The sequence below is a fragment of the Ambystoma mexicanum genome, chromosome 7q, assembly GCF_040938575.1.
Source record: "Ambystoma mexicanum isolate Mex_15411 chromosome 7q, UKY_AmexF1_1, whole genome shotgun sequence".
Classification (NCBI taxonomy): domain Eukaryota; kingdom Metazoa; phylum Chordata; class Amphibia; order Caudata; family Ambystomatidae; genus Ambystoma; species Ambystoma mexicanum.
The window spans coordinates 1,028,676,741-1,029,106,750 of record NC_090941.1 but is presented as its reverse complement, the minus strand read 5'-3'; the positions used below and the strand labels follow the sequence as shown (position 1 = coordinate 1,029,106,750).

At 46.5% G+C, this 430,010-nt stretch overlaps 1 protein-coding gene and 1 pseudogene across 1 annotated transcript; one reads left to right on the top strand and one right to left on the bottom strand.

The window, feature by feature from the left end:
• Positions 1-52,283: 52,283 nt before the first annotated feature.
• On the top strand, positions 52,284-52,828 carry LOC138527924 (transmembrane protein 50B pseudogene; annotated as a pseudogene).
• A 132,054-nt stretch (positions 52,829-184,882) lies between these two features.
• LOC138528107 (short transient receptor potential channel 2-like) lies at positions 184,883-421,056 on the bottom strand. The gene is made up of 13 exons (XM_069639559.1): positions 420,988-421,056; positions 409,869-410,561; positions 335,392-335,595; positions 299,956-300,120; positions 273,390-273,564; positions 254,485-254,685; positions 238,359-238,521; positions 220,294-220,386; positions 217,695-217,887; positions 214,070-214,197; positions 212,871-212,940; positions 196,242-196,368; positions 184,883-187,908 (listed from the first exon to the last, which is right to left on the bottom strand). The coding sequence occupies exons 1-13, from the start codon at positions 421,054-421,056 to the stop codon at positions 187,544-187,546; spliced, it is 2,646 nt and encodes an 881-aa protein (XP_069495660.1). The 3' UTR covers positions 184,883-187,543.
• Positions 421,057-430,010: the final 8,954 nt, after the last annotated feature.

Genomic DNA, 430,010 nt, shown 5'->3' with positions numbered 1-430,010 from the left:
TGACCTTGACAGGCCGGGACCACGTAAGAAACGATAATGAATATAATTTCAGAAACGAAAGCCATTTCATGTTCGTTCATTAGAAGAAATAACGGCATAGAAGGAGTGGTATTTCGGGGCTGCCCTACGCACAGACGCAATGGAAAATGCAAATATAATGTAAGTAACTCTTTAGATGAGTTTATACCGCAATTTAATTACTATACAGTAGCTTTAAAGACGGGTTAAGTTGTACTTGTTCGTTCTATGTGGCATGTTGTTTTGTACCGCGCACTATCTTGGGGAGAACCGTCTACTTTTACGGAAGCACCTCAAAACCTTTGCTTCTGCTTTCTCTCTCCCTCTCCCCTGCAACAACTGGTCCACTGTCTGCGATCTCGGTCCTGGGCCCTTCCACTCTCCACCTGCACTCCCTGTCAACCCCTGCACTGAGGGACTGTCTCAGTATCCTACAGCCCCCCTTGACGTTTAAAATCCAGTTGCACTGTCCTAGCTATGAAATAATTTCCCGACCGAATATATAAAATGAATAATTTTAATAAAGATCTGATGGTGAGACTAATTTCATTGTTTATGTTTTTCAAACAGGTACATCATGCATTACTGCATGTGTCACGAGTACCAGACACCGGCGGACGGCTTCTTTAACCGCCAGTTGCTTCTCCGCGTGAACAACGTTACCACCCTGACCATTTTATGGGACGATCGCCAAGTACAAGTATGCCCTTACGCGGTACTAACGGCTAGATGCAACATACAGACCGTTGTGGTGGCCTAGTGCCTCGTTGTTGGAACAGCCATGCGATTATCAGTGCGACCGAAGAGCTTATTTTATCGTAAACCAACACCCTGTGTACTGCACACGAACATCGCTTGCCTCAAGACGAACTATTTTGGATCGAGAGCAAATAAAAATGAAAATCGCTGAATATTCTATAAACATTTGATGTCCAATAAATGTACTTTGCCAAATGTACAATCTTGCAGTTTGCTTTTAAACCACAGTTTGATATTCCGAATTGTGGCGCTGTATTGTGAGATGATCTAAGACCCTGTGTACAGCAAAGGAACATTGCGTGCCTCAAAACGAACTATTTTGGATCGAGAGCAAATAAAAAAGAAAATCGCTGAATATTCTCTAAACATTTGATGTCAAATAAATGTACTTTACCAAATTTACAATCTTGCGGTTTGATTTAAAAGTACAGTTTCATATTGCGAATTGTGGCGCGCTCTGTTGTGTGAGCTGATCTGTGTTGATTTCCGGGTTCTGTGTGGAGTCGCGTAGAAGACGCCTGGGCGCGTTTGCCTACGCAGCACAGTCACGTCACGGATAGAGGCGGGGAATATGAATGTTTTGATAAAGTCTGTTTCAGGGGCGGGGGATTTGATTTAGTGCCGCAAAAGCAGGTGAGCCAGGGCGATGCGGCAAGTGATAGGATTATCAGAAAATGGCGGCTGATTTCGAGTGCGTTAATGGACGAAAAGTCGGGTAAGGTCCATAGGAAAGTTTTCTACGATCTACCGAGTTATGCTTAAAAACACATGGCCGAACCGTAGGGACAATAAAAAAAAAAGTCCCGGAACTCTCCTTTAAGGCCTGGTGTTGACAGAATAAAGCACCAAAAAGACCTTGCCACTTCTGTTTTAACTATTTATAAGGTACAACAGTTACTTGGGGCCGTGCAGGACTTAACTGATGAAGTGCAGGCGCTGCATCAGGAGAACGCTGCAATGCGCCTGATTGTTATGGATAGAGAGGCTATTCCTATGGATCTCCCTTGGGGGGGTTTGGGGGGGGGCCTTGCCTGTGGAAAATATGACAGCGATCCAAAACAGTTGCAAGAGTTCCTGAACACTTGTCGGATTCAGTTCACCTTCAAGCCGCTTCAATTCTCTACTGATTGATTAAAGGTTTGGTACATCTTGTTGCATTTAACAGAATGTGCCTTAAGCTGGACCACCCCTTTTGTGACAACCGCAAGTCAATTACTGGACCAGTTGGATGCCTTTATTACTGAATTTCAACACATGTTTGGACGTTCGGAACTCGCTTATACTGCTCAGGAGAAGTTATTGGACTGCCGACAAGGATCTGCTTCCCTTCTCAGTTCTGTGATGAAGATCAAACAGCTTGCTGATGAAACCAGATAACCCGAGGAGGCCAAGTTCACTTTATTCAGATGAGGACTGAATGGTGAGTTAGCCTGGGTTCCATGCCCTGCTACCTTTCAGGATCTACTTACAATGGTTCTGCAGTTAGAGTATAGATTACAGGAGAGAAAGACAAAAAAGAGACATTTGAGGTCTGTTCCCCTAACTCAAATCCCACACATGACTGGTAGAGCAGACGCTGAACGGACGTTCCTGAACCTATGCAGTTGAGTACGGCCCAAGGGCCTCTTTCCATGGAGGAAAGAGCACGTCTCAGAGAACAAGGCCTTTACATATACTGTGGTTCAGCTGGTCACATAGTTCTAGCGTGTCCATTAGCCCCTTGGTGGAAGCAGGGAAACTCCACCTCCCAACCACAGAGGGAACTGTGGTTCGGGAAAAGGCAGTCTGTTCCTATAAAATATGCTACAGTCAACAGATGATGTGTCCCAGGTTTCGTCCTCCAATTTACTTGTGTTCAGCCTGACTTTGGAGTGGGAGGATGGTATTCTTCCAGCGTTAATTGACTCCGGAGCAGCAGCCGTTTTCATGGATGATGTTTGGGCTCATCGATATTGTTTACCCAGTGGCAGTTGAAGGTGATGACGGAGAGCCCCTAGTTAAGGGAATAGTAGTGTAATATTCAATTCCTTTGCATATGACAATTGCCAATCATGTGGAATCCCTATAATTTCATCTGATAAAAACTGCCCATTTTCCAGTGATACTCGTAATTCCCTGACTGCGCCTCCACAACCCTTACATAAACTGGACCTCTGAGGCGTTTTTTAGGTTATAAATATTGTATGCAACAATGCATTGATAAGAAGAACCAAGTGGAACATCTCTCTTCTCAAGTCTCGCAGCAAGGTTCTTCTATGTTGTCTTTTATACGTACCATTCCTCCACAGTATTCCTGTTTTCAAGACTTATTGAGTGATCAACGGGAGAAGTCTCTTCCGCCCCATTGCCCATTTGATTGTGCGATCGAACCCGTCCTGGGTCCCAGATTCCCTTCAGTCATTTGTAATACCGTGGAAACTGTTCCTCAAACAAGAAATGAGGATGATACTTACCTGTATTTCCACTGAAAAAGAAATGTCTGTCCTAAAAACTTTCGTGCTTAGCGAAAAGTCTTGTAAATGTTTAAATATATTCATCTGTGCAAAATCGTTTTGAAGGCAAAATAAAATAGCTTCAAAACTTGATAGTTTGTCTGAGGATCTCTCACCCTGATTGAAAGTTGTTTACACACTCCTAAACAATTTGGACCTTTTGTGGTTTTGGAACAGGTCAATCCAGTTGCCTTTAGTTTGCAAATTCCTGACCACTGGCGCAGGATACATCCTGTTTTTTTTCATTCATCTTTACTTAAACCTTTTTTGGCTCGCTCTGTTGGCAGTTCCCCTCATCGTTTTCAGCTGAATTTTAGGTGGCTGGCATTTGGGATTCTAGATTTTGTCAGGGTTGTATGCGGTACCTGATAGATTGGAAGGGGTTTCATCCTTGTGCCCGTACTTGGGAACCGACCCCTCATGTTCATGCTCCCCGTCTGTTTGACAGATTTCATTGCTTGCACCCATGGCAACCAGATCCCTCCGGGTTTGCATGGGGGTATACTGTCATGCCTTACTTGTTACAGCGCTGCAGCAGTTGGCGGGTCAGGCCTTTCTGGGGTCTGCATTCACTCTTTTGCCACAGCTTCCTGTCTGCTGGATTTTTCCCACTTCAAAATGGTGACCGGCATGGTCGCAAGTACCTTCCAGCATAGCAGTATTTCTGCTTCCGGAAATCCGTTACTTCAGGCGATGGCCGCCCCGGTAACCTGCGCTTTATTGCGTTAGTGTTCCTTGGTAATATTCTTGCATAGCTGCACTTTTCTTGCCTTGTTCTTCTCCCCTTTACTCGCTTCTAGTTCCCTTCCTACTCCTTGTGCTCTGCTGCATTTCTGATTGCCATCTGAGTCCTGTTGAGTCTCCTCCTGGAGTCCAGTCTAGTATTCAGTTTTGCCAGTCAAGTTGGCGATATTGCATCTCTCTTGGAAATCCATACTACACAGAGGTTTTTTTCCCTTCAGTGTTTTTCCCCTCAATTGGTTATTGTCCCTGAGACCACCAACCCGGTCAGGTTTCCGCAGGAAGGTGGCTTCTGCAGACGACTTACTGTTTTTCCCCAAAAAGAAAACCAAATCCAAGTCTGCGAAGGTAAAGCCTGGCGTTGACAGTTATAAAAATACATATTTATTTATGGCCATATAAAACTATAAAAAAATGACTACCAGCATGTAATATTATCACACCATACTAAATAAACAATACATATGTACAGTCACTGGAGTAGTGCAAAATAACAACCCTCTGCAAATGAAGGTAAGTATTAGTATGCAGCACTACAGGTCCACAGATATACAACACTAACTTTAAAAGTCCATCCCTAAGATGTATGAGGCCTTGTGCCCAAAAGTTCACCAAAGTTCCACACAGTTTTGTGAGACAAGAAAACGTTAATGGAGGGCTTCTGGGGTCCAATGAAGAGTTCCAAGTGGCAGAGAATAAGTTGTTCTAGCTAACAAGTGTCCCCCACTTTTGGAATGCTTGCGCGAGCAAGCAATGGCAAAGCCCAAACTATTATAAAAACTTTTCAAAAGTTACGAAAGGGAGATAAGGGGCTTCAGGTAAGTACTGTTACAAAGCACTCCCCATACTACGATTCTTAGGACTTGGCAGCTCTTTAGAAGAGGGTCCAAGGTCGCTTTTCCCACCGTCAGCTACGGTCCTTGATGCCCAGAGGTTGCAGGTTCGATCACTTTTCCGGTCTGTGACAATTACTGGTGCAAATGCTTCAGGATGGAGAATGTACAAGAACTAGATGCAGGACCTCCCCTCAGTACAGGACTGGATGCAGGAAAGCTTAATTTGAAGACGGCCACTGATGCACAGCGACGCAGAGGGACACACTTGTCGCAGTCAAACTTCACCTCGTATCTCAGGTCCCCTCAATGCTGAAACCACAAAATTGGCAGAGATGAGTCCTGTAGCACAAGCTGATGATCCCCAAAGGTCTGGGTTTTAACGCAGAATGGCGACATCTGCAGCACGGTAGCCCAAACTCTGAGCTGGGCAGCCACTGGGTGATCCAGGGGCACTTATGGAGGGCTCTTCTTCGCAGGACTCCGAGCTGATGTCGAGAATGGTGTAACCTCCACTCAAAGGGTTGAAACTCTTTCGCAGGACTGCTGAAGATCACCTACAAGACAGGGCTCTTCCAGGACAGCAGCAGAGGTTGGTCACTAGGAATTCTTCCAAAGGGTCCACGGTCGTCTTACACGTCTTGCAGCTGGAAAGGAGACTTGGCTCCTTTAGGTTTCTTTCAGGATCTCTGTGGAAAAGGTGCAGGGGTCCTCTTCCTATCCAAAAATCCAGGTAAGTGACATAATTTCCCACCAGCCAACCAACGATCTGTCCCACACTAGACAGTCCAAACCCACTTTCTGGCAGACACACGTGGCTCTGCAGTAGCCCACGAAAAGCCTGTTTTCTGGGCACTGGAAGTCCATGTAAGGATTTCCCTGTCCCCTGAGGTCAGGAAGAAGGGTTAGTGGCAAGATGGCCACGGGACAAACAGAAAAACCTAGGGACAAACGGCAAAACCTTGTGGCACAGCCATGTTTGGACATTAGCCACAGTAGGTAGCCAAAGGCTAAATAAAAGCCAAGGCTAAATAAAAATATACTAAACAATAGCACAAAGTAACTGCTGCCACCAGCTTGTCCCTTAGGCACACCTAAAGTAACCAAACATCCTCTCCATGCTAGTCTAGGGCAAAACAAAAAATATGCATTGTACAATGATAAAAAGTTACCAAATGTCGCAACAGCAATATAACATGGCTAACGGAAACAATTATTCCCAGTACTGACAGCCTGAAAGACATGTCAGTTTCCCCATGGCAAATGGGCAAAAGCCAGTGTAGGTAAACTGAAGGCTTCACTGCACTGCAGAAAGTTCAGGTCAGATTAAAAAATGAAAAGCAAAATGTTTGGAGATCTGTAAGAACGGAAGGAAAGGTGCTGTAAAGAGAAATCTTTCCTAACAGCCCGCATACTAGGGACAGGGGGAACTAATCCATCCCTGGATGGGTACTCTGTTCCAGTCAGTTATCCAAGTTGCACAGCCCATCAGCACTGCTAAGTTTAGGATCTGTCCTAGGCCCAATAGTGAAGTCCAAGGCCTGTAGACTCATGGACCACCTGAGCCACTTTGGATTCTCTCTCTTAATATCCACCAACCATTTCAAAGGCTTAGGAGGAACATACACAGTGAAGTGAGCCCCATATAGGTAGACTTCAGCTTCTGAAGGAACCATATAATGGTGAAACATTTCTTCTCCACAATGGGCCACCTGAGGTCTCCACTCCAAAACTGGTTTCTGATTTGACATATAGGTTGTTCCTCACCTTCCTCATTAAGCTTGAATAGTTGACTATGACACTGGGGTAGTAGGACACCTGCCTGCACTATGAAAGGTCTCTGCCAATCGGGTGACCTGAGGTAACGGGCCTCACCTAGGAATGCTTTCAGGCCAATGATGGCCTTCTCGCACTCCAGGGCCCATCAGAACTCTTTGTCTCCTTGAAGTAGTGAGGGCAGTCAGAGGGGCAGCTATAGCTATAGTCTATTTTATTCCGGTGTTTCCCAGTGAACTCAGGAAAGTCCTCACTTGGGTTTTTGTAGTGGGGTTTGCCGAGTTCTGTACATCCTGTACTTCACTGACAAGAGTTTGAATCTTGCCTCCACTTACACCAATCATATGCTCATGGAAGGCCAATGGCTCCTGTTCAATCTGACACTTGGTTGTTTTTCTGAACAAGTTGGCCTGAAAAAGGTCCTGACAACCAGTCTTCTGAGATACTCCAAGTGGGGTCAGAATCTGCCATATCACCCAGATATGTATTGCATAGATCCTCTCTCCCATTCAAAACTGGGTCTAATCTCATTTGATAGGTGGCAGTTGCAGCCACCAATTCAGAAGTCAATGCACTGAAGTATTGGTCTGAAAAGACAGAAACTGCAGTCTCCTTAACATAAACGGCCAGCAATAGGTTGCCATACCCTGCAAAAAGATTAGAAATGCCACTGCACTTTTCAGTACCGAGCTGATCCACGAAGTTGTCACTTATTGGTGGCGAGTGTGCATCTTTCCTGTGGACAGCATGCTGAGCTCTAATACTGCAATTTCCCAGCATTTGGCCCACCATAGGGCAATTGAGGGGCCACTTTTGTCTTTCCATAATCGAGCCATTGCGATCTTCGCGGCTAGCAGTAGATGGTTGCAGAGGTGGGAGATATGGCCTGAGATTGGGAATGCTCTATCGCCGGTTTCACCCAGAAGGACGATGCCTGGGTCCCATGGAATTGAGAGGCCAGTTATTTCCTTAATGTGCTTCAGCACCTCTTTCCAATATATTTCTGCCTTTGGGCATGTCCATACTAAGTGGTAGAGGGAACCGGGGGCTTGGCAGCCTCGCCAGCATGAAGCGGGAAAATCTGGGTTGGCTTTATTGATTTGTGTGGGGGTGATATAGTATCTGAAGCATACCTTATAGCCTCCTTCTTTATTTGTGACGCATTGCGAGCTTTTATGTAGTCTAGTCCAGATTTGCTCCCAGCTTTCTACTGCTATTTCCCGGCCGAAATCCTTTTCCCATTCCGTCATATATCTTTCTTTCTTTGCTGGGTCCGATCTGTTGAGGAGTCGGTATATGCTGGATATTCTACCTTTGTTGGTCGGGGATGTTAGCGTGAGTTCCAGGGCTGTTGACTCTCTCGAGCATTTGTCCCGAGTCCTTCTGTGGGATAACCAATGCCTAATTTGTGAGTATCGGAATCTTTCCCGTTCACCCACTCCGAATTTTGTTTTACACCTCTCGAAGGTGATGGGGGAGCCCTCTTCAATGAAGTCGCTAGTTTTTGCCAGTCCCCCTGCTCTCCATGCGTGGAAGTCTCGAGGCGGGTTGCCAGGGGATAAGTCTGGGTTGTTCCAGATGGGAGACATGGGTCCCAGGTAGCTGCGACGTCCCCACTTCCGCGCTGCGGTTTTCCAGCAATGGGTTGTAGTAGTCGTGGCCGATAGTGGCCCTGAGTTGGGTTGCGGTTTTGGTGTTGGCAGGTGTGGGAGATCTTGTAGTGGGACGGGGCACCAGGATTCTTCGATTTGGCGCCATAAAGGTGGGTCTGCTTCTTGCACCCAGGCGAAAGCATGGGATAGTTGAGCCGCTAGTGAGTATCTGGCCAGGTCAGGGACTCCCATTCCACCTAGGGGTTTGCTTTTCATCATGATTCGTTTATTGATCCTGGGCCTCTTCCCTCCCCAGACAAATTCCATTAATTTCTTCTGTAGTGCTCGTATGGCCAGGGGTGGGATTTGCAGTGGTAGGGACGCGCATTGGTATAACCATCTGGGTATTAGGTTCATTTTCACGGCTGAGATTCGACCGAACCATGAGATTTCTTGTTGTTTCCATCTTTTGAGATCGTTTTGCAGCGCCTTGAGTAGTTGTGGGATGTTTTTTGAGTATAGGCGCGTTGGGTTTCCGGTGATCTGTACTCCGAGGTATTCTATGGCATCTTTGGCCCAGGGAATCGGTGAGAGTGGGGCGAGCGCGCAATAGCAATTTTATACTCGCGGTTTCCCACCTGGATGCCTTTTATGGATTTGCTTCGTCTGATTCTGGCGGCGAAGGGTTCCATGGATAGGGCGAAGACCAGGGGTGAGAGCGGGCAGCCCTGTCTAGTGCCTCTTGTGATACGGATGAGGTCGGATCTTGTGCCATTAACTTGGAGTTGTGTAGTGGGGATTTGATAATTGGCCATGACCCATGCTGTAAAGTTAGGGCCGAAGCCAAAGCATTGGAGGACTTCGTGTATGTATCCCCAGTCCACTTGATCAAAGGCTTTGTGGGCATCTAATGAAATTACAGCCATTTTTGTTTTGGATTTATGAGCTCCTTCAATTAGATTTAGTACTCGCCGTATGTTGTCGTGGGTCCCTCTGCCCGGGATGAATCCTGTTTGGTCACGGTCGATTAGGCTTGGGAGCGTTGGGCCCAGTCTTCTAGCCAGCACTTTGGCAAAGATCTTCCCGTCGTTGTTCAGGAGCGATATGGGCCGATAGGAATCTGGCAGTTCAGGGTCTTTTCCGGGTTTGTGCAGCAGGATCGTGATTGATTCAGCCATGGATTTGGTGACGGTTTTCGTAGATAGGAAGGAATTGAATAGGGTAGTTAGTTGTGGGCCTAGGACTCTGGTGAATCTTTTGTAAAAGGTTGCGATTAGGCCGTCTGGGCCTGGTGCGGAGGGTTTGAGAGTTTTGATGGCTTCGATAATTTCTTCTTTTACGATGGGGGCCTCAAGGTGCTCCAGGTGGTCGGTATTGCGGGGCGGTAGTGTGTTTAGGTATTCTGGTAGGTCTTTTAGATTTAACGGAGAGCTGGACATTATGGAAGTATGGTATCTCAGTAGTTCGCTTATTTTCTCCGATTGGGAGAAGAGCAGTTTTCCATTTCCCCCTCGTAATTTGAGTATGTTGTTTCGACTACGGAGCGCTCTTAGCTTCTGTACTAATATTCTATTTGCTTTGTTTCCTTTGGCGTAGTAAAATTGCTTTGTGTACGCTAGGGATTTGGCTGTTCGGTCGGCGCAGTGCATTTCCAAGGCTATTTTTGCCTTCCTCAGGGCTCGCTCGGTTTTCCTTGAGTATTGCATTTTTAGCTGTGACTCATGGAGGGCTACTTCCTTTTCTAGTTTGGAGGAGGCTATGTTTGATATTCTTCGCTGCTCTGCTCCGGCCCCTAGTAATACGCCCCTAACTACCGCCTTCATTGCGTCCCAGATTATGCTGATGGGAGATGTTTGTGTGGTGTTCTCTTCATTCAAAGTACTTTATCAATGAGTCCTCCACTTCGGCCCTTATACTCATGTCTAGGAGGAGTGAGTCATTCAGTTTCCAGTACCTTTGAGGGGGGTATTTCTGGCCTGAGGTGGCAACATTTACAGATATCGGGGAGTGGTCGGAGATCATGCGTGTGTGGATATCTGTGTTGATGACACAGGGGACGAGGATGCCGGGGATTAAAATTAGGTCAACTCTTGAGTATCCCTTATGAACGTTGGAGAAATGAGTGTAATCTCTTGTGGCGTCGTTTTGTATTCTCCATGCATCTACTGTCTCTGTTTCTCTAAACAGTTTAAGTAAGGCGAGGGCCTGTGTGTAATCATTGTTCGTGGCGGGAAGAGATTTGTCTAGCAATGGGTTGGGGATGGTATTGAAATCTCCGCCGATGAATAGGTGGCCTTCACGGAAGGATAGGATTGTTGGTAAAATGTTGTTTAAGAACTTGCTTTGGGCGGTATTGGGGCTGTAAATTGAGGCTAACGTGATGGGAAGTTCTGCGAAGAAGCCTTTGAGAAGCAGGTAACGGCCTTCAGGGTCTCTTCTTATTGTGATGTTGAGGAGCGGGATTTTGTCGCTGAGCAGGATTGCCACCCCCCTTTTCTTCGAGCCAGAAGTGGCGAAGAAGGACTGTTTGTATCTCTTGAATTTTATGCGGCGCTCATCCTCTGCGAGTAGATGTGTTTCTCGCAGTAGGACAATGTCCCCGGCCAGTTGTCCGAGGCGATGTTCCACCGATCTGCGTTTTCTTGGTGAGTTCATCCCCTGTATATTCCAGGAGAGAAATCTTAACTCGCTTAAATTAGTCATTTCTGGCGGCGTGGCGATGAGGATGCATCGCGAGATTTATCCCTGGGCTGCTCTGTGAGGTTTGGGTAAGGCCTGTTGAGTGGAATGATTTGTGGGCTTGTTTTCGTATGTTGTTGCATGTTGTGTTGCGGAGTCTTTGAATGGTTCTGGGGACGGTGAATAATCGTGCTGCGTGAAGCATTCTTGTAAGTTTCGAACTTTTCTTGGATCTTTTACTTTTTCCCAACGTTGAACTGGTAGATGGAACTTCTACCTACTGCCACTGGGGAACTTGTGGCACCAATGCGCTCATTGTGGCCAACTGGGCCGTCGAGATGAACCGGGTGAAAGCTCGTCAAAAGACATGCCTCTTGTGTGTGAGTGTCTGAGTTGCTTGCGATGATATCAGAGGGGATTCATGCTTCATTTGGTCTTGGGAGACCACTGCTTGAGGAAGCCCTCGTTTCAGGGGCCGGGGAGATGCTGCTGTGTGCTCAGCCCCTGTCGCCGTCTTTTTTCGGGGGGGCCTCTGAGTCTGCGCCGTCTGTTGGATTTGGACCATGACCCTCCTGGGGAATCATCTCGGGGAGGGTGAGCTGGTTCTTCCGGTGCATCGCTGGGGTTGGCCCTGCTTAAGCCCATGAGTTTCTCCGCCTCTCTCAATGACTGTATTTGTCTCTGCGTTCCGTCCCATTTGAATTTCACTGAAGTGGGAAATCCCCAGTGGTATGGGATGTTCTTCTCTTGTAGCCAGGTCTTGATACAGGGTGATCGTAGACCCTCTGAAGGTGATCTGTCTCATTTGCCTTGCTTCTCGCATGATGTCCTCTTTTATCTGAAAGAAGTGTATTCTGGCCAATACATCCGGGGGGAGAGTGGAAGTTTTCCTTGAAGTAGTTCTGTGCACTCGGTCCAATTCTAGGGGGGAAGCGTCTGGGAGGGTGATGATGAAACGAAAAAGATCCGATATGTAAGCTTTCAGGTCTGTTTCCGGAATAGTGGTTGGGACGCCTCAGATTCTGATGTTGTTCCTCCTTGATCGATTTTCAAAATCCTCTTGTTTTGTCTCCAGGATGTTACATCTGGCTTCGAGGGCAGCTATCCGGTCCTTGTTATGTTCATCTTCGAATCTTTGGTCGCAGACTTCGGCTTCGATTTCGGCAGTCCGATGTTCCACTTCCCCCATTCTTTTGTCAAGTGTGTTTATTTTCTTGGTGATTTCCTCAGAACTCTTTTGGATCTCCCTGGTTAGGGCTACCAATAGGTCTTGCAGGTCCGCTTTGGTTACAGCTTGAGGCGAAATGGGATCTGTTTCTGCGGCTGTTGGAGTGCTATTTTTGATAGTATCCTCCGGTGGATCGGCTTTCTTAGCTCTTTCGGTAGCAGCAGACGCCATGAGGGTGATAATGTCAGATTGCTTAGGTGCCTTCCCGCCTCTAGACATTGTCGTGAGGGATTGAGGAGAGTGGTGGTGCCTCAGGGTTAGTGAGGTGCCGAGAGCTCGATGTTGTTCGGGAGATTTTAGGGGGCCGGGTCTCTGAGTCTGAGCCAGTGAGGAGAAGGTTGGGTTCGGAGGGGTTCCGGAGGCGTGAAGGCGCAACCAACGGGATGGGGGCTGCGTTGGAATCCCAGGTGGCTCAGGCCAGTGGGTCCATGGAGCTTCAATCTGCTACCCCCTGGTGCGAGTAGATTGTCCTCCCTCACCCCCCCCCCCCTCGACTCCTCACCTCTGGCTCCGGTGCTGGGGTGCTGTGCAGCTGTCGTGAACACTTGCGGCCAGGAGCAGCCTGCGGAGCTGTTGGGGGGAATCAACCCCAACCGGCCTGTGGAATGATGGTCCAGGAGGGGGGCCCGTTGCTGCGGTGAGTGGGCTCTGGCGGAGGTCCTCGGGGTGGGCGCCGGGCTTGGAAGTGGCGGGGCTGTAGGAGTGGTGGAACGGGTCCTAGGGCCGGTGAGTTAGCCCAAGAAGGTGGCGTTGTGGTGAGCCGGGAGTCCCCCCGGGAGTGCCAACGTTCGTATAGTGCCCCGATGAGGGCGAGGGAGGCCCGGGAGTCGGGGCCTCGGTGGCTCCGATGGAGGGATTGGGAAGTGAACCCCCCTGGCGGGCTTGATAGTCGGGCGAAGTGCGGGCCCTCGAGCTCTGGTGGTGAGGAGGAAAGCTGGTGGCCTCCTGCGCGAGCTGAATGTGTGGAGGCAGGCTGGCCGAGCGGTGAGCGGTGCCGCTTGATTCCGGGCTCTGGAGGGAGGGGGGCTGTCCAGCGGCTGCGTCCCGGCCAACGGGCGAGAAGAAAGGGATACCTGCTTCAGTCGTGTGTGGGGCTCGCTCTCGTCGGGCTCAGAAGCCGTGGATTTGTTGGTGCAGTTAGGAGCTTGTGGTTGTGCGTGTGCAAGTCCTAGGCGCGAAGCAAGGCCGATCCGCTCCACATCAGGGCTCGGACGAGTAGATGGCGTCCCGGCAGGTGAAGGGAGGATCAGGTTTGGCGCCTTCGATTCCTCGGGCGCAGCTCTGCTCCAGGCAGTGCTTTATAGGGAGGCTGAGAGGTGGGTCCAGGGGCAGTGAGACACTATAGCAGGCGACGAGCAAGCGGACACCGGATCATCGCAGATGGGCGCCGGTCGGCAGGGCTTCTGTGTTTGTTCCGCCCCCTCCTGGGTAGGCTCCAGCCCTCACTGTTGCGGCGGCCATTTTACCGCCGAGCGGGCTGCGGGGCCGCCGAAAGGTCTCCCTCGGCCGTTTCGGCGTGAAGCCGGGACCCACTCGGTCGGTGGGCGCTGGGGAGGTTCCCCCACCGGTGGCTTCAATCCTGGGGAAAAACGGAGGCTTGAACCAGCTCTTTTGTGGAAAGGCGCATTGGGCCGGACGGGAGAACTCAGGAAGTCATTCCAGACGAGTCGGCTCCAGGCCACGCCCCCGAAAACACTATTTTTAAAGGTAACACTAATACTCTGCAATTTTATGATGTGCTTTTAATTCACAATAAACGCTCCGAGAACATCTGCCAATTTCCATATTCAACCACATTTTTTATTTCTTTGTTTTCGAACATCAAATCTTTATCGTGAGACACACAGTGTTCTTTTCGGTATAGGAAGCGCATTGGACGCACCATGAATCGCAAGGCTTCGGTATCAGGTTCTTGGTAGACCACCATAAACGATGTCAGGCTGCTCTTGGTCGCTGGTACCGCGAAAGGGCATATTGGTCGGGGGCGATTGTCCCACAACAGTGTAATTGTGAGCCAGCCATTTAGGTGTATCTGCCACTGTCTGCTGAAGAACCCGTCACTGGGTATCTGGAATAGATGACATTCGCAGAATGGCAGGATGTAGCTGTGTAGAAAACATAACAGAAATCTATCTCAATAGCCGTTCTTTATTCTAATTTATCCATTTACCCTTTAATTCTGCACTGGGTGAAACCTAATAATGAACACAAACCAGAAACAATGTAAACACAGAGAAAACATTGGGCAAAGTTGGAGTCTACGATGTGCTTGAGTGGTTGGTGCTGTGGAGTATGTCTAGCTCACAGTGGGATGCGGATACGGAAGGTGACGGAAGAATTTGAACAACACATAGACTGCATTATGATGGAATATTAGCAATGAACTTGGCCTTGGTGGAACATGGGGGAACCCAGACGTGGACTCTGCATTTCGGTGCTGGACTGCCCATGTACCCGGGACAAAGACGAATACATACAGGTTGTGTTTGCCTGTCATCACAATATGCCCCAACCAACAACCCATTGCAATGTAAGCCAGCAATACCGGTCAGAAAATGAAACCTTGACTCGTTCGTCTATTACCTCATCTACAGTAAAACTTACAGTATATTTGGTATTTCCATACTCTTGGCGTAAGGCAGAGTGTCCGCTCAGATTAACGGTTTTCATAAAATGAAATTACATGTTCCTTTGTCCAGTTTTGAAATGGTGAACGTTATCATTTTTGCGGGTATTACAAACCTCCCGTCATTCAATCCATTGAAAATCCTCCCTTTCTTCCAAGGACAAACAACAATCAAACCTTCCAAGCAGCGCGCATGCTAAGTTTCCTTTTGGTGAAGCAAAGCCAAAAATCAAAATCATACTGTAGCGAATGCGTCGGTATGAACAGCCCACAAGCAACATCAAACACAGTGACCTTCACTCCCATTGGGAGCGATTAGCCCGGCTGACTAACGTGGAATTTGAAATATCTTCGAAAAACAAATGAATTGTTTGCTGGCATCCACCAATGCCGCGGCTACCATGAGTACTGTTTTACTCTTCTATATTGATAGTGGTTTAGTTATTTTATGACAACAGTTCCAGTTAGTGTCCTATCCATTGTCACATCTGCGTGCGCACTATTTTTGCAGAGGAATGTGCTCTGCGGATAACATGAGGCACTGACAAGTCATAAATCCAAGTGCCCTTTCAACTCCACTGAACTTCCTGTGCACTAACAAGTGTTTGAGGAGAGGCGGTATATCCCGCCCCCCCACCCCCCTGCACCATTCTCGTACCGGGCAAATGACGTATAAGCTAAGGTGGTAGACCTCTCCACCCCCTCTACCTATTTGCATCACCCATGTTTCATATAAGTGTATTAACGCTGTGCTAATGTGTATACTTTGAACTCCATTTGTGTCCTTCCAAATGCCATCTTTTTCTAGGCCCTCTGGCGAAATGTTCACTCTCCCAGCACCGCTCACAGCCAGCCCCCACCACCTCTTTCCTCTGTCAGCTGAGCGCGTCTCCTGATTTCACGGCAATGCAGCTATTCATTTTATTGAGCCCTGACAAAATGTGCTTATCCGAGAATGTGAGACCAAGGCCTGCTCCAACCCTAGTGACCCATCCATTCTGCTGACCGACTCATGCCATCTCCACCCCTTCCCTGTCAGGCCATGGTCCCCTGAACCCATGACCCCTATTCCCTTTGAACGCATCTGGTCACCAGACCCTACCCCCGCACCACCTCAAATTCACCTACCATATGCATAATCTAGAGTGGTCATATATTTCGGTAACACTAACACCTATCCCCACTTTGTTTAAAATCGTAAGACTCCAAAGGCCGCACATCAAAGATCAGCCCTTCTGATAAGGAACCCGAAAGCAGCGACCCCTAACGTATGCCCCCATTAAAATATAGGTCGGATTGCACCTATTTCACACCAATAGCACCCTTTCATGCAGTGTTTTGATTACAGTCCTTAGTTCTTGCATGCCAAGTTATTTTGCTACTGTCTCATTCCTTAGTGGGACGCATATTTATTCTGGACACATGCATGCTAAGGAAACTGCAGACCCAGCAGTTGCTTTCTTCATGCTGGCTTTCATGCTGATATCCATCTGACCTCCCGTGCCCTGATCAGTGAAGGACCCACCAGAGCTTGTCGGAAGTGGGAAGCGGGAAAACACTGTGCGGCATCCCCCAACAGGCTACTTCTCGCTAAATAAAATTGAGAAAGAGGATACATTTGAAAAGCCAATTTGGACAATTAATACTTCCAAATACTTTTAATATGAAATTCAAGTTAAATATAATTCAAGTGGTCATGTACAATGTACAAACATTGTGGAACATACTCACCGTTGGTAATCATTTAAACCAGGAGGTTAACTGTTCAACGAGGTCCGCTTTTGGTGGACAGGGCACGTTTGCAATGTTTTGTGGCAATGTATGAGTCCTAGGAACTAAATCATGATCTATTCCATGAGTATGCATGTCCAACACAGTCAAAGTGAGATCTTTCACAAAATCGAATTCCATTTCCTGATATATTGGCTTGACCACCCATTGTTTGCTTCTTTTTGCAAAGGCCGTTGTGTAACGAAGCATCCCAAAGTTTCCCGCAGTTCTCTCTTTATGTCCTCGTTTTGCGCTAATACCGCTAGTAATGTTCGATATTGCATACTGTCTGTGCCGAAACACAACCTCTTGGGCGTGTACTTTAAGCACATATTGTGGAACACATCCAAATCTCTGGTGTGACAGAATTCTGTGAGTCCCTTCTTGAGAGTTTTATCAAACACGATCTTCTCAAGAGCTTTGTGTGGAGGTGATGATGGAACCAACCACTTCTTCTTGCGTTCCTTTTCTTCCGATAAAGGTCCATTTGCACATTGGTGAAAATGTAGGTTTTCTGTCCATGAGTGAACGTTGGAACAGTGGTGCATCAATGAGCGCCATTTCTCCAGTAGAATTTCCACAGATCCATCACAAGTTTTGGAGCTCCACCAAAGATGGTTGCTGAAAGACTGGCACCACTGTAAACACATTTCAGAACCCTTTTTTTTTTTAAAAAAAACCTGCAGCTGTGATCTTTTTATTGATTGATTTGGCAACGTGCCATACATCAAATTGATGGTGAATGTTTGGAAGCTGCTCTTGGATGGCCTTGGCTATTGAAACATGTCTGTCAGTGGCTATGAGGTCGTCTATTTCCATTCCCCTCGATTGAAGATGTTCGGATTTTATGAAACAATGTTTTTCCATGGCCACTGAGGATTTACATTCAGACACCTGCATGACCTCCGAACTCACATTTTTTAGTTTCCATGTCCTGAAAGTGGTATGTTCAGTACTTTGCTGAAAATCCAGGGCCGTCACACTGTCCATCGCCAGCTAGCCTGAACCGTTTGCCAGAGAATGTCCTTTCAATTGCCATTTGTTCAATTTTCCAGGCTTGACTAATAGTGGGGAATACAAATTCTCTTTGATATTTGTAGTATTGCATTTTAGCAAGGAACTGAAGTCCCACAAATTGACAGAAACTGGACAACTTACTAAAGGTAGAGCCACTGACTAGTAGAGCTACTGAAAACAGTAGATTTCCAGCTGGCACTTTGCCCAGCATCGGTTGAGTGGACCATGAAAATGTATGATGGAGGTGGGCACAGGTAGCTTGGATTTCAGGTTAGTGCCTTCGAGTCACAATCACCAATGGCTCCCCGCATATTTTCCCCCTCGCTGCATGCACACATTTCAGCATCAGTATAATCTCTACCAGGCAGCTGTTGAATACAATGTATTTATGCTCCTTTATTAGCAAATCGTCCTGCATGATTGTGGATTGTGACTCAACTGTACTGGACATTTCGGCCAAACTAGGCAAACTGTAGTCGAGATCTTTGTCAAGTTCCTAGGTCAATTGCGTTGAAGCTTCAGTCTCTGCTAGTTCAGCTTGTGTTATTTGCACACGAATTGGAGAAACCGTCAACAACAAATGTTTATTGGGTGGACCTTTTTTGCGGGTGTAGATTGTGTCACATGGTCCTCGAGGAATTCCAATGAATCCTCATTATATTCAGTTTCCGCTTCATCTTGTCCAGTTCTCACATTGTAGCAATAGTCCAACAACACTTTGCTGGTCACATTAAATTCATTTTCTGGCCATTGGACATGAGCATCTCGAGTCTGCTTATTGACTGGACCACGCTGCGCCTCAAATAGTAGTTGCTCCATGGTGAAATCTGTTTGGCAAGCAGCATTTTTGGTTTCATTTGTTGTCTGTGTCTTTATACTTCTTTCCCTTCTGGGCTTCTAAAAACATGATCAATGTAAATCACACATACACTAGATGGCTCTTTAAATTAAAAAAAAAAACTTGTTATGAAGAAAACACCAGTCCAAAACACTTTGAGAAAGTGAAATACATTTTTTTATATTTAACTTTGTTTTCCTGTGAAACCGTGGTCTTCTCTGTAACGACCGCACCAGCAAGCTGGTCCACCAACTCTGATTCATGTGCCTCCTCTTCTAATTCCCGACCTTGTATACATTTTTTAAATTAAAATCTTTCATCGCACACATCGCTTACATACATACCTTTGTAAACAGTGTACGTCAATTAGTCAAAATATACATTTCGAATTTCACATGATTGATGGCAAGTGTACTCTATCAGAGATCACTGTGCCAAACATACTGATTGTAATGTTGCCCTCTAACATTTTGGAATGAATTCTGCATTAGGGAGAAATTGTAACATTGGAACTGAAATGATAAAAGTTTGAAAGACTACACGTTTATAAGAATGTCACTGTCCAATAGTATGCTATGTAGAATTTACTTTCATTCAAGTGAACTGTCAGTACGCATACCTCATACCAGCACCAAAGGATGATGTAATTGTAGTCGAACTACCAGCATCCACCTGTAACACAGTACTTGTTTCAGTATGGATGAAAACACAGCTAAATGGAACAGAGACAATGGGATGCAGGCAATGGTACATTTAAAGAGAAACCCTTCAATGACACATAGTGTAAACAACTGACCGGATACATAAACAAATTCATATTATTTGAAATTCCAAGCATATGCAATTTGGTAATTGAAAAATAAAATAAAAATACCTGATAGGTGCTAGAAGTTGTTGTTGACTCAGGAAAAAAAATGGAATCTTGCTCGTTCATTTTCAGTGCATTGTCACAAAGTGGTAAAAGGGAAAATTAGATTTGCATTAGGTATCTGCGAAGATCCAAGTCTTGATAATATGAACTTCTGCAAGTCTTTAGGACTCACCATTGGTATACTGGTCGTGTCGGTGTTGTTGTCACTTGCGAGGGTCTGTGCGCCAGTCAGTGTGCTCTCCTTAAAAAAAGGAGATGTCAAGCGCGCGATTACGAAAAGAGTATGCTTCTTTTGACGGGCACTATGGCATTGTTTTCTATGGTCATAATTACTTTCTATGATGCTCAATAAACCAGGGACAGATGTGTAGTAAAATGTGGTATAGTTAAAAATTAATACATTCTGGTAAATATGCAATTCATCATCCATGACTCACCTGGGGCAGTGTGTGCACAAATAGAGTTGGAATTGCATTTGGAAGCAATTTACGAGACTTTCTGAGTCGATGCTTTTTTTGTGGACTGCGATGGGTCGTACATATCCGGGGTAAAGACCGGGCTGCAGGTGCGGAATTGATTGAGCCTCGAGTCTCCCAAGACATCCACGACTCTACTTTCAAGCTCGTCCACTGGAAATCCACAACGTCACACCCATTCTCTTATTAAGTCGATATTTGTTGGGAATTTATGCATGAAAGTGCCCATACCTTTGACATGGCTCCTAGAACGGCAACCGAAAAAACTTACAAGAAGGCATTCTTGGAAAATCTATATAAAAAAAGTGCACATAATTGCAAAATAATTCTACTGAATGCATGAGATTGGTGGGATTAAATCAAACATTTCTATGCAATGTTTCTTTTGGTCAAAGAAGCAAAACATGTGTAGCGTAGTTGAATAAACACCGGGAGAACTTTCAGGCAGAATTGATGAATGCGCTGTAAATCGCAACGTGTTACTCGTCGGTTGAATGTGCTTTCATGCATCAAAAGGAAACATGCTTATAGACCTGTTCGAGAAAGATGCAATTCCATCACAGTTGACACTGATGAAATTTGCTATATATCGAGATCGGAACATTTTAAAAAGTAGACAGTGGTAAAGTCATTGAGCTGAATGAACATTACACTACTAGGTACATTCGCTCGAAATAGATAGACATTTTGAGACACTAAAGAGATGATTAGGTGACCGGCCCTTACCTTGACTAACAAACAATTGGATTCAGCAAGTATGGTAGTTAGTAGCAGGAGAACAGGCAGCACGATCACGAGTGGTAGCATGATCACAAGTTGACTTCCCGTGCTCACAGATGTTCTCAGGATAACTATCAAGGGGTTTATAAAGAATTAGAAAAGTGGGTGTGTATGTGGTGAAGAAAAGGGCTGGAACACCGCTGAATGGAGACACACTTATGTGTATTGCAGGGGCGCGGCCTGCTTCAGGAGAGCCTGTCTGGAGACACTGGGTCTGGGGAGGCTGTGTGTGCAATGGCCCCTGAGTGGAAGATATTTTGAAATGTACGTGGTGTTTGGCACCTTGGCCGTTCCCACCCTGCCAGCCCCCTTGGGAGGGAACGGCCACAGGTGCAAACTGATACTGGAGTGGGGATGGAGGGGCATGAGGCATGCACAAAAGGGCTGGAACACTGCTGAATGGAGACACACTTATGTGTATTGCAGGGGCATGGCCTGCTTCAGGGGAGCCTGCCTGGAGACCCTGGGTCTGGCGAGGCTGTGTGAGCAATGGCACCTGCGCAGAAGATACCTTTGAAGTGTATGTGGTGTTTGGCACCTTGGCCGTTCCCACCCTGCCAGGACAAGTGAGCGTGTCCTTGATTCAATGAAAAATTGAAACAACTATTCATAAAAGATGATTTTTATTTTGTTGCTGATGTTGATGGCACAAATGTTCTACAAATTGTATACTTCGGGTTGAAGCACAATGTGGGAGAATCCCCTGTACTGACCGCTTTCACTGGGGGGATTTGGCTTGAATGGCACCAACGACACAGGCGGGTATTACTCGTCGACCGTGGTGTCCAAGCCTCCCATGAAGCCACCATGTAAACGCACGATAGGCCACCAGCATGTACCACCTGTGGAAGAGAAACATACAAACTGTATTTAAATGAACATGATAAGTGTACAAACCTTAGTTGAAAATGCAATCTTGTATCATATGGAATTGTTGCCAGTACAAATGTTACTTCATGGCTCATTCAACTTGGGCTTTAAAGTGTAGACACATTACAAAAGTGAACACCCATGCAATCCATAACATTTGGGGGACAGAGAAATATTGTTTCTTGTTTGTAAGTGAAAGACACATAAGATGACCACTATGATTTCGCCAAATTGCGAGAGATGTATTGAATTGCCAGATTACATTCATTTGGCAGTGATAGATAAAAGTTACGACAATATAGGAGACAAACATGAAATCTTATTGGCCTAAGTTACATCACATCTAGAGTACACTTACTTGTATTGCGAGGGTTAACTGTTGCGCAAGGTTCATGCATAAGCACCATCATAATCCTCAACACAGACCTTGTGAGGCAAGCTGCCCTGAAGTCATGCAGCTCGTTAACGCATTGCAGTCGTGTCTCGTCTTCCGATATGTAGGCCAAGCATCAAGAGTTTTCTCTGTAGCAGCAGTTTTCCTCCTTTTGTTGGCATGACCTTGCACCAATTGCAGGTACACCAGGTGGAGATGTCTTCCATGCGACTAGGCTCAGTATTCAGTGATTCTTCCTCACAACTGTCGTCCGATGCCTCATTGTTTCTGCATCTTTCTCTTTCAACTAATTCCGCCTCGGAATACTCTGGCTCGTACTGTTAGGGCTGTATTGGTGCCGTTTTATGACAAAATTAAAATTGATAGTAATGCTAGTACTAGTATCTGTACGCACAGGCTACGAGCAACGAAGATAGCTGAACAGAGCAGAAACGAGTCACAGGATATACAAAAAAAGACAGTGAAACGATTGAAAAAGCAACTCTGATGTTGTCTGATGAGAAACGGTCTGTTTATACTCATTGAGGAAAGAGGCGTCCCACCATTTCCATGGAGACACGTCATTAGCTGGCGCACAGAGAACGTTGACGTGAGATGTGCATTTGCATTGTGAAATGGGCAGTACGCGTCTAGTGATGTCCGCTTCAGGGGCGGGGGATATGATTTGGTGCTGCAGGGGCACTTGAACTTAGGGCAATGGATAAACGGATAAGATTAGCACAAGATGGCTGCGCCCCGCTGCCTGAATTTGCATGTGTAAAAGTGCGGAAAACTATGGTAAGGTGCATAGGAAATGTTTTTACAATTGTTCACAGTTTGCTTAAAAACACATTCCCGAACGCTTGGGACAATAAAATGTTTGAGCGCACTATTCCATTAAGTGACACATGACCGGTCACTGCACCATCCTTCTACTCGGTCTGACAATTACTTAGTGCAACAGACGAGCTACCTCTGGTACTGGCACTCGATAAGGTGTCAATGACTGACTTGGCAGTCATTCTCTGTGGGTTGGCACAAAGAAATATGGCGTTTTGATCCGCAACAACCAATGGTGGCGCATTGCCTGAGGTCTCCAGAGCCAGAGGGCTAACAAAATTAGGCCTTGCCTGTGGTAGAAATGAACTCCTAAAAGGGAATCCTGGAGTAACTGAATATTTGTTTCACTCCTGTCAGCCTGGTGACACAGTGAGAGCCCTACAGTGGTTTTCTCCTGGGCCCCCCCCCCACCTTGTCTAACAAGAATGTATTTTAGACCTGGTGGTATCCTGACATTGGGATGGACCACCAGGGGAATGTCACACACCAGCTGTCAAAGGAAGGGCCACACATTCTGAGTAACCCACCTTCCGGCTTTATCCTTTGGTTCTCTTGAAGGAACCTACCCATGGGAATCAGGCCTTTCTCCTCAGGCCTTTTAAGGATGGTTTCTTTCTTTGTTGGCCCATACGACTCTCTCCCCTAGGGATCTCCTCTACCAGCAAGCTGGAGTCCCAAAGGATCCAAGATTTTCTGGTTGTCCTTCTTCCAAACGTGGACTATAGACACTACCAACTAACTCAACAGAGGTAGGTAGGTGTTACGCTCACCTGGTCTCTGCGGAGGCGTTGGGGCACGGTTGCAGCCCTCCCGGGGGTGAGGTTGCTCTGGTCCGACTTCGCCCTCTCCGCTTACGTGGTGACTGGTGGTAATAGGTGAAGCTGCTCAGGACTTCTCCTGTTGATTAGTCTTGGCAAGCACTCCGTCCTGCTGCTTCTGGCAGGGGCGCTTGTATGATCTGGACCGAGTTCCTTCACTGGTCCCTTGCACCTGGTAGTCCAGTCCTGCTGCGACTAAGCCACTATACTTCAGGTAAGTGTTCCTGTTTGCCTTTGTCTTTCCTCATCTGTTTTTGTTGTATTGTAAAGTTTGATTTCTTGTATTGCTGTCCGTTCCACTTTTGATGTTTGCTCTTTTGCTTTCTTCCCTTGCAGGTGATGTTGCCGGCCCGGCAGAAGCTATGGAGCTCAAGGCGCCAGCCGGAGGGAATGAGGAACGAAGCTGCAGCGGTACAGCAGCTGGTAAGTTGTTAACAAGGGGGCGTTTGGGGTTCAAATGCAGTGCGGCCCTAGGACGGATGTTCTAACCTTGTCTTTCTTCTTCTTCACAGGGTCCGAGTTCGTGGATGCGGCGCGCGGTGCTCTGGCGTCGGGATCAAGATCACTGGATGTCAGGAGATGAGTCTGCAGATGAAGCAATGAAGCACCGGTTTCCTGGAGGTGAGTTGGCAGGAGAATGCCTGGTTTCAAAGGTAAGTAACCTGGTCCAAGTGACGGTGAGCGTCACGTTGCACACAAGTGCATAGTAACGCGAAGCACCGGCCTTAAGGATGGAGCAGTTTATATAGCTGAGCTTCTGAAGCCACGCCCACCAGGATCAGCTTGCCTGCCACACCCGATGAGTCAGCACATGAGGATGTTCTCTGGAATAAAGGCTTTCAGCTCCTGGAAAGTGCTTGTAAAATAAAAGCACTCCTGCACTGAAATAAAGTAAAAGCACTCCTGCACTGAAATAAAGTGTTGCTCACATCTCTATATGAGCCAAAGGCGCCAGGACTGAGTTCAGCCAGGGCCCCTGTGTTTACGGAGCCCAAAGGGACATAAGTGAGTCAAGTGACCCATTGCCCCCATCACTAGATGGTGTGGTTTTTGTGTTCTGGAGCCTGTAATCATGACAGTAGGGCAGAGGAAATATTCTCCTCCCCTCTGCCTCTTCTTCTGACTCCTCTGGCCATGGGTTTCACCTTTGGCCTAGGTTTTCCCTTGGGATTGGCTAAGGCAACTTGATTCTGAGACCTAGTGCTCTTGAGAGTCTGCGGAGCGTCTTTCAGGACCCAAGTCTTGATGACTGATCTCACCCAGAACTCTTCTAGGAACAGTTCTCCTAATATTGACAGATGCCCTGTCAATTTCACTGTTCACAGCGCTCATGACAGATGCTACTGGAACATTAAGAGAGGGCCTACCAGCCAACTGAGTACCCCCTATGGGATCTTTGGCAAGACCCTGTCGGTTTACCACAGAGGAAACTACATCAGTAGAAATGGGCCCAGTGTTCCTAACAGTAGGGGTTTTTACACTTGCTACCTGAACATTATCCTCAGAAGAACCATAACTAAGGGGGCAAGACTGAGATGGGAGTAGATGCTCCAGCACTAATAGGTTCTTTGGACTCTAGACTAGCTTCAGATTCTTCACCTGTGGGGAAGGAATCTAAAGGGAAGGACTCCCCTATAAACTCTTCTTTCTCATCCTGACCTGAGAAAAGGCCAGACTTGCAAAGTGGATCCCTAATGCCTTTCCCTTACATTTAGGGCCCCCTTCCACTGGTCACTGGCTCCACAAGTGAAACAAGCCCCACTGGGTATTGACACATAGAAAGCCTTAGAGAAACCACTCTCATGCCTGGGAGAATTAGTCCCAATACCATCACCTGACTCTTGTGGCTTCCTCTTATTAAGCCTTTTGTGGGCCTTGTGGAATGAAGATGTACCTGTACCCCCACCCATACTAGAAGCAGGATTTTCCTTATGGAGGACACTGTGATACCCATAAGTCAGCAGATACGGGTAACATTGTAGGATTTAACTCCTTAGAGTCAGCCAAATGTTGCTTAAGCTCTGGCGAACAAGAGGCAAAAATGTGCTCACGCATGACCAGTGGATCATGCCCTCAAAGGTGGTTACCTGATAACCCTCCACCCATCCACATAAATCCTTTAAGGAATTTGTAATAAAAGTCTCAAAGGTCATACTTCCTTTTTTTCTGTACTCTCCTCAAGTATTGGGCAGGAGTCTAACCAAGCTTTAAGATGGGGTTGCTTATGTTTTGCAAAATCTTGCCATCCGCTTTTGACATTTCCATAATGACACTAAAGCCAGAATGGGGCTGTCTGCTGAGAAAATGCAGCATCACTCACTCCTTGTACTTCACAAGCCAATCAATTGTCATTCTCCAGCATTGGATCTTTCATGGATTCACAATATTTGAATATTCCGAATCCTTGGTAACCTTAGTATTATATTATATAGTAAAACTTATTAGGGTCAAGTTAGTAGCCCATCACTGCCCTTATCGGTGTATTATGCCCCAGCGAATGGGACGTCAAGTATCTAGCTCCACCCAGGAGTCCATCTTCAGATTCTAACAGCACATCGTGCTGAGGATCCTCTGAGTCATTTCTAATGAGAGAAACTTAATTCTTCAAAAACAACATCTTGGAAAAGGAAAACACTTCAAGAGTCTTCTGCCTTTGTCTTTTCTAACAGATAAGTGTGGTTGCCACATGGATATGGAAGATCAAGCATGGAAAGCCCTATTCAAAGCATGCCAAACATGTGACATTAAGAATGTATATGAAGGGGCTAGAACTATTGAGTGCATATACTGCTTTTACCCAAACCACATACAAGAGGATTGTGAGATGCGTGCTACTTTTAGCACTAAAACTCTCAAAGACAGGAAAAGAAGATTGGTATGTTGGTTGAATGAGGGTAAATACCCCCACTTCTGAGGCTGAGTCCTCTAGAAGTGTTGTGGCTCCCAAGGCTGGCAGACGTCAAACCTCTAAAAGGGCTAGTTCTGAGGAACAAAATGGCACCCGATTCTAAAAAGAAAAAAGGTGAAAAATCCAGTAAGCCCAGAAGTCTGTCGACAAAATCACAGACGATGAAGCCACCGTCAGCGGAAACTAAGGAGGACAGGGAAAAATCCACCATCGTCTGTGGGGGTTGACATTTCTAAACAGTGTATGACAAAAAGTAAATCCTTGTCAATGACCAAATCACCCTTGACCCCCCGTCAACCAAAATAAGTAAACCCTAAGTGATATAATTGACGGCAAAACCAAATACCTTGTCAACGACAACTTCATTGGCGGCGAAAGCCTTGACAGCGACAACTCCATTGACGGACCCCGTTGACAACAAATCCGCCTACAAACACAGTGATAACGGCAACCCCGTCTCCAATGGTACTCGGCATGTGTTAGGCATAAACCTGTGCAGTTCCCTTAGGGACCACTGCAAAAGATTTAGGACTACAGGTGTTTGGCAGTAAACCCAATTGGTAGCAGTCTGCACCACCCAGATTTACCTGGTAGCTGTGGCTGAGCAATCAGACTTCTCTCAAGAGGATTTAGGCAGTATATAGCGTATACACAATAGGTACAGAGACACAGTAGCACAAGCAAACACTGACCAGAGCTTTGGTGTAAAAGTATATAATTATTTATTTAAAGACACACTTGTAAATCACACTAGCACAAAGAGGTAAGTAAATTCAACACACAGTCACTATTTTATGTGTATATATATATATATATATACAACCCTAATTACATATTAGACAAGTCTTAATGAGAAACCCCACTTATTTTCAGGCAGGGGTGAGCGCTTAGCATAAGATGGCATTCTAATACGTTATTAAAAAGGGAGGGAAAGAGGCAGAGTTATGAAGCACACAAATTTCAATACTTTTCAAAGAACCACAGTCAGGCAGGTTAGGCAAAGTCTACTGGAGAGCAAGGAAGTTCAAATACCAGGCCCACTCTTAGAGAGAGCAAGCGAAATGTGTCCAGGATCACACAGTGGGGTTATGCCCAAAGAGTCTTTGTAGAAAGTTCACAAAAGATTGAGATCAAGTCAGGAAAAGTTAGTTAACAGTTCCCAGGCTAACCCAGGTTAGAAAGCCGAGGATTTGCTGTCACCCCGAACGATCTGTCGCAAGGGAAGCCAGGCGGGACACAGTACTTGAAAGTGGGAAGGACGCTCCAGCGGGGGCAGTTGTTCCTGGCACCGGGTGCAAGTCAGTGTTTCATCCAGAGGAAGAGGAGGTCTCGACGTGGAGGAAAGCTGAAGGTCGTTGCACTGCCAGGGAAGAAACCAGCCGCGGAGTTTCCTGGTTACAAGGTACCACCGTTTTCTTCGCGGTAGTGGTAAACCGTGGTATTCCAGTTGCCGGGGTGCTTGGCATGGGCAAGGCGGCCACGAGATGGTCCAGGAAGGTGAAAAGACGGGCAAACTGGTTATCCCCACCAGTCAAAGGAAGAAGACTCTCCGGACTGGAGATTTCCTCTGTCGTCGGGAAAAGTGGTGAGACGGTTCAGCAGGGCTCCACCGGTGGTGTCGTTGTTGCAGGTCGGCTCGGTTTCTCCCTCCTCGGATTCTTTAGGTCCTGTGGCGACTTTTGAAGTTCCAGTCCCCAAAGCCCTGCTTTTATGCAGAAAACCCCCATTCATTCAGCCTAGCTGTCACTCAAACATGCTCACCACTTGGGCCAATCACACAAGAGTGCGACTTGAGTTGCCGAGGCAACTCAGTCCAGGGTGCCTAAACCCCCTCCCACACCCTCTGTGGTACCCAGACAGAGTGGCACCACTTTTGGAAGTGGTAGCCTCGAACAATGGGAAAATCCCATAGGAATATATTCGCGGTCGAATATAAAAAGTAGTATCCACTGCCACCAGCCAAAACTCGGTCGGGGGGGACTGGACAGTGCCCTCTCGAACAACAGACCCCAGGGCAATCGAATTGCCCCGACCAGTACGTCCACAATAGGATAGTTTGTACTGGTTCTGTACACAATTTGAGACTAGTAAAGCCAATGGTGACTTTACATGCCCTGTGAGACAGTAATCAGTCCCAGGGTATGGAGTCTATGTTTGGGGGTCGCTACGACACCCCTGGGTTACGGCACGGGGGGTGCTGTGTAACCCATATACCAAAAACACATGAAGCCCTATGGGGTAAAGGACCCCATACCCCACAAAACACATACAAAGTCAAAGGAACACCTCAAATCATGTCTAAGAGTGGGAGGAAAAGAGTCTCACTCTTAGCAGGAGAAAAACATAAACCCCAAAAATCCAGCAAAGCTGCTGGGGGACTCACTAGGTTTGGGAAATTAGCCTTTACAGAGAATTCTCCCTAACAGCATATCACCTACTACAATACAGTTTCCAATGGGAATTTCCTTGTAGACGACCAAGAAAGACGGGTACTGAAAAAAAAAGCTGCAGTGACGACCTTGTCATGGTGATGATGGAAAAACTCATCATCAACGAGAAAAAGAAAGGCAGGGCCCCATCGACAAAATCATTGACAGAAAACACAACCACATGTAGCAACCGCTAACCACATCTTTATGTGGATAAGCTTCTAGAGAGAAAGTAGAAACCAGGGAGGTTCCGGTGGGGGAGCCAAGACCTGCCGAGGGTGATCCAGAGCGGCCTATAGTAATTATTGCAGCCTTCTATAACGAAGGACGGTCAAGCAGTCCCAACTATAGGTAGAGAACCATCCCTCTCGCCAGTTTCACCCAGTTCTCCAGCATGGGGTCTGGCATGGATTCACATGCTCCTGAATATTCCCCGTAGTCAGGCTGGGATCCTCGGTAAAAGAAAAAACAGTTTCACTAAAACTGTATTTCTCGTCTAAACCAATGACAGTCCTCTTGGTCATACTGCCCCCATCCAATGACAGTCCTCTCCCTTAGCTCCACCCCTGGTGGCCATCTTTAGATTTTTACTGCACGCTTCAGTGTTGGGAGTCCTCAAGTTGCTCTCGGATCTAATTTTGTGTTTTTTCATATTTCTTGTCCAAAATAGTTTTCTGATTTCGCTTGATCATCTTTGACGAAGAACAGAGACCGGCAGCGAGGATCCGTTACCAGCAGATATCTTCATCCACTGTCGAATTGTCATCAAAGTTTCGAGAAGACCCGGCCTTGGAACTATTTTGCACCTTTCAGCCATGACTGAATACAAGATGGAAAGTCGAAGCCTCTTCAAACTCTGCGGGTAGTGAAACATCTTCGTGGAAGATCAGCATCATAAATGCTTATAGTGCATGAATCCGGGCCACGATGAGGATGGATGTGAGGTGTGCTGTGGTTTCTTGAAGAAAACCAAAAAAAGACAGCTACAACAGACTGTCAGAATGGCTCAAGTCGAGCAAGTCCACTAACTCGGCCGTGCGGCAGGGTCAAGCCTCATCTAGGCCCGGCCGGTCTCAGAAGCGAACTCCCTCTGGGAGTAGTTCAAGATCTTATGAGGATTCCCCGCTCACTGGCGTCCAAAAGAAGGCTAAGCTCTGCAACGCTAGCACCGCTGGGTTTGCCGCTAATGTGGGTCCCGAGTCGACAGAAGACGATCACTATCACCGTCGGCCTTCACAGTGAGCCTACTGACGAAGGGGGCCTGTTCAAAGAGAAAGTCCATAACCCTGGACTGCGGCCACTCCGGGGTCAGGGAAAGACGCGGCAGCTGCTCAGACCCAGCAACCTCCTGAGAAGGAGAGAGAGCCGGTCCCCTGAGTGGACCTTCCCCAGTACAAGGACCAGCGGGCTGCTCCAGACAGGCTGGAGCAGATCTACTCGAGTACTGACGAGGACAATGATCTGCAGGACGATGGCTATACAGATTACAAAGGGTTCCCTGCTTGTAAGAGGAGGTGCATCAGCCCAGACCCTACACTGCTGGCTCTGTTTACCCCTAAGCCTAGGGACATGTCGCTGAACATTCTAACGACCCTACACACACTGGTCACTGATACCCAGCAGAGGATGCCTCAGAGACCTACACCTTCACACGACACGCAGGAGCCTCGGAGGCTAAACTTACCCCTGTGAAAGAGAAAAACTAGAGGGGGCGCTGGTCCTCCCCATCACCCGACTCCACCACCACCCCCTCGTCGCGAAAAGACCCCACCCGGAGCCCCAGCCCCGTACACAGGCACAGACACAGCTACCATGGCTATGGGCACCAACAAAGACGTCATCGCTGCTGACGGGGAAACACTGCACGTGACGAGCTCCATAGGGCCTCCCCACCTGATGAAGTTGGATCCTTTCATTCCATCCTATCAAGGGCCTCTGAAGTTGGTCCCCGAGGAGACCAAGAAGGAAGGCTTCATGTAGCTTCATGTACTAACCAGACGGACGACATCCGGGAGGAAAGCCTGGTGCTAATGAGAAACGTGAGTATGGCCTGACCAAGCGGGACAGATTGGGGAAGAAGTACGGGGCTCCATATTCAGCCCCCAAGTGCTTAGGGTCTCAGCCCTCACCCAATTCAGTGGTCTCGGCCGCAGCCAGGGAGCATTTGGCGAACCGGTTATCGGCAGCCATGGTACATCCGGGCCAGGCGGGGAAGAAGTTGGATGCAAACGGCAAGAGGATCATTTATACAGCAGCCTCTACAATCAAGGCAGAAAACGCTGTAGCCATTTTGGCCAGATGTGACCAGGAACTATGGTTCAAGTTGGGTCCTATTCTGGACTTCCTGCCCAAAGAAAAGAAGGTTGAGGCACTAGAACCCTTTCAGGAAGGGGAAGTGGTCTCGGATCACACCATCACGGTGACAGTGGACATCGCGGACACGAGTTTCTGCCAGATGGGGAACGGGGTGTCACTGCGTCATCAAGGTTGGTTGAAGGCAACACACCTCTTTCCAGGCGTTCAGATGAAGGTGTTTGATATGACGTTTGACTGTGAGAACGTCTTCAGAAAGGCAGTCAACGATTCTTTGCAAGCAATAAAGATCAACAAAGAGGCGGCACGCAGCCTGGGAACTTTGCAGCAGCGACTGCTGTCTTTTCACTCTGGAAGAGGCAAACCAGGAAGATCTTCCAAGGACAAGAACAGCACGGACCACAGCTTCTGCAGGAGGTGCGGGCCATGTTACAGAAGGGGTAATAGAACCTGTCCCCCAGTGTCTCCGTGGGCTCTGTAGTATACTCCAGATACTTTCTAGTTTGATAGAAAATGGGGGGTGGAGGCTGATCCTAGATCTTCGTCATCTCAACAAGTACTTGAAGTCCCAAAAGTTCTGGATGATCAAGTTGCAACACGTACTCGGCCAGCTGGAGCAAGGGGATATTCTTATGCCGTTGGATTTGGAAGACAACTACTTCCACATCTCCATTCACAAGAAACACTGCAAGTTCCTACGGTTCGTAGTTCAAGGTCAGAATTACCAGTTCAAGGCTCTGCCTTTTAGCGTGAAATCAGCCCGTGGGTGTTTACGAAGTGCCTGGCCCCGGTGATGTCACACCTGTGTCTACAAGGCATCCACGTATACCCCTACCTGGACGACTGGCTAATGCGTTCCCACACGCTCTGGCAAGCAAACACACATCAAAGATCGTACGTCTACTGACGGAGTTGGGGTTCTCCATACACTATCCAAAGTCTTGCTTGATGCCATGTCAGGACACGCTGTTCTAGGTGCCTGACAGTGGCGTGTTTGGCGTTGCCCTCGGAGGAGATGGTGAGAGCCATACAAGGCAAGGTACAGCGCTTGTCGATGGTGCAGACGGCGATGGTTCGGTTTATCAAGTCTCTGCTTGGAATGATGTCCTCCTGCATCAGCCTTCTTTGCCTGTGCAGACTTCACATGAGATCTCTCCCTGAGTTCCTGTATGTGAGGTGGATGCAGGTGTCGGGGAACTTTGCGGACAAGATCTTGCTCAACAAGGAATTCTGTTGGGCAATTCATTGGTGTGACATACGGCCACATCTCGTCCAGGGATCTCTGTTTCAGGTTGCTCCTTACCAGAAGACGGTCACCACGGACGCCTCTCTAGAGTGATGGGGAGCCCACACCGGATAGTTGCACGTCAGAGGCCTCTGACAACTGGAGGAGAAGGACTTCCACATCAACGTCCTGGAACTTCGGGCCGTATTCTGGGCCCTCCCGTCTTTTCTCCTGCTGTTGAAGGGCAAGGTGGTAAGGATCCTCACAGACAACATCACCACCATGTTCTGCATCCGGAAACAAAATGGGACCCGCTCTCTGGCGCTTTCCAAGGAGGGACAAACTGACACTGAAAGAGGTAGGAGGACGGGGTATTTATACTGCTCCACCAAACAAGCCTCCAAACTAAGGGAAACCCCTAGACGTATTATACAAAAGGTTTGGTGGACAGTGTACTGACCAAGTGGAGCATCTACCTTAAACTGGATCGAGTTTTCCAAACTGGAAAGAAAAAGCATGTAACTCGCCACATTACAGTGAGAAAACAAATGACCAAGTTAGTGCTGCACAGTAAACATTCAGAGCAAAAATGTATCAGAATATATATATTTTATTAAATTAATTAACAATGGTTAAAAAAGATACTTCAAAGAGGCAATTCGTATTCAACAACACAATACAACAGAAATGTGGAAAGTGCACAATACAAACTCAAGAAAATACTAAATGGGAAACAGTGGCAATAAACGGAACCGTAATCAATCAGGTTCCGTAATAAAGATAGAGAAATAAATCAATATTAAAAAAAAAAAAAACACTCCAGGGATCGACTAATTCACCCACAATGTGCTTAGAACTCAAACCAAAATACTCACACTGCATCAAACCCTATCAACCCAACATGTTTCATTCCTCATACAACCACATCACACACAGTAAGGGTAAATTCATCAGGGGCTCGTATTCAAAAAACAAACAATTCACAAAAAACAATTGTTTGTGTAACTTTGAAGGCTAAAAAAACTGGCTCTAGGGCCGTTTAAAAAAAAAAAAAAGACTATGCAGAAACTCCTGGTCACTACCAGAGCTAACCACGAGTATACACTGTCAATGTGATGCCCTGGTTAAACAGTAGATAGAAGTGATAGGTGCAGCCAAATTGCTATCTTCACCATCACCTCGGTCTCTGAGCCTGCCGAAGGAAGATGCTGTCCACCTTCCCGAGGTTAGTCTGATATTATTTGAGCAGCTTCAAGCGTGCATGGGCGGCTTGGCCACTGACAAGTACAAACAGTCCCTCCCGGAATCACAGAAGTACTGTAAAAGTACTCCTCATGCAGCCTGCAAACAATCCAGCCGCGGTTTCAAAAAGGGGCAGAACAATTCAACAGAAAGTCGTCATCAAATGGCGAATACGTCGGGGAGCTGATCAGGATCATATTAGGTCAAAGGAGCCTTGTATGTAGTTGATGAAGTTTCAACGGAGGGTTCACAGTGCCCCCTCTACCTGGTAGTGCTCCGGCAGCGTCAGCACTGGGAACCTGAATCAAGCAGAGAGTCCTCTGTGACACTGGGCCGTTCGTCAAGGCATGTTACTCGTCCCGTTTCACCTAGCGGGAGTCAAGAACACCACCGCAGACTTGCTCAGCAGTGAACTGCGTTCTTTCCACAAGTGGGAACTTAACCAGGACCAAGTAGATTTTCTGTTCAGAAAAATGGGGCCAGCCCCAGATCTATCTCTTTGCGACTGTGGTGAACACCAAGTGCCAATGGTTCCATCAACCCTGGAGCATGGGGGATGCGTTATCGTTCCTGTGGGAAGGACAGTTCCTGTACGCCTTCTCTCAGTTTCTACTCCTCTCACATGTGATGAACACACCCAGACAGTGCCATTGCAGGATAATACTTGTCGCTCTGGTGTCGCCGAGGCAAATCTGTTATCCGAACTTACTACGTCTGTCAGTGATCCCACCCATCTGGCTCCCGCTGTCCCCGGACCTTCTCACCAGATAAGTGGGGGGTGGCGATTCTGCATCACGACCCAGAGTCTCAGAACCTCAGAGCATGGCTCCTGCAGCCCTAGGGTTTGTATGTTAGGCTTTACCCGCGAAATGTAAGGACATCCTGGCCAGGGCCAGAGTCTCGTCAATGTTGAAGTGCTATGGATATGAATGAAAACACTTCTCCGTGTGGTGCCAAGCTCAGAAGATTTCCCCCCTGCGTGTCACGGCTCCACAACCTCTACCTTACTTGCTTTCATTGGCCAAAGTGGGGCTGGCTCACGCCTCCATCAAGGTGCCGTCATATCCAGGTAAACCCCAGGCAGACCTTTTCTCTGGTCTCACAGGCTCATCAAGGAGTTCCTCAAAGGACTCTTCAGGACTTTCCTGCCGGTGAAGGCCCCTGTGCCGGCTTGGGAGCTCAACGTTGTGCTAAGTAAGCTCATGGGATCGCCCTTCGAACGTATGCATCGGGCCACGCTCAAGTTTCTCTCGTGGAAGATGGCTTTCCTTGTGGCTATCACCTCGGCCAGACGGGTTGGGGAGATTCAGGCCCTCTTTTGCAAGCAGCCTTACTTATCTTTCCATGCTTCGAAGGTGGTACTGCATACTCACCCCAACTTTATGCCTAAGGTACCATCGGAATTACACCTCGGGTAACACTGAAGGTTCGCTATCTTTCCGAATCCCGTGTCGCCAGCAGAAAGGGCCTTGCATTCACTGGACGATGCTCGTGCCTTGAAGTTCTACATAGCACGAACAAAGAATTTTCAGAAGACTTGTCAACTTTGGACCTCTAAATCAAGGAAAGGCCTGGTCGAAGGCTTACATCTCCAGGTGGCTCTCCGACTGCATCATGCGACTGGCTAGCAGGCCGCTGCCGGGCCGGCCGAGAGCTCACTCCACCACAGCCATCTCAGCAATGACTGTGTTTCTCTCTGGTGTGCCCCTGCTCGACATCAGCAGGGCTGCTACGTGGAGGTCCATGCATGCCTTCACGAGGTTCTACTCTGTCGACAGGGATTCCAGGGAGGAGTACAGAGTAGGCCAAGGGGTGCTACGCAACTTGTTTGTTTGAAGTGAATCTGTTGCAGAGCTGTTTATTGCTTCTGTTCAGCCTCGCCACCTCCCGTGTTTGTATATATGTACTTCTGTGTAATCGTCATTCATGAGCATGTTAATCCATGACAGACGCCATGCTGGAGAAGGTTTAAGTTACTTACCTGTAACTATTGCTCTCCAGCATGGGTCTGGCATGGATTCACATGTGAACCCTCCCACCTTCCCCTCTGTGGCTCTCCTTGGTTCATACTACCACGTTACGTGGTTCCCAAATCTGAAGATGGCCACCAGCGGTGGAGCTAAGTCAGAGGACCGTCATTGGATGGGGCAGTATGACAGAAACTGTTTTTTCTCTTACCGAGGATTCCCAGCCTGATGACGGGGAATGTTCATGAGCATGTGAATCCATGCCAGACCCATGCTGGAGAACAACAGTTACAGGTAAGTAACTTAAACCTACTGCCCGAACAAATACTAGAACACCATATAGATTTGGAATTTGAGAAGGGTTATCCACCTCAGTTCTCAGAGGATGTGCAGTATTCAGGCCTTGGCTCCGGAGTCTCCACAGAGGAGTCTAATACACTGGCCAGTGTTAAGGCATTCACTGGTAGTCCCGATGCCAAGCTTTCCAACCGGGAATGTTCTGTCCCACCCAATTGCGCTGCCACAGGTACCCACTGATCATACGCTTCCATAGCCGCCAAGCATTACTCTCTCCAAGTACTAGCCTTGCTACAGTCTCTAATGCAACAGCTAGACAAAAGGCTACCAGCAATTCACAGGACAGATTGTACGAAGAGGTCCGGGCCCTTTGGGAATTCCTCCACATCCCAGTAGGGATAGGGGAGAAATGCCATCAAGAGAGCAAAGAGAACATGCAAATGACACACTTTGCAGACAAATTAGGTTGTCTCCAACACGGTTGCCTGTCAGAACGTTAATACCCCTGCACAGGGCTACGTCAAGAAGTCCAGTAAGAACACAAGGTTTGCCTGCACTAAGACTTGCAGACTTCCTGTACCACAAGCAAGAGGAAGGGTAACTGCAGACAGTGGACACAGACTATGACAATTAGGATAAGGACACTACCTCTACCCGCTCACCACACCAGGATGACTGGGGTGAGGGAGATACAGGAATCGACACAGTGCCCAATGAGCCGGCTAAACAGCCTCGACCAGACGAGGTAGGAGCATTTCACACCCTCATGCAGAAGGCATGTCAAGAATGTGGGCTTATTCCATCAGAGCAGAAAAAAAGACATTTTCTTGTTTGATCTAATGCATAAAAGAAGGAAGACAGTGATGCCAACACCTATTTTAGATCATGTATGGGAAGAAGTCTTACTACTCATGAAAAAGCCATTTTCAGAACCGACACTAAAAGGATGACTGGAAAAGAAATTTAAGGCACTGGAAGTGTCATCTAAATGCTTGACATCTCGGCCCACTCCCGAGTCTGTTGTCTCGGTGACAGCAGGGCAAAAGTCAAACACACAAGGATCAAAATGTGCCATCCCACCAGATAATGACAGCAGAAAGAAGGATGCATTTGGGAAGATGATCTTGGCTACAGGAGCCTCTACAATCAAGGCGGCAAATTCCCTGGTGATAATATCCAGATATGACCAGGAAATGTGGAACAAGATGGCGCCACTATTAGAACATCTCCCAGAATATGAACGCAAAGAGGTTATAGACATCCTGCACGAGGGAGAACAGGCATTTAATCATGCCATCAATATTGCTGTTGATCTAGCAGAAACGTGATTTAAACAGATCAACAATGGAGTGGTGTTAAGGCGACAAGCATGATATAAAATGCACCGACTTCAGGCAGGACGTACAAACAAAGGTTTTAGACATGCCCTTTCAGGGCAACTAACTGTTTAGCCCCAAGACAGATAATCCCTTAAAGGTAATAAAAACAGATGCGGACACAGCAAGATCTTAAAATCACTCTTCACGTACGCTGCACTTTTCGTTCCTTCCAGGGAGCCTCAGGACTCTCAACTACTACGGGCAGAGGAAATAGGTCCTACCAAAGAGTATCTTCATACTCAAAGTTACTCCCAAGGATACAGGGAGGCCTATCCGTATAAACAAAAAAGACTACAAGGCGGCACCAAGAAGGTGTCTGGCATCAGCAGCCTCAAGAGACAGGCAACAAAAACAAGCCTGACTTACACTGCTTCCAGGCCCTCGCACAGCAATGCAACAAGCGCAATCTGCCATGATCTATGCCCCGCAATCCCCAATCCTCCTTTGGGCTAAGTAATTCTTTGATATTTAGATGATTTTCATACATATCATCTGCTCGTTTGCTTCGTAATCTGTGGAAAACTAAATTGCATCCATTGAAATCCAGGAGGCAATCTATTTTAAGATGGCCGCTGCACCGAAAGCATCCTGTGCCTGACCCTTTCCATTGAGTGCCTGTCCTCCTTTGGGCCCCAGGAACGAGCGGATTGGCTGCTACCTACTACCTTTAGCCATCCACCAGTCACCGGCAGGCGTGAGCCGGCCCACGAAATAAGGCCCAGGAAAGAAGGCTTCCTGACTGAGCTGACCGAGCGTGCCGCGCTGCGAGCTGCTCCAGGTCCCTAAGCTCCTCATGCTCTGTCATCCACACGTCCTCACTTCTGCAGCCTGCAAGTTCGCCTGCCTACCCGAGCTACGTCTTTCCGAGACACACATGGTGAGACTTTGCCTCTTCCTCTGCATAACATTGTCCATGCATGCCCCACTGCACTGCGATTATCGCACTACTGTGCTCGAACTTCTAAGAGACTATTAGTACAAACTCCATTGTCATGAGACACTGCCTACTCACGGCCACTTCATCCCCAGACGGATCCTGCGTCCCACCTCCCTCACACATATGACATTCATAAAGTTGATACCGCAGTTGACTAAGCACATGGGCCCATATTACCATTACATATATTGCACTATGAAACGCATGTACAATGCTCCACAACTGCAAAAGTAACTGCAATCCACTCTACAAATGTCCTAGTTGTAGAAATGATGCTTCTGCATGTTCTACCCTATGCCTTCCGAAACGGTCTTAGTGCATCTATCGCTCGCCGTAGCTAGTCTACACCTAGATCAACCCTTCTACCGTACAACCACTGCATAAAGCACATGGCCTTTATTTTGCTTACAGACCCAACATGGGTGACCATTGTGCCTTGCACCTAGTCGCATTAGCCCATCCTTCTACTAAACTGTTGTTGTATAGCCTACTCTCCAATTGTGTTAGTACTGGATATTGCCACTAAGCTGTGTCTATCCTCCCACTGTGCTATTACGGAACTTTGCATTGAATACTACGTTAGCTTCCATCTTGGTTTATTCACCAACATCTGTGCACTCTACCCAGCCTGTATTCCTATTGTATACCGTATACCGTATCCAGCTTGCTCATAGCCCGTCCTATTATTGTGTTAGCATTGCATATTGCAACTAGCCTGCATCTATCCTCCCACATGCCATTACTGAACACTGCTTTGAATATCGTATTAGGCCTCCATTTTAGTATTCCCACCAAGCATTGTGTCAATATTGTGTACTGTACCTACCCTGGAACTAGAACCTGTACCTAACAGAGTGCTACGTCCGCACAATGTATCTAGCCTTCTAATCACTAAAATGCAGTTGCTATTAAAAAAACGCATTATGAACACCATACTCTTCACACTCCCACTACTATTTGCTCTCACCAGGATTGGCATCTGGCAGACCTCTGAGCTAGACCCGATTGAGCAACAGTCGTACCCCAACATTATCCCAACTAAAACCACAGCTCCCAGGATCAAAGCCACCCGTTTCTTACCAGCACTGAACATTAACATATTGGATGCCACACTTAGGCCCACCACATTCCTACCCAAATTACACCCCAGACACATTAAGGAATAATAAGATCACAGCACTCAATCCCATTACAAATAATAGCACCATAAGTCTCACTACAGACTTATCGACCACTTGCCCTAGCTCAAACGACAGAAATCTTAGACTACCATTTGCACCTAATAGTTATCATAACAAACCTTGCCTAAAAAATATAAGAAACCACCCTAAGGGACTCCTAGCCACTAAACTAACACAGAACAGCCAAAATGAGAATCGGAAACAACTTAAAGCTAGCAACATCTCACCTAACAATCCTACACAGTCCATCAAAGGAGCCTTAATAAATGCCAGGTCTCTAGTAGATAATGCTACCAACATAGCAGATATCATATTATCAAACAATCTGGATTTCCTAGCAGTAACTGAATCTTGGCTGCATGCTGCAGCGAGCCCCTCACTTCTACTAGCAGTTCCAGATAATTAGTCTATCATTAGAGCGGACAGACCCAACTCCAAAGGAGGAGGTACTGCCATCATCTTCAGAAACATGCTACACATGAGAATAGCTTCCTCATCACCATTTTCCTCATGCAAACTTCTCTCACCTAAACTACAAACGTTAGTACCACAGGCTTGGCCTCGCCTCACCAACTCTGCCGTTCATCGGGGAGGCTCGCTGGCGTCCTTGAAACAATGGCAGTTTTCACTCATGAGATCTGGCCTTCTCCACGTCTCTTTCACAGGCTGTTGGAGGCAGCGGCCTCCAATAGGGAACTCGCAGGATTTTCGATCCACAGCTCTAGTCCCTTGATTTGTCATTCTGCTCCAGCAGGTTTGCCTTTGTCCCAGAAGTTCTGCTCATACTCGTGTTCTGCCTTGCTCAGAGTGTGTCTTTAGGTGTTGCCTTTTATCCGTGTGAGCTAATTGGTATCAGGTGTATGCACTTGAAGTTAAGTGCCTGACTTCGCCTGACCCGATTAATGGGACATGTCCAGTATGATGTATGAGAGTTATTCTTGTTACTCTGTCACCCTCTTCCTCAGCCCAGTGTTTGTTGTTTGTGTAAAAAAAAGTTGGGACTTTGGAGTATCCTAAAGAAAATAGGATGGGGTAGAAGAACAAAAAAAGGGGGGAATACCGCATCTCGCCATCGGCTGCCTCACCCCCACTCCCTGAAGACCCCTCACCCAGGTGATCCTCCTGCACTGGTCCACTCCCAGGGTCTGGGTGCAAAGGTGATGGCTGTGCCCTGGCCACCTGAGAGAGAGATCCCTGGGAACTAGTGGGTGAGACGCCCTCTGTTTCTCACAGTGGCCACTAAGAAGGAGACATAAAACCTATACTGACCGTTGCAGACGTAATCTGAAGAAACGTGAGAGTACTTCCCCTTCCCCCCTACCCACAAAGAAGGTCGACCACTGAGCTCTATCCCATGCACCAGGTATCAACGTACGGGTGTGGCCACTACAGGGCTCGCCAGGCTTGCTCAGGGAAGAGGAATGAGCTGCCCAACAGTTTATGCCTTGGGGAACCAAGATCAGCTACCAAAAAGATGGGGGAATGTCATTCTCAGCCCCCTACTCACTCACCACGATCAGACAGGACAGCATTGTAAATGATCATTGAGTGACACGATATATAGGTGGATCTCCCACACTCCTCATGTCAAAAAGCAGAGGGAAAACAGGACCAGCGGTACAGAAACATCCACATCGACGCCAGGATAATAGCATAAAGAGATGGTGGAGTCCAGACATGCCAATGCAGGCTGACGGAGGACTGAGAACATGGCAATGAACAAATAGGGTTTCCAACTAGGGCCAGTTTATGGTAACGTTCCAAATGCAATTCACCCAAATCAAGGCAGAACTGAAACAGTCATTACAGGAAGTCACAGCTGACGTTGCTAATCTTGAAGAGAGGGTGGACATATCTGAAAGTGCGGTATAGGATTTGGTGGATGATTCCAAAAGAAATGATGAGGTACTGGAACATTTGTCACACCTATCGCACAACTTAGAAATCCAATGCGAAGATTTAGAAAATCGCTCCCCTAGATCTAACACGTATCAAATACCTGGTGGAGTTTGTCAACGATAAATCCCTGAAAGCTACAGTGCAGCAATTGTTTGTGGATCTCATAGGGGGAAATGAAGGCATCCATAGAGTGGGCCCTCAACGAGCTAAATTGGACTCCTGGCCAAGGGACGTGCTTGCCGCAAGTGCTTCTTACGCTTAGAAGGAACAGATATTAAGAGCAGCATGAAACTCGGGCCGATAAATATCAATGTCTCTGAAGTGCAGTTATTTCAAGACTTTGCCCTCCTCTGTTGTAGCGTAGATTGGGCTATGGGCCCAGTCGTACGGTTCCTGGCACAAAAGCAAATCAAATATAAATTGCCATTTCCCTTCGGATTGCTTTTCACGTGGGAGGATCGGCAGTATTGGATCACGACCTGCCACAAGGGACTTCATATCCTACGACTACAGGATGAGGGTGGTGCGAATCAAGACACCCACAGAAGAACCGAAAGACCGGAGAGGAGGGGTATAAAACCATGGCAATGGAAAACTGTGATGAAGAAGGGCAGCAGAAAATGAAAAGGGGGCTGAGAACACAGAATCTTTCTTTCTTGGCTGGCCTGCATTATCGACCCAGGGGGTCTCAACCAGGAGAGTTTAGGGGAGCTTTATCATGCTAAGGACATCACTGGCTAGCGATCAAGGCCTGCATGCGATATGCAGTAAGGCACTGAATCATGGGGACTAGGAGGCAGGGACGGGTCGGTGGGAATCCGTAAGTGGGGCTTAGTACTCCCCACGACACCTCTCTGGGTTTTTTAGGGGGCCAATTCCCCAGGGCACGGCACCCATGCAATCGCAGGAAAGAGGAGGTTTGGAGGAAATGTTGGGGATCAGGGGGAGTTTTGGTTGGTTATGGTTGGTTGTAGAGAAGGGGACGGACAAATCTGCCGAAGGGGGAAAGCTTGAGGCATTACCAAGGGGCTACACTAGGCGCACTATGGCACAGAGTCACTGTGACGTCCATTGAACATTTGACCTATAATGTGAGGGGCATGAACTCCCCGGTCAAGAACAAGAAATTGGAAGCATATTTAAGGGGGGGGGGGAAACAGATATTGTAATGTTCCAAGAAACTCATGTTTGGAAAAGGGAAAATCAGGATGAGGGGTTACTCCCAATTACATCGAGCTAATGCTAAAAAATAAGACATCCGGGGTACTTATGCAATACATGACAGACTGACCGCACAGGTCCTAGAAAGTAAGTTGCATCCAGGAGGGCGTTCACTCTTCCTGAATGTAAAAATAGGGACATGCATGTACACCTTACCGACTATATACGCTCCCAACATAGGACAGGATGGCTTTTTAAGGGGAACATAATTTTGGCAGGAGATTTCAACATGGCTTGGGTCCCCTAAATCAACAGGAGAACAAGATCCGCCCAGCACATAATGGCACCAGACCCTGAAACAAAAACTAACTACTATGGCCCTTCACGATGTATGGTGCACAGCTAGGGGGCAGGCTCAGGGCTATACATATTATTCCCATGTACAGTCTTCCCTGTCAAGGATAGGTTATATTTGGGTCTCCACCTGAATAGTAGGAACGGTAAGAGGGATGAAACTGGCGACCATTTCGCTCTCCGACCACGCCTCCGTCACAATACAGATGGCAATAGGGAATGCATCGGGAAGCTTATGGAAGTGACACCTACGACGTTGTTGCAAGACCTGTTCATAGCAACATCAATTAAAGAAAGGATTGATGCGTACTTCGTACAGAATGAGCCCCCTCATGTCACCCCTGTAACAGTTTGGGACGCCTTTAAGGTGGTACTAAGAGGCCACATAATAGCCTGAAAGCAGATGGGGACAGGCAACGTCGACTGTGGGAGATGGAATTAGAGAGCAAATTAAGGGACATTCAGACAAAGATAGCAAAAGGCCCTACTAGGAAACTGCAAAGAGCAATGAAACACATCCAAGGACAGTTACAAATGATCCACACAAAATGGGCTGAAAAAGCCCTCTTGCTCAATATGCAGACAAGCTTTTGGCCAGGCAATTGAAAGAGAAAATCCTTACCCAGACAATCCTGAAGTAGGCAAATGATATAGGAGAGTATGAGACCACCAATGAGGGGATTATGAGAATATTCCAGGGCTTCTATGCTAAACTGTATGCCTCCGAATATCCGGTTGGGGATGAACAAGAAGCCTATCTAAATAGAACCCCTTTACCAAGCATTACGAAGGAGGAGAGGGATCGGCTGAAGGGGAAAATCCAAGAGGCGGAGGTGCTAAATGTGATTGGATCAATACCCAACAACAAAGCGTTAGGTCCAGATGGCTACATCGCACATTTTTATAAACAATTCCAGTATTCCTTGGCGCCGCGCCTCACTAGGCTATTCAACTCCTTTAGGTCAAAGGGAACAATAACAAATTCAATGAATGAGGCCAAAATAGTAGTCTTTCCCAAAGTGGGTAAAGACCCACAGCTCCCCGGATCATATAGACCTATAGCGCTGATAAATGCAGACGCTAAAATATATACAAACATTTTGGCAAATCTGCTCTGGGAACTCTTAGCGAAACTAATAGGTCCGGATGAATCAGGGTTTATCCCTCAGAGACAGACTCACGATAATGTATGCAGGGTCTGCCACCTATTTGAGAAGACGGCCATAACGCAAACACCAGAGATCCTGGTCTTACTGGACACTGAAAAGGTGTTCGACAGAGTCAAGTGGTCTTTTCCATTTCGGGTGATGGAACTAATGGGGCTGGGAACGGGGTTTCTCTGAATGGTACAGGCCAATTATGCATCTCCCTTGGTCCGACTGGCAATCAAAGGGACACTATCCAGCAGAATATACTTAGCCCAAGGCCACAAACAGGGTTGCCCCCTAACCCCCCTATTGTACGCTATCTATATAGACCCCCTGCTGCGCAGCTTTGGGAATCGGACCATATTAAAGGTAAAGGCATGGCCGGTATTGAACATACAGCTAACAGCTATAGCGTTTGCGGATGATCTGCTGATCGCATTAGCAGACCCCGAAACATTGATGCCAGCACTGATGGCAGAACTAGATGAATCGGTCGACACTGACTCCTTGGAGCGGTTGCAAACCCTTACTCAATTGACAAAGGTGGAGAACAGCATTAAATATCTAGGAGTTGTCATAACAGAGTCCCCAGAACAGCTCTATGGAGCAAATTTCCCTCAATTACTCGCTCAGGTAAATGTACATCTACACAGATGGAATCCCTTAGCGTCTTCCTGGATGGGAAGGCTGACGGTAGTAATCATTTTGATTTTACCCATAATCCTATACTACTTTCAAGCACTTCCAATCCACATACCTAGATCTTTTTTTTTTAGCAACCTGATCAAATTGGTGACAAGGTATATTTGGCCCAACAAACCCTCCAGGATAACAATGACCACCCTGACCTCACCGAAACAACGGGCGAAATGGGCATCCTCCCTTTGACAGATATTGTGAGGCGGCACAACTGCGGGTTATAAAATAATGGTTCACGGGTGAGGGGTATAAGATATGGGTGTGGCAAGATAGAGTGGACACGTGCACACCTCTAACAGGACTCCTATTGTTAAGTGGGAACTACAGGCCCCCCAATGTGAAGGTTAGCAAAATTGTTAGCAAACTGGTTGTGGACATGTGGGATTCAGCAATTTGCTTAGGAACCTTGACCACGTTCCTACCGTTGTTACAGAACCCAGAGTTCCCGCCTGGTATGGAGCCCACAGCTTTTAAAACCTGGACGATAGCGGGATGCCTGAAAATAGGGGATATGTACTAGGGCCAATCTATTAGGACATTTGAAGACTAGACACAACATGGGGTTGGGGGAAGAGGACAGATACCGTTATCCCAAATTAAGGCACTGGTTATACACCTCAATGGCAAAAGCAGTAGCCACACGACAGCTGACGGCCTTTGAGGTGTTCATCACATCCCAAACTGGCTCAAAAAAGCGAATCTTGAATCTGTAAAGACTGTTAACAGATGGCACAACCTTAGCGCAATGGAATTATATTAAAGAATGGGGCACCACACTCGGTAACACAATACCAAAAGAACATTGGGAACACCTTTGGAGATCTATTCCTAAACTCACTTGCTCCTGTGAGGAACTCATGATGACAACAGTAAAGACATAAACAAGTGATCACAGTTCAAGGGTGTTTATTTAAACTGTATGCAGGTTGGAAAAACGGCTAATGTAAACCTAAATCTAAGATGGGAGCAAGCATTGACCATCAAATGTAAAATAAGTCAGTCCTAGTGGCGCTGTGTCAAATAATAAGAGCCTATGCTGAGAAACCTATTGCCAAATCTTACAACTAATACAAAAAGGGTGTGGGATGGTTTTTAAAGAAAAGAAAGAAGTGTTCGCAAATAATATGTCAGGATGCGGTAGCCTGGGACTCCCTTCCCCACGTTTTGTGCACAGGGTAAGATGGGAGCTTGGAGTACAGCACACACTCAAGCTTTCCCAGCACGAGTTAACAGTTCCAATGGCAGCTATCAGGACCGTTGATGGTCAAGTTTCTTTCCTCTTGAAAGTCTCTTGCCTTCGAGGGCCTGATGTATTCACTAACAAAAGAAACACACAAAAGGGTTCTTTTCTGCAGTTCATGTCGGATGATGACTTCACCCCTGGGACCTCCTCTTCCGGGCGCTGACCCCTTCAGAAAACTTTGGGTGATGGTTTCACCCTTGGGTCCCCCTTTTCTGGCCGCTGACCCTTTTCAATCGTATTTCATAAAACTGAATAATAGTTCCTTCTCTTAATGGGTTTTGGGTGATGCTTCACCCCTGGATCTCCCTCGTTCGGGCTCGGACCCGTCTCAACTGCTGCCCTCCTCCCTGCCGGCTTCACTATGGCTTTGCACAAATCTTCTGCTATCGTTTTCATACAAAGGGCCTCATTACAAGGGTGGCGCTCCCGTAATGAAGGGTGCCGGTACGGGACCGGCACCCTTCATTACGGGAGCGCCTATTACGAGGTTCCCTTTGCGGGACCCGGAACAGATGTCTGGTAAAACCAGACGTCCTTTCCGAGTCCCGCGAGGGGAAGAGGGAGCTAATAACGGGCCATTCGTAATGTGCCCGTTATTACCTCCCTCCCCATTCCCATTGAGCCCTACGGGGCCTCAAATGGGGATGGGTTCCTGCAAGGAGGAATTACTGGGTCCTCCAATGTCGGAATGACCCATTAATTCCTCATTGCAGGAACCCGGTATTAGAGCCCGGTATGGAGGCAGCCATGGCGCTAATTGCACCATGGCTGCCTCCATACTCGTAATGAGGCCCAAAGCCTTTTCAAAAGTTTGCAGTGAACCTTCCTTTCTCGGGTTCACATGATCAGGGTGATAATGGCTTCCCCCCAACCCCCTTCTTCAAGGCACAGACCCTTCACTTACCATGTTCAATGTCTTTTTAAACAGTTCCGGTGGACATCCCTTGGCCGGGTTTACCTTTGTCAACACACTTTCTTGGACTTTAGACTTTACCGCCTTCTCGTTAGCAACCCTCTTCTGGGTTTACTCTTGCCAACTTCACATTCGTATTTAATTTACTTTCAATGTTCACGAGATTCACTTCCCTTTTACTTTCACCATGTTTGTAAATCAAAGTATTTCGATTGCACAGGGATGTTGCTAGACCGCCTGTATGACCACTTTGACCTCTTTTAGTGACTCTCCTACAGCCTTCTGGTTTCTGTAGTTTTACTCAAACGGGGATCGACCAGAGTCTCTCGAGTTAACACCTATGTGGTGTCGGTTCCCTCTGTAGCTGGTCTCCCCTTAACACTTTTTACAGTTCTTTGAACTTAGTTCAATTTGCCACTTTGTGGCTTTCGTTCACCATAGCCCGGCTCTTATCGCCTCTCCACTCGATTCACTGACTGTGATGCACTGCTTGGCTTTCTTCGTAACTTTGGTCGAGTCTGGTACCACACAAGCAGGAGTTTCCCTCGCTCCCTCTTATCAGCGTTGACGTGCTCTGTGTACCGTTGCCATCTGCAGACACTGGTGCTATTGTTCACGGTCTTAGGCTCTCTTCCATGAAGGTTCTGCGGTCCTGGGACGAAGGGGGCAAGGTCGCTTCTCTCCTCGCCACCCCTCACTGCCCGCCGTCTTTCTCCTTCTCTTGAACTGCTCTGCCTGGTTGGCCATCTCGTCGTGCTGTCTGCCGTGCTTGTAGTGTGCTCTCTTGCTCCACCTTTGATCCCTCTAGGGAAAGGAAAGTGCTGTCAGGTGTGTACGATTAAGGTCAATTGCCTGACTTTGCCTGACCCTCGTATTGGGACATGTCAGGTGTACAGCTTTAACATTAGTCTGTTTTCTGTCATAATGTAAGGAATTGTTCATGTGAGAGAAGCAGGAATAACTGGGATTTTTATCCTAAAATAAACAAGAGGGTTTGTGGGAATTGTAGTTGGTTATATTTGACTGAGAGTTTGGTAAAGGATAATTAGATGGACGGGATTGGTAGGGATTTTGAAGCAACTGGGGATAATCAGAGTGGTGAACTGAACAAAGGGGATTGTGAGGAACGTAATGTTTTGTCAAGGGAGATTGGGGTACGGAAATTAATTATTAGAGGGACATGGGAATATCTGAGTAGAAGACAGGATAGCAGAGATTCTCGGAGTTGAGGTTTTTAAAGGTTTTACCAGATGTGAATGGGTTGTTGGCTTTCCCTTTGGTTAAGGAAGATTCACTGGGTAAAGGGGATGATTGGGGGTAGCTTATAAAAGCTTCAGGGACTTCGTTCCCATCACTATCCTCCCTGTGATGGTACTGTGTCTCAACTGGGGTATTCCCCCCGAGCATAACACCGGGTTCCCCTACCCAGGTGACCCTCCCACACTAGTCCACCCCCAGGAACTGGAGCCAACAGCGATGGCTGTGTCCTGGCCACCTGAATACGGGATCCACGGGCTCTACTCGGGAGAACACCCTTGGGTTTTTCACACTCCATACATACAAGAGAAATGTGGTATCGAATGATGGTACAGTGGTACTATACTCCAGAGAGGCTTTGCACAATGTATCTGACTCTCTCTCCCCTCCAGCTCTGCTGGAGGATTTGCAAAACTAGCGGGAACTGGAAGCATATCTGGTGGGACTGTCCCGTCGTCAGACCTTTCTGGGATGGGTACCGACACATATGGAAGGGATTTTCCCAGATTTGGGAGCAACAGAGGTGGGGGTATGGTTGTGTAACAAAAAAGAAAATGTATTCCCAAAGGTAGAAACTCAGCTTAATGACCCTCCTTATAGCAGTGTGGTTAGCAGTAGCGCTGCAGTGAAAACAAAAGCAAGTGCCTTCCAACCAGGATTGTCTTCGAAAGGTGTGAAACTTTGTTTTGCTAGAATGGGCAACGCACTTCATTCAGGGTGGCCTAATCTCTTTTAAACGCACCTGGGAGGACGTTCTGGGGTACCACCAAAGCAACTATATGCTACAAAGATGCTCTCACAGAATAAGGATTCAGGACATGATGTGAACGCTGTAGCACTGCTAGCCTCTTTGTTGAAATGGCACATGCTCCTCTGACATTGGGGAGGAGGGGTGGAATCTTGGGATGTTGTAGTTGGTGACATGTTTAATCGAAACAAATAAAAAAACCTTTAAAAAATAAAAAAATTAATTCCTCCATTGTTCGTCAAGTCGCCTTACCTACGCTATGACACAAACAAAAAGGGCATTTCTATATATTAAATCTTCTTTTGAAACTGGGCGCAGTCTCACCCTGGGTCTTCTCTTCTATACTAATTCTTACATGTGGTATTTTTCTTGGCTAAGCCACCAACCCAGAGAGACGCGACCTTAGTAAATTCAAGTGTTTTGAAAATAAATTGAACTCCATAATCAAGTTCGAATTGACATGTCGCCATGTTAGACCGGACCAACAGAGCCGAGATTTGGTGAAACTTTATGACACAAACAAGGTTGTGTTGAAGCTTGTTCTAAGCTTCATTCCTAAGGTGCTCACAGAGTTCCACCTCCAATCAGAAGTATTCTTACCAGTTTTGTTTGCAAAACCTACTGCGCCCGCAGAGCAGGCACTACATTTGCTGCATCTTTGAAGGGTTTTGAAGTTTTATATGGACAGAACTAAGGGTTTTCGACTAACTTCGCAACTGTTCGTAGCCTTTGGTGCCCCCAGCAGGGGACAACCCATTTCCAAGCAAGGCATTGCGCGATGGTCCACCTCAGCGATTACAATGGCACATGCGCAGGCTGACAGGCTACAAGGGCCTATATGAGCGCATTCTACCAGTGCAGTGGGATCATCTGTGGCATTATGAGCAGGAACCCCCCTGCCAGACATCTGCGGTGCAGCTACCTGGGCAGTACCGCACACCTTCATGAAGCATTACTGCATGGAAAGACGAGGGGATGGAGAGGCAAGAGTCAGGAGAGGCGTCTTGCAACGCCTGTTTCAATAAGGTATACCTTTCGTCCCTGCCGCCTCCTGTTCATTGCTGGCAACTGCTGTGTATTCTGTTCAAAGCATGTGAATCCATGAAAGATCCAATGCTGGAGAAGGAGTATGTTGCTTACCTCTAACTCCTGTTCTACAGCATTGGTATCTTTCATGGATTCACATGTGCCTGCCATCTGCCCCGCAGGGAGTAAGACTGCAATACAGTAGCTCTCATCTCTGTGGGGTTAGAATCTGAATTTGGCCTCTTGGTTGGATTTAGATACTTGACATCCCATTGGCTGGTGTGTAATACACCCAAAAGGACAGTGATGGGCTACTAAAGTGAGCCTAAAAAGATTTACTATATATTATAATACTAAGGTTACGGGGGATTCCCAGCCTGTTGCCAGGGAATATTCAAAGCATGTGAATCTATGAAAGATACCAATGCTGGAGGACAGGAGGTGCAGGTAAGCAACATACTCCTTCTCCTCATACACATTAAGCAGATCTTTTGGGAACCTTCGATGTGAAGAGGACCCAGAACCATCTCCAGATCCTCTGGCAGAAGCTTTTTTTCATTTTATATTTTTTAATTCTTGATTTTACAAGAAAAACATCCTTACAACAAAGGAGTTCAGAATAAACAGCGACCCACAGTAATCTTGAGACATAGCTTGGAGGCTTTGTATAAACCAGGAAAGGCAGTAGAGCACAAATTATTCCTCAAGATTAAGCAAATATTGTACATATGGCTCCCATACCTCTGGCAGACGGCCATGCAAATGCATAGTGCGGATGAATGCTGTCTCCATATCGTGACAATATGCCACGTCTTTCAGACAAATGTGCATGCTGGGTGTGGGGCTCTTCCACAGTGACATAGCAACCCTTCTACAAGCCATCACCAAAAAGCCAGTCAGACTGCAGACCGCCTGTGTGGTAGGTGCCTCGTGCATCCCAACAATGTCTCCATAGGACTATGATTGAGCTGTTCAGTGTCAGTAAGTGAAACCATGGACATCACTTCCCCCCAGTATCAGAATATATACAGACAGTCCCAGGCCAAGTGCACAAAATCAGCTGGACTGACGCCACATCTGGTGCACGTGTCCTTCGTGCCCGTGAAGTGTTTATCGAGTCTTAACGGGGTATGGTAAACCTGATGCATAAAAGTAAAATGAATCAACTTAAACTTAGAATTCAGGGAGACCTTTTGAGTTTGACTCCTCACATATTTTGCCAAATCATCCCTTTCCCTACCAAGATCCCTCCCAGTGCTGCATAGACACATTTCTCACCCACAGGATGTCAGACATAAAACTGTGATACAACCTGGAGACTATACAGCCCTCCCCCTGTGACTGTATCAATCCGTGCAGTAACTCACACATAGTGTGCTGCTTTGGGAATGAGGGAAACGCGACTTTAAAAACATTCTGCGCTCGAAAGTACATGAACAGGTCTACTGAAGTGGTCCCACCCCTGTCCTTCGCTTGTTGCAATGATATGAATGCATCCCCCACAAAATAGTCGCTAAAGGTCCGTATACCCACTTTTTCCACCCACCTTAGATAGGCCTTCTCCCCCGTAATCGCCATTCCGGCTACGTGTCTGACGGGAAGCCGTTGAGAGTACGGAGTATCAATGGCCATCTTGCAAGCCACTTTACGCCAGATAGTGCTGGTAACCTTCATGTGTATTGATCCTATCACCGCCCTTGAAGCAACCAGGATCACAGAATGTGAGAGGTTGGGGGCAGCCAGCGCTCTTTCCACCTGGACGTGGGGACGGATGAATTACATGGTATGCCAGAACGCCAGATAATGTGCCTGCGCCGCCCAGTAATACTGTTCCAAGTCTGGCAAGGCCAAGTCCCCCTTTTCATAATGCTGTATCAACGTGGCATAGGATTCCCTGGCTGGTTTTCCAGGGCAGATTGAATCTTAAGTAATCCCTTAAGAGCAGAGAAAGAAGCCAGTAAAAAGGATCAATGGAATGTTAAGAAACAAATAAAGGCATTTAGGCAAAATAATCATTTTCACTATTGAGATGCGGCCCATCCGAGAAAGAGGAAGGGTACGCCACCTCACCACTTGGTCCTGAAGAGAGCCAACGGCTCTCCCATAGTTTTCCCGGAACAGGGTGGACTGGTCCCGTGAGACCGCCACTCCCAGGTACCAAACACTTGCGGACTCCCACGCGAACCCAAAGTCGTCGTCAAACACCAAAGTCCCGCCAGTGAGTGGGAAAACTGCAGATTTGGCTTGGTTAATCTTCAGCCCGGAGAACTCCTCAAACTTCAACACCTGACACATTATCAGTAAGTTATGGGTGGGGTTGCTGAGAAATAAAACCACAGGCTTAGAGTCGAGTCATTGCGCTTGTGTGACCCACTCCAGCATGTTTGCGTCAATGCTCAAGAGGCAGACGTCGCCTGGTCGCGTCGTATAATGAGAACTAGCGTCTGTTCTTCCAGGAGGAAGCCTTGGTATAGACTGGCTGATCCCATTGAGCGCCACGCTTTTCTGAACTGATGAACACTTCATGCCAAGATAAAGGTAACTTCAAGTTGAAAGTGCAATGGCTGGATTCCTAGACAACTTGCGCTGGCCAGAATGTAAATGCATTGACTGGGGTGAGAAGAGAAACACACTTCCTTCTGTGTTAGCAGGTATTTTATTTTTATCAGGTTGGTGGATACCAATAGATGCCGCTGCCATCCACTCCGATCCAAAGGAGCTGAACCATGCCTTCCATACATGGGGTGTATTTTCCATCTTAGCTTTCTTTATTATAAACGCAGTGTCGAATGCACAGGTCAGAGGGGGCAGCTACAGTGATGGTTGTTTAGGACGGTCTAGAGCAGAATTATGGCTCGTTCTTAGCTTCATGATGGTGTTTGGTTCGCTTCTTGCTTCTGTGTGGAAATCCTTTTTGGAGCATATGTCACGCAAGGTGTCCCAGTTTACCCTGGACTTGCGACCTTCTTTCAAAATGCGCTCATATTTATTTTTTAGTACACTCATCTACAAATGTGGACCGACAGAAGAGTTATGGGGCCAAGAAGAACAATGACTAGAAGATTATTCCTCTAAAATGTGCATTGGTATTCTGGAGTAAAATTCTTTCTTGAATTTGGATATTTATTTATTTATTTATTTATTTATTTTTTTTATTTGTATTTAATCAAAATTAGATTTTTACAAAAGAAGAAGAAAAGTCTTTCTTTGTTGTTAACTGAGGAGAAAAAAAAAGGAAGTCTACCGTTTCCTGTGTGCACTGGCTTGCTCATGGTTGATTGAGGGTTTCGATTGCTAAATTTTTTTTTTGCAGGATTTTCTCCAAAGCAATGTCTATTAGCTTAGAAGCCGCTATTAGCCATCTAGTTTTAGCTCCCGTGATCAAACGATTCCACCAGACATTGTAGTCGATGGAATATGAAGATTTTAACATAGGGCCGAGAAAGGCCTCTCTTTCGTGGACAATTGAAGGACAAGTCATCAGAAGATGTTTGATTGTTTCTGTGGATTGGGAATCTACACATAGTCTGCAGGATTTATCTTTCGACGTGGCCCGAATTGCCAGAACCTCTTGCTTTTTGTAATTATTTGTATGACCTGTCAATCAAGATCTCATGAAACAATGCTCGTTTTCCAGAGGATTTTCGTTTGGCATTCTGTATAGTACGTTCCACCAATATGTATTGGAATGGTTTAGTTTATAACCAACGTAGTTAACTAGGTCCATAATGCCTATTAATTGCTATATACCTATCGATACTGTATGCATGAGCATATGAACGTACCATAAATAGTGTTCCAGGAATGTTTTTAGTATGAATTTTCTTTCCTAGTATGCATTTGTATTCGCAAGCACTATGCATATTTAGCCTTAATGTTTCAGCAAGACAACAGTGTAAGGAAAGGTACTGCTGCTCTCTTAATAGGGACACAGTGTAGACGGGGACATTTGTATTGCTGTGTATATTTTTCAACGGTATTTTGAAAGCAGATATTTATGAACGGTGTTAGCGACATTTAAGAAAAAATAAATTTAAAAAACCATGTCATCCGCATATAGAGAGATAATCGGCCTATGTGGACCAAGCAGTAGGCCCGCTGTAAATGCTGTTCCTGCAGGATAACCGCCAGGGGCTGCATTGCAAGAACAAAAAAAAGCTGGGACAATAGACATCCCTGTCTTGTCCTGCGTCCCATCTTTATGGCCTCAGACCGGTGACGCCCCACTACAATCTTCGCCATTGGGGCGGTATAAAAAAGTGATACCAGTGAGATGAAATGCTCGACCCAGACCAAGCTCCGGAGGACTGAAAACAGATGGGGCTATTTGACAGAGTCAAATGCCCTTTTCGGCATCCAACAGTACTGCTATCGCCTGTGTCTCAGGCGCCAACGATGAACGTATCTCAAAAAAGCTGCACGAGTCATATGTCGTGTTCCTGCCTGGTATAAACCCTGACTGATCTGCCAATACCAACCCATCTACTCACATAGATTCTGCCATACTCGGTCGGGCTCTCTAGCGCCACCCCCATCCCCTGGAAGAACCTTGTGAAGCCTGTAACTCGGCAAGCGCCACCTGCTGATCCGTCCTTTTGACTCTCAACTCTCCCAAAGTCCACTTACGCTAGGTTGAACCCAAGCTCTTTTCCCAGGTGCCTGAGCATCTGCTTTTTCAGTTAAAAATGTCTTCACTCTATGAGGTTGTGACAGACAAATGTTCAGAAGAGGCACCCTCCTCATCTCTTTCTACAGTAGCTGCAGTGGCAGCTACTCCATTACTGCTGCTGGGCACAGCCCCAGCATCGCTACAAGTACCATTAGATAGGGGAGGGTACACCATTACTGCTTTCAAAATCCAGAATCTTGACAATTAATTCAGCTTTGGTGCCAAAGATTGTGAGACCTCTGTTACCAAACAACCTTTTTTTAAGTGATCCTCTTTGGAAGAAATAAGTGAAAGTGATGCTTACAATTGTATAGTAGGTATGCAAGTCAATCAAAGATCACAGTGTACTGTGTAAGTATTGTCCAGACACTTCATCAGGGGACAACACAGAGGTACCCAATACCTGATCTTCACTGAACAACCAATTTGTTAAGTGGAGTGGAAACCCCACCGCTGTACAGCAATTTGTTAGGGCTGGATTTCTATACTCTGGCCTGGTGGAGAGATGTATAGGAGGCAAACCTAGTTTGGTGACAGGGACAGCTGGGAGCTGTAGCCTAACCAGTTGAAGGTAGCAAGGGGAGTGGTCAAGTCTAAGTCTCAGGAAGGGTTATCCTGGTAAGGGACCCTTAATGAGTCCACAAAGTGAAAACTCAAGGAATACACTTAGACAAACAGCTTTAAAAATATTTATTTATGGCCATATAACACTATGAAAAATTAGTACTATCATGTAATATCACACAATACCAAATAAATTGTACATGTATACAATCACTGGTGTTGGGAAAAATACATAACAAACCCCTGCAAAAGGAAGGTAAGTATTAGTATGTGGCACAACAGGTCGGCATGGTGCCGAAAAGTTCACCAAAATTCCACAGTTTTGTGAGACCCGAAAAAGTTAGTGGAGGGCTACTGGGCTCCAATGAAGAGTTCCAAATGGTAGAGGAGAAGTTGTTCTAGCTAACAAACTTTTCCCCCACTTTCGGAATGCTTGTGCGAGCAAGCAATGGCAAAGCCAAACTATTATAAAACGTTAAAAACGTTACCAAACGTTTAAAGGGAGATATGGGGTTCAGGTAAGTACTGTTACAATTCACCCCCATACTTTGATTTTTCTTAGGACCTGGCAGGTCTCTAGAAGAGGTGCAAAGGTCGCATTTCCCGCCGTTAGCTACGGTCCTTGATGCCCAGGGGTTGCAGGTTCGAACACTTCTCTGGTCGTCGTCAATTGCTGGTGCAAAGTCTTCAGGATGGAGAATGCAATAGAACTTGATGCAGGACCCCTCTCAACACAGGACTGGATGCAGGAAAGCTGTTTTAGATGACGGCAACCAATGCACTTTGACGCAGGGGGACACACGTGTCACAGTTGGACTTCGCCTCGTATCTCGGGTCCCCTCAATGATGGAACCATAAAATTTGGCAGAGTTCAGTCCTGTAGCACAAACGGTTGATCCCCAAAGGTCAGAGCCTCAACGCGGAACAGCGACGTCTGCGGCACGGTAGCCCGAACTATGAGCTGAGCGGCCACTGGGTGATCCAAGGGCACTTCCGAGGGCTCTTCTTCACGAAGCTCCTTCGCAGGACTTCTGAAGATCACCTACAAGACAGAACTCTTCGAGGACAGCAGCAGAAGTTGGTTCCCAACAGGTCCACAATCTCCTTACATGTCTTGCAGTAGGACAGGAGACTTGGCTCCTTCAGGTTTCTTCCACGATCTCTGTGGAATGGGTGCAGCGGTCCTCTTCTTATCCAAAAGGCAAGCAGGAGCCGAATCTCCCCCTAGAAAATCAAAGATCTGACCCACACACACACACACACCCCAGGAGTAGTCCAATTAGAACCACTGGTGGCACAGCTCATGAATACCATTCAGACACACTGAAGTCAGTTTGTGGATTGCAACCAGAAAGTCCCAACCCACTTCGTTGCAGCAAACGCACATGACCCTGCAGTAGCCCGCTAAAAGCCTCTCCTTTTCTGGGAAGTGGAAGTCCATATAAGGATTTGCCTAACCTCACAGGTCAGGAAGAAGGGTTAGTGACAAGATGGGCAAGGGACTAACGAAAAACCTTGTGGCACGGCCATGTATGGACCCTAGCCACAGTTGGTAGCCAAACGCGGTAAGGCTAATTAAAAATAGCACAAAGTAATGGCTGCCATCGGCTTGTCCCTTAGGCACACATAAAGTAGCCAAATATCCTATGAGTGTTAGTGTAGGGCAAAGCAAAAGGTGTACACCGTTGTACTGCATTGTACAATGATAAAAAGTTACCAAACGTGGCAACAATGTAACAAAGCTAAGGGAATCAATGTTTCCCATTACTGGCAGCCTGAAGGACATGTCAGTTTCCCCGGGACAAATTAGCAAAAAACAGTGTAGGGAAGCTGAAGACTTCACTGCACTGCAGAAAGTTTTGGTCTGATTCAAAAATAAAAGCAAAGGGTTTGGAGGTCCATAAAAATGGAGGGAAAGGTGCTGCAAAGAGAAATCTTTCCTAACAGTTATGTTGCACTATTGCAGTAGTATTGTGATTTGTACCAGTTACCACTGCTTTTTTTATGGTCTCCAGGCGCTCACTTGGATCTGAAATTAAAACTGGGGGGATGAAGCGTTTAGGGAAGTAGAGGGAAAAGACAGCTCTTGCCCTTTGCTGTTATTGCATGCACAACCAGGCGCAACTGACATCTGTGTAGGTGTGTTTTATAGGTGAATAGTGATTTGCACACCAGAGGTTTCCAGACCTACAAATGTCTGGGTAGGATCTAGCTGTTTTGGCCAGTGGACAGGTTTGCACAAGTGTAAAGTTGTGACTGTTCTGGTGTGGGTTGAACATTTGTTTAGCCGTTTGTGTTGGTGAGTTTGGTGAGCTTCTGGTGAGTGAGGGAGGATGAAACGTGAATTTGTTAGTGGGTTATGTCCTTTACGCTTTGTATGCAAGCAAAGTTAGTTTTGTTGTACTTGAATCTTTCTGATTGGCCTTGTGGCACAGCACTTTTTGAAAGAGGGTTTAAGTTGTAACCTTTGTTCCGGTTTACAGTCATGTTTAAAAGAATATTGTTTGATTTGTTTGCCTGTGCTTGAGTATTGAGCACTCCAAATGTGTTTTGTGTATGTTCCATCTGAGTGCTCCTCCAGGTTTGCTCCTGGTTAGTTGGTTCCTTGTGTTCTTCCTGGTGGTTCTTGATGGGTGGGCGTAAGGCTTTCCAGTGGCAGTGATGCTAGATAGATTGTGCATGTTGTCCCAAGATGATTAGATTTTGCATGTTTATTATTTTGTGACAAGCATATTAAGTAGTCGGTTAGGGAAGGATATCTGGGCATCATAGCATCCTTTAAAAACATTTGCATAAAAAAGTGGATTTAGTGTAAAGAGTGGTAGAATAACCGAATGCACCTATGGTGACAATACGCATCTTAGAAGGCCCCCCCCCCCATCAATTAAAAAAAGTAATACTCTCAAAGACTGGCCCGATATGCCATAAGTAATACCGAGTAATAATAATAGGGTGAAGCACTGGCTTGAGGAAGATGCAACATCACCAGGGTGCAGTTAATGATTGTGGTGTGTATGAAAATGTTTATCTGCTAATACACTGGTAATTTATCTGCCTCAGATGAGAGATAGATTTACCACAAGGGAGGACTTGAACTGTGTAGTGTGGAGCAAAGATAGAGTCCCCTTTTGTGATGCAAGTGAACCGCAAAGGTGGATTTCACTGTTGTGACATGTCCATGCAACAAAGATAGTTTCTAGATATGGGCTATAAAATTTAAAGGTGAACAGTACATGTACGAGAAGGCACACAGGTGCAATACATGTGCCATAAAGTACCAAGGTACCCAAAGCATATCATTTATAAGATAAAAAGGTACAGACCTGGTTGTCAGGAATAAAAGGTAGGTGTTCAAATGCACTTGGCTTTCGCAAGACAACCTTTGTGTGGCTTGTATTAAAATGTCAAAATGTAAAAGGAGAATGGGAGCCAGCTGTCAAGAGTATCTGTGGCTGCATGTGATGTCACCCACTGTCTGCCCTGTCTGTGCAGGACAACAAAGGGTGCATCCCGCAGGAGTATTTACACCCAAAAATCTCAGCAGGTCAACTAAGCATAGCACCTGAGCAAGATAGATTGAGGTTTGAGACTGCTCTCAGCCTACCTACTAACCAACATACAAAATAATGTGAAAGGGGTACCTTCTGGTTTTTATATCCCAAGTAGCCCTTCCTCTTCACCCTAAAGTTCTTGTATCTTGTATTCATTGGCTCTTTGCTCATGGTAATGAGTGGAGTCTTAAGACTGCCCCTTTCCCTCCTCTGCCCATTTCCTAATCTTCGTTTCACACAGTATCTATTTGAGACAGACAGGATTTGTTGTTGGCAAAGTGAAACAATTAAATATAGGCCGTATGCGGAGGTCGGTAGTCCTGGTGGGGGTGAGACCAGGTTGTTTTACTTGCTAGGCCTTTTTCATGCCTTGATATTCATGTTATGATATGCTGTGTGGGGGGATGTTGTGAAGAACTGGGCTTTGTTGCCAGGCAGTTCATTTTCAGATCTTCCTCTCCTTTCCTTATGGTTCTACATATTAACACTTCCCAATTTGAGGGCAGATTTTCTCTATGCCCTTGGCATTAGTAACAACAAAGATGGTTTGTACTAATTCTCTCCTTTGCCCAATGTGTCTTTCCCATATTTCAATTAAGTATTTTTAGTTTTTCATAGCTAAAGCATTACTAGATTGACAAGTCAATCATACCATTGTTATCAAATGTAACATTCCATACAGTAGGGTGCCATGCTTGCAACATTCCATACAATTGTGCTTGCCTCTCACATGGAGCCAGCTTGCACTTTACTTAAGCAATAAACCCCGATACGTGGGGGCATTACCGAAGCGAAGCAAGGGCCTTAACGAAGGCTCGGTGCATTACCTGACTCGGTAATGTCCCAGCAGTGAGGGGCTTATTGCTATTAATACCCCGGCCCGCAAGACTGGGGTACTAATAGTATTGTTTTTGTGTTCCGAAATGCTGCTGCGTTTTGGAACAGAAAAAAAAGTCAAAAGAAATGGGGGAGGAACACAATGTGTAGGAGTGCGGATCGTGTCAGTCTATGCACAGAAAGGACCTCTAGGAACATGCAGCAAAGCTTTATACTTACAGCACAATGACAGAAACATATCCCCTACAATTCTCCTGCTTTGGAGCCTTCCTAAAAAGGTCTGCGGTTCCAGAGGTTTGGGATGGAACACTCCTCATGTGGCGAGAAACAACTGGAGAAAACCTGCTCGCATGGAGGTGGAGAAGAAAAATAAGAACCACGAGAGGAGTCTCTCCTCTAGTGAACCTCCAGGGCATCCTTCTCCCACCTTCGCCTCCTCTAGGAAGAGAAGCAGTCACTCCCACTCCTGGGAGGATGAGAATTCTTCTGAGGAATTGCCACCACCTAGGTTGCAATTACCCACTACCTCTTCTAAGCCTGAGCAGTGGGAAGAACTCAGATAACAGATGTCAGCTCCGGCACCAGTGGCAGAGCAGGAGACCACTGTGCTTATTCGAGCCAGCAAAGTAAACTTTTATGACTGCAAGCACATGCTGCATCACTCGGCCACGTATCCAGCCATGGATACTGCTCCCCTACTATGCTGTGTTTTTCAGGCTTCAAGGGGCCGGCTTCATTGGTGCCGGCTGGTGCAACATCCAGGCCTGGATGGCGGCCAATGGTCTATGTCTTAATGGAGACAAGATCCAAATACTACTAATAGGTCCCAAAACAATCCTTGACAAGTTGGATAGTAAATACTCATCATTCAACATTGACAACACTACCATAACCACATCAGCGGCAGACAAAACTCTCGGAGTAAACCTAGACTCCACTCTATCCATGTCACGGCAAGTTAGCGCCATTGCTTCATCAGCCTCACTAACAACAAAGATCATTAACGTTGTCAAACCCTACCTCTCCCCCAAAATCTGCCTGTCCATAGCAAGAGCCATTGTGGGGGCAAGGCTGGACTACTGCAACGTCCTGTTCCTCGGCACATCGTCCAAGAACTGGTAGAAACTCCAAACCACACAGAACAACGCCCTCAGAGCAGTCCTTAACATTCCTAAAAGGGAACACATATCCCAAGCAAGGCAGGACGCCCATTGGCTCCCAGTTAAAGAGCGCATTCTCTAAAACCCTCTCCATCACACACTCCTGCTTATCAAACACAGCACCACCCTTACCACTCGGAAACCATTCACCGCGCCGCGTCTGAAAGACCCAAGCGGGCCCAGCACTGCAACCAACTTGCAGTCCCTACCTTTAAAATATCCATAGCAGGAGGCGCAAGCTTTGCAGTCCTAGCCCCAAAAAACTGCAACACGCTACCACCCGCACTCAGGAAAGAGACCTCCCTCACAATGTTCCGCAAGGCATTGAAAACTCAACTCTTCCAATAGCCACTGTCTCATAGGCGCACGCCTCTCAGTTGTGACAAATGTTTTGCTATTACCAATGCATCTCACCTTGTATGAACTCACTCTGAAACTGTTGTAATCTACATGCAATCTGTTGTTCGCCTAAGCAAGTATCCTGTAACAGCGCCACGATGCCCAAGGGCCGATGTGCGCTTTATAAATACAAATAAATAAATAAAAATAAACCTCTCTCTGGACTTTGTTCTAGCTTCTAGGCCTCCTTTTAGAAAAATGGGTAATATCTCTGATGAAGAGCGCTACCCTATCCCTTACAGTCAGGCGAGGTGGAGGACATCACAATGAGTTCTGTGGGCAGGAGGTTGTAGTGGCTGAACTAGCCTTGGAGTTAAGGGATGCCAGTGGTCTGTGCACATTCACAGAGCTTTATTTGATTCTGTCCTCAGCCTGTGGAACGCCTCATTTGTCCTGCCAGATGACAAATGCCAAAATTGTTAACATTTTCTATGCGCCGTCAAAGCCATGGTCCAACTTGACCTTATGGTCATTCTGGAGCAAACCTCTTCCACAGAGACAATTCTCTTTAAGCGCACTGTTACTGCCTCAGCAATGGCTGCATAGGGTAAGCTGGCCTCTAATCCAGTTTAGCCAGGGACATTGCTCGGAAGAATATACTGTATCAGTCTGATCTGGGCTTCTTGTAAGAGTATGGAGAGTGTGGTGTTGCAAACCTCTACTGCAGGTGTGACGTCAGCTAATTTCCTCTCTTTGTCCCCTTGATGGCAGGTTAAAAAGATGGGTGCCTTTGTGCGCAGGGTATTTTCCTCCGGGAGCTTGGCCTTGCATGCTGTGAATGCTATATAGGCTTTAGCCAAAAACTCTATACGCATTGGAATGTCATCTCTGAAGCCAAGGAAAATCTTTTTCTCCTTCCGGAAATAAAGAAAAGTTTCACCTCTCTGCAAGTTGGAAAGAAGGTGGCACACCAAATACAGCAATGCCCTAACACTGCGGAATGAGCAGTTCACTGTATGGGCATGGGGATCAGTCTCAAGTAGACACTCCTGGATGAGCACCTCTGGATTTGCCTTGATGTCCAGTAGCAACTCCTTGACATGGCATTTTAAGGCAACAACCTGTTTAGGGCTAAGGCGAATGAGTCCTTGGAAAGGTTTAAGGCTTCCCAGCACGCGGCTATTTCATGATTGTAGCTGCTGAACAGCTTGCTGCCTCCGCCTCAAGGCCTGTTCTTTGCGGGTATGCACATTCTTGGCCCACCATGGTGGGGGGTGGGGGAGCCAGACGCCCTCCCACAAACAAATCCTGTGACTTTTCTCCCACAAAAATGAAGTCAGAGGTGCGTGAGAGAGGCGGGTGTACTACTTCTATTATGCCTTCAACAACCCTGGGTTCAAAACATCTTTAATGAGGCCCTTGCCCACTCCATCTTTGTGAGGGAAGTGGGTTGTCCCTGTATGTCGAGCAGTGGCAGCATACCACTTCCGAGGATTAGGCCTTACAGGTCGTTTTGCTGCATTACTGCCTTCATTTCTAACAATGTACTACCTTACTTCCAAACATTACCATTCCACTGACTTCATCCTGCTGGAGAAGATTTGGCAGCTTTTGTGGAGAGCACCATAGATCACCAGATCTACCTTCTGTAGAGAGGGAAGGACTGGTACTCCCTTGGCTTTCTGGTGGGGAAGAGCCAGCAGTAGCGTGGAGAGCGGGAAAATCGCTAGCCTCAGACCAGAAGGCTGACATCCTAATCGGCCAAGGAGGCACGGCCGAGAGAGAGGGTGAAGGAGATGGCAACGGTAAAGTGACCATCTCGCCAGGTGGCAACAGCATGCAAGCCATGGTGGGCCGGGGGCCTGTTAACTGATGCCAAAACCAGTCGCAGCAGAGAGATTCGATCTCCGATCTCCACACAGGAAGTGCATTAGCTGCCAAGCCACAGAAGAGAAGGGAACCCTCAAAGAGGTAACGCCATTGAGAGGGGTGAACAGTGACATTCGAGAATGAAGAAACCACAAGGGTTACAGGAGCCAAGAAAACCCAAAAGCAAGCCCATCAGAGCGCTAGAGGGGTTTAGACAGCCCTAAAAAACCGAGAGACATTAATCTTCAAGGCTGGAGAAGCCACAAGGGTTACGGGAGCCATGAAAACCCAAACAGGCAGACGGTCGACAGTGGTTCTGCTAAAGCAAGCCTATCAGAGAGCTTTGGGGAGCCCTGGAAAACCAAGAGACATTAACATTCGAGGCTGGAGAAGCTGCAAGGGTTACAGAATCCCAGAGAACCCGAACAGGCAGACGCCCCACCAAAGTAAGCCTGTAAGAGGGCCAGAGCTCATTGGGGAGTACTGGAAACATGAAACATAGTGAACATAACTGGGAGGAGAAATAACGTGGGGGGTTCCAGTGTTTAAAAAAACAAGACAAGGGGCCTCATTACGAGGTGGGCGGAATGGGTTTAACAGCGCCGGTAATGGTGCCGGTGCCGGTAAACCCATTCCGCCCTATTACGAGGTTCCCTTGCGGGACCCGCTCTGAATGTCTGGTCAGACCAGACGTCCTTTGCGGGTCCCACAAGGGGACCAGGGAGCTAATAATGGGCCTGTTAATAATGGGCCCGTTATTAGCTCCCTCCCCATTCACATTGAGCCCTATGGGGGCTCAAATGGGAATGGGGATGGGTTTTTTGAATGAGGAATTACCGGGTCCTCCAAGGTTGGAATGACCCGGTAATTCCTCATTCAAGGAACCCGGACCCGAGTTTTGAGGCAGCCATGCCCTTATTAAGGGCATGGCTGCCTGCAAACTCGTAATGAGGCCCAAGGACACTATCAAGCACCAAGTCAGAAATAGTGGAATTGTGCTAAGAAAACCCTTTCTTTCTGGTAAAAGTCAGCCGTATGGAATATATGTAAAGACTTAAAACTTGGCATACAGAGCCTGCTGAGAGAGCGAGGACTGTACTGCAAGCAATTGATGAACTTTGAAAGTCCTGCTGTCTTTGAGATGGGATCAAGTGTTGTGCCAGGCAAAGCCAGGGACAGAGACTATTGCTCTGTCATCCTTTTTTTTTGTTTATTTTTTCCTAAGTGGTCGGGCCAGTTAGCTAATATGATTTGGACTAAGCACCATTTCTTTTGGACTTTGACAAGCACCCTTACTTTTAGTTTTGTTAGGCAGGGAACTTCCCTCATATCGGCTGTGCTAGAAAGGTGTTTTTCTCATTTGAATAAACACCCTTGAACATGTCACTACTTAGTCTGAGTCATTCTTCTGGTTCACCACACTATACGTTAACAGACATCCTAGATAAGTGACTGCAAACAGAAAGGTCATTGCCATTTAATGCAGCTATCTTGAACCCACTTACCACACCTTGGCAAAGGCCATGTTCGACGTCAGTGGTGGATGCAGAAATCACTAACAAATACCAGCCGGCTTGGGGGGGGGCGTTTACCCTTCCTGTCTACCCTTCCTTACATCCCACCCCACGCGAGAAGGCCTAGTGGTGCAAGCCGATACAGTGATCTCTATTCCAGCCACGTCCTTCCCCAATCTCCCTACAGTCAGGGAAACCAAGAAAAATTGATGCGTTGGCCAAAGGATCTTCACCTCAGGAAGCGTGGTTCATCTTGCGCATTCGACAAATATTTTCACGGACTGTGGAGGGTTGTGGAGGAAGCAGCTCTAACTCTAGCAAGATAAATCAATGCGACAGTCTCCTCTACGGCCTACACCTGCAAATTAATAACTGCATGCACACCATTCCTAACCACTACTAATTGCATTTTCATAGCCAGAGCTTTAGTCCTTTCAAAACTTGATTATGGCAATGTGCTTTCTGGGAACTAACCATTGGAACCTAAATAAGAGTCAAGTAATACAAAACAATGCCATTAGATCAACGCTGAACATACAGAGATTGCAACATATTTCCAAATATAGACGCAATTTGAACTGGCTATCTGTCAACCAAAGGATTGCATTCAAAACCCTGTCACTTACACATAAGTGCCTTGCGAATCTTGCGCCTAGATATTTGACCAACAATTTCTCATGTAACATTTCAGATCGCCATACCAGAACTGCACAGGCACACTGGCTAAAGATCCCTAGGTTCCAATTACAGAAGGCTGGAGGTAGCAGTTTCCCTGTTCTAGCAGCTAAAATGTGGAACACTCTTCCTATAACGCTAAGAACTAAACCCACCTACCATATATTCAGGAAAAATGTAAAGATGTGGCTCTTCAAGCAAGAGAATTAGAAGTTTGTCCCCCATCTGTCTATTTGCCTGTACCCCTTTTTGCACTGCCATTGTACTTGTTGTATTCTACTAATCTGTATGTAACTGTGTAAGAAACGCGCCCAGATGCCCCAGGGCTTGGTGTGCTATACAAATAAATAAAATACAAATGCAAGTGAGATACAATATGAGTGCAATTATCCATGACCAGCCGTCTACAGTTCAGCAGTCCGCAACGGGGACCTGTGAAATTATGTTTGCTCCACATGATCTCGTTGGCTCTGTTGAAAATTATGCAGACTGCTCCCACACACCTGGAGGTGTCGTGTAGTGTTGGGATTTAATCTGTTCCAGATGCCGTCCCTGAGATTAATGTAAAGGAGGTGGTGGGGAAGAACTTGAAAGGGCCTGCAGAATTGCCTCTGAAACAAGGAGGCAATAAGATCACAGCATACTTTTCTAGAGCGAGCTCAGTGGGAAATGAGGACTGGCTGCGGTCGGCAAAGGAAGTTACGGATGCAGAGCTATTGCAGGTATTGGGGTGAGTGGCAGAGGGTGAACAACAGGATGTGGAGAGGCTCCCCTTGTCCCGGACCTTACGCTTGCTTCCGCCTACATCGCCCTTGCCTTCCCTAAAATTAGTGCACCAGTCCAGTATACCTGATGTATATTCTGGGCAGGCCTTGGAACGCATATTAACTTTGGATATCGAGCATATTACGCGCATGATAGAGATGGTGGATTGTGTCCAAACAGTTCCAAATGTGCAAGAGTCCTGCCCTGAAAGGTTACATTGGAACCGATCCCAGAGGGTTCAGCAGTCTCCTGGGGTTCTTGAGAGAACCTTGCATCGAGTAGGAGCTTAGTATGGAGACCAGGGAGTGTTGAATCTTGAATATGAGTGCCCCAGAACCCTCTCTAGTTCATTGACCTCATCTACGCCTGACTCTATGACCCCGGGAGTGCAGAGAAAACCAAGAAACCCATCTAAAGGAACAAAGGAAAAATCATGGCACCACCACTACCCACTAGAGCAAAAAAAAAACATAACCCCTGACAACCTCCTACCACTACTACTGCCAACCCTCAATGCTCTCCCCGATAATCTAAAACCAGAACTCCTAGTAGAAAACTATAACAATACCATAAAAAAAGGACTAGACATCATTGCCCCTCTAAAACTGCAAAAAAGCAAACAGCAAGCCCACCTGAACACCTGGTTCACCCCACATCTGAAAGAACTTAGACTGCACAAAAGGAAACTTGAAAGCCAATGGCGCAACTCCCCTACAGAAGAGAACAAATCACAACTCAAACTTTGTGCAAACAATTACAAAAAAGAAATTCTACTCACAAAAAAGAAACTATTCAATGAAAGAATCGAAAAATCGAGCTCCAACACCAGAGAACTATTTGCTATACTAAGGGAATTAGAATCCCCTATACCCCCACCAGACAATATAATTAAGGATAAAGCATGGTGCACCAGCGTCCAAAACGCCCTAACTAATAAAATCAAAAGTCTCCAAACCAAAATCGCTCTGAAAAAAGACTCTCTCACCACCAATGAAGCATCTCCCAGCAACCACGACAAAACAGCCAACCTTCCAGGCCATAATCTCTTCAGATTTACCAAAATATCTATCCCAGAAACAGAAAAAATTATAGCCTCACTTAAACCATCTAACTGCAAAGGCGACAACTGCCCTCCCCAAATAATCAAGGATGCTGCTAGGGATCTAGCCCCCTTCATAACCAAGCTGATCAACGCATCCTTCTCCTCCAACACCATACCAAGCAACCTCAAAGAATCTTGGGTCCTGCCTCTCCTCAAGAAGCAAACCCTAGACCCCGCCATTCCCACCAATTACAGGCCCATCACCACGGTGCCATTCCTGTTAAAGATAATAGATAGAGTAGCATACCTGCAGATTCAGCAATATCTTGAAACTCACAAACTACTAGGCACCCACCAATCAGGCTTCAGACCGAAGCACGGCACCGAGACAGCCTTAATCGATCTTAAAACCCAGATCAATGAGATTAACGACAAAGGGAACACTGCCATGTTACTACTCCTCGATCTGTCGGCAGCATTTGACCTGGTGGATCACGCAGTCCTGTGCGAACACCTGGCCTCAGCAGCCCACTTCTCGAAAGAGGCCATAGCCTGGATCCAATCATTCCTGGACAACCGAACTATGAGGGTCTTCTCCACCCTAGCCTCAGCAGACCCCATTAAAATAACCTGTGGGGTGCCCCAAGGCTCCTGCGTCTCTCCCACCCTCTACAACATCTTTACCAAGCCCCTTTTTGACAAGTTGGACAGACCAGGTGTCTCATATACCAATTATGCAGATGACACCCAGATCCTCATACCCCTCTCAGGCAACTACGCTTCAGATACGGCCTTGGTAAACAAAATATATCTCATCATTCAGGCATGGATGGCCACACACGGTCTATGTCTAAATGATGAGAAAACCGAAATCCTGCTCCTCGGATCCAATACCAATCTCAAAAAACTCAGTTCCAACTATAAGGCCTTCAACATTGATGGCAATACCATCACAGTGGCCAAAACAGTGAAAACACTAGGCTTTCACCTTGATGCAACCATGTCACTAAAAAAACAAGTCAACTCACTAGCATCCTCCACCGCCTACACATGCAAGCTAATTAGGGCAAGTAGAGCCTTCCTCACCCAAGCTAGCTGCATCATCATAGCCAACGCCCTAATACTATCCAGACTGGATTATTGCAACGCCATGTACCTAGGAGCCAACAAATGCATAACCAACAAACTACAGACACTACAAAACAACGCTCTCAGAACAGCCCTCAACCTACCCTCTAAGGAACACATCTCCAACAAAAGAAGAGAACACAAATGGCTTAAAATCCATGACCGCATCTCCCTCAAAACGGCATCACTCACCCACAAATGCTTAAACAACGCAGCCCCCCCTATCTCGCATCCAGAATAAAGAAAAAAACGTCCACCCGCCCCACCAGATCGATCAATTCCTACTGCCTGCAGGTACCCAATTTCAGACAAAAGAAAACCGGCGGCAGCAGCTTCCCTGTCCTGGCAGCCCAACACTGGAACGCCCTCCCACTCCACATTAGGACTGACCAATCCTACTATAGCTTCAGGCGAAACACCCTCACTTGGCTGCGGGCCAATGATCCTCACGACTAACCCTGCCATCTAATCTGATCATGCCAGTGCTATAACCTGACTACCATGCACAGCCTTAAATTTGTAAATATGTAAATGCAACCGAACTGCCCCTACGCACAGTATTAATATGTAAATTTGTAAGCCTTCGCTCAACTATATGTATATATGCACATCCCACACAATGTAACTGTAAATGCAATGCACTTTTTCTCATGCCTATCTTATTCTGTAACCAAGTTTTTAAGTAATCCTATCTTCCTGACCTCTGTTGCGCCCTGTTACCTCTGGGTTTTGCGCGCTATACTAAATAAATAAACAAATAAACAAATAAACAAGTGTGGACCCATTAAGAGCAGAGAATTTTAACATAATGTCAGCACTGACAATTGCTCTGGCTCCCTTTCTTAAACTATATAGAGCCATTAATGATAATGTGAAAGATCTGGCTACATTGCTGGCGATGTTACATTCTAAGATGATCTATACTCTATACAGAAGGTTTCATCACGGCTATGACAATCGGGAATGCTTCAGTGGCTGACCCCCCTTATTACCCTAATGTTAATATATGCCAACAAAGTTCGAATATAATTATAACTGCGAAAGATTGGAATTTGGGATATGAAGGGGTACAGGACATTGAGATTCCATTTCGCCAGCATACCTTGCAAATAGTTGTTAGGCAGAATCATATGAAGTACCCTTTGGGAACACCACACATAATTAAGACTACAAGTGCAAGTACAAATTCACCTTTGGTACAAGTCTGTACTACACAGTTAAAGTGGTAGCGATGGCTCAGAAGCCAGACTAATCTCAAGTAAAGTGAGCAGTATCAGAAGTTATACAAAGGACAGCAATTACTATGGTTCAAACAAACACTGATTCAAGGTTTCTGAGTAAAAGAATATACATTTATTTACACCATCAGTTATAAAACAGTTGACTAATATAAACCAGCAGAAAATCACAATCTTAATACACTACACCACACCCATTCAATTCTGGACAAGTTAAGCTGAAAATGAAGTGTGAGCAAAATGGCATTCCAGCAATTTACAAAGGGAGGGAAAGAACAAGGTTATCAAAAATCAACGACACCAACAAGTGATCGGCAGGGCAATCTATGAAAGGCTTACTACAACTAGGATTCAAATCAATAGGCCTGGGCCAGTGTTAATGATTCAGAGTCTTTGCAGAGGATCACACAGTTCAGAGTAGTTTGCGGTTAAGTCTTTGCCTAGAGTTCAAAACGAAGTTGGTCGGAGGAAAAGTTATTCAAAAGAGTAGAGAAGGACAAGCCTTCGGAGAGGCGAAAGATTTAAAACACTTTCACCGCGGTCAGACGGAACGAACGACCGGATTTGAACAGTTCCTTAGATGAAGAAGAATGCTGTAGCTGAGGCGGTAGTTCCTGGCAGTTCCTGCAGGCTCACGGTTCCTGAAGCGACTGTCGGACTGACAAGTTGGAGGAAGACTGGAGGGTCCTGCGCTGCCCAGGAAAGAAGCCAGCAGCAAAGCAACGCGTCGAAAAAAAAGTGCGCTCCTTAAAAGCACAAATGGACTCTCTCTCACTGGCTATTCAGCTTCCTGTAGCACAGCAAATTCGACCAGGCTGAAGAGGAGGTCCAGGGACATTGTGAGCTGGTTGGTACTGAAAAAGCTCACTCCCCGACTTACACATGCATATCCATAAAATATAATACACCCCAGTGGGGAATGAGACTAGGAGGACAGGTTGCAAGATTTAGATAAGTTAATATAAAGTTGGCATCCAGAGAACTCTGCTGCCTCTAGAGCACTGTGGCAAACAATACAATTACAGAGAATTATAAAGGAAAACAGCGTCATAGATGACGCAGCTAACATAAGGTGCTACAACAATGCGGGATTGGCTGGAAGGCGAAAACACATATATTGATGTAGGCGCTGCTTCTTCTGGATTGTATCCCCAGATGGCGGGAGGGTGAGTGTCACGAGGTCGAGCTGCATGTGTCCGGGAGTGGTGAGGGTTAGGTCATGGCGAGATAGAGTTGACACTAACTAAGCTGGCATGAGAACCTACCATTCAATATATAATAAACAACAATCATTAGTATACCTTTGAATAAATCTAGAAAACCTATACATTGCATGCATGTGATTACACCATCTTTCATTGGGACTTTTATGGGGTACAAGGCGTAGAGGGCTTGTCCTCTGTGATAACCTGGGCGACTGGGTGGTTCTTAGTACATCAAGGCAAGTGGGGAGTTGTAATGACATGTGTTGGCTTTAGGGCACAATATACTGAGGCAGAGGTCTGGGTTTATTGGGGGCACTGTGGGGTGGGCTGCACAGCAGGGTCACACTTCTGGTACATCAAGAGAGTACCTTATCAGGGCACAGAGTTACATTGGCAGTCATTTTCCAACAGCATGGGCAAGGGAGCATGGGCAGGTTTGTGGAGATGGATGTGCTACAAGGCACGGTTCGAGCCGGTTCACACACAGGACAGTGAGCGCAGAGGAAGGGTGATATGATACATTCTGTTATGTGTTTCAATTACCCCCGGCACATCCGTGAGAAAGGGAGTTGTGAAGCTTTCAGACAGGGAGGAAAAGGTGGGGGCCATGAGCGTGCTGTGTGCGGCCCTACAGAGGGGAGAGAAGCCTTTTCATACTATCGGAGTGAGGCCTAGTCCAAAGATGGAATTGAGGGCACACAAAATGGTCGCCAGGTGTATCCCGCAATAGCCCCAGTTATGCTATTGTTAGCATAAGGGCGATGGCGTCCCCCGCTATTGCACAAGCAAGTGGTCCATAACGTGCAGAATGTGCGAGGGGGGCCCAAACGACCCCTCACTCCCACACATTCCTCCCTTTCGTTACATCTAAAGTAACAAACTAATCCTTACGGTTATTTTCATTCCAATAGTACTCTGCTTCTTGCACTGCTTCATCCCATGCAGGTGTCCCTTTAATAGGCATCCAGGCCCTGCAAACACTTTGTAAGCTTTGACCTCGGATGGCGTATTCATCAGGTGTGCAGGTCATATATATTCCCCCATCCAGATCCACCCACACCTCCCTGTACCATTGTATTTCACGTGGCTCTTTGATGGTTGTATGGTATAAGTTATCCACCCTATCCGCATGCTGATAATATACTGCTGTTAGGCGATACTTAGAGGGATTTTACTCCCCTGTTGGTATGTGAGCATCTTTTACAGTCACTGGCCCTCATTACGACCCTGGCGGATTTTTTCCGCCATCGGCGGACTTTTCCGCCATGGCGTAAAGTCCGTTTACGCCATGGCGGATGGCGGACTTACCGCCCCATTCCGAGGTCGGCGGGGCGGTAAGTCCCCATTGACCCATTTACCCTTCCCCATTCCCATTTCGGCCCCATAGGGCTCAATGGGAGTGGGGAAGGCGTTAATTACGCCACCGTACATTACGGTGGCGTAATTAACACCAAGGTCCCATAGCGCCATGGATTTTTACGCCCGCAAAAAGCGGGCGGAAAAGTGACCATGGCGCTATGGGAACTCGTAGTTGGCGGTAAGGGGTCGGCGCAGCTAACGCTGGCGCAAACCCCTTACCGCCAGGGTCATAATGAGGGCCACTGTCATTGTCGGTTTGCCCATTGTTACCATCATCATAGCAGAACTAGGCATTGATTTTGCACAACATCGAAGGCCCATCTGACACACACAGAAAAATAGCAGCACAAAAACGATGAGTGGGACAAAAATGTTTATTATTACACTGAGCCAAGACGGTATTCAATTGAAGATGTCATTGAACCAGTTGCTCAGCTCTTTTCCTCCTTCCTTCTGCATTCTCTCCTCCAAAATATGCACAGCTGAGATGACGTGGGAGAGGGTCACATTGTCTGCGTCTTCAGAAGGTACAAATGTTCAGCAGACACTCCTGATTTTTCAGCAAACACTGCCGTCCATTGCTTTGAGGAGGTCCAGGACATGTCGGTTCTGCATTGTCATTAAGCGCAGGGTGCGAAGTTCCACTTTTATAACGTTGAACCCTTCTTCAGTGTCGTTGGCCAGTTGGATCAGATCCCAGCGCACGATCTGCAGCCATTTGGTGTTTGTCCATGCTTGAAGTCCTGGCTCCAGGAGGGAAGCAAAGAATGTTTCAGCAGAGTTGAAGTGCTTGTATTTATCTGGAATCTTAGCCAGGAGGTCTGATTACTTGCTGGAGATATAGTTGGATGACTGTCGTTTGCGAGACACACTGTCTTGTAGTTTGTTTTCAGACAGAATGTCGTATGTGGAAGGCTCTGTTGTTGCTGGCTGGGGTGCTGCTGATTTGTCAGCCGAATATTTCCCTCTTTTGGATATGGCTTTCTGGAATCACCATTAGCGTTGAATGCAGTGTGGCCAGGGCACAGGTACCCCTCCATGATGGTGGGAGATGCAGGTATGCTTGTTTGCCACATACCAAATACATGTCCAAGGGCCTTATTACAACTCAGGCGTTAAGGGTTAACGCCGTCGTTAACCCTTAACGCCTGATTCCAATTTTAACGGCAGCTTTTAGCAGCCGTTAAAATCCATGGCGCTAAATCGCCTTGGTGCTAATTACGGCACCGTAATTTACGGTGCCGTGATTAGCGCCTTCCCCACTCCCATTATGCCCTATGGGGCAAAAATGGGAATGGGGAAGGGTAAATGGGAAATGGGTATTTACCGCCCCACTCACCTTGGAATGGGGCGGTAAATCTGACATCCACCATGGTGTAAACATAGTTTACACCATGGTGGTAAAGTTGGTGTACTTACCGCCTGGGTCGTAATGACCCCCCATGAGTGCTGCTGTGCCCTTTTTCATGTCTGGACTGATAATTTTTTTGTTGCATTTTCTGTTCGAGCCCATTTGCACCTTTCCAGCGCCATAGAAACAAAGTTCATGTTCACTTCCTTTTTGCTTTTTGATGGTTTTCTCGAGAGCTGTGACCCATGTGAGCTTTGCGATGTGTTGGGACCAGACCGGAGTGCATGTTTCTTTGACCCATTGAAAGTTCTCCTCAGTAAGTCCTCGCAACGTTGCTGCTTTGCACGTGATCGTCTCATCATGCCATTTGTTTTCTGTGAACCGTGTCCCTCTGATAACAAAAAATGGTTCTTTGATGCAGTCCACTCCTTGCGGCTTACTCGTGCAGGTTTTTTTCATTCTGCAGCATTTCTATTCTAACTGTGTGACTGGAAGGTGCTTTGAATCCTACACAATACGAGATGAACTAAACATTGGGCATCCGACAAGGGCAGTAATAGTATTTTAGGTGTGCCTGAGGCATGCGGTATGAGAGAGCATATATAATAGCTTTCATTTGTTGCTTGTTTGGCTGTTGTACTCATGTCTGAGTACCATTTGTTTGATTGATCTGGGTTGAAGGGGTCTTCAATATCATCTAATCCCAGGCCATGGTATGCATCGTAGCTTTTCCCTCCCGCCCCCCTTTTCCGCCTCTTCCTCCCCCCATCACTATTATCTATCATTTCCACTCTCTGGTACTTTATGGGAAAGACATCTGCCCATGTTGCCTCCCTTAGTTCACTAGCAGCTTACCAAGACTGTGGTACTGGAGGGTCTTGGGAAAATTGGAGTATCGCGGTTAAAGTGCATTGCAGTGCCTTGTGAGTAGGTTCTGTGGTTGTATGTGCATTTCTATATGTCAGGTCAGGCTCACTGAACCAGGGATAATCACCATCATACTCATTAATCTCATTATCTTTGTCGAAACCCATAGCAGCAAGTGAAAAAATAGGAGTTTTGACAGTTTGGTTTTTATGCAACGTGGTGAGGTTATCATTTACAGAGCCATTATGTTTCCAAATTATTGTAACTCTAGCCCATATGAGGCTTGAGCCTTCTCGTATTAGGTTTACCCCACTCCACCCCTCTTTCATAATACCAATTATGAAAGTAAATGTCCAGTACAAGCCAGCACAAAATAACATCACAGAAAATACTATTGCTGCAACCGCTAATACACATTCGTAGTTATAGTACTTATTTACTCTATTATCTACTCTATCACTATCTACATTTGAATCGTCGTTAGTGAGGGCCCTCCTTTCTGTCATATTTCCACCTGAAGGGGCGATATGAAAGGGTTAAGTAAATTGCAAATACAAAAACTTTTCATATTTCTAACGACATTTTCTTTTCAAACATTACCACATTGATACCAAATGTTTCTGCTATTCACTTTTTCTACCTCTAATTCTTTAATTTCTATTAAACTTCATAAATGATCTTTGAAAAAGATGATCTTAGTTGGAAAACATGAGAAAGTAGTAAGTGACAGAAGGATGTAGAGAGAGAGAGATAGAGATAGAGAGGTATACTGTAAACTTTTAACGCAATCCTTTGCACGTTTCATTGTCACACAATTTTCTTTGTTTCATATTTCTCAAAATTCTTTACTTATTTTGTTCCACATTATACATCTCTGTTTTAACCACTTGCAACTTCTTGACTCTGTTGTTGCTCACTTTGAGGAGTTGTGCTATCATGTGCTCTTCTCACACCTGAGAGATGCACTCAATATTTCAACCCCTTAACTGTTACTGCAGTGGGTGTGCAGTAAATAACTTCGTAGGGGCCATGGAATCGTGGGGAGTTCCATCTCCGCATGAAACTACGTACATACACGTTTTCTCCTGCCATTAACTGTCCTGTCGGGCTGTCTTGTGCTGGTGTTGTTGTATCTGTTTCATTATTCCGTGTGAATGCAGGTGCTATTTGTCTTGCTATACTTCGTACCGCACGTGTCAGTTGGGTAAGGTATTCCTTAAATTCATCCCCCAGCACTGTGGCAGCTGTGTGAGCGTCTGATGCTCTTCTAACTGGTGATAATGGTGTATGAATGCGTTGTCCCATCACTATTTCGTGCAGGCTCAAATAATGGTCCTTACTTGGTTGCGTTCTGAGTTTGAACAGTGCTAGGGGCAAGCAATATACCTAGTTGTTTTTGAGAGTTACAAAACTTCGACAATTTGCTTTTGAGCAGGCTGTTGATTTGTTCTACCATTCCGTTAGCCTGCGAGTGATAAATCGAACATAATTTGTGCTTTACACCTAACAAGGTGGTCACCTCTTTGAAGAGGTCATTCACAAAATGGGTGCCGTTGTCTGATCTGATCACATCGCATATGCCCCACCTCGAGAAAACTTCTCGTACTCCAAAACTTCACTGCAGACTTTGCATCTGGGTGTGGACATGGCCCTGCTTCCACCCACCATGAGAAGGGGCAAACTATTACAATGAGATATCTTGCCCCATTACACCTTTCTCCCATGTCCGCATAGTCTATGTGGAGCTCTATAAAAGGCCCCACAGGACGTTGGAGTGTTCCTTGTCGTGTTCTGAGAGTCATTCCTGAATTATATGTTTGGCATGTAGTACATTAAATCGTTAATTTAGATAGGTGTTCCTGCAAATTGGGGACAAACTATTCTTCCTGAATCTCTGCTGCAATGTGTTGTTTTGTTACATGCGTTGGGAAGTGGAGCTGTTGAAATGCTATTTATAACAATTCTACTGGCATCACTACCTTCCCTGTCAGTTCTTGCCGCCATATTAAATCTGTTGGTGACTGTTTACATCCTCTTTTTCCTCATAATTCCTGTTCTTCTAATGGTGCACTTTTTTGCAATTCTATAATGTGAAGAATGAGTGTGCCGTTGTATCCTTCCTCCTGTACTTCTGAGCTTGTTATTTTTACAATGCACTCTAACGGTCTCTAACAGTTGGGGAACATTGAAGTATGCTGCTAATTTCGCAGCAGGGTCGCTGCCGCTTTGCCGAGCGAGATCACGTCTGTGTTATTTGTGTGTTCTTTTTTAATTCTCTGTAATTGTATTGTTTGCCAGAGCACTCTCGATGCCAACTTTATATAAACGTATCTAAATCTTGCAACCTGTCCTCCTAGTCTCATTCCCCACTGGGGTGTATTATATTTTATGGATATGCATGTGTAAGTCGGGGAGTGAGCCTTTACATTTGGTGACCCTGACTTGATCGAGACAGGTGCGCCGAGAGATGCCCCCCGTGCCGTACGGCGAGATCCGGGACACCCCCAGCAAAACCATTGCCTCCGCGGTTGACCAGTGTGCACACAAAAAAGAAAGGTTCCAAGGGTGCCCGTCATCTTTGCAAATACCCAACTAACTTCTCGCCGAGGCGGGTCAAGCTTGGTTGTGGTGCACCTCCGATTGTGGATAGACCGTGAATGGAGGCTCTCGGACCACCCTGCTGAACACGTGAGTTCTGGTTGCGAGATTCCCAAGGGAGGGGAAAAAATTGAGAGATAATAGTGTAAACGATAAGGGTAATGGAATAGTGGGAATAAGAAGTTGAGTTTAGGGACTGTGCGAGTGAAACTGACAGGCTTTTCTTATCTATCCTTTATATGGCCATTAGCTTGTTGTGGACAAGGAGATAAAAGGGAATACGGGATCCTAGCTCCGAAGGGGGGTAGAAGGCGGCGCCGCATAGCATTGTCTCGACCAGTGCAGGGAACAAGTGGAGATAAAGAGTCTCATATATTTAGTAGACTCGGAGTAGTTATTTAGAATATTCTGTTTCCGTGTGAGTAGAATTCTTCAAAGGGCAGCCTAAGGGGGCTCAGAGGTGGAGTGGGAATGAAAAGAAATAGCAATAAGAGATAAAAGAGAATAGAGGTAGAATAACAGGGTAATTAATATTAGAATGTAGTACATGTTACATGTTTTATGTTGTTGAAGTCACTTGTTTCTTTGTCTGTTGATAAAATATGTCCATATTATGATATCCATAGAATGAATATTGCTAAGAAATGTGTCATGTGATTGCAGAAAACAAGGTGTAAGTAAATAAGGTTGTTGGTGTTTAACGTGGAGTGAGTTAACAAATACTGATAATAACACTAGAAATGGTTTTCTGACTACATTGTGTGATACCCTAGTATAAGAGCGAGACATAAAAAGAAGTGTGGAAAGACATCATGGGGGGAGACACACTACTAGTGCTAATCTGTCAACACCTCCCCTTGTATAGTGAAAAAATACAAAAATATCACGAGCAATGGCTTACAGAAATAAAAGGAGAGGGTCCATCCCAAATATGGCCAGAAGGAGGGTCGTTTGAGAAAAGAGTGTTAGATCTTGTAGCAACCCATTTGCTAGCAAAGTATCGAGGTAAGCAACTACAAAACAGATGCAAAGTACTAGATTTGTGGAGAATGTTCAAGGAAATAGCCCCAAGCCCTGACACAAATAGGGAAAGGCCCTCAGAAGGGCATGCAGCCCCAACAGAGGGAGAGAGAGTAACGGGAGGAGTGTTCAGTAAAAACAGGAGAAAATGACCTCACTAAACTTTACCCGTTATTGACAATGCCTGCAGTGGGATATAGCGAGCCTAGATATGTGCCGGCACCGAGTACCCCAACAGCCACAGTTGCCACAGCCCCGCCACCGTATGAAACAAGAGGATTGTATGGACCAACAAGTGCCCCTCCAGTGGACCTAGCGCGGCTAACTGGAGATTTAGATAGACACTAGCTCATGCCCATATGGAAATAACACGACTAAGAACCCTGTGCGATAGGGGACAGATGTTGCCCGGGGGAGCAGAAGCGCCACCAAGTGTAGCGAGTGATCTGACACCTCCACTAAGCGTAGCAGGGGGGTCTGCACCATCTCCACCGCCGCAGGGCAAGAGAGGCACAGCTTCACCTCACTGATGAGGTCCAACAAGGCTAAAACACGTGTATGGGGTTGCTGTTGGTACTCTTGTTCAGAGAGTAATTGCCATGGCATTTCGGTGCTGACTGCCCAAGTGGGCGGGTCAAAGACTGATATGCAAATGGATATTTCCCATATGTGAAAGGTACAGTGATCAAAAAGCGTGTGCTGCAAACTCTCATTTCAGAACAGGTTATCATGCCATGTTTTTTCTGGAGAGGAGCGTCTGCTACCTTTTTTGAAATATTTGCAAGGAACTTGGGGTTGGTCACCCTGAGTTACCTGGGGGCAACCAGACGTGGACTCCCTGCTCACTGTGCTCAGAGAGGCACAGCTTCACCTCACTGATGAGGCCCAACAAGGCTGAAACACGTGTATGGGGTTGCTGTTGGTACTCTTGTTCAGAGAGGAAATGCCATAGCATTTCGGTGCTGGACTGCCCATGTGGGCGGGACAAAGACTGATATGCAAATGGATATTTCCCATCTGTGAAAGGTACAGTGAGCAAAAAGCGTGTGCTGCAAACTCTCATCTCAGAAAAGGTTATCATGCCATGTTCTTTCTGGAGAGGAGCGCCTGCTACCTTTTTTGAAATATTTGCAAAGAACTTGTGGTCGGTCACCCTGAGTTACCGGGGGCAACCAGACGTGGACTCCCTGCTCACTGTGCTCAGAGAGGAACAGCTTCACCTGACTGATGAGGCCCAACAAGGCTGAAACACGTGTATGGGGTTGCTTTTGGTACTCTTGTTCAGAGAGGAATTGCCATAGCATTTTGGTGCTGGACTGCCCATGTGGGCGGGACAAAGACTGATATGCAAATGGATATTTCCCATCTGTGAAAGGTACAGTGAGAAAAAAGTGTGTGCTGCAAACTCTCATCTCAGAACAGGTTATCATGCCATGTTCTTTCTGGAGAGAAGCGCCTGCTACCTTTTTTGAAACAATGAGCCAAAGGGTCAGGAAAACGAGTGGCAATCAGGAGAATTTTTCTTCCATTTAAATAACAAACCAATAAAAATAACACAAGCAAAAGCAGCAGACGACCAAGGGGGAGCTCAAGGGGAGAAGACTCCTTGCAGATCTTCACTGTCATCAGAGTTTCAGGCGATTCGGACCTGCAGCAGTGCTTCACCGGGATGTCCAGTAGTTGCAGCAGTCATGTTCCTTCAGCTCCTCGTTGGTTCTCTCGTTCCAGTGGCGACTCTGCTTTCCAGGTCCCTGAGACCTGCTTTTAAGCAGTTTTCCCCCATTCACACAGCCTGGCTGTCAATCACACAGCAGGGTGGCTGTCCTGGCAGGACAGTCACCTAGCCAATCAAACTAGAGTGCGACTTGGGCCTCCAAAGAGACCCTGTGCAGGGGGCCTCAACCCCTCCCTCACATCCTGTCCACCCAGACACTCAGGCGCCTAAGGAGGGCTTCTGTGCAGAAGCCCGCCAAAGGACGGCGAACAAATGAACCAAACCTGGTTTGGCGCGCAGAATAAAACACGAGAAAGACCTTTACAAAAAGAAATGGTGAATAAACCCAACCGGAACCAAATAAAATTAAAAGGGGTCCAGCGGATTAAAGTTTGAGGCTACCACCATAGCCTCTAACAGTACCAAGGCTATTTTCATAGCTTGCGGTAAAATTAAAATGGTAGATACCACTGCCACCAGCCAAATTGTAGAGAAAGGGGAACGAAATAATGTTCCATTTGAAACAGACAAAAAGGGATAGCTATTAACCCTTCCAGTACTCTATGGAAGATAGTTTGTACTGGGTCTGTAAATTTAAAAAGACTAGTAAAGTCAATGGCAACTTTACATGTTCTGGGAGACAGTAGTCAGTCCCAGAAAATGGAGTTTAATAGGGGGAAGTCTAAAAAGACAACCCTGTGTCACTGCACTAAAGGTGCTGTGTGACACACAGTAAAACGATGATGCCTATGGAGTAGGTGAGACTCCATAGTCCATGAGCACAAAATGAACAACACACAGCAAAACACATGTAAGAGTGGGAAAAAAGGCTCACACTCTTACCAGGTGAAAAAATAAATCCTAGAAATCCAGCAAAGCTGCTGAGGGACTCAGTAGGTAAGGGAAATTAGCCATTCTGGAGAATTCTCCCTAACAATAGTAACATAAAATGTTACGGGAAGCGATCTAGAAGTATCAGAGTAGGCTCTACCTCAGAAGGTTTGTGGTGGGCGACCTAGCCTGGTGAAAGATGATCTTCAAGCCTCAGGGGCGAGGGAAGAAGCGGGAGTGGAGATGGTAGGGGACAAGGCCAGGAAGGACGCTGATCTAGAGCAATACCCAAATGATTACTTTATATTCTGGCAAAGAAAAAAGAAGAAACATGGGGAAAATGGCTCAGGCGAAGAAAACAAAAACATGAAACAGTTTCAAAAGCCGAAATCAAATGATTCAGGGAAACGCTTGCAGAATCTGGCTATGTCTTCAAGGCCTTTTGAGCCGGTAGAAATGAGTAAGAGAGCCAGTAAAGGTTTGCAAGCTCAAAATTCAGTGGGGGAGGATGTCTTGATAGGAAGTCAGCAGGATGGATTGTTGTCTTTGCCCAGTCTTATGAATAATATCAAATTGATATTCCTGAAGGCGAAGACCCCATCTATCAATCCTAGAGGATATCTTGACGTTATGTTTACTGTAGATTGTCATGAGAACTTGGTGATCTGTGACAACATGGAACCTTTTCCCACATAGGAACAGATGGTAATGTTAATATGCCCATACTACTGCCAAACTCTCTCTGATTGTGAGTATGTACGCTCGGCTGATGTCACACTTCAACTGGCATAGGACAAAATGCGGCGGATTGATGATGAGTCAGGTTTGTGTTGTGTCAGGATGACACCCAGGCACACATGACTGGCATCCACTGTGAATTCAGGTCCGGATAATAATCTGCCATAGAGGCAGCAGATGAGATACATTCCTTGATGGTACGAAAGCTTCCTCACAGTCTGGAGACCACTGAATCTCATGGGTCATTGTGAGAAGCCTCAACGGTGTGCTGATGGACGTGAAATCCTTGATATAGCCAGTGCAATAGCTGGCCATCCCCAAGAACGTTCGTACTGCATATATATTTGTCGGGATCTGTGTTGAAACAAGAACCTGGACTTTTTCTAGCTCGGTTGAAGTCCTTCACTAGAAAAGAGGTGTCTAAAAAACTTGAGCACTGACTTACTGAATTTACATTTATCAGCGTTTAATTTAAGATGTGCCATGCAGACCCGTTGAAGGGTATCATTGTGAGCTTCTTGGATGGTGCTGAATACGAGCAAGATGTTTCTACTCTGACCCTACCATTAACAAAACATACCCTAAATAAGATGATCAACAGTAGAATGGCTCCCTTCTCCTGGCTCAACTGATTCAGCTTAAGGGCTGTTTTCTGACAATTCCTTGAAAGAGCTTCTGATTCAGCAAAAGGTGAAACCAGGAGAATGACTCCCCTCTACTGGTCAAACTGTATCAGTCTTAAAGGCTGTTTTTTTTTAATAGTCTCTGGTGACAGCTTCAAGAGCCCGTGTAGTTCCTCCCAGGGCCTTTCCTTGGCTTGACCAAATGTCCAACTGTTCTTCCTTTTCAATACAACGTACAGTCCAAGGCTTCCCTGGTCTTCTCCTTCAGATTACTCCCAAAGTATCCCTGGCTTCTTTCTCTATTCTTAACAGAACGATTGTTAAAGATACCCCTCTTGTAACTTCCTTGGCTCTCAGTGTCTCTCTTATGATTATTGTGATGAGGGAGATTCCTCCCGAGGCACTCTTCGCTTTTGCAATCTTCCTTTTGATTATTCTGTTGAGGAAGCTTTCTCTTGACTCCCTCCCTCCTAATTTTGTCACTGGTACTGTGACGAGGGAGATTACTCCCAAGATGTTCTTCAATCTTGATACCTTCTCTGTAATTACTGTGATGAGGGAGATTACTCCTGCTACCTTCTTAACCCTTAATACCTTCTAGGTAATTACTGTGACAAGGGAGATTACTCCCAAAGTACTCTTCAGAATAGCCCACAACCCTACCGGGTTTCCGGTGACTCCTGTTACCTTCTTTATCGTGGAGCTACGTCACCGGCTCTACCCAAGGTGTTGGTCTTGCGTCTTCTTGCTGAGGGCTCTCGGTGTCTCTCTCTCTCTCTCTCCGCTTACTGCTGTACCGCGTTGGCTCCACGGCTTACTAGGCATTTCGGTCTAGGCATAGTTAAAAGACCACAAGGTCCACCTCCCGAGGTCACGCTACCATTAGCCACCATTAGCCACTGAAGAGAGGGTCCCAAAGATGCCCCAAGATTCATGTCAAGACGAAGAGCCAGAAATGATCACAGCCACCCATTCCTATTTTGGATGAGTGTACGAGTGCACCAATGATTGACAAGTACACTGAAAGGTATCCTCTCATACCGACTGAATACAATGCATCAAACAAACTACCTATCGGCAACTCGCAAACATTAAATATCCATCTCCTCTACAGACCTCCAAGCCCTATCAGCTCTTTCAACGAAGATATCACAACTGAGATCTCTGAGAATCTAAAAAACTCCTCACAAACCTTAGTACTAGGAGATTTCAACCTAGGCTACAACGATATCAACGATCACCAGGCCACTGCCGTAGCCAACACCTTAGCAGAACTAGGTTTCACGCAGAAGGTGAATACTCCCACTCATGCTAAAGGGAGGACTCTCGATTGGATCGCCAGTCGCAATTGTAACCCCTCCATAATAGCCATTGTCCCCCAAATATGGACGGACCACCATCTAATCTCTTTCACGATCAACACTAAAAGACCCATAGCTCCAACACTCCCCCCAGCTGTACCCTCTTTAACTAGAAACAAGAAAAATATCACAGCCGATAACATCCTACCCCATATCCTACCTAAACTTTACTCTCTACCAGAGCATACCAATCCTGACCTTCTAGTGGAGGAATTCAATAACACCATAACCATCGCTCTCGATAGCGTTGCCCCGTTTAAACTTAGGAATAGTAAACCAAGAAAGCACCTAAACGCCTGGTTTACTCCCCACCTAAAAAACCTAAGACTACAAAAAAGAAAATGTCAAACTAAATGGAATTTGCATCCTACCGCTGAAAACAAATCCAATCTAACAAACATCTCTAAGCAATATAAAAAGGACATCATCTTGGCCAAACAAGAAACATATAACAACAGAATTACCCAAGCCAATTCCAGCATGAAGGAGCTCTTCTCCATCCTAAAAGAACTGGAAACGCCTATCTCTGTACAGGATGACTCTATCAAAGATAAAACCTGGTGCACAGACATACAGCGGGCTCTCACCACTAAAGTATCCAACCTCCAGACTAAAATTGCCCTAAAGAAAGCATCATTACCAACCAAAACCCTTACCTCTGGGGACAAAATCCCCACACCCAAACCTAATGAACGTACCTAATTCAGCTTCTCTAAGGTCTCAGTAATAGCAGTAGAGAAAACCATTCTGGCTCTCAAACCATCTAATTGCAAAGGAGATCAATGCCCAGCACAATTGATCAAGGACGCTGCTAGAGATTTAGCTCCCTTTATCACAAAACTCATCAATGCATCCTTTACCACAGGCACTATTCCACGTAACCTTAAGGAATCCTGGGTACTCCCCCTATTGAAAAAACAAACACTGGACCCTAACATTCCCAGAAATTACAGGCCCATCACCACGGTGCCCTTCTTACTAAAAATACTAGACAAGGTAGCTTACACCCAAATCCAGAATTTCCTTGAGGTGAACCAGCTCCTTGGCGTCCGCCAATCCGGCTTCCGACCCCTACATGGTACAGAGACTGCCCTCATTGATTTGAAAGCCCAAATAGATTCACTCCGAGACGAGGGTAAAGTAGCTCTCCTCCTCCTTCTAGACCTCTCAGCCGCCTTTGACCTGGTGGACCATAAAGTCCTATGCAACCATCTGTACTCGGCGGCCCACTTCTCAGAGGAGGCCATAGTCTGGATACAATCATTCCTCAGTGATAGGACCATGAGGGTGTTCTCCCCCTCAGCAGCAGCAGACCCGATACCTATCACCTCCGCAGTGCCCCAGGGATCTTGCATCTCGCCAACACTCTACAACATCTTCACCAAGCCACTCTTTGACGATCTTGATAATCTGGGTATCAACTACACTAACTATGCGGATGAGACCCAGATTCTCCTACCACTTACCGGGGATTATGGGGAAGATCTGGCTTTGGTGAACAGAGTCTATAGCATTGTTCAAGCATGGATGGCCAACCACGGCCTCTGCTTGTAACGCTCACCTGATTCTCGCAGAGGCGCCGGTCTTGACTGGGCGACTACCGTATCTTCAAAGGTGATGTGTAGCACCCGGTTGGCTCTTTGGGCTGGACCTCTGTGCACTGTATGCCTGACGTGTAGAGTAAGATGTCTGCAGATAGAAAATATGGGGTTAATGAACTGGGGTTATTGGGGTGTCCCTATCTCTTTCCTCTTCTCCTCTCCGGTAGACCCCCAAAGGTTAACGCTCTCACCTTAGGTAAGTGAATGCCGAGCTCTCCATCTGCCTCGGGGCAGGGTGCTGTAGCCAGTTTCTTCACTGGATAGGTAGCGCAGGCCTCTTGACTTCAGAGGACTGCTGTCCGTCGTTTATTGCACGAACGGTAAGTTTCGAGTCATTCAAATGTCTTTTTAAAGTCTTTAGTAATGATGTCTCTTGTTTTGCAGGGTTCCGGCGATGGCGGATGACGGGCTGAAGTGAGTTGAAGATGGAGCCCGTGTGATGAATAGAAGCGCCTGGAAGCACGTGAGTAAGCGCTTGTTGCCTGCTTCACGATGTGCTCTAACTGTCTTTTTATTTTGCAGGTACGAGTTCGGAGCGGCTGCAGGGTGCCGGAATACCCATTGGATTAGATGCGGAAAGGAGTAATGGCACGTGAGTATTTAAGTTCCCCAATGTCTTTAAACGCACCTTGTTTTGTCTTTCCGATGCGGGATGCAGCGCCGAAGGCCTCCGGAGCGTGCGAAGAGTTGGTAAGCTTTTGTCTTTCAGATGCCGGAATGCAGTATGAAGACCTCCGGAGCGCACGAAGAGTAGGTAAGCCTTTGCCTTTCAGATGCCGGAATGCAGTGTGAAGACCTCCGGAGCGCACGAAGAGTAGGTAAGCCTTTGCCTTTCAGATGCCGGAATGCTAACCTGTTCTTTCTTGTCTTTATAGGTGTTGCTGAAGACTGGATTCAGGATGGTAAGCCTTTTTCCTTAGGCCCAGGACTGGATGCAGAAGACACGATGAGCGTCCTGCTGCAGAGGGTGCAGAATAACGCAAAGCAAGATTCATCCACCGGGTGTGGTTTAAATAGCCTCCTGTAGTGCTTAGGTGTCTCCTTCCACAGCCACGCCTAAGTAAGAAAAGAGTTCCTGGTAAGAAAAGAGTTCCTGCCTTCCAGAAGAGTTCCAGTGTTCTAAATCTAGGGAGTGGCTCCAGCCCCACCCAACAGGAAAAGTAGTTCCAAACAGAAGAGGATCAGAGGCTCAACTGGCAGGCAAGTAAGCAGCATGGTCTGCTGCAGGTAAGTCCACCCAAGCATTATGAGCCCGGCGCTTCCAGCGCTGGGACTGGGCATATTTATGAGCCTGGTGCCACTGGCGCCAGGACTGGGTCCAAAAGGTCCCAATTGGGACTGGTTGGCACTCGGAACCTGGGTTATGGATCTGCTTCCAAGGGAGTTGGGAAAACCCTGTCCTTTTGGAAGCAGGGATCATGACAGTACCCCCCCTCAAGGCCCCTCCCAAACCGGGCTTCTCCGGGGGTTTTGGCTTGTCAGGAAATGTTCGGTGAAATCTTTTGATTAGGCGAGGAGCGTGGACATATTCAGCAGGTTCCCAGGATCTCTCTTGGGGGCCGTAGCCTTTCCAGTCAATTAGGTAGAATAGTTTAGATTTGGAGATCTTGGAGTCCAGAATGCTTTTGACTTCAAACTCGAGTTCTCCATCCACTAGGATAGGTTTTGGAGATTTGGTTAGTCGGGTTTGAGGTTGCACGGGTTTTAATAGAGAGACGTGGAAGACCGGATGTATCTTCATGTGCGGGGGCAAGTCCAACTTGACCGCTACTGGGTTTACTATGGTAGTGATGGAATAGGGACCAAGGTATCTTGGGTTGAATGTGCGTGGCCCTTTTAGAGATAGGTATTTGGTGGATAACCAGACTTGATCCCCTACTTGATAGAGAGGGGCTTCCTTCCGATGTTGATCTGCTCCTTTCTTGTATTGTTCTTTAGCCCTTTGAAGGTGAGAAACAGCTTCCTTAAAGGCTTGGGTGATTGTAGAATGCAGGTAGTCTACTGCTGGTGTCTCAAGATCTTGGAGGGGATCCAACTCCGAGGTTCGAGGGTGACTGCCGTACAAAAGAAAAAACGGGGTTTTCCCAGTTCCCGAATGGACAGAGTTATTGTAGGCATACTCGGCTATCCAAAGGATATCTTTCCAAGTTTTTTCAGTTTGTTGCAGCATGCAGCGTAAATACTGTTCCAGAGTTTGATTGGTCCTCTCGGTTTGTCCGTCGGTCTGAGGGTGGTGACTGGTCGATAGTCTCACATCAATTTGAGCTGACCGACAGCAACTTCGCCAAAAATGAGAAATAAATTGACTACCTCGATCCGAAATTAGAACCGAAGGAAAACCGTGCAGTCGGACGATGTTTTCGAGAAATTCTCGGGCCAGAGTTGCTGCTGTTGGCAAGCCTTTGAGCGGAATGAAATGCGCCATCTTGGAGAATAAGTCCACGATTACTTGAATCGTATTGTATCCGGAGCATGGAGGTAGATCGGTGATGAAGTCCATAGAAAGCGTATGCCAAGGGCGAGGTGGGATGTCAATAGGGCGTAAGAGGCCTGCTGGTCTTTCCTTTTGACTCTTGTTTTGGGCGCATACTCCGCAGGACATTATAAAGTCTCTGATATCTTTTTTCCAAGACGGCCACCAGAAGTAGCGCTTGATCTTTTCTGAGGTCTTGGCTATACCGGGATGACCTTCCATTAAAGAGTCGTGATAACAAGAGATTACTTTTTTCTGTAAATCTGTGCTGGGTAGGTATAATCGTTCTTGGAAATACAATAAGTTGTCTTTTACTGCAAAGTCCTTTCCCTGCAGATGCCAATTCTGTATATCTGCTGGAGTTACAAGTTGCCTGGCTTTATCCTTAACTTCCTCTATGGATTCTGTGGCGATTACACCCAGAATTCTTTGTTCGGGAATGATTGGTACCGGTTTAGGGTTGATCAAGTGTTCTTCCACTCCCATCCGAGAAAGGGCATCGGCTTTACCGTTCTTTGTACCAGGTCGATAGGTAATTATGAAGTCAAACTCGGCAAAGAATAATGCCCAACGGAGTTGTCTAGAGGATTGGGCTTTTGCGGTTTTCAAATATTGCAGGTTTCGGTGATCCGTAATCACAGTAACGGTGTGTCGGGCCCCCAGCAGATAATGCCGCCAAGCCTTAAAGGCAGACTTGATAGCCAGAAGTTCCTTGTCAGTAATCGTGTAATTGACTTCAGGAGGCGAGAATTTGCGGGACCAAAATGCCACGGGATGCAACTGATTGGTTACCGGGTCCTTTTGTGATAGAACTGCCCCCATGGTAAGGCTTGAAGCATCAGTTTCCACGATGTAGGGGAGTTCGGGGCGAGGGTGTTTTATGATTGGTGCAGAGATAAATTTAGTCTTCAAATCCTGGAAAGCTTGTTCCGCCTCGGTAGACCATTCAAAACGTTTGTTTTTCTTTAACAAGGCAGTGATGGGCTGGACTATTCGAGAGAACTCAGGGATAAACCTGCGGTAAAAGTTAGCGAAGCCTAACATGCTTTGCACACCTTTTACGGAGGATGGTGATGGCCATTTGAGAACTGCATCGACCTTCTTTGAATCCATACGCACTCCGCCAGGTGATAATATGAATCCCAAGAATTCAACTTCAGTCACGTTGAAAACACATTTTTCCAACTTAGCGAAAAGTTTGTGTTGACGCAATCTTTCGAGGACCATTTTCACGTGTTTCCGATGTTCAGATTCCGATAAAGAATAAACGAGGATGTCGTCAATGTAAACAACAACACATACATCTATGAGCTCTCTGAGGACATCGTTCATAAAATATTGAAAGGCGGCCGGGGCATTGCAAAGTCCGAAGGGCATGACCTGATATTCAAATAGCCCATACTTGGTGCGGAAGGCCGTCTTCCATTCATCGCCCTCTTTTACTCGTACCAAGTGGTAAGCTCCTCTAAGATCCAGCTTGTATATATGCATGCTTTTCTGACTTGGTCCAGGAGTTCAGGGATCAAAGGTAACGGATATCTATTCTTAACGGTGATCTGGTTCAGGGAGCGATAATCGATACAAGTTCTAAGGTCTCCTTCCTTTTTTGGAACGAAGAACAAAGCTGAAGAAGCAGGGGACTTGGAAGGACGAATAAGCCCATTTGCCAGGTATTGATCCAGGTATTGTCGAAGGTGAAGGTTCTCAGGCTCGGTGAGGGCATAAATTCTACTACAAGGAGGAGTAGATCCAGGTATCAGGTCTATCTGGCAGTCATAAGACCTATGAGGAGGTAGAGAATTAGCCTGATCCTTCCGGAAAACATCTTGGTATTCTAGGTATTCGGGAGGTAACTGGGGAGTCTCTGAAGAAATTGCAGCCAGTGCAACACCAGGTGGAGGGTGACAAGTAGAGACACATTCTGGAAACTGGACCGTTCTTGCTCGCCAATCGATCAGAGGATTGTGTTTCTCTAACCAAGGTATTCCTAGAATAATCTGAAACTGAGGGGCCTTGATCACATCGAACATGATCTTCTCATGGTGTCCATCTTGACTTACTAGCGTCACTTCTTGAGTGGTATGCGTTACTGGCCCGGAGGCTATCTCCGTACCATCCACCGTAGTAATGACGTCCTTTACAGCCTTGGGACAAAGAGTTCGATTCATCCTCAAAACCATTTCATGATCCACATAATTGCCGATGGCACCGCTGTCGACGTAAGCTTCAATTGCATGTAATCGATCCGGATTATCAGGGCTAATGAGGACCATAGGTATCACGAAATGCGAGGTCACGGAACTGGTTTTTACGCTCGGCAAGAGGACCTCTATTCTTGTCGGGCGAGGTTGTTTCCCTGCTCAGAGTTTGTACCTTTGGTAACTGCAGCTCCTACTGCCTTCTTGGCAGGTTTCAACGGACAGTCTCGAAGAAAGTGCCCTGAGTTTCCGCAATATAGGCATAATTGCAACTGTTTCCTCCTTTCCCGCTCCCGTTGTGTTAGAGGACCTTTCAGACCCCCTATTTGCAGGGGTTCCCCGGAGTCTACTCCTTTGGAAGGAGTTGGCGGTTTGGAAAATACTCGAGCATCAAACTTGGAACGATCGGCCTTCCTGTTCTGCAGCCTGTGATCTATTTGAACGACCAAGTCTATGTAATCCGAACAGTCCTGTGGGGGATTCACTACTTGGGCTAAAACGTCTTTGAGCTCTCCACGTAGACCTCTATAAAACAGCGTAATCCTTTTGTCCTCAGGCCATTGAGTTTCCACTATTAGTCTATTGAAAGATGCAATATAAGCCAAAAGGTCTTGATCACCCTGTCGCAACAAAAGAAGCTCATTGTCCAAGGCCTGCCCCTGTGAATGTCTTGCGAACAGTTTTTCCATACTAAGCTGAAAGGCTTGAAAATCATGGAGAACCGGATCATCTTGATGAACTAGAGGGATCGACCAGTCTGCCGCATTGCCACTAAGGTACGAAAGTACAAAAGCTACTTTAGCTTGATCAGTTGGAAAGGCTGCTGGCCGGCATAAGAAGTGCAACCGGCACTGATTGATAAATACTGCAAACCTCTTTGGGTCACCAGAAAATCGCTCGGGTGGAGCCAGAGGTACATTCCCAGGTAGGTTGATCTGCACTGGATTCATAGAGGATGTTGAAGGAAGATTTGCCCCTGATGCGGGTAACGGGGTCTGTCCGGCTTGTGACTGTAGCACTTGTCTAGCAAGATTGTCTGTTCTCTCCTTGGAAATAATTAGTTCCCTTCTTAGAGCTTTCGTTTCCTGACGAGTTGCATGCACTTCTGCCCTTAGTTCCCCAAGTAACCGGGCTAGGGGGTCAGTATCCGAGGTTTCCATAGCGCCTGGGCGAGAGTTTTGCGGTAGGCTTTGCGTTCTGTAACGCTCACCTGATTCTCGCAGAGGCGCCGGTCTTGACTGGGCGACTACCGTATCTTCAAAGGTGATGTGTAGCACCCGGTTGGCTCTTTGGGCTGGACCTCTGTGCACTGTATGCCTGACGTGTAGAGTAAGATGTCTGCAGATAGAAAATATGGGGTTAATGAACTGGGGTTATTGGGGTGTCCCTATCTCTTTCCTCTTCTCCTCTCCGGTAGACCCCCAAAGGTTAACGCTCTCACCTTAGGTAAGTGAATGCCGAGCTCTCCATCTGCCTCGGGGCAGGGTGCTGTAGCCAGTTTCTTCACTGGATAGGTAGCGCAGGCCTCTTGACTTCAGAGGACTGCTGTCCGTCGTTTACTGCACGAACGGTAAGTTTCGAGTCATTCAAATGTCTTTTTAAAGTCTTTAGTAATGATGTCTCTTGTTTTGCAGGGTTCCGGCGATGGCGGATGACGGGCTGAAGTGAGTTGAAGATGGAGCCCGTGTGATGAATAGAAGCGCCTGGAAGCACGTGAGTACGCGCTTGTTGCCTGCTTCACGATGCGCTCTAACTGTCTTTTTATTTTGCAGGTACGAGTTCGGAGCGGCTGCAGGGTGCCGGAATACCCACTGGATTAGATGCGGAAAGGAGTAATGGCACGTGAGTATTTAAGTTCCCCAATGTCTTTAAACGCACCTTGTTTTGTCTTTCCGATGCGGGATGCAGCGCCGAAGGCCTCCGGAGCGTGCGAAGAGTTGGTAAGCTTTTGTCTTTCAGATGCCGGAATGCAGTATGAAGACCTCCGGAGCGCACGAAGAGTAGGTAAGCCTTTGCCTTTCAGATGCCGGAATGCAGTGTGAAGACCTCCGGAGCGCACAAAGAGTAGGTAAGCCTTTGCCTTTCAGATGCCGGAATGCTAACCTGTTCTTTCTTGTCTTTATAGGTGTTGCTGAAGACTGGATTCAGGATGGTAAGCCTTTTTCCTTAGGCCCAGGACTGGATGCAGAAGACACGATGAGCGTCCTGCTGCAGAGGGTGCAGAATAACGCAAAGCAAGATTCATCCACCGGGTGTGGTTTAAATAGCCTCCTGTAGTGCTTAGGTGTCTCCTTCCACAGCCACGCCTAAGTAAGAAAAGAGTTCCTGGTAAGAAAAGAGTTCCTGCCTTCCAGAAGAGTTCCAGTGTTCTAAATCTAGGGAGTGGCTCCAGCCCCACCCAACAGGAAAAGTAGTTCCAAACAGAAGAGGATCAGAGGCTCAACTGGCAGGCAAGTAAGCAGCATGGTCTGCTGCAGGTAAGTCCACCCAAGCATTATGAGCCCGGCGCTTCCAGCGCTGGGACTGGGCATATTTATGAGCCTGGTGCCACTGGCGCCAGGACTGGGTCCAAAAGGTCCCAATTGGGACTGGTTGGCACTCGGAACCTGGGTTATGGATCTGCTTCCAAGGGAGTTGGGAAAACCCTGACCTTTTGGAAGCAGGGATCATGACACTGCTTGAACGATGACAAAACGGAGCTGATCATCCTGGGCACTGCAGCTCGTATCTCCAAACTCACCCGTAACTACTCTGCATTTATCATCGATGGGAACACAATTAAGGTTGCTAAAGAAGTAAAAACTCTAGGTTTTTACCTTGACTCGACTCTCTCCTTCACCAAACAGGTGAATTCACTGGCCTCATCCACGGCCTATACATGCAAACTAATACGAGCCGGTAAACAATTCCTGTCAGACGACAGCTGTCTTATCCTAGCTAGAGCCCTCATCTTATCAAAATTAGACTACTGCAATTCCCTCTTCATAGGGACCTCCAAACAAATAATTAACAGAATACAAGTGCTCCAAAACAATGCACTTAGAGCGGCTCTATGCATCCCGAAAAGAGCACATATTTCTGAAATAAGACGCAAACACAAATGGCTCTCCACCCTAAAACTGCATCCCTCAACCACAAATGCCTAAATAACAAAGCCCCCCTTTACCTCATAGAACGATTTACCAGAAATAACCCGACTAGACTCACTAGAACAGCCAGCCCTAACTCCCTTTTAGTGCCCAGATTTAAACTAACCACTATCGGAGGTTCCAGCTTCCCGGTCAAGGCAGCCCTACTGTGGAAGAACCTACCCCAGGCACTTAGATCTGACCTAACATTCAATAAATTCAGAACAAACACTATAAAATGGCTTACCGAAAACGCCATTTAACTGACACTCTCCCACCTATCACTACATGCATTTCACCTGTTATAGACTGACATTTTACCATGCAAATGTTAACTATAAATTGAATGCGTGGCTGTACATTTTTTCTGCTTATCTGTTTTTCTGTTTCCTGTCATATGCTGTAACCGCAACCTTTTTGCATCCAAGCTGTAAACTTCCTTGTCTTATGCGCCCTGCTACTCGAGGGTCCGGTGCGCACAACAAATAAATAAACAAACATAGTATTTACATGTATAGGAGAAGTACCAGAGATTGTGGACAGAGACGCATATGTTGACAGCCTTGACTAAGCACCAAGAAACCACCTGGTTGTAGGTCGGTTCTCTGCTTCATGACAGGGAGTTCTTCTGAGCCTTCCATAACTTCCTCAGGGCCGGGGAGCAGCTTCTTCAGTTTGCATCGTCGTTCCCAGGTGTAAACCTCCCGGAGTTGACAGGCTTCACACCAGGTTCTCATTTCAGTAACTTCCTGATTGCTTTTTATGGTCTGTAACTGGGTCCTCCCCAGCAAACAGCCAATGTCCCTCGTTTGTGTTGATGAGACATTCTTCATGCTTCCTTGGAGCCACCTCTTCTCTGTACTGAGTAGCTCAGATCACTCCTTCTATCTTCCTCTTCTCAGTACTTTTGAGAGATGACTCATGATCACTTTGTGTGGTCCTCCTTGTGTTCGTATTGTTATGTTTTATATAAGGCAAGGATTGAGTATTACAATAACAGACAGTAGTCTTTTCAGGTTGGTTCTTGGAAAACCTTGAGGATTGTATGTTCTCAAAGGTAAGGGGGTTAGGGAGTTCCATCACAGAACAGGTGTAAGGAAAAGAGGGCTGTGCAGGCTTTAAGCAGCTCAGGAGAGTGTTTCAGTGCAAAAATGAGGAAAAGACTACATTTTCCATGAGCCTTGTTGACAGTTGGGCCGGAGGGGAGCAGGTGTGCCGGCTCAAGTTTAGCTACTTAAGACACTCCCCTACCCGTGCTGTCTGTTGTTGATTGTTGGCGTGGCAGGCACGGGCCGAGGGAGAGCAGGAGTACGGACGTTATGTAAGACTTTGCAGGACCTGGGCCAGGCGGTGAGACGGTGTGTTCCTGAGGCTACGTCCCTCTGGAGGGATTGTGGCAGATTACAGTGGTGTGTCTGTCCAACGCGGGATACTCTCTTTATTATTATTTTAAAATGTATTTATTTGTAACGCACCAGAGCCCACAGGCATCAGGAAGTGGACATAAAGACAGTGGACAAACAAGGAGGACGGGACGGCATATTGAACAGTGGGCTGATCATTTATTTAAACAGGAGTGTTTTCAGTTTCTTCCTGAATGTCAAATAGTTGGATTCCAATCTTCGTGAGCAAGGGAGTTCATTCCACTTTGTTGCTGCTTTTACTGTAAAAGAGCGTCCAAGTCCATTCGCTTCTTTTGCACGTGTGGATTTCACCAGTCCTTGAGCTTCAAATATCAGGGACCGACCTGGTTCATATAGAGTTATTTGCTCTCTCAAATAAAGTGGAGCGAACAGTGGTGTTCGTTTGTTACTGCATTAAAGGTAATACGATCGTCTACGGCTAGCCAGTGGAGAGACTTCCTATCTTCTGTGATGTGTTCACTTCTGGTTTTCGTTCTGATGGTTCTGACTGCATTATTTTGAATGGTCTGACATTGCGCGATACAGCCCTTATTAGCTCCAACCAGTAGGGCGTTGCCATAATCTAGCCTAGAGAGAAGTGTGGCTCTAGCAATGGTGGTACCATTTTTATCACTCAGAACAGGTCTAATGCGTTGGAGTAGTCTCTGGTAGTATTGGCAGTTTTTTTTCTGATAAGCTACGTGAGCATCCGCCCCAATTGAGGACTCCAGGTAAACACCTAAAGTTTTAACCTTATCAGAGACCGGAATGTCTGAGTCCTTGATACTAAAGGAAGCATGGTCAGAGTGAAGTTTGGACCTACCCTGGGGTGAACCAAATATCATGAGCTCCGTCTCGCTTCCATTTAAGCAAAGTCAGTTTGTTTTCATCCAGGCCTCGATTATGTTGTAGATATTTGCAACTTTGGTGTTATCTGAGGAATGGCACCCACCTAGTTCAATGACTATCTGGGTGACGTTGGCGAAGTTGGTGAAAAGCACCCCTAAATTGTTAAGGAGGGTGCAAAGACACCGTAAGTACAAGTTAAACAGAAGGGAGGATACACTTTCCCCCTGGGGTATGCAGCAATTGATCTTACACTTTCCCCCTGGGGTATGCAGCAATTGATCGAACGAGGCATAGAGAACTGGCCTCCCCAATGTATTTTGAAGCTCTGCTCCGCGAGAAAAGAGGACACCCAATCTATAGCATCCTGAGAGCAGCTGCCAGATTTTTCTAAGGCCTCTTGGAGTTTCTGATGGTCCAGCAAATCAAAGGCCGCTGACAGGTCCAAAAGTACTAGCATACCAGCCTTTCCTTTGTCCAAGATGTTGAGCATTCAGGTTTGGAGATCAAGTAAAGCGGTTTCGGTGCTATGTGAGCCTCTAAAACCAGATTGTTGTGTGTGGAGCAAGTTGTTATCATCCACAAACGCTTGGAGCTATTTGGTTGCTGCTTTATCTAAGAACTTCAATAAGAAATTGCAGTTAGTTATCGGGCGAAGGTTAGATGGATCATGTTGATCAAGTCCTGTTTTATTTAGCTAACGAAGTGACAGTGACTACCTTAATTGCTGCTGGGACCTTCTTATCTCTGAACGAAGCATTGACCATTCTGAGAAAAAATGGGGCTAATGTGTTAATATTTTCCAGAATGAGCAAGATGTTCTCTGAGCAGGCTGTTTGTTTAGTGGAGGAGAGAAGCATCTTCATGTCCTCTAAAGAAAGAGGGTTGAACCTAAATGTTTTCTTATTGGATGAAATGGGGTCTAAATTTCCAAGAGAGGATTGAGCTCTCAAAATGTTCTGTTCTTTGTCTAAAACCTATTCTTTCCTAGGCTTGCCCTACTACTACAACACAACAATATAACTTGATCTAAGTAAGTTAACTCCCACTATACTTTGACTTTAGGTGGCTGGTTTCTGACCCCGTCGCATGTGCTTTGGTTCTCTCCTTTTTGTCTCAGGCCGTGGCCTGCTTGTATAGTTCATCAAAAATAAGTCCTTTGAGTCCTTCGCACTCAGAGTCACTCCTGGCCTTGAGGAAAATGTCATTGCATCAAGTTCACAAAGTTTCCAAGGTTCAAAAAGAAAAGGAAGTTCATAAAAGCTTGTAAAGTTACTACAGTTCACGTCCAAGTTCTTTCTGTCAACCCCTCGCTAACTACTCAGCTTCTCAGAACGTTCCTTTCCTTGATTGCTTTCACCACCTCTTGGGTTATTTTCTGAACCAGCCCCTCATGGGCTACGTGGCATCTCTGGCCATAGGTTTCATCGCTTAGATTCACTGTCTTGGGGGGAACTCTCTGTGTCAGCCCCTTATAGGCAACTTAGCTTCTCTGGCTGCATCTCTCGTGGCTTGCGTTTGTATAGGTTGTGCCAACCATTCCCCCCTCAACTGAATATAGATAACATGATAGGCAGATCACTCTCCTATCCATCATTGCAGAAATCAGGATTAGCTTGCCTTTAGTAAAAGTATAAAATGCACATGACACTGCACATATTTGAGTTGGGATGGGCCATGAAATGAAGGGTACTTTTAATGTCACACACACTCCATAAGTGCACAAGGATACTAATTGCGAGATGCTTAATTAAGTGATGAATATAGCTCCCTGAAGAAAGGTACATTGTCAGACAAAAATATATGTCAAAATAGATACTCAAGTGCAAAGTGGTTTCCAGTCCTAAGCCAGGTGTGGAGGACTATGAACCATGCCAAGAGTTTTCAGACAAGCAACAGAGGCTGATGTATTTGGAGACAGTCTTTGGCAGCATCTTGCAGTGAGATAATTAGGTTTGTTAGGTTAAATCTGGAAACTGTCAAAAATCTTAGACAAGATTTTGATAGCGCCAGGCCAGTAATAGAAGCTTAGATATATTTATCTATGTTCTTATGCAAGAGGGTTCAACGTGTGTCATGCAAACTATTCTGAGAGACCATGTCACGACCCGTGACCCAGAACCCCACTGGCATGGTCACATGCCAGGTAGGGTTAGTACTCGGGGTTCATCTGGGGCCCCAAGGGCCTTGCATTGTCACCGGAGACTCTCCTGGAGTCAGTCCTGGCGCCTTTGGCGCCAGGCTCATACTTTGAATGGGACTTGAAGGGACTACTTTTCATATGGAGTCGTGCAGCCAACATGGAGGCACCCACAAAGTCTAGTTCCTAAGAACCAGACTGTGCGGTGCAGTGTTTTAGGGTGTGGTAGCCGGACTACTTTACAGGGTAGGCTATATAAACCACACCCAAGCTAAAGAACATGCTTCGCGTTATTCTGCAGCCAGCAGCGTAACGCTCACCGTGTTCAGAGACCAGCACCCGGCGGTCCTGGAATTGCAGACCTGCAGAGGAGACAAAAGAACATTATTAGCAGTTCCAGCCTACCTGCAGTCTTTGATCCTTCGATCCCAGCTGCTCGCGGTCTTCCATCCCGTTGGCAGCATCTTCAGGACATCGCACTCACACCGGAACGAAGCACCTGGGGAGGAGAGAAAAAGTGACAACGTTAAACAGGTTACTCACGGCAAGCTCAGCAGTAACCAAAATCTCCTCACCTGGCTGGGCATATCTTGGCCGGTTCCGCTCCGGAAAACACTGCACGCCCAGAAAGACCATCGTAACCTGAAAAGGAATAAAGAATACAGGTTAGCCCAAAAAGACATTAGCGCGCCGCACTTCGCGCTGAACCTACCTTTATTCATACGCTCCGCGTCCATAAATCCCGGCAGGAGCCGAACCCAAGCAGCGCACCCAGCGAACCTCTGCATACCTAAGGGGGAAACAATCAGGGAAAGACATTAATAGCCCGCAAGAAAGCAAAGGCCCTCAAAGACTACTATAATCCAACTTACCTCTTTAAAGACACTTGAACGGGTTGGCATCAGTGAAGTTAACTCGGTCGCTTCAACCCGCAGAAACTACACACCCCTGCGTAGAAAGCAGGACGGAGGGCACGCCAGACATCATAACAAGGTGAGGAGGGGGGGCCTTCAGGTCGAGTCCAAGGGGCTGGTGGGAGGAAACGAAATCTGAACCTAAGCCCAATCCTCCTGTGTTTTCAGGCCCACCTGCCATAGAAGACATCATCCCGAATTGAGTACATCTGGGGGAAATCCGGCAACCAGGGAATACAGGCGTCCCCGTGGATTTCAGGTGAGCGTAACAGAACGCAAATTCTCATAACAAAATCCACCTGGGCGCCATGGAGACCTCAGAAATGGACCAACATAGTTATTAGGGCAATTACGCACCGAAGTGCATTCGGCTAGGCAAGAGACTAATGCCCTGCAAAGGGATCTTGTCGCCACCAAGGATCATACTGAAGAACTCAGCAGGCAACTACTGCAATCACAGGCCGGGCAAGCTCCATTACCAGAAACAACTACACCGGCACAGGCAACCACGTCGTCGACCGCTCCAGCAAATAAATTTACCTGGAACAATACCCTTAGCACCGCCAGAAAGGTTTTCAGGAGATCCAAGAAAATATGCAGCTTTCATGAATCAATGTCACCTTCATTTCCTCTGCAGACCGGCTGCATTCCCTAACGATCAAGCACGTGTAGCATTTATTTTATCATATCTAAGTGGTAGTGCAGCAGACTGGTCAGTGCCGCTTGTGAGCTATGATGATCCGTTACTACGTGACTTTGGGGGCTTCCAAAGGGAAATGGAAAAACTCTTTGCCCGACACACCCATGAACAAGCGGTAGACAATGAACTCTTGTCACTCCGGCAGGGGAATCAGGACTTTCTAACATACATAGCATCCTTCAATATGTTGGTGGCCGAAACCAGGTGGCCTGAAGACAAGAAGACCACATTGTTTCACCTAGGCCTTCGAGGGGAATTAAAGGACGTTTTGGCTCAGGTAGTTGATCCACCTAGAGACTGTGGTGAATTCATCAATCTGGTGGTGCAATTAGATCATCGATTATAAGATCGGAAAGCGGATCGGTCCAAATCTGACACACGGGCCGTGTATCTACGAACCAAAGATGCTACTCCGCGCACGTCAGAGAATACCACAGAGCCAATGCAAATTGGAGGCATACGACCACCGATAACAAAAGCCGAAAGAGACAAGAGAGCGCAACAGCAGTTATGTTTGTACTGCGGACAATCGGGGCACTTCTTAAAAGACTGTCAAATAAAACCTCCCAAGTGAATTGTGGGAGCTACAGAAAAGGATGAGAGTAAGGAGTCGGAAACTGCCTAGCTCGACAAAAGTAGAGGTCAGTTTGTCGAGTGAGAAGAATGAGCAACCGACCTCACATTTTGCAATACCAGTAATCCTAATCAATCACCAACAACCTTCAAGGATGCATTCCGTTGAAGCTTACATAGACAGCGGGGCAGTTGGGAATTATATTGATCAAGATCTGGCCGCACGGATGGGGCTTCCCTTAAGTTTTAAGCCAAACACAGAAAAGTTGACCACAGTAGATGGGACTGAAATTGCTTCTGGACCAGTAACCCGATGTACGGCAGGAATAACCCTGCTGTGCCAGGATGGACACCGGGAATCGATTTCCTTCAATCTCATCAAGGCGCCTCAGTTTCAGCTAATTTTAGGGATGCCATGGTTAGTTGCTCATAACCCTCGGATAGATTGGCATGCAAGAAAACTGACTTTTCCTCATGATTGCGCCTCCACCTGCTATCTCCAAGAAAACGAGTCCGGTTTCAAGGTTTCTATGAGTCCAAGAGTCCGTATAGTTACACTTGGCGCAACCAGTACTCTCCCTGAAGAATATCAAGATTTCCAGGATGTGTTCCAGAAGGAACAAGCTAATACGCTACCACCACACAGGTCCTACGACTGTCAGATTGACCTCATACCTGGTGCACAAATTCCTTGCGGTAGAATCTACACGCTCACCAAATCAGAAAACCAGCATCTAAAATCCTATCTGGACCATTACTTGGCAAATGGGTTCATTCGCCCATCCAAATCTCTGGCAGCCAGTCCCCTGTTCTTCGTACCAAAAAAGGAAGGGGACTTAAGAACCTGTATTGACTATCGTGCCCTGAACCAGATCACCGTGACAAACCGTTACCCACTGCCCCTTATTCCCGAGATGCTAGATCAAGTTAGAGATGCCCAGATTTATACGAAGTTAGACCTCAGAGGAGCGTACCACCTGGTCCGAGTTAAAAAGGGAGATGAATGGAAAACAGCCTTTCGTACTAAATATGGGTTGTTTGAGTACCAGGTGATGCCTTTCAGGCTGTGCAATGCCCTGGCGGCGTTCCAATATTTTATGAACAACGTCCTAAGGGAGCTGATCGACATTTGCGCCCTGGTCTACATAGATGACATCCTAGTGTATTCCACCTCAGAAGAAGACCATGTTAAGCATGTCCGTGCTGTTCTTGCTAAACTGCGCCAACATCGACTATACGCAAAACTTGAAAAATGTTCTTTCCATGTAATCGAAGTTGGATTTCTTGGTTTCGTTCTTACTCCGAAGGGCATTCAAATGGATGCACACAAGGTGGATGCCATTCTAAAATGGCCCTCCCCGACCTAAGTAAAAGGGATCCATAGTATGCTGGGTTTTGCAAATTTCTATCGTCGATTGATCCCAGACTTTTCTCAGATTGTGCATCCAATCACGTTACATCTATGAAAAAACAATAAAAAATTCATATGGTCAGAAGATGCTGAAAAGGCCTTCCAAAAAATAAAGGAAAAATTCACCTCAGCCCCGATCCTACGACATCCTCGTCCAGATTTACCTTACATCGTGGAAACAGATGCTTCCACTATGGCGATGGGGGCGGTTCTTTCCCAAAAAGACCCTGGAACTGGCCAATTGCACCCTGTGGCCTTCTGGTCACGAAAATGTACACCTCCTGAACTCAATTATGCCATTACCGATAAGGAACTACTTGCTATAAAATCCGCCTTCAAGCAATGGGGGCATTATCTCTTAGGGGCCAGGCATACGGTCACTGTAATTACAGACCATCGGAACTTACAATATTTAAAAACAGCAAAGGCGCAATCCTCACGCCAATTACGATGGGCCCTTTTCTTCGCCGAATATGACTATATAATCACTTATCGGCCAGGCGTAAGAAATGGGAAAGCTGACGCACTCTCGCATGGGCATCGATGAAAAAGAATATGCAACTCCAGATCCACTGGCCCATATACCTGAGGACAAGCTTTTATGCCTCACCACAGCTTTAACACAAACTGAACTTAGAAATACGATCCAACAGGAAATAACCCCAAGTGAGTTACTGGAATGGCATACCAAAGGAAAACAATAGGTTGTCAAAAATCAACTGCCATATTTTGGCGAACGCCTGTACGTGCCTAAGACCGAGCTGCAACAACAAATCATTTCAGAATATCACGACTCTTTGATGGAAGGTCATCTCGGAATCGCCAAAACCTTAGCCAAAGTAAAATGCAATTATTGGTGGCCCACTTGGCGTCAACACGCTATCCGATACGTTCAGTCATGTGGAGTGTGTGCACAAATTCATTGAAGCAAAGACCAGCTGGCCTCCTGCAACCATTAGAAATACCTCCGGCAGCATGGCACACACTCTCTCTCGATTTCATTACTGATTAACCACCCAGCCAAGGGTTCAATACCATTTTACTTGTAGTGGACCTATTTTCTAAAATGGCACACTTTATCCCTTTCAAAGGCCTTCCAGATGCTTCCTAGCTAGCAAAGGTGTTTTTAGAAAACATTATCAAACTGCATGGATTTCCTTCAGTCCTGGTCTCTGATCGAGGGAGCCAATTTGTATCAAACTTCTGGCAAAAGTGCTGCGCTATAGCTCACATCGACAAACGGCTATCTACCAGCCATCACCCCCAAACGGATGGTCAAACAGAGAGGACCAACCAGACTCTCGAACAATACCTGCGATGCATGCTGCATCAAGTTGAGGGAACCTGGAGAGATCTATCATGGATAGCCGAATATGCTTATAACAATTCTGTACATTCTAGTACTGGGCAAACACCCTTTTTCACGCTCTACGGCAGACACCCACATACTTCCGAACTTGACAGCCCTCCCAGCCTCGAAATGCCGGCTGTAAAGACGCTTCATGCAAACATCACTCAGGCCTTTAAAAGGGCAGCAGAACAATTAATCCAAGCCAAAAGTAAGCAAAAAGTTTGCAGACCAACATAGAAAAAAGGCTCCTGACTATCAGATAGGAGACAAAGTTTGGCTAGCAACAAAGTACATACCACTAAAGGGAACCCGAACTTTTCGTCCTCGCTATTTGGGGGCATATCCTGTTCAAGCCATCATCAACCCGGCAGCAGTTAAACTAACATTGCCAGCTAACATGCAAATTCATCCAGTGTTCCACGTCTCACTCTAAAACCAGTACAACCCGGTACACAAGTTAAACGACCACCTGAACCCATCATGATCGATGGAGAACCCGAATACGAAGTGAAAGAAATCCTAGACTCCAAATATACCAGATCCAAACTAATACGATCTAGATGATTGGAAGGGTTATGGCCCTCAAGACAGATCATGGGAACTTAGTGAGAACATTCATGCAGCGAATCTAATTTGAACGTTTCATCAGAACTTTCCAGACAAGCCTGGACCAGGCAGGAGAATCACCTTAGGAGGGGCCTTGGGGGGGAGTGCTGTCACGACCCGTGACCCAGAACCCCACTGGCATGGTGTTCTGCTCAACTTATGCTTAGTTCAAAATGGTGCGGGAGCACAATGCATTCTGGGAGTGCTCGGAGCCATGGTGGATATTTACTTCACTCCGCAGTGAAAGGCGCACACATTTCGCTGAAGTGTTAGATGCACAGTGCTGAGACAAACATGCTTTTTTCAAACTTGGTATGCAGTCAAGGCCATTTCTGCTGGGAAAAGCTAACGTTGTTATGACTTGCTACTGTTCTCCGTGGAGCATGTTTTTTCTGAGTTTTAGAGCAGGGAGGCCCTGCATTCCTTGGGGGGGGGCTCTCGATTGACCCAGCTGGCAACCGACAGCTGTTCCTCAACTGCGCAGGTGCAATTCCAGAAGGTTTGAGAATTAACTCCTTTTTTTGGAGTGCCTATATAGGCGGAAACCTGGAGGGGTCAGGTGAGACTTCAGCCAGAGAAGGACGCTCCGTCTGGCCTTCCTGTGAGCTGTGGCACTCTCGTCCTGGCTGTCCTCTGGGTCTTCCAGCCGTAAATGGGCGAGATGAAGAATGATAATACGCTTACATTGATGTAGTCTTTCTTTGACTTCTTTACTTTTTCTGTGATCTATGTCCATGTTAGTTTTATGAGTTATTTCTATGTACTTGTAATCTTTGAATAAATAGCCGTAAAGAGCTGATTATCTTCTAAAGCATGCATGGCTGTGAATTATTGTGTCTGTTTTTGGGTTGAAGTATTTGCTCTATAATTGCATTGGTGATTCATGGTAGTTCCATGTACTTTTCAGAGGAGAGCAATACATTATGGCGCTGTGAGCAGGGTTATTTGTGATGAAGTGTTCAAAATGATCTGTTTGAACGCAGACAGGCTTCGGTTATCTTGCAAGCGAGAGTAATTGGGTAATGAGTGTTGAACTGTGTTAAGCTGTTTTTTTTCTCCTTTTCCCTTGCTGTGAAATGACGATTGTGTGAGAGAATGCAGAGCAGGCTGTCGCCTTTCCTTGGTCGTCTCACTGCAGCTCTGAGACAGCCAATAGACAGCACCTTTGTGTCGGCCTGCCGCGGCCGATAGCATGTGTGGTTAAGACTTTCCCCTTCAGTAAATCAGTTGTGCCTGACTTACTGCTTGGAATGAAACCAGGGAGCCGAAAAGCAGTGAGCAAAGCGGAAAAATGGCTATGTTCACAGTGCTCCGATGAATGGTGTAGAAAGATTTATGTTCAATTAGGAAATAATTTTTTCATGCGGTTTCCCTTGACAAAGTTGCAAAGTGAAAGTTCTTGCTCTATTTTGGCATGAGGGCAGAGAAAAGAAAAAAGTTGCAAGTATTTGACAGGCAAATTGTGACTAGTGTTTAAACATTGTGACTCAGCCCCAGTGTGCTAGCGAGTGGGGGCTGTAATATAAGGAGGCGAAGGTGCACCTTTCTTATAATGTATGCTTTTGAAGTGTTCACATTCCTGAAGATAGCGTGGGAATGAGCCGTGTTTAGGAGAAAGAGTAACATCAGTGTTGAAAGCATAAAGGGTTTGTTTTTGGCAACTGTAAATTCTATGTGCTGGTGCTGCATTCTGTTTAAAGGAACACACTAAAATTGCCTGCATTGCATTTTAGCTGTGCCATGTTTGCAAGGGGTGAGAGACTCACTTGATAAAAAAAAAAGTGAGTGAATGGCATTTGAATTTTCGATTTTTGTGTATTGATTTGAAATTGCAGAACCCGTTTGCAATGGTTTGGGGGGAAAAGACAATTTATATTTTCTAAATTACCCCTAAATTGCCCCTAGAGTATTTTGACTGTTCGCACACTATGCCATGGGATTGGTGCCAATGGCAAAAGTACTGTTGTTATTAAGAGATGTATGTTTTATACGAGACAAGGACAAGTTGATTGTGATATATAGTGATATCAATGCAGGTACGATTGAACACCAGTGGCCTACTCTTGTCATCCATAAAAACTGACAGAGGGGACAAGCAAGGCTGTCCACTAGCTCCAGCCCTCTTCCTGTCTTATTTTGGGGACTACAAAGATATTTCAACTAGCACACGAGCATTCCCCCCAGAATTGGGTAAAGAAAAGATCCCGAGACTTTTGTATGCAGACGATCTTATCCAATTGGACCAGACTCCAATTGGCTTACAACGGCAGTTGTCTGCACTGTCTACATACACAGCCGCCAACGACCTAGAGGTAAATAAACTAAAAACGAAGATAATGGTGTTTGGAAAAAACCTAAAAAAGACAAAGAAGAATTTGTGGTACCTGGCCACAAACAAAATCGAACAAGTGACTGAATTTAAATATCTTGGAGTCCTTATTGACTCCACGGCCAAAGATTCAGCGATGCAACACCATCTTTCGGAAAAAATAAAAACTCTCGCCACACAAGCAAAAATATTGGACAACAAATATGGTCGCTTCTCATTGCTGCCCCTAATTAAATTCTATAGGGGCAAAGTTATTCCAACTATTACCTACGGAGCAGAGGCTATGCCGTCTTTACCCGACAGCTTATGGGCTAGATTGGAGAGTCTGTTCTGGCGTTCAGTCTTGAATCTACCATCTTCCACTCCGATCGCCTTGATAAGACGTGAACTTTCCCTCTCTTCTTTAGAGTCAATAGTGAAAATAGCGGCAGTGATGTTATATCGAAAGATAAAAGATCCTTCCTCCTCGGCAATTTTTCTGATGGTACAGGCAGAGATGAACGCAAGTAAATCCATGTTACTATCAAAATGGGAGCTAATGTGCCTACAGCAACTTGAAATCTGCGGAAGTTCCATGGAAGAACTTTTGGGTAACCCGACAAAAACCAAAACACGAATGGAAGAAATGGACTGGATAATTACACTGGATAAGGCATCTGAGTACAAACTAGCTAGACATCTACCTCCAACAATCAGAAAACTGAATGAAATCCAACCTTTCTTGATAAGGCATCCAAACAGGAAAACTCGGAGCACTCTACTACGTGCAAGGCTAAACTTGTTACCCACAAACGAGATTCTGTACACAAGGGCCATTGCAACAACGAATACTTGCCGTTTCTGTAATAACACTGAACAAAGTGAAACCTTACGGCACCTTTTATTACTGTGCTCAGGCACTGAGAAATTTAGATCACCATACATACTTCATCACCTAAAAAATGCCTACCTAAGGGAAGAAGATCTCTGGTGGGAGCGCTTAATAGGAGGCTTGAGAACATCTTGGTCTATCGCAGCGACTAAAATCTTGGACCAGATCTTTGCACATGTACCTACGAGCTAGGGGGACTGGACATAGATAAATAGATAGATGACGGCAGTGGGGAGGGTCTTCTACCTTAATTTCGTGTTGCTGCAGATTTATTCTCGTGTTGGGATAAATACGCTGTGAAACTTTATGTTCATCTTCTTGTAAAAATCACTTCGGTGATTATATACTCGTATAATTAAAAAAAAAATATATATATATAGTGATAATGTTGTTGACAAATTAACAGCCCACAAGCAATACAGAGTGTGGGTTGTTCTTGCAGAAAACGTGCAGGGAGCTGCACTACACATGACATGTTTTGAATGCACTGAAATAAGTGGTTACATTCTGGCAATGGTACAACAGAATGGAAAATCTGTGTGTGATAAGACAGCACAAAGATTCAGTGGGTTGAGGGTTCTTTTTAAAGATCGCACATTGCATTGGAGTGAGTTTGTGAAGCCAAACTACAAAGTCACCAGAAAGAAACATGATTTTACATGGGACATTGATCAGTGGCCTGTTTTTAAACAGGCTAAAAGACGCTTTGCCGAATTACATCACACTGGGCCCCATGATGAAAACTGATACTTTTGAACTGGAAATTGTTATCTACAATGATGTTGCTGTGCAGAGCTTGTGTCTTGAAGATAACTTGCACTGTCTTGGGCGAGGTGCGCGAAAAACAAAAAAACTGTTGGAGGAAAGCAGAATGCCGCGCTCCTGTTCACTAAAATGGTGTTTACAGAAGCTGGCAGATATGGGAGCTTTTTCTGTTTGTATTTTGCCTAGGCAAATAACCAAGAAAGTAGCGTGCCATGATTGGGGGGTAGACGTGTGCAATTGCCGGGTGACACTGATCAGTCAAGCAGACGCATTCTCAGAGAAAGCGGGTCACTGCGAAGTGAAATGTGAACTTCGAACCTGTCCTGTACCGCACTCAATGCTACTAACGTGCGTGAAGCGTGAGGACATTTGTTCTGCAACCTGCGAGAAGTGTCCAACAAAGTAATAACTTCTCCAGAACTGTCACGGTGCGGACTTGGCATATTGTCAAATATTTGATGCTGCACATTCAAATGATTCAGTCAACGGTTGTAATGGCCTTGTTGATATGTTTTGCCTTTCTTGTCTAAAGGACTGTGGACAATGGGTTGTGGACTGTGACATCATGCAAAACAAACAGCTGTGTGAAACAGCACTTGAATGCCAACATTTTGAAACCTGATTCTTAAATGCATTTTGAGATTAATCAGTGAAACAAAAAAAAAAAATGTTTTGCCCTTCCCACTGAATTGCTTTAACCAGGGATGTTCCAGGAAAATGATTTATGAATTGTTGGGGCAGCAGGGTTGGGCAAGCAGGAGCATAATATATTTTGAGATAAAAGGAATGCGCACACCAAAGTTAGCTGTGCGTATGTTAAGGCCTTTGATTTGTAGTAATGCTGCCAAGTGTGTGAGCTCTAATTAGAGATGGTAGCATTTGAAACAGGATGGCTCTTTTCATGTGGTAACGTTACATATACTTATATTCCAGCTAACATTTCTGGAAGTCCATGTGCTTTGACTCGATTAGGATTAATGATGTTTCCTTTACACTCAGTGATAACTTGAGGTAAAAGGTCAACCTTTGAATCTATGGGACTATCTCCTGACTGTGATTCACATGTACATTTGTTATCAGAAGCTGAGGTTTTAGCATTAACCCTTTCATTAGTAGGTGTTTGGGGTTTAGCTGCTGGAGGTTACAAATCTTTGATGAAATTAGCATGTTTAGTAGTTAAGAATCTTAATCATACTTCGCAAGCTTTAGAAGAGTTACTCCTTGATAGTCAAGTTATTAGAAAAGCTACTTTGCAGAACAGAGCTGCTGTTGATTACTTATTGTTGAAACATAATTTAGGGTATAATGCCTTTGAAGGTATGTGCTGGTGGGATTGATTATTTTCATGGATACCTGATATTGGGGGTACGCTACGTTATATTTTTGCTTGCATTTTTATTATATTGACTATTATAATTGCTTGTTGTTGTTGCCTTCAATGTGTTCCAAAGACCAGTTCCAGTGCCACTTGGCTACGGAAGATAAATATCCAAAGGGTGGAGATGTTCTGCTCAACTTATGCTTAGTTCAAAATGGCGCAGGAGCACAATGCATTCTGGGAGTGCTCTGAGCCATGTTGGATATTTACTTCACTCCGCAGTGAAAGGCTGCACACATTTTGCTGTAGTGTTAGATTCACAGTGCTGAGACAAACATGCTTTTTTCAAACTTGGTACGCAGTCAAGGCCATTTCTGCTGGGAAAAGCTAACGTTGTTATGACTTGCTACTATTCCACGTGAAGCATGTTTTTTCTGAGTTTTAGAGCAGGGAGGCCCTGCATTCCTTGGGGGGGGGGCTCTCGATTGACCCAGCTGGCAACCGACGGCTGTTCCTCAACTGCGCAGGTGCAATTCCAGAAGGTTCGAGAATTAACTCCTTTTTTTGGAGTGCCTATATAGGCGGAAACCTGAAGGGGTCAGGTGAGACTTCAGCCAGAGAAGGACGCTCTGTCTGGCCTTCCTGTGAGCTGTGACACTCTCGTCCTGGCTGTCCTCGGGGTCTTCCAGCCGTAAATGGGCGAGATGAAGAATGATAATACGCTCACGGTGATGTATTCTTTCTTTGACTTCTTTACTTTTTCTGTGATCTATGTCCATGTTAGTTTTATGAGTTATTTCTATGTACTTGTAATCTTTGAATAAATAGCCGTAAAGAGCTGATTATCTTCTAAAGCATGCGTGGCTGTGAATTATTGTATCTGCTTTTGGTCTAAATTTGCATTGGTGATTTATGGTAGTTCCATGCACTTTTCAGAGGAGAGCAATACACATGGTCACATGCCAGGTAGGGTTAGGGCTCGGGGTTCATCTGGGGCCCCAAGGGCCTTGCATTGTCACCGGAGACTCTCCTGGAGTCAGTCCTGGCACCTTTGGCGCCAGGCTCATACTTAGAATGGGACTTGATGGGTCTACTTTTCATATGGAGGCCTGCAGCCAACATGGAGGCACCCACACAGTCTAGTCCCTAAGAACCAGACTGTGCGGTGCAGTGTTTTAGGGTGTGGTAGCCCAGACAACTTTACCTGGACTACTTTACAGGGTAGGCCATATAAACCACACCCAAGCTAAAGAACATGCTTCGCGTTATTCTGCAGCCAGCAGCGTAACGCTCACCGTGTTCAGAGACCAGCACCCAGCGTTCCTGGAATCACAGACCTGCAGAGGAGACAAAAGAACATTATTAGCAGTTACAGTTTACCTGCAGTCTTCCACCCTTCGATCCCAGCTGCTCGCGGTCTTCCATCCCGTTGGCAGCATCTTCAGGACATCGCGCTCGCACCGGAGCGAAGCACCTGGGGAGGAGAGAAAAAGGGACAACGTTAAACAGGTTACTCACGGCAAGCTCAGCAGTAACCAAAATCTCCTCACCTGGCTGGGCATATCTTGGCCGGTTCCGCTCCGGAAAACACTGCACGCCCAGAAAGACCATCGTGACCTGAAAAGGAATAAAGAATACAGGTTAGCCCAAAAAGACATTAGCGCGCCGCACTTCGCGCTGAACCTACCTTCCTTCATACGCTCCGCGTCCGTAAATCCCGGCAGGAGCCGAACCCAAGCAGCGCACCCAGCGAACCTCTGCATACCTAAGGGGGAAACAATCAGGGAAAGACATTAATAGCCCGCAAGAAAGCAAAGGCCCTCAAAGACTACTATAATCAAACTTACCTCTTTAAAGACACTTGAATGTGTTGGCATCAGTGAAGTTACCTCGGTCGCTTCAACCCGCAGAAATACGCGTCCCTGTGCAGAAAGCAGGATGGAGAGCATGCCAGACATCATAACAAGGTGATTGGGGGGGCCTTCAGGTCGAGTCCAAGGGGCTGGTTCCGAATTGAGTACATCTGGGGGAAATCCAGCAACCAGGGCATACAGGCGTCCCCGTGGATAGCAGATGAGCGTAACAGACCAGCTGTATTATTTTGGCAACCATAAAATAGAGCATATATATATTTTTCCAACAGTATAAACCACTAACTAACTTGGCAGGACCTCAGCAATCAGATAAGGATTAGATATCAGTGCGTGAAAATGTTCTTGGCAGGAGCTGAGCGCTGTCATAGTTGTGTCCAGCCAAGTCTAAAATAAGCATATCAGTTTCGTGCATCAGAGAAAATTGTGTATGCCAGATACGCTAATGTGGACTTATTGTACACACAAGATAAGTTGTCCAGTGATACTGAAGGAATGTTTTCTCTCTGACCAAATTGATCAAAAGCATACCCTATACACTTTTACCCCCTCATAGGGTATTCTCAGTCCAAGCCCGTTGGGGCTTCTCAGCTTCTCTGGCCGTATCTCTCATTGCTTGTTTTCACCCCATCATTGGGCATTCTCAGTGTCTGTCAATTGTGGGTTCCTCAGTACCTCTCCACCCTCACCCGCATTTATTCGCCGCCCACACACCTTTTCTCCTGTGGCGTAGCTCGTCAAGGAAAGCAGCTTCTCGAGTTGTTGTGGATTTGCGACTCCGAAGTCTTCGCTGTCGGGTAGTGTGTGTCGATTCCTCCTGCCTGCAACCAGCACGATTTTGGCATTAGGACTGTGGGACACTTACAGTGGTGGCTCCCTTTTCACTCAGATCACTGAACCCACGCTTCTCAGGCTTTCCCTCTCTGGACTCAGCAGTGTTCAGCAGGCTCTGTCTTTTGTCCACCCACTACATTTAGGCATGGTTTTGCCCCCAGGCTTCATGGGAAAAGGAGGCGTTCCATGTAATAGCATCATTGGCTGGGGATTCCTTGTCTCCTTGGGGTTTGGGGGGTCACCGTCAGTGAGATCACGCTTGCCCTGTCCTCTAGGGAGCACATTGCATAGCAGGCTCACCTCCCTAGTCTCCCCTTTGGGGATAAGGGACGAAGTCCTGGGATTCGTCACATACCCCTTCCGTTAGGTTGGAGCCCTCCTCTAATTGTAATTGAGTGACGTCTCAGGTAAAGGTCCCCCTTTGCCAAACCTCTGGCAGTTCATTGGCATCCTCTGGGTATTCTTCCCAGGATGTCAGAGGGGAGTATTTCTCTGAAGTGGTTTATTTTGGGGTTTTGCTGAAGGAGGTCTGGAAATGTTGGGAAATCACTCCCTATAATGACTTCCTCTGGTAACTCTGGGAGGACGGCTACCTTCAGGGCCATTGCATCGCCCCTAACCTCTAAGGTGAGTGGGACGTTGGGATATACTTCTGTTTCACTGTGGAAGCAGGTTCTTTGTACTGCCTGGTTCAGATCTACGCTGTTGGGCCAAACAATCGTCTGCCCGAATCAATTAGGACATTAGCCCAGGTGTTATTCACTCTGACCTGTTTGTGAGACTGGAAGGGAGTGCAGTTACCTACAAGTATATCGGCTTCTTCAGTGGTTTCATCCCTGGTATCATCCCAATCTTTCCACTCCTACCCAACCTATTTCCATGGGATCCTCGGGTTGGTTCGTTGGGCACGTACAGGAAAATTGTCTTTGCTCTTAACATGAGAAACAGGTGGAGATTGTGGAGGAATGTGTTTTAGCCTACTGACAACCTCTTTGGCTACTCCACAGGGTTTTGAGGGAGGGGTGGCTACAGGTCTCTTGTTACCTCTTCTTTCTTTTTCAGGACAAAGGAGGATGGAATTTCTTGACCCTTGACCGGTGTAGGTAGAATGTCCCCAACAGAATGTTCCCAACAGGAAGTTTATTTTCTCTTCTGGGATCGAGAGGCTTTCCATGGTGTTGTCTGAAAAACGTGAAAACCTCAGAGATATGAATGGTCGTCTCCAACGAAGGCTGATGTTGTAAGACAGCTCTCTGGAGAGGGGGGCAACACATTCATAAATTGTTCCACAGCCCTGACTTCTAGGACCTCTGGCAATGTTGTTCTTCCCAGCCACTGATTTACTAGATTTTGGATTCGCCCGGCTAACTCCACTGAGCTTTTGTTTGGGAGCAATTGGGTGTTCCGTAGTTTTCTCTGAAAGACTTTATTTCAATAAAAGGGGTAGTCCCACTGGCATTGATTATTTGATATGATAGATGACGGTCACCTTTAATAAAGGCGCCAGGTATCAGTTCTTAAGGGAGTCTTCCCAGTGGAATTGGGACGCCAACCTCTTAAAATTCACAAAGAGGGCACCCATGTCTTCCCTTTTGCTCCGGTATGGCTGTAACACTCCATGAGGGAGGGCCCAGTTAGCTGGACTGCTACTTAGCCCGTCGAGACTCTCCTGGTGATGTTGGTCTGCCCTCGCTAGGTTTTTAAAAAAAAGAGATAGGGTAAATGCCATATTTAATCCTGAAACTTCTGGAGCAATATCCCCAGTATAACTATCTCTAATGACTTTTAAAATCAGGAACTCATTAACAAGACAAGCATTGGCAAAGCCAATCGTTTGGGCTTTTACTGCTGTTCTTTGCATTTTGCATTCATAGGCACCAGAGTAGAAGGAGGAGAGTATGAAGTCTCAAAGGAGGATGCAATTAGGGGTGCAGGTGTGCAAGAGAATGAGAAGGGCAATAGAGCAAGGGAGGAAGCCATTAATAGAAGATGCCAGCGATGATGAGCAATAGGACATATGAGCGAGAAAGGATGAGAGTCAGAGGGTAAGAAATAAAGTGAGAGGAAGGAGGAGAGGGAGTACAGAGAGGTGGTAGGGTGGGCAGGTATGGGAACAGAAGGGTAAAGTGGGTGATGCTAGAGAAACGGGGTAAGGTGGATGGGTGAGGGTAAAGAGAGGGAGGTAGGATTGAGTAGAGAGGGTGGGGTAGAGAGAGTGGGTATGTGGTGGGTGGAGTTAGAGGGGTTGGTGGGGGTAGAGAGAGTGGGGGTGTGGTGCATGAGTGGGGGCATCGAGTGGAGTTTGGTTGTAGGGGTAGACAGTGTGGGGCTAGGGTGGGTGGGAGATGGTAGGAAGGATGGGTATAGAGAGAGTGGGGGTGGGAGAGTGGGGTTAGGGTGTTTGGGTGGGTTCGAATGAAGGGTAGGGTGGGTGTAGAGAGAGTGGGGGCTGGGTGGGTGTGGGTAGAGAGAGTGGGGGTAGAGAGACAGGTGTGGGTGAGTGAGGGTAGAGAGGGGTGGGGGTAGAAAGAGTGATAGTGGGGTTGGGGTAGAGAGAGCAGGGTAAGGAGGTTGGGGTTGGAAAGAGTGGGGGTAGGATGGGTGGCTGGAGGTAAAGAAAGTGGGGGTAGTATTGGCGGGGTAGAGAATGGGGCTAATGTGGGTGTGGTGGGGTAGTGTCCGGGTGGGGGTCAAGAGTGGGAGTAGGGTGCATGGGTGGGTGGATGTAGAGAGAGTAGGGGTGAGTGGGTGGGGGTAGAGAGAGTGGTGGTGCTGGGGTGGGTGGTGTTGGTTGGGGGCAGAAAACATAAAAAAACAAAGCAGCATGTCAAAAGTAGCTCACAGTACCCCAAACAAAACACAACCAGCACATGTAATGGGGTGGGGTCACTGGGGGTGGAGAGAGTGTGAATGGGGTGGGTGGGGTAGAGAGAGTGGGAGTGGACTGGGTGGTGGTAAAGTGAGTGGAGGTAGAAAGAGTGGGCAATGGGGTCAGTAGGTGGGGCTGGAGAGGCAGCCTCGGGAGGACTTAATCTGCTGTTAAAAGTAGCCCACAAATAGCCCATTTGTATGCTATGTAGCCCAATATCGCAACCTTACAAATCACTGCGTGGCTGGGAAATGGAAAGCCTGGCACCCGATTTGCTTCTTACAAAGCTGCTGATTGGAGGAAATATTGTTAGGGAACACCTCACTGGGTAGTACGGCAGAGGAGTTTGGAAAAATAAACTTTAGTGATTTGAGATTTTCATGCCATGGCATTGCCGGTTGGTATGTCAACCACATAGTCTCTGTTTAGAACCCCCCTTTCCCTGTCTCCCTTCTGTAACAATGGTTTTGCCAATTTCGTGGGTCATGCGGCACAGACATTCCCCAAAACAAAAAAGGGAGAGAAAAAAGGGGAAGAGGGATTATTGGTGGCAACCGACACACAATAAATATGGTGGCAGTGGTAAAGCAAGCTATCAGTGTCCAGTGGATTGCATTAGGCCTCTTCCCATTGGTAATTCTCAAAGGTAAGTACTGTGACCAGGAGAGGGATTTGGTAATGGTCGGATTACTTACCAGTGATCTTTATTATTCCTAGTCCTTCTCTTCCTCCTTAGTAGTGACGTCGCCCACAGTCAGGAAGGGTCTCATACTTGGCTGGGAAAGGAAAACTGTGGGATCATGGAAGATGGGGAGGTTTTGTCTCCTGAGGAGGGGCGGCACTGACAGGAGGAAGAGCTTGGAAACGGGGTTCCTGAAGAGAAGCCGGGGCCTTGTAGGTGTAAAGTACCATGACTAGGAAGAGAAGAACTATGAGTAGTGAAGATTACAGGTAAGGAATAAGGCCATTTGTGGATATGTGGCGGCCTGGCGGGGCTTCTTCTGTTGCTATTTCTGTCTTGGTCCCACGTGCTTTCCGGTTGGGGAACAGAATTCTCTGGTGTATTCTTCTGGCTCGCTGTGACCCAAGCGCCGTGTTCCTGTGTTTGCTGATGCGGATCGGTTTGCCAGTGTTGCTCTGTGTTAATTAGGCCCAGGAGTCACTGGCGAAAAACACGGGCCACAAAACAAGTTAGAACCTGCACAAAGTCTCATTTCACTTTGTGTCCTGAGGCAAGCAACAATGTTTACATCACAAGATCCACTGGGGAGAAAACATGACCTTCCGCATCCATGGAACGTAAGGAGCGAGGAGAATAAAGATTGCCCATGCGACTAGCGCAGGAAGTCTTGATTCTATTAAAGACACGGAGGCGAGCATTATGCTTTATCTTCTTTAATTACTGCTAACCACAGCTTTTTAAATCTTTCTTTGTTTTCATATATAACACTTTTTTTTTTTTATAACTCGTATAAACAGAGAAAAGAAAAAATGAAAACATCATCGTCTTAACATGACAAAACTACATTTCCCAGGAGGCTTCTCTGCCTGGTAGTCCCACAGCCTCTCTTTCACTGTCCAATCCGGCAATCCTTCCTGCTATAAGTCCTCGTTTTCCTGGGTCCCTTCCTCTTCTTTTGCAGCACACTGATTAACTGAACAAAGTCTAAAATCCAACTGAATTATCGTAACTCCAAACAGAAATTGTCTTTTCTATCCTCGATAGCTTTGCTGTGCTCTAAATTCGCAGGACTGTTGCCTTCCATACACTAATCTCTGTTACTCTTTTGATCCTCTCCTACGCAAAAAGAGAAAATGCGCATGTTAGGGAAGGGGAATACAGTTCGTCACATATCATAATCAAGTCTTTACGTACACAACTTTGAAACTGTACACATCATAATATAACACCCATCGCTGTATTCCATAGGGTGGGATAATGCTCGCCTCTGTGTCTTTAATAGAATCAAGACTTCCTGCGCTAGTCGCATGGGCAATCTTTATTCTATGACAAGACCGGAGGCAAGCATTATGCTTGTTCAAAGCTTTCTACCACAGCAGCTGCTATGTTGGATACTGGTTTGAAATAAAAAGTCTTAAAGACTGAGTCGCTCGACCAGTCTGCTGCTTTCATGATCTCTTGCAGCGGAACTCCTACTGCAAAAGCCTGTGAAGCCATTGCTCCCCTGGTAGAATGAGCCCCAAATTTAGACGTGTCTATACCTGCCAATTCCATTATTTTCTTCACCCATCTAGCTATAGTAGCTGATGTGACTGCTTTGTATGGTTTTATACGCGCTATAAGCCATTGTTTCACTCCTTGTGGCCTAACCGCTGCTGTCGCTGCTTCATAACACTTTATGCAATTTGCCACACACAATTTTTCATTATTCGGCCAATATGGGTATGAGATCACTTTAGAATTGGTCTTTGTACACTGCGCTATGGTAAAGGCTATCCCTTCTGGGTAATACATCTTTCTGTCTATCTCAAGTGCTTTAACGTCTGAAACTCTTCTACAAGACAGTAGGCAAAGGAGTGTAGCTAATTTGCCTGAAAGTTGCTTTCCTGATAGAGAGTTGTTACTAGGCCATTGCCATTGCTCGAACTGCTGAAGGGAGGCTGGCTAGGAAATTCACTACTTGCACTACAGGTGCTGAAATGGGAGATATACTCCTCCTCCTGCACCATAGGTCCCAGGCTTGCCATGCGGAATTATAGCTCCTGATCATAGAGGGGGCCCATGATAGATTGATAATTCTTGTAGCGTCTTCTGAAAGGCCTGGCAATCGCCATCTATGCCTGAAATTCTGCACGCTATCAGTGACAAGGATTGATTCTCTATCAGAGGATGAGGAACTCCTGCTGGATCGACCAGCAAGTCTGGTCTGTATGCAATCTTCTGTGGAAAATCCGTAGAAAGTTCCATCAGAACTGGAAACCAAGCTTGCGGCTTCCACTCTGGCGTCACTATCACTATTTGCGCCTTGTCTCTGCGCACTTTTGCTAGTACCCTCGCCAGCATTGCAAAGGGGGGAAAAGCGTAGTGCTTCTGCGACCCCCAATGATGCATGAACGCATCGGTGCCTTGGGCTTCCGGGTCTAGCCTCCAGCTGAAGTAGTTCGCCCGATGAGTGTTCAGTCTGGAGGCGAACAGGTCTGTGTGCAGGGGACCCCATTTTGCTTCCAGTCTCTCGAATATGTCCCTGTGTAGTTTCCAGTCGCTGTAATCCACTAGGTGTCGGGAGTTCCAGTCCGCCACTGAATTCAGGGCCCCTGGGAGATACTCTGCCTTCACTGTGATCTGTCTCTGTAGGCAGTCGTGCCAGAAATCTTTCGCTAATTCCACTAACATCTTGGACCTGGTACCTCCCAGTTTGTTGATATATCTTACTGCAGATATATTGTCCATCCTGAGAAGTATGCTGCAGTGTGCTTTGTCCCTGGTAAATGCTTTCACTGCGAAAGATCCCGCTAGTAACTCTAGACAATTGATATGAAGTTCTAATTCTTCTTTTGACCATCTTCCTCCTGTCTCTATCTCGCCACATCGCGCCCCCCAGCCGGTCCTGCTGGCATCTGACTCTATAACCAACTCTGGTACGTCGCCGAAAATGGCGCGGCCGTTCCAGGCTTCCATATTGTGGAGCCACCAGATGAGCTCGGACTTGCTTTCTTCGTCTAAGGGCACTAGTCGATGGTATCTCCAGCCTTTCCTTAGGTATTTGATCTTCAGCCTCTGAAGAGATCCATAATGTAACGGCCCGGGAAATACTGCTTGTATGGATGCTGCCAAAAGCCCTACTATCCTGGCTAGATAACGAAGAGAGATCAGCGGCTTCTTGAGCGCTGTCCTCAGATCTTTCTTGATAGCCTTCATTTTCTGAGTTGGCAACTCCAATGTAGCTTTCTTTGTATCTATGGTGAAGCCTAAGAATTCTAGTCGCCTGGTTGGCGCTAGCTCTAATTTGTCTCTGTTCACCAGGAATCCCAGATTGGAGATCAGCTCTATCGCCCAGTGGACCTGTTTTTGTAAGCGGTCTTTGTCTTCGGCCATGAATAGGATGTCGTCTAAGTAGACGATCATCCGACATCCCTGTTCTCGAAGTGCTGTCGCAACGGGCCTCATGAGCTTAGTGAACGCCCATGGTGCGGATGCTAGACGGAACGGCAGGCATTTGAATTGCCAGAGCTTGCTTCCTCATCTGAATCTTAGGAAGTGTCGGAAAGGCGCTGCTATGGGCACGGTGAGATATGCGTCTTTCAGGTCCAGGCGCGCTAGCCAATCTCCCTTCCTGAGCAAGTCTCCTAGTAGATGGATCCCTTCCATCTTGAAGTTTTTGTACAATAACCAGCTGTTGAGCTCCTTCAGATTGATCACTGGACGAACTTTGTCCTTGCGATGCACTAGGAAAATATTGCTCAGGAAGGAATGGGCGCTCTCTGTCGCCCTCTCTATCGCGTTTTTCTGTGCTAAAGCTTGGATCTCTGCTCCTAATAGCGCTTCTTCTGTTTGCGTCATTTGAATTCTGTGAGGAGGCTGATTCTGCACTGGATGATCTATGAACTCTAGCATAAAGCCTTGTACGGTCTGAAGGACCCACGCATCTGACGATAACTCGCGCCAGTTGTGCAAATAGAGCGTTGTCCTGCCCCCCACAGGAGGATAGGTCGCTGCGCGTTCTCTCACCTGTATTGTTGTTCTGGTGTCGGTAATATCCGCGTCCCCGATGTCCCCGCAAGCCTCGTCCTCTGTTCGAGAAGAAGGCGTCTTGTTGTCGGGTCTCCCAATATTGGGCTCTGGGGCCTTGCGCTCTTCTGTTAGTGAAGCGGCCGGTCGAGCGGCCTCTATATCGACCGGCCCCTGAAAAAACTCTTCCCGGAAACACCTTTCTGATGGAGGCCTGCGCCTTCTCCAGCGCTGTATATGTACCGACGAACCTGTTCATCTCCTTAACGAAGGTATCACCGAACAGGAGACCTTGGGCGCTTTCCCCGGCTTCATAGGACGCTAAGTCCCCAAGTTTGTTATCAATTTTCAATAGGGCCGATCTGCGTCATTCCGAAGATATGGCGCAGTTTGCATTGCCTAGCATGCAGACTGCCCTCTGCGCCCAGCTTGCTAGGATGGATGGGTCGACTGGCTCCCCTGTATCTCTGGCCCTTTCGGCCAGGTCCATTATCTTTGCTATAGGGCCGGCTATGTCTAGCAGCTTGTCTTGGCATGTTTTCCATGCCCTATCCATACCTTTCCTGGTGTCTTTCCCTGCCTTCGTTACAAAGGTTAGCATTTTTACGTCGAGTTCGGGTGTATCTGCAACTTTCCCAGTCAGCTCTGGCCTCGGACACTCAGCTTTGAGTCTGAATCTAATGTCCTTTTCCATAGGCTTCCTCATTTTTTGGGCCATGTAAAGGGCTACTCTTGGAGAAGGCGTCCAGTCTGTCGATCTGGGGTGCCTTATGGTGTCCGGGTCGAACATGTCTGATATGTCCTCTTCATCCAGAAGGGCCTCCACACTGCTGGCTTTAGGATTGCCTGCACTCTTTTGCGAGACCACGCTTACTTTGCCTATGCTTTGAACATCCTCCTCTTGCTGTTCTTGATCTGAGTGCTCCGAGGATGATGAATAGGCATCCCCTATATTTTTCGCCCCTGGGGTAGGGGGTACGAGGTTGGGCAGGGCTGTCTTCGTCAGGAAGGCACTTTTAAGCCTGTTGAATGCATCAGCCACCTCTAGGGATTTATCCTTCCCTGTACTTTCGCCCGGGGGAGTAGAAGAGTGTTTCCTCTTCCGGGCCACTTTCTTCCCCTTCTCACCTTTTTGCAGAAGATTTTGTGTGGAGGTTCCTTCTCCGGGATCATCAAGCGTGCCAGCTTTTCTGCCCAGCATCTCTTCCAGGACTAATAGCCTGTCTTGTAGAGGCTTAACTCCTAGTGCTACGGCTTGAACTAATGAGTCGCCTAGCACTCTCTTGAAGCTTTGGGAGAGGCCTATATCTTCCTCCATGCAGTCTGCTTCCTGGTCCAGTCCTCCTTCACTCCAAGCCTCATTTCCCATGCTGTATGCCATGGTAATTGTATGCGCCTTACAGAGGAAACTAGTGGGTTAAAGACGTAGCTCCTCTACAATGGTCACTGAAATTATTTATTATTATTATCTTTTTTTTTTTCTTCAATCTGGGATACCTCTGCTGTACTAGGGCGAACCGCTAAGAAAATAGCGAAATTCGCGCTCCTAGGAACGAAATAAGGGCGGAGGACTGGCCGTACATTTTCTCCGAGCAAGAAAACGTTCCACTGAGGAGATTGTAAGTCGATGCGCATGCGCGCGCTTCACCTCGTTTCTAAGGTCGGTTGGGCTTACTCCGCGTATTATGCGAGCTCCATCAACGTTAGATGCATTGTCGTGCGGCCGGCTGCCTGAGCCCTAACGCGAGTGTCAGACCACTCGCGGGCTCGCCAGGCGGCCGCTCTGAAATACGCTATGCTACTCGCGAGGTCAGCGCATATAAAGCTTCGCGCGAACGCTTTGCCGCTCGTTAGTTACACGCGCGCACAATTAAGAATAAGTAAAGTCCATTCTTGAAACGTTTCAACAGACAAAGATGGTATAATCAAGACTATCCATAATAAACGTCACTTATCTGTGGCTGCAGCAAAAAAGAAGAGGAAGGGACCCAGGGAAACGGGGACTTATAGCAGGAAGGATTGCCGGATTGGACAATGAAAGAGAGGCTGTGGGACTACAAGGCAGAGAAGCCTCATGGGAAATGTAGTTTTGTCATGTTAAGACGATTATGTTTTCATTTTTTCTTTTCTCTGTTTATACGAGTTATAAAAAATTTTTTTTTAAAAAAGTGTTATATATGAAAACAAAGAAAGATTTAAAAAGCTGTGGTTAGCAGTAATTAAAGAAGATAAAGCATAATGCTCGCCTCCGGTCTTGTCATAGAATCTCTTAGATTGTAGTGCTTCAAATCACAACAGTCATATTTTCTAGATTTTTTTCTTTCGAAATTGCACGATATGTGCCCTTCCCCAAATTACAATCCTGTGACCCTAAAATAAATATAACAAACCTCTGATTGCCCACCCTCTTACAACCTAGCCACATTTGGAAAAACAACCTTTGATGTCTTGACTCCTGCCACCTGGCACCCCATCCCTTTGGATCTAAAAATGACCACGTCCCTTGTTGAGTTAAAAAATAAGCTGAAAGCCATTCTTTTCAGAGCTCCTTAGTTCCAGTTCCTGTTCTGTTTTCTGACTCTGTTTTCTGACTCTGCATTATTGTCTGTGTTTGTGTTTGTTGTTTTGTCTTTTATGCGCCTTTAGGCCCACAGGCGATTTGGCGAGTTACTAAGAATTAAAATAAATAAATACAAATAAATAAACCACAGTCAAACAATCTAAGGCAAATCTCTTTGAAACCAAAAAATAAAGAATGCATTTCAGTTCCAAAAAAGAAAAGCGTAAAAAAACAATGAGGAGCTAATGGGAGGCTTCTGCAATGCAATTTGTGTTCTGCCTCTCCTCTCCACCATACAAATGGATAAAAATGTGGCATGGCGTGAATTAAAGGTGCAAATGCATGACGCAAGGTTTTTACGCCTTTCATTCATGTTATGCCACTGAAGAATAGGAGCTCCTGGGGGTTCAGAGGGTTAGTTATGGAAGGAAGGGTGTAGGAATGAAATACATTCCGTGTGTAATGTGCCCGATTTGTTGCCATTCGTGGTGGTTGGTGCTTCATTCGTCTACGAGTGCCCACTTCGCAGTGGCATGTGGCCAGATGTCTTGCATGAGAAGTGTGTGTGTCTGCATTACCTCCATGTGCCTCTTCCTCCTCCCAGTGTCTTCCCGACAGCCATAATCAAAGCAAGTCATTTTTGCAGTACAAAGTGAACTTTGCACTGAGTTTTCACTGCAAAAATACACTTTGCACAGTTCCATGAATCAGAATTTGTGTCAGAAGGCCAAAGTCACTTTTCAGCAGTGCAAAGTCACTTGAGAACCATGCAAGAAATTCCATGAATCGGGCCCAAAGTGCTTGCCAGTGTTTTTACAAAGCAACCTTCTTAGAGTTAACACAGTACTAGTGTAATAAAAATGTCTTAACATGTTCTGGCTTCCGCCACTTGATTTATAAGCAGGATGGGAAAACGTATTGGCAAAATCAACAGTTTTGGCTTGTGTGTAAGTATTAGGCATTTGCCAGGCACTGCTCGTAAATGCCCAGGCACTTGCACAATTTTGCAGCTGCCACCATCAATGGCCAGTTAATACCACTACGGCAGTGCCTGGCAAGTGCCTTTCCTGTGCCTATGTAAATGTACAAACTGTTGGCATTGCCAATGCTTGTTTTTCTTCTGTCTTTACTTTTTCTGTGATCTATGTCTATGTTAGTTTTATGAGTTATTTCTATGTACTTGTAATCTTTGAATAAATAGCCGTAAAGAGCTGATTATCTTCTAAAGCATGCGTGGCTGTGAATTATTGTGTCTGTTTTTGGGTTGAAGTATTTGGTCTAAAATTGCATTGGTGATTTATGGTAGTTCCGTGCACTTTTCAGAGGAGAGCAATACACATGGTCACATGCCAGGTAGGGTTAGGGCTCGGGGTTCATCTGGGGCCCCAAGGGCCTTGCATTGTCACCGGAGACTCTCCTGGAGTCAGTCCGGGCGCCTTTGGCGCCAGGCTTATACTTGGAATGGGACTTGAAGGGACTATTTTTCATATGGAGGCCTGCAGCCAACATGGAGGCACCCACACAGTCTAGTCCCTAAGAACCAGACTGTGCGGTGCAGTGTTTTAGGGTGTGGTAGCCCAGACAACTTTACCTGGACTACTTTACAGGGTAGGCTATATAAACCACACCCAAGCTAAAGAACGTGCTTCGCGTTATTCTGCAGCCAGCAGCGTAACGCTCACCGTGTTCAGAGACCAGCACCCAGCGTTTCTGGAATCGCAGACCTGCAGAGGAGACAAAAGAACATTATTAGCAGTTACAGCTTACCTGCAGTCTTCCATCCTTCGATCCCAGCTGCTCGCGGTCTTCCATCCCGTTGGCAGCATCTTCAGGACATCGCGCTCGCACCGGAACGAAGCACCTGGGGAGGAGAGAAAAAGGGACAACGTTAAACAGGTTACTCACGGCAAGCTCAGCAGTAACCAAAATCTCCTCACCTGGCTGGGCATATCTTGGCCTGTTCCGCTCCGGAAAACACTGCACGCCCAGAAAGACCATCGTGACCTGAAAAGGAATAAAGAATACAGGTTAGCCCAAAAATACATTAGCGCGCCGCACTTCGCGCTGAACCTACCTTTCTTCATACGCTCCGCATCCATAAATCCCGGCAGGAGCCGAACCCAAGCAGCGCACCCAGCGAACCTCCGCATACCTAAGGGGGAAACAATCAGGGAAAGACATTAATAGCCCGCAAGAAAGCAAAGGCCCTCAAAGACTACTATAATCGAACTTACCTCTTTAAAGACACTTGAAAGGGTTGGCATCAGTGAAGTTAACTCGGTCGCTTCAACCCGCAGAATTACGCCTCCCTGCGCAGAAAGCAGGACGGAACGCTGCCAGACATCATAACAAGGTGAGGATGGGGGGGCCTTCAGGTCGAGTCCAAGGGGCTGGTGGGAGGAAACGAAATCTGAACCTAAGCCCAGTCCGCCTGTGTTTTCAGGCCCACCTGCCATAGAAGACATCATCCTGAATTGAGTACATCTGGGGGAAATCCAGCAACCAGGGCATACAGGCGTCCCCGTGGATAGCAGATGAGCGTAACAGACCAGCTGTATTATTTTGGCAACCATAAAATAGAGCATATATATATTTCTCCAACAGTATAAACCACTAACTAACTTGGCAGGACCTCAGCAATCAGATAAGGATTAGATATCAGTGCGTGAAAATGTTCTTGGCAGGAGCTGAGCGCTGTCATAGTTGTGTCCAGCCAAGTCTAAAATAAGCATATCAGTTTCGTGCATCAGAGAAAATTGTGTATGCCAGATATGCTAATGTGGACTTATTGTACACACAAGATAAGTTGTCCAGTGATACTGAAGGAATGTTTTCTCTCTGACCAAATTGACCTATCAAAAGCATACCCTATACACTTTTACCCCCTCATAGGGTATTCTCAGTGCCAGCCCCTTGGGGCTTCTCAGCTTCTCTGGCCGTATCTCTCATTGCTTGTTTTCACCCCATCATTGGGCATTCTCAGTGTCAGTCAATTGTGGGTTCCTCAGTACCTCTCCACCCTCACCCGCATTTATTCGCCGCCCACACACCTTTTCTCCTGTGGTGTAGCTCGTCGAGGAAAGCAGCTTCTCGAGTCGTTGTGGATTTGCGACTCTGAAGTCTTTGCTGTCGGGTAGTGTGTGTCGATTCCTCCTGCCTGCAACCAGCACGATTTTGGCATTAGGACTGTGGGACACTTACAGTGGTGGCTCCCTTTTCACTCAGATCGCTGAACCCACGCTTCTCAGGCTTTCCCTCTCTGGACTCAGCAGTGTTCAGCAGGCTCTGTCTTTCGTCCACCCACTACATTTAGGAATGCTCTTGCCCCCAGGCTTCATGGGAAAAGGAGGCGTTCCATGTAATAGCATCATTGGCTGGGGATTCCTTGTCTCCTTGGGGTTTGGGGGGTCACCGTCAGTGAGATCACGCCTGCCCTGTCCTCTAGGGAGCACATTGCATAGCAGGCTCACCTCCCTAGTCTCCCCTTTGGGTTTAAGGGACGAAGTCCTGGGATTCGTCACATACCCCTTCCGTTAGGTTGGAGCCCTCCTCTAATTGTAATTGAGTGACGTCTCAGGTAAAGGTCCCCCTTTGCCAAACCCCTGGCAGCTCATTGGCATCCTCTGGGTATTCTTCCCAGGATGTCAGAGGGGAGTATTTCTCTGAAGTGGTTTATTTGGGGTTTTGCTGAAGGAGGTCTGGAAATGTTGGGAAATCACTCCCTATAATGACTTCCTCTGGTAACTCTGGGAGGACGGCTACCTTCAGGGCCATTGCATCGCCCCTAACCTCTAAGGTGAGTGGGACGTTGGGATATACTTCTGTTTCCCTGTGGAAGCAGGTTCTTTGTACTGCCTGGTTCAGATCTACGCTGTTGGGCCAAACAATCGTCTGCCCGAATCAATTAGGACATTAGCCCAGGTGTTATTCACTCTGACCTGTTTGTGAGACTGGAAGGGAGTGCAGTTACCTACAAGTATATCGGCTTCTTCAGTGGTTTCATCCCTGGCATCATCCCAATCTTTCCACTCCTACCCAACCTATTTCCATGGGATCCTCGGGTTGGTTCGTTGGGCACGTACAGGAACATTGTCTTTGCTCTTAACATGAGAAACAGGTGGAGATTGTGGAGGAATGTGTTTTAGCCTACTGACAACCTCTTTGGCTACTACACAGGGTTTTGAGGGAGGGGTGGCTACAGGTCTCTTGTTACCTCTTCTTTCTTTTTCAGAACAAAGGAGGATGGAATTTCTTGACCTTTGACCGGTGTAGGTAGAATGTCCCCAACAGAATGTTCCCAACAGGAAGTTTATTTTCTCTTCTGGGATCGAGAGGTTTTCCAGGGTGTTGTCTGAAAAACGTGAAAACCTCAGAGATATGAATGGTCGTCTCCAACGAAGGCTGATGTTGTAAGACAACTCTCTGGAGAGGGGGGCAACACATTCATAAATTGTTCCACAGCCCTGACTTCTAGGACCTCCTGCAATGTTGTTCTTCCCAGCCACTGATTTACTAGATTTTGGATTTGCCCGGCTAACTCCACTGAGCTTTTGTTTGGGAGCAATTGGGTGTTCCGTAGTTTACTCTGAAAGACTTTATTTAAAAAAAAAAGGGTAGTCCCACTGGCATTGATTATTTGATATGATAGTTGACAGTCACCTTTAATAAAGGCGCCAGGTATCAGGTCTTAAGGGAGTCTTCCCAGTGGAATTGGGTCGCCAAGCTCTTAAAATTCACAAAAGGGCACCCATGTCTTCCCCTTTTGCTCCGGTATGGCTGTAACACTCCATGAGGGAGGGCCCAGTTAGCTGGACTGCTACTTAGCCAGTCGAGACTCTCCTGGTGACGTTGGTCTGCTCTCGCTAGGTTTTTAAAAAAAAGAGATAGGGTAAATGCCATATTTAATCCTGAAACTTCTGGAGCAATATCTCCAGTATAACTATCTCTAATGACTTTTAAAATCAGGAACTCATTAACAAGACAAGCATTGGCAAAGCCAATCGTTTGGGCTTTTACTGCTGTTCTTTGCATTTTGCATTCATAGGCACCAGAGTAGAAGGAGGAGAGTATAAAGTCTCAAAGGAGGATGCAATTAGGGGTGCAGGTGTGCAAGAGAATGAGAAGGGCAATAGAGCAAGGGAGGAAGCCATTCATAGAAGATGCCAGCGATGATGAGCAATAGGACATATGAGCGAGAAAGGGTGAGAGTGAGAGGGTAAGAAATAAAGTGAGAGGAAGGAGGAGAGGGGGTACAGAGAGGTGGTAGGGTGGGCAGGTATGGGAACAGAAGGGTAGAGTGGGTGATGCTAGAGAAACGGGGTAAGGTGGATGGGTGAGGGTAAAGAGAGGGAGGTAGGATTGAGTAGAGAGGGTGGGGTAGAGAGAGTGGGTATGTGGTGGGTGGAGTTAGAGGGGTTGGTGGGGGTAGAGAGAGTGGGGGTGTGGTGCATGAGTGGGAGATGGTAGGAAGGATGGGTATAGAGAGAGTGGGGGTTGGTGAGTGGGGTTAGGGTGTTTGGGTGGGTTCGAATGAAGGGTAGGGTGGGTGTAGAGAGAGTGGGGGCTGGGTGGGTGTGGGTAGAGAGAGTGGGGGTAGAGAGACAGGTGTGGGTGAGTGAGGGTAGAGAGGGGTGGGGGTAGAAAGAGTGTGGTAGTGGGGTTAGGGTAGAGAGAGCAGGGTAAGGAGGTTGTGGTTGGAAAGAGTGGAGGTAGGATGGGTGGCTGGAGTTAGAGAAAGTGGGGGTAGTATTGGCGGGGTAGAGAATGGGGCTAATGTGGGTGTGTGGGGGTAGTGTCGGGGTGGGGGTCAAGAGCGGGAGTAGGGTGCATGGGTGGGTGGATGTAGAGAGAGTGGGGGTGAGTGGGTGGGAGTAGATAGAGTGGTGGTGCTGGGGTGGGGGCAGAAAACATAAAAAACAAAGCAGCATGTCAAAAGTAGCTCACAGTACCCCAAACAAAACACAACCAGCACATGTAATGGGGTGGGGTCACTGGGGGTGGAGAGAGTGTGAATGGGGTGGGTGGGGTAGAGAGAGTGGGAGTGGACTGGGTGGTGGTAAAGTGAGTGGAGGTAGAAAGAGTGGGCAATGGGGTCAGTAGGTGGGGCTGGAGAGGCAGACTCGGGAGGACTTAACCTGCTGTTAAAAGTAGCCCACAAATAGCCCATTTGTATGCTATGTAGCCCAATATCGCAACCTTACAAATCACTGCGTGGCTGGGAAATGGAAAGCCTGGCACCTGACTTGCTTCTTACAAAGCTGCTGATTGGAGGAAATATTGTTAGGGAACACCTCACTGGGTAGTACGGCAGAGGAGTTTGGAAAAATAAACTTTAGTGATTTGAGATTTTCATGCCATGGCATTGCCGGTTGGTATGTCAACCACATAGTCTCTGTTTAGAACCCCCCTTTCCCTGTCTCCCTTCTGTAACAATGGTTTTGCCAATTTCGTGGGTCATGCGGCACAGACATTCCCCAAAACAAAAAAGGGAGAGAAAAAAGGGGAAGAGGGATTATTGGTGGCAACCGACACACAACAAATATGGTGGCAGTGGTAAAGCAAGCTATCAGTGTCCAGTGGATTGCATTAGGCCTCTTCCCATTGGTAATTCTCAAAGGTAAGTACTGTGACCAGGAGAGGGATTTGGTAATGGTCGGATTACTTACCAGTGATCTTTATTATTCCTAGTCCTTCTCTTCCTCGCCCACCGTCAGGAAGGGTCTCATACTTGGCTGGGAAAGGAAAACTGTGGGATCATGGGAGATGGGGAGGTTTTGTCGCCTGAGGAGGGGCGGCACTGACAGGAGGAAGAGCTTGGAAACGGGGTTCCTGAAGAGAAGCCGGGGCCTTCTAGGTGTAAAGTACCACGACTAGGAAGAGACGAACTATGAGTAGTGAAGATTACAGGTAAGGAATAAGGCCATTTGTGGATATGTGGCGGCCTGGCGGGGCTTCTTCTGTTGCTGTTTCTGTCTTGGGCACACGTGCTTTCCGGTTGGGGAACGGATTTCTCTGGTGTATTCTTCTGGCTCGCTGTGGCCCAAGCGCCGTGTTCCTGTGTTTGCTGATGCGGATCGGTTTGCCAGTGTTGCTCTGTGTTAATTAGGCCCAGGAGTCACTGGCGAAAAACACGGGCCACAAAACAAGTTAGAACCTGCACAAAGTCTCATTTCACTTTGTGTCCTGAGGCAAGCAACAATGTTTACATCACAAGATCCACTGTGCTGCGGGGAAAACATGACCTTCCGCATCCATGGAACTTAAGGAGCGAGGAGAATCTCTTAGATTGTAGTGCTTCAAATCACAACAGTCATATTTTCTAGATTTGTTTCTTCCGAAATTACACGATATGCGCCCTTCTATCTAAGGCAAATCTCTTTGAAACCAAAAAATAAAGAATGCATTTCGGTTCCAAAAAAGAAAACGCCTAAAAAAACACCGAGGAGCTAATTTTGCTAAATTATTCTAATTTAGGGGCAATTGCCAACATTTGTACAGCGTAGTGCAAATGTGCAGGGCAAAAGGTGGCAGATATGTGTCTACAACTCCTTTTGCCCTGCACATTTTCACCCTGTCGTGCAAATGAGTAAACACTGCCTACCATGCTCTCATGACAGGCAGCGTTTAATTGTCATTTTAAACGCTGCCTGCCATGTGCACATGGTAGGCAGCGTTTACAATGGATCGCTATAGGATCTGTCTGCTTTATGCTGGCAGATAATGCCGGCGTGGTGGTGGTTGGTGCTTTATTCGTCTACGAGTGCCCACTTCGCAGTGGCATGTGGCCAGATGTCTTGCATGAGAAGTGTGCGTGTCTGCATTACCTCCATGTGCTTCTTCCTCGTCCCAGTGTCTTCCCGACAGCCATAATCAAAGTGCAAAGTCATTTTTGCAGTACAAAGTGAACTTTGCACTGAGTTTTCACTGCAAAAATACACTTTGCACGGTTCCATGAATCAGAATTTGTGTCAGAAGTGCAAAGTCACTTTTCAGCAGTGCAAAGTCACTTGAGAACCATGCAAGAAATTCCATGAATCGGGCCCAAAGTGCTTGCCAGTGTTTTTACAAAGCAACCTTCTTAGAGTTAACACAGTACTGGTGTAATAAAAATGTCTTAACATGTTCTGGCTTCCGCCACTTGATTTATAAGCAGTATGGGAAAACGTATTGGCAAAATCAACAGTTTTGGCTTGTGTGTAAGTATTAGGCATTTGCCAGGCACTGCTCGTAAATGCCCAGGCACTTGCACAATTTTGCAGCTGCTACCATCAATGGCCAGTTAATACCACAACGGCAGTGCCTGGCAAGTGCCTTTCCTGTGCCTATGTAAATGTACAAACTGTTGGCATTGCCAATGCTTGTTTTTCTTCTGTCTCGAACATCTGCAAGGCTGCAAATTGGGCCTCTCCCCTAACATTTCTGAGACATTATCGTCTTCTGTTGCTGGGACTAAGAGATCAGTCACTTGAAAAGTCTGTCCTGAGTGCTGTGTCATGTTCAACTGTTACACAGAATAAAGGGTCTTGAATGTGCGGCAGGTCCTTGGTCTGTGTGGTTCTTTATGTGCCTCAACAAAGAGTAAAGTACTGGAACGAGGAAGAGGGACTTGGAGCTAATGCCTGGATTACTTGCCGGTCATCTTTAAGACTCCTAGTCATACTCTTCCTCACCCCAGTTCTTGGCTCTCAGCCACACTTCCAGTGGGGATTTCAAGCAGATCCTTGGATGCCTGCCTCTTTAAGGGGCGCCTCGAGGTGAGGCGATGGGGCCATACACAAAATTGAATTTGTATTATTTATGGATGTAGGGAAGTCAGGGGTCATAATATAGTAAAATATTGGGACGAGGAAGATAAGGACTTTGAGTAATGAAGATTACTGTTAAGTAATCCAGGCATTGTTGCCTGTGTACACAGCAGGAAGCTGCACATGTTTTGTGAGCATATGTATGTGCAAGTATAGGATGAATGTGCTGTGTTTGCATGGGCTGCTTGCGTTTGGTGGGCTATGAGCGGTTAGTCGACTGGAAGTCTCGCTGGCTTGTCCATCCCCAAGCCACAGAACTTCCTTCAACGCTAAGGCTCTCCCTTTCCCCCACACACAGTAAGTCTCTCTCTACCCACAGGACTTTGCTTGAGTCGGAGACATCTGTTGCTCTCCTCGCCCACTTGACTGCCCACCTTCCAACCATGGGTCCCCATCTGCCAAGATGTCTTTCTCTACGCCCTCAGGCCCTCCCTATTTCCACCTGCAAGCCTTCCATGCCCTTACCAATATATGCCTGCCCCCTGTGTCGCATCCGCTCTGTATCCTCTTATTTCTCATCTCGCCTCTTTATGTTTGTGGGAAAGCAAACTTTTACAAGTCTACTTTGCCTTCAGTTTCGTGGACAGATTTGAAATATAGAAATCAGGAGAACTGTACCTGTCTTTTTTTTACCTAACAATTCGATTCCATATTTTGATATTTGTTGTGCAAGCCAGGTACCTCCACAATTTTAAGCATGGATGTATTTTGGCATTTAAAACCTTGCACATTTGTGTTGTGTAGTCATGTGACAGTGCAGCGGCAACGTTAAGCCATCACACGTCGCTGATGCCAATCATGGCGGGCTTGTCATCAAAACCACACCTGAGAATTGAGCAGTGAATGCTTGCACTACTAGAATATGGGGTACAGTTGGTGTACAGGCCCGGGTCACACAACCCCGCAGACTACCTCTCACGACATCCCAGGGAGAATAGGGACATGGAGAGCGCCAAACAGATTGCGGCGGAAGACCACATCCAGGTGGTGGTTACGGCTGCCAACCCTGTGGCGCTGTCAATCCAGGAGGTGGCGGAAACGTCTAACCGAGATGACCGTTTTGACTGGTGAAGGCTACCATTGCAAATGGCGACTGGAAAACTGTACTGGCAAACCTACACCGGAGCGTGCAAGGGGCCCAGCTTGAATTGGAACAGCTATGGAAGGTACAACATGAACTCTTGTCAGCTGAGGAGGGACTCCTGCTACAAGGAAATAAACTGGTGATTCCGCTGGCACTGGTACCAAGGATAATCAAACTGGCATATAGTGGACATCAAGGGGCAGCAAAAACCAAATCGATGCTATGCCTGCAGGTTTGGTTCCCCAACCTTAAAGGGAGTGTCGATGAGTTCAGCAGGTGCGTGAGGTGCCAGGCTGCAGCACCTGCCAGTAGGCAACCCTGAATCGAATCCACGCCTCGAAGCACCCAGCCATGGGATGTAGTACACATGGACTTCGGCTCCACAGGCCGAGGGTCACATTTTCTAGTAATGATTGACCATTGGTCCAGGTATCCAGAAGTGGAACTGGTGGAATCCACATTATTTCACCAGGTGGCACAAGTGATAGAAAAGATTTTTGCAATGCACGGTTTTCCTAGGATCATCTGCTCAGACAATGGTCCCCCGTTCCAAGGGGAGTGCTTTGCTGAATTCCTAGATAAGTGTGGCATCACACATCGTAAGATAGCACCGGTCTGGCTGCGTGCCAACGGTGAGGCGGAGTGCTTCATGCACACTCTAAATAAAGTATTCCGTATTGCTCAAGGGCAGGGGAACTCTCTCAAAAGGACGCTGTCCCAGTTTCTGCGGGAATACCGATTCACGCCACACAGTGCTACGGCGGTAGCACCAGTTGAAGCCCTGTTTCAAAGATGCCCTCGAGGTCTCATACCCATAGGTGGAAGAATGGGTCCCAGGGACCATCGATGACGAAAGAGTCTTCGAGGACAGGAGAATACACAACAAGAGAGAGAACCTGCAGAGACATCGGTAGGAGACACTGTACTGGTCAAGAACAGACATCATGATGGGAAACTATCCCTCACATATGAACCCTGCTCCCTGGACGATATCCAAGTGAAGGGATCCATGGTCACTGCAGCAGATGCAAGAGGGACAGTGACTTGCAATTCCAGCTTCTTTAGGAGGGTGGGGGAAAATAACAAAATGCTGGAAGAGGTAAAGGAGAGACCACCGGCCAAGAGCCCTGTGGGAGGTGAAGAACTGGGAGACACCCGCGAGTGTGAGAATCCAACCCTGGTTAGTGACCGGGCAATCGAAGAGGACGTAGGAGGCCGGTATACCAGTTGGGAAAACCGAAAGCGCCCGACACAGTTTGAGGACAATGTCTGAGTAGTGTACCTATATCATCCGGACACCCAGCTGGACACTCAGGGTAATGTACTGTTTTAAGTCACGGTTACTGCCACGTTTGAGGCCATGTCATGTTCACTTGTCCACGTTGGGCTCTCTAGCACTGAGTTTATGTTTACAACCATGATATATGTGTTTGAACTGTTTCCTATAAAAACGGAGGAATGTTGTGTAGTCAGCTAAATAATAAAAGGGGCATTCCCGCACATTAAGGCAGTGCGCGCCTGGAGCCCTATGGCGACAGATCTGTGTCTGAGTGGTTCTTTACCAGGGGGGAAAGGCCTACCATCCGGGGCTCCATACGCAGGCGCAATACCCTTAGCAATTTGCATGCCTCCAATTTTGACTTCATCATCCAAAATGTTACCTTTAGCACTGCCTGTATGTATGTTGTGTGTATGTGTATGTGTGTGTGTGTGTGTGTTGTGTGTGTATGTGCAGGCATGTACTATAAAACTGCCATGCCTACTGGCTTTTCCAATAATTGTTTTCACTTGTTAGGCATTGCAGGGCTTACTTTATATTCCCTGTGACCAAGACACTCCCAAGCAGAGTAATGAGCCACAGTCTGCTCTGATCATCTCGCGGTGAGAACCTCTGTACTTTAAAAAGGGGTCAATCGAAAAAATGAACCGCTAGGCGTACCCCCTTTATGATAGATATTGACTGGATTCTTTCACTTCTGGGTCTTCGTCAATTCAAGTGAGAGTTACACATAATCAATTCACCTTCTATTGGCAAAGCGCTGCATGCAGAAAGAACCACCTCAGAGTACTATGTAATAAGAGGTGAGGCTGATGGGGAAGGTGACCATGGTGCAACCACCTGACGAGGGAGGAGGAGTGTAACAGAGGAGATCAAGAATCAAAGGAGAGGGTGTTATGCCCTGTAATGGACTACAGAGTATGGAGATACGTGGAGTACCACTCTGTGAGCCACGTGGGAGGACTTCCCAACCAAGGAGATGGAGCCACTTGAAGGTATAACCTCATTTATTATCCCTAAGTCTACATCTTCCACCCCCGGCTCGTAGCTCCTCCTCCTCCCTCACATCCCGCACCCAGTCCTTTCTTTCCCTCCTTTAAGGTCGTCCTCTATTTAAGGAGGACTGTCCTTAATCTCTATGCAACATAGGGCATCATCCACAGGTCTGACCATGCAGTCACATCCCTGATTCTGTAATGGTGTATGCCCAAAGGGCATGACCTTCAATAGTAGAGACCCTCCATGTTTTTGTTTTGGCTATTAGGTGGTGCTTAAGCAGCACATTTTAGACGTAACAATGAATTGGAGAACAGCAAGGAGGAAAATGACTATCGGGTCCTGAAAGTGGAGGAGAAGGTTTATGAGGGCCCCGGGAGCCACCCGGGAGAGTTCTGAGCCCCAACCTGGATGCACTGCCATGGAACTCAGTGCAGCGGCCCACTTGAGAAGAAAGTCTGTGCCCACCATCTTGGGGCCACCTGTGTCGCATGCAGTGACTGGAGGTTTGCTGGGTCCCCACACGGCAAGAAGTGAAGATGTGCCCCTCGGTCCGTGGGTGCTGGCCTCCCTGCAGCGGTCCCACAGAGATGCTCATAGACCTGAAGCAGCAGCCAGCGGCCGGGAGCCACAGTATGTGGTCCTGCTGTGATGGCGAGAGACCCTAACGCAGGACGCTGACAAAGGGATATCAGAGGCTCCCAGACACGGGGGGAAGAAGAGTGGCAGATGCACTGAGCATGGCAGGGCCCTGACCCAGAGGGGGCTGGAAGTCAAGTGTATTGTGCCCAGTGACTGTGCGAGGTGGGAGGGGCTCAGCCCGTGTGGCATGTGTGCAAGATCTGTATAGCCTACCGCCAGCCCGCTAATAAACAAGGGATACTGGGTGGCCTCTTGGGGCCCACAGACAACATTGACTGTCCTTGAGTTGAGTTCACCAGGCATTTCGTGGAGCAGGGCAGGCAAGGTGCCTTGGACGGTGTGGACCAGCTGGAGTGACCCCAGATGAGCGAGGTGGGTCCCTGGTGCTCTGGCCTGGAAAGGGGCTGAAGGTGATCCCATCAGATAGCCCGAATGCGAGTCACTTGGTCCTTTCTTTGTTGCTGGACCCTAGGGGATACCACCATCGGTTTGGCCAGTGGTCCTGTGCATCAGCAATTTGGGACGTGCGGTATCTGGAAGGTGCCTGGTGCCATCAGGGCCAACTGTGACAGGCCTGAGAGGCCTGACCAAGGACACACATGAATATCACATGCTGGATCCTGCTACCGCAGAGATGCTGCATAGCTTTCGGATGAAGCCTAGGGGCCGTGGAAGCGACAAAGTTGGGCGAGCCTCCACCTAGCCAGGACGCTCATCAAGCAGAGTCCACCAAAGCTAACATCAAAATGCTTCTGAAATGAAGTCCATAAAGTACAAACTCTCTGTGGCCATCATCGAGCTCAAGGGCACTGTAAATAAGGTGGAGGAGAAGATAGAGTCCCTCGAGAACAACTAACTGTCAGGAGACCTGGCCGAAATGAAAATGGATGGGCGGATGCAGGACTTTGAGCAGCGAGTGAGGGACCTCAAGCTTAAGGTCGATGACCTGGAGAATAGAAAGTGGCGCACAAACATTTGCATTATGGGCCTGCAAGAAGTGCAGGGGGAAACCACCCTCTCCTTACAATGCTGAGTGCAGTCACTGGTGAACGGTCACTATGAGGAAGCACTCTACCCAGAGATTACCTTCAGTAAAGTCCATTGAGCGGGATTCCCCCCAGGGGGTCCCAGGTCAATGCTGGCGTTGTGCCATCATTTCAGACACACAGCAGCTATCCTGCAGAAGGCCAGAGAGAAAGACTGGATGATGTTTGAGGACTCCCAGGTGCGGATCTATCAGGATGTGTCAGCGATGACATTGAACAAGCGATGGGAATGCCACCCGCTCTCTTAGTGGCTGCGAGAGAAGAATATACTATACAGGTGGGGCTTTCTGTTTGCCCTTTCCTTTGACTATCGTGCGGAAGAGTACAGGGTCACCTCGCTGGAAGAGGTGGAGGGGGACCTCAACCGAGTGCGATCGGATGACCTTGGCATGGAAGCAAGCAACACTGTTACGACGATGGCTCCACACATAGAGAAACGCCGGCCCATATGAGGAGGGGCAGAGCGGCAGACACAAGGACATTTCAGAGGTTTCATTCCCTGTGACACTGTTCTGTTTTTGGTCACCTCTGCTGGCCGCAGGGTAACTGGGCAACTGTTTTGGGGGCCTCCCTGGTGGGGCCATGGGGGCCCTCTGTGCTCTGTGTTAAGGACTGATTTTTGAGCATCTGGCAATTAAAGTTTAAGGTGGGCAGTTGGGGGGTTTGTTCGTGCTAATGGTCGTGGTGGTCTGGGGCAATGGGTTCCTTGTGGGTTCCTTGTGCTGGTGGCCTTGTCCTTTTTTCTTCTAGGGGTGTCTTTAGGGGTGTCTCCGGAGGGAGAACTCAGGATTTTCTGCCTTCGCAGGCATCGGGATGGGGGCGGGCAAGCCTCAAGGGACACTGGGTGCTAGGTGGGGGCCTTTGAAACGGTACACAAGAGAGGGGGACAGGGAGGAGTTATGGAATGCAGACTTGTGGGATGGTGATATCTGATGATGGGGAAGGGGACTCACTATGGCGAGATCTCACATATGGTGGAAATGACAGCATTGCAGGGAGGTCGGCAGAGGCTTAGGGTGGGCTTGCTAAATGTCAAGGGTTTGAACTTGCTGTAGAAACGCTCCATGTTTGTACGGGAGTTCAAGCAATCTAAAGTGGATGAGCTTTTCTTGCAAGAGACTACGTTTTGGACGGGTAAGAGAACGCATTGAGGGATAAAGGGTTGGGGGCTTCTGGTGGTCATCGGGTCTGGCACAGAGGGAGTGGGTTGGTATCCTGGTGCAGAGCAACCTTGAGTTCGAAGTGTCCCAGGTAAAGAAGGGCACAGAGAGGAGGCTGTTTGTGGTGAATGGGCTACTAGGACAAAGGTGTGTCTCATTGTGCTCGATGTACGCCCCCAATCATATGCCAGGTGGCATTCTGTTTAGAAGCAAAGGATTTGCTGGACTCCTGGGGGACAGGGACGCTGATCTGCACAGGTGATCGGAATCTTATTAGGGACACAGCCTTGGATTGGTCATCGGTGAGACACGGGCCGTGCCTCCCTCACTGCAGGAAGAGGTAGCTTTGTCCACATTATTGCAGGAACATTGTCTTGTGGATACATGGAGAGCAGCACACCCCAGATGGAGGGCAGCCCACCCCCATTTCCCTGGATACACTTTCTACTCGCCTCCCCACAAGACGTCCACTAGAATAGACTATGTGCTGCTACCAGCAGCGCTGGAGTACTGCATGGTTGGGGCGGCAATCCATATAGTTGGATGGTCCGACCCGACATGTGTGGGACAGCACTGTACATGGGACCGGGAGCACCGCTGGATAGACGCTGGGTTTTGTGAAGGGTCAGTAATGTGAGGCTCACGGCTGAGTTTCGTTTTTTAAGGTTTGACATTTTATTTTGAAAAGAAACAATATATAAACCCTAACTAAACCTACTCTACCAATGGATTTCCTACCTATTTTAAGATCTAAGGGGAAACGTCCTAGCATACACAAAACAAACCCTCAGACTAAACAATCAAACAATCATAGTAAAACAACAATGACATAAATAATATGTTACCAAACAATTAAGGTCTTGGTTGACTTCTGTTTGTTCTGGGCAGATTCCACTCCCCCAGAAATGCCCAAAGTCAATTTCTTGTAATGAAAACAAAGTCTCACATAAATTTGTGAAAAGTTCCAAAGAAAATAAAAAGTCACAAACAAAAATGCACAGGTAACAGCTTATTCTTCTCTGGATTGAAAGCTCCTGTTTCAAAGTTCCATAAAGAAAAACAACACCAATGGTAATCCTGGATAACGTTAGAAAACAAAACAAAATTGCCACTTCCACTTTAATAACAACTTTACTTTCTGCAGCATCTTGTATACAACTTGTCAGGATGCTTCTTTTAAGGAAATTGCTCTCCTTGCGACTATTTCCTTTCTCTGTATTGCTGTGAGAGCAGGCTTCTCTGCCTCACAGACTGCTTCTGCTTCAACGTCTTCAACATATGATAGCTCTGACATAATTCTAGACAACCACAGTTCAGATTCTGCTACTACCTCTTGATATTGTGGAAATGTTATCAGGCAACTTAAACAAGACCGTTCGACCTCTACAGGTTGGCAAGGCACTCTTCTTTCCACTTCTACCAGAAAGGGCAGCCTCTTTGCCTTTCCTCCAGGCCTTGTAGCTTCCACAAAATCAGCTTCACCTTCTGACTGCCACTGGGTCAGCTTTACTGATGTGTGATTATTTATTATTACAGGCACCCAGCTCCATTCCCCAGATTCATATGCATCTCTGTGTCTCCAGGGTTTTCCCCCGCCTTCAAAGCCGGTCTGGCGATGGCCTGTGCAGTCGGGCAGGACCTCTTGTAGTCTTCGGTCTCCCATATCAACACAGCCAGCAGAGGCCTGTGCCTGGGAGTCGATATGAGGCGGACAGCGTGGATGCATACCACTAATCTCTCCTCTGATGTGCAGGAGAGGATCCTGGCTCTTCCTTTTGAAGAAAGAAAACCTCTACGCAGACCGATAAGTCCTTGGCTATACTGATTAAACCAGGGCAGAAGTCCTTCCCTCAGAACCAGGGAATGACCAACTTCAAATCCTGTTCCTTCAGAGGCTTCAAGGGGTTGAGGGACAGTGGTGCGTGGCGACCAGGCAGGCCCCCCAGTGACCACAGGAGGAAGCAGCAGAGGACATTTTTTGCTCCTGACGTAACAGTCAGGGAACACAGCTTGCCTGTAGGGGGCTGGCTGGCTCTCTTCACGGACAACTGGAAGCATTGTTTTAAGAAACCTTGGATTATTTTTATACTCTCCACAGGCTTCAGTCTTCCTCTTCCTTTCCTCTACCTTCTTCTCCTCCACTGCTTCAGATAGGGTTCCCAGGGCTTTTACGGGAGATCCTCTCTCTTTTGGACATGCAGGCGGTGGAGCGAGTTCCTCAGTCAGAGAGGTGCTCCGGCTTCTACTCCAGGATTTGTGCGGTACCCAAGAGCAACCACACTGGCCTGAGGGTGGTCCTGGACCTGTCATTCCTCAATCTATCTTTACCACTCGGACGCTTCAAGATGATCACCCCCCCAGCGCCCATAGCCGAGACTCTATGCGCAGGGGACTGGATGTATTCCCTAGAACGCAAGGATGCATACCTTCACGTGCCCATCTACCAACCGCATTGAAAATGTCTGCGGTTCATGATTATGTTGCACCACTTCCAGTACAAGGTGCTGCCATTTGGCCTCAATTCGGCCCCTCGTGTGTTCACAAAGCTGATAACATGACATCACATATACCCCTATCTGGATGACTGGCTGGTGAGGGCCAGTTTGCCCGAGGGGGTAGTGCACTGCTGCCAATGTCTGGCGGATGTTCTTCACCAGCTGGGGTTCTCCCTCAACCGGTGGAAGTCACAGCTGATTCCCACTCAGGACCTGGTGTTCCTTGGAGTGCGCTGGGACACAGCCGTGCAGCAGGTGTTCCCCATATCCAAGAGGCTCCCGTCCCCCTACAAGGTGATAGGGCACTTTCTGGCCAATTCCACCACCTCAGCATGGTGGTTCCAGCATCTTCTGGGCCTGATGGTGTTTTGCATGCTCACAGTTTGGCTTGCCCGCCTCGAGATGAGACATTTCCAGCTCCACCTGGTGGCCAACTGGGACCAGGAAACAGGGTTGCAGTCCGACAGAATTTCCATCCCCTGTCCCTCCTCACTGATCTTTCCTGGTGGCTGTTGGACTGCAATGTTGCAGTGGGAGCCCCCTTCACCCTGCCATAGCCCACTCTGGTGGCGATGACAGATTACTCCCACTCGGGCTGGGCGCTGCTCTGGTGGGCTGCTCGATTCATGGCACATGGTCCAGGACGCAGGCCCTACTGCATTTCAATCTGCTTGAGCTCAGGGTGGTGGGCCTGGCTCTCAGGGCCTTTCTACCGCTCATCAGGGAGAAGGTGGTTCTGGTAAGGACCGACCATTCCATGACAATGTTCTACTTGAACATGCAGGGTGGCACTCGTTTCCCCCTCCTGTGCATGGAGGCAGTGTCAATTTGGGAATGGGCTCTGTCAGAGGGGATATGGATCTCCTTGGTCCATCTCCTGGGGGACAACAATGTGGAAGCAAACCAACACTGCGGCCTGGTGTTCAACACCTATGAATGGGAGTTATACATCAACTGTTGCTGCTGTTCCAGAGATGGGAGTTTCCGGGTCTGGACTTATTTGCACTGCCTCTGAATTCCAAGTGCCCCCGGTTTGCTTCATGGGCAGGACAGGGTAAGGGGTCTGAGGGGGATGCGTTCCAGCTCTGCTGGCCAGCCGCAGGTGCTATGCGTTTCATCCTCCTCCATTGCTCCATTGCTCTGAGGCTCGGTGGGCTGCAGCCGCATCCTGATTGCCCCCTACTGGCTGTTGAGTGCTTGGTTCTCAGATCCGCTGCAGTAGTGCTCCCAGGGACTGGTCCATCTCCCGATCCCCAGAAGGGGCTTCCTGACTCAGCAGGACGGGGCAATGGAGCACTCAGACCCAGCCAGGCTGGCCCTAGTGGCCTGGTTCCTAGCCAGCAGAGACTGCACCACGCCCAGTTCTCGCATGTCAACTGGGACATCATACAAGAGGCCGTCTATGCGATCTCAGAAGAAGAGCAAGTGGACTAGGTTCTGCCAGTGGCCTCACAACAAGGGGCTGGACCCCTTCAACTGCTCCCTAGACAATTTACTGCTCGCTTCTGCACATCAGGCCAGGTGGACAACTGCCGCACCTCTTTGGAGAATTCCCCACAGCATGTTTTTTCAGCGGCCAACCCAGTTGTTAAGGCTCCCCTCAGGGGTTGTCCATGCTCTTTCCTACGGTCCATAGGCCACACCCGGTCTGGGACCTCAATGTGGTTCTTGCGGCCTTGCAGCACAAGTCCTTCCAGACGATGCCCTTGGTGGACATCAGGATAGTGACACTCAAAGCAGTGTTGATGGTGGCGCTCACTTCGGTGCGCAGGGTTAGCGAGCTGCAAGCTCTGTCGTCGTGCAAGCACTTCACCACTTTTCATAACAACAAGGTCATTTTGTGCACTCATCCAAACTTCTTGCCCAAGGTGGTTTCTCCATTCCATTTGAATCAGGAAATGTGCCTTCCGGAGTACTTTCCGAACCCCTAGTCGGAGGCTGAAAGGGCATTGTATTCCTTGGACCTAAAGAGAGTGCTCAAGTTCTAGCTCTCCCAGACGAAACCCTTCAGGAAGTCTTAGGCTGTGTTCATAACCTTTGGGGCTCATCTCCTGGCACCCAGCCATCCAAAGCTTCTATTGCCCATTGGATGGACCAGGCCATTTCAGAGGCCATGGCCATGGGTAAGCCGGTTCCAGTGGGGATCCATGCCCATGCGATCAGAGAGAAGACTACGGCGGTCACCTTTCAAAGACATGCTTCTTGGGAGGTCATCAGCAGGGCGGCTACTTGGGCCACTCTGTCTGCATTCTGTAAGCACTGTTCCCTGGATACCAGCTCCAGGCGGGATGCAGTGTTCGGTCAGGCGGTTTTGAAGAACCTTTTTGCTTCTTCTTAAGTATTAGGCAGGTTGTCACAACTCCACCCAATGGTCTTGTTCGGTGGAATCACCCACAAGGATGGAGGAAATGGGATGGGACGTATGAGTAATTAAAGTGACCCACTTTAGTGACTAGAGTACTCATAGTCCTTAGTCCCCTTTCCTCCATACGTCCCACCCACCTTGCCCCCACGTGGATGCCAGGGGGTTAAAATATTCAGTATAAGCCAGGTATTAAAGCATCCTATGTGTTAAAAGAGGACTGAGGTGAGGCACTGGAGGTGAGGCCCCGGGCGCTGTACTCGATTTAAAGGGGAAGCTCAATTTCTTGCTGCCAAAGGTTCTGGTACCGTCCCCATGTTGGGGGATGCCCACAAGAATGGAGGAAAGGGGACTAAGGACTATGAGTACTCTAGTCCCTATATTGAGTAACCTTAATTACAAAGCTACTTGAGCCCTAAATACCCTTTGTTGCTTGGCAATAGAAAGAAATGAGGTTAATCTGGATTCAGTGAATAGAATGCCCAGATAACCAAGCAAGCAAATGCCACCTAAAGGTTCCATAGGGTCACTGCAGGTTGGACGATGCAGTTGCAAGACTTTTTGGGTACCCCTGTAGCTATTCATTAGTCTCAGTCCATTCTGTTCAATGGATTCCATTCTGGTTTCATAAACTGCCCACATCCTCGGTGCACTCTCTCCAGAAGTTTCATTTCCCTGATTCCTTGCTGTCACCTAACATGCTTCAAGTAAAACATCTGTGGCACATGTGCGGATTCCCTTCAAGAGTAGAAGATTTCTAGCTCTTCTGATGGATCTACATTATCATGGATGCAGACTGCTGTGCATTCATGCCTGTGTTGGAATGCACACGTTCTGGCCATCAGTAGAATGGTCAAACGAGACCGTGCTTTCCCTCCTGGCCATTTCATGTGGAAGTTGCTCTCTGCAGTTGTGATAGCAAATCTTTAGCTTTGCTATATTGTTGCAGTGTTATCCTTTGGGGGCATGGCAGGCAGGCTTGCCCACGCCCATTTAGCCAATGTCTGCAGCTGCCACATTCATTCCTGGGGACTTCATGTGATTGACTTGGAATGAGCTAGTGGTGTACAAATTCTGATCAGAGATGATGCAGTGTGTCAGTTGGGCATGCAGTATGCTAAGTGCATCACTGCAAGGCTATCTAGCCAGCAAGCACTATGTATTTTTGTGGAAAGAGATTATGTTGCATTTAGTGACTTTGAGCCATCAGTATTGTTGCACGTTACCTGAACCATGAGTACTTTGTTGCCTGAGTCACTAGTGTTGTACTCAAGGGATGCGTCTCTGAAACAAAATGACTATCAGCTGACATAACAAGAATCCAAGTGAGCATATTGATACGAGTCTGCCAGTGGTCTTTGCATCAGCATATACCAAACTTACCTGGTTTCCTTTTATCTTTTTTTTACTAAATGGGGATTGTCCCCTTGATCACTTTTTATATTTTTATTTTGACTTTCCTGTATCCTCCATCAATTTGATTGCTTTTGGGCCCTTTCTTTAAACAATCTATAAAAAGAGAATTTCATATCATTGCTAATGCAGAGATATAGAGGGCCTTAGTTTACTTGTAGAGTTCCCACAAAGGAATTTTCAATGTACGCCAATAATCAGATCTGCTTGGTTACGCAACATATCATCGCTACACAGACCTTTCCTAACATTTCTTTTCTTAGGGTTAAGGAAAGTAACTACATATTCACAGATTAATAAATGTACAAACCAATTGCATCCTGCACAGACTGGCAAGGGTAGGCAAAGGGCAGTTGTCTAGGGAGAAGCCTAACTTTGGTTTGCCTACATGAATTATTATTATAAACGTGACTTCTATCTTTCTGTCATTTCGTCTCAATCCTCCCAACCAAGGTGCCTCCAGCAAACTCTCAACTCAATTCTATCATCTCCTAAAACGACATTCAACTCCTCTACGCTTTCTGCAAATGGTAGTGCTCTCTACATTTCTTCTAAAGATTCTACCATTCACAAACCCTCGCTACTTACCTTCTATCTGCTCCTCCTGCTCACTTTTCTGCACCACTCCTACCCTCCTCTCCCACTACTATGTCTACCTTTTCTCCCACTATTATAAAGGTAATCCAGAACCATATATTGTATAACTTCTTCTTTATTCAAAGTGGTAACTAGAATACAGCTGAAGCACATCCACCTTCTTTGACTCCCACTCTCCAACTCTTCCCTCCCTCCCTTCATTTTATTCTCTCTAAACATTCTTGTACTTGAATACTAACAATTCTAAATGAAATAACACAGAGTAGATGCTACATGGTACATTATATACATATATGATATCGAGAGAATGAACTATACAACACATCTCCTTCCCTCTCAAAACATTGTTGATGAATAAGTTACATATTTATTTTATTTGTATTTTTTACATTTATATACCGCCCAGACCTGAAGGTATCACAGAGCTTGTGATAGCAAGAGGTGGCATTACAGAATAAGCATTGTCATCAAGAGTCTTAGTACGCTAACATCGGGAGTCGCATGGATTGTTCTCAATAGTCAGTTAGGCATATTTGTCAAAAAGCCAGATTTTTAAGAGTTTTTTGAATTTACATAGGGAGAGTGTTCCAGAGAGAGGGGGCAATAACACAGAAGCTGCCAACCCCTGTGCATTTGCATTTGAATCTGGGTGTTTAGAGTGATTGGGTGGATGACGATCAGAGGCATCGGGCAGCTGGTTTAGGTATGATGCGGGTGGTGAGATGGAGGGGGCATTTTGGTGGAGATATAGGTGGGCTAGGATAAGAGTTTTGAAGACAATTCTTGCTTTTATAGGAATCAATGAAAGCAGAAACTAAATGATCTATAATAACACAACAGATTTACTTTAACCGCGTTACTCTCTCCTTATTCCATACTTCACCTCCATCCACTCTCACAGCATTCCTATCATTCTTCGCTACACTTTTTCCCTGTGAGTACTTTGATTCACACTTCTTTCCTTTCCTTGGCAGTTTTATTCTGTCTCCCGGAACAAAATATTCTTTTCTACAACCAGATTTCTTATCATACCTCAATTTGGCCACCCCCCCACTTTTGTTGATTTGATCTTTAATTCGATCCACATCTGACTTCACCATTCTGGACAAACATAACCAGCCTGGTGTCAATAACGTATTGGGTTTGCATCCTCTAAACACCTCCAACGGAAACACTCTCGTTGTACCATGAGAAGCAATCCTATATTGATCATCAATGCTTTTGGCAATTTTCATTAACATTCACTGATATTCTTATACCATCCATAACCTTCCTATTAAACCTTTCAACACAACCATTGCACTGAGGCTGATATAATGTGGCCCTCTTATGCCTAATCCCCACTCCATTCAAACAACTCTGAAGCTCTCTTGACATGAACTGAGGCCCATTATTACTTAATATCCTCTCCAGAATAAGCCCTCCAAAAATGTTATTACGCTTGCAGATGTCACATCTCTCAAAAATCCTACCTCCGGCCACTTGGACCACAGATTCATCACCACTATTACATCACTGTCACGTGCACCCGCAAAATTCAAAGGACCTAACAAATCAGGTATCCTTGTATGTAACACTTAATCATTGTCTTTTCACTTACCACATTGCTTAACCCGACGTTCAATGAGCTCATCCATTTCTGGCCACAAAAAATCGGTCCTTATCACAGACTTTGTCCTGAAAATTCCCATATGTCCCTCATGACCTATATCCACCACAACTTCTCTCATTCCATCAAGAACTAACAGTCTTTGTCCCCTAGATACAAATTCTCCTTGTACACTTAGTTCATCCGTCACACTTAGTTCATCCCTCATTCTCTTAAACTTTCTTATGACATAAATCCCTTTGTCTCCTTCCTCACCATTCTCACTGCGTCTTCCCTTGACCTGCCTCTTGACTTCTTGATACGAATTCTCCTCACAGGCCTTACTCAATTTCTCCTCCTTAAGACGACCTTCAACAATAAACATATCTCGAATGTCATCATCTAAAATCATCTCTCCACCATCTCCATCATCCACAACAGGATTCCTAGACAATCCATCCACCACTGCATTTTTTGCCCCCAACACATGCTCAACAACAAAATCCTGACTTTGCAACTTTGTCATCCACTTGAAGATTCTTCTGGAAACACCATCTAAGCCCATCTGTTAAATATTGTAACTAACGGCTCATGATCGGTCCTCAAAACAAATGACCTGCCATAAAGATAAACGCTAAATTTCAAATTTCAAAATTGCCCAAATTACTGCCAATGCTTACTGTTCAATCACGGGGTACCGTGACTCTGCATCCTTAAGCATAATGGATGCAAACGCAATAGTATTCTCCCTTCCACCAACCTCATGCATCAACACCGCACCCAACCCCAAATCATAGGCATCTGTGTAAGCAATGGTCCTCAACTCCTCTTCGAAGCCTCTAAATATGGATGCTTTCATGATATCCTCTTTCACTCCCTTGAAATCATTATCGCACTCCTTTGACCATATACATTTCATTCCTTTTCTAGTCAGTTTCCTCAAATTGTTGGTTTTACTTGAACAACCCTTGACAACCTTGGCATAAACTATATCCTAAATAGTCAACCTCAGACCTGCAAAACTTGCTCTTCTTCAACATAAAAGTGAGTCCGGACTCCCCAAGCTTCTCAATACTTCTCTTAGCCTTAGGTCATGTTCTGCCTCATTGCATCTCTATATTAGTATCTCACTCTGAAAATACATAACACCTTTAATTTTCCTAGGAATACCATACATGACCTTCTGGAACACACTTGCACCTGATATCAAACCAAAAGGCATTCTTACACATTTGGACATCTCTATGTGTGTTATAAAGATTGTCACTTTAGATGATTCAGGGTGCAGTCTGATTTGATGATATGCTGACCTAAAGTCAAGTAGCAAAAACAATTTGACTCCAGACAAATCAGTAACCAGCTCGTCAATCTTTGGAAGTAGATACCTCCCTGCAACAGCATTCTTGTTAACCTCCCTAAGGTCTATACCAATTCTCAAATCCCCATTGGCCTTCCTCACCACAACAATGGGACTGATCCACTCAGAAACATCTGTCTGTTCTATTACTCCTTCCCTCACCATTCTGTTAAGTTCAACCTCCACTTCTTTCCTCAGTGCCAAACCTCACCTTGACTACCACTGGAATTGCTCCTGGCTTTAATTTGATTTTATGAATAAATCCTTTAAGACACCCAACCTTGTCTTCAAACACACCTGGCACACAAGAGTGTATAGTATCCTCCTGCATCCCGTTCTCTGAAGACTTAATTGCCATCTCCAAATTCCTGTGTTCCTCCACTCGCTTTACAGCTGCTATTACTCTTTCACATTCAGTATAGACTTGCCCCTTAGCATTGGGATCTAGCTTCAACCCCAAAGCAGCTTGACATCTCCAAGACAACAGGGTTCCACCAACATTTGTCACAAACATGGTACTCTTACCTTGAAACTCAGACTTGGCATGAAATTCTCCTATTATTTCAATGGGGTTCAATGGGGTTTTCTCCATACGCGTTAGCCTTAACATTAACATTAACTTCCCTAAATACACAATGCCCTACTTTAGATTCCCACATATTTCTCCCAATAAGTGTGTAGTCTGCCCCACTATCAATCATCATCAACATTTCAACTCCATCAACCCAAACCAAGGATCTGGATTTCTTTATCTTAACACCCATGACTGCATTGACCATCTGTATAATTCTCAGACTCTCATGCAAACCAGAAAAGACGTGTTCCTCATTGCAGTTATTTTCATTTACACTTCCACCTCTTAACAAGGTTACTCTGCAACACTTGGCCACATGGCCTCTCTAGACAAACAACCTGCATTCTACATGTAGCGCTGTACATTCTTTTTCATTCCCAAATTGTTGCATGCGCCCACATTTAAAACATCTCTTGGGTTGACGATCAAATTGCTTTTGTCCTTGCCCTCGTTGGTCCCAGCCTTCTCTCTTCACACGAGCACTCTTTGCCTTCACTCTATGCTTAAGTCTCCAATCGCTATCTCTCTTGAACCCTTGATTTGTCATGCCCTTCCCTTTCAGCACAACATTATTTTCTCCTGCAATGTTATCATCCTCTTTGTTGAGTTCCTTAATGCACAATGCAGTGCTTAGCTATTTCTATGGCTCACTCTAAGTTGGGATCTCTCTCCTTCCGCAATTCTTCTCGCACACAATCATTAGCACACTTAATCATGAGCTGGTCCCTAAGATGTTCCCCCTGACAGTGTCCAAATTGACACTAAATTGCTAGACCCTTTAATACAGTTACAAACACCTCAATCGTCCTCCCTTTCTTGTGTTCCCAAGTGGCAAAATGATACCTGGCTAGGATCTTGTTCTCCTTTAAGTGTGTGTCTAGCTTAGCAATACTGATGTCAAAACTGTTCCACACCACCCCATCAGGGGGTTGTATGGGGTAAGGCAATCTAAATATCCTGCCCGGGATGCCCCAAGCAATGATCTAAGAGTGCATCTTTTCTTTCTATAGCATAGTTAGAACCTTAAACAGCAAGAATAAACTTCAAAAATGATCCCTTACAGTCCTTCCACCTCACGCTGGGTTCACCTGCCTGAGGTAAAAACAATGCAGGACCTGCAATGTTCGAAATCGAGATCGAACAAGCTGGTGACTGTATAGAAAAATCTCTTGGCAGCAGGAAAATATATAAATACAAAAGACGTGCAAATACAATAAATAACAATGAGCAATATTATGAAAGAAATTAGGAACACTGCACTGCACTCCTCTCAATACTATTCACACAATATGCTCTTCCTGACCAAAAAAACTCCCAGGACATTTGACCATTAATCAGTATAGTCTTACAGTGCTCTGTACAGAGTGCAACTGCTCTTGGCATAGATCACCATCCACGTGGCAGCATGAATGATGCCGCTCCAGATACTTCTCAAAATGCAACCAGTGCAAACCTGGTAGGATCTCAGCCCCCACAAGCTTTTTCGTGCACTGCCTCGCTTACAAATTGGCAATGCAGCAGCCGTAACCGGCGTTCTCCAGGTACCGGGAAACCACACAAATGAGGCATGTTCTATGCGTCCTGCGTAGCTCTGCAGACCGCCCCTGTTGCCAAGAGACTACTGTTGTGAGTCCTCCACGTCACTCCACAATCGGCACCCAGCCCTTGAATACTAACAAGCCAGGCAGCAGATGACAATTTAACTCTTCTCTGTTTAAAACGCCAGCCCAAGGTCCTAAGGTTTTCACAATATTCAGCCCTGTTCAGTGAGATGATCCTCTCAAGAAATTGATCCAACTGATGACTTGTCAGGAATCATTCGTAGGCATCAAACCATCCACGCTGCACAGCTCCTTTCGGAGGTACAATTGTGCAGGAAAATTCAACAGACAATCCGTCCACCACTCTAGCCACAAATGCCAGGCATGACACAAACTCCCAGAGGGCCTTTCCGAAGGCAAGCATGTGCTGGCAGGCACCTGAAAGGGCTCCAAGTAGCGTTGGATCCACACGCCCACCTCCACTCCACTGCAGCTGTCAAATGAGGCTGGGCCTTCATCGCCAGTATTATAAAGGTAATAAGAACCATATGTTGTATAACTTCTTTTTTCAAAGTAGTAACTAGACTATGGCTACAGCACATCCACCTTCTTTGACTTTTTCTCCATTTCTTCCCATCATTCATTCTATTCTTTCTAAATATTCTTGTACTTGAATACTAACAATTCGAAATGGAATAACCACAGACTAGATTCTACATGGAACACTATATGCACATATGACTTTGAGAGAATGAACTATATAGCACCCACCAACCCTGATGAGATTCTTGACCAACTCCTCAAGGCTAACACTTCCTATGCCCCAATGACCCACTGTCCCCACACATTGTGAAGCACATGGCTCCCAGTGTTGATCTGCATCTTGCTTGGCTCTTCAACTTCTCTCTTGACAATGCCACATTTCCCTCATCCTAGAAGTCAGCTACTGTCATCCCTCTCCTTAAGAAACCTGGTCTAGATCCTAACTGTCATGCAAACTTTTGTTCCATCTCCTACCACACAATTGCAAAATGCTAGAGCGAGTAGTATTCAATCAACTCACTGAGTTCCTTGATACTCACAATCTCTGGGACCCTCTTCAGTCTGGCTTCCGACCTCTGTATTCTACTGAGACAGCTCTACTCAATGTCGGCATCTTCATCTCTTCCGCTCGTCATGCAAACCTTCAATCTATTCTTATTCTTCTCGATATCTCTGCTGCCTTCAATACTGTCACCCTTTCTGGCCTTCTCTTTACATTATCTATCCTTGGCATCAGAGATAAGGCCCTCGCTTGGTTTGGTTCATACCTTGCCCAAAGACACTTTCAGGGGTTCTGGAACAGCCTTAACTCGCCACTCAGCCCCCCCTTACTGTTGGAGTTCCCTAAGGGACTATCTTGGCCAACTTCTCTACACTCTCTATACGTCAGCTCTTAGCACCCTGGTCTCCTCTTACAGCTTCTACTATCAACTCATCACTGATGACACTCAGATCTTCTCCTTTCACTCCTTACCCAACAAGCTGTTGTCAAAAATGTCAAACTGTCTCTCCACCATCAAATGTTGAAATCCCATCTGAATTGCTCATGCTCAACTCTGCTAAGACTGAAGTGCTCTACTTCCCAGTCATACAGGCTATATCTTCCTCTCCCCCGCTTCTCTTCTGTCCTGACTACCTTCCTTACTCTGCATCTGTTCGTAACCTTTGTGTCATCTTTGACCCATCACACAACTTCTCGCTCTTCATCATCAAATCTTCCTCTGCCGGAAGATTCAACTTCCTCAATATCAGAAAAATCTGTCATCTTCTTCCTTTCAATACTGCTAAGCAGCTAATCTTTTCCTTAGCCCTTTCTAGATCTGATTACTGTGTCAGTCTCCTCTATTGCCTTCCCAACTATACTTTTTCACCTCTGGACAAAGTTCTCAACTTCGCCGTCCGCACACTTTCCAACCTTTCTCGCTTTACCGCTACCTCCTGTACCCGTCGCCAGATTGGCTGGTTTTCTATGAACCAAAGGGCTAAGTATAAGCCTCTTCTGGTCATCTTCAAAACTATCCATGACTCGCCCCACCCTACCTATCTGCTCCCTACTCTACTCCTCGCTCATTATGATCATCCTCAGCTCACCTCCTTGCCACCACTGGAGCCCCCTGCACTCCCTCTCGTTCTGCTCACTTGCTCTTCTCGCTGCCCTTCTCTGGAATGCTTTTCGTCTCCCTCTCATACTACTCCAACTCTACCACTATTTAAATCCCACCTCAAACCCCTCCTTCTTTCTGAAGAGCCTGTTTTCTAGCACACTACTGTACTGCATTACCCTGTTTTGCTCTCTCCCTACCCTTCACTGACAACCCTACAGCACTTTTCCGTCACCCCTCCATCCTTAATTTAGCACTTCCGCCACCATCCCGTTCCTATGTCATTCTGTCCCGTGTTTGTCCCTGGATTAAGTTTCCACCTTCCCCTGCAACATCTGGTCTTCTAGTCACATTAATTTGTCCCACTGTAAAGAACCCATGTCCTCCGCTCTGCTTTGTTTGTTTTTGTGCCAAAAATGCATGATATCCCTGTGATTCCTATACATAAATAAATAAATATAATAGTGTCCATTGGGGTGCCTGTAAGAATCCTCAACTTGCCAATTTACCCAAAACACTTGCAACTTTAGTCGTGATTTGTTATGCTTTGAAAAGGTTTTCGTGATTAATGTTTATTAAAAACTGGCGTTAGTTTAATGAATGCCATGTGCCTCCTCCTCATGCTGTCAATAACGAATATATTGATGCACAGTGTAGTGTCACAAATGTAACGGGATCGGGTTTTCCTTTTGCGATTGATTCGTTCTGAGGTTCGGACATTTGGTAATCGATGAACAATTAAAAGCTGTGCTGTGTGTATGGTTAGTAAATACTTTTTAAGGTTAGGCTTTTGGGCAGTAGCTATCATCTTCCCCAAACCTTTAAGTGGAATTGCATAAAGCTGTAAATAAATATACTCCTGTCTCCAAGAATTTGTGACATTATTGAAAAATACAAATTTTGTGGAACTGTTGAACCTAAGAAATTTGAGAAAAATACATTCCTATTGGTAGACCTAGTTAGAGGAAGTGGGACCATTCAAGGTTATACCTGGTGGCTTTTTGTTCATTTGAAAACAACTTCGGTAACCCATTGGAACTGCCACAAACAACAGGGAAAGGGATATATTTCCAGGGTGACATGTGCCCTGCGGCTTTGCCAGACGTCTAGTTAGGCAAAGCCTTGCAGGTAACACTTAGAATATACCCTGTCAAATCTGAATCAGCTATAGCGTCTAGACAGGTCAAATGGGCAGAGAGACGCTCCTCAAATCTGTTTCTTCTGTGTCTCCTTCACCCCAGCAACCTCGAAAGAAATTATGAACTGTCTCACTGCAATGTGACACTGGATGACTTCCCCTGCCTCATGCTGAGCTCTTCAAAAATGTAAGTCATCTTGGGGGAGGCGTGGCCAGAGGTGGCGGATGAAGACTTAACTTCCCGAGACCCCCCAAGCGGGCCAAGTTAATTTATTTATTGTTCATTTCTAACGCGCTTAATACCAGCAAGTGGTTTCTAAGCACGGGATCGGGATTCAAAACCTGTGTTCCGCTTTGTTGTTTTGCTTCCAAGACAAACCCGTTGCCCCTGAAATATCCTTCCTCCCCTACATACATTTATCCTGTCGGCGGATTTCTCTCGTCAGCCCCAAAAATAGCCCCAGCAAGGCTACTGTCTCGGGCATCTGAAATTCGGCTCTACTCACTGTGGGAGTCATCGGTTCCCGCTTAAAGTAGAGACAACCTCGGTCCGGGGGAAACGAGCATGCAATGCCAAGATGGGCAGTCTCTGAGGCTCCCGCATGACGCAGACCGCAGTATGCCGGTGAGCGCCTTACCTGGGAGGCACCAGATCGGAGCTCCAGCACGGTGGCCTGGGGCTCTCAGCAACACACCGGGACATCGGCAAGCTTGTTTAGTGGAAACCTTCAGCGTTGGTGATCGTCCCTAAACCAAGAATCGTTGTCGGAACGTACTCGCGGCAGCGCATACGTGGTGGTAATATCTGGCACATAAGAAGCACGCTGAATAGTAAGGAAACAGGACACCCCCACTCGGAAGAAGCATTGATTTTAATTTTAAAACATTTTTATTGGCATTTGATTAGATACAACCATGCATTTCAGTGTGTCGCTTTCCATTCAAGTCATACATTTATGCCAAAATGTAATAATAACCTTTTAACAATAAACAAATGGTTTCCTACATAGGTTTTATGGTGCGTTGCATAGTTCATCGGGGTAGGCATCCAGGTGTCTGGGATATAGTTCTTACCTCTCCTCTCCTGGTGTCACCAGCGGCCATTGTCAGTTGGATGCGGGTGGGCGGCTATACAGACATGGGGTAGGTGTGTCTCACAGTGCGTAGCTCGCTCAGGGGGGGGTTATCGTCAGACGGGTGGAACATGTCCCACACCAGTGCCTTCCATGCGGTCCATTTGTCGTTGCCATCCGGCTCCAATCTATTGACCCCTTCCATCCACACCTTGGTTTCCGCCTCTGCCCACCTCTCAAATTCCCTGTGCCATTTTTCGTATTGTGGCTCCCCAGCCTTTTTCCAAGACATGGCGATGGTTCTTTTGGCTAAGACGCATGCCAGGTCCATGAATCTAAGCACGTGCTTGTAGTTGCTAACCCTGGGGTAAGCTCTGAGCAGGCATTCCTTTGGCCACCATTCAAACCTTACTATGCCAGCCGCTCTGCAGGCTTGTTCTATACGTGTCCAAAATCCCTGCACGCGCCCACACCCCCAGAACATGTGTATCATGTCGGCTCATTCGCCTCCACACCATGGGCAGCATGAACTAGCACTCTTATTGAATGTGGCTACCCTGTGCGGAGTCATGTAAGTGTGGTATAGCACATTTAGTTGTATCAATTTAAAGAGTTAGTTCCTCAATACTGCTTTGGCGTAACCCAATATCTTCTCCCATTCCTTTTCCGTTATTACTGTGCCCAAATCTGCCTCCCATTGTTCTTTTAATGTTGTGCCCTTGGGGTTGGGTGCGTCTATTAGCATGCTGTACAGCCTTGAAACTAGCCGCCAGCCGTCGCTCAGGTTTTACATCAACGTGAGTATTGGTTCCGCTTGCAGTTCATCCGGCCAGGCCTCCCATCTATCTTTAACAACCTTTTGGACTTGTTAGTACCAGAGGAACTGCCCACTCAGGATCCCTTCTCTTTCTTGTATTGAGTTGAACTCCCTGAAGGCCCCCTCTTTGTATACATCCCCCCATGCATATATCCCTTTCACTTTCCATCTTCTCAACACTGCCATGTCTGTGCTGTCTTGGCATGTGTCTGCTGCTATTGGCACCTCAGGGGAGTAAGGACGTGCGAATTTCAGTAGGGCTTGTGTCCTCCATAATTTCCTCCCTAGCGTTACCACCATTGGGGTGTGTTTTGCGTCCCCGTGTGTTACCAACAGTATTTATTTCAGCTTAATGGGGGCCACCAGGTGTTGTAACAGGCCAGTTTCTGAGGTAGACTCTTCCGCCAGCCATTTGACCACAAGGCTGAGTTGGGCTGCTAGATAATATCTCTCCAGGTTTGGCAGTTTCACGCCCCCCCGTATCGTACGGTAGGTGTAGCGTTGTTAGTGAGAGTCTGTGGTGGGCGGTGCCCCACAGAAACTCCCGGATCAGTGTTTCCAGCATTCGAAAAAAAGACGCTTTGATGTAGTAGTGCACATTGTTAAAGATGGTAGAAATCTCGGTAGGATGATCATTTTGGTGATGGCCACCCTGTCTAGTAGTGACAGTGGTAACTTGGACCAGAACTTCATGGACTTCCCCAAGCCCTGCACCACCTTTGCCGTCTTATGTTCATGCATCTGTTCTGGCGTGTGCTTTATGTTGACCCCTAGGTATTTGAACGAGTCCGCCTCCCAGTTGAGTCCCACTGCTGGTAGTGTGCTGATGTCCCTCCCACTTAGCCCCGCTATTGGGAATATACAGGATTTAGATCTGCTGAAACTGATTCCCGACACCTTGGCATAATTGTCTAGTATGTCTAGGATAACCCGGACGTTTAGATGTGGGTCCCTTATGTATAACAGCAAATCGTCTGCGTAGAGTGACAGTAGGTGCCCCACTCCCCCAACCCAGATGCCGGCATCTAGGTACTGTTTCCTGAGGTATATCGCTATTGGCTCAAGGCCCAAGACGCATAGCATCGGGGATAGTGGGAAGCCTTGTCTGGTCCCCCTCTTTATGTCCCAGATTGCCGACACCAGCCTCCCGGTTTTGACCCTGGCCTTGGGGTTCGTGTATAGGATCCGGACCCAACGAATGAAGATCTCCCCAAATCCAAACTTCCTAAGTGCCACCAGCAGCCACTCACAGTAAATTGAGTCGAATGCTTTTATAGCATCTAGGGAGAGTATAGCATATTCTCTTTGGGATCCCTCTGTCTGCGCCAGGATGTGTTGCAGTCTGCGTAGGTTTAATGCAGTACTGCACCCTGGTATGAAGCCTGTCTGGTCGCTATGTATTAGGCCCCCTGTTATTCTGTTCAGGCGTTTAGCTAGTATTGTGGTGAGGATTTTAACATCATAGTTCAGCATCGCCAGTGGGCGATAAGGTTCACATTCTTCCGTTGGTTTCCCAAGCTTGGGTATCGGGACAATTAGCGGTACTCTCATGGACCCCGGCAGTTCCCCATTGGTGAATTCTCGGTAGAGCTCAAGCAACACCGGCGTGATAACTGTCTTGTGTTTTGTAGAACTCCGGAGGGAGTCCATCACTACCAGGTGTTTTACTGGAGGCAAGGGACCTTATTGCCTCAGCAATGTCATCCCCTGTTATTTCCTCATCTAGGGCTTCACGTTGTGCCGATTCTATTTTGGTGAGACCTATTTCCTCCAATGTGTCCAGTATGTCTGGTTGCGCCACTCGGTGATCATGGCTATACAGACGGGAGTAAAAGTCCCGGAATGTGTCGTTTATTTCCTTTTATGTCTTCTGTACTGTGCCTGTTGCGTCTTTTATCTCTGTGACTTGGTGCCGTGGGTGTTCCCTTCTGCACAGCCACGCCAGTAGCCTGCTCGGTCTATCTCCCTCAGCATGTGCCATGGCAGTTTTCACTGTGTAGTCAAATTTGGAGAGCCTCCCCCATGCTTTCTGGCAATCCCCTCGCAGCTGTGTCAGTTCACTCTCCTCCTCCTGTGTCCCCTGCGGGTTAGCTTCTTTGTGCTTTATCTCATCCTCGATTTTTTCGAGTTCAGCTCTTAGTGCTTTCCTTATACCTCCCACTCCTGTGATGGCCTAGCCTCTCACCACTACTTTCATTGCTTCCCAAACTGTGCCCCTTCGTTCTACACTGCCCACATTCACCTCTATGTACTCCTCCAGTTTATCTCGTAGCCCATCTGCAAAAGCCTGGTAGGTCAAGGCGTCTGATGACATGCGCCATAGCGGTATGGGTGGCCTGGCGCCCCTTGTCTTCCACGTCGCCAGCAGTGGCGAGTGATCCGAGATTGATCTGCCCGAGTACTGTGCTGAGTCTATTTGTGGCTGGTGGTGCTTGGGCACGAATAGGTAGTCAATTCTGGTGTATAGGGTGTGTGGTGAGGAGAAGTATGAGTAGCCTCTGTCCGTTGGGTGGAGTTCACGCCACACGTCGGCCAGGTCTAGGGCTTCCACCAGCGCATTTAACGCCCATGACGCTGCATCGTTTCTGGTTGCTGTCGATTTAGATCTGTCCAGCTCCCAATCCCTGACACAGTTAAGGTCGCCACCCCAGATACAGAAGCTATCTTGATGGTGGGCTACTTTGGCCCCAGGTACATCTAGGTGTTTTGGGATCCTGTAGTTGGGGAAATACGAGTTTATTATGCAGACTTCAACCTCTTCAATCCATCCCCTTACTACCAGGTATCAACCCTCTGGGTCCGCCTCCCAGCTTAGTACTTTGAATGGAACCGCTGGGCCTATCCAGATGAGTACCCCCCGGGCATACTTGTAGGGAGCCCCATAACACTGCCCGTCCTAGTGGTCCATCACCCTTCCCATGGTTTGCTGCGTCAGATGGGTCTCCTGGAGCAGTGCAACGGACACCCTCTTACTATTGAGAAAGGACACTCGGTTCCTGCGCATATATGTCCCCAGGCACGTACTTTCCATGTTCGAATTTTGATTTCGTTAGCCATTCCAGTGTGTAGATCCCCCCGCCCCCAGCCTTTTGACCCCTCGGGTCCCAGACACCGTCCCAGCAACCCCTTTTGTCTCTCGCCCCAGGTAGTCTTTCCCCCCTTCTGGTCGCACACATCAACACACCCACACTTCATGGTGCACACCTCATTTTGTGTAGGAATCAAACCGTTTACAACTCCAGAACTAACCAAAACCAAACAAACTCTTAACCAAACCAAAACTAGGTAACTGCGCTCAGCAGCCACCTTTCGTCCATGGCGCTCAAGCACCCCCGCAAATGCCGGACCGTCCTGGGTCATGGCGTGCAGGCCTCTGGTGCGTCAGCAACTGGCTGACGCCGAAGAGTTCATAGGGCGTGTTCATTCGCTCTGTCAGAGGTCTTTGCCTCGCTCCTGCCTTATGCCAGGATATGTTTCTCTTCCTAATCCTTGTCTCGCACCCGTGGGACATTTGGTTACTGTGTTCTGCCCTCCCCCCTTTCATCCTTTGGGTCCGCTGCCCTTCATGTGACCGCCTCTTTGCCATCGTCTAAGTTGTTGTGCTCCAGCCATATGTTGGCCGCTGCCGGCGTTTCCAGGAAAACGGCCCGTCCTTTGTAGAGTACCTTGAGCCAAGATGGGTACATCAATATGCACTTGAGATTCAGTTTCCTAAGTTTCACCTTGATCGGGACGAAGGAGTTCCGTGCCCGCTGTACCGCGGGGTGTAATCCGGGTATATGGTTATGTTGGTATTGTCTCGTCGGATCACGCCTCCTTCTCTGGAGAATTTCAAGATTATTTCTCTGTCGCGGAAGTTCAGTATTTTTGCTATCATGGGGCGAGGGTGTGAGCCCAGTGGTGGCCTTTTTTGCAGGGATCTGTGGGCCCTTTCCACTGCAAACCCTTGTGATAGTACTCCTGACCCAATTTTCTGCAGTATCCTATTTTCGACAAAATCCGTTGCGTTGGATCCTTGCATCCCTTTCGGGACTCCCAGGACGCGTATGTTGTTGCGCTGGGCGCGTCCTTCCGCGTCCTCCGCTTGGGCTTCCAGCAACGCGCTCATCCTTTCTAGATCTGTCAGCCTTTTCCCCAGATCATTAGAGGTTTCTGTCATCTCCTTTAGCACTGTTCCGGCCATCGTGACTCTCTCCGAGAGGTTTCTCATGTCTTGTCTGATCAGTTGTACATCCGATATGACCTCCTCAATCTTTTATCTATGAATTATCGTAGGGCTGCGATTGGTTCAAGCACCTGGTCCTCTTCAGTGGCAGGGTCCTTTTCAGGCTGCTCGGCTTGTGTTTCTGGGGCGGTTTGTGGTTGCCCCTTTTGTTTAGCAGCGTTGAAGGAGTCCATAATTGTTGAGTCCTTCTTATGTTTCGTGGAGGGCATGCCCCCAGCGATGCCAGATCGTGAGTTGCGTGTATTCTCTTTTCTTTTTTGGTGATGTGCACTTTACTGCTTGTGTGCTACTGTCCTTCCGTGAGGGAATCCCTCAGATTAATTCGGCCGGGCGCCCCTCCCCATCGTAGTTTGCACTCTTTGGTTTACTGCTTTTCGGGTCGCCCGCAGCCTGTGGGGGTTTGGCACTGATTTTTAGTGCCCCAGGGCACCAGGCCCGGGTTGTGTTGTGTTCGCCGCTACGCAGCGAGCCGTGAGTCCCATCATTTTGGCCAGTGCAGTGTTCCAGGTTTGCCCGGCGTTGTTTGTGCGCTGCTATCCCTCCCGTGCAGGGGTCCCTCAGATCAGCCCGGCTGGGTGTCTCTTTGATTCGTGGTTCGTGCTTGTAAGTTTATGATTCCTTGTGCCAACTGCAGCTTGTGGGGGTTTGGCGCTGTTGTGTGATGCACTAGCGCTTCGTTGGCGACGCCCCGGCAACGGGTTTAAATTGTGTTGTGCTCTCTGCATGCGGTGGGCCGTGATTCCCTTTGCTTTGGTCGGTATGGCCTTCTTGTATTGCCCAGCGCTGTTCGTGCACCACTGTCCCTCCCGTGAGGGGGTCCCTCAAATTAGTTCAGCCAGACGCCTCTTTTTGTTGTGGTTTGTGCACTTTGGTTTGTAGTTTCTCAAGCCATTCGCTGCCTGTGGGAGTTTGGCATTGTTGCTTAGTGCCCCAGCGTTTCGTTGAGGGCTCCCCGACACCGGGCCTAGATTGTGTTGTGCTCACTGCATTGCATATCGGACTTGTTACTCTTTAGTTTGGTCAGCGTGATGTTCTTGGATCGCCCTACGCATCTCCCGTGTGTGCAGGGCCCCAGGGGTGGTAACTCGGTTGTAGACAGTGTGCTGTGATGTCCTTCTGCCCTCGCTAGTGCCTGGTCCTGAGCCTTCCTATACTGCCTTCTTGGGGGCCATGACAGGGTTATTTTTCCCTGGTTTTGTGACCCGGTTCCCTTCTCCCAGGCCAACTCGCTGTGGTTTCTCGCTAGTGCCTGGTCCTCAGCCTTCCTATACTGCCTTCTTGGGGGCCATGACAGGGTTATTTTTCCCTGGTTTTGTGACCCGGTTCCCTTCTCCCAGGCCAACTCGCTGTGGTTTCGCCAAAATGCTCCCCATGCCCACAGAGTGTCCCAGCGTACCTCTCTGCCGCTCGCGGGATCCTCTTGGAGCTCCTCTTCGTCGCTCCTGATGTTGCCATGCATGCGCGTGTCCCTTCAGCCTGCGTTGGTCGCACCTCCCCCTGGGTGATTCTCTCCCTCCGTTGTTTGCTGCCTGTGAGGTCGTGTGGCGGTCTCCAGTGTTTTATGCGGACAGCCCGAAACCCGGCCAAGCCGTCTGCCTCTCCCTGCTGTCAGCCTCTTGTTGCGGGTCATTGGCGGCTCAGTGCGTGTTCTCGGGCCGTCCTGCCGCTGCCCTTGCTCCGCCGCCATGGTGCGCCTTGCACCTTCTTCTGATTCCTTCTCCTAGCCTGCTCTAGTGTGTGGGGGTATCGAGCAGCCGCGGCGTCAGGTTTCCTGGCATTCGTCTCAGGCGCCGTTTGTTATGTCAGAGCATGCAGCACCGGCTTGCGCTGTCGTCCGTCTCGGTGCAAGTGCATGCGAAGGGGAAGGAGGAAAAGTGCGGGGGCAGGGGATAGAGGACAGTGCAGTACATGGGATAAGACAATAAATAAACAGTAAGTGAAAATACGGCCAGCTGGTGGAAAGTGAAAGTGTAAGTGCTGATGTCCGGTGTCGAGTGCTGGAGGTGGGACCGTAGGGATACAGAAAACAGTCACCAAGTGCGGGGGTTGCCAGGAAGGCAGTGCAGGAGTGCGACTGGCGGGGAGGGAACATGGGCACGAGATCAGAGGTTGGCCAGGTAACCAGTGCAGTTTCAGTGTCAGCCAGGAAATCAGCAAGGGAGAGGAGGAGAAAAAGCAGATGCAAAGAGAAAGGTTTTGAGGTGCTTCCGGAACCGAAGATGATTCTCCTCAAGTTTCAGGGATGCAGGGAAGCTGTTCCAGAGGGAGGCCCCAGCTGAAGAAAGAGATCTACCACCAACTCATTGCTTGGAGAAGCGACTGACCATGAGGGAATTGGAGGCAGAGGAGCGAAGAGCTCGGGAAGGAAGGTATTTAGGAAGAGAGAGTTGAAGGTATTGAGGCCCCAGGCCCCAGAAGGCCTTGTGGACGATGCAGAGGGTTTTGAACTTAATCCTCACAGCCACTTGGTGCCAGTGCAGAGATTTCAGTCCTGGAGAGATACGATCCCTGGGCTTGAGGCCAAGGACAGGTCTTGCAGTCCTGTTCTGGATAAGTTGCAGAGGGCAGAGAGTAGAAGCAGGCAGATTTAGAAAGAGACTGTTGCAATAGTCCAGCCTGGAGAGAACCAGATCTCTGGAGATAGTGAGCTTCTGGGGGAAGGTGAGGAAAGGAAGAATACCTCTGAGGAGGTGCAGCTGGTAGTGTTACTTCTTAGAGATGTCAGAGATGTGAGGAGAGAAGGAGAGTGTAGAGTCAAAGATGACCCTGAGATTTTTAGCCTTGCAGGTGGGAGCAGGAAGGGGGCCAAGAGAGGCCGGCCAGAGAGCTACAGGAAAGGAGGGAGCGGGTGTGCCGATGAGGAGAATCTCAGTCTTACTGGCATTAAGGCAGAGGTCATTGGTGGCACACCACTCCTGGATAGCAGACAGACAGTCAGAGATGAGGGAAGTAGTGGAGAAGGCCGAGGCTAGCCTGAAGATGAGCTGAGTGTCATCCGCGTAGCACTAAAAGTTGGTGCAGAGAGCAGCTATGCGGTGGGCCAGGAGTGCCAGGTATTGATTGAACAGCCAGTGAGAGAGGTTAGACCCCTGGGGTACACCACAGGTAGAGAAAAAGATAGCAGAGAGGAAGGACCCAAGTTGGACCTGGGAGGGTCGGTTGGAGAGGAAAGAAGTCAGCGACGCCAGAGCCTGACCACTGATACCCAGATTATCACAGAGACGGTTGAGCAGGATGGCATGGTTGACAGTATCAAAGGCAGAAGAGAGATCAAGCAGGATGAGGACGCAAGGGGTGTTAGAGTCAGGGTTGGAGAGCAGGTCTTCACAGATGTTCAGGAGAGCAGTTTCTGTGCCTCTGGCAGCTCTGAAGCCAGATGGATGATCATTTAAACAACCAACAGATTCAGTGTGGAGATTAAGCTGGGAGATGGCCAGTTTCTCCAGGAGCTTGCCCAGGAAGGGAGTGATGGAGATGGAGCGATAGTTAGCCGGGCAGGAGGGGTCTGCAGAGGGTTTCTTAAGAAGAGGGTGCACAAGGGAGTGCTTCAGGGTAGATGGGAAGACTTCAGTGGCGAAGGAGTGATTGCAGAAATCAGCCAGGGCAGGAGCCACGGAGTCAATGTGGTCCTTTATGGTTTTGGAGGAACAGGGGTGAACCTGTTTTGACGGGACTTTCATAGATTGGACTTGTCTAGAAACCTCGTCAGCGGAGAACAGGGGAAAGGCAGAGAAGGAGGGAGGAGAGGATGTTGCTGAAAGGCCAGTGGAAGAGCAGGGAGTGAGGGAGGGAGGGAATAGGAGGGGAGAGAGGATGTCCTGAGTTTTAGAGATGAAGTGAGAAGCCAGTGCCGTACAGAGGGTCTGGGAGGGGACAGGAGAGGTAGAGACTGCGGCAGGATTGGCCAGTTCCTTGCAGATTTTAAAGAGTTCAACCAAGTTGTTAGATGCCGCAGCGATGTGGGCTTGGATATGCGCTCTCTTCTTGGTTAGGACAGAGAGCCGGTATTGCCTTTGTAGCAGGCCAGCTTGTCAGAGGATGTACATGAAGCACCCCATTTTCTCTCGGCCACCCTACACTTGCGTTTAAGGGTGACAAGGTCTGAGTCAAACCAGGAGTTGCACTTGGCTTTGGGCTTCAAGCGGATTCTCATGACAGGGGCAAGGATATCAAGAGTATCAGATATAGCAGAGTGGAGCGTGGAGTGGGCTGTGTCAGGATGAGAGTCAGCCCGAGGAGGACAGGGGGATGAGAAGGTGGCGGCGAAAGCCTCAGCTGACACACGCTTCATGGGTCGGATGACCAAGAAGGTGGGTGGCAGTGATGGAAGCAGCTTGGCCTGAGGGGTAGAGAGGGTGAGGTGGGAGGAGAGGAGAAAGTGATCACTCCAGGAGAGAGGAGTGGTGAGAGGGACAGAGAGGGGAAGGTTTGAAGAGATCAGAACATCCAGTGTGCCCTGCAGAGTGAGTTGGGCCAGAAGGGAGAATGGAGAGTGAGAGAGAGTCGCAGAGGTCACGAAAGAGTCCAGAGGGAGGACAGGAGGCATCCAGGTGAATGTTGAAGTCTCCAAGAAGGAGGAGTTGAGTAGTGGAGGCCAGGAGTGAGGCAGAGAGGTCAGCCCACTCAGAGAGGAAGGATGAAATCTGACCAGGTGGCCGATAGATAGTAGCCACAGTGAGTGAATGGCTAGGGGAGAGAGAGAGCCTGCAGATGAGGCATTAAAAAGAGGAGTAGGCCTGCGTAGGAGTGACAGAGACAGGGATCCACTCGGGGAAGATTAGGGCTACACCCCCACCAGAGCGGTTGGCCCTGGGTGCAGAGAGGATCTTGTAGCCGTCAGGTAGGAGCGTATCAAAGCTTGTGACAGAGCTGGCCGTGAACCATGTCTCGGTGAGAACAAGGACATCAAGGTCAACTTCTTCCAGAAGGCAGCAGATATCAGAGGAGTGTTTGACAGCAGAGCGAGAGTTTAGAGTGGCAATGTGGAGAAGGTTGCCATGCGTGAAGGACTTCCGGGGAGGGGTACCGATCAGAGGTACGCCCTGTGTAGGTGTAGAAGGGGCCCGAGAGGGGGCAGTGAGGGAAGGGGAAGGCAAGATAGCTAAGGAGGAGGCAGGAGGGGGAGGCAAGGTAGTAAACTTAAGGGGAGAGGGGTCAGCAGGAGAAGAAAGGAAGTTGATGAGGCGCGGGAAGTGTCTGTCAAAGAGGTGAAGGTTGGCCTGAGGGCCTTGGACAAGGACAGTCCCATTAGAGTAAACATTAATGATGACCTTAGAGGAATGGAAGGATGTCAGGAGGGCGTCCCACTGGGTGCCACCATGAATGGGAGAATAGGAGAAGGGGGAGAGCACAGCGACCATATGAAGGGTCCATAGATCTGGCGAAGGCACGACAAAGAGGATGTCGGTGAGAGTTTCATTTGAGGATGCACTGGTGTCGGTGTCGGCAATGGGGAGGCCTAGGTTGAAGAATGGGATGTCCTTTTTAAACTTCTTCCTCCCAGATTTAGTGAGGAGAGCAGGATATTAAATAGAGAAGAAGTTTGTAAAGATAGGAGAGACAGAGAGCACCATAGAGTAGGCAGGAGAGGAGGGGGGTGCACGGGAGAGGGGAAGACACTAGAGAAGGTCACTGGAGTAGGCAGACAAGACAGTGCAAGGCAAGCGAGTTGAGCAATAGGACAGACGGCGACACACTGGATAAGAGTTTTCAGAATGCGCCGATTTGGGACAGGTGGGAGTACACACCTAAGTTTGGGAATCCCAAAAAAAGGGAGAAAAGGCCTGATTTTTCACAATGGAATTTATTTTAAAAATACTTATACAGTGCATGTAATACCAACATGGAGGGAAGAAAAAGGCCTAGATTGTTGTAAAGGGGAAGGACTGGAGGCCATGATGTGGGGCAGAGGCAGACAACCAAAGATGGAGAAGTATGCTACTCTGGTGGCATGCACTCAGAGCCTTTCAAGTAAAGATTCCCATTTCATCAATGATGGATGTCCTGGCCAGAATAGAGGGAAAAATAAGTTCTCTTGGCGGTGCAAAGCTCGTGGATGGCCCTGGAGTCAAAGATAGGGCACATCAGCAAGGAGCTAAATCTTATAAGGGTGGACATGAAGAAAATGGCAGAGAGACAGAGGGCAACTGATCTCAGAGGCATGGCCACTGAAGAGGAAATACTTGCACTCAAAAAACAGGTTGCCTCTCTAATCCAGACAACAAAGACTTTAGAGGCACGAGCAGAGAATGTGCAGGGAAGCTTAAGGAGGAATCCACTGCGTATAACAGGTCTTCCTGAAGGTGAGAACGGAAGCTCCATGGAGCTGTTAATGGAAACTTGGCTACAAGACAAATTGGGTTCCAAAGGTCTCTCAAGATGATTTGCGGTGGAACGTGCCCATAGAGTACCCACACAGAGGCTGCCACCAGGAGCCAGACCCAGATCGGTGGTAGCTAGGATCTTTAAACATAGTGATCGAGATGAATTACTTCAGATGGCCCGACCGAATGGCCCCATAAGAGTAGCCAATGTCACGGTTCTGACATTTCCAGACTACACAAAACGGGTGCAACAGCAGTGTCAGAACTTTGATTAAATGAAGCGGGTTCTACGAGATAACGGAATCCGTTAAATACTGTTGTACCCAGACATGTTGAAGATTATTCACAGCAATAAGCAATGGCTGTGCAAATCCATCGTAAACAGCATGGGTGTGGTGGGAAAGTGAGGTGAGCTGGTCCACCATCTCCTCTGCGAGACAACAGGGGAGCAAAGCATTGGATCAATGAGCTCTCAGCGGTCGCTCAGGAGCAGAGAGAGAGAGAGAAAAGGGATGCCCAAGTAGCTGAAAGAATTGCAGTGATGGAAGATGGAATTTTGCATATGTCAGACAGTGAAAGTGGTGGAAGAACCGAATCAGAGGGACCTGAAGGAAGAATGGATAAGGAGGACTGACACTGGCGAGAACCTACATTAGGGCAGCGGACACAGGAACTATAACCCATACAATTGAACAGATAATGGGGATTCTTGCTCTGCACAGGGTAGGATTTGGCGGGAGTGCTCCGAATGCAGCTGACCCTTTACTCGTTTCATATTGGATTGGGTGGGACACTGCAATTGTGGGCAGCTCAAGACGCCAAGCCCCTGATGTGGAAGCAAGTGCCTTCCCCTGGTAAAGGGGGGTGGGGGGTGCAGGCAACTGTTAAGCGTCCAGCTTGTAGGCATTGTCACAAAATACCCTCACGTTGAAGTGTATGCACTGGATTGTTTGTGTTATTGGAAAGTTGGGGGAGAATGGAGGAGGTAAGGATGGTGGGGGGGGTACACAGGATTCAGATCCATCCAGTCCAGACATACCAAGACTTGATATCTATCCTAAATAATGTAAAGGGAAGGATGGGAGGGTTACCTGCGAATGGAATTATGGGGCTTCTCACAATATTAACTTGGAATGTTCGGTGGATGGGACAACCTGCCAAGCGGAGGAAAATCCGCGGGTGTTTGAAGAGGTGGGGGATTTATATAGCGTTCCTCACTGCACTGGAACTGGGGAAGATTTAGTCGAGCTGGGGGGAGAGGTATATGGTACCACCTTTTCTTCTTACTCAAGAGCGATTGCAATATGGTTTAGTAGAGAGGTTCCCCTGCAGATTTCCAAATTTATTCAGGGTGAGGAGGGAAGGACTCTCATCCTGTTAGGGGTGCTGGACGGGTGGGAACTGTGCATAGTCAATTCATATACCCCCCACAGTAGACAATGACAACTACGACAACAGGGAGATAATACAGGCAACATGGGGATAATATGGGAGTAGATTTACATTTTTTACTGCACCCTCATTTGCATAGGTCAAATCCCAAGGTTACATATAAGTCACTTTCCTCCAAAACACTGGTTTAGATCTAGCAGAGCTGTGGTGGGAGCACAAAGGGGAAGAGGGTGGGTACTCCTTTTCTCACCCGCACAACACATGTTCACGTATTGATTACATACTGATGGGCAGGGAGCAATTTCAAAATGTTAAGGGGTTCTAATACTTGGGGAAAATAATCTCAGATCACACCCGCTGAGGGCCACCATGACCTGGTGGAGCAGGAGAGGGAGGGTATCCAGTTGGAGACTGAGGGCAGAGGAACTGAAGGACGAGATTTACAAGAGGGCACCATGCCATAGAAGAGTACTTTGCAAGTAACGAGGACTCGTGGAGGATTACGGGATAGTTTGGGAGGCATTCAAAGTAACAATTAGGAGGAACTGCCTGGCCACCATTTATGGGATTCACTCTACATGTGAAGTGACACTAAAGGGGATAGAGAAGCAGATTCAGGTGTTGGAAGGGGAAATGGTGAAAGGGACCTTGTGCAGGGCAGACTTCCTCCAGGAACAAATTCTCTGACAACAGGCACAAGAACGCTTGGGGAAACATGAAAACTCTGTGTAATCAGCCAAGATTCATGGAGAAGGGGACAAAGCCGGGCGTCTTCTGGCCTGGTTTCTCAGATGGGAGGAATCCTGAGGGACCATCACCCAGATTACATCAGAAGGGGGTGTCCTAGTAAAGGGAGGGTATAAATGGAGTCTTTCATGACTACTATGTCTACCTGTATAAAAGCAGGGGACCAGAGGAAACGGAGGACGTTGCAGAAGTGTTAGAACAGGCTACCCTGCCACAGTTGAGCGGAGTAGCAGTGGGAAACATGGAGGAACCGCTGACATAAGGGGAGATCAAAGCAGCAATAGACTGCCTAGGGACAGGTAAAGCATCGGGAGGTTATGGCCTCTCAGCAGAAAACCTTCTTGGATCTGCTGGCTTAAAAGTTAATACGGCTGTATATCTCCACCTTTCAGAAAGGAGAACTCCCAAACTCAATGAAGGAGGCGATCATTGTTGTAAAGTTGAAACCCAGGAAAGACCCGCGACACTGTGAGTCTTATTGGCAATTTCACTGTTGAACTTAGATATGAAAATACTGGTAAATGTGTTAGCCAATATGTTGCTGAAAGAGACTGCACATCTGGTCCATCAGGATCAATGTGGATTTGTGTGGGGGGAGGAACACAAATATGAACTTGCGGAGACTACAACATATAATATAAAGGGTGCAGGACAGGGAAGAGGAACTAGCAGTGGTCTCTCTGGACGAAGTCAATGTTTTTGACTCAATAGAATGAGAATGGCTTTTCCAGGTCCTCACAAAATATGGGCTGGGGCGACCCATGTTAAAGTGGATCTGATTATTATACAAGGATCCACTGGCAAGGGTAAAGACAGGCAGAGAGGTCTCCCCCGGTTGGTGGTTATAAAATGGCACACAACAGGGCTGCCCCCATTGTCCCATCCTGTTCACCTTAACAATGGAACCCTTGGCAAGCATTTTCATGGACCAATTTAAGGGCCTAAGCATATGGATAAATGACCAAACTCATGTAATGATGCACTTCTCTATGTAGAGAACCCACATCTACACATTCCACACATGCTGGAGGTGCTGGACCATCTAGGGAATCTCTCAGGAATTCGTCTTAACATGGAGAAATCAGTGGCCTTCCCATTGGGATCACTCAAGGGGAAGTTGTACGAGGCCTACCAAGGGATGGGATGCATTGGGAAACTGACTCCTTCAGATATCTAGGCATTCAGGTGCATCACATGGTGGCAGACACGCTCCAAAATAACGTCGGCAGAGCTCTCACTGGCTTAGATGACAGAATTGGGTTCTCAAAGAAGTTGCCCTTCTTCCTAAAGTATGGGATAGCGGTATGCAAGATGATCATATTACCCAGGTTTCTGTACCTGTTCACTAACATTCCATATATGATTAGGCCACCCTTCTTCAAAGTACTTGACAGTAGGATTTCGGAATTCCTATGGACCGGGATGTGGACGTTGTAGGGTAGCACTCAAGACACTTTGCAGGAAATATCCAGACGTGGGGCTAGCCCTTCCTGGCGATGAGAATGGAAACAGAATGGGCTCTGAAATTCCAAATGCCCAAGGGCCAGTTCCTGCATTACGCCAAACTGACTAAGGCCCTGGCGACTAGGTGGGGCTCTATACCACAAGAGCACTCATCCACCCCAAACTTGCAGGCATTGTTAACCATAGGTACTGAATGACATGCAGTATCCAGATTTTATGTAGCATTACAAGAAAGTGACTCCCGCCTCCCTGAAGGTGAAGGAGAAATGGGAAAAAGACATGGAGAAGAAATTTGAAGAGAGAACTTTGTTGAAAATCTGTGCACAGTTTAGTGGGGTGTCTAGGAACTCCTGTTTTAAGCTAATACAATTCAAAATGTTACATTGCGTTGACAAGACCCCACAGAAACTGTATAGGTTAAACCCGAATGGTGCGGAGGAGACTCAGCAGGGTTCTGGCATATGGGATGGCAATGCCCAATAATGTGGAACTTCTACCATGCAGTAGTTTTTAAAGTTAATGGCCTAGTTGAGAGGCAGTTTGAATGCACCCCCAGGATCTGTATGCTGGGGGTCATACCCGGGTGAAAAAGAACTACAAACAGGATTGCCTCCTTTTTGCATTTACTAGCGAGATGTCAGGTAGCTATTTCCTGGAAGTCCCCTAAATGTCCCTTACTGTGCCAATGGATACATGATTCACTGAGGTGGGTGGTGGCAGAAAAAAATAGTAGTGCATGAGCAAAGAAGGGAAGAGGAGGGTGTTAGGGAGAATTCTCTGTAAAGGCTAATTTCCCAAGCCTAGTGAGTCCCCCAGCAGCTTTGCTGGATTTTTGGGGTTTATTTCTTTCTCCTGCTAAGAGTGAGACTCTTTTACTCCCACTCTTAGACATTATTTGAGGTGTTCCTTTGTCTTTCCATGTGTTTTATGGGCTATGGGGTCTTTTACTCCATAGGGTCTCATGTGATTTTGATGTGGGTTACACAGCATCTTCCGTGCCGTTACCCAGGGGTGTCGTAGCGACCACCCAACATAGACTCCATACCCTGGGACTGACTACTGTCTTCCAGGGCATGTAAAGTCACCATTGGCTTTACTAGTCCCAAATTATGAACAGAAACCAGTACAAACCATCATATTGTGGACATACTGGTCGGGGCAATTCGATTGCCCCGGGGTCTGTTGTTCGAGGGGGCACGTCTCCATCCCCCCTGATCGAGTTTTGGCTGGTGGCAGTGGATACTACTTTTTATATTCAACCGCGAATATATCTCTATGGGATTTTCCCATTGTTTGAGGCTACCAACTTTAATTATTTAATTCCTATAGCCTCGAACATACCGCCGGTTTATTTATTTAATATTAATTCACCGGTTGGTATTTTTTGCCAGAACTCGATTCTAAAATGGCGTTTGTGTTCTCTTCTGTGACTCCAACCCAAGTCGAGCCCTTTGTTCCACTTTTTGGCGGGCTTCTCCACAGAAGCCTCCAAAAGTGGTGCCACTCTGTCTGGGTACCACAGGGGGAGTGGGAGGGAGTTTAGGCACCCTGGACTGAGTTGCCTTGGCAACTCAAGTCGCACTCTTGTGTGATTGGCCCAAGTGGTGAGCCGGCCGGCTCACCACTTAGCATGTTTGATTGACAGCTAGGCTGAATGAATGGGGGTTTGCTGCATAAAAGCAGGGCTTTGGGGACTGGAACTTCAGAAGTCGCCACAAGACCTAAGAACCCGAAGAGGGAGAAGCTGAGCCGACCTGCAACGACGACACCACCGGTGGATCCCTGCTGAACCGTCTCACCACTTTTTCCGACGTCAGAGGAGATCTCCAGTCCGGAGAGTCTTCTTCCTTTGACTGGTGGGGATAACCAGTTTTGCCTTCTTTTCACCTTCCTGGAGCATCTCGTGGCCGCCTGCCCGTGCCAAGCACCCCGGCAACCGGAATACCATGGCTTACCACTACCGCGAAGAGAAGGGTAGTACCTTTTAACCGAAGAACTCCGCGGCTGGTTTCTTCCCTGGCAGTGCAACGACCTTCATCTTTCCTCCATGGCGAGACCTCCTCTTTCTCTGGACGAAACACCGACTTGCACCCGCTGCCAGGAACAACTGCCCCCGCTGGAGCTTCCTTCACACTTAAGGTACTGTGTCCCGCCTGGCTTCCCTTGCGACTGATCGTTCGGGGTGTCAGTAAAGCCTCGACTTTCTAACCTGGGCTGGCCTGGGACAACATAAGCTAACTTTTCCTGACTTTAATTTCATTCTTTGTGTGCGAACTATCTACAAGACTCTTTGGGCATAACCCCACTGTGTGAACCTGGACCCCTTCTGCTTGCTCTCTCCAAGTGTGGGCCTTGCAATTGACTTCCTTGCTCTCCAGTAGAACTCTGCCTATCCTGCCTGACTGTGGTTCTTTTAAAAAGTATTGAAATTTGTGTGCTTCCATAACTCTGCCTTTTTCCCTCCCTTTTTAGTAACTTATTAGAGTGCCATCTTATGTTAAGCGCTCTCCTCTTTCTGAAAATAAGTGGTGTTTCTCATTAAGACTTGTCTAATAAGTAATTAGGGTTGTATATATATAATAGTGACTGTGTGCTGAATTTACTTTTCTCTTTGTGCTAGTGTAATTTACAAGTGTGTCCTTAAAATAAATAACTATATACTTTTACACCAACGCTCTGGTCAGTGTTTGCTTGTGCTACTGTATCCCTGTACCTATTGTGTATACTCTATATACTGCCTAACTCTTCTTGAGGTAAGTCTGACTACTCAGCCACAGCTACCAAGTGAATCTGTGTGGTACAGACGGCTACCAAGTGGGTTTACTGCCAAACACCTGTAGTCTTAAGTCTTTTGCAGTGGTCCCTAAGGGAACTGCACAGGTTTCTGCCTAACAGAGGGAAATGACCTAAGAGTTAGATTGGGGCACACTTCTCAATGATCTGCAAACTTCCCCCTATGATCTTCCACCTTGAAGAAGTGAGTGGGGAACGGTCCTAAGAAGAAAACCAAACAACAAGAGGGGGCCCGTAGTGGCCGAGAAGCTTCAGGGCATGAAGAGACTGGGAGATGACCGCACTTAATGGTTGCATACTCGATATGTCTAATGCGTGGGTGTGGTTGGAAGGGGGGGGCATTAGGGACATGGACGTTTGGTTGTTTATTTATGTTCCATGGATTGTCTCTCTGTTGTGAAAAAAGCAATAAATAAACATGGGGGAAAAAGTAACTCATCTTTCTCCTGGCTTCCAGCACCATCCGTCCCCTCTCCTTCTCTTTCACGCTGACCTTCTTGTTTGTTTGTTTGTTTGTTTATTTTATTTGTAGAGCGCACCTGACCGGTAGTTATCTGGGCGCTAGTGGTAAGGAAATTGGTTACAAGTTGCAGATCTTTACAAGCATACATACGTCACATAATACATGTTACAATCATATAGCGTTTATTATTGAACTCATGACTCTGGCGCTCTGTAAGAATTTCTTCACTTTTAATAACCAATTCTACCTGCAAACCAAGGGCACCGCCATTGGCGCAAACTTCGCCCCAAGCATGGCCATCCTACATATGGCAGCCTTTGAGAAAAAACACATTGCGAGTGCAGACAACCCATGGCAAGCACATATAAAATGGTGGCGTTGATTTATCCACGAACTCATCTTCATATGGGAAGGAAGTGAAACAGAACTGAGAACCTTTTTTCTGTGGCTGAACAACTGTGACCCAGATATCCAGTGCACAATGGAACACAACAGGGAAGCTATATACTTTCTGGATTTAAAAATTAGCCACCTGGATGGTAAACTCATGTGTAACTTGTTTAGGAATCCCACAGACCGAAACACACTGTTACACTTCACCAGCGACCACCCCATGCATATGAAAGAAAATTAGCCATATGGGCAATTTCTGCGTTTGCGCAGAAATTGCACTCGACTGGAGGATTTCTACAGCAATGCGGCTGACCTAGGGGAGAGACTCAAAAACAGAGGATACCCAAGAAAACTCATAACGACATCCAAAAAGCGGGTAAGGTTAATGTGTCGTGAGTTGATCTTAGATCCATGGGAGAGCCGAAGAGAAGAACAAGAGAATAGACTAACGTGTGTACTCACACATGGTCCGCATACATTTGCCATCAAAAACATAATTCGGAAGTACTGGCCTCTGGCAAAACTCAACCTCCCGGAGGAGAATGGATCGCGCTTTGCATTCAAGAGATCCCGCAACATTCGCACATTTTTGGTACATTCCACTTTCACCAGGGCAACTCCACGAGGAGGACCGTGGAACCGTGGACCACTAACAGGGCACATCCCATGCGGCTCCTGAGTAGCATGCAAATATACAAAAAAGATGCAAAGCTTTACCTTCGGTAATAAGACCTGGGTACTCCAGCATTTTAGCAATTGCAAGTCCACACAAGTAGTGTACTGTATCGAGTGCCCCTGTGGCCTGCGATATGTAGGGCGGACTAAGCGTAGCGTCAATACCCGCATCTCTGAACACAGATCGAGAATCCGCTGTAAAAATGAAACATCACCTTTGGTCCAACATTACATGCAGATGAGACCCACACCTGATGACCTTCTATGGTGGATACTTGAGAAAGTCAAATCTAGTCCAGGAACACAACAGCATTTATTGAGACTGGAGAGCCACTGGATTCATAGATTGGACAGCATGGACAACGGGCTCAATGAGCAGTACACACCACTCGAGATATAACAAGCATTACTAGTTCTTCGTTTTGAGCCAGCCTTCTTTCAGCTGCGCACCCCAACAGCTGACACAGGAGCACTGGTCTCCCCGAATATACCATCATGAGGCCACTCCCTCTGCTCACACAGAAGACCTGCCATTTAGCTCAGTATGTCAGTCTACTCAAATACACTTGTCCTAGTATCATCTAGGCAACTATGCGGAGCCCCTTTCACTTAGCGCCGACACCCTCAGCGGGGTGGCCCGGCGGCAGCCATTTTGTGCTTAATTGCCCCCCCACCCCCAGTCGCCCATTCAGACTCCCACACTCCTTCATGGCTAACCTCCTCCCACGGAGCCCCCCTCCTTACGTCCCAAATGAGAGGCATGACCAGTTGGATGAGTGGGAGAAAAATTGCCACAGCAAACTTTATTACATTCATAAAGTCAGGAGTTAGCTTACAGGTGTTCCGTTTTAACTCAGGATTCTGCGCTGAGACAATGCAACTTTCCCCCCCCCCGCCCCTTCGGGTCCTTTAAGGACCCGACCCAGGCGCCCAGCCCCTTCCTCATCAGTCCCTCTCTACCCTTTGGCCATTTCACATTACACATTTCACATTTACATTTTTTACTTTTACTTCACTTTCCCCCTCACCATTTACGTGCAATTTTTTCTTCCATGTCTTACATTAATCTTTCTTTTCTTTCCGCTTCGGCTCCTTCTAAAGGATGCGTTCCGGTCTCCTTTCCCCTTTTTCCCTCCCTTACCCCTGGATTCCAAAACCCCTTTCCCCTGGTGGGTTTGTTGATCTTTGTTAAACTTCTCTCCCCCAAAAGGTCTTCCCTTAGCCCGTCCTGCTAGGGAGCCCCCCTCCCCCTTCCGCCAAGACCCTGGGCTGCCCTAGCTCTCCCCGCCTGGATTGTCCCCTCCCCTCCGGCCCCTCTTCCCCATAGCACCCTCCTGTTCACGAGAGCCCCATCCATCCCGCGCTATCAAACCCCCCGAGCTCAACCACCTTCTTATCCCCACCGTCTTTCCCTGCCTTTCGCTAAAGAGGGGTCCTCCCCAACTATCCCCCCTGCTCCTCCTGGCCCCTACCCCCCGCATTCCAAGGCCCCCGCCTCCCAAGTGTTTCTTTTGGCTCAACTGGAGCTGCCACTCACGAGTGCCCCCCATCTCTTGAAACCCCCCCCCCCTTCCCCTCAGTTTCCAAACTACTTGCCGGAGCCCCGTTTACTGTGAATTCTTTCTATTCCCCCCCACCCCCGTTTGCTGACTTCATTGTTGCTCTCCATTTTTTGTTTCCAACGATGCACTTCCCATTCCCCCGCCCACTTTTGGAGTTGGAAGGTCTTCCAAGCCCCCTATCCCTCCCCATTAACATGGGCCTCCCCTGAGTCTAATACTCCTGGGCGCCGTTCATAATAAACTAATGGCTGTGCAGTTCCCCTTGTGGTATCCGCCAGTGCTTTCTAACGGGAACACCAGGTAACATCCGCTGGGCTTGTCTGCAAGAAAAACAACATAATTTATTACATAGTGCAAGGGTGGGCGGGAGGGCAATTTCAGCTGTTGGTAGCCACGGAAGAGGCCCAACTGGGTTCCCCGGGCTTTTTTATAGCGCCCAGGCTGCGGCGCGCGGGCCCGCGCGCTAGAGTGGCATCATTGCCCCGCCCCCCCCCCAAGGTGGGGGATGCTGCCTCCACGGCACCTCCCCCACCCCCTCGACTCCCCTTCCCGCCGGGCCGCCTGAGTGAATCGTCACTAAGGGGGGCCCCCGCCGAGGGGCCCTCCGTTGTAGGGCGCGGGAGCCCGTCGTAGCGCCGACACCCTCAGCGGGGTGGCCCGGCGGCAGCCATCTTGTGCTTAATTGCCCCCCCACCCCCAGTCGCCCATTCAGACTCCCACACTCCTTCATGGCTAACCTCCTCCCACGGAGCCCCCCTCCTTACGTCCCAAATGAGAGGCATGACCAGTTGGATGAGTGGGAGAAAAATTGCCACAGCAAACTTTATTACATTCATAAAGTCAGGAGTTAGCTTACAGGTGTTCCGTTTTAACTCAGGATTCTGCGCTGAGACAATGCAACTTTCCCCCCCCGCCCCTTCGGGTCCTTTAAGGACCCGACCCAGGCGCCCAGCCCCTTCCTCAGCAGTCCCTCTCTACCCTTTGGCCATTTCACATTACACATTTCACATTTACATTTTTTACTTTTACTTCACTTTCCCCCTCACCATTTACGTGCAATTTTTTCTTCCATGTCTTACATTAATCTTTCTTTTCTTTCCGCTTCGGCTCCTTCTAAAGGATGCGTTCCGGTCTCCTTTCCCCTTTTTCCCTCCCTTACCCCTGGATTCCAAAACCCCTTTCCCCTGGTGGGTTTGTTGATCTTTGTTAAACTTCTCTCCCCCAAAAGGTCTTCCCTTAGCCCGTCCTGCTAGGGAGCCCCCCTCCCCCTTCCGCCAAGACCCTGGGCTGCCCTAGCTCTCCCCGCCTGGATTGTCCCCTCCCCTCCGGCCCCTCTTCCCCATAGCACCCTCCTGTTCACGAGAGCCCCATCCATCCCGCGCTATCAAACCCCCCGAGCTCAACCACCTTCTTATCCCCACCGTCTTTCCCTGCCTTTCGCTAAAGAGGGGTCCTCCCCAACTATCCCCCCTGCTCCTCCTGGGCCCTACCCCCCGCATTCCAAGGCCCCCCCCTCCCAAGTGTTTCTTTTGGCTCAACTGGAGCTGCCACTCACGAGTGCCCCCCATCTCTTGAAACCCCCCCCTTTCCCCTCAGTTTCCAAACTACTTGCCGGAGCCCCGTTTACTGTGAATTCTTTCTATTCCCCCCCACCCCCGTTTGCTGACTTCATTGTTGCTCTCCATTTTTTGTTTCCAACGATGCACTTCCCATTCCCCCGCCCACTTTTGGAGTTGGAAGGTCTTCCAAGCCCCCTATCCCTCCCCATTAACATGGGCCTCCCCTGAGTCTAATACTCCTGGGCGCCGTTCATAATAAACTAATGGCTGTGCAGTTCCCCTTGTGGTATCCGCCAGTGCTTTCTAACGGGAACACCAGGTAACATCCGCTGGGCTTGACTGCAAGAGACCTGTCGCTACGACCGGTGTCTCAGCCATGACTCACAGCGGGTCACCGGCCGCAGTGAGTTCCCCCTCATGCACCTGGTCGCCTGTGACACCCCCATTACCCTGCCATAACATTTACTCCCAAACATTCCATTCGTAACAGACAACCTGGCCCTCCGGATTGAACCAGTGGCGTGCTGAATTGTGGCGCAGCCTTCCCTGGCGGCGTGCTTCCGGTTTGCTTGATCTTGTTCCGTACTCCATTGCAGGAGGGCCAACTGACCTGGCAGTGGCGTGCCGAAATGAGGTCTTCCCTTGACCGTTCCGTCCCGCCGTCTTAGCGGAGGCCCCCCCCATTGGGGAGGGGGCGTTTCGGGCCAACTAACGGCCTTTCTTAGTTGGTAGTGCCTAAATAGACACCTTCTCTCCCCCCCCCCTTAGGCCTCTGCCAGTGGTTTATTTGCAACCCAACCCTTCCAAAGCATCCTTCCAGTTAGCCAGCATCACCATCACCCCCACCTCAGATAAGTGCACTTTATCTTCCCCAAAGCAACCCGGAGTTTTCAAACTAATCAAGGCATGTTTGACCCAGCCCAGGCCCCTGCTGATCAGGAATTTTCCCATTTTTGCATTCAGTTTTTTTTTTTTTTTTTTTCTAGATTCCTCGACGCCCCTTTGCGAATGCGCCCCCCTCCAAGCCTGCCTTGGTACTATCTCTGACCATGCCAATTCCGTGCCCCGGAAGCTGTTCCCCATCTGAGTGAGCCCGGCCCTCATTCCCGCCAATAGCCCCCTTCTCCCCCTTGCCACCAGGTCGTTTCCCCCCAAGTGGATCACTATTATGTCAGGGCGGCCATGCTGCCCCCGGCCATCATCCAGCACCCCCCACAACTCGTCCCATCTCATCCCTCCTTTCGCTAACCAACAAATTCGGGTCCGCACAAAACCCATATGTAAATCATTGTACTCCTTCTCCGCGCCCCTTGCTGCCCGGGCCACAAACGAGTGTCCGATGACCCACACCATGTTGCGATCTGTGGAGAAATTAATGTTGTGGGTTGGTGAGTTGTCCCATTCCTTGCACATCCCCTGGCTTCTTTGGCCGCCCTCCCCCGCCCCCTCCCCCCTAAGGCCCTCTGCCCTTATACCCATTCAGGCCTTATGTAGAGTTTGTACTTGTCCGAATCCCACCTCCCAATTCTCTTTATGTTCTCCCCACCCATCCCTTCTTGGAAGGCTGTCGTGGCCGCCCCTATTCGGAACGAGTGGGGCGTGTAGTGCCCATTGATCCCTTTGATGTCGGCTAGGACCGAAGCCATAACCTTCCGGAATTGGAACTGCGTAAGGGGGGAGCCATCCTCATGTATGAACAAGTACCCTGGGCCCCTTTTCCTGGCCTCCAAAAATGCACTCATGGTCATGACAGGGCAATATTCTCCTGTCCCCAGACATCCCAGTACCAGGTTTCTTCCTAAGCCCCTCTGATCCGTCTTAGATCTCCTTATCTTCACCCTCAGAGATCCCTCTGAGATGCTTATGTCTCCCCTTTGCAATGCCTTGCATTCCTGATCGTGCTTGGAGCGGGCGATCAATTCACTAGGGCGCAGGGCCCCGAAGAATGCTAGCGTGAAGCATGCCTTGAACAGGGTGCGCTCATAAGGGGAGTAGCATATTCGGTTGACCCGGGTGAGCATCATTTTCAACAGTTCAAAATGGATAGGTCGCCTGTCGTCCTTGCTGGGGGGCGCCTCCCTGTCCCATCCTCTCAAAGCTGCCCTGACTAGGAAGCCCTTGGTCGGGTCGCTGCGGCCTGCTAACTGGCTGTGGAAAGCGACCGCGCATAAGTGCCCTGCGAGCCATGATTTGGACTTGTTGTTCCCCTTGGCCCATAGTATAAATTGTTGTACCCTGGCTTCACCGTGCTCCTGGTCACTGTCCCCCGTGATTTCCAAAAAGGTCTTGAAACCCCTGCTGTATCTGTCCCTTGACCCCCCCGAAAGTGCCCTGGCTGCCAATGCCCTCATACCCGTCTCCAGGACACTAGGCTCCACCACTCGCTGTTGAACGGTACCATGTCCTTGTTCGCCCCTGGAAGAGCTTTGCGGAATCGACCCATCTGCGAACGAGAAAGTGCATCCGCAGCAGTGTTAGAGACACCCGGGATGTGCCGTGCCCCCATCTCTGTGTTAATGCTCAGGCTTATCCTCACCAGGTGGCGCAGCAGGCTCAGGGTTGCTGGGCAATATGCCACCTGTGTATTTATACCCACCACCACTGCCATATTATCAGACCAAACAGTTAAACGTTTGTTGGCTAGTTCTCTGGGCCAGAGGTGCAATGCCACTATAATGGGAAACAATTCAAGCACGTTGATGTTTCTGCACCATCCCTTTTTGCTCCAGGCGCTAGGCCAGTCTGCCCTGCACCATTGCGCACCCAGAATCACCCCAAACCCGTGCCTGCCACTTGCGTCTGTGAATAGCTGAAGCTCATTAAGCGTAACCCAGGGGGCTCTCCACAAGCGTACCCCATTGAAGTCTGCCAGGAAGCCCTTCCACATGCGCAAGTCGTCCCTTATACCGGCGCCCAAGCGTATCATGTGCCAACCTTTGGAGCCCCGCCCTGCAGCTGCCGTTAACCGCCTTGCAAACACCCGCCCGGCCGGGATGACCCTACCCGCAAAATTCAACCTACCAATCAGTGACTCAATAACTTTCAACGAGGCCCTGTGGCTACTCAACACTCTGTCTATGTGGGCAATGCATTCCGCTACCTTCTCTTGAGGCAGCCTGCATAGACCTTCGGTTGTGTCAATCTCAATGCCCAGGTAGGTTAAGCGGGTGCAGGGGCCCTCCGTCTTCCCTGCTGCCAGCGGTACCCCTAATTCAGTGGCTAAACCGATGAATTTGTTCAGTAATGAGCTGCAAGTGTCCGTGCCCCGTTTCCCAATGAACAAAAAATCGTCCAAATAATGGGTTTTGACCCCCCTGTTCTCCACCTCATGTAATGCCCATTCCAGGAATGTACTGAATGTTTCGAAGTAGGCACACGATATGCTGCAGCCCATCGGCATGCATTTGTCCACATAAATGCCTCCTTCAAACTGAAACCCCAACAGGTGAAAACTTCGCCCCTCCTACCCACGCCCGCCGGAGCACCCCTCTCCTGCCAGCGAGAGAGGGGGATCAGGCTTGCTCACCCTACCTTCGCCATGGTTTGCCCGCGCTCTAGGCCATTGCGCTACTGAAGTGTGGTTGCTGCACCTTCATGAGGTCGTCTACTAAGTGGTACGTGCTAGAACCCAGCAGTTTCTATTAGGGCCCCCGGATTACTCCTGTGTTGCTAGTGTCGTTTTGCTTCCAAAAACCTGGGTGCTCTGTGCTTGGATGCATAGCCGCAGGAACCTAACTGGGCCATTGTACACTTTCCCCAACTTGGGATGACAACTGGCTTGCAAGACATGCCTCACCGCCGCAGGGACCTAAATGGGCCGTTGGACACCTTCCCCAACTAGGGGTGATACTAGATTAAAATTAGCGTATATGAATCGTGCCTCCTGTAGCAGCGAGGGAAGGTAAGGGTGGGAGCCGTTAGGAGGTAGAGCAGGGAATGTTGGGTAATGCACCTTACCAATAGCCGATGGTGGTCCCTCATTTAGCGATTAACAGCGCACCTACTTAAATTACTTTGTGGCAAACTATTGCCTGTGATATGCAGCTGCACTCCGATCACCATTGGTCCCTCAGCTGGGTTCGTTACCCCTAGAGCCGCCAAGTTTCGTTTGCGGTGGCCCCCCACACCTTCTTCTATAACAGTGCATCCATAAATCGTCATTGTAATAAACGTTCCAAACAAAGCATCCTCAATCGATGCAAAATCTTCAGATATGCCTGCAGCTATGTTACGCGCAGACCAGCCGGGATCACACGCGTTGCGTCGCCTCGATTGGTGTGCTGCTTCATATATGCCTCCCCTTGGCGATGGTGGGCTTTGTTACTGTGGACCTAACGGCATTGGTTAATACAGACCCCACAGTGCCTCAGTCAGTCAGCCTGGCCATCCTTCTACACTCAATACATTGCAATCCCCCCTCCCCCTCGGCAAGAACCAATTATCGTTCCACACTGGTGCCCCTTGATCCTCCTGAAGCCCCGTCCGCCCCCCTTCCTTTCTTTGGCCCCTCTGTCGGGATTACCCCGTTTCCCTTCCGAGCCCCCTGCCCTCCCCAACCTGCCTTCCAACGTGACACGGCATGCAGAGCCTGGTATGGCAACCCTTCTTGCCCCCTTTTAAGCATGCCAATACTCGAGTCGCACTGCCCCAAACCTCAACCTCGCCAATGCAGCACACACAACCGCCCACCCCCCGCCAACAAGTTAAGCATGAGAGGATGCATATTACTAGCTCGACACTACCACCGAAGGAAAACGTCCTTAACAGTATTGACATGTGGCGACTCATAACCGCTCGCACCAACGCCGCGTAGCAAAATGAATTAAACGCCACCCAGGACCCTGCGGGAACGCACTTATATCCCATGCTATTCCCCTTTTAGTCTGCAAACTAGCGCGCGGTTTCGCATCGCCCATAGCCAGTATTCGCAGTGCGCCCAGGCGCAATATCCTAACTCTGACCCACCTTCCAACAACGAAAACACCGTCCGCCAAGTTCATACATGTGGCGGCCAAAGCACCGCACGCCCCGTAGCCACTTGTGCTCCAACCCCGTCGGCCATGCCTGGGAAACCAATCCACTAACCCCCAGCGCGATGCTCACAACCCCCACAGCCTTACGTGGACCCCACGTTCCAAACTCCCGCCCCTCCCTCATCCTGCACCACACACCCACATTTGGTGTTTTAATTACATAATAATATTAACAGTGCCCTCCCAGCGCACGGAGCAGTAATGCAATTTCCTCCCTGTAAACATTGAATATGCGAGCGTTAGTTAACCCTGTACTGCAGCCCCTTTGAACCAGCGCGATCCCAACTGTTAGCGCTGGGGGGAAAATATTTCGATTAACTCGGGGACTCGAACCGGAGCTCCGGAGAAGAAAACCGTAAATTAATACCCTACCTGCGCTAGCAGGCTCAGCCTGTAAATGCGAGCGCTCTATTCGCTGTGCCACCAGACCGGCTCGGGTGGAGCCAACCTTTAAAGGCCTAAGCTCTCGGGCCACAACAAACGACACTACCGAAAGATACAGGCCCTACATGGGCGCGAGACGCTTTGGACGAACCTTGCATTTTTTTCCAGAACAAACGCATGGCGCGGCGGCCATTATTACCTCTCCATCGACCAAACGTAACGGAGATCGAGCCCCTGCAAATTTCCGCCCACAATGTATATTTGCTAAACGCCTCGAAATTAAAAAGACATATTTAAGGTCCGGCCGAGACTCGAACCTGCGTTAGCCGTAACTGCAAGCGCTCTACCTGCTGCGCCACATGGCCAGCCTGGACTAGAGCCAAAATTCCCTACGCCTTAGCTCTCGGGCCTCAGCAACCTAACAACCAAACGATGCCCGTAAACGGCTACAAAAGCTTTCCCCCGTGACTGTCTCATAATAACAACAAGCACATGCACGGCGGACATGAATACAAACCACACATATACCCTCATAGTGTTTGCGCTCATGGGAGGCATGGACCGAATAAAGGGGAGGCATATTTCAACATCTGACAAAAACGGGGGGGCAGGCATATTGTGACGTTTGAAATCAATCATTGTCTCCGGTAGCTACCTTGAACCCGCAGGCTCCCATACTGTAGATGGAAGCGCAACCATTACTCCGATGCAATCCCCCTTGACCGTTAAGTATCATACCTGGCCCTCGCGGCGGCCAAAGAGAAACATACAGAAACCAAATATCGGAATAGATGGATTATCCCTTGCACGAGAACCGGTGCATCAACCTTCGCTACTAACGCGCGCGAGCACCGCCTCAGAACCTTGGGCCCCCACATGCTTAGGCCCGACCGTGCGCCCCACCCCCCGCCCCACAATACAAATTCTTGAGTCTCCCTCGGCCCCTACCTACTGTCTCTCCCTTCTGCCGCCGACCGTCCTTCGAACTGGAAATGCCAAACCCCCGACACAGGAACCACCGGACTGGACACCACTGGACTGGACACCGCAATCTTGAACGACGCTGGAAACCTCCTCGCCTCACACCGCAGCAACGCAATTTCAGCTGTTGGTAGCCACGGAAGAGGCCCAACTGGGTTCCCCAGGCTTTTTTATAGCGCCCAGGCTGCGGCGCGCGGGCCCGCGCGCTAGAGTGGCATCATTGCCCCGCCCCCCCCCAAGGTGGGGGATGCTGCCTCCACGCCACCTCCCCCACCCCCTCGACTCCCCTTCCCGCCGGGCCGCCTGAGGGAATCGTCACTAAGGGGGGCCCCCGCCGAGGGGCCCTCCGTTGTAGGGCGCGGGAGCCCGTCGTTGTTAGGGGCGTGTGATCCACTTACGTATTCCCAGGAACAGTGTGTCTTACTATACAGCAAGGGAGGGCCTGTCGAGTCGGGATGCAGCCAAGGGCAACATGTAATTGTTCATAGTCCCTTGAACTCGTTTCTGTACACTTCGAATTGCGAATCCATCAGTGCTCCACCCCCGGTCCTGTAGGAAGGGGGGTCCCAGCTCTGAGACAACTCACACACACCCCCTGTGCGCCGACCAATTGGATGCGCTGGACAGGGCCCGCACCTCTCTGTGGTCACGTGAACCACCTCCTCCCAGCCCACAGGTGCCTAGCAACGAGCACTAGGCGCTGGGTTTCGTTCACGACGCCATACACGCGCATGCAGGTTCGTTCACAGGAGCTGCCGAGGAAAGAGTGACTCGCAGCCCCTGCAGTCAGAGGAACATGCCAGCATACCTCTGTTGGCTGATTTCTTCTAGATTAACCTTTAGGTAAGCCTGCCCCCAGGCCCGGATAGCTTTGGCTCATACCAAAGTGTACCGCTCTCAAGGGAGTTGGTACACTAGTGGGCACACTATACGACACACTATACCTATTTGTGTCTCCCTGCAGGTACGCATCCAAATAGTTGGCAAGTCACAGGCACTCACACCAGCGAATCTAGGAGGTGAGAAGGAGGAACTCGTAAACCCCTAATCTTTAGGGGCAGCACCACAGGAACAGTATCGGGCAGCACCTGGTGGAGTTATCCCAGGTATCCATGGTAGGTTCGATATATTTACCTACACTCCTTGTCTTTTTGGAAAATGCTGGCCAAGGGATCTACTGGCTGTGCATGACAAAAATAGAGGGTACTTAACTAATTAGTATACCCCCTTTACCTCTGTACAGGCATGTAATTTTTGATGCAAGACCCAGCCTCTATATTTGGACGTGTTCTGTTTGTGCGTAGTGTTCGGGCCATTCGTTATTTGGCCGTGGCGGTGCTGCGGGCACTGACATGCAGCCCCAATCTTACGTTTCCATAGATTGGCCAGCCCCTCAAGGTAAGACATTTTTCTGCCTGAGTAGGGGTTTCTTCCTGTCTATATGCAAAACTTACCCAGAATTACAAGCATGCTTGTTCTGAATCATGGTTTCATGCATGCAGTATGGCACTATACTGTGAACAATAACTCAAGCTCTTTTCTCCCCCATAGGGTACTTTGACTCTGCCCTGATGAAGGTGGTAACATAAGTTTGTTCCTAAAACCACCGAAACACGGAATGCAGCAACGGGGGCTCCTCCGGACCCCGGGTTTGGCATACAACCAGCGGTCCACCTGGACTTAATAGAACCCCCAATACCTGGGAGCCTATCCATATATAGTTTGTATTCTACCCCCTGCACGCATAAACAATCATTCATCCAAGACGTCACGACGTATGTGTTGTTTTTTGTCCAAATCACACACTGAATAAGACAACCAGGATTTAATTTAGTCTAGGCCCGAGAAAAGGTACTCCACCTATTGAGCACAATTCTTAGGTTGCTAGTACCGTATTTCCGCAGCGCCCCTTCTTTTGTTGTTCATTAATTCTGGTGCCCAGCTGCCAGTTCTCAAAAGGGCACCCCAACTCCTATTTTTATCAAGACAATCATATAGTAAAACAAAGGTCACTTAATGTAGATCATACAGGGTAATACATAGTGCATAATGTACATAATATACATAGCATTTGATTCCAACCATGAATTGGTGCAAGCAAGAGTACAATGTGAGTGTTCAAGTCATACATGCAGAAATGGGGACAGGTATGGGCAGGCATGGTGCAGGAAGCTCATGTGTAGATAAGGTTAGTTCTTATTAAGTATCGAGGTGATAGCACATCTTCTGAATTTTTCGAATACTTGGATAGTTTTAAGGTCCTGTGGGAGTGTGTTGCATAGTTGGGCGGCTAGGACAGGGCAACTGGAGCCACCAGCTCTTTTGAGGCTGTATCTAAGTACCGAGAGGCAGGAAGAGTTAGAGGATCTCATGGTACGGGTGGAGGATCTCAAGGTGAATTTGTCGGTCAAGTAGGGTGGGGCTCTGTGGTTCAATGCTTTGTGGGTGATGTGTGGTGGTGTGGTTCAATGGTCGTGCTCCTTTTTCCAAGGCTTGTAGCCTCGGGATGCTATATGATAGTGGCCTCTAACTGCAATAGTTCATTACTCCCACGCCCTCCTCGTATTGACCTTCTCAATATTCGAAAAATGTGTCAATTTCTTGCAACCCTATGAAAACTCTAATCTACACCTTGGTGCTCAGCAAACTCGTTTACTGCTTTATGTTGGTCATCCTCTCTACTCATTCCTCTCTCTAGACAAAGTCCTCAACTTTGCTGTCTGCACTCTCTCCAATCTACCCAGTTTCTTCCCCACTTCTACCTACCGAAACCATGCTGGTTGGCTCACCATGCACAACCCCTTTCAAGCTCCTCCTCCTAGTCTACAAGGATATCAATGGTCTTGCTCCTCAGAACCTGGCTGACTGTATCTCTGTCTACTCACCATCTCGTTCCCTCTGCGCCTTCTCTGCACTCAACCTCACTTTCCCATGCCTCCTCTCACTTCCGCTCTTTCTTCCTACTCACCTCACTCCATTGAAACCCACTGCCCATCATAATCATTGCCATTTTGACTGTGGTTCTCTTCAGTGCTTGGCTCAAACTTCACCTATGGGCCAAAGAGAGAGATGCACCCATTCATTCTTCTATCTGACCCTACCGTTCTCGTCAGTGGCATGTAATAGAGTATTTTTGTATATTAGTACTCGTGTTTAGTTTTCAAAACATGCCCCACTAGCTTAATGCTACTTTTGTAAGTCACGTGTTTTTATTGTTTTGTTCCTAGCAGGGTTCGAAATTCAGGTTCGATGAGTAGGAGCTAAAGCCAGCTCTTGAGTGTCAGGTATCCCGCAGTAGGCGGGAGCTACCACTGGGGAACCGCGCACTACAAATCTAACTTCCACATGAGAAGCATGCTTTAACTTTTTGGCTATTATGTATCATCCATGTTTAAATGTGTACTAATTCTTCTTTAGTAACATTCTCAAACACTCAAAGTTAATGTCACAGATGCATGTTTGTACGGCACCAGTTCGACTGGGGAGCCAAACGTAGCTCATGGTAGCTGTTGGTTTCAAGGGCAGAAGCAGGAGCTAAGTATCTCCCAGCAATTTCGAACCCTGCCTAGTCTATTTTCCACTTTGTTCACACCCCTAATAATCATGCACACCCCATGTTCTCATCTTTGCACTAATGTACAAGGACCCTTCAGGGGAATGCTTATGTCATCTATAAAAGTGTTATTTGCAAAGTCATTTATGATCAAATTGACACCACTGTTCTTCAAATGAATACAAATATGAGATAATTCTGCAGAATCATAAGGTTATGGTAATGTAATGTATGAACAGATATCGTGGCCAATGCAGACGTGAAGCAGTTTAGGCTGGTAATGGCTAAGGACAGTAAGGGTTGAACCGATGCTGTCACTTCCTGCAAATGCAAGGTTATTGGGTGGGATATATGTTTTATCATCAGTTCCATCTGTGCACTAATTTGCTGATCAGGTTAAGTTAATGATGGAGAAGAATTTCTATTTGCCAATTATTGATGAGGTACTGGCTAACCTGGGATTGACTAACTCACATGTTTGCTGCTGCACATTTTATCTAGTAGTGAAAATGCTTCTGAAATCTACAGTCTCATTCTAGCACATAACCCCTTGAGGAATGCTATCTATCCAATGAAATACCCGACTCCCAGTTAGGGCTGTGCGATAGCCCAGGCGCCGGAAGAGTTTGTATCCCTAAACTCAAAATGGAATAATAACTTAACAACACCCTCTGCATTCTAATGTAACTACAGCATGCACTAGGAAAAAATGGGAACAACTTTGTAGATGGAGCGTCATGCTACTGTTAACTCTTATACTGCCATAGGAATTCCTGCTGCTGCGTCAGACTAATTTATCAATGAATTCCTTATTGATGTGTATGTAAGATCTTAGCATTTAAAATGTTAAGCAAATAGTGACAGCATTAAACTTGATTGTGAGCCCTCATTATAGGACTGAGGAGGACCTCATACTTGACCACCCTGTGGCATCAAAGACCACACCCATAGTATCAAGTGAGAGATTTCCAAAAAGTAATGTTTCATATTTCAATTATAATAAGCTAGCCAAAGTTATTGGTAAGAATTTTAATTTTCACAAAGAAATGTGCTGTCCAAATAGGTAATCAGTGAACTTGGTAACTTCCAACAAATCATTTTGAGTCCTGATGAAGCAACAGATGTGAAACACATATTAACAGTGGAGTAATTGTGCATATAATTATTTTATAATTAAAACGTTCCATAAGAAAACCTCAGGATATCTTTATAGTTTAAATAAAGTTATTTTTTTGGATATGTCAACCATCACTTTATATATACGGTACACTGTGAAAACTCAAGCTCAAAACAGTAGGTGGTGTTTGTCCACACTCCACAACTTCTAAAATATTCTCTCTTCAACCAGCCTCTTACCAGTCACATGTAATAAACGGCACACACTTTACCTATTCCGACTAAACAATCCATCAAATAATTTTAGGCCAATCATGCTGCCATTCAATTTGACAAATTGGCCCACCTCTCTATGAAGGGCCAACCGAAGGGCCAGAAGGTCCCAGAAGGTCCCATAAAGCCCTTTTATATACCGCAAAATAGTATCTCAGCACTGATCAATTTAAATCATTGCTCCAAATCCTCTAGCCTGCTACAGAAATTCATGCATAAACAGTGTGTCAGTTGTATACAAGGAATAATCATCAAACAGATCCAAAAAATAGAAAATCAAGCATTCCGACCCATGATATGGTTTATAGATGCCATGAATAAAGATACAGTCACCATATGAACTTCCTGAAGCATATTTCAGCCCTTTTATCTGCTGTCGTACCCGTTTACCATGTGAACAGTAACAAGAGAATATTACCCACGGCACTCCTAAAACACATGAAGGGATTCTCAGGACGGACAGAAAAATGTTTTCAGAGTGCATCTGAAACTGAAACTTTAGAGACCATCTACTCTCTGTACAAGACGGCAAACAATCCTTGACTGAGCTGTAGCCACAAAAAATCTCCAACCCAGGCAATGGAAGATTGACACTTTATACTGGTCTCTCTGGTAAAAAACATAGGAGTAAAGATTGCCTCATCTCACTCAGCATGACCCCAGGTTAAGGCGAGATGCAGCTTGGACCATGCTAAGCTTAGGGTGTTGGGAAAAGTCCACCCGTATATCCTGGCAAAATTGTGGAGCCTGGTAGTCTCTGCCTCCATCTCAGGGACTTTCGACTACTGCTAGCTATGTTGCTTGCCCAACCCAAGTTCTTAATACAACTTTTACTGTCAGCTTCCCTAAATTTGCCCACACCTCACCAATACTACAGAACCTTCACTGGCTTCCTGTTGCGGCTAGAATAAAATTCCAAACCCTGTACCTTGTTCACCAGGCCTATTAGGGCCCCAGAGCACTCTGCATTAAAAGCTCACTAAGTATGTTCCTTTGCCGAATCTTCTTACTACGAGCCAGCTACTCCTGTGTGTTCCTTGATTCTCTAGAACTACTATCGGGAGGCAATCATTTTTGGTTGCGGCTCCAGCTTTGTGGAACTCACTCCCCCTAGCCTTACATGCTACTGTTGACCATCTTGCCTTCCGGCAAGCGTTAACAACATATCTTTTTAGCTAAACACTTCTCTTGTTTTTCCTAGTGGTTTCCCTTTAGGCTAAGGACTCTCTAGCGCCAAGATACCCTCGGGTCAAAGCTGCGCTTAAGAAGTTCTGCTAACAACGTATCATAACTGTTAATGGAGCCCTCATGCTTGTCAAATGTGTAGTTTAAGAAAGCTGTCCTTAGAAGGTTACTCAAAATTAACCTTTGAGCCCTTAAATACCGCAGTTGCACTGGTGGTCAGCCCATGAGATCAGATCCCATCTTGAGAAACCTACAACGGCTCCACACAGGAGCCAGATGCGGCTTCAAACTCTTATGTGCTCGAATATGCCAAAAATATTCTCACTTAGAAAGTCAAACTATGACCCCAATTCTGCCCCTCCAACTCATATCTCAATGAATGTTACCCACCCATACGCTATACATTTCCCCCAAAAGGTAACACTTCCATATTTAACTGGTTCCGGTCCAAATTCCTTATCTAGTGTGCACAAGCAAAGTAAACTATATATGTTTCATTAATCACGCCCAGCAATGCGCCTTTCTGAGTTATGTGGACCGTCTGGTTCTGCAAGACGTGTGTACCCAAACCGGCCTAAAACAAAACAATGTAAATTAATATCATTATTATTGCATGGTAGAATGCAGAGAATTAATTAATTTCTACCACGGGCACCTAAATTGGCATGCCCTGTTTACCAGACTATCTGCCAGGGAAAATAAACAAGAGAGGGAACAAGCAAGCTGATGTGCCAACTAACTCTGGCTCCAATGTATATGGCATGACATGCATTTTTTAAGGAGATGTTTTCATTTCGAAGGCAACATCGTATCCTTGCTCACGTTCTAGTCTTCCTAGGGAGGGTTAGTATTAACCCATTGTTGCAAACCAGAGATGAGGTTTTGCAGTGCTTGAATCAACAGAACCCGAAGAAATCTTATAGGATGATTAATGAGTATTTTGAAAAGGCAATACCAAAAGGAAGAGGGCACAGCGGGGGCCCATTCCTTTTTTGCAGTGCTAGACTCCCTTTCTTGTGTACAACATCTGGCTACAGTGCAATTTCGTATTTGCCTAGCGATCCCTTGTTAGAAAAGGAACACTATATACTCAGCAGACCCATACATTTTATACTCATTCTCACTCCTCATTGCCTAGACTCAATTCGCCATTTTCTGTCTTTTCCAGCGGTGGCATCTCATTCTCGTTCTCCGTCACGAAGGATAGTTCATCTGGGTAAGGCGGGCACTCGTCCTCTGGCACGCTGGCCACCTCGCTGTCCTGGTGCACCGTTGCCTCGGCAGAACCTTTGCCAGACCCGAGGGATTCATCGTCATAGTTATGGAAACTGTTCCGGACTTTCATGATATAACGGCTCAGCACGCTCGCCCCGTCTTTGGGGTTCCCTTGCAGGCCGACATCAGAAACAGCGAGCCGCAGTTGCTTGACATCTGATTGCAGGCGAATGACGTTCTTATTGAGCTCTGTGATACGGTTTCCGAGATCTGTTGAGAAAGAACAATTGAAACCCATGAATGGGTAGAGCTGGCATTAGTGCTGAACAGAAACTTGCGCCCAACACCAATCCCTTTATCACTATGCTCTGACATTTTCATCCCCAACATCTGTTCAATTATCTATGCTTTGTTTTTCGCAAAGGTTTATTGAAAGGGGTGGGTTAAGGATCCATTAGCATTCTACTATATTTTGAAAGCATTACACATGTAGAAAAGGTAGTGGGCTGGAAAAATAAGATTGTTAAGTTCTCCATCATAGCCAACCACCCCCACGGGAAGTTTCAGGCAGGAATAGTCGGTGGACGGACAGTTTCGCTTTCATTTACTAATTAATATAATATGCCCCCATTAAGTATCTAGAAAGAGGGGATTCTCTGGACTAAGCAAGAAGGAAATAGCCTTTAGGATTTTATAAAGTGTGTAAGGACCAAACTTCTGTGAACTCTAGTTAGCGTCAATTTGTTATGTAGTTCTTGAAACTTGGGTCTAACTATTTTTAAGGGATGCAAATTCTGGGGCTGATAGGAGCGTTTTCGAATGGCATAAGTGATACGAAGCACAGGGAGATGATATTGTCTGCCCAATGTTTTCACAATTCTGTTGATGTGGTGATGCCAAGATTAGACCTCTGGTCTCCTAGTTCTACAGTGTCGTCTCTGCACAACAGCCTGTACATCAGTCTCCTGTCTAACACCATCCTATATTGTTTTCTAGCAAGGTTTAATGGTGTTCTAGATTTCAGTTGCAACAAGAAAATGAGGTGCAAACTGACAAAATGCAATACATTTGAAAGTGCAGTGTCATTATTTGATGATGCAAGCATGCAGTTTTGTAGACTGAAATCCTGGACAATCACCATTACCCATTACCCATTGCTGATACCTCAATTTTGATTACAAAGCCTAAAAAGAACAGGGGCAATGGTGGTGGGGAAGAGGGACATCATCCCCATTTAGGCATGGATAAATTTTCGGGTGATTCAGAATTTTGGTTAAAGGGGATGGTAGCCAGGTATGTGTTTCCTATGTACTGACCTGTGGAGGAGGGCAGGCAAGCACAGGATACAATGGTGCTGCCCCATGGTGAACGGTCAGGCCTGCAAAGGGCAGTCTGATGTGTTTCTCGTAATATGTAGAGCCCTGTTGTGGACAGCAGATTCCTGCAGGGCAGCTCTGTTCTTTATTAATTATTGTACAAAGAATGCCTGCCCTATGGTATGTTCATAGTAATAGTATATGCACACATCAAACAAATGATAGCATTTACTCTTCAGTATACAGTTTTAAAAAGTAACGATGCATGGCCCTGCTTGATTCAGTTCTCCTGTCGGGGTGGTCAAAGAGGGTCCTTGCATTTATGAGGAATTGATGTTGTGAGCACCATATTGATGACCGGGGGTGCGGCAAACTGAGCGTGGTTTACTTTTTGTTGGACCGATACAATATTAGCTTGCACGCACACAGAAAGATAACGTATCAAATCTACCAAATATAAAAAAATACATGTACCTTTAAACAAATACATGAGAAATGTGTGAATTTCAATATAAATGCCCTTTTTACAATGAATCAGAACATAGTGGTTAGGGCTCTCTTGCAAAATGCCCTATGACTTCTAAACAGAATTCAGACACAAGAGGCAGGTAATCTCAACCTTTGTGATCAGCCTCTGCAGAAATAGCCTTGAGTTTATGGTTGGATAAGTCTTGTAGATAGTAGATATAATCTCCTGATGTTTGAAAGCGTGACCAAAAGAGTTTTGTTGTTTATTCTGGTCAGTAGTAAAACACGGGATAAGCTAAATGCCTAAAGCTATTTAGGAGTTTCAATTGTATGATAAGTGGGAGCCTTGTAGATTGGATATGTTACAAGGGAACACATGTTATCTTGGCTATTTGTTCGGTTAAGTGTTTTTCCAGGTCATCAGAGGTTGTATGTAGCCGCATAACTTAGAAGGTCTTTTAAAGGTGCCAGAAGTCTGTAGAATGGAGATGGCTATCTATAGTTCAAGGGAAATAATGGTTAAGCAGACCTTTCTGTAGTTGTTAAAATAAGTCAGCAAGACCATATGCAATCATACTTAAAGTTAAAGGCTTTAGGCCAGTTATTGCTAGAAATGAAATATCTTTTCAATACTAATTTTTAAACCATGCACCAACGTCAGGACCTACTACAACCAATCCCAAGTAGAGGAGTGCTTTAACATATGACCTGAAGATAATAATGAAGATAAGCCTGACCAATGAAAATGGAAGAATTGAGGAAAGAAGGGATTTATTTGAAGAGGTTTTGTCCAATCATATTTGGTGGGTGGAGAGTAATACGTGTATCTGGGAGTGTTTTAAATGGCTGCAAAACTTATATAAACTTATAAAGATGTTCCTTTTGTATTAAGGAATGGGCCATTGAGTAGAATCACTTTCAAAGTTACTCCAAAACGGCCACCACCACCTCGTGGGGTGAGAACAACTCCCTGTGAGCCTCCTGCTGCCTGCTGATTGGGCAGCCTTGCCTTCATCCAATTGGAGGCACCAGGAGGTGGCAATCCGGCCCACTCCACCAAGGCCCTCCCAGTAAGGCTCCTGTCTGTCCTTCGACTCCAGCATCTAAGGATGGCAAGCGAGAAAAACAAGCTACATTGGGCTGGGAGTTCCCAGCAAGCACCCTAGGAAGCTGCAGGTGCAGCGTTCCACCCCCCCCTTCCCCGGTTAGTCCGGATGGGCTATTGTGAAGCTGCTTTTCCAAAAATGTGTAAAATACCAAAATTGCACGGCGAGCGCTCAGACACTTGCTTCTTTCTGTGCTTAATTCAAGTGCAGCACTGACACCTTATTTCACATAGTTTTTCGGATCCAAATGCAAAGATGTTCCTTTTGCATTAAGGAATGGGCCATTGAGTAGAATTACTTTCAAAGTTAATCAAAAATGGCCGCTGCCACCTCAAGGAGTGAGAACAACTCCCTGTGAGTCTCCTGCTGCCCGCTGATTGGGCAGCCTTGCCTTCATCATCCAGTTGGAGGCATAAGCCAGCCCACTCCACCAAGGCCCTCCCACTAAGGCTCCTGTCTGTGCCTCTCCAGGGCTAGTAGGGCCCCCAACATTACACCCCCTCCACAAACTATGCTGCAGCCTGCTGTGCACATACTGCTCGCCCAAAAACCTAGGCCCCAGCAGCCCTACAAACTGTTGAACCATTAATAAGTGATGCTGAACTATTAATTTGCCTCCTCCGCTAGCACACTGATCAAATCTGTGCCTGTCTCACTCTGCCAATCATCATCACCTACTCTCTCTCTCTCTCTGCTTTCTGTTATTTGAAAATCGATTTTAGCTGTGTGTATTTTACATCCTGCACCCTCATTTCACTGCATTTGTGCCTTTTTCACTGAAAACTGATTTTAGCTGTATTTTACACCCTGCAACCTAATTTCACTGCATTTGTGCTTTTGCTCTGAAAATCGATTTCAGCTGTGAGCATTTTACAATCTGCACCCTAATTCCACTGCATTTGTGCCCTTTCTATTCTGCGCTCAAATTTGCATTGCTTTTTGTTCTCCCCCTGTTACTGCTAGGTCACCTGTGAGATCAAGCAGAACAGTGCAGTGCAGTCTCCCCTCTCCTTTCAACTTCCCTCCACCACCCCAATGGCATACACTATCTCTCCCATTTTCTCTAATTGCCACTCATTCTCCAACCCCCACTCTCTCACTAAGTCTGGAATGAAAAATCACAAAAAAGACATTGGAGGTCATTACAACCCCGGCGTTAAGGGTTAACGACGGCGTTAACCCTTAACGCCGGATTCCCACTTTAACGCCTGCTTTTGGCAGGCGTTAAAGTCCATGGCGCTAACCCGCCATGGTGCTAATTACGCCGCCGTAATTTACGGCGGCGTAATTAGCGCCTTCCCCACTCCCATTATGCCCTATGGGGCAAAAATGGGAATGGGGAAGGGAAAATGGGAAATGGGGATTTACCGCCCCACTCACCTTGGAATGGGGCGGTAAATCCGCCATCATAACATAGTTTACACCATGGTGGTAAAGTTGGTGCACTTAGCACCAAGGTTGTAATGACCTCCATTATGCGTACAAACCCTGGCCTTCCCATCACAGACACCTATGTCAGCGCAACCTCCAGAGAGGTTTCACAGATATCCTTTTCTCTGTCCCCTCTCCAGATCTATGGACTCTTCATCTCTAGTCTCTCCCCTTTCACGTCCTCTCCCATTAACGGTAACACTAATTGGGAAGTCCTCCTGGCTGGCTCCTCATCCTCACGTTGCATCGTTAATGTCTACCACACTGGCACCATCCTGGTTCAGGGTCCTCAACCCAACCTCCTCCTCTTTGACTGGATCCAGCCTTCCCTCATTAACTTCCTTCCTTCTGCTGTCTCTCGCCCACCACTCTCACCATCCCTCCCCCTCTGACCGGAGTACCACAATCCTGTAGAAAATCTTCAAAGGCAGAGACCTCCTCCACCTGGCGACTCTTAATGCCCACTCAGCCAACAAACACTCTGTTGACATCTGCCTCCTTCTTGAAGACACTGACCTCGACATTCTCGCTCTCATCGAGACTTGGTTCAATGACAGCTCAGTCACTGCTTTTGACTCCCTCCTCCTTGATGGCTTCAAGATCATTTCCAAGCCTCGACCTCACTTTTCTGGCAGTGGGGGTTGCCTTAATCTATCCTGAGTGGGTCCCTTCTTCGATCGTACCCACCCAACTCTATTCTTTCTTTGAGAGCCTGGTTTTCAAGTTGGTCATCTCTCTCTCCTCCACTCTGACAATTCCTACCATCCACCAGCCTCCAGGCGCTACCATCCTGTTCCTCTCTGAATGGGCTGATTTCTACTCCTCCTTACTTTCAACCACCTACAACCTCCCCCTCTTGGGTGACTTCAGTATCCAATTGGACACCCCTGCCTCAGCATCCACTCTTTTCATTGACCTCTGCGCCTCTCTTTCCCTCTCAATCCTTCTCTCTGGTCCAACCCACTCAGCTGGACACACCCTGGACGCCATCATCCGTTCACCCCTCTCTCTTGGTCAGGTCATTCTCTCCTCTCCTCCCACCTGGGTCCCTTTGGCCCTCCTACCGCACCCTCAAAAGCCCTACCAACCTCATTCTCAAACATCTGTCTGATGAAACGAGTGTCAGGTGCTGCCTTTGCTTCTTCCTTCAGCTCCCTTACCCCATACCTCAGACTCTATCACTGACTGTGCTCTCAGCCGCCTTCACTCAGCCATCACCAATACTCTTGACATCCTTGCCCCCATCATGAGGATCCGCCTGAAACCCGCCTCTAAGCGTGACACCTGGTATGACTCTGAACTTGCAGCCCTGAAATCAAAGTGCAGAGCAGCGGAACGGAAGTGGCAAATCTCAGGTTCACCCTCTGGCAAACTGGCCTGCCGCCTGCTCCAAAGGCAATACAGACTCTCTATCCGTGCCAAGAAAAGGGCCCACATTCAGGCACGGGTATCTGGTGCATCCAATAACAAGGCTGAACCTTTCAAAATCTGCAGGGAGCTAGCCAACCCTTCTGCAGTCTCCTCTTCGACTCTTCCTTCCCAGGCCCTCTGCAATGCACTAGCCACACACTTTGCCACCAAAACTCAGGACATGCTGAACACCCTTGTTACTCACCTGCCAATCCCATCACACACCCCCCAGCCTCCCTTGGCCACTCACCCTCCTCCTTCCGCCTTCTCCTCCTTCACCCCTGTCAAACCTGAAGAAGTTACCAGAGTTGTCCGCTCTATGAATGCTTCTTCAAAATAGGTTCCCCCTGCTCATTCAGAATCTTCAAAGACAACATTGGATCTCTTGCTGCTGGTTCTTTCCCCTCCTCCCTCAAGCACTCCCTTGTGTGCCCACTCCTGAAAAAACCTTCAGCAGACCGTACCTGTCCATCCAACTACCGTCCTATTTCAATCACCCCGTTCCTGGGGAAACCGCTTGAGAAGCTGGCCTTGCCCCAACTCAACTTGCAAACTGAACTTGTCGGTGGTTCCCCCGATCATCAGTCTGGATTCTGAGCATTCAGAGGCATGAAAACCGCTCTTCTGAACACCCATGAAGAACTGCTTGCATCACTGGACTCCAACTCCCCAGCTGTCCCCATCCTACTTGATCTCTCCTCTGCCTTTGACATTGTCAACCATTCCATCCTCATATAAAGGCTCCGCAATATCCTTGGTATCGCTGAACGGGCACTGGAAGGGCTGACCTCTTTCCTAACTGACCTCTCTTCCCAAGTCATCTTGGGCACCTTCTCCTCTCCTACTTCCTTCTCCACCGGGGACCTATCCTTTCTCCCTGGCTCTTTAACATCTACCTTGCTCAGCTTGCACTCCTCATCTCTCCCTCCCACAACTTTCAGTGTTATGCAGACGGCACTGAACTCTTTTTCAGACTTCCTGCAGACTTACTCGCACCTTCCTTCATCCTTCATCCCTGACTGCCTATCTGCCATCCAGGCCTGGTGCACTTCCAACGATCTCTGCCTGAATGCCAGCAAAACTGAGATCCTTCCGATCGGGACAAATGCTCCCTCCTTCTTCCCTTCTCTCTGGCCTCCCACCTTGGGCTCTCCCCCTGATCCTTCTTCTGTAGCCAGAAACCTTGGAGTCATCTTTGACTCCTCTCTCTCCTTCTTCCCACTTTAAACTCTCTCAAAGGAATTCTCCATTGTCTCACTTTCCCCCAGAAGCTCAATGTTTCCTGAGCCCTGGTTCTCTCTAGGCTTGACTATTGCAACAGCCTCCTCCTCAATCTACCTTTGTCCACTCTGCAACCCCTTCAATCAATCCAGAATAGAGAAGCAAGACTTATCCTTGGCCTTAAGCCCAGGGACCACACCTCCCCTGCCCTACAAAGTCTCCACTGGCTCCCGGTTGCTGCACGGATCAAATTCAAATCCCTCTGCATCATCAGCAAGGCTGTCTGGGGCCAGGGACTACACTATCTGCAACTCTCTCTTACAAAATACTCTCCTTCTAGACCTCTACATTCCTGTGGCACCAACTCCCTGTGTGTAAGGTGTTTCGCTAAACAGAGAGCAGGAGGTTATTCGCTTTCCTCAGCTGGGTCCCTTCTATGGAACAACCACCCCATCCCTCTGTGTCTTGAAAAGGACCTTCTTAAGTTCCGAAAGCACCTCAAGACTTTGCTCTTTTCCTCCTCCTTCCTTTCTTCCCCCTCTGCTAGTCTCACACTTGCTGTGATTGGTGTCTTGGACCCTTATGCATCCTCTGGCTACCTGACCACTCACACCCAATTTCCCCAGCTTCTATCTAACTACAGCACTTGCCTCGGCACACCCTCCACATTCTAGATTTGCACCTTCCCACCCAACACGGCTCCTGGCTGCATAGCACTTACCATACCTTGTACTTGATCTGTGGCTCACCCTCGAGCACGGACATCCCAGCCCCTACCCCTATGCCCTCTTCCTTGCTGCAGTTGCACGTTCTGAATACTCACAAGGCATAGTAGGTTCGGACGTCTGTTCCCCCACTGTATTTTTTGTACATTTAATTGATGTTGTATTGTTAAGATTAGGGTTAGTTTGGCCTTGCAACACCACCTAACTGCTCACCCTGCTTTGTACAATCGACTTGCTTTATGTACAACCGTGTACTCACTTCTTAAGTGGTAGGCCTGGTTTGGGTTAAGGTGATTAAAGGTCCACTACCCTTGTAGGTTTTAAAATGATTGAACCTAGATCCGGATATATGTTTGTTGTACAATTTTTCTGTTCCTTTTGCTGTTATTCCTTTCCTTTTTCTTCTTTTTGGGTTGAAATGATGATGTATATACTTATGAATTTTCTACTGTATAATCTCCTTTTTATTGAGATTGTTTTTCTCTTCTATATATGTGAAAGGTTCCTTGTGAGCTGAACACATTACATAAAATAAAAAAAGAATACATGATTTAACAGAAATGTTGCACTGTCCTTCCTTAGAACATAAAAAGAACTTGGAGACTTGCAAATCCAACTTATGGAATTCGCTATTGACTATGATAAACGCTCTGGAACTCACAGGGAGGCTCACACATATTAGCATTCCACATAACTGTGATTCACCTAAGTCTACTTCTACTGCATCTATTCTGTGCATGCTCGAGTTGGGACTGACAGCCCCAATCGCATTCTTCTCATTTCTTTGGGGAAAAGGTTATGGCTTTTTATGGTGAGACGCTGTCCCACAGCACATTCAGGAAGTGGTGGTTCTGAAATGGTGGAGATGGCACTGCCCCTGGGTTGGTGTTTTGGCAGCTGGTTCACCTCGTGTGGTCTGTTCTTACCTTTCCTCTTGCTCTCCTCAAACTCGCGTCTCGCGGTGTCTATGTATCTCTGCACCAGAGCTTTGATCACCTGCAGCCGATAGGTCGAGCGACTCTCTCCAACACTGTCTCCCATGCCTCCGTTGGACTGAGGGATCAAAACCAACATTGCGTTACCCATTAAATAGACCTCAGAAATGCAATAAAATGCTGCACCAGTAGGCGTGTAACAAAAGGGTCAAGTAAGGAGTAAAGTCTGCACCTAGCATGGGATCTAAATCTCATACACCGGGGTACCCAGATACACAATAGAAAAGAAAAATACCAGGCTACAAAGCTAAAGACTCAAGAAGATCAACGAAATGTGTAGTCCAATAAAGTCAACATGTAAGAACATGGAAGATAAAACAGTGCAGGGAACTGGGAGGGGACAAACAAATACGTATTCTAAAACAAAGAAGTGAGGGAATGAAGAAGTGGAAGTCTGAGCTGAAATAAAGACACCTATTTATCCATCAAAGGAATGTAAATAAGAAGTAGAAGGGCCTTCGAGGGCAGTACACATTTGCAGATTGGAGCAGAGAACCTACAAATTATCTAAAATTTAACAGGCAAAGATACGTATCAAAGGGAGAGATATTGTGGGGTCTGAATGGAAGTCTACATGAAGGAATGACACGACTGTGACAATTACAAAGGTACAAAACAAAATATTGGCACCTTATAATAGCAAAAACAAATGTTTATGCCATGTTATATCTATCAGCTGTAAGGTAGGGGGCACCCCCGAGTTCCTACAAGACAAAATTAACAAATGCTGCCTTTGGTGGTAGCTTAGAGCAGGAACCACTCACCTTCTGATGGCTCCTCAATTAAAGTCAAAGTATGCGCCATCACCTTCTCTCAGACGTATGCAAAACCAATTTGACTTCAGTAGCCTTAAAAACCTGACTCTTCCCCTCCTAACAGAACTATGGTTTAGACAGGGGGCACTCCAAAGTGGGTATCTTCTCTGCATGTGTTCCCTCAGCCTTCCTTTTAATTTGTACCTCTCCTCACCCGGCTTCAAATTCATTACTTCTATTTTCACTGGTAAAGTACGACCCAAGGTTCAAAAAGTGGACCTGCCATATCTTTCATATTGTTTTGAAAAGTCTCTGTGGCAAAATGTGATTTGTACTTGTACCATTTGGACTCCGTTAAAAAGAATACTTTGCTGGAAAATCACCCATGGCTACATTAGAAGTAGTTGCCCCCTCTCTTGCACCGTGGCTCATCTTCTCACTCAGTTCTGTGTATGGCTGTGAAATCTGCAAACCAACATATTCCATTGATAAATGTGTAGAAAAAGACATTTCTAACTAAATATTGGTCATGACACATCATCATGGCCAGAGACGTTCCATTCCATATGGGGCATACAGATAGGTAACGTCTATGGAACTAACTCACACATGTCCCTAAAAATAATTATATTTTCATTATGTATTACTGCATTAAGTGTGTTCAAGGGGGGTGTGGCTTGGAAGCCATGTGAAAAGACGCGTCTGTACGGGGGCTCCCGCAGATCCGTACATTATCCGACTGAAAACCGTGCAAGAACCGAAACGATTCGGCTGAGAAGGTGCTGACTGCATACATGAAGTTCGGCTGCACGTGTGGATACATTTTTATCCGGGTCCGCACTGCGGAAGTGTGATTAGAGGCCGGGTGAAGAATTGGAGGCGAGACCTCGACGGATGAGAAAATGGCCGCCGCCGCTTGACTAGGGGACAAAGGAGTGGGGGATCGGGACCCCAGTGGCGGTTTCCACAACGCACGTGCGCCCTCGGGGCGTTACGAAGGGTGCAGCGCAACCCGGCCCACCTTGGGACAGCGGTGGACAACAACAGTCGCGAAGATGGTCGGGTGAGCCGGAGAACAAAAGATCCCCAAGACGGAATTGGGGTGAGTGGGCACATCGCCTCCCTGCCTTGGACCTGAGCGTGGCCCTTCTGACGGGAGACATGTCGAACAAGCTCCTGAGAGCAAAGAACAAACAGCCCACGCTTGACGAATACGCCAAGACGCCGCCCGGCCCAGACGGAGCCAGGAGCAAGGAGAAGGCTCAGGCCAAGGAGATGGCCATCGGGGGTGCGAACCAAGAGGTCCTTGCTGCGATCGCGGACCTGAAAGCGACGTGGGAGACCAAGCTCCAGCTCGCAGTGGCTGAACTGAAAACCGCGATGGAACTACAGGTTGGGGCGGTGCAGGAGGACGTGAACCTCCTAAGGCACGCTGTGCGAGCCCTGGCAGAGCGCACAGAGACCTTGGAGAAGGAGATGGGCCCTACCGCGGCGGACTGCGCCGCGCACAAGCGTGATCTCCATGCCTTGGTGCAACGTGTGGGTAACTTGGAGAGTAGGGCTGAGGAGGCGGAAGGACGCGCCCGGAGAAACAACGTCCGCATTGTGGCCAAAGTCCCACGGAGTTTATTGAAAACTTGTTGCTGCAGGAGATCACGGGGGGCACCCTGTCGCAGGGGTTTGCGGTGGAGAGAGCGCACAGGGCCTTGACTAGGAGGCCACCGCCGGGAAATCCGCCCAGGCCTGTGATCGCCAAGATCCTCAATTACCGGGACCGGGAAAGGATCCTGGAATACTTTCGCAAGGGGGGCACTATACGACGAGGAGAGGCGACCATAACTGCTTACCCCGATTATACCCTGCAGGTACAGCGCAGTCGCATGAACTTTGGAGCGGTTAAGAGGTGATTGCGGGAGGCTGGGTATAAATACATGTTACTCTACCCGGCCAAACTGAAGGTTCTCTTTAAGGGCAAGATGCTGTTTTTTGTCACTCCGGAGGATGCCATGGAGTGGCTGGATGCGCAAAACTGCCCTCAGGAGCCAGATGTTCGGACGGCTGTTGGAACGGGACGAGATAAGTGACGCTGCGGGCCCGGTTGGGCTATGAACATTGGGACTGGAATATAGTCTGTGACTTTGTGTGAGAACGTGTACGCGTTAGGTGTTGGAAACATGGTCCGCGTGCACGGATACGAATGCGAGGGAGTGGAGCCTCCAGGGGCCGTTCTTTGTACCCCAGTTTGAGTTTAGGTTAGTCACTGCTAGTGGGGTGACACCCCGTCGGGTTCTCTGCTTGGGTTTCCAGAGAGAACCGAACACGGAGATGCCTGAGATCCAGGGATGGAGCTGGGCAGTTGGTTGGGTTAGGGGTGTGGGGTGTGTTAGTTTTTATATGAGCCTGGGGGTGGAACTGGGAATGGGTGTCTGCGAGGTGGGGGGGAGGCGGGAATCCCTGGAAGGGAGGTGGGAGCTACTGATAGACCATGGGGGACCTTAGGATGCTAACGTGGAACGTTAGAGGGCTTAACAGCTACCTAAAGCGAAACAAGGTCATGTTGTACCTGAAGAGGCAAAAGATAGATGTGGCCTTGTTACAGGAGACGCATCTGACACGGGAAAAATTGGAACTAGTGGGAAGGAAGTGGAAGGGGACAGTAGTGGGATCTACATATTCTGCCTATGCTAGAGGTGTGCAGGTTTGGGTGGCACCACATGTCCCATTTAAGCGGCTTGGGGAGGTTGTGGAGTCTGATGGGAGGCTGGTCATGGTAAGGGGGCTTGTGGAGAACAAAGTAGTGTGTATTATAAACACTTATGCTCCCAACCAGGACACGGCGACATACTTTAGGACGCTGTGCACGAGACTTAGCGATGGGATGGGGGGCACAGTGATTTGGGGCGGGGACTTCAATTGTGTTCTGAACCCCAGGGTGGATAGGTCGGACGACAAGATAGCCAAGCCCAGCCCGGCGGCTAGAGTATTGCAGACGTTGCTGGCGGACTTTGGCCTGGTAGATGTTTGGAGAGCGAGTCACCCTGGCGTGAGGCAATACTCGCATTATTCGTCCCCGCATCAACTGCACACGAGGCTGGATTACTTCTTCGTCACTCCGGACGTTGTCGCGGAGTGCGACCAGATAGACTACAGGGCGAGAGTCCTCTCGGACCACTCGCCCCTGGTCTTGCGATGGCAGCTTTACCCCCCACGAGCGCGCATTCCAACATGGTGCCTTAGGGCGGAAGCGCTCAAGGATCCAGTCTTCCGAGAGGATATGAGGGAGGAGATAACTGCTTACTTTGAGGTGAATACAGGGAGTGTTAAGTCGGCTGGTACTTTATGGGAGGCCTTTAAGGTTGTAATGCGGGCGGTCGCCATTGCGAAGTCCAAGGGGTTGATGGGGGGAGTCCTGGCCGATCTGCCTATGGACATACCTTTCTGTCAAGCTGGTTAAGCAAGCCCCAGAGCAACACTGAGGGAGGAAGCTGTATGGCGCAGGAAGGTAGAGACAGTGAAGACCAGAAGGCAGAAGACGCGATAGGGAAGCGGAAGGTGTCTCTGTCAGGTCCTGCCGTGGTGGGCCCAGCTGAAAGCAGGTGGGGCAGCGGCACAACCTCCAGGAGGAGGTGGACCATTCAGTCCATCAACAGTGCCAAGACTGTAGGAGCCAAGATCTTACGAGCCGCCGCAGAGACAGCAAAGAAGCAGAAGGCTGCAGGAAATGGGAACAAGACCAACTCCCGTCCCAGGAGGAGCCAGAGACATACAAGCCAGCCCCAGAAGGTAAGGGTCGGGGACCTAAACAAAGTGAACTGTGCCTTAGGGGAAGACTTTCTCATGGCAGTGACAGTCATAACACCACTGACCCAAAATCAAGTGAAGAGTGCATCAGAGGAGAGTTTTCCATTGCAGTGGCAGTCATAAAACCACTGACCCACAACCAAGTGAAGAGTGCATCAGAGGAGAGTTTCCTCATTCCTCATTGCAGTGGCAGTCATAAGACCACTGACTCAAAACCAAGTAAAGAGTGCATCAGAGGAGAGTTTCCTCATCGCAGTGGCAGCCAGAAGGCCACTAACCATGAACAAGTTGAATATTGCATCCCAAGGGCATTTCCTCATGACAGTGGCAGTCTGAACCAGAAGAGAAAGGACTCTTTCTTGACACCAGGTCAGACTAACTGAACAGTGAATACCTTTGAAGGAACTGTGTCAGGCACTTTGTAGGCTGAAGAATACAGTCAGATTGGACTAGGAGAAGAGAGGTATTTTCTTGGCACGACCTTGAGAAAGAACTGTCAATCAGAGACTAAACCAGGAGAAGGGAGGAATAGGACGGGAAGTATTTCTTGCGTCATCAGGATGACGTTGCTTCTCTTCACCTCACTCTCTCTCTCTAGCACAGGGACGTGGTCTCTGCGTTATTGTTGGACTGTACAGTCCAACGACTCTCAGTAACGACTCTCAGTTACGCCACCACTCAAGGAATAATAGCTTCCTTGGGGTTCCCTTTCCTAGAATCTCCTGCTTCCAGTTTTGCTTGTGTCTCCTTCACATGCTAGCTGTCACCCAGGTTTAAATGTTCTGCGTCTCTCTCTCTCTCTCTCTCTCTCTCTCTCTCTCTCTCTCTCTCGCTCTGTCTCTCAAAGCACAACTGATCTGAAACTCCTGGGCTTTCTCTTCACCTAAGATGACACCTTCTGTTTTTATGGCGTATTGCTGGGACTTCCCCGGCAGAGCCGAACAGTCCTTTCTCTTTGTTGCCTGAGTGGTCTGTATCACTCTGGTATTCTTCTTCCTCTCAGTATTATCAGAGTCTTTATCCTCATAATTGAGCAATGGTTCTACACCACAATAAAACACAGTAGTTTGTTCTTCTTGTCTTCTTCGTGTTATAGTTGTTGCTGGTGGGTTGTGGGTGAGTAACTTAGAGAGTTCCCCTTCGAAAACTGGAGTCCTTGTCCCCAAGGGGGGGAGTCTCTCCTGGTGAGGTCCCACTTGCTTCTACGAACTCACATCCCTAGCCTCACAGGGAAGGGCTAGCCCTGGGGAGAAGTGACTGAATCCTGTGAGCTGTCACAGAAGGCACTCGGAAATAGTGTGAAGAGAGTCAGAGGACTAAGATATAAAGATTTGTGTATCATCAGCGTAGAAGTGAGAGGTAAAACTGAAGGAACGAATTATGGCAGTATGAGGTGTGATAGAGAAAGATGATGGGAGTGGTCCAAGCACAGAGCCCTGGTAAACAAAAAGGCAGAGAGGTAAGTATGGGGAAAAAGCCCATAAAACTCAATAAATGGGACTGGAAAAGACATAACAAGAGAGGTATAGAGTGGCAAAAAGAATAGATTGATCACAGTATTAAAAGTGGGCAACAGATCAAGCAGAATAAGAATGGCAGAATGTTTAGTGTGGTGTGCAGATGGGAGTCAATTAACGACTGATAGAAGAGCTGTCACAGCAGAGTGACAATAGGGACGAAATCCAGATTGGCGAGGAGAAGATTGGAGCAAACGTAAGCAGAGCTGGTTGTAAACAACCCATTGAAGAAGCATTGGTGAGATGCAATTAAATTCAGCAGGGAAATTTAGATCCAAAGAAGGGTTTTCAAAAATGCAAATGATTGTAGCATGTTTGAAAGAGTCTGTGAAAGTACCAGGGGAAGAGACCAGGAAAAAAAGAGACAGAGAAGTTGTGGAATCAGTAGAGGAGGAAAGCAAAGTGGAGAAGGGAAAAGAGGACGAGCGAAGATTATACATTTTAAAGGTGAACAAAATTAGCAAAGTCTTAAACTGAGAAAGAGGTGGAAAAAGTAGAATCAGGAGGTTGAGGGGAAAATAAAGAATTAAGAATGGAGAATACTCAATGAGGTGCACATATTCATTATTGGTCAGGTGTTGAAAGTAAAGATGTTAAGGAAAAATAGATTGTGATCCTAGGAAGAGTGGAGAGAGGAAAAAGTACAGAGATCAGGAGAAAGCTGTCACGACCTGTGACCCAAAACCCCACTGGCATGGTCACATGCCAGGTAAGGTTAAAACTCAGGGTTCATTTAGGGCCCCAAGGGCCTTGCACTATCCTTATGGACTCTCCTAGAGTCAGTCCTGGCGCCTTTGGTGCCAGGCTCATGTTCAGATTGGGCCACAGTCTTGAAGGGACTACTTTTCATTGGAGGCCTGCAGCCCACATGGAGGCACCCACACAGCCTAGTTCCTAGAACCAGACTGTGCGGTGCAGTGTTTTGGGTGTGGTAGCCCGGACTACTTTACCTGGACTACTTTACTAGAGGGCTATATAAACCACACCCAAGTTGCAGAACGTGCTTCGTGTTATTCTGCAGCCAGCAGCGTGACGCTCATCGTGTCCAGAGACCAGAATCCGCTGATCCTTGAACAGCAGACCTGCAGAGGAGACAAAAGAACATCATTAGCAGTCGCTGCTTACCTGCAGCTTCCAATCCGTCGAGTATCCGTCTTCCTGCAGCTCGCAGTCTTTCATCCAGTCGGCAGCATCACCGGGACATCACGCACGCAACAGAACGAAGCACCTGGAGGGAGAGAGAAAGAAGGACAACGTTAAAACAGGTTACTCACGGAATTTACGGCAGTAATCACGAGAGCCTCACCTGGCTGGGCATTTCTTGGCCGGCTCCATTCCGGAAATCTTCACACACCCAGAAAGACCATCGCGACCTGAAAAGGAATAAATAACACAGGTTAGCAAAAGAAGACATTACCACGCCGCACTTCACTCTTAACCTACCATTCATCAATCGCTCCTGCATCCATCATCCGGGTAGGAGCCCGATCCAAGCTGCGCATCCACTGAACCTCCGTGCACCTAAGGGGGAATAAATAAGGAAAAGACATTAATAGCAAGAAAGGAAAGCAAGGACATTTTAAAATTGCTTTAACCAGACTTACCTCCTTAAAGACACTTGAATGGGTTAGCACCAGTGAAGTTAACTCGGTCTCTCAAACCCGCAGAAACCTACGCACCCCTGTACAGAAGGCAGGATGGAGGGCATGCCAGACATCACAACAAGGTGAGGAGTGGGCCATCAGATCGAATCCAGGGAGCGGGGGGAAGAAAAAGAAATCTGTTCCTAAGTCCAGTCCTCCTGTGTTTTCAGGCCCGACCTCCATAGAAGGCACCATCTGGAATCGGGAAGGGTCCAGGGTGAATCCGGCAACCAGGGCATAAGGGCGTCCCCGTGGATACCAGTTGAGCGTAAAAAAAACTTTTTCTTACACATGTGTTTGGATTTACGAAGTAAATTGCGTGCAGATTAAAGTATAGAAGTAAACCAGGCTTAGAAGGATTGAGAGGTATGCATGTTTACTCCGCTGTGGATTTAAAATGCGGCTGTACTGAAACATTCCTGAACTTCATATACCAGAATTAGCGATTGATCATTGATGGTAAGCAAATTAAAAGTCAAAGTAAAATTGATAGTCAGGTGCTGGACTCGTGTGCAGAAAAGTAATCAAAATGAAAGGTTTAGAAATATGAAGGGAGGTAAGCTGTTGCAAAAGGACAAGTAACAGGAAATAGCAAAACATGCACTAAATATATTAGTCTGTGGCCTTCAATTGTTCCCACGTGGCTAGTTACATCCTATACGTCTCCTTCTTAAGAGTGAGACTATCCTGCCCCAGTTAACATTGCCACTCATAGAATTAGGTGTAGGAGGAAGAGAAGCAGGAGAGAACGGGCAAAAACCATCGAATCCATGGATTATCCTGCTGTTGTGCTGTGGCTGCATCTACATTCCCACCATCAGCTTGCCATCAGCTGTTTGCAGTGGGAGGAGAGCGAGGTGCTGCGCATTGCAATTGACATTGACGGAATGAGAAAGGAAAAGAGCGCCGTAGCGCTGAGTTGGCCCCGCCCCCTGTCACGGGCACCGCCTCCAGGAAGTGCTATAAAGAGACTTCCCAAGCACCCTTGCGGCGCTAAGCCCGAGCGCGTAAAGGGCATCGAATCCACGGATTATCCTGCTGTTGTGCTGTGGCTGCATCTACATTCCCATCATCAGCTTGCCATCAGCTGTTTGCAGTGGGAGGAGAGCGAGGTGCTGCGCATTGCAATTGACATTGACGGAGTGAGAAAGGAAAAGAGCGCCGTAGCGCTGCGTTGGCTCGCCCCCTTCCCGCCCCCTGTCACGGGCGCCGCCTCCAGGAAGTGCTATAAAGAGACTTCCCAAGCACCCTTGCGGCGCTAAGCCCGAGCGCGCAAAGGGCATCGAATCCACGGATTATCCTGCTGTTGTGCTGTTTGGCTGCTGGGCTGCTCGCTGTGATAGTAATATTCTGCATAGCCAGCAGCCATGAGAGGCTGAGCTGAGGACTGAGGAAATAAAGCTTGTACTGAGGAGCTGCACTACAGGATGAAACCTGCTGCTGTACATACGGATGCATCAGGAACAGCTGTGCGAACTCGCCTTCAGGTAAGGCAAAGATTTGCATCACTCCCGGAAGTGAATGGAAGTCCGGAGCGTGCACAAACAATGCTGATGCTGAAACAATCTCGCTTACCCTTCTGTACTAAGAAGCGTAAAAGCTTATCTGTGGGGGCCAATGCGACTGATACGGGTAGCGAAAAACCCCAAATGTCGAGTTTGGTTAATGAAGACCCTGTGCGGTTAGCTCCAAAATCACCTGTTCAACCTATGGCCTGTACAGTTTCCACTCTCGAAGAGCCCGTGAGTCAATTCCCTCCACCCCTTGAAACACCAAGCTTGCATGAGGAGGGTACCGATCAGGTCAAGAAGTTAGATCTTATTACTGGTGAAGGAGATTCCAGCCAAACGATCAATACTGCGCCCATAGGAGATAAACAAAAAAGTATAGTCGAACAAAACCAGACAGTAGGGGTGTTATTCGAGAAAGCCCAAGTTCTCCTGGTCAATCTGAGCCTTGAAAAGACGACGGAAATACTAGATCCACCTAGCAACCTTGATGCTGGGAGAGACTCGTGTTGTCCGATCCCATCTTTAATTTCCCCAAGAAGGGGAAATGATTCCGTAAACATGCTGACTAATGACTTAGTCAACTATGGAACTACACCTAGAGCGGACATGTGCAAGGGCATGGTGGGTGAAAATTCTAGTCTGGCTGTGGCATTGAACTCCCCTACCCTGACCTTAAAGGAAACCACAAACAGATCTCTACTGATTGAGACTGTTTGGGAAAAGGAGGACCAGTGGGACACAAATGACTCAGAATTATGGGAGAAAGCCCTGCAGGATCCCAATAAGGAAATAGAAAATAAAAGTCAACATCTAAGAGCCATGGAGAAAACCACAACAACAAGCGATATCTTCCAGCCATACAGGGAAGATTACAGATGTCAGTGGCCCAAGGAAAAGATCCCCCAAAAAAATACCCAGTTGGGGGCTAATGTCCTGCTCTCAAATGACCTAACTGACCGAGAATTTTCTTCTCGGAACGTACACAAGGATCTACTGGCGACGCCCTACCCTAAGGGGACGTTCCCTCCAAAGGCCAGACTAGAAAAGAAAACCCTGTTGGATTTCGGAAGTAAAACTCCATCAAAAACTACAGGCACCGAAGGAAATACAATGTTGCCATCAGCTAACTTGAGTAATTCAAGCTTAGCTAACAAAATTATGCAAGACCTCACTCTCTTGACAGGGAAAATAGAAAGAGAAAAAAGGAGGAGTTTCTCGCTTATAAGCTCCCTGGAGGTTGAGGCTGTGGGGGCCGAGGTCTTTGCAACAAAAACCCAGAGAGATTTCAGGTCAATGAACTTGTCACAAAGATCTCTAATTGAGAGGAGAAATCTATGCCTCGAAGACAGACCGTCAAGTTCAAAACCACTTGGACAATTTGTAGAACCTCAACTGATAACGAAAATGACTCAGACGCCCTTGTCGGATGACCGAAATCAGTGTTCTGAGATCTTTATGAAAGATCAAATTATACATCTAATTAAAGACGCTTACCAAATTGGTAGAGAAAAGGATATGGAACACCTCCAGCAAGTGATCATGACCTCATTAAATATCACACTGGCACCATACCTAAAATTGTATGAGATGATAAATGACTCTGTGAAAGAGATGACTACTACCAATATACAAATAAAAGAGGCAAATATACAAACGGAATTGTCCCTGCGGAATTTGAATGTACGAATGGACAAAGAAGCCGAAAAATCCCATACATGGCAACATCGCCTCACTGATCTGGCAAGAAGAGATGCTAATGATAAGTCCTTATTGATGGAGGCGGTCCTGGAAGATTGCAAGTGGATGCGATATTAATGCAAACAGAAAAAAGATGAGGTACGCCTGGATGAAAATCCGTGTCAAGGGAAAGGCCCCATGAAATTGAGTCAAAATAAACCAACCCAACCCTTGCAAACTGAGTTAATGACTGAAGAGGTTATTTTGATCTCTCCCGGTTGTAAGGGGGTGGGAAATCGTCACTCAAAAATTCAATTCGAAAAATCTAATTTCGCTATCTTTAGTGGTGGGACATCCAAGGACCTGTCCTCAGAAAAGGTAAATGAGCAGAAGAAAAAACCAAATGATAATGGTAAAAAAACAAAAAATGAAGGTTTAAAACGGAAGATAAATGGTTCCTGGGCATTCTTAAGGAATCTAAGAACGCCCCCAAGAAGAGAAATCCTCCAACAGGCAAAGAAGCCGAGGAGAGAACTGGTAATGGAAGACACGAACATTTCGGAGGACGAGAATGCAAAGGACATGGGAGGGGGAAAAAACCCTCCTCCCTTCTTGGAGGATAAAGGGGATGAGTCAGACCAACAAGAAGATCTAAGTGACCTGATTGACATTATGGAGGAAAATAGGGAGGACGAAGAGTGCGAAAGCATCAGCCCATCAGAATGGAAAACTATGGACAACTGGGAGATGGTGGAGAGGAGCCCAAATCCCTCTGATCGCAAGAAACCCCAACGAGATGTCCTGCCTAAGATCACAAAGGAGACAAGGAGCCGGCCTGACTCATCGGAAAGGGACGAGGTCAATGAGGCTGATGACAATCCTGCTAACTTCAAAACCTTAGAACAAAAAAGACAGGAGCTAGCTACCAAAGAAAGGAGGGTACGGTTTCAACTTGAACGTTTTCAACTAAAACAGGATGGCAAAAACAGAATCAAAGAAACAAAGGAGATCAAGAAAGGAAAAAAAGCGCTTGTCCCTCCTTCGAGGAAAGCTCCATCAAAAGGATGCTATTTGAAATTAGAGACGACATCCAATGGACCATGAAGGGCTTTGCTCAATAGGAGCTATGTAGTCTCGCTTTGTAACCAAACGTCAGCCCTACGTATGATATCTACTGAGGATATTAAAGTTGTGGAATTCTCAAGAGAACAGAGAATGGACCAAGTTATATTGCATCTTAATTCAAATGACATCAAGCAGAAATTTCTGGAGGCTACTGACATCCTAAGAAAAAAGGGCTTTCCGTTGACGGAATTAGAGGATGACATCAAGCCAGATAGTACTAAAACATCACCAAAGGATAGAAGACGTGCTAATAATGAGGTCTCATCCTGCATTGAAGAAAAATCTATGGGAAAAAAGAGAGAAAAAAATGGTCAAGAAAAGGATGAAAAGAAGAGGAAGATTCCACAAGAAAACGAAAAAGAAGGAAATAAAACTCCCGAAAACCATTTATACATCAACAAAGAAAATGTTGAAAAACTAAAAACTTTGAGGTTTACGGTGGATAATTCACAAAACCCAAGAAAGGGTAAAACAAATGAAAACAAACCTGAAAACAAAACAAACGATTGGCCTTCTATGGCAAACGGTCACAACTAAAAAAAAAACAATAGAATAAGGAAGTTGGAAATGGATCCGTTCGCTGTGCCTCATGGAATACTAGAGGATTTCATCATCTGTTCTCAAAGGAAAGCTCTTTCTTGGCCAAATATGATCTCATTTGCATCCAAGAATCATGGCTGTGGGAACCTCCAATATGTGAAGGATATGAAGTTTACTTCAATCCGGCAAAAAAGGGACTGAAAGGCCGACCGTTTGCAGGCCTTTTGGTATTAAAAAAAATTGATAGCCACTTGCAAATACTCAAGCATGAAGTTCCAAATCCTTACGTTCAAATATTGAAAATAGCCTCTACAACAGAAAATCAGGAGGAGATGGCCAAATTGCTATTGATTAATACATATTGGAGGGAAAATATGCCAAACCCAGGGTCATATTTAAAACCTATCACGAATGCCATTGACAAGTCCATGACGGAGGAAGAAGATCAGCTAATACTGTTGAATGGTGATTTAAACATCAAGCTCCTAGACAAAGGGGGCCAAATTAAAGAGATTGAAAATCTTTCAGGAAAAGAAAGCCAATGGATGAAGGAAATGGGCATACGGGATATGATGATGTTAAACAGCCAAACAAATGGCGACCTCATGGGGGCCGACACTTGGCATAGTGGAAAATTAAGAGCATGCCTGGACTATTGTTTTGTGGGAAGAGATACGCTTGTCTGGATAAAATCATTTCGAGTCATCAAGCAAGCTAATAGTGACCACTCTCTTTTGGAAACTGAGCTTGCATGGGATTCAAGAGCTTTCTCAAAGGGAGAAAAAGTGATGGAAACAGAGATATCGTGGGGAAGAAACAGGCTGCGACTCAAAGATCAGATTATACCAACACTGGCGCAAGATTTCAAGGAAGCCGTAGAAAAGGGCGAGGAGGTGGTCGACTATAAATGACTGTTTAAAGCTTATGAGATCAAGTACGATTCATCTAAACTGAAGCAGGTCAGAGTGAAACACGCCTTTAATGAACTTGTAGTCGCCAGACGAAAACTATACAGAGCTGACCTCAGGCGTATAAAAAGGACACACAGCCTAGAGAAATGTGAACTGGAAAGAAAATGCCGACAAACCTACAAGAATTGGCTGCGATCAACCAGATACCAAAGAACTCAGGGACGCGGAACAAATGATGGCAGCCTCAGCAACAAATAATACGAAAAGTACCTGGGATCTAATTAACAACAGAGATTCAAATCAATCGGCCATAGGTATCAACCAAGTCTCTGAGAAAAATTGGTTCGACCACTATACTGCCCTGTTCAAAGGGAAGAACGAGGAAAACGTAGTTGAGAAAAGAATAGGAAACGCTGCCTGGGCATTGAACTTCGATAGAGAAGACATTCAAATACTCATCAAAAAATTAAGCTCTTCTAGGGCTGCCGGTCCGGACGGCGTTGCCAACAAGTTGTTGAAAGAAAACGTGGAAGGCTGGTCTGACCTAATATACGCGCTTTTCAAACAAGTAGCGAGAATCAACCAAATTCCAACTACGTGGACGGAGGCCTACATCGTGCCTATTTTTAAAAAAGGTGACTGCGGTAATCCAAGAAATTACAGGCCGATTGCGCTACTAGACTCCATTGGCAAGCTTTTCGCCTCCATGCTCTTAAGGGATTTAAAGAACTGGTCAGCTCAAGCCGGAATTTTGGACGAGAGACAAACTGCTTTTGTGAGTGGAGTGGACACTTGCCTCAACCTGTTCCTGATCAATATATTAAAAGCAAAGGCCCTAAAAGGAAAAACAACGATCTACTTGGCGTTTATAGATCTCGAACAGGCGTGGGCAAAATTGAGGAATTGGGGATGCCCTGTGGACCTATTGGAGGCAATCCAGGCACTGTATACTGATACCTCAATCCAGGTTCAAATTACTGCAAATGGAGGACTATCAAGGCGGATCAAGACAACCCGAGGTATCAAGCATGGATGTGCCCTCCCCCCTTTTCTCTTTATACTCTATATGGCTGACATGAAGTCTTCACAAGATCAGATCCGGGCCTTCCCACCGAAGGTAAATGGCATAGAGATACCATGGATGCTATATGCGGATGACGCGGTGTTTATAGATCAGACGCCGATAGGTCTTCAGCGCAGGATTGAGGCTTTCAATGACTATCTTAAAGCCAATGACATGAAAATAAATGCAAAAAAATCCATGATTTTGACTATGAAATCAACCCGCTGAAAGAAACTAGCAGGGAAAATTCAGACTTGGTCATTGGAAAAAGAAAAACTGGCAGTAGTGGATACCACGATCTACCTCGGGGTAAGAATTAATAGGAACTGCAATGAGCAGGCCCATTATACCCTGATCAGAGAAAAACTAAAAAGTCTGGTTAATCAAGGTCTACTTCTACATCGTAGATATGGAAAATGTTCTCTGTTGCCGATTACAACCTTCTATAAGCAAAAGGTAGTGGCCGTCATTACATATGGAGCCGAGGCCCTTATAGCCCTAAAATGGGAGGTCTGGAACCTATGCGAAGCCTATTTCTGGCAAAAGATCTTGCGCCTTCCAAATTCGCAACCCTTGGAACTTATAAGATCGGAACTAAGACTGCAATCCATCACTTCAATCACGACGTGGAAATCACTATCTCTTTATAGAAAGTGTATTTTGGACAATCCACCTTTGCCATTTAAATCCTAGCAAAGCCAGGGGTTTTCAGTAGTGATACAATTCTCCAAGACTGGAAAATGAGATGTGAAGCTACTTTAAAATACCTGGCGATCTCTGAAGACACCCTGAAAAATAACCCAGAAAAGGCTAAAAGAACAAATCGGGAAAAAGACTAGGAGGAAACACAGGAAAAGAAATTATCACGAGACCTATGTCATAATGTCATCTGGGAACGCAAAGCTCTGAACATGCTACCTCCATATTTGATGTAATTTCCCTCATAGCACTACCGAGATCTGCTTATGCGCTGTAGATTTAACATCTGGCACTCGAGAGAAATAAGGTGGCGAAGAAGACAAATTGACAAATCACTAGCATATTGCAGATTTTGCAGAAAGAAGGACCAACTGGAAACTATAAGGCATGTGATGTTTACTTGTCCGAACCTGGTATTGAAACGCCTGATGTACATGGGACATTATACGAGCCTTTTCTCGGAGGAGAAGGAAGAAGAGTACTGGGAAAGGCTCATCACAGCTGAGAAAGTGGGCCGTACTCTGGACGCATTGAAATTTGTTGAATCCTTAAAACTGGAGCAGGAGGAGGGGGAGCCTGAGGTGGATGTCACCCAAACAACTGGAGATTCTGGCCCAGGGGGGGTCATTTAGTGAATTTGAACTTGAACCTAATTTAGGGGGCTTCCACCTCTTTGAGGAGGGAATGTTAAAGGAATGTTAAAGGTTTAACCTTGTTTAACCAATTAAAAAAAAAAAAAAAAAAACAAGAACGGACAATGAATTGTCTGCATTAGAGATCATACAGGTGGATAGGTGTGCCCTCTTTGGATTCGGGTTGTTACACCCAATTTATTTGCCTGTGGCCAATTTGGCTGAATCTTTTTTTGTTGGTCATTTTGACAGCAAATATATGTGGGGGGAGACCCCCGCAGCCCTCCCCAAAGCCCCTTATATTATTTATTAACCCCAACCCACCGCCCACATAAATTTGCAGTAAAATAAAAACCTTCCTAAATTCGGTCAAATCGACCTTGGGCAAATTATCTGCGGTCAACTTGGGTAATACCCATCCTTTACCCCAAATCCTCCTCGCAAGAGGCATACACGAACATCATCTGTTGTCCCATGCAAGGTTAACCTTGCATCATTAATTTCACCCTCTTCCTGCACATAGTCAGAGACCCGAAGCCCTGTGACGTAGGATCCTGAAACAAAGGTCACCAACATGGTGCTAGCCATGTCAACAAGAGGTCAGGGTGATAAGAATAGCACAATCTCATTGGACTTTGTTTAAGGACGTTGGAGGAAATAGCACAGTTGTGAAAGAGAACACTTACAATGGATGGGATAGGAGGATAATCTTGCTTCTTCTTCGGATTGTAGCAGCAAATGAATCGGAACACGCCTCTGAAAAAGTGAAATCATGCTTATTTTACTACAGTGTTCTGTGTGAATTGAGGTTGGTGGCTTCAGCCTGGTCCCTGGCAGCAGTGAATTCCCATGATCTGTGCTCACTCTGCAATCCTGTGATCCACTTTCAGATCAACAGGAGAATCCCTTGTGAAAAACCCGACACGAAGAAGCATTCGGGCTCTTCACACTGCATTTACCATGTTAATAAAATGACGGTTATGGTCTCTGGTTTCTAAGCAGCTATGCGAACACAAAGAAGTCGGTGGGTCACATAAAACTATTACGATAATTTGCTCCCTGCCTTCTCTCGCTACATGCTATCTAATAGCTGCCAAATTTAACACACAAAAATCACACATTTTGGGAAAATATTTGATCTATTTCAGATTATTGGTGTACAATATATACAGTCTTGCTCTTAAAAGGTACATGCCAGCTATATATAGGAATAGTATGTATAGAGTAAAGGAATATTCTTTTGTAAGCACCAAGGCAATGTTTAATTTGGCATGCCTGTCACTGATTTGTTATACATTTTCATACACACATGCTCGAAATTGTATAGCCCCTTGTTCAGTAGTTACAGAAACAATGTATGAAAAGGAGCAAAACTAGCTTTCAACAAATGAACGAATTACAAATTGCCCTACTCACTAACCATGTAGGAGGGTTAGGTGCAACTATAAAGTAGGAGGGGCGGGAAGTGATTTCCACAATATATGGGGTAAAAGAGACAGAGAAAATCGAAATAAAAGAACAACCCTGCATTGTCAAAGGGCTGGAAAAAACAAGTTTGGTGGTCCCTCATGGAAAATATTTGTAAACCACTAACAATTCGGAGGAATCCGTTAGAAAGCACATTATAAACATTTTATAATATTATGAATAAATTCAGCCAAATATATTTTAGAAATGAATTGATTGTGATGAACTTGGTGTTGCCCTGGAATGTGAACTAATGCTCTTCTGCAGCCTGGCCTGCTCAGGTCTGCAGCCCACTGGCTCACCGATGCAAAGAAGCCCCCACACAGGCATTGAAGGAACACAGTATTGATGAAGCCAAGGCATGTAAAATCAAGCAAAACAATACAACAAAGAGGAAATAATTAAAAGGCAGTCTTACCTGAGCAGGTAGAAGAGTGACTTTGGGGTAGGAATTATGTTGAACGGGACGGGCAGCGTAAGGCCTTCTCGAAAGTAGGATAGGTACAGCTTCGATCGAGCAAATTTCCACTCCACGTCAGCATCATCCTAGAAGGAAGAGCAGAGCAGATCCAGATGCTCCATAAAACCAAACACAGGCTGTTATTGCATGAATAAGTGAAGCCTAGGGTAGAGTCAGGGTGGAAGGCTGACATGCCATGAAGCTTAAGGTGTCGCATGGTAGTGTTGCCATCTGTAACAAATTATCATTTAGACACATGAACTTCGTCTTGGTTTTTGCTCAACTCAAGCATCACTACACGTAAAGGACTGTCACAATGAACAGAAAGAGGAACTGTGGTAAAATCCTGTAGTAACATGAACGATTTCCAAGTAAAATCGTTTCATAAAACAAGTCACAAACTATTCTGCTAGGAACGAGGCTCCAAGCCAGTGCTTAGTATAGAGTCTTAATCAGCCAGTTAATAAAGGTGTCACTGGTTGGGAATCACCAAAGCAATGAGGCAGACGTTGCTGAAAACCTTATCACTGTACTTTTCCAGACATTGATTTACCCTACAGACTTCCCAGATACTAGAAGTGATGCTCTGCCATAAATCTTGCAGGAATATGCTTAGCTTAATTTGATATCAGCTTTCAATGCAAAGGCAAAGCCTGCAGTCCCCATTGTGGCGAATCTGAGGATGTCGTCTCTTGTTCCCTTGGGGGAGACCTTTCCCATGGGACCAGAGCAGTGCATCCACAGTACAATAGTCCCCCTGGGGGTGGTGCACAGAGGGAGGATCACATGGGGAAGGAATCCCCCTATGTGATTGGTGACGATCATCATCAGGGAATGCGGTATCAATCCGCTTTACCTCACCCTAGCTCTCTTCAAAGACTAAATCCTGCTATCCCCTCCCTCGATACAGCTAACATGTATAACTGTTAAGTTAGTACAACTTACCTACATGATAATGTTGAAGACCTAGATCGTATAGAGTATTATGCATATAGCCAAACTGACCTGCATAATTATACTAAACTTGCATATAATCCAGCCCACATGCATAATAACACTGAAAATGCATCTAGCCAAACTAACAGGCATAACACCATTGATAATGTGGTATTATGCACTCGTTCCATGGGCAACACCGTGGCATAATGGCCCGGCGGCCCCAGTTAACGGCCAGAGTGAAGCGAGACCTGTTAACAGGGGCCCGGGGCTTTACCCCCCCGGTGTTGCCTGTGGAACGGGTACATAATGCCATTAGCACCCCGATTACCAAAGCGGTAACCAAGTGTGCTAAAAAAAAAGGATGTTCATTCATTGAACAGGATGCGCGCCCTTCTTCCATTACCATGGAAAAGCGAGAGGCAGTGAAAATGTTGTGGCGGCAGCAGACGCTACAACAAACAGTTAAGAGGGGCAGGGGAGAGGAGTTGGGGAATAGTTACAAAAAAATGAAAGAAAAAACGGGAGGGTGGGGGTTTAAGATGGCGCTGCGAGGCAGGGTAGGCAGCCAGCGGGTTCTGTGAAATGCGTGCTGAGATCAGAGGTTTTAGCGCCCCCCACCCCGGGTGCTAATTGGAAATGTTTCCTTCTGCATTGGTGCCAAAGGACACAATGTATTCCTGCTTGCTGGGGGAAGTTAGTGGTGTAAGTTTATCTCCTTAAACGGGAACTCTCTATTTCTTACACTGAGTGCTTTGGTCTTGCTAGAGAATTGGAACCATTTTCTAAGGGTGGAGTGGGGGGTCAACCTGATGGAAAGTGGTATCCTTAACTCCGCCTTCACTCCCAGTTCACCATGGCTGTCTGTATGGGGTCTATGGATGTAAATGTTTCGGAAACTGCCACCTTAGGAGCGATGAGGTACCGTAGGAGTGAGTGTGTAGGTGCTCCAGTAACTGTCCCATTGGTAGTCATTTGAGTCTGTAAGAGTGGTGGAGGTGTGCGAGTGCTCCTGTAATTGCCCCCCCCCTATTAGTACAGGGGCAGAGTTGGCGTTTTCTGGGGATTCAATGTATACCTCTTCCGGGTCTAGCATCTACTAGCTTGCAGCGGCCCTAGCCCCTTTGACCAAATCCATTCTGGTCCCCTAGTTTAGGTAGGGGTCTTTGTCAAAGGATGCAAAAGTAAAATAATTTGAGGTTAAAAAAACAAATGTTCTGCATGATTTCTTGTCTTTATCACCTTTTCCCTTCTCTCATGGTTTGCCGGACTAAATGCTTGTATTCTTAAGCCCTGTCAGACAGTGGTAGAACAGCAGTTGCAGTGATAATCAATTAGAATCAGAGATGTACATTCTGCAGGATGTCTTTCATACAGGTTTGAGCATTATTGAATGGACTGAGACTCATAACTGTGGTAAATGCATATCCTGCTGCACCATACAAAAACATAACCGATTGAGTAACTGTTCCTCATCAAGACACTGAGCACACAGGTTTATGGATAACCACATACATGGGACAAACTTTTGGGGTGGTCAGGAAGGGTCCCAACGATGAAGAGGGGTTCATTTTGCGCACACCATATTTGTGACTGGGGGGTGCAACAAAATGGGCCCGATGTTACAATGTCATATATATCCAGTATAGTTCAATGTGAATGGGACATGTCACTTTAGTGTTACTTTGTGTTCAGGTTGATGCATATTAGATTTGCATGCGCATAGAAAGACAAATGCCAAAATATGGTGTGCTACGAAGTGGTTCGAAACTTGACGGCGAAGAGTTTTATAACGCACATGTGAGGAAGGGGGCCTGTGAAGAAGAGACAACAGTTATTAAACATGCATACACACTGAGATACGTAGGGAGTTTTTATAAAGCTACATGTAGTGTGCTGAGTATAAATTTATTAAAACTCTTCAGTCAGGAATTTGCAAGGCGAATTTTAAGGGGCTGGGAAAATACAGTACTGGAGGGTTGGGGGCCAGAGGAGGAGTAATGATTAACCGAGTAGATGGGCAGCAAAGAAACTGGCCAGGGGATTATGGCTTGGCAGTATCGCGAAAGCAGATGTAATCTATTTTAAGTGCATGGGAGCTTGCAGAAAACAGATTAAATTTAGGATTAAGAGGTCTCAGACCAGCTGGGACTTGTAATGAATTATGTTTGTATGTAAATGTTTCATTGTGTGATGATGTCATGACCTACCACGAACCAATCCTAAAAAGGAGTGTGCTATGCATATGACCTAAATATGGCAGTTAAGATTATAATGGCCAATGATAATGGGAGAATTGGAGAAAGACTGGATTTCTGTTGTATGAGCCTTGTCCAATCACATGTAGGGGGTGGATTGTAATAAAGTGTTTTAACTGCTGCAAAAATGTATATAATGTGTCAACATATGTGGTTCAGCGAGACTTGGGTTAGTTTGACTCTACAGCATCATCTAGCTCCTCCCTGGACGATTGTACAATAAACTTGCTTTACGTATTAAACGTGCATTCGCGTCTTAGGTGGTGGACAGCTTTGGGTTAAGGTGATTAGTGGCCTACCCCTACAATACCATATGGCAATAGGTGTCAACAGGTACGCTGTCACCACCTACACATATTTCAGTAATATTTGAGTGTACTTTGGCTGACCTCAATCTTCTGGAAGGAGTTGGTGATCATAGCGATCAGCATGTTAAGTAGGACGATGACCATGACAATTGTGAAGAGCCCGTACAGGATCCGGCCAGTAAACTCTGCAACCATGAAGTGGTTCATGTCAACAGTCGTTCGATCCACCATCTGGAACATGGTCCAAAACAGGAACTGGAAAGTCTCATTAAAGCTGTAAAAGATCAATTGGAATTATAAAAAGATAAAATGAGGAATATGAATGTATAACTCCTGTTCACCCTATCTTCCCTAGCCTTCCCTGGAACTACACCCTCTTCTCCTACAGCGAATTTGTCAGTGTACCCACAAACCCTTTAACTAAATTAGCCGATTACTACCTCATCCCAACCCAGCACCAGAAATGTAGCCCAAAGTATATTCCTTTTTAAGACACCGACCCTATTATCATCACAACAAGATGGTTTGACACTGTAAATCTCACTCATCTCACTCAGTGGCTACCATTAATTTCCCCTGTTATCTTTAAAAGGCATGAATCTGGTGCAAGCCAAACCACCAAAATAACCAGCCTACTTGACAAACAAGAAATCGTCTTTGGTGCCCTCAAAAAGACCATATTAAACTGTTGAAGATGTTTCTCTCCCTACAAATGTCCAGACTTCCACCGACAATGGTAGGGCCATTTAAGAGGATTCTCAGGAAAAACTCCCCTTATCTGGACCACTGACCAAACTGGGCTATTCTCCCTCTTAGACACCCCTGTTAAGTTAAGTGAAGTTGCTAGTGCAAACTTAACTTAAGCCACTACTCTTCCAAAAAACAACCGTTAGCATCTCATGTTTGCCACCTGCTTGTTCCTCACCTATTCTTTCCTTCTCTCGCTCCCATACCCAAAACTCTATAATCCAACCGTGATTAAAGCCCTCCTTTAGAATAGTGCAGAAATTAATCAAATGTAGAACATGCCTGTGCTTACTTTTTTACGATTCCCATCCACTACCATGCTGTCAAGAGTATTTCCTGCCCCGAAAACGCACACAAAGTTCCTGTTCAGGGTTCCTGCAGCCATGCATGAGATAATAATGCTGACAGTTGTCATTATTCAGATGCCACAAGAATATGTTGGTTATGATGGAGTGTGACTAGTTTTGCTGTGTCTGCAGAAACCAGTGCAATCTGTTGTAATCAGTAGGGCAATGATGGATGCCATTTTTGAAATGGCGGCCACCTCTCCACCATGCACATGGCAGAGATTGCTAAAAAAATATTCTGCATACGTGAAAGTAAAGCTGTGTTTCCGCACTCTTCCCCGTACATATGTGAATATCAAACTATCCGTCTCGTTCACGTGAAACACATTTCAGAATCCTGTGATAGACCCTGAAAGTGCGGATAGCTTTTTAACTAATATATCAAATGTTTCAATTGTCCAAAGAAATTGTTCCCTATCTTTGTAAAGAAACACAAACGGCTATATGTATTGGTTACAAAACACAATCATATGATAAAAGGGGATGAGTGCAGTTTTAATTCTATGGGCCTCATTACGACCCTGGCGGAGTGGGTTTACGCCAGCGTTATTCGCGGCGGACCCGTCCGCCCTACTACGAGTTTCCGTAGCGCCATGGAGCGTTTTCCGCCTGGTTTTTCCGGGCGGAGAAATCCATGGCGCTACGGGACCTTGTCGTTAATTACGCCACCGTATTTTGAGGTGGCGTAATTAACGCCTTCCCCACTCCCATTATACCCTATGGGGCAAAAATGGGAATGGGGAAGGGTAAAATGGGGGATGGGGATTTACCGCCCCGCCAAGGTCGGAATGGGGCGGAAAATCCGCCGACCCCCATGGCGCTATCGGCAGCTTTCCGCCGTGCTCCATGGTGCATTTTGCACCGCGATTTCCGCCAGGGTCGTAATGAGGGCCAATGTGTGAAATTTTGCAGAAATTCAGGATTCTGCCAACCGCAGATTGTTGAAAAAATTGTGTTTAATTACTGTGGAGGTGGGATTTACTGATGGAAGTGAACTTTGTTGAATAATCCACAAATGTCAAAAACATGTTTTTCTGCTAAATGAAATGGTACGAGAAGTACTGCATATGTTTATTTCACACATTTTATAAGTGACCCTTCAGGTTGCAGTGTATTTACAGCAAAATTGCATTTTGCAGGTTTTTTCCAGCAATTAATTAAAAGTAAATTTTGTCCTTTTCATATAATTGGCAACATTTTTTGGAGAACATATTTTTTAAATATACTAAACAAATCTTTGTTCCACATCTATTGTTTTAAAGATTTGTCATTCAAGGCTTGGTATATGTGCAACAAAAAGCCCTAAATAAATCATCTTTACTTGCCCTCAGTGGTTTTTCTTGCCATCAATGACCTATGCCCTATTTGCATGATATTCTGCCCCTCCCACCAGGATAACTCTGTTCTTGCCACCAGAGGAAGCCACCACATACCTAGAGAATTCCCATTCTAGTCTAAAGACAGCAAGAATGTTACTGTGGTTAAAGCACGTCCTCCCAGGTCTAGCTATCTTCCCATCATTAGAGATGTATGAAAATGAGCATTGATCATACTGTTTAGGCTACACACAGAAAGCTGTTACATACTTTCCCAACTTATCCGAGCCGGTGTAGTTTACATAGATGTTGTTGAGTCCACACAGGAAGGCGGTGAGGATGATCATGAGAATGAACATGAACCTGGATGGAGATGAGAAGATAGGAGATAATCAGTCACCAGATAACAGGGTGTGGGGGCTTAAAACCCTGCTGGATAAGGCTAAGTGAGGCAGTGATCACAGAATACGCTGCCGTAGCAATAGGAAATGTAGAGAAATTCACACATTGTCAGGAACAGTAGGAGAAGAACACACAATCAAAACGAATACAGGATATGGGGATCTACACAACCTATATGACACAATAAAAGTTATGCCTCACAAACATGGTGGCATCTTAAAACCATTTACTAGTCACCCGGTCACTTCAATTTGTAATACATTCACCCTATCGCCAGATGTGGGAAGCCGTTGTGATAGGACGGCTGTGGATTGAGTAAAAGTACCACCTCTGACTTCCCACACAGACCAATTGAAATACCTTGATGCCACATTGCCATATCATGGCCTTTCATTGCAGCATGTACCCTACTTCGATAAGGTGATCTGGCATATGTTGAAGGAGCTTGAATGATGGCACTCCTATAAACCTATATCTAGACACATAATAATCCAGGAAAGGGGTAAATTAGGTTAATGGAGAAGAGGTCATTGTCTGACTGCCGCCCATGTCATTTAAGGGTTGCCTGACCCTAAGTGGTTCATTAATATTCAGAGGCTTGGCCCACAGCACAATACTGTGCAACACTATGTTATTTACTAGGCCGTACAATGTGGACTTTACTGTGTAATTTAACATGTGATCCAAGTGGTGCATCCAATATACCCCACCTTATTTTCACTTCTTATTTGATCTGTATCCCCATTGACACCTGCACCTATTAGGAGAATAGTTTTTTCCCTCCAGCCTTACGGGATGGCACTGCAGATTGTTTAGAAGCTCTCCACTGGAAATATGTAGTAAATGGATTAAATAACAACATATATATATATGTATTTTTTATTTACAAAAGAGTTAAGACTAAAAATAATAAAAATTATATTGTTACCGTAACATAATAAAGTTGATCAATTAATCATTCTGAGTGTGTCTGATGTATATACTCTACATATCTGTATTGTACAGAAGCTGTACATTTATTTTGAGTAAATGTAATGTACATACTCTACAAGTCCATGTACATTGTATGTAGATGTAGAAGCTGTACATTAATTCTGAGCATGTATAAAGAACAGACTCTACATGTTCAATTAATACTTTATTGTAATCAGATTTGTCCATTAATTCTAGTTAGAATTGTGGAGATTAGCATATGTCACATCTAGATATAATTGTGGAGATTAGCATATGTCACATCTAGATATAATTGTGGAGATTAGCATGTGCCACATGTAGGCAGAATTGTGGAGATGAGCATGCGTCACATCTAGATATAAATGTGGAGATTAGCATGCATGACATGTAGGCAGAATTGTGGAGATGAGCATGCGTCACATCTAGATATAAATGTGGAGATTAGCATGTGTCACATCTAGGCAGAATTGTGGAGATTAGCATGCATGACATGTAGGCAGAATTGTGGAGATTAGCATGTGTCACATCTAGATATAAATGTGGAGATTAGCATGTGTCACATCTAGGCAGAATTGTGGAGATTAGCATGCATGACATGTAGGCAGAATTGTGGAGATTAGCATGTGTCACATCTAGATATTATTGTGGAGATTAGCATGTGCCACATGTAGGCAGAATTGTGGAGATGAGCATGCGTCACATCTAGATATAAATGTGGAGATTAGCATGTGTCACATCTAGGCAGAATTGTGGAGATTAGCATGCATGAAATGTAGGCAGAATTGTGGAGATTAGCATGCATGACATGTAGGCAGAATTGTGGAGATTAGCATGCGTCACATCTAGATATTATTGTGGAATATTAGCATGCATCACATCTAGTTAGAATTGTGCAGATTAGCATGTCTGACATCTGGATACAATGTGGAGATTAGCATGCGTCACATCTGGTTAGAATAATGGAGATTAGCATGCGTTACATCTAGATATTATTGTGGAATATTAGCATGCATCACATCTAGTTAGAATTGTGCAGATTAGCATGTCTGACATCTAGATATAATGTGGAGATTAGCATGCGTCACATCTAGATATTATTGTGGAATATTAGCATGCATCACATCTAGTTAGAATTGTGCAGATTAGCATGTCTGACATCTAGATATAATGTGGAGATTAGCATGCGTCACATCTAGATATTATTGTGGAATATTAGCATGCATCACATCTAGTTAGAATTGTGCAGATTAGCATGTCTGACATCTAGATACAATGTGGAGATTAGCATGCGTCACATCTGGTTAGAATAATGGAGATTAGCATGCGTCACATCTAGATATTATTGTGGAATATTAGCATGCATCACATCTAGTTAGAATTGTGCAGATTAGCATGTCTGACATCCAGATATAATGTGGAGATTAGCATGCGTCACATCTAGATATTATTGTGGAATATTAGCATGCATCACATCTAGTTAGAATTGTGCAGATTAGCATGTCTGACATCTAGATACAATGTGGAGATTAGCATGCATCACATCTGGTTAGAATAATGGAGATTAGCATGCGTTACATCTAGATATAATGTGGAGATTAGCATGCATCACATCTAGTTAGAATAATGGAGATTAGCATGCGTCACATCTAGATAGAATTGTAATGGATTAGCAAGCGTCACAACTAGATAGTGAGGCCACTTGCCAACCGTACAAAAAAATTCACCCTTCTGCATACACCTCTCAAACTCTGAACAAAACACAACCATATCTCTACAGCACAACAAACCGCAAGCACTTCACTACACTGCAACAACCACAACAACAAAAACATATGTTGCCTCACAAAACAGCATACGACGGCTACCAACCGAAAATAACACCTTAGCTCAGCGAATGGTGTAAACTGAACTGAAGCTGCCAACCGCACATCACAGCTCTCTTGCTCCTTTCTCCCGCTCAGTCCCACTAACATCCACCCACTCACCATCTTGCTTTACAGATCTGCCAGAGCGCCAGGGGACCACACAGTTGGTGATAGTGCGCTATATAAAAAACCTTTAACATAACATTAACAAATATATAGCAATAAAACAATTCAATAAAACACACAGAGACTACACAATTAGATGAGATGGAAAATAGCTAAAATTCACACTATGCAGACCAATAGCCCGCCTCAAAAGAGCTCTTGTAACAAAATGATATGAGCTGTACAGAAAAACAGTGCCATTGTAATTCATTATTAAAAAAGTGTGCATCTCGATAAAACCTAACATTATCTTTAAAATAATTATTTAAAAAATCCCTACAAATGTCCAAATAATGTGTACAGAGCAATAGAAAATGACCCAGATTTGCCACCATTCCAGTACTGCCATGACAGTTCCTGTCTATCACATTCTTGTCCCACACCTGTCTATCATTCAGGGGCAGCAAATTCAACCTAATCATCAACACTAACCTCCTGCATGCACCAGATTTAATGAGGGATACTTTGCTTCCACAAAACAGGGTGGCACATACACGTGTGTAAAGAGCAAGCGGGGGGAGCGTACTCACTACCCTCATACTCTGTTCCCAGTCTTTCCTTATTGCTTTCTGTGTTACCATGGTCACTAAATGAGGCAGGGACACATGATAGGAGGGATACCTACATGAAATACCCTATGTATCCAAAGGTTTATACCCCTCATTATACCAAACTTATTTGGAGGATGCAAGGGAACCCTCAATTTCCAGACCACCTCCTTCAAATTGGGGTTACTAGAGGCCCATAAGGAAATAGCAGGTGAATCTAATTGTTGCCTGTGTCTTGATGCTGATGATCCCAAGTTCTAACTGCAGCGCAATGTTGGGTGTACGTTGGGGATGTCTGACACATTTTTTCAAGATTCTATTTTGAATCTTCTCTAAGGTTAAACAATTGGAGTAGCCCCAAATCTCACTCCCATACCTGAACAGGGGGGGGGGCATGGCTTTATAAATATTAAGGCATTTGTCCACCATGCTCCCCACATACATATGATAAAATCTATGCAACCCCCTCTCAGCCCCAGCCTAGAAGTAGCCTTTGCGGCAATGGCCATTATATAGCCTGACCAGTTCCTGTACTTTGTAAGAAGTAAACCGAGATAGCAACATGAATTTAACCTCTCAATTTGTTCACTACTGAGTGTCCATGATGATTGATTTCGCCCCTTTTGAAAAATCAAGACTTTAGTCTTTGTCCTGTTCAATTTGAGCCTGTGAGCAGAGAAATATTCCTTGACATAGGAAAGGGTGCACTGCAACCACCCAGGGGTCAATTTCATCTGGGTTGCATCATCAACATACAGAAGAACTCCGGAGGCTGTGCCATGCAAAGAGGGCGTGTGGGGTGAAACTTGGGTCCCAATGCCTCAATGGTAAAACTAGAGAGATATACAATTAATAACAGGGCTAATACGCAGCCCTGCTTCACCCCCTTGTTTGTTTGAAACATGTTTGATATCCTTCCTGAGCACAATGCCTGCGCTGATGTAATCTAGTTTCAAGAGCAGTAGATTTATTGTGAGTTTGTGTAATATACATACTGTACATATATGTGTACCTGTTGTATATAAAAAGTATATTAATTCTGAGCAAGCATGACGTACTAGAGTATGTACATTTTAAATAGAATTTGTACATTCATTCTGAGCGTGCGCAATGTACATACTTTACATGTCTGCATAGTTTACAAGCTGTACATTCATTCTGAGGGTGCGTAATTTACATGTCTGTGTAAACTTTGTATAGATGCTATACATTTATACTGAGTTTGTGTAATGTACATACTTTACATGTCCGTGTACTTTTTGTATAGAAGCAGTTATATTCATTCTGAGCATATGCAATGGACATACTCCCCATGACTGTGTACATTTTGTAAACAAGCTGTACATTCATTCTGAGCATGTGTTATGTACATACTCTACATGTCCATGTACATTTTGTATATAAGCAGTAGATGTATTCTGAGTTTGTTTAATGTACATACTGTACTTGTCTGTGTACTTTTTATATAATCAGTATATTCATTCTGAGCTTGCATAACGTACATTTACTACATGTCTATGTATATTTTAAATAGAATTTGTACATTGATTCTGAGCATGCGTAATTTACATACTCTACATGTCTATGTAGTATGTAAGCTGTACATTAATTCTGAGGGTGCTTAATGTACATACTCTGCATGTCCGTGTACATTTTTAACAGAATTTGTACGTTCATTCTGAGTGTGTGTAATGTACATACTTTACATGTCTGTGTACATGTTTTTTACAAGCAGCAGATTGATTTTGGGTTTGTGCAATGTATATACTGTGCATGTCTGTGTACGTTTGTATAGAAGCAATATATTGATTCTAAGAGTGTGTAAAATACATACTCTACATGTCTGTGTATGCTTTAAATAGAATTTGTAGGTTAATTTTTAGCAAGTGTAATGCACATACTATACATGTCTGTGTAATATACAAGCTGTACATTCATTCTGAACATGTGTAATGTGCATCCTCTACATGTCCATGTATGTTTTGTATACAAGCAGTAAATTACTTTTGAGCATGTGTAATGTATATACTCTACATGTCTGTGTACTTTAAAATAGAATGTGTACATTCCTTCTGAGCATGCATAATGTACATACTCTACATGTCTGTGTACATTTTAAATAGAATTTGTACATTCAGTCTGAGCATGCATAATGTACATACTCGACATGTCTGTGTACATTTTTGATAGAAGTTGGCACTCATTCTGGGTGTGTTTTGTACATACTCTACATGTCCATTAGTATACAAGCATTAAATACATTCTGAGAGTGTGCAATATACATACTCTACATGTCTGTGGAGTATACAAGCTGTACATTCATTCTGAGGGTGCGTAATGTAGATACTATGCATCTCTGTGCACATTTTTGATAGAATTTGACACTCATTCTGAGTGTGCTTTGTACATACTCTACATGTTCATGTCCATTTTGTAGATAAACTGTATATTCATTCTGAGCATGCATACCATACATACTCTACATGTCCGTGTACATTTTAGAACAAATTTGTACATTAATTTGAACTTTGATGTGCTTGTGTCATAAGAGCTGAAGTCATAGGAGCCTGTGTCGTAGGAGTGCCAGTCATAGGAGCACTTGTCTAGCAACGCCTGTTGTAGGAGCATTGATTGTAGGAGCATCGTACAAGTGTGTTGTAGAAGCGTGTGTCCTAGGAGTGTGTGATGTAGGAGCGTGTGTCATAAGACCGCCTTTTGTATGGACAATGTGCCGTAGAAGCGCTTGACGAAGGAGGGTGTCATAGAATCGTGTGTCGTAGGAGCACATGTCATAGGAGGACATGTTGCAGGAGCATGTCCCTTGAGAGTGTGTCATAGGTGCTTGTGTCGTAGGAGCACATGTCGTAGGAATGCCTTTTGTAGGAGCACGTGTCCTATGAGCGCATGTCGTAGCAGTATGTGTCGTGGGAGCACTTGTTGTGGGAGTGTGTATTCTAACAGTGTGTTGTAGGACCATGTGTCGGAGGAGTGCGTGTCATAGAGGTCTGTGGTAAGAGGATGTTGTAGGAGTGTGTGTCGTAGGAGCACATGTCTTAGCATTGTCGTAGGAGCGTTGGTTGTAGGAGCTTGTGTACTAGAGCTTGTCGTACAAGTGTGTTTCATAAGAGTGTGTGTCGTAGGAGCATGTGTCATAGGAGTTTGTAGTAAGAGAGTTTGCTGTAGGGGCACATGTTGTACCAGTGCATTCCGCAGGAGGGCTTGTCATAGGAGCACTTGTAGGAGCGTTTGTTATAGGTGCACATGTCATGCACTTGTCATAGGAGCATGTCTCGCAGGAATGTGTGTCGTAGGAGCATTTCTCATAGGAGCGTGTCTCCTAGGACTGCTTGTTGTAGGACAGTGTGTCGTAGGAGCATGTGTCAAAGGTGGGTGTCATAGGAGGGTGTGTCATAGGAGCACATGTCGTAGGAGCATGTGCCGCAGGATCATGTCTCATGAGAGTGTGTCATAAGAGTGTGTGTCATAGGAGCTTGTCGTAGGAGCACCTGCAATAGGTGCTTGTGTCGTAGGACCACCTATCATAGGAGCGCCTGTCGTAGGAGTGCCTGTCGTAGGAGCGCATGTCGTAGGAGCGCATGTCGTAGGTGCGCATGTTGTCTCAGCATGTCTCGCAACAGAGTGTGTTGTAGGAGCGTGTATCGTAGTCGAGTGTTCCATAGGAGCTTGTGGCGTAGGAGTGAATGTGGTGGGAGCGCATGTCATAGGAGCGTGCCTCGTAAGCGTGTTATTTGTGTGGATATATGAAACGTTTATCTCACACGTGCACAGGCATTTAATATAAAATGTAACTTTATTCTGCTCATGATTTGATATATAATTTTGATGTGCATTTTCAATACGTACAAAAGGTCAGCCCTCACTTTTATGTGACTACTCAGCAGATTACAATTGCAATAATGTAAGAATTGTAAAACTCATATGTCTGTTTGTACAGTTTGTGCACATTAATTACATCTAAACACCAAAATCAAACTCAGCCCTGACTTTCATGGGTTCTCAGAAGATACAATGGCGTAATGTATGAACTGTGAAACTCATACTTTCTTGGCACAGTTTGGGCATACGTGATATATAGGTACTTAAAAATGTTCATAACTCAAAATTAGCCAAGTCGATTTTCTAATTCTTTTTTCAGTGCACCAACCAAAGATGAAATCATGGAATCTAGGTGCATGCAAAAATTGCAAAAATCGAAGCTGCCAATTCTGAGATATTTGGGCCGACATTCTTTTCCTATGGTCAAATACCATGTTAAAAGCTGCTTAAAATGTGATCAAAGTAAAGCATTTCTAAACTAGTAAGCCATTAATGTACAATTCTGAAATGTTTCATGTACAGGCTACTGTTGAATATTTTCAGATGTATTCATGAAAGGGTTTGAAAGTTATTTTTCTGAAACTTCAGAGAAACTTCCTCTTAAACTTAACTATGCCTTGCGCTAGAGCAAAGGCATCATATATTTTATTTTCAGTGTAGCCACTTAATATTTTAAAAGCTCATGTTTACTCCCAATCATTCCATAAGTTGTTTCATATTTCATTTTTTATGCATTCAGTCATTTATTTTCTTAGCTCTTCCATAAAAAAGTAACACAATTCCTATTTAATTTGTGCAAATTGTGTTATATGTGTATACAATCTCGATTTACATGTGCTACCAAATTTGCCATCTCTGTCCTTACATGTGGGTGCAACCAGTGGTATATAGATAGCACAAAACATGAAGTGAAGATCCGAATTTGACAATATATTCGAGACATCAAGAGCAATTATCCTGCATATTGTGGTAGGTCAGAAGAAGGAGGCTAACCAAATGGGGGCATTCTTACATTTCCCTTTTTATTACAATAATAAAAGAAAGGCCTATATGTCCCTATCACAAAGGTTTTCCCTACCTAACACAAACTATCAGCTTTGTCGCCAGTATGGCAGTCCAAAGTAATGATCCCTCCTCCGTTTAAAAGCTATCCTGTTCTAACCCTACCACTACTTAAATATCAAAGGAAAAGAAAGGGGTCCAGGAGAATGACCCCCTTCTCCTGGACAGACTTCTTCCAGCCTTAATAGCTTGTTTCCAAATAGTCCTTAGTGACCATGTGAATCAAATCCTGTCATTCTTCTAGGGGATTTTTCCACCTTTTCTGCTTCCCCTTTAAAGCTTTCAATATAGTTTCTTGGTTTCTCACAATAGGGCTTTTGACCCTTATCCCTGTTGATTTTTGCAGTGTCTATAGGTGGCTTTCTCTCTTTGGATCACACTTCAACCACTCTGTGGAGTTTATAAACAGCCCTTCACCTTCTTTAGGGTATTCACTACCACTGCGAAGAATATGATGAGCCCTTTTGTACTCTTTGCTTTTTTCAAGGTAATCAAAACCACCGGGACCAGTATGATGAGTTCCCTCATATTCTTCACTTTCTTCAATGATTCCCCTTATATTCTTAGCTTTCTTCAAGGTATTTACAACCAGTGGGAAAAGTATGATTATTCCCCTGGGGCTCTCCCTACCGTATTCCTGTCCCGGGTCCCCCACCACTCACATTACCTCTATTCTGATGGATTGGTATCACTGATACTTCCTGTGGGATCCGGCTGCCTCTCGTATCTTGTGCGAATCTAGGGAGTCTTCTCTCGTCCAGCTCCTATGCGTAGCTCTGCAGAGCCTTTCCAGTTGCTATCTCACCACTGTTTAAGGACCAGTCAGACCAGTCGGTCCGCCTCGATTATCTTCCTTGGGCATACACAGTTTGACTCTCTGCCCCCTCCATGCTTCTTCTACCTCGTGGTTGACGGTGTCCTCTCGGCCGAGGACCTCCTTTGGCTCTTTGATCTCTCACCAGCTTTGAAGCTCAGAGGTTCAACAACAGCATACAAACTGCCTGTGCAATTTCTTCTCCTATTTTATTTTGGTATCAGAATATTTACATTGCCCTTATAATCAGGGTCGATGACCCCTGCCATGACATCAAGACCATATTTCCATGCCAAGCCAGATTTAGAGGCAAGTCTGATATAGGTTCCTTTAGGTGGGGATAGCACTAGACCAGTGGGAATGCATTTGTTGTCTCCTAATTCAATGGTAATTTCAGCACTTCTGTGAAGATCAAAGCCAATGGATTCAGCTGTAGACCCAGTAGGTCCAGAGGCTGAGGGAGTCGATTTGCTAAACTTCAGGGTCCCCCAACTTTTATTAGTTGGGCACGATCCCACACCTAACACCATATGTGGTAGGTCAAAAGAAGGAGGTGGACCAAATAGTGGCATTCTTAGAATTCTCTTCTTATTAAAAATAATAAAAAGAGAGGCCTATCAGTCCCTATCACAAAGGTTTACCCTACCTAACACAAACTAACTATGGGCCTTGTCATCAGTATGGCAGTCCAAAGGAATGGAATTTCACTCAATCAGTGCACACCCGTTTGTATTGACAGTGAAGAGGAAGTGCCAAGTACCATCCACACTTCAGCCACTCCCTTCGTAGTACCAGGTACATTCACGCCAAAATATGTGACGTATGAAGAACAGATAAACCAGCAGAGAGCCGCAGTCGGGCTCTACCCAGTGCCTATTGAAGTACTGACACCTAAGAAAACCTGGACAGTAAGGTATCCATTGAGAAAACCATATCTACAGGGAAGACAAAATGACGGTTGTCAAAATGGGATACCCGAAGAAGCCAAGAAGCTAATAAGAAAGACGAATGGTGATGTCATAATAAATCTGACTGACGCACATTTAGAAGATATAATGACCTGAGAATACTGACAAAGAGACGAAATACCATGGATAAGTGACATCATGAGCCTAAGTTGAAGAAATTGATGTCAAGATGCAGAAATGTATGCCATATGCACGATGAAGATATTAAGTTAGTTTAAACATGTACAGATGCAAGAAACTGCAAGAAGCAAAGGAATTGTGAAGCTTGCTTATGCTTAGTAGTAAAATAGATTGCGGAAAGTGCCAACTATACATATATATACCTCAAAAGCACTTTATAGATGAGTGAAAATCCACTACGCACATGAGCAGAATTGAACAAAGGTTACTAGAGGTCTCAAGAGGAGAGTGTTGCAGCAAACAAATCGAAAATTAAGACAGAGAGAAGCCCAGCTGAAGGTAACCATGCCAAGAGGCCATGGTCGTATTGGGCTGGAATAGGCCAACAGTGGATACAATTAAAGAGAAAAAGAACAGTATCCTGTTCAGAAAGGTCAAGATAAGCCACAGATGGTCGAAGACTGGCAGAATTAGATCAAATACATGGAAATGCACGAAGAAGAGGCCGATTTCACAGTGTCTGAATCACGTGACAAGGCAGGCAGGAAGGGATGAGACTTTCACACCTATGCATGGATCCCTGCCATACCCATACTCCTTAACTTTCTCAGACCAAGAAGCAGACTCAAGGCCAAACTACAAAGAGGTAATTGACACAAGACCACTGAAGTGATGAATGTTTGTAACATAATTGGAGGGAAGCTGGGGTGCAGACTAACTCCCTGCACCTGGCTGGTTATTCTGCATGCTGCTAGACGCAAGTGGAAAAGTATGAATGGGGTTGATGCCAACCCATTCATAGCGGACCGTGTAATCTAGGGTCCTATAGTGAGTAGAACCAATGAGACGTCGTACTTTTAGTGACGTTTATAGTGGGCATTTTGAAGGAAGGGCTTAGTTTCCCCACCTGACATTGATTATCCAACTCCATCTCCCCGTTTCCACGTACAGTTATAGTACCTATGTTAAACTTACCTTCCTATAACCAATCACTTTGCATGTTAGGTTTTTAAGATTGCGTGTCAGTGATGATGAGTTTTTGATATAAATACTGTGTTTTTTCTGAAATTAAGTGGCGTTGAAGCGAGAAGGAAGATTGAGCGGTTGCTGATGTTCATTGAACTCCCCGTTTTTTGTACTTGTCATTAAGCTGACTCCCTTTGCCAAACTATCTTGAGGGTGCTGCTGCTCATCTTAAAGGGCTGTTTGGAGACCCCCAGTTTTATGGACCGGCTGGGGTCCATCCAGTTCAACAGATTATCAGAAATGTATACAATGATTCAGGAAATGTTTGGGTGCAGGGGAGGAATACCGACCCTGGCACGGAGCCCTGACACAAAAAGAGAAAAGATAGTGTCCAAACTTTAGACACTCCCGTCCCGTGAACACCACAAATGCTGAAAACCAGCCAAGTACATTTACACATGTACATACAATTTTAATGAAAGTGTGATTCAAATCAATGTGACATGATAACATTTTTGACAATCAATCTTGCAATCTTCTCCCAATATTGTTCTATGTTTTCACAAAAATCCATTCATGCTCTACGCGTTTCGGGGACGTTTGCCCCTTCTTCAGGAGCGGACTTCTGTAAGTACAAAACAAAGCAAAACAAGGACCAATTTCCACATTGCATCACTGTCTACTTGAATAACACTATATTCAACAGTATAATGCCAGTTTTCAGATTAAATATGACCCCCAAGTACATATCTTGTTTAAATATATGCATTAACATCAAGGCTATATCCCTCTTACTATCAATTCATCCGTTGAGTGTGCATTCACCACATCTACTGATGAGATAAGCAGTCCAAAGAAATGATCTGTCCTTCATCAAAATATATCCTGTTCTAACCCTACCACTAGTTAAATATCAAAGGAAAAGAAAGGGGTCCAGGAGAATTACTCCTTTCTCCTTCACAGGCTTATTCCACGCTTAATAGTCTATTTTCAAATAGTCCTTGGTGACCATGTGAATCAAATCCTTTAATTCTTCTAGGCGATTATTCCACCTTTTCTGCCTCCCTGTTAAAGGCTTTCAATATAGTTCCTTGGTTTCTCACAATAGGGGTTTGACCATTATCACTTTCAGATTGTGGCTTTCTCTATGTGGATCACATTTCAACCACTCTGTGGAGTTGATAAACAGTCCTTCTCCTTCTTTGTACACTTCACTTTCTTTAAGGTATTCACAACAACTGGGATGAGTATGATGAGTCCCCTTATATTCTTCACTTTCCTCAAGGTATTTACAACCACTTCGACAAGTATGATAACCACTGGGATGAGTATGATGAGTCCCCGAATATTTTTCACTTTCTTCAAGGTATTTACAACCACTGGGACGAGTATGATGAGTCCCCTTATATTCTGAACCTTGCTCAAGACAACCACTGGCACTGGGATGAGTATGATGAGCCCTCTTATATTCTTCATGTTCTTCAAGGTATTTGCAAACACTGGGATGCGTAGGAGGAGGGCCCTTATATTCTTCACTTTCTTCAAGGTATTTACAATTGATTAGTCCCGAAGGTTCTTCGTACCGTATTCCCTCTCGGGTCTCCTGCCACTCGCGTTACCTCTATTCTGGATTGGCATCACTGGTTCTTCATGTGGAGTCATGTGCCTATCAAATCTTGTGCACATCTAGGGGGTATTCTCTCTTCCAGCTCCAGTGCGCGGCTCTGCAGAGCCTTTCCAGTTGTGGTCTCAGTGCTGTTTGAGGACCAGTCGGTCCACCTCTTCAGGGTGACCCAAACACCTCGATTATCATTCTTGGGCATACACAGTTGGCTCTCTGCCCTCTCTGTGAGTCTTCTGCCTTGTGGTTGAGGACGTCTTCTCGAGCAAGGACCTCCCGTGGCAATCTGGTCTCACGCTCTCTGCAGCTTTGAACCTGCTGAGTTCCACCAACAGCATAATTTGGTCCTTCTTCTGTTTTTTAAGGGGAAGTGGTCCTGCCCCAGCATAGTCCTTTGTCTCTCTCTTATGAGTGCTCTTCCTCACTCACTCAATCTTCTTAGTCCCAGTATGGTTGGCTGCCAACCACAGGGTAATCTTTATTTCTGGTGTTCTCTTCTTCTTTTCAGTATGTTTGTTTGTTTGATGTTGAGTTGGTGTGACATTACAGTAACAAAAATTGGGCCTCATTATAAGTTTGCCGGACCAGGAACTACGGTACCAATAAGCTTGCCGGTACCGTAGTTCCCGGACTGGCAAACTACGAGTTGTGCTCGCGGATGCCTTTCTGCCCGCAGAGCTGCACCCGCTAACACAGCATGTCGGATGCACCAGCACCGTTATATGGGGCCGAATGGGAATAGGGAGCATCTTTTTTCTGGCGCTCGCGAATGGGCAAATACCGGGTCCGGCGGGGCTGAAATGCCCTGGAAATTTTCAGAAGTTTGGCGGCAGCCTGCCGGTTTTACCGGCAAGGCTACCACCAAACTTATAATGAGGCCCATTGACTTGTAGAGGATGTTTCTTCTGAAACCTTGATGGTTTCAAGGTATTTTAAATTGATTAGTCCCGAGGCTCTTCCTACCGTATTCCCCTCCTGGGTCTCCTGCTGCTCTCGTTACCTCTATTCTGATGGATTGGCATCACCGGTTCTTCCTGAGGATTCTGGCTGCCTATCATATCTTGTGCGCATCTAGGGGGTATTCTCTCTTCCAGCTCCAGTGAGCGGCTCTACAGAGCCTTTCCAGTTGTGGTCTCAGTGCTGTTTGAGGACCAGTCGGTCCACCTCTTCAGGGTGACGCCAACATCTCGATTATCATTCTTGGGCATACGCAGTTGGCTCTCTGCCCTCTCTGTGAGTCTTCTGCCTTGTGGTTGAGGGCGTCTTCTCGAGATAGGAAATCCCGTGGCAATCTGGTCTCACGCTCTCTGCAGCTTTGAACCTGCTGGCTTCCACCGACAGCATAAGTTGGTCTTTCTTCTGTTTTTTAAGGGGAAGTGGTCCCGCCCCAGCATAGTCCTTTGTCTCTCTCTTATGAGTGCTCTTCCTCACTCACTCAATCTTCTTAGTCCCAGTATGGTTGGCTGCCAACCACAGGGTACTCTTTATTTCTGGTGTTCTCTTTTTCTTCTCAGTATGTTTGTTTGTTTGATGGTGAGTTGGTGTGACATTACAGTAACAAACATTGGGCCTCATTATAAGTTTGCCGGTCCGGGAACTACGGTACCGATAAGCTTGCCGGTACCGTAGTTCCCGGACTGGAAAACTACGAGTTGTGCTCGCGGATGCCTTTCTGCCCGTTATATGGGGCCGAATGGGAATAGGGAGCATCTTTTTTCAGGCGCTCGCGAATGGGCAAATACCGGGTCCGGTGGGGCTGAAATGCCCTGGAAATTTTCAGAAGTTTGGCGGCAGCCTGCCGGTTTTACCGGCAAGGCTACCGCCAAACTTATAATGAGGCCCCTTGACTTGTAGAGGGTGTTTAATCTGAATCCTTGATGGTTTCAATGGTTCTTCATAGAGGGATTCAGGGAGTTCCTTGATGGAATGTAAGTCCTTGTCCCAAAGAGGGGAGTCCCACTTACCACCACCCCCATGGGAATGTTGCATAGCGGACTCACCTCCCTATCTTCACAGAGAAGGGCTACCCTCAGGGGAGAAGTGACAAGATTCTGTGAATCGTCACAATATCCTCTTGCCGAACACTTGCTTTTTAAAGACACATCATATCTAAAATATTCGGTGATCGATTCTGTGACTTCTAAAATAAGAGGGGGGATAGAAAAGAAATATTGAGACAAGCAGAAGCCAGGTATATTGTGGACTCTGATACCAAAACCCCTAATGGCTATAACAAAGATGAGGAGATGCATGTCTTTATTGGTGAATACCTTAGGTATATATGAAGAGTGGTGGCTGTTGGTTTACTCATGACTCATTTTCGGTTAATAGAAGCAATATTGGAGCCTTGTGACAAAGTAAGGACACAGAACTTTATAGGATTTAATGTGCAACCTTTCGGCAATGACTAATTGGACTAAACGTGAAGCTCTCGTTTAGGCAAATACTTTCACCTTTATTGAGCTTAGACTGATGGTTTATTGCTGCATATTACTGTCTTTCTAGTGTAAGGGTGCAGAAGGAGGAGACTGACACACAGGTGGCATGGTTGTTGGCATAAACCTTTATTAGTAATACAAAATATAGAGAAAACCTAACTTTCCCTAACTCTAAGAGTGGTTTCCCTACCTCAAGTAAAAGTGCTAATGGATTTGTCAACATTTCCGTGTAAATAAATAGTCCACCTTCATGTGTCAAAAACCTACTTTTGTCCCTCACACTTATAACTAAACTAGAGAGATAATGTATCTTTTTGGTCCAGAAGAATGGCTCCCTCCTTCTGCACAGCAGATCACAGTTCCAGTTGTTAGGTGGGATCTTTACCTGAGGTAATGACTCCCTTCCTCAGGTCTCAATCCCTTTTCAAAGGCACAAAACAAAGTTTCAGGTTGTAATGCCAAAGAGCAGTAAAGTTCGCAATTCAAACTCAAAAAGGTAACGTTCCAGTTCAAACCTCAACACTCCTTTTACCTATAGTTGCTTGATATTGGCATCATCCGTATCAAACATTTTAATATGCATACTGAATGGTATTCAGGAATGATGAGGCCCTTATTTACAGAGTGCTAATATGAGATTTGCCCGGATTTGGACCCAAATTGTGCGAGGAGCAGCGGCTTGGTCCCGAAAGCATGCTTTTGCAAATTTGGCCAAAAGTAGGTAAAACAATATTTGTCTGCTGACTCATTTCCTGATCCAGTGTCCGCGGACCCCACTGGACCAATCATAGAGCCGCATAACGTTTGCGGACATCAATCGCGCATGCTGATTAGTCAATAGAAAATAAGAGGTGCATCAAAACCTTTGAAACGGATGTCATGTTGAATTTGCAGTATGCGCCGTAGTCTGCAAACGTCGCTGTAAAAACATATTAGAAAACACAACATTGCACTTGTCAAACTAATTAAACAATCTTTGGGGAGGTGAAGGGTGATGAGGATGGGATGGGATATCGCCATGAAAAGCCAAAAAGCGGTTGCATTTCCTTCTACGAAGTTCATAAACATCTCAGATGTTCAAGGACATTTCTGGGATGTTCGCCAACTTGAAAAAAGTTTTAAGACATCCAGGCATATTTCTGCATTATAGGGTCAGTGAAAAGCTGTTTTTGGATGGCATTCTGCTGGAGGTTTTCCCCCGCCTTACCTCCAAATCCATAGTACGGCAGTGTGTTACCACTGCATAACCACCCTTTTTAGCCAAACTGCTGAACTTGTAATAAGGCCCATTAATGTCTTTCTGAAATTAAAGGAATGCTACATATTGTGTGATCCTAGGGATCACCCTGATATCTAATATTTCTCAACAAAATATATGGGTAAAGCGTTCAGAAGATATTCATTGGCCACTCTAAATACATGCTACCTTTTGTCAGTCCATCCAGTCGTCTAAGCGCTTAACTGGAGCCGTCCAACAGGCTGTCTATCTTCGCATTTATATTTTTATTTTTCTCATTTGTTTTAAGGTATTTTATAGTAGGAGCCAGGCAGCTTGAAAGAGTGAAGAGGCAGAGGTAAACGAATTACAATAGGAAGTGAAGTAGAAAGGAATCATTCCCAGCTAGATGTAGGGTTTCATTCCAAGTCTGGTGGGAATTCCTGAGGAATTACCCCCAAACTTTGACACCCTTAATATAAATCAGTCTGGCAGATTTGTAAATGAGCCTGGAGAATTTACTGTCAGATTACAAGTGGCGTAAAGGTGAAATTAGTCCCCATTTTTAGAGTCCAAAGAACTCCATGGGGATTTTGTAGATTTGCAGCAGGCAGTCACTCAGCTCACAGGAACACCTTCAGTTGTAAGAGGTAAATCAGGGGGGTTACCTCCAGCTATCTGCTAGAGGTATCCCCCTCTGCTTTATTTCTAATCTCCAAATTTGGCAGTGTGTTAAATGTGGAGATACATTTGTTAATATCCAAAAATAATAGGTCTTTCTGAATTTTAGGTTATCTGTATGATCTCTCAACTCCTTTTAGAAGATTGTTTCATACTTTCTGACCCAATGAGGACTGCATGTGCTAACCAATTTCATAATTCTTTTTATACTTTGGGCAGAGCATAGGTTCCAAGCAGGTATGTAGGGTTTGAAAAGATCAAATTGGAAAGGTATTTAGACCCAACTGACTAGAAGGTCCTGTAGATAGTGCATAGTATCGTATAGGACATTCTGTGTTCAATCAGGAATCAGTGCAGTGATTCTAGTGGGTAAAGGTTGGCATGAGTTAAGTGCGTTATGCCCGCAGCTCTCCCCTGATAGCAGTGGGTGGATGCTACTATCTAGTACTGCAATTTCACTTTTTCGCTATGCTTACTCGAATATCCTCATGGTACCATATCCCTTTTACTTTGCTTTGTAGATGATCATAACTGAGGAAGGGAGGTAAACAACTGAGATAGGAAGGGGATATTGTTGTTTTAAAACAGATGTACAATAATATGTGCAATAAAGTGGATGCACCTAAAAAAATGCAATGAGGAATACATGTACATGTGGAAGGAATCATTCTACCACACCTGATCATGTCATCAATCATTTTGCCGATGGATATCTGCAACGTCCCAAGGGTTTCGTGGGCAGGGAGGATGTAGGCCAGTCGGGTAAAGCTCAGCATGCTGGTTACTGCGAAAAGGACCTCAGAGATGAACTGTGGGTCCTCTGTGTTCCAGTCGTACCGCTCTGAAATACCAAAGAGACTGCCCTGGTCACAGTTCACTCTTTCACAGGTGATAAACAGGTAGTACATGAATATGGATGGAATGCTTTAGGGGCCAGGTTGATGCCTATAGGTAGAGCAAAAAAGTCATATTCAGATTTGGGGCTTGCATTTTCATCATTTCTGTTACAAATAATGGTCGTGGTTTTGAGAGCCTTTGGATGAGAGATATGTACAAATTAGGCTATATATATATATATGTTTTTTTTTTAAATTCAATTTAAAGTGCAAATTGATTAATTAAAACATTATACACTATACAACAACATATTTTTCCATATCACACAAACAGTAAACCATCAAATCACATAGTCAATACTTTCCAAGATATAATACAATGCATGGCCTATAAAAGCGAAAAATTCCTTTAAAAAGCCAATTCATTTACAAAAAAATAAAAGAAACATAACACTTTGCATTATATACCACTCTCTATAATTCCAATATGGGTTTTGGTGTCTCTTCTCCATCAATCTGGGTAGCTCTCTTCCAAATATGAAAAGCGGCACCAATATAGATCATGTTTTCTGCCATATATATGGCTGACCAAAATTGATCAGGTTGAATCATATTCAGATTGCATACAAAGTTTCCATAGCCTCTTAAATACCATTCCTGCAATTGTACACATCCTGTGAGTAAGTGTCTGATGGATTCCATCTCCCCTTTACAATGTCTGCACAATCTATCCTCCATACTTAGACCCAGCCATGTTCCAATATACTCCCTACATGGTAAAATATTAAATCTAAGAAGGAGGATAAAGCGAAGCAGGCTTTTATTTCCGGTCTCGAACAGATATTTTCTAGGGTTTTTGGTTTAATTCCTTGAAGTGCAGGTAGAGTAACGCTTCTTACTTGCCAAATGAGATAGATTAGAGCATATGTCCCACTCATAGGCTTTCTTTTTTAAAAGATTAAAGATCACAGTTGTTTCCCCTATCTTTGCGGGTATACTCATATCTATTTCCCTAAGGAAAGAGAGAGCAACTCCTTTTAGAGTTGACATGTATGTATTTAGTTTATCACATGTCCGCATATTTTTACCAATCAAACCCAGCAAACTCTGATCATCCGCCACCGCCAGCATAAGTTTCATATATAAGTTTCATGTATAACTTACAACATCATATTTTCCATAATGTTTTTAAGGAGACCAACCCCAATTCGCTTCGTATGGCTTCCATAGGGGTGGATTTTGAGAGACCCAGTAATGATTTCCATAGTTTACCTTCTAATCTCCGGAGGTTTTCCATTTCCAAAGCTCCAACAACCTCTTGAGCATACAATGCACATGGAGTAATATATCTCTTATAAATGTCCAAAAACCCCTCAATAGAATATCCACCTTTATTTATGATATATTTTTTCATAATATTCCACTTTTTTACAACTTTGGTCTTAACCATCTCAAAGTAGAAGTCCTTTCGAGGGAGATTTATAATAGGGATTTATAGAATCAGGCTATATATCTAGGGTGTGGTAAAACTGAATACCAAACCCTGAGCATGATTGCATTTCTTTTTTAATGCATTTAGGGAGTTCAGACAGTTTTCCACTAACATTCCAAACTCATAACCTGCTCTCCATTACTGCAGTCATTACCCCATCCATGAGAATTTTGTATTCGACAGACTTGCTTTGTTTAAATAATTGGAAGTGTAGCATATCATCCCCTCCATGGCAGCTATCCGCAATAGAAGCCAACCCAAAATGAGAGACAAGAGAAAATGAAAGCAAGAAAATAAATAAATAAGCAAGGAGGTGGAGTGACCATATAGTTCCTACTGAGAACACCAAACAGTACTGAAACGGTAACAGACTTTAGTAGGGTTGTCCAATGAAAGCTGCTGACAATTGCTAGTTGTAGAGAGCAGACGACCACCCTTTGAAATAGAATAATTGCTAAGAACATAAGAACATGTGAATCCCGTCTAGAGAGATTGTTGGAGCCAACCAATCAACCAAGTTATGCGGTGAAACATTGCATTGGATGGTACATGACAATGAAAAGCAAGTAACCATAGTGTGATGAAATGCTATGTAGCTCTTCGCCAAAAATAGTGGAAGAAAATTGTTTCAGGAAACACTTCAAATAAGGACCTCAATATAAAGAGCTCCCTACCCCAGAAAAGGATAATTCAACTCTACCCCCCGCGACACCATTACCACCAGGAAAATGAAGTGCTGCGAGCGAGTGACGGGTTGACACAGAATGAAGAAGTGTAAGAGGTCTGCATGTGTGGATACAGTAGTCTGGAAGCAGACACCTCACGTTCCTTAGCGTGGGTTCAATTGGTGCTGCACTCTCTCCATTGCACCTTCAAGGGAGCGTTTAAGGCAGTGGCACCTGGATAGCTCGTGAGGTAAGCCCTCAGCTCTGTCATGACCTCAGCTCAGCTTGCAGTTCGCATGTTCAAACTCTGGCAGAGATGACACAGCCCTTCATTCTTTCAAGGTTGATAAGTTGAGCGCCATTAACTCTTGAGTGTATTCACTATTTCTGTTAGCTACTTAGCCTTAACATGACAACTGCCCACGATACACTTGATTATGACCAACTGGCAGCAATACCAGTGCCACAAATAACACTTCAAGATTGTTGTAAGAAACCGCCAATGCCAAACAACTGGCCCAATTGTCATATAATTTCCGTCAGGTTCTCATATGATGGTCATGGTTTCATTCATTTTCCAAGGTTCCTTTCTGCCTTCCATGACTCTGTATTGCTGGTGACAAGCTCCCAGCTCCTAGACCTCTACTAGCGGGAAACCATATGCCAGTATCTAGAACATCTACCAGCATAGAAGTATGTTCTTATCTAGGACCCCTACCAGCAGAGAACTGCATACCCTTACCTAATACCTCTACCAGCCGGGAACCATGCATCAATACCTAGGACCTGTACCAGCAGGGAACCATGCATCAATACCTTGGACCTCTACCAGCAGGGAACCATACATCCTTACCTGGGACCTCTACCAGCTGGGCAGCATATGTCAATACCTAGAACCGCTACTGTTTGTAGGCCGCCTAACAAAAATAATGGTTTTCTTTTTCAGCCGATTTTGGGCGGCCTCCAAAAAGCGAACAAATTACTATAAAAAAACTTGATTTATAATACTGCTCCGTGACTGCACGCAGCAGTCTTTCTAAATTGAACTGTCACACACCCCTGCTGCACATGAGTGCGTGCAGGGGCTGACAGCCACGGCCGGACCCGGAAAAGCCGACAAGGGAGACCGGGTAAGTGTGTGTTTGGGTTGGGGAGACTTGGATTGGGATGGAGGTGGGGGAGGAGGGGTGGATGGGGGTTTGGGGTGAAACCCCCCAATTTTGAATTAATCGCACCAGAGAGGGGGTAGCGGTCAGGGTGGTTGGAGTGGGGGGATGGGAGGTGGAGGCGAGGGAATGTCTTTTTTTCGCTTTTTGTAGGCTGCCTAAAATCAGCCGGGGCGGAAAACAGTTTAGAAAGACCGTTCCATCACAGAGCGGTCTTTCGAAAACGTTTTTGTTTATAGTCTTTTTAAAAAAATATCATTTGACCTAATACCCCTTATAGTATCTAGACATCTACCAGCAGGGAACCCAGGACCGGTACCAGGAAATAACTTATCTCCTTATATAGGAACTCCACCAGTAGGGAAATGCATGTCCCTTATCCAGGACCTCTACTAGCAGGGCACCAAATGACCTTACCTATGACGTCTACCAGGAGGCTACTGGGCATCCCTAAACAGGAACTGTACTAGCACTAAGAAGAACTATTTTCATATTTAGGAACTCTACCAGTGGGGATATGTATGTCCCTTATTTAGGACCTCTACCAGCTGGGAACTATACAACCTTACCGAGGACCTCTACCAGCAGGGAACATATTTCTTTATTTTGGAACTCTAGCAGTAGGGAAATGTATGTTCCTTATCTAGGACCTCTACCAGCAGGGAACCAAATGCCCTTACCTATGACCTCTACCAGTAGGCAACTTGGCATCCCGACCCAGAAACTGTACCAGCACCAGGAGGAACGGGTTTCCATATTTAGGAACTCTACCAGTAGGGAAATGTACGTCCTTACCTAGGATGTCTACCAGCAGCAAACGTATGTCACTATTTATGACACCTACCATCTGGGAACTGTACACCGTTATCTTGGAGATGAGGCTAGCACTTAAGGAGCGTTTCATGACCTGCGGTAGTAATGGTATTGGTTTTATGGAGCAAGGTCCTGTTCAGCTTTCCATGACTCCCCCATTGCCCGAGAGGTCAGCATAGTGTGATCATACTCAAACTCATACATGAAATCCCCCAGCATGCTGTGGTTTTAAAATGAAGTGAAGGGCTGTGTTGAAGGAACTCTGTATTATGTAGCTGCTTAGCCTGCTCCTGTAAGGGACTGTAGATGCATATCAGAAATATGCCCTAGAGCAGGAAAGTGCACATTAGTTGTGGGGGAGGCCAGCAGCAAAAGCCCAGTAGCTACCACAATGGCTATGGGCCTTTATATCAGGTGACCAAGGACTAAGGATGTGCACTTGCAAAGCAGACTCGGCAAAGGTTCCATGGGTAGCAGATGTCAAAGAAAAACTAAGAGAATGTGCACAAGAATCCTCGCTGGCCAAATATCACTTTGTAAAAGGGCCACATTAGGATACATATGCTATTGAGACAGAGTGGCAGAGCTCTGAGAACTGCACAGTGAAGATGTAACATTGTGGGATACAGGCGACCCTACTAAGATCCCTCTTTACAAGAGCCAGCCTGACAACGCTCTGACATATGATGCCCAACATGCCAAGTACATTGAACATGCAAGTGTACCCAGAGGCATGGGTATTTAGCAGACAAGAAGGGGAAATCCCATCTTTATATGTATGCATGAAGGGGTGTTTTTCTGGCTAAACCTAATTGTAAAGCAACTTAATGCGGTCCAAGAGAGGGGAGCAGGTATAAATGGAGGGGCTGGGGCTCAGTAGAGCTAAAGTGGAGTGGGGAAGGAGAAGTGATAGAGTGGAGGAAAGTGGTCCTGAATTTTCTTTGATGTGGTATTTGAGGAGCAGAGGTGTATCCCCTTCCTAAAGTGCAGGATGGCTGTTCTGTCTGAGATGTATTGGTCATGTAACCCAGGTGCATAGCAGAAGGCCTACATGCTGTTTTTCTTTCCCGCAGTTTTTCGTTTCCAATGTAGCAGTGTCATATGTTCTTGTTTTGGTTGCCCTCCCTAGATCTTGCGTTTCTATGCACAGGCATGGCAGGATATTTGTCGTCATTGTTTTATAGGTGACATGGACTGCTTTGAAATTGATGCATGCTTTTAGTCATGATTAGTGTAGTTTCCTGAGGATCGCCATGACATGGTTACTTTTCTTCACATAGATAAAGTGGTGCACGCCGAAAACACTTTAAGGGGTGTCAGAGTGGAGGCCAAGATATCTGTGAGAAGGGTGCTGATGCGGTGTAGGTGAGTGAGAATCTCAGCTTGAATGGTCTGTAGTCCCAGTGGTGGGAGGAAAAGCAGAATGATCAGAAAAGTGAGCGCGAATAACATGCTCTATGTTCACTTGTTAGATAACAGAGCATAACATTCCATAGAGTGGGCAACTAGAGAGCGTGAGTTAAGTAAGGCACACTGTAACATGGCCGGGTGCTTAGCTTTCTTGATGGCAGGGGATGTTATGAAACCTAACGGCCATCTAGTGTTGGCTGGAGCATAAGATAGTAACTCACTACGTTGTATCCTACAGGGTGTAAGAGGAGTACCCAAAGGGTGCTGGCCATCCTGCAGGGGAGGCCCAGTTCCAAAGGGAGGCCCCAGCCGAAGACAGATATCTACCCCCAGCTCGTTTCTTTGAAAAACAACTGACCATGAGGGAGTTAGAAGAAGAGGAGAGGAAGGCTCGAGAGGGGAGGTATTTACTGAGGGATAGTTGAAGGTATTTTGGACCCAGGCCCCAATGCAGAGGGTTTTAAATGTAATCCTTGTATCCACTGGGAGCCAATGAAGGGATTTCAGAGCTGGAGAGATAAGATCCCAGGGCTTGAAGCCAAGGAAGAGTCTTGCAGTCCTGTTCTGTATTAGTTGTAAAGGGGTAGATTTAGAAGAGGCTGTTACAGTAGTCCAGCCTGGAGAGAACCAGAGCTTGAGAGACAGAGAGCTTCTGGGGGAAGGAGAGGAAAGGCAGAGTACCTCTAAGGAGATGCAGTAAGAAGTTTGACTTTTTAGAGTGAACCACTCGGAAGTCACCCAGGTAGCAGCATAGGGTTGGTCCCCTTCTGCAATGCCACAGACACGCTAAAACATGATGAAATGCTACTCCCAATGAATTGCCAGTGGTTTATATGTGATGGCCTAAGTATTTCTGTCACTTTTTGGTTTACTTAGCGAGTCTTCCATAGGGAGTGAGGTGTGCCCAGAAGTCGCCCCTGGCTCACTGCCCCAATGGCATCAAACTGCACCCCAATGAGATGCTCAACAAAGCTGGAACATCTATAGTGTTGCTTGTTTTCCATACAGAAAGGATATGTCCTAGCAGTTTGGACTGTCCAGCCCTCTTTGGGTCCGGGTCCAAGACTTATTTGGATATGACTGGTTCTTTTCTGTCATAGCACAAACATGATAAAAGAAGATTGGAATTATGTACAGAATAATTTGAGATGCTTACTCAATTATTTTCATCCGTCATCTTTTGATTTTCTTAAATTTACTGATCAGATTACATATTTTAGAAATGTTACACAGAGTCTCTAAAGGTTTACAAACTATTCTTACATTAAAAGGCAAACTTAGTAAAATTTAAGAGCGTTACTTAAGCTATAAATGTATTAGTAAGCAGATCAAAAATGAGAAATGGAAGACAGCTGCTCTCTGCTGCTGTATTTCATACTACCCAGTGCTGTGGCACTAGCTGCTGAATTCACAAGTCAAAATTGGCCCCACTGTTGACTCATCAATGTGGTTATGTTGATATCAGCAAAATGGAAAAGCAGCCAGTGAACATAGTAATTCATCAAACGAGGCAGGGGGTTGCAGGGTCATCCACAGATAGGCACTTGCACCAGGAAATACAGTACATCGCATATCAGCCGGAGGTCATGCCCGGCTCCAGCAGGGGGGCCATGCCCCTCCAAGGCCACACCCTAGCCCCCCTAGAAAGGAGGCCTTGAATGTGGGACCCAAGGGAGTGGGGAGTTGGGATATGGGGGTGGGGGTCATTGCACTCAAAATGTGCAGCAGAAACCTCTGAGAGATTGGCATTCTGAGAAGCTGCACTGCAGGAGACCCAGCCATGATTGGTTTTCTTGCCCTGGACAATGATCTATGCCCCATAGCCTTGGAAGCACAAACGACCAGGGAGATGAAGGGCCATTCACACCTCTAGGTGAGGTAGCGCTTACTCAAGAAGGCTGAATACAACTATTTTCTCAAGCCTAAAGTCGCAAAGTTGGTTTCTGTAATCTAAAGTATGTTTATTTTTTGTGGGAATATAGCATTTTTTCACATAATGCTTAATAAAATGCTTAACTATATCAAACAATAAATGACACATGATGGTGTTTGCACACAGATTTCTGCAGCAGCTGCATCAATCGACTTACAAACTGCATTGAAAATATATATTCTGCTGCATTAACAACTTGTAAAAGTGAAAACATAAGGTTGGTAGTAACACAAATGTAATTCTGGAGGGGAGAGGACTAAAATGAAAAAGTGATAGATACATGGATTTCAATTAAACATTACCACTATCATTGCTCTGCACACCATTCCATGCCATAATTCTTTAGTATCTCTGTGTCATTACAGAGGGGGACAAGCCATTGGCATATGACTCTTTGTTCTGCCATCACAAGCTGCAGTATAGTTATAATTGCTTGGCCATGTACCATCTGCACAGGAATACAAGCAACCACAGGCATTTTAGGCATTGCGGTCTAGCAGTCTAACAATTTGGGGCGGGCTGCTCACATTAGTAGCAGAGCAAAGGCTGATTTGCAGACAATGGTATGGAAGGCTGACCAGAATAATGCCGGTGGTTATGATTTATTGAGAGACTTACATCCATCCTTTTTTAGTTTTGCCTAATAATTGTAAGCCAGAACTCTTGCAGTGGAACACAGATGGATGGAGACAGGATGCGAGGGGAAACACACATCCTATGGGCGCGTTTGGTCATTTACCCACCCAATGACTAACCATGGCAATGTGAATGCTTATGGCATTACAACCAACTACCTGCCCCTCACTGGCAAAACATACCCTTTGGGAACTCTTTGAGCAAGCTCTATCACAGAGAAACACCAATATTTGTGTTGTACTGACATGGCAGTTTTATATCTAAGCATTCTTTTGATTGTTTAATTACTTAATTGCATCTGTTAATGAGCTCCTGGTGTGATAAAAAAAGTAGATTTTATTAGCAATATCTGTGTCAATGCCTCTGTTCCTTGGACTGGAGTCCTGTCTAAAACAAGCAATCACAAAGCCAGCAATGTTTGCCTGTGTATAGGTATTAGACAGGCTTTTGCCAGGCAATGACATCATATGCCCAGGTACTCAGAGAGTTTCCCAGCTGATACCAGGCCAGGTGGTACCTTTATGGCAGTGCCTGGCAAATAGCTATCCATGCCTAATCGAACGCCAAAGCTGTTGGCTTTGCCAATGCGTGTTGATTTCAGTTTGTCTCCCTAAATGAAAGTGTATATGCCCATATGTGGTTGCCTTGTTTGCTATGCAGAGGGAATAGAGCTACACCTCACCGGTTTGCTCCAATAAGGCCCTACATGAAAATGACAAGTCTAGGATGGCAAGTATAGACTAGTTTTCAGATCTTCTTCTCCTTGGTACTTGCCAGTGGGGTGCGGACCTAAATAGAATGTATCTTTGTGTGAAAGCCTAGTCTACTCTGCCAGAACCTTTCATGATTCAAACTGGTAAGTGCTGAATTGATAACCTCATACTGTTTGAATAACTTAAGAGTTTGCATGTAAACAGAATACATCATGTGTTTTTTTGGTCTTGTTTAGAAAGTATGATGTAATTCCTGGGTGCTGAGTGTTTAGGCAGTACAGTAAATGGAAATTATTTGCTGTGGGATTTCACCAATGATGGGGAGGGCAGTGGGTTGGGAGGATTGTTACCCCCCCTCCACCCACCCCAACACACATTTGCCTCTCAGAAGATTACTCACGAACACCTGGAAAATAACACAAGAGAAGAGCATCTTTAATGTTGTGGGCAAAGTATAAAACGTATACAGCTTTTAAAACTAAAAAACTGTATTTAAATAAGTCCTAAAGAGTGCAATCAGAGGTGGATTTAACATTTGGACAAGGGAAAAATGCCCATGCCCCCGTCCCCCTGCTCTGCCTCTCTCCCCTCAAACACAAACAGCCAGGGATACACAAGCCCTCCCAGCGTGGTGTTATCTTTTTAATGTGTCTCAGAGGCAGATTATTTACAACAGGAAGCGATTAGAGATGCGAAATGGTAACTGACAGTGACCATTGCTGTGGTACTTTGTGTCATAAAATTATATAATGTATGATTGTTGGGTGATTAGAAATTAAGGGCATGCAGAACGAGTTGTGTGAAACAATGACCTTGTCATGCATTTCATTTTACTTTCGCCTTATCAGATTTCTTTTAAATCATCAATAATTTCTATGGTGGAGCTTTTCGGCTTCCATTCAGGATGGGGAAAGTAAAGCTACAATCATAGGGGGTCACATTCCAAATCAAGCAGAGTGGAAAAAGTGGCGCTAAAAGCAATCACCACTGTTTATGCAATGCAGGATTTTAGCTGATGTGGCAGGTGAAGTTGGAGGGCAGATCGGAGTTAACAAGTGTGCCTGCTCTTACAGGATCCCCTGACGAATCCAATTGGTTTTCCAACAGCATGTATTTTTATGTTGGTGCAAAGCCAATGGATTCCTATGGAATCCGTTTGACTTTTACACACTGGTAAAAGCAGGCAGAGTCCAAAAGAAACCATTGTGGATGGCTCCCATAATTGTTAATTGTGGGAGGGATTTACACTTTTCCAGACACATAGTGGAAAAGTGAGGACCAAGGGCAATATTTACCAGTGTTTTTTGCTTTACTTTATCAGTACTTGACTGAAACAATTACAATTGCATGGAGGTCTTTCACAAAAAACTGTGAACAGGAGTGTTGTAATTTAGGATTCAAAACAAAATAACTCCCTTACTCTTTTTCATCAACACGTTTCTACAATGATGACTTTGTCAGGTTGGTTTATCGTGTGACTTTTTAAAGTAATTGTATAAAATGTAGTATTATTTTAGGTATTCAAAACCAAACTTCAACGCATACCAACTTGACCTTGGAGGATGCGTGGTCAAGTATCTAAATTTCAAGCCCATCTCAAATTCCTGCTTTACTGCTTAACCAAAGTGTGCGATCCTGGGCAAATCATTCAGTCACACTGTCCCTTACCTGCCAAAATTAGGTGCCTCTAGAAGTGATTCTGTTCACAGTATAAGCTATTTAAAAAAAAAAGCCTCACTCGTGGTGCAATAGATGGGCAGCGCGTGTGTCAGGATCTGCCAAGAACACACACACCTTTCTTTGAAAATATCAGGCCACATGTATTGAACAAAATTGTGAAATTCAATAGCAAATCAAAGTAAACACATCAAACAAAAAGCTATCATGCACAATTACATATTTTATAACCAGTATGTAAACAGTATGTACCAGACAATGATGTACATGGGGCATGACAGGGGAGCAAGGGCCTCTCCACCCTGCCAAGCCCCACCAGGAGCGATATTAGGAAGCTGGAAATCCCACGACCTGCACTGTCTGCCTCCTGATCCAAATCCCCCTCAACCCTTGCTCACTCTCCTGCATACTAGCACTCCCTTGTGCACTCAACTTAATTAAAGTGTTCTTAAAAAATGCGACAAAAAAATAAAATGCTGTGCTTTGAAATGTAATTTTGTAAGAAACAAGAGGCCCTAGTCCTTGCTTCAGTATTCTGAAGGGGGGGGCTGTCTTTAGAAGAGGCTGTTACAGTAGTCCAGCCTGGAGAGAACCAGAGCTTGAGAGATAGTGAGCTTCTGGGGGAAGGAGAGGAAAGGCAGATTACATATTTTAGAAATGTTACACAGAGTCTCTAAAGGTTTACAAACTATTCTTACATTAAAAGGCAAACTTAGTAAAATTTAAGAGCGTTACTTAAGCTATAAATGTATTAGTAAGCTGATCAAAAATGAGAAATGGAAGACAGCTGCTCTCTGCTGTTGTATTTCATACTACCCAGTGCTGTGGCATTAGCTGCTGAATTCACAAGTCAAAATTGGCCCCACTGTTGACTCATCAATGTGGTTATTTTGATATCAGCAAAATGGAAAAGCAGCCAGTGAACATAGTAATTCATCAAACGAGGCAGGGGGTTGCAGGGTCATCCACAGATAGGCACTTGCACCAGGAAACACAGTACATCGCATATCAGCCGGAGGTCAGGCCCGGCTCCAGCAGGGGGGCCATGCCCCTCCAAGGCCACACCCTAGCCCCCCTAGAAAGGAGGCCTTGAATGTGGGACCCAAGGGAGTGGGGAGTTGGGATATGGCGGGGGAGAGGGGTCATTTCACTCAAAATGTGCAGCAGAAACCTCTGAGAGATTGGCATTCTGAGAAGCTGCACTGCAGGAGACCCAGCCATGATTGGTTTTCTTGCCCTGGACAATGATCTATGCCCCATAGCCTTGGAAGCACAAACGACCAGGGAGATGAAGGGCCATTCACACCTCTAGGTGAGGTAGCGCTTACTCAAGAAGGCTGAATACAACTATTTTCTCAAGCCTAAAGTCGCAAAGTTGGTTTCTGTAATCTAAAGTATGTTTATTTTTTGTGGGAATATAGCGTTTTTTCACATAATGCTTAATAAAATGCTTAACTATATCAAACAATAAATGACACATGATGGTGTTTGCACACAGATTTCTGCAGCAGCTGCATCAATCGACTTACAAATTGCATTGAAAATATATATTCTGCTGCATTAACAACTTGTAAAAGTGAAAACATAAGGTTGGTAGTAACACAAATGTAATTCTGGAGGGGAGAGGACTAAAATGAAAAAGTGATAGATACATGGATTTCAATTAAACATTACCACTATCATTGCTCTGCACACCATTCCATGCCATAATTCTTTAGTATCTCTGTGTCATTACAGAGGGGGACAAGCCATTGGCATATGACTCTTTGTTCTGCCATCACAAGCTGCAGTTTAGTCATAATTGCTTGGCCATGTACCATCTGCACAGGAATACAAGCAACCACAGGCATTTTAGGCATTGTGGTCTAGCAGTCTAACAATTTGGGGCGGGCTGCTCACATTAGTAGCAGAGCAAAGGCTGATTTGCAGACAATGGTATGGAAGGGTGACCAGAGTAATGCCGGTGGTTATGATTTATTGAGAGACTTACATCCATCCTTTTTTAGTTTTGCCTAATAATTGTAAGCCAGAACTCTTGCAGTGGAACACAGATGGATGGAGACAGGATACGAGGGGAAACACACATCCTATGGGCGCGTTTGGTCATTTACCCACCCAATGACTAATCATGGCTATGTAGGCTACAACCAACTACCTGCCCCTCACTGCCAAAACATACCCTTTGGAACTCTTTGAGCAAGCTCTATCACGGAGAAACACCAATATTTGTGTTGTACTGACATGGCAGTTTTATATCTAAGCATTCTTTTGATTGTTTAATTACTTAATTGCATCTGTTAATGAGCTCCTGGTGTGATAAAAAAAAGTTGATTTTATTAGCAATATCTGTGTCAATGCCTCTGTTCCTTGGACTGGAGTCCTGTCTAAAACAAGCAATCACAAAGCCAGCAATGTTTGCCTGTGTATAGGTATTAGACAGACTTTTGCCAGGCAATGACATCATATGCCCAGGTACTCGGAGAGTTTCCCAGCTGATACCAGGCCAGGTGGTACCTTTATGGCAGTGCCTGGCAAATAGCTATCCATGCCTCATCGAACGCCAAAGCTGTTGGCTTTGCCAATGTGTGTTGATTTCAGTTTGTCTCCCTAAATGAAAGTGTATATGCCCATATGTGGTTGCCTTGTTTGCTATGCCTAGGGAATAGAGCTGCACCTGACCGGTTTGCTCCAATAAGGCCCTACATGAAAATGACAAGTCTAGGATGGCAAGTATAGACTAGTTTTCAGATCTTCTTCTCCTTGGTACTTGCCAGTGGGGTGCGGACCTAAATAGAATGTATCTTTGTCTGTGTGAAAGCCTAGTCTACTCTGCCAGAACCTTTCATGATTCAAACGGGTAAGTGCTGAATTGATAACCTCATACTGTTTGAATAACTTAACAGAGTTTGCATGCAAACATAATACATCATGTGTTTTTTGGGTCTTGTTTAGAAAGTATGATGTAAATCCTGGGTGCTGAGTGTTTAGGCAGTACAGTAAATGGAAATTATTTGCTGTGGGATTTCACCAATGATGGGGAGGGCAGTGGGTCCCCCCCCAACAAACATTTGCCTCTCAGAAGATTACTCACGAACACCTGGAAAATAACACAAGAGAAAAGCATCTTTAATGTTGTGGGAAAGTATAAAAGGTATACAGAATTTAAAACTAAAAAACTGTATTTAAATAAGTCCTAAAGAGTGCAATCAGAGGTGGATTTAACATTTGGACAAGGGAAAAATGCCCATGCCCCGCCCCCCTGCTCTGTCTCTTTCCCCTCAAACACTAACATCCAGGGATACACAGGCCCTCCCAGTGAGGTGTTATCTTTTTAATGTGTCTCAGAGGCAGATTATTTACAACAGGAAGCGATTAGAGATGCGAAATGGTAACTGACAGTGACCATTGCTGTGGTACTTTGTTTCATAAAATTATATAATGTATGATTGTTGGGTGATTAGAAATTAAGGGCATGCAGAACGAGTTGTGTGAAACAATGACCTTGTCATGCATTTCATTTTACTTCCGCCTTATCAGATTTCTTTTAAATCATCATTAATTTCTATGTTGGAGCTTTTCGGCTTCCATTCAGGATGGGGAAAGTAAAGCTACAATCATAGGGGGTCATATTCCAAATCAGGCAGAGTGAAACAGTGGCACTAAAAGCAATCACCACTTTTTATGCAATGCAGGATTTTATCTGATGCGGCAGGTGAAGTTGGAGGGCAGATCGGACTTAACAAGTGTGCCTGCTCTTACAGGATCCCCTGATCCAATTGGTTTTCCAACAGCATGTATTTTTATGTTGGTGCAAAGCCAATGGATTCCTATGGAATCCGTTTGACTTTTAGACACTGGTAAAAGCAGGCAGATTCCAAAAGAAACCATTGTGGATGGCTCCCATAATTGTTAATTGTGGGAGGGATTTACACTTTTCCAGACACATAGTGGAAAAGTGAGGACCAAGGGCAATATTTACCAGTGTTTTATGCTTTACTTTATCAGTACTTGACTGAAACAATTACAATTGCATGGAGGTCTTTCACAAAAAACTGTGAACAGGAGTGTTGTAATTTAGGATTCAAAACAAAATGACTCCCTTACTCTTTTTCATCAACACGTTTCTACAATGATGACCTTGTCAGGTTGGTTTATCATGTGACTTTTTAAAGTAATTGTGTAAAATGTAGTATTATTTTAGGTATTCAAAACCAAACTTCAACACATACCAACTTGACCTTGGAGGATGCGTGGTCAAGTATCTAAATTTCAAGCCCATCTCAAATTCTGGCTTTACTGCTTAACCAAAGTGTGCGATCCTGGGCAAATCATTCAGTCACACTGTCCCTTACCTGCCAAAATTAGGTGCCTCTAGAAGTGATTCTGTTCACAGTATAAGCTATTTAAAAAAAAAAGCCTCCCTCATGGTGCAATAGATGGACAGCGCGTGTGTCAGGATCTGCCAAGAACACACACACCTTTCTTTGAAAATATCAGGCCACATGTATTGAACAAAATTGTGAAATTCAATAGCAAATCAAAGTAAACACATCAAACAAAAAGCTATCATGCAAAATTACATATTTTATAACCAGTATGTAAACAGTATGTACCAGACAATGATGTACATGGGGCATGACAGGGGAGCAAGGGCCTCTCCACCCTGCCAAGCCCCACCAGGAGCGATATTAGGAAGCTGGAAACCCCACGACCTGCACTGTCTGCCTCCTGATCCAAATCCCCCTCAACCCTTGCTCACTCTCCTGCATACTAGCACTCCCTTGTGCACTCAACTTAATTAAAGTGTTCTTAAAAAATGCGACAAAAAAATAAAATGCTGTGCTTTGAAATGTAATTTTGTAAGAAACAAGAGGCCCTAGTCCTTGCTTCAGTATTCTGAAGTGGGGGGCTGTCTTTTACAACGAGATGGCGGGATGACAATCACCTCCTTCGGAGCCTGCTGGGAGTAGCCACAGTGTTCAGGGTGGCATTGTTGAGTGCCCACCGTCTGAGGTGAAACGACGACTGGGGGCCTCGCTACTCAGTCCTCGCAGAGGAGGAGGAAGCATTACCCTTGGTTCTCCCCAGCCAGGCCAAGAAAGACATAGTGGGTGTTTTTGGGGAAGGTGTGAGTGGCAGTAAATGGGAAAGGTGGTCAGAGGGAGCTGATGGAAGGTGACTGGGGAGTGAAAGGTGAAGGAGAAGTGAAGAAGTGGATATAATAGAAATGGGAGAGAATATGGCAAGGGAAGGTGGGTAGATTGATGTTGCAACACTATTTTCCTTATTTCTCTTTTGCTATGTACTGATTTTTATAGAGCGCTGCAAATGTATTTTTGTCCTGATCTGGGAAGACATTTCTTTCTGGATCACGACGACTATGCCAGCGAGCACGCTGGATCACGATGATTAATGCCAGCGAGCTGGGCCTGCATTATATAAGGAGTTAAGAGGAGATCCCACCTGTTTTGGTCAGGTAGTAGCACTCGGCAGAGTCTGGAAGATCCAGGCAGATAAGGTACCCCCTTACGGCGACCAGGACTCTGAGCGAGAAGGAAGCCAGGTACATGCTGATGATGACCATGTCTAGGAAGTTCCACCAGTCCAGGAAGTAACTTCGTAAGCCCTCGATCCAGACCTCTTTACACTCAAACCAGAAGAAACCTAAGAGGGCGGAATAGGGAGAGAAACGTGTGAGAAACAGAAATCCCATGGAGGAATCTCCTTTACATTTGCACTTTACTTTGTAATTCATCACATGATAAGGTTAGTAAATGTACTGGTATATGCGCTTTCATTATATTTCAAACACAAATACAATCATTAATACATACACATTTTCCCGTGTTCTGTTCTATTCGGAAGACATTTTATTTAGAAGTGTAATACCCAGATTTGAGTTCAGACCACCCCAGGCACTCCTGCAGCACCCTCTTGTCCGTAGCTGAAAACTGATGTTGACACCTCGAAGAATTTTACCTTCATTCCATCCTGATATGATATCATAGTTTATTTATATAGCGCCTATACACAATGTGTTTCAAAGCACTTCACGACAAGGGAGGGAACAAGGGAAAATACAAAACATTCTTACAGGTCATGAACAACAAGAATGTGAAATTAATTATCGTACTCGGCCTAGTGACATTTCAGATAGTCCAAGTGCTAAGACACAAATAGGAAGGAAATGGGAACAGACAGGCAACTACCGTACTAGGCCTGATGACATTTCTGGTAGAGCTGGAGAATTACACGAGGTGAGGGACAAGGGAGGAGAGAGTAGGGAGAGGAACAAAACAAGCGACTATCGTATTAAGCCTGATGACATTTCAGATAGTGCCGGAGGGGGAGAGGGGAATAACAAGTAAGGGGGGAGGAGACAAATATTTGTCACAGCAAAATTGCCCTGTGATGCCATCTAACACGGAAAACACAAATTCGAGCATCCGCAGAGCAATGACAGCCGGGTCATAACTGTTGTATGCATTCATACACCAGCTCCCTGCTAACATGACTGCCGCCACCTTGCCTGATGATGTCCTACACCCTAACTGCCTGACCCAACCTGGGTACAAGCTAGATGCAGATTGGACGCATCCCGCAATGAATGGCCCAACCCTGGGAAGCCGGCAGGCGATACCGGCCCCCTCCAAAGGCCCCATTGCAAGGCCTTCTTACTTACTTGTCTGGCCCTGTCCGGCCATAGCCTGCTTGTCGCCTGCTCATCCTGACCACAGGCCTGCACCTGTTGGACTCCCTGCTCAGCGTCAACTCATGCCTCTTGATCCAAACAACCGATATCTCACAGTTTGCACTACACTGGGGACCCCTGACTCTGCTAAAGGTAATATGCTTCCCAATCCCACCCATGTAACCACAACCGTCCCCTCCAATGCATCTGACAACATCACCCGCTGCAACCTGCCCCCACTCTCAAGCATACAATCAGTCAGCCTTAAGGCCGCACAGAGACTTCAACCCCATGCTCCTGGCTCCCCCACTTCCTTCAATAAACCTCCCGTAGAGCCCACCCGCTAACTGCGCGCACCTTCTGCATTGCAGATGCTGCACTCAGTGCCTGTTCCACTCCAGCTGCCTACTGCCATGGACCGCAACCCAACTTCCAAACCTGGGTTCACAAAACAACCACAGTCCACCCCTCCAATGGCTCCCAACACCCGTAAATTATTTGTCACTCCTAGCCCAAATATGGCCCAACTTGATCTCAGAGGCCCACATCCACATCCCTGCTCTCCCTCCCGCACTAAAAACCATCAACCACCTCACCGAGCTACTCACCCACTTGAAAGCAGAAGGCAAGATGGTCCTGGTGAACCCCAAACACCCCTCCCTGCGTGTCATACTCCCCCCTGGACACCAAGTCATGGCCCATCCCCACCCTCACTTTTTCTCCCCTCTCCACCGTTTGCTACCTCACATTCTAGTGTCCTGTATGCTCCCACAAAGACTAAAACTTTTCCAAACGTAGACTGCCCTCTCTGCTCACCACACACCATCTCCAAAATATACAAACACCAGTGACACCACCTATCCAGCGTTCCATTGCCTCCCTCCCCTGCACTGGGAAATCAAGACTCCTAAAACAAGCCCTGCGCACTGTTGCACCCTCCGCACCTCTCACCTACCCACCAAGCATCACACATCACCTCTCACACCTTCAAACACGCACCACCTCCCCACACTAAGAGCCAACAGCTCTCCCCTGTCTATTCTTACCTCTGACCTCACCCCCCCTAAACAAGCTCTCTCATGTTCCCTCATCAATGCATGTTCCATCGTCTCTCATGCCACTGATGTTTGTGACCTCATTACCAATAACAACCTTGGCATCCTTGTCATTACTGAAACCTGGGTAAACGCGCCTGCTGGTCCTGCTGTCGCCATTCCCACAGGCTACTCCATCCTCCGCTGCGATTGTCTCCTTCACAAAGGTGGGGGAGTTGCTCTCATCCATAAAGACACCGAATCCATCAACACCCTTCCATCCAGCGCTCCTTCCTCTTGTGACCTACTCAGCATTAGGCTCATTATTTCGCCCACGTCCACCCTAGCCATTCATGTCATCTATCGCCCCCGAGGTCCGCACCCTACCACCTTCACTCATTAGATGCTCCCGTAACCTTACCAAAGAACAACTCCTCCCCATCCTCATGGCCAACCCCACCCTCACCCTAGCCTCTCCACCCTCTGACCCTACCAATTTGGTCAACACCTACAACTCTGCTATCCTTGCAGCGATTGACACCATTGCACCACTTAAAGCCTGCAAGGCCAAACCCATCACACGCATAAACTCCTGGTTCACCTTGGATCTCTAGGTCATAAGAACAACAAAACGCACCCTCAAAAATAGCTGGCATAAATCTCCATCTGCTTCCAATAAAGATAACCTCCTTAGCTTCTCCAAGGTCTATAAAACAAGCCATCCTAACTGCCAAAGCAGCTGCACTTCTAACAGAATCAACAATGCCCAATCCCACTCCTGTGAACTATTCTCCATCCTATGAGAACTTGAAACCCTGTCTGTCCCGACCACTAACTTCTCGAAGGATGACACCTGGTGTCAAAACATCCAAGATGCCCTAACAAACAAAATTGTCTCCCTTCAAGAAAAAATCAAGACCAAACAATCCACCATCCTCACCGGAGCTAGCAAGAGCCGACTTTGCCCCTCCAGTACTCGACTGGATCTCCTCCTTCCTCGCAGAGAGATCTGCCCGCGTCTACGCAGGTAAGGCAGCAACCAACCCAACTCCTGTCCCTTGTGGGGTCAAACAAGGCTCCTGCTTCTCCCCAACCCTATACAACATTTACACTAAATTCCTCTTCGATCACCTTGACTCCCTGGGTATTTCCTTCACAAACTATGCCGATGATACCTAGATCCGTATCCCCCCTCTCAGGGAACCATAGTCAAGATTCCAACAGTATTCATTTCATCTACGATATCATCCAAGCTTGTATGGCGGCCCATCAACTCTGTCTAAATGATAAGACAGAATTCTAGATTGTTGGCCCTCCATCCCATCTAGCCAAACTGGACCCAGCCTGTCACGCCTTCTCCATTGATACCTGCACCATCCCTGTTTCCTCTAACGTCAAAACACTTGGTGCATACCTAGACTCAACCCTGACCATGACCTGACATGTCAATGCCAAAGCGTGATCTGCAGCACACACCACCAAACTCCTTAATGCCACCAAACACCTCCTCTCCGCGCATGACCCCCTAACCATCTCACGAGCCACTATTGGATCCCAACTCGACTACTGCAACTCCCTGTTAGCTGGCACTACGGATAGGAATCTTTGCAAACTTCAGACTATCCAGAACAATGCCATCTGTGCAGCCCTGGACCTCTCTAAACTCGATCACGTCACTGCTTTCAGAAAAGCGGCTCACTGGCTCCCAGTCAAAGAGCACATTGACTTCACAATTCTCTCAATTACTCACTGCTGTCTCTCTAACAAGACTCCTTCCTACCTCTCACAAAGAATTAACAAGTACACCTCTTCTTAACCTACAAGATCTTTCTACAGTCACAAGCTGACCAGACCACGTGTCAAACATACAAGAGCTGGAGGCTCCAGCTGTCCAGTTATCGCTGCCCGCCTCTGGAACAATCCCGCCCCCAATTACGAGCTGAACTGTCTGAGTGGCCCTTCCGCAAACAACTAAAGACCATTCTTTTTCAGTAACCATTTCTTTGTAGATTTAAGTATAATACCTCAGACTACCTACTTTGACAATATCCATGGCTATGTAACGACATTGTGATATGAGATTTACTGCACCTGCATCCCCTCCCTCCCCATGCCCCCCCACTCCCTCTAACCAGCGCCTCAATGCCTGTGGGTTTTTGTGCACTTTACAAATGCAAAAATAAATAAATAAACTTGGATAATCTACTCATAGGATAACATATGGTGGGTGAAAATGAAGTTCAATGTCAAGCTGCGAAGCTGGTATAAGGTTGAACACTGAGATCCCAAAGTACAGAATGAACATTTATAAACTGCCTCTCTCCAAACTAGCCATGCATAATCCCCTAAAGCACCCCTTCACCCATTCACCAATGAGGACCATTCTTCAGTTCATTGTTACGCTCACCTGGTATCCACGGGGACGCCATCCAGCTGTGGGGACTCTGGTATCCTTCTCAGCGGCTCCCAGGTATGATCAGCGGAGAGGTTCTGCCTGGAATACAGGTGGGCAATGTTCAAGACTGGGCAACTGGGGCAAGAGCCTCCCAATACCCCGTATGCCCGCAGCCCCCCCGGACCTTTCCTCACCTTGTTATGGGTTTTGGCGTGCTGTCCGTCCTGCCTTCTTGGCAGGGGCGCGTTGTCCTTCGTGGGCGAGTGCGATCTAGTTACTTCACTGATGCCGGCCCTTTTGAGTCTTTCAGGTAGGTCTTATTATGGTTGTGCTTGTATGCCTTTCTTTGGTTTAAATAATGTCTAAGGGAACCAAGCTATGTGGGTGCCTCCATGTTGGCTGGCACTGGAAACAAAGTAGTCCCAAAACACAAGTCCTCACGAAGTATGAGCCTGGCGCCAAGAGGGCTTCAGCAAAGGATGCCTGAGTTTGTTAGAGACCCGATCCAAGGCCCCCCCTGGCCCATGGGCTGGCCAGGGTTTTTTTTTGATACGGGTCGTGACAGCACTCCCCCACAACGCCCCTCTGAAGGTGTTCCTTTTGTCCGGCCCAGGCTTAGTTGGGAAATTTTGATTAGACGTGGTGCATGAATGTTCCCACAAGGTTCCCAGGACCTATCTTGGGGTCCAAATCCTTTCCAATCAACTAGATAGTAAAGCTTGCCCCTTGAGTACTTGGAATCCAAGATGCTTCTGACTTCGAATTCTGGTTCCCCGTCAATAAGTATGGGTTTTGGTGGTGTTTCAATACGTGTACCAGGCTGCATCGTTTTTAGAAAGGACACGTGGAATACTGAATGGATTTGTAGGTTAGCTGGTAAATCCAGTTTGACGGCCGCCAGATTAATAATTGCTTTGATGGTGTAAGGCGCTAAGTACCTGGGTTGAAAGGTCCGGGTTCCTTTAATGGGTACAAATTTGGCAGCCAGCCAGACCCTGTCTCCTACCTGATAGTCAGGGGCCTTTTTCCGGTGTTGGGCGGCAAATTGCTTTTGTTTTTCTTTGGCATGAGTAAGAGGTTCTTTGGCCCTTTTGAAAGCTTGAGTGATGTTGGTGTGAAGAGTTTTTACTGCTGGCATTTCCAAATTGGTTGGGAGATCCAGTTCTGAGGTGCTTGGATGTCTACCATAAAGGGTATAAAAGGGTGTTTGTCCAGTACTTGAATGCAAGGAATTATTATATGCGTACCCGGCTATCCAAAGTAAATCTTTCCAGTCTCATAGTTCCTGGTGCAACATGCACCGTAGGTATTGTTCGAGGGTCTGGTTGGTCTTCTCGGTTTGACCGTCTGTTTGACGATGAAGGCTAGTTCATAGCCGGATGTCAATTTGCGCCATTGTGCAACACTTTCTCCAGAAGTTGGAGATGAACTGACTACCTCGGTCGGAGATCAGGACTGATGGAAAGCCATGTAGTTTGACAATACCATCCAGGAGCACTTTGGCTAGCGTAGATGCGTCAGGGAGGCCTTTGAGTGGAATAAAATGTGCAATTTTTGAGAATAAGTCCACGACTACGAGGATGGTGTTAAACCCTTGGCTGGGAGGTAGGTCAGTGATGATGTCGAGGGAAAGAGTGTACCATGGAGTGGGAGGAATGTCCAAAGGTTGGAGAAGACCGGATGGTTTTTGTTTTTGCGACTTATTTTGTGCACAGACTCCGCAGGACTGAATATATTGGATGACATCCTTACGCCAGGCAGGCCACCAGAAGTTCTGTTTTACCTTGGCTAGAGTCTTGGTGATTCCATGGTGCCCTTCGATCAGGGAATCGTGATAACCTGAAACGATTTGTTGTTGTAAGTCCTTGGTGGGTATATACACAAGATCCTTAAAAAAGGGTAAGTGATCTTCAATGGAATATTGTTCTCCTTGCGCTTGTCATGCGAGGAAGGCATCTGGGTTCATGGTTCGTTGAATATTATCTCTCAGTTCTACTTGGGTTAAGGCCGTAGTGAGGCCCAAGAGTTTGTCTTCCGGTATAATGGGGACTGAGTCTGGGGTCGTATATACCAAGTCATCAGTGCCTGTACGAGAGAGTGCGTCAGCTTTTCCATTCTTGACCCCTGGTCGAAAAGTGATGACATAGTCGTATTCGGCGAAGAAAAGGGCCGACCGCAATTGACGTGAAGACTGGGCTTTAGCTGTTTTAAGGTATTGCAGGTTTCGGTGGTCCGTGATAACTGTAATGGTGTGTCTGGCCCCCAGAAGGTAGTGCCGCCAGGCCTTAAAGGCGGATTTGATCGCCAAGAGTTCTTTGTCCGTGATGGCATAATTCATCTCCGGAGGAGATCATTTTTTCGACCAAAAGGCCACTGGATGTAGCTGGCCTGTTTCTGGATCTCTTTGTGAGAGGACAGCTCCCATCGCTATTCTTGAAGCGTCTGTTTCCACGATATAAGGAATATCGGGGCAAGGATGTCGCAGGATTGGCGCAGAGGTGAACCTTTTCTTGAGTTCCTGAAAAGCTTTTTCTGCTTCTTCGGTCCAGGCAAATTCTTTGTTATTTTTTTGTAGCAATACAGTGATCGGGTGTACGACTTGTGAGAAGTCTGGTATGAACCGGCGATAGAAGTTTGCAAAGCCCAACATGCTCTGTACCCCTTTTACTGACGTTGGTGATGGTCCTTTCAAAACGGTGTCTACTTTATGCAGGTCCATTCTGATGCCTCCTGGAGTAAGAATAAAACCCAGAAACTCAACTTTGGTGACATGAAAGAAACACTTCTCCAGCTTTGCATATAAACGATGTTCCCGGAGCTTGGAGAGGACTGAACGGACGTGCTTGATATGATCCTGTTTTGAAGTTGAGTACACTAAGATATCATCTATGTAAACTAGGGCGCAGACATCAATTAACTCTCCCAAGACGTTATTCATGAAATACTGAAATGCTGCAGGAGCATTGCATAACCGAAAGGGCATGACTCTATATTCGTACAAACCATATTTGGTGCACAAAGCAGTTTTCCATTCGTCACCGCATTTGACCCACACAAGGTGGTATGCTCCTCAAAGGTCCAGTTTGGTGTAAATTTGGGCAGGTTTGACCTTGTCCAGCATTTCAAGGAAGAGCGGCAAGGGGTAACGGTTCTTCACAGTGATTTGGTTTAATGCGCGGGAGTCAATACAGGTTCTTAAATCCCCTTCTTTTTTCGGTACGAAGAACAAAGGACTAGCTGCAGGGGACTTAGATGGATGGATGAATCCATTTGCGAGGTACTGGTCTAAGTAAGACTTCAGATGAAGGTTCTCGGGTTCCGTGAGAGCATAGATTCTGCCGCAAGGAACTTGAGCACTGGGAACAAGTTCGATCTGGCAGTCATAGGACCTGTGTGGCGGCAGCGTGTTTGCTTGGTCCTTCTGGAATACATCCTGGAAATCGTGGTATTCCTTAGGCAAGGTATTAGTCACTCACAGGGTTGCCACTTCAGGAGTCGTGGAGATACTGAAAGCAGGTTTCTGTTCTTGGTAATAACAGGCTGGGGAGCAGTCGTTGGGGAAGGTTCATTTTCTTGCCCGCCAGTCAATCATAGGGTTGTGAGCGACTAACCATGGCATCCCCAGTATGAGCCGGAATTGAGGTGCCTTGATGAGATCGAATGAAATAAGTTCCCGATGTCTGTCCTGGCACAGCAAGGTTATCTCGGCTGTGCGCTGGGTTACGGGTCCGGAAGCGATTTCTGTCCCATCCACCGTGGTTACCTTGTCTGTAGTCGGCTTGGAACACAGGGGAAGCCCCATCTATGCAGCCAGGTCCTGATCTATATAATTCCCAACTGCTCCGCTGTCGATGTATGCTTCAATGGCATGCATTCTTGACGATCGTTGGTTATTAATTAAGATCACCGGTATTGCAAAGTGTGAGGTCGGTGGCTCTTTTCTCTCACTCGACAAACTGACCTCTACATTTGTCAAGCTGGGTAGTTTCCCGACTGACACTCCTTCTCTTCATCTTTTTCCGTGGCCCCAGCGATCTTCCTCGGAGGTTTCACTGGGCAGTCCTTCAGGAAATGCCCTGACTTTCCGCAATAAAGACATAGTTGTTGTTGTCTCCTTTTATCTCGCTCTTGTTTTGTTAGTGGGGGTCGTACCCCTCCGATTTGCATGGGTTCCACAGTATTTTCTTGCACTCGAGTTACACTGTCTCTAGGTCGAACGTACACTGGCCGAGGGTCCATTTTAGAACAGTCTGCTTTTCGGTCTTGCAACCGGTGGTCCAGTTGCACAACCAAGTCTATGAATTCAGAACAATCTCTAGGAGGATTAACCACGTGAGCTAGAATGTCTTTTGTTTTCAGGCCACCTAGCTTCAGCAACCAATCGGTTGAAAGTAGCGATGTACGTCAACAAATCCTGATTCCCCTGTCAGAGGGAAAGAAGTTCATTGTCCACAGCTTGTTCTCGAGTATGGCGAGCAAAGAGTGTTTCCATTTCCCTCTGAAATCCACCAAAGTCATGTAATAAAGGATCATCATGGGACACCAATGGTACCGGCCAATCTGCGGCGCTGCCACTCAGGTATGATAAAACAAAGGCTACCCGGGCTTGGTCATTTGGGAATGCTCACGGCCTGCAAAGAAAATGAAGGTGACACTGATTCATGAAAGCTGCGTATTTTCGTGGATCACCAGCAAACCCCTGCGGTGGTGCCAAAGGAACTGTACCTGGTAACACAACTTGTACCGGAGTAGAGACAGTGGATGACATGGTAGGATTTTGCATCGGTGGGTTGTTCCCAGGTAGAGGCGTCTGACCCGCTTGTGATTGCAAGACTTGCCTGCTGATATCTTCGGTACGCTCTTCAGTCACCAATAAGTCTCTCCGGAGAGCGTTAGTCTCCTGTCGGGCTGAATGAACCTCGGCACAAAGTTCTCCTAACAATTGGGCCAATTGGTCTCATTCTGATGTTTCCATGGTGCCCAGGTAGGTTAGTTTGTCCGTCTTCGTGTTCTGTTACGCTCACTTGGTATCCACGGGGACGCCACCCAGCTGTGGGGACTCTGGTATCCTTCTCAGTGGCTCCCAGGTATGATCAGCGGAGAAGTTCTGCCTGGAATACAGGTGGGCAATATTCAAGACTGGGCAACTGGGGCAAGAGCCTCCCAACACCCCGTATGCCCGCAGCCCCCCAGACCTTTCCTCACCTTGTTATGGGTTTTGGCATGCTCTCCGTCCTGCCTTCTTGGCAGGGGCGCATTGTCCTTCGTGGGCGAGTGCAATCTAGTTACTTCACTGATGCCGGCCCTTTTGAGTTTTTCAGGTAGGTCTTATTACGGTTGTGCTAGTATGCCTTTCTTTGGTTTAAATAATGTCTTTTCTCTTTCCTTAGGTGTGCAGAAGTTCACTGTGGAACGTTGGCTGAGTTGGGACTCGCCAGTAAATGATGGTGCATCGAGAGCGCCTTGATGCGGTAAGTAGGCGCTATGCGCAGCGCTATGATGCCTTGCCTTTGCTAATCTGTTGCCTTTTTGTTCCCGTAGATTGCAGTGCTCATCCGGAGCAAGAAGTCCCAAGGCGATGCTGGTCGATGGGTGACTTGTGAGGTAAGCTTCCGGCAGAATTGTAAAATGTCTAATGTCCTGTTTCTCCCTTTTTGCAGATTCGACAGTCCGGGAGGCCCGCTGATCCTTGGATGCTGTTTGCAGGAGCTGAGGGCAGCTAGCGATGGAATTACAGGTGAGCTGCTGCTATTAACGATGTCCTTTTGTTTTTCAGATGCTGTCCTTCGGAGGTTCGCAGGTACAGCTGAACACGATGAGCGTCACGTTGCAGGATTGCAAAGTAACGTGAAGCGTGTCATTCAAGTCGGGTGTGGTTTAAATAGCTTCAGAAAAGTAGTCCAGGTAAAGTAGTTCCTAGGCTACCACACCCAAAACACTATACCGCATAGCTTGGTTCCAAGGGAACCAAGCTATGTGGGTGCCTCCATGTTGGCTGGCACTGGAAACAAAGTAGTCCCAAAACACAAGTCCTCACGAAGTATGAGCCTGGCCCCAAGAGGGCTGCAGCAAAGGATGCCTGAGTTTGTTAGAGACCCGATCCAAGGCCCCTCCTGGCCCATGGGCTGGCCAGGGTTTTTTTTTTATACGGGTCGTGACAGCACTCCCCCCCAAGGCCCCTCTGAAGGTGTTCCTTTTGTCCGGCCCAGGCTTAGTTGGGAAATTTTGATTAGACGTGGTGCATGAATGTTCCCACAAGGTTCCCAGGACCTATCTTGGGGTCCAAATCCTTTCCGATCAACTAGATAGTAAAGCTTGCCCCTTGAGTACTTGGAATCCAAGACGCTTCTGACTTCGAATTCTGGTTCCCTGTCAATAAGTATGGGTTTTGGTGGTGTTTCAATCCGTGTACCAGGTTGCATTGTTTTTAGAAGGGACACGTGGAATACTGGATGGATTTGTAGGTTAGCTGGTAAATCCAGTTTGACGGCCGCCAGTTTAATAATTGCTTTGATGGTGTAAGGCCCTAAGTACCTGGGTTGAAAGGTCCGGGTTCCTTTAATGGGTACAAATTTGGCGGCCAGCCAGACCCTGTCTCCTACCTGATAGTCGGGGGCCTTTTTTCTGTTTTTGGAGGGCTTCTAGGCAGGTGGAGACTAGGGCAGAGAGGGAAGAGAATTTGCTATGGGTGAGAGTATCGCAGGGATTGGCAATATCTTATCAGACATTTCCCTCCTTAACTTCCCACACGCCAAATAATTTTTTTTTTCAGGTTTCAGACTCCCCTGTGCACAGAGGAATTCCTTAAGCCATAACATTGGCCACACATTGTTCACTGTTCTACCAAGCCCGGTGCAGATTAAGTGGATCCTCTCTGCTGCTGGGACACACCAAAATAAAATATAACATATAGGGCCATTTAGGCATAAAGCCTTTGTCTAACAACAAACAAATATTGTAAAGACAGAACTCTTATAGATGCATTTTCCTCTGCCATATATTTGCGAATGAAGAACCATGAGTCAGATTAGAACCCCAATAAAACATGCTATTCCAATCAACCACACGTTTCCAAACACAACAACCCCTGCGGCCACCCACTACCACACAAAAACCAGAAGCTATGACCAGGGCTACGGTTACGGATCTAACCTGTCTGGCCCAAAAAACACCATCAAAACAACTACTTCACACTCTAAAGAACTAGAAGTATGATTCATAAATAGCCAATTGGCCATTAGCTTCTTCCAAGAACCTTCAAAATACTCTACAAAAATAGGGGAATAGGGCATAATGACCTCTTACCAGACCACACTTGCTCAAATAGACATCCCAGGGCCAGCACCTTTGGATACCTAGTAGCAAGGTGCGTCCTCAGCGACAAAATGACAAAGCACTGTTTCGCACATCCATGATCTAGCTGTGTTCCAGCAATGTTCCTCAATTTCAGTGCTGCATCATTATCTCTTCCATTATTCCCTAATCATCAGCCTCAAAAATGATGAAGACCTCAGATTTGTTTTGAGGTTGTTTAACTTCCCATACGTGTTCAATTATTCTTATTCAAAGTTTTCTAGTCAAGCTGCCCACATACTACACACCGCAATGACAAATAAACACATTTACAAAACATATTGTACTACAGTTAATGAAGTATCATACTGTGTGTTTAATTCTACTATCTTGACACTGTAACTTTGTTCCGCTCATTTGCACCAATTCCATCTACTGCAGTTGAAGAACATTTTCAGTTTAAGAGGTAACTGATTCGTGTTACGAGTATTCCCCTCCAATAGACCCAATGTCAGTGTGTCTCAAACTGGATAACCTTCTTTAGACAATACAAGGTTTTCTCCAATAACTTGTTTGAGGTCTTCATTGCCCCTCTAACACGTGCCAGCATTTAGTACACACTGAAGTGATTTTGAGGGCTTGATTGAAATATGTTGTAACAAGTCTAATCTGCGTTTGTCTTGCTCCTTATTTTATTCATCTTTTAGCATTGTAGTTTGCAGAATTGTATTGAATTTAACCTGGGAAAATAGCAGGTCATCTTTCAACTCCCCCCTTTGCTTCCCAATAATCCTATGTACATCTTTATCATAATCTTTAACTTTACAACCATTGCACATTGCACTCTGCCCCTAAAGCCCCTCCATGTGGTATGTTGAACATTTAACTATTGGAGACTGAGCTGTTGGATGCTAACACTGAAAATTAATGTACAGTAAATTTTGGTCTCACAATCTAAATATTCTATCTTAGTCTTAGTGCATTTTAGTGTGAATTCTACATTCCGTTTATTATTACATTACATTCTTCTACACATTCTTTCAGCTCTGTCCTCTTATTCGAGTTAGTAGAATGGTCAGGCAACCTTTTGATCTTCTATTATCTAGCTATGACAAATAACTAACATTCGCTTCAGCACTATCATAAGCTGTACTTACAAGATCCAAAAATGACTCACCGAAGGGCGAAATCACTACAGACTGCCTATCCATCTTTTAATGATGGCGACAGCAAGCATCACTGGCTCAGAAAGAAGTCCAAACTCTGGCCTAGTTTGATATGCTTGAGGCACACATATCTTGTGAAATGTTATCTTGTAGCACAGATTTCAGCCCTCGTGATGATGTTCTGTAACTTAGTCGTCATAAAATAGACTATTCTTTGAAAAAAGTGGGTCGCCAATTGAGAAGGTGCAAATTATAAAAAGTCGGGCCAGGGAAAATCCTAATGCATGACTTACTGAAATATAGATTTGTAGGTTGTTAGGTATCAACAAATAGAAATATACCCATGCGTTCTGTAAGGAAGGCATGGTATCAAAGTAAGACAGACACAAGTGACTACAGTTCAAGGGTGTTTATTGAACTTTATCAAGGTTGTTAAAAATGCCTATCTAAACCTAAATCTAAGATGGGAGCAAGTTACGACCATCAAATAATAATAATACAGTCCTAGTGGAGTCTCGTCAAATAAAATGGGCCTATACTAAAAACACCTATTGCCAATCCTTACCGCTAAATTACAAATTGTGTGGGGTAATGTTTACGAAAAAGAAAGTAGTGTTCACAAAATGATAAGCCACATTTTTAGCACAGGACAAGGCGGTTCACTCGAGCATAGCACACTCTTTGGCTTCTTCGGCACGAGGACACAGTTCCTTTTACCAACATCAGGACCTTCTGTGTCCAAGTCTCTTACGTTCAAAGTCTCTTGATTTAGAGGGCCTGATGTACCAAAAACAATAGAAAAAGTTTCTTTCCAAATATTCAAGTCGGACGATTCAATCTTCACCCTGGATCACCACCAGATGGGCTCAGATCCTTTTTTTATACAATTAGCCTCCCTCAGCCGGGCTCAGACCAATTTTAGTTTGTAGGCATCCCTTAGTCAGGTTCACATTTGTCACAGCAATATCCTCTCTGGTGACTCACGGTCCACCCAGATCCCCCTCTTCTGGGCTCAGACCAATTTTAGTTCGTAGGCATCCCTCAGTCGGGTTCACATTTGTCACAGCAATATCCTTTCTGGTGACTCACGGTTCACCCAGATCCCCCTCTTCTGGGATCAGATCCCCGTTTATACAATTAGTCTCCCTCAGCCGGGCTCAGACCAATTTCAGTTCGTAGGCATCCCTCAGTTGGGTTCACGTTTGTGACATCAATATCTTCTCGGGTGGCTCACGGTTCACTCCGGATCCCCCTCTTCTGGGTTCAAATCCTCTTTTATGCAATTAGTTTCCCTCAGCCGGCCTCAGACCAATTTCAGTTCATAGACAATTGAAGGCTTTCGAACGTGCACAGGATTTAGCTTGACCCGCTCCAGGACCACTTCGATTTCACAGTTCAATAATACTCACACACTCAGTTGGATACCAAACAGAGACTTTCGAGTGAGGACCCATGAGGTGCCGGACCACTCTGTATCTGGTATATATTTTGGTTTCATAAAGTTCAATCATATACGACTCATCTTTCTTCAAGCAATGTTGCCGCTTGCAACCTTGAGCGTAGCACAGTCTGGTCTGCTATCAATCTCTCCGACTTACCGGCTATGCTGAATTCACTGCTGTTGCTTTGCTGTCGGTGCCAAGGACAGTACCACAGCAGCAATCGCTCCTCCGAGCCTTGGCTATCAATGCTGGAGGGCCTTGTGTCCCTTCGACACACTCTGCACTGTTCTTCAACTGCAATTCCCAGTCTTATGTTTCTTTTCCTCGAGGCCTCTTGAAAGTCGTGGTTCTTCTCTGAAAAGGTCAAAGGTAGTTCCCTCCTTGCTGCCCTCTCTGGTCTTGCCGCCTTTCTCCTCGGTTTAAACTGCCATCTCGGAATTGCTGCTTCCTCGTGCGTTTTGCCTTGCTCAGAATGTGCTTTCATGCTCTGCCTTTTATCCATGTGGGTAAGTGTGATGGAAGTCAGGTGTGTGTAATTATCAGTAATTGCCTGGCTCTGCCTGACCCTTGTGTTGAGACATGTCTTGTATACGGCTCTCTGGTGTTAGTACGTTGTCGCTTATGATGAACTGTCCATGAGAAAGTGTTCATGTCGGAAAAGGGTGGGGGGGCTGAGCTTTAAGGTATCCTACGTGGTAGGATGGGGAAAAGGAGTTACAGGGAAGTGGATACCATGTCTCCCCTTCAAGGTGGTAAGTTTATTCTGATACCGACTCTCCCCCATGAGTTTATTCTGCTACAGAGTCTCCCCATCAAGTTTGGATAGTTTATTCTGATACAGAGCCCCCCTTCAAGGGAGAGAGGTTATTCTGATAGACTCTCTCACATGAGTGTTTATTCTGCTACATAGTCTCCCCTTCTAGGGGGAGAGTTTATTCTGCTATGTAGTCTCCCCTTCAAGGGGGAGAGTTTATTTTGCTACAGAGTCTCCCCATAAAGGGGAAGAATTTATTTTTCTACAGGGTTAACCTTTCAAGGAGGAGAGTTTATTCTGATACATAGTCTAGCCCTTGAGCCTTGAGAGTTTATTCTGCTAGAGAGTCTCCCCATCAAGTGGGAGAGTTTATTCTGTTACAGAGTCTCCCCTTCAAGGGGAGTGCTCTACAATATTTCAAAACAAAGACTTTCCTTTCCTGACTGGACTTTTCCAACAACCTCCTTGGAAGTGTACAGATTTGGTTTTTAAAAATGACAGATGGTGGAGGAATTTAAATGGGTGGAAATTAATTTCTTGGCATGGGGAGGAGTATTTGACAGGGGGAGATTCCATTTCAGAATAAATTCTTCTCAGGAGACTTTATTTCAGAATAAAGTCTCCCTGTGGAGACTTTGTTACGCGGAGGCTAACCTAAACATCCTCTGGGTGTGTCATATATTCCTATTCTGGATGTTTGTGCACTTATTACGTTATTTTCTGATATGTTAAGTTACATTTGTAAGAAGCAACAGTGACCATTTCCCTATTTTCATGGCGCCTACAGCTGTCACGGTTGTGCGGGATTGTGTCAATCAGGAGGGTAATCCTCGGGAGTGAAGGGAGGGCGGCGAGAGCAACCATGCTACATCCCAGTCACCTTAGAGATTGATGTGAGCTTTTCTTAGGTGTTCTAGTTTTGATGCCTTCCTTGGCAGCAGCATTTCAGTCTGAGTGTGGATGTGTACAAATAATTCACAATGCATGTTGTAATATAAAATCAACGACTTTACCCAGCGCAACCCGAAATATCCTGCAATAAGAGCAGGCTTGTGAATTGAGACTGCCCAATAACTCAATACTAGATAACCAGATAGATGACGAGGTGGCCTCAAATAGTGTCTGGCTGAGGCATCCATATACAAGCTAATAAATATGGTGATAAATATTTTTGTATTTTATTATTAGTTTACGTATTCCTTGCACTGACTCTTTGGCCAAGTGAGTCAATTCACACAACAACCCTGAAAGGACATGTACCTTGGCCCTCTTCCTGCTCTCACTTGTGAGGCTAAAAACCTCGGGGTCATCTTCGACTCAACACTCTCCTTCTCTCCTCACATCTCTGACGTCCCTAAAATGGCACACTACCAGCAGCACCTCCTCAGAGGTATTCTTCCTTTCCTCTCCGTCCCCCAGGAGCTCAGTGTTTGCTGAGCTCTGGTTCTTTCTAGGCTGGACTAATGCAACAGCCTCTTTCTAAATCTGCCTGCTTCTACTCTCCGCCCTCTGCTCATCCAGAACAGGACTGCGAGGCTTGTCCTTGGCCTCAAGCCCAGGGATTGTATCTCTCCAGGACTGAAATCTCTGCACTGTCTCGCAGTGGCAGCGAGGATTAAGATCAAAACCCACTGCATTGTCCACAAGACATTCTGAAGCTTGGGGCCTCAATACCTTCAACTCTCTCTTCCTAAATATCTTCCTTCTCGAGCTCCTCGCTCATCCGCTTCCAACTGCCTCAGGGTCAGTCGCTTCTCCAAGCAACGAGTTGCTGGTAGGTCTCTCTCCCCTGCTGGCACCTCCCTCTGGAAAAGCCTCCCTGCCTCTCTGAAACTTGAGAAGAACCATCTCCAGTTCCGGAAGCACCTCAAGACCTTCCTCTTTGCTTCTGCTTTCATGCCTCTGCTCCCTTGCTGATCTCCTGTTGAAACTGAAACTGCACTGGTTTACCTGGTTACCCTCTGATCTCGGGCCCAGACCCCACCCCCCGCCCACGTCAGTTGCATACCTGCACTGCCCCCTGGAAACCCTGCACTCAGGGACTGGTTCTGTATCCCTACAGCCCCCTGCCAGCACTTGACACCCGATGTCTGCCATTACCCTTGCACTGCCACCATCTGGCAGCACCTGCCACCAGCTGGCCGCACTTTTATTTATTTATTGTCTTATTTATTTTATCTATTTTTTTGCGGGTATCTTGTACACTGCACTGCTCCCTGCCCCATTCCCCACGCACGTCTCCCCTTACCCCATCCCCTGCACTTGCGCGATCTCAATGTCACCTGGCACAATAAGATCGCTGTCTTGTCTTCCCTCTGTTCCCCCCTCCCTTGCCTCGGCGCCTTGAAACACTTGTGTATAGGTGCGTTATAAATGCCATATCATATCACCTGAAACCTCTGCTGGCTCAACCTGCATCATCCTTATGTGCCGAATCCTGGCCACTCATGGTCAATCATAATTCAATCATTCAAAAACAAAAGTTATTTGTAAATTTAGAATTTAGAAACAAAGAAAATGGTCTCTTACAGTTTCAAATTTCATAGATTTAATGCATAATGTACAGGGAAGCAAAATGAAAGTTTAACCTCAACAGAAATAACTCTTCAAGTGATCACCATGCTTGAAGAACACATCACCAAAGACACTGAAGGAACCAGTCCCTATCCTGCATTCAGTGACCCAGCACCTCGAAATGAACCCTCTCGCCATGTCAAGGTAGTTCTATTATATTTCCTGCCTGTTGAGTATCTCTGTGATATGTTTAGGTTGCATTACCGAATTCTGCCAAAGGAAACTGTCGCCCCAAAGAGTGATGGTGAGCAGAGTGAGGAAACAAACTGGGGAGGGGGAGAATGATTGGTGAGTTCCAGCATTTAGAAACCAGAACTGAAAAGGCCTTGCCTCCATCCCGAAGCCTCCCAGGTGATTTCATTGCTGGAAAGGCTCTCAGGGTAAGAATAGGCAGATGTTTGCATTTTGATTCTGGCATTCTAGGCACCTTTACATTTTCAAGGGAGTTCTTTCACCACAGTCCCCTACATTCCTTCTTTCAGAAGTCTGCATGTAGGGGCGCCAAATCAATGGCAGGTGACCTCAAGACCCCATCCTCTCCCCTCAAGTGTTGTGCTGCTTTAGGGCGTAGTTTATAACCCGCCCCACCTTCCTGTTGTTGCCATTCTCACTCCCGTTCCCAGGGATGGCAGTGATTAGAAGCAGAGTTTGGTTTGCACTGCCCGCTCAAACCAAAGATCCAGCGTTTGCTACATTTCCCAATGTTGACTCCAACACTGTCTGCAGTATAAAAAAGAAGCTGCTCTTCCTGTATTCTTTACTTACACAGGCCAAAATAGCAGGCTTCCTTTGTGTGTGTGTCTGATTGCACGGGATTGAATGAAAGTGGCCTGCTGTATTGAATTCAGCCTCAAATGCATGTACACTCTTACACCCAGGTGAAGATGCCCCTGGCCACTGGCTCCCCGCTGGCCTATCAGAAGGGAGGGTAGTGAAGGGAAAGGTAGGAGGAGCTAGGATATGATGGACAGGAAGGTTGGGGTGGCGCGAAACAGACAGATGACCAGCGTGAGACTCACCTGCCACCCAGATCATGTGAAAGGAGTTCTGCCAGATAGTCTGATTCCTGCCAGCGTAGATATCATGCCGGCTCTCCATGACCAGAGACTCGGCCAAAAGGAAGATGAGGAACCAGAGGTAGGAGGCCGAGTGCAGGAGGAACTTCAGCACTGGTATCTTCAGCATCTTACCAGCCTACCACAAGAAAAAAGAAACACAGACATCTGTCACAATCAACCCCTTAATGCTGTCAATTCTCCGCCCACTAATGGATGAATGTATGCATCAATAACATATACCTTGGTTCCTCCCCCCGAATAGACATGCCAGGAATAATTCTGAAATCCAACATTTTACCTTAATTTTACCTTAATAGAGACTTTCAAGTCCTGCAATCAAATGGATGAATACATACATCAATAACGTTGACCTTGGTGCCACCATATGTACATTTGGGAGTAGAATAATTCAAGGAGCTAAAAGCAAAAGGGTCCAACAGATCACCGACCAGAGTAATTGATCAGACTAAACCCTGGAATGCTCTGAGTGATACCTATAGCAAGTGTGTTTTCATTTATTTATGTTTAAAGTCATAATGGCACAAAATTGATCGAGTGCGTAGAATTTGCACATTAGTACACAAAGGGAGTAATACTTTTTTTTTTTTAAATCTATTCCCTTATTCTAAGCATGTATGGTTGTTTTCATTTTCTTATCGAGGGAGGATTTCAGAATACAGCAGCAGGTGGTGTCTCTCATCCAATCCCCTGTTTTCACTGTCAGCCTGCTTCTCTTTGCCTTCCTGCAGCCATATTGACCCCTTTAGGCCAACCGAAAGTGCAGCGGCAGCCCGCTTTGTGGGCAACTTTGAGGAATCCTCACTTCGCCTTTTATGTATCGGTATCGTATGGTCCTGCCTATGGAGAACCTATCAGTGGCATTCGGCATCGTTCTGCAAGGAAATTTATGCAGCTATGACCGCGGGTAATTTTTAGATGGCTGTTGTCTGTACCCTCTGAGAGGGGGGGTCGGAGCTGTTAGATACAGTGGGTGGGATTTCTTGGACAATCAGGAATTCTGGCTTTTGCCCCGATCAGGAGGCAAAAGCCAAAATCCCCTGACAAACAGCAAATGCCGATCAAAGCCAGCGCTTTCATTCCCGTGGAAAAAAAAAACGGTTGACATGCTAAAGCAACGAATACAAACAGTCGAATGCCAAAGCATCGACAACCTATATTTTATATGTAAAAGTGCAATTTCATTGAAACCAGTCCATCGACAATATACATGGGGCCTCATTACGACCCGGGCGGTAAGTGAATAACGATGCTGGTAAAGGATTACCGGCATCGCTTGCCGCTCTGGCCGATTATGACCTGATAAAGCGCTATTAGCGGCACCGTAATTAACGGTGCCACTAAAAGCACCAAGTGCGCGGGCACGCGACCACCCATGCTGCAAATACCAGCATGGCGCAAACAGGGGAACATTACGAGTCACGCGGACATGCAATTAACGCCCTAGTGAAGGCCGTAAAGTACCTTACTGCCATGGTGCAAATATCGGCATCGCGGACCACCCATAAACGGCCATGTGCAGTGTTCCCAACTGCCACAGGTGCACACAATCAGCACAGGTGGAGGCAATACAGACTGGGCCAGCAGAAACGGAGCACACCCCACCCCTTCCCACACCCAGTCACACTCCACAATGATTCCAATACTACTAGCAATGCAGGGGCTGGAGGACTTGATTGCAGTGGAAGTGCTACTACAACAACAACAGGCAGCACAGAGGAGACGCAGGAGGAGAAGGAGGGTGAGGCAGGCCCAGCATGCCCCACCAGTGCAGCCAGTGGCACCACGCAGGCAGCCCCCAATTCCACGCATCAGAGCCAGTCCATTCAACCTAACCCCTGAGCAGATCCACACCCTGCACCGTCTGGACCGGGACACCATCACCACCATTGTGGACATGATGCATGACAGTGTCAGCCTGATTGAAACACGCACCGCCATCCCACCCCTACTGAAGGTAGTGTCTGTGCTCCACTTCCTGGCCACAGGCACCTACCAGCACACAGTGGGGCACATGCATGGCATTTCACAACCATTATTCTCACGTACGCTGAATCAAGTGCTTGATGCCCTCCTCAAGCACACAGATGACCACATCGCCTTACCACGGTCTGCCCAGGAGATCTCAAACACCAAAGTCGGTTTCCATTCACTGGACGGCATCCCTGGTTGCATTGGCGCCATCGACTGCACCCATGTGGAATTGGTGGTCCCACATGCCATGGAGGTAGCGTACCGCAACCGTAAGCTGTACCACTCAATCAACGTGCAAATGGTATGTGACTCAAACAAGATCATCACACATTGTTGTGCCAGATTCCCCAGATCAACCCATGATTCAATGGTCCTGCGGAACTCCACGATACCACGCTACATGGAGCGACATGCAGGGCAGAGATCCTGGCTTCTCGGTGAGTCGCATGTTAGGCCCATGGAAATGTGATGTGGGTAGGTGATTGGGTAGAGATGCATACCTCTCCTAGCTGAGATGGGGGGGTGTAGAGATGCATACCTCACATGGCTGAGATGGGGGGCTAGAGATGCATACCTCACCTGGCTGAGATGTGGGCGGCGGCTGTAGAGATGCATATCTCACCTGGCTGAGTTGGGGGGTAGAGATGCATATCTCACCTGGCTGAGATGGGGGTAGAGATGCATATCTCACCTGGCTGAGATGGGGGGGTAGAGATGCATACCTCACCTGGCTGAGATGAGGGGGTAGAGATGCATACCTCACCTGGCTGAGATGGGGGGGTGTAGAGATGCATACCTCACCTGGCTGAGATGGGGGTAGAGATGCATAACTCACCTGGCTGAGATGGAGGTAGAGATGCATACCTCACCTGGCTGAGATGGGGCGGGGGGGTAGAGATGCATGCCTCACCTGGCGGGCGAGTGCCTGATGGAATGGACCATGTTCATACCCCAAAGCAGCCCGGACCTGACACCTGACCCCATAATGCAAGATGTGAGCAGCACTACCGTGTAAATGATGCAGTGTCACAACCATTCCATAGCCATCTGCATGTGCACTGTATCAAATCAGACCGTATCCCCCTCAACACAATGCAGCTATAAGCAATTACTATGGCCAACACACAGCACCAAATACCATCAACTGAAAGGACAGTCCCCCATTACAACGTACAAAGGAGTCACATGAGGGTGAAATACATCAATACACCACTACACTGACACAGCGGTCCTACTGAATTGCAAGTCACCATTTGTTCTGCATAGACATCAACGGAGCCAGGATGAAAGTACACACATTACAGGACAACAGCCCGATCATAGAAACAACGGCCGTGGACTGACACAGTGCATGAGCACTCACAAGGAACTGGACCCCCCTGCACACACTAGTTGATGGCACGCACACCAGTCCACAAGAGTAATACACACATAGCAGTCACATCGTGTGTCTCCATTCATGCATGTGAATGTGGTTGTAATCAAAAAATAAATGCATGCTAAGGTGTCATTCATTGAGGTCCCATATGATGTGATGACTTACACATACATTGTTGTCCACATGCAGGTGATGCAGGCTATCCCTTGAAGAGGTGGCTCCTTACCCCAGTCCGGAACCCACAGAACAGGCACGAGGAGGACTATAATTGTGCACATACACATACACGTGTGGTGATTGAGCAGACATTTGGCCTCTTGAAGACACGGTTTCGCTGCCTCAGCAGGTCTGGTGGGGCACTCCTTTACCGCCATGAGAAGGTGGCAAAGATCGTCATGGCATGTGTCATGCTACACAATATGTGCATCAGACGGAATGTGCCCCTGCCCCCTGACGCTGAACTGCAACCACCTGACGATGAGGATGAGGAGGGTGGGGATGGGGCAGCACCTCAGGGAGGCAGCGATGCACAGGAGGGACGTGACATGCGTCAGACTCTGATCAACCAATGTTTCTAGCACACATGGACGGGGGTGTTACATGGAGATGGCATTCGGGGCACTGGGTGTGTCAGGGACATGGACACTGTAGACTGTTAATCAATAAAGCACACTTACGCAATAAGCAATGTCCACACATGTGAATTATGAGTAACCAAAATGTGTATTGAAGAAGCATAACAAAGTAAACAAGCCCTCCAACCCACACACCCTCTCCCCATCCCCCCTCGACTCCCCCACACACCCTCGCCCCCTCCCCCTCAACTCCCCCACACACCCTCTCCCCCCTCAACTCCCCCACACACCCTCTCCCCCTCCCTCCTCAACTCCCCCACACATGGTGTGCAGTAGAATGCACCAGTGGTCCACATGGCACCAGTATGCAAGGCTGTGCCTACTGACCTCCCCCTCTTCCAGCATCAGGTGCCCCCCTGTCCGATCGGCGCAGGTTCCTGCAAGACCTGCGTACGGGGCTGGTCCTGGTTGAACTAGCAGCTGAAGATGTACTTGGTTGCTTGGATAACTCTGGTGGACGCATGTCCTGCATTGCTGCCACCATCTCAGAGAGTACGTGCCGCACTGTGGCCAATTCAGCCCATATGTCCTTTGAGGATGTCTCTATAGCTGACTTCAAGGATGCAGCACATTCCCGGATGTCGTCCCTTACACTCCCACATTCAGTTATGTGCTGTGTCAAGAGGCCAGTGAGCTCCTGCTGGCGCCTTTGAATGTCCTGGATCCCCTCTTGGGTGTTTGGGGCTGTGGTGGATCTTTGAGGGGTTCGCAAAATACTATGCTCCTCGGGCACAGTTGGGGTGGGGCTGGGAGTTGTAGGCCATGAGTGATCCGGAGACAGGCCATGCATGCTGGTGTCGGGCAGGCTGCATGGGGATGGGAGTGGGGAATGCAGGGGGCCAGTGGGGGGAGTTGCAACATTCAGCTGATCCCCTTCCTCATCATCTGAGACTGCTGCTGTGGCAGCTGTTTCTCCAACTGTGCTGCTTGCAGCCGATGCAGTCCCTTCTGCCGCTGACACTTGAGTGCTGGTGGCTGTTGTGGGTGCCATAGTGGGGGACGTTGAGCACATTGGTGCTGTGGCCTGTGGTGTGGTCTTGGCCTTCCGATGTCATGCCGGATGGCCTATGCCCCTTGAAGTGGAGGGCCGGTGTTTTCCCTCCTCGGCCCTGGCCTTCTTACGTGGTGTGCCATCTTCCTCCCGGCTGTCCACGTCACCACTGTCTGATTGCGTGCCTGTGGGGGACCAATAGAGGGAGAGCGTTAATGATGGGTCTACAGGCATCGGGCATACATTGGGGTGGCTGCATCCATATGGAATGGCAGATGATTGACATTGGGGGAGTGACATATGGGTTGCTTGGATTTTGGGTGGGTGATGCATAGAGGCATCTGGCCTTACACATATGGGGTGCATTCTGCATGTGGACAAGGTGAAGCTCTCCATTGCCTGTAGGCAGTCTTGTACTCATGTGTCTGGTGGACCCTGATCTACATCATTGCACTGTCAGTTCTGGTGGACATCATCGTGGCGGGATTAATATTGAATCATTTAGGACACCTACCTGCATCGGCCGATGACGGTGCTCCTCGCTCCATGTCCCCGACTCTGTGTATTGACTCTGCCCCTATGGTGGTGGCGCATATCTCCTCCCACGGTTGTAGTTTGATGAGGGACTCCGCTCCTCCACCTGTCGCCATCCCCATGTTGCGATTTGCAGAGAGTATGCTGCGCAATCGTAGACGCAGGTCACCCCAGCGTTTGCGGCATTCTTTTGGTGTGCGGGGTGTGGTGCCAACGGCGATGACTTTCTGGCTGACCTCCGCCCAAATTGCTTTTTCCGCTGCAGTGCTGGACGGGACATCTCATTCGAGAAGACCTCATCTGCATGCTCCTGCAGTGTTTCGGCTAGCATTGTCAGCTCCTCTCTGGAGAAGCGCTCCTTGCGCAGGCGATCTCCCGTTTTCTTCACACATTTTGGCATGGTTAAATGGAAAAAGTAGTGGTGGAGGTGTGTATGAGTTTTGGGGGCCAGATGGCTTCTGGTTGTGGTGGATGGCAATGCATTGTGTTTTTAAACATGGCCGCCGTGCTCTTTCCCGTTCCTGTGCGATGACGCACCTTCCGGTTCCGCTTATTAGCAGTCACCGCTAATAGCGGTGGTCGCTAATGCCGCATTCTTGGATGCCAGAGGTGCTATTTCCACTACTGACGGTGCCGGAAAGGGGGATTTTCAGGGGTTTTGCGGCATGTCGGTGAGGTCTTTACCGGCATGGCGCAAAGCTCGTGCCCGCGTACTCGTAATGGGCCGCTTTTAGCGGTCCATTGCAAGCACGGACACGGTAATTGCGCCATGCCGGTAATGGCTGGTACTTAGCGCACGGGTCGTAATGAGGGCCATGAACTGGTTTCAATGGACATGCACTTTTACATGTAAAAAGTAGCATTTCCATGCATGTTTGTGTAACTTTAAAACGTTACATGGCGCTGTCCAGTGCTGAACTTTGTAACGTTTTAATTTTTTTTATATTGGGGGGCTCGCCCCCAGCCCCCCAAAACCCCATGCCTACCCCCCCAACCCTAACCCAAGCCCCAACCCTAGCCCTGGCCCCAACCCTAACCCTCATGTAACCCTTAAACTAACCCAAGCCCCAACACTAACCCTAATTTAACCCATAAACTAACCCTAGCCCTAACCCCAACCCTAACCCTAGCCCCAACCTAAACCTAATTTAACCCTTAAACTATCCCAAGCCTCAACCCTAACCCTAATTTAACCCTTAAACTAACCCAAGCCCCAACCCTAACCTTAGCCCCAGCCCTAACCCTAATTTAACCCTTAAACTAACCCAAGCCCCAACCCAACGTCTTAAACTAAACCAAGCCCCAACCCAAACCCTAATACTTACCATTACATGTCGCTGGAACCATCGAATTTGTTTCAACGATAATGGCCATTCGATGGAATGGTATTTCAATGAAAAAAATTCGATGGTTTAACATTCGATGGTTTGGGTTTAGATGGAATTACCGGAAACCACTGGGCACAGCACCTGGGCAAGGTATGGTCAGGTCTGAGAAATGTGGGCATGTCTTTTCCCCTACTGAGACAAACCTTTTGTCACTTTCTCTGAAATGAAAATGTCATGTCTCTTGGGGCCCCTTTGCCCTCACTTATGGTAATAAAGGAAGGATGCAGGCAGCCCAGTTTGAGACAAAGGGCCTCATTACACGGAAGGCGGTAATAGTTAACGGTCACCGTTAATGGTAACGGTGACCGTTAACCATTACCGCCTTACTACGAGGTCCGTTAGCAGGTTGGTGCTTTAACGCCTGCTTTTTGCAGGTGTTAAAAACCAACCCGCTAAGGGACCTTGTTGCTAATTACGGCACCGCAAAATTGCGGTGCCATAATTAGCACCTTCCCCATTCCCATTATGCCCTATGGGGCAAAAATGGGAATGGGGAAGGGCAGTGGTGGAAGGGGGAATTACCGCCCCGCCAACCTTGGAATGGGGCGGTAATTCCCCTTTCCACCAAGGCGGTGCCAGTATTTTACCAGCATGGACCAAGGTGCTAATAGCACCTTGGTCCTCTGCCTTCCGTGTAATGAGGCCCGAAAGGATAGCGAAAGAGAGAGAAACTGACTAGCAGAATGGGAAAATGATAGTGGGGCTGTCTGCGTTGTTGAGTGTGAGGTTCAGGCCATGCTGTGTGGTTTTATGCCTTGCAAAATTACACTATTCAATGCTAGGTTATGCCTACCTGTCTCTAAGGGTCCTATTTAATGCCATTTACCACTACACACTAGTGGGCCACATAGATGCAGGCACTCATTGGTAGTGCTCTGTGGCATTGCCTCACCCATATTCAATAATAACTATCAACATATCTTTCAGCCACCCACCCTACCCAACACCACAACACCCCACGTCACCAGAAAACTGAAATGCTGGCTTTGTTTGTGCTCTTGCGCAGAAGAAATGTGACGTGGCAGTTCCCGTTGGACCTGGCCTTTTGGGGTGTCCACGCCTGATGTGCATCTGCTATTTCCCCTTGAAAAATGATGGTCTGAGGGTTTGCACAGAGCAATGCTAGCGGAAATGATTTATTCAATACCTTCCAGCAATTACTGTTCTGTTGCTATCGTGTTGGCAGCAGAGGAAAGTGGTCAAAAGGTTGAATGCAGTGGAGAGATCCAGGGGAATGAAGATGGAGGACATCTTGGAGTGGTCAGCAGAGGACAGAAAGTCAGAGAGTGGATTAGTGCCATTTCAGTGGAGTGATGGCTGGACTTTTAAGAATGGAGAGGGTCACAGCAATTTTGTAATTTTTTTAAAAATGTTTCCAGGTGCCACAAGACAAAAGAGGGGGGTAACATAGGAGAAAAATAACAATAACAGTCCTACTAGGCCTTGTGACGTTCAGATTGTGGAAGTGCAGTATCAAGAAGTGCGGGGGGAGGGGGCAGATCAGGGTATGGATGGGGAGGGAGAGGAGGGAGAAGTGCTGGGGGGATAGGGCACAAGGGGCTGGACATGTGCTAAGGGGTGCCCAGGAGGGCTAGTGCCAGCGGAAGCCAAGGGTAGGGTGATAGTGCGAGGAGGACCAGCTTCGGAAGACTAATCCGGGAAAGGTGCCCGAGGACAAGTAAGTGCTGGTAGGAAGGGAGTATAAGGGGAGACTGGATGAAGGAGGGCCTGGCCCCAGAGACTCATAAGGGACACAGGCATCCAGTCATAGCAGCAATAGGAACTAGCATGGGCGAGAGAGAGGGAAGGATGAGGAAAAAAGGGGGATCTTAAGGAGATCCAACTCAAGTCGGAGAGGGGCAGGGAGGCTCCAGCCAAAGAGAGAGAGATCTAGTTCCAACTATCTGCTTGCAGAAGCGTCTGATCTGCAGATAGTTAGAGCTAGAGGACTGAAGGACTCTAGCAGGAGGTATTTAGGGAGAAAGAGTTGAATGTAGTGAGGTCCCAGGCCCCAGAAGGCCTTGTGGATGATGCAGAGGGTCTTGAATGTGTCCTTGCAACCACCGGGAGCCAGTGAAGAGATTCTAGGGCTGGAGAGATGTGGTCCTTGGGCTTGAGGCCAAGGATACTTCTTGCAGTCCTATTCTGGGTTAATTGAAGAGGGAAGAGTGAGGAGAGAGGCAGATTAAGGAAGATGCTGTTGCAATTATCAGGCCTTGAGAGAACCAGAGCTCTGGAGACATTGAGTTTCTAGGTGAAGGTGAGGAAAGGGAGAATGCCTCTGAGGAGGTGAAGTTGATAGTGGGCCTTCTTGGCAAGGTCAGCGATATGAGGTGAGAAGGAGAGAGAGGAGTCAACGATGATACCCAAAACTTTAGCTTCACACAAGGGTGAAGGGAGGGGGCCCAATGAGAAGGATCCCAGTCTTACTGGCATTAAGGCAGAGATCATTAGCAGCACACCATGCCTGAATAGCAGTCAGACAGTCGGGAATGAGAGAGGAAGAGGAGGGAAGCTTAAAGGAAAGCTGTGTGTCGTCAGCATAACACTGGAAATGAGAAGTGAAGGTGGAGAACAAGTGGGCAAGGGTGCAAGGTATATGTTGAAAAACCACGGCGAGATGATAGAGCACTGAGGAACGTCACAAGTCGAGAGTGAGGAAGAGGAGAGAAAGGGGCCCAGTAGAACTTGAGAGGGCCAATTTGAGAGGAAAGAGGTTAACCAATCCAGTGCCCAGTCCGTGATGGCCAGGGTATCACAGAGCCTATTTTTGAGCATGGAGCAATTGGCTGTGTCAAAGGCAGGGGGCAGATCGAGGAGAATAATGGTGGAAGCAGAGTTAGAATCAACGTTTGAGAGCAGGTCATCACGGGTGTTCAAGAGAGCATTTTCTGTGCCTCTGGATGCTCTGAAGCCAGACTGGTGGTCGTGAAGGCAACCAACAGATTCGGTGTGATGGGTTAGGTGGGAGATGACCAGTTTCTCCATGAGTTTGCCCAAGAAGGGCGTATTGGAGATAGGGCAGTAGTTAGCTGTGCAGGAAGGGTCCGCAGAATTCTTTTTTAGGAGAGGGTGCACAAGGGAGTGCTTGAGAGGTGAAGGAAAGGAGCCAGTGACAAACAATTGGTTACAGATCTCAGCCAAGGATGGAGCGAGAGAAGCAATGTTGTCCTTGATAGTTCTAGAGGGGCAGGGAAGCACCTGTTTAGAGGAGACTTTCATAGAGCCAACTGTCTTGTTGACCTCGTCCGGTGCAAAGAGTGAGAAGGAGGAGAGGAGGGGGAAAGATGAGGGGGGCCTGAATGCAGGTGGGGGAGGGAGGGCCATCGCAGAGAGAGAAGAGTCGGATATCCTGAGTCTTGTGAAGTGGGTAGCCAATGCCATGCAGAGGGCGTGAGAAGGAAGAGGAGAGGTGGAGGCTGCAGTAGGATAGGAAAGTTCCTTGCAGATTTTGAAAAGTTCAGCCATGTTGTTTGTGGCTCCAGAGATGCAGGATTGGATATGGGCCTGTTTTCCTGGAGCAGATAGAGAGTCTGTATTGACTTTGGAACAGGTGACTGGCCAGTTTACCAGATGGTGTGCTAGAAGCCAGCCACTTCCGTTCCAGAACTTCGCACTTGCATTTCAACAAGGCTAAGTCAGAACCATGCCAACTATTGCATTTGGAAGCAGGCTTCATGCGACTCCTCATGGCAGGGGCAAGGGTATGTAGGCTGTTGGAGATGGAGAGGTAAAGGTTAGCAAGAGCTGAGTCGATGTGAGAGTGAATACTAGAAGTGGGGAGGGGGATGGATGTGCGAAAAGCAGCAAATGACCCTGGCTTCATCAGTTGAATGATGGAGAAGGAGACTGGCAGTGCGGGCAGAGGCTTAGACAGGGGGCCAGGAGTTCCAAATGGGAGGAGAGAATGGTCAGACCAGGAGAGACGAGTAGTGAGAGGGTTAGAGAAGGGAATATCAGCTGAGATGAGCGCATCCAAGGTGTACCCGGCTGAGTGGGTTGGGCGAGAGGGAAGGATGATGAGAGAGAAAGAGTCGCAGAGGTTGCAAAAGATTAGAATAGCTGAATTGGGGGAACCAGATGGATATTGAAGTTTCCAAAGAGGAGAAGCTTGGGGGAAGAGCTCAGAAGGGAGGAGGCAAGGTCAGCCCACTCAGAGAGGAAGGGGGAGATCGACCCAGGAGGCCTGTAGATTGTAGTGAGAGTGAGTAAGAGGGTAGGAGAGATGCAGAGATTGCAGACAGGACATTCAAAGGAGGAGCACGATTGAGTGGGTATGATGGAAGGAGGGATACATTCAGGATAGACAAGAGCCACTCCAGCTCCAGACTGGTTAGACCTGGACCTGGAAGGAGAGTGTCAAAAGCAGAGACAGAGCTGGCATTGAACCACGTCTCAGTAAGAGTGAGGACGTCTACGTCAAAGTCTTCAAAGAGATGACAGATATCAGAGGAATGTTCGACAGCAGAACGAGAATCGGCGGTAGCTAGGTGAAGCTGATTGCCAGTAAGTAATCATCAGAAAGCCAGAAAGGTTTTCCGAGGCGGGGTACAGGGGCGTGATACACCCATCGATGGTAGCAATGAGACCAGAGGGGTGGCAGCCAGAGGAATGGCAAGAGAAGGGAGGAAGTTAATGAGGGAAGGAAGATGCCTGTTGAGAATGAGGAGGTTGGCTGAGAGTCCTGGGCCATGATAGTGCCATTCTGAAAGACATTAATGATGCACCTAAATGATAGGAAGTGTGCCAAGAGAGCTTCCCACCTGGTTCCACCATTCATAGGCGAGGAGGAAAAAAGGGAGAGAATAGAGACCATATGGGGAATCCATAGGTCAGGAGTGGGGACAGTAAAGGGGATGTCTGTAATTGTCTGCCTGGAGGAAGCATTGATGTAGGTATCAGTGATAGGCAATCCTGGATTGGAGGCCAGGAGTGCTTTTTTAAATGTTTTATTTCCAGACTTCAAGAGAGGGGTAGGAAAGGAGAGTAGCAATTAGAGTTGATAGGAGAGTTGGAGAGTACCATAATGGCAATGGCGGTGAGGGGTAAGGGGGAGGCAGCAGATGAAGGGACTGCACGATGCACAAGGAACTCACCAGGCAGCCTAGCAGCAAACCAAGTCCCGAAGATTCAAATGCAGCAGAGAAGACTGTAGAAAAAGGGTAAACAGGGATAGGGCCTGATGCAGTGGGAAGCATGAACAATTTGAACGTGGAGGCGCAGCAACCAGAAAGGAATCAGGCTAAAGGTACACGGCATAGCAATTGGCATAGATGAAATTACAGATAACTGTGATTAGAATTTCCCAATTCAGAGAAGACAAGGCAAGCAAATAGCACCGCTTGAGGGCTTATGACAGCAGGATACAGTTTTCCAAAATTACAGATAAAATGCCCACAGTTTTAGTATGATATGATATGATATGATATGGCATTTGTAACGCGCCTATACACAAGTGTTTCAAGGCGCGAGCAGAGCACATTCCAAAATACCCAGATTCAATTCTCAAGATTATAGGAAAAAGCCTATGTGCAGTAGAAGGGATGTGCAAAACAAGATATCGGAGCAAGAAGTTAACAAGTATGCACCACTGAACGCAGTAAGGTAGGAACAGGCACAATAATAGGTTAAAGGCAGGAGTAAGGCTGAAGTGGTAATAGGTGAACGCAAATAGAATTGCAACTAATAAAAAGGTGGGATGAAAATGTTATGCACAGAGTGCTTGGTAGAGGTAGGAGGTAATCCAGTATGGGTCGATGTGAAGCAGCGCAAGGCAGGTGCACCCAGAGGCAAATGGTGGAAAAGGCTCCTCAGCCCGCAATCCATTTAAAACGTTACAGCTGAAAAACAATGCACCCAAAGCAAAAGGTAGGTGGCAAATTAACATGATCGGGCATTAGAAGTTGGATGTACCAAATTCAGGGAGGCCAACATGCTGAAGAACACTGAAGGGGTAATGAAAAATGCAGGCACAGGGTGAACATTGAATGTGAGAGAACGAGGAGGCTCAAGGGCAGGCAGGTAGGACAGGGTGGGGATCCTTTAGCAGGCCAGTGGAGCGGAGTGTAATACGCTCGGCAAGGAGCGCTTAGCTTCAGACAGAAAATGGATGAGCGGCAAACCTCAGGAGGGCTAGCAGAGCATATGGGCGAAGCGCAGTGGCCTGGCGGCCATGGCCGAACAGGAGCCTTAGTCATGGTCCTTTTGCTGGGAGCTGGCTATGCCTGCTGACTCCCTGGATTGGCCCAAGTAGGATGTCACAGACAATCCGGATCGAGATTGGGCGTGGTCAAGGGCAACGGTCGGTGGCACTCCTGTGCCTATAATGGTGGCAGCCATTTGCAAAGAGATTAGAGAATGCTGAAACAAACAGCCTGCATGGGCTTACCTGCATAAAGTGGGTAAATGCTTCCACCAGATTTTCAGCGTGCTCAGGCAGTTGCTGTTATAATCACAAGCACAGTGAAACAGAATGCCTGCATGGGCTTACCTGAAGGAAGTTGGTAAAAGCATCAGCCCATTGCGCAAGGGGATGAAGATGGTGGAGAGAGCCAGAGCCCAGCAGGTAGCGCCCGAAAATATCGTAAATAAAAAAAATGAATGGTTGAAATGTTCAGAGTTCAGCTATACCAAAATTACGTACAGGCAAAAATGACGAACATTTAAACCATTCGGTTTTCATTATCGTAAACAAGGGAAGTGGCGGTTGCGGGTGTGTCCCCCACACCCTTGTTTGCTATAATGGAATCGGGGTGGCAGGGGGGTGCCCCGCAAACAAATGGAAAAAAAGGGCCCTGCAGCACCCACCGGTTCCCATCCACGGAAGTGAAGAGAACTGCTGCTGCAGAGACTCAGCGGTACACAGTGAATTGTGCCGCCAAAAGGTAAGTAAGAGGTTTGGGGGAGCAGGGTATAGAAAGGCCATTTAGCAATGGAGTGCTTATTTCGAATACGAACATTTCGAATTCGACATTTTTATCTTCGAAATGTTCCTTATTCGAAATAATCACGTACATCCAACCCAGCCCGCTCAGTTAGAAACCTTGAAAAGGAAAGCTTGAAGAGGAACAAGATAGAAATAGTTATTTCTTTTTTTTGTTATTGTGCAGTAGTTTACATTTTTCACAAAATTACATATAATATCATCAAATAATATACACTCAATACAACAACAAACATTTAAAATCTGTTACAAATATAAAGTGCCGAAATAGTGTGCAAAATAGTGTATGCAAATATACTGCAAAATGGAGTTTGTTTTCATCCACAAGTACATTCAATGGGATTAAGATAAGTGAAACATACAAACGGTCCCATATCCTGATTATTACATAGTATTTCAAATTAGGACCAGGTATCTGCTACTAGTACGCAATTTTTACCATTCAATTATTTGTATATGTCTTAAAAAACTTAACATCGCGATTGACAAGGAGACAGAATTTCCAGAGAAAAGGAATCTGAGTTCCAACTTGTATACAAACTTTTTTCAAAACATTTGATAAGGGGTTCTAAATGTATGTGGAAAACCAGAAGCAGGTGTCTCAATGTTTCTTTTGCAGTTTCTAGTTTGTAAAACTGGCATGCTGGACTCAGAAAATTAGGATTTTCTCCTAATGTGTAATATTTATCTGGTTAAAATTAGATTCAATCTCAGCCTCATAAAATGCTGCCTTAACGTCATATTCGGGAATTATATGTATTTCTTTTTTAAACTTAAGTTTTTATTTTGCAATTTACACACAGTTTTCAGTTACAGCAAACATATTCCACCTCAAAAGTAGCTCAAAATAGCAACTGAAAGCCCCCACCAAAACTCAGGAGATGCTCGATGCAATACACAGCTTCAGAACATACACTTTTTAAGAAAATAAAACCAAACTACCAACAGTACCAAATTAGCCCGGTGTGACCCATCTCTAATTAGTAAAGCCTGCAACAGTACTTTAAATAGCTTCCTGGTCAACCATTACACCAAGACCGAAACCTTGACCCTCACACCCCTCACTTTTCACGTCCCAACTTGTCTCCCCTCCACCCTTCTCAGCCCAATTCCCATTTGCTTATCAAAGGTCCCCACTCCTCCTGGAACGTTCCCACGTGGCCATTCACAATGGCTGTGAGATTCTCTATCATATAGATGTCCCTTAATTTCTGTTCCCAGACCGCCCTACCCGGGATCCCCAGGGACTTCCACTTTTGCACCAGAGCAATACTACCCACTGTAAACATTGCTTCCCATAATCTAGTGAACCTCCCCTCCTCCAATTCCAATGAAGGGACTCCTAATAAGTTCTGTAGCGGGTCTGGGTCCAGAGAGACCCCCGTAACCTCCTTCATCCAAATCAGGGCCTCTGACCAAAAGGTCTGAATCACTGGACATTCCCACCACATATGCAACCATGTGGCTCTTTGGCCGCAGGCCCGGGGACAGAGCAGGGAAGAGCCCAAAACATTTTCGAGATCCTGACCGGGTCTCTATGCCATCCATGCAGGACCTTAAAATTGTGTTCTATGGTGGATGTAAACAAATTCCCATGAAAGGCGATCTTAAATATCTTGGACCATGTCTCCTCTGGAATTGCCCTCCCAACCCCTCTCTTCCCACTGTTGCTTGAAATTCTGTCTGTTTCCTACCTCCGCTGTGATCATTGCCCTGTATACGCGCAAGAGGATTCCCCTCCGACCCTCCACAGAAATCAATACCCCTTTGAATTGAATCAAGTCCCTAGCCAGTTTGTCCACCAACCTGATGTCATTGAGAGACCCTCTTACCCAGAGATATTCGAAAATAGACATTGCTCCTGGATCACCACATCGGCCAAAGCATTATATCCTATGAAGGTCCCCTCCAAAAACAACTGGCCCACCCTCTCCAACCCTCTATCCAACCAAAGCTGAGAATGCCGGACGCCCCGTTTGGCTAAATCTAGTGGGGGCACGCATACCGACGACAGCAGGGATGGCCAGGAGGACAGGAGAGCATTAGCCTTTGATTCTTTCCATATAGATTAAAGAACCCCCAAAGTAGGATGTGATTGCAACTTCTGAGGGATTGTTCCCGGTGGAGACCACAGATAATCCCTGATCTTCTTGGGGTGTGCTGCAATATCCTCAAGAAAGGTCCAATAGTTGCCTAGGTCATCTCTTAGATGCTCCATCAGCACTCGCAGCTGCGCCGCTTTATGGTATACTTAGAAGTCGGGATAGGCAAATCCCCCCAATCCCTAGCTAAGGTCAGCGTTGAATGTTTAGTTCTAGGAACTTTGTTCTGCCACACAAAACGAGCCAGCAGGGTCTTCAATTCACAGAAGTAGGTCTCTGAGACTACCGTTGGCAAGCTCGAAAACAGATAGAACAATCAGGGGGAGAACGTTCATTTTAACAGAGATCATCCTCCCATACCACGAGAGTACACGCGGGGCCCACCTCTCTAAATCCTTTGTCAGTGTTGCAAGCATTGGAGTGTAGTTGGATGAAAACAATGCAGTGAGATCTCTAAGCAGCTGAATTCCCAGGTATGTAAGCCCAACCTTTTTGACTCTCATCCCCTTACACTGAACCCTGTTCTCTAGAGCCACACCCTCCAGCCAGATTGGCAAAATGCAAGATTTATGCACATTGATCTTAAGGCCTGAAAACTGTCCAAAGCACTAGATCTGGGACATAAGCTCAGGAACTGATGAGTGCAAATCTGCCACATCCACCAAGATATCATCTGCAAATAAGGACAACTAAAAAGACATTTCTCCACACTGATTTTCGAGTTGGCGCGGATCGCATTGCCAACGGCTCCAAGGACATGGCATAATGGAGGGGGGAAATGGGGAACCCTTGCCTCATCCCTCTGGCCAGCAGAAAAGAGGCCGACAAAATCCCGTTAACTAATACTCAGGCAGTCGGAGAACTGGAAGTGCTGAAATCCATTGCTGCATGTTCAGCCCAAGTCCTAACTTCTCCAGGACCTGGAACATATAGAGCCATTCCACACAGACAAATGCCTTTTCCAAGTCCAATGAGATCACTGCTGCGTCAATGCCCTCCCCATGCGCCACATGCATCAGGCCAATGGTCTTCCTAATTTTGTCTGATCGCTGGCATGCCTGAATAAAACCTACCTGGTCCCTGTGGATCAGCGCTGAGAGAGCTCCGTCAAGCCTCGGTCCCAGGAGTTTTGCCAATATCTTCACATCTGTATTAAGAAGCGATATGGGCCTATATGAAGAACACACCCCAGGGTGCCTCTCTGGCTTATGGATAACCACAATGATGGTGCTCAGCATAGATTCCGGAAGTATTTCACCCCCCCCCCCCCACCCGTACTTTGTTGAAAACCTTGGCCAAATGAGGGGCCAGAAGAGACCAATACATCTTGTAGAATTTCACGGAGAAGCCGTCGTCTCCCGGAGTGGTGCCTGATTTCAATCCCTTAATCGTGAGGGCCACCTCCTCTGGGGAGATTGGGCCATCCATACTGTCAGGTACCAAATCAGGTAATCCCAGCATTCAGAGGGAGCTGAGAAATCGGGACATCTGAGTGTGATCCCCAGGGAATTCAGACGAATACAGTGACTCATAGAATTCACGGGACTCCTCCCCTATTGCTCCTGGGTTTAAAAGGTCCCCCCCATCTGGACCATTGATTCTATTGACCAATTTAGATTTCCGCTCCTCTCGTAACCGCCATGCCAGATTTCTATCCGCAATAGCTCCCTTCTCGTGGTACTTCTGCTTCAAGAATTTCAACTTCTTTTTCATATCCTGAACCAGGAAATCCTGCAACCATACTTTTTGAAGATGGAGTTGTGCCACCCGTTGTGCATTTTATCCAGCCGCACTATTACCCACCCCTCCGGGCTCAGCTTCTCTATCTTAACTCGCACGTCCACCTCTTCCCTCTGCCTTTCTCGCTTTTTCTATGTGCCCAGGCCAATTAGCACCCCTCTAATCGTAGCTTTGAACCTTTCCCACGCAAAGTGCGCCCTGGACTCACCCCCATTGTTAAACTTTAAGTATTCCGTAATGTATGTCTGAAGCGTCTGAGCTATCTCCTTGTCCTTCAGCAGCAGGTCATTACACATCCACCTCCCTGGGAGACTGCATGCCCAGCCCCCCCAATACCACCCGATCCATATCATGATCCGACCACGGGACCGGGGGCGCAGTAACTGAGTTGATGAACCCCTTCAGAGCAGTGTCTACCAGAACAATATCAATCCTGGAGTATGAGTCATGGACCCAACAGTAATACCTAAAGGGGGGCTCTTCATCAGCTTCCAACGATATGGCGTCCGTTACCCCCACGTCCGTGGTTATGCTGTGAAACTTCTTGGATTGGGAACACTCTGCTTGGGATACCACCTCCCCTCTTGGTCTTTTCCTCTCTCTTTGTGGGTCCAGGACCACATTGAAGTCACCCCCAATTATCACTTGCTCCTCAATAAACAATTTCAATTCCTTCTTAAGCTTATCCCAGAACTGTATCGGCCCTCATTGGGCCCATACACAGATACAACCATGATTGGACTGCCCCTCAACCGGCCCCTGACAGCAATATACCTCCCCTCCGGGTCCTGCAATGTTTTGTGAACTATCAGCCCGAATGAGGACGCCACAACAATCACCACCCCTCTCTTCTTTACCAGAGCCGAGGACTGATATACCTCCACAATGTATCTGGACTTCAGCCCCAGAGGGGAGCCCCAAGTCCCCAGTTTGGAGTCCACGGTTCTTGAATACGCTCCCAAGCACAGCCCCCTGGGAAGTTAAAGCAGCCAAAAATAAAACATTTAAAAATGTTTTAAAAAGAAACTGGGTGGGGGGTGGTCTGAAGTCCCAATGAAGATGCCCCAGCACCCCGGACGCTGTGGCCCGCACTCCACAGGAGGCCACAGGGCACTGAACCCCTCGTCTTTCGTTGCTGCAGCATTCCGGAGCACCCCCCACTCCGGAGGGTCACTAGGCTTTTTATGGCAGGAAGAATGTGTGAGCCCCCACTCAGGCCAACCCTCCACTACAATCTGGGACAGCACCCTCTCTGTGTAGGATGCTATGGCTTCACAGCAATAGCGCCAGGCTCTGGACCACAGCGACTCATCCCAGCCCCGGAGGCCCTGCTGGCTACAGCTCGTAGTTGGTCCCTCCTGGAAAGCAGAGTGCCAGTGCCGCCTCTCAGTCTATGGACCCCCCGGGACAGTCCACGTTCTCCCAGGCCACCTACTCTTCAATCTAGAGGCAATGCACGGTCACTCACACTCCTGTACTGCTATGTGGGGCCTCTGCTTCTCAGATTCCCACACAGTGAGCCTGCTCCCTCACTCCCAGACCTCACCCGTATAACTTGCCAACGGGCAAGATATCTTCGAACATGCCCCTCAGTGATGCGAGGCTCATTGTACAGCGCCCAGTCACAGCTGCTATGGCCAGCAGGATGGGCCGAACAAAGCAATGGAGCCACGGGATCCACCTCCCTCCCATGGGACTCACACTGGGGGAGGGTGCACCCTGCTCGATCTCAGCATCCAGAGGTGCTCAGGTTACTGGATTTGGCCCACTCAGGCACAAGACCCAGCGCAGACAGAAAGTCTGTAAAAGGCCTCCCAGGGGTGGGGCGGGAGGGTTCAGGAGCGAGGGCTCACACTCTATCTGACCCGGTGGAGATGGAGCTGGCTGTTCAGGCTACCACCATCCACACGCCCTTGGTGGCCTCTGGGAATTTTTTAAGATAAAGTGGTAAACAGCATCCCTTTTTGTGCTCAGTCCCAAGAATGTTAAGGAGCTTACATTTGGGAATGGTTGAACATGTAGTCAGCCAATCATATTCCCAAAGTCCCTGTTGGACCATACAAGGTGTAAGAATAAGTTTATCCCAATTGTAATTTGTGTTCCCCTTAAGAAGTAGGTTATGGGTGCAAACACTTTGATAGTTTGCAAAGCAAAGAGGACCACTGGAGTGCACAAAAGGCTGTCTGTCTAGAGAATGGGAGCCAGTTCAGTAGGTGAGGTGGGGGTAAAAAGAAAGGAAGGCTAGAAGGGGCAGTGAGAGGAAGAAAGGAGAGGAGTTTGTTTTGGTGGTGGGCAAAGTCATTAGCTGAAAAAGAAAAAAATCCTATACAAAGGTCAGGAGCAGCCAATTAGTTTTAGATATCATTTTACATGGGGGTGGGGGGGCTCTCCCTTTTCCAAACAAGAGCCGGGTGCACCTGTGCTATCAGCGACATTACAGCAGGTGCTGCTCTATCGGTATTAGCAAAGTCACACCACATGCAGCACATTGAAGAGAGCTGTGAGTTCCTGGTCACTGAGGTTGTACTACTAGGGAATGGGTTTTCATTGTCCCTTTCAGATGCATGGCTTGAGGTGGGTGCAGCCAGCCCATAGTTTGCTGATTCAGCCCCTGGCTTTATGTACATTTTAGGTTAGATGTTTTCTATGTATCCTGCTTTGCTATTATTTTCCTGTTTTTTTTCTCAGGAATCTGCCCCATTATGAGGGCGCCGGTCCAGGAAAAATGCTGGTAATACCAGATCCAGTATTTTTACCGAACCAGCACACTCCTAGTTTGCCTTTAGGGGAGCGAACTACCAGCAGGCTTGACCTGCCGGGAGTTCAGGACCCTACCAACAAATAATAGCCCCAATCACCAGCATCGGTACTAATGGTGCTGGTGATTCCCATTCCATGGAGTCCATCCGGACTCCATGGAATGGGAACTTAACGCTGTTTCCAGCACCCGCAATATCCCGGTAACACTGTGATATCAGGCGCCGGTAACGGTAAAGCAGGTTTGCCCGGTAACCCGCCAGTAGTACAAGCGGGTTACCAACAAACACGTAATGACTGTGTTTTTGTTTGAAGAGGATATATTTGTAAGCCATTTGTGATTTTATTCCAAGCTTCACATGTTGAAGTGGCTAAACTAAAAATGCTCATGGGTTGGGAACAACCTAGTGTTTGCAATATTTTTGTTTTTTCTGTTTTAGTTTTTAAAAAAACAACAAATCAATACAACCTGAAATCTGGGACATAGAGTGAAATTATGCATTTAAGAATATAAATTTAGAGAACTGTCATGAGTTGCACAAGTCACCCATGTCACTGGCAGATGTTTAGCCAAATGTGGCAGCTTCATCTGAGATCATTCTTGGGCTCTGGCATGAGTCTTCTCATGCCAAGGAGCATGGAGATCTTATCTGAACACCAATGAGATTCCAGAAATGGAACGAAAGGCGGGATTTGAAGCAGGAGCAGGAGAGAGCCAGTGAATGAGGAGTAAATTAGGCAAGGTCTTTGAAACGTCATAGCACGCCAAAAGATACATTGGTCGCCCCTGAATCCAGAAGAGGGATATACAGCCCTACATTGAGTACCGGGTAAGCCAGAGATATCCAAACAGGCTTCTAATGGTGGAACAGAAAAAGAGGTCAAACACACAATGAGAATCAGGACCAGAGGAAAGAGCCTTAGCAGCGGAACGCCAGCTGATTGACACAGAAGACCACACAAAGGAACCCTAAAATGTAAAAGCGACCAATCAATGTGAGAATAAGATGTATGCAAGAGAGGGGAGTGCCCAGGCTTTGGTGGACATGAGTGAAAATGTGCAGATGTGGTATGTTAGGGCTGCTGGAGGGACGAAATATGTTGGAACTGCAGGGCTAAAAACGGTACCATGGTTCCCATGTTCTGGGAGTGCCAACAAGTTCTGGAAGGATGTGGATGAAATGATCAATTTGCTGTTGAGAAACAGCTCTGCTCTTGATGAGAAACAATATTGCTGGACACTTGTGGTTGATAGAAAGCAGGTGCAAATGGGAGGAGTTGTAGCTACTAAGAGTGGTGGCTTGTATGAAGAGGGAAATCTTAAGGAACCAAAACTCTCAACATAGGCCAAGTGAGGGCACAGGGCTAGAAAACATGAATGACCCAGCAGGTCTTAGACACGTCCTCCTTCAGAATGCCTGATTACATATGCTGCTATGCAAGGTTATAGAACACTACGCAGCGGGCAACCCGTGAGTTGCCCCGCCAGCTCCTCCCTATCCTTGTTTCATTGTTTTCACTGAAATGACATACGTGTAAAAGTGACTGTCACAATAGACTCAGTGCTACAGATATGATTTTGAAGTGGGAGGATTTTACTCCCTATTTTTTAAAGATGGGAGTAAAATTATTTTTTCAGAAAATAAAAATGTAAGTCTCGTTCCGAATAAGAGCATTTAATAATTTAATTAAAATGTTTTAACTGGAAAAAACAACATTTTTAAAAATATAAATATGTCTTTGCACCTGGTTTAATAAAGGTTTCCTCAAGTGGCACTGCATGTGCTTCTAGTCCAGACATATCGATGGAGCTGTGCAGATGTAACCAGGGGGTGTGTCATCCTATTATTTGCTGGGAGTATTTGTCAATTCTATTGTTAGGGAGTCAAAGTGGCTGCTATGCCCCTTATTTGAAGGGCTTCTTGGAGGTGCATGTCCCCCATTGTATATGAATCCCACAAGTGAGACTGTAAGGGGCTTGTAACTGGACCGATGACATTAAAAGACTGCCAATAAAACAGTTGAATTCAAACAAAGGAGGCTTGATTGCTTCTCTGCCCTTCACAGCAGCGGAGCATAGTATGTGGGACAGGTTCCAATCCAATTCCACAGTGAATTTAGGTCCTCATTAAGGTTAATATTAAAAGGCCCCAAGCCATCCTGGACACCATTTAAAAATGCTGGCTAGGGAACATTGTCTACAGCATGTGGCTCTTATTATGGGTTTGCAAACTTCAAATATTCTTCAATCACACAAGCCGTACCAGCCATAGACAACGAAAAATAATAATATGAGAAAAATATATATATTTAATGCACCACAAAAGTGGAAAACACATCAGACTACCAAGCAGCATGGAAACAAGACACATTTTTAAAAGTAACATTCAACAAATCTCCCAACTAAAACAGTTCCACTGAATCCTACAAAACACCTGTAACTATAACTGCACTTTCCCCACTATGCACTCTTTCTGCCTCACGCAGCCGCTGATTGACACGCATGTCCCTCTAATAGATCTCTTCAGGAGCACTGGCAGAGAGCTGAACGTCTCTCTAGGCAAATCCAATAAAAGCATGGACAGAGAGGTTCCAATCCAGCTCCCGTGGCTGCCCGCTTTTTCGAGTTGGGTGTTCAAACCGCTACACTACCAATGATGCGCTCATGAAGCACGTACAAGGATAGACAAGGTAAAGCACAGAACATCAAGAGGTGTTGGTAGCAGCTTGGCGATGGCATTGAGTGCCCAACTCGCAGGTCAGTAGATAATGCAATATATCGGGTGTGACTGAAGCAGTGCATGGGTAGTGCAGTTTGCGTCAGACGCCACACTGTGGAGAGAATGGGGCAGTACAGTTAGTTTGCCTTTAGTCCTATTGGAAATGGCAACAAATAAATAATTGCCAGGGATACTCCTCAATGAAACAGTGGGGTATTATATTGAAGAATAAAATGCATTGAATGTCGGTAGACATTCCACATTTCGATGGCGTGTGCTTTATAGATTAACTAATAATTGCGGTGTCTGAAACTGTACATTCCGGCGCAGTGCTTTGGGCGGCAGCCATTTCGGCACAGAGTTTTGGGTGCAGGTCACTTCTAGGTACACCTTGCTGGCCGCGGCCATGATATCGGAGGGACCTGACAATGTATGTTTTGCTTCACTAAATTGTGAACCAAAGCACGGGGAAAATGCTGTGCTTTGGTTGATAGTATATTTAAGCAAACACTAGCTGCTGAGTACAAAGGGATGTAACTGTGACACCGATTATTACAGACTTTATAAGGGGAGAAATTGCTATATGAAAATAGGATATTCTAATGAATGACATACCTTCTGATGTAAGCCAGTCATTAGACCAGAATCTGATCCAGACACTTAATTAGATTTGGAGGTTTAAGGTTCTTAAGCTAGCAGACAGCAGAAAGGAGAAGGGGGTGTTTCTTGAAATACCTGTTAACTTACTCATATACAAGACTCTCCAAGTCTTGTTCATATGGTCTGGGTAACTGGACATCATGTAGATTTTCAACTAGTCTGCTTGAATTCAACTGGTGGGAGTGTTTTTCAACAGCTGGCTGAAAACCCTCCCACGTGAGTTCTGATGTGTGTGCTCTCAGGTGACATTTAACATGCAATAAACGCCTCTTAATCCAAACCCACCTGTGTTATTCGAGTTTTGTGACCCCATTCCTGCCTTCATTGCACATAGAATTGTTTGATCTGATGGCCTCCCTTTTTGTGCAACAATGCATTATTGTAATCTTTCCATATGCGCGATGTTTGATTTTTGTACTGAAAGGTGTTCTCGTTCATTGATCACATGATCACTGTTAATGACTTCCTTCCCTGGTATTAAGTGCACTAAAGAAGTAGTGAAACTGATTTAATTGTATCCCTGATGAAAACATATGTGGCTTTTTGGTGAATCACGGCTCATGCCATGATTTAACTAGATCCCTTGGTCCAGTTGGGTGAACTGCAACTTTAAATATCCTTTTAATGTTTGTATGCACAGTCAGCCTTTTTTGCAGGAGTCAGCTGCCAATATAACCATTGGAGGGCATGCAGAATACTGCTTCGCTAGAATGCCATGGATTGGGAGCCTAGTTATTTTATTATGAAGCCCCATTATAATACAGCTCAAAAGAGGACACACATCAATGCACAACCAGCATGGAAACCAAACATGCTCTTAAAAACATCATTTAACAAACAGCTCTGCAATATAGGCAGATCCACTTGCAGCAGGAAAGTGAACACAAACATCAATGCGCAAGAGGCATGAAAACAAAAAATGCACTAAAAAAAACTTTCCCAATGTAGGCAGTTCCACTCGCTCCTACAAAATGGCTGCTGCTAGAACAGAGCTTTACCCAGAAAGCACTTGTTATGTTATGTGAACTTGGTAAAGCGCACGTACGCCCAGAGGCATCTTGGCGCTAGCTACTGAAGAGGAGTCAAAGAACAGAAAGGTGACAACACCAAACGAGAGAAACACCCTAAAATAGAGTAGTGTTCAGCAGCCGGCGAAAAGTGAGGTGGTCTTCAGTGGCACGGAGGGCAATAGGCAGCTTATTCCAGGCTCTAGCAGCCGCCACCGAAAAGGCACAGCCTCCCATACGAGACAGACGATAGTGGGGGGCAATGAGAAGACACGCAGATTGGGAGCGCAGCAGATGAGCAGGAGTGTAATGAGTAAACTTTGCTTGGAGATACTCAGCACCCAAGCCATAAAAGGCGCGATGCACCAGACATGTTCTGCCTCAAGGTGATCAACGCCAAGGCCCCCATCTACCAATTATCTTCGAAAGCTCTGCAAGCGAGCTAAAGCTCCCTCTACTGGGAACTAATGATGTTTCAAAGGTGGGTTATCGGATTAATTAAATGATATGTGTGGGCAGGATTATCCACAGCAAGCGTGCATGAGTGGACTGTGTGATGAAGGTATGTATGAGGATAATGATTGGGAGGACGGTAATCTGCAAAAGGGTGTGTATTGGTCTGATCATGTCCTTAAATGATGTCTGGGGAGGATAATGGGTACCAAAGATGTGTGCCAAAATAATTGATGAAATGACGCTAGGGGAGCACAAACATAATGGTTGGGAGGAGCACTATATACTGATGTCCATGGAATGCTCACGAGTTACAGTTTTCTATGAGTTACAGCCCTAAACTCACACTTACCTGCTCCGCCGACCTCCAGCTGCCTGCCGTCCTTGGATCTTACTGCTACTGTTACTGCTCGGGGCTTAGCCCCTCGGTAGGACTAGCAATTACATGTGCAGTGGCGGGCTGAATCGTCCAGTTATGGCACCAGTGGTCTGGCGTTAAGGCCCTTTCTTGGCTCAGAACCTGTACTTGGGCTCCAGGCCAGTGCTGGCCAATCCAACCCGCAGCTGTGGGTATTATTGCTTACTTAAAATATGCTTAAAAGACAATCAATTGTCAAACGATGTATTACTCATAATTATATTGTTATTTTTGCATTTTTGAAGCACTCACACAGTCCGCGGGCATCGAGACGCTGTTACAGGAACTGTTTTAGTTTTTTTAGTAGCGTAATTGTTTTTTTTGTCTTAGTTGCGTATTTATAACACGCTTAAATACCCAGACGTTTCTAAGTGCTGGGAATCGAACCTGTTTTAGCACGTTTCCGCTGAGCTATCCTCCCGGGATTGAATGACTCATTAAAATATTCATTCAAATGGCCCCGCGATCACCTAATTAAACAATGGGGCAGAAGAGGTTAGCTTGTGTATAATGGGACATCAGAAAGGTTTGGAATTGGCATTCATCCGGTTACAGTCAATCCCGGTGGATCCATCCTTATCTAAAGCAGACACCTTGTACTGGAACATGAATGGGCCAATAGACTGTAGATGTTACACATATCTAAAGCAACACATAACGTGTCAAAACGTCACAGGGACGCAGACTAAGCTATAGGTGAAGACCACCAATAGGCAAGGTACATGTTTCCTATTTAGGGTGATAGGGATAGGTAAATGTGATGACATCTATTTCACTACTCCCAGTCCTGAGATTGGGAAATGACGTACCCTTGACTTTGGAGCTATCCAGTACACCAAGCAGAGCATGGGCATGGTCAAGAACATGCCGCACGAGATCAAGATCTTCCAGATGGTGTTACTGCCCCGCCAGCCTGTCAGTTTCCCGCTCCAGATGGACGAAAGTACCTGCTGGCAGATTGGATGGGCTACAAACTAGGCATGGGGGAAGAAAGCAAGAAAGGAAAACATGTTAGAGATCATAGCACTACAGGCTAACACATCACATGTACCAATGGATAATGTCAAATCAGCTGTGGCAATCATGGCGTACTGTGCACCCCTCTGTAGTGAGGAACACAAACAACAACTGCTGGATCACAAAACAGAATCAAACAAGTTTCCACTTACAAATTGTAACATTTGCTTCAGGCCTAGGTTTAAAGAAAACAACACACTGGGCCTCATTACATGACGATGAGGGTAGCAACGCACCGGCTCCCTTTCTGGACCTCCATACTACAATGATGCCGGTAGGGGCCACGGATCCCCCGGCAGGCCTCACCTGCTGGAAGTTCTGGGCCGTACTGGTATGGTTGTCACGGAAGCACCAGGACTCCATGGAAATGGGGAGTAAACATTACCGCTGCCACTTATGATATTCTGGTGGCACCGGGATATCAGGCGGTGGTAACAGTGTTATGGGGTTGGCGGAAATCCACCGGTAGCACCAGTGAATTACTGCCAACCTCGTAATGAGGCCCACTGTCAATGAACAATGTACACACCCATCAACCTTTTAAACAGTAGTCTAAACATGTACCACTGGCATTGTTCTTTTGCTTCCTTCTGAGATTGTAGCTAGCTCAGCGAGGCGAGTTGAGCGGCCGCCTCAGGCATGGGCTCAGCCATACAGTTCATCAATTTGAATCCATAATAGGCCAAATCAGCTTTTCATTACCTTGAATAGGGTAACAGAAACGCAAGTTACTACAATTAGAAGTGGGAGGAATCCGACATGAAACACTATATTAAACATGTGATACCACAGTTCAAGGGGTTCTTGCTGTCCTGTTTCCCCCTTTTATTTAATGTATGTATTTAATAGTTTTTTTTATAACATGCCTAATACCATACCTGAGTTTGATTTCTAAGCGCAGATTCGGGATTCAAACCTCTGTTGCTATGCGTGGTCTTGCTTCCAGGACCAGTGCGTTGCCCCTGTGCTATCCTCCATTCCAGTGTTGTGTTTTAAGATTGTGTCATCCCAATTCTGGTCCATTCTATTCTCCTTACTCTTGATGTTGATGTTACTTCATCCCAAGAGTTTACTTTGTTGTATTCCTTCCTTTTAAGATCACATGTTCGCAAGATTTCAACTTCTCCTTTTGCTTTTTATGTGACGACTGTACCCTACCAGGAGTTTATGCTATCATACATTTTCTGCATAAGGTTGAAGCTATGCATTCCCAGAATTTTATGCTGGCCTCTAACTTCCTGTTAAAATTAGCATAACATTTCACCAGGATTAAACTGCCCTATTCCGTCCCCTTGAGATTGACGATGTATGTTTTCCCAAGAGTCAACACTGTCCTATATCTCATTTTTAATTTGCTATCCTATTGCAGGCTCTAGAAATTAAGATTGCGCTTTACTAGAAGCTTATAAGAGTTTGCACGAACATACTCCTTGTTAAGATCTTCACAGGATCTTGATGTGTCCTCAAGATTGAGATGATTACATCCCAGAAGTTTAAACTGTGCTATCTCTTCCTCATCATTTGTTTTTTACAGAAACAGAAGCATGCATGGGATACATTTTGGGCTTTGCATTTACAGAGAATGTGTCTTCGATACACCAATGTTAGTATCCCTGCATGAAGATCCCCCACCCTCCCTTGAAGAAACAAAACAAAACATACATCACAGCAAAATCAAGCCAATGTCTTGGATGGTATGTCATGGGAAGGTTGGGCAGCAAATATCCTGGACTATTACCATCCGACTGTCATATTCTTATCCTAAACCCCTCTCTACCATTTTCCAATTGAAGGTCAAGCACCACCGAACTCATCATCATTTTGAGGGGTTTACTCTTTACTGGCCGTCAAGTAACATTTGCTTGGTGCTAAGGATACGGAGCAGTAGTACTGTTTCTGCTTCTGAATCTGTCACTTGATGTCATCACTGTATGACATGGCAGTCTGATTTGTTGTTTAAGGACCTGGTTTAGAAGCACAGAATAGGGTTGGTATGGGATTAACTTTAAATTAAGGCAGTTTTAGGGGCTAAAAGCTGTGTGATTTTGAATGTGTGCAAGGAGCTGTCCTCATCAGGTGTGGTCCTACATATTTTCATGCATGTCAATTAACCCAAACAGAATTCTGACCAGTTTATGGCAAACAGGTTGATTTATGCCAGCAGCAACATCTCCTGTAATATTCTCTTCATTCCACACTGTGACATTAAGAACAACATCACAACCCTTTAACTACATATGGAAAAAGTGTCTTCCATGAAATCGATTACACAGAGGAGTCTTTCTTCCCAGGCCATAGTCATGTAACATGACCTTTAGGTCCGCGCACTACCAAAGGACAGAGGAACCAATGGAAAGGTTGAGTCCTGATGGAGCTTGAGTGCAGGTTACATGAATGGATGTCAGGCATGGAGCCTGTGACCAGGAGGGAGCAAGAAGAAGAAGAGAATCATACACATCAAGAAGCTAGGGGTATGCCATGGAGAGTGGTTGAGATGCGAAGGATGACCACCAGATGCTATGATCATGCAGAGTGATGTATGACAACTTCAAGGTAAAGGCAAGTGCACATCCTTTATTAAGATACACATGTATGGGCTGCAGCCTCCCTCTTCCTTGAACAGCTTCCAACTGACTCTTATTCTTAACATAACATTCTGTGACCTCATGTGGTTCTTAGGTATCACCAGCTACAGTCGAATTCTATTGGTGGTGGGGGGGATTAGAAACATGATACATGCCCTGCTCAATCAAGGTATAATAGTGCCATCCACATCACTTTGTATCACAGCAATCTACCCTGTGAAAAGTGCATCAGGGGGCAATTGGAGAATGATCCAGGATTTACACCCCCTAAATGATGTGGTAAAAAAGGAGTTTCCCGTGGTCCCTAACCCCGCCACCATTCTATGTACTATCCCCAAGAGGAGGCAACTCACTTTACAGTGATTGATCTAAAAAAATGCCTTCTTTTCAATACCTTTGCACCCCGATTCCCAATATCTGACAGCGTTTACCCATGGCGGAAAGCGATATGAGCACACTCGTTTGCCTCAGGGGTACTGCGAGAGCCCAAGCATTTTCAACAGAATACTGCACACCGACCTATGAAACATTCAAGTTCCCAGTATGATCATCCAGTACTTTGGCAACGTACTTGTCTGTGAGCAACACTGCCTGTTACTAGCCTGGAAGGGGTACAAGGTTGACAAAGCCAAGCTACAGTACTGAAAGCAGGAAGTGCTGTATCTAGGCCAGTTAATATCAGCAGACAGCAAAAGGATAATACCAGACAGAGCAGCGTATGTGCACAATACCCCCCCTCCCTCCCCGACCCATAACAGTGAAAGACATGCAGACATTTTTAGGGCTATGCAACTATTGCAGAGCATGGATTTTAGACTACGCAGCATATAGAGGGCCGCTCCTGCAGGCCATCAAGGAAGCACAAAAAGGCAATCACAAACTCAAATGGAAAGCAGACATGATAACAAATTTCAATGATTTAAAGAAGTGATATCTACAGCCCCAGTGTTCGCCACCCCAGATTATACAAAAGAGTGCTACATATTGTCACATTCTAACAGTCAACACATGACTGCAGTACTGACCCAGAAGAGTACAATGGGCCACAAGCCATTGGTATATTACAGTGGCACACTTGACTCAGTGATGCAAGGGCAATTTGCGTGCGAGCAAGCACATGCTGCAGTTACATTCGCGATCGAAATAAATTCCACAATAGTGACGGGGTGTTGCATCACTTTGTATGTGGAGCATTCAGTGTTCACCATTTTGGAGGGATTGAAATCTACACTGACCAGGCAGAGAGAGTCAGCGTATAAGATTATCCTCTCAAGCCCAAACATCCATATTGTGCGATGCAAAACAGTGAACCCTTCAAACTTTTTGACAGAAATGTGTACAGAAGAGGACTTAGCAACGCATGACTGTGCCACTTATGAAGGGGAGGAAGATGACATCCCCAAAGCAAGGGTCAGCCCACTGAAAGAAGGGGAGGTTCTATTTGTTGACGGTTCAGCAACAATTGACCAGGAGACAGGCCAAAGACGTATGGGCGGCACAGTTGTGCACCTCGAGGGATGTGAACATGAGACACTGATTATAAAAAAAATGCAAATGCATTGCTCGGCTCAAGCAGCCAAGCTCATACTGCTCTTTCAAGCGATGCGGGAGTCGCAGGTGTGCCACGTCACCATCTATTCCGACTCAGCATACGTCACTACAACAGTGCATGCCGATCTGTCATTGTAGAAAAGCAGGGATTTCCGAAGAGCGGACGGTCCCCCAGTTCAACATGCCTTTTTGCTACACATGCTAATCTCCACGTTGTCCCAACCCTCTGTAGTAGCAGTTGTTAAGTGCACCACCCACAACAATAACACAGAATACATTTCACTGGGAAACGCTGCCGCTGCGGCCAAAATGGTAGCCTATCATCTGGTACCCACAACTGCCGAGTACCTGGTGACCACGCCTTCATATAGTCAGCAAAATACCCCGTGCACAGCTTATCTAACTGCAAGGCAAAGCTGCAAATGAGGAGAAAGAACTATAGATGAGGAGGGGATGCAAACAATCCCCGACCAACCTGTTGTGGAGACAGGAGTGCACTGGTAAAGCAGTTATGCCCCCTTGAATGATTAACAATAGCTTTCAACCAACTTCACCACCCATCCCACAGCTCAAAGCAACACATTGCAGCTGACATACAGGAAGATTGGTTTGTGCCCAATCTTCAGGAGCACTTCACGAACATGATCATACACTGCACCACTTGTCAATGTTTCAGCACAGGCATGACGCGTCAAACTTTACAGGGCACTTGGCCCTGCCCCATTGGGCCGTTCCGGAAGCTACACATAGATTACGCAAACATGGGATAAAGATGTAATGGGTCCCAGTACTTGCTTGTTGTGGTCCGGCCCATTTCACAGTGGGTCGAAGCAGGACCTTGTGCACACCCGGATGCCAAATGTGCAGCCAAATTCCTCGTCCGCAAAGTCTTCCCCCAACGGGGTGTGTGCGATGTGTTAAGGTCCGATAATGGCACACATTTTTTCAATGAGCTCTTTAAAGAGATCACAGAACTACTAGGCTTTAAGCACCGGCTGTGTTCAATTTATCACTGCCAAGCCAACGGCGTTGTGGAGAGTATCAATAGCCTTCTCAAGAGCAAACCATCTAAGCTTTGCACGACGTTGAAGAAGAACTGGGTATACTGCTTGCCCTTGGCCCTCTTCAGTTTACGCACACAACCCAGCAAGGACCACCATTTATCACCCCATATAACTGGTTGCCGGACAAACACACCAATATCCCCTGTAAGGAAGGCATCAGATGCCCGTAGGCCAGCAGCGGTCTGACGTGAAGAATTTAAAGAGTATCTGACAACCCTAACACACGCAATTAAATGTAGCTCCCAACAGATTGCACCGCCCGAACAGAGGAAACACTTGGACACTGCAAACAACTGTTACAGGTTCCCTGCCCGCCCCACTGCTGCTCCTTGGAGAACTCATTTACATAAGGCGTTTTGTCCATAAGTGGAACAACCCCAGATTCCATGGTCCCTAAGAAGTGATGTTTTCCACTCCCCTCACTTTTGGATACACTTTTCTGACATCCGCAGGGCACCACCAAACATTGCACAAGCACCTTAAAGATACTGGATATTGATCATTCACCACAGTATTAGGTAGGTGTCCAGATCCCCCAACCAATTTTGGCCCTTGTTTCATTGGTGCACATGCACAGTTACTTAAACATACAAAGGTTATTATATATTTCTTTTCTCTCTCTCTCTCTCTCTCTCTCTCTCTCTGCATTATTTCTTCCTTCCCTTGCAGGTGATAAGATGATTGAACCAGCAACTTCAAATACAGAGGTTTAGGTTCCATTTAGTCATCCAAAAGCTTGTAAGGATCTTGAAAACCAACCTCTATGGGGTTTTCGTGGACCTAACGGCTATGTTCAACAGCGTGCTAAGAGATTCTCGTTGGGCTGTCTTACGGGCCAAAAACATCCCTGAGGAATTGTTACACCCTATCCAACTCTTGTATGGAAACAACACGGCAGCTGTATGATGGGGGCTGGAACTGAAGTCACGGGACAGTTTCAGGTGGCTAGGGGGGTACGCCAGGGATGCATCCTTGCCCCCAATCTATTTTGCCTCTATATTAATTCAATCATAGAGAGGCTCTTGGAGGAAAAGGCAGACCCTCCGAGAATGGGCAGGGAATGCATCCCGGTTCTCTTCTTCGCGGATGACGCAGTCCTGATGTCTACATTCCTGATGGGATTGCGGCGGTCCCTGGCCGCTTTTCAAAATGAATGTGACAAGTTGGGGCTAGAGATCATCGCCATAAAAACTAAGGCAATGGTCCTTTCATCAAAAAAGGCGAGGGTTAACTGCTAAAATGTGCAAATGTATGGCAGCACCCTAGAGCAGGTGGATTGGTACGATTACCTGGGGATCTGGTTCTCAAGTGGGGGGCTTTTGGCGAACCATGTTATCATAGCCAACACAATGCTTCAGAAAACAAGTGGGGCAGTAAAGACCTCCCATGCTAAACAGTGGGGCAGGGGGCTGTAAGACCAGCACTCAACCTTTACCAGGCCCAAGCAAGGGCACCAGCCATGTATGGGGCCAAAATATGGGGTAATGTTGATTCATCATCACTAAGAACATCTTCAAACACATTTTTGAAGTCTATTCTCCTGCTCCCTCAAAGCACCCCAAGTAGTCCAATCCGAATGGAGTGCGACCTTCCACCGACAGATGAGAAAATAGAAATTAGGCGTGTAATGTACTGGGTCAGTGTGTCGGGAAATCATTACTTAGAGAAATACTGTGAGGTCCTGACCCATGTACTATCTTTGGGGGGGCTGACAACAGATTGCATTGCTAGCCCATGTTCAAGGATGGCTAGCCTGGCTAGGTCTACCTATTTACTGGAAAAATCCTTGTCAAATGGATGGTAGTGCAAAAGCTAGGGTGAAAGAACCCTTTCAGAGGTATAGGGTGATGAGGGCTGTGACTGTCACAATGGCCTTCGAGATGGGTCCATCGTATCTGGAACAAAAACAGACCCAGAGTTTTGAAAACGGTCTGGACGTACCTAATCCACCATATGCTTGTGCTCTGTATATGTGATTACGCATTGGTTCTTTACTAGTACGTGACCTCACTCCATGATAAGGGTGTGGAAACAATGGTCCATTTTGGGTTGCTGTGTGAAAATTTGAAAGATCTGAGAGCAACGTATTTGAAACATCTGTTCTGTTCCATTTTGCTTTCGAAGCCAGGGACGCTATGCGGTTGTGTAAGCAGTCCTCGGACTTGAGTGTGGTCTATTCTGTCTGCAAATTTACTCAAAGAGCCTGGTTAAGAAGAGATAAGGCTCTTTTGTCGAATGGCCTAAGATCTTGATCATCACATAAAGTTCATTTAAGATGACATATTGACATGCAGGGGAATTGAGGTAGTTTGAACATTTTAGTGTCCTATCATGAATTGGTACTGACGTATTATGTCATTTTTATAATGGAATTACTTCTTTTAACCTGATTTTAGAATCCAATGTTCAACATCTTGTACTGTGTATTGTGGTTCTATTTATTGAATGTATTTTTTTACTTTGTTTGTAATGAAATGGCCTATGCCGAATAAAGGTTTTACAACAACAACAAATACTTCTGTGATTATTAGAAAAAATGTTAGTTATGAAATGGCCCCTAGATGTTCCTATTCATATTCGTGCGGCATGCATTTTGTTGCAGGACTATTTACCAGTCTAAGGCTCCTGCTGGACATGTATTGGGGAGCATTGTTTTTATTCGGAGCTCATATAAAAGAGGGGGAGGAGGAGGTGCCTACACAAACACCATAAACATTACCACAAGCAGTACTTCAAATATGTGTAATGATAGCAGAAAGAGTAACACCAATGATAACAAATCAACAAATACCCCTGTACGTATGAGTATGACTGTGAGCACAATATTAGAACGTTTTCCCATTTGTTTTAAAAAATATTTTTCATAATATAACAATTTATGATGATATTAGCACTAAAAGTGTTGTGAGTATACCCATTGGGCCACATAGGAGAATGAAATGGCAAGCATGAAGTGCGAAGTATGATGCATGCTATGCGTTAGGCCTTGATGCTATTAAAGTTGTACAACACCTGAGATGACTAACAGTTGGAGCATGGATCTGAGTGCGATAGGGAGACAAACAACAAATTGCAGCTGCTATGTTTGTTCACTTATCCCACACGCGTCAGGGTCATTCAAGGTATTAGTACCACAGGCAGTACCAATCATAGAGGCACAGAGCCTGGTTCATCTTGCGCTATGTGGGATTAAAGGCCCCTTCCAGGCACACAGAGTGCGACTAGAGGTCATCGATCCAGATCCCCTAAATGTAACGATAATCCGAGAGACATTAAATGCCTGCAGCAACCATATTTGGTGATCCAAAGACTTAAAAATATAAACAGTAAATGGCAAAAGACCACATTCAGCTGTTTGGCAGTCAGCCTCCTCGGATATAAAGAGGAACTCCTGTTTCCAGTAGAAGCAACCTGCGCACAAATTTAGACAGAGCACATCACAAAGTTGACATGGATTGGAGCGATGGAAAAAAGAGTGAAAGTGCACTGAGAAGAAACATATGAAGTAAAGGAGCTATTTTTATTGGCTCTAACGACCGATACAACAGGACCCTCCTGAATCCAGACCTGAAGAAGGGCATGGCAGCTGTGGTGGATTACTACTGGGTCTGAGGCCAACAAGCATACTTGCACCTCCCGCCATCATGGAGGGGCTACTGTTCGCTGGCAAAGCTGCACTCAGCACTATTAGTAATCCCAGAAGAACATTTGCAAGGGGGCCAATACCCGATACAGCCCGACCGTTTCTCCAGCATTTGAAGAACAGAATCCGTTGCCACCGCCAGAGTTTAACATCCTACCCAGAAGAGGACAATACAAACATTTGCAGAGGAAGAAGAGATCAAACTATCTATCTAGAGACGCGTCTGTGTTGCTTGCTGAAATCCCTGATGAATATAGACTTTTCAGCTCAGCGGAAACCTTCTTTGCCTCCCTATTGTTACCCGGCGTGCAAGAAACAGGCAATGCAAAGTTGCTGCAAATTGTGTGCTGGGAGCTGGTCAAGTTGGCAAATGACACTGAGCATGGGTTCAACGTCATAAAGGTGGAGCTGCGGGCCAAGAGGCGGATGACAATTCAGAACTGTTATGTACTCGATATGCTGACGGTGATGGAAGGAGGTGTTTGCTGAAACATTGGGGATTCCTGTTGCACATTCGGACCACCCGAAGATGAGGGGAGCGTGTCATTATCCCACATAATTGCAGCCGTACATGGTCTAGGAGATCAGTTGAAGCAAGAAGGAGAAATACAAGGAAATTACTGGTTTGATGTCGCATTCGATTGGCCCCTTCCTGGCTGGGTGTCATCGTAAAGATGATGGTTCCTGTTATAGTGTTCATCTTGGTCATCTTCTTTACCTGTCAAACGGGCCTCCAATCGTGTACCAAAGCAGTGCCTACTTGCGCAGTGATGATGGTATCAATTGGCTTTTCAAAGGTACCTCGCAATAAAAAAGATAGTGAAATATAAACTGACCACGCCATCCCTCACATGATTCCCATCCCCTATGGAGATGAAGTAGACCGCTTATATCACACCACCATTGTCCCATCCCATGGCCCTGAAAACTATGAGGAAGTATGAGTGGTTCTGGCATGCGATGGGGAATGTATTTATATGACATGCCTGCCTGAAAAAAATGCACGATCAGGGGAAAGCTTGCGATCTGATTGCAGGACCTGGATACCACAAAAAGGGACCCCACCATATGAGGAGGCAGTGAACAGGGAGAATGAGCGCATGATGGGGGGAGCTTGTCACTGTAGAAGTAACGAAAGGGGGAAATGCAAGGAGGGGAGTGAACCCATCCCACACCCCTAGGCGGGTTAGGCGAGCCCCATTAGGAGAGCTGTAATATACCAAGGGGGGTTTCCTAAGGGTCTCCACACGATCATAATAGTGTACGCAATTTCGATAGTTAGACATAGTGCGTGTATATAAGCTGACACCATTTCGCAGATATTAAGTAACCAGCAGCATTTAGTGTGTTAGACACAAGCCGTGAACCTGAAGGGGAAATCAGAACAGGCCCAAGCGCTGATAAGAGAGGCCCACGCTGCTAACTTCCACAGAAACTCTTCTTTATTCCAAAGTTGTTGCCAATATGTTTGTTCTAAGAAAGAGTGTGCCCTGCAAGGCCACAAGACAGTGCTGGGCGCTGTGGTGCATGTGTTATCACAAACAGGCCAGAGCAGGCCTCCCACGTCCACCCAAAAAAACATGAGTTATAGCCCCTGCAACTTTCTGGGTCCTAAGGCGCCTGAATTTCGAGATACCAGCTAACCCCAGACCACCGACCATAAACCCATTGGCTTCTACCTCTGGATGTAGTGAGGTATGAGCACTTTGTCTTCAAGTACTATGTAGATAAGCTCTCATGTGCTTTGGGTATATGTTCTGGAATGCAACGATCCAGCCAATGTTTTAAGTTACACAAGGTGAAATGCTCTCGGTGCTGCAACCCATGGCGTGCTAGCTTGCAGTGATATGCTGGCACATCCGGGCAGTTACATGCAGATGTTTTTATTTCTTCTGTTTTGGGGTGGGAGTTGGGGCCTGTTCCTGGGAGGGTAGTACAGTGGCTTCAATTAGATAGGGTATACATCACTGCAGATTGGGGAGGTGCAGTGAGGAAGGTGGGAATAATGTGTTGTTGATGGGTATTTGTTGGGGAAGAGAAAATTAATCACAACACGTCATGCATACAGATGATCGTCCTATGTCCACCACCAGTAACTGGAGGGACAAAACCTGGGACCTCTGGAGAAGGGCACTGATAGGGGAGCCATTACATTACTCAGCTGGAACGTTCAGGTCTTTATAATGTCATCAAAGCTAGAAAAATCCAGGTGTACTTGTACTGCACATGACAGGGAGCAACTATTATGATGTTGCAACAGACACACATTTGAGGAGCATACACCATTTTGATTGCTAACGGGATAGGGTCCCTTCATTTTTACACGTCACTTTCAACCAACTTGAGAGGGGTCATCACCCTGATCCATCGGTCCCTCCCGTTCCAGGTGGCAGCGACAGAGATTGAGGAAAGATGTGTTATTGTTTCGGGGTCACTGGCAAATAGCAATGTCATCCTTGTCAATGTCTATGCTCCCAATACAGATTAACTGCTTTTTTTTCTCCAATATAACAGACAGGTGCCAAAAATATTTGGACTCCCACATTATATGGACGAGGGACTTTTACACTATTTTGGATACACTTTGAGACAGGTCGAGTGGCAGGCCGAGGGGGCCCACAATGGCAGCTCTGTGGATTAAGAGTGCTATGTCCTTCCTGCGTCTGGTCAGTCTCTGACAAATGATTCATGATGACTCTGTGAGCTTATCTTTTTATTCCTCTGTGCAAATGTACTCAAGAATGGACATGATTCGGTGATGGATGGGGCAGGCGCTCGAGAGACGCACTAAAATGGCTGCTCTAATGTGAGCTCCTGAGAAACCAGCCACACCCCTGGATAAAATCCTGCCCAATCGAGGTTGGATCACCCCAAAAATCTACTGGTAACGGGCTGGAGCTGCAGAGAGTAGGTTTCCCAGTTACCGCTGCACCAGACATAGCTGGAGAGGAGTTAACAGCCTGGGGACGAGTTGACTGCGTGGCTCTGGTGGGCCGCTCCAGCGGGAGGCTGAACCCAGCTGGGTTCTGGGGCTTTGTGGGACGAGCCCCCCTGACTGTGGCTGCCCATTAGCGCTCAGCGTGACACCACTCTCAGTGGCACACGGCATCAGGAGTCGGTCACTGAACTGATCAGGCAGTGATCATGCCCAGCAGTGGGGCACTGAGGGAGTGGGGACCAAGGTGGAATCAGTGGAGGGATCCTTCAACTGACAACCAGCATTGACGCAGGCCCATGCGAGGGAAGTGGAGTCTGGCCGGGGCCTGGTGGCTCGCCTTGTGCGGCCTCGGGATATCTGGCCTGTGACAGTGCACTGCATCTGGAGGCGGGTCCTCCTCTCTGTGCATCTAGCTCTGGCCCGGGTCCTGGAACAGCTTCTTGCAGGCTGGTGCAGTGCAGGGAACGGGACATGAGCCTGCATTTGGAGCGATCAGCCGCACAGCTCTAGCTTCTGGACCCGCGGGATGCCCCTACAAGGAGTGCTGAGCCTGCTGAAATTGGCAAACATCCGCAGGCGCCGGTGTGCGCAGAGATCTGTGTCAGCATCAAAGGACTACTGTGGGGGCAGCCCAGCCCGCTGTTGGATACAGAGTGGGAGGCAGCTAGGAGCCAGTACGGTAAGGTGGAGAGAAATAACTGCATGCAAGCTATGGTGCAGTGCGCACAGGACTCAGGCTGGTGCCCGTCTGGCATTATCCGATAGAGGCGGGGTGCGCCACATGCTGCAACACATAGCTCCTGCTGTAACATCAAGGATGGTATTACTCCCAGATTGGGAGGTATATCTGGGATCTCTGCCAAGAAGGACTGAATAGCGTGCCTTGGAGTCAACGTCTCAAGATCACTGGCTATAGATTACCATTGGCTGTGCAGCCAGTAAGTGTACACAGTACTACCAAGACAGAAGGTGTTGGTATTGAGACTGTGGCTGACTGAGCACAGTAGAAACCTCAGGAGTTCCCTTCCCAGTTTTGTCGGTGCTGTGGAGTGGTTGCTGGGTGCAGCTCAGTACTGGCAATCCTGCAAGCGCCTGGGGGTGCGCACTAGTCGGTGCCAAAATGGAAACGCACGAGAAGACCCAATCTAAACTCCTGTATGGCACACCCTTTCAGGCAGAAAATGCAACACGGGGAGCCCAGTAAATTGAGGAGGCAGTGGAACCAAGAATGGAGCCCTTGCCAGACACCTTGAGGGACATAAAGTGCATCCTAATTTAATTGCAGACAGGCATGAGTTCATTGGACAACAAAATGGACACTGTTACCTGTAAGGTCGATCATATGCAAGCCCATTTCAACAGGCATGGCAACAGGTTGGATGAAGCGGAACAGCGCCTCTCTATGGTGGAAGATGAGTCCCCAGCAACGTCAAGGGAAGAAGCCCCGCTGAGGAAGGAGGTCAAGGAGCTACAGGAAAAGCAGGATTATTTGGAGTCCAGGTCCTGCCAAAATAATCTTAGTATAATAAGGGTCCCGGAGGCTCTGGAAAGGCGTCCCATGGAACAGCTGGTGGGGGCACTGCTGCGGGGTCGAAAGGGCTTATTGCATCCCGTCCAGGCCCATCATCTTCAAGCTCCTTAATTACTGTGACAGGGACTATGCTCTGCGACGATCGAGGGAACTGGGCTCCCTCAGCTACTGCAGCAAGCAGATTTGATTCTTCCCAGATTTCTCAAACAAGGTGCAGGCGTCAGGTAAGAACTTTAGAGAGGTAAATAAAAGGTTCAAAGCGAAGGGAATTAAGTATTCCAACACGCCTACGGATTGAGCACAATGGCAACACCCTTTTCTTTCAATCCCCGGAGGAGGCGTGTGATTTCCTGGATGCCAAGGACAACGGTGCTGGGCCAACTAGGAGCAGAAATGGCTGGCGCAGACCCTAGCCCAGAGACCCAGACTGAAGCTTTTTCTCGAGCCAGTGAAGGGTGGCTAACCGTTGAGGTTTTCTATAGTGACTAAGGCGGGCTGGGGGTGGTTAAGCCTCGAGAGGCTCCCATGCTCTAGTTTATGGTTGTTTTATGGGTGGGGGAGGTATGATACTGGCACATTGGGGTTGTTGGTGGGGGTGGGGGTGGGGGGAGTTGGGAAGTTCCAGTTCGTGGTTTGGTTGGAGTTGGTTTAGTTTTGACTTGAAAGGTCCTACTGTACATGCAGAGACACCAGGTAGACATCTCATTTCTGCAAGGGACGCACCTCTTGCCCTCTGGTCAGGCTGCTTTCGCCATATCATGGGGCTGCCACAGGTACTTCGCTTCATACTCCAGATATTCCTGCAGGGCCTGCATAGCCATTAGGGGCACACTGGGATTTCGCTGTATAGAGGTGGCGAGGGATACACAAGGGAGGGCTTTGGATCTCTGAGGACTGATACAGGGGAAGGGATTCACCCTCATGAACTATTACGGCCCCAACACAGATTCTCTTGAGACTCTAGAATTTATTGAAGAGCAATTTAGGAGGCATCCGGAGGGTATAGTATGTTGGGCTGGTGACTTTAATGCGGCCATGAGTAACTCCATGGACAGATCAGGGGGACCAAACAGGGGGACAACAAAGGCCTCCTGCAAACAAAGGCCGCCAGCCCTTCATTGGCTGCAGGTCTGCGCCAATGTAGGGCTAGTGGGTATATGGAGGGATTGTGACAGATCAGATAAGAGGGTACACATTTAGGTCTTCAATGCAATGCTCATCATCTAGGCTGGACTATATTCTTGCATCTGTAAATGTGTCAGGTTGGTTCACTGAATGTGCAATTTTGGCACACACACTCTCTGTATGCTCCTGTGGTTGCAGTCCTCCTTATCCCCAGGAAGTGGCAGGGGGACCGCAGTTGATATTTTACGAATGAGAGTTTGCAAGACACAGTATTCAGGGAGGAAGTACGGGAGGGCGTTCTCGGCTTTTTTCAAGAGAACAGGGGCTCCATGGCATCTTACTCCTCCCCCTGGGAAGCTTTTAAATGTGTGATTAGGGGACTATGCATCGCCAAGAAACCTGGGGTGCTTGGGGTTATAAGAGCAGAGCTGAAGGATTGTGAAACCCAGTTGGGAGATTTGGAGATGGGGGGCAGGATTCTCTACAGATGCTGGAATTCAGGCCACATTCCGAGAGGAGCTGGGGGTATTCAGGGATGCAGCAGAACAGGAGGTTAGGTTCCTTAATAGGAATATGGCAGTGTGACGGTATGGGGAGGTACAAAGGGCAGGGACCCTGCTAGCCCTTCTGATTAGAACTGAAAATGCCAGGTCACACATTGCAGCAATTGAGGCCCCAATGGGAAGGCTTTTGCAGACAAATTACGAGATAATGGGGCACTCGTGGATTATTACAGGCTTTGTATTCCTGTAGAACCACGGTGGGACAGGCTCGGCTTGACGAATACCTGGATCAGGTTGGTCTGTACTGGGAGGAACATGAAGAGAGAGAGTGGTTGGGCAAACTGTTAACAGAACAAGAGATTCATGAGGCTATCAAGGGGCTTCCCGTGGGGAAGGCTGCTGGGCCATACGGCATATGCCAATATCCTTGTCCCTCTTATGCTTTGTATGTATCAGCAGGCACTGCGAGATTGCTCGCTGCCTGTGACAATGCACAAAGCTGTAGTCGCCCAACTGCTAAATCCCTGGAAGAGCATGGAGAAATGCTCGTCTTATCGACCGATCTCCCTGATAAATCTGGACAACAGAATTCTGGCCAGAGCATTGACTAACAGGCTTGCCCCAATAATTCCCAGATGCATACTGGCAGATCAGGCTGGGCTTATTCCTGGGATGTCCACATCATACAGGCTTTGCAGAATATTTGGCCTTCTTTCGGTTTTGGAGAAGCAGTCCCCTGTGGTGGCAGCCCTTGTCGACACAGAGATGGCATTTGATGCAATTAAGTGGCCCTTTCTCTTCTCTGTCCTCAGACATATGGGGATGGGTGAGGATTTTATAAGTATGGTCTCCCTGCTATATGAAGGTCTGGTGGCACGACTTTGGGTGAATGGCAGGCTCTCAGCCCACATTCAGATCAGACGGGGACGTGGCAGAGGTGCCCGCTGTCCCCCTGCTATTCGCGCTTGCCGTGGAACCCCTGGCAGAACTGGTCTGCTGTAGGCACTTGCATAGAGTGCAACTGTTGACGAATGAACTGGTGATTTTGCTTTATGCGGATTACCTGATTCTGTTAATTAAGGACCCCACAACAAACCTAGCACCAGTTATGAGGGACTTCTTGGATTTTGGTTGCTTTTCTGCGCTCAATATTAACCCATCCAAATCAGTGCTGTTCCCTTTGACCGATAGGACCAAGAGATTTCAGGAGTAGTATAACTTCTAGTGGTATTCTGCCCACACGCGATATATCAGTGTGCTGGTAGCTAGAAGTACTTTATCGGGAGAATTATGGGGTGAAGTTAGCACACCAAGGTACTCCTGGGGAGATGGACAAATGTGCCTTTGTGCCTCTATGGCTAGGTTTCATTAATTAAAATGGGAATCTTGACCAAATGTCTATACACGTTTCTTAATGAGCCCATAGCTGTCCCAGCAAAAATGGTTAAATCATTGAAGGCCTTCATAACGTAATTTGTATGGCAAAGAAAACAGACCTGTGTGAGCTGGGGGAAATTGGTAGCTCCTTTAGAGAGAGGAGGCTCTCTGTTCCCGATTTTGGAGCCTATTCGACGTCAGCTGGCGCACTCATATGATCCGGTGCCACACAGGGCGCATGTGCACATCGAAAGGGCAGTGGTCGCTCCATCACTCTTGAGAGCAGTTATTCTCACTTCACCACAACAAATAACCAGGGCATGAAATATGGTCGAGCTTATGTGTAGTGCCTGGGAGTTGATAGAGGACAAAAACACATGTTGAGCTTCTGTACCCCTGCTTCTTCCCATCAAGTATGCGCCAGGGATTCCACTTACAGGAGCAAAGGTTTTGGACAGTTCTTGACTCTGGATGAATTTAAGACTAAGGGGAGGTGTCAGCGCTAGACATTTTGATATATTTCAGACTGCGAGTCGAACTGAGAGAGAGGTTTACAGACTTCCCCCAGTAGCCCCCTGTTGCACCGGTCCTACATTGGGTGATCAGCTCAGGGAGTAAATGATGGGGCCACGAGGTGGGTGGGATTCCCGGGTTAAGTGTGAGGATGCCCTGGGTGCCCCCCTCACGGATGATGTCTGGAGATATTGTTGCATGCAAACACAGAAGGTGGCCATCAATAGCAACTTCAAGCTGATACAGTTCAAATATTTACACCAATTCTATAGGACCCCAGTGGATATACACAGGTTTTTTCCATAAACACCGGGTTCGTGCCGGGGATGCAGTGTTTCCCCAGCTACTTTCTTACACCTGGCTTGGGCCTGCTACCGAATCCATTCGTTTTGGGTGCAAGTGTTTGAGAAATTTGAGGCAATTGTAGGTGGAGGGGTGGCTCTGTCTCCCATTGTAGCCTTGTTGGGATACACGTACGAGCTGCCTAAACGTGTCAGGAAACTCCTGGGTTTGTTACTACTGTTGGCCAAGAGGCAAGTGGCTATGGTGTTGGGGAAGGGCCGCCCTCCAACACATGAACAATGGAGGGCTGACATCCTATATTGCTATGAAATGAAGACGGACGATGGAGCCATTGTAAACCCAGCCTCAAAGCCAAAAGACATTTGGGATCCTTATATCACCTATTCATTGTCAGTCGGCAGTGATGCATCTGAGGGGTCTGATCCTCATTATGCCACATAGGACTGGATATAATTTGTCTCTTTTCTCCTTGGCTGCAGTTATTGTTAAGTGTGCTGAAGGGGCATGGGGCTGGTGTGGCTGTCTGTAGTAACTAAGCATTGATTTGTGTTGTTTATGTTTTTAAAGAAACAGTTTTAAAAAAAAGAATTGACATGATTTTGACATCCCTCCAAATGCTGAAGGCCACATCTACTTGCCAATTACTCTGAGAACTTTTACTGGTCATTCCCTGCTGCTGTGGTTCTTCGTGCTCCAAGACATGCTCTCACATTGGCCTCCTGGAGGTTTAAGTCTGAGGCACTAGTGGATGTACAAAGAACGTGGTCTTACAACACTCCATATGCACCAACTTTGAAAAGCTTAGAGCGGCAGCCGACAGGAAAACAAAGTTTCTGGCTAGGCCTGCTATGGCCCGTAAGTATGGGGAAAGCAAGAGGCCGGTCAGATCATTGGCGTGGCTGTTAAGAGATGAAAGAGGCAGGTTGGATATTGTTGCTGTGAGAAATAATTTGGATGAGTTGGTCACCACACCCGCAGATATCATGGGGGTATTCCACTTATACTATGCAGACTTTTATGGGAATGAAGATGCCTAATCCCTGGAGGAGGTTTCACACTACCTTGGCGGTTTCTGCCGTAAACAAATTGATAAAAAGTCTAACGCGATGTTAAATGCGCCGATATCAACTTAGGAAATGGTAGAGGAAATAAACTCTCTACCCACAGCAAAGATGCCGGGAGAGATGATCTTGCCGCCGAGTTCTACAAGGGATATGCAACAAAGCTGTGTCCGCAGCTATACAGGGTTTGGGAGGAAGCACTGAAACTGGGTCACCTGTACGCAACCATAAACAAGGCGTGTATTAAAATGTATTAAAAACACATATAGACCCTGTGAACTGTACCTCCTATAGACTGAACTCATTCCTCAACGTCAACACAAAGATATTTTCAGCATGGTGCTGGCAGGTTGTATGTTGAATGCAGTGTCACCGGCTATACGTCTGGATGAGTCAGGGTACCCAGGAGATCAACAGCGCATAATTTAGGGTGAACGTTTGCGGTGTTGGCGCAGATAGACACCCAAAGTCTAAACGATTGCAGCATTTTTGGATGCTAAAAAAGCCTTTGACTCTTTATCATAGCAGTATATATTTGCAGTCCTTGGGAAAATGGACATGCAGTGCTACTTTATACATTGTCTTAAACTGTTATATTCAGCACCTGTGTCCAAAATATGTGCTATGGGGATGAGTTCTCCATTCTTTCCATTGCAGTTTGGGACAAGGCAGGGCTGACCTCTGTCGTCTATACTATTTGCAGTAGCAATGCATCTGCTAGCTATCAGACTACAGAGTCTCCATTCAGGGAGGGATCAACTGCGGGGGAAATTTCCCTATATGCTGACAATGTTTTGTTATACCTGAAGAAACCTGGACAGAACCGCAAGAGATACTTATGTTCGGAGCTCACTCTGGGTTGCACAGTAACTGGTCCAAATCCATACTGTTTCCCCTGGATAAAGCCACCACAAAGACAGATGATATAGCGAAATATAGGTGGGAACAAGAGCCGGTAACATATTTGGGTGTAATAATCAGTAGGGACCCATCTCGTCTATTCAGTCAAAATCATAGTCCAATTCTAGAATCACTGGCACTCAGGATTGATAGGTGGAAGGTTCTTCCATTCTCGCTCTATGGCAGAGTATCATTGGCTAAAATGGCAATTGGACTGCAATGTTTGTATTATTTTCAAAATATCCTGATTTGGCTGGGCAGACAGTTTTTAATAAGCTATGCTCATTGATGGTGTCCTTGGCCTGGTCCCCAAAGCTCCTGAGGGTTAAATGGGAGATACTATCTAGACTATATGAGCAAGGTGGGTTTTAGGGGAGTTGTCCTAAAGTCTACTAAAGGTGAAACTTTGTAAAACTATCTCTTGGCATACAAGCTGCAACTCTTAGTATGAGTCTGTACTACCCAAAGGTTTGGTAGAATGGCAGAGCAACACGTCTTATCTTGCGAGGGGGATGTGAGCTGTATGTAAGAAGTACAATTAACTCAGTAAATACATAGACCCAAAGAAACTCTTACACACTTGTAGTTATAATAAAATAGACATTTATTTTATATGCACAAGGCAAAGTTATATTCAGGTACGTAAGTACTATTATAAGTATTCCACATAATAGAAAACATCAGCAATACTTCAGGTGAGTAAACCAATAGTAGGGAATTATACAGATCATGAACACAGTTCAAAAGTGAGTAAGAACACTTGTTATGGCAACTCAGAAAATGTTCCATTGTAGGAATAAGAATGGTTATTCAGGAACTGCAATAGCAGTTCAACACTTTCAAAACCTTGTCATACTTTTCAATGGCCTCGAGGCTTTAGCAGTCCATCCCTAACTAGATATGAGTCCTTCAAAGTCAGTTTGGGGGGAAATTAGGTAAGACACAACAGCAGAAAAGGCAAAGTTGCAGAGGATCCTTCGATTGTAAGTAAGTAGAATGCTTTTGTATGTCAAAGGTTTCAGGGACTTTGGGAAAGGCTCCTTATAGGTGCACAAGCATTAGGCCTGGGCGAACGTTATGGGTGAACACCCAAACACCGGAATCAGCACTCCAGCAACACAGGAGTTCCACAATTGCTTGAGGTAAGTACTACCTTGAGTCCCACAATACCTGAGGAGTGATGAAGAAGATGCAGCTGGATTGTTTCTTGGTGCAATAGCGGTGAACCCAGTCTCCTGTTCCTTGCTCATGGTGAAGTTTACTGCCCGGTCAGTCTGCCTCGATCCTTCGGTCAGCACTCGGGTGTGGGGACTTTGAGGAAGGGAATCTTGCCTCTGGAGGTCCAACTGGAGTTCACCAAAGTTCTGAGAGGATTCTCTCACCAGAAGATGATGCACTGCAATTAGTTTGGAGGTTCCCTAGTATTGGCGGTTTGCAGCCCAGCAAGGTCACAGCATGTTGGGGGATGACTCGTTCTGCAGGTCGTCTTATGGCTAGTTGGTCCTACCTCCCAAATGGAAGGAGTCATCCTCTTCAGAGCTCCTCTGTCGATTTGAAATAGGGTCAGCAGTGGTCTCTTTGCATTTTCTGGAAGGGGCTGCAGGCGTCTCTGGTCGTCTTCTTCTTCAGATCTTCTGTTGCAGTGGTCAACTTGCCTTCTGCCTAAGAAGCCTCACCTTTTAATAGGATTTCACACTCATCCTCTGCAAACTCTCCCTGCAGTTTACAGAAAGGGGGGGCGGGGAGGTGGCTGTCTAATCAGGACAGCCAGCCCACCAATGGGAACTGGTTCCTTTCAGGCACACCAGAAGACAAAGACTAGCAGAGTTTCAGGATCATTCAATGCTTCCTCTCCTCACAGACACTCTGGAGCCTCAGTGGGCTACTCCACATGTTCCCGCTGAAGACAAAAATTAAATCAGGACCTCCGCCTCCCAGAATGGTAGAAGAAGGACCAAGAAAGAACAACCTTACAAGAAATGGCGAAAAAATAAAGAAGACACCATGTTGGAACAAAGGGGACCCCATTGTGCCTAGCCACAGCCGTGAGCAAATATAGCACAAAAGTCAGCAGAACACATCCACTGCCACCAGCCATACTTGTATACTTGTTACTGTAACCAAATTGTTGCAGGAGCAGAGAGAAAGGGGGTACTAAGCAACCCCTCCACACTCCACTTAAGAAGGATACAAATGATCCCTCTTACCTTGAGAACAACAGTTCTTAAGGAAAGTAAAAGAATATAGAAATGACCCCAGCAGCACTGCACATAGGGTGCTGTGGGCTGCAAAAGTGAAACACAGAGGCCTTTAAAAGGTATGGAGGAAAGCATGACTCCATAAAATAAAATAAAAACACAATGAACAGGGTTCCCATGGTGAGTGGAAAAAGAATGAATGAGGGGAAAAGCCTCCCCTTGGGGGTCTGACAAGGAGAGGGGATTTGGCATAAAATAGATACATCTCCCTAACAGTGGGTTGGGCCACACCAGACATGGAATTATGCTGTTTGATCGCACAGGCACACTTTGCATTATTCTGGCTGCCTGACTCGCTAGATTAAAAGAACTTCTGCCCGTTCGCACTCCACTTTTGCACCGCCAGACAGATAAATGCAAATATGATCCGGTTACATGCAAGCTGAATGCGTGGTAGAAGCTTCATAAGAAACTGGGTCTCTCTAGGCCATATAACCCCGGTCTAAGCATGGTGTGAGCTAGGGATATCTGCTTTGGGAGACGTGTTTCCCAATGGGGAGTTTTTCTCCAAGGAGCTTTTCATCCCTAAAATAGGTGGGAACTTGATGTCGCTGTTAGGTTATTTTAGAACGCACAATGCTTTCAGGGTTTGGTGCCCGGATTGTCCATGCAAATTGAAGCAGTCCCCTCTCCTGGAGCTCTTGATAAAGTCGATAGGGTTTAGGCCTCTAGTATCTATGCATATCTAGTATATATATAAAGCAACCCAAGCAAAAAAGGGAGGGGTGAGCCAGGGGGCTCGACTAAAATGGGAGCGAGACACTGGAGAGGCGATTGAGGACAGGGACTGACTGGGGGCAATATGTTCAATTATACAAGTACGATCCCTCTAAATTCGAAACATAAGATAAAACAATTCAAGGTACTGCACCAAGCATCCACATCTCCCAAGGAGCTGTAGACATGTGACTTCTCTAATAAAGGGGACTGCCCCAAGTGTGGTGCATTGCATGCATCCTTATTTGACTTGATGTGGTTTTGTATGGTTGTGCAGAGGATTTGCTCTTCAACACTGTCTACTATCCTGGACATGCAGGTGCCATCAGACCCACTTGTATGTTTATTGGGACTGACGCTGGCCTTGCCCCCTGGTCCTAGAATGCTTTTAGCCCTGTTTTTGTTACTAGCGAAAAGATGTGTCCTAAAAGACTGAATGAGCCCAAGATCGCCCACTGATAATGAGTGCATGAGGGACAGTGTGGTGTTCTGAAGTGCAAACTTCCATATTGGGGCTCACCCCAGCAAGAAGAAGGTCACGCCTCTTTCAGGAGCTACTTGGTGGGCTTTGTACCCTCGGTTGTTCCCTCTTCATGAAAAGGACTGTACATTTTGTGGGTATGAAAATGGAACACTGGGTAGGAAATTACTTTTGACTCTGTATGGTGATCTTGCAATTTGCTATAAATAAAAGTTTAAAATAAAAAATGGAGACCGTCAGGGGGGCGCAGATTTTATGGCAGCTTGAGATGTTGTCTCCCTCATCAAGCAAGGAACAATGGCAGAGTAGTCCGTGAATAGCACGGATCATCACTTACCAAAACCAGGGATCAAAACCTGACCCCTCTTAGTATATAGGGACCGAAGTGGGGGCATAGCAGAGCTCTCATACGACCCAAATGGCGCCCGGACTGTAGCGCAGCCGTAACTACGAAGCTAATACGGCGGACGCTATAAGTGCATAGTGGAAGAGACCCGACTTTCCGGCACCCAGCGGGGGACAAGAAGGCTGGGCTGTGCAGGGGAGGGCCTCTACATTCCACCCAACACGAGTCGAAGGTGGTAAGGAAGGCACGCAATTCGAATGAATATCAGTGCGGCTGACATTGATAATTCGGGTCAGCTCAAGATAGCCCCTCCAACCCCACTGCACAAGCCCAGCAACAGCAGCCCAGGAAACTCCCCCACCAAACGCGCGGCCTAGGGTGGGGGCCCCAGCTGGCAACAAAGTGACAGACTATCAGTCAGAGCAGCAGCCCAGTGCCTCACTCAAGACAATCACGGCAAACAATTCTGTTGAACCGTTGCTCCCAGCTGTTGGATCGCGGTTACATTCAGGTGCAGCAGCACTTTACTAGAGCCATGGTACCCAGAACCTGCCCCTGAATAAGACAATTGTAAGGTTCCCTTACACATTAAAAAGAGCACATCCAAGATTGGGGAGGTAATGGCCATCTTTGTGCAATACAAACAGCCCTCCCATAACTAGCAGAGCAGCCCTGGGACGCGTGGTGCCAAGACATAGTTCTGTAAGAGCAAAGGGATCAAGAGTGCAGAACATAAACTGCATGGTTGACCAGCCTTTCAGTGAGTTGGCTGGGCAGACAGCAAATGGTGCAGACGCAGCACAGACCACCACCCCAGTAAGAGAGAGCAAACACACATGATCATACTAAACCTGGACCCGCGCACAGAGCTCAGGCTGCACAGCTTCCACCGCAAATCAGCAGACATGGAACCAGAGGAGGCGGCGAGCCTGCCAGACATCCCAGGGGCAGACCACGACAGCTCAACTAAGGCTGATATCAGACTCTTGCTAGGAGAAATATGGTCAATCAAATCTAGCCTGACTGAAAAGGATTACCAATCTGCAACTAGAATGGTTAAAGTCGAGGATCGTATAGAGGCTCTTGAGAACAATCAATTATCTGGCGAACTCACAGCAATGAACAATGAAACTCGGTTCCTGGACTTAGAACAAAGGGAAAGAGACTTGGCGCTCAAATTGGACAACATGGAGAACATGGAACGAAGATCAAATATACACATATTGGGCCTCAGTGAGAAGCCGGGAGAAACCCCGTCTACTTTAGAGAATCGTGTGAAGGCCCTGATTGCTTTGCTTTTTGACCCACCAGCAACTTCAGACTTCGAGTTTGATAGAGGTCTGCCCTTGCCAAATGTCACTACTTTAAACAGAAACAAGACATCCTACAGAAGGCGAGAGAGAAAGATCCCATCGAATTTGAAGGATCCAGCATTAGAATATTCCAGGACCTATCAGCGACCACACTCTTTAAGCGAAAAGGCTGCTGCCCACTTACGACCTGGCTGCAGGAGCAGGAGATCCGATACCGGTGGGGGTTCCCCTTTTCACTGAGCTTCGAGTACAACAGAGATGGGTTTCGTGTTACGTCGCAATAAGAGGCTCGACGGGACTTGGAGGGCTTGCAATCAGGTACACAAGGAACAGACAGGGACAAGGCCTGAATTCCCCAGGGTCCAATAGACAAGGGGACGGCCTCCTCGCCACGGAGAGGCTGCGCGCAAGGATCCAGGAAGTACAAGCGCTTCAATACTCCATGGAGATTGAACACTCAGTAAAAGTTTGGGAGACAAAGATATTCCCTTATTCTTTCTATTTCTTCTTCGGTCTCCTTTCTCATTTTTACTGCTTTTTGACAGTCCGATAGGAGAGACAGTCTTAATACCCTACTGAAACACTTGTGTACGAGCGCGATAAAAATAAAATATCAATATCAATACCAATACAGATAGGGTGAAAACTGTTCACTAAATTATGCTTGGTTTGGTTTGTGACATTTGAGATCATGGTTGCGGTATGCTACCACCATTATGTATACAGGAATACTCTAGTTGTACACAGCTCGGTGGGGGGTCCCTGAAGTGTGCCCCTTCTTACTTTAGGGCATCTCATTAAGAAGAGGAATGTCGATGGTGGCACTTTTCACTGGGGAGTGGGGTGCACATCTGGTTGGAAATACTGTTCACACTAACACAGTTAAGATTAAACAGAAACAGTGTAGCACACACACAATCATCAGACACAGTTCACCTCCTTGTAAGATTACTAGGCGAATAGATCGACCAACCAGGGCTAAAAGGAGGCGATGGACATGCCATCATGGTATTAGCTGATGGGATAAGGTTTAGGTCCCTCAGCGTTAAAGGTTTGAATTCACTGTAAAAGCGTTCCATGTTAATGAGAGAATTCAAACTCTCCAAATTAGACGTGCCGTTTGTTCAAGAAACAAAATTAAAAAATAACAAGGAATTCAAAGTTACTGGGAAGGAGCTAGGAGGGGCACTATGGCCGTGAGGCCAGCACAAGGCAGGAGTGGGCATTATATACAAGAAATCCTTGGATCTCCAAATATTGCAGATTCATAGGAATTAGGAGGGGAGGTATATTGCAGTGAAGGGCAAGGTGAGGTCACGCGTTGTCACTCTCTGCTCGACCTATGCGCCCAATCAAAATCTGTTGGCCTTCAGCAGGGACCTTTTTGACTTCCTTGAAGGTTGGAAAGCGGGTCTGTTAATATGTGGAGGAGATTTTAATGTTATATCAGATCCCATGATGGACTGGCATTCCACGAGGCATGGGGTACGCCCCCCATCCTGTCCGGTCAGCAAGGGATTCTGCGACCTTTTGAAGGCTAGCCATTTAAATAACACATGGCAAAAGGTGTACTCGCAGAAGAAAGCGTTTACTTTTTACTCCCCGCCACATTTGACATACTCACGAATAGACTACATTCTCGTTGAAGCCGCATACGAATTTACCATATTAACCGCTGCCATTGAGATTGTAGCATGGCCAGACCATGAAATGTGTTTATTGGAACTAGATTTGGCCTCGCCTCCACGGACAGATCACAGATGGATCTGCAACGACACTCTTTATAAAGACCATTTGTTTAGAGAGACCCGTCTCGAGGAGATAAAAAGTTATTTTAATATTAATCATACAGGGAACCTTACATTAAGTACAGTATGGGAAGCTGCCAAAGCCACAATCCGGGGCATCCTGATAGCAGAGGGGGCATTCAGGAATAGAACCAGATTGCTAAGGGAATCTGCACTGAAAAAGAAATTAAACAGAAGGAATTGTCCCTCCAAACTCAAACCACCGCAGAGAGGAAACCTTGGCGAACATTACAACGTTCCGGAAATAACTGAGTGACATATGGCAGAATAAGGCTTTGACTCAGCTTCAGTATTTAAAACAAACATTTCATGAGAAAGGCGACAAAGCTCAGACTATGTTAGCTACATGCCTGCGAAGACAGAGGGCAGACAGCGCTATTCACAAGGTGAAAGACGAAATCCAGGCGAGAGCAATAAGCGCTTTGCACGATTCTATGCCACACTATACACCGCAGAGGAGGGAGGAACAGAGGAGGACATGGCGCAATATTTATCAACATTTCCTCACGCTCCAATGCCTAACGATAGCCAAGTAATGCTAAATGCCCCAAGAAAGACTGAGGAAATTCTGAATGCCATACCCACAAAAAAAGAATGGTTGAACAAAGCTCACGAGATATACCAGATGGAGAGCATCACGGCTGCATTGTTGGAAACACATTCCCATATAGATATGACCTTGTTCCCCTTCCTGGAATATTACGCTATGCACAGAGACGTGCATATGCAGGCAGCCTAGTGACAGGAGAAAGGTAACCCAACATTATCAGTAAGACGACATTACTCATTTTACCAGAATAGCCTTGGTCATGCAGAAAGGAGTGCCTATGACTTGTTAGCCTGTTCTTATAAGACAGTGGTGTTGTGAAAAGAACATTTAAATTAAAGTTCAATTTTTTCCGAGATGTGTGGGGTGGGCTGTCAGGAGGGGAGTGGGCTAGGGGAGGGGCGGGGAATACTTTTTTTCTTGGTTATCAAAAAGTTATACAACCACTCAGGATTTGTCAGGCAAATGTTTGACTCTTTGGACTGCTTCATTTAAAGAGACATTATTCCTGCCTTGTATAACCATGCAGTGTGTATGATACTTTGCCCGGCTCTATTTATATGACATTTGTTGAGTCAATGCTGGTAACAAAATCAATAAAATTCTATAAATAAAAAGTAAATAAAATGATTTATAAAAATGAATGATAAGGTCATGCTTATATGCCAACCAATCTATATGAGATATAAGTGTGAACAAACATTATAATAATGTATTTCCTGTATAGCGCTACACACCCATAGGTCAGAAATAACAGAAGACGTTATTATCCCACAGACTGGTACTCAATTTATCAACCTCGGGAGGCGGTGCAAAGATATCAGGGGTGAGCGCTTAGCTCACTGTGCTATCTGACCAGTGAGAGAGAGATATATATATATATATATATATATATATATATATAATCTTTCGTTTAGCATTTAATCTAACATTTATTTTTGTAAAGTCATTTTATTACTTTGTCAAGAAAACATATTTCTATCACATAGGTTTGAATAAGGTTGTACAATAAAGCTAACACAACAACAATATCATATTAACATCCTCATCAAGCAATATCTAGAATACCAACACTCTTATCCCTAAATAAATCAAGATACAGGGCCTCATTACGAGTCCGGCGGTAACCGCGGCGGTAAAACCGCCTGGTTACCGCCGGACTCGTCTTACCATTCCGCCTCCGTGATTCCCGGAATTACCGGGGCATTACAACCCCGGTTTTCCGGGAATCACGGAGGCGGAATGGTGTTAATCCCCATTCCCATTGAGTCCTATGGGACTCGATGGGAATGGGGATCATGGAAACACCGGCAGCATCTCGTAATGCTGCCGGTGTTTCCTCGCCCGCCAGGTCAGACCTGGTGGGAACATCACCTCCCGCCTGCAGGAGTCGGGATCAGGCGGTCCGGAAACAACGGTGGCGGTGGGTTTACCGCCACCGTTACTTCCGGACCGCCTGAGTTATAATGAGGCCCACAATCTCCTTATGTAAATAGCAAAAAATAATACTAAATATCTAAAATATACACCAACATACACAAAAGACAACAAAAAAGAGGGAAGGAGACAAAGAATAAAATAAAAAAATAAAAAAATGGGGGGCTCTCTCCCACCTTCCCACCATCACCCTAGTGTCTCATTCATATAAGGCATTGAATGATCCCCATAATGAAAGATATCTCCCTTTTTACCTTTAGCCTTCATCGAGATCTTTTCATACTTTGATAAAATCTGTAACTCCACTCGCCAATCCTCAACAGTAGGTTTCTTCCTTGCCTTCCAGACCATAAGGATCAGCTTAATCGCCACCAACATAGCCTTATCAATCCAAATATTATGCTTCCTAGTGTTTATACATCTTCCCCTATGCTGAAGCAAGATTATATTCACTGCTGATCTTTGCATGACAACACCAAAAACCATATCAACTCTATCAACTATTTATTTCCAAAAATCCTGCACTCTTGAGCAGTTCCAAGGTAAATGTAAAAGGGTACCTCTTTCACTTCCACAACTCCAGCACAATTCATCTGTCCTCAACTTCAATTTGAACATCCTAACTGGTGTCCAATAAACCCTGCTAACTATTTTCTGTCTAACCAAATGCAAATCTAGATCTGTTCCCAAATTCATGCTTACCCTAAGAACATCTTTCCAATCCTCATCCGAAATGACCACATTGACATCAGCCGACCATGCATCCTTTAGTTTGTTCTAAACTACATATAAGTACGCACATTATATTCCTGTCCTATCAACAACTTACAAATATTTGGTTTATTCCCTAGTGAATCACCAGCCATACTCTTCCTTTGATTAATTAGTGAAATCAAATCTATATACTTACTTCATTCTCTACTACCAAGATTGTACTTACTTTGCAATTCTTCAAATTGCAACAGCCGGTTACCGTCTAACATATCGCTCAGATTCAATATACCATTTTTAACACAACTCTGGCAATTCAAGCATCTATTATTGAGTTGTAATGGCTCATTATGCCAAATAGACGCATCCTGGCTGAAACCATATTTCTGTCAATTTTCCTTAAACCACAACCACAAAGCCTTTCTAGTCACCACTATTGGTTGCAATTTTAGCTTCTTATTTGACAGTTTCCCCATAGTATAAAGGCTATCCAAGTGATAGGGAGCACAAATCTCTCTTTCCATGCGTAGCCAAATTGGTCCTTTAAAATTCTCATCTTTAAAATAATACGAACTCTTCTTGAGTTAAAAAGCCCTATAGTACTTCACCAAATCTGGATAGCCAAACCCACCCTCTTCAACTTTTTGCATCAATATATATTTCGGAATACAAGGTCTTTTACCAACTCCCCATAAGAAAGATTGAAAATGCTTATCAATCCTCAGCAGTTGTTTCTTACAGATCAATAAAGGAACTGACTGAATAATATATCATATTTTAGGCAATAGAACCATTTTCATCGCATTCATTTTTGCCTATAAATTTAAGTTTAACCTTTCCCACCTTTTAATGGAGAGCGTGATTTTGTCTATTACTTATCTATATTATGTTGAATGATTTTATTCAAATCACCAATTATATGTATACCCAAATATTTAACACCCCCGGGGGACCATCTACAATTCCATGATTTTGAAATGCTCTTATCGCAAGTCCTAGATAGAGGAAGAATTTCAGTTTTGTCCCCATTCACTTTGGGTCCCGACAGTTTTCCCACTTCCTCAAGCATTCGCTTCAGCACAGTTCCACATACCTCTGGATTCGACAGAAGAACCAGCATATCATCTGCATAAAAACATATTTTAACTTCTGTATTTCCGACACAAAGCCCTTTAATCTCCTCACATTGTCTGATGCATGCTGCCAACGGCTCGAATGCCAAGTTGAACAAAAACAGCTACAAGGGGCATCCTTGCCGTGTGCCTTTAGTCAGGGGAAAGGACCCGGAGATCAATCCATTAACAAACACTTTAGCCTTAACATCATGATGAATACAATCAATCATTCTCATAAACACTGGCCCAAACCCAATTCTCAACAATGTATATTCCAGGAACTTCCAATTAACCCTATCAAAGGCTTTTTCAGCGTCAAAAAAACCTATAACCCCATTTGATTCCCTCCCATAATGTACCCGAATAACATTAAACACAGTCCTTATGTTATCATAACCAAACCTACCTGGAGTAAAACCCACCTGAGATTCATCAATCAGATCCCCCATACAAGTCATAAGTCGATTTGCCCATATTTTGGTAAAGATTTTAAGATCCACAGTCAACAAGGAGATTGGCCTATAGTTCCCACATTTTTTATGATCCTTTATGATCCTTATCTGGCCTTGGAATAACAATGATTAGTGCATCCTTCATCGAGTCACATAGAACTCCCGTCTCTATAAAATCATTGAAGATCACACATAGAAATAGATAACTGAGTTGCAAACCTCTTATAAAACTCTGAGACAATACCATCTGGCCCTGGTGATTTCCCATCCTTCATTTGTAAAATTGCATTATAGACCTCTGCAACATCAATCACAGAGTCAACTGTAGTTCTCTTTTCATTAGCTAACTTTGAAAGATTGATTTTATCAAAACTGTTTCCCAGGTCTACATCACTAGGACAGAGTTCTTCCCTATACAACCGCTTATAAAAATATTCACAGATATCTATGTTTGTGTGTAATGTGTCCCCTTCATCAGTTTGTATAGAAGAAACACACGTATCCGTCATCAACCCTTTAAGCCTATTCACCAACAGTTTACCACGTTTATCCCCGAAATCCCAAAACCTCTGTTTCGTATAGAATAACCCTTTTCCCGCATGTGTTTGCACATGGTTTTTGAACTCCCCTTCCAACCTTTTCAATTTCATCCTATTCGAGTCTGTCTCTACAAGCGCGCACCTTTTTTGTAACTCTTTAACCTCCTCTTCCCATCACCACCTGATTTTTCTTTTTGGCATGCACATTTCTGCATATTAATTCACTACATATAACCGCTTTAAAACAATCCCAAAAAGTTTTTACATCAGCTGAACTTTCATTCTCTGTAAAGTAATCCGTAACAAAATCCTCTAATCTAGTAGTTATCATTGGATCATTAAGCATATTTGCTTGCATCCTCCACCTTCTAGATTTTTTCCCCCATACCTTTTAAATTATGTTGCATGTCAAGTAGTGCATGATCCGAAATACCTCTCTCTTTGACATTCGAGCTCAATACTTGACTAACCAGTTTATCACTAATAAGATAGTAATCAATTCTCGAGCACGAGTTATGGACTGGAGAATAAAATGAATATCCTTTTCCCCATGTTGAAGTTCCCTCCAGACATCAATAAGTCCTTATTTGAATGCAAATGCTCTTAATTCCTCACTAACTTTTTCATTATTATACCTACAATCTGACCTCCGATCTAGTTTGCTACTCATCACCACATTAAAATCACCTCCCAGAATTACTACTTCACCCTCCATTTTATCTAACAGAGTACACAACAGACTGAAAGACTGCACACTCGGAGAGCATGGAGCATATACCGTCCCAACAGTTATTTTCCTACCATCATACAGTACATCAATCAATAGTATACAACCATCCTCAACCTTTATTGTCTTCTCTATTTTTATCGATAACCCTTTCCGGAACATTATACTTACTCCTCTTGATGTAGAGTCATAATAATTCCAAATTACCTGTGAAAATTTAGGACTAGTCAAATAGCATCCAATCTGCTCATTCAAGTGAGTCTCTTGTATGAAGACCACATCCCCTCTACTACTCTAAATCCTTGCCATGACCTTCCGTCTTTTAATAGAACAACCAGCCCCTTTCACATTCCATGAAATAAAAGTTAACGGATCCATACCACAATACTTTGATCTAACTTAATTTAACATTGCTAGAACAAACATACCTTTCTGCCCAGAAATCCACATTTGTCAAACAGGGATTTGATGCAGAATAGAAAGCAAATCCCTGTTTTACAAGTGAATAATTCCAAGAATCAGGGCCTAAGTCTTTTCCGTTCATTACCTAACAGTGCTCACTTCCATAGTTCTCACCTGTGGCATGTTTTCCTTTTGGCATACATAAGCGTGTTTTAGTGAAACGCCTTTCTATACGAGGCGACTTTAGCAGACAGAAGTGGTCATTAGGAAAAAAACAATTATATCCCAACCTTGTGGCAATCGTAGAAGTAGCTGGCTCAACAAGAATCGCAATGTATCTTAAAGTGTTTTCCGCTAACATCCAGATTGTGTCTTTCCAAGCGTGAGAACGCAGCCTCTGTCTGTGACTTGAACAATGAGACTGTGAACGTTCACCTGAAACATAGATGCTTGATGATCTCATGCCATGTCTAAACCTCCCTTTCCATTGAAATGCATGTGTGTTCTCCTGTATAAAGGCTCTCTGCCCAGAGAGAAGGGGGTTTCTGTGCTGAGTCGTTGGGGTGCTGTTGTCCTATGCATGCTGGCTTTGCTGACTACTATTAAAGACGTTCATTAATTCACCTGACGAGTCTGTGGTAGATTTTCCACAAGATCCCCCTTGCTTTCGTGACGGCCCCAAAAAGCTTGATCGAAAGTTGCAATTTTGCTGCAATGCTGGATCCCAACTGATTGAACTGCAGATTCAGTGCTTCCTATATTTTTAAGTGTTTGACACCGATTTCTCCTCAATTGCAGTACAGACTTTCACCAAGAAATATGTTAGTGGATGCATAAGTGGGTGCGGACCTTTTCTTTACCCTATTTTCATCCTATGGGGTACATGCTGCCAACCCCTTGATCAGGACATCTGGGGTAAAAACAGAGTTTACAAATTCAATATCAGATTGCCAAAGCAGAAATATGAACTGTTGTTTAACAGTTATCATATAAGGAGGTCCAATGTTGCAGTAATCATGGTAACCACAACAGAAACAATAACTTGAATTCGAGTCCAGATCAAGAACCAAATTCAGGACTTCAATTATGCAATTTCCAGTGGTCAAGGCTCCATCGCCACAAGTCTCTTTTCTATCCCAAACTGTCATACCTGCCACAACTACCACACCTATACTGTCACATAGCGGGAAGTGGAGAGGAAAGTGGCCCTGCAGTGGACAGGACAATTCATACAGACTCTGAGGATTTTTGTGGTGGCTACAATGGAGGCGTGGCTTCCTTAATCCTGGGGCTGTCAAGGAGGTTTAAAAACCTCATTATACAGCGGAACAAGAAGTGGAGAGGAAAGCGGTTACTGCAGTTGTCCGCGGGAGTCAGTGACACCATGAACATTCTTTATGTTCACACTGGCTTCACCTCCGACATGGAAAAGCTCTGAAGAAAATCCAATGGGCCTCATTATGATTTGGGTGGTATTCCAGTGGTAAATCCGCCAGAATACCGCCCAACTGAATTACCGTTACCACCACTTGGTCCGAAATTACCACCAGATTACAAACCAGGGTGTAAATCCCCATTTGTTATGAGTCCATACGGCTCTATGGGTTTTTTTTGGCAGTAATTCGCAGTAACCTTTATTCTGCCGATTTTGCCGATTTTTCAGCTGAGAGTTGGAGGATTTACCTCCAGCAACATGCTGGAGGTAAATCCTCCACTCCAGGGGCATACTTGTAGTATGGCAGCACAGGAATATTGGCGGTAATTCCGTTACCACCAATTTGTCCCCACTCCGCAATACTTCTAATGAGGCCCATTCAGGACCACATTTGAACAACTAAAGCATTTCGAGAGATCTAAAAGGGTGAGTGAAACCTTGACTGGAGTTGTGATTGGTCTCTGAAATACTAAATTGGCTCGGCGTCTGAGTAACTCTAACTCCATCCCTTTAGCGGCGTCACAAGCGACACCCTCTATCTGCCTAGTAACTCCTATTATAGTTCCTAACGAGCGTTTGAAAATAAAACAAAAAGCAAAAACGACTGCATCAATTTCTACGAAGCACGAAGGGAAGGCAAAGCCGTTGTCTTCACCGCCATACGGCATGCGCAGCAGACCGGGCCATGGGTCAGTGCTACTAAGTAATCGCAACCCAGTGGAACGGAAAGTAACACAAAGGGCCTGATTCATGGAATTGTTTGCACTGCTGAAAAGTGACTTTGCACTGCCGACAAGTCTCTACCAGTAAATGTAAGGCACAACGGGCGACTTATGGCAACTTCCCTCTATATAGCGCGCCCATTTGTAAATCACATTAATTTGCATCTCATAAAAGTCTTATTTAACTCAAAATATTTGTGCGAATCTTTTGTGCAATTTACTACTTGACGCATGCATAACTTATTATAAAATCTTATGTTTATATAGAACTCTGTGCGCGATTCTTCGCTCCACTCTAAGGCCTATAATAATAGGATGTATTAATATGCACAGTACTCCAGATAATGCACAGTACTCCAGATAAGATTTGGAAGTGGGAGTATTTTACTCCCTATTTTTTAAAGTTGGGAGTAAAATGATTTTTGAGGGAGTAAACATGTAATTCCAATTCTCAATGGGAATATTTTATAACTGAGTAAAAATATGTTTTAACTGGAAAATGGAAATGCTTTTGTAATAATTATTTCTTTGCACCTGGGTATTTATGCACATTAAAAGATACATGTTTACTTCTTCCGATCAGGCTGCAATAATATTATTTTCTTCCTGTGTTACTACATGTGCTACAGGTCTAAACATATCCATGGATCTGTGTGGGTGAAAGCAGGGGCACAATGTTCTACGTGTCTTATTCCTATTTTTGTTGGGAGTATTTTTACACCCTATTTTTATTTGGGGGGGGGGGGTACTTGCCTATTTTTAGGGAGTAAAAGTGGCCGATACACCCCTTATCTGTAGGGCTGATTATGCATGTCAACGCTCCTGAAATTATTGACCTCCAAAGAATCAAGTGAGAACTCACCCTTTCCTGGATACAAACACAGATGGCGGTAAGCATTTAGCCCGCTGTGCTAGCTTGCTGGCATATTCTTATATCATGATTTGTATAGGTTGGTCATTTTTTTAAAAACCTTTGTGAATAGGTTCCCATTATATTTCTAAAACAATCTTTTTTGGGTTGCATGTGTTCTTGTCCCTTTATTAATAATTCTTTTCCTAAATAAAATGTTCCTCTATAGAAAAATAAATACACTAACAGTAAAAGTAGGTAGGAAACCCTTTACCCGTTTCTGGTTGTGGTTCACTGCGAGTCGCAGCCTCGCTAGGTTGGGAATGCCTTCTTCGAAAGCCTGGTTGTCCAACTGCTCCTCGTCGCTGTCGTCCCCGCAGTCATTTAGCACAGCAGTGACTTCGCTCTGGTTCCGGCACATGCCCAGCAGCTCCACAGCAAACTCCTGGCACAGGTCCTCCAGGCTCAGGTACTCTGGCTTGAGGAGACAAAGAGAGCTTTCAGAAACACTCATGCATGCAGTTTATGCAGCTTCCTCACCCTGCACCAAGCCTTTTCCCCATAGGACAATGATATGATATATGATATGATATCATGTGGCATTTATAACGCACCTGAGCACAAGTGTTTCTAGGCGCGACAAGACAAGGAGGGGGAAACAAAGAGAGGACACAATAACAAACCTACTAGGCCTTGTGTCATTCGGATCGCGCAAGTGCAAGAAGAGGGGAGAAGTGCCAGGCCAGAGGGAAAAGGGGAAGTTCAGTTAACTAAAAAATGCAGTCAGCGGGTGGCTCACAAGTGCAGTGAGAAGGGACAGGAGGGTTGCAGACACAGACCCTTAAGTGCTGGGGAGCCCTGAGGCAGTGCAAAGGCAATTGCACATGCAGGAGCCTGGGCACGAATTCAGAGTGTGACCAGTGCGCGGAGCAGTCAGGTGTTTTACCAGGGGAGAGGAAGAGAGAAAGCGGAAGCGAAAAGGAAGGTCTTGAGTTGCTTCCGGAACCGGATGTGGTTCTGCTCAAGTTTGAGAGATGCAGGGAGGCTGTTCCAGACGGAAACCCTAGCCGAGGAGATAGATCTGCCCCCAACTCTCTCCTTGGAGAAGCGTCTGACCCTCAGAGAGTTGGGGGTGATTGAGCAGAGAGCTCGAGAAGGAAGATGTTTTGGAGGAGAAAGTGCACAAAAATGCCAAATGGACAGTAAGTCCCAATGGCTATGAACTCTTGCGCACAGAGACGTCTTTATGGTAGGGAAAAAGGGACACTTGACCCGGGCCCTCCCCTTGGAGGGGGGCCCCACAAGGATGCCTAATCTAGATAAATCAGTTCACATTGTTTATCCTACTTAAATAGCATATTTCAGGATATTTAAAGGCTTGCTGCTGAGGCTCCAGTCTTATTGCCTGTCTGTTGCTGGCAAGTAAATTCTGCTCTGATCCATTAATTCATCCTCGTCTACCGATGACATTTGCCCTCCTACTAAAATTAAAGAATCATGTCCTTGTCTGAACCCTTTTATTACACACCTGTCTGTTGCTGGCAAGGACGTCATTTCACCAAAATGCCCAGGGTAGCAGAAGTGACATCATACGACCCTTGACCTCTGATGACCTCACAGGAAGTGATTTCATTTGACCCCAACCCAAAGTGATATCACGGGAAGCGATGGAACATGAGATTTCACCCCTTGACAAAACAGGAAGTGGCACCACAAAGCATTGTTCCTAAGTACACTATGTATAATATGGTTACGATATCACTATAATGTGAAATGCATTTCATACAGAAATGAATCTCCATATGTCTCGTTAAGATCAATGTGTATAGGCCCATATTACCAAATTACTGTGAATGCATGCAGACGTCCATGGCCAAATGATAATGATGTGTAATCATATATCACTTATGCTTAAGCACTTTATATAGAACAAATATACATACAATATCACCCAAACTGTGTTGGTACACTTTTATCGACCTCAGAAGGATGAAAGGCTGAGTTTATGTATTTAAGAACAGACAAAATCAGTGACTCACCTCCTGATATGTACCTGGAATAAACTTTTAATGAGTCTCGCAATTATTGTATAGAATTCCAGAAAGACAAATTATTTGGTATTCCTATTCTTTCTTATTTAGGGTCACTGCTGAAAGTGTTTTTTTAAAGAGGCCTTAACAACAAAGACAGCCACTACAGAAGCAAAGAGCCACATGGTGCTGGTCACAGGTCAGTAACCTGCATTTAAAAAAAAAAAAGAAATAACACTTTTCTTTTTCTTTTTTTTTATGGGTAGCAAGGGAGACCACATGGGTAGCAAAGGAGACCTCAGGGGTCGCAGTTGCGACCCCTAGATTTTGTGTCTGACCTGGTGAACTCATCTTTTGCTACCTCTACCGTTCCCGAATCTCTGACAAAGGTATGGATATCTCCAGTGATCAAAAAGGTCTCCCTCAATCCTTCCTCAGTCACTGATTATTGCCCCATAACCAGTACCACTTTCCTTATGAAGATTCTTGACAGGGTCGCCTACTCTCAAATTCAACAACATATGGAAAGCAATAACCTTCTTGGTCCTCTGCAATCTGGCTTTCGAGCACTCCATGGCACGGAGACTGCTTTGATTGACCAAAAGGCTAACTTATGTCATATTGCGGACTCGGGTCAGCTTGCGCTCCTTATGCTCCTCTACCTCTCAGCAGCATTTGACCTCGTGGATCACTCCTTGCTGCTTGCGAGGCTGAGGAGTATTGCCAACTGCACAAGCAGTGCTCTACAATGGCTGGCCTCTTTCCTGGGCCCTAGATCTGCCCGGGTGGCTTCTGAGGGCATCAAGTTGTCTCCAAAACTCCTTACTTGTGGTGTCCCACAGTAAGCTGTCTTTCGCCTACTCTCTTTAATCTATATATTTGTCTTTTTTCGAAATCCTAGACAGTCTTGGCATGCACCAATTACGCCGATGATACTCGGGTTGTCATCAAACTTTCCGGCAACTATGAGAACGACCTCCTGAGTATCAATCACATCTATCGTTTGATTGAAAACTGGATGATAAACAATGCTTCGGCTCTTTATGGTAACAAAACAGAATGTATGCTCCTTGGCTCTACACAGCGTCTGCTAAAGTTGGACCTGAGATACTCTGCCTTTGTTATTGCAGGATCCTCTATTGAGACTAGCGTCTGGGTTTAGACCCTGGGTGTCCATCTCGACTCTTCACTAAACATGAAGAAACACGCTAGTCAGGTGAAAGCCTCATGTGCCTACACTAGTTGGCTCATTAGGCAGATTAAACCTTTCGTATCTGATGCCAACGCTGCCTCTCTTGCAGTTGCCCTTGTCAACTCTTAACTTGACTATGGGAACTGCCTTATGGCCGGCACCTCTAAATCCAATATGAAAATGCTTCAGGTTGCTCAGAACAATGCGGTGCGTGCTGGTAGCGGCCTATGTAGAAGACAGCATGCGACTGAGGCCTGCATCTCTGGCTTCCTGTTAAACACTGTATAACGTACAAGGTCTTACTCCTCACCCACAAATGACTTCATGAGAAAGCGTCAGCATACCTTAAGAATCGGATTATACATGCTGGTCCTGTTCGGTCTCTCCGGTCCAAATCTACTCTGAAACTGGTCCCACGTAGATTTAAAGTTGAACGCTATCGTGACATTAGTTTTGATTCCATAGCCCCGCGCCTGTGGAATCTCCTCCTTGCTCCTCTCCGCCTTTGTGACAGTTTATCGTCATTTAAAAAATCCCTTAAAACGTTTCTCTTTGACTTTGATGGTTAGCTGTACCTTTGCTCTTGCTTCCTTGGTTTTGACCTTCTCCCTCTTGTTTTCACCTGACTTGCTGCGCACTGAGGCCTTCGGGCAAGTTGCGCCTTACAAAAGGTATATAACAATAATAACAATCATGTAATGCTTTGTGTTCACTGTGATGTTCTGTTGTGATAATATTGATCATGTGCAATAGCCAAAGTTGAAATGCCTATTGATAAATGTGAGCGCTGTGACAGTTCAGAATATAGCTCAGTATGTTGCAGAGTTCTGCATTCATATGCAAGATTACAATACCATAATCCCAAAAAGGCCAACTCAGCATGCCCTATGTCTGAATTTGATAACATCTGTATATATGTAGTTTGTTTTGTAGCACAACATACGCTATTATTAGCAATGTACCTGCACCACATAGTGGTTGCTGTAAAAACAAACAAAGAGTCAATGTGGTGAAGGTCTACAAATTGGTTTGCTCAGATGGGGTTTTGTAAAACCTAGGCAGCCACCCCAAATGATTAACATAAAGTGTTAGTTTGAGAGGTGATAAGCTATCCATATTCAAAACTGTGGAACAGAAATGTGCATGCGTGTATCCTGGCTGTGCCAGTAGATGGGTACAGTGATCCTGGACAAATCATCTTATATCATTGACATTACCGGGCTGTCTTCAGTGAAAAGGATTGCCTTCTCACATGCTGGCGGCATTGTTTAGCCCATTACCTGATCATTCTTTTATGCAGGCCATTGGTGTGGAAGGGGTTCTAGACAGAGGTGAGCGGACCACATATTGCAGGCTCCTGGCAAGCATATGTTAAGGCCTGCTCATTTGACACAAATATGGTTGGCTTTTTTGTACAACTCAAAGGTACATCTGCACATTTAAGAATAACAATTTCACAAGCCTGTATTTTGGGGGAATTTAAAGCTTTAAAATAGAATAGAGAAACCCAGAAAAAGTTTTTTAAGATCCTATCAATTTGTATGTTGGTACTTGCAGAGTAGATGAAAATCCCAGCTTCATATCCTAACCAATGTGTGATCCTGGGCATCCCATTCAATCTTGTATTGCCTAACCTATCAAAACTGGCAGTTTCTAAACATTTCAAAATTGTCGGCCTTTACAGTGATTTCGTTCTCATGCTTTCAGTGGCTATAGTGTTGCTTCCTCTGTACAAATAGTAGGCATTGATATACTGCACACCATAGCCACTTGTTTACTTGCTATATAATGGCAATTCGGCTTGAAAACCATGCTCCTCTTATGATCTCAATCTGTCTGGATAAGGACACCTTCCTGGCAGCTTCTAATCTCCATCCACTATCTATGCTATGGTATGTGTAGCTTTCTCCTTGCTTCCCATTGGGTGCCCGTATCCATGCTTGAGCACTTTTATATTATGTGAGGCAACTAATCTGAGTCCTCTGTCTATTCTGCATGATGTGCACCTTTTTCATAGGATCTGTCCCGCATTTATACTATGGCGGGTCTACCTTCCTCGTGGCAGCTATTGATTAAAAGTGTCCTGTATGTATGCTAGAAAATAAGTACCCTTGTGACAGACTGCTAATGTTGGCTTTGAAACGCTACTTGGTTATCATTCTGAATACAGCAAGCATGAAGAGGGTAAGAGGACTGAAAGGGTACCCTTACCTATGTTGATCGCTGGAAGGCAGCACATCAACTTATGTGGTGTGATTGCGACGAAGAGGGGGGACTAGGTACTTTGGGCCCCTCATTTCTTGGTTTCAGGGAGGGGGACCCCAAAGGTATCCATGCACTGAGCCCCATAACTGCTTATGATGGCCCTGATTGCACGCCATTGACACACCCTCCTCCCAGTATTGTCCCTGGGCTCCACCACCTGCTCCCATCACAGTCGCTGGGCTACCTCATCCCATTCCTAGCCCAGGCCCTGTGCTCTCCCCACCACAGACCCTGGGCTCTCCCCACCCTGCCCCCACCAAAGTCCCTGGGCTCTCCCTACCTGCTTCCGCCATTTTCCCATGACTCCTCCCCATTCTGCTCCAACCACAGTCCTTGTGCTCCCGCCACCTGCTACCACCACTATCCCATGGCTGCCCCATTTTGCTCCCTCATCCCACTCCTAGCTCAGTCCCTGTGCCCTCCCCACCCAAGTCCCTGAGCTCTCCCTACCCTGCTCCCATCACTATCCCATGATTCCCCCATCCTGCTCCCACCACCCTTATCCCACTCATGGCCTAGTCCCTGGGCCTCTCCACCCCACCACAGACCCTTGGCTCTCCCCATCCTGCTCCCAGCACATTCCCATGGCCAGTGGTGGCTAGTGAATTTTTTATGTGAAGGGTCATAAAGATTTCCCCTAGATATGCCATTGTGGCCGAGCGTCACAAGGGAGCCTGAACCAATCAATGGGGATTCACGGGGGATTCCCCCCAGGAATTTCTTTTAAATAATAGGGTCAAATGCTGCATTTTAGAGCACACTTTAAAAAATAATTGGGTAAAAGCCAAACAGTTTGCAAGAGGGTCTTGGGGGGAAGGCATGGCATATTATACTGGGCATCAGTGACAGCTGCTTTATTTCTCTATGATCCATTTATGTTCTAAAAACGGAGAATGCCACTAATACGCAGTATGCTAAGACACAATTCCCACGATTACTAGAACTTAAGGAAGCTGAATGGAATGTTCCAGTCTGTCACAAGTGCTCAGAGTATGATGACCTGTTTACCCAAAGAGAACAGTATTACATATACTTTTTAAACTGCCACAGCTATTTAGTAGTATTTTGAATATCAGGAACCCGATATGGGCTGCTAAATCCAAACACTGCAGTTTGCGTGCATGCTAGCTTTACTACTGCGGGATTCTGTCTGGGTGCCAACAAGCCTGGCTACCATTATAATGACTTACACATTAAGGCACTGATTCATGGAATTATTTGCGTGTACAACATGGATTTGCATGCCGTCGGGTGTACTATGAGCCAACATCAATTATAATTCACATTTCTTGTCATTATTTTGAAATGCTTACAAAGCTATCCTGTTTTACTTGGTCTGAGCAACTATGGGAAGCACTGGGAGTACCTGGGATGTTCGGGTTTATACACACCTGTTGATATTTGTCAGCTGGCTATAAATGGTGCGTTTGCTAAATCGGGTCTTCAGCTATCGTGTGTAAGTGTAATGGTACCATTTACCTGCACACGGCTATCATTACACTAAATGTTAAGCGGTACCACTGCTCCTGGAGGATGTAAGCAAGGGTGATTGATGCCAGTGGGTCTGTAAGGAAGGCATGGTATCACGAGTATGACACTGACACAAAAAGTAACATTTGTAAAAGCTTTATTAAAGTGTCTGGATTTGGAGAAAAAAACTCCTATTCTGCCCTATAACTAGGATGGGAGTAGTCTTGAACATCAAATAATAAATAAAACAGTCCTAGTGAAGTCTGTCAAATCAAAATGGAACTCATGGGGTTTTCAACCCGCTGCTCTCATCCCTTGGTCCGTCACTCTGCTCCAGTAGGTACACATTCACCCCAGAGGTTCTGCTCATACTCGTGTTCCACCTTGCTCAGAGTGTGTCTCTAGGTTCCGCCTGTTCTCCTTGTGAGGAGAGCTAATTGGTTTCAGGTGTATGCACGTAACGTCAAGTGCCTGAGTTTGCCTGACCCGATTAGCGGGACAGGTCCAGTACGATGTATAAGAGGTAGTCTTGTTACTCTCAGTCATCCTTTTCCTTAGCCCAGTGTTGTGTTTGTGTAGAAAGAGGGGGGGGTTGGGACATCGGAGTGTCCTAAAAATAGGATGGGTTGGATGCACAAAAAAGGGGGGAATACTACGTCTCACCATTGGCTGCCTCACCCCCTCTCCCCGAAGACCCTTCACCCAGGTGATCCTCCCCCACTGGTCCACCCCCAGGGTCTGGATCCAAAGGCGATGGCCGTGCCCTGGCCACCTGACAGAGAGATCCCTGGGGACTAGTGGGTGAGACACCCTTTGGTTTCTCACAGTTCCTATTATCAAAACGTGGGATGTTACTATCTTCCCAACACGTACAAGGGGAACTCAACACTCCAGCAGACTTGCTGAGCGGAGATCCCCTACCGGAGGAACACTAATGGCGAATAGACACACATGTCATAGACCGCATCTTCTCAGTGGGGTTACTCCACACCAGACTTGTTCGCTACAAAAGAAAACCAGGAATGCCCAGACTTCGTGTCCAGATTTCCCCAACCAGACTCCAGCGGGAGTGCCCTACGGATGAGCAGAGTTGTGAACAAGATTCAGAGAACAAATGACTCTCATCCTAGTTGCTCCCATGTGGGCAAGACAGCTTGGTACACATCTGCGCAAAATGGCTTGTGTGATCCTGTGCCTGACCAATCTGGTGACCCAACACTGGGAAATAACAGTACACCCTCAACCTCAATCAATTTGGCAGCATGGTGGTGATAGTGCGCGGTACAAATGTCCATTAACATTAACATTAACATAGGCAACACAAGGACGTTTGAGGTAAGAACAATAAAGGAACTTGTGTAGTAACTTGCCTGAAGCGTCACTGAGTATCCTTTATAACAAGAAGCCTGATACAGAGGGAGAATTTCCTGCCCAAATGCACCGGGGAAGAGCGCCAATACCTACCGCATTCCACATAAAGAAACCCCCCCGTCAAGAAGGATCCAATACAGGGCTTACCATGGTTATAATAGTGAGACTGCAGCCCTATCCTGTGATCCAGTGGCAAGACAGAGGTCAAGATAAAGCCAAGGACAAGACAAAGTTTAGGACAAGTATGGCAAAGTCACTGTTAAATAAGTGTGCTGAGACACTTTTAAACCCCGGTGAGTGACTTGCTGAACATTGTCCTTGATGGACGCCTAGGAGCTTGATACCTAGTATAGGGAGTGGACCTGAGCCCGTAGGTCCTGGACAGTAAGCCCTTCCACTGCACGTCCCTCCTGTTTTGCTTAGCTTCTCCTGTGTTTTGAGTTTAATACTCTCCCACAGGCCATGCTCCAACCCAATCCTGTTACATTCCAAAAGAAGAAGTGTTGAAACCTAGCTGTTGTGTGTGCCTTTCTTGTGGTCAACATCCATGGCATCGTGTAGCATAATCTGTGGCCGTGATTTCCATTTCCAGTCTCCGGAGGCTTGCATTGTGTATGCAGCCATTTTCTCTTCTTCTGTAGGCGGTTGCAATGATCACCCATTTCAGCAGCTGGAACAGGCGGGCACAAAGAAGGAACATTGGCTTTCACCATCGCCCTTGCTCAGCTTTTGAAAATAGGCCGAATACTACTGTGTCTCTTGATGATTTAGAATAGTAAAAAAAAAATATACATTTGATAAGTAGAGAAAAAAATGACTACCCAAATAAACTCATTTAAAAAGAAGCCCTTGATAAAGCTAGACATCAAAAATTAAACAATTGGAATCCAAAATAAACTGTAACTTTGTTAAACTGCTATTTAACATTACACACGATATTCATTGCAAGCTGAAGACCAGATTTTTTGAGTCTAGAATCTAGACTCAAAAGAATGATATATATTTTTTTACATTTATTTTTCAGACTGTGGGTGTCCAACTCCCTGGACATAAGGACGTAGCCCCCCAGGGGATTGCGTCCCACAGTTTGAATACCGCTGCCTTAAGGCCTCTACAAACTCTGAAGTAGGGCGATCTGAGTTCCTGGTTGGAAGGGGCGGGGAGGCAGTCACGGTTTTACATGCCATGCCCCCTTTGTCCCAACAAGTTGCTCCTAAATAGTCAATTGTCCCACCTTTTTTAGAAAAGGCTTCAGAAAAAAGCTGCATGCAGGGCAGGTTGTAGTTGCAGAGACCTTACCCCCTCGACCGTCTTCCTCATCACAGCCCTAATCATATGAGACTCTGCCTTGCGGGATGGACCTGCCAAAATACCCTTCCAAATCAAACATGGAAGACCAACCTGTATAGTCCTTTCTCCATGTTTGATAAACATTTCTTTTAAAAGACACCTCCCCTCCCTAATCGGCCTCTAATTTCTGTCTCTGCAAGACAGAGGATGGATGCCCATCTAAGAGATCCCATAAGTATATGATAAAACTGGTGTTTTATGTGTTGACTTTAGCTAAAAGATTTGTGATAACCCAATGCTTATGAAAAAAATAAAATAAAAGCATATGTTTGTTATTTTAAATTGAGTATAGGTGTGTGGCTATTGCTGGGCTCCCCAGGTTTGTTTCCTTGGTTCTCTGTTATCCCTCTGGAAACAGCATTGCGTGGCAGCCCATGACTAGACATATTGGACCTGAGGAGTGTACAATGCATTGTTGCAGGGCAGGGCGCGCTTGTCTACCTCTGCCGCAGCGCTGCTCGGCGGCCTGAATAGGGGTCTTGAGAATTTCCCCAGGCGTTGTAGGGTAAGCATGGAGGTGCAGACAGGGAAATGGGTGCCAAGAGGCGTCCGCTTCCAAATCCATTGGTTGGGGGCATCTTTGGGAAGCTCTCACGAGTGTTGCTGGATACACGGCGTGCATTCGCTATGATGGAGGGTGCTGCCTCACTCCAGGCACCCCAGCTGGGGCCTGAAGAGACCCAGAAGCTCAGTGTGTAAAGCACAGGGCTATTGAAAACAAGGTTGCAGGTTCCAGTTCTCCTTGACTTGAAAGTATTCAAGCTAGTGGTTGCGGGGTTCTACGTGATCTGCTCGAAAATATTTCGTAGATAATTCTTTTTAGTGTTAGATTTTGCCACAAATATATGCCATCGGGAGACCCTCCCTCAGCCACCCCCTCCCCCTTAACCCTCCTACATTAGTTATTAGCCTAAACCCACCCCACATATATTTGGGGCAAAATCTGTAAAAAAAAAACTTCAATGAATTCTACTTCGATTAAATCTCCTGCGGCAAAAACTGCCTATCCCAGTCGAGGTGTCCTTTGGGAGACTATAGTCTCACAGAGAGGACACAGCCCTCAGTCCTCACTATGGAGGGAAGTACCATTCAGAGGCTTAAAGAACAAGAAGACTTGGCACAGGCCTCTGCAGTAGAGGAGGTGCCACTGGCAGCCCCAGAACTGCATCTAAAAAAAGCCAGACATCTCTAGGGCGAGGAGCCGGCAGCAACACTGGCACATATTAGAGAAACTTAGCTTCTTTTAGGCTATTCCCTGGCCTTTTGGGGCGGCAGATTGGGTGTAATCTGACTCCGGCATGGGCAACTTTGAACTGGGCAGGTCCTATGATTGGGAAGTGGGATATAGCTACCCCTGTTTGCTGTGACCTTTCTGGAATAAGGGAATTGCTGGGCAAACCTCATTTTCTCCTGCTCCTTTCGCCCCACAACCTCTCATTGCATGTCAATGGTCCAGGTGGGTTCTAGGTGAAATAAACAAACGCTGAGACATGCCCTGCTGGGCACACCTGTTCTCACGAGCTTCGTATATATCCCTTTTCTACTATGAAAGGGGCAGTGCTGGGGTAGCCCGTGCTCTTGGGCCACTGTGGGGCCATGCTTTGCTTAGAGGCAGGTACCTTTGGGCATCCTGTTCTCTTAACTTCTTAGAGCATATATAAGCAGTTTTTATGTTTCCTAAAATTAGAATATTCCCAGACTTTGGAGAGTCTATCCGGTTTGCAAGTACACCTGGAGCAGACAATTGTCCGAAAAATATAGATACTGGGGATGAAAAGTAGTAAAACCTTCTAGCTGCCTGACTTGCGGGGCGTGTTTCCCTCTGCCCCGCCACCACTCCTAGGTTTGTTGTACCTGAGTGCCTTTACAGCTGGTTCCAGGCAGATCAGGATAACACGAGGGAGCTGGTTATAGGTTCTCTCCAGTGCTTCCTGCATGAGGGATGGAGTTCCTAAGTCTTTGATGTCTATGTGCGCTGGTAAGTCTGCCTGCAATTGTGAATGAACTTGTTCTCTGGTTGCTATGGTAACCTTGCAAATGCACAGTTGAAGGGAATCTGCTATCCGGGCTGTTCCATGCTGCTCTGCAGGTTAGTATAGAATTCACCAATTTCACTCCCGGATTGGAGTGGAAAGATATTTGCGAAGGTCATTCTGTCCCACCTCCAAACGTGGGTTGACGAGAATAATCTAATTAGTGACCTAGAGACAGGCTTTCGGAACCACATCAGCACGGTGGATCAAAGTTTTAGATTGTTTTTATTAATTGAGATGTACACCGTGCTAAAAGATATGAATCTATATGCAATCTTTGTAGACCTGAAGACCGCCTTTGATGCGGTCCCTGGAGAACAACTGTGGTTGGTCATACAAATAAGAAAAGACCCTCCCTATCTGACCGCTCTGATCCAGGAGTTGTACAGCAACAATCGGGCTGTAGTAAGATATGCATGGCTGGCGAGTCACTTCCTGTTTATCGGGGTGTGAGACAGGGCTGCCCCCTCGCACCTCTACTTTTCCCTATGTATATGGAGGAAATTATAGCAGCTTTGTTGGAGGTTCGCATGGACTCCCCCAATATGGGACAGGATAGATTCCCCGCTCTGTTCTATGCAGTTGATGCCGTCCTGTTATCCACGACACCCCAGGGGCTGAAATAACAGCTTGGCAATTTATGGCGTTCAAGCGTAAATTTGCCAAACAATGTAGACTAGAAGTTGAAGTAGAAGGGGGTGTTTTAGGACAAGTCAAATTGTATGATTATTTGGGTACCAGGTTTAATGAAAATGGCCACTGGACCAGCCAGGTAGAGAAGGCACGAATCACACTGGCGAAATACAGTGGAGCAACACTATCATTTTTTAACAGACATGAGATGGGCAGTTCATCCGGCTGTGGAGTTGTATGGAAAGCGGGCCGGTGGCGCTACTCTTTACGGCTCAGAGATATGGGGCAACTCAAACATCCTCAACCTGACAAGGGAGGACAATACGTTTATGAAACATCTGTTATTGCTCCCCTGTTCTACCCCTACTGTTTTTACACACCTGGAACTTGATACATGCCCGATAGGTGACCAGGCCTATCTCGCTCCATTTTTGTATTGGGTAAGGCTCTGGAGTTCTAGGGCGCTTGAGAAGTACCAAGATGCCCTAAAACATCTTTGGGTCTTGAAGGCGGAAAAAAAAGCATTCCTTGGGTGCTCCATGTGAAAAAGATCTTGAGCCTCAATACGAGTCTGGTGGTAGCCGTGCCGGTAAAACCGGCAGGCTGCTGCCGGACTCGTGATGATTTACTGTCACCTGACTACCCGGAGACACCAGGGCATTACAGCCCTGGCAGTCCGTTAAGTCATGCGGCAGTAATTGGTAGTCCCCATTCCCATTTGAGTCCTATAGGACTCAAATGGGAATAGGGACCATGGAAGCACCAGCACCATTAATAACGGTGCCAGTGCTTCCATGAAAGTCTGCGGGCGGGTGCCGTTCCGCCCGCCAGGGCAGACCTGGCGGTCGGAAAGGCAACCCGCCTGCAGACTTGTACTTTGCCGGTGTGGAAACAACGGTGCCGGTAAGCTTACCGGCACGGTTGTTTCCGGATTGGCAAATTTGTAATGAGGCCCCTGGTTTGAATTGAATGAGTCTAGATTATGGGAGAAGCCCTATAACATGGACACGAGGGCCTACAGAAGGATTAAGAAAACAGCAACGATCACCTCAAGGAATAAGTTGATTGTCAATGGGAGAAGATTTTCTAACGGTCTAATGTATCTGCTCCTAAAAACTGAATTTGGCCTAGAATGCCATCTTGATGATCTGTCTCCTCCTTATGCAAGGTCGCTTTTTGTAAAATGACGATTTGGGACTCTACTGGTTGCCACTGTAACCAATCGTTGGGCTGAGGGGGGATCTAAGGTCTGTCCAGTATGTGGTCTGGGAGATGAGAAAGTGGGTCACTTTTTGTTTATATGCACTGTCTCCTAACCCCTAAGAGTAAGATACTTACGCCCTCTACTTAGAGACGCTGGAATGCGCTCCACAGCCAAAGCACTGGTCTTGTGTAAAGGAACTTCAAACCCATATACAGTGACTCGTGTTGCTCAGTCTGTCCATAGAGCTTGGCTCCTAAGCATAAGGACAGCTATGTGACAAAGGGATTCAGATCATATACAGCATTTTCATTAAGAGGCAGAAGGGCTGTGAGTAAAATCTCCCCACGGGACTCTATATTGTGAATTGATTCACTGTATTGCTTTTTACTATGCACTCTGCGATTTATCATATGTATTTTTCTAGTTTTGTAATTAATTATGATTGACTATGTTTTAGTATTGTATCTTTTTGTTCATATTTCTGTGACTTGTATGGCATTTCTGCCAAATAAAGCATTTGATGATCAGATTTCAGATGTAGTGTGGCCACGCCTTCATTTCTCTACCCTCTTACCTTTTCCTTCTTACAGAAATCTGTTTGACCACAAACAAGTTATGTCTGTTTCAAGCTTTGAATGTTTATAATATGAACAATAAAGGTAATGTGATGCATGCATGGTCAACACATGTTTTGTTGTCAGGTAAATCTTGTTTACAGTTTCATTTGAATTGAACAGAATTCTTTATGTAAATCATTAATTGACACCAATTAGTGGAAACCTGTCTAGCACAGGGGTTAGTGCATTGGCCTTTGAACCTTGTGGTTGAGAGTTCAGGACCCCACAGGGGGCTGAAATTGAAATTGCCTTTACTAATCTACTTGGGAAATGGTTACTCAGAGTAAGCTACAGTCTCTATCCTGTACCATTGATGCCTGTACCAGGAATGAAACACATTCCAATTTTCTATTCAGTGAGTTCAGGTTATCATAGAAAATAGGATTGTGTTTCATTCCTGAAATCGAGCCCAATTGTACAGGACAGAGGCTGTAGCTAAGGGACTGCACACTGTTTATTAATTATATATTCATTATGCAGGTTCCATGTTTGAATCCTGACAGTGCTGATTCTGACTTTCAACCTTCCTGAAACATGCTTCTTTTTGTAAAAGTGCAAAAAAGGTAGCAGGCGCCCCTCTCTCGAAAGAACAAGGCATGATAACCTGTTCAGTGGTTATTAACCACATTGAGAGTTCGCAGCCATTGCTTTTTGCTCACTGTACCTTCACAGATGGGAAATATCCATTTGCATATCAGTCTTTGTCCCGCCCACAAGGGCAGTCCATCACCGAAATGCTATGGCAATTCCTCTCTGAACAAGAGTACCATCAGCAACCCCATACACGTGTTTCACCCTTGTTGGGGATCATCAGTGAGGTGAAGCTGATGCCTCTCTAAGCACAGTGAGAGGGAGACCACGTCTGGTTGCTCCCAGGAGACCTAGGGTTACCAATCCCAGGTTCCTTGAAAATTGGTTTGCAAAGGTAGCGGGTGTTGAGGGTGACTGGCGCCCCCCGCGCGCATCGCCGCAAGCCCTGGCACCAAGGACTGAGACACACACGTCCGTCTTGGTTCGGGCTTCCTGGTCGCTCTCAACAGTGGCCGGGAAACGCCCTGTTTATTTGTACTGCACGCGACGGCGTGCAACGTCACGCCGCCGCGTGCGCGCCCGTCATCGGGCCGCGCCACACTCCTCCTTTTTCGGGGAGAACCAACAATCATCATTGAACTATACACTGCAAACCACACAACACTGCAATTGAAACAAGTCATGAAAACAACATGGCACCGAAACCAAATCACAAACCCTTGTGCCGTGAACACCCCTTTGTTGGCATCCACCCGGGTCCCCTTAGCTAGCCTTTCTCACCCTCCGGATCCTCAGCCAATTGTCCCAGCACGTAATCGGTGAGGCGAGCTGGTTTCCCTCGCCCAGCCCTCTGGGGGTACCTCCGGCTCGCCTCCGGCACGGGTGATCTGTCCACCGACGGCCCCCGAGCTGGGGACTCCGGCATGCAGGGTGGGTCTGCCTCGTCCTCCAGGACTCCTCCCAGGTCCGGATCAGGAGGTGGGTCAGTTCTAGGATCTCTGATCTTTTTAAAGAAGCTCACATTACGATTCACTTCCGACCGTCCATCCGACGCAGTCACCATGGAGCCCCGGACCGCCACGACGTCCAGTGGCTCAGGCTCATACGGCAAGGAGAGTTTCCCATGCGGGTCTCGATGGCGAATGAGAACCTCATCGCCCGGCTCCAGCTGTTGAGGGCGAAGCCCCCTCCGCACGTTCTCTTGCTCAATTCTCACTTGCCGGTCCATTTCGACTCGTTGGTCGTCGATCACCGCAGGTTCTCGCTCTCCGACCTCTGGCAAAAGTCCTCGCGGACACCTTCTGAACATCGCCTCCGCCGGGGCCACCCCCATGGACGCATGTGGCGTGGTGCGGTATACCCTCAAGAATTGGTACAGGGCTCTCTGTAGGGATTGCCCCTGTCCTTGGGCAATCCTAAATGTCTTGTTGTGGGTCCTCATCAGGCGTTCTGCCTCCCCATTCGCTCGAGGCCACAGAGGCATGATCTTCCGGTGCACCACCCCGCAGCTCACCATCAGTTCAGCAAACCGTTCACCCTGAAATGGCGCACCATTGTCCGAGCACAGCGTGTGTGGGAACCCGTGAGCCGCGAACAACTTTTACACCGCCACCACCACGTGCTCAAATGCCACGGATTCCACAAACTCCACCTCGGGGTACCTGGAGTACTCGTCCACCAGGACCAGGAAGTGGGTGTCCATGGTGGTGGACCCAAAATCGGCATGAACTACCTCCCACGGATGGGTCCCCCTTGGCATCGCCTTGATGACCGGCTCCCGCTGTAAGGGCGAGGCTGCCTGGCACCAGACACAAGCCGCCACAAATTTGTCCACCTTGCGTTCCAGCTCGGGGAACCACACTTTCATCCGGAGGCGGGCCTTGGTCTTGGCGGCCCCTTGGTGGCCTCGATGTGCCAGTGCGATCACCTCACCCACCTTTGACTGGGGGACTACAATCCGGTCACCCCGAAGTAGCAGGCCCGATGTAGAGAAAGACAGTTCCTCACGAACCTTCCATAGTTGTTCTAGACCAGTCCGGGCCTCCTGAGTGCGTCCCGCCAGGGCCTCGAGCGCTGACTTCCAGGAGCCTTGCTGCATGGACTGCCTCAACACTTTGAAGCACTCATCCTGTGCCGCCGCAGCCTCCAGCTCCTGGAGAGGCATGGCATTCGGTGTGGCTGCTTCTACCACGACTTGGACATGCTCCTCAGCTTCTTGCTCACAGATGTCACGGTCTCCTTCTCCAGGCGCTCCGGGGTGTCTGGATAGGTAGTCAGCTGCGTTGTTTACCCCTGGCCAGTAAACCAGGGTCACCCCATACTCCAAAAGAGCCAGCATCCACCTCTCAATGCGTGCCAGCGGTTTGGATGATGACCCTGCTAGGATGGGCAGCAGTGGTTTATGGTCAGTAACCACCGTCACTGGGCGTCCGAGTACATAGAGCCGGAAGTGGCGGCACCCCCACAGCACTGCCAGCGCCTCGCACTCAATCTGCGAGTAGCGTTGTTCGGCGTCTGACAGCGCCTTGCTGACATATGCGACTGGCCGGACGCTGCCATCTCGGTCAACCTGTGTCAACACAGCACCCAGGCCAAATGGGCTGGCGTCAACGATGATCTCCGATGGTAGTGCAGGATCAAAGAACGACATTGTGTCCTCGGCCGTGAGGGCACCTCTAATGTCATCAAAAGCCGCCTGCTCCAGTGGACCCCAATTCCAGGTGGTGTCCTTTCTCGTCAGGGCCCGGAGGGGCTCAGACCTGGATGCCAGGTTCTTGATGAACCGGCCACAGTACGTGACCATGCCCAAAAAGCTTCGCACCTCTGACACAGATTCTGGTGGTTGTGCCTTCTGTATGTCCAGTACCTTTTTTGGATCAGGAGACACCCCCCCCTCTTTGAACACGAACCCGAAGAACTCCAGGGAGGGGCGCAGAAATTCGCACTTCTCCTTATGTAGTGTGAGCCCCAACGACTGCAGCCTCTCGAATGTTTTCGCCAGACGCCTCAGGTGGTCCACCTCCGTCCTTGCGAACACCAGAATGTCGTCGCTTATGTTTAGGACGCCCTCGAGGTCGGCTAGGGCACCCCGAATGATGTTCTGAAATACTTCCACGGCCGAGGACACCCCAAAGCTCAGCCTCTTGTAGCGATACAGTCCCCGGTTTGTGGTGAAGGTGGTAATGTACCTTGAATCGGGGTGGAGGACGACCTGGTGATAGCCGGCCCGGAGGTCGAGCTTCGAGAAGAAGCGAGCGCCCTGCACTTCCGCAATGATGTCATCCAGCGTCAGTGTGAGGTGCCTCTCCCTCTTGATGGCTTTGTTGGGGATCCTCATGTCCACGCAGATCCGGACTGCGCCCGGTTGTTTGAGTTTCCTGGCCACCACTATGGGGGACACCCAAGGGGTCGGGCCCTCCACCTTCTCTATAATGTCTAGATCGACGAGGCTGTCCAGTTCTTTGTCGACGTGCTCACGGAGGTGGAAAGGTACCCTCCGATGTTTGAGGGCCACCGGCTGTACCGAATCATCAATGTGCAGCCGCACCGGCTCCCCGGCCATCTGCCCAATCCCTTTGAATAGGGCATGATGCTTCTCCAGCAAGTCATTAATGTCTTCCAGGTAGACGGAGTATGCAAAGCTGACGATGCCGAGAGCCTCCGCCGCTGCACAACTCAACAAAGTGTTCTTGTTCACTGGGGTCACGTAGAAACGGGCTGTGATGTGGGAGCCATCGTGTTCTACTTTTGCTATAAAGGCCCCATCCAGAGGGATGGGCTCCACACCCCCGAATGCAAAGATGCGGGCCCTTGGCGTGACCAGCCTGGGCGGCTGATCCATGGCATTGTAATGTTCTCGGGCCATGACGTTCACCGATGCCCCTGTGTCCACGAGGACAGGGACTGGAGACTGGTTCACTTCGACCACGCACCTTGGTTGTCCTCGGCTCCTGCCTCTTAGAAGCTCCACACTTGAGACAAAGAATATGTTCTCTTCGTCTTCTTCTTCAGCTTCTTCCACCTGAGCATCTTCCTCGCCCTGGTCCACCTGAGCGACATTGGACGGCCGACCTTGGCGAGCGGGGAGAGCTCGGCCCTGGCCCCTTGGCACCAGTACGGGCAAGGCCGCCCTACACACCCTTGCGAAGTGGTCTGGCAACCCGCACCGTCCACAGGTCTTTCCAGCTGCAGGGCACTCCGCTGGGTGAGGCAGGTCGTATCCGCATTTTTGACAAATCTCGCCTGCCCTCCCGGCTCTGTCCCGTGTGCCGCCGCCATATCTCCTGGCACCTCTCCCCCCTCGCCACATCGCGCAGATCTCTTCAGTTTTGATAGGGCGCGGTCCGGCCTCCATTCTTGCAGCTCTCGCCTCTGACACCTCGTGGCACCTTCCTATCTCAAGGATGCGCTGGAGCGTTATCCCAGGCTCCCTCAGCACTTGGCGCCTGAGCTTGCCTGACGAGCACGCCTGGATAAGCATAGTCCTGATCATGTCCTCTGCATCGCCCCAGGCACAGGCGAGCGACAGACGCCTCAGGCGGCCATAGAACGTGTCCAAGGTCTCGTCATCTTTTTGTTTGGCAGAGAGCATCACGAATCGCTCATAGTCCGCGTTGGCAAGGGGCAGAAAGTATGCCTGGAGGGCGACCTTTGCATGATCGTAGGTTCCATTCCCTTGTGGCAGAGATTCAAAAGTCTCCTGGACAGAGGGCCCTGCCGAGTACAACATCGTGGCCAGCCTGGTTTCGTCATCGACCACTTGCACAGCCCTGAAATACATGTCCAGGCGGTCCACCCACCTTCTCCATCTGGGCCCCAGGCTGGATGGCGGGCCCGACACATCGAATTCGGGGATGGGCTGCAGGGCAGCATGCGCACGTACCTGTGACATGGCAGGCGCCGCTAGCTGGACACCAGGTGCAGCAGCCGGTTGAACTGGGGGTTGGAGGGCGGGAACCGCTGCCTGACCATCTGCTGGAGCTGCTGGTTGCTGCATTGGAGGTTGTGGACCCTGCGGGGGCACTGGTGCACGAGGATGAAACTGTGCCGCCACACCGTGTGCTCCGTCCTGATCCTCGGTGTCAATCATGAGTTTGAGCGCACAGGCACCCCCATAATGTTGATCAGGGGCCGCAACTCAAACACTCAGCCCAAATAGATCCTCAGCATGGACCACCTCTGGATGCAGTGACTCCTGCCACCTCTGTGATGATGAAGAGGATGAAGATAGGTGGAGTCACCTGGATGATGATGAAGGGGATGAAAAAGGCAGTATGCCTTTGGTTGTTCCAAACATTTGTGGCAAAATATAATTAGATTCAGCAGGCCCAGCCAAGATAGGCCTTCTCCTAGCTTCCACTCGACGTAGAAAACCCAAAATTGAGTTGATGCACTATTTGGGCATAACTCTGTGTAGATGTAGCTTTCAGCTACTAGAATGTCAAAAAATTAGGCCTGGGGTCGTTTCAGGGCCCAAACCGGAGCCCCCTGAAGTCCCACAGCCCGTTGCACAAAATGGCCGCCAGCCGCGTGGGCAACGCACTACCCGCGGCGTGAAACGAAGTCTGTCTTCCGACCTCGTTTCGGTGAAAAATTATTCCGATGATCACCGCCGGGCCCGGCGCCCCTCTCTCGATAGAACAAGATTTGATAACCTGTTCAGTGGTTATTAACCACTTGAGAGTTTGCAGCCACTGCTTTTTCTCACTGAGCCTTTCACAGATGGGAAATATCCATTTGCATATCAGTCTTTGTCCTGCCCAGGGGCAGTCCAGCACCGAAATGCAATGGCAATTCCAACCTGAACGAGAGTACCACCAGCAACCCCATACACGTGTTTCACCCTTGTTGGGGATCATCAGTGAGGTGAAGCTGATGCCTCTCTAAGCACAGTGAGAGGGAGACCATGTCTGGTTGCCCCCAGGAGACCTAGGGTTACCAATCCCAGGTTCCTTGAAAATTGGTTTGCAAAGGTAGCGGGCGCCCCTCTCTCGATAGAACAAGGCTTGATAACCTGTTCAGTGGTTATTAACCACTTGAGAGTTCGCAGCCACTGCTTTTTCTCACTGAGCCTTTCACAGATGGGAAATAGCCATTTGCATATCAGTCTTTGTCCTGCCCAGGGGCAGTCCAGCACCGAAATGTAATGGCAATTCCAACCTGAACGAGAGTACCACCAGCAACCCCATACACGTGTTTCACCCTTGTTGGGGATCATCAGTGAGGTGAAGCTGATGCCTCTCTAAGCACAGTGAGAGGAGGACCACGTCTGGTTGCCCCCAGGAGATCTAGGGTTACCAATCCCAGGTTCCTTGAAAATTGGTTTGCAAAGGTAGAGGGCGCCCCTCTCTCGATAGAACAAGGCTTGATAACCTGTTCAGTGGTTATTAACCACTTGAGAGTTCGCAGCCACTGCTTTTTCTCACTGAGCCTTTCACAGATGGGAAATATCCATTTGCATATCAGTCTTTGTCCTGCCCAGAGGCAGTCCAGCACCGAAATGCAATGGCAATTCCAACCTGAACGAGAGTACCACCAGCAACCCCATACACGTGTTTCACCCTTGTTGGGGATCATCAGTGAGGTGAAGCTGATGCCTCTCTAAGCACAGTGAGAGGGAGACCACGTCTGGTTGCTCCCAGGAGACCTAGGGTTACCAATCCCAGGTTCCTTGAAAATTGGTTTGCAAAGGTAGCGGGCGCCCCTCTCTCGATAGAACAAGGCTTGATAACCTGTTCAGTGGTTATTAACCACTTGAGAGTTCGCAGCCACTGATTTTTCTCACTGAGCCTTTCACAGATGGGAAATATCCATTTGCATATCAGTTTTGTCCTGCCCAGGGGCAGTCCAGCACCGAAATGCAATGGCAATTCCAACCTGAACGAGAGTACCACCAGCAACCCCATACACGTGTTTCACCCTTGTTGGGGATCATCAGTGAGGTGAAGCTGATGCCTCTCTCAGCACAGTGAGAGGGAGACCACGTCTGATTGCCCCCAGGAGACCTAGGGTTACCAATCCCAGGTTCCTTGAAAATTGGTTTGCAAAGGTAGCGGGCGCCCCTCTCTCGATAGAACAAGGCCTGATAACCTGTTCAGTGGTTATTAACCACTTGAGAGTTCGCAGCCACTGCTTTTTCTCACTGAGCCTTTCACAGATGGGAAATATCCATTTGCATATCAGTCTTTGTCCCGCCCACAAGGGCAGTCCAGCCCGCTCACTGTGCTTAGAGAGGCATCAGCTTCACCTCACTGATGATCCCCAACAAAGGTGAAACACGTGTATGGGGTTGCTGGTGGTACTCTCGTTCAGGTTGGAATTGCCATTGCATTTCGGTGCTGGACTGCCCCTGGGCAGGACAAAGACTGATATGCAAATGGGTATTTCCCATCTGTGAAAGGCTCAGTGAGAAAAAGCAGTGGCTGCGAACTCTCAAGTGGTAAATAACCACTGAACAGGTTATCAAGCCTTGTTCTATCGAGAGAGGGGCGCCCGCTACCTTTGCAAACCAATTTTCAAGGAACCTGGGATTGGTAACCCTAGGTCTCCTGGGGGCAACCAGACGTGGTCTCCCTCTCACTGTGCTTAGAGAGGCATCAGCTTCACCTCACTGATGATCCCCAACAAGGGTGAAACACGTGTATGGGGTTGCTGGTGGTACTCTCGTTCAGGATGGAATTGCCATTGCATTTCGGTGCTGGACTGCCCCTGGGCAGGACAAAGACTGATATGCAAATGGATATTTCCCATCTGTGAAAGGCTCAGTGAGAAAAAGCAGTGGCTGCAAACTCTCAAGTGGTTAATGCAAATGGATATTTCCCATCTGTGAAAGGCTCAGTGAGAAAAAACAGTTGCTGCGAACTCTCAAGTGGTTAAAACCACTGAACAGGTTATCAAGCCTTGTTCAATCGAGAGTGGGGCGCCCGCTACTTTTGCAAACCAATTTTTGTAAAAGTGCAATTTCAGATACCAAGCTACTAGAGCTGTGGGTCCCACACAAGTTACACATCCGTGTTGCATGGTGTTAAAGGCTTAACAGTTAAGCAGGTACTGCTTCATACATGTCATAGAGCCTCATTGCGAGTTAGGTGGAAAATCTGAGGTAAATCCTCCAAGAAATAGCCCTGAGTAATTACAGTTACCGCCACTTGGTCAACAGGAATTGCCGCCTGATTACAAGTGGTGGTGGCGGTGTAATTCCCCATTTATTCCCCATTTATTTTGTGTCCATTGGACCCAATGAGGCTTTTTTTGCAGAATTGCAGCGACGGAACACCTTTGCATCAGAATGAATTCACGATAACAGTCGATATGAGGCCTATTCAGCTTCAGTAATACTGTAATGATGACCTCTTTGAGAGTTGTGGTTAATGTCCCTTGAACTAGTGATTCCTCCTACACCTGAAGCAGTCTAGGGGCAAGAATATTCTGGTGTTCCTTATATACCTCAATCCCCAATCCGCCAGACCAGAGGACTTTTCCAAATGTTAGCGACTTTATGGCCGCGGTCACTTCCTCAACTGTTACCGGCTGTTCCAGCACCCAAACGGCCTTCCCCGATAGCATCAGAAGCTCAATACCACTCAAATAGCGCCAGAGCTTTGCATCCGTGTGCTCATCATAGTTAGCATAAAGGTCGCAATAATATGCGTAAAAGATCGCATTTATATCTGTGTCTCCAGTGGAAACTCTGCTGTCTGTCTCAGACTCGCAGTAATGAGCTGTCTCACCGCCTCCGCCCTAGCTATCCTGGCCAACCACCGTCCTGGCTTGTCCCTTTCACCCTATCACATAGCCCTCACTGGCCTGGACACATAGAGCAGTTCGCGATCGGCCAATTCTTTAAACTGTGATATGTTTTCCTCTATATGCACTAGCACAGTCCCACCGCGAGTCTCTGTGTACTCATTTTCTAGCTCCTTAAGGTGCTTGTCAACCTCACTCAAGTCTCTTCTAATACCCTCAAAGAACTCCCGATGCAATAAAGAGGAGCACCCCCTAATCCACACCTTAAACGCCTCCCACACTGTGGAGCACCTATTAACGGCCCCATCATTCCTTTCAAAATATTCTGCAATGTCTCAACCAAAGTAGCATCCCTAAGCATAGCCAGGGACATTCTCCACAAGGGGTGAGGTATAGGGCTGTGTGCAAACACTAGTGTCAGTTCACCAGAGGAATGGTCAGAGAGTGTGCAAGGGTATATAGTACAGGCATGAGGCATCGACATCAAAGCAGAGGATAGGAGCCAGAAGTCTATCCACGACTCAGAATCATGGACTGATGAGTAAAGATATATTCCCTGGTATGTGGGTGCAACCATTGCCACACATCGGTAAGAGGGAAGTGCAGCATCAGCTGATGCAATGTCTGGGCCGCCCTGGTCAGCACCCGAGGAGCACTTGATGTCCTATGCATCCTATTATCAAGAATAGTCCCCTCCCCAGAGTATCAGAGCATCGTCTGCCTGAATCGGTATGTCTGAAATCAGCTGGTAGAACTCAGGGTCATCCACATTAGGGCTGTATGTATTGACCAGTACCACCGGCCTGCCGACCAGCATGCCCCAAACTATGACATAGCGACCCAACGGGTCTGCCCTACTCTGGGTAACCTGAAATCCCACAGAATGATGAACCAGAGTAAGAACAACCTGTGACTGTGATGAGTAATCTGTGTAGTATCGCATGGGCCCCCATCTACAGTCAATGGACTTGTGCACCCCATCCAGAGCATGCATCTCTTTAAGCATAAGGATCTGTAGTCCATGCCTACTGACATATGCAAGGACCTTCCGTGCCTTGACTGGGTTATTTAGCCCCAGTATATTCCATGTGAGCTGTTTAATGGGGAGGCCCCTGACGTTCACCCTGTTACCTGCCATGTATATGCATAGTCACACATGAGTCCAAAAGTGCTGAGATAAATCACCTATGTGACCTACCCCTGAATGTCTGCCATACATTTTAACATTACAACCCCACCCACAACCCCACCAACCCCCACCCTCACCATCATCCGCAACAAGACAGAAACTCTGGGGAGCACACTGTGAACAATAACTTAACACACAGTGTTCTGCACCGTCCAGCATCGCGTCCCCTACAGCATAGCATAACTTTCAGTCCGGAGATGCTTACAAATGCCAGCTACAGTATCCAATTTTCAGACTCCAGAGGATGACTGTGGAGTCGATGATGCTCGGTCTTTCCATCCCGCATCTGGACTACCCACCACAGGCATCGGTATCGCTCTCTCCTTAGGAGACTTGAAAAAATGTGCCCATCCACTATGTTGGATACGCAATTTAGGTGGAAACATCATTGTTGCATGGTGTTAAAGGCTTAACAGTTAAGCAGGCACTGCTTCATACATGTCATAGAGCCTCATTGTGAGTTAGGTGGAAAATCTGAGGTAAATCCTCCAAGAAATAGCCCTGAGTAATTACAGTTACCGCCACTTGGTCAACAGGAATTGCCGCCTGATTACAAGTGGTGGTGGCGGTGTAATTCCTCATTTATTCCCCATTTATTTTGTGTCCATTGGACCCAATGAGGCTTTTTTTGCAGAATTGCCGCGACGGAACACCTTTGCATCAGAATGAATTCACGATAACAGTCGATATGAGGCCTATTCAGCTTCAGTAATACTGTAATGATTACCTCTTTGAGAGTTGTGGTTAATGTCCCTTGAACTAGTGATTCCTCCTACACCTGAAGCAGTCTAGGGGCAAGAATATTCTGGTGTTCCTTATATACCTCAATCCCCAATCCGCCAGACCAGAGGACTTTTCCAAATGTTAGCGACTTTATGGCCGCGGTCACTTCCTCAACTGTTACCGGCTGTTCCAGCACCCAAACGGCCTTCCCCGATAGCATCAGAAGCTCAATACCACTCAAATAGCGCCAGAGCTTTGCATCCGTGTGCTCATCATAGTTAGCATAAAGGTCGCAATAATATGCGTAAAAGATCGCATTTATATCTGTGTCTCCAGTGGAAACTCTGCTGTCTGTCTCAGACTCGCAGTAATGGGCTGTCTCACCGCCTCCGCCCTAGCTATCCTGGCCAACCACCGTCCTGGCTTGTCCCTTTCACCCTATCACATAGCCCTCACTGGCCTGGACACATAGAGCAGTTCGCGATCGGCCAATTCTTTAAACTGTGATATGTTTTCCTCTATATGCACTAGCACAGTCCCACTGTGAGTCTCTGTGTACTCATTTTCTAGCTCCTTAAGGTGCTTGTCAACCTCACTCAAGTCTCTTCTAATACCCCCAAAGAACTCCCGATGCAATAAAGAGGAGCACCCCCTAATCCACACCTTAAACGCCTCCCACACTGTGGAGCACCTATTAACGGACCCATCATTCCTTTCAAAATATTCTGCAATGTCTCAACCAAAGTAGCATCCCTAAGCATAGCCAGGGACATTCTCCACAAGGGGTGAGGTATAGGGCTGTGTGCAAACACTAGTGTCAGTTCACCAGAGGAATGGTCAGAGAGTGTGCAAGGGTATATAGTACAGGCATGAGGCATTGACATCAAAGCAGAGGATAGGAGCCAGAAGTCTATCCACGACTCAGAATCATGGACTGATGAGTAAAGATATATTCCCTGGTATGTGGGTGCAACCATTGCCACACATCGGTAAGAGGGAAGTGCAGCATCAGCTGATGCAATGTCTGGACCGCCCTGGTCAGCACCCGAGGAGCACTTGATGTCCTATGCATCCTATTATCAAGAATAGTCCCCTCCCCAGAGTATCAGAGCATCGTCTGCCTGAATCGGTATGTCTGAAATCAGCTGGTAGAACTCAGGGTCATCCACATTAGGGATGTATGTATTGACCAGTACCACCGGCCTGCCGACCAGCATGCCCCAAACTATGACATAGCGACCCAATGGGTCTGCCCTACTCTGGGTAACCTGAAATCCCACAGAATGATGAACCAGAGTAAGAACAACCTGTGACTGTGATGAGTAATCTGTGTAGTATCGCATGGGCCCCCATCTACAGTCAATGGACTTGTGCACCCCATCCAGAGCATGCATCTCTTTAAGCCTAAGGATCTGTAGTCCATGCCTACTGACATATGCAAGGACCTTCCGTGCCTTGACTGGGTTATTTAGCCCCAGTATATTCCATGTGAGCTGTTTAATGGGGAGGCCCCTGACGTTCACCCTGTTACCTGCCATGTATATGCATAGTCACACATGAGTCCAAAAGTGCTGAGATAAATCACCTATGTGACCTACCCCTGAATGTCTGCCATACATTTTAACATTACAACCCCACCCACAACCCCACCAACCCCCACCCTCACCATCATCCGCAACAAGACAGAAACTCTGGGGAGCACACTGTGAACAATAACTTAACACACAGTGTTCTGCACCGTCCAGCATCGCGTCCCCTACAGCATAGCATAACTTTCAGTCCGGAGATGCTTACAAATGCCAGCTACAGTATCCAATTTTCAGACTCCAGAGGATGACTGTGGAGTCGATGATGCTCGGTCTTTCCATCCCGCATCTGGACTACGCACCACAGGCATCGGTATCGCTCTCTCCTCAGGAGACTTGAAAAAATGTGCCCATCCACTATGTTGGATACGCAATTTAGGTGGAAACATCATTGTGTATTGTACCTGTCTTTCCCGCAGTAGTCGCTTGACTTGATGTTCTTCTAGCAGCTTGGACGCCAGCATAGAAATCAGGGTAGAAATGAGCCCTTCTCTCTTGCCATTTTGGGGCGCAGATCTCGGTTGCAATAGTTCAACAGGCGAGCAATAATAGTGCGTGGCTGTGCCCCAGGTTTCAGGAGTGGAGCCAGTGCCCTGTGTGCCCTCTCGACCCAGAAATGTGTAGAAAATTGTGCATCGCTGAAGATGGATTTCATGACACCTTCCATGTAGTATTGCATGGGCCCATGAACCGCCTGCTCAGGGACCCCCATGATTCAGACATTATTGCGGTGTGAGCAGGATGCCAGATCGTCACATTTTATGCACACTGCAAGCAGCTCCTTTTTAAAATCTTGGAGGTCAGGGTTGTGTGCACCCACTCCAGGTCACTAAGACGTGCTTCCACCCCAGTGATGCGGCTGCTTTCTTTATCGAGCTTGGTGCATAGAGTTGATATTAGCAACAATTTCATCCAGTTTGGAATTGACTGAGGCAAATCCTGATTGCATCATATTCATATATGGGCCCAGGCTAGCATTGCCAGTAAGAGTCCCCTCAGAGGCGCCCACCACTGCATCGGCCCCCAAAGCCTCCCTCAGCTAGTGTATGAATCCATTAGGCCTTTTTTATGCTTTCCAGCCCTCCGTGTCATGACCGCAGTCGCAGAGACAAGTATGGCTGTACAATATATGTAGAAAGCCCACACATGCCTCTGTACACCTATAATCTCATTGCAACACACTTCTAGGAGCTACCAGCATCACTGCCCCCAATATCAGAGCATCCTGCATCTGCGGGGAAGAGTTGTAGTTCACGGAGGAGCCTAGTTAGGTACAACGCTGGGAGCACATCCAATGGACTAACATTAGTTGCCCAACTATCCATCTGCACAGTTTTATCACTAACCTGGCTTTGACAGCTAGAGGCCCAGAGGGGTGGCCCGAGAGGATCATGGAGTGACAGCTGCCCAGCTCCAGAAAGTGAACTCACAGTAGCATCAGCAGTAAACATCCATTCCAGCCCGTAACACAGGATACCACTTTAAACGTCCTTCACAGCAGTTACAGTAGGAACTACCACAATATAAAAGGATCACAGGAAAGCTGCAGCAGGCAGTAGGCGAAGATCACAAGGTGGCTGCAGTCATGAATTCTCGCCTCCGTGCAGCATATACCTTGCAGCCCCCCTCCGGTTCCAACAATCATCCCGTGCATCGTGGGGGTGAAGCAGGCAACGTTGGCGAACCCGAAATCAGGGGGCCGCAATTTCAGGATAGAAATGTTGTAGGAAAGTGGGAATCAGTAGGGAAAGCACGGGCAGCCTCCCATTTGTATATGAAAAAGAAACTTGTTTTATGTTGAAGTTTTTTCTCTTTGCTGCTGTGGTGTCAAGTAGTAAAGATTGTTATGCATAATACTCAACTCCTTGTCTTAAATAGAATCTAAGCTGCCTCTCTCGTTAGTGAGGGGAATTGCTCAATGTAGGGCCTTTGTTAACAGCGAAGCCCACGTACTGTTTAACATCTGTGTCCTGTTTTGTCCAGCCACGGCTCTGTAGGTCAGCTAGGTCGAGTCAGCAGAGCCCAAAAATTCCCTTTTTTCATTGGCTTCTAGTGCAATTATTTTTCTGCATACCTGCAAATATGCCCCACCCTATTTCAGGCAGGAGCTGCTAGTCTACTCCTGGTTTTAACTTTCGCTTCTACGACTTGCAGTTCTGGGTTTATAATGGGGAAATCTGGGACTGCAAGTCCTAAAATGCAAAGTGAACACCAGGACTGGAGTAGCAACTCCCTCATGGAATGGAGCATGTTGGCATGTACTTCTGTTTTAGATATGAAGCTGGGCTCATTTGCATATGGCACTTACCTGCAGGTGAATTTCCAGTGATGGCTACTGGGTGGTGATGTTGCATGTGTGACTTGGCTCAAATGGCTCACTCAACTTTCAGATCTGATGCTATCATGTTTACCAGTGTATTATGTCATAAAGTTAATACAAACCCAGGAAAGCTGGCTGTGGCATTCTACCTCCCTCCCCCTGCCATCCCCATACAGGTGCTGGGGAGCAGCAGTCCACGTGGTTGAGGGAGTGAGGGGATAGGAGGGGGTCTTGTGGGTGTATCCTTCTGTCATAAAAGAAAAGGAAAAGGGAATGACACTGCCACTTCTCTACTGCTGTCCATTCTAAAGCCAGCCTTTTCGCAGGTGTACCCCTTACTGCTTCGGCTTGAATTCAGTCTGTTCTTACCTTGCCATGACCTTGGCATCCCGCTGTCCTCTCCAACCTCTGCTTTATCTTGCCTTGTCCCAGTCCTTGATTTGAAGTTCCACTCCAGATTTCACTTAGAACCCTTTCAACTATTCCCCATCAGCTGTTCCCATGCTCCATGAGACTTGTCAATCTGGCCTCTCCTGAGGCCTACATCTGCTTCAGTGCACTATTCGTCCTTTAGTGATGGAGGCAGCAACATTGAGGGAGTCAGTGAGTCCGAAATAACCGGTGAGTACTTGCTCCATACTGCCTTGCACACTGAGTACCACTCTTCTTTCATCACAAAGATGCTAAGTCACTCAATAAGAACATCCTGTTACAGGATGGTTTGAGAGGTCTACAAGTTGAAGGCTTGATCTCTCTCACACACATACAGCAAGCAAGCCATACTTTTGTCAATAGTGTTTGGTCCTACCCACTTTTCATTAATTGTTTCTTCTTTTATCTTTCCTACTGCCATCTGCCAATGCCCCTAACTCCTGCTATGTATCTTGGCTTTTGTTTATCCTTTCAGCTTGTATCCTACACGTCCATTGGCACTGAATCCTAATAGTATTACTACTCTGTGTGTCTCCACTTCCTGTGCTCCTTCCATTGCAGGTCTCAGAAAGGCTGCAAGTATTCTGGTTCTTATCTCAGATCAGACCACAAGTGTTGTCCTGTCTTATTACACATCTCTTAAGCATTCTCTGAAGTGGTAAGCTGGAGATCAGTTCTGAAATCAAAGGATTGGCACCTCAACTGGCAACAGACTGGGTGTCATGACACTTGCCCCTTGCCCTAACTGGCAAGTCAGCCTTCCAGTTAGGGCCAGGTCAAAGGCCTTAAAACCTCATCCAACACTCTCTTGGAGTCACTCCTGGCACCTTTGGCGCCAGGCTCATAACCATCATGAAGACCAATATTTTACTTGGGGACTATCTAACTTGGGGGGGGTTCAGCCAACATGGAGGCACACACATAGCTCAGTTAGAAGGAACTGAGCTATGCGGTCTAGTCTTTTGGGTGTGGCAGGCCTGGGACTACTTTACCTGGACTACTTTGGGTGTGGCAGAACTGGGACTATTTTACCTGGACTACTTTACCTGAGACTATTTAAACCGCACCCAAACAGCAGAACATGCTTTGCGTTATTATGCTGTGGGCAGCGTTCTTTGATGACAGCTTAACTGAAACCAAGGATCTGCAGAGAGAGAAAGAACACTACGAAACTTACCTGGAACAGTATCCTGTCTTCAATCTATCGCCGACTTCATTTCCACTCACCTGAAGGTATGAACTCCATCATCCGGCACCGCATGCATCCTGGAATACCATAACCTGGAAAAGGAGAAAGAAAGACAGCATTAGTAAGCGTTTACTCACGTTTCCTCCCGAATGAAGAATGCCACACAATTCTTACCTGGGTAGTCATCTCCTGGTCAGTATCATTGCTGGAACATTACGGCGCTCGGCAAGGAACATCGCAACCTGCAAGGAGAGAAAAGACACAGGTGACCAATATAAAAGGCGAAACAGTGACGCGCATCGCACATTACTCACCGGACAGCATCGCGCACACCGCGCTTTCGCCTACCAACCCATGCTCATCTTCAAACTGCATGACAACACCAAAATACTTTTCCATACCTAAAAGAAAAGAAGCAAGACATTATTATTCGAACTAAGAGGAACATAAGAACTGCATGTAAAGACTGTAAAGCAGCAAACCTACGGAGTCGCAGCAGGCCTGCATTCCCACAGGGGGCTTGCACCGGTGAAGTAACTTGGTCGCTGCTCGCCCCCCACATCTACGCGCCCCTGCCACGAGGAGCAGGACGGAGAATCCACCTTTTACAATATTAAGGTGAGGAGAGGGCCCAATGGGGAGGAAGGAGTTGAGGCCAAGGGAGGTGGGAAAACATAAAGACGATCTGGTATTGAATCCAGCTCTCCTATATTGCAGACCCATCTTTAACCAGAGGCCTTACCAAGGAACCGGTAGAGGGTTTGAGAGTGCAAATCATCCAACCAGGGCTGGGTGGTGTTCCCGTGGATACCAGGTGAGTGTAACACTGGGTTGGCTCTGAAAGCTATTGCATCAAAATGGCAGGCATAAGGCCTATGACTGAAGATACTTATATGGATGGGCGTGTGGAAATGGAGAAAATGGTGTATCATAGCAGGCAGATTCCAAGCAAATTAATTCAAATATAGGGCAAGTGAAATGTAGTTCTATGTCAGGGGTCTGCAACTTGTGGCTCTTCAGTTGGCTTGGTCCGTGACTCCCATGACCTCTAACCATTAACAATGCTGACTTGAGCTGATGGGAGTTGAAGTTCAAAACATATGAAGAGCCAAAGGTTGGATACCCACGATATTGCAGACCCATCTTTAACCAGAGGCCTTACCAAGGGACCGGGAGAGGGTTCGAGAGTGCAAATCATCCAACCAGGGCTGGGTGGCGTCCCCGTGGATACCAGATGAGCATAACACTGGGTTGGCTCTGAAAGCTATTGCATCAAAATGGCAGGCATAAGGCCTTTGACTGAAGATACTTATATGGATGGGCGTCTGGTTATGGATGGAATGGTGTATCATAGCAGGGAGATTCCAAGCAAATTCATTCAAATATAGGGCAAGTGAAATGTAGTTCTAGGTCAGGGGTCTGCAACTTGTGGCTCTTCAGTTGGTTTGGTCCATGACTCCCATGACCTCTAACCATTAACAATGCTGACTTGAGCTGATGGGAGTTGAAGTTCAAAACATATGAAGAGCCAAAGGTTGGATACCCACGATATGCAGACCCATCTTTAACCAGAGGCCTTACCAAGGGACCGGGAGAGGGTTCAAGAGTGCAAATCATCCAACCAGGGCTGGGTGGTGTCCCCATGGATACCAGGTGAGCGTAACAGAACGCAAAGCCTCAATAATATTATCCACCTGGGCGTCATGGAGACTTCAGAGACTGACCAGTTAGTTCAGTTGTTGGGACAATTACGCGCTGAAATACTTTCAGCCAGGCAAGAAACCAACGCTCTTAGGAGGGATTTGATTGTTACTAAGGATCGTACTGACGAAATAAGTAGACAATTGCTCCAATCACAGGCAGGACAGACCCCATTGTATGGTAACAATCCGCCAGCACCTGTACCAACTTCTTCCACCAATCCAGTACAAATAGCCCTTCCTGGGAAGTTCCTTTAGCTCCACCTGAACGATTTACAGGGGACCCCAAGAAGGACGCAACGTTCATGAACCAGTGTCGTCTTCATTTCCTTTGCAGACCTGGGGCTTTTCCTAACGACCAAGCGCAGGTTGCTTTTGTCTTTTCATATCTGAGTGGCAGGGCTGCGGATTGGTCAATACCATTGGTAAGTCAGGATAACCCGTTGTTACATGACTTTGGGGGTTTCCAAATCGAAATGGAAAAACTCTTTGCTCCTCATACCCAAGGCCAAACATTAGACAACAAACTTTTGTCACTCTGTCAAGGAAGTCAAGACATGCTTACATATATAGCAACATTTAACAGACTAGTCGCTGAGGCTGGGTGGCCTGAGGAAAAAAGGACCACACTATTTCATCGGGGTCTACGAGGGGAACTAAAGGATGTCCTTGCTCAAGTGGTTAACCCACCTAAAGACTGTGGAGAATTCATCAACCTTGTGGTGAAATTAGATCACAGATTGCAAGACCAAAAAGCAGATCGGATAAGGTTAGACACTCGAGCTGTGTATGTCCGGTCAAAGGATAATGTTCCACGTAGATTGGAAAACACGGTAGAAACCATGCAAATCGGAGGTGTGTGGTCCCCTTTAACTAAAACTGAAAGAGCAATTATGCTTATATTGCAGAAAATCAGGCCACTTCCTCAAAGAATGTCCAGTGAAACCACCAAGGAGAACTGTTGGAGCCACAGAGAAGGAAGATAATAACAAGGAGTCGGAAAACTACCAAGCCCGGCAAGGTCCGCTTGTCGAGCGAGAAGGATGAGCCACAGGCCTCACACTTTGCATTACCAGTAATTTTGATCAATCATCAACAACCATCTCGGATGCATGCTGTCGAAGCATACATAGACAGTGGAGCAGTTGGGAATTATGTAGCCTAAGATCTGGCAACAGAGATGGGGCTTCCCTTATGTTCTAAGTCGACTACTGAAAATGTTACTACAGTTGATGGGAAAGAAATAGCTTCCGGACCAGTAACCCAATGCACAGCAGCACTAACCCTACTGTGCCAGGATGGACACCGAGAATCTATTGCATTCGACCTCATCAAAGCTCCTCAGTTTCGACTAATCTTAGGGATGCCATGGTTGGTAGCTCACAACCCTCTAATAGATTGGCATGCCAAGAAGTTGGCCTTTTCCGATGATTCTGCTCGCACCTGTTATTACCAAGAAAAGGGGAAAACAGACTTATGTACATCTGCTACTCCCAGTACAGCGGCGGTGGTACTAGGTGTGACTAGTACTCTACCAAATGAATACCAAGATTTTCAAGACGTGTTCCAGAAAGAACAAGCCAATACTCTACCACCGCACAGGCCCTACGATTGTCAGATCGACCTCATACCTGGTGCGCAAATTCCTTGTGGTCGAATCTATGCACCATAGATACTGAACCAGAAAACCTCCATTTGAAATCTTATCTTGATCAGTACCTGGCAAATGGATTTATCCGCCCATCTAAATGACTGGCAGCCAGTCCCTTATTCTTCGTACCAAAGAAGGAAGGAGATTTTAGGACTTGCATCGACTATCGCGCATTAAACCAGATCACAGTAAAAAAACATTATCCACTGCCCCTTATTCCTGAATTATTGGATCAAGTCAAAGACGCCCAAATCCATACCAAACTGGACCTTAGGGGGGGGCGTACCATCTTATTTGAGTGAAGAAAGGAGACGAATGGAAAACCGCCTTTCGTACCAAATATGGCTTGTATGAATACCAGGTAATGCCTTTTGGACTTTGCAACGCTCCTGCTGCATTCCATACTTTATGAATGATGTTTTGCGGGAGTTAATCGACGTTTGCGTCATGGTTTACATTGATGACATTTTAGTGTATTCTGCTACAAAAGAAGACCATGCCAGGTATGTCCGCTCCGTCCTTACTAAACTCTGCCAACATAAACTGTATGCTAAACTTGAAAAATGCTCTTTTCATGTCACCGAAGTGGAGTTCCTCGGTTTTATCCTCACACCAAAAGGTATCAGAATGGATAGGCACAAGGTAGATGCCATTCTTAACTGGCCGTCACCAACTTCATTTAAAGGAATCGAGAGTATGTTGGGCGTTGCAAACTTTTACAGCCGATTCATCCCAGATTTTTCCCAAATAGTGCATCCAATTACATCAGTATTGAGAAAAAACAATTAAAAGTTCCATTGGACCGAAGAATCAGAGAAGGACTTTCAAGAACTTAAGAAAAAATGCACTTCTGCTCCAGTTCTACGGCATCCTCGCCCAGACCTCCCTTATATAGTTGAAACAGATGCCTCTAGCATGGCTAGGGGAACTGTTCTCTCACAAATGGACCCAGGAACTGGCCAGTTACACCCTGTGGCCTTCTGGTCATGGAAATTCTCACCTCCCGAACTCAACTATGCTATCACAGACAAAGAACTCTTGGCTATAAAATTAGCTTTCAAGGCATGGCGACACTATCTCCTTGGTGCTAGACATACTGTCACGGTCATAACTGATCATCGAAACCTGCAATACCTAAAAACAGCAAAGGCTCAATCATCCCGTCAACTGTGGTGGGCTCTTTTCTTCACTGAATATGACTATGTGATCACCTACCGGCCAGGAGTCCGAAACGGAAAGGCTGACGCCTTGTCACGCATGGGTGTTGATGAAAAGATATACATAACTCCAGATCCAGAAGCCATCATTCCAGAAGACAAACTCCTGGGTCTTACGACAACATTGACACAGGGTGAACTCCAAAACAAGATCCAACTCTTAATGGATCCCACTTTCTCACAAGAGTGGTGTACTCAAGGAGAACATTACACCATTAAAGACCAGTTACCATATTTTAGGAACGGTCTATACTTGCCAAGTAAAGATTTACAAGAGCAGGTTATTTCGGTTATCACGACTCCCTGATTGAAGGTCATCCTGGAATTGCCAAAACTCTAGCTAAAGTAAAACGAAACTATTGGTGGCCCACATGGCGTAAAGACATCATACAATTTATCCAATCTTGCGATGTGTGTGCACAAAACAAGTCCCAAAAGCAGAAACCAGCTGGTCTTCTCCAATCATTGGAAATTCCTCCTGCACCGTGGCACACACTGTCCCTTGATTTCATTACAGATCTACCTCCCAGTCAAGGATTCAACACCATCTTAGTAGTGGTAGACTTGTTCTCTAAAATGGCACACTTTATTCCTTTTAAGGGTCTTCCAAATCAATCCAATTTAGCAAAAGTATTCCTGGTGGAAATCGTACGGCTACATGGCTTTCCATCGGTCTTGATCTCAGATCGGCGTAGTCTGTTCGTATGCAACTTCTGGAGGAAATGCTGTTCAATGGCCCAAATTGACATTCGACTATCCACAAGTCACCATCCTCAAACAGATGGCCAAACAGAAAGAACAAACCAAACCCTCGAGCAATACTTACGTTGCATGTTACATCAAGTGGAAAGAAATTGGAAGGACTTGTTATGGATAGCTGAATATGCCTATAATAATTCATTACACACCAGCACTGGACCCCTTTCTACACTATATATGGTAGACATCTACGTACTTCAGAATTGGATCTCCCAACCCCTTTGGAAATGCCAGTGGTTAAAACCCTGCATACAACTATTTCCCAGGCCTTCAAAGAAGCAGCAGAACATTTACTCCAAGCCAAGAGCAGACAAAAGAAATTTGCTGACCAACATCGTAGTAAAGCCCCGACTATCAAATTGGAGACAAGGTCTGGTTAGCATCAAAATATGTGCCCATAAAAGGGACTCAGACCTTTCGTCCCCGATATCTGGGACCTTATTCTATTGAATCCATAATAAACCCAGTGGCAGTTAAATTAGCCCTACCAAGGCCACCAGGGGGTGCACAGGTAATGGCTGCCTGAATGCCGTGCTCCCGCCGAAGCCGGGCTGATATAGGGGATTGAGCCCCCCCACACATATTGGAGGTTTTCCTCAGGGTAACGCAAATACAACAGCATATCGTCTGCATACAGGGAGATTAAATGCGGCTCCCCTTTTATGGTATTTCCTATTACATTGTACTGCTGCCTTAGGTATATCGCATGGGGCTCTAGGGCTAGGATATAACGCATGGGGGACCACAGGCATTCCTGCCTAGTACCCCTGCTAAGTTGCCATCTCTCCAATATTATTGCTCCTGTTTTTAGCCCCCACAACAAGGGCCCAAGTGAACGGGAATTTTTCGGAATCATTCCCCCTTTCCCGGGGGACAAGGCAGGGCTGCGCACTCTCCCGCTTGATATACGTCCTTACGATGGAACCCCTAGCCATAGCGGTCAGAGCACATCCCAATATCAGAGGGATTAGAAGAGGTGAGGAAGAATTTAAGCTTTCCCTGTTTGCTGATGACATCCTAGCCTACCTGGTGGAACCCGGTTCCTCGCTCCCCCCTCTCTTGTCCTTGCTGACCACGTTTGGATGCTTCTCGGGGCTGAAAATCAATACAACAAAATCAGTGTTGCTTCCAATGAGAGTTCGGGACCCGAGGCCAGACCCCCTGGATTGGTTCAATGGGATCGCTGTAGGGAAGGACTCTATCCGATACCTGGGTGACCTCCTCACCAGGCACCTGTCGAAACTCGCTCCTACCAATTACGACCCCATAATGGCAGGGATCACATCAGATTTGAGGAGATGGGGCAAGATGATACTGTCCTAGTATGGCCGTATGACGGCGGTAAAGATGAATGTACTGCCACGGCTACTGTACCTCTTTACGGCGCTCCCAACCAGCGACCCCGATCAAATCTTTAGGGATCTACAGAACGCAGTACGAGACTTCATATGGCAAGGGAAAACCCCGAGGACTGGAGGGCCATCCTGTCCCTACCGAGGGAAGAGGGAGGGTTTGGGCTACTGGATTTTCATCTTTATTTCCGTGCCACCCAGCTGCGCGTCCTCTTGGAACACATAAAAGAAGGGATGGGGACCTACTGGTCCTATTTAGAAGACATGGATGCCCACCCCCTAAAAGTGTGTGACCTCCTGTGGGCCCCGCGCAAGACAATCCCGAGAAAACTGAAAACCCACCCGACCTTGGGAGTTCTCTGGGCAAGTTGGAAAGAGGGCCCTCAGACTGCTTACCTTACTTCATGGCCATCCCCGATGACCTCACTCTGGGGCCACCCTCTCAAACTGGGTAGTAGGGAGTTCCGGAACACCCAGGCCTGGTCAGATAAGGGAATGGAATGGGCGGAGCAGATGTTCAGAGAGGGTGAATTTCTAGCATACGAGGAGCTGAGGGACGCTCTCTGTCATGGGTCTCTCTCTTTCCATTTTCGAATACCTCTGCCTGAAGGGCATCCTCTGCGACCAGTCATGGGGTCAAAACTTGAGGAGACAGTTGACCCCCTTTGAGAAACTTCTAGACACGGCGACCTCGAGGAAGGGGGCTGTGTCCATGATGTATAGGAGGAGATTCTGTTCATTCTGGAACGACCTGGCAGGGGAGGATATCGCTGAGGATGCTTGGTCAAGGATATTTAAAATAGCATTCCACAGGAACTTATTCACCTCGGACATGGAGCATGATTTTAAGATCCTGCAGGGGTGGCATAGAGACCCAGTGAAACTATCAAAAATGTTCCCAGGGGTGTCGCCTAGAGGTCCAAGGGGATGCAGCCAGGCGGGCACCAGGGGCCACATTTGGTGGCACTGCCCAAAGGTCCAAGACTACTGGGGGAAGGTGAGGGGCTGGATTGCGGAAAACCTCCGGAGGAAACGGAAATACATAGGTACCCAAGGATGTGGGAAACAATGTTGAGGGCGGGCAGGGTGGCTCTGGCGCAGAAGTGGAAGAGCCTGTAGACCCCCTCCAAGGAAGACTGGTTGAAAAAAGTGAAGAACATGTTTCTGATGGACAAACTGACCACCAGGTGAATAATGATTCTGGTTCATTCCTAGCGAACTGGTATGGGGTCCAGCAGTCCTGGGTATGGGATGTTCACTGACACTAAGGTGAGGCCCCAGTGGAGGTGGGGGGGACGGGGATATGGAAGTGCTGAAAACAATCCGGGTGCCCACGGCCTGAGGGACGGCGGCCTCAACTCAGCCACCAATATGGTCAACAATCACATCAACTCCTAAGCACAGGATACAAAGAGGACATACAGAGTCTCCCGAGGTAAATGTTCCTGTTCGGGCACAGGGTCCGGGGGGAGGGACAAAGATTTGGTGGGGGGATGGGGGTAGGAGGGGTGTGGGTTTAATGGGCCACTTGATTGTATAATCCTCGAATCTGCATTGAACCTGTTTGTAACAATAAGAAAATGCAAATAAAACCAAAGTTAAAAAAAAACAATTAGCCCTACCACCCACTATGCAGATTCATCCTGTGTTTCACGTATCACTCCTGAAACCGGTAGAACCCGCTACTCGGGTTACAACACCACCAAAACCAGTATTAGTTGACGGAGAACCAGAGTTTGAACTGAAGGTTATCCTAGACTCAAAATACAGATCCAAACTATACTACTTAGTTGATTGGAAGGGATACGGCCCTCAAGACAGCTCATGGAAACCTAGTGAATACATCCATGCACCTCGCGTAATTAAAAAGTTCCATCAGAATTACCCAGCCAAACCAGAATCAGGCAGAAGTGCCACCGTCAGCGGGGCCTTGGGGGGAGTGCTGTCATGACCTTTGCCCCTGGCCCTCACTGGCAAGTCAGCCTTCCAGTTAGGGCCAGGTCAAAGGCCTTATAACCTCTTCCAAGACTCTCTTGGAGTCAGTCCTGGCACCTTTGGCGCCAGGCTCATAACCATCATGAAGACCAACATTAGAATGGGACTATTTACTTGGGACTATTTAACTTGGGGGGGTTCTGCCAACATGGAGGCACACACATAGCTCAGTTAGAAGGAACTGAGCTATGCGGTCTAGTCTTTTGGGTGTGGCAGGCCTGGGACTACTTTACCTGGACTACTTTGTGTGTGGCAGGCCTAGGACTATTTTACCTGGACTACTTTACCTGAGACTATTTAAACCGCACCCAAACAGCAGAACATGCTTTGCGTTATTCTGCTGTGGGCAGCGTAACGCTCACCGTGTCCAGTTCTTTGATGCCAGTTTACCTGAAACCAAGGACCTGCAGAGAGAGAAAGAACAATACGAAACTTACCTGGAACAGTAAACTGTCTTCAATCCATTGCTGACTTCATTTCCACTCACCTGAAGTTACAAACTCCATCCTCCGGCACCGCATGCATCCTGGAATACCATAACCTGGAAAGAGGAGAAAGAAGGACAGCATTAGTAAGCGTTTACTCACGTTTCCTCCCGAATGAAGAAAGCCACACAATTTTTACCTGGGTAGTCATCTCCTGGTCAGTATCATTGCTGGAACATTACGGTGCTCGGCGAGGAACATCGCAACCTGCAAGGAGAGAAAAGACACAGGTTAGCAATATAAAAGGCGAAACAGTGCCGCGCATCGTGCATTACTCACTGGACAGCATCGCGCACACCCTGCTTGCGCCTACCGGCCCGTGCTCGTCTTCAAACTGCATGACAACACCAAAATACCGTTCCATACCTAAAAGGAAAGAAGCAAGACATTATTATTCGAAATAAGAGGAACATAAGAACTGCATATAAAGACTCTAAAGCAGCAAACCTACGGAGTCGCAGCAGGCCTGGATTCCCACAGGGGGACTTGCGCAAGTGGAGTAACTTGGTCGCTGCTTGCCCCCCACATCTATGTGCTCCTGCCACGAGGAGCAGGCCGGAGAATCCACCTTTTACAATATTAAGGTGAGGAGAGGCCCCAAGGGGGAGGAAGGAGTTGAGGCCAAGGGAGATTGGAAAACATAAAGACAATCTGGTATTGAATTCAGCTCGCCTATATTGCATACCCATCTTTAAACAGAGGCCTTACCAAGAGACCGGGAGAGGGTTCGAGAGTGCAAATCATCCAACCAGGGCTGGGTGGCGTTCCCGTGGATACCAGGTGAGCGTAACACTGGGTTGGCTTTGAAAGCTATTGCATCAAAATGGCAGGCATAAGGCCTTTGACTGAAGATACTTATATGGATGGGCGTGTGGTTATGGAGAGAATAGGGCATGTGAAATGTAGTTCTAGGTCAGGGGTCTGCAACTTGTGGCTCTTCAGTTGGTTTGGTCCGTGACTCCCATGACCTCTAACCAGTAACAATGCTGACTTGAGCTGATGGGAGTTGAAGTGCAAAACATCTGGAGAGCCAAAGGTTGGATACCCACGATTGAGGAAATTAAAGCATAGCCGGGGGGTGTGTGTGTAATTGTGCAGAGGTGATTCAGGAAAAATGTGGAGACTGCAATCATTGTGGAGCACACTATTGTGTGCACGGACAAGTAAAGTCACTTGTGAAAGACTGTGAAAAGTTTGAAGCTGCCAGGTGTAGACTGGTTGGGGATGTTGGCCATATTGTGTTTGGGCCCTAATGGTTGTGATGTGTTTCCTTCTTTTCCATGAAGTGGTTTACTTACTATACTGGAGCATGATCAATTTGAAATAATATTTCTACTGAGTGGTCATTGACAAAAACAGATTTTAAGATTTCTCAGATGGCTGTCAGAGATCTGAATGCTAATGGGAAGACCATTCCATAAGGTGTTGACCATGGCGGAGAAGAAAAGACCTTAGTCCCAGGCTAACATGAACCGGGCAATAAACAAGAGATGGTTCAAGCATCACAAGACCCAAAGCTGCCTTACAAACAATAATTACAATCGTTACATTATTCTGTTCATTTTTTTTAAAACAATTTTTATTGATTTCAACAAACAACACAAACCAAACTTGCAGTACATATTATAACATTTCGAATTTACATCACTAAAACAATGTATACTGCTTCCCCAATGCTCTCCCACCCACCCGAGCCTACTCTACTACACATTCTATTTCTTCTTCTTGCAGTTGGGGTACTTCTCCCATGTTCTCTGCTGGGTCCCGATCGCTCGACCAGTTTTGCGTGGGCCCAAATAACGTGGCTATTAAATGTTTCCAGGCTGTCAATGTTTCTGCTTCCTCCTCCCCACCAGAGTTACTAGCTTCCTGCCATACTACAGTTTCAGCTTCTGCCTATTTCTGGAGGTCTTTCCACCACACTTCTATTCTCGGACTGTGGCATGCTTTCCACCCCATAACAACTCTGCGCTTCGCGAGTATGTATGCCAGATCTTTCAGTTTGCTAACGTGCTTAAATTTACGTGGTCTGGGAAACCCTCCTATCAAGCATGCCCACGCTGTTTCTACCATTATCTGAACCCCCTTCACCTCCAGCCTATGTACTACTTCTCCCCAAAATCTTTCAATTACTGGACCCGGCCAAAACATGTGCACCATTCCGGCATTCTCTTCGTGACATTTGGGCCATGATTGTCGTCCTGCATTTTTAAATGTAGCTATCCTCTGGGGTGTCATATAAGCTCTATGGGTTACATATAATTGTATTTGCTGCAACCTTGCATTCCTTAACACTTTCTTATGGTACCCTTGGGCTCTCTCCCACATCCCGTCTGTCATAGGGGCACCCACTTCTTCCTCCCAGTCCTGCCTCAGTTGTACTAGTTCTTTCCCCACTTTGGACATCACCATCTCATATATTCTAGATATCTCATGCCCTCCTTCTGCTATGTCATATATTATGTCTAAGGTGGCATCCGGTTGGTCTTCTAGTGTTGTTTCAGACCATGTCTCCTTGATCCGCCACACCACCCCATGGTAAGTGATGTACTGTCCCGTATGTAACCCCGTTTCCTCCACCAGCCTCTCGAATTCTTTTATCTCCCCCTCTTGCCGTATATCTCCCATAGTTGCTATCCCTACTGGTTCCCAATGCTTCCTGATCATCTTCATTTTTTTTTAATTTAAATTTCTTTATTATTTTCCATAACAATACAGTCATACAGACAAGGGCCCTCATTACGACCCTGGCGGAAAGGGGTTTACGCCGGCGTAAAGCATGGCGTACCTTTCCGCCTGACTACGAGTTCCCGTAGCGCCATGGTGATTTTTACGCCTGCTTTTTGCAGGCGGAAAAATCCATGGCGCTACGGGACTTGTTGTTAATTACGCCACCGTAATTTTCGGTGGCGTAATTAACGCCTTCCCCACTCCCATTATACCCTATGGGGCAAAAATGGGAATGGGGAAGGGTAAATGGGGATTGGGGACTTACCGCCCCGCCAAGGTCGGAATGGGGCGGTAAGTCCGCCAACCACCATGGCGGAGTTGGCAGCTTAGCGCCATGGACCATGGTGCAAATTGCACCATGGTCCTCCGCCAGGGTCGTAATGAGGGCCAAGGTATCTTTATCAAGCCAACTGAATATTGGTAATAACTCCCCCCTCCCTCTCTCCCCCCATAGACCAAGTATATAACAGTGTGCTGCAGTCTCTGTTCACCAAAGGTTAGTGTGGGCTGTCCGGGTCACCATCGATTGAGCTGTCTTCCTCTGGGCGGAACAAGTTGGCTTTCTTTTCCCGCCAACGCGACTAGTGGCACTTGCGGGGAACACGGGGATGTGTTCTCTATTACCTGACAGACCCTATGACATATTTCCCATCCCAATATCATCATCTTCGGGCGCTCTTTCATATCTGCTTTGGGCAGCCACATCATTTCTTGTAGAAAGAATGGGGCACATTCCATTTTGAACAGCCTGGATTCCGAGGTTGGATCTTCTGATAGCCATTTTGCCACGTATTGTAGCTGGCATGCTAGATAGTAAATTTCGTAGTTTGGCAATTTTGTCCCCCCTTTATCATGTGGATTTTGTAGCTTCCAAAGGGCTATTCTTTTCCTCGTCCCACACCATAGGAAATTCCTTACATATGCTATGTAGTCGAGCAAAGAATCGCCTCGGTATCAAGTGTGGTATATTGCTAAAATAATGCAGTAGTCTTGGCAGGACCAGCATTTTCAGCATTGCCCCTCTCCCCATCATCGCCAACGGAAGCTTTGCCCAGAACTTCATGTTATTTTCAATGCTCTTGATCGCTTTCTCCGTATTATGCAGGTGCTTTGCCTCGACCCTATGGTAAATATCTTTCCCAAGATACCTAAACGTGTTGACCTCCCATGGTATTTGTAAAACAGGTAATTGTTCTAGCGGGATCCCTCTGTATCTTCCCAGTGGTAATAGACATGATTTTCTGGGATTCACTGCAATGCCGGACAGCAACGCAAATTGCTCCATCACCTCTAGCACATATTGGAGGTTTTCCTCGGGGTAACGCAAATACAACAGCATATCGTCTGCATACAGGGAGATTAAATGCGGCTCCCCTTTTATGGTAATTCCTATTACATTGTACTGCTGCCTTAGGTATATCGCCAGGGGCTCTAGGGCTAGGATATAACGCATGGGGGACCAAGGGCATTCCTGCCTAGTACCCCTGCTAAGTTGCCATCTCTCCGATATTATTGCTCCCGTTTTAACCCTAACTAGCGGTGCGCTATATAATAGTTGAACCCATTTAAGATACCCAGGCCCTATCCCATAATTGGTCAGGGCTGCAATCAGCCAAGGCCATTTGACTGAGTCGAAGGCTTTTATTACATCTAATGATACAATTGCCATTTCACCTGCATCTCCATTTGCATGTTCGATAACTCGGTGGAGTTCGGGACATACCCAGTCTGGTCGGGGTGTATTAATTTAGTAATAACTCTTCTCATCCTGTTTGCTAGAACCGCTGTAAGTATTTTACTATCTTGATTTAGCATTGACAGTGGTCTAAATGATCCACAATCCTTGCCAGGCTTATTGGGTTTCGGAAGCGGTATGATTATCGCCTCTCGTAGGGTCTCTGGCAGCCTTCCCATTTCGTAAGCCTCATTGAACATCGCTAAAAGCGGGGGGAGCACCTCATGTTTGTACATTTTATAAAATTCACACAGGAGTCCATCAGCCCCTGGGGGCTTGCTGGTGGGTAGCTGCACTACTACCTCCTCTAGTTTTTCTAGAGTAATCGGGGCATCTAGCTCCTCCCGCTCCTCTGCGCTAATTTGTGTCAAGCCTATATCCTCCAGTGTTTCATTTATTTTCCTGCAATCACTCCCCTCATTATCTCCGTATAGGATTTGGCAATAGTCTACGAACTCTCAATTAACGCCTTCTTGGGTGTCCACTGTGCAACCGTCGACCTTCGTTATTGTTCTGATTGTAAGTCTGGGGGTCTCGTTTTTATATAACCATGCCAATGTTCTTCCTGGCTTATCACCTCCCGCATGCTGTCTCTCTACATACTTTTTGTAGTTCAGATTACACAATCTCTCCCAACTTCCAACACATTTTTGTTGTAATGTGGGTATCGTTTCATTCTCTTCCTTGGTGGTGCCTCCCCTACCCAGCACTGCTTCTAATTCTTTTTCTGCCTCCTGTAGTTCAATTAATATCCGTCCTTGCAGTCCTTTGGACTTAGCTATAGCTATCCCTCTTACCACCACTTTAAAGGCTTCGCATAGCGTACCTGCTGTCTCCACACTGCCAGTATTAATCTCAAAGTAACTTATTATTTTGTCCCTCAGATCCTACATGAACATTGTGTCTTTCAACGCCTCAGCTCTGAGGCGCCACGTCGGTATCCTTGCTCTTGCGGGTTGGTGTTGCCATCCCAGTACCAGCGGTGAGTGGTCCAATAGGACCCTCGCTTTGTATTCCGTTTGTGCTATCTCCACCATCAGGTCTTGTGTAACAAACATATAATCCAGCCTAGTATGCAAATTTTGTGGGGCCGAGTAATGTGAATATTGTCTCTCCTGCATGTGGCCACCCTCCATGCATCCTCAAACCCAAAGTCTGTCAGTGGTGTCTGCAATGCTCTGGCTGCAGGAGTGGGCCTATCTATTTTGCTGTCTGATCTGTCAATTCTCGAGTTTAGCGCACAGTTGAAGTCTCCTCCCCAGATCACCGCCCCCTCCACGCACCCGCCAATTTTACTGTACAGGGACCTAAAGTATGCTGCTGTGTCTTGGTTCGGGGCATATGTATTAATAATGCTTGTTTCCTTATTTTCTACCAACCGTCTTATCATGACCATCCTCTCATCTGCTTCCCCTATGGATTGTAGGAGCTGGAACTGGACATGCGGTGCAACCCAGGTAATCACACCTCTGGCATAAGCTGAATATGTAGCGCCTAACACAGTCCCCGTTCATTTCTTCCGGATCACCTCTAACCTTTCCTGCGTGAGGCGAGTCTCTTGTATCAGAGCTATTTCTATCTTCTGTCTGCGTAAATACATCATAACCTTATTCCTCTTCAGGTAGCTATTGAGCCCTCTAACATTCCACGTGAAAATTTTAAGGTCCCCCATTATCCAGTAGTATCCCGCTCCCCCTCCTGCAAGCACAGTCTCTGTCCAGAAATGCCACACCCAACTTTCCAAATCTCTCTCCAACTCCCTTCCCACCCCCTCCTTATCCCCCTTCCCAACTTGCCTCAACTGAATATCTACCCCACTACTACTCCCCGCCCCTCCCAACTGTTGCCCAGCTCCATCCCTGGATCTCAGGCACCCCCGCATCTAGCCCATTGCAAGGCAATTGCCCGCACTCTGGGCTCAGCGGGGTGAAAACGCCCTAGTGGCTCCTCTCCTTACTCTATCTACTGGGGGTAGGTCGTATCCTCTCTGTGTCTCCTGCATTAACTATCGCGTTAGATGCACCATTGATAGCTTTTAACTGTGCAGTCTATATTCCAGTCCAATATGTCCAACTTTTGCACAATATGATCTATTAATACAGCCCAGCACAGCACCGGAGGAGAAGGAGCCCCTACTGCAGGAGCAGTGCTTCGTCTTGGAAGGGAAGCCGGAGCTCCCTTTCACTCAGAGGTAGGCCCGTGGGCACTCTCTACCCTGTATGCATTTGTTTGCATCTTATCGACAGCACAATTTTATAGTGCGGACATTGCGCTTCGCTGCCATCTAAATGCGAAATTTGCCCAGATCCCGATTTTTGCCGATTTTGCCGCACAACTCTCTAGTGTACTTGTTCTGAGTACACGTGTGCCAGCAAAAGGAAGTTCGTATTAGCCTTTCCAAGATGGCTGACACTTGGTCATAGATTGCAGCCTTCCTGCAAGGTCCACACCGGCTGCTGCCGCATGTTCATTGGATGCCTGCACCCTTTTACTTGTCCAACCATCAACCGGCAGGCGTAAACCGGCCTACATCACTAAGGCCGACATCAACAAGGCGTCGGCCTGTCCCTGCCTGTCCATTGCCGGTACATTGCCTCTTGCCTGAAGCCCTGCAAGACGGCCCTAAACAAGGTACTGTACACTTGACCCACCGCATTACAACGACTACTCGAACTCCTACCACTTCCGTTGTTAGCGGTAATACCTTTCAAAATTTTGCTCCTCGAGTAACATCCAGGAAAGCTTTGCTATCATTCGATTATCCAACTTTTTGTTTGCTTTACCAACTTGCTTACTTTATGCCTCCGATTCACGTATTTTTGCATGTAGCTTCGTGTGCAGCCTTTTTCTCATTGTGTGATTTTATGCATACTGTGCCGCATTCGACACTACTTGGGCTTTATGCTTCTTGCTTCTTTGCCCACCAATAGCCTGTGAGAGCAGCTACACTGCATGGCTCCCATGCCATTAGTGGCCGCCAGCTTTTGTTTACACCTGCTGTACCATGCGCCTGCTTTCTTAACTGTGTTTATTTGTGCTTCTGTACTTACGATGTCCCCTTTGTGATGCCCTTATCATATGTGGCCCCTTACAATCGGGTACCTTGCCTCCAGTGGAGGGGCACTACCCCAACCAGCGGACTTGGTCTTCTTCAGACTCAGGGCACGTCCCTGCACCCCACTTCCTCACTGTCAACCCCGCGCCCTAGCCATACTCTCCACATCAGGCATTCTTTAATGCGTAGCTTACCCACTCGCATGGCCAATTAAATCGATGCTAGAAGCACCCCATCTTGCTCCTCTTGGGCTTATGCATCCCATACCACCTGCCCGCATGCACACACGTAGCCTACACTAGTTACCTCCTCACCATACTCATCGCCTATAGTCTTAACCTGGCCTATGGTGGCCTTACTCCACCCTCACGCTTTATACAATATGCCTCACACTTCTGGCACCTACCTTCCCCACCCATCCTTGCAGTCCAGTGTACCTAAGCCTGCCCTCCTACCTTCGCTACACCTCGCCACACACCTACTCATTATTGCTCAAGTCCTTAACGTTGCACTGCTCAGCACTAAAAATCTTGCACCTACCCCAATTGAGGAACACAACACCACCTGACCAACTGCTTGCTACTACCATGTCGGACCATAACCCCTACCTTAACTCACCAGCCCTCTGGATACGTCATTTTGCCACCAAACCTACCCCCAATCAACCATGCACTATCCACGTTAGAAATTCGAGGCTTGGCTCTCGCCTACGCCACCCACCTCAGCATATTCCCATTGCAACCATCAACTCAACCACCAACACTAGCCACCACACTACGCGCAACGCTGGTTTACTGAACCCTACCATAAGACCTCTCCCCATGCGGTCACAGGCTCACACTACCACTAATTGCCTCACACACTTTCACCACAATACGCCCTCTGCTGCCATACCCCCTAGCCTACCATGTGCACTATCGTGCAGGAATCGAAGATTAGCCTATAGATCACGCCACTGGTCCTATCACACCAACAGTCATACAACGCAAAAACTCCTCAACGCCAGTATTGACACAACACAGACTCGCTTGACTCCCATAATGGACATCCAGTCACACGACAAGCCCACCGCTTCTAAACTCAAAGGTGCGCTTGTCAACTCACGCTCTGTCACAGCTCATGCCCTTGACATCGCAGATCTCATTGTTTCAGAAAACCTAGATTTCCTTGCAGTCACAGAAACCTGGCTGCATGCGGCCTCCGGTCCTACTTTAACACTAGCTTTCCCTGACAACTATTCCTTAATCAGATTCGACAGGGATACCTACCAAACCAAAAGTGGCGGCCTAGCCGTCATATTCAAGAGCTCGCTTAATATTAGAATTACTAATAGCCTGCAACTCCCCTCAGCGGAATCACTATCTCTCAAACTGCCTTTGTCGCCAAATCACACAGCCACAATCCATCTCATCTATAGGCCTCCTGGCCTTTCCTCTTCATTCGTTGAAGACATTTCATCCACTCTAGCTACCAACTCTAAGCCTAGCTCTCAAATCATCATTCTGGTCGACCTCAACCTGGGCTATCATGACAAGAATTATGTCAAAGCCGCTGACCGTGCTAATGTACTGACGGACTTCGGCCTCACACAACATATCAATGAGCCCACCCATATTAAGGGTCGCACACTTGACTGGGTCTCTGACATGAACTGTGATCTCAGCGATTTCAAGATAACCCCTTGTGCCTGGTCTGACCACCACATAATCTCCTTCTCCATCAACTCTAGCCCACCTGAAGACAAACCTAGCCTCACCCCTCCCACTAACACACGGAACAAAAATGAACTCGGCATCTGAGACCTGTTCTGACCCCACAGCGCTAGTAGATACCTACAACCGCATCATGCTAAAAGCTCTCAACACTATTGCACCAATTAAATTGCGCAAACAAAAACCACAGAATCATCTGAATTCATGGTTCACGCCGCAATTACGCAACCTGCGCAAAGACAAGAGAAAAGCGGATGCTCTTTGGAAAAGCGCGTCTTCCTTAGTAAACAAAAATTACCTTACATCAGCTTCTCTTACCTACAAAGAAGCTATCCTCAAGGCTAAAAAGGAAGTTTACAACAACAGAATCACCCAAGCCCAATCCAACACCAAAGAACTATTTAAGATACTCAAGGAACTTGAGTCTCCTATTGCTCCTCTTGATACGTGCACACCAGACACTGCTTGGTGCGCTAATATTCAAAAAGCCTTGTTGGACAAAATTGCCATGCTCCAAGCCAAAATTAACGCAAAAAAAGTTACCTCTCAGACTCATCCAGAGTCACTCAGATCCATAAAATCCCCATTCCTAAACACAACTTTAAACCATTCTGCTTCTCACCCCTTACTATCAAGGATGTTGAAAGCATCATAACCAAGCTCAAACCCTCCAACTGCCAAGGTGATGCCTGCCCGGCAGCTATCATAAAGGAGGCCGCACCTGAGCTTGCCCCATTCATCATAACGTTCATAAACGCCTCCTTTGAATCGGGCACTGTGCCCGACAATCTCAAGGACGCGTGGGTTATATCTCTAATTAAAAAACCCAATCTTGACCCCAGTAACCCTTCCAACTACAGGCCTATCACTACGGTGCCCTATTTGCTCAAAATCCTTGATCGCGCAGCTTACCTCCAAATACAGGAGTATCTCGAATTCAACAATTTACTTGGGCTCAGACAATCCGGATTCCGACCCAGGCATGGCACTGAGACTGCATTACTAGATCTAAATACCCAAAACGAGGACCTGAAAGACAAGGGCAAACTGGCGCTCCTGCTCCTTCTCGATCTTTCAGCAGCCTTTGGTTGGTCGATCATCAAATCCTGTGTCACCATCTCAAAATTGCTGCCCACTTCTCTGACGCAGCAACATCTTGGATCAGCTCATTCCTCGCCAACAGAACTATGAGGGTCTTCTCTCCTCTAGCGGCTGCCGATCCAGCCCATGTACCCTGTGGAGTCCCTCAAGGATCCTGTGTATCTCCCACTCTTTATAACGTGTTCACGAAACCACTCTTTGATATCCTTGACTATCTGGGTGTCTCCTACACAAATTATGCGGATGACACCCAGATACTCATCCCTATCACTGGTGATTACATAGCCGACTCCAATTCTCTCAACACCATCTACACTGTTATCCAGGCCTGGATGGCTAATCATGGGCTCTGTCTCAACGATGATAAGACCGGGTTAATCATCCTTGGCACGCAAACTAAACTAACTAAACTCGACCCCAACTATACATTCTTCTCCATTGACGGAAATGACATTAAAGTGGCCAATGTAACTAAAACACTAGGTATTTACCTGGATTCCACACTATCCCTCAATCGACAAACTAAAGCAGTTGTATCTGCGTCATCCTACACCTGAAAATTGATTACGGCCTGCCGGCCTTTCCTGGCGACAGACAACTGTCTGACACTCGCCAGAACCCTCATTATGTTGAAAATCGACTATTACAATGCCCTATACTTAGGGACCAGCCAAAGAAACATTGACAAACTCCAGATCACGCAAAACAACGCCATAAGGACAGCACTCAACATACCTAGACGTAGTCACATTTCCAATACCAGACGTAACTTACAGTGGTTACCCATCTCCCACCGTATCTCACTCAAAGCTCTCGTACTTGCTCACAAGGCTCAGTACAATACAGCGCCTGCCTACCTAGTATCTCGCTTCACGCAACATACTGCCTCAAGGCCGCTAAGATTCACCCAGGCACACACGCTGGATATCCCCAGTTTCAAGCTCAGCTCTGTCAGAGGGTCAAGCTTCCCCGTCTTGGCTGCCAAGCTGTGGAACTCCTTGCCTAATGCCCTAAGGAACATTCCACTCTGCCACTCATTTAAAGCCAACACTAAACTTTGGCTACACGAACAGGATGCCTCAGTAGCAACCGTGGCACCTCTCAGCGGCTAGAGACGCGGTGAGATTCCAACCGCTCCCATCTGTCCCTTCACATGTCTATACTTTCTCTCTGATGTGCACTTTCTGCATAGGTGATGCTTCCCATCCTCGTCGAGGTAAATATAGCCTGTGTATGACAGCCCTAGCGCTTTTTGTATATTTTTAACTGTTAACCAGTGATTTTGATGTTTTTATAACCGTAATTGTATACTGTTCTTATTCTCTGCAACTTGTAACTTCTTAAACATGCGCTCGTAAGCCCTTGGGCAAGGTTGCGCAACACAAATAAATAAATACAAATACAAATACAAATACAAATACAAAGCCATGTGTGTCTGCACCCTTTATTTGCACTATCGAGTGTCTCACTCACAATTCTCTAATGCTCGACTACCTGTGGCGTGACTTCGTGTCACTTATCGTGTTCATCTCGTCTCTGTTCTTCTTCGCGCTCCGGGCAGCCCTGGGTGTCCAGCCAGTTTGTCGCGTCTTCCGGGTTGTCAAAAAAATATACTTTGCCTTTATGCAGGATCTTGAACATTGCAGGGTACCAGAGCATGTATTTAACGCTGGCTGTGCGCAGTCTCCTTTTGATCGCTACGTATCCCTAGCATTGTTTCTGCACCTGCATGGTGTAGTTGGGGTAGGCAGTGATGGTCGCCGACGCCCTTGTTATCGTTCCTTTTTTTCTAAAAAACTCCAGGAGCTTCTCCCGATCCCTATAATTCAGGATCTTCGCTATGATCGCTCGGGGTGGGGCCCCGGGCTGCAGCCTTCTCGTTAGGGCTCTATGTGCACGTTCAATCGCAAACCCCTGGGAGAGCTTACCGGCCCCTATTTCCTGGATAATCATGTTCTCCATGTAATCTATTGGATCTTGGCCCTCTTCTCCCTCCGGTAGGCCAACCACACGAATATTATTGCGTCTTGCTCTCCCTTTGGCCTCTTCCGCCCGATTCTCCAGGTTGGACACTTGTTGCTTTAGTATGTGAATCTCCTTAGCGTTGTTGGTGCTGGTGTCCGTATTATTTTTCACAGCACTTTCTAGGCTAGTCGTCCTCTCTGCAAGCGCTCTCATGTCTTGTTGCAATAGGTTGACCTCTATTCCCACTGCGTCTATTTTAGTTTCCAATGCCACTTTCAGGTCCGCCATCACTGATCCCCATGCGGGTTTTAGTTCCGTGATGGCTGCAAGGATTGCATGGTCATCTCTCAGAGGGGCCACGTCTGCAGGCGTGCTCGTCAGGGCGTGCGCTGGGGTGGTCGGGGTTTGCTGTGACTTGGCGAATATGTCCATTGTTGGTTGTTTAGCCTTCGCTTTCCCCCCTCTCGTAGACATTGTTCCCCTCTATTTCTTCTCCAGATTGCACGTTCTTGGCTGTGCTTAGGTTCTGGTTCTACCCACCAGCCTCTTGTGCTTGGCCACTGGCCTTATGGTGCGCTTCCTGTCGAATAAACTCACAATGGCACAGTTCACCCGGTGGGGAATTTCTTTCTGTAAGATTTAATTCTTGTGTACTTTGCCAAGTCCCCCTCAGGGTGTTGGGGCACTTTATGTTAGCTGTCGTGTGGTCTCACTCGCAGCAGCACACCACCTTCAATGTGCCACACCAGCTCTCCTTCTCAGTGCTTGTGGTGATGCCCGTACGTTTCTCATCCCTTAGGCTTTCACCTGCCTTTGGTATCTTCTATTATCCCCCGCTTTCATTGAGCTGTGTTGCGCTCATTTACCCTGGGGTCTGGGTGACAACAGCCTGTGCTCACCACCCGTTGAACATCCTGTGCGGTGGACCACTGTCGTGTGCCCGTGCCGCCTCCACGCTGTCTTTGGACACTCTTGTGTCCCTCCGCTCTGCTGGTTGCACTTGCTTGTAGTGGCACCGAATGGCTTCCCGCTCTCACTGCATGTGTCCCTTAGCCGTGTGCTTGTACACGTCCAGCTGACGTGATCTTTTATGTTGTGCGCAGTGCGTTCTTTACTCCTCAGCTTGCCGAGGCTCTCATCCGCAGATCGTTAGCCGTGCTTCCGTTAGCTGTTCGTCAGACCTTTCGTGTGGTGACCTCTCCTGGATCACCTTTGGGCTCAATGTAGTATTACTTCCGAGTGCCCTCACATCCTGTTGCACTCCCATCTGTTATTGTCCTCCTCTGACAGTGGGGTGATAGGCTGTGCTAGGGGGCACTAAGTTGTGTATGGTCTTTTTTTTAATGTGAGGCCAGAGCCTCCTCTGCCTTATCAGATTCCCCAGCACCAGTCCACAATTGCTGTTCACCTCGTGTTGCTGGAGGTAACACACTGCCTCATCTACAGGACTCTTTTTGTAGAAGTGGCCAACTTTGCTGCCTCTGATTGTCATGAACACTTCCCATAGACTGGGCTGCAGTATGCCCCCTCCTATCACGTTGTTTAGTTGTTCTATTTCTTAACACTTAATGGGTGTTATCACAGGCTGTACACCCAGACTGGGTGTTGTCTCCTCTGCACCAAGTGTATCCGGCGCATTCTCACGTTCGTGGTGCCACTTCCTCCTCTAATGCCGCTTCCTCCTATATGGGCCCCTTATGTCCAGTGCGGGCACCCCTCACCATAAGATGCGAGTCATTGTGTGCCACGCAGTGTGTCAATGTCCCATTCCGTTGCAGCTTGAGGGCAATCACTTTCGGCTGCACACCGGGCCTCTCACTACGTTGCTGCTCTGCCTTAATCAGCTATTCCATGATACAATTTATCACCTTAACTCCCCACTTGCGTTCGATCCTCAGGGCCAGGGCGCTGCACATTAAGCTTGTTCGCTTTATCTTTTGCTGTAACTGTTGCGGCGACTCACTGCCGGGCCCGGCATCATTGATGGATCAGCTGTGCTTTCGGTGCAGTTTATCAGTCAGCGCGCTTTCCTCAGGTCACGCAGGCGAGCCTCTTCACTGGCTGGAGGCGTTCCGTGCCCCGCATCGGGTGCCCATCACCAGTCCTCGCTAGTCACGCACTGGGGCAAAACCGTGCCTCTCCCGCAACACGCTTTCCGACAACGGTGCCCCCGACTTGAAGTATATTGCGGTTCCGATTTATTCGGGCACGCAATCCGCCGGAGTCAGAGTCAGCTGTTACGAATCTGGTCTCTTTGTCTTCAGGCGGCCGCCATTTTCTCCTCGCCACTTTCGTTCCTCCGCTATCTTCTGTAGTATTTCCTGCAATAGCCACGCAGATCGCACAGTGTCACTATGTATCTTCTTGTGCCCTGGGGCTTCACGCACGTATTTCTCCGACACCGGTTGCTGTAGGGTCCATATTCATGCAGGTTTTGTCTAGATTACAGTCGGATCAGCAGGAGCTCCAGCGAGATCATGTCCTTCTACATGGCTTGCAAGCCACACATTATACTGTTCATAACAGGAAGGCAGTTTATACAGCACAATAAAGAAATAATTCAGTCTCCACAGAGAGCCTCTTAAACTGCAGACATTAAATGGGATATTCCCAGAAAGCAGATTACCCTATTCCAGACCTGACGAAATGTTGGCATTATTCTCCTGATTCTCCTCGATCTCTCAGCTTCCTTCAATACCCCCGGCCACCCTGCAGTATTTTACTCCCTAACCTCTCTTGGTTTTTTGTGGCAGCACTCTTCAATGCTTCTGATCTCATCTCTCCTCCCGCACTTACTTGTTATCTTGGGCTGGAAATACCTCTGCCCCCAGTCCTCTCGTGTATGTAGTCCCTCAGGGCACTGTCCTTGGCCCACCACATTTCTCAATCTACACTATCCTCCATACTGCTCAGATTCAGTCCTTCAATCTTTCATGCCACTTCCACATTGACGACTCACACATTGTCTTTCAGCGCCATGTAAAGGAAGAACCGAAACTTGAACTAGAATGGAGGATCAATAAAGATTGCAGAAAGAAACTCAAACTTCCGCAACACACCCGCTCATACAGAAAAGAAATACAAAAAGCGAAAAGGAAATACTACGACAACAGAATCCTCAAAGCACCAAACACCCAAAAAGAACTCTTTAAAATCATAAATGAAATTAAAAACCCACCCGGCTGCAACAATGCTCCAATACAATTGAAGAAACTTTGCAATGTCCTCGCAGACCATTTCAAAAGCAAAATCATGACCATCCAACAGACCATACAAAACAGACCATGCGGCATCAAAATGAAAGACACCCACCTCTACGAACAACGCCGGAACAAACTCCGAAGCTTCCCCCAAATATCAGTGTAGACATTCGTCAAACTGGTAAATCTAAGCAACAAATTGGGTTCCCCCATGGATCCCTGGTCCCCTGACATTTACAAATCAATCCTCTCACAAGGAACACCCATGGAATACTACAGGAACGCCCTCAACCAATCAATCTCAACAGGCAAAGTGCCACACTCCTTCAAATCAGCAAACATCAAGCCGCTCTTCAAGAATACAGCAGAAAACCTAATGGACTTCTCCAATTACAGACCCATCTCCAACATCCCGTACCCAGCTAAACTCCTGGAAACACACATATATAGAACGCCCAACATTTCATAAAAGAACACTAGCTATTAAACCAGGCACAAGTAGGCTTTAGAACGATGAGAGGAACGGAAACAGCACTTCTCTCAATCTGGAATGATCTAAAGGCAAACGCAGACTCAGACAACATTACCGCTTTGATACTTCTAGACCTCTGTGCGGTATTCAACACAGTTAACCACAACATTTGTAAGCACAGACAATGCCTTACTAGGAATGAAATCCTTCCTAACAAACAGAACAGAAACAATGTGGATGAAACCTTTCAAATCCAGCCCAAGAGAGTCATCATGCGGAGTCCCACAAGGATCATCCTTCTCCACATTACTTTCAACATCTACCTGTCTCAACTAATCAAGATCACAAAAAGACAGGGCCTCACATGTTACAACAGTTGTATACTAATTGACCTTTTCACAATTGACCTCGGGAGAATTGACCTCGGGAGAATTGACCTAATTTAGAAGCTCAATTAGGACATATATGCAGGGGGAAATCCCCCGCAACTCCCCCAATCTATCCAAAACCACTTGCAACTCCCCACCCAATCTCCTTATATCATTTATAATCCAAAACCAACCCAATACATATATAAAATAACAAAAATAATATAAAGGTCAATTTTGCAGAAGGTCAATTAGGACCACTATAATTAGGTCAGTTGTGCAAAAGGTCAATTGTAAAAGGTCAATTTGGGTAATACCATTACAACTATGCTCGCAACACACAAATAGTCTATAAAACACAACACTCACAAGAAGAAAACACAACATTAGAGAATTGCCTTTGTGAAATATACAACTAGATGAACTTGAACCACCTCAAATTCAACCCAGGCAAAACAGAAATAATGATCATCACAAAAAAGGAGGAGACAACCACTACGTCCCCAGGCCAACAGAACTTGGTGTTATCCCAACCCCATAGGCAATTGTAAAAAACCTGGGTGTCCTGATAGACGACAAACTCACTCTAGAGCCACAAGTAAACACCCTAATCTAGACATTCTTCTTTGTCCTGCGAGCAGTAAATAGGATCCTACCATTCCTATCGTTCACTGCCAAAACAATTACTGTCATTGCTCTTGTCATGTCCAGAGTAGACTACACCAATAGCTTATATCTAGGCATGCCTGAACAACTTCTAAAAAAACTCCAATGCAAACAAAATGCAGCGGCCAGGTTGCTCCTTAAACTTCCTCGAAGAGAACACATCACACTGGTGCTGAAAATGCTGCACTGGCTACCCCTCAAACACTGAATCAAGTTCAAATCAATGTGCATTATGCACAGAGCAATCCATGACTAAGGCACAGAGTTCCTTAGGAGAAAAATAAACCTACATTGTACAACAAGGCCACTCATATCCAGCAGCGACATCCGTTTGGAACCAAAACCATACAACAAAAGAAAACTCGGAGGATCCTCTTTCTCTCACCTTGTCCCAGAAACCTGGAACGAACTACCCAAGAACATACATAACACAAGAGATCACCTCCAATTCAGAAAACTCCTCAAATCATGGCTTCTCATCCCATAACTAGAATAAATGCCTATAGGGCATACACAGCTGAAACAATGCTGAGAGAGGAAACCGATCCCCATCCTAAGATATCACCCATCAACAGAAGAAAGGGAATATCAATCTACGGCATATCAACCTAGCAAAAGATAGATAATCTAGAATCATACTAAAAGTCGATCGCAGACCTATCAGACACCCTGGCCCATAGGGTAACACAGGCGGCAATGGACCACCAACAGTAAATAGATAGGAAGGACCGGGTGAATGTAAATACAGCACCAATACCTGTGTGGGGATAATGCTTGCCCAACCGAGTGCACTGAGGTCGAAACAACACAGCTGGGAACCAGCCTCGCTGTTGCCCCTAGAAATTAGTCAGACAAGAAGAAAGAGAAAGAATATACCTAGCCCGCATGACAACCGGATAAATAGAACAAGAATTACAAGGATTAAGATAAAGATAAGCCACTAACCCAAAGCTCAAACTTCTGCATACTTAACTCACAAGAACCCCTCACAACCACTTCTCGCACAGCTAACCGCACACACTTCAGCCCACCTTAACAACAAACAACCAACACATACTCGCACCAACAGCACACAAGGACTCGCATCGATCTGATATTAACACCCAAGCTCAGCGCACGGTGAAAACCTAACAACAGGACACCACCTTCTCACTTTCCTATGTCCTCTTCACCTTACTAACCCATCCCCACCTCCTTGCTTGCAGATCCGCCTGAGCGCCTGGGGACCAATTTCATTGGAGATGGTGCGCAGTAGAAATACCTTTAACATTAACATGACTCTATCCATTTAACCTGTCTCTCTACTGTTCAGTCTTGGATGTTCTTACACGCCCTTTACCTTAACCCATTCAAGACAGAACTTATTTTCTTTCCACCATTCTCCCCACCTCCATCCCCCTTCCCTCTGGCCTACTCTTTCCTCCCATGTCTCCCTTTCTCCCCTCATGCTCGTAACATTGGGGTTACTTTTGATATCTCTCTATCTTTCTCACAACATATTTCCACTAGTGCTCGTACCTGTCGCTATCATCACTATAAAATGCATTGTATACGGCCTTACCTCTCTTTTCATATTGCCAAACGTCTTATCTCTACCTCTGTTCTCTCGCGACTCGATTACTGTTCTGCCCTCCTAGTCGGTCTCCACCATTCACACCACGCTCCACTAAGTTGTGTCTTTAATTCCTCTATATGGGTTCGCTTCTTTGTATTCCCCCAAACCTCTATCTCTTCATCACTTCTCTCCAACTCTTACCTTCCTTTCAATTCTTGACTCCTCTTTCATTTTCTTACTATCGTCTATAAATGTTACCATGGCCAACCCCTTCACTATATGTGTTCTCTTATATCACCCAATTCCCCTTCATGTTCTCTTCAATCTTAACACTTGCATTTACGAGGGGGGTGATCGAGAGCCAGAGAAATATGGGTCCAGACTGAAGCCTCTCTGTGGTGAACGGACAGGCCCATTCAAAATATGCCTGCTTGTGAAGATAACCACGGGATGTAAGTTCGGCCTGTGATTCCCTGAATCCCCAGGCATGTATTGTTCTCTCCCCAGCAGATTTGACACGCCTATCATGAGAAATGCCTGTTTGTAACATGTGGCAGTCTGTGATACAGACTGGAAGCCTAAGGTGACCGGGGTGCTGTGCGCCAGATGAGGCGTCTTGGTGCCTTTATGTTAACAGCCTCCGGTGTGCGGCATAAGTGTGGATGTGGTGACAGGGACGATTGGAGAGTGACTTTTTCCTGTGAAGAGCTTGCAGGGCCATGTCCCCGGGGAGATCAACTTGGTGAACCCAACAGCCTGCACAACCGCGCGGCAGCCAACGCAGAGATAAGGTACTGTGGTCAATCTGCACCTGAACCATGCCACCCACAACATGCTGCCCAGGCGGGATAGGCACCACCCGGTGATGCGTCTTCATGTTGCTTGGACCGGCTAGACGGGGACCATACTCAGCCCTCTCATGTGCATGTACTAAGTGCTGTGATTACAGGCCCCCACCCTGTAGCGACGCCAGGAGCCTGACCGGAGGGGCAATGGGTTGCTGCTCAACTGAGAACGGCAGATGTCCTTGAGTCCAGAGACTATGACCGAGGGGAGCACTTACCGTGGTTAGCCACTGTGTACTCTGGAGCCAGCAGCCTGCCAGTTTGCAAATGGGCCTGGGCCACAACTAGTACCTTCAATATAATGATACCCACCCCTTACTGCAGCCTGGAACTCCTGCTGGGCATGATAGACGTCTGTGAGTGCAGCAGCAATAGTGTACAAACTGCAGAAAATATAACCACAGACCCTGTGTATAGTATGCGGCGCCTCCTAAACAGCGCTCCGAAGAGAAGCACATCTACTTCTACCAAGGTCTGTGGGCTATATCCCAGCTCGGCAGTTGACGTTACTGGCATACTCTTAGCTGCCTGTGCAACACCACAGAGATTGCTGAGGCACAAAGACATGATGGATATCCTGACGCAGCTGCAAGGCATTCTGGCTGAAATGAAGAACATTGGCCAGTGCATGCAGGAAACTAATGGTACTGTTCAGGACATTATGAAGGAGCTAAGGGACATTAATAGCCGGCTTGAAGTTCAAGTGGAGCATACCACTGATAATGAGTGCTGCATCAGTGCACTGGATGATAATCACACAACTCTAGAGACGGGCGTGGATGCACTGATCAATGAGTTTCAACATCTGGGGCAAAGGTTGAAGACTAAGAAAATAGATTGTGCTGCAATTAACTTTGCCTTGTTGGTGTTCCCGAAAATACGGAAGGCACAGCCATAGAAAATGTTCTCTGTAGGTTTTTCAAGACATAGAAAATGTTGTCTTTGAGTTGTTATAGAACAATCTCAAGTTTGAGGAGCCCTGAAACTACACTATAGAACAGGGCCCGCTGTACTCCCGTACCGAATGCACAGGCAGGTGAAAGGCCAGAGATCATCACATTGTGCCCACTTAACTTCCAACATAAACTGGTGCTTTTAAAAGCATATCCCTCGGCAGGCAGTATTTAGCTGACCTGGTCCACAGTCCACCTCTTGAAATAGTTCTCTTTAGAGATGTTGAGATGCCAAAAGGGTTCTAACCTGATCTTTGCGACCCTGAAAAGAACAGATCATTGACATTATCTTAGGTTTCCTGAAGTATGGTGCACACAGCGGGCCTGGCAATGGCACTCCTTTGAGGCCCTGGAAGAGGTGTGGTAGTTCCTGAAAAAGCATGACTTGGTTGGTTCTACATTGAAATACCAAATTTTAAACAACAGTTTTTTTGGGCCAAATTTCCAAAATGGCTATGTTTTTACTTTAAAAAAAATGCTAGATGATACCCCCCGCAGGCCCCACCCCCTTTCTCCCTTCCTTACTTTATTCCCTTACCCCACCCCCATATATTTTTTGCTTAAAAAAGTACAAATAATTTGATGAAAAAAACATGCATTTTCGGCCTTTTTATTTTGCAATCTCTTTTTATGGGGGATTACCAATTTAGTCTCCTTGGATGGCCAAGCGGGACCCTGCACCTCACAACAGGTGGAAAAAGAAAGGTCAATTTCCAAATGGGACGGATCAAGCCTGGAAATTGGACGGTGACGGAGGAGATGACCACAAATCAAAAAGTTTTCCATGTAGGGACTTGGAGGTAGGGTGTCCCCAGAACTACCTCAGAACGGGCTGGTTCGCGCAGCTGCCTGTGCTACACGCCTAAGAACTGGACACCTTCCTTGGATCCTTTTAAGTATATATGGTCCATCATGCCATGTTATGCTCTTGTTGTTCTTGGTTTGCAGCTCTGCCCAAATGGCTTTAATTGAAAATTGGAATGACTGGCACCTAAGATCCCTGAATTAATTAGTGCTGAGGTTACTAAGCGGGAGGGAGGATGGCGGGGCACAAGCTGTACGCTTGTTTAAAGCTAGAACATCCTGTGGGACGCTTTGGTATGCTACAGGATAAGACATTGAGCCTCATTACGAGTTTGGAGGTAGCCATGCCATTTTTAGCGGCATGGCTACCCCCAAACTTGGGTCCGGGTCCCGCATAAGGGGATTTACCAGTCCATTCCGGCCTTGGAGAGCCCGGTAATTCCCTTTCGTGGGACCCGGACCCGGTACGTCCCCATTCCCATTTGAGTCCCGATAGGGCTCAAATGGGAATGAGGAGGATGCTAACAATGGGCGCTTTAATGACAGGCCCGTTGTTAAAATCCTGTTCTGCTAGCGGGTCCCGCTCTGCACGTCTGGTCTGGTCTGGTCTGAACTCGGAATGTGGCAGCCCGGTATGAACGGTGCCGGTCCCTTACCGGCACTGTTCATTCCGTGGCCGCCACAGTTGTAATGAGGCCCATTGCCTGCGGCCTGTCTCTCACCTCACCTATTCACACTGTTTTATCACCCTAGTGGAGTGTGAGTTGGTCGTTGTGGGGTCTCCGCACAGGCTTCTAACATAATGTATTCGGGTCATGTTGATAGACCTCAATGTTGCTTTATTGGTTTGGTCTATTTTATTGTTATACTGTGTTGGGGTATGTTACTGTTAATAGTGTTACTGTCACATGTCGACATGCAGATACTGTGCCTCAGACCTTTTCGACAAACCTACACACACGTCTAGCTATCTCTGCTCTGGATCAGTGGGTCTCCTGGCAAGAAAGGGGATGATTCCCTGTCGACATGGGCCCAGTGCAAGTCACCATGATGATACACAGTCTACATCAGGTGGGGTCTCGGTTGAGTATGGCACTGCTGGCTGGTCCTGGTAACAGAGGGCTTACATACCAATAGTGATGGCGTCACTGGCATGTATTACACTTAATAGCCACGGACCGGGCCATTCCATTAAGTGACACAAATTACTTAACGATGTTAGGGATTTGAAAGGTGATATTCTATTTTTACAAGAAATGCACCTAAACACCACTGAATCAGCTACATTGAATCAGCAGCCCCTCCCCCGTTCCATGGAAAACGCAAAGTATCTATCCTTCTTCACAAAAATGTTCCCCGCCAGCAAGTCAGACAAAGAGGGCAGATTTATACTGATACATGGAATTTTATACCAACAACATATCATGATCATCAACATTATTATCCAAAACAGAATGAAAATGGGGATTCCCTGTTCAGTGATAAAACCATCAACCAACCATTTGCAGAGTACTACAGAGGACTATACGCTCTCCCCAGACAGGGACATGGAGCTAATACATGACTTACTGCACCACTCGGCTGTAGGCCCGTCGGATCTAGACACAATGAATACCCCAAACTCGGTCAAAGAAGTACTTCAAGCCATTACGAGACTGGCAGCCGGGAAAGCAGCTGGCCTGGATGGCATACTGATAGATCTATATAAACTAATGAGTGAAACGCTTGCTCCTAGGCTACAGCAGATGGGCAGGCAGGCATCAAAAGCGGGGCATCTCTCACAATCTCTGTTGACTGCTGAATTAGTAGTATTCCATAAGAAAGGGCGTGACCCCACACAATGCAGTTCATACTGCCTGGTATCATTGATCAATTCTGATGCAAAAATACTAGTGAAATGTCTCACCAGGCGTCTAGACGCACTCCTACCAGGCCTCATATACCAGGACCAGACTGGCTTTATTCAATCTGACAACTTACATCGATTACTGCATATCATCAGAGGTTCCTCGGTCTGAGCGGATGTGGTCCTGTCGCTGGATGCCGAAAAAAGGTTTTCTTCAAGGTGCAATGGGACTACATGTTCGCTGTTTTACGCAAGTTTGGTCTCTTTGGTCGATTTTTACATATGATGCAGATGCTCTACGATAAGCTTCATGCTACGGTGGTCACATATTATACATATGTACGAACCATTCCCCCTGCATACTGGCACGTAGCAGGGCTGCACTTGTCACGCTGCTATATGCATTAGCGATCAAACCACTTTTAGTACAACTCTTATTGGATGATAGGTGGTCGGGCACCACGAATAGGGGATCAGAACATAAAGTGTCCCTTTATGCGGATGATGTCTTGTTATAAATCAGCAACTATGCACACTCCCTCCCCAGAATGAATTCAGGCCTTGCTACAAGAATATAGTCCCATAGCTGGCTATAACGTGAACTGGGATAAATCAAAGATTATGCCCCTAATGACAAACATTTCTCGGGATCCCAGCAGAGTAGCTTTTCTGCGCTGGTCAAATTAAACTATCCCCCAGTAATTCACAGGATTAAACTGGATATGGACAAATGGCAGCCGAGCCCACTCTCATTCACTGGCAGGATTAATGCCCTTAAAATGTGGGAAGACAGCACGGCTGAAAAGGTCTATATTGCAGGCCTAGGAGGCCAATGCGGGCCTAGTGCTTCCCTCATGGAAAGCTTACTGTCTCTCAGCACAAGTATGGTACGCTAAGCGGTCCATCAATGTTACAAGCACTCCATCCACTCACGCCGCAGAAAGTATTGGCTATCCCGCCTGCCCTTCTCCCCAAAACTATTAAGAGGCACCCTATCATAGGCCCCACTTCAACACAGATTACGCACCAAGTCAGGTTCCAACGTGCGTAACACACCACCCTGGATTAGTATGAGGGCATTATTGTCTTACAGTATACATGACCGACAAGATCATGGACCTCTGCAACAAATTGAAAGTATTGCCATTCACTGACGTCAGGTGCACACTAGGCCTCACTGATAAAGACTGGATGACATATTTGACCATACAATCCGTTATACTTAGGTTTACAATTACCAAATCCAGAGCTAGTGAGCCATTGCCCTATGAGTTCGAATTTATGTGGGACGTGTTCGTTTTTCCCAAGATCAGAATGTTTTATGATCTCTGTATACCTGATAATGTCAAGAGAAATGCGTCACTAGCCAGTATATGGACTGAGGGCCTAGACATACCACTAAATGTCAAAGATATATATGAGTCCTTTGCTGCGATTAAAGAAGTGTCCTATAACTTGAGACATAACTTGAGACATAGAGAAATGCAATATAAGATTGTTCAGAGAGCATACTGGACTCCGACCAAGCTGTACAATATGCACCTCATCTGATCCTCTGACTGCTGGAGACAATGTGGTGATATTGGCTCACTGGGTCATCTATTTTGGACCTGCCCCTTCATACAGCCATTTTGGGAATATGTCAGAGGGTGGTTAACATGGATTACAGGGTGCAATGTTCCATTATCCCCCATGACAATGCTCCTTGGGCTCAACAGCGAGGAGTGGCACGACGACTCACTGACCCGGAAACGTATACCCATCATTGTGTTTTCAGCGCAGAAGGCCGTTCTCCTGGAGTAGAAATCAGCGACTCCGCCAGACAAGAAGAAATGGCGTGCTTTGTTATCCAAGATCTGCATGGCAGAGTGTGCTGGCGTCAGGCCAATGGTGATTCTCGCACATGCTGAAAAGTTCTGTGAACTTGTAGACCCTTACATTTAATTGCTGTGCCTTGTACCTCGTCCAAAGCATTACTGCAGCATGCAGAACACCCGTAGCATAATGAGTCCTGTTGCTGCAGTACAGGGGGACCAAGGGGAGTAGGTGTGGGAATTCCCTCAGGTTTCTCACATACCCTTCCCCAATGTGGGTTGGACCAATGACACAGCAAGAGGGTCTGACAGCCCAAGCCAGAAGCCCCAGAGGGAAAGGTGAAGCCTGAAGAAAGGTCTAAGAAGCCAGGTACCTGTGAGTGGTCTAACAGATGGCAAGGAAAGCATGGAGTCCAAGCAGACTGTGAGTAACCTGGAAAGAACTTCTTTCTTATTCCATTTGTGTTACAAAACTAGGCATGAACTCTGTAGATTAGGATTTGTAAACATTTTAATAAACCAATAATTGGAACACTTGTGTTTGAGCATAGGGACTGTCTGAAGGTTGAGGAATTGTTAAGTAGAGGTTTTTCGGACTGACGTTGTTTGTCATATTCTTTCAACATTGATTTTTAGATCAGGCAGTCCCTGTTGGGGGAGGAGAGGGCTTGCAAGATTAGGTTTGAACCTAATGATTTTGAACAACACCACTAAAAGTGGTAGACGCCTGAAGAAACACCCACTTTACGTTAGCCTAGTGCTAACACCAGTTCAGTCAATATACCCTTTATTCTTTGTACAGATTCACAGCGTTCCTTTAGGCCTTTAGAGCAACCCCTTGCTGGAAATGCACTGTAATAAAACCACTTGTTTGAACAACCTTTCTACTGTCTCATGTATGTCATTGCTCGACCTGCCTACACCAGTTTAAGGATTTTAGTGTGGCCGAAGTCCAGAGCAGGACTGGAGCGGCAAAGGTTTATAATCAAGGGAATCTGAGTTTCTGATGATGCTGTCTGGAGTTCTGAAAACAAGGTCTGAAGGGCGAAGGTGCAATTCCAATGTTCTCAACCTATTGGGAGGCTAGGATTTTGAGGTGGATTTTATTTCTTCTTTAGGCAAGACCAATAGAGCGGGTTTCGCAAGGAGTGTCCATGGTAGCAATGACAGAGGGAACTGCACTCAGAGAAAACCCATCCTGAATAATAATGAGGACTGCCTGAGTAAGAGTTAAGGGGCTGGTGATCTGAATGTGAAAAGGGGTAGAATTCTAGTTAGAAGAATAAGACTTTTTTAGGCACAAGGGGCGGCGATAAGGTTTGTAACAGCCCATCGTCTTTCCACCTTTTTTCAGTAGGGCTTGACTGCCCTGAAAGAGAACCAGGGAGTACAGCAATACCATCTAGGGTAAAGGTTACCATGAATAAAACTGTGCACATGACAATGAGCACGAGAGTAGTGGGTGATGACTTACTTGCCATTGTAGACTGATGACACCAACATGGAAACACTACTCTACAGAGCTTCTCTTGTTTCGCCCAATGAAGATATGGCAACGTTTTGCTGTATTTCTCCTTTCTGCTGCATGTGGATACCATGAAGTCTGCAACAATACTTTAACTAGGGCCTCATTACAATTAACCATTACCGCCACATTACCACTGCATTACTGCACTGCTATACTACAAGTTTGAGGTAGGAAAGAAGATTTACCGCCAGCAAAAAGAGGTAATTCTTCCTCTCTACCTCCAAAAATCAGTGGATTTAAAGCATGGTAATTCTGCCAGCTGTAAATCCACTTAAAATTCCCAAGGAATCCTATGGACTCACAAAATGGGGGATTACCACCACTTGTAATCCCGCTGTAACTCCATGGAACCAAGTGATGGCAGCAGTAATCGAGTATGGCAGTAATTCGGCTGGTTTATTGCCGAATGACCACCAAAGTCGTAACAAGGCCACATTCTGTAAAGTTTCCTTTAGAGCCAGCTCAGTGGCTTTATTAACTGAACCTCATTTCTTATGCCTTATAAGTGTCATAGGTACTTTGCAACTTTTGCAGTTATTGTTTATCTCTTGGTGGCAATGTAGGCATTGCATTGTCATGTTAGTGACTGTTTTTGGATCTTTGCAGAAAATGCCCACAAAACGATCTGGACACAATCAGTTTAGGGCAGCTTCCCAACAAAAGTATATACTCGAGTGGCGGACACTGCGTGGCGTGTAAAGTGGCCCATCCTATTCTTTCTCTTCCTAGATCTTGATAGGACCTCACTGCTCGTATGTAGACTCTGGGCATGGGAGGAGATTGAGTGTGTTCAGGTAACATATATGAGCCGTAAAGTTGCCTCGCATGCTAATGACATCTATTCTTCATGAAGAACAGTGTGACTACCTTGCCAGCCATTATGCGGAAGCTCAACAATTTCAAGTTGGCGCCATGGTTCTCTTTAAATTATGACAAATGTAGGGGCTTTAATATCTTGTGACCATCATGGACCATATCCTTACCACAGAACACGTACACTGTTGGCTGGAAGACAGATGTTCTAGACTATCCAGGGGTTAAGCTGGTGCAAGCCTCTCTGAGCCTTTTCAAGACAAATATTGCACCCCTTTTTCAAAACATTAACAATCCTTTGGTCAGGTGAGTGAATCACGGTGTGTCCAGGCGGTTGTTTATATTTCAGGCCCTCCCAATGATCGTTCCCAAAGCTTAGTCCAATAGGGGTAAATCCTTCTATTTATTTGTAAAAGCAAGGTTGCCAGATGGGTTCTGATGGGCTCAGAATGGTGAGGTTTTACTGGGCATGCCAGTTGTCTTCAGTGTTGAATTCACATTCAGCAACAACTTGGAAAATATGGGTAGAAAAGGAGCTTTGCAAAAGGCCCCTGGATCACGTGTTTTTTTCTTTCATCCAAAGACAGGGATCATCATGTTCTACTTCTCCACACAATTAAGCAGGGGGGGGGAGTATATTTGGAGTCTTATATACTGGAGAATAAGGCTCTTCACACATCTTGCTCCTCTAACTCCTTTCCTGTGCAACTCCCTGTTGACATTGGGTCTTGTTGGATCCAGATTGGTCATATTGTCTGGGAAGGACAGTTGAACCTTGACTAATAGTTTAAAGAGAGTCCACAGCTGACCATCGATCAGTGCAAGGGCTTTTTCTGCTTGGAGGAGCGTGAATGGTTCCGGTACACCTAACTGAGAAACTGGATTACCATTGGGGAGGTTAGCATGCTGTCTCCACTTGAAAAAACATTTATAGATGGAAGTGAGAAATTGAAGTACATGCTAAACAGGGAGAAGATTCTAGCCAGGAAATAGAGTTGAAACATGGCAAAATATTTTCGAATGGCCTGGCAGGTTACCTTAATGTACCAAGGTCAAGAAGAGCTTGTGTATAATTAAAATCCCTTATAGATGGTATTGCACACCCGCTCTTCCAGCAGCTTAGTACCTATTTTCCCATTGTTTTGCTACAATGTTGGAGGGGCTGCAGTGAGGGTGGGGGCCTCTTCCACATGCTGCAGAGTTGTATTATGGCACAGTGCTCCTGGAAAGAGTTCCTGGTAAGCTCAAGGCTTTTACTGGAATCCCAGGGCTGCTTTGCTCTACTACTATCTTATTGGGCTTTAACAATGAAAATTGTCAATATCATTTAACGGGGAACTAATTTAAGTTATTGAACAATGGAGCAGCGCTCCCCCAAGCACAAATTTCAAAAGCAGAGGAAGGTCGACTGGATGTGGTGGATGAGTTGTGGGACCGAATTGTGAGGGAGCAGATCACCAATAACCAAAGTATGAAGTTTGCTGGGTGCGTGGTGGGGGTGGGGAGATTTCACAGACCAGACCATTAAAAGAAGTTGAAATGTTTTCTATAGCCAATTTATTTAGAAAATAAAATATGATTGTGTTCTAGCCATGAAATAGCTTTTTACAAAATTGGTTTGAATTGAGATTACATACATGTATCAAATGTATATAAAAACATATAAAAGCATGATAATTCTGAATGTGTGTATCATTTCATTATATTCACCAACTCATTAGAAGCGATCACTATTATTGCAATACTTTTGTGTGTGCATTTCTTCATGTTTTCTTCTTTTGTACAATCAAATTTAGCTCCTTTAGAATTTTTACAATCTCCATTGTTAGTCCTGATTCATTGCCCGACACTAATCTTTCCCAAAAGGACGTTATAGATATCCACCAATCTTCATCTACAAATCTTGTACGTATTCTTGCTCTGAGTTTCTCTGTTCCTGCTCACTTTATCAATAGATGTTTTAAAGATTGCACCTGTTTGTCATGACATAAGTCACATTCGTTATTTGGATGGACTTCCTTATATCCTATGTGTAGTATCTCCATTGTTGGTAATAGATGGAAGCGAAACCTCAAGTACTCTGTTTTCCATTGTGAATTGGGGAAGCATCTCAGATACCTAGGGCACCAACTCTGGGTTTATCACATGATGACAATGATTGATATATTCATGATCCCCGCATTTTAGTGATTGTATTGATCCAATCTACCTTCTTTGCGGATTCTTTGACCTTCATGGGATTCTGTGGGAGATTTGTTTCATCCCTCTCACATATCGCAGGATTTCAGATACCTGTGTTTTGATATCGTCTAGATAAGGATCATCATGTTCTCCTAGCATATCTTTTACATCTTCATACAATGAGTTCTTGCGTGAATATATGATCTTTCAATATGCGGAGAGCACCCTCCATTCAATCTGTGACCTTAAGAATTCCAATCCTAACTCGTACCTTAGTGACGTTATCGGTAAAGACTGAGGCAATTGTAAAACATGTTTCCATAGTTTGCCTTCTATCTTGTCCCAGTTGATGCCTTTTGTTGTTGGGTTTATGTCCAGGCCATAGATGAGAGATGGAATTACCTTGCCTGTGTATAATTTTACCAATGGAAGCAGAGAGAACTTGCAATACATGTGCATAATTCTTTTCATTTGTGCACCTAATTGCATTATCTTGCTTTAGCAGACTTATTGTTGGAAGACTCCGTAGACAAAAACCAAGATATATAACCTTGTTCACTACTGATATGGTCTGTTCCCTCATTTTCCAAGCAAATTGTGGTACATACTTTTGCGGCCATCTGAATTTTACAATTTTTTATTTCAATGGATGGATCTTTAAGTCATTCAATTCTGAATATTCTCCCAAGGTTTTCAATAGGCGTTGTAATCCTATCTGAGTATAATCCAAAAGGACAATGTCATCTGCATATGCGATCCATGTAATATTTTGGCTTTCCTAACTTTCAGACCTGGCTACCCAGCATTGTCCAGGCTTTTAGACAAATCTGACAAGTAAATATTGACGAGGCACGAGCCCAAACTGCATCCCTGCTTGACCCTTCATTCAGATGATATTGGGTTGCTCAGATTGCCTGTCCTGTCCAGTCTCATCTGCAATTTTGTGTATCTGTGAAGTTCCACAATAACTGCTAACAGTGGTAGTGGTAGTCCCTATTTTTGCAGCTTTCTCCACAACAGGCTTCTGTTAACAATGTTGAAAGCCTGTGAGAGATCAATCCATGCCACATATAATAGGGGTCCGCTTTTTTCTAAATGATTTACTGGAAATTAGATTTATTATCAGGCCATTAAATGATGTTGATAGTCCTTTTCGGAAGCCAATGTGTTGCTTAGGCAAGATCCCTTTGTTTTCTGCCCATGTTTCCAATTCATTAAAAACTATGCTTGCAAATATTTTGCTGTCTGAATCTAGAAGAGAGATCGTGCGATGGTTTTTGGGATTTTCCAGATCTCCCTTCTTAAAGACAGGTATTATTATTGATCTTTTCCAAGATGTTGGGAATTGTTTGGACCTGATGATCCATTTGAATAGTGCTGTTAGAACCTTTAACCATGTTCTAATGTTTGATTTCAGACTGTGGTTGGTCAACCCATTAGGTCCAGCTGCTAGTGAGAATGAGGCTTTTTAATTGCTTCTTCTACCGTGTCTTCTGTGAAATTCAATTCCGACTGTGGGGCTCCTTCAAATTCCTTGTTGGTTTTGTGTACTATTTACTTAGATATTCTTGCCATGCATCTTCTGTTATTATGTTACTTTGTGCAGCTCTGTGACTTAAGGTTTGAGTTGATGCGAGACCAAACATTTCTCGTATTGGATTGCTCCACTACCTTCAGCAGGACTTCTCCATCTGTTTGAAGGCGTTGTTTGTTTGCCTTGGACCAATTCTTGTATTCATTTCTCAGCTGTTTAATTGTTTGTACTGCTCCCCCATTAAGTGTCTGTTTTTAAGTGCATAGTCTGCTTTTCTTAGCTCTCGGTTTTTTGCCCATGTGTCATCAACAAATGTATCTTTGTGTCGCTTTCATTTTTTTCCCATCTATGTTACATGGCGTAGCTAAGTGCCAAAGTTTGACTGATTACACACTGTTTTCATCCCATTATTGTGCAAATCATCAACACAATCTCTGAGATTTTTGTTTAATGTTATTACTCCTCTGCAGAATAAGGCCAATCTATTTTGTCCATTGTTAATTGTTATTTCTCCATCAGTCTTATATTTATCATTTTGAGTGTTGTTTAGCCAACTTGCAAGCAACATGTTATGGTCAATGCAATTGTTTTCTTTGATGGTAACACTTTGGCATTTTTCAAACAGCGCTTTGGACAAAGACAGGTAGTCTTTTGTCGTGTTCGAATCTCCTCTTTTCCAGATGGCACCTGGAGGAATATCTCCCTTTATATTGCCATTAGACGTGGTTAGATTCCATTGTGTTAGGAAGTCTATCCATCACCTGCCATTTTGAGTTGTTTTCTTTTTTTACTTCCTGTTGAATCTGTTGTTTCCAAGCATTACGAGTTTAGTTCTCCGAACAGTATTACATATGTTAGGCCATATTGTACCTCAATGCTTAACAGCAATTCTGTTACAACCTGTAGAAACTGATCTATATCTGAGTTAGCTGCATGCTAGTACAAATTAATCACTGTTGCCGTTTTAGGTATATCTCCATCCCTTATTTCTATTTGTACTGCCAGAATGCCTTGAGTTTTGTTACTTTGGAGCGCAATGTTCTTGATTTTTAAAATTTTGACAAGCAATTAGGAGACCGCCCGAGGGTCGTCCATCACCCCGACTTGTGGCTAATTGTTCTAATATTGAGGACCCATCTACTTTGAATCTGGATCAAAGCCATGTTTCCTGAAATGTTTTAATGTCGTATTGATTTAAGATTTCCTCTTTATGTATCTTACTTCTGAAAGAACTGGAACTTTGCGTGTTCCAAATGCACAGTTCTGTTGCCTATTCTGCTAGAGTAACTCATTGGGAATTCCTCATTTCTTGAAGATTTGAGTAATTATTTCAAGCAGTAGTGCCCATGCTTTTGAATTGAGGGTTGCCATTCTCATTAATATTTTCATTTATTGGGCTATTGCTAACTACATCTGTCCCCTGCATTGAGTTCATTTTTGGAGGGACTGATGTTAATCAACCCTCTCCATTCTATTAGGCAGTTAGATTGAATCACAGATCGTCCTCTTCTATCTCTGTCTGCTCCACATCTCCAAAACTGCAACATTTCTGTTTGGGGAAAAATTCCATTATGGCCTTTTTCATTTTGGTGGGTGTCAAAGTATATTCTTTGCTCTTCACATATGCTGCTTCAGAGGCTAATTGATTGGGTGTTGATTTTTGTTGTTTTTTTACTCCATGTATTGGACTCTGCACTCAGGGGAAACTGTTCATTTCCAACGGTGTGTTCAGTATTTGAATCCTCTTGTATTGGTCGTCGTGTCGGAGCTTTGAATATACTTCTCAGTTCACTCCTTTCTCGAGTTTCAGCTTGCCCGTTTTCTTCCATTTCGGTTGCTTTTAAGTCGTCCCACAATGGTCCACTTCTTAAATTGTATAGTCGTACCATTTATGTCAATTTTTAGCAACCTGTTATTTCAGATTCCGTGGCACCACTAAATGATTTGCTTACCGACTGTGAAATCACTTATTAGTTACGTGATTCTTCTATTTTCTTGGTGCAAGCAGTTTGTACTGCTCACTATTCACTATTGTCTAATCACCCCAGTCGTTACCAACACTATATTTGCTCACTGTGATACTGACTCTTCTGTTCTTCATCCACCCGCTGCTGACACCGCGTTCACCTCGCCTCACCGCAGTCCCGTTGTTTCACTTCCACCTTGTTCGTTCAAATTGTAAAACAACTCACAGCCTTAGGTGAATGTGGTGGCAGGGCTCATCAAGTTCACCGGATCACTGGAATACTCTTGACATTCTTGACACTCCTCACAGTTTCCACAGGTGAGGTCCGCACATAAATCACACAAAGCACAGCAAACACAGGTAACACACTGCTATGGGCTAGGAGTTTTGAAGGAGTGTCTCAGGATCAATGGAAACGGAAGGCAGACTCTCCAGCTGTCTGCAGCACAGATAACACACTCCACCTCACTCCGCGACACACTCTGCATCGGGCTGCAGGTTTTGAAGGACTGTCTCAATATCAATGGAAACAAAAGGCAGACTCTTCAGCAGTCTTCAGCACAGATAACAAGGTAATGTTCAGATAAAATCAAAAGCACTCAGCTCGGTGCCTTGTATTAAAGGTGAACCCTCCAGCGGAATCACTGGCTGATCCCAGATGTCCTCTGCTCGTAGGTAGCAGGAGTGAAGCATATTGCTGTAAGGGGTTCCGCCTACCATTGGCAGAATAGACAATTAATGTATGTATGTGTTTCTTTGGTTCCGATGTTATGCTTGGCTTGTTTGTACTATGCAACAATGAACTTTAAAATATAAAAAGTGTCAAAGTTGAGTACACATAATTTTCTTAATTTGCAAATCAAAAGGCCAGTGAAGAATGACTCAAGTCAAAAGGGCTATTTCCAAGTGCAATGTTTACATAGACTGCATTGCTAAGGTATTTCACTTCAAGTTACAGAGGCATATGTGCAGACAAGTCTTTGTTTCTTTTCTAATTTGTAAATTGATCTTCAATTGCCCTATTTATTTTGCCAGTGAAGAGGATTCCTCAACTCAGAGACATGAGCTGAGAAGTGTGGCATGCTGAAAGAAGGAGTCAGACAAAGGGGTGGCATGGTATGATAGTAGAGGAAGGAGGCGAGCAGGAGTCTAGAGTAGTGGAGTCAGAAGAGAAGTAACATCAAAGCAAAGGGTGGAGGTGAGAGGAAGAAGGAGTGAACCATCCGAGAGACAGAAGAGTGTTAGGGGCAGAAAGGTGGAAGGAGAGAAAGTAAGAGTAGAAAATAAAAGAGGAAATCGTGGGCGTGAGGGAACAAGCCTGAGCAGGTGTAAGGTGCTTCCCAAATCCCTATAGAACATTAACATCTGGCTAGATTGGGGACCGGTAGGATGGCCCTAAGGGAGCTAAGAGAGCCACAATTTTAGGGACACCATCGATAATCTAAGCCAGGAATTGAATAGTAGGGGTTAGTGGTCCGTATCACTAACCTGCGTAACAGACACCTGGGTTAGGGATCAATTCCATGGGAGACGAGAAACAGAGAGGCAGACCCACGATCCACACAATAAAAATAAAAACCCTTGAACCGACCATGAGACTCAGAGTGTTTTCTGTGCCACTGATGACATGTATGGGCTCTTATCTATGGAGTAATTTGCAATGGACCTCCCACCATCGACACATGGTTAGCACTGTACTCCCTCATCAGTCCTAGGAAGTTCTAAGCCATTTCCCACAAGCTGAGGTTTTGAAGTCATCAATGAACCATTCTTCAAAGTACTTTTTTGCTCTGCTCTGTTAATGATAACTGAACTGGTCTAAACAACTTGTTATTCCCTGTATTTGATATAACGTAAAATGTCACATACCTTAAATTCTGGCTCTCTTTTGGACAAACGTTTCAGCTCCCGGCTTAGCTTGAAGGCTCTTAGCATGGCGTCTTCACTGGCTATTGATAAATATGCCCGGCTGGCAATGCCCTTGTATGTGTTGATACGGGAGAGCGAGAACTTCAGCAAGTCATACTTGCGGCCGTTGCTGCACTCCAGGCAGGAGCAGGAAATCTTATGCGGTGTGGTGATGATGTGACCTTTCTTCATCAGCATTTCAACAATCTCGTAGAGGTCCTTCTCACAAGCCAGAGTAAGGGGGGTCACGCCTGGCGCAAAGCGGGAGTTATCGATGGAGTTGTCAAAGAAGGCCATGGAGAAAGACTTGATGTCCATTTTACTGCCTTTCTCCTGGTCCAGGCGGTCGAGAAGCATCTTAACCACATGGGGCTGATTGGTGTCCACAGCCACCAGGAGGGCCTCGTGGATCTGCCGGAAATCAAACTTGATGCAATGGAGCAACGTCTTCATGATCTCCTCGTTGCCCGTGCGGATGGCCAAGTTGAGGGCCTCTCGCCAGGAGCGGTCCTCGCTGTCGTCCAGCTGCCGCAGGATTCCATCGCTGATCTGGAGCAGCTGCTGCACTTGGGCAAGGTTTCCATCATAGATGGCACTGATCAGGGCAATGGGGAACTTGAGCTTCTTATTGACTATTTCTCGCCAGTTGGCTTGCTGTAATCAGACAAAATACATGAAAAAACGATTAGCATTTTCCAGGTGATTTCGATGAAGCTATCCACTGTGTGGATTCAGATTAAGGGCAAATTCCAGACACTGTTTTTTAAAATTTTAAAATATTGAAAGTACTTACAAACCATGCTTCTGAATCGCTGTCCCTTTCTTTCTTACATTTTCTTTGATGCAATGGTCTCATAGTTAATAAAATACAAATCTTTCTTACAGTATTTCTTTTATTTCTCTGTTATTGTTTTACAAAGCATTGCCTTAGATCTGCAACATCACCAAGGGCATCAGTTTATAATCCTCCTAAATTGCATGGGAGGGGACCATAACTATTTACACTTACGTTCAAAGGGTCCCCTTTCTTCCATACAATTTGGGACATTTCCCAAATGGACGGGAAATGTGAAGAATTAAAAAAAAGATGAAGTCGACTTTCCTCATCACTTTTCCAATAATGCTGCCTGCAAATTAAACTTTGGATGCAGCATTTACAAAGGATTCCTATTGAATCCATCTGCTTTTATCAAGTAGAAAAGTCAGGCGGCTTCCATAGGAATCCTTTGCTTTTCTGCCAGGATGAAAATACATGCTGGTGAAAAAAAAAGGTGCTCATTCAAGTCAGAGTGAGAGACCACGGCGGAAATGTAGATCCCATTTCATGTCCACACTCCACCTTCAAATAAAATGAAAATAGCTTGGATCGTTAAATTACAGCATAAATAGAATTTATTTTAATTTTATTGTTTCATGCGTAGATCTAACTCAAGAGCAGCGCAGTGCTGTACAGGGTGTGGGGTAGCCACCGTTTGAGCTGGTGTCTTTTAACAGTAGTGCAGTTATCCGTGTCAAAGGGGAGTCACCCTTCTAAACTTGAAGCAGGAGGCTCATTCAAACACATTTCAGAACAAACTCTGCCCTAGGTTTTGGAAGTAGGAGTTTGGGATGTCTCCAGTCAAGAAAATGACTCCTGTGCCGAATATGTAAACCTTGATGCCACACATTTTCTCCTAGTACCTCTCAAAGCAATTGCTGGGAACAGTTCTCTTTTTGTTTTTTCAGTACTGCAACTTTCAGAATTCCCTTGAGAGCAGCCTAGAAAACCTGGAGCAGATCCAAATGAGAGCGAAGGAAATAAAATGAGGACTGAGATCAAATTTGAACCGGCACCACAACGCAACAGTAAGCAGCAAGCCAGAGGAGCAGAAAACGTACCTGCAACTCAGAAAATCCAGTCCACAGTTGACTGAGGGACATCACACTTAACACAACCATGCTGGAGGGTTTTTGAATGCCTACCAGCTTGGTAGCCCTCCTCCTGTGGGAAAGGCAGGCACTGATTGGTGCAGGTGATCAGGTGAGAGCTGCAACCAATGTGGAGGTGAGAACGACAGTGCCCTGCATTATGAGAACAGACAGCACCAAACGACCGGGCGGAGTAAGGATGGCGAACATAGTTCTGGAGAGTTGGTGGTGGAGATTTGAAAAGGTAAGGCACTTCGGAGAGAGTTGTATCAGTGGTATGTAGTATAGTATAATGTATCGTAGTGTAGGATTTGGGAAGAGGGCGAAGAGTGTGAGAGAAAGGAAATTGAGCATGTGAGAGATAGTAGCACAGGAGTGTGGTAGTAGTAGTCAATGTGAGGGGGGTGAGTGTTAGGAGATAGTGTGGGGAATGACGTAGAAGTGGGGTGTGAGGAGAAAGGGTGCAGGTTGGGTTGAGACTAGTGAGAGTGGGCGTAGCGAAGGGGTGAGCAGGCACCACCTACCCGCATTTCATAGACAGGATAAAAGCATTGGTATTGGTAGTGTGAAGAGAGGTAGTAGTGGTAAAGAAGTGCTAGTAGGACAGACAGGGTAGTGACATCAAAAGGTGGAGGCGAGGGCTAGTAGTGAGAGTATGAGTTGTGACAGCAGTAATTCTGAAGGCAGTAGTAGAGAGAAGTAATAGAGAGAAAGTAGCATTAGTAGAGAGAGAGAGGTAATAGTGAGAGTGATAGTAGTAGTTGTAGTACAGGAATTAGTTTTAGTAGTGACAGAGCAGGAAGAGTCGCATTACAGTAGAGAAGCTAGAAGAGGAGAGAGTGGTAGGGAGAAAAGGCAGGGACATCATAGAGAGACGTGGGGCGGACAGAAGGTGGGTGGAGTTGGTACGATGGAACAGAGATTTGGGGAAGGAGTAGTCTAGTGGAAAGGTAGGGGGTGATAAGATTAGAAGGCACACATACACCACCCTATAGTACTAACATATAAGATAGTGTAGAGTCAGGTAGGAAGTCCCTGAGGGATAGCTTCCTTCATTACCCCTAAAGTGTTGGGTACACATATTTTCTGGATCACATATGAAGATGACATCATTTTGCTGGACCACACTAGGGTGGGCATACAAAGATTGCTGAACGCTCTTCCTTCATATTGCAAAGAAAAGGAATTGACAATAAACACAAAAAACACAGCTAATAACCCTGACAGTGGGGAAACATATAAAGAAAAAAACAGTTTGGTTAGGGGGGAGCGAGTGGTCGAAGTTGATAACATGAAGTACCTGGGTTTTGACATCTACACCACACCGGGTAAGAAAGCAATGATGGAAGGTTTCTACTTAAAGGTATCTAAAGCAGTGGCACAAATGAGGAATTTTAACTATAATCCCTCTTTTGAAATGTTATAAATCAAAAATTGTTGATCTATGGTGCAGAGATCCATCATAGTCTACTGAAGGGAGACTTTTGTCCTCTAGGGGGCCTAATTATGAAGATAATTTTACTTTGCTACACATTCATCCCTGCCCCAGTAAAGACATTGGGCCTCATTATAAGTATAGCGGTAAGGCAACAACAGCGCCGGTATCGCTACCGGCACCGTTGCTATCGTACCGCCATAATACAAGTTGTGCACGCGGGTCTCGCTCTGCCCGCCAGGTCTGACCTAGCGGGTAGTGCGCCACCTGCAAGCCCAACTCGTGGATGCACCATTCGCGGGTGCCGGTAAAATCACGGGCTCGGCGGAAGCCGTGCCTTTGTTAGAGGCACGGCTACTGCCAAACTCGTAATGAGGCCCACTGTTTGCAGAATTTAAAGAGGGCGAGGGAGGATTAAGAAACAGCCTCATAGAATGGTCTGAACAACGATTGGAAGAATGGGGGCTGGAAGGAACTTTAATAAAACAGCCTCCTGGTATATACAAACAAAGGCTATGGCGAACAGATTGGTGCAGAACCTTTGATTCATTGGGGAAATATAAAAGATACCAGAATTACATTGTAGACCACAAATAATTGTGAATTTGCACACAATACTTATGCAAATACCCCTCCTGGAAAGTGGGCTATATTCTGATGCGATTCAGATTTGATATCCTACCGACCAGGGCAAATTGGGTAAAATGGAAGAAAATAGATGGTCTTGAGGACTGTTGCAGATTTTGTTCTGCCCCTAATGAATCGTTAGACCATTTATTTTTGCAGTGTGAAGCACTAAAAGCATAACGCCTCATACGCTTCAAGAAATATATAGACCGATATGTTAGTAATACCGGACAGGTGCTCTGGAACATGCGCTGGTCCAAGATACCTTAGCATTGGAGTAACTGGGTTGACAGAATAGAAGGAGCTGTTAGATCTGTCCTGCAAGGACATTAATAATTCTTGATAAACTGTTCTAATTGTATTTTGATATTATCCGATAGCACAGCGCGTAGAGCGCTAGCTTTGTCATCGGTGCAGAACCTGCTGACGCAGGTTCGAATCCCGGCAGGGCCAAAACTCTTTCATCCTTCTGAGCACCACACACCGTGGGTAATAATAAGCAGCGCTCAGATGCCTGAGGGTTCGTAGCGCTATATAAATGCTAAATTATTCTTATTATGATTACCTTCTGTTGTTTTAAAAAAAATAATGTTATGTAATTGTGCAATAATTGATGATGATGGTTTTATGTGAGTTCGTTTTAACTGAAATAACAAGTTTGCATTGTCTTTTTCTTTTTTATTTGAGCTGATGGATTTGTGTAAAATTTTAACTGGTTTTAAAGCTGAATGCACAATAATTCAATAAAAAATATATTTTTTTAAAACCACCACATTTTGAGAGTTTTGCAGAATTAGAGAATTATGGGGATGTTTGGAGCTGATACAGTGATCGACTTCCAGAGGAGTGTGTGCCACAAGATATGTGGAGCTTAGCCACCAGTTATGCTGGTGTGCTACTCTTGACTGCTTTGTAAATGATACATGCAGTCTTGAGCTGTGTTCGTGGAGAGGAAACCATTGTAGTTGCATAGGATGAGAACGATGTTGGTACGGGGGGCTGCGGTGTGGTGGACTGCTTTTAGTGGAGCCAGGTGAGCAGCTGGGAGCCCTGTCAGGAGGGTATCTCCTCTATCGATGTGCGAGAACACAACGGCCTGCCTTTACTCTCAGAAGTCCTGCAGTGGGATGAAGGGCTTGATTTTGCAATGGGCGATTTTAAGCTAGGCTGTTTGGGACTTCTTGCGTATGTATTTCTGGAAGGACAGGCTGCTGTCGATGGTGAAGCCTAAGGATTTTGCTGAATCCCAAAGTTGCGGATCAAATTCTTCTAGGCAAATATCATTGAGTCATTGTTGGATGAGTTGTTGTTTAGCAGGGGGCCGATGGTGGATAGTCCACATACAGGACATGATGATGGCTAGGCAACCGTGGAGACAAATGCTGCCCAGTGGGTGTTTTACTCTCATGTATAACTCAGTATCCTCCACGTATTGGTGGATGGCTATAGCAGGATTTTTGAGGGTGTCCAGAGGCTCCATTTAACGGTTAAAGAGGATCAGTGTGAGGATGAAGACGTGGGATACTCCATAGTATTCTGGGAGTTGGTTAGAATGCAACATGTTTGTCTGGATGACCTGTGGGGTCATTACGACCCAGGCGGTAAGTACACCAACTTTACCACCATGGTGTAAACTATGTTTACACCATGGTGGATGGCGGATTTACTGCCCCATTCCAAGGTGAGTGGGGCGGTAAATCCCCATTTCCCATTTACCCTTCCCCATTCCCATTTTTGCCCCATAGGGCATAATGGGAGTGGGGAAGGCGCTAATTACGGCACCGTAAATTACGGTGCCGTAATTAGCACCAAGGCGGTTTAGCGCCATGGATTTTAACGCCTGCTAAAAGCAGCCGTTAAAATTGGAATCAGGCGTTAAGGGTGAACGACGGCGTTAACCCTTAACGCCTGAGTTGTAATGAGGCCCCTGGTGTCTGTCAGAGAGGTAGAAGTTAAACCAGTTCAGGACAATGACAATGAATACCGAATACCATAGTGTCAGTGAGGATTGAGAGGAGGATGCAATGGTCAACAGTGTCAAATGCAGCTGAGATGTCAAGGAGAATGTGGAGGTCCAATTTTGTCATTTTGTTCCTGTGAAAAGGTTATTTATTCTGTCACATTTCTCCTGAGTTTATGGAATCTTGGGGTCAAGTGAGGGCTTGGTACAATGCTTTACTACATTCAAAGAGGGATTTGCTTCTGTTAGAGCCTGATGTCATGATAGTGGAGTCATAAGCAGCTTTATCCTCTTTGAAGGCATCATAAAGTAAGACACAGACAACAGATTCAATTTTCTAAGTAAAAGCTTTATTTTGCTTGAATGTCAGGATGGATTAAGGCCTAATTTATCCTATGCTAAGGTGGGATTTCCCTACCTAGAGAAAACTAAGGATAGTCTGTGTCAGTCAGTTCAAAACAAGAAATATGTCTGTGTCCAAAACCTATACTTGCCCTCACAACTAAATATATACAATGTGTAGAGATATCAGCATCAAAAGAAATAGTGTTCAAACTTAAAGTTCTGAGTGTCTTCCAGCTCTTGGCTTATACTCAGCCTCCCCTTCCCCAAGAACAGAATAGTTATGAAAGACCTTGGGGTTCCTTTTCCCAAGAATTCAACACAGTTCACAACATCTCAAGTTTGTTTTTCTTTCTCTAAATGTTCAACTCAATCCACAAAGTCTTGGGGTTCCCTTCCCCAAGAGGAGATTATACGTGGTTTCCCCATTTTTCAAGTTCAGAACAGTTCCAAATGATCTCAGGTTTCTCTTCTCCAAGAGGACAAATCTTTCAGCTTCCAAACCGAAAATCAGTTCAAACCTTCTATCTTTCAACACAGTGCCAGTTCAAATCCTTGGTCATCCATGCTTTTCAATAATTCACATACACTGTTCTGTTTCTGCATTCACCATTCATTTCAGCAAATGTTGCAACATACAAGCTTCTTTATATTTTCTTTCCTTTGCTTTTTCCACGTATGGGTCACTCGGTGTAGGCATAATTATCGGACCACACGGTCCACCCATTACAGGTCATGCAACCGATAACCCTATGCACTTTGTTATACTTCGGAATTCTTCAGATTCTTGCCAACACAGGTTTTCTCTGTCAGCCTGTAGTTCTCTCAAACTCATATATCTTTGGCCAATGCTTCTTTGGCTTTTCCACAACTTGTGTCTCATACAACTCATTCTGTGATGTTTACCCCTTTGCATCACGTTGCTTTCGCCTCATTCATAAGTGTTCATTATTTCGTATGTTCGTGCTGCATTCAAATATGCTCAGCATATCTTTTAGTCAGTTCAGTTTTCAATAATGCTTGTTGAAAATTTCAACGTTATTCATAATACTTGGCACGTTGTTCAGTATTCAAAAACAAAATTACTTGTAACATATTGCAGCTTGTTCGGTATTCAAAACCACCTGGTTTGGCTTCCTTTAGCACTTGTAATAGTTTTCAGTTCGTTCAGCATTCAGATATGCTTCCAGCCCCGGAGCGCCCCAGTACGAGTGTTCCCTTCTTTGCACTCACTGGTATGCGGCCGCTCATTAAGGTTTCTCATTTCTGTTTCCAATCTTCTCTTCATTCCTCTTTTTCCTCGCTGGAGCTGTAGTGAGCATCACTCGCAGTCCTACATAGTGTGTAGATCTGCACTTGCCCAGCAGGAGCTGATGAGAGCCCCTCTCGCTCTCGAGGAGGCCTGCAGCGTTCGGGCGGCTTTGGTGTCCCACAGCTCCTGCTACCGAGCAGGGAGGGCTGCAGGCTGTTCGCCCCTCCCACACCAGTCTTGGCCCCAGCATCTCCTTCGCACTCCTACTCAGCACAGCTTCCCTCGTGCTGGTTCTTCTTCAGCCCGTTCTGCTTCTCTGAGCCGCGTCCTTCTCTCCAGGCTGTCTCTCTTTGTCTGCTGGGCAGTCACCAGTCTTATACACCTGGGACTCACTTTAACTGCCTGACCATGGTTAAACTTATTAGCTGTCCATGCCTAGCCATTGCAATTGATTTCCTCCAAACCCCTCTTCCTTGTCTCAGTACCAAAGTGGTGTGAATGAATGGAGGTTTGCGTAACTCCCAGTAGTTTCCTCCCTCTTTTGGTACTGGGCTGACATTTATCTGAATTAACAAGAGGAGGCTGATGTGTGTTTATCCCGCCCAAATGAGCATGTGTCCTCTTAGTTGATCTCTTCCTCATCGCAGTATAAGCATGGTATTTCTGAGGGTCACTTTGAAAGGAAGAAACGGGCAAAAGTTGACCGTAACATACAAAAGCTGTGGGGAAAGAAGATTCATCGTGAAAAGGAAATGAGGAATACCATGTCTCACCCAAGGACTTCGTCTCCCCATTCCACAAATTCCTTCCACCCAGTTGATCCTCCCTTGCATATTCACCCCCAGGGTCGGGAACCAAAATCTATGGCCTTCCCATGGCCATATGAGCAGAGGGTGCCAGGGGAAAAGAAGTGAGGACACCTTCAGGCTCCTCACACCTCAGTGATCAGACTCCTAGGGTTGGCATAGAGAGATGTGAGGTTGGTGAGATTTCTGTGGTTACTGTTTTGGTGTCATCATTTCGTTAGGGCTCTGATGAGCGTTTGTTGGATGTTAACTCAGGGGCATACCATTGGGCAGATGGTGTCGTCATAGCATGCCTACTTTTTAGGAAGACATGAGTGTCTACCATTTTCAAAGCGGAGTTGTCGAATAATTCTAGGAGAACATTTGCTTTTCATGCGCTTTGCCTCTAAGCTTTAATTTAAAGATTTGGTGGTTTAGTAAATAACTTCCTTTCCCACAGGACTTTTTATTAAGTGCAAAACACATGTTGAAAGTGGCTTTGATCTGTGACTGTTGCTTCTTGTAATGCGGTCTCCCTTTGACTGGCCAGTTAGGCTGTACACGAGGGACAAAGCCCAGAGCACAACAAACACAGAGGCACTTTCACAGTTCTTTTAAAACTTTAATGGAACTGGAGAACAAAACATGCATAGCCCTGCTGAGGTGCTACAGATCCATAGTCTCCTTTTCTTTAAGATAAATTATTTTCATTTATTTTCTGTTACTGAAGTACAAAGGAACCAACCAGCGTACATAGTCATTCATTGTCACCATATTATCTCCGGGAGATACAAATACAAGTTCTGTCATTATACATTCAGAAATTCCCAACTTAAATATAGGCATTATCCCCAATACATTACCCCGGTAATCCCCCAGGTCCACCAACCCTCGCTGGGCAGGCACCATCACAGCAATGAGAATCGGCAGAGGTACAGAGGTTTGACGGTCACAGCGAGTAGCCTTTCAGAATATTCCATAAATGGCAACCATGCATTCCTATACTTCTCGTATTTATCCATACTCGGTACAGTAATGCATCGTCAGTAAGGTGATCAATTGCCCATGTCTTCTAGACGTATAACCCGTGGGTCCAACGGTAATTGGATCCCAGTAATATTTTGTATGTGAGCTAGCACGTCTTTCCAGAAATGACTCGCCATACCACATGTCCAGAGTAGGTGTATCAGACTACCCGCCTTTGAGCACCCCCTCCAACAATTCAGAGAGTAAGAGGTATTCATCTTATTCAATCTCTATGGGGTCATGTACCATCTCTAACACATTTTCACCAAACACTCTTTGTCACACATCTCGAAGATCCATGGGTACGAGCACAGACACGACTCTAGGATTCATCGTCAATTTCCAAACCCTGCTCTTGCTCCCACTTATACATATACAATAGTCATTCCCCAGGGTCATATCTGTCTAATAGTTTGTATAGAGTCTATCTACACCTTAGCATTATTTATATCATAGCAGATCGTAATTTCTAATGCATTCAGTTCTCTTGAGCCACCCGCTTTTGCACTTAGGTGAGAGGCCCAATGCCACAATTGCACGTATTGAAACCTATCCCCTTCACCAACATGAAATGTAGCTTTGCATTCTTCAAATGATAGTGGTCTGCTCCCCAGGTAAAGTTGGTTGAAATGTTCTAGTCCACCTGCAATCCAGTTTCTAAATCGCACCTTATCTCCCCCGGAATGGAACTCTGGTTTGTCCCAAATAGGAGTGAGCGGACCCACGCCTGTTCGATTATCCTACCTACTGGCCACTCTATTCTAATAGTGTATAGAGTCAGTATGGGGAATTCTGTTTTTATAATGTGAAAGGTTCAAAAAGGGTATCCATGGCAGAGGGACCAGGCACCAGGCTTTTGCAATGCGCTTCCATTTTGGCTCTACATCTCTACTCCACCATGTCAGAACATGGGACAACAGGGCCGCCAAATGATAACAATGGATATCCGGTACACCTAAGCCCCCACTCCTGTTTCCTCTGTATTTATTCTCTCTTCTTTCCCCATATGAATTCAAGAATTTTGCCTGAAGCGTATGCAGATTAGGATCAGGGACCCTAAGCGTGCTACAACAATCTGGGGATCAAATTCATCTTTACAGCTGTTAATCTACCAAACCACAATAGTACATGTTTTTCCCATCTATCCAAGTCCTCGTACAACTTCATAAATGAAAGGGGGAAAATATAATGAAATAACTGCCAAGTGGGACTAGGGATCTGTACACCCAAGTAGCTTATGGTTGTACGTACCCAATAAATTAGGCACACCTCAGAGATTCCTGCCGTGTCTGTAGTGGCATAGATAGGTTCAGGCCACTGGATTTGGAATAGTTAATCACAAATCCAGAGGCAAGTCCAAAGGCTTGCAGTTCCTCCATTAATGCAGTCAGAGAAGCTTTCATCTCCCATATAGTGCCCATCACATTGTCCGTATGTGAGGATATCTTATATATTTCTCCTCTAACCTCCAACCCTTTTATCCTCTCACTACCCCTGACCCTTTTTCACAAATTGTTCCATAGATAAAAAGCAAAGATCAGGGGGGATAAAGAAAAACCTTGTCTGGTCCCCCTTTAAATAGTTACTGTAGGCGTGACTTGTCCATTCACTCTGATAGATGTAGATGGCTACTGGTAGTTAGCCAAAGCCAACTTTCGAAAGTTCGGACAAAGTCCTCATTCTTAATCTCTACCTGTGGTGTGCCCCAGAGGACTAACCTTTTGCCCAGGCAGTTCAACCAATACCTGACACCTCTCGCCCACCGCATTGCTGCTCTCCGCTCCAACTTTCAGTTCTATGCGGATGACACTCATCTCGCTTTCCAGCTCCCCTCTGCCACCTCTTCTCCCTCTCTCATCCCGGATTTCCTGTCTGCAATCCAGGAGTGGTGTGCCACCAATGATCTCTGCCTTAATGCCAGTATGACGGAGATTCTCCTCATCGGCACACCTTCCTTCCCAGCCACTCTCTGGCCCGTCACTCTTGGCCCTCTTCCTGCTCCCACCTGTGAGGCTAAGAACCTCAGGGTCATCTTCGACGCCACACTCTCCTTCTCTCCTCACATCTCAGACGTCTCTAAGAAGTCAAACTACCAGCTGCACCATGTCAGAGGTATTCTTCCTTTCTTCACCTTCCCCCAGAAGCTCACTGTCTCCAGAACTCTGGTTCTCTTTAGGCTGGACTACTGCAACAGTCTCTTTTTAAATCTGCCTGCCTCTACTCCGTCTTTGGCCTCAAGCCCAGGGATCGTATCTCTCCAGCCCTGAAATATCTCCTACTTTTTGTGCCTGGGACATACCTCCAACTCTCTCTTGAGAAATATCTTCCTACTCAAACTCTTTGCTCCTCTACCTCCAACTCCTTGAGGGTCAGTCGCTTCTCCAAGCAACGAGTTAGGGGCAGATCTCTTTCTTCGGGTTGCGCCTGCCTCTGGAACAGCCTCCCTACCTTTCTGAAACTTGAGCAGAACCATCTCCGGTTCCGGAAGCACCTCAAGACCTTCCTCTTTGCTTCTGCCTTCTCTCTTCCTCTCCCATTCTGATCTCCTGTCTAATACATCACTGGTCACCTTGTTAACCTCTAAACTTGGGCCCAGGTCCCTGCCCATCCAATTGCACACGCACTGTCTCCTGGCAACCCCTGCAGTTGGGGTCTGTATCTGCAACTCTACAGTCCCCTTACCTGCACTTATTAGATACCTGCTGCCTGCACCTTTAACACTTGCCACTGGTTTGGCGAACTACTTGTGTTTTTGATCCCATGTCTAGCACTTGTCTACTCTGCCCTCCCCCCGGCACTGTTCCCCTCCATCTACCTGCACTTGCGCGACCTCAATGTAACTAGACCTAGTAAGATAGTTGTCTTTGTCCTCCCCCTGTTTCCGCTCCCTTGCCTCGTCGCGCCTTGAAACACTTGTTATTGTTATTGTTATTTTGCATTTATATAGCGCCTTATATACCATTGGTATGGTCTGAAGGCGCTTGTTGGTTGAACGCCCTTGGGAACCGAAGTTCGGATCAGTAGAGAGAGTAGAGAGAGTCAAAAGGGTGTGTATGAGCACCTGGTATGTGTGCAGCTCGTGCGGAATCCGTGTAATAGCTGCTTTTTAGCGGTAGGTGTGGTGGTTGAGAGATCAGGAGAATGTGTTTGTTCTGGCAGGATTTTCCCAGACTGGAAGTGGCTGCGTTAGGCCTGAGGAGACCGCCTGGCTGGGGGGGGGGGGTGTAACCAGCAGTGATTACTTAGGATGATGTGGAGAGAGCGGCGGATGTTGGTATGAGGACAGTTATACCGAATGGTGTCATATTATCTCTGTGTTCTAGTTGAGTGTTGATGTAAGGCAAGAGTAAGAGTGGGGTGTGATATGATGGGTTATATGCTCTTTCAAACATTCTCTGCAATTCTATGTGCTCCAGTCTGTTCCATGCACCCCTATCACTCCATGCATTCCGGCCTGCTCCATGCTCTCCGGTCCGTACCACACGCACATGCAATCCGTCTTGCCTCGCGCTTCTAGATCGCTCCGCGCGCTCCAGTCCATCATGCGTATTCCAGTCAGCCACACGCATGCAGTTTTGTCTTCCCCACGCGTGCACTCTTGTCTGCGCCAAGCATGCACACTTGTCTGCCTCACACATGCATTCCTCTCGGTCCCACGCATGCCCACCTCTCTGCACCACGCATATACTTGTGTATAGGTGTGTTATAAATGCCATATCATATCATAATAGTAATTGGTCTATAGGATTTGCATTTCAAAAAGTCCTTGCAAGGCGTGGATGTCAATACTGTAATCGACTCCTCCATAGATGAGGTTATCCTGCCAATATCGAGAAATGTATTAAACAGCTTTGTAATATGGGGTATTAGTTGAGCCTGGAATTTTTTATAAAACACAGCAGTAAAGCCGCCTGGCCCAGGAGCCTTATTTTTCATGGTTTTATGGCCCATTCCACCTCTGAGGGTTGAATCGGGACTTCCAGAGCAGGCTTTAGATCCACAGGTATGTGGGGTAAATCTGCTCCAGATATATAATGAAAACAGTCTATAGCCCGAAGAGGCTCACATGTCATCAAGGCGGTGAAATATTTATGGATTGGTTCCAGCTTTTCATCATTGCAATATCGCATCAACACATTTTCATCTCGAATCCGCTAAATATTATTCTGGGTGTGTACCTTCTTTAGTTTGTAAACCAGTAGTTGATTCGCTTTATTACCCTGCCTATAGTAGTATTGCTTAGTCTTAAGTAGATCCTGCGTCGATCTATCCACAATATTAGCTTCCAATTTTGCCCTTGCTAAAAGACTTTGGGGCTCATTGTAAGTCTGTCTGTATATGTATTACTGCCACTTTTACTGTTCCACTAAACTAGGAAGCAACAGTAATACCATCAGCGGTAATACCACCAACGGTAATAATGTTGGTGGAATTAACGCTGATGGTATTAACACAGATGGAATTACTGCTGAAATCACAAATGAAGAATGCATGCCCTGTAAAGGCCCTGTACCTGCAGGATCTGCCCTTACGCCCTGCACATGACAGATTACAACCCACAGGACTAGGGGATGAGTGACAATGCTGCAGTAAATCGTCAATGCATATTCACTCAACAGTCTAGCAACACGTACATAGGACTACAGGAACCACAATGCAACATTACACATCCCTATACATGGAACGACACGCTTTAACACTGCAACAAAGTAATGCAACACTGGCAGATGTAATGCCATGTACTCAGGGGACCAGGGATGTGATGCCATCATGGAACAGAGGCAGACAACCTGCACAAGTACAACTAAACACCCATCAGGGAACATGCATGGAAGCCGCACACAGGACCAACACAGGTACCATGGCATGCTGCCCTGTCAATCATAGACCCTGAAAGCGACGAGTGCTGGCTGTGTGCATGGTGTTCCAAGACAGAGCAAATGTACCCCCTCAGTGAATGACTCAATATGCAAGTACTGGCATGGTAAATCATGTTGTGTGACAATACCTGTGAAATACATGCACAGACTGTCTACCGATGTAACGGGCAACACATCCACAAAGCCCTGTGACTGACACCTATGACCTTTGCCCTTGCATGAGACTCTGGACACCCCCAGTTACTATGGATGATGACATCCCTGTATCGGAATCCACAGACCTACAACGAGGCAAACACATCGGACCAGGCTCTGCATTGAGCGGACCTTAGGCCTGTTGAAGGTTCATTTAGAGGGGACCTTATGTACAGAACAGAGAAGGTTGGACACATTGGGCCTCATTATAAGTTTGCCGGACCGGGAACTATGGTACCGGTAAGCATGCCGGTACCGCAGTTCCTGGGCCAGCAAACTACGAGTTGTGCCCGCAAGCGCATCATGTCGGATGCACCGGCACCGTTATGAAGGATGCCTCAACCTCCCCATTCCCTTTCAGCCCTATAGGGCCGTATGGTAATGGGGAGCATCTTTTTTCCGGCGCCACACAAATAGGGAATTTACGGGCCCGCAGGGCCGTAATGACCCGGTAATTGCCTATTCGCGGGTGCCGGAAAGTTTCAGAAGTTCTAATGAGGCCTATTGTCCTTGCCTGTGCCATACTGCACAGCATTTGCCACAGGTGGAATGTTCCCCTGTCCCCTGATGAGGACAGGCCACCCAGAGAAGAGGATGACTCACTACCTGCAGGTGCTATGCTGCCACGCAGTGAGTGGGAAGAGGGTAGGGATGGACGTCTGGTTTGGCAAGAAATGATTGACAATTTCTTTTGAGGCCAATTGACATGCACTTGCATCACCTCTGTATTGAGTCAAATTATTAATCAAACAGTTGCAAACAATAAGGAATCTTCTAGCATTGCTTCAAATGAACAACAATTTAATTAACACATGTCAAACAACCCTCCTCTAAAGCCCCCCCAAAACACCATCCTTACACCTCCTCCCTCCTGAAAAACGCTCCCCAAGAACCCTCCCAGAACACCATCCAAAAATACCCTCGTAATGTCACTTAGTTGGCAATCACTTCCAGTGCCTCTTAGGCTTGGAAATCTGCTCCGGCAGCTTAGGAGTCAGGTGGTGCTGTAAGCGGCACCTTGAGTTGCCGGGTTGTGACTCCTCAGTGGGGGTGACAGAGGTGGAGGGCTTGGACCCCTGGCCCTGGATATGCTGCAGGGTCAGCAGCATGCAGGCATTTAGGCACTGTACGAAGGCCGAGATTCCCTCAGTGTGTTCCCTCATCCACTGCCCGACCGTGGTGATGGCAGTAGTGGCCTAGCAGAGGAACGGGAAATGAGGTGGCATTACACCTGCAGGCAGTCCCTCATGGCCTGCATGTGCTCCACCTACTGGCCCGCTAGTGTCTCGAGAGATGTCTGGCACTGCTCTACGGCATCTAGCCGAGGCCAAATGGCTGGCATGTTGTGCATGGACACAGGTGGTGGGCTGTTACAAGGGATGGGGCTAAGCTCTTGGAGCCGAAGATCAGGAGCTCCTTTTCCTTGGTGGTGCGGTCACTGACAGTGCCACAGTGTTGTGGCTGCTCATGCACTACCCTAGATAGCGAAGAGGGTGTGCTGGTGCTCTGGCATATGGGTGCTGGAGCGGGGGCTGCAGCCGTGTGGATTACCATAGGTGCCAGATGTGGTGTGGCTATGGTAGTCATGCCACCTACATGGGCGTTGGAGGGCCACTGGGCAGCCCTGTGTGGATGGTGCTATCCTCCAGCCCTGCCGGAAGTTCCACTACAGTAGTATGTGGTGGCCTTGCTCCGCTGCTTACTCCCGCTGCCTAGGGGTACAGCCTGTGCAGGGGTGAAGGTGGATGGTGTGGCAGCAGTGGAGGATCCACCCTCTTCACTGTCCATGGACTGTGGACTGTGTACTGTAATGAAGGCATGGTATCAAAGTAAGACAAGACACAAGTGACACCAGTTCAAGGGTGTTTATTGAACTTTATCAAGGGGGTGATAAACACTTATCTAAACCTAAATCTAAGATGGGAGCAAGCTATGACCATCAAAATAATAATAATGCAATCCTAGTGGAGTCTCGTCAAAATAAAAGGGCCTATACTAAAAAACCTATCGCCAATCCTTACCGCTAAGTTACAAATAGTGTGGTATAATGTTCATGGAAAAGAAAGAAGTGTTCACTAAATGATAAGTCAGGATATTCAGGCCGTTGGCCTTCCTTCCCCACGTTTTCAGCACAGGACACAGGGGTTCACTCGAGCATATCACACTCCTAGGCTTTTTCGGCACGAGTACACAGTTCTATTACATGCATCAGGGCCTTCTATGCCCTGGTCTTTTAAGTTATCAAAAGTCTCTTGATCCAGAGGGCCTGGTGTACCAAACAAACGAAAAAGTTCCCTTCCAAGTATTCAAGTAGGGCGATTCAGTCTTCACCCTGGATCTCCCACAGCTGGGCTTGGATCCATTTTCTACGACAAACTTTACTTTGGATCCCCCTCTTCTGGGCTCAGATCCTCTTCTCCAATGCTTACAGAATATCTTGTCTTAGGTGACTCACGGTTCACCCCGGATCACCCTTAGCTGGGCTTAGATCCGTTTTACACAATTAGTCTCCCTCAGCTGAGCTTGGACCAATTACAGTTCGTATTTAGCAATCGAAGACTTTTGAATGTGCACAGGGTTTGGCTTGACCCATTGCAGGACCACTTCGAATTCACAGTTCACAATTTTACACTCTCAGTTGGATGCTTAACAGCGTCCTCCGAATGAGCACCCATGTGGTGCCGAACCACTCTGTATATGGGATCTACCTTGGTCTCAAAAGTTCAATCACTCCTTGGATATTCAATTATATTCACATCGCTCATCACATACGCCTTACACTCTGTTCTTTGCAGATTTCTTCATACAATATTACCGCTTGCAACCTTGGTTCTAACACAGACCAGTCTGCTATCAGTCTCCCCGACTCACCGGAGTGGCTTTGTTGCAGGTGCCGAGGACAATACTACAGCGGCAATTGCTTCTCTCCGCCTCAGCTATCTATGCAGGAGATACCTGGGTACCTTCAACAACAATGAACCTTTCTGCAGCTTTAATTCCTGGTCTTATGTGTCTTATTCTAGAGGGCTTGCGAAAGCAGTGGTTTTATTCCTCTGAAAAGGCCAAGAGCAATCCCCTCCCTGCAACTCTTTCTGGTCCTGCCGCCTTTCTCCTCGTGCTAAACCACCATCTCTGAACTGCTGCTTCCTCGTGGGTTAGCCTTGATCAGTGTGTGCTTTCGTGCTCCACCTTTTATCCGTGTGGGGAAGTGTGATGGAAGTCAGGTGTGCGTAATTATCAGTAATTGCCTGACTCTGCCTGACCCTTGTGTTGGGACAGGTCAGGTATATGGCTCAGGTGTTAGTCCGTTGTTGCTCACGATGAACTGTCTGTCAGGAAAGTGTTTGTGTCGAGAAAGGGGCAGGGGGTTGAGCTTCAAGGTACCCTACCTGGTAGGATGGGGAAAAGGTGTTACAGGGAAGAGGATACCATGTCTCACCCTCCAGTGTCCCACTTCCACTCCCTGAGGACCCCTCATCCAAGTGATCCACCCGCACTGGTTCACCCCCAGGAACTAGATCCAAAAGCGATGGTCATGTCCTGGCCACCTGGATGACAAATCCCCGGGGACTGTCGGGTGAGACACCTTCAGGTTTCTCACATAACCTGTTGGGAATGAGCTTAGGGTCCTTTGGAACATGCATATGGTAATGGATGGGATTACACCAGAATAATTCTGAGTCCAAATAACCGCACAAATGCAAGAATTTGGCAAGTTCTGTTTTATTAACAAGTATCTAATACAGGGAGGTTACAACAAACATCAACGGACGTATTCTCAGTCTTTCAATGATCTCCACACAAAATATGGTCCTTATTCTCAATAATGCGTCAGAGTGACGTCATACTACATGGCAATAGTGAAAAACCTATCAAGGGTCGGGATTGGTTAAGGGAAACATCTATGTATACATTTCTATAAGAGCTAGGATTGCTATTGGATGCCTGTTTTCAGGTAAACAACGTATGCCTACCTCTCAAACCATGTCATTTCAGAAACATTAGATACATAGGGCCTCATTACAACCCAGGCGGTAAGTTCCCTACTTTACCACCATGGTGTAAACTCTGTTTACACCATGGTGGATGGCGGATTTACCGCCCCATTCCAAGGTGAGTGGGGCGGTAAATCCCCATTCCCCATTTACCCTTCCCCATTCCCATTTTTGCCCCATAGGGCATAATGGGAGTGGGGAAGGCGCTAATTACGGCACCGTAAATTACGGTGCCGTAATTAGCACCAAGGCGGGTTAGCGCCTTGCATTTTAACGGCTGCTAAAAGCAGGCGTTAAAATGGTAATCAGGCGTTAAGGGTTAACGGCGCCGACGGCGCCGCTAAACCCTTAACGCCTGGGTTGTAATGAGGCCCATAGTTTCTCATTGGTCTTCAATACTATAAGGTCCTTTGTTATACGGACTAATACAATTAGTTGGCACGCTTGTGCCATGTCTGGAACATTCGGTTCATTTAGCAGCACATAAAGCCAGACCCAGGAGCAGGGACATTGGACATGAAGCTACCTCACCACCCAATTAGCTTTGTATCTCTGATCACCCATGCCTTCTGCCATGAAATTGACTCTGTACTTGGCCTTGCAGAGTATCCTTGTCTTTGAGAATGTACGGGATAGAGGGCACTCGCTATCGTGTCTAGAACTCCAAGTTCAAACTCTATTTCCATCCTTGGCTCACTTGACAGGAGACCCTGATCTGGTCCATTTTACAGCTTTTAAATGCTCTAAATGAATTAAAACTTGACATGCTTTGTGTTCTTTCTTGCACCTTAACATGAGAAGGTTCATCCTCTGCACACTCGTTCTTCTTCAGAGTAGATAGCTGACCTCGCTTTCTAGAATCTTGACTTCAGGGCAGACAGCCTTGCCACGCAACTCCATGAGCCTGCTATTATGCTGCAACACAGCTTTTCCATTCTCGCTTCATGGTTTTTGGCTTACTTAATTCAAGATACCAATGTCCAGTTTCTGTAAAATGGTGGCTTTGCCTGCATTCTATTTACTACACATTGCTAGCTTCTATGATGACTTAATCTACTTTGCATTTCAGCGTCTGTACATTTATTGAACGTTTGTTTTCTGCAGCACTTCGTGCACATGTAATCTTGCTCCGTTACACTTGAGAGTTCACTCAATCCTTATTTCATCATTGGTGTTCAGGATCTATGCATCATCTTCAGACAGTATCTCAAGGTGTCATGCACACTTTCTTATGATGTCACTGGCTCCTCTTCTTTGCTCTTTCTCATATTCCTTCAGGGAGTTCCTCCTGCAGGTTATCTTTACTTCGGGGGGTACATTCAATAGGGTTCTCTTAGCGGGTATTTTCTTCCAAACAATCGCTGCGGTTTTGGCACGACGGCTGGTGTCAAACACGGTACGGTCTCATGTCTCCAATACATGGGAGGTGGGGGGGGGCGGGATCTCCTGCAGATGTATACAGCTGCTCCTCTACAGCAATACAATGACATACTGTCAGTCATCTTGCAGACATGTCAGCCGGCTTACAAGACACTCATGCAACATTGTGTCCATTCTACATATGTACATTTTGTATGATTGCCATGGGTAGTATTAGGCAATGAGTGCTACTACTACTAGGTGGAGGTAGTGCGTACTGAGGGTGTACATGGTGCGTTCATGTTGCCTGTTGGCCTGCCAAAGTCGCTTGTTGTTGTG

Excerpts from the sequence above, each read along its gene's own strand:
- LOC138528107 (XM_069639559.1), bottom strand. The coding sequence starts at position 421,056 with ATGAGTGTCATCCGCATAGAACTGAAAGTTGGAGCGGAGAGCAGCAAT. Across the intron at positions 300,121-335,391 it reads TGAACCACAACCAGAAACGG|TTTGTAGCCCATCCAATCTG; the intron begins GTAAAGGGTTTC and ends CCCCATGCCTAG. Across the intron at positions 187,909-196,241 it reads TGAGGAGAGCAAGAGGAAAG|ATCTCGGAAACCGTATCACA; the intron begins GTAAGAACAGAC and ends CTTTCTCAACAG.